Source organism: Leucoraja erinacea, chromosome 13 (genome assembly GCF_028641065.1).
Source record: "Leucoraja erinacea ecotype New England chromosome 13, Leri_hhj_1, whole genome shotgun sequence".
Classification (NCBI taxonomy): domain Eukaryota; kingdom Metazoa; phylum Chordata; class Chondrichthyes; order Rajiformes; family Rajidae; genus Leucoraja; species Leucoraja erinaceus.
Genome location: NC_073389.1, coordinates 25,080,824 through 25,555,147, shown reverse-complemented (window position 1 = coordinate 25,555,147; position 474,324 = coordinate 25,080,824). Strand labels below are relative to the sequence as shown.

General features: G+C 41.8%; 2 protein-coding genes, 1 long non-coding RNA gene and 1 pseudogene across 3 annotated transcripts; 1 reads left to right on the top strand and 3 right to left on the bottom strand.

Moving 5' to 3' along the window:
* Positions 1-42,908: 42,908 nt before the first annotated feature.
* On the bottom strand, positions 42,909-60,416 carry LOC129702710 (uncharacterized). The gene is made up of 3 exons (XR_008724425.1): positions 58,745-60,416; positions 50,739-50,946; positions 42,909-43,471 (listed from the first exon to the last, which is right to left on the bottom strand). It is a non-coding gene; the product is annotated as an uncharacterized LOC129702710 (long non-coding RNA).
* Positions 60,417-182,118: 121,702 nt separating this feature from the next.
* LOC129703123 (U2 spliceosomal RNA) lies at positions 182,119-182,226 on the bottom strand (annotated as a pseudogene).
* Positions 182,227-214,887: 32,661 nt separating this feature from the next.
* Positions 214,888-470,505, top strand: LOC129702708 (peripheral plasma membrane protein CASK). Its single transcript, XM_055644636.1, has 26 exons — positions 214,888-215,501; positions 276,555-276,667; positions 284,913-285,018; positions 287,489-287,566; positions 306,248-306,320; positions 340,899-341,001; positions 346,342-346,517; positions 346,838-346,960; positions 349,292-349,375; positions 354,381-354,480; positions 388,141-388,262; positions 414,912-414,989; positions 417,320-417,400; positions 423,618-423,806; positions 429,070-429,148; positions 430,091-430,176; positions 430,489-430,557; positions 432,726-432,794; positions 436,122-436,157; positions 440,373-440,569; positions 441,392-441,507; positions 449,386-449,466; positions 449,587-449,667; positions 451,835-452,037; positions 459,235-459,318; positions 469,573-470,505. The coding sequence occupies exons 1-26, from the start codon at positions 215,443-215,445 to the stop codon at positions 469,747-469,749; spliced, it is 2,763 nt and encodes a 920-aa protein (XP_055500611.1). The 5' UTR covers positions 214,888-215,442; the 3' UTR covers positions 469,750-470,505.
* Positions 312,891-327,950, bottom strand: LOC129702709 (probable G-protein coupled receptor 34). The gene is made up of 2 exons (XM_055644637.1): positions 326,669-327,950; positions 312,891-317,401 (listed from the first exon to the last, which is right to left on the bottom strand). The coding sequence occupies exon 2, from the start codon at positions 317,363-317,365 to the stop codon at positions 316,343-316,345; it is 1,023 nt and encodes a 340-aa protein (XP_055500612.1). The 5' UTR covers positions 317,366-317,401; positions 326,669-327,950; the 3' UTR covers positions 312,891-316,342.
* Positions 470,506-474,324: the final 3,819 nt, after the last annotated feature.

Sequence of the window (474,324 nt, the reverse complement as noted above, 5' to 3'; positions counted from 1 at the left end):
TAAATCCCCATTCATAAAAGAGAAGGTGCGTGGGAGGGTTAACAAATGACAATCTGCTGCTGCCTGCCCGCTGAGTTAAAAAGTTCCCACGGTAGACTCACGATACACAGGGGGCTTTGCACTGTCTTCACGTCGGAGTTGCCAGCAGGTCAGTGCAAGTCACCAGAGACGTCAGGACCAACGGGACACCGGCCCCCAGGCCCACTGCAAGCACGGAGATCACAGAGACCCACAGCCAGCAGCAGCCCAGCCCCATTCCAACTCCAGAGGAACACGCTTCCCGTAGGGACAGAAGCTGATGGTGTGCAAGGTAGGTCTTGGTCTTGGGGTTGCGGATGAGGGGTAGCAGCTCGGGCTGTGACGTCTCCAGCCACCCCCCTGTACAGGAGCTGAGACTGGGAACTGTGGGGTGGTTTGCAGTTGCAGAGGGAGGGGGCAAGGGCGGTAAAGTTCCCAGTCTCAGCTCCATTCCAGGGGGGTGGCCGGAGACGTCAGGCCCAACGGGACACCGACTGCAAGCACGGAGATCCCAGAGACTCACAGCCAGCAGCAACTCTAGCCCAGCCCCGCTCCAACTCCAGAGGAACCCGGGTTGCGGATGAGGGGGCGCAACTCGGGCTGTGGGCGAACTGCCACTTGTCGCTGTAGCGGCGCATCGGGGAGCGGGTTCTTGTTGGTCCTGACGTCTCCGGCCACCCCCCTGGACAGGAGCTGAGAGACGTCAGGACCACCAGAAGCCGCTCCCCAATGGGCCGCTACAGCGACAAGTGGCAGTTCGCCCACAGCCCGAGCTGCGCCCCCTCATCGGGACACTGACCCCCAGGCCCACTGCAAGCACGGAGATCCCAGAGACTCACAGCCAGCAACAACTCTAGCCCAGCCCCGCTCCAACTCCAGAGGAACCCGGGTTGCGGATGAGGGGGCGCAGCTCGGGCTGTGGGCGAACTGCCACTTGTCGCTGTAGCGGCCCATCGGGGAGCGGATTCCTCTGGAGTTGGAGGGACAGGGAGACACAGCGGCTTTTGAGAATGGTGGGCAATCACTTCCAAAGTTCTGCCCACACAGTCAGTACACCTCTCCTACACTTGTCTCCCGCACTAAGATCATCTCGCAGAGAATGATCCCAGCCTAACCCTCCCTATTCTCTCCTATTCTGCAAGAAAAAACTACATTGAAGACTCAAACTCGCCATCGAGTAACTGCCAGGATCGAGGCACAAACTCACGACCTTGCGGATATGAGCCGAGCACTCTACCACTGCGCCAGCCATTAAAATCTACGCTAAAAATCTTCCATTCCGAAAGCTGAAAAATTCTGAATTACGAAAAGTGTCTGGTCCCAAGGCTTTCGGATAAAAGGTTGTGCACCTGTACTTCCTCAATGGGTTATACTACACACAATGAGTAACACCAGAACTGAGATCTCACTTGCGAAATATCTTTGTGTGATAAAGGAAGACATTTTCAAAAACCTTTCTTTCTAAGCATGCTTGTAATTCTGTTAACCACTGCAATGGAATTCCCGAAGAGAAACAGTAATTTAAGTAGAATCCCAAAAAGATTTTGAGAGTGAAAGAGTTGACAAATATTTTAAATTAAAACAAATTAAAAGATTTTGGAGAAAGGCAGTCAAATGAAACTGAAGAATGGTTGCAGTGGACCATTTTAATTGTGCTGAGTTATAAGACAATTTAATTCAGTGGAAATAAATACCAGGAGGAGTGCAATTTTCCATCCCTTCTGATATTAATTTCCACTGAATTTAATTACCCATTTTACACTGTTGCACAAGGTCAAGGTCTATCCCATGTAGAGTATTGATTCAACTTTGATCATTCATAAATAGAGGACTTATCTGTGTTGTTTTTAAGCAAATAAATTGGACTTCACCAGAATATCATTCAAAATTGACACCACGGCTACCTATTTGCTTTCACCATGGCTAAAATTTATCAATGGAAATGGAATGCACAAATTCTGTTTAAAATACATATTACTGACTTATTGGAGGTCTTAAAACGCATTAAGGTACATAAATCCCTGTGAGTTGATCTAGTGTATCCTAAAACATTGTGAAAAGTCAGATAAGAAGGTGCGGGACCACAGGCAGAGTTACTTGTATCACCAAAAGGCACCAGTGAGGTGCCAGGGACTTGAGGTGGAATGAGGTGCCTCTGTTTAAGAAATGTTACAAGGTAAAGGCTGACAACTGCAAACTGCTGAGCCTTACGTCAGTAGTGGGTAAGAATTAGAATAGATTCTGAGTGACAGGATTGATATGTATTTTGAAAGGAGAGACTGATAGGGGTATTCAGGATAGCTTTGAGCACAGGAATTTGTATCATGAATTTCAGGTGACAAGAGGATTGATGGTGGTTATGTGGGGGCTAAACAGGGCAGCTTATCAATTGAACACAAAATTGCTTGAAAGCAGAGTGGCTGCATTTCAGAATAGAGGCCTGTAACAAGTGTATTACAGGGATCAGTGCTGGGTTCACTGTTGATCGTTATTTATATTCATGATTTGGATATGAATGTGGTGGTGTGGTTAGTAAGTTTGCAGATGACACAATAGTATACAGTCAAAGAAGGTTGTCTGAGATTACAATGGAATCTTGATCAACTGGGCCAAAGACTAGACTTTAATTCAGGTAAATGTGAGGACCTTGCACTTTGGGAGGAAGAATCAGGGCAGGAGTTTCATATATAGGCTCTAGGGAGTTTTGTTGGGTTTAGATGGTGATGTATACATGAAACGAGCTGCCGAAGAATATGATAATTGAAGTTTGGTTTCTCACTGCAGTAAGATTCATCAAAACATTTCTCCACCTATTCACTATTCTCTGGGCTGGATACAGATGGTCTCCATTCCCTTGAGCCCAGTATAGTGGTCAAAGAGTCACTGGCAAGGTGCTGCAAGCACCTTGCCCAGAAATTCCCCTGACAGACATTCGCTATTATAAAAATGATGGAAGAGCTTCTTCTGGTTGCAAACACCAAGACATTTTAGCTGTTTTAAATATCTCCCAACATCTGAAGTGTCGTGAAAATCATGCTGATGGCACAGAAAACAGTGTAATAATGCTTCTAAATCAGTTTATATTTTGTTTTTTTGCTCATAATTCTGACATCTGAAATCTCATGTGTCTTCAATTTATTTGGCCTTGAGCGAGTTACAAATTAATTATTTTGTACTCTCTTCCAAGTTTACTATGTACCTGTGCTTGGGAGAAATGATTCAAAGAAAATCAACTACATTTCCACAACGCTTGGTATCACGAGCTAACCCTACCTTCTTTTGCAGTAGTTGCATCACTGAATGCAGGGGCCAATTGTAAACAGCCTTGCATCTCCACAATGATGGAGTACACTTATTGATCAAGACAACCGGGATACTTTCAGCACCTAGTGCATTTGCGAAGTAGGAACCCAGTGTATAAACATGAATCTTTCCATAAGGTGTGCCTTTACTTTAGTTATCAACAATCTCAACAATAACACACATCTAGTATATCAAAAATCTCGAGTGTAGCAAATGAAAGCTGCTTCCTCTTAATAATTTGGCAGCATTTGTTAAATGTGGCGTAATATCCTCTGTTTGAGATTACTCATCGATACACGATTGTTTGTGTTTATGCCAATAGCCATTTCTGGGACTGTGGATGCATAAAGATATCAAGATGCATTCACTAGACTCCACGACCATTGCAGGCTTGGTACCACAGAACAACCGACTTGTGATGTTCCCAATTTTCCGGCCATTAAAACCAATCACTGGAGTGCTTTAGAACATCTCTGTATTGATCTCTGTCTAAAACAAAGGAATGCTTGGCCTTATTTAAGGCAATGATAAAGTAGAATTGCTGAAACTGTCCCGGTTATTACATTTCTCGATAGTGGGAACATTAATTTCTCGGGAAGCTTAGGGTTGTGGCAGCTGTGCATGGATACTTCCTTTGCTGCCCACTACCTCAACCCCTGGTAAATATCTTGGGCATAAACTGGGATGAGGAGCATTGCCTGGGCAGCCAGGCAATCCCATCCATATCATACGATAGAAGTTTATTCTGCCAACAGTCATAAAGCACAACAAGATACATGAAATTAAAGTGACAAATGGAAAGTCCCGGATTGGGGATGAGCAAAGATTGGGCAAGAGGGGGGAGGGGCGGGGCAACAGTCTTTCTCATGACAGAAGGGGGAGGAGTTGTACAGTTTGATAGCCACAGGGAAAAAGGTTCTCCTGTGGCGTTCTGTGCTGCACCTTGGTGGAACCAGTCCGTTGCTGAAGGTGCTCCTCAGGTTAACCAGTGTGTCATGGAGGGGGTGAGCTGTATTGTTCAAGATGCTCCGCAGTTTGAGGAGCATCCTCCCCTCCAAGACCATCTCCAGTGAATCCAACTCACTGCCAGGACGGAAGCAGCCTTCCTGATGAGCTTGTTAATCCCAGCATACGACAGTGAAGAAGATGGCACTGACCACCACTGATTGAAAGGACATCTGCAGCTTCTTACTGCAGATGTTGAAAGAGCAGAGCCTCCTCAGAAAGTACTCTTGGCTCTGTCCCTTTTTATACAGTGCCTCAGTGTTCCAGGACCAGTCCAGTTTCCTATCCAGGTACACTCCAAGGTATTTGTACTCCTTGGTAAACTGCACATCCACACAGGGTACATGTGCTAATAATGCCGTTAGTGAGAGGAAAACCAGCAGAAAATGAATACTAACGCTGCTTTCAACAGCAATGACCTAAACGGAAAAGAAATCCCAGACAGTTCAACTGTTATTACATTGCGTGTGCATACTGGAGAGCAATGAATTTTCCTCTATGAAATTCTTGGCATTTTTGAGCAAATTGATCTGAGTTCTCCTGTCGCAGAAGTGGAACGAGACCTTAGGAGAATTCAGCAATATTAGCATTCCAGAATTGCTTGCTAATACAATTACAGATTCAGCAAGACAGGCTGATCTGAGAAAAGCTTATACGGCGTACAGAACAGGCATTATAATTTATAAAATGGAAACTAATTGTGGTTATCCTAATAAGTCTCACAGCCTGACAATTGTGTCATTTAAGAGCCATTAGCTGAAAATGATGTGCAGGCAATAGTTATGTTATATTTCCCTTGTACAAGTCAACAGTTTAGTATAGAAACCTACTGAATAATTAAAAGCAACCTGTTTTCCTTTTGGGGATTCATAATTCAAATATGTGGAACAACTGCCAAGACAATCCCCCTGAGAAGATAACTAGTTGTTGAGTGTGGAAAGTTCAAGACTGTGATTGGCTGCGTGCACAATATGATATAATTACTGTTGAGGATAACTACATGGTTTGATGGAGGTTCCTGTCACACTCTAATTGCCTGACCAGCTGTGTCTCATTAAAATAGTAGCATATCTCAACTCTTCCTCCAGATGTATATTGTCTGGATAAATCTAACTAGGGACACATAAATGAAGTACACCTTAATTGTAAGCAAAAGCAAATAATAATTCACTGATTAGATAAGAATGCATTGTGCCTCTTGTTATGAATTTCTATTGTAATTTGCTAAATCAAAATTCTCCAACTTTATCTTTCCCAAGTCATAAATTCTTATTTAGGTTCATACAGTAAAGAGCTTGTGACGCTGCAGTTACATCAAATGCTGGAACAGCAATGGATTCTGCAGTTATAAAGAATCTACACAATTGCCAGGAGATTGTGAGGTCAACATCTCACAGCAAAGGACACAAGCTTCCACTGATATTCCATTCAGTCTTTGGATGTTAGTGGAGGGTAGTACTGGTAAAGGCAAAGAGCAGCTGGCAGCTGTCACAAACCATGACATTTGTGTCTATCAAAAAGAAAACAGTGTATTCTGCCAATAAATGCTCTTGGTGGGCTAGAGTCTGAATAGGAAATTTAGATACTCTTTACATTTCAGTACCTGAGGGTCCGCTTAAAGCTAGCGTTCATCTTTTTTGTCGGCCAAATGGTACAAGGAACAATGCAAAGCTGCAGGAGGTTTTTTTGGGGATGAGGTCCAGCAGGGTCTCATGATTACATTGGAATCCTATTTGGTGCATCGATGAGTAACACTGCCTCATTCACATCAGACACAGGGGTCTCCATTCTCCATGGCCATTTTTGAGTTGAACTAAATATCGCATTATATGCCTCATGATTTAAATGGAATCTGAAAAAAAAAAGTAGAATGCTGGGAATCTTCTCCATTTGTACTCTGGCAATGGCCTCTGTTTATGATTGAAAATCATATTCTGGACCACTCCCAATGCAAGTGGAGGTGATAGGCAATTACCCTAAGTCTGATGATCACACCATAATTAATTATACATTTTTTACATGACTATCTTCAACCTACTGCTTTCTTCTGAAGACCTTATCCTGTTTTTATACGGGGGTAATTGCTGTAGTTTCTGTCATGCTGTGTTTCCTCTGCACTGTTCTCCTAGTTCTCCGATTGTATTTGCTATATAATTACTTTCTATGAGACAAAAAGTACACCCTGCTGTGCCACCAACATTTGCTGACAATATTTTCAGAGGCAATGCTTTAAAAAAAAAAATTGTAATTGGGTAATGAATCCAACTAAATACCGCTGGGTAGCTGCCACTAACAAATAAGCTTGTTGGCTATACACTGATAGATATATTGCATCCACAATTTTATAACCTACCTAGGTCAAATCCTGTACAGGTGCACCAATGTACAGTATAAACTACAATGTATAAGTCATGCAGGAAAATGAGAACAGGAATAGAATATTTAGATTCACAAGCTTGTACCATCATTTAAAAAAAAGCTGTGACCCCTACTTCCTATATATGTGTATTTGTTATATCCCGTAATAATTAAATTATAAATTATGTAATGTAAAGGTTAAAACATGTTTTACAGCAAAAATGAAGTTGCCTGCTGTGCTCACTTGGAAAAACAAGTAAATCACAAGGCACTGGCTCATGGAGCTGCAAGAACCTATGATAATATGATAAATCTGTTGTTGCAAAAGACAACTGAGACTTGCCCAGCCCTGGTGCACTGAATAACCTTTGTTTTCAGTATTAGAGTGATAACTAACTTTAAAATATAGATTGCTGTTGTTTGAGGATGAGGAAAGAAATATGGGCCAAATGATTATCTAATGGCTCTTTCTCATGGTGCGACCTGACGCAAGACTTAACAAGAGTTTAACATCGTGGGAACCTCCTGCGATAACAGTACGGCATTCGTGGACCACCGAGGACCTCCGTGGCGCTAACGGCAGGTAGTCGTGTAACTTGTTAAGGTTGGGAGAAAATTCAAACATTTTTGAATTTCTCCAAGAGTGACTTGAGCAGCGTTGCAACATTGTATGAACGCAGATGCCAGTGCGATATCCGTGCGATATCCGTAATGACTCTTGCGGGTACCGTGGGAACTCCTGCGAACGGTAATATGGGTTGAGCACAACACCGGCTGAAAGGAGGCCATCGAGAAGCAGATGTACGCCTTGGAAATTTTTTTGGCATTGGCTTTTTTAAATGTTTAATGTAATTTATGTTTTATGTGTCTTGAGTTCTATGTGCAAATCCTTTTCAGTTCCAGGTATCAGTGTTGGAAGCAGGATGTCAGAGGCCACTCTAGCCTGCCCCCCCCCAGAGCCTGAAGACGTCTGCCATGGTGAAAGCCATCTGGAACTTGGTCATCTGCTCATTGCCGGACCAGTGGAAAACCCCACTGACCGAGGAGTCCAGTAGGGAGGTATTCCGCATCAGCACAGGGACCGCACAGTAAAGCAAAGCAAGATTTCAGCTGTGATAGTTTACAGTCAACTGTTCTTCCTCTACCCCCCCCCCCCCCCCCATCCTCTCTCTCCCCCTCGCTCACTTCCCCCACTCCCACCCACCTCCCCTCCCTCTCTCCCGGGTGGGGGAGAGGGAGGGGATCGGGGGTTGGGGCTCTACACCCACAGGTGGTGCTCGGACAGTTGCTGACACATCAAGGCGCGTGGATGGGGATTGAGTGATGGGGAGGGGGGGGGGAGAGAGTGACGGGGGGGGGGGGGGGGGGGAGTGAGCGTTGGAGAGGGAAGGGAGGGAGGGGGTGCACTGACCTGTAGCGGTGACCATCCTCTTCGGGCCAGTGCAGGGGTGCGAGCGGATGGCCAGCGTAGACCACTGGCAGCAAATATACCCCACCCACGTGGCCGTTGTGGCCCTGGTGTGCCGGCAGCTGTCCGAGCGATGGCTACAGGTCAGTGCCCCCCCTCCCCTCCCTCTCCATCACTCCCCCCCCCCCCCCCCCCCCCCCCGTCACTCAATCCCCATCCACGCGCCTTGATGTGTCAGCAGCTGTCCGAGCACCACCTGTGGGTGTTGAGCCCCAACCCCCGATCCCCTCCCTCTCCCCCACCCGGGTGGGAGAGAGGGAGAGGAGGTGGGTGGGAGTGGGGAAGTGAGCGAGGGGAAGAGATGGGGGGGGTAGTGGGAGAACAGTTGACTGTAAACTATCACAGCTGGAATCTTGCTTTGCTTTACTGTGCGGTCCCTCTGCTGATGCGGAATACCTCCCTACTGGACTCCTCGGTCAGTGGGGTTTTCCACTGGTCTGGCAATGAGCAGATGACCAAGTTCCAGATGGCTTGCACCATGGCAGACGTCTTCAGACTCCCCAATGCCCACCTGCGCACGGTAAGTGTGTGTGTGTGGGGGGGGGGGGGGGGGGGGGGGGGGGGGGCTAGAGTGGCTGAGTGGCCTCTGACATCCTGCTTCCCACGCTCTGATACTTGGAACTGAAAAGGATTTGCACATATAACTCAAGACACATAAATAAATTACATTAAACATTTAAAAAAGCCAATGCCAAAAAAATTTCCAAGGCGTACATCTGCTTCTCGATGGCCTCCTTTCAGCCGGTGTTGTGCTCAACCCATATTACCATTCGCAGGAGTTCCCACGGTACCCACAAGAGTCATTACGGATATCACACGGATATCGCACTGGCATCTGCGTTTATACAATGTTGCAATGCTGCTCAAGTCACTCTTGGAGAAATTCAGAAATGTTTGAATTTTCTCCTGACCGTAACAAGTTACACGACTACTTGCCGTTAGCGCCACGGAGGTCCTCGGTGGTCCACGAATGCCGTACTGTTATCGCAGGAGGTTCCCACGATGTTAAACTCTTGTTAAGTCTTGCGTCTGGTCGCACCGTGAGAAAGCCCTTTAAGAGTATGTTCTGAGCGAGCTCTTCGCTCTTCTCCTAGGAGTAGATTTGTGAACATTGCCAGGCCCTTCACATACTATTAGCCATCACTTATATCCACGGAGGCCTTCTTCACTACCTTATGAACATTAAATTTGTTGCTTTATTGATGTTTTGATAAATGTATTGCTTTTAAACTTTACATTGTTAATGTGTTCTTTCTCCATCATTGATGCAAATCCTCAAAACCCGTTTGTACTGATATTATGAGGGGCATAGATAGGTAGATAGTCACAGTCTTTCTCTTGGAATAGGGGAGTCTGAATCTAGAGGGCATCAGTTTAAAATGTAAATGTAAATATTTAAAGGAGATCAGAGGGGAACATTTTTCACGTAGAGTGTGGTGGATACATGGAATAACCTGCCAGAGAGGTATTAGAGTGAGATACAATCACAACATTTAAAAACTAAATGAAAAGGTTTGCACATTATCTCTGTGATTGAAGGTTTTCACTCACTCCTCAATGACGTGCAGTTTGGTAGTTTAATTGGCTATTGCTTGTATGTTGGCCCTTGTGTGTGGTGAGTGGTAGAATATGGTGCAGGGTATTTATAAGAATGTGGGAAGAATAAAAATGGGATTAGTGAAGTGGATGCTCCTTTGTCGTCATGGACTTGTGTATCAAATGGCTTGTTTCCATGTTGTATGTTGTACTCTGAAATCCATTCCACTTATTGAACTTCTGAGATAGTGCACAATATTTGTCAATATTTCTATGTAACATGATTCTCTATATAAACTGAGAATGAACAGGCAACAGGTCTAAGGATTCGTGCATTTGAGAATTGTAAGTCTTTCACGATTGAATGGCCCAAAGATTAGTGTTTTTGATTCAGCATTTCTCTTTTCCTGAACATTAACATATTTGGGATTGATGTGAAGAACTTATCCAATGCTAATATGCACAACAATCAAACTTAAACTAGATTTATGTAAAATAATTCTGTGGATTATGTAAAATAAGCGAGAGGTATACCATTATGTTCTCAGTTGATTGCACCCATTAGCTGCTTTGATGTTGTATATTTTCCAGTTATGTGTTTTTTTAATATGTTTGACTCATGTATGGGAGACTTTTTAAGCCAACATATTAGCTTAAAAACAAACTAAATAATGAGAATTGGATTAATGAATGTGACTTTTGTACAATCAATGCCATGACAGTTTCTGATCTGATTTCATGTATTTCAGCTTTCAGTCATATTTTTTCAATTATTCATGTTTTGTGAGTCATGGAGTTGCTGTTAGGCAACATTTATGACCAGTTCCTAATCGCCTTGAGGGGTGATGGTGAGCTGCCTCTTGGTCTTGCTTAATGCAGGTGTGGACTTCTTCGTTTGATTATGAGTTGTAAATAGAACTGAATATTATGAAATAATCTGCAAACAATCGTACGTCTGACCATGTGATAAATGGAAGGTTATTGATGAAGTAGCTGCAGATGGTTAGGCCTAGCGCACAGCCCCAACCTACTCATGCATTGATGCACTGACTAAATCTGAAGAGCCTAATTCCATCTAGCCCTCCTTTCTATAAATCGTCTCTAAATGTAAACCTGCCAAATTTTTGGTGACAGTATTTGCAGTTTTTGCTCTGACAAATTTTGTGACTTCTTGTCCAGGAATGTTCACGTTATCAATGTCCACCTCCTCTCTGTGCCAAGACTTTCGTTCATCTCTTTTATCTCGGGTACACTTAGTGCTTTCTGTTTTATTTCACATTTTATATATGGTGTTGACCACATCCGTTTCCTTGTCTCTGGCCCCAATTTATTCTGCGTGCATTCCAACTGAAAATATAACTATTACATTTTTAATTCATCCATAACTGCACCTTCAAACTATTCAGCATTTCTTGAATCACTGCTGTCGGTACATCCTGGGATCCATCGTAATGAGCTCATTGCTTGTCCCTGTTACAGCATCGATTCATCTCATCTCAAAGCTGTCCGTTTTTTGCTTTATCCTTTGTCCATATGGTACTTTAAAATACTTTTTGTTTTTTTGCAAGTATCAAAGGTCACAAACCTTTTGGAATTAACTGTTTCTGTCTCCATGAACTCAGCCTGATTTGCTGAATATTTCAGGCAATTTCTGTTTTTTGGATTTCCAGCATTCCAGCATCTCCAGTGTGCTTATTTTCTCACAACTGTTTATTCAGCGTCCACTCAATTGTAGTGATGTGAAATCACCACCAGATGGAACAAGGTAGCGTACTGCCAGGCATTAAAATAAAAACAAAAAATGCTGGAAACACTAAGCAAGTCAGGCAGCAGCAGTGGAAGGGGGTACAGAATTAACATTTCAAATTGAAGACCTTTAGAATTAATTCACAGGTGAAATGTTCACTTTCTTGCTTTAATTAAATCAAAAGCAATACATGACAACCTGAAGCATTGTTTACATTTCATATTTTCTTTTTTTTTTGTTTGATTTTTATTTGCTGCCACTCTTCCAGTCCCTTCAAAAAGTAAAACATGTATCCTTTATGCAAATACTTTGCATTATATTTTGTAGCTAGTATATTAAAATAAATCTTAACTGTAATAAATATAATCCAAATGCTGTAATACTAAAATATCCCCCAAAATGTGGTGAGCCTATCTCTGCTTTTCTGACTGCACCACTGATAAACAGGAGTGGTAGCAAAGTAAGGAGAAGTTAGTTTAGACTCCCAAGCATCCACAATACTCAATTTATTTCACTTTTGAAGAGTAGGAGTAAACGGGTCCTTTTCACAATGGCAGGCAGTGACTAGTGGGGTACCGCAAGGCTCAGTGCTGGGACCCCAGCTATTTACAATATATATTAATGATCTGGATGAGGGAATTGAAGGCAATATCTCCAAGTTTGCGGATGACACTAAGCTGGGGGGCAGTGTTAGCTGTGAGGAGGATGCTAGGAGACTGCAAGGTGACTTGGATAGGCTGGGTGAGTGGGCAAATGTTTGGCAGATGCAGTATAATGTGGATAAATGTGAGGTTATCCATTTTGGTGGCAAAAACGGGAAAGCAGACTATTATCTAAATGGTGGTTGATTGGGAAAGGGGGAGATGCAGAGAGACCTGGGTGTCATGGTACACCAGTCATTGAAGGTAGGCATGCAGGTGCAGCAGGCAGTAAAGAAAGCGAATGGTATGTTAGCTTTCATTGCAAAAGGATTTGAGTATAGGAGCAGGGAGGTTCTACTGCAGTTGTACAGGGTCTTGGTGAGACCACACCTGGAGTATTGCGTACAGTTTTGGTCTCCAAATCTGAGGAAGGACATTATTGCCATAGAGGGAGTGCAGAGAAGGTTCACCAGACTGATTCCTGGGATGTCAGGACTGTCTTATGAAGAAAGACTGGATAGACTTGGTTTATACTCTCTAGAATTTAGGAGATTGAGAAGGGATCTTATAGAAACTTACAAAATTCTTAAGGGGTTGGACAGGCTAGATGCAGGAAGATTGTTCCCGATGTTGGGGACGTCCAGGACAAGGGGTCACAGCTTAAGGATAAGGGGGAAATCCTTTAAAACCGAGATGAGAAGAACTTTTTTCACACAGAGAGTGGTGAATCTCTGGAACTCTCTGCCACAGAGGGTAGTTGAGGCCAGTTCATTGGCTACATTTAAGAGGGAGTTAGATATGGCCCTTGTGGCTAAGGGGATCAGGGGGTATGGAGAGAAGGCAGGTACGGGATACTGAGTTGGATGATCAGCAATGATCATATTGAATGGCGGTGCAGGCTCGAAGGGCCTAATGGCCTACTCCTACACCTAATTTCTATGTTTCTGTCAAAACAAGGAATGAAGCATTTCATAGCCAATCCTACACTATGACTTACTTATTGTTTGTTCAGAACAACGTTGACAACGCATCAACTGTCTGGTGAGAAAAGATTGAGCTGACGATCAGGATGAAGGGGAGGTGTTTTTCTAACCAGACAGAAAGTGGCAAAGTAATTATAATCAATTTAAAAAGCAGAATTGACAACAATATTTTGTTTGTGGTATAGTCATAGGAAGAATTGTAAATTGCACTGCATATTCAGTGCCTGTCAAACATAGGCTTTCCTTCTTTTGCCTATTTTTGTCTTGTGAAGCACTTGGGATTTATGAAGATATTCCAATCCCAGGGCTCAGATCTTGTGGGCTGGCACAGATAAAAAAAATAGTTGGAACCCAGGGCTCAGGGTGACACACACGGCACAGTTTATTATTCCAACTTGATTGTCACTCAAAATTTCAAAGGATGCATAAAGGATGAAACTATGAGAAAGAATAAAAGGAAAGTGTGATCCGTAGACATAGTGGCTGGAAAGGCAACTCAAAGAATCTAAAGATCAAGTGGAAATATATATTTTAAAATATCCAGCATGTAAAGTAATGAGGCCTAGCTTGTAGTAACTATTTTTTTATATATACAAAAATTAAGCTGGAAAGAGAGAGACAGCTGATAGCAAGAAGGATACAAACAAGTGAAAGTAAAAAAGCAATTGCTGGAGGAACAATAACATGAGCAATATCTGTGGGTGGTGGGGGAAGGAACTGTCAGCATTTCAGGTCGAGTCCTTGCATCAGGACAGAGCAGGGAGGGAAGTTGGCTGGAAAAAAGAGAAGAGGGAAGGCTGGTAGGTGATAGATGGAGCGAGGAAACATGAGGAGTGGGGGAGGGGTGAAAGGGTGGACACTGGGTCGGTAAGAAACAAAAAAGAAAGTGGGGCCATGTATGTCGAGGAGCCAGTGAAGGTGGTGGCAGAGGCTGGAGGTGATAAGCAGGGTCACAAAGGTGACCATGATAATGGACCTCAATATGATGTCAGGAAAGTGAGAATGGGAATCATTACAGGAAAGATGAAGAGCAGATAGAGCCAGACAGGGGAGGTAGCACATGGATGAAGTGTGTGGGTAATGTGGATGGGACAGGGGGGGGGGGGGGGGGGGGGGGGGGGGGGGGGGGGGGGGGGGAAGGAGGGGAGAGGTGAACACAGAAGGTATGGGTGAAAAAGAAATGTATTGCTCATATCAAAAGGGGCCAGACAATACGAGGAGTTATTCTTCTAAATTGGAAGTTTGGTCTCAGTGGAGAAAGGTGAACACAGAAGGTATGGATTACGTGAAAAAGAAAATGTATTGCTCATATCAAAAGGCTGTGAACTACCCAGACAATACGAGGAGTTATTCTTCTGTTTGAGTTTGGTCTCACCCTATTTGTGGAGAAAGCCCAGTGCAGACGGGTTTGTGCCAAAATCATCAAAGAACCACAAATGGTCTGGCCACCACCTCATCTCTCCGCTGCCATCGGAAAGAAGGTACAGGAGCTTGAAATCTGGAACATCCAGGTTCAGGAACAGCTTCTTCCCCACAGCCATCAGGCTATTAAACACAACATCAACCAAGCTCTGAACAATAACAGTCTATTATTACTATTGGCCCCCTTCGGCCATGACTGACCATGGGTGATGCATCCTGGTCGGATGCAAGCCTGGGCGATGTCATATGGAGGACAGGCTGTTCCCATGCAGCACGTCCCCCCTCTCCACGTCGCTGATCGATCCAAAGGAACAGCAGGGCCGTTACAGTTTGGCACCAGCGCCGTCGCAGGAGCTGCCAGAGCGAGGTTGTAGACAACGACGAACTGCCTTAGGGCCTCCGACTCCGGATTTTCTTGAGGTTTACTCCTGGAGCCTTTTCCATGACTGGATATGGCCACAAGGCAGTGGAGGTTTTAAATCAGAGTTTTCCCTCTCCTAGATGGACTGCCTTCCCAGGCTGACGAGCCCTATCTGCCTGAGACTCGTGGGGGCGGGAGCATCTACCTTCCCGTGCAGGTCTATAGCACCTGCCCACTGGTACTACTTTATCTGTGCACTTTATCTGTTTCTTTATTGTTCATATATATGGTCTATTGTATATAGACACACTGAACTTTTATCTCCTGTTCTGTATTATGTTTACATATTCTGTTGTGCTGCAGCAAGCAAGAATTTCATTGCCCTATCTGGAACACATGACAATAAAACTCTCTTGACTTTCTTGACTTGAAAGCACGGGAGGAGAGCTTATTGTTTGCCTAGTCTGCATTTGGTGGCGCTAATATAAAAGAGGCCATATAAGAAGCACCGAATGCAGTTGATGAGGTTGGAGGAGGTGCACATGAATCTTTGCTCCACCTGGAAGGGCTCTTTGAGTTCTTGGATAGTTGTGAGGGCAGAGGTGTAGGACCAATCATTGCAGGTCTCGCATTTGCAGGGAAAAGAGCCAGAGGCCAGAGAGAGATAGGTGAAGAATGATGAGCAGACCAGTTACAGAGGGAGTAATCTCTGTGGAAGGCAAAATGGATTAGGAGGGGAAGATATGGCTGTGGGTGGCATCCCGCTGCACCCTGCAGAAATGACATGGGATGATGTGTTGGATGGGGAGGCTGGTAGGGTGAAAGGCGAGAGTACTCCATCTTTGATCACAGCTCCTCTGTCATCACCATCCATGGACCCAAACTGCACCTTGCAGGTGAGGCAATGATTCACATGCACTTCTTCCAATCTCATCTACTACATTCGTTACTCCAGATGTGCCCCCTCTGCATCTATGAGACCAAGGTGACCAAGCAGACTAGGTGACTGGTTTGCAGAGCACATACGGTCAATTTTTCATTCACTTCCCACACTGGCCTGGTCCTCCTTAGCCTTCTCCACTGCCACTGGATGAGACCCATGCAAACTAGAGGAACAACATTTCATTTTCCGACTAGGTATCTACAACAAAGGTATGAACTCTGAATTTTTCAATTACAGGCAACCCTTACCGCTGTGTTCTCCTCTCTCTCTTCTACTGATCCACCTCCAGTTTTCCTATTTTTGGTCCCTTTCCCATTAAATCCACTAGTCCCCAATGACCTTTTTCTAGCCCTCTCCCTCTCCTGGTGCCATCCACCGCTCTACACATCCCCTCACCTCTCTGCTTCTATCTGACTATCATCAACAACACTGTACCTCGTACTGTCACACCTTGATTGGAAAAATACTTATGTCAGGATCCTCTTCATAGACTTCAGCTCTGCTTTTAACACAATCATTCCGCAGCAGCTGGTGGAGAAGTTGGAGCTATTGGGGGTTGATGCTGGCACATGTAACTGGGTCCTGAACTTTCAATCGCAACGGCAGCAGACAGTCAGGGTGGGCAGTAGGACATCAAAAACCATAGCCGTGAGCACTGGCTCGCCCCAAGGCTGTGTCCTAAGCCCCCTGCTGTTTAGTCTGCTTACACACGACTGTACTGCTAGACTCAACAACAACTTTCATCAACAAGTTCGCTGATGACACAACAGTGGTGGGTCTCATCAGTGACTGATGAGTCAGCGTACAGGATGGAGGTGGAGATGCTCACAGGATGGTGCAAATCTCACAACCTCATTCTCAACATGGGAAAAACTAAGGAGATGGTGGTTGACTTCAGGAGGGCGGGAAAACAACCCCATACACCTCTGCACATCAATGGAGCTGATGTGGAAAGGGTCAGCATCGTGAAGTTCCTAGGACTCCACCTGTCAGATGACCTGACGTCCACGACCAACACCACAGCACTGGTCAAGAGAGCCCAGCAGCGACTACACCCTCTCCGAAGACTACGTAAAGCAGGTCTCCCCACTACACATCTACGAACTTTTTATAGGGGGACAATCGAGAGCACATTAACCTACGGTATCACTTCCTGGTTCGGGAGCTGCAAGGCGTATGAACGGCACCAACTAGACAGGATTGTGAAGACCGCCAGCAGGATTATTGGTGCTCCACTCCCGTTCCTGCTGGACATATACAGGAAGAGATGTATCAACAGAGCCATCTCCATCATCAAAGACCCCCTACCACCCATATTCTCCATCCTGCCATCTGGGAAGAGGTACAGGAGCATTAGCTGCAAAACCAGCAGGATGCTCCTCAGCTTCTTCCCGCAGGCTATAAGACTGATAAACGGACTTTGCCCCCTGCCAAAGTATCGCGCACCAACCACCAACCAGGACACACTGCAGCAGAGCCACTGTCGTGCCACTGCCGATCGGAATGCCTGTTGATGTTTAGTAGAGAGTAGAGTGTTTAATTTGTCATGATTTCTGTATTTTTATTTCTATTTATTTTTACTGCACACTGAATGGACACTGGTTGAGCAACGTTTTTTCGTTTCCTCTGGGTATGTAAATACTCAGGAAAATGATAATAAAGATATACTTGACTTGATACTTGATCTCTCCCTTAACAATTACCATTATCATCTTCTTTACTTACATACCAGCACTGGTAGACTTTGTGATCAGTTTATCATCCTCCAGCTTCCGTCTCCATCTTCATCCTCCTCTGCACAAACATGGCTTAATCTACCTCTTGTTCCCCGTGTCTGCTCCCATCTGCGACCCAGTGCCACTGTCTCCCGACTTCCCCCCCTTCTTTTGCCCTTGCCCCTATCCTTTACCCCTCCTCAATCTACCCTTCACTTACCAAAGTCTGTCTAGCATCTCTCCCTCTCGTCTTTATACCGACTATCTTTAGACAATTATTTTCCCCGAACAAACGCAGCCTAAACTGCTGAGTTCCTCCAGCAGTTTCTATTTTTGGTTGAGATTCCAGCATTTACAGCCTCCTGTGCCTCTAAAAATAAATGTTAGAAATATTCAGCCCATCAGACTGCATATGTGGAGACAGAAAAGAAAGTTACATTTCATGTCAATATGTGAAATACTACAGATGTTTCAAATATGAAAAATAAAAAACAATATTCTTTCTGAGAATGTAGACACAAGAAACTTTTCTTTTTTCTTCTCTGAGAACATTGGGTAGAAATATTCCAGACAGTGATAATCCATAATCTGATCCCAATCTCCAATTTGCCAAGAGGCTATTTCTAATGTTAAATAAATTGCTCATGATGATAATCAGGTGGCAATGTAATTAGAGTAACTGGAAACTAGGTTCTGCAAATACATGCATGTTAGTCAGCAACAGCAGAAAGACAGGTTATAACAGTCTCTAAGGTCAATCGCATTCATCAGACGAGAGGGTAAGATACAAGGAGGCATTTTAATCGGTCTCATTAACAGCATCAAGAAGTAAAGAAAGGAGAGAGCCAGCATTACACCAACGCAGTTGTTTTCACGACTAGCATGCTGCTAATTAGAAAACAGATTAGTGATATCATCAGTGAGGCACAAAGGCAAAGAAAGTTACAAAGGGTGAGAAGTAAAAAAAAACCATAGGGGTCATCCATGTACAGGAATATATAAAAATACAAATAAAATGAGGAAAGAAATGACTGCAAGTGCAGCAGATAAGATACTTTATTTTCATGTTATTCTAATTAAGTATTACAGAATGGAGATAATTTTTACATGAGAATATCTCAAAGAGAAAACCTGATGCACAAAGTCAAACATATAACTGTTTATGAGCGTGCTTAAAAGTCATAGGAATAAGTACAATACAATACAATACAATGCAATACAATACAATTTATTTGTCATTTGAACCCCATTGAGGTTCAAACGAAATGTTGTTTCTGCAGTCATACACACAAGAAAGAAAGAACCAAGACACAACACAATTTACACAAACATCCATCACAGCGCATCTCCTCCTCGCTGTGATGGAAGACAAAAACTTATCTCTCCCCTGCACTCCCCATTCCCCTCCCGATGTCAGAGTCAAAGCCCCCGGCGGGCGATGGTAATTGTCCCGCGGCCATTAACGCCGCGCAGGGTGATGCAAGGCCGCGCTCTGGGTCTTGTTGTTGGAGCCCCCGGCGGGCGCTAGCAAAGTCCCACAGCCATTCCAAGCCGCGCCGGTCGATGATGTAAGGCCCCGCTCCAGGTACTCTACAACCCCGCAACTCGGGCGGGTGAAGTCGCCGTTGTGGAAGCCCCGAAAAGCGGTCTCCCAGCAGGGACCCGCAGGCTCCCGGTGTCACTGTCCACCAGACCTGCGGTTGGAGCCTCCGAATCTGCGGGGTCAGGTCGCAGCCGAGCACCACCACAGCTCCACCCGCTCCGAACTCGGCCAGCTCCGCGATGGTGAGTAGGTCCGCAGCTCCGTGACTGGAGCCCCAGGTCGTTCCTGCTGGAGGCCGCTCCACGTTGCTAGGCCCCAATGACAACGGAGACCCGACAGAGAAAAGGTCGGGTTCTCCGTGCAGGGGATAGTTTTTAATAGTTTCCCCCACCCATCTCCCCCCACACACATACCCACACCCATACACAAAAAAAAACTACATTCAAACGAGACAAAAAATAATTAAAAAGGCAGACGGACTGCAGGGGCCGCTGCGACGTGAACAGATAATTAACAACCATGTGGAATGTGATGATTTCTCCACTACTGGGACCAAATAAAAAGTATCATTACTGGACAGCAATTATTCAGGTTCAATAATAAAGATCTAGGAATGGATAGTTTATTTACGATGCTTCTCAAGACATTGGGTGACATTGGAAGGTTTACTTGAGGAGGTCATGAATTAAGTGAATCCTTGGTGTTTCATCTGTACGGTTTATTACACAGAATCTGTAAAAGGAAAAGGTTTGGCAAGTCTCATCTGCTTTACTCCACTCTGAATTCAGGTATTGCTTGATGTTCATCGATGGTGACGTAGCAGGCATGGCTTTTTACAAAGACGAGATGGGTGAGATTCTCTACAATGGTGAGGGAAGAGGGATTATAATTCTGTGAATTGAATGGAAGAGGTGAGGCTGCACTCTAAAGACAGTAAAAGGAAAGTTGACAGATGTATTTAAAATAATGATCGATTAGACAAAGCAGACAGAGGGAGTTTATCTTCAATGACTGAAGGATTAATAAACAGCGGGCACAAATTTAAAGTGACTGGTAAGAAAAGCTGAAGTGACGAGGGAAAATATGTTACACAAAGAGAGATTATAGCTGTGTGCTTTGACTGAAGGAGCTAAGGTTACTCTGTTAAGGACAGTACAAGAAAATATTTGATGGTGCTGTAGTGAAGAGCTCTTTCTCTGGAAAAGCTATCTGCAGGGTTTCCTACCCTTCATGCTGGCTGATAAGATACACAAATAGTATTGGTGCAAAGATCTACATTGTCAGTCAAGTCCTGAGTTTCTCCAGCATTTTTGTCTACCTTACATTGTCAGCCAGTCCTGCTCTTTATCAAAAGAGGACGATGGGCAAAAGTAAAAATGGTGAAAGATATAAAATGCCAACAATATCATCAGAGTTCGGGTTTGACTTTGGTAACAATGGGCAAATATTTTGATGGGAAAGATATGACAAACTAAGTTTAAATGCTCTAGAGAATGGAAGAGTAAAAGGTGATTTGATTGAGGAATATAAGATTCTAAGAGATCATGACAGGTCAGATATGGAAAGCATTTTTCCACTGTGGGAGAATCTAGAATTATGGATCGCTAGACAAAGTCAATCTTTTTCTCACAGGATCATGAGCCTTTGGAACTAAATATCTCATAAGAAGGTGGAAGCAATGCACTTGAATAGATTGAAGACAGGGGTAGATGGAGCATAGGTAATGGAGTTGAGGTTGAATAGGGAATCCATGATCCTATCTAATGGAGGAATATTTTCCAAGTGCAGAGTGGCCTCTTCCTGCTCCTAATTCATATTTTCGTATCTGACACGGTCACTATGTTCAAAGCAGAACTGAGATGCTGAATGTTCCTAGTGCTCTGTGCTCACTGCCTAGTTCCCTTGGGAACCACCAGGCAGAGGTTCCCAAAACAATTTACTTTGAGTCTTTACGGTCAGATCTAACAAGGCTGTGTTAGAGTGGTAAATCTGGAAGAATTCCACATTTGAAAGGTTGAATTTCTCTACTGAAAGGCAGCTACTCTGGACTGCCCAAGACCTGGCTGCTGAATGAATAGTGACTGCATTAACAAAAAGAGGTGTGACACACCACTGAACCTATTTATTTTTTCATACCTCCTAGTATTTTTCATGAAAGAACCATTTGTATCACATACCCAGTGATATGATAAATCAATTTTTAAGCTACAAACTTGTTCTCTAGTTTCAAACCTCAGCTTTCAAAATATGAAGGCATATATAAATGTAAGAATTATAGAACAGTTCAACTTGAAAATAGACAATTATCCCCTCATTACTGTGGTGCATTTTCAAAGCACAATGTGACTAATCCACCCCTGCTCTCCACAAATTTCCACAAATTCCTATTATTTAAGCATTAATCCAATTCCTTTTTAGATTTCAGCTGGACCTGTATTCACCCAAATTGTAACACTGCAAAATATGTTTTGCTCATGACATTTCTCTTTTATCAGTTGCTTTAACTGTGATCTCTGTTTATTAATCTTTAGGCCATTGATGATAATCCCACTTTGTGTGTCCTAAACATTCATTATTTTAAACACCTGGATCAATTATTTTGTTTTACTGTCTTTAACAGAGCAACCTCAGCTCCTCCAGTCAATCCAAACAATCGGAATCAGTCATCCCTGGAACCGCTCTGGTAAATCTCATCCATCCCCTGTCCAAAACATTTATAGATTTCCCACAGTGTAACAAATACTGCAGCTCAGGTTGAACTTGTGCTTTATACTCCTGGCTTATACTCCTGGCATCCTACTAAATAAAGCCCAAGATTTCTTCAATTTATCCTAACAACTTGAAAGATTTGTGTACAGACATTCTTAAGTACCTTAGTTCTTTCTCCCTCATTAAAATGGACTATTTTCCTGAACCTGTAAAATTCAAGAATTTTACAGAATTTTTCATGTCATCACCTCACACATTCATGAAAATAAATTGTGCACTGATTCTACCATAATGCCTTACCAGCTTAGAGGAAGGGAAACAGACTAATTTTGTCAGACCATTATTCACCAAGACCACGACAGATCTGTATTTCCCTTTCCCCATATCCCTTGATACATTATACCTGTGCCTGCACTGAACACTCTCATTAACTATTTCTGCTCCAGTTGTTTTTTTAAATAAAAATTCCCAACCAGACTAACTTTAATTTTATGATTATGTCTCCTGCACCTGTAATAATGTAATTAAATACACTAAGTGCAAGGAAACACCTCAATTTAATTATCTTTAAGCCTCTGCAGTCATAATATGAGCCACTGTCTCTGCTCAGAATTTTAGAAAATGATAGCTAACTGATCAATAAAAGTTGGATATCTACTTTTAATACCTGAACTAAAAGCAACGGTTCATGGTTATTTGTCCCTTAACTCCCACAATATTTCACTTGCCATATTTTTATTTTTACTAAATTCAGCTTGCTCATTCTCTTCACAGTTTCAAGATACCCTTTAAGCCTCATAGTTTGTCCTTTCTCCAGTGAAGACCAAAAAGCATTGATTTAACACATTTGCAATTTCTCTATTACTCATTAATTATTATTGGTGCATCTATGTTTGATCAGCCCATATTTTCACTTACTATTCTCTTTTCAACATAATTATTGAATCATTTGCTGTTGTTAACTGCACAAGTGGAGCACAGTGGGCAGTTTTGGCTGAATTCTGGGGAGCAGAATGTAAATAACAAATGGCGGTTAGTTGGTTGTTTGTTGTCAGAGGATTGTTTGGTGTTCTTCTCTCGACAGATTGTCTACTCCAGGATGGCCTAGCAGATCCAGTGCAAGACAGTAAGTTGCATAAAATGCCAACAAATCATATATTCAAACCTGAAACACTGCTCAATGAAGGAGGCTCCTCAGTGTAACACTGCATTATGGTAGAATGTTACATCTCAGGTAACAGCAGTAAGATTGGATCCAATATATCTAAGGAGGAAATTGTCAACGATGGGCATGATTCCATTGAAATGTTCAGGAATTTGCACTTCAGTGGGCAGAATGGCTCGAAGCCTTCTACAATCATTTTTCCTGAAACCAATTTTAAAATTTGGGAGAGTCACTTAACCCCCTGTCATTACTGCTTCACCAACCTTATTCGAAAATATGATTTTTTTTAAAGTGACTCCTTATTTATTACATGCTGTTTCAATCATGTCCGCCATTTGCGGTATCATGGCTGAAAATGCAAGTGAGGAATAGCTCTAGTTGTTTGGTTAAGTCTATCAGGAAGGAATGGTACTGACTAACATCAATGTAAAATATACTATTTCTTTAAGCTATTCTTTTGCAAAAGTAGCCAAGCACATGTCGAAGTCAAAACAAGGACACGTAGTAAAAAAAAGCCAAGCAGGTTAAATTGCCATGTGCAAGGACTAATCGGATTTAACCATATAACCATATAATAACCATATAACAATTACAGCACGGAAACAGGCCATCACGGCCCTTCAATTCCGTGCCGAAAACTTATTTTCCCCTAGTCCCACCTACCTGCACTCAGACCATAACCCTCCATTCCTTTCCAGTCCATATACCTATCCAATTTATTTTTAAATGATAAAATCGAACCTGCCTCCACTACTTCCACTGGAAGCTCATTCCACACAGCTACCACTCTCTGAGTAAAGAAGTTCCCTCTCATGTTACTCCTAAACGTCTGTCCCTTAATTCTCAAGTCATGTCCTCTTGTTTGAATCTTCCCTACTCTCAATGGGGAAAGCTTATCCACGTCAACTCTGTCTATCCCTCTCATCATTTTAAAGATCTCTATCGTCCCCCCTTAACCTTCTGCGTTCCAAAGTATAAAGACCTAACTTCTTCAACCTTTCTCTGTAACTTAGTTGCTGAAACCCAGGCAACATTCTAGTAAATCTCCTCTGTACTCTCTCTATTTTGTTGACATCCTTCCTATAATTAGGCGACCAAAATTGTACACCATACTCCAGAATTGTCTCACCAATGCCTTGTACAATTTTAACATTACATCCCAACATCTATACTCAATGCTCTGATTTATAAAGGCCAGCACACCAAAAGCTTTCTTTACCACCCTATCTACATGAGATTCCACAGGGAACTTCACAGTTATTCCTAGATCCCTCTGTTCAACTGCATTCCTCAATTCGCTACCATTTACCATGTACGTCCTATTTTGATTTGTCCTGCCAAGATGTAGCACCTCACACTTATCAGCATTAAACTCCATCTGCCATCTTTCAGCCCACTCTTCCAAATGGCCTAAATCTCTCTGTAGACTTTGAAAATCTACTTCATTATCCACAACACCACCTATCTTAGTATCATCTGCATACTTACTAATCCAATTTACCACACCATCATCCAGATCATTGATGTACTGTACATGACAAACAATAGTGGACCCAACACAGATCCCTGAGGCACCCCACTAGTCACCGGCCTCCAACCTGACAAACAGCCATCCACCATTACTCTCTGGCATCTCCCATTCAGCCACTGTTGAATCCATTTTGCTACTCCACCATTAATACTCAACAATTGAACCTTCTTAACCAACCTTCCATGAGGAACCTTGTCAAAGGCCTTACTGAAGTCCATATAGACAACATCCACTGCTTTACCCTCATCAATTTCCCGATTAAAAAAAAAAAACAGATTTAACCAGAAACACTCCTACAAATGAAATTAACTTGCAGTCAACCAAATAAGTATTGTATCAAACTTAATAAATGTAACCCAAGATCCTTTCATTGCTGCCAAAAGGTCAGAAGAAAAGTTGTCTGTAATTGCCTCAGTAATTGAAAAATCATTTTTTGTTCTTTTGGAAATTGCCAAAGGACCACTGATAGCTGGAGGGAAGCATACATAATACTAGTATACAAGAGAACAACAAATAAAGGCCAAAATATTACAGTCCTATTACCTTTCTGACAGTAAAGGCAAACATTCCCCAGAGATATTTTGCATGATTACCTACAAATAAACTATTTCTGCCACAAGCCATACCTTCACATCCACTTGAATTGTGAAGCAAGTTATTAGCTGAAGGATTAAAGGGGCTGTCCCATTTAGGCGATTTTGTTTTGCGACAGCCGGAAAATAGACCGTCATCACATGGTCACGGGGTGACACGTGGTGACGCGGGGTGGCACTGTGTGACGAGGGGTGACGCCTGTATTGTCGTAAGTTGTCTCCTCAAGTGTCGTAACTTTTTTCTTGTCGCTGCTGGATTTTGAAATGTTCAAAACCTTTCGGCGACAGTGGGCTTGACGTTGCTTGTCTTCTCCTGTCGTAGGCGCTGTTGTAGATTGTCGCCAGGATGACGCCAGGTGGCGTTGGTTGTCGCCGGGTGCTGACCGGTGAATTACATTGGCGACAACCTACGTCAACCGGCGACTGAATTGTCTTCCGTTGTCGCGGACAGAGTCATAGCTTGTCGTATCGTGTCAGGGGTAGACGTAAGTTGACTTCGGTTGTCATAGGTTGTAGCCTGTGTGGTCGAAGGTTGTCGTAGGTTGTCGTAGGTTGTTGTAGGTATGGTCGTAGGTGGACATCCCAAGTCGCGAGGAATTGTGTTGCCGGTTGACATAGCTGGTCGTAGCTTGATGTCGACTAGGTGGTAGCGTGTCGTAGACATTGTCGTAGGGTGGGTCCTGAGAAGCCGGTTCTTCGCCCCACCGCTACGACTATGACTGTCGCTGGCAGTCGCCTAAAAATCGTCTAAGTGGGGCATGTCCTTAAGGTAATCCGGGCACTCTTATGTTTGGACATTCCAAAAATACACAAGGTACCACATGTACGCTCCAAGATAGCCTACATTTGTTACCACATGTAACAAAGTACACTTGAAATTGAAGAGAGGTTCTGGTACACATTAGTGTTTGTTAATACAAACGTAGTATTACAGATATCAATGCGTGCTATTCTTTCCAATAAATGTAAGTGATCTGAAATAAAGACATTGGCAACATTGACTTCAAATTTATTAATGAGAAAAATCAGCTCTTGTGATAGTCTCATTGAGGAGGGAAAAAGACTGATAATGAACAGCTGAGATGAACAGCTGACTTTCAAAGGAGATCCACGAGGCACAGATTGGTCAACAGACCACATCCAACCACAGGATGTTTCTCTGTGGCCCACTCCAGAGACCCTGACATAGCAAGTTGTTGGCATACATTCCCCAACAAAATAGTAAAAACGCCTTATTTGTAAGATCATTCTAGCCCTAAGTACGAACAAAATGTTTGCAGTGAGGGCGTAGATATAATTAAGTTCTCATTTATTGCCACCTCTTAAAAGCTGGTCTTACTGACTTTTTCACTCAGTCAAGGGGCTGTACCACTTAAGCTGCGAGTTTAGAAGAGTTTGCCCTCGACTCAAACTCACAGCATGGTCGACACGAGGTCCTAGGAGGTCGTATGAGGTGGCTGGAACTCCCCTTCATACTCGAGGGAGGTTCCCGCTTACTCGTGGCCTCAGCATGGTCGCGGAAACATTTTCAGCATATTTTTCGCGACTATAATGTGGTCAGCATGGGTCTTTATCACTCATATTGCAGTGGAGTGGGGTCACTACAGGCACTCGAGGGCAGCCGTAGGCAATCTCCTTCGCTGACCGGGCATTTTGACTGGCTCATTGAAGTTTTGCTACCTAGGAAGACCCGCTAAAATGCCCGCTAAACTTTATTATACTTCTTAAAAGTCTCTCCACTCCTTCTCTCCCCTTCTCCTCCCCTTCTCCCCCATTCTCTCCCCTTCTCCTCACCTTCTCCCCCCATCTGTCTCCCTTCTGTCTCCCTTTTCTCTCCTTTTCTCTCTCCTTCTCTCTCCTCTCTCCTTCTCTCTCTTTCTCTCTCCTTCTCTTCTCCCCCCGCCCCCTCCCCCGCTCTCTAAAGAACTTACGGTACTCTGTGGCAGTCGTTTACATTCCTCTTCATCCTCCGCTGTCCCTGGCCCCCCCTTCGCGGTTGTGTGGTGTGTGTGTGTGTGTGTGTGTGTGTGTGTGTGTGTGTGTGTGTGTGTGTGTGTGTGTGTGTGTGTGTGTGTGTGTGTGTGTGTGTGTGTGTGTGTGTGTGTGCACGTGGTAGATGCAGCTCGCAGCTCGGTCGATCCAGCTCGAGGCTTTCCTTGGAAGCTCGAGGGCACTGGTCAGCCAAGGCTGGCCAGCCAAGTCAGGCAATCTGCGTATGTAAAAAGCAAAGATAGACACAAAAAGCTGGAATAACTCAGGGGGACAGGCAGCATCTCTGGAGAGAAGGAATGTGTGACGTTTCGGGTTGAGACCCTTCTTCAGACTGAAAGTCACGGGAATGGGAAAGGAGAGATATAGAAGATGATGTAGAGCCAGGCAGGGTTTAAATTGATGATTTCATGGCATTTACTGATATTATTCAAATGTAAGCATTGTTTGTAACATAAAATAGGTGTGCTGGTTATGAAAATTAATATTAATTAAATTAATAGTGGTATATTAAGGACAACACTTTCAAATAGTGCTGTCAGAAAATAGCCAAGTTCAGAATCTTATAATATTTCTAGAGATCCTCATACTGCTGTGGTGGTTATTTTTGCCCAGAATTGTTCAGTTTCATCTTTTTGCTTTTTCTGTGAAATTGCTGCATGGTTTCCAACAGCTCCTCCTGATGGATCAACATCTGCCTCCTCTGTAACCATAGAAACATGGATGACATCAATAGGAGAACTGAATTGCATAACGTGCAGTCCACACTAATGAGGTGCCACTACAGCAGATTTTCCTTTACATCACATTTACTCTGTCATCTATATAAAATCACAAAAGGTCTGAATTCTCCAGCCCTCACCCAGATGAACTGCGAGGAATGACTGTCACATTATTTTCACAGGATGATGTTATTTGATCACGACATAATTAGAACAATCCAGACTAGCCGGTGGGTCCATTTATATTTTCACCAGGATCATCAGATGTAAACAGGCCCCAACTGGAAATCATGGTGTGAAATCAAGTCAACTGACAGGCCGGAAAAACACGGGATCATGATGACTAGATCTTCTTTTCTAGTCCCACGAGAAGCAACAATCCTCCTTTACACCCATAGAAACAGACTGTGTGATTCCTTCCAATCCCCTGACTCTGTGCAACGGATTCCTGACAGTAACAAACACAGGCCCCAATATGGACCAGGCCTCACGCCCAAGGAAAATATCCACTTTATTTGTCTCAAAAGGTAATAAATACTCTCAGGATATAATATATTTGTCTTGAAATATTGATTCTCTTTCTGCAGGTTACCTCATCACAGTGCCGCCATCCCAGGACTGTAACCTTGTGAACCAAGTGAGACCACACTTGGAATATTGTGTGCAGTTTTGGTCCCCTAATTTGAGGAAGGACATTCTTGCTATTGAGGGAGTGCAGCGTAGGTATGGGGTGGGAGATTGACACCTTCACGTGGTCCGCCCTGTATCGACAAATGCAATCAACCCGGCGTGCACAATCAAATAAGATCAAATAGAACAAGTTGTCCGACAACTTTAGGCTGTGCACGCCATACGCAAGAAGAAGAAGCGTAGGTTTACAAGGTTAATTCCCGGGATGGCGGGACTGTCATATGCTGAGAGAATGGAGCGGCTGGGCATGTACACTCTGGAGTTTAGAAGGATGAGAGGGAATTTTATTGAAACATAAGATTATTAAGGATTTGGACACGTTAGAGGCAGGAAACATGTTCCCGATGTTGGGGGAGTCCAGAACCAGGGGCCACAGTTTAAGAATAAGGGATAAGCCATTTAGAACGGAGACGAGGAAACACTACTTCACACAGAGAGTTGTGAGTCTGTGGAATTCTCTGCCTCAGAGGGTGGTGGAGGCCGGTTCTCTGGATACTTTCAAGAGAGAGCTCAATAGGGCTCTTAAAGATAGTGGAGTCAGGGGATATGGGGAGAAGGCAGGAACGGGATGATTAGGGATGATCAGCCATGATCACATTGAATGGCGGTGCTGGCTCGAAGGGCCAAATGGCCTACTCCTGCACCTATTGTCTATTGTCTACACTGCACTCCCTCAATATCAAGAATGTCCTTCCTCAAATTTGGAGACCATAACTGAACGCTATACTCCAGGTGTGGTCTCACTAGCCCCCTGTACAACTGCAGAAGGACCTCTTTGCTCCTATACTCAACTCATCTTGTTAGGAAGGCCAACATGCCATTTGCTTTCTTCACTGCCTGCTGTACCTGCATTATTACTTTCATTGACTGATGAACATGGACCTCCAGATCCCGTTGTACTTCCCCTTTTCCCAACTTGACACCATTTAGTTAATAATCTTCCTTCCTGTTTTTGCTACCAAAGTGGATAACCTCACATTTATCCATATTAAACTGCATCAGCCATGCATCTGCCCACTCACCCAACCTATCCAAGTCACCCTGCATTCTCATAGCATCCTCCTCACAGTTCACACTGCCACCCAGCTTTGTGTCATCTGCAAATTTGCTAATGTTACTTGTAATCCTTTCATCCAAATCATCATTATATATTGTAAATAACTGCGTTCCCAGCACCGAGCCTTGCGGTACCCCACTAGTCACTGCCTGCCATTCTGAAAGGGACCCGTTAATCCCTACTCTTTGTTTCCTGTCTGCCAATCAATTTTCTATCCATGTCAGCACTCTACCCCCAATACCATGTGCCCTAATTTTGCCCACTAATCTCCTATGTGGGACCTTATCAAATGCTTTCTGAAAGTCCAGGTACACTACATCCACTGGCTCTCCCTTGTCCATTTTCCTAGTTACATCCTCAAAAAAATCCAGAAGATTAGTCAAGCATGCTTTCCCCCTCATAAATCCATGCTGACTCGGACCGTTCCTGTTACTGAAATCCAATTGTGCCGCTATTTCATCTTTTATGATTGATTCCAGCATCTTCCCCACCACCGATGTCAGGCTAGCTGGTCTATAATTCCCTGTTTTCTCTCTCCCACCTTTCTTAAAGAGTGGGATAACATTAGCTATCCTCCGATCCACAGGAACTGATCCTGAATCTATTAAACATTGGAAAATGATCCCCAATGCATCCACGATTTCTCGAGCCACTTCCTTAGTACCCTGGTCCAGAAGATCTTTTCATATCTTGCATTAATTTGTTCTTTGTACCTTTTCATATCTCTAGTTTCCCTATCCCCTGATTCACAGTGTGAAGAAGGGTCTCGACCCGAAACCTCACCTATTCATTTTCTCCGGAGATGCTGCCTGACCTGCCAAATTACTCCAGCATTTTGTGTCTATCTTCAGTGTAAACCAGCATGAGTACTTCCTTCCTTCACATTTTGTCTACCCCATTGCGAAATCTCCTCAAGGTATGCCTACTTTGAAGACGTTGTCCTCCTTTCTCCGACACACTCTCTCATTGCTCCCCCTCTGAAAACGTGCCCAAATAAATCATTGGATCAAATTAATAATTTGACAACTAAACATCAAGTAGATCCACAAAAAAAATCCAGAACTTTTATTGATCCAATAGTCAAATATATAAAACCATTATATGAATGTCATTTCAGATTAGATCTTTCACAAAAGGCACAAATTATCTCATAATGCTAGCATTCATTCATCACCAACCCACCACTCACCCTTATAAACCAGTCCTGACTCTCAATATACAGCGCATTCAGAAAGTGTTCAGACCCCTTCACTTTTTCCTCATTTAGTTATGTTGCAGTCTTATTTTTAAATAGATTAAATTCATTTTTTTAATTATCAATATACACAGCGAGCTCCTTCTATCATGTTTGTGGTGTTCTGTGGTTTCCCGAAAAATGGATCCATTGTTCTCAGTGCCATCAGGGGGTCGGGTACCTTTCGGCGCCGGCGTTCCGGCGCCTCCGTTTCGGCGCCTCCGTTTTGGAGGGTTAGGGTTGGGGTTGGGGTTAGGGTTGGGTCGGGTACTTTTCGGCGCTGCAACGGAAACGATCTGCTTTAATTTTTCAACTTATTTCCTTCCCTATGACACATTAGCAGTCTTATGTCAATGCTAATGCTAAATATATATGACAAAATAAATTCACGAGCATGCTGTAGTGTGAATAGAAAACATATTAAATGAAATTTTGATGAACTTTCTAAAACGTTAAAAATCCCCATTGGCCATCCCTCACGAAAAGCCGTCCTGAACCCTAACCCTAACCCTCCAAAACGGAGACGTCGAAACAGCGGTGCTGAATGGTACCATTCCGCCATCAGGAGGCTCCTTCTCCTTTCTCCTTGGGTTGATGATGATGTCACAATTCATTTTGCTAAAGAGAAGTTAAGAATACCCTTAAATCTTTTTCTCCATCCTCCTGGTGATGGAGCTCAGAGTACTGTATGTTTCAAATGCCTGGTGTGCAGCCTATACATGACATGAAATGCCCATTGGATTTGAGTGAGTATACTCATGACATTGGTGCCGTAGAGGATAATGATCTTGGTTTGTTTATTCTATTAGTGGAGTCAGAAGATTTAATGGAGACAGTATTGGAGGAACCTGTCCACTCCTTTGAAATGCGTACTGTAGGTAGATGATACTTCTAAAATACACAGGAAGATGGGATGACTGTCGCTCAATGGATTATAAGCTTTGTGCTGGATTTGTGCTCGGATAGTTTTCTCCAGACAACTGAAAATTATGCTTGTCCACTAGACAATGGGGCATCTTGTCATTGAAGTTTGGTTTTCCTATTCACATGGAAGAACATGCCTTTTCTGTCCTTTATTTTAAGCTGTACTATTGAAGAAAAGCTGAATGAGTTTTGAAAGAGGTTATCTTTAATCTAAAAAATGTAGCAAATTAAACCACAATTGTGGAAACCCCCTCTGCAATTTGGAGGAATATTGTGCAGTTCGCGATTTGACACACTGTCAATAATGTGTGAATTCATCTTATTCAAAAATGGAATAGCAGGCTCGGCAAAATGGTTTTCTTTAATTAATTGGATTCAGTTTGAACATCAGTACATGATGCATCATCCTCAAAGCTAGGTATCATATTTTAATTTTTCTGTTGCAAAATGTAGTTACTAAACTATATATTGTAACACATGAAAATAAAAATAAACATTGATTAAAAAATATATTTCCTTTTGAATTCCACTAAGTCCTTCTTCAGAGAAAAACACCATTGAGGCGTTCAATTTTAATCAGGAATTCAAACAAGGAAGTGGAAGAAAGTTATTTTGACTTGTCTGCAATCTTGCCTCCTATGCATGCTATTGGATGTTTTGACCTTGACTTTCCCCAAACTTGTTGATAATCACACTTTTTTACTTTGAACACCATACTGTATATTTGTCAAAAGCAATTTATATGCTTTTATAACTTCCTTTCCCTCAAGTTATATAGTAGGCCATCAATCAATTTCACACAAATGATATCCTTTTAATTCAAATGTTTCCACCTTTAACAAATACATTAAAAAAATTGTCTGTTCATGGCATTTAATCAAAAGATGGGGTATCAAACTTTGTGTCGCTTACATTGATTGCCCTATACTCACCAACATTATCCATTAACAATGAACAAGAATAATATCACTCTTTTATACCTGTTTAATGTTTGTTCCTCCATTAACCTTTGTTTAGCATTGACAATCATAGCTAGCATGCTTGAATCCTGGCAGGTCTCTTAACAAATGTTCTAATAATTTTCTTGGAACAACCAAGTGTTGGCAATAGTTAAACCAACTGTCCTGATTTTCAGAGATACTGGAAAAAATAACATTCTGGGCTTCTGTAGTCACAAACAGGTACAACTAATTCAAGAAGAACAGGTACACTAATTGATAGAATTGATATAATTTATTGCCACACAACCAGGGTCAGTGGAATTTTGGGTTGTCAGCAGCGGTACAATAATAAAGAACACACAACCACAATAAAAATGTAACACAAACACAAACATCCACCACAGCATTCATCACTGTGGTGGAAGGCACAGAACTTGGCCAGACCTCCTCCAATTGCTTAAATACACAAACCTTTCATTTGCATGACTATGCATTACTGTGAATTTACAGAGTTGCGAAGTGTGAACTGAATGTTAATTACTGTTCCAACAACACGTTAATTAAAGAAAGTCCATAGGGGTACACTTTCTGCGGGGAATCCCAAATTGCGCACAGTTACTTTGGCAGAAATCCCAAGAAATTGGTGTAAATTATGTTCATACTGTTTCCATGAAGTTTCCACCGTGGTCCAACTGATTATCAGGAATATCCTTCATAAATCATATGGGGGGTAACTTTTTAAATCTCTGGTTTGAAAACAGAACTTTTGGAAATTACACAAATTATGAGTAAAATACAGAGCACATTACATGGATAGGACAGGTTTGGAGAGATAGGAACCAAACACAGGCAAGTGGGATTGGTGTAGCTGTGGCAAGTTGGCTGATGTGGGCAAGTCGGGGCAAAGGGCTTGTTTCCACACTGTTATTACTCTATGACATTCCAACATTGCCAATGTACAGTGCATTCAGAAAGTATTCAGACCCCTTCACCTTTTTCCACATTTTGTTACGTTACAGCCTTATTCTAAAATGGATTCAATTCATTTTTTGTTATCATTAATCTACACACAATACCCCATAATAAAAAAGCGAAAACAGCTGTTTAGAAATTTTTGCAAAGTAATTCAAAAGAAATAACTGAAATATCACATTTACATAAATATTCAGGCCCTTTACTCAGTATGTTGCCAACAACGAATCACAATACCATCAAACAGTCGACAGCGCAGTCACATGGTGTACAGACAACAACCTCCAGCTTAATACATCAAACACCTTGGAAATCACCATAGACTTCAGACGCAAACAAAACCCCAAACCCTCGGTCCATGTCAACTCCCATCCCATAACCTCCACAAACTCATTCAAGTTTCTGGGCACCTATATCTGCAATAATCTAAAATGGCACATCAACGCAGACCACATCATTAAGAAAGGACAACGCCTATACTTCCTCAGACAGCTCAAAAAGTTCAGAGTCCACAAACACCTCCTGGTCCGTTTCTATCAATTTATTATCGAAAGCATCATCACCTCCTCAATCACAGTCTGGTACGGAAACACTGACAGTCACTCACTACACAGAATACAGCGCATTGTCTCCAAGGCCTCCAGGACCATCAACTCCCCCCTCCACTCAATCCATTCCATTTACCTCCAACGTACCTCAAAACGGGCAATAAAGATCATCTCGGACCCCTCCCATCCAACAAACCACCTTTTCCAGTCTCTCCCTTCAGGGGGGCGCCTCAGGTCACTTGCCACAAAATCCACCCGTTTTAAAAACAGCTTCTTCCCCTCAGCAATAAGAACACTCAATTCCCTCCAATGACAGACAACACTAAGGACTCTTGATGTATAGTGTCTTGTCTATGGTCTTTGTCTATGGCACTATGTTCTGTTGGTGAGATTTGTGATTTGTGATGTGGTATGGATGCACTTTATTACTATGATCTGTGTTGTAATATGTGTTAATGTGACTAAAGCAGTGTACCATCATGTACCAAACCCAAATACCACCAACCCTGGTTGTGTGGCAAATAAAGATTCTATCTATCTATCTATCTATCTATCTATCTATCTATCTATCTATCTATCTCTCTATCTATCTAGCCAGATGTCGGAGGAGTTGGTAATGGCTGCCGGAGGGCAGATGGGCTTGTGGGAGACAATGAAGTAGGATAGGGCGTGGGGGCGCACCAAGAACAAAGGGGAACCATAGGGAACTTCAATGAAAACTTTGCATTTTTGTCGGCTCCCTATACGTGGCGATTCTTTGCACACCTTGTGTATAGTATGCGAAACAAAGAATTTCACCGTGACACGTCACATGTGATAATAAAGTATCAATCAAACCAAACAAAAGAAATTCTATTTTCTCATTTGGAATTTTTCCCAACATGTTTGGGCTAATTTTCCTTTATTATGGATCGGTATCGACCGCTAATCATAACTGGGCTTGATAATGGTCAGTGGTTTGTTCAGTGAACATATTGTATAACTCATATTCATACCTATACCTTCATTTTTGGAATTCACAAGGAATCCGTGTGAATTCCAACTGTGTAAGTCCATTCTTCAATATCCTTCTTGTGTTTCCATGGCATTTCTGATGTCATTCCCCACCACTGGAAAATATCCACCTTGCACTTCTCCCAGCTTCTTCTTCTACTTGCGTATGGCGTGCACAGCCTAAAGTTGTAAGACAACTATGGTTGCCACTTCCTACAATTGCATAGAGAAAATGGTTTTCAGCATAAATTGTGGAAGGACTCCTGGAAAGCATTTTGTTCAGGGCATGTCATCATTGAATGACATACATTCCTGGGATGTGCAAGGAAATGAGGAGGGAGCTTGAAGATTTTGAGCAATGTTGATCTTCTCCTCCTTCCTCTGTTTGAAGATCTGAGAGCACAAAGGAATGAGTCCCTAATCCACTTAATGTTGTTATGATGTCAAAGTACTGAGAGCAGGATATTTATTGGCTTCCTGAGTATTCCTGAGTAATTGGAGATTATGAAATGAGATACCAAGACCTGGAATCTGCGGGAGAATGTTCCCTTCATGAAGAACATCCGAAAGGTGATCTCCATACCAAGCACAATTCACGGGGTTAGACACAAACTGCCGGAGTAACTCAGCGGGTCAGGCAGTATCTCTGGAGAAAAGAAATAGGTGACTTTTCAGATTGAGACCCAAAACGTCACCCATTCTTTTTTTTCCAGAGATGCTGCCTGAGACGCTGAGTTGCTCCAGCAATTTGTGTCTATCGTCCTACGTGATTCATTGGGACCAGATTCAGGACAGTGAGAAGATGAGATTACTGAGTTGGGAGCAGGAGCAAATGGTAAGGATATGATCTCACATCATCAAAGCTGCATATCTGAGTGCTGAGGAGGGAACCTGAAGATTGTGATCAATGTCCAATCTCCCCACCTTCCCATTCTTTCCTCCACATCACTCTGCAAGTCGTACCTGCACATTACAATCCTAAATAGCCAGCCTGTCAAAGGCATGGTGGAGGTTTGCAGTAAATAGTACACATTTTTAATGACTAGTGCAGGTATAATTAATTAGAATATGTATTACCAGGAAGCACTGTCAATATAAATCTCAAGTGAGAAGTTTAAGACAGGATAATATAATTACCTTGATCTACTTTACTGAAAAGTCACAAAATGCAATGTAATTTTATATTAAGGGAATGAAAGCTTACAGACACAAAGTTTCTCCAACAACCAACATAAGCTCTGGGACAGACTCCAGGGTGTGTGTGGGGTGTGGTGGGGGGGTGGGGGGGGGTGGGGGGGGAGTGGGGGAAGGGGGGGTTGTGGGGGGTGGTGGGTGGGGGGGTTGGTGGGGTTGGGGGGGGGGTGTTGGGGTGGGGGGGGGGGGGGGGGGGGGGTTGTGTGGGCGGGGGGGGGGGGGTGGGGGGGGGGGGTGGTGGGTGGGGGGGGGGGTGTGGGGCGGGGGGGTTGTTGGGGGGGGATGTTGGGGTATTGGGGGGGGGGGGGGGTTGGGGGGGTGTGTGTGTGGACAGTGGGCTAGGGGTGGGCTAGGGTGTGTGGGGGGGGGGTGGTGGGGGGGTAGGGGTTGGCGGGGGGGGGGTGTGGGGGTTGTGGGGGGGTGTGGGGGTATTGGGGGGGGGGTGGGGTTGGGGCGGGTGTGGTGTGGGGGGGGGGGGGGTGTGGGGCAGGGGGCTTGTGGGGGGGGAGGGGTGTGTTGGCGGGGGGGCTTGTGGGGGGGGAGGGGGGTGTGTTGGCGGGGGGGGTTGTGGGGGGGAGAGGGGTGTGTGGGCAGGGGGGGAGTAAGCTGGAGGAAAAGATGGGGGAAGAGCCATGGGGGAGACGAGGGGCAACACGGCTGGGGGTGGCAGGGCGCCAGCGTGGGGACCAGAGGGGTAGTGGCGGGAATTACGCAGTGCGATGGGCTGGGTCGGGTCTCCGACTCTGGGCTGCTGATTGGGGCGGGGCTGGCACTGCTGATTGGGGCGGGGCTGGGCTGGGCTGCTGATTGGGGTGGGGCCGCTGCTTGGGGCGGGGCTGGGCTGGGCTGCTTCGGGTCCCTCCGAAAGTCCGGTTGAAAACCTCCACCAGCTATTCTCAGCTCCAGTAAAGATGCGATGGCGCAGGACGGGGCGGACCGTCCCGGGAAGTGACAGGAGAAGAGACTAATCCGCGCGGCGCTGACTGGCAGGAGAAGCGATCGATCAGCTCACTTTTACGACATTCAGCCGATTAGAACAAAAATTGGTACACTCGCGGCATAGGGGAACGGTGAGTGGACTGGCGAAAAAATCGTAGTGCAATCGCAAACCGTTTTTGCACAAATAGAAAGACCGCCAAACCGGAAGATAATAAGATCAGAGTTTTAGTTAAGTATAGATAGATTTGACATTCCAATTTTCTTTTATAATCTTGTGATTGAATGAATTAGTTCAATATATTTGCACCATTTTCTTTTGCATTGTAACTTGTACCGGAACATAATGTACATGCTTACGGAACCCTATTTGAATTATTGTGTAATTGACTTTGTTATTTGGTGCAGGTTTTTAAGTTGTTTCTCCCCAGTGGGTAATAAAGGAACCAGTAAAGACTTCAAATGTAATGCCAAAAGTTGTGGCACTTAAGATAAGAGAATGCTGGCAATTCCATGGAGTGCTGTTGCCATTTCCCCATGCAATCTAGCCTGACCAAGTTTGCATAATGCCTTATCAGTGCCTTATCATAATGTCTTGGTCAGTGTTTTTTTTTCTGTTCAGTAGCAGCCTTTAGATTTGTGGTATTGCAATATGTGTAGTTGATTGCCTCCAGAGCTCGAGGGAGGTTGACTATGGTGTCGAACCTGTATTTTTGGTAGATGCCTGAGAAATTGGGAAAACGAATGGTAAGCTGATATCACAATTAGCCCAAAGGTAAGTGCAGTTATTTTAAAGAAACGTTTAATTTATGCCTATCATCCTCAAACATGTAATTATCGTGGAAACTGAGGCTATTGTCACATTTTCTTCGAGAGGTGAGGTTGGACATACTGCATAACCCCTTTTTAAACTGGCCCTTATCCAAGTCAAATATTTATCTTCTCAGCTGAGATCACCGCAGACATTGGCTAGGAACACTTAAATAAAGCTGATGGTCTGGTAGGAGGATATTCCACCTTCTGCTTTCTTTCTTGGCTTTGTTTTTCCCAAAGTTAAAACTATTGCTTTCAGCTGCTGTGGATTGCTGCCTCAGATTAAATATATATTTACACATAAATTATGAATAAAGATAAGAAAATGTTTCAAACACAAGTAATATTTCCTTATTCTAGTAGCAAACACATTAAGGATTAAATGAAAATAATAAATTCTTGAACTTTTTGAATATCTCATAATTGCAGATTAATGAACTGGACCAGAACTGGGACTGTGTAAGTCGTGTGTGAACAGCAGAACAAGAAAAGAAACTATTGGGTTGACAAAATTATAGATTAATTACTTGGTAGAATAGTTAACAGTTTATATACAGTTTATACAACGCTGCGTTCGCTGTTTTTTAAATCCCTAATGATCTTTGACAAATCCCATGATTCCTTGCGTTTATCGAGATACCGAACTTGCTTTTTCCTTCCCTATCTCTGCAACCGTGTAGATTTCTTGTATTTCAATTGATAGTCCCTGCTGGATTAATGCAGTCATTTGCTCCTCCTCTGAGGAGCTTGCTCTTTCCTCAGGTTATTCCAGCATTTGAACGATTTTTTTCTTGTCCGAATGAGGGATATTCATGCAATCGATCAGCAGACTTTCCTAACATAAATTCCACATCAAGCTCTTCAGGTCAGGCATTGCATTAGCAAGCAAATGTGAAGTAAATATCTTTAATCTTACCAAAGGTATTTATCTTGACAAACTCTGAATTCTATTCTCATTTCACATATTCCTTTCCTACTTTCCTTATGCCTTTTTTCTTGTGCGCATTACAGATGACATTTGCACTGATTTATTGATTCTTTTGTGTTCTGGACGTAGTGGTTTGGAACGGAATTGAAATTAGGCAAATTAAGTTAATTTGGGTTGTGCAGATGGGCTGAGAAAAGAGAGTTTCATCCCATTAGTCTGGTCTAAAATCACATGTCCAGTGGGATGTGATGCAGAGTGTTGGCTTTTATAATGTATAAGGGTGTTTTCATTTTGAACAGAAAACAAGCAATAAAGATTAAACTGATGAATTAATGTTGCTAATTTATTTATTTGTTCCTTTCACATCCACTTTAAAAAAAATTGGCAACACGATTGCATTAATAATGCTGGTTACTATTTTTCATCTAAGTAGCATGGCTATTTTGACATTACTCTTACTTTTAATGTGACTTCAAACTTACATTGTGGAAGTTAATTCATCCTAGATTTACTGGATCAGTTCACAGCAGTAAATCACTTTTTTAAGTGATTATTCATGGCTGCGTGCAACTAAAACTGTGATTGTTCCACCACTTTGCTGTGTTAAATATGTACACTGTAAAACCCATTTGAAGTAGGGCATTATAGTTCATTACTAACATTATTCTGAGGTACAAATCTGTGATATACATGGAACCTTAACTCCCACCATGATGTTGGCTGGGCAAATAAGGGAATTTCTTTAATTAATAGCTAGACTTTATTTATATTTATTGGCCAACAGCTAGAAGATGGTCATTAGCTCAGGGTGCTGTCAGGGGGCAATGTTGGAATGGGAATTATTCAGCAGTGGAGGAGCAAAATAGGATTGAGGCTGCAGAGGCCTGACCTTCCTGGAGGGGTACACATGAGTGTCCCTATTCCCATCTCCTCACAGCAGAATTTTACAGTTCACCTGATGTGATCATTTCTTTCCACTGATTACATTCCAAAAATTCCAAATTAACTCCCAGTACGTGCAGCTTCAAGATTAACAAAAAAATGTAACACTCTTGGGCAGCAGGAAGTCAATTAGCATCATGGATAATTTTCCAAGTGTTACAAATTAAATCAGAAAGGTGTTTTTCTGCTCACACTTGAAGACAGTCCTATGAGCTTATTTTTATTGGCATCCATCCATCTGCAAGAGATGGGGGTACAGGTTTGACATTGTCCTGCTTGGAAAGGGGAATGTTTCACTATGGTTACATTTCCTGCTGTGGCTGACTGGGCCTATCCTTGACCGGCATTCCCTCCCACAGCATCCACAGTTGGAGCTATCTCTGGCTGTTGGATTGGGGAGTGCATTGCTGTTGTCATTGTCCATTTTGTGGCATTGGCATCTGTCCATCGGGGTCTTGAACCACATGCAGTCATTGTGCCTCCTACCCACCTGGAGGTCCTTTTTCATCTCCCCCGATCCTTAGCATCCAGTTGTCAGTCCAATGTAAACATTTGTCATCTCCCGTTTAATCATCTTGGCCTCCGTGTTTTGGCGACTGCCCCATGTAGCTCTTTGGGGATGCATCCATTTTCCACCCTGGGTACATATCTAAGCCAAAGACCCTTCTGCGTGAGGATCGCAGAGATGCTGGGCACGTTGGCCAGGTAGAGAACAGATTAATTGTTGATTTTGTCTCTCAAAGAAACTCCCACGATGCAAGGATGACAGTGGAAATGAAAATTATCCAAAAACGCTCAAAATAACATATTTGAACTGCATTTCCTGAATCCTTCCATTGCTCTGCTGAAGATCCATTCCATTCCTCACAGGAATCTACTGCATCTATAGAAATAGAGTTATTATTCATTTGCTTTAAATACAATTGTTTTTCATTGTATCTCAATACAATAGTAAACTAATACCAATTCATTTATAGGCTGTGGGTACCATTGGCCAGGGCAACATTTATTTCCTGGGGTAAAGATAGTGGGCTGCTTTCATAAAGTCTTGCTGCCTGTGGGATGGAGGTACTCCCACATAATACTGGTTTTGGGAGTTCCATCAATAATGAAGGTAGAATCTGGAGGGAGTTGGATGATTGCAAATGGATGACTGATGGTCAACTTGGACTCGATGGGTTGAAGTGCCTGTTTCCCTGCTGTATTTCAGTATAGTTCTATGACTCTATTCATTTCAAGGTTTTGAGATGGCCCAGTTGCTCTGCAGGACGATCACAGGCCAAACGTCTCATTGTATGTCCAGTAAAATGGTAGCTGATGGTGCCTCCAGAATGTCTCAACTACCGTCAGCTGTAGATGCCAATAGTAGTTGGATTTGCTAGCTTAACGACCAAAGATTCCACTTATTAACAGTGAATTTTGAACTTCTAAAGGGATGCCGACTATTCTTGTACAATGGAGCTGCGGATGGTACAGGCTACCATTGTCAAAAATCTGACTTAACAAATCGCCTGGGACCTTGGAAATATAATTGGAGTCAGCAGAAGCTTCCAGGAGGCATGATCACAAATCTTCACCACGAATAAGAAAGAATTCTAATATCAAAATTACTTATTTTCACCCATCTGTTCTTTATTTTGCAAGTCATTGCTTGCTTCCCCAGCAATCGCATCGGTACCAAACTTTCTCAATCTTAATCATAATCTGTACTGTCATATATTGCCTGCTGCCCTTCCTTTGCTACTCAGGTGTAATCATTTATAACTTCCCTGCAGCTTTCTTTAGATTCTCTTTATCATTTCCCTTGGATCGTAATCAGTTTACCATATCTCCTTTCAAATTAATGTTACTTCTTCATTCTTTTCCATGATTTTAAACTTGCTTATTAATATTTCAGTTTTGATGATAGATAGATCATCAATCTGAAATATTGACTCAATTTCTCCCTCCGCAAATGCTGCCTGACTTGCTTTGTTTTCAGCATTATTTATTTCAGTTTTACAACATCAACAGTATTTTCACTTGCTTAACACATTTTTAATAGTTTAAGGCAATCTATTCTCCAACATTATTTGAGTTTGTTTTTGCTGACTCTTGCATTAACCGAGTTAATGCTGACTCTTGACTGATCTCCTTTGGGCATCGTTCCTCTCAATAAAAATAAAACACCCATGACCCCTCTGACCATGCTGATCAACACTGCGTTATCAGCTAAGCCTTTCCACTCCTCTGGCAGCACTGAACTCTCAATCTCTGCCTACATTTCCCAGAATACAATGAACGGCCAAGTCAGACAAAGGTGCGTTACTTTGTCTTCTGGGTTTGCGCTCAAATAGCAACAAAAATCCTTTGTCATGTTTCTCTCCAACTCAAAGCCAGAACTGTTCACCAACTCTAGCGGACCAAACTATCGTGACAAAGACTGTGGGAGATCAATAATTTCACGTCCTCTGAGAAAGAGACAAATATATAGATATCTCTGATACTGCACTGGACACAGTAGGTTGCAGTTTTTCCACAAAGGATGCATTACTTTTGGTTCCCTGGAAGATTTAAAGGTAGAAATTCCACAGGATTTTTACATTTAAGCCGCATCTCTTCAAATATGTTCTTGACGATGCATGGCTCAGCCGGGAATCCTCAGTGATTTGAGTTTGATATATGCAAGTTTGTAGGCAAAATTCAAATCAGTCCGTTCCCTACAAAATCTATATAATTTCCACGAATCCATCTAATATTGTATTGTTTACGTATTAATAAATTAAACTATGAAAAGACAGAGGACAGTCACAAGACATAGTCCTTTAAGGACCCTTCTCTCCAGAGATGCTGCCTGTCCCACTGAATTACTCCAGCTTTTTGTGTCTATCATCCTTTAAGGATTTAGACACAAAATGCTGGATTAACTCAGCGGGAAAAGCAGCATCTCTGGAGAGAAGTAATGGGTGACATTTTGAGTCGAGACCTTTCTTCAGATCCTTTAAGAAGTGATGGAGTAACAATCGTTGTTTCAATTAATACTACATATTCAATAATCAGGAACTGAACCTGCTTTGGGTTTCACCTGATCTTAAAGCTACTGTAAAACTACTGTTCTCATTAGGCCAAGAACCAAAACATATTCAGATATAAATTGATTCAAACTGCACCATATTTTGGACTCCCTGATAAAAAACAATGGTTCATTTTGGATTGTAAATAGCGCATCCACTTTTTTTAAACCTTGCAATGCATATAATGTGAAAATAAATAAATAAATTCTGAACTTGTTGACATTCATGTTTTTCTTGGCAGGGCAAGGTAGAGCCAGCGCTCAGGCTCAGTAACTGTTTTTTTTAAATCTTTATTGGTGTTTCTCTAGCTTTTCACTACTAATTAATTCTAAATCATCACAAGATTTTGAAATCAACTTAATCCACATTTTATTTCAACTCACTGGGGTGGGAGGAGGAGGGTGCTTGTTTGTAGAGGTGGCAGGTACTCTGTTTTCTGGTGCATTGGGGAACTGCATCAAATTAAGATATCCTTGAGAGTTCAGGAACTGAATCTGAAGAGCAAAATATTTGACATATTTAATTTCAATTTCTAATTTCTTAAATCATAAGCAAATGCAATGGAAATTAGTAGTTTTAATCATTCTTTATCTTTTGATACACAAAACTTCCTCAACCAATAACCATTCATGATGCAATTATTTAAGCACATTGTCACAAATAATCACAACATAATATTTAAAAATTGTAAACCAAGCAAGAATCATTCATCAGCAAGTTCATTACTGCTTTGCCTTTTGTTGCAATGTGTTTCTCTTGATGGGGGCAACTTGTACAGAATTACCTTGTTCTGCAACAGTTCTCAATGCTTTTGGGGTTGCACCATCATCAGTTTCTCCTTTCAAGAGAACGACATAAAAGGTCTGGACAACCTGCCCTTCCCTGGACCTCACAATGTTCCATGTAAGGTGCTCTTGGTGATGTCACACCATCATTACCCCAGGGAGCTACATCTGAAGCCAATGTGCCAAGAATAGAAACATAGAAAACATAGAAATTAGGTGCAGGAGTAGGCCATTCGGCCCTTCGAGCCTGCACCGCCATTCAATATGATCATGGCTGATCATCCAACTCAGTATCCCGTACCTGCCTTCTCTCCATACCCCCTGATCCCCTTAGCCACAAGGGCCACATCTAACTCCTTCTTAAATATAGCCAATGAACTGGCCTCAACTACCCTCTGTGGCAGAGAGTTCCAGAGATTCACCACTCTCTGTGTGAAAAAAGTTCTTCTCATCTCGGTTTTAAAGGATTTCCCCCTTATCCTTAAGCTGTGACCCCTTGTCCTGGACTTCCCTAACATCGGGAACAATCTTCCTGCATCTAGCCTGTCCAACCCCTTAAGAATTTTGTAGGTTTCTATAAGATCCCCTCTCAATCTCCTAAATTCTAGAGAGTATAAACCAAGTCTATCCAGTCTTTCTTCATAAGACAGTCCTGACATCCCAGGAATCAGTCTGGTGAACCGTCTCTGCACTCCCTCTATGGCAATAATGTCCTTCCTCAGATTTGGAGACCAAAACTGTACGCAATACTCCAGGTGTGGTCTCGCCAAGACCCTGTACAACTGCAGTAGAACCTCCCTGCTCCTATACTCAAATCCTTTTGCAATGAAAGCTAACATACCATTCGCTTTCTTTACTGCCTGCTGCACCTGCATGCCTACCTTCAATGACTGGTGTACCATGACACCCAGGTCTCGCTGCATCTCCCCCTTTCCCAATCGGCCACCATTTAGATAATAGCCTGCTTTCCCGTTTTTGCCACCAAAATGGATAACCTCACATTTATCCACATTATACTGCATCTGCCAAACATTTGCCCACTCACCCAGCCTATCCAAGTCACCTTGCAGTCTCCTAGCATCCTCCTCACAGCTAACACTGCCCCCCAGCTTAGTGTCATCCGCAAACTTGGAGATATTGCCTTCAATTCCCTCATCCAGATCATTAATATATATTGTAAATAGCTGGGGTCCCAGCACTGAGCCTTGCGGTACCCCACTAGTCACTGCCTGCCATTGTGAAAAGGACCCGTTTACTCCTACTCTTTGCTTCCTGTTTGCCAGCCAGTTCTCTATCCATATCAATACTGAACCCCCAATGCCTTGTGCTTTATGTTTGTATACTAATCTCTTATGTGGGACCTTGTCGAAAGCCTTCTGGAAGTCCAGATACACCACATCCACTGGTTCTCCCCTATCCACACTACTAGTTACATCCTCGATGCACATTCTACATCCATTGATGCATCATATTCCTGATTATGACTAAATATCTCTATCTTAAATTTGTATACCATTTACAGCTGAAATACTCAAAACTAGTGGTTAGGGAATCACTTACGACAAAAAACTATGAGCAGTACTTTCTCTTCTAATGGTGTTTTCCCAATAGAGACAAGCAGGCAATAATTAGTTGCCATAGATACATTCCCAAAGATTCATGTATCGTAATGCAATTCATATACAAGTTTTGTGCCACTGCTTTATAGTGTTTATTCTTCCACCTACTGAACTTCAGGATATCGGCCAAGATCATATCACAAACATCTATGCCAGAAACAATGATGATGATTCTCTTTATGAAAAATGAGCTGGTCATGATTGCTTACATTTTGCATAAAACGCATTCCAGGCCAGAGAAAATGCAGGCTCACAGAAACTGGCTGTAAAACTGAATCCAAATAAATATTCTAATATTTGTTTTAAAAGCCCCCCCCCCTACCTACTTATCATCTGTGGGAGGAATACATATACACTTTGGGCATCTTTTATTTTTTCTCATTTCATGGTATAGTAATTTTTTTAATTCTCTCATATAATACGAGTCAAATGGTAAATCTGCAATTTCAGAGTAATTCATTCACAACGATATATCCTGTATGATAATATTCTGCCCGCAGCATTTGAAATGTTTTTAAACATTTAATTATGAAAATTCCTTGGAGAGAAAAAATATAGTTGTTTAAGCAGAGGATGAAAATCTTGAATTACTATTTCCGAACTAATATCCAGACCAATATAGAAATGTAGCCATATAGGTGTACAGTATGTAAGCAGACCCTTTGACCCAATTTGACCATAATGACCAAATTACCTAACTGAGTTGGTCCAACTTGCCTGTCCAAGTGTCTTTTAAATGTCATAATTGTACATTTCAACCACTTCCCCAGGCAACTTGTTCATACATGAATCTTGTTGTGAGTGAAAAAGTTGCCCATCTGGTCCCTTTCAAATCTTTCCCCTCTCATCGTAAACCTCTGTCGTCTAGTTTTAGACTCCCCTACTCTGGGAGAAAAAACGATGACTCATTACTTCGTACAATTATATAAACTTCTATAAGCTGGCGCTGTCAACGGTTTGTCCGTCTTTTTGTCTTTTTTGTTATTTTTAGTGTGTTTTAAAATGTTAATGTTCTCTGTTTTTTTTAATGTGGGGGTGGGTTCAGGTGGAACTTTTTTCTCAATCTCTTACCTTGCCGGAGTTGCGATTGTTTTCCTGATCATATCTCCGGTTACTCTGAGGCCTAACATCATGGAACTGGCGGTCTTGCCCGGGACTGACTTTGAGCCCCACCGCGGCGCCGTGGACTTACCATCGGAGCCTGCGATCCTTTGCCTGGGGTCGACGCTCCAATTGCGGCACCCATCGAGGAGCAAGCAGTCTCGAGTAGAGACGGATGTTGGGAAGCTCCAAAGTTACAAGTGGTTCGACTAGCTCTGACCCAGGCTCCGATCACCCATCGTGGGGGAGCTGAGACCCCCCCCTGATGCGGGAGCTTGATTGCCCCGATGCGGAGGGCTCAACCACCGGCTACGGGAGCCAAGATTGCCCCGTGAACGGAAGGCACAAGACCCCCGACTACGGGAGAACAAAGAAAGGAAGAAATTTAACTTTTTTTTTGCCTTCCATCACAGTGAGGAATGTGGAGGAGTCACTGTGGTGGATGTTTATGTTAAAATGTATTTTGTGTGTTCCGTTGCTATTTATTTGTATGACTAACTTGGCAAATTAAATTCCTCGTATGTTGCAAAACATAGTTGGCTAATACTTGGACCAGCTTTCCATGTGGGACCCTGTCAAGTGCATGCAGACTAGAGCAACCTCGCTGCTCCAATCCATATATTTAATTATATCTTCAAAAAACTCTTTATCAAATTACTCATCAATCCCTGCCTTTCTAAGTGTAGATTGATCCTATCCTTCAAAGCTTTTTTTCAATAATTTCCCAATCACTTTTCAATATTTCTTAAGTTCCTCAGTTTCAACAAAACAATTCGAGCCAAACTAATCTTTTCTCATTTATCAAACTACTCAGCTCTACAATATCCTGTTATTCTCCTCTGAACCCTTTTTTGTCATTATATTTTACAGTGCTGTGGCCAGACTCTGCACACTGAGCCCACTATAAGTAGACAAGTATTTTATACCGTTCTTGGATACGTTTGCAGATCCCACATTCTTTGCCCCATCTATTAAAGTAAACTACAAAGTGTTGGAGGAACTCAGCATCTCAGGCAGCATTTGTGGAAAGAAGGGAAAGGTTCTTAGTTGTTGACTTAGATGGTGTGAGATTCTTGGGGAAATGTGGGGGCAGGGGGAAAGTGAGGGCAGGTGGGTAGGGCGGGATATTGCATGAAATTGGAGAATTCTGTGTTCATATAGTTCCCTCCAAAGATGCTGCCTGGCCCATTGAGTGCCTCTAGCAATTTGATTTTTTGCTCGGGCATCCAACACCTGCAATTTCTTGGGTCTCAAAGTAAAATGTTCTGCGTGCCTTTTTAACCAGAACATTTAAGGAAGGAATTGCAGATTCTGGAACTGTAAGCAACAAACATACTCACCGCAAAGCCACCAGCTTTACTTCATGTCAATGAAACAATTTTGGATCCAACTTGCCTTTTTCATTTGTATTTCATTGTTGATCAGTTTGCTCAATGGCATTTTTTCTAAAACCTTCTATGTAAATTCTATGTAGTAAATTCTATGTAGGACATGTAAAATGTGCATTCCTCATTACCTTCACGAGAACATGAGTCAGGTCTGTAAGACCTAACATTCCCTAAAGAAATTAATTCTGACTAGCCTTAATTAATCTGTCTTTCTGAATGGTGGTTAACATAGTTCCTGAGAACATTTATATTATTCTGAATGTTGAGATTAGCCAAACCTTCAATTACCTAGATTAACCCTTTCCTGGATTTTAAGAAATAATGCAACTTTTGTTGTTCCTTACGACTCCAGAACCACAACTGAGGCCAGAATAGGCAAAAGTGATAGCTCGACATTCTATTTAAGAAAGAACTGCAGATGCTGGAAACATCGGGGGTTTTTTGTATTATTTTAATTTTTTTAATTAAAAAAATATATAAAGAGGGGTCTCGACCCGAAACGTCGCCTATTCCTTCACTCCATAGATGCTGCCTCACCCAGCTGAGTTTCTCCAGCTCGACATTCTATAGTTTATTTCATAAGGTCATAAGTGATAGGTGCAGAATTAGGCCTTTTGGCCCATCATGGCTGATCTATCTGGAGAGAAAGAATGGTGACATTTTGGGTCGAGACCCTTCTTCAGATCTTTAACGAAGTGATGGTTATCAAGTAACAATTGTTGTTTCAATTAATACTACATATTCAATGATCAGGAACTGAACCTGCTTTGGGTTTCAACTGATCTTAAAGCTACTGTAAAGGGCCTGTTCCGCTTACGCAACTTTTCAACAACTGTCTTCGACCTTCAAGCTTGAGGGCATTCGCCTGAAAAACCGCAAGCTGGATCGACTGTCAGCACACACACACACACACACACACACATCGCAAAGGCGGGGGCCAGGGAAAGTGGGGGAGCGCTGTCTAAAATTCACATCCACGATGAACAGGAAGGTAAAAGACGGCTGGCACAGTTAATGTAAAGAATTAGAAATGATATGAGAGAAAGAATAAAATTAAATTCTGTGAAAAAAAGGGGGGGAGAGAGGGGGAGGGGAAGGGGGGGGGGGGGGGGGGTGGGGGGGGGGGGGGGGGGGGGAAGAGGAGAGGGGGGGGATGTGAGGAGGAGCGGGGGCAGGGGGGGGGGGGGGGGGGGGAGAGGGAGGGAGAGAAAGGGGAGAGGGGGGGGGGAGGGAGTGGAGACACTTTTAAGAAGCCAGACAACTTTTAATAAAGTTTAGCGGGCATTTAACATTACTGGTCGGTTTTCCTTGGTTCTGAAAACTCCAATGAGCCAATTAAAATGACCGGTCAGCAAAGGAGATTGCCCACGGCTACCTCGACTGCCTATAACTACATGGCGACCCCACTACCACTGCACTACGAGTTCAAAAGAACCATGCGGAAAAATATTCAGCATATTGAAACATTTTCCTCGTCCAAACTGAGGCCGTGAGTATGCAGGAACTTCTCTCGAACATGAAGGAGAGTTACAGTGACCTCCTAGGACCACATGTCGACCATGCTACGAGTTTGTGGTGAGCGCAAACTCTTCTAAACTTGCAAATTAGGTCTCCATAGTGGGCCAGGCCCGTTAAGCTACTTTTCTCATTAGCTTCAAGAACCAAAACATATTCAGATTTAAATTGATTCGAACTACACCATGTTTGAGACTCCCTGATAAAAAAAACCAATGGGTCATTTTGATTGTTAATAGCTCATCCATTTTTTTTTAAACCTTGCAATGCATATACAGTGAAAATAATAATTTTCTGATCTTGTTGAATTATTCATGCTTTTTTTGGCAGGGCGAGGTAAAGTCAGGGTTTATGCTCTGTAGCAGGTTAATTACTTGTTTTAATCTTAGATTGGTATTTCACTAGATTTTCACAACTAATTAATTCTAAGATTTAGAAATCAACAATCCACATTTTATTTCAACACGGGTGTGGGAGGAGGAGGGTGCTTGTTTGTAGAGGTGGCAGGTACTCTGTTTTCTGGTGCATTGGGGAACTGCATCAAATTAAGATATCCTTGAGAGTTCAGGAACTGAATTTGAAGAGCAAAATATTTGACATATTTAATTTCAATTTCTAATTAACTCTCTATCTCTTTTCCTCCTAACCCCATTCTCCTGCCTTCTTCCCATAACCCCCGACACCTGTACTAATCAAGAATCTTTCCTGCTTCTCCTAACAGACTGGAATGAAATTCATCTCAACGTGACAATTTACTTCATCACAAAGATGTGAAACCCTTAACTTTTCCTCTTTTATTGTGTATACGCTTTCTAACATACCCCACAAAATCTGCATCACTGTAATGTTAACGTGATCCGCTTGCTCGTGAAGACAATAAGACAGTATCCAGAAAATGCCTGTATCTTCCACGTTACCTTCTTTGTTTGCTGAAGAGAGGTGGGGAAGTAAGGTGTGGGAATGACCTAAACAGTCTGCAATTTGGTATAATAGATGATGCAACTTGCCACAAATTTGGGAAAAACTCAGTTCTTTTTTGTGACAGTATGTACCAAGACTTTTTGTCTATGAAAAAAGCACTGTGAAATCTTATAATGTGGAAAGATGCGAGGTTATCCTACTTTGATTGCCTTTGGTTTGCCAATCCTCTATCACTGCTAATATATTACTCCCAGTGCTTTATTGATTTTTTATGTAGCACCTTGTGTTGCTGCATCTGCATGTCTTGTTTTGTGTGGGAACATGTTACTTTTATGTTATGTGGCTAATTAGCCAAATACTAACAGAAATGCCAATCATCAGCGTTTGTTGCAACTTGCATGGGATCGCTCCAACCGTGTTATGTGGACTTACCATCAAGAGCTCGCAGTCTCGGGAGAGGCTAGTCGGGAGCTCCAACGATGCAGACGTTCGACCAGCCCCGACCCGGGGTCCGATCGTCGGCGCAGGGGAGCTGACATCCACCCGATGCAGGAATTGATCTCCCCGATACGGAGTGCCCAAACTCCGCCAGCTACCGGAGTCATGATCGTCCCGTCAACTGAGGGTTCGAGGCCCATGACTGCAGGAGAACAATGAAGGGAAGAGATTTGAAATTTTTTTCACCTTCCATCACAGTGAGGAATGTGGAGGAGTCACAGTGGTGGATGTTTATGTTAAAATGTATTTTGTGCGTTTTGGTGCTTTTTATTGGTATGACTCTATGGCAAATCAAATTCCTCGGATGTTGTGAAACATACTTGGCTAATACAGTATGATTATGATTATGACAAAGTCACCACTCAGTTTACAGATGTACCATTCTCGCAAATCTTTTTTACATAATTTTTAGGTTAATGACATCCTTCCTAGAGAAGGTTGAAGAGAATTCTATACCGTTATTTTGTTATTCTTCAATAACGCTTTATGAACCTTTTGGAATTAGACGGAAATTCCTGATTGGAGATAATATCACATTCATTGTATTTTGGGGGGGTCTGTAACTTGCTTTTATGGTCAAAGAATTTGGGAAAGTTTAAAACATGGAATCACAGCAAATAAATAAACACAGTATGAAAATTAGTGCTAGATTATTGTACTATTCACATAATGCAAATGTTACTCGGCTGTTAATGATACTTTTTAATAAAACATAAGAATCTTGAATCTTCTCCTTGCTGAGCATTTCCAGTTGCATGTTACTTTAAATACAGTAGAAGTGAACGTTTGTATTGTTATATAATTATCAAACCATAATGACTGGCTCTAACATCTTTGCTGGGACTATGAAACACATTATGAATGATTCCCAATCCTCAAAAATGTGTACCAAGCTGATGGCTTTGGACAATTATTTACCGACAGTTTAAAAATCTCTACAATGTTCCCATCATAATGTGCTGGTTCAGGAAGATTCAGGGGAAAAATGTTTGGATCCAAGTGTTCCCCATAATAATGAAACAAGAAACGCACAAGTATTTTAATTTCCCATGTACAACATAATTGTTAGTTTTGCTGGAACAAGGGCTCTGTATTTGAATCTTGTTTTATTAGAGTCCAAAATCTTCCTGTAAAATTGGAATGAAAATGTCACTAATTGAATTAAGCTCTTAGTAGTAGAACTGATTGGTGTATTAATGAGATACAAAAATAGCAAGAATTTGACTACATATAAATACAGAGACCTGAGTTTCAATTTTAGGAGCAGGCCAGTGAAAAGACATTCTATAACCCACCATCCAGCCTTGCCCAGGTTTAGATCCAATTAAAATATATTCTGTTTTTGTACTTTGTAGAAGATATAAATTATGCATGAGGATAAGGTCTAATGAAGTTGGGAACAGGATCATTAAATTCTTGGGAATGCAGCAAGAAAATGAAGATGTACTTGTTTTCTGTCAGAAGGTGATTTTATCATAACTGGCAACCTGCAGTTTCCCAAACAGAATGAAGGTTGGAAGGTGCCCTGATCTACTTACAACATGAGCCACTAAGGAAAATCAATTGTGTAAGAAGGAACTGCAGGTGCTGGTTTAAACCGAAGATAGAAACAAAAAGCTGGAGTAACTCCGCGGGACAGGCAGCATCTCTGGAGAGAAGGAATGGGTGACTTTTTGGGTCGAGACCCTTTTTATAGACAATAGGCAATAGGTGCAGGAGTAGGTCATTCAGCCCTTCGAGCAAGCACCGCCATTTAATGTGATCATGGCTGATCATCCACAGTCAGATCGGTTCTTTAGACCCAAAAATAAATGTCTTCAAGGAAAATAAATTAACATGTGTTATTGAAATATATGCACACTTAACTGCTGGTGAGGCCTTCTATAAAGTAAAAATTCATCTCAATAACATCACTTTAAATATTAACATTTTTTTCTAAAAATTGCTTTGAATTTAACTTAAAATGAATCGTTCAGGAGGCAAGTTTCTACAACGTTCAGGAGGCAAGTGTCTACATTTGATAGAAGTTTCTACATTTGATACTGTCTTCTAAATATAGTAATTTGGTACTGTTCATTAGATAATTATGGGGAAAATGTATTTTCTCGTGGAGGAATTATTGACCTGTCATTCCCTGAGGATTCTATTCCCACTGTTGTCTTTGATTCTTGTGTTCTCTCTTCGCTATTCCTGAGTTTAATAGATTATAATCACCCTCATAAAGTCCCTGAAGACTTCTTTAATTTCTTGAGTGTTAATATAACTTTCACTTTTTTTCCATAGTTCATTCCTATAACTTCCAATCATCAAGGAAGTGATGGAGGCACAGTCTGCTCATTGGTGGCCAGTTTGGGTTTTACAAGGACCACCAGGCTCTGGATCTCATCACATCTTTGGAGCAAATGTCAACCAAAGACCTGTATTCCAGAGGTAAGAGTGTTCTGGATCATGGCAACATTTCATAAATAGGTTCTGGTTAAGCTGAAGTTAATAAATTTCAAAGGAAAATTGGTTATGATTATTGGAGGTCAATTTTCCCAGGTCCAGGACATCACTGCAAGACTACCTCAAGGTAATGTTCTGGCCCAACCATCTTCACTGGTCCATCATTGACATTCCTTTCATCTCAAGTTAAAAATGTGAATATTCACAGATTATTGTACAGCATTTAATCCCATACACAACTTCAATAAATAAAGCAGCCCATGCCTGCAGGGAGCAAGACCTAGAACACAGTCAGGCATGAGCTAATACTGTACTTGGCAAATAACATTAGCACTGCAAATGTGGCAGGCAATGATTAACTCCACAAAGTGAGACTTTCACGACCTATTCCTGACTTTCAATAGCAATATCACCCTGCAAATTCTTCACTATCAAAAGCTGTGGGTGAGGGTGGGGTGGGTTAGCATTAACCAGGATCTCAACAGAACAAGCCATATAAATACTGTAGCTTCAACAAAAAGACAGAGGGGTGGGTAACCTTTGGGTATTGGTTTATTCCTTAACACCATGACGAAAGGAGAGTGATGAAATACTCTCTCCTTGCCTGATTGACTGCAGCTCCATCAACTCTTAAGAAATGTATCAGAATAACAAAAAGCAACCCACACTACTCCAAGTATTGATTCTCTCCAAATTGCTGCAGTCTGAACCTTCTGCAAAGTGCAAGGCAGCTACTTCTCCAGCACTTAGCAAACCCATGAGACAACTATGGCAACTTGACTTTGACAACCAAGAAAAATAATTCCAGCAGGGGCAAGGGACTAGAAACACCTGTATCTTCTATTTCAAATCCCTATCAGGAATGTTAAGAAAGTTAAATTAAATTAGCTCTCTATTCTTTGGAAGGAACAGAAATGATCTTGCGCAAAATAAGAGATGAGCCGTTATCATTATGAATAGCAGGACAGGTTTCTAGGGCTATGCGTCTACTCCTGTTCTCATTTTCTTATATTGTTATGTGCATTGCTCACCATCCTGATCCAGTCCTTCATTGTCACTGGACCTACATCATCAAACTCAAGGCAGCAGCTCACCATCTCCTTCTCATGAGCAATTATGGATGAGCACTAAATGCTGGCAATGACACCATTGATCAGATGCCGGAAAATAAGAAAATTCAAACTGAACTTCTTTAACCCTCATGATTACAAAACTGCTGGAATGTCATAAAACCCACCTGTTTCATTTGCTATTTTCCAGAGAGGTAGTCTGCCATCTTTGATCAGCCTGTTGCTTGTGCAACGCCAGTCCCACCAATGTAGTTGACTCCTAAATGCCTCTGAAATGAGCTGCCAAACCACAAATCTTTCCATTACTGCTATATTGAAATAGAAAAAGAATAAATGCAGATGCACCAACCAGCACCGACCTAAGCAGCAAAGATGGACTTGCCACAAGCTCTGTCAAGTTTGCAAAGTTCTAATCACAAAAAAATTACAGACTGATGTATCACTTGAATGGGAAAAAGGTTCCAGGACATGGAAACACCACCACTTGGATATTCCTCTCAAGCTCACACACATCCTTATTGTCATAATTCCCGAAAAATTGTACAAGTACTTTTATAGAAGAACTGCGGCATTTCAAGGTGGCCCAAAATTACTATCTCAAGAGTAATTAACAGTAATGGCTGGATTCCAAAACATAAATCAAAATAAAACTGCTTAAGTTTCCCCATATAACTTCCAGAATCTTTCTATAACTTTCCTATGTTTGCTTTCTCAAATCAGTTCTGACATCGTTCATGTCCCTTCATCATCCATTTTTCTCCGTGCTTTGACAACTTCTTATTATCACTATTTGTTCTCTTCTGTGTTGCGACTTCAAAATTTAACCAACCATTTCATATCAATGTTACATTCCCAAGCTGCTCCCAATTGGTTAAAGCTGTGCTTCTAAAATAACATGATATTGATTGATACATTTATACAGGAGTTAAAATCAATAGCATGAAAACCATTAAGCAGGTTCCACAGCGAGGGTGGGGAAAGGGAAGCAATTGACGAGTCTGTGGGTTGGCTAAGATCTATTATGTTAGGTTATATTGCCTTGGTGGCATTGATAACTCTGGAGCAGTATCGATAAACCAAGTCTTTATGAAGAGCTGAAGAAAGACAGGAAATGCTGGAAATATACGATAGATCAATCGGAATCTGCAGAGGAACAAATCTTTAAAATTCAGTCAGGGTTTGCAAGTGATATTAAAAAGAATTGCAGATGAGGGAGCTTCAAAATAAGCTTGGTGTAGTTATGTTCCTAGTTTAGCTGGTAAAATTGACAAACACTGTCATGTGATTATTTAACTTTGTCTATTAAGAGTGGGATATTCATATTTGGTTCCATCTGACTATCTCATTAAAAATCAATTATCTACATTTTCAATTATACTATGGTATTACTATTGACTTATTTATTTACCCATTGGATACATTGATTTTTGAATGGGTTTTAAAGGTAAAATGAGATTTATCATTTGGTCATCAAGGATGAGAGACATCATGAGATGCCCATGACAAAAGCAATCCACAGCATTTGCCTAGAAATTGATTTGCACTGATAACAATAGATGTTTTGCCAGAAATTCTATAAATGTAAAATGGATGATGTTAATAAATATCCAATTCATAATTTCATATTTCAATGTACAATGCATATTGCCAAAAGCTTGTTTAAAGGAAATAAATAATTATTCTTTAGGATATGTGGATCTGGCGAATACTAAAAGTGAAATGTCCATTGCAAGACACATATTCAACATTTGCTTTATGTAGTTGTGATATAGTGTCTGCTGTTGCTCCTGTGGAAAATGCAATAGTGGGAGCAATTTGGAGAGTGAGAGCGGAGGCAGGGGAACATGAGATTTGCAAAATGCAGAACAGGAAGACATGCTCAGAAGATCAGGCTGTCCTCCTAATAGATAAACCAGACCAATTCTTAACGAGTTGGTGTACATTTATTGACTTCTTGGATGCATGTGGTGCAACAGAATCGTAAAAATCAACTGTTTCAGGTCTGGGTGAAAGATGGTCAAGAATACAAATACTCATCTCGTATCTCCTATCTTCTACTCTTTCTCTCTCTCTTTCCACTTTTTTACTTTTCTCCCTCACTCTCTCTTTCTCTTCGTGTTCTTTGTCTTTCTTTACACACACTACACATTTTTCTACTCTCTATTATCTAGTTTCTTTATCTCTCTCTCATTTCTTTTTTTTTTTAATTAAAAAATGAAGTTGTACATAGAATGTAACATGCCAACATATATTTGGCACCTGAAAAAAGGTGCCACTGTATTGTACTTCTAATAAATAAAGAAGATCAGGCTGGGTCTATACTCCATTCCCAGAAAGAAATAATAAAACATAACACGTTAAACTAAAGTACCAGTGGATTTACTAACTTCTTTTGTTTTGTTTTCAATTCTGCTGAAGGGTGCCTGATATGAAATATTGATTCAGTTTCCCGTCCCACTGATGTGGCCGGATCTGCTGAGTATTTCCAGCATGTTCTATTTTTGTTAACAGTCAGTGAAGGTCAGCTCTGGGAAACTCCATAGTCAAGCAAAACTGACTTAGGAAATTTAAGCTACCCATCTCCTTAATTTCGTCCAGACTTGTGGTATAATAATTTATTTTATAGCTGTTTTCTCACATTAACAACTGTTAGTATTACCTTTGCTGACCAAGAGAAATCAGCAAGATTCAGGTTAGTAACACTGTGGGGGCAGAGAGGGAGACTATATACAGTAGGTGGTGGGTGGATGGTGTAAATTCAAAAATAGAGGTTCAAACTTATCCAACATCACTGAAGCTCAGCACCTTCCCTGGCATTTGTTGCATCAGCAGCAGAGTTCCACAATGCAACTGCTGGAAATCTACACCATTGGATGTTTGAAGATATAATGATTCGGTATGATGAATCTGCCATACAAGGATTTTGCTTGGAGCAATACTTTGTGTATAAAGAAAATTGAATGTATTTTCAAGCATCTTTCTTTTGTATCACATCAACCAAAGATTATGGTAATAATTGATGCAATTTGGAAAATGGCACTTCCCTGCTGCTCCACGTGCTTTTTTTTTGAAGTTCAGCAGTAGCCAGTCATATAGGACAGGTTTGTACATGAGCTCGCTCCATTGATGTCAAGTCAATGATTCTTCCTCTGTGGGATTTGTTTGGCTCTGAACTAGTTTAGCAGAAGGACATCTATTTACATCTTGACAATGTGCTGCATTGTCGTGATGAGAAGCTGGAAAAGCAACGAGCTTACAAATTGCTTTAATTCACATCAGTTGAAAACTGGTAGCATGATCTGTGCAATAATGGCACAATAAACAAATTAACACCATTTATAAATTGTATTTTAATTAATAACAGCTGGAAAGCCAGCATTTAACTAGCAGCTGTCACCCAAGCTAGAAATTTGAAGAGAGCTACTTGTGAGTCGAGGTTGTGCAATTAATGACCCCCTGACAGTCAGTCTCAAAGGTCATTGTACACAACATGCTGGAAATTTACCAACAGCACTAAGAGATTTGACAGTTATTGCAAACCTGTAATAATATTCAATGGCGGCATTGGAAATATACAAGGCTCAAATATAATTTTGGCAAGTCTGGAAAAGGGGTAAGTGTGCCAGCCTGTCCATTTTATATTAAGCTTGATTTTCTGAAATTCTTGAGTTGTCATTGATATTTCACACCCATGCCGCAGTTGTTTAGGATTGACTGCTGGGATTTATCTCTATGGCAGAATGTTGATTGGTTGAATGAATGAGATGAGTTGCATAAGAAATGGGTGTATCCAAGAAACAATGTGGCTGCTTTTCACCAAATAATTGTAATGAGAACAAACCCCAACATGTGGATTTACTAATTACTTTGGAAATTATTGGCAATAATGTACCACAATTTTTAATAGGTTATCATCGGTTGGCAAAGCACCTATCTGTTTCAATCAAGTAAATTAAGCATCATTATGTTACAATCTATTCTACAAACAACAGAGACAGTGCCACTGTTTATGTAGCACTAGGCGGAGCAGTTGTGCTCTTAGAAATCTCAAAAGAATAATTTGGGCTGGCGTGCCCTATCATCCCTCTGAACCCTTGCATTCCATGATCGTGCACTCGATTTCCACCCCACAGATTTAACAATGATTGAGCAAATGATAGGTTTACATTTCTTCATTCTGTTGAATGACAGTTATGCTGATTTGAGTGAAATCACTTATGTATCATTGCCATTGTTATTAAATGTTTTATTTGAAGAATCCACATTTTCCTCATGGGTTTTTTTTCTTATATTTGTGGACAAGTGTATGGTGCAGTCCTCACAGACCAGCTGTTCTCCTGCTAGCTACCAGAGGGCTAAATCAAATGAAAGTATTAAACAAAAAGTACAAATTTATCCCAAATATATTTGTGTTTTGTTACTCACCCTCCCTGATGAAGAACATTCTCTGCCGTGTACAGGATTTTCTCCACAATTTCACTCTTCACTTTCAATTTAGCTACTAGTTGTGACTTGCTTTAGGTGGCCTAAATAGGAGGAAACATTGTTTTGACTCGATTATTGCCTTCGGGTTTTCTTTGTAAAAAGAAACAAAATGCTAATTGGTGACGAAGGAGCATCAACAAGGTTTTCAGGAATTGGGCAGAAACTGTCCCAGGTACGAGGCCATCATCTGTCATCTTTGTTTTCATGCAGAACAAAACAGAATTATGTTGACTCCCATTTCAATAAAATTCTGTCAACCCTTTTTGAGGTGGGGACTGTTCAATGTCTCCTGTTTTTCTTTTGTTTTTTTTTACCTGCCTAAACTGTACCACCGAATGGTGAGCATTGTGTTGATAAATTCCAACATTAGGTGTTCAAAGCATCTCTATCAAACTTGTGAAGAATCCGAGTTCAATTGATATTTTTTGAATCATAGATATTGTTGTCTCATGAGTCATGGTGACAAATATGAAGGTTCCAAGGAAGGTGGCAGGCATGTTTGAGCATGCACCTTAAAACCCGTCCTGTCTGATCCAGAGTTGCTAATTAACTTGATAAGCTGCTTATTTTCACGATTGCTTTAACTGGGTATTTATTTACCTTATTGTCATGTTGTCTCTTTAGCTGCCGATCCACCACTTGCATTTGAGAGAATAGGTTCATGACCTGCTGATAAAAGGTTACACCAAGATAGCAGGATACACAAGAGATTGGGCAATTTTTATTTTGCAATTTCTACTTTAAATTGGGAAACATTTCTAGATTTGGCAGGCAACTAGCTTTCCACAGCAGTTTTCTGACTGTGCCCAGAAGTACCTGCATAGGATGTTTCATTTGCCACTGCACATTTGACAAAAGATAACAAGCACAGATTGCAGCAAGCGGTTACAATGTGCTGGGAATTACATTGAAGCAGCTTAAAGAGCTGGCATTTAGGCAGGAAGATTACATTTAAATTCTGTGGGAACATATTTAATCCACCCATCACGCATACAGAAAATAATTGACTGATTTATTGAATTAGACTTTCTACAATAATGTTCCTGTGAAAGAACCATTAAAATATTTGAGCGATTTATTTCCTTATTTCTTCTGATATATTACTTGTTTTTGCTCTTGTGTCTTACATTCTTTCTTTGTCATGTAATTTCCCCAGAGACATGCACGCTAGATTCTTAGTAGGTGCAATGAGTTGAAAAATGATCGAGATTAGTTATTTCATGGTTCGCATGAAGCCTTAAACCCCTGTCTCACTGTACGAGTTCATTCCAAGAGTTCTCCCGAGTTTGCCCCGATTCGAACTCGGAGATTTACGGTAATGGCCACTCGTCGGTACTCAGGGCTCTCGTGGACATTTTTCATCATGTTGAAAAATCTTCACGAGTCTTCCCCTGCTTACCTGCCATTAGCGAATCTTCTCGAGTACCTGCCTTTAGCGCTAAGAGACGTCCCTGTGCTCCGATGTACCGGCTACATTCATTCTCCGTGCTTACCACGAATTTTATTTTTTTTAAACTCGCACCGTGAGATGGGGCTATTAGCTATTAGAATGGATTGAAGTTCATGGAACTGATCAGTTTTTCACTTTTTCAGAAAGAATGCCAAATAATTCAAAAATTAAATGGCTACAAATTGCAATTTTAATTTATATTTATTTAGCCTTAAAACCATGTCTTGAATCCTGCTTTAGTATCTATTTTCTCATGGTACTCACTGGTTAGACCATCTTCATTAGTAACTATGTGCTAAAGCATCTATATTATACTAGACTAAGTGGGACCCATTGGGTCCCAGCGTCACACGGGAGGGCTGGTCCCCGAACGCAATATTCCACCTCTCCACCAATTCCAATATTGGTGGCCAATGGGGTGGGGGGGGGGGGGGGGGGCTTTCTAGAGCGCTATTATGGGTGTTGTGGCTGAAGGGACTGGTTTCCAGAGGGCTAGTATGGACATAGTGGGCCGAATTGATTCTTGGGCTTGCGGTTCAGTCACTCAAGCCTGTTGTGCTGGCAGCTCACTCGCTCACGGCTGGTGGGCTGGCAGTTGACTCACGGCTATTCCTTGAAATTCCATTTCAAGCTGGGTGCAAGGCCAATAAAGACAGCGAGTCGTGACCTCTCCCTCCTCCATCTTGCTGAGACTGAGCCACGCCCACACTTCTGGGTTTTAAGGTCCCTCCCCTCCCTCCCACCAGAAGGTGCATGGCCTTCATGGCGTGATTGACAGGAGAGAGAACCTCAACATTTTTTAAACACTAATCGATGGGAAAAATCCTCGGCACCTGATGAGCGGAGGGAGACTCTGAGTAAGATGGCCAAAAATCACCGCAATACGTGGTAGCGTTTTTTCTAAAATCAATATAAAATAGGAAGTGGTCAAGATTAGACTTTTAATTATATAGAAGGCAAGGCAACTTTAATTAGGCAAGGCAACTTTAATTAGGCAAGGCAACTTTAATTAGGCAAGGCAACTTTAATTAGGCAAGGCAACTTTAATTAGGCAAGGCAACTTTAATTAGGCAAGGCAACTTTAGCATTTCCAAAGCAAAGGCAACACAGCTTTAGCTTTACCAAATTAAAGGCAACACAGCTTTAGCATTACCAAACTAAAGGCAACACAGCTTTAGCATTTCCAAACCAAAGGCAGCACAGCTTTAGCATTTCCAAACTATATTTTCAAACCACATTAAGGGCACTGACAGGTCAGTAAAACCACTCAGTTTAGTAGACATGTGTTCAGTGTTATTCACAGCTCAGAGCTGAGAGACGTGACCCTCTTGCTCCCCATCTTGCAGAGACTAACTGAGGCACTCAACACATCCCGGTTTTATAGTCCCTCTGGAGAGAGAATCTCAACATTTTTTAAACACTAATAACTCTTTTATTTTTCATCGATGGGAAAAATCCTCTTGACCTGCGCAGCGGAGGGGGACTCTGAGTAAGATGGCCAAAAATCACAGCCGTAAGTAGCAGTGTTTTTTCTAAAATCAATATACAGATGAACAGGAAGAGGTCAAGATCAGTGTTAGTAATATAGATAAATATTATTCAGAGAAGCTAGTTTTTAAAAAAAAATTTGCCTGGGTGGAAATGAAACATATTCTGCCTCACACTGTTTTTAATAGGTTAGCAGAACTACCTACTTTGTCATACTCCTGGTTTAAATTAAGTGCATATTTATGAATGTACTAGATTAAACCTTAAATCAATTTGTATATTTTTATTCAATTATTTTAAAAGTGATAATTTGTGGGTAAAATAGTTCATGGTAAGAGATTCGACTAGAGATTTCCATGCATAATTTACTTCAACTTATCAGAAGAACACCTAATGACATCAACATCTGTCCTGACCAGCTTAATTTAGATGCAACCTATGACTGTCATTGAACAGTTGCAGTACAGCTAGCAGAATACTGCCCTGATTTGTTACCTTGTCTAAAGCAACATTCTATTCATATTAGAAGACTTGAGTGGGCAAATCTTATTGCAGGTTGCTCAGATGCAATGTCCACAGATGTGCATAAAAAAGCAAGTATATTTTCTCCAGTATCGAGCTGCTGAAATACTTGGACAGTGGATGTTTCAGTGGTCACACTGCTGACTAATCTATTGCTGAAGGTATTGTTATGGTAATGACTGGCCACGCAAGGTGGGTCAAGGACTTCAGGGCAGATACGCCCATTAACAATGAGCGTACTCCAACAGTCTTCAGAAACACTGTATTCATGCTGAAACTCTCTGATGAAGATATAATTGCAGTCCAGTACTCCAAGGCTATCATCATTGAGATGTGTGAAATGCTTTCGGAAAATCCTCATCTCAATGGAGGTCTGGTCACATTGAATCTGAGCTTCGTCATTATAGAATTTCCAAGTGGTCACATCAATCCTAATTTGCAGACAGTACACCCAGGCACTGTATATCCAGGCAGATGATTTTATGTACTTCAACTTCAGTGTAAAAAATTGGCATCTCCGGCACGGGACTTGTTAGTATTTCTGCCTTCCCATAACAGCAGGCAGCCATTGATTACGCATATGGCCATAAGGACTTCCTATAATAACTTGGTAACTTTTCTCAACCCAAAGCACTTTAATTCCATAAATGTGTACAGGTGCCCTTGTTGCTGATATATTGCCCATATTTCCACAAAATAAGTAATGATGCATTGATCATCAGCGAGTTTGCACTGCAGGTGAGTTTCTGTACAATACTGGGAGCAGGCCTATGGGTTATTTCTTATTTCCCAATACGAATATGCAGTACAACATGGCCCCTGAGCACTAATACAAAGAAAGCTACACAGCCACAAAAATCATTATGGCAAATGCCACTGGCTTTCAGAAAATGAGATTGTGGTGTCCATGTCCATCCAGGGAGGCCAAGCAATGGACAACTAGCAGGTGCAGAAAATTCATTTCTGAATACTATATGCTGCAAAACCTAGCAATCGATACCAGCAACTGATGCTTGAGAACAAGCACCATGCAGACCCAGACCCTGGGCTATGTCCCAGCAGCAAGCCAATAATCTTATGTGTAGGAAGGAACTGCAGATGCTGGTTTAAATCGAAGGTAGACACAAAATGCTGGAGTAAGTCAGCGGGACAGGCAGCATCTCTGGCGAAAAGTAATGAGTGACGTTTCGGGTCGAGACACTTCTTCAGATTTCAGACCAATAATTTTATGTCAAGTCAAGCAGCAGAAGGAGACAAAAGCACCGCAGTCAATGTGGGAACATGGATGGAAGGATAAACTTTCTGTCATATTATTGTCCCCAGTCCATACAAAATGACTCCCTCCACATTCCAAATCCTTAACACCACTTAACTGGCTGGAAATAATTTTAAAGGCTGTGTTACATGAATACATACAATACAGTATATGAATTCAAGTTCTTTCTTTCATATTGATAAATATTTGTTGATAGCTTGCCATTCTTGTTAAGCAAAAGAGTTCAAGGTCACAATTATTTTCTTTTCAAATAAATATTATTTCTCTGTGACTTTACTTTACAGTGAGTTTTTGAACATAAATGGAATGAATTCAAAGCCTATAAATATACTTATTGACAATCTGTGCTTGTTTGTTGTGATGTTGTTCATAAAGTTCATGCAAGGCCTTTGTGCTCTGTTAGAGTGTGAATGTTGTGGAGTACACAAGGTCCTCATTTACTGGATCAACCAGATGTTAAAAAGATGTAGCATGAAACACAAAAAATCCCAATGGCAGGCAAACTATGAACGCAACTGCAAAACGTTAGTATAGTTGTGGCTGAGATTTTAAAAAATGGCTTGTGACTGAAGTTTGAATAGCAAAACAAGAACACCATATCCCCATGTACAGCTTTGATAAACAATTGTTGATGGAGCAGAAAAGCACCCTGCAATTTTGTTTTTATTCTCCAATGGGAGAAATGACTTGATCTCCAATGTGGACTATTCAGTTCCCTATCATTCAAGCTGGTTCTTGTCCTGGCGACATGTCCCTATATTCCATAAAGCTGATGTGGAGTAAGTCGGAGAAAATATCATTAAATCTTTTGAGAGATATAGGTGTAAAAATGATATAATGCATTGCAATGTTTATGTGCACTGAGCCATTCAATTTCAAGAATATAAATGATCAACACAGGGACTTGCTACGAGAGTCCGAAAATGGGTAATTTCTGTTTAATGTAGAGTTTCTTTCCCAGTTGTGTTAGGGGCAAAGAAAATATATATTTCCTTCATCTGCCCAAACCAAAGACATTTGCATTTGTCAGCATGGTTAAGCCACCAAGAACAGTGGAACTGACTGCAGACAATTTAGCTTCTCTCCATACCAAAGTAAAATAAGATCATGATGTGAAGTAATGAAAGGAGTATTGAAGTACTTGAAATGGTGGTGGGGCGAGATGTATAATATGTAGGAATAGGGTTTGGATGCATTCTTACCCGATTAATATTTTTCATTGCGACCTTCCAATGATGACCCATAATAATTCTGACATTATGAATTCAATTTATGATCAAGTAAATCTGTATCAGTTCCTTTCTATCACATTAATAGCAGCTGCAGGAACCTTTTCCATTTATTCATTTCTCACAATATATGTTATGGTATTAACAACTTCACTTAGTGCTAGAGGTCATGAAAGATTATGAAGAATTCCTTTTCAATAACAGTAAATTAGAAACAACACTGTAGACTTTATTAAATTAGGTTTATTGACTTTGAATATCTGATCTGACAGACATAATCGGTGTTTCCAGAATGTGTACAATCAGACACTCAGTAATACAATCCTTCATGACTGGGATGTCAGGACTTTCATATGAAGAAAGACTGGATAGACTCGGCTTGTACTCGCTAGAATTTAGAAGATTGAGGGGGGATCTTATAGAAACTTATAGGCTCTTATAGACTCTTATAGAAATTCTTAAGGGGTTGGACAGGCTAGATGCAGGAAGATTGTTCCTGATGTTTGGGAAGTCCTGAACAAGGGGTCACAGTTTAAGGATAAGGGGGAAATCTTTTAGGACTGAGATGAGAAAAACATTTTTCACAGTGAGAGTGGTGAATCTCTGGAATTCTCTGCCACAGAAGATAGTTGAGGCCAGTTCATTGTCTATATTTAAGAGGGAGTTAGATGTGGCCCTTTTGGCTAAAGGGATCAGGGTGTATGGAGAGAAGGCAGGTACAGGATACCGAATTGGATGATCAGCCATGATCATATTGAATGGCGTTGCGGGCTCGAAGGGCCGAATGGCCTACTCCTGCACCTATTTCCTATGTTTCTATGTTCATATTACAGTCAAAGAATCATATAGCTTGGAAACAGGCCCTTCAGCTCGACTCATCACGACACCCAAGAAGCTCCATTTACCCATGTTGGGCCCAAATAACTCAAAATCATCCTTATTCATACACTTGTCCTTTCCACATCTACTCTATCTATTCCTTTCATTATTCTGTAAGTTTCAATGAGGTCCTCCCTCAACCTAAACTTCAGCGAGTAGAGGCCCAGTGCTGTCAAACGCACATCATATGCTAACTTCTTCATTTCTGCAATCATTCTTGTAAACCTCCTCTGGACCCTCTCCAGAGCCAGCACATCCTTCCTCAGATATGGGGCCCAAATTTCCTCACAGTACTCCAAATGCGGCCTGACCAGCGCCTTATAGAGCCTCAGCATTACATCTCTGTTTTTATACTCCAGTCCTCTTGATATAAATGCTAGCGTTGAATTTGCCTTCCTTATTACCAATTCGACTTGAAAATTAACTTTTTGGGAGTCCTGCACCAACACTCCCAAGTCCCTTTGCACCTCTGATTTCGGGATTCTCTCTCCATTTAGAATATAATCTAAGCCTTTATTCTTATTACCAAAATGCATGACTCTGCATTTTGCCATCTGAATTTCATCTGCCACTTCTCTGCCCACACTCCTAACCTGTCCAAGTCCTTTTGCAGTCCTTGCTTCCACTAACAAGCTGTGCCAACATCGCAGACAGACATCTTTGACTTGAAATATTAACTGTTTCTCTTCGCACAAATGTGGTCTAATCACCTGAATATTTCCAACATTTTCTTTTGATTAGACCAACAGCTGGGATGCTGGGATTTAAAAGATGAATTTATCTTCAATAGGGGCTCAAATGTTACTTTTAAATGGTCTCCTATCAGACATGTTTTGCTTATTACTTTAGAAACTCCTGATTTGAAAGGATTGCCTTCAGTTTATTTGAGGTGAAAGTATAGGGAATGATTGCATTTTTTCCCTTCTACTGCATGGTCTCACATCTTCATCATGTGTTTGTTGTTGGAGGAGGAAAAGGATAAGAAAGAGTGGGCAGCATGATAGCCAGATTTGCATCTAGAATACTTGCAATTCAGACTCTCTTACAGATAGATACCTGATACATTTATCTCCAGATCATTATTCTTCAGGGTACCTAATATATTACCAAACCATAACTTTTGGTTAAAATCTAACATTCAGTTTAAAAACCAAGGTGATATATAAGAAGTTTTCTGTTTTATTTTTCTGTTTGTTTTAATCTGCTTTTGGTATTTGATGCAGAATTTACCAACCTTCCTATCACAATCTCTCACTTCTTAAGCAAAGCGTGTAGTCTCGATCTTCCAACCAACACACTTTTTTCTTTAATCAGCACCTCATCTGTAATGTAGAGCTTTAGCAATATATATCGCACTCTGAGTTATTTTCTCTTTGCATTCATTACCTGTTGGAATTAGAAATATAGAAACATAGAGAATAAGTGCAGGAGTAGGCCATTCGGCCCTTCGAGCCTGCACCGCCATTCAATATGATCATGGCCGATCATCCAACTCAGTATCCCATACCTGCCTTCTCTCCATACCCCCTGATCCCTCTAGCCACAAGGGCCACATCTAACTCCCTCTTAAATATAACCAATGAACTGGCCTCAACTACCTTCTGTGGCAGAGAGTTCCAGAGATTCACCACTCTCTGCGTGTTCTAAAGGATTTCCCCTCAATCCTTAAGCTGTGACCACTTGTCCTGGACTTCCCCAACATCCGGAACAATCTTCCTGCATCTAGCCTGTCCAATCCCTTAAGAATTTTGTAAGTTTCTATAAGATCCCCCCTCAATCTCCTAAATTCTAGCGAGTACAATCCGAGTCTATCCAGTCTTTCTTCATAAGAAATTCCTGACATCCCAGGAATCAGTCTGGTGAACCTTCTCTGCACTCCCTCTATGGCAATAATGTCCTTCCTCAGATTTGGAGACCAAAACTGTATGCAATACTCCAGGTGTGGTCTCACCAAGAATTGTATGGTTTTATTGTATAGTATGAATCAACAGAATTACACGCAAAGCTTTTCATTGTAACTCGAAACACATGACAATAATAAATCAATACCAATACCACTTCTTGACTTTAGGATCCCTGTGCACAGTCAGCAGCTGATTAAACTATTTGCTCACTTATCGTAGAACACCAGTCAACATGGTTTGCAACTACATTGTTCAAAGTGGGCAGGATGTTAACTGATGGGACATAAACGAGGTGTGATTATTAAAACATCATTCTGCTGCAGGCAGGAGGAAAATAAACCAACCAGCTCAGTCTGCTCTTGCTATTGGAAATCTATAGAAGTGTTAGCTCTAGCTTATTTTGATCCACATATGTTCTGCCTCTATGGCTTCAATGAATGCACAACTTACATTGGCTGTCACTTTTGTAAATTCAATCTGGTTAGATAACCATGTAGGGAAGAAGCAACAAAAGCAGCAATAATATGAGCAAGCTGCCTTACTATAAAGCCCAGTCCAAATGGGAGCACAGGCCTAGTCTCAGACTCCTGGATATGGCTGAAGAGCAGTGCATGATAAAGCTATACTTCTCCAGGCAACAAGTCTCTGCTACCTGCTGGTCAGATTAGCATACTTTGCCTAAGGCAATGCAACTCGTTACAGCCTTGCTTTCTCTGCCTCAGGCTCCTTGCATCATGCATCTCTCAATATACAGTTTGTAAATACATAAAGCAGTTTGTCATTGCCCTCATTGGGAAAATGATATTGTCTTTGTTCAAGATGACAGACACCAGCATTAATCCATTGTAATTTGTTCCTGTAATTGACTCCCCTCTCATAAATTAAGGGGCCTAAATAAAAATCACTTTTTTCAATAAGAAGTTTGTTTAATCAATATCTAAGCTTATCAGTAATTACCTGAACTGAATAAATCAGGTATGAACTAGGATCCAATGAAAGTTCTGAGAATTTGTGCTGAAAAGGTCCAAACATCTTTGTGAGGTCCAGTGAAAAAGTTTTGTTCCTTATTGTACATGGAAGGTAAAAACAACTGTGGTATATGTGGATTCTTAGTGCAGTAACATGCAGGAAATAGAGTTAAATTCCTTCCTTCTCCCCCCCACTCCCCGTCAGTCTGAAGAAGGGTTTCGGCCCGAAACGTCACCTACTTCCTTCGCTCCAAAGATGCTGCTGCACCCACTGAGTTTCTCCGGCATTTTTGTGTACTCTCAATATAACTAATGGTCTTCATCTTGTTGGTGTCTCTCTGCGTGTGTGTCAATCTGGTTAATTCCTATCTTCTTCCAAACACTAGGCCACAGCCCTCCCATTTTCATACATCCTACTCACATTTTTTCCCGTGGGGGGCGATAAACATCTTCCCATCGCATGTCCACCTATATTTCAAAGTTATTAACTGTTGAAATTTAAAAAAACAGCCCGATTTCTTCAAACTCACCCAGCCGTGGTTCTGGGTGGTCCCCGACAGGAAATGCCGCTCCAGGCCCGCTGGTAGGCCGCGAGGACTGGTCGAAGCTGCAGCCCGCAGAAAAGCTGCCTCTCCGACCAGGTAGGGTCTCCTAGACCTCCAACAAAACACTTTAACTAACTTAAAATAAAAATAAAAGGATGAAAAGACAGGGGAAGTTATATCCTATGAGTGGAGCTATGCTGGAAAATTAGGGTGGAAAATTAGTACAGGTAGTGCAATTTAAAAATCTGGCTGGAAATCAGTGACATTTAGAGACATGCAACAAAAGCTTTCACTGTACCTCAGTACATGTGACAATAAACTTAGTAAAACTGAAACATTGAAAACTTCTCAAGTTATTCATTATTGTTTGCTTGAATTTATCAGAAATTAACTGCTGATAGTTTCTATATTACTAATACTAGACCTAGTGCGAACCCATTGGACCCTCTGCCCCAATGCAATATTCCACCAAACTGCGCATGCAAATATCACATTCAAAGTTGTGCCGTTGTCGGCTGAAATTAAGTTAAAGTTAATAAAGTGAATAGAGGACTTGTGGTGGCGTTTGTAAAGTAGAAGGAAACTTACCCATGGAGTCGTTGGGTTCCCGTTGTGAGGCCAGCAAGTACACGCGAAAGAGAGTAACTCAGCGGGACATGTAGCATCTCTGGAGAGAAAGAATGGGTGATGTTTCGGGTTGAGACCTTCAGACTGAAGTTGAAAACCAGCCATAAAACACAATGACTGGAGGTGTGACTTATCCAACTAAGTGCAGATATCAGAATCATGTGTTCATCTTTATTGACGTGACACCATAATAAATATATTACAGAAAAAATAATTGAATGGAGTGGCACGGTGGCGCAGCGGTAGCGTACTGTCTGTACTGACTTTGTACATTCTCCCTATGACCACATGGGTTTTTTCCTCGATATTCCGGTTTCTCCCACATCCAAAAGAAGTACCGGCTGATCATCCAACTCAGTATCCCGTACCTGCCTTCTCTCCATACCCTCTGATCCCCTTGGCCACAAGGGCCACATCTAACTCCCTCTTAAATATAGCCAATGAACTGGCCTCAACTACCCTCTGTGGCAGAGAGTTCCAGAGATTCACCACTCTCTGTGTGAAAAAAGTTCTCCTCGTCTCGGTTTTAAAGGATTTCCCCCTTATCCTTAAGCTGTGACCCCTTGTCCTGGACTTCCCCAACATCGGGAACAATCTTCCTGCATCTAGCCTGTCCAACCCCTTAAGAATTTTGTAAGTTTCTATAAGATCCCCTCTCAATCTCCTAAATTCTAGAGAGTATAAACCAAGTCTATCCAGTCTTTCTTCATAAGACAGTCCTGACATCCCAGGAATCAGTCTGGTGAACCTTCTCTGCACTCCCTCTATGGCAATAATGTCCTTCCTCAGATTTGGAGACCAAAACTGCACGCAATACTCCAGGTGTGGTCTCACCAAGACCCTATACAACTGCAGTAGAACCTCCCTGCTCCTATACTCAAATCCTCTTGCTATGAAAGCCAACATGCCATTCGCTTTCTTTACTGCCTGCTGCACCTGCATGCCTACCTTCAATGACTGGTGTACCATGACACCCAGGTCTCGCTGCATCTCCCCTTTCCCGTAAAAACATAGTCATGGACAGGGGGGAGAAGACATTTTGCAACAGCACAACCAAATACAGATTTACTGACTGCTAAATGATATACCTTTCTAAAGCTTTTCAGATGGTGTTTGTGAAGATAATTGAAGTATTTTGTAAATTATGCAAAAGGAATTGAGAATGATGTGCAAATCAAGATTCTGGTAAATCAGTGCACAAACAAAACCAGAAAATGGATAGTTTTCCCACTGACTTTCAGATATCACCATTATATCAGAAAAGAATAACATAGTAAATTAGAACCTGGTGTCAAATTGAGTGGATAATTCAATGTCTGATAATTCATTCGGCAAACCCAAGCTTGTTAATTCAAATTGCTAAAAAGTTGTTTGATGGTTAAAACCTGTTATATGATCTGTTTCATTTTAAGTCATGGAATGTTAAGTTTTGAGTATCCTGAAGTGTTGTGCATTCTGTACTGCATGTTTTATTATAGTATAATATTCTGTGTGTCTATAAATATGAAAATCAGTGACAATATACATTTGAATGTGTATTTGTCTGACCTGTTTCACATGTATAGTACATAATTGAGGCAGCTGTGTTGGATGTATGGTAGATTGCTGGTCGGTGTGGACTTGGTGGGCCGAGGGGCCTGTTTCCATGTATATGTTTTACATATATATCTTAATTTCATTGAACCATAAACGGTTGAATAGGTGGCATCACCATCAAGAGCTGAAAACCAGCCATAAAACACAATGACTGGAGGTGTGACTTATCCAACTAAGGGCAGATATCAGAATCATGTGTTCATCTTTATTGACGTGTCACCATAATATATTACAGAAAAAATAATTGAATGGAGTGGCACGGTGGCGCAGCGGTAGCGTACTGTCTGTGCTGACTTTGTACATTCTCCCTATGACCACATGGGTTTTTTCCTCGATATTCCGGTTTCTCCCACATCCAAAAGAAGTACCGGTTTGTAGGTTAATTGGTTTCTGTAAATTGTCCCTGACGTGTAAGATAGAACTGATGTATGGTAGATTGCTGGTCGGTGTGGACTTGGTGGGCCGAGGGGCCTGTTTCCATGTATATGTTTTACATATATATCTTAATTTCATTGAACCATAAACGGTTGAATAGGTGGCATTATTTTTTACTTGTTTCAAAGGGTAAGGTTGATTAATTTATTTGTGCAGAGCAGTGATGGAAGTCCTCTTGCCTTGTTTCTATGTTTTTTTCTCTATATATATGCATAACAGCATGAATTATAATCTGATTTCCATACATGAATATACTAAGGTCATTTATGTGCTGCAACTGTTGATTAGAGCCTGGCTCTATTGTGGAATGTAATTAGAATGTAATTTAGCCTAACCTTATTCATTCCTAATCCAATTTAAAGCATAAATGTTGCATTCAAGTGCAAGTTAAAAGGCTCGCTACAGTATGAACCAGATTGCACAATTTCAAGCTGAAAAATGCAAAAGCTCCCTACCATAGGGAGCTTAATTCCCTCGAGCTTTGTACTCCCTGTGTACAGGCCACCTAACAGTAGTAGTAAAGTTGGAGATGGTATCAAACAGGAAATTAGAAATGCTTGCGACAAAGGCAAAACAGTTATAATGGGTGACTTCAATCTACATATAGATTGGGTGAATCAAATTGGCAGGGGTGCTGAGGAAGAGGATTTCTTGGAATGTATGCGGGATAGTTATCTAAATCAACATATAGAGGAACCAACGAGAGAGCAGGCTATTTTAGACTGGGTATTGAGTAATGAGGAAGGGTTAGTTAGCAGTCTTGTTGTACGTGCCCCCTTGGGCAAGAGTTACCATAATATGTAACTTAATTAGGATGGGTTCTTCATTAGGATGGAGAGTGACATTGTTAATTCAGAAACAATGGTTCTGAACTTAAAGAAAGGTAACTTTGAGGGTCTGAGATGTGAATTGGCCAAGATTTACTGGCAATTAATTCTAAAAGGGTTGACGGTGGATATGCAATGGAAGACATTTAAAGACTGCATGGATGAACTACAAAAATTGTTCATCCCAGTTTGGCAAAAGAATAAATCGGGGAAGGTAGTGCATCCGTGGATAACAAGGGAAATCAGGGATAGTATCAAAGCGAAGGATGATGCGTACAAATTAGCCAGAAAAAGCAGCATACCAGAGGACTGGGAGAAATTCAGAGACCAGCAGAGGAGGCCAAAGGGCTTAATTAGGAAAGGAAAAATAGATTATGAAAGAAAATTGGCAGGGAAAATCAAAACTGACTGCAAAAGTTTTTATAGATGTGTGAAAGGAAAGAGATTAGTTAAAACAAATGTAGGTCCCTTGCAGTCAGAAACAGGTGAGTTGATCATGGGGAACAAGGATATGGCGGACCAATTGAATAACTACTTTGGTTCCGTCTTCACTAAGGAAGACATAAATAATCTGCCGGAAATAGCAGGGGACCGCAGGTCAAAGGAGTTGGAGGAATTGAGTGAAATCCAGGTTAGTCGGGAAATGGTGTTGGGTAAATTGAATGGATTAAAGGCCGATAAATCCCCAGGGCCAGATAGGCTGCATCCCAGAGTACTTCAGGAAGTAGCTCCAGAAATTGTGGATGCATTAGTAATATTCTTTCAAAACTCTTCAGATTCTGGAGTAGTTCATGAGGATTGGCGGGTAGCAAACGTAACCCCACTTTTTAAGACGGGGAGAGAGAGAAAATGGGGAATTACAGACCAGTTAGTCTAACATCAGTAGTGGAGAAACTGCTAGAGTCAGTTATTAAAGATGGGATAGCAGCACATTTGGAAAGTGGTGAAATCATTGGACAAAGTCAGCATGGATTTACGAATGGTAAATCATGTCTGACGAATCTTATAGAATTTTTCGAGGATGTAACTAGTAGCGTGGATAGGGGAGAACCAGTGGATGTGGTGTATCTAGACTTCCTGAAGGCTTTCAACAAGGTCCCACATAAGAGATTAGTATACAAATTTAAAGCACACGGCATTGGGGGTTCAGTATTGATGTGGATAGAGAACTTGCTGGCAAACAGGAAGCAAAGAGTAGGAGTAAACGGGTCCTTTTCACAATGGTGGGCAGTGACTAGTGGGGTACCGCAAGGCTCAGTGCTGGGACCCCAGCTATTTACAATATAAATGATCTGGATGAGGGAATTGAAGGCAATATCTCCAAGTTTGCGGATGACACTAAGCTGGGGGGCAGTGTTAGCTGTAAGGAGGATGCTAGGAGACTGCAAGATGACTTGGATAGGCTGGGTGAGTGGTCAAATGTTTGGCAGATGCAGTATAATGTGGATAAATGTGAGGTTATCCATTTTGGTGGCAAAAACAGGAAAGCAGACTATTATCTAAATGGTGGCCGATTAGGAAAAGGGGAGATGCAGCGAGACCTGGGTGTCATGGTACACCAGTCATTGAAAGTAGGCATGCAGGTGCAGCAGGCAGTGAAGAAAACGAATGGTATGTTAGCTTTCATAGCAAAAGGATTTGAGTATAGGAGCAGGGAGGTTCTACTGCAGTTGTACAGGGTCTTGGTGAGACCACATCTGGAGTATTGCGTACAGTATTGGTCTCCAAATCTGAGGAAGGACATTATTGCCACAGAGGGAGTGCAGAGAAGGTTCACCAGACTGATTCCTGGGATGTCAGGACTGTCTTATGAAGAAAGACTGGATAGACCTGGTTTATACTCTCTAGAATTTAGGAGATTGAGAGGGGATTTTATAGAAACTTACAAAATTCTTAAGGGGGTGGACAGGCTAGATGCAGGAAGATTGTTCCCGATGTTGGGGAAGTCCAGGACAAGGGGTCACAGCTTAAGGATAAGGGGGAAATCCTTTAAAACCGAGATGAGAAAAACTTTTTTCACACAGAGAGTGGTGAATCTCTGGAACTCTCTGCCACAGAGGGTAGTTGAGGCCAGTTCATTGGTTATATTTAAGAGGGAGTTAGATGTGGCCCTTGTGGCTAAGGGGATCAGGGGGTATGGAGAGAAGGCAGGTACGGGATACCGAGTTGGATGATCAGCCATGATCATATTGAATGGTGGTGCAGGCTCGAAGGGCCGAATGGCCTACTCCTGCACCTAATTTCTATGTTTCTATGAGCTTAGTCGCTATGCTCCCTTGCATTTTCTAACTCTCAACTCTTACCCAATGTTGGCAGCCCTGTGATTAACAGCAAAGATCAATAGCGAGTGCTGGAATGGGTATTACCATCATGGTGACTGACAGGTCAGAAGACCAACCTGCTGATCTCACAATTTTATTTAAACCTTCATAACTTTTGTAATTGTCCACCGATCGGAACAAAACTTGCTGCGCTTGGAGCAGAGGAGAACGATGAGTAAGGTGGCAAGTAATCCTAGTGATACAGGGTAGCATTTTTGCGCAAATTTAAATACAATGCAGACCAGAAGTGGTCAGGATGAGAGTTTTAGTAATATATATATATATAGATTGTTAAGTGCTATAATTGCATTAAGGTAGGAAATGTTTACGCACGCCTATAACCAACTGGGTGATAATTTTGTTCAAATAATATTCACAAGGAAGCAATGTGTAAGAAAGAACTGCAGATGCTGGTTTAAATCATCAGTCTGAAGAACGGTCTCGACCCGAAACATCACCCATTCTTCGCATAGAAACATAGAAAATAGGTGCAGGAGGAGGCCATTCGGCCCTTCGAGCCAGCACCACCATTCATTGTGATGAAGGCTGATTGTCCCCTATCAATAACCCGTGCCTGGCTTCTCCCCATATCCTTTGACTCCACTAACCCCTAGAGCTCTATCTAACTCTCCCTTAAATCCATCCAGTGACTTGGCCTCCACTGCCCTCTGTGGCAAGGAATTCCATAAATTCACAACTCTCGGTGTGAAAACATTTTTTCTCACCTCGGTCTTAAATGATCTCCCCTTTATTCTAAGACTGTGGCCCCTGGTTCTGGACTCGGCCAACATTGGGAACATTTTACCTGCATCTAGTTTGTCCAGTCCTTTTATAATTGTATATGTTTCTATAAGATCCTCCCTCATCCTTCTAAACTCCAGTGAATACAAGCCTAGTCTTTTCAATCTTTCCTCATATGACAGTCCCGCCATCCCAGGGATCAATCTCATGAACCTACGCTGTACTGCCTCAATCACAAGGATGTCCTTCCTCAAATTAGGAGACCAAAACTGTACAGAATACTCCAGATGTGGTCTCACCATCTCTAGACCAAAAAGCTAACAGGAGAGATCAAAGACCGTTTCCCATCTTTACTTCTTCATGATGCGACAACGGTGTCTTATATGGTGATCCCAGTGGTAACAGCCATTTGACAAGTGCTCTAGGTTGGCTACTGGTTCTCCATGCTATTTACAGTACATGAAAAAACGTCCTAACAGTGTCAGGTGTGAGCCTTCAGCATCCACTTAAGAAATCAATGTTGCGAAATATAGGCTTAACTGAGTTTTATTACATTTTATTACATTTTCATGCTACCCTGTGCTTTGTCAGTGAATTTTTTTCAGGACAAAGCAGGTGAACATTGGTTATTTAATTTCTATTCAGTCACTCTTACACTGTTGTGGGTGAACAAAGAAAGAGACCAGGAATGAGTAGGAAAGAGCTGCAGATACTGGTTAACCTTGTCTACCTTCGATTTAAACCAGCAGTGTCTACCCAAGAGATCAGGAATAGCTGACTTGGTCTTTATTGATATTTAACGAATAACTACTGGATCGGGATTTCAAAGGATGGTCAGCAACTGCATGTATGTCAGTGTCATTTGTAAAAACATAGTCATGGACAGGGGGGAGAAGACATTTTGCAACAGCACAACCAAATACAGATTTACTGACTGCTAAATGATATACCTTTCTAAAGCTTTTCAGATGGTGTTTGTGAAGATAATTGAAGTATTTTGTAAATTATGCAAAACTAATTGAGAATGATGTGCAAATCAAGATTCTGGTAAATCAGTGCACAAACAAAACCTGAAAATGGATAGTTTTCCCACTGACTTTCAGATATCACCATTATATCAGAAAAGAATAACATAGTAAATTAGAACCTGGTGTCAAATTGAGTGGATAATTCAATGTCTGATAATTCATTCGGCAAACCCAAGCTTGTTAATTCAAATTGCTAAAAAGTTGTTTGATGGTTAAAACCTGTTATATGATCTGTTTCATTTTAAGTCATGGAATGTTAAGTTTTGAGTATCCTGAAGTGTTGTGCATTCTGTACTGCATGTTTTATTATAGTATAATATTCTGTTTCATATAAATATGAAAATCAGTGACAATATACATTTGAATGTGTATTTGTCTGACCTGTTTCACATGTATAGTACATAATTGAGGCAGCTGTGCGGACATCACCATCAAGAGCTGCAAATTATCAGCTGCCTCCAGTTATCACTCAGCTGCATCACTTCACTCAGTCAAGACAGCACCATTATGCAAATTGTTACACTTCATGCCCAGCTGTCCCAGAGTTCAATGACCTACTAGCAGCTGAATCTCCCACCATCAATATCCTCATGGGCCTGTCCCATTTAGGCGATTTTTCAGGCGATTGCTGGTGACTGTCAAGTCGCCTCATTCACCAGCCCGTTATGCAGGCGGGGGGAGTGCTGTCTGAGTGAAATTCACACGGTGCAAAGCAAATGTGATACAGACACACACCACGATGAACAGGAAGGTTGGCGCTGTAATTAAGACGGTGAAAGCACAGTGTACAGGAAGGGTCACGTAAGTCCTTTAAAAGACGGGGGGAGAGGGCGGAGAGGGGGGAGAAGGAGTGGAGACAACTTTTAAGAAGCCAGAGATACACGGCTGTGAAGCTTGGCGGACATTAACAATACCGGTCGGTTATCCTTGGTTGTGAAAACTGCCGCTTACGTTTTTTTCCCCCAATGAGATTCACCACGAGAACCTATGACAACCTTCGGCCTCCTGGTGACCCACTACCACTGCACCTCCAGCACGAGAATTCTTACTACTCTCCATGGCGGCTTCATTCTAGTCAGCGCTAATTTTTCAACATGTTGAAAAATTCGCAGCGACCATAATGAGGCCACGACTAGTTCCCAGAATGCAGAACCTGTTTCCAAAAGAATGAGGACATCTCCGATGCCCTGGTATGGAACACCTCATCCTGGGCACAGATGTGGCGTAGACGGAGGAATTGGGAGTATGGGATAGAGTCTTTACAGGATGAAGGGTGGGAAGAAGTGGAGTCAAGATAGCTATAGGAGTCAGTAGGTTTGTCGTAGATGTCGGTCAACCGTCTGTTTCTTGTGGTGGAGACGGTGAGATCTAGAAACGGTAGGGAGATGTCGGAGATGGTCCAAGTGAATTTGAGTGCAGGATGGAAATTAGTGGTGAAGTTGGTGACGTCAGTGAGTTCTGCATGGGTGCAGGAAGTAGCACCAATGTAGCAGAGGTAGAGTTCGGGGATAGGGCCAATGTATGCATGGAGCAGGGATTGTTCGATGTATCCTACAAAGAGGCAGGCATAGCTAGGACACATGCGAGTGCCCATAGCTACGCCTTGGAGATACGATCTGGAGATACGATCTGGAAAACAATCGCATCTCCGGCAAGGTAAGACTCCCTGACCCCAACCCCATATAAAACAAACCAGAGAACATTAACATTTTAAAACACACTAAAAATAACAAAAAAGACAAAAATACAGACAGACTGTTGACAGCACCACCTTATAAAAGTTTATAAAATCGTACGAAGTAAAGAGTCATAGTTTTTTCTCCCAGAATAGGGAAGTCTAAAACTAGATGACAGAGGTTTACGGTGAGAGGGGAAAGATTTGAAAGATACCAGATGGGCAATTTTTTCACTCACAACAAGATTCATGTATGAACAAGTTGCCTGGGGAAGTGGTTGAAATGTACAATGACATTTAAAAGACACTTGGACAGGCAAGTTGCACCAACTCAGTTAGGTAATTTGGTCATTATGGTCAAATTGGGTCAAAGGGTCTGCTTACATATTGTACACCTATATGGCTACATTTCTATATTGGTCTGGATATTAGTTCGGAAATAGTAATTGAAGATTTTCATCCTCTACTTAAACAACTATATTTTTGTTCTCTCCAAGGAATTTTAATAATTAAATGTTTAAAAACATTTCAAATGCTGCGGGCAGAATATTATCATACAGGATATATCGTTGTGAATGATTTACTCTGAAATTGCAGATTTACCATTTGACTCGTATTAAAGAAAAAGATGCCCAAAGTGTATATGTATTCCTCCCACAGATGATAAGTATGGGGGGATTTTTTTTAATACTAAAATATTTATTTGGATTCAGTTTTACAGCCAGTTTCTGTGAGCCTGCGTTTTCTCTGGCCTGGAATGTGTCTTATGCAAAATGTAGGCAATCGTGACAAGCTCGTTTTTCATAAAGAGAATCATCATTGTTTCTGGCATAGATGTTTGTGATATGATCTTGGCCGATATCCTGAAGTTCAGTAGGTGGAAGAATAAACACTATAAAGCAGTGGCACAAAACTTGTATATGAATTGCATTAGGATACATGAATCTTTGGGAATGTATCTATGGCAACTAATTATTGCCTGCTTGTCTCTATTGGGAAAACACCATTAGAAGAGAAAGTACTGCTCATAGTTTTTTGTCGTAAGTGATTCCCTAACCACTAGTTTTGAATATTTCAGCTGTAAATGGTATACAAATTTAAGATAGAGATATTTAGTCATAATCAGGAATATGATGCATCAATGGATGTAGAATGTGCATTCTTGGCACATTGGCTTCAGATGTCGCTCCCTATGGGTAATGATGATGTAACATCACCAAGAGCACCTTACATGGAGCATTGTGAGGTCCAGGGAAGGGCAGGTTGTCCAGACCTTTTATGTCGTTCTCTTGAAAGGAGAAACTGATGATGGTGTAACCCCAAGAGCATTGAGAACTGTTGCAGAACAAGGTAATTCTGTACAAGTTGCCCCCATCAAGAGAAACACATTGCAACAAAAGGCAAAGCAGTAATGAACTTGCTGTCGAGCTGATGAATGATTCTTGCTTGGTTTACAATTTTGAAATGTTATGTTGTAATTATTTGAGCCAATGAGCTTAAATAATTGCATCATGAATGTTTATTGGTTGAGGAAGTTTTGTGAGTATCAAAAGATAAAGAATGATTAAAACTACTAATTTCCATTGCATTTGCTTTTGATTAAATGAATTAGAAATTGAAATTAAATATGTCAAATATTTTGCTCTTCAGTTCCTGAACTCTCAAGGATATCTTAATTTGATGCAGTTCCCCAATGCACCAGAAAACAGTACCTGCCTCCTCTACAAACAAGCACCCTCCTCCCACACCCAGTGAGTTGAAATAAAATGTGGATTAAGTTGATTTCAAAATCTTGTGATGATTTAGAATTAATTAGTAGTGAAAAGCTAGAGAAACACCAATAAAGATTTAAAAAAAAACAGTAACTAACCTGCTACTGAGCATGAACTCTACCTGGCTCTACCTTGCCCTGCCAGGAAAAACATGAATATCAACAAGATCAGAATTGTTTTATTTTCACATTGCAAGGTTTAAAAAAAAAATGGATGCGCTATTTACAATCCAAAATGAACCATTGTTTTTTAACAGGGAGTCTCAAATATGGTGCAGTTTTAATCAATTTATATCTGAATATGTCTTGGTTCTTGGCCTAATGAGAACAGTAACTTTACAGTAGCTTTAAGATCAGGTGAAACCCAAAGCAGGTTCAGTTCCTGATCATTGAATATGTAGTATTAATTGAAACAACGATTGTTACTTGCTAACCATCACTTCTTAAAAGATCAGAAGAAGGGTCTCGACCCAAAATGTCACCCATCCCTTCTCTCCAGAGATGCTGCTTTTCCCGCTGAGTTAATCCAGCATTTTGTGTCTAACTCCTTAAAGGATGATAGACACAAAAAGCTGGAGCAATTCAGCGGGACAGGCAGCATCTCTGGAGAGAAGGGTCCTTAAAGGACTAGGTCTTGTGACTGTCCTCTGCCTTTTCATAGTTTAATTTATTAATGCGAACACAATGCAATATTAGATGGATTTGTGGAACTGAGTAGTTTTATAAATGAGAACAAATTTGTTTGGCTCATTGTTTTGTTGGAACTGAGGAACAAGAAATATTGAAAAGTGATTGGGAAGTTATTGGAGAAAAGCTTTGAAGGATAGGATCAATCTACACTTAGAAAGGCACGGTCTGATGGATGATTTGATAGAGTTTTGAAGATATAACTAAATATATAGATTGGAGCAGAGAGGTTGCTCTCGTCTGCATGCACTTGAGGTTCCATATGGAAAGCTGGTCAACAAGGTAAAAGCCTGTGCAATCAACGACAAATTGGATCCAAAATTGATGGTACAAGGAGACAGAGGGTGATGGTGGAGGGTTGCTTTGTTATTGGAAGCCCATGATCAATGATGTACCATGGGCCCTTATTGATTGCTATATATATTAGTTAATTAGGTGTAAATGCAGTAAATATTATTGGTAAATTTACAAAAAAAGTTACCAACGAATTTGTTGTTGTAAATGGCTGAGATTGTCTCAGGCTGCAGAAACATATTCAGCAGCTGGTAAATTGGGTAGAGCAATGGCAGATGGAATAAATGTGAAGTGATGCAGTTTGAGAGGTCAAATAAGGGTAAGACATACGCAATGAATGGTGGTGCCTAGGGAACCTTGGGACCTTTGGTATACAAGTCCAAAGGTCACTTAAGGGGCGTCATAGCTGGGCAAGATGGTAAAGGAAGATTACGGGATATGACAATAAGGAAGTTATGGTATAGCTTCATAAATCATTGGTGAGTCCACATCTGGAACACATGGACAATTTTGGTTGCCTCAGTATAGAAAGACAGTAATTGCTCTAAAGAGATTCACTGATTTTGCCTCGAATAGAGTATCTCAGTTATGAGGAGAGGTTTAATTAGTCAGGTTTATTTTCTTTGAAACGTTCTAACCCAAAGAAAGGCTACACACCAACTTCTGGAACATGAATAAGCTAGAGAGTTCTTTTGTTGGACAACATTGAAAGGATGAGCTTAAAGTCTTTCATGTGCAATGAATACCTATCGTTCCCTGTTCCAGGCATACACTGGCCCTACCCACTGACTTTATCTCCGTTACATTGATGACTGCATCGGTGCTACCTCCTGCACCCATGCAAAACTCATAGATTTCATCAACTTCACCACCAATTTTCACCCTGCATTCAAATTTACTTGGACCGTCACCTCCATCTCCTTTCTTGAACTCACAGTCCCCAACACAGGAATTAAACTATCGACTGACGCCTATTATAAACCTACTAACTCCCACAACTATCTCGACTACACTTCTTCCCACTCTGCTTCCTGCAAATACTTTATCCCCTACTCCCAATTCCTCCGTCTACACCACATCTGCGCCTAATTTGAGGTGTTCCATACCAGGACATCCAAGATGTCCTCATTCTTTAGGGAACGGGGGTTCCCCTCTCCCATCATAGATGAGATCCTAACTCGTGTCTCCTCGGTACCCTGCAACTCTGCCCTTGCTCCCCCTCCCCCTAGTCGCACAGAGACAGAGTCCCCCTAGTCATTACCTTCTCATCCCATCAGCCATCGCATACAACACAAAGTCCTTCTAAATTTCTCCCACCTCCAACGGGATCCCAACACTAGTCACATTTTCCCATCTCCACCCCTTTCCGTCTTCCGCAGAGAGCGTTCCCTCCGCAACTCCCTAGTTAACTCAACCCTTCCCACCCAAACCACCCCCTTCCCATGTACCTTCCCCAGCAACCGCAGAAGATGCAACACCTGTCGCTATACCTCCTCCCTCGACTCTGTCCAGGGATCCAGATAGTTCTTTCAGGTTAGGCAGAGGTTCACTTGCACCTCCTCCAACCTCATATACTGTATCCATTGTTCAAGATGTGGACTCGTATACATCGGCGAGACAAAATGTAGTCTGGGCGATCGTTTCGCTGAACACCTTCGCTCAGTTTGCTTGAACCTACCTGATCTCCCGGTTGATGGACACTTTAATTCTCCTTCCCATTCCCACACAGACCATTCTGTCCTAGATCTCCTCATTGACAGTGAGGCCAAACCCAAATTGTTGGAACAGCGTCTTATATTTTGCTCGGGCAGCTTACAGCCCAGTGGTATGAATATTGATTTCTCCAACCTTAAGTAACCCCGGCATTTCCTCTCTCTCTATCCCGCCCCCACCCAAGTCACACCAGTTTCTCGTTTTCACCCAACAAACAGCTAACAATGGCCTGTTTACTTTTTTGCATATCTTTCATTCATTGTTCTTTATCTCGATACATCATCATCTATATCTCTCGTTTCACTTATCCCTAACCAGTCACAAGAAGGGTCTCCACCCAAAACGTCATCCATCCCTTCTCTCCAGAGCTGCTGCCTGTCCCAGAGTTACTCCAGCTTTTTGTGTCTATCTTCAGTTTAAACCAGCATCTGCAGTTCCTTCTTACACCAATGATTCTAATCAGAGTACAGATATTCTTGACCCAGAGCACCACAATAATACAGTAGATTAATTAGTTCTCCCAGCACTCGCAGAAACTGCTGCTTGGGAGCAAACCCACACAAGATCAAAGTAATCTATTTAACCCCCATTTTTACTATTTCCCTCAATTCTATATCTAATTACTTTGTTTGCACATTGCGTAATCAGAATGCATCAAAAAGTGATTAATATTTTTCAGCTTGCTTGCAATTTCTAAACTATCCTTTCAGCCCATTCACAGGATATAAATCAAAATCCGAGAACTGGATAATGTTTGCTCCAGATATCATCTACTTCTTGAGATTTTGTTTTATTTGCTTTGTTTTCTTTCCTTTGCTTTGATCTGGTGGTTATTCTTTCTGAACAACCTTTTAGGAGTATTCTCTCTCCCTCTTCCCTGATTAATATTATGATGACCTGCTTATTATGTAAGTAAATTATTTCTTGCCCATGGCCTTCATCTGCTGCATTGGTTGTAGTTGTGAATCGTTAAGAAACTCAAAAAGCTCCTGTCTCATTTGAAACATAAAAGTGAATAATGTTTTCTGTCTATAGCTGCTGTTATTTTCCAGTTTGATGCGTTAGAAGCATACAAGTTCTCCATGCCAAATCATACTGTACCAAATATAGCAAATTCGAAGTCTTGATGTAGTTATTATTCCTCATTATTTCTCCTTCCAATTTCAATGAACCTGCCAAAGGTTCTATTCTATTAAAAATCCTTCTATTTTTCCCCATCCTGTTCAATCATCATGATACTATGTTATATTTTTGCTTAGATTATCTGCTCCTTCAACGGCAAGATATTTGTTCCTCGTGTTCTTTCAATTATTCTCAAGATTTATGTCTCCGATTCTTCCTGCTATTCCTACTTATGTCATTCCTCGTCCTCAGATCTAAAATGCCTTGGGATACTTTACAGCATTAAAGGCTTAAATGAACTGTGATTTTTTTTGTTTTCGATTTACCTTGCTCGTTGCTGTCACTCTGATCTCTCTTGCTCTCATTACATCTCAGCTGCTGGGAAATTCTTGTTGTTCATCTTATCCCTCAGGAAACCCATGTGTCTTTCCTGTCCATCCAGGAATAGAAACATAGTGCAGGAGGAGGCCATTCGGCCCGTCAAGCCAGCACCGCCATTCATTGTGATCATGGCTGATCGTCCCCTATCAATAACCTGTGCCTGCCTTCTCCCCATATCCCTTGACTCCACTAGCCCCTCGAGCTTTATCTAACTCTCTTAAATCCATCCAGTGACTTGGCCTCCACTGCCCTCTGTGGCAGGGAATTCCATAAATTCACAACTCTCTGGGTGTAAAAGTTTTTTCTCACCTCTGTCTTAAATGACCTCCCCTTTATGCTAAGACTGTGGCCCCTGGTTCTGGACTCGCCCCATATTGGGAACATTTTTTCTGTATCTAGCTTGTCCAGTCCTTTTATAATTTTACATGTTTCTATAAGATTCCCCTTCATCCTTCTAAACTCCAGTGAATACAAGCCTAGTCTTTTCAATCTTTCCTCATATGACAGTCCCGCCATCCCAGGGATCAATCTCGTGAACCTACGCTGCACTGCCTCAATCACAAGGATGTCCTTCCTCAAATTAGGAGACCAAAACTGTACACAATACTCCAGATGTGGTCTCACCAGAGCCCTATACAACTGCAGAAGAACCTCTTTACTCCTATACTGAAATCCTCTTGTTATGAAGGCCAACATTCCATTAGCTTTCTTCACTGCCTGCTGTACCTGCACGCCACTTTCAGTGACCGGTGTACAAGGACGCCCAGGTCTCGCTGCACCTCCCCCTTACCTAACCTAACCCCATTGAGATAATAATCTGCCCCCTTGTTTTTGCCACCTAGTGGATAACCTTCCTATTCCTACACAGACCTTTCTTTCCTCGGTCTCCTCCATTGTCAGAGTGAGGCTAAACACAAATTGGAGGAACAGCATTTCATATTTCGCTTGGGCAGCTTACAGCCCAGTGGTATGAATATTGATTTCTCCACTTCAAGTAACCCCAGCATTCTCTCGCTCTCTATCCCTCCCCCACCCAAGTCCCACTAGCTTTTCATTTTCATCCTTCAAACAACTAACAATGGCCTGTTTCCTTTATCATTACTTTTTTGCATATCTTACATTCATTGTTCTTTATCTCTCCACATCACCGTCTATAACTCAAATTTCTCTTATCCCTAACCAGTCCGCAGAACGGTCTCAACCAGAAACGTCACCCATTCTTTCTCTGCAGAGATGCTGCCTGGCTCACTGAGTTACTCAGCTTTGGGTGTCTATCCATTGAGTATTAAAGTTGGAACGTTACGTTATAGTTGTAGATGACATTGGTGAGGCTGCTTTTGGAGTATTGTGTTCAGTTTTGACCACCCTGCTATAGGAAGGATGTCTTTAAGTTGGAAAAAGTGCAGAGAAGATTTACGAGGACATTACCATGACATTACCATGCCCGAGCTATAGTGAGAGATTGGGAAAGCTAGGGCTTTATTCCTTAGAGCAAAGAAGACTAATGGGTGATCTTATAGTGTATAAAATCATAAGGTGAATTGATAGGTTGAATGTAGAGTCTTTTACCTTGGTCGGGGAATAAAGTACTATAGGACAGGGTTAAAGTTAGAGGGGGGAAATTAAATAGATACCAGAGGGACAACTTTTTCCACAGAGGGAGTGGTGGGTTATGGAATGAGCTGCCAGAGGAGGTAGTTGAGGCAGGTTCTATAACAACATTAAAATACACTTGGACAGATACATGAATAAGAAAAGTTTAGAGGAATATGGACCAAATGCAGGCAAATGGGACTAGCTTAGATGGGGCATCTCAGTCAGCATGGTTAACATTTGATGGGTGTTTGACGGCACTAGGCATCTACTCACTGGAGTTTAGAAGGATGAGGGAGGACTTCAATGAAACTTACCGAATGGAGAAAGGCCTGGATAGAGTGAATATGGAGAGGATGTTTCTACTAGTGGGAGAGTCTTGGACCAGGTCATAGAATTAAATGACCTTCCTTTAGGAAGGAGATGAGGAGGAATTTCTTTAGTCAGAGGGTGGTGAATCTGTGGAACTCATTGCCATAGAAGGCTGTGAATTGTTATTTTTAAGGCAGAGATTGATAGATTCTTGATTAATGCAGGGGTCGGCAGTTATACGAAGAAGGCAGGAGAATGGGGTTAGGAGGGAACGATAGACCAGCCATGATTGAATGGCAGTTGATTTGATGGGCTGAATGGCCTAATTCTGTTCCTATCACTAATGAACTTATGACAAGTTGAACCCATGCAGTACCTGGAGGAAAGCCATGCAGTCATAAGGAGAAACTCTTCACGGACAGCACCCAAGGTAAAGTTTAAACCCAGGTCCCTGGCACTATGAGGCAGTAGCTCTACCAGCTGCGCCACCCCAAATCATTTTTTTTTAAATTGACAATATGAAGCATCTCGAGATTTTTTTAGTATGTTGACTGCTTTATGCAGGAAGATTGGTCTTAGTGCTTTCCCTATAGTAGTGGTAGTTTTGCACCGTCTAGAGTAGCATTAAAAACAAAATAAATAAATTAATGCAGAAAAACACATTAAATGTAATGTGCTCTAACAGAGCAGAGATCCCAAAACAGCTGTTGTTGCAGCCAAATGACACTGTATTCAAACAAGAAAGCTAGATTCAGAAATGAGACCAGCAAAGCCTCACAATCAAGGTGAGCACTGAGGCATCTCATGGTTGAGGGAGTAATGAGCAAACTTCCTGCCCTTCCCATTCTATACCCAGAAGTGGCTGCTGCTGCATGTTGCAGAAAAACATTATGCATTGTAGCTGTAAGCATTGATAAACAACTTGTCAATTATAACCTTTACAGATATCTTTGATTCTGATATCTTCCCGTTCTCCTTTCATGTTCTTTGGACATTGATGTCTCTCACATCATCAGAACATGAAAGGAGAAAAGGAAGATATAAGACTCCAAGACATCTGTAAAGGTTACAGTTTACAGGCTGTATATCAATGTTTACAACTACAATGCATAAACATTTCCCCCTACTTCACGACAATCTGGCACTGTAGCTAAGTAAAAAGTGAAAAGTAATTGTGCACTTCAGGCAAGAAGCATGAGAAAAATGTAGAAACAAGGGACTGCAGATGCTGGTTTACCAAGGAAAAACACAAATTCCTGGAGTAATTCAGTGGGTCAGGCAGCATCCCTGGAGAACATGGATAGGTGACCTTTTGGGCCAGGACTCTTCTTCAGGGTGGGGAAGAGAAAGCCAGAAGAGTGGAGGGTTCGTGCACAAGTGAACACAGGGGGGGGGGGGGGGGGGGGGGGGGGGGGGGGGGGGGGGGGGGGGGGGGGGGGGGGGGGGGGGGGGGGGGGGGGGTTTTGATAGGCAGTTGGTTGGACAAATGCCAAAGGTGAACACACACAAGGTGTGATACAAATGGATTTGTGAGTTGTAAATTGTAAAGCTAGAAGATTGATAAGTTGTGAACTATGAATTGTGTAGGTAGGAGAAGGAATGTGGGTGGAGGGTGAGGGGAAAGATGGGTGCAAGGTCAGCCAAGGCTAAGGGGGAGGTAAACTCTTTGTAGAGGTTAATGAAAGTTGGATAATTTCATGTTTACTTAACCCACATGGCTGTGATAGCGAATCCGGGTCAGAACACAGACATAGTGTAGACAGGAAAATCTTTGTTATTGAGCAAGTGGTTCATCATCATCATCATCATCATCATCATCATCACCGTGCCAGCACAACCTTTGTTTGCTTGAGGAAACGGGTATTTGAAGATCGAGATTGCAGACCTGCACAAAAGTCATAGTCTATCAGGTTGCACTGATTTTCCTGCCTTCCTATGTTTCTGAGACCTGAATTATTTACAGCAGGCACCTCAAATTACTGGAAATTCGGTGCCCTGTGTAGTCAAGGCTCACACTTGGTCAGTCTGGGTGGATGGAGCAGGTCGGCTGTTCCTCTCCATTAGGGCCCGCCCTTGGCATTGTCATTTTATTTTTATATGTTTGGACTGTGAGCTTTATTGACCTCATTGCATTAATTTGCTGAGTCTGATTGCATGCATTAATTTAACTAATGTGCATATATTTGCATATATTTGTGTGCATGTACACAAACATATTTACACATTAACACACATCCTAAAGCCACATTGCCAAGAGTTAACTATAGCTTGTCTACGTAAATTTCTATCAAGGGTGCTGTCCAGGATTTTGATGCAGGGGGATTTGGTAATGGTAAAGTCATTGATTGTTAAGGGAGTGTAATTAGATTCCTTCCTGTTCAAAATTGTAATGTATTCATGCATATTCATGTATATGCTAATGAGTTGGTGTTGTATATAAGTAAGGAATGTTGGGTAATAAATCTCTTATGATCCAGGCAGCCTGTGTGTAAGTTGTTATTCATTCTGCCGTCCGGAATATAACAAAATTGGCAATGAGGATGGGATAGAGTTTGTGAACTCATCCTTTAAATACAGTGCAGGATTGTATTGCAACATGCAGTGTTGTTTAACATTTTAAACAGTAAATACGGAGTTGTGTCACAGTTGTTTGCGAGCTGGACATGAGAGGCCTGCAGATCCTTCTATGCAGGGGACTGTAGTTTAAAACAGCAGCTGGATAAATCGGTGAGAGTTTGTCAGGCTGTCTCTATGTTGTGTCTATGTAGCAAGATGTCGTCCTTGGGATTGTATAACATTTTTGTCGAATTCCTCAAGCTGAATAGTCTTTGTACAGCTAGGTTTTAGGTGAATTGTTACACCAGAACAGACAGGAATTCGGGATTTTTGAACGGACCTTTTATTTAAAAAAAGAGAATGACACAATGGCAGCGTCCACGGGCTACATTGGAAACCTTGGCACTTTTGACAAGAGTAAAGAGGCGTTCTGCTCCTATATGGAGAGAGCAAACATGTTTTTCATGACAAACAATATATTGGAGATTAGTGGTGAAGGAGAGATAGTGGCTGTAACAAATAAGGCCGTTTGCGAACGCATGAAAGCGATTCTGCTCACGGAGAGATCGGCCCTGAAGTGTACGGCACACTCGTGAATCTCCTTGCACCCTTAAAGGCCAAAGACGTGCCATTCAATGACATTATAAAGAAGTTGGAGGAGCACTTCAACCCAAAGCCTCTGGAAATTGCAGAAAGCTAAAAATTTGGTACTAGAAACCAGAAGCAGAATGAGACAATCTATGAGTACATTGTTGCCTTGAAAAACTTAAGTTTACACTGTAACTTTGGAACCTTTCTTGGACGAGCACTACGCGACAGATTTGTTTGTGGTCTAGCGGATGAACAAATTCAGTCCAAACTGATGAACATCTCACATTCGAGAAAGCATGCAAGATTGCTATTACAATGGAGATGGCATCAAAGAATGCTCGCGAGTTTCGTCCACCACGGACTGCTGTGGCCGTTTACAGTCACAAGGCAGTGCCCATGGCCAAACCAAGAGGCGCTAAACCAAAACCGGAGTATGGCGGGGAGCCGAGTTCAGCCAGTTGTTACCGTTGCAAAGGCAATCACTCATCCCAATTTTGTCAGTTCAAAATGGCCAAGTGCTATAACTGCCAGAAGAAAGGCCATATCGCCTCAGCATGTCGGGCCAAGCTTAAAACAGGAAACCAACAATCTGCGGGAATCAAACAACAACACCGGAGAGGAGTTCACAACTTGGAGGTGAACACAGATGTAAATGAACTTGGGTAGTACACCATTTATGCAACCAACATCGATAAGCCTACAACCAGCCAAGGCAAGGACTTTCGAACTAAACTATTGATCAATGAACAGTTAATCGATATGCGTATTGACACAGCAGCAGATTGTTCGGTCATGAGCAAAGACCTGTACGAAACAAAGTTCCCACAGATACCATTATTTGAGAGTTACGTCAAGCTGAGAACCTACTCGGGCAAAGTTTTGGAGACTTGTGGATAAATGAACTGTAAAGTTCAGCATAATGGTCAGTCAGTAACACTGCCCATCATAGTGGCTAGCTACAGAAATAAACCAACCCTCCTTGGAAAGGATTGGCTGAGTAGATTAGAATTAGACTGGAAGAACATTTTCAGCGTCAATTTGTCCAAATCACATCTTGAAAACGTCATAAGCAAATATGCAAACATTTTTGCTGACAGTTACACGGGAATAACAGGGTACTCTGCAGTCATTCGACTTAAGCAAGATGTGAGGCCTGTGTATTGTCGACCAAGATCTGTACCATATGCACGAAAGCAACAAGTGGAGGTAGAACTCGACAGATTAGAGCGTAATGGAGTACGTGTGAAGACAGACCAGAGTAACTGGGCAACACCAATTGTGGCTGTACCCAAGGCTGATAAAACTGTTCGACTATGTGGTGATTACAAAGTCACAATCAACCAAGCCGTTGATGACGAACAATATCCGTTACCAACCTCGCAAGATCTGTACGCAGAACTTAGCGGAGCAAGAGACTTCACTAAACTGGATTTGTCTCATGCTTATGCCCAACTCAATGTCGACAAGGAAAGTCAGCAGTACTTGACTAGCAACACACATAAGGGCTTGTATTCATATACAAAGCTACCCTATGGTGTGAAATCCTCCCCGAAAATTTTCCAGTCTGTCATGGACCAAATATTACAAGGAATTCCGCACTGTGTGTGCAACCAGGATGACCTACTGATATCCACAGAAGGCATGGTAGAACATCTGGAAATCCTCAAGCAATTTCTCACATGACTGAACTGCCACAATGTCAAACTGCGTCAAAGTAAATGTGCATTTGCGCAGTCAGAGGTGGTCTACCTTGGACTCAAAGTAGCAATGTTACAACATTTTGAGATTTTAAAAATCAAGTCTGCAATTTATCCCATCAGATAAAGCATAAAAAGAAGTTTAATTTGACACCTAATTCACTTTCTTATCTTCAGTATTAAAAAGGTTATGGCCATTTTCATACTCAGAAATTAGCATCTTGTTCCCTATTGATTTTCTATGGACATAACAAAAAAGCTGTGATCGTGGACAGTCAAAAGCCCATAACTTTCTTAAAAATTAAGAGAACTGAATGAAATGTTCAGTTATCATAGATTGAAGCATTCTGAAACAAATATAAAACAATCTTACTTGGATGACCTGAAATTAAAACATATAATTAGTTAGTTACCCAATTGTAGCTAATTCTAAACTTCAATTACTAGATCTAAACATCTATCCATTTCTTAAGAAAAGATTAACATTTTTAAATAGCCTAAGTGTCCAAATAACATTCACAAAGAATTCACAATAAAACATGACATTAATTTATAGGCCAAATGGAAGGAATTTAGTGTTCAATTGCTGTAAATTAATGGCCATTAATCAGCTTTCGAGTGGGATCCTGTGGAACGCGCTGGTTTAGAATGTTCACATTGCGGTAGATTTGTGCCCCAAATGCCCAGAAAAATACTGCGGGATTTAATGGGGCCCTAAATTAGCTACTCGCAACATTAAACTTAGTATAAAGGGATCTTAAGAAGCCCTTTTTAACGTAAAAATAAACAACCTATCTTCCGTTGTCCCCTGTATGAGATCCGACCCGTTGTCGGCAGTCGCGGGTTTCGAGGTTAATTTTTGCTATAATAATTAAATAAACCCCTTAAAAGTAAAAATAGCTCGAGCGACGGAATCTTCCAGCGATTTTTCGTCAATAATTAACTAGGCTGAACAAGCTCGATTTGAACAGCTTGGGGAAAATTGTGTTTTAAACCCACCCCCCTCTAAACGGCGCCAAAATCGCACACACGGGCTTGGACAGATTTTCAGCGACGCTTCAGGTAGGTTTTGCAACATGCCTACTCAAAGTAGATGCCAAAGGACTTCGCCCTGTGAAGGCGAAAGTGGAAGCAATAGTGATTGCTCCAAAACCCAACAATGTGTCAGAGCTACGATCATTCCTTGGGATGGTGCAGTTCTATGCACGATTCCTTCCAGATTTAGCAACTGTGCTAAAGCCACTTCATTATCCGCTACAAAAAGATGTGAAATGGATGTGGGGAAAAGAACAACAACGTGCATTTGACATCTGCAAGGAAAACTTGACAAGTGACAAACTTCTTGTTCACTATGATACGACACGCGAGATGAAACTTGCTTGTGATGCTTCAAGTTATGGTGTAGGTGCAGTGATCTCCCACGTAATGAATGACGGACAGGAAAAGCCTATTGCTTTTGCATCCCGCACCCTGTCATCGAGTGAACGCAACTATGCGCAGATAGAAAAGAAAGCACTCGGCATTGTGTTCGGAATCAAGAAATTCCATCAGTTACTTCTCGGCAGACCATTCACCCTAGTGACTGATCACAACCCACTATTAGTGATACTTGGTCCCAAGTCAGCTATACCTTCCATGGCGGCATCAAGGATGCAGCGCTGGGTAATTTTGCTGTCCCAGTATGACTACAAGGTTGAGTACAGAAGCTCAAAGTGCAACGCAGTTGCAGATGCGTTGTCCCGGTTGCCCCATGAGAACTCTGACATGGGAAGTGAGAACTCAATCTACAAACTTTAAGTTGTAGATGAAGACTTTCCAGTGACTGCAACAGAAATTGCAGCAAAAACAGAGAAAGACATTGTGCTGAAGTGGGTTTTTGAACAGACATTGAACGGATGGACTGAAATCGATAGTGGATTGAACTCAGTGCTGAACTCAGAGCTGAAGCCTTTCCATAATCGACGCCATGAATTATCATGTGAGCAGGGATGCATTAAGTGGGGTTACAGAGTGGTTGTACCAGAGTCTTTGGAACAAAATTATGAACGAACTTCATGCCGAACATCATGGCATAGTAAGCATGAAGTCAATTGCCAGAAGTTTTGTGTATTGGCCTGGTATTGACAGTGACATAGAGTCAGTGGTGAGCAAATGTAGCGTCTGCCTAAATTGCCGGAGTAAACCACCAAAAACACCACTGCAACCCTGGTCATGGCCAAGTAGACCGTTTCAGAGAGTTCATGTAGATTTTTGCAAAAAGGGTAATAATCACTTTCTGGTGCTGGTAGATAGTCATTCCAAATGGATTGAGGTTTAAACATATGGGGTCAAGCACTACTACTGAGCGTACCATAGATGAGTTGAGATCAATTTTTGAATGCCATGGTTTACCGGAAGAACTTGTTTCTGATAACGGGCCTCAGATTCGTTCAGAACAGTTCAAAGAGATCATGCAGCGGAATGGTGTAATTTGTTCTCCCATACCATCCAGCCTCCAATGGGACGGCGGAAAGGTCTGTTTGGGTTGTCAAAGACGCTCTCAAGAAACAGGTTCTGCAGGGTAGTTCAAAGCTCAGCATGAAACATCGTTTGGCTAGTTTCTTGCTGAAGTACAGAACCACACCACACAAAACAACAGGTTACTCACCTGTTGAACTGTTTATGAAGAGAAGGCTAAGAATACGCTTAAGTCTAGTTCAACCCAATTTGACTTTGAGAGTTGAACAAAAACAATTGTCAGAAACACCATTTTGACTCCCACAAAAAGGAGAGGTACTTCAAGCCAGATTTGCAGGTTTGTGTTCTCAGTCCTCCCATCAAGTCCAGTCGAGACAAATGGGATGTTGGGAAAATAGTGGAAGTGTGTGGAACAAAAAAATACTTAGTTGAAGTTGGAGATAGGATCAAAAGTGTTCATGTTGATCAAATGATTCCAGCCAAAGATGAACAAAAACTGAGCATGAAGTCCTAATCCCTGAGTCTTTATCTGAAAGTGAGTTGGAAGAGCCAACTGTGATTGAAATACAAGGTTCAGTTAGTACAGACAAAGAAACGGATTCCTCTGGTCAAAGTCAGAGTACTAAAACAGAGCCAAACGAACCTACAGTTGAGTCAACACCTAAACCTGTTGCACCTGTTACTGTTAGACGATCAGGCAGGATCCGTAAACCAGTAGTCAGATTAGGTTTTTAAGTTAAGTAACTCACTGTCTAGGTAAAATGAAAATGTGTAAATATGTAAAATAAATATATTGTGTTATCATTTAAGATTTAATGAACACTGGTTTAAATCAAGTATCACAACATTCATAGTGCATGCATATTCATGTATATGCTAATGAGTTGGTGTTGTATATAAGTAGGGAATAAATCTCTCTTGTGATTCAGGCAGCCAGCGTGTACGTTGTTATTCATTCTGCCGTCCGGAATATAACAAAAATAGCCATTGCCTTTCACTCATATTGCACAAATGTTACTTACCACTTGTTACTGAAATCTGTTTGTTGCCTTGGTCTCTGTGCACATGGGCACAGATTACTTAGTGGTTTGAAGAACTGCAATTTAATTGAACACTGCAATCACGAATGAACATCGCCAACTCATGTTAGCGTTAGAGTGCATGATAGCAATTTGCTGTGGTTGGGACAAGGATATTGTCCTGTAGATCACCTGTAGTGAAATCTTGGAGCTGAGATGACTGACCTTAAATACAACCATTGTCATTGGCTTTATTGACCTCATTGCATTATTGCTGGTATCAAGTCCGAAACCACTTCAAAACATGCAACTCCAAATGGATATTAATCCATAAAGGGAAGCATGCCCTGGCAGTTTTTTGCTTGATCATATTGCTGGCTCGAAGGGCCGAATGGCCTACTGCTGCATCTATTTTCTATGTTTCTATGTTTCTCCTAGCTGAAGGACTCTGAGGCTATTTGCATAAGGCCAGCTGGTACATGGCTGAGAGGAGTTAACCTCATCACAGACTGAGGAACAAAATGTTGAGCATCTGGCCAATTGCTTCTTACCAAGCCACCTAGTGTATTTACCAAGTAAGGCGTTACCAACGCACAAAACATGTGGTAGCTTTTTGACAGAAAGAACTTGGAAACAGTTTCTGACCGAGGCTGTAAAATACTGCGTACTGTGATAAATACTCAAGGCACGAAGAGGAGAGTACATTTTCAATTGGTAATCATGAATTAGTAATTATTGTTTGAAGTGCATATGTATATTAAGATATGAATACATTAGATATATTACTGCCTCAAAACTAGCGAGGAAAATGGGATAAAATAATGCCACATTCCACATTGTTGCAGACTACTGCAACTCCAAGTGAGTGTTTAATCCATCTTAGACATAGCTGGCTTGCATCCAAGTTATCCCATGTGCTTTAAATGTAAAGCATAATTTATGCCAAGACATGTTTTAAAATTGTTTTTGCTGATATTGAATAATTTATGAAAAAGAAGCGCTACTCCTTATCACATTAGAAGCTCTTTTTGTTTAAATATTTAAAATTAGAGTAATTTATCTCAGTTATTTAACTATCTTTTTGGCCCTGCTGTTCTGCTGAAACAAACAATTTGAGTCAGGCGGGACGTGCTGACTTAATATGACTTGCATCTCAACAACAAACATCCAAACAGCGTCAGTTACATTATAAACCAATAAAGTATACGGATTTTCAATTTTCAGCTGGTGAGATCTAATGGGAAAGAGAAAATATTTAGTGGAATTTGAAGGTAGACACAAAATGTTGGAGTAATTCTGAAGAGAAGGAATGAGTGATAGTGGAATTTGAATCTTGATTAAACTGTGTAATCTGAATTTATCTTAACCTTTGAAAGGTCTGAAATGTTAGATTAACGTCATAGTTCATGTATTGCACAGCCTCCAAATAAATTGTAGAGAACAATATTCCAATATCAGCTGCACCAGGTCTTATCCAGGCCCAATAAACAGTTTTTAGGCATTACTAGACTAAGTGGGACCCATTGGGCCCCGTCCCCCAACGCGCGGGGGGGGGGGGGGGGGCGGCGGGGGGGCGGCGTGGCACTCACCCCAAAGTCAATCACCCCACACAAAAAAAATAATGGAATTTATGGAGGGGACCTGAGTAGGACAACTCATTATCATTTTTCTGCTGCTGAAATCAGATAACCCAGTGCAGATCCTGTATCCTATATTCATACTGAACAATTGACACACTTTGAAGCCAAACCAGAAGGATTTACCTTAATTAGTTCACTGTTCCTTAATAATGGACTATTTAGGAATTATATTTTGAATGCCGATTTTATAAATCATATGATGAATTTACTGGTGAAGATAGCAGAAAATGTGAAATATAGTTAGCAGATTAGACCTCGGATGTGCAAACCCAAGATAACATTTGGGTAAAAAAAGTTCTGATAAAAGATCATTAACCTTAAAAGTTAAATCTGCTTCTTCGACAGATGTTGCCTGGCCTACTACTGAGAATTTTTTAAATGTTAAGTTCTCTTTTTAGAAAATGAGTACTTAAAGTTCTTTTGGTGTACAATACTTGGACGCCAGCCAATCTGCATTTACTTTCATATTTGAATGCTGGCATTTCTGAAACGGAAAGGTTATGATGGGTTTTTATGGGAATGGAAAATTTGAGACCTTATTTTTTAGATTATTACCTTAAATATGAGACTGGATGGCAGCATAGAAGTGACAGAGGGGATATTAAGGGAGATAAAAAGGGTTATGAAGGATTCACTTCCCACAGCAAGAGAGGGAAGGGATTTAAATTAATTAGTAGGATGTAAAGGGAATTAGGTTAGAACGGTAATGATATCCAATTTTTTTTTTAAAAAGGTAAAACTGGTATGTGCAGTGACATTTGGGTGAATATTTGTTTTCTTATTCCTTTTTCTTTTAGCTTTTTCCCCATCTGAAATTGCTGAGATGGCCAAAACGATTTTCATAAGCAATTGTTTATTTTTGGTGTACAAAGGGTTTGCATCTTTAGATTTGTCCTCAGATTAGGACCGTGAACAGTGCCAAGTGTATTGGGTATTCCAAACCAGCTGTTGTTCATGTTGATTTTCTGAAGGGCAGAAGTGTGTGAGACTCGTTACATTGCCTTTTGTTAGATTTTTCTGCAAAATGTTTTTCTTTTGTTAATAAATTATGGTTAGTTTGTGAGGGTTTTCCGTTATTTAATAGCCTCACAGGTCTAAAACAACCCCCAAATCAGAACATATGGTTAGAGGAAGGAGGATGCTTTTCACCGTGAAGGTGATAGAGTTTGGAACTCACTGCCTGAAACAGTGAGAGAGTTGGAAACCCTCATTAATTTAAAAAACATTTGAATGATCACAGGAAGTAATATAACCAACAGGGACATGGATCAGGGCCGGCAAAGGTTGAGACTGATCTTCATTAAATAGCAAGGACATTATGATCCAAGTAATTTTCTGCCATGCGGAATTTTTCACTAGTTCTTTCAACAATTTTCTGATTCTTCATTATAAAGTTTGAGATAGAGATAAGGAGTTGAGAAACAGAGGAACATGCATAATTTACTGAGGTACAACAGGATTCATCAATCAACGTTGAGATCTAGCAGTTAGTCAGACAAATGATTCATTACTGACTCCAGGATACAATATGCACACCCTGAAAAAGGTTCTCGATTGAGGAGAGGAAATGAAGACGCAATCATCGAGGAGTTTCATGTTATCAGGGGCAGAATTGTAGAGAATTTAATTGAATTCTCTACAACTCACTTGCTCTAATCTGGAAAACTGAGTTACTGAGTGGAGTAACACACAGCTGTCTGCCTGATAACCTCTCTGTGTTGCAGAGCACAAGAATCTGCTTTGGTATTCTGGTATTGGGCATGTGAATGACAAGGTCTGGCCTGGCCAAATTACCTGAATACATGTGATTAATGTGTCTGTGCTGGGAATGTTGGCCTGAGAGATGATGTTGCGCTTCCAGTAAAATTTGTTGGGACAGCATCAGTGGTATATTTCTAGTGCCTCGAGGAGCTTGCTGTAGATGGATCAGGTTTTAGATATGTACAGAAGGTTAGGATCACCACTAAATGCTAGACCATGAATAATACCAGACAGATTGAGGCAAAGATTCAAATATGTTCTCAAAGCCCTCTTGGAAAAAATGCATCATTCCGACTGACTCATGGGATTCACTGTCTCATGACTGTTCAAAAGGGAGAAGGAGCATTCAGAATAGTACTAAGAACCTCAAGTCCATGATTTTGAAACATAATGTAAGCCAGTGTAAACAGAGAAAGTAGTGAATCGTCTTCTAAACTGCCTATCTGCCCATTCAGTCAGGCATCTCCTATTCCAACGTAGAATTTAATTAGCTAGGAATCCCAGAACTGCAGTGAAAATGATTGATTACAACAAGCTTGCCTTCCGCGCTCTTAAAGTCGGCTGCGGGATGCGCCCCGGGGCACAAAGGCCGGGAAAGGAGAGGGACGATGGTGCTCTGGCTGATCGAGATCAAGGATACAGCAGCCCAAGGCTCGCCTGCATTGAGCACCGCTCCAGGAGACCGAATGCATGGACCCGACGCGACCTACAGCAGCACAGACGGTGGAGCAACGGTGGAGGAAGCCTACAGCTTTGTTTGGCCAGGTCAACCTTGCAATACTGCCAGGACAACGGGCCTTTATGGCCAGCTGCAGCTTGGACTTTAAAAATGGCCACAAAACCTGGTGACTTTTGTATATGGTCTCAGTGGACTATTTCTATACACTTTGTACACAATCTGGGATTGTGTTTATGTATATTTACCGAACTATAAGTAAAAAGAATGTCACTACCTCAGTAGATGAAAATGCTGGAGAAACTCAGCGGGTGAGGCAGCATCTATGGAGTGAAGGAATAGGTGACAGCTGGAAGTTAGTGGTGAAATGGATGAAGTCATGAGATCTGGTTGGGTATAGGAGGTAGAACCAATGTAGTCGTCGATGTAGCGGAGGTAGAGTTCGGGGATAGGGCCACGGTACACCTCGAACAAAGATTGTTTGACGTACGTTACAAAGAGGCAGGCATAGCTGGGGCCCATGTGCGTGCCCATAGCTACGCCTTGGATTTGGACGAAATGGGAGGAGTCAAACGGAAAGTTGTTGAGGGTAAGGACCAGCTCCGCTAGGCGGAGGAGAGTATCGGTAGACGGGGATTGGTTGGTTCTGTGGTCGAGAAAGAAACGGAGGGTTTTAAGACCCTCCTGGTGGGGGATGGAGTGTAGAGTGACTGGACATCCACGGTGAAGATGAGGGAATGGGGGCCTAGAAAACGGAAGTCTTGGAGGATACGGCGAGCGTGTGAGGTGTTTTGGACATAGGTAGGGAGGGATTTAACCAGGGGATAGGATGGAGTCGAGGTATGTGGAAAAAAGTTTGGTGGGACACTACCTCAGTACATGCGATAATATAAAACAATTGAAGAAAAGCATGTTAGCGTGCATTAATGTCTACCATCCATTGGTTCTGATGTCCACCATTACCAAGTGCTTGAGATGCTGGTCATGGAACACATTAGCTTCAGCTTCGCAGACGACATTGAACCACTGCAGTTTGCCTATCATTGCAACAGATGCACGGCACATGCCATTTCCCTGGTTCTACATTCATTGATGGAACATCAAGATACATGCATCAGATCCATATTTATTGACTCCAGCTCTGCCTTCAACACTATAATCCAAATCTAACACCTTCTCAGCCCTTTATACTCCCTATACACTCGCGATCTTGTGCCTAAATTCTGCTTGAACTCCATTTAAATGTTTGCAGATGACAACATTGCACTAGGCTTTATCTCGAACAACATTGAGAGAGAATACAGCAAGCATAAAGAGCTTAACAGCGGGTCAAGACAACTTTTCCCTCAATGTCAGCAAGATAAAGGAGCTGATTATTGACAACTTAAGAAAAGGACACGGAGGACAATGAGATCAGTATGCAAGGGCAACTTACGATTGATGAGATGGTGTTGGGGCACTTAAAAGCATTATGGTGGATAAATCCCCAAAGCCTAATGGGATCAATCCCAGGATATTAAGAGAGAAGATTGCAGAAGCATTGACGAAGATCTTTAGTACTTCCCTTGCCATTGGCGAGGTCCCAGAAGGCTGGAAAATAGCAAATATTATTATTTTGTTTAAGAAGGGAAGTAAAGAAAATCCAGAGAATTAAAAGCTGGTCAGCTATTGGAGGGAAGTTATTGGAATGAATTCCTAAGGATAGAATTTGCTCCCATTTGGAAGAGAATGGGCTAATTAGGGACAGTCCGTATTTCTTTTTCCGCCTAGGTTATGTCTTATTAACTTGTTTGAATTTTTTGAGGAGGCGATGATGTGATTGAGGGTGGATGTTGTATACATGGATTTTAGTAAGACATTTGATAAAGTCCCCTGTGGTAGGCTGATCTAAAAGATGAAGGTGCATGGGTTTCCCGATGACTGGTCATATGGATTCAGAACTGGTTTACTGATCAGAGGGTGGTGGTGGAACAATGTTATTCAGGCTGGAAGTCTGTGACCAGTGGAGATCCGCAAGGACCTCTGGCTGGAACCTCGTTTGTGATATCTATAAATAACTTGGACGTAAATATAGATGGGTTGGTTAGTTGCAGACATGAGGAAAGCTGTCAAAGTGTGCAGTGGGATATAGAACAGCTATAGAAATGGGTGGAGTAATAGCATTTGGTATTTAATCAGGCAAGTGAGAGATGTTAGACACAACAAGCTGGAATAACTCAGCGGGAGAAAGGTCTCGACCCGAAACGTCACCCATTCCTTCTCCCCAGAGATGCTGCCTGTCCCGCTGAGTTAATTAATCCAGCTTGTTGTGTCTATCTTCGATTTAAACCAGCATCTGCAGTTCCTGATATAACTCCCTGAAAGTGGCAACATAAGTGGATAGAGTGGTAAAGAGTGGTATGATTGTCTTCATAGGTTAGAGTATTGAGTCTTGGAGTTAGGACGTTGTGAATCAGCTTTGAGGGACTTTGATCAGGCTACATTTGGTTTGGCTCAGCCACCAAGCATGACCCCTGGAGGCTGCAGCGAATCGTCCGAACAGCAGAGAAGATTATTGGCTGTAACTTCCCTCCATTGATGAACTGTACCCTGCAAGGGCCAGGAAGCGAGCGGGCATGATCATCTCTGACCCCTCTCACCCTGGCCACAAACTCTTTGAATCACTTCCCTCTGGAAGGTGACTCCGGACTGTCAAAGCTGCCACAGCCAGACATAAAAATAGTTTTTATCCACAAGTAGTTGCTCTACTCAACAGTCAAAAATCTGTAGCCTCCCTTTGATCTGGTATTTTGTTGGTTCACATGCATGATCAATGGTGTTTTATCATTAATGTTTTATTATTATTAATGTTTAGTGTTTTCTGAGTCATTCGTAACTGTCACTGTATGTCATGTTGTTACTTGTGGGCAGAGCACCAAGGCAAATTCCTTGTATGTGAATACTTGGCCAATAAACTTACTTACTTACTTACTTGCTTACTTATTTGGAATGTGTGCAGTTCTGGTCACTGTATCACTGGAAGGATGTGGAGGCTTTGGAGAGGGTGCAGAAGAGGTTTACCAGTTTTATAGGGGAAAGAATAGTGAGGGCGAATAACTATTAAATAGGGATGTGGATTGTGCTAATGTGGTGACAGGGATCCGCAGACAAAGAGTAAAAGAGACATAGAATGCTGCAGTGACCGCACCCAAGTTTCAGGAACTTCATTATTTTATAGAGTGCACTCATCACTGTAACAGAAAATTAGATCAACTATCAACTAAATTAGATTTGTGGATAATCATTTTATTCTGTAATCAAAACATAGTTTGTTATCCCAGTACGTATTTCTGTAACCTCCATTCTGTATTCAAGACCTGGTTTTATTGTTAATCAAGTTTCTGTGTAATCTTATCTGCAGAGGGTTAAAGAGCCTGTCCCACTTATGTGTCCTTGGCACGCAAATTACGAGACCTCGTGGTCACGTTAAGCCGCGACGGTCCCGCGAAGGTCGGGTGCGATTTTATGCGTATGCACAGCCGTCTGGAGCATGTGACGTCATTTGAAGATGGACACAAAGCTGGAGTAACTCAGCGGAACCGGCAGCATCTCTGGAGAGAAGCAATGGGTGACGTTTCGTGTCGAGACTCTTCTTCAGCCTGAAAAGAAGGGTCTTGACCTGAAACATCACCCATTGCTTCTCTCCAGAGATGCTGCCGGTCCCGCTGAGTTACTCCTGCATTTTGTGTCCATCTTCAATTTTCTTGGCCCCGCTCTGGGAGTAGAAGTGGGGGCGGATCCGGACCGCAACGGCTGTGAGCCCCAGGCCGAGTTCGGCGATCGTTTGTTTGCTTCTGCTGCTGTTGAAGGTGAGACGTTGCGTCAGGCCAGGGTCTTGGGCCTGTCCCACTTTGGCCGTCAGTTCCGCGACAGGCCGTTGGCGCGTGAAGATTTCGTTCACTGCAAAAATTTCGGAGCCCCGAGCGATGTCGCGCACAACTACATACCCCTCCGCGCTTCTAAGTGGGACCGGTGCCGCGCGGCCATACGATGTCCGTGCGCCTCAACGCACCCCCAAAAGGTCGCGTCATTTACGTGCCAAGGACACGTAAGTGGGACAGGCCCTTAAAGCTGTAACAAAGTTGCGCTCAGGAGATCAGCTGTGTCTCCTGGTGCGCACCCATTTTAATAAATTGTTTGTTACTTTGAACAATTCCGTGTGGCCTTTCCATTTGCTCCTACAACCAGAATGATGCCTGGATTAGAGTGTATTTGGTATAGGTAGAGGTTGGACAGACTTGGATTGTTTTCTCTGGAACGTTGGAGGCTGAGGGGAGACCTGATGAAAGTATATAAAATGATGAGAGACATAGGTAGTGTTAACAGTCAGAACCTTTTTTGCCGGGTGTAAATATCAAAGATTAGAGGGCATAGCTTTAAGGTAAGATAGGCAAAGTTAAAAGTTGTGTGCGTCACATTTATTTTACACAGTGAGCGGTGGGTATCTGGAGCTCAGCACCCAGTGTAATGTTGGAGGCACAAACATTGTGGGACAAACAAGTCTGTTCCTGTGCTGTATTGTTCTATGCTTGATTGGATTAAATCGGGATTCAAATAAATTCTTCTCTGCTGCAGTCTTTATCTTTTTCAATTAAATCATTTTCAATCCAACAATGAGACCATAATTGGAAATTGTGTAGTTTTGGTCTCCTGTAATAGAAAAAGCATAATGAAGGTTCAACAAATTGGTTCCTGATTTATGAGGTTTACCTGTGAGGATTTAGGCAGATTAGGCCTATACTCGAGAGGAATGACAGATGATGTCAATGAAAAAGCGAATTCTTATGGAACTGGATAGAGTCGACGCAGGAATACTGTTTCCCTTGCAGGGATGTACAGGACCACATGTCATATTCTCAAAATAAGAACTTAGCCCTACAGGACATGATGAGAAAACATTTTTTCATTCAGAATATAGGGAACCTCTGCAATTCCTTCCCCAAGATGGATGTGAAGAATGGAGTTACTGCAGAAAACTGGCTCTGGGGTGAAAGCTCAGCATGATATTATTGAATGACAGATTTAGTGTGAGGTGCCACTGGCCACCACCAGCTTACATTTCTTATGTCCTTGTGCTTGTATTCTTTGTTCATTCATAATTAATTTGCCTGTTTTTCACCTTTTAGATGTATTGTATTTATTTTGACCTCTATTGATTTTTCTTTTAAAGATATCCTTTAATTATTTGGTCAGACTTCCCTTTTCATTATAATCTTATTATGATTTGTTCTTTTTCAAACATTGCCTTCTGGTAGCACATACACTCGTTACAGTGAAAGAGACCCTTTCCCTTTCTGCAGATATCTCCGTCCATACTGTTCATTCCCCACTGCTTATCCCTGCCAGGTATTGCAGTTCTTCTTCTATTGCTGCAAAGCATTTGGCTCAACTTCTGTTTTTCTACCTTTCGCCTTCCACGCTGGTATGCTCTCCTCTGACCTTTAAACTCAATGTATCCCTCTTGAAGACTTCTTACCCCCATGTCTGTCTCCTAGTGTATCCCTATTTCTCAATGGTGTCTTCATTATCTTCATATTCATTTTCAGTTTCGAGGTGCTGCTTACAAGGTCTGCATCAATCAATCAATCAACCTTTATTGTCATCTTGCAAAGCAACAGTTGTACAGTGCAAAATGAGGACGTTTCCCAGGGAATACTGGAGCATCGCACATAAAACTTAAACATTTCACACATAAAATAAAAACAATAAAAGAAAACTGTCCAGTCCCTGATAAAACAGTACGAATAGTTAAAAAGTGCAGGTAAAAACAGCAACACTAAAGCATTTATTATCCATCTCTAATTGTTCGTGAGATGGTAGTGAGTTGTCTTGTCAAGTTGATGTAGCCTGGTGGTGCTAGTGAACAAGGTGTTGCAGAAATTGTCCATTGATTATATAGTTGATTTGGGCAACCTACAGCTGGTGGTGTTATCATTGCAGCCGTAAACTTGTCTTCCTGACGAGAGAGTTACTTCCTTGCAGTAGCCTGGCAAGTAACTTCAGGGCATTTTATAGCCGGGATACACCACAGCCACTATGCAGCAGCAGTGGAGGGAATGATGTCTTTGGAGGTAAACTGGCTGCCGATCAAATGCTTTTTCCTGGATCATTTAGTTTAGAGATACAGCGCAGAAACAGCCCCTTCAGCCCACCCAGTCCGCACAGACCAGCAATCCCCGTACGTTAACATTACCCTACAAACACTGGGACAATTTTACCTTATACCAAGCCACTTAACCTACAAATCTGTACGTCTTTGGAGTGTCGGAGGAAACCTACGCAGGTCATGGGGAGGCCGTACAAGCTCCGTACAAACAAGCACGTGTTGTCAGGGTCGAACCTGGGTCTCTGGCGCTGTAAAGTAGTAGCTCTAGCGCTACACCACCATGATGTGGACCTCGTTGAGAGTTATTGGTGCTGCAATCATCCAGGAAATGGAGTGTATCTCAGCAAGCGCCTGACTTGTACCATGTCGATGATGAAAGGACAAAGGGGTAGCCGTAGCTCAGTCAATCACCACAGGACACCCAGGCTCTGACCTATTCTCAGTGTGACCGTATTTGAGTAGTTGTTCCGGTTGGGTTTCTGGTTGTAGGAGATGGGGATGGGAACAATTAAATGTCAAGGATTGGTGATTAGAAAGACGTATTAACAATGCTCATTACTAGACACTTGTACTTCCTCAAATTAGGAGACTAAAACTGCAAACAATACCCCATGTGTGGTCTCACCAGAGCCCTTTACAACTACAGTAGGATCTCTTTGCTCCTAAACTCAAATCCTCTCGCAATGAAAGCAAACATGCCATTAGCTTTCTTCACTGCCTGCTGTACCTGCATGCTTACTTTCAATGACTGATGTACAAGGACTGATGTACATGGACACCTAGGTCTCATTACACCTCCCCTTTTTCTAATCTGACACCGTTCACTTGGACCATCTCCCTACCGTTTCGAGATCTCACCGTCTCCATCACAGGAGACAAATTATTGACCAACATCTATTACAAACCCGCTGACTCCCTTAGCTATCTAGACTACACTTCTTCCCACCCTGCTTCCTGTAAAGACTCTATCCCCTACTCCCAATTCCTCCACCTAAGCTGCACCTGCGCCCAGGATGAGGTGTTCCATACCAGGTCATCGGAGATGTCCTCATTCTTTACGAAACAGGGGTTCCCCTCTTCCATTATAGATGAGGCTTTCACTAGGGTCTCCTCGATATCCTACAGTTCCGTTCTTGCACCTGCTCCCCCCATTCATAACAAGGACAGAGTCCCCCTTGTCCTCGCCATCTTCCCATCTCCACCCCTTTCTGCTTTCTGCAGCGACCATATCCTCTGCAACTCCTTGGCCAACTCGCCCCTTCCCACCCAAACCACCCCCTCCCCAGGTACTTTCCCCTGCAACCCCAGGAGATGCAACACCTGTCCCTTTACCTCCCTCCTCAAATCCATTCAAGGACCCCACCAGTCTTTTCAGGTGAGGCAGGGGTTCACTTGCACCTCCTCCAACCTCATATACAGTATCGGCTGTTCTAGGTGTCAACTCCTGTACATCGGTGAGACCAAGCGCTGCCTCGGTGATCATATCGCTGAACACCTCCACTCAGTCCGCCTTAAACTACTTGATTTCCTGGTTGTTCAGCACTTTATCTCCCCCTCCCATTTCCAATATGACCTGTCTGTCCTGGGCCTCCTCCATTGTCAGAGTGATGCCCAGTGCAAATTGGAGGAACAGCACCTCATACTTCACTTGGGTAGCGTACACCCCAGTGGCATGAACATTGACTTCTCTAACTTCAAATAGCCCTTGCTTTCCCTCTCTCTCTCCATCCCCTTCCCCTTCCCAGTGCTCTCACCAGTCTCATTGTCTCCAACTACGTTCTATCTCTGTCCCGCCCACTCCCCTGGTGTCTGAAGAAGGGTTTTGTACCAAAATGTCACCTATTCCTTCTCTCCAGAGATGCTGCCTGTCCCGCTGAGTTACTCCAGCATTTTTTGTCTACCATTCAGATAATAATTTGCCTTCCTGTTCTTGCCACCAAAGTGGATAACCTCACATTTATCCACATTAGACTGCATCTGCCATGCATCTGCCCACTCACCCAGCCTATCCAAGTCATCCTGTAGCCTCATAGCATCCTCTTCTTGGAGATGTTACATTTAATTCCCTTGTCTAAATCGTTAATATATATTGTAAACAACTGGGGTCCCAGTAGTGAGCCTTGCGGAACCACACTAGTCACTGCCGGCCATTCTGAAAAGGACCCATTAATTCCTAATCTTTGCTTCCTGTCTGCCACCCAGTTCTCTATCCAATACCCTACCCCCAATACCATGCGCTCTAATTTTGCACACTAATCTCTTGTGTGGGACTTTGTCAAAGGTTTTTTGAAAGTCCAGATACACCACATCCATTGGCTCTCCCTTATCCATTCTACTTGTTACATCCTCAATAAATTCCAGAAGATTAGTCAAGCATGATTTTCCCTTTATAAATGAATACTGACTGTGACCGATCCTGTCACTGCCTTCCAAATGCGCTGCTATTACATCTTTAACAATCGACAAGCATCTTCCCCACTATTGATGTAAGGCTAACTGGTCTATAATTCCCTGTTTTCTCTCTCCCTCCTTTCTTAAAAAGTGGGTTATATTAGCTACCCTCCAGTGCACTGGAACTGATCCAGAGTCGAGAGAACATTGGAAAATGATCTCCAATGCATCCACGATTTCTAGAGTACCTCCTTGAGTACTCTGTGATGCTGACCAACAGGCCTTGGGGATTTATTTGCCTTTAAAAAAAATAAATGTTTGATCCTCAGCTTTAGCACCTTTGAACGCCGCGACGGCCTAGTCCGATCATACCAGGTCCCGCGGCTTACCCGCGAGGCACCGGAATAGTGGGCGCATGACAGCGGCGGCTGACGGCACGTAACAATGGTAAAAGTTTACCATCCCGACAAACTCCTGCAGACCCTTGACAGTGAGCGGCCTAGGGAACTGGCGAATGGCATTGACCTTCTCGGGCAGTGGCTCGGTGCCATGTGGGGTAACCCGATGCACTAAGAAGGAGATGGAGTGCAAGCCCAACTGGCACTTCGCAGGGTTAATCACCAAGCCGTGCTCGCATAATCGCTCGAACAAAAGGTGAAAGTGACTAACGTGTTCCTCCTGCGAACTGCTGGCCACAGGATATCCCCTAAATAAATGAAGACGAAAGGCAACCCCCGCCCGACCTGATCCATAAGTCGCTGGAACGCCTGAGCAGCGTTCTTTAAGCCGATTGGCATCCAGAGCCATTTGAACAGGCCGAACAGGATGATGATGGCCGTCTTGGGGACGTCGTCAGGGCGGACGTGGATCTGGTTATAACCCCGAACCAGGTCAACCTTCGAATAGAAGGTAGTGTCCTTGAGGTGCGCCGAAAAATCCTGATTATGGGACACCAGGTACCGCGTTAAGCCGCCTGTAATCACTGCAAGACCTCCAACCCCCAGATGCTTTGGGAACCATATGGAGTGGGGAAGCCCAAGGGCTATCAGACCGCCGCACAATGCCCATGTCTTCCATCAACTGGAATTCATCGCGGGCAATGTGCGGCTTGTCCGGCAGTAGGCGGCGTGCGTGAGCGTGCACCGGTGGGCCTTCGGTGGGAATATGGCGCACCACACCATGACGAGGTGCGGCCCCGTCAAAACGGGGCATCAGTAGCTCCGGGAACTCGGATAGCAGAGCTGCGAAAGGTCCCTCGACCTCTGCGATGTCGTCGGGTTGCTGCTTCGGAGGCGCGCTGCGCTGTTCGTTGGGGCGGAGGTCTAAGAAGGCTTGTTCGAAAAGCAAGCATGGCCGATGCATGTCCATCAAGGCCAACATCCTGGCCATTAAGGTGGAGGGCCCCCGATCACCCATACCGTCCATGTGTAGAATCTTCCCTGCACGGTCTCGATGGCTGAGCCCGAAGGTATGCAGCAACAGGGCCTTGAGGCTGTCATACTTGGCTGTCGCCGATGGGTCCCTCAGGCAAGGCAGGAAACGTGAGGCCGACTCCTGCGGCAGGGCCCCCACCACGTGGAAATAACGTGTCTCATCCGCGACGATGCGATGCAGGTGGAATTGCGCCTCTACGTGCATAAATCAAACCTGTGGCAGTCGAAGGCTTTGCCAGTGGGAAATTAATTGTCCTGCATGCTCTTAGGTCTAACTACGGTTAGACTCAACGGGGTCACCAATTTAGCGGATGAATTATGACAATCGGTGGGTTTGAAAAGAATTTATTCACAACTCTCATTCACCGATTAAACTGATCACAAAACACAACCGACCACAGCGGTGGTCCTGGAACGACTGGCGGGCAAAGCCCAGAAACCGCGCGAAAACCCGACCCCTCCCAGAGTCACGTGCACGCGGCTACCGACCACAAGGTTCGATGCTGACAAGCACCAGTAGGTAATGCTAAAGTATCAAGTAATCCTGGTTAAATCCAACTGGAATCATGGAATTTGTTATTGTGAGTAATATAATTGTTATAGTAATTGGTAGCTCTGTCGATGATCACTTTGATGATTGAATGAGGATTGATTGGGCAGTAATTAAGTGGATTCATTTTGTCCTACCATTTGTGAACATGGCCTAGCAGGCCTGTTCTTATTTGGTACCTACATTGTTGCCAATTGGTCCATTCAGTTTTATTCCTTCACTGTTTGCAGGATTGAGTGCATTGCTGGCTACTTCAGAGGGTGCTTTAAGTATCATCCACATGGAATTAGTCACATGTAGATCAGATATGAGGCAGATTTCTTTCTCAAAGGGACATTAGTGAACAAGATGGGTTTTAATAACAATGCAGTAGTTTTCATGGATATCATTACAAAAACTGATGTTTTATTTTTGCAAATTTATTTTATACATATTTTAAAGTGTATCTACACGTGTTAAGAACAATGGGTGGTTTAACAGCCTGGGAGGACAGCGAAATTGCATTTTTAATAAAATATTATGCAGTTTTGCATTACATAGTAAGTTTGCTAAAACAAAGGTCACTGCTTTAATGATGCTTGGTTATCGTGCTCCAAAATCCATTCATATTTAATAGAATGGTTATTATGTGTAGATTTGTGTCAGAACAACAATATTGGACTATGTTTGGACCAAGCCAGGTTTGTCTGTAATTTGATATCAAACTTAGGGTTCAAATTATAAACTGATTGCTCTATTAGCTATTTGATCCTTCATACTTTCATAGTTTCCAGATATTAGCTTGCAAGAGGGGATGGAATTAAAGAAAAAATATTTGTGCGAAGAAGGATAGAATCTTGTAGAAGATGGAGCATAGAAAAGTACAGCACAGGAATAGGCCACAATGTCTGTGCTGAGCATGACAGATAAAATAATTTAATCTACCTGCACATGATGCATATCCCTGCATTCCTTGCATGTCATCTATAACCCTCTTAAACACCACTGTCGTACCTGACTCCACCACCTCCCCAGGCAGTAAGTTTCACCACTCTCAGTGAAAAAAAATGTACTCCGCTCATCACCTTTAAAACATGCCCTCTAGTTTTTGATATTTCCACCCTGGGGGGAAAAAAGGTTCTGACTGTCTACCCTATATATGTCGCTTGTAATTTTACATACTTAGAATTGAAAAACGATCATATGTTATCTGACTGAGATGCTCCCGAAAGATGTAAGCACATCTAAGAACCTTGTTGTATTTTTGACTGAATTGATTGATTGAAAAATAAGCATAGAAATGGGCCCTTTGGCCTACCGAGTACATGCCAATCATCAATCACCCATTCACACTAGGTCAATATTATTCCATTTTCTCATCCACTCCCTAGACATCGGGACAATTTACAGAAGCCAATTAACTTACAAACCCACATATCAATAAAAATTGGAAACTGGAGCGTCCGGAGGAAACTCAAGTAATTGCAGGGAGAATTTACAAGCTCCACACAGGTAAGGATTGAACCCGGGTCTGCGGTGCTGTGAGGCAGCAGCTTCACCAGTTGTGCCATTGTTCCTACCTTAGTGAATTGTCTTTGATGTTAACATTATTAGTCTTTTAAATACAGAAGTAGATTTGTCTAAAACCAAAATGTTGCAGATGCTGGAAAACTGAAATAAGAATAAGGAATCGAAATAACTTAGCAGGCCAGGCAGAAGCTATGGAGAGAAATGGTGAAAATTCAGGTTCATGACATGTTCTGAAGTAAGGTCATTGACCCGATTCATTGAATTTGTTTCTCAATTCATAAATTTCTGTTGGGTTATTTCCAACATCCCCTGACTACATTTAGGATATTTGTTTATCTTATGTGCCTTTAAAAAAAATAACTGTTTGATCAAAGAGCAGAAGATTCTGTGTAATGATCTACGATTAATTTGAAATTTTAGCAATAATTGGATACCTTCATGAGGTTCGCGGGTGAGCGCAAACAACATGAACAGCATCAACATAAAAGATCTCAGATGCCGATGACGTGTACAGTCGGGAAATCTATTAGATGTGCTACCAATGACAAAGTAGAAACATTTCAGTCTATTGACCAAGTTATACTTAGTATACAATTAGATTAAAACGACTTGCATGGAAACTCACCAGAAAAGAAAGCTAAGTAAGCATTTTAATAGGATTAGAATAAAGGAAGGAAGGCATAGAAAAAGCTCAAAGGACAGGAATGGAGTAAATTAGTTTTAACGACCTGCATCCTGCTGAAAAGAAATGCAAGATCGTAAAACCTCTTAAATAATCCAAACAGAGGGATCTATATGCAGCCATCTTAATTTTGAGCTTCAATTGTTCTTTCAGATGGCTGAAGGGGTCTTTTAGAAAAAGCATAAATTTGCACGGAAATTGTTTTTCTATACTAATTAAAATGCATTCATTCCTGCTATTTTGAAAACAGAAGCTTTCAACTTCTCAAAGCCCACGACTGTCAGAATGAGTAGAACTATTCTTTGTACAATTTTCTGGTTTATAATGCCACATTACACTACATCTGCTTTGGGCCACACAAGGCACCAAAATTGTCAAAAATACCTTTGTCTCAAAAATATTTTTGTAACAGCCAGTAGATTTTCAACACCATGAAGCATTTTTAAAGGGACGAGAAAATTAACATTGATGCACCTTGAATGAATTCTGATGTTTGGCTTCAAATTTACTCACACTGATGAGCATGGAAGATATCTTTGCATTTGTTCCTTTCTTAGAGAATTATTAGTCTGCATGTTAGGTAATTCCCAGACCTGCTCCAGTTCTGCCACCATAACTTCACTTAGTGTGATGGATACGGTTGCGTAAAATCTATTTTACGCAGATAAAATGGACCTCTGACAAGATAAGATTAAAAGGGACTTATGCAGGGAGAATGAATGATCTGAAATGTAAGCAGAAAATTAGCCTAAATTGAAATGTATATGCTTTGGAAGAAAAGATCTGAAGGTTAGTATTGAGGTTGACTATTTTGAGGTTGGCATCAGTGACTAATTTGATTGAAAGTCTTTCATAGAGGTATGAAGAGTTAACTTGTTCAGTCTTTTTTTAAATTGTGGTTATGTACAGCTGCTAAAAATGCACTGCGGACTATTCCATGTGTTACCATGGAAACAACTGTACAATTGTACCCAGCTTTCAGCATCATGTCACAAATAATCACTGTAGTTCCAGTGGAGAGGAAACATCATTTTAACTCGGCACATCTTATCACAGGCTGAGGACATGATAAAGTTCAAATTGTGTTTACAGAGTTGTAAGGATAATGATGAGTCAAGATGGAACACTTGACATAGTATGCTCAATGAAGTAGGTTTCATCACAGAATATTAAATAAATGAAATGAGAAAACCTAGATTCACAAAGAGCTATTTTTTCCAGATATTGATTTTGTATATGCATTAGTGGTACACAACCTCTGGGGTCTGATGCTATAGGAAGTACAATGTTAAAATGAGGATAATGGACAAGCAATAAATAAAATAACTGAATTACCATACGTCATTAGAAAACACCAATGCTCCCATCTGGGAAAGTCATCAACAACTACGAAGGTGTAACTTTGACCCATTGTTCATCAGATCATTAGACTGAAAGCCAAAATGACATTGCAACTGGAATGCAGTAAAGTCATTTGTTTCTATTACGAAACAAATCTCAGAGTTTAACATTAATGTTGCCGAGTGCCTTGTAGGAGGTACCATCCTGGCTTGGAAATTCCAGTGAAGAAATGTTGCAGCTGAGAGTGCGGCTATCATTTTATTTTTCTGACCCAATTAGGTTCCTCATCGAACCCATCTTTGTTCATCATCATTTCAAATCACAGAGATGTTGCACATTGGGACCATACCATATGTTAAAACCACCCTACAATTTTAGGACTCTTTCTGCTCCCCAGTTTGAATCAATTGGCATTTGAATACAGAATTGATGAACCTGCATACAGCTAAATGCAGCAAACATGTCACTTTTAGGAAGGTGTGCATCAAATGTCCAAATTTAAAATCATCAAAGAACAATTGCCAAGGTGGTGTCTGATTGTGGAACGGTCACTACAGGTTGAGTAAAAGAGTAGAAATTTAAACTTCCATGTTATGTAGAGATGAGCATTGGTTATTTTCATGTACACCTCCTCTAACCTCGTCTACTGCATCCCGTGATCCCGATGTGGCCTCCTGTATGTTGACGAGACCACGCGTAAATTTGGTCCACCAAGGCCAATTGGATCTCCAAGTTGATTACAATTTTAATTTCCATTTCCATTCCTATCCTGATCGTTTTGTCCTGGGTCTCCTCCATTGTAAGAGGTCACACGCAAGCTGGAGGGAGAGTACGTCATATTCCGCTTGGGTAGCTTACAACCCAACAATTCTCCAATTTTAGGTAACTACAAACCCCATCCTTTCATCCCCCACACCTTGCCCTTCTCTACCCCCTCACTGTGCCCCACCTGAACTTGTGCCAATTTCTCCCTTTTGTGTAATACCCATCCCCTTCCACCTACATTGCTTCCCCTAGCTTATCTCACTGTCACATCTTGTGTCACATTTTGTTTCACACCTTCTGTCATTTCATTATCTGGCCTTTGTCTAACCATCTGCCAATTAAACAGCTCCCTTGCTTTTATCAGCTGCGAGGCTTTGTCCTCCCCCTCGTATCTTTCATCTTTCTTCTGCCTCCCATCACACACACGTACACAATAAGTCTGAAGAAGGGTCCAACTTGAAACGTCACCTACCCATGTTCTCCAGATATGCGGCATAACCCACTGAGTTACTCCAGCACTTTTTTTTGGTTATTTAACATACTGGTAAAGAAACAGCATTAATATATTTTTTATTGCTTTGGGCGTTTCTTCAGCTGAAAGGATTTACTCCTCATCCAATAGTTTAATGGAGAGATGACAGGTTGGAAGGATGTGTGACTAATGGGTAATGCATTCATGTATAATCAAATAAGGGAATTATTTCCCATTATTTGAAATTATTTTTGCTACCTGGCCAATCTCTTTTTATTTACATTTCTTTTCCTTACCAATGTGAATTTATTTTTCGATTTTACTTGTTTCAATTAGCCTAATTGTACTGTGGCAACTGTTTCACAAATGCTCACCTGTCTGTTGTGATTACCTCAGTTATTTCTGTTACACCTTCTGTTAATCAGAAGATGGATAAGTGGTCCATACTTTCCTGTTAAAACAATGCTGTATACCTGTAATACGAGAACATTAACAAACCTATAGTTTCAGTGAAGTAGATCCATTTAAACTTGACTACCTGTGTTCAATTTACTTCTTGATTTGAAATAAATTGCCACACTGAAAATAGAACATAATGAAGAAAAGGTTATCCACAATGACGATGGGCATCCCCAAAATATACCATCATTCCAAATTTAAACCGTTGTAACCATTTACTACTTGCTGTGATAGAGAACTAGCAGCTAATCCTTTTGCTTGAGTGTGTTTTATGAATTTATTAATATAATAAAAGCAGTAAATTAGGTGTAAAATACGTGTGTTAGGAAAAGGTATTTTGACCTTTATTCATTATCCATTATCAGTATTTAACACATCTTTTAAATTCATTACGGTCTTTTGCATGTAATATACAACAATTTTTGCAAGACTGCTTGAATGTCTTTTCAAACATTTACTCTGGCTAATGCTGTCTATGCTTGAAGATAGACACAAAAAGGTGGAGTAACCCAGCGGGTCTGACAGCATCTCTGGAGAAAATGAATAGGTGACGTTTTGGGTTGAGACCCTTCTTGGTTTATTTTACGTTGTTGTACACTCTATGCAATGCTATAATGTACCAAATGTAGCACCAAAAGGTAAAAGAGCTATTTGTATTGAGGTGTTTGATAGCTGATTGGCAACCTTACATTTCCTTCTTTTAAAATTGGATAAATGAAGACTAGTAGTTATTAAGTTATCTTCATTTTTAAATCAAATGAAATAACTGTGCATAGTTCCCTGAAGGTGGAATCTCATGTAGATAGGGTGGTAAAGAAAGCTTTTGATGTGCTGGCCTTTATAAATCAGAGCATTGAGTATAGAAGTTAGGATGTAATGTTAAAATTATACAAGGCATTGGTGAGGCCAATTCTGGAGTATGGTGTACAATTTTGGTCGCCAAATTATAGAGAAGATGTTAACAAAATAGAGAGAGTACAGAGGAGATTTACTAGAATGTTGCCTGGGTTTCAGCACCTAAGTTACAGAGAAAGGTTGAACAAGTTAGGTCTTTATTCTTTGGAGCGCAGAAGGTTAAGGGGGGACTTGATAGAGGTCTTTAACATTATGAGAGGGATAGGCAGAGTTGACGGGGATAAGCTTTTTCCATTGAGAGTAGGGAAGATTCAAACAAGAGGACATGATTTGAGAATTAAGGGACAAAAGTTTAGGGGTAACATGAGGGGGAACTTCATTACTCAGAGGGTGGTAGCTGTGTGGAATGAGCTTCCAGTGGAAGTGGTGGAGGCAGGTTCGATTTTATCATTTAAAAATAAATTGGATAGGTATATGGACGGGAAAGGGATGGAGGGTTATGGTCTGAGTGCAGGTAGATGGGACTAGGTGAGAGTAAGTTTTCGGCACGAACTAGAATGGCCGAGATGGCCTGTTTCCGTGCTGTAATTGTTATGTGTTTATATGGTTATATGATAATGACTAACAAAACTTTACAGATGCAGTGTAAGGGTGACTTTCTGACATCCCATAGAGATATATTTATCCTCCTGTTATTTATTCACTTCATTATCTATGCGTAATGTTAAATCTGCATTGAAGAATTTAAAATAAAACCATGATTGTAAAATTTGTCGTTCTTTTGTGTAGCCAGAGCTGTAATATTCTGTTCTTATCAGTTAAATGATAATTTAGTTGTTTGAGAAATGTAAAATAAATATTATTGTAGGCCTGAAGAAGGATCTCGACCTGAAAGGTCACCCATTCCTTCTCTCCAGAGATGCTGCCTGTCCCGCTGAGTTACTCCAGCACTTTGCTTTTCAAACAAATCTTTTCACTGTACTTCAGTACATGTGACAATAATAATAATAAACCTAAACCTTCGTACTACTTTATGTGACCATTTTGCCCTGGCATCAAATTAGAGTTACATGAGAGCTGACATAATTGCTCCTGTCTTTGTGCATCTTTCTCGCTTGCGCATGAAGAATTTTGAGGTGACATTTTATTCTCTGAGACAAGGAAACATCAGACTACATTGTTGATAAAGCCACAAATAGCCATTGGAGCCTACTGTGAACAAATAACAAAAATGGGGCAAATTCTTTGCGGTATAACACCATTCATTTTAAGAAAGTTAAGGTGCATTTCAGGCCAGACACTTACTGGTAATAATAATCCATCAGACTATTTTCAAGGTTTTTTTTGAAGTTCATCATTTTGAGTATTGTGCTGATGAGAACTTTCAGAAAAATACAAAATATTTTAATTTAATCAGTGAAATATTATGCGGACATTTGACTGAAAAGTTGTTGAGCATTTCTTTATGTCCTCCTACATACACGAGTGTTTCCATATCTAGAAAGTTCTGTCATATGTATGACTATTATTGTCTACTACTCGAAACATATAATTTATTTTCTCCAAACAAATACACTTTCCAATTTCAATGCTGTTTTAGAATAGAATTGTGATCCCATTAAATCCAATAGGTTTGCTGCTGATAGGACTAAGCAACACTGGAAAAATAGCATTAAGGTTTTGTATTCAGAACTCTATCATTTAGTTTCTGAAGAGCATGTATTGCCGTAAATTGCTTGATGATGAAACTGTAACTTTCAGTATTAGTGGAATATTGGTTGGAGCATAAAGTCGCTAAGGCTAATTGAATGCCATCCAAATCTGGCTGCATTGCTGTTTTTACTTCACTTTGTAAACTGCACAGGTCTGTTTTAAGCCATACTAAAATAAGTGAAACAGTACCAGCGGCGTGAAAAATGCCCACTGTCTAGGCCATATTATCCTGCATAGCAGTAATTGGAAAGTAACATTTTTACTGCAGTATTCCCTGCAGAACACAATCTTATTGTTTTTCTATATATCATTGGCGTAATACTTATGTAATATATGCATAATCATCCAACTCCAGACCTGCTGCGTGCATTGTATTGCATGATCAACAAAAAGATAGTAATAATAATAAAAACACAATTACACTGATGCTCTCTTATTTTGGTTATCTAGTCAATGAAAGAAATATTGTTGAAATAATAAACCGGTTACCCAATTACAAACAAAAATGGACATCAAAGATCATTGCTATCTGTGAAAGTAAATTGTTGCATGCTAAGATCGATAGCTGCATGGGTTAGATTCAGCTATTTTTGCTCAAACAAGGAGAATAAGAATTTACCATAAAAATGGATAATGTTGCAAGTTCCAGTGAAAGGTTTATTTAATTCTGTTTCCCTCTCTACAGATGCTTCCTAAACTGCTGCACATTCTCATCATTCTGTATTCAATTTGGATTTATATCATGAATGGTATTTTCCTTTTAGACGAATCTTTAGATCATCTACCGTAATATTACCTTTAGGTAGCCTGTTTTCATATTTTATTTGGTCATCCTTTGGACATAGTCCCCAGATGTTTTGTTATGCTATTAATGCAAGATAAATACAGTTAATGTTGTTGGCCTGTCAGTTCGCCATCTTCCCATGCTTGCCACGAATGGCCTTTTTGAATGATGGGCTTAGGATGTCATTTGAAGAGTAATTAGAGTGAGCCTGTGTCGAATTTCTACCTTACAACCCAGCACTTTCTTTGAAAGATAGATAGGAAAATTACAGATTAAGATGCTTTGATAAAATACCCAGAGCAGAGGTGTTGTAGAATATCACCAACAGTTTAATAAACTGAGTTTTGTATAAACTACAAATGTGAAATTCCACAGCATGCCATCAATTTCCTATTCCAACCTGGCCTGGCATCTGCAGGAACCCCAAGAAACTCTAGAACAAAAGCTCTAAAGGTCTCCCTATATTAAATATGGCAAGTGTAGCTGTATTCAATTAGTGACAATACATTAAGAAATTATGCTATTAAGATCTAAGACACAAATAATCACAAAACAATGATTAACTGTTAAAATTCACGTGTTTGGACTTTGAGAGGCTGATCATATAACATGATTGCAAAGGACTCTGCTACTCTGTTTTTTAATATAGTTTGTGTATAGATGTTTTTTGCCTGCTAAATGTAGGTTAAATAAAACCTACGCCTGGCATAAACCAAGAAAAGCATTTTATTTTCCACTCACTCAGCCAAATCTTTTTGACATTATATTTTCAATCCAAATCGAGTTGGTTTAGTAAGTTTGCTTGTTGTGGGAACCTGACATAAATATAAATGAGCTTACATGAACAGTAAGCCATGTACAACCCAGGCTGTGCAGCAGTACAAGTGTTGCTATTTTTAGTCATTCACAGTCGTGTTCAACAACACAGCATGAAAATCTACACCAATCAATGTATGATATAGCATGAGAAGATATATATTTTGTCATAAAGTGGGTAGAGCCACATGTTGTCTACCTCTTAGCTGCTCTCAGAGGTTTGAGGAGTTGGAGATTATGTTCAAATCAGGATGGTGTATGACTCGAAATGGATCATACAGATGACTGTCTTGTCATAATAGTCCTGGATTTAACTCTCATCATTATGGAAATTGGGGTAGCTGTTAATCTGGGTGCAAAGTTGCAATCATAGTTAGCTAGTAGCAGTGGAAGAAAGCAGCTCAGTAGGATGGAGCCATGATTCTTGAGTGTTGTCGCACTCATCTAGACAGATAAAGTTGAGCCTTGGAAATTTTGGAGAGAGAGTTTGCAAAGGATCAGAATGGGTTACGGATGATCAACATTCGTTCACAAGTTACTTTACACAAAGCAACAATGTCCATTACAGATATACTGTAGAACGTATCATGGCTGGTTACGTCATGGCCTGGTATGACAATTCCAATGCACTGGAACTTGTGTATGGGAAAATCTCACTAAGGTCTCAGTTCAGTCAATGGGAATTGAGAGAAGTGATCCACATCAAGAGCTTTACAAGAGCTGCTCATGTTATTGCCAGGCTCATTTCAATTATATTACTGTCAAAAAAGTGAACTTTGTGGAACTTTGGATGTATAAGAGATTGGAGATGTTTCAATCTGGAGCAAAAGGAGGGTTACCTTTCAATGTAGGGGAGCGCTGTGCCCATGATCTTCTGAGCTGAGTCAACCACTCTCTGCAACGTCTTAAGTTCCAGTGCATTGGAATTATCATACCAGGCCATGACATAACCAGTCGTGATACTTTCGACAGTATATCTGTAAAAATTTGTTAGAGTATTTAGAGACATACTGAATCTCTTTAAACTTCTAAGTAAGTAGAGGTGCAGGCACACGTTCACGATTACATGGGTTTGCATTACCATTGAGTCGTAAGCTACCAAACTAGGAACTGTCGTGGTTGCACTAGGGAGTGATGAAGGGTCTCGACCTAAAGTCAGTTATCCACGTTCTCCAGAGATGCTGCCTGACTAGCTGCAGGAGGGAGTGCCCTGTATTAATGATGGTGTGGGTCGCTGGAGCCTGCAACAGCCTGCGGCTCGACTGGATCGGGCGTCGCTCCAAGGGGCCGAGGGCATGGACTGCATGCAGCCTGTAGCAGTGGAACAGCAGTGGAGGACACCACGACTATGCTTGGCCAGGCCAACCCTGCAACTCTGCTTGGACAACCAGCCTTCGTTCATGGTCAGGTCAAGAACCCTGCAATTACAAATTGGGACTTTGAAATAGCTTCAAAACCAACGACTGTATACTGTCTCAGTGTACAAGTGCTTGTACTACACTTGTACCGTATCTGAGATGCTTATCTAAGATTTATCTAAATGCTTATATATATTTATACTTGTACTAAACAGTACAAAAATGGATTTCACTGTACTTGAGTACATGTAACAATAAAGTACGATTAAACCTACATCATCAGTCTGAAGAAGGGTCTCAACTCGAAACATCACCTATTCCTTTGCTCCATAGATGCTGACTCAGCCGCTGAGTTTCTCCAGCATTTTTGTCTACCTTCAATTTCTTAATTTTTGTCTACCTTACGGGTCATCTGATTTGTTAATGCCCAGGAATTTGAAGCTGCTAACTCTCTCCACCACCAAACTGCCAATGAGATCGGGTGCATTTTCTCCTGACTTCAACTTTCTAAAGTCAACAGTTAGTTAATTGGTCTTACTGTTGTTGAGCAGGAAGTTGTTGTGGCACCACTCAACAGATGTTCTTTTTCTCTGCATTTGCCCAACCACAGTGCTATCCTCAACAAATTTATAGATGACATTGAAGCTCTGCTAAGTCAGACAATCATGGGTTTAATGAGGGTAGATCAAGAGTCTAAGCATACAACTCTGTGTTGATTGTCAGTGAGGAGGAGATGTTACCAATCTGCACTGATTGAGGTCTGCAGCCGAAGACGTCCAGGATCCAGTTGCAAAGGGAGGTACCAAGGCCCAGATCTTGGAGCTTGCTAATGCGTTTGGAGGGGATGGTTGTGTTGAATGTCGAACTGTAGAACTGTAGTTGATGAATAGCCTGAATTGCCTATTCCTGATTTATAAATGGACCAGAGCAGAGTGAAAAGCCAGTCAAATAGTGTCTGCTGCTTACCTGTCATGGTGACAAGCAAATTGAAACAGATCTAGATCATTTCTGAGGCAGGAGTTGATTCTCACGATAACCAACCTTACGTAATGCATCGTTACGGTAGATGCAAGTGCAACTGATTGGTAGTCATTGAGGCAGAAATATAAAGGAATAAAATTGAAGCCTGGCATGTGGTACTTCCCATGAATTTACCCCCACGCCACCACGTGGAGGTATGTGTACCTGTCTGACTGATTCTGCATACATGTCAAAACTCATGGTCCAGATCCTTTACAAATGTCTCTTTCACTTCAATCCTTCGCAACACATTTAGACCACAATGCAAGGACCTTGACCATGATTGTCATTGTGTTGGAACTATAGTGCTAGCATATCTTAATGTTTACATTCATGATTGGGACCTTGTGCACATTTACTACTTACTATTTATCAGCCCAGGGCAGAATAAGGTTGGGTCTGGTGTTTATCTATGTGCCTGTGCTGCTGCTGTATGCTGAATGTTTTCATTATACCTGTCCCTCACTGTATTTGTGTGTATGACAATAAACTCGACGACGCCCCCAGAAACCACAATCACCATCGTTTATGCAAGGGATGACACCAATTTCTGTTGACTTCGGCACTCCTTGACACCACATCCAGTCAAATGCCACCACGTTGTCAAGGGCAGAAACTCTCATCTTGATTCAAGAGTTTAATTGGAGAACCAAGACACCTTAAATGCTTGCATCTTGAGTATAAAACAAATTTTTGGAGTAACTGAATGTGTTAGACAGCATCAGTAAAGGGAAATGGACTTAGTCTGAAGAAGAGTCCTGGCCCGAAATGTCATCTGTCAATTTCCCTCCATAAATACTCATGGCCGTCACAGATGCTGACTGAGTTCCTCCAGCAGTTTGATTTTCACTCTGGAGTTTAATTCTTGCCCATATTAGGACCAAGGCTTTAATGGGGGTTTGAGGTCAAATTGTCCACACAGAACATTGTTCTGCAGGTTATGAGTGAATACATGGCTATTGAAATAAAACATAAAATGCTGGAAATACTTAACAGATCAGATAGCATTTGTGGTCATTGACCTGGAAATATTCCAATGAATATCATTGCTAATAATAACACTTAGTCGAGATAATGGTCTTACCAGAAAGCTTCACAATTTTAAATAAGCTTCTCGTGGAATTAAAGTCAGTCCCCCGATTTGATGATGGGGGGAGACTGAGGACATAGCCAGTCATAGCTTATGTTGCACACTAACTTACATTTGCTCAGTTTTGAACTGTAAATTATTTTTAAGTACAGTATATCATGTTTAACATTTTAATATAATATGCAACATGATGGAGATTGTACTCAGTTCATGTGTTCTCCACCTGGTCACATCTGCCAGAATAGAACAAAAAAAATGGCTTGGGTGCAGAGAAGACTGAGGAATATGGAACTCACCATCAGTAATATAATTAAGTTGCAGATTGCATTCACCGTTACTACATCTCTTGTTGAGCTACATGGCAGCTCAATTTAGTCATCTCACATGTTATTTAATGCAGCTAGCTGGAAGACAATTGATCATGGAAGATACTTACAAAACCTGGGTTCAGGACTGTTACACAGAGATGCGGATCTAATGCTTTATTTAACAATTGAGAGTCTGAGAAATTGAATTGATAATAAACTGGAAGCATGTTGTGGGGTCAGGACATTTGCAAGCACCAATGAAAATTCCAAATGCATTGTTGATTAATGCGAAGAAAAAATGTTGCACAATAGGAAAAGACTCCATGTTGTATTACATATTGCTGGGACCGAGAAGTTAGCTTTTGCAAACCTGCTGGCACAAACTGAGTTCAGATAATAATCCTTGCGGTGGGCTAAGGGACACTCAGAGTTAGGTCGTGGGACTTCATTTATATTAGAATGTTGAGCTGAAAATACTGACAGGCCAATTCTGGCAATTTTATCAGTAAGGAAGCTTCCAATGTTTAATCATTGCCAATGTCCCATGGGGATAATGGGCAAAGCAACTGAGAGGAAGTAACACAGTTAGAGAATTTTAAAATTACTGGGCAAGCTTCGATAATGCAGTTGATAATCCTCCAAGTGAATCCCTTACCAAAACTAGCCTTTTCAGATTCCCCCTCTGAATCTCTTTTACATTAACTACCAGAATACACAGAAATGCCTTTCACCTGCCACTGATTGGAAACAAATCAAGCAATTTACATAAATAATGATTAAGAACATAACATGCAAACGTACAGCACAGGAACAGGCCCTTCGTCCACAATGTCTGGGCCGAACATAATGGCAAAATATACTCATCACATCTGCCTGTACATGATCTATATTCTTCCATTCCCTGCATATACATGTGCCTGCTTAAAAACCTCTTAAATGCCACTATCATACCTGCCTCCACCAGCATATCTGGCAGTATGTTCCAGGCACCCACCACTGTCTGTGTAAAAATAAACTTGCTGCGCACATATCCTTTAAACTTTGTCCCTCTAACCTCCAGTCTTTGTCATTTCCACCCTGGGGATATAGATTCTGTCTGTCTACCCTATCTATGTCTCTCATAATTTTATATATTTCTATCAGGTCTCCTCTCAGCTTCCAAAATTCCAGAGAAAACAATCCATGTCTGTCCAACCTCCCTGTAGCTAATACTCCCTAATCCAGTCGGCATTCAGGTAAACGTCTTCAGCGCCCTCTCCAAATTCTCCATATTCTTCCTGTAATTGGGGTGACCATTGCAATTGGGACTGCATGCAATACTCCAACTGCAACATAGCCAAATGTCTCCCAGAGCTGCAGCATGACTACCTGATCAATGCCTTGATCAATGAGTGCAAGCATACCATGTGCCTTCTTTAGCACTCTACTTGTTTTGCTGGTTTCAGGAAGCTGTGGATTTGGACTCCAAGAATCCTTTGCCCATCGATGGTGTTAAAGGTCTTGCCATCAATCATAGAACATTGAAAAATAGGTGGAGGAGTAGGCCATTAGGCCCATCGAGCCAGCATTCAATATGATCATGGCTGATCATCCAAAATTAGTATCCCGTTCCGGCTTTTTCCCCATATCGCTTGATTCCTTTAGCCCTAAGACCCAAATCTAACCCTCTCTTGAAAACATCCAATGAATTGGCCTTCACTGCCTTCTATGGCAGAGAATTCCACAGATTCACAAGTCTCTGGGTGAAAAAGATTCTCCTCATCCCAGTCCTAAATGGTCTACCCCTTATTCTTAAACTGTGACCCCTGGTTCTGGACCCCCACCATTGGGAAAAATCTTCCTGCATCTACACTGTCCAATCCTCTAAGAATTTTATATGTTTCTATAAGATTCCCTCTCATCCTTCTAAATTCCAGCAAATACAAGCCCAGTCGACCCATTATTTCATCATATGTCTGTCCCGCCTTCCTGGGAATTAACCTGATGAACCTACGCTCCACTCCCTCAATAGCAATAATGTCCTTCCTCAAATTAGGAGACCAAAATTGCACACAATACTCCAGGTGCGGTCTCACCAGGGCCCCGTACAACTGCAGTAGGACCTCTTTGCTCCTAAACTAAAATCCTCTCACAATGAAGGCCAACATGCCATTACCTTTCTTCACTGCCTGCTGTACCTGCATGCTCATTTTCAGTGACTGATTTACAAGCACACCCAGGTCTCGTTGCACCTCCCCTTCTCCTAATCTGACACCATTCAGATAATAATCTGCCTTCCTGTTTTTGCCACTAAAGTGGATAACCTCACATTTATCCACATTATACTGCATCTGCCATGCTTCTGCCCACTCACCCAACCTAGCCAAGTCACCCTGTAGTCTCATAGCATCCTCCTCGCCAGCTTTGTGTCATACGCAAACTTAGAGATATTACATTTAATTCCCTCATCTAAATCGTTAATATATATTGTAAACAACTGGGGTCCCAGCACCGAGCCTTGCGGCACCCCACTATTCACTGCCTGTCATTCTGAAAAAAAACCTTAATTCGTACTCTTTGCTTCCTGTCTGACAACCAGTTCTCTATCCATGTCAATACCCTATCCCCAATACCATGTGCTCTAATTTTGCACACTAATCTCTTGTGTGGGACCTTGTCAAAGGCTTTTTGAAAGTCGAGATACACCACATCCACTGGCTCTCCCTTATCCATTCTACTTGTTACATCCTCAAAAAATTCCAAAAGATTAGTCAGTCATGATTTCCCCTTCATAAATCCATACTGACATTGACCGATCCCGTCACTGCTTTCCAAGTGCGCTGCTAAGATCTTTAATAATCGACTCCAGCATCTTCCCCATTACCGATGTAAGGCTAACTGGTCTATAATTCCAAGTTTTCTCTCTCCCTCCTTTCTTAAAAAGTAGAGTAACATTGGCTACCCTCCAGTCCACAGGAACTGATCCAGAGTCGAGAGAACATTGGAAAATTATCACCAATGCATCCACGATTTCTAGTGCTACCTCCTTGTGTACCATCCCTTTACATAGGACGTTCCAAAGTGTAACATCTCACATTTGCTCAGATTAAATCATCCATTTGTTCCCCATTTCTACAGGTGATCTATAACCCCCTGTAAATTTTGAGTCTTCCTCACTGTTCACAGCTCCAGCAACCTTGGTGTGATCTGCAAACGTACTACCTAACCCATCTATATTTATGTCCACATCACATACAGCAGAGATCCCTGTGGAAATCCGCTAGTCTCCAGCCAGAATAACGCCCCTCCACCACAACCCCCTGTCTTCAAGAGTAATCCAGTTCTGAATCCATATGACCAAGTTACTGTGCAACTTAATGTTCTGGATCTGTCTACCATGGGGGACTTTAAGAAATGCCTTACTAAAATCCATGTAGCCAACATTCACCACCCTACCCTCATCAGTCACCTTGGTGGCCTGAAAAAATTTGATCAAGTTAGTAGGACGTGACCTGCGCGAACAAAGCCATGTTAGTCCTTGATTACCGCGTTCCCTTCCAAATGGGAATAAATGCTATCTCAAAGAGTCCTCTTCTATAGCTTCCCTACCATTGACTTAGCTACTCTCCAGTTTTCCAGAACCCACCTGTGGCTAGAGAAGTTGCAGAGATCTTTGTCAAGGCCCCTGCAAGATCTCATCAGGCCCTGGGGATTTATTCACAATGCCCTTCAAGACCCTCAACAACACCACTTCCTCCTTGATATCAAACTGCCCTCATCTCCTCAGTGATCTCAATGTCCTTCCTATCCTTTTTTTGTGAATGCAGATGCAAGGTACTCGTTTAGTACCTTGGCTACATCCTCTGACCAAGCACAAATTCTCTCCTTAATCCTTGAGTGGGCCTACTTTCTCTCTGCTTACCTTCTTGTTTTTAATGTGCGTATAAAAAACCTTGGGATTTTCTCTAATCCGACTTCCCAAAAACATTTTGTGGCTCGTTTTTTCCCTTCTAATTGCGTGTTTGATTTTTTTCCCCACTTGCTCTTTATACTTCAAATGGCCCTGTCTGATTTTATATTCTTAAGCCTTACATATACTTCCTTATTCTTTTGGACTAAGTTTCCTACCTGTTTAGTTATTCAAGGTTCCCTTACCTTGCCATACTATAATCTCAACCTTCCTGGAATGTGCTGCTCCTGAACTTGATCAACTGGCTTTTAAATAATTCCCACATGACAGATGTGGACTTACACAACAGTAACTGCTCCCAAATTCCTCTCACTTCATACAAAATGTATGCAGAAGCTCAGCAATGTGGATGTGGATTAGTTCCGCCCTTCTCAACCAGCAGACATCACAGAGAAAAAGATTTTGGAGAAATCACAAAGAACTTGACACTTAAATGTTACTGTGCAGACCTTTCATTCATTAAAGTGTTACAGTGACATATCGTTTGAGTGGATGGCATTTCTAAGCTGAGAAATGCCATCCACTTAATGCCATCATACCAATTAAATATAATTTTTGAGCTGAATTGCAAATCCTTAGAATATTGTAAATGGTAGAAAGAAATTGAAAAGATGAAAATATAATAAATGTGGTGATGTGGAGAAGGGCGTGTAAAAACCATTTCTCTGCAGTGTGCTTGGGCTACACTTATATTGTCAGTGATGCTGTAAGCTGTGGGTTTTCCTTAATCCTCCTTTGCTTAAGATCTTCTTTACATTAAACATGCATTGTTGTATCTGAAGGAATGTATTTGACTGTGAGCAGGTATAAAGCCCTAGAAATGGAACTCTATACAAACATGTGCTGAAATAATGTGTGGAGAAGTGCCAAGCCAAGTTTTTAAACTGTTGGTATTTAATTTTATTGTACACTGTGGTCATTACTATTCTATTTTTCTTCATTATTTCACAGTGACCATAAATAATTTTAGGAGTCCCAAGACCTGGTGTAGCTATGATCTTCCATATTTGCCCCTTAAATGATCACTGAAACCAACCACATCTGGATGTCATTGTGCAACTGCAGGAGACACAGGAAGCCACTAAGATAAAGAGCATCTATTGATCAGAGATTGATGTCAAGATTAAATAACCCAAGTATAACCCATGTGCCAAATAAAATTTAATGACATCTCACATGCTATGAAATTAGTGAAAACAGCAACAAATCACATCCACCAACAACTATATGGCTGCACTCACACGCATACCACTACCACACACTCATGAATGCATGTATTACCTTGTGTGTACTTCCAGAAATTTAACCATGCATATCTATCTCAACAGTTGCTTCAAAACTTTTGCATAAGAAGCAGGCATCCAAAAGCTTCCTAAAGTAGTAGGATGGCAAGGCCCTACCATATGCATAAGCTGAGCTGAAGAGAGAATACTTGCAACCATGGGCATCATTATTACAGAGCCAAATGTTGTTGAAGGATCTTTGAAGATGACTCTTTTCTTTCTGACCTCATATCACTGTTCCTCATCACACATTCTCTGATGCTTCATAATCATTCCCCTCTCACCTACCACCTTCCCTTACCATGATGGTACCGTTGAGTCTCTTAATTTCAGAAACCCAAAGTAAATGCATCAACCAACTCCCTGAGTTGAGGTGCAGTACAAAAAATGAAGGAACTGCAACAATACCTCTATCAATTCAAATCTTGGTGCCTTGCGGACGGTAGATGATAGAGGTGGAATCTGCGCACAGTGAGTCATTGTATTTGATAGTTTTTCAGCCAGATGAGGGAAACGGGTTACTTTGCATGCAAGCTTTCCGGACGATGAGGTCACAAAGCTGTTCTTTTGTGGATAAATAAACTTTTGCTTTTTGGCCTGATTGTCATATTGCTCAGATTTTATAGTAAGGCTTGCTATAAATATTACTTCCTGGTTTCCCTTGTCACGTCTATCTCCTTGAACCCTTCTGATATGTTGCACAGAGACTTAAACAGGAGATAAAATGTAATCACTCTTGGAAGGGCACTTTAAACAGTCATGTAAGCATAAATACATATGTATTTCCTTAATGTGCTTTATGATTATTGAAGGAAGTAAATAGCACGCCATCTATAAAAGCCTTTGCTTCCATAGAGTCATAGAATTTGGAAACAGGCCCTTCAACCCAACTCACTATGCCGACCAATATACCCCATCTAAGTAAATCCCATTTGCTCGTGTTTGGATCATAACTTTCTAAACCTTTCCTATCCATATATCTATACAAGTACCTTTTAAAGGATGATATAGTATCTCTCGCAATTACCTCCCCAGGTAGCTTGTTCTATATACCTATGTGAAAAAGTTATCCTTCAGGTTCCTATTAAATCTTACCCCTCTCACCTTAAATCTATGTCTTTTGATTTTTGATCACCTTACTCTGGGTAAGGACTCACTGCATTCACTATTTCTATTTCCCTCATGATATAATACACCTCTATAAGATCACCTTAGCCTCCTGAGCTCCAAGGAATAAAGTCCTAGCCTGCCAACCTCTCCCTATAGCTCAGGCCTTTTGAGTCCTGGCACTATCCTCATACATCTTTCCTGGCTATATGTATATATGTATGTAGTTTGTTTGTTTATATTATTCTTATAACAAATGTAAAGCACTTTGGCCAGCGAGGGTTGTTTTTTAAATGTGCTATATAAATAAATGTGACTTGTGACTTGACACTCTTACCAGGTTTATCACCTCCTTCCTGCAGAAGGGTGACCAAACCTGAACACAACACTCCTTTATCAACGCCTCTGTTCTTCACCCTGGTTTCTCCAGCTAAAAGACCAATGATCCAAAGTTGTATTCAAAAGCCTGAAAGAAAACAGACAGACTACTCTTCTGAAAGTGGAAGGCAATTGGATATAATTTAATTTAATTTAAATCTTTGCAATTACACCTAAGATTGCTTAGTCACATCCAGTGAGCAGATTGATTGTTTTACACTTGGAGATAAAGGAAAAGCAGACACTGAAATCTAGTGAGGAAGTCTTTAAAAAGATTGATACCTTCCACTCAGTCAAATAGTTAAAATATTATACAACTTGCACAAAAACACGACGGGAGAAAATTATATTCAGAGCTTGTGAGGAGCTGTAGAATTTGCTAAACATGCTGACCAGCCTCTGCTTAAACCAACAGCATTTGCAATATTTTGTTACTTGAATACAATAGGTATAAACACTGCTATTTTATTGAGTATCTCTGTGACTTCATATCTCACATCTTTTTCACAACATTTGTACCAGGTTCCACTATACAAGATCAATACATTTGTTATGTTGTGAATGAGACAGATTTTGCAGTCAACATTAGCTATAGGATGCCAGTAACATTTTCCCCTCATACAAAAACATTTCTTTAATTCTGACATTAAGGTTGATAAATTTTGAATTCAAAATGGAAATTGTTGCAATAAAAGCAGAACGTTCTCATAAGATATTAATGGAATATTTATGAGTATCATAGATCCAGATATTATGTAAGTAGAGCGAATTTCAAGGGACAGGAGAAACCAACTAGAATGGTGATTTCCACAGTTACATCAACGTCAACTTGTCAAAATTATGATGTCTCAGATGGGGTTTTTTAAGTTAATTGCACTAATAAGTGCTAATAAGTATGCGATGGTTGATAATCAGAAAATCAAATATTTTAGTTAATAGGTTGCTCAATTACATTATAACGCACTTCTGCTAAATTTAGAAATTAAACGTTTAGGTCACAATGTAGTCTGCTCCAACACTACTAATTTTAACCCCACTCATTTCTAATCCACCAATAATTATAATTACCTCCAATACTCTAGGAGAAACTTAATGGCATTTCCAAAAGTATATGTCGAGAAATGAAAGTAAGTATGAAGTAAACATGGATTTGTCAAAGGTACATCATGGAAACAGGCCCTTTAGCCCAACTCGTCCATGCTGACCAAGATCCCCCCTCTAAGCTAGTCCCATTTCCCCATGCCTGGCACATATCATTCTAAACCTTTTCTATCCATGATGCACCTATCCAAATGTTGCTTTTGTACTCGTCTCAACCACAGACATGTGTGAAGAAGTTTCACCTCGGATTCCTATTAAATACTTCCCCTCTCACCTTAAACATATCCCCACTAGTACTTGATTATTCCATCCTTAGGAAAAAGGATCCATGCATTCAACCTTTCTATTCCACTCGTGATTTTATGCAACTCTATAATATGCTCAGCTTTCTATGCTCCAAGGAATAAAGTCCTAGCTTGCGCAACCTCTCCCGATAGCTCTTTCCAGCTTAATGGCATAGTTCCCATAGCATGGCGACCAAAGCTGAACACAGTAGTCCAAGTACGGCTGCACCAACATCTTGTACAACTACAAAACGACTCAACGTCTTGACTTTGTTCCTTGACTGCTGAAGGCCAGTGTATCTAAAGCTTTCTTCACTACCCTCTCCACCTGCTATGCCACTTTCAGGGAACCGCATACATGTACTCCTTGATCCCTCTGTTCTACATCACTCCCCAGGACCCTAATATTCTCTGTGAAGGTTCTGCCTTGCTTTGACTTCCCAAAATGCAATATCTCACATATCAGAATGAAACTACATTTACTTAGGTTTTGTGATCAAGTAACTGTTGAGGGCAAAAGCATTGTTGTTGCATTTGAAAAGACATTTAATAAATAGATTCAAATGACAAAATTAAGGTAAGTGTGATTAGGGCAGAGAAAATATAATGTGAAATTTTCTAAAGAGCAGAAAGAGATTGCAGGCACAAAACGCGAATCCTCCTCATTTTTGTATAGTCCGTCATGGAATCACTCCAGGTCTTACCCATCAACTAACCATATCTAGGTCCATATCCCTGCCCCCCATTGGCATCTAAAAAAACATCTATTTTTGTCTTAAATATATTAGTAAAGTAGAGATCAAGATTAAAATTGTATTTAAAAAGCTGCGCTGCTTTAGAACCATACATCTGAGTAATGGAGAACGCTATTTCAAACTTTCAAACTTTTTGATGGGGAGCAAGGGGGAGTGGAAGGGATGGGGAATTTGTATTGGTAGGATATTTAAGTGAAATTGGAGAATTCAATGTTCATACTGTTATTTTGTAAGTTACCCAAGTGGAATATGAGGTGCTGTTCCTCCAGTTAGCTCGTGTCCTCACATTAGCAATGGAGGAGGCCAAAGACAGAAGGATCAATATGGGAAGGGGTGTTAATATGGGTAGCATCCAGGAGATCCAACAGGCCTTGGCAGACCAAGTGCAAGTGTTTGTCAAAACGGTCACCTAGTCTGTGCGTGGCATCACCAATGTAAAGGACGCCACATCAGGAACACCTAATGATGCAGATAATGTTAGAGGAGGTGCACGTAAACCTCTGTCTTACCTAGAAGGATTGTTTGGGTACCTTGATGGATGTGAGAGAGGAATATAGGGATATGTATTCTATCTCCTGCGATTACAGAGGAATGTACCTGGGGTGGAGATTGTTTGGGTGGGAAGGGATGAGGATACCAAATTGGTGTGACTGGAGAAGCTGATGGTGTTCCTCTTAGGACAGAATATTGAGGAGGCTTAGGAGATATATTCAATATTAAGATAGGTTTTGACAGAATAAATAAGAGGAACCTTTTCCAGCAGCAATCTTGCCACGTACTGAGGATGTTTGATCACAAGAACAGGGATATCATGGACATACGAGAGATCAAATTACTTCGATGGTTCAACCAAAAGGTAGGTGGAATTGACAACATCTATGCTGAATCATTCTTTATTTTTTAGTAATCCTTAGTTTTTATTCCACAAATTTCTGTGCTCTTTACAGCTGCCCATTTCATCAGTCTGTTGATCTCCTATAATTTTTTTCTATCCTGTTTTGTTAATTAATCTGCAAACCTTGAAGTTATGACCTTTATCCCCAATGTACAAGAAAATGTAGCAATATTTAAATGTTATTTGCCTATTTGTCACAAATTAAAATGCACACTTTGATGTTTGGGATATCTACAGACGTTGAAGAGGTTGACTTCTATTTTATGTTGGGCAGTGGTCAGTTGCTACTTGAAAATACCCCGTTTATTGCCTGCATTGAAAGCTAACATTTAGTTCTTTTTGGTCATGTATTTGTTTATAATGTTGTCAGCATATTTATCCACTGCTGTTTTGTACAGTCATATACTGCTGATTAATTGGAACACTAAAAATAATGAATTGCACTCAGTCTGACCTACAGAAGGCAATGTATACATAGAAACGATGGAAGAAAGATTTCCTGTTTACATTTACAGTGACAAATATTTTGGTGTATTGGCGAGACAACACAGTTGAGTGAAAATGAATTCTTTATTTAGAACGATAAACAAAGTGTTTCTTCTCAACCGCGTTCTGAGTCAACCAAATACAACCAAGCTCCTTCTACACGGGTGGAGCTCGACTGATTAACAATCCAAAAACCCGTAACCCCGCCAGCCAATAGGTGTAGTTAAACCAGTTGATTCATTCAAATAATGTAAGAACTGAAAAGAAAATCAGATGATAGAATGTAAAATTAGTGAAAATATATTTGGATCAGGATTTGGGAAATCACTTTTCATTCAGATTATTTTTTGGCGTAATCAGCCACATCATTTACTAGAGTTGGAACTAATCGAGCTGTAACACCATCATGAGGGAAAGCTATGCTGCAATATTAGTGTCACTTTTACCATGCTGCTAAACGGTTTGTGATTGACAACAACACTAAGATGACAGCAACAACTCCGCAGGCAGTGTATGTGCCTGAATGTGTAACATGTTAAAGTAAATGAATTGAAACTCGTATAAATTGATGTATAAGCTTGTTTTCAGATGTGCAGCTGACAATATAAGTTGTTTTCAGATTTGCAGCTAACAATATAATTGTGGAGTGGGACATCAGATGAATGCAATTTTTTGTGTCTCAAGCAAGAGCTGCTGTTTTAAATTTCTGCTTTCACTTTCAATCTTAGATTCTAAAGTATTTGTAGATGCTAAAGGGGCTGACTCACTGCGGCGACCTAATCCGCGAGTTCCAAAGAGTGTCTTCGACTTTGAAACTCGAGAGCACTCGCCTGGAAAACCTCGAGCCGGCGATGAAACCACGAGCTGGATCTCTCGCTCTCTCACACACACACATTGCCAACTCTCACGCTTTGAGCGTGAGACTCACGCCCTCAAGCAAACTCTCATGCCGTCATGCTCATCAGAAATTTATCACGCTCAGTTGTGAGAAATTTTGTGATCAACGAAAATTAAAAGATTCGGATAAACTGCCTGGTCCGCGAGTGTTGGCGAGCCGGGGCTGCGGGAGGGATGGGAGCAGAACCAGCGGCTGGAACAGATGCGGGGAGCCGGGACGGACGTGTTTGCCGGGGTCGGCGTGTCGCTCGCTGCAGCTCTGGCCATGGAGCAGCTCCGGACAGTGCGTGTCCCGGGCGTCGGAGGCGTCGGAAGCGTTGTGCTGCTGCCGCTGCCGCGAGAGTCTCTGTGCCGAAGGGACAAACTCTCAAAGGGAGGCGGAGAGAGAGAGGGGAAGGAAACAGGGAGACAGTGGGGAGAGAGAGGGGGGGGGGGGGGGGGGAGAGAGGGGGGAGTGTGGGGGAGAGAGAGAGGGGTGAGGAGAAAGAGGGTGAGAGGGGGAGAGAGAGGGGTGAGAGAGAGAGGGAGAAGTAGAGGGCTAGTGAGAGGTGGGTGAGAGGGAAGAGAGAGAGGGGGTGGAGAGAGAGGAGAGGGTAGGAGAGAATGGGAGAGAGAAGGGGAAGAGAGAGGGGGAAGAGGGGGAGAGGGGGGAAAGAGAGAAACGGGGAAATAGGGGGGCAAAGAAAAAGAGATTGAGACAGAGGAGAAAGAGAGGGGAGAGAGGGCAATGGGAAGAGAGAGGTAGGAGGGAGAAATGGGGAAGAGAGAGGAGAGAGGGGGAAACAGAGAGGTGAGTGGAGAGACAGAGAGAGAGGGGACAGTGTGTGGAGAGGGGAGAGAGAGGGGGAGATAAAGAGGTTGGGGGAAGCTAGGGGAAGAGAGAGGAGAGAGAGGGGGAGAGAGAAGAGGGGAGAGAAATAGAGGGGGAGAGAAAGTTAGGGGAGAGAGAGGGAGACGAGGGAGAGAGAGATGAGAGAGGGGACAAGAGAGAGGGGGAAGAGTAAGGTGGGAGGAAGAGGGAGGAGAGGGGGGAGAGGGGAGGGGAGAGAGAGAGAGGAGAGAGAGAGAGAGGGGGGGTTCAGAGGAGAGAGAGTGGAAGAGGGGGAGAGAGAGAGAGAGAGAGTCTCTGTGTCGAATTTGCGCAGGTGACCGGCATGGATTAGGCTGCGGCTCGGTGCATCCTGGAGAAAACCAGTGGCTGCTGGAAGTAAGTACCAAGCACAGGGTAGAAACGGTGGAAGATAGTGGACATCAAATGGGGGTGGTTGGTGAAAGCATCCTGCTTGCCTGCTATATTTTCACTTACTGTAACTGCAGGAAAAATGTTCCCGATGTTGGGGGCGCTCAGAACCATGGGTCACAGTTTAAGAATAAAGGAGGGGGGGGGGGGGGGGGGCAGTTAGGACTGAGATGAGGACAAACTTTCTTCACGTAGAGAGTTGTGAATCTGTGGAATTCTCTGCCACAGAAGGCAGTGCAGGCCAATTCACTGGATGTTTTCAAGAGAGTTACATTTAGTTCTTAGGGCTAACGACATCAAGGGATATGGGGAAAAAACAGGAAAGGTACTGATTTTAGATGAATAGCCATGATCATATTGAATGGCAGTGCTGGCTCGAAGGGCCGAATGGCCTATTCCTGCACCTATTTTTGTATGTTTCTATGCTTGAGGATATGACAATAAAACTCGATCACTTGATTTTGAAGCATTCATGCATGGTGGAGGTATAATGTAGTCATAGAGTGATACAGTGTGAAAACAGGCCCTTCGGTGCAACTTGCCCACACCCGCCAACATGTCCCAGCTACGCCACCTGCTTTTGGTCCATACCTCCAAACCTGTCCTATATCCATGTATCAGTCTAACTTTTTCTTAAATGTTGGGATGGTCCCTGCCTCAACTACCTCCTCTGGCAGCTTGTTCCATACACCCATCACCCTTTGTGTGGATAAAGTTACCCCTTAAAAAGTTACCTCTTAAAAATACTTCATACAAAAAACATTGAAATCATACTTCTACAGTGCACTAAAACATGATTTTAATACATCAAATTTCAAAAAGTTCCTACCCTTCTTCCACACCCTCTCCCCACTCGGTTGCTCCACTCCCTCACCGGGTACCCCCAAGGCCAGTGATCAGTGATCGCACAGCCTCCCCCCTTTCAAAAAGCTCCAATCCAATTTAAAGCATATATATTGCATTCAAGTGTAAGTTATAAGACTCGCTACAGTATGCACCATATTGCACAATTTCAAGCTGAAAAATGCAAATGTTCTGTACCAATGTTCCTAAACTCACAGATTAGGTCGCCGCAGTGGGACAGCCCCTTAATTGTTGACACTATTTCCTTTGGCTCTGCATTTGCTGAACTTCGGTGGTGTTCTTCATGTTTGCAGCCCCACATTACTGTCTTGTTCTTCCACAATTAAGGTGCATTGCTTGATCTTTATTTTGTTCTTCGTTAGCCTTTATTGCTCAATTGAAATTGAAGGATGCATGCTGGTTTAAATTGAAATCTGTGTGTTGATCTTCAGACTTGGGGTTTCAAGTGAGCATCTGGTCACGCAATATAGTTTGATCAGGAATCAGGGGCCATACACTGGAACTGTACAATCAGCCACTGAAACTCTTCAAATCAACCACTATCACATCTGCCTATTTTAAAAGTTAACTTTACGATGAAAGGACTAATCTATGTTGATAATTCTAGATATAAAACAAGGCACTTAGCATATAAAATTTGTATCTTAGCAGATAAAATATTTTAAACACATTAAGTGAGTTTGCTAACACAGTGAGTTCCTTTACATGTAAAATTAGATGAAGGCATGTCTCATTTGCACGCTGAGCTCTTTTGCCAGATAGCTTATGGCTGTGCTAATTTGGAACTGGATTTGGAAATTGGGCAGGGATCCAGTTGACTAGATACTTGCTCAAAATGCATTCATCGCAATTTATTTGGGCCAGCCTAAAGTCATTTTACACAAAACATTGGAGAACTGCATTTAAACAGTAAATTTAATGTTAATAATTATGCAGTTTGTCGATCTCTCTGGATATACATGGAATACAACAAATATTAATTACTTTTAAACTAAAAAACTGTCTTCATTTCATATTTCTAATACGGTATCTGTAATTCACTATAATAATAATAATAAACAGTCACTATTTTTTAAACATTGCGTTGATAATAAAGTATTTCTTATTTTCACCTTTCAAATTTACATATAGGAGTTTACACAACTTGTCTGCTGCAGTCTGATTTTCTAAAGGAGCTAAAGGATGACAAGGAATGTAAAGGGGCTGTCCCACTGCGGTGCCCTAACCTGCGAGTTTAGAAGAGTTTGCTCTCGACTCAAACTCGCAGCATGGTCGACACGTGGTCCTAGGAGGTCCTATGAGATCACTGGAACTCTCCTTTATGTAGGTATGTTACAAAACCTACCTGAATCGCCATTGGGAAGTGCCCTCCATGGCCGCATACTCGCGTTTGGAGGGGGCAGCTAGCTGAAAAATGTTCAGCCTAGTTGAAAATCTTTCCAAGACCCGTAAAAGAATTGGCCTCGATAATATGGTTCTTTTAGTTTAAAATTACGTAGTGAAGTGGCAGTGGGGTATGTACCTATTTTTAGTTATAGGCAGTCGGGCTTTTTATCCCGCAGTATTTTTCTCGGCATTTGAGGGCAGCCGTAGGCAATCTCCTTTGATTTACATTTTTGGAATGTCCATTGAAAGTCAATAGGGAGCAAGATGCTAAATATTCACATAAATGACTGAAAGCCGGGCATTTTAATTGGGCCTATAAATTAATGTAAATTAGATCATTGGAGTTTTCAGGACCAAGAAAAAATGTTAATCCGAAGAAATGGGCCTAGGTAAAATCAAAGATTTTTTATATCCATATAGGGAACAAGATGCTTTTCCGGTATAAAATGCCTGCTGAACTTTATTGAAATGTTTGGTCTGACTTCTTAAAAAATGTCTTGATTTTTAAAATCTCAAAATTTTGTAACATTGCTACTTTATGCTCGGGGGAAGTTCCCTCATACTCGCGGCCTCAGCTAGCTGAAAAATGTTCAGCATGTTGAAAATCTTTCCGCGAGTAAGAATTGGTCGGCATGGTTCTTTTTTAACTCGTAGTGAAGTGGAGTGGGGTCACTATTTAGTTATAGGCAGTCGCTGCAGTCCTTTGGGACAGCCCCTTTAATGCTCATTGGAGTTTTCATTTGCACCAAAAAACCGCTGTCCAAAATCATATTATAGCTAGGATCTTTGGGTAAAATGCCTGCTGAAGTTTAGTAAACGTGTGGAAAAGTGCAGCTATAATTTAACTGACAATTTTTTTCCACAATGCCTTCACCAGTCTGTTTACCAGAAGCAGGTAGGGTGGTTTGAGATGGTGCAGAGACGATTCATCATGATGCTGCCTGAAATGGAATGTTTCCTTTACGAGGAGAGACTGGGTCGGCTGTGGTTGTTTTCTTTGGAGGAGACTGAGGAAGTAGGGGAGGAGGGGGGGACCTGATGGAGGTGTATAAAACTATAAATGGCATAGATAGGATACATAGTAGCAAATTTAGATGTGAAGAAAAACTATTTCACAACCAGAAGGTGGTTGGAATCAGGAACACACTGCCCGAGTGAGTAAGGGAGGCAGAGACTGTCACGACATTGAAGTATTTAGATGAGTGTTTACTTGCCATGGTATAAAGGGCTGCAGACAAGTGATGGTAAATAGTATAATTAGTATAGATACTTATTTATAGAGCTGGTCCTTACCCTTAATAGCTTTTCGTTTGACTCCTATTTCCTCCAAATACAAGGCGTAGCTATGGGCACGCGCATGGGCCCCAGCTACGCCTGCCTCTTTGTAGGGTACGTCGAACAATCCTTGTTCGAGAAGTACCAGGGCCCCATCCCCGACCTCTACCTCCGCTATATCGATGATTGCATTGGTGCTACCTCCTGCACCCACACACAACTCACTAACTTCATCAACTTCACCACTAACTTCCATCCGGCACTCAAGTACACCTGGACCCTTTCCGACACTTCCCTACCATTTCTTGACCTCACTATCTCCATCACAGGTGATAGACTTCTGACTGACATCCACTACAAACCCACTGGCTCCTATGTTTATCTAGACTACACTTCTTCCCACCCTGCTTCCTGTAAGAACTCTATCCCCTACTCCCAATTCCCCCATCTACGCCACCACTGCTCCCAGGATGAGGCGTTCCAAACCAGGGCATCGGAAATGTCCTCATTCTTCAGGGAACGGGGGTTCCCCTCCTCCACCATAGATGAGGCTCGAACCAGGGTCTCCTCCATACCCCGCAACACTGCTCTCTCTTCCCATCCCCCCACTCGGAACAAGGGCAGAGTCCCCCTAGTCCTCACCTTTCACCCCACCAGCCGTCACATACAACAAATAATCCTCTGTCATTTTCACCACCTCCAACGTGACCCCACCACTCGCCACATCTTCCCATCTCCCCCCCTGTCTGCTTTCCGCAAAGATCGCTCCCTCCACAACTCCCTGGTCAATTCTTCCCTTCCCTCCCGTACCACCCCCTCCCCGGGCACTCTCCCTTGCAACCGCAGGAGATGCTACACTTGTCGCTTTACCTCCCCCCTCGACTCCATTCAATGACCCAAGCAGTTGTTCCAGGTGCGACAGAAGTTCACCTGCACATCCTCCAACCTCATCTAGTGCATCCACTGCTCTAGATGTCAGCGGATCTACATCGGTGAGACCAAGCGTAGGCTTGGCGATCACTTCCGCTCGGTCCGCATTAACCAACCTGATCTCCCTGTGGCTCAGCACTTCAACTCCCCCTCCCATTCAGAATCCGACCTTTCTGTCCTGGGCCGCCTCCATGGCCAGAGTGAGCACCACCAGAAACTGGAGGAGCAGCACCTCATATTCCGCTTGAGCAGTTTACACCCCAGCGGCTTGAACATTGACCTCCAATTTCCGGTAGCCCTTGCTGTCTCCTTTCCTTCTCAGCTCTCCCTCAGCATTCTGGCTCCTCCTCTTCCTTTTTTCTTCCCGCCCCCCACCCTCAATCTGAAGAAACATTGCCTATTTCCTTCGCTCCATAGATGCTGCCTTACCCGCTGAGTTTCTCCAGCATGTTTGTCTACCTTCGATTTTCCAGCATCTGCAGTTCCTTCTTGAACATAGATACTTATTTGATAGTTGGCAAGAACATTGCATGCCAAGGGGTCTGTTTCTTTATCATATAATTCAATGAAAAACACATTCTGCCAACTCGCCTGCCTGAATGCATTTGTATGAACTCTCGGGTAATATATCATGTGACTTAACCAGCCTGGACTTGTTTTATTTTCAGAATGTGCATTTGTTAGCAGGGCACTTCCAGTTGAAAGTAGGCTTTGCTGAATTATTCAAGGCCTTGCTTGTTGACAATGCTGTGATAGAGTTAAGCTGGGGTAGCAGAGATGTTCAGAGTTGTTCCCGGTTTCATTATTGATGTTGATTCTGAATGGGATGTTGATGCCCCGTGATAAAGCAATACAAACATAATTCCTGTATGAACATTCCCCGACTCAAAGCAAATTGAACTCTTGCCGTTGCAGGTCTTGCCGTTATCTCTGGCCATATTCTCTGATAACTTTCTGGACCGTAGACTTAGCTTCATTGAACTTGATCATTTGAGACTTGGTTGTTGGAATTGAAGTAGGTATTTTTTTTAGCCCAGACCATCACCAACCAACCTCCCTTCACTCCATTTGACTCCATTTATACCTCACGCTTCCTCGGCAAGCCTAGCAGCACAATCAAGGACAAGTCTCACCCTGGCCACTCCCTCTTCTCCCCTCTTCCATCAGACAAAAGGGATATATGTGTGAAAACACACACCTCCAGATCCAGGGACAGTTTCTTCCCAGCTGTTATTAGGCAATTGAATCATCCCACCACAATCAAGAGCACTTTTGTTTTTGCTTGGGGCTCAACTGAATTTAACAGGTTTAGTAGAATGGTGTTTCACAATTCAGTGACTATAAGATAAAAGAAAATTACCGGAAAGTTAAAAAAAGATTTGTGTGGCCATAAACTATAGAGTATTTACTTATGGTGCAATGAATAGAAAGCAAATGTCTATGTGTGCATTATATATGAATTGGAATCAATTGTAGAAGAATTTTGAAGAACCAAACTACTTTCAAGTGTTCCCAGCTTTATCTTCTTTATCCTTAACACATATATAGATGGAATGTTGCTGGTTATTTGCTCTTGATTTAGGAAGTTAAAGTGAACAAGTCTCACCTTGTACCGCAGTTGTTTATAAATACAGTTGATCCAGGAACACAGCAAGCTGTCTCCTCCCCTTCCTCAGCTCCCCTGCTGTCTCCTCCCACCCTCCCGCCTTCCGGCTACTCCTCCTTTTCCCTTTCTTGTCCCCAGCAATATAGTTCAGCTGCAAGGTTTCGGGTGGAGTGGTGGGCTCCATAGATGGAATTGTAATCTCCAGGCAAGTTTTAAGGTAATATAGCATGCAAGGTGGGTGGAGTGGTGGGAATACTATCAGGTCATCGTGGGTGGTCTATACTATCAGTAGTGAGTGATCCTGCAAGTGTTCATGTAGAGAGGTGCAAGCTCATAAGTCCCTGAAAATGGGACACAGGTGGATAACCATATAGATAGTGAAGAAAGCATTTAGCTTGCTTGGCTTGATAAGCAGGTGTGTTGAAATAAGAAGATGGCCTGAAGAAAGGTCTTGACCCGAAAGATCGTCCATTCCTTCTCTCCAGAAATGCTGCCTGTCCCGTTGAGTTACTCCAGCATTTTGTGTCTTACCTTGTGCTGATATAAGAGTTGGAACATCATGTTGCAGCTGAATACGACAAGGGTTGAACCAGGCTTGGAATATTGTGTCCAGTTCTGGTTACCACACTGTAGAAATTATGTGGTAATCATAGAAAGAAGGTAGAAAAGATTCTCCAGGATGTTACCTGCAACAGAGGACTTCACTTACAGGATAGACTGGATTGGCTGTGATCGTTCTTCCTGGAAAGTTTAAGGTTGATAGACAATAATAAAATTATGAAGGAAATGTATAGGATAGATAATTACAATCTTTTTTCAAAAGTTGGGGAGTCTAAAACAAGAACACACAGATTTAAGGTGAGAGGAGAAATATTTAAATGAGATGTGAGGGGCAGATTTATCACACAGAGTTTTGTGATATAAGGAAAATGTTGTCAGAGGAGATGGCGGAGGCAGGTACAATAACAGGATTAAAAAAAACATCAACTACATGGAGAAGAATTGAATAGAGGGGTATGGGTCAAATGCATGAAAGCATGATCAGTGTAAATAGGCATCTTGCAAGTAATGGGTGAGTCAGGCTGAAGGACCTGTTTCTATATGATATGAATCTCACTCTTTTATGAGCAGATATAGTCATCACAGCCATTGGCAGTAAAAGCAACACCTCATGTTGAATTTATTAAAACTTTAAACCCTTTACTAGTAAATCAAAAGCTCATGGTTTGACCAAAGAGAATTGTAGATGTTGGAGAACAGCTGGATTTCTTAAAACAACAGATTGCCACATTGGTTTGCATGACACAGAATATCAGCAAAGAAGCTATAACAGAGTCTGGATGGTTGGGTGCATACTCACAGGCTGTCACCTCTGGAACCTGACTTTGATCCTTATTGGGACCAATGGGACAAAGTTCTTCCCGGTCCCTTTCTCCTAATCATCAAGAACTAAGACAACTCTTTGATGGCGTGCTACTGCAGTGGAAAAATAACCCAGCACTAACAGAAAATAAATTAGTAACAAGTGCACTCATGACTTTTTGAAAAATTGAAACTAAAACCAGGTAGTAATAATTAATACAGGTAGTATTAATTGCCTTTTAAAGGGGTATCAAAGATACCTGTAAATACATTGGGAGGCTTTTACCCCGGCTTCAACTTGCCCTGCAAACAGCTATGATTCGTAGGGATTTATAATTCCAGTAATTTCAAATTCCCTTGTGTAATTTCAACCTCCCACATTCCCAAAAGTTCACTCACTTTTCCAGCTAAGGACTTTAACCAGTTAATGTCACATAGTCTTCTAAAGTGATTCTGTGTTAGTACATATATTTTACTTTGTGGTTGAGTCTTACAGTTGCTTAGTCACCACGTCTGAATGTTCCCTCGTCTTTGCCTAAATATATTGGCTTCGTTTTTGAGAACATTGGTGAGTCACTAATGTTCACAGTCGTCCTAAGAACTAAATCAACCCTTGAATCACCCAATGAGAGCTGCTGGACCATATTGGTAGGGTTCTCATCAGCAAGGTTACGCATGCTAACAGGGTCTTCCATGAATCTGTCATGTGGATTTGAATGTGGGCAGGGAGGGGGTAGGTGTACAGAACTAACAAAAAGATTGTCATCCTGACATTTTGTAACATTCAAAAATATTCAAATCTATGAAGCAAAAACACTTAAAAAAAATAAACGGGAAAATTATTAGAAGTTTAAAAATATCATGACTTAAAACATTTACTAGTATTTAAACTTAAATAAACTAAAATTATTCAAAAACTTGTAAAACAAATTAACATATCCTTGGTGTAGGAAGAAACTGCAGATGCTGATTTATACCGAAGATAAACACAAAGTGCTGGAGCAACTCAGCGGGTCAGGCAACATCTGCTCTAGCACTTTGTGTCTATCTAACATTTCCCTTTGTTTCTCATCATCTTCTCCATTGAAATGTATGGAGATGCTGTTCCTCTTCTATTGAATACTATGTGTAGTCCAGTTGTAATATTCCCACTGAGCAGCTCATAAAGTTAAGGACTTCCATATTCATGCACACACCAATAGAAATCTCACGCTTGCTGCACTAATGTAAGAAATTGCCAACAGTTCCATGTGAAACTTAGCAGACCTCTGCAGAATTTTATCCAATGAAAAATTTAGGGGGTAATTTTACCCTTGACCCTAGGATATGTTTTATATCCCAGCTGCTTTGTTCTGCATTGTGTGAGTCATTATGCTGCTAATTATGATGTTTACATTTATTAAACCACTCCCTGTAAATGAAGTGGAATATTACTCAAATAGATAATTATATCACAAATAATATAATTACGGCGTTAAAATTAAGTAGTTTAACTAGATTATCATTAATAGCATACACAGTGAAAATAAATATGTGTACAAAAATTACATTTAATATAGAAGATAGACTCAAAGTACCGGAGTAACTCCGCGGGTCAAGCAGCAGGATCTGAACAAGGGTCCCGACCAGAAATGTCACCCATTCATTGTCTCCAGAGATGCTGCCTGACCCACCGAGTTATTCCAGCACTTTGTGTCTATCTTCAGTATAAACCAACATCTGCAGTTCCTTTCTACACCTTTGCACTTGATATAGTTGTACATATTAGTAGGTTATGTACCTATGCATAATGTGTACATTTACTTGTTTTCAGTGTTGAGGTGCTTCAAAATACAATGTATTTCTTGCTTTTCCATCCAGCGTAAATGTATAGATTATTTTTACCTCCTACTATGGAGCAACCAGCACAGGGGAAAAGCATAACGTTTTTAGATTAAGGCCAACCAGCCTTGATCAATATCCTTGGGCCTTGTTAATGCTCAGAGCAAAACTAGTTAAAAAGAGAACTGAAATCACTTAAAGTCCATCAGATGGGATGATATCTGAGGGATGAAGACATTTTCCACAATAGAGTCATTATTGTCATCTCACTTACATAGAACATAGAACTGTACAGCACATACTTAGCCCACAATGTCCACACTGAACATGATGTCAAGTTAAACTAATCTCCTCTGTCTGCACGTGATCCATTTCCCTTAATTCTCTTTATATCCATGTGCCTATCCAAGTCAAGTCAAGTCAAGTTTATTTGTCACATACACATACGAGATGTGCAGTGAAATGAAAGTGGCAATGCTCGCGGACTTTTATGCAAAAGACAAACAACCAAACAACTATAAACACAATCAGAACACACATATTCTTTTACATAATAAATAATGGAAGGAAAAACGTTCAGTAGAGTTAGTCCCTGGTGAGATAGGCGTTTACAGTCCGAATGGCCTCTGGGAAGAAACTCCTTCTCAACCTCTCCGTTTTCACCGTATGGCAACGGAGGCGTTTGCCTGACCGTAGCAGCTGGAACAGTCCGTTGCAGGGGTGGAAGGGGTCTATCATGATATTGTTGGCTCTGGAGTTGCACCTCCTGATGTATAGTTCCTGCAGGGGGGCAAGTGAAGTTCCCATAGTGCGTTCGGCCGAACGCACTGCTCTCTGCAGAGCCTTCTTGTCCTTGGCAGAGCAATTCCCAAACCAGATGGTAATGTTCCCGGACAAGATGCTTTCCACCGCCGCTGCGTAGAAGCACTGGAGGATCCTCAGAGACACTCTGAATTTCCTCAATTGCCTGAGGTGGTAAAGGCGCTGCCTTGCTTTACTCACGAGTGCTGAGGCGTGTGATGCCCATGTCATATCCTCGGAGATGTGGACTCCCAGATATTTAAAACAGTTCACCCTATCCACAGGATCCCCATTTATCCTCAATGGAGTGTACGTCCTCGGATGATGTGCCCTCCTAAAGTCCATGATCAGCTCCTTCGTTTTTTTGATGTTCAAGAGGAGGCTGTTATCCTGGCACCAGAGTGCTAGACCAGCCACCTCCTCCCGGTAGGCCTTCTCGTCGTTGTCTGAGATCAGGCCCACCACCACAGTGTCATCAGCAAACTTAATTATTGAGTTGGAGCTGAACCTAGCCACACAGTCATGTGTGTACAGGGAGTACAATAGGGGGCTGAGGACGCAACCCTGGGGCGATCCTGTGCTCAGGGTGACGGACTTCGATGTATTCCCTCCCATCTTGACTACCTGGGGCCTTGCGGTGAGAAAGTCCAGGACCCAGGCACACAGGGAGGTGTTGAGCCCCAATTCCAGTAGCTTCCCGGCCAGTCTGGTGGGGACTATCGTGTTGAAGGCTGAACTGTAGTCTATGAACAGCATCCTCACGTAGCCCCCCTTCTGGCTGTCCAGATGGGAGAGAGCGGTGTGCAAGACCTGGGAGACCGCATCGTCCGTGGATCTGTTCGGACGGTATGCGAACTGCAACGGGTCCATGTTCCGAGGGAGGAAGGCGCAGATGTGTTTCTTCACCAGCCTCTCAAAGCATTTCATGACTACCGAGGTAAGGGCCACCAGACGGTAGTCATTCAGACAGGCTGGGGAGGCATTTTTTGGTACCGGTACAATGATGGATTTTTTGAAGCAGGCAGGGACCACGGACTTGTCCAGGGAGAGGTTGAATAATGTAGTGAGCACTGGAGCTAGCTGCGTAGCACAGGTCTTGAGTACTAGCCCCGAGATGCCATCAGGGCCTGCAGCTTTTCTCGTGTTCACCCGTCAGAGCCCTCCTCACGTCGTGCTCGGACAGCGAGAATGTGTGCACATTCCTCCCTTCAGCTTCGGTAGCCAGCCCGCTGGCAGTATTGTCGATAGTCGGCAGACCTGGAGTGGTGTTGCCCCTCTCGAAACGAGCGTAAAAGGAGTTCAGGTCATCAGCTAGGGAGGTGCCGGCACTTGCGGATGAGGGAGGGGTGCTCCGGTAGTTGGTTACAATCCGTAGCCCCTGCCACAGGCTTCTGGTGTCCTGCTGCTCCATCTGTAACTCCATCTTGTCTCTGTACCTTCTCTTTGCGTCCTTCACCGCCCTTCGCAGTCGGTAGGACTCTGCCTTGTAGACGTCCATGTTTCCTGATCCAAAAGCTTCAAATGCCATTGTTGTATCTACCTCCACCACCACCACTGACATTCTTATGTAAAAGGTTTGCCCTGCATATCTTGTTAAAATGTAATAATTACTGAACTGATCACTTTGTGTCGTTGTATAGTATTGGTGAATGCTATTTCCTTTGGAACATGATTGGAGCTCCTTTTAGTTCAAGATTATGTGATGACAGGATCTGACAGAGTTTAAAAATTAAACAGGAAATGTTACAGCTTTATCGATGTGAGTCACACTGTCAACAGATTTATAGTATACGGATTGAGTGAGAGCTTTGAAGGATCGTTTTTATTCATGGCTTTTGCTGCCTCATCTTTTGGTGCTAAATGTGCTCTTTCACGCCATCAGTGATAATTTAAATAGTTTTGCGTGTCATTTGGGAAAACAGCTTGTATCTGATCGAAAAGTGATGGAACAATTTAGCTCAGGTTTTTCATCAAATTAATTCCTGTAGAGTCTTCATGCTTAATTTCCCCATTTTCGAATGTAAGTAAATTTGATGCAAACTTTCTAGCAGATGGATCGCCTGTCAAATGCACTTGCAAATTAGTCTTCAATTACAATCATTTAACATTTTCCCAAATTTATGATACTTTAATATAGGCTTTCAATACTTCTGCTTTAGTACGTCGTGAAATTACTGGTAGCATTTGACAAAAAGCTCCAGTGAGCACAAATGTAATACTTCCCACTGATTTATTATTGTGTCTAAGATCTTGTAATGTTTGAAATAATGTTTCACCGCCTGCTTTGTGAGCCATTGTACATTCAACCCAGACCATGTTTAGTCCCTGTTCCAGGCGTACTCTGGCCCTATCTCCAAACTCTATCTGCATTACATTGGCGACTGCATCGGTGCTACCTCCTGCACCCATGCAGAACTCATGGACTTCATCAACTTCACCACCAATTTCTATCCTGCAAACAAATGGACCATCTCTGACACCTCCATCCCCTTTCATGATCTAACAGTCCCCATCACAAGAAATAGACTATTGGCTGACGTCTATTACAATCCCACTGACTCCCACAACTATCTCGACTACACTTCTTCCCACCCTGCTTCCTGCAAAGACTCTATCCCCTACTCCCAATTCCTCCGTCTACGCCGCATCTGCATCCAAGATTAGGTGTTCCATACTAGGACATCCGAGATGTTTTCATTCTTTAGGGAAATGAGGGTTCCCCTCTCCCATCATAAATGAGGCCCTCACTCGTGTCTCCATGGTACCCTGCAGCTCCGCCCTTGCTCCCCCTCCCCCTAGTTGCAACCGAGCCCCCCTAGTCCTTACCTTTCACCCCATCAACCATCGCAAATAACACATAATCCTCCGAATTTTTCGCCACCACCAACGGAATCCCAACACAAGTCACATCGACCCATCTCCACCCCTTTTTGCCTTCTGCAGAGACCATTCCCTCTGCAACTCCCTGGTTAACTCACCCCTTCCCACCCAAACCACCCCCTCCCCAGGTACCTTCCCCAGCAACCGCAGAAGATGCAACACCTGTCCCTATACCTCCTCCCTTGACTCTGTCCAGGGACCCCAACAGTGTTTTCAAGTTAGGCCGAGGTTCATTTGCACCTCCTCCAACCTCATCTACTGTATCCGTTGTTCAAGTCGTGGACTTTTATACATCGACGAGACCAAACATAGACTGGGCGATCGTTTCGCGGTACACCTTCGTTCAGACCGCCTGAACCTACCTCATCTCCCGGCTGCTAAACACTTTCATTCTCCTTCCCATCCCTACACAGACCTAAATGCAAATTGGAGGAGCAGCATCTCATAGTTCGCTTGAGCAGCTTACAGCCCAGTGGTATGAATATTGATTTCTCTAACTTCAAGTAACCCCGGCATTCCCTCTGCATCCCTCCCCGACCCAGGTTGCACTATTTTCTCGTTTTCACCCCACAAACAGCTAACAATAGTCTGTTTCCTTTATCATCGTTACTTTTTTCCATATGTTTTATTCATTGTTCTTTATCTCTCTACGTCACTGTCTATATCTCTCGTTTCCCTTATCCCTAACCAGTCAGAAGAAGGGTCTCAACCCGAATCATCATCCATTCCTTCTCTCCAGAGATGCTGCCTGTCCTGCTGAGTTACTCCAGCTTTTTGTGTCTGTCTTCGGTTTAAACCAGCATCTGCAGTTCATTCCTACCCATAAGTTTATAATCTTAGTTCAGTTTAGTTTAGAGATACAGAGTGGAAATCGGTCCTTTGGCTCAACCAGTCCTCTCCGACCAATGATCATCCATACACTAGTTTTATGTGATCACAGTTTCACATCCTCGGTGAGAAGAAGGGTCTCGACCCAAACGTCATCCGTTCTTTCTCTCCAGAGATATTGCCTGTCCCGCTGAGCTACTCCGGCATTTTGTATCTATCTTTGCATCTTGCACACTGGGGGAAATTTACAGAAGCCATTTAACCTACTAACCTGCATGTCTTTGGAATGTGGGAGGATTCACCAAAATGAGGTTCGTCTCATAAATAGATCTAAACAAAATCTCATCAATTTATAATGGGTCATTATAAAATTGAGTCCATTTTATCGAACTGAAGTCGTGTACATCCTTGTGTTAAACCTCACTTATATTAAAAATGTCAGTGTTCTAAATTTGAGTGAGCTATACATGGACATTCTATTTTACTGGATATCTTGAGACATCAGGACAAATGGTTTAAACATTTCACCAATAGAAAGAAAACTAACAATACTGAAGACCAATATTTACCAAATATTACTGTTAGTTTATATCCAAACAAAACATTGCTGGTCAAAATTTGAAATATGTGCTGAGAGTGTAAAATCAAAGCACAGGTATCCAGCCAATTCCCATTTAGTGGGCTGGGTTTAAATTGTTCCCTTTTGTTTCCAGATGCTTCGGATACTCTATACGTCTGCAGAAGGTGGCAGAACGTGTCTACCCAGAGTCACAGTGCGGTTTCCAAGCTAGAGGGTCAACAGTAGACATGGTCTTCTCCATTCGCCAACTCCAGGAGAAGTTCAGAGAACAGCGGATGCCCCTGTATGTTGCTTTCATTGACCTCACCAACGCATTCGATCTCGTCAACAGAGATGGCCTATTTAAGGCTCTGCCAAAGATCGGCTGCCCACAAAAACTGCAGAGCTTGATAGAATCCTTCCACATCATCACGAAGGGGGCAGTGTAGTTTAATGGCAGGTTCTCGGAGCCCTTCGACATCCACAGTGGCGTCAAACAAGGCTGCGGCCTCACTCCCACACTCTTTGGGATTTTCTTCACTCTGCTCCTGAAACCTGCCTTCGGCACTGCAACAGAGGGGATCTATCTGCATACTAGATCAGATGGCAGGCTCTTCAACCTCACCCGCCTTAGAGCAAAGACAAAAGTACATGAAGCTCTCATCATTGTTTGCCGATGATGCTGCAGTTGTGTCCCACACCCAGCAGGAACTACAGTCACTGATGGACCGCTTCTATCGAGCTTGCAAGGACTTCGGGCTGACCATCAGCCTGAAGAAGACGAACGTCTTGGGGCAGGATACAGAGGCGCCGCCTGTCATCACCATCGACGACTACAAACTTGCTGCCATCAGTTCACGTACCTCGGCTCCACCATCACCGACAACCTCTCCTTGGACACAGAGATTGATAAGAGGATCGGGAAGGCAGCTACAACTCTCGCTCGCCTCACAACTCTAGTGTGGACCAACATAAAGCTGAGAGTGAAGACAAAGATACAGTCTACAACGCCTGTGTCAACAGCACGCTGCTGTTCGGCAGTGAGACATGAACTACATATGCCAGGCAGGAGAGAAGACTCAACACCTTCCACCTGAGAAGCATCTGCTGTATCCTGGGCATATCAGAGGGGATATGAGAAGAGGGGGGAATGGGGGCGGTAGGGAGTGGGGGATAAAGGGAGAGGAGGCCAGTGGGGGAGGTAAGGAGGGAGAGTGGGGGGTGGGATAGGGGGGAGGTGAGTAGTAGGGGAAGAGGGTGATAGAGGAGGGGGAGAGGGGAGAGGGGAGAGAGGTTATGGAGGGAGGGAGTGACTGAGGGTAGGGGGGAGGAGACGGAGGGAGTGGTGAGGGAGGGTGGGGGAGGGGAAGAGGAGAGGGGACAGAAGAGGGAGGGTGAAGAGGGGAGGGAGTGCTGGAGGAATGAGAGGGAATGGAGGATAAGTGTAGGAAGATCTTTGCGGTGTTACTTGCACTCAGCGGGAATTTGAAGGTTCTGAGGTAATGGGCGAAGTTATTTCTGCCAACAGCTCTTGAAGCTCCTGACTGCTCCTGATGATTTGTCATTGATAATCAGAAATGCTGGAGGCAAAACACTAATCCTGCTGTAACGAACAAGTTTGAAACGTTCATATATTTTCAGTGTAGATTATGAATGTGGGAAAATCATGCATGGTTCCATTTGGAACCTTAAGAGAAATAAATAATATATTAGTTGCCGAAGATATAGGATGGGCACAAGACTAAATGTACTATAAAGTGTTCATGCACTGTACAAAGCAGAAGTAGGTGGTACTGTGGCTAAATAAAATGTGGTGCTCTGTGCCATTAATTGCCTCCTTCAAACATGCACAGACACGCTCATGTTGTTCCAGGACACTTATTAATCTTGTTGTACTGACAATGAAACTTACGTTATAGGTTTTATTCCCACCATTGAAGTTAATGTAACATTCACAGCTAATTATTATTTTCTTGTATTTCTTGTTCTTTACTTCAAGGTCACCTCTTAGATCTCTCCTTTCCAAGCCAAAATAATGTAGATTTTATCATCTTTCTTCATGCAGCCATGAAATTTGTTTTTTTTCAGGCTCTTAGCAATTTTGTTTAGATTTCACCTTGAGTAGACTGTGAAATAACTCTATCATTTCTTGGTAGAGTTGTAGGATCTACTGAATCCCACGACGGAGAGCAAAGAACAAATGACACTTAGCTGAGCCAGACACCTTGTGTCCCGTTTATTCCAGAAGCCCCTTTTAGCTCCATTCTCACCAATCATAACCCGTGTGCAGATAAGGCCAATTAGTGCATCTGACCTTGGAGTTGTTATTGAGCGCTTGTGGCTGACCTTCTCATGAGGTTGCTGGCGAGCGGCCAGCAGTGACAGGCTGTATGCAAAACCAACGTGGGGGTGAAGGCGCTACAGAATTGTGCCAATCATATAAAATGGATCTGGTGTTTCCATGGGGACAGTACATAGGTGTGCAGTTGACTATTTCCTGGGGTCAACCACACATTAATGACATCACCAGCAGTGCACTGCATGTTTCCTCTGGTACTATCATAAATTGAAGCCAAAGATTTTACACTATGACTATCATGGCACATTCTCAATAGAACGTTTGTTGCGTTAATTTTTTTTAATAATGTAATTATTTAACAGGACACTGCTAACACCAGCAGATATGAATGAGCATTTACAGTTGTCCACACCCCTTGCAAAATCCACGGCGTGCGCTAAAACACATGGAGTGCCTTTTACAGCATTTTACTATTGCCCATTCATTTTTTTGCCTTTGTAGTGTCATTCTGTTGTTAGGGACCTCCATTTTGGAGGAGTCATTTTAAGACAATGGCTGGCCACCCACAAATCATTGGGTCTATCCAAAACCTCTACCTACAGCCTTCAGAGAGACCAGATCCAACCTGGACCTCACTAACCCCATTACAATCCTTAACACCAATAATTAACCTGGAGACGCCGGAGGTATAAAATCCAACCTCCTATGCATGTCCATGAATATAATGAGTGAATGAATCTCTACTCCCATCGCTTTAATGGTTACAGTATCTTTGCTTTCTGTTGCATGCCAACTTAAGGAACTAAGAGTTCCTCACAAATGGGTTTTACTTTGACGATGTCACCATGCATATGGAAACAGTGGTGCACAGCATGCCTTTTGATGACTTACAATTTCCTTTAGAATTGCTCTGTTATGTGGGGTTTTACTATGGTAAAGATTACTGTGGCCTCGTCTTGTTGGGATGGTACATGGGCCTGCTGAATCTTCTGCAACCTGCACACTTTCCTCTTGCCCTATGTTTAATTGATTCATGTTTCTCTTTCCCTTTAAGTCATTTTGGGAGTACTACCCCCTCTTTCGTGGCCTTTCATTTTGGTGCTTATAGTTGAAATCATCCCAACCCTATTTATGTGACCAATTTCTTGTTTTGTCAGGGGGACTCGTCAGAAGCAAATGTTAAATTTAATCATTTTTATGCATACCAATAATAGGTGCACTACACTTTCTGTTCATGTAAACCAGGTTATTAGCCTATCTTTACATCTTACTGTATATACTTTTCCCAGTATTGTGAAATGTAAGTAGTGTCCATATTCAAAGTGGAAGGTGATCATAGCCTTGTGCAGTTCAATCATTACCACCCTTGCCTTCTAATTTTTTAAATGCTACACTGTGGAAAGTAGTAGGAAACTATTTAATAAAATCCTGTGGTCCAGAGACGGACTGGCAACTGAAGATAGTTGGGAGAGTTATGTTACAGAGGTGTCTCACAGGGACTCTACTGTCAGGAAAGGGGAACTCCAGAGCAGTGATTGTTAGGTTTTTCTTGTCATTGCAGGATATACAGTAGTGATGGAAACATTTAGACCATTGGTTAAAAGTTACAGTTGAACAGATATAATTATGTCAAACTCTTCTTTGACTGATCGGTTAAACCGCATTGCTAATTGGGTGTGGCGTTTGTTGAATCTGATCCCGAGAGCCATACTAAGTGGTTTAACTGGTTTTAATCTTACTGCAATTTACAATAATCGCTTCATACTAAAAATAATTAACTGGAAGAACTCATGGGGTCTCACAGTATCTGCGGAGGTGATAGGATGGTCGACATTTCAGATCATGACCCTGCAGCAGGACTGGGTGTCAAGAGGATACAGCCAGTGTATAAGAGTAAGATGGAGGGTTCTACCCAAGCAAAATATGAAATCATGTACGTTTAGTTGGTGTTTGGCCTCATTATGGCAATGGACAGGTCAGTGCTGGTGGACACAAAATGCTGGAGTAACTCAGCGAGACAGGCAGCATCTCTGGCGAGAAGGAATGGGTGATGTTTTGGGTCGAGACCTGAACCGTCACCCATTTCTTCAGAGATGCTGCCTGTCCCGCTGAGTTACTCCAGCATTTTGTGTCTACCTTCGACTTAAACCAGCATCTGCAGTTCTTTCTTACAGATCAATGCAGGTGTGGGAATGGGAAAGGTGATGCAACTGGAAGCTCAAAATGACTGTTCAGGACAGAGTACACGTGCTTTGCAAATGTTCACCTAGTATACATTTGTCAGCTGATTCCCAAGGAGGCATTTAAGAGTCAATTGCTAAAAAAAATGATGTCACATATAGGTAATATGGAAAAAAAAAGAAATATATTTACTTCTTTAAAGAATATTAATCAACAATGTATTTGATGCTAATCTTCTTATAACCGCTTCTGGCGAGCAGAGTTTAATTGTGTACAGTGGGATCCTGACTGCAACGGGTGAGAAAGCTGAATAATTTTAAATAACCACCGAATGGATGCACAGACAAAATGGTGCCCATGTTTTCAAAGATTGCGATCACGTTCAGCATTACCTGGTTTATTATTCATGCAGGTTGCATGCCAATATTTCCCCTGTTTGTAATGCTTAGTTTGTTTACATTCTGTTATATTTATCTTTACACATTTTGTCCCATTCATTCTATAGCATGAAATAAAATAAAATGGTAAAAATATCCTAGAAGGTCAGACAGCATCTACGAAGGCATGGGAGGTAATGTTTTGTCAAGAGTTTTTATCACCATGGGGAAAAGGCATGTTTTAAATTGCAGAAAAGTGGGATGGCTCAGGAGAACAAAGCAAATGTCTGTGAAAAGGAGGAGAACAAGTAAAAATGGATCAGAAACAATTTCTGGTAGAACAGAATTAGTCAAGCAGAATCTGTAGACAGGGCAATCAGTTAACGTTTCCGGTCAGAAAGTTATACAGCACTGTTCAAAATGTTACCTGGTTTCTTTTTCTATGGATGTTAATTTCTATTTTTGTTTCAGATTCCAGCATTTGCAGCATTATTTGCTTTCCAAGTGAAAATGGATGATACGTATTGATGTTGACTGAGAGGGGGTAGTAAGACTTGTTAACAGCAGCATTGAATTTAATTTATGAGCTGCTTTCTCAGAATCCATAGTCTTTCCAAGATGGTTTCAAACAGGTATTTAAAGGTGAGAAAAGATAGAGACATAAAGGGATTCCAGAGTGTACCAGAGGGAAAAGAGACTAGAACCAAATCATTGAAGCATTCAGGAATACCAAGAGGGCTGAGGAAATTTGAACTGGAGACAGAACTATGCCATGACGGATATACAAATAAGGATAAGATTTCATATTGAGTACCGTGAATGAAAAGGAATCAGTGAACACAATATTCTACCCCTCAACCGTGTCTCTCTCTTTACTTCCTCTGCTCTATGGCAAACAAACAAAACTTCACCAGTCTCTCCTCATAACGGAACCGCTCCGTCCAAGGCAATATCCTGGTGAATTGCCTCGGCACCCTTGCAATCGCTATTACATCCTTCCTTTGGTGGTGTCCTGAACTGCACACAGTACTGCAGCTGAAGTCCAACCAAGGTTTTATAAAGTTGGAGCACAACTATCCTATTGCTGTATTCAGTGAAACAACTGGTGTAAGCCAGTATTCCATATAACTTTGTAACCACATTACTTTGTACTTTCAAGCAATTATGCACATACTCCAAGGTCTCTAGGTCCCACAATATTCCGTAAAAAGCTACTATTCATGAAAAATGTCCAAGCTTCATTCGTACCCCCAAATTGCATCACTTCACATTAGTTTGGATTAAATTCAATCTGCCATTTTTGAGCCCAGTTATCAACAGTTATCAACACATTGATAGCCACCAGTCTCCATGTCATCTGTGAACTTGCTGCTCGTGCCTTCTACGTCCATATCATTCATGTGTTTTACAAACAGCAAGGTTTCCAACACTGATCTTTGTGGAACACCAATAGTAACAGACATCCAATTACAAAGTCATTCCTCTTCCATCATCATTTGTTTCCTGTTGCAGCACCAATTGTGAATCCAATTTGCCCCAAATCCCTTGGCCCCTTATCCTTGAAACCAGTCCCCCATGGGGGACCATTAAAAAGACCATACCAAAGTCCATGTAAATAACATCTGTTATTTGTTGTCATCGTCAATACATTTTGTTCCTTCAAAGATTTCATTCAAATGAAGATAACTTGGACACCACCACCATCCTTGGTCAGCTATTTGCAAAATGAAATATTTTCAATTATAATTGATACTGTATAGTTTCAGTGCTGCTCATAGGCATCCAATAAAGTAGTAGTGCAAGCCTTGAATGGGCATGCCTGCAGCATGCAGGAAAATGAGTTAATCAAGCAAATCCTTGTGCAACGCTGAATTAACAAAGCCCTTCAAATTCTGAGACACAAAATGCACCAGTTACTTCAGCGTTTTGTGTCTAACCAGGAATCAGCAATTCCTTCATACACTTTCAAACTGAGATGTGTGTGAAGCTAGGGGCCTTACACATGTTACTCAAAGGATTGTTGATTCATTGAAGTTCTCTTTAGTACTGAGTTGGAGTTATGCTCATCCTAAAATAGTTTCATCCTTGGCTAATGGAATAAACAAATTATCTTCTATAGCCTCCAGCCAACAGAATTACCAGACCACCTTGAGTCACTGATAACAAGAAAAATGAACTGAGCTCCCAATGAGCAAGTCAACGTAACTTATGGAGGAGGAGAAGAGGGAAAGAGCCCAGAGCGGAAGCATCAATTTATATATGATTTACAATTAGCACTTTCCAATTGTTTTCCTGATATAACACCAGTGCCTCAGATGACTATACCTCACATAGGAGGTGCCAGAGAGTTCTGTCATATGCTGTGTTTGCCGCTACAAACAGTGTAGAGCTAGGACCATCCCACCTGTTGAAGAAAAGGCAATACTTCCGATCTGTTTGTCACAGGAACTTGTCAGGCTCCATTGCTAATCTCAGTAAAATATTCAATTATCACCCCATGTATCCCTGGAGTTCCTGTTTCCCCAAGAGCTTTCATGCAATGCTAGCAGTACCTTAAACAAAAACATCAAAATATGTTCACTGACATATATGCATTTTTTTGCAGGTACATAATATCATGTTTTGGGTAGTGCTGTACGAGACTGATGGTTGGAGGAGTTTGGAGGTGTTTTGCATTGAGTAGTATGTGAGGCTGGTGGTGTCATAAACAGAAGGGATTGAAGATGTCTACACTCACAGCAGTTGTGAATTTTTCTTCCTGCACTGATTTCAGACCCTTCTTGCTTGACTCTTAGCATTGATTTTCTCTGTATAATCTTCCAAGTAGTTCTAGAAAAATGTCTGAGTAAAGGTGTGCCAAGCCCTCAATGGACAATTTCATTTTCTGGAATGAGATTCAATCGTGTGGAAACATTTCAGTGCCTTTTGGGGCCTGTCTTTTAATGAGTGCAGGGACAGCGTTCAATATCTCTGGCAAATTCCAACAGACGCTAACCACTCCAGATATCCATGGGAATGTGGCCAGCAACAGCAAGATTAGTAAACCCTTTCTAATAAAGTAAGCCCTCATTTTAACGGACCCCTTTATAATGGATTTTGGTTATAGCGGATGCATCTGCAGATGCCACCCCCAGCTTCCAACGCCACACTTACAGTCCCGGCATCCGACACCATTCCCCAGCTAACAAGTTGCATAAGCAAACCTTTCTTTGCCCACCGTACGGTCCAGTTGATGTGGCTATTGGTGCGTCTTATGTTGTAGCCCCTGGGGACGGCACTTTCCTCAGGCCACTGCCACCGATAGGATGCGCTCAGTCACCGTGGGCCTCCCTCCCCTTTCACCAGCTGCCACTTCTTCCTGTTGGCGGTCGCTTTGTCTACTCCCCCTTGCCTCTACTTCCTCCTCCCTTCACTCTGTCTAATACGCCACTCCCTCTTTCACTGCCTCCTCCTCCTCCTCCTTCTATCTCATTGTCCACTCTTCTGCTCCCTCTTTCACCCCATCTTCCCTGGAGTCGTTGACGTACTCCACCTTGGAAGATGTTGATGAATGCTTGGGTATGAGGAGGTGGCAGGAGAGCAGGGGGGGTGGGCAAAACGATAGCTGACAGGAAGAAGCTGCAGCAAGTGAGAGGGGAGGGAACCCCAACATGACCGAGTGTGCACTGTCGGTGGCAGCGGACTGAAGCGACTACAATGCCAGCCGTAAAAAAAGCCCGTCAACTGAATGGGTGAAGAATAGCTCGCTGGTGCAGACCAGCGGCAACACCATCTAGTTTTAAGGTGAAACAACACAAAATGCTGGAGTAACTAAAGAAGGATACTGACGTCACCTATCCACGTTCTCCAGAGATGCTGCCTGACCTGTTGAGTTACTCCAGCGCTTTGTGTCTTTTTGTGTATTAACATCATCATCTGCAGTTCTTTGTTACAACTATATACAATGATAATACCTTATAGTGTGAAATACACCACCTCCCTACCCCACCACCCCCCAACACATGGTCCATTATAACAAGGGTTTGCTGTACTATCACATTTCTCGCACAACCTTCCCAATGTTGAGTTTATGAAGGTTTCAGCAGTAGTATGATGTGACAAAATCAGCAAATGGACCAAGCAAAGTATTCAGTATCATCACCAATCAAATTCCGTGCTACATTTTGTTTAGAGATGATAGCACCCAGGCCAATGGATATATCAGAAAGAGTTTAGAACTTAAGGTATGTTCGTAGAACGTTCCAGTGGTGACAGTGCACAGATGTTTTGAGAGGTGGAAACATATTGAACTATTTTCAAAGGTATTGTGAAAAAGGGGCAGAGAGCTGGGAGGTATCAGTATGTTCTTGAATCTTAAGTGATGGAATAATAATTGGAGAGGGCAAAAATATAGCAGCAGTTTTACTTTAAGGAGGGGTTGAAGATGATACTTTTGATGGAAAGGGCTGGGTGCCTGATGAAATGAACTATTGGTGATGTTGTGTTATATCGGAGGAAATACATGACTGAGCATGATGGATGTTAAAATGACCAATAAAGCAAGTTGCTCTCGCATATAATATATGAGGTGCAGTTTTCAGACTGAGACACGTAGTAAATGTAAATTATCAAAAATGTAAATTATCTTCATCACAAGAATAATAATCTGCTTCCATTATTAGAATGTGTAGGAAAGAACTGGTTTAAATCAAAGGTTAACACAAAATGATGCTGGTTTACCTTCCATTATTAGAATGATTTCTCTAATGGTTATGATGGCTTCAGCATTTCCCCAAAATCATTTAATCTTCTCTCTCTTTAAGTAATCATATTTTGAATAAACCCACTGAAAATAAATGGTTTTGTATGAAACAAGTAACTGCAAACAAAACTACAAACAAATTACAGTTAGATTTATTAACAAAAGTCTTGAAGGAAAAACAGATGTCCAGATAGCAGAAACATGATTGGAATGATCAACGGTATGAACAATACTGATGAAATATTTGAACAGTGGCTAATATGTGACTTATTTTGAAATATTTAACCATGTAGCTCAATTTATATTTTAGAAGCCAGTCAGGCAATTAATCAAGTTCAATTCAGTGAATGTGGAATAGAATCCTAAAGCAAATTCAATTCATTTTTCAGATAACATAATTTAGATTCCTGAAATAGGCAGTACAGTAAATGATGTGAAAGTTATGTGGAATACTCAAGAACAGTGTGTAAAGTAAAAAACAGCTTTAGGTTAGACAAATTATATTTCAGCAATGATTGTGTGTTTCAAATGCAAGGTAACAATTCAAAATCCATTTCTGTTTCTCGGATACTTTCTGCATTTAATATTCTTTATTGCAATAACAGGATTTAGAGTGTTCATATCTTAATATTTGTGTAACGTTCATATGAAATAGCAAAGGATTACAAGGCAATGTTTGTTTACATACTTGGCTAATAACTTAATTACAATTACAATTAATAGTGCTTCCTATCAAACATCACAAATATTACCTGATATTGTATTATGTTGTGTTATCAAACAAAACATGGATCAATCACATTAATACCACTCTTGCTTCCTGCTATTCTAATTCAAATCTCCCTCTTAAGCCAAATCCATCAAAAATGGTATTTGCTTTTGAAAATTGACAGAATGAAGCCTTTCTGCTATGTTTTTCATTATGCAGTTGAAATGCAACTGTTCCCACGATTTCTCGTGCCCTTTCTTCCTATTCTTTTCGTAACAACTTCCCTTTTCCACTCATTTCCATTACTTTTGTCTCTCATAAAAAATCTTAATTTTCTATCAGTTGCCAAAATCATTCTGATCTTGTTGATGTCTTCTTTCTCTCTTCCTTCATTTGATATATTTGGCACCACTGTCTCACTTATCTTCCATTCATTATCCAAAAAGTCTCATTCTTTGTAAATTCTACAGCTAATGTTCATGGTTGGTTCCTCTCTCTTACTAGCCCTGTGTTCTTTCTGTTTTTGTGTACTCGATCACTGACAAGGGCATCTTTGAACATTTTCATGCGCCACTCATCAATGGTACTATCCTGCTCTCATTGAGCCTTACTTTTTTCTAAATGAATGGGAAAAAACGAATTTGCTAAACTTACATTGTCAAATTTCTAAATCCCTTGTTATTCCATTCTTATTACTTTTACAATAATGTATTTGTTTTAATATTCCCTCATCTCTGATTTTATCGCCCTTGTTCTTGACAAGCTCTGAACCAATTATATTCCAATACTTACAGTTTGTGCAGAACCAAATATATCTGGTCCTCCTCTTGGTCAGCCATTCTTCTCTTGCCAGATCACATAAAGCTTCCATTAACCTTCATTTCCTCAGCCCAACAATTCACTTTTATTGTTAGTTTCTGCAAAAGTGTGTAGAATTCATGGATAAACTAAGATTCCCACAATCCTTTAGTTTATTTTACTTCAGAGATACAGCACGGCAACAGAACCTTCGGCCCACCGAGTCTGCAGCATCCAGCGGTCCCCGGACATTAACACTATCCTACATTATCCACACTAGGGACAATTTACATTTATACCAAGCCAATCAACCTACAAACCTGTACGTCTTTGGAGCGTGGGAGGAAACCGAAGATCTTGGAGAAACTCCATGCGGTCATGGGGAGAAAGTACAAACTCCGTACAGATAGCATCCATAGCCAGGATTGAACCCGGGTGTCCAGCGCTGTAAGGCAGCAACTCCAACGCTGCGACACCGTGCTGCCAGTGGGTTTTCACTTCATATCCACTGAGCCAAACTTCCCAGGTTTCTCTGCCTCAATCCTGAATCAGTTCTAGATACCCTTTCATGTTCACTACAAGATCACCTTATCTATTCCATCTAATAACTGCACTGTTGTTTCCTTTCCTGTTAACTGGTGACCACCCTGCCATTCATCCTAATCCACATGGGATTTAAGTGCTTCCTGATCTCTTCCTTCTTCCAATGAAGTAAACGCCGAATTGATTGCCACTTTCATGATTCAGCGTTAAATTATTTTCTGTTTCTTTCTGCTCCCATCTGTTCTTTAAATGCCTTAGCCCTGAACTTCACTGGATTCTGATATTCGGACATATTTCCACATGCGTATGGTTTTAATGGTTCACAATTTCATGCTGAAATCTGGTTATATTTTTTGAAAGAACTAAATCTATAAACTGTATTTACAAGCTAACTCTATTAGCAAAAGTATTCAAATACTAGCCTGTAACTAATTAACACTAATGGCTATAGTTTAACAATTGAATTGCCAATAAAAATAATCTGCAGTTTGGTGTTATACATCAATTAAATTATAATTTTATAGAAGCTTGCCCAACATGTGTTCCAGTAATTGTGCTTGTCATTTATTGTATTGCAGGCAACTTGCTGATTGTACATTTAATTACATCAGGTGAGTGAGTAATGAAAAATCTTGTTTCTGGCCACTGAATGGGAGATATTGGCATATGTCCTAGTTAGTTTATTTAATGACATATTTAAAATGTTTAATGGATTTAGATATCATCTAATGTTTCATGAGCTGATAGCTTTCTTATATTCTGAATAAATGTAGGTTTCTCAAGCAACAATGTCACAAGTAATTCAGAGTGAATTCATTTAGAATATAATATGCAATATAAAATGTAAATTTTTGGTATTTAATGAATAAATATCACTGACTTGCTCACAGCAAACCGTAGAATGTATTGAGCATGTTGGGGGGGTGCGTTGTTGCCAGCAATACTGCCTGAGTTCACATTGTTTATGTAGTTATCTTAGACTCTAGCTTGTTCCACAATTCCCTCTTGACATCCTTGATGGGCCAAAGGGCCTGTTTCCGTGCTGTATCTCTATAGAAACATAGAAACATAAATTGTCCCTAGAGTTCAATATGATCATGTATAAAATGTAAATTGTCCCTAGAGTGGATAGGGTCAGCACAGACTCGGTGGGCCGAAGGGCCTGTTTCCGCGCTGCATCTCTAAACTAAACTAAACTAAACTAAACTAAACTAAAGGATTATGGGAAACTTAGTTTATCCATGAATGGCTTTGCAAAGATCATAAATAGATTTCTAGTCTGGATCTGGATCATTTGACTTTAACACTGCAGATTTGGGCTTCACTGGGAATGCACCTTGCAGTTCATCCATGGTTTCTGATGGAAGAATATTTGTATTGTCTTCTGTGGCACACATTCCCCTGCACACTTCCTGATGAAGTCTGTGATGGCAGTGTCATACCCATTTAGATTGGGACAGAGTTCTTGAATATGGACCAGTCTACGATTCAAAGGTGTCACAAAGGATCTCATCTCTTTCCTTGGACCTGCACTGTATATCTATCTGTACCAGATCCTCCCACTTCAGTTTCTGCTTGTAAGCAGGAAGTCGAAGCACAGACAATGAATCAGTATCTCCGTCTGCCACTAGATCAATGATTTCCTGACTAGTAAAGAATATAATCAGTGGATAGGTGACAAAACATCCTCTTTGATAATTCTCAATACAAGGACTTGCCCCACAAGGATGGATTCTCAGCCCTTTATTATATTCCTTTTTCACTCATGACTGTGTGCACAAATTCTACTCTAACTCAAATTACAAGTTTGTAGATGACATCACAAACAATGATGAGACAGAATACAGGAAGATAGAAAGCTAAGTAACATGGTGTCAAGCCAACAACTTCTTTGTCAATATCAGCAAGATAAAGGAGCTAGTTATTGACTTCAGGAAATGAGATGGAGGTCTAGTATTCATCAGTGGCATTGAAGTGAAGAAGGTCAAGAGCTTCAGCTACCTAGGCGAAGTAGACAGCCTAGCATTGGTGTTGGGGAGTGTATTATTCACAGCAAACTGTCCATTGTTTTGTTCAGTTACTTTGCTCAGAGCATAGTGTCTGTCGAACAGAAACTATAAACTCTGCCAATCTAAGCAAGAGTAATTTTACAGAAAAATTCAGTGAGTGAAGGATATATATACATGTTGTTACAATAATTCCATTACTTATAGCATCATGTTCACCAGGCACAATTGAAAATGAAATGATCCAATCATCTAGCTTTCGCAGTCAAAGCAAATCATACAAAATCAAAATTCTCATGTCAAACGAAAAACTAATTCCCAACAATACCATTCCCCATAGAACATATCGTGCTATCTCTGAAATTCAACATTTTAAGATGGGAAATTCATAGATATTAGTTTGTTAATATTATGAGAGAAAGCTGATAAATTGATAAATTCTCCATGAACTGCATGATATTTTCATAAATGATAGAACAAGCCAATTTGTTCATACCCTGAGTACTTTTAATTGTGCATGTAATAATACAAAATCCAGTGGATAATAATTATGAGCTCATCAAATTCCATTTACTCTCTTCACAGAGAAAGGAAAACCCATCGGATCACTCAACAAATACAACCATCAGCAGAAATTAATTGTGATAACTCCACCCGAAGTGGGATCAAGAATGTACAAATGATGAGAGAACAGATTACCTTTGAGGAAATAAACGGTAATGCTTTGAAGAACAGAGAGAGCAAGTGGTGCATGAGTGCATAATGCAAGGTTCCTTTGCTTTTTGCACACTATTTTGGAGCATGTTGTAGGTAATGCGGGAGGGGTCAACATCCAAACTTGGAACTATATCGTCCATATAAATAATATCTTAGAAGCCATAGGGGTACATCACTGTTGCCTACGATGGACATGTTAGTTACACACATTTAAAGCATGGTGGGAATAACTTTGTGTCAATACACACACCACATTTCTCATATGAAAACTTTTCATAAGCTCGTGAGAGTAAATTGGGAGCAATTGTTATTGGGTAAGCCTGCATCTGATATGTGGGAGTTGTATAAAGACAGTTGATCAAAGTTCAGATATCTTGCAGTGAGAAAGAAGGGTAAGGATGGCGGAAATGGAACCTTGGATAACCAAACAAGTTGCAAATTGGGTCAAAAAGAAAAAGGAAGTGTGTACAACGTGCACGGACAGGATGTCGAAGGACGAGAAGCCGAAGCCAAGAAGTGGAAGCAAGGATACCAAACAGACACGACGCCGAAAGGATACTGTAGATTGGTTATTGCATATGAACCAATCATAGTAGAGTAGCATCACTAACCCCACCTTACTGTATGCTTTATATTAACACATTAGTAGTCTTGGAAGCGGTAGTGATGAATTAACAACTAACAACCAGCTGTACCACTATACTATGCGTTACAATCAAAGATGACTTTAAACTCCAGACCTGTGTAACATAATCATTTACATGGTGTCAGAAGTGGGATGTAACCCACTGCGTCCATATATCGGGTTTTATTTGTGTTTTATCAGTTTCATTTTTATCACCATGGCTCATTCGTGCCGAAAGCCAGCGCAGCTCATCTTCGATTCGGACATCGGGGAACGATGGAGTTTATTTGAAATCGACTGTGAACACTATATCAACATCGCAATGAACCAGATGCTGTCAAGGCTTCTCGTCTACTAAACCTGGTGGGACCAGAGGCTCTAATGAGAACGCAGACCTTTGACTATGCGCCAGCCGTTCTCGACACCAACGATCAGGTAGTTGTACCTGCTGAGACTGTGCATGACCCCAATGTTTTACTGTGTAAAATCCGGGAACTATGCAACCTACCCTCAAACCATATCCTAGAACGAGCAAAATTCATCACGAGACACCAGCTTCCCGACGGGCTTGCCGAAAGATTTATTTGCGACTTGAAATATATGGCTCAGCGATGCCGCTTCGGGGTCATGTCAACCGAATTAATCAGGGACAAGCTTGTCAGTGGCATGACTGATCAAAAGCTAAAGACTGAGTGGCTGTGGAATGCTGGCTTAACCCTTGAAAAGCCGTGCATGCCTGCCGAACGTCTGAGATTGTGGCTCCACTTAGTGACCAGTTTGACACTCAGAAGAAGTGCATTAATCCAAAAGACTTGAACACTGCCATCAAGCGCCCGCACTATCCGATGGGAACTGTCGAGGACGTCGCAGCACAAATCGGCCGCGCAACAGTATTTTCCGTACCGTATTCGGCACCCCAGTCCGCCTGCAAACTGGCAACGGAAGACAATTTACCAGGCACGCATTCAAACACTTTGCCAAATGATGGAACTACCACCATGTCACGAGCAGTCCTGAATACCCTCAAAGTAACGGGCTCGCTGACCGGAGCGCAAAACAACTAATGGAATGCTCCCACCTGACCAAGTCAGATGTGTATTTAAACCTTTTAAACCGCAGAAACATCTCTAGAGATGGGGTCCTAGGCTCACCAGCCCAACGCCTGATGTCTAGGACAATACCAATTGCCCAGTGGAAGTTGGTGCCACAGGTGTTTAAGCCAGCCACAGTCCAGAAGCACATCCAGGAGAAACACAACATCCAGAAACGATCATATGACAATTCCAGCAAACCTCTGAAACCGCTACTGCAGAGCCACGTCGTCCGTTTGCGGACTGCTGTAGGACATTCCCATCTAGGTTTCGTTGTCAGCCCATCTAAGGAACCCCGCTCCTACCTTGTTGACGTCAATGGTGCCCTGTACAGACGTAGCCGCCAACACTTGCTGCTTGTAAAAGAACCTCGTCCGCCACCAGGCGATCCCTTTGCTCCACCTTTGATGTTCAAACCATCTGCTGCTGCTACTATCACTAGTCCCAGCGTGTCCCGTTCTCCGCCACGACCGGCGACCCCGTCAAACAACAACACTACTCTTCCGCATGCTCACCCTATCCGTCGCCTAAAGTGTCCCCAGCTGGTTTCTCCCTTCCAGGTTCACTGCCTCCCTCCCCCACTAACTTTTCTGGTACGGAGGGGGAGTGGTTGGTCTGTATGCGTTCGGGTCATATTAGTCTGACAGATACGGTGAATATGTTTAAATTTGCGCGTCTTACACGTGCTTAACTATATTCGCTCTTTACGGGGAAGGATGTAGATTGGTTATTGCATGTGAACCAATCATAGTGGAGTAGCATCACTAACCCCACCTTACTGTGTGCTTTATATTAACATCCACTTCCTACAGTAAGTAGTCTTGGAAGCAGTAGTGATGAATTAACAACTAACAACCTGCTGTACTATGTGTTACAATTAAAGACCTGTGTAACATAATAATTTACAGATATGAACCTGAACGGACACTACGCCGCAAAGACAAGACGCAGAATGGACATAACGTCGAAAAGCCGTCGAACGGCCATAACGTCTCTGGGAGGGGATTTGTCCTAGATCATGTCAGCTATTGGTCCAGACCCCCGTGTCCATCACATCACTAGCTGGGGGAGACGGGAGGATGGGGGGGAGCTTGAGCTTGCGTTTGTAAAATGGTGGCAGTGACTCCAAGCTGCTGCGATTGCCACGGAGGCAGTGATGTGATGGACGCAGGGGTATGGACCAATCGCTGACCTTTGTTGATGACTGACAAGGTGTCGGACCAATCCCGTTCCTGGAGACGTCATGTCCGTTCGGTGGCTTTTCGACGTCATGTCCGTTCTGCGTCTTGTCTGCGGTGTGGTGTCCATTCAGGTTCGTATCCTTTCAGCGGATGTACAGGTGCACAACCTTTTATCCGAAAGCCTTGGGACCGGACACTTTTCGTAATTCAGAATTTTTCGGCTTTCGGAATGGAAGATTTTTAGCGTAGATTTTAACGGCTGGCGCAGTGGCAGAGTGCTCGGCTCATATCCGCAAGGTCGCGAGTTTGCGCCTCGATCCCGGCAGTTACTCGATCGCGAGTTTGAGTTCAATGTAGTTTTTTCTTGCAGAATAGGAGAGAATAGGGAGGGTTAGGCTGGGATCATTCTCTGCGAGATGATCTTAGTGCGGGAGACAAGTGTAGGAGAGGTGTACTGACTGTGTGGGCAGAACTTTGGAAGTGATTGCCCACCATTCTCAAAAGCCGCTGTGTCTCCCTGTCCCTCCAACTCCAGAGGAATCCGCTCCCCGATGGGCCGCTACGGCGACAAGTGGCAGTTCGCCCACAGCCCGAGCTGCGCCCCCTCATCCGCAACCCAGGTTCCTCTGGAGTTGGAGCGGGGCTGGGCTAGAGTTGTTGCTGGCTGTGAGTCTCTGGGATCTCCGTGCTTGCAGTGGGCCTGGGGGTCGGTGTCCCGATGAGGGGCCGCAGCTCGGGCTGTGGGCGAACTGCCACTTGTCGCTGTAGCGGCCCATCGGGGAGCGGCTTCTGGTGGTCCTGACGTCTCTCAGCTCCTGTCCAGGGGGATGGCCGGAGACGTCAGGACCAACAAGAACCCGCTCCCCGATGCGCCGCTACAGCGACAAGTGGCAGTTCGCCCACAACTCGAGCTGCGCCCCCTCATCCGCAACCCGGGTTCCTCTGGAGTTGGAACGGGGCTGGGCTAGAGTTGCTGCTGGCTGTGAGTCTCTTGGATCTCCGTGCTTGCAGTCGGTGTCCCGTTGGTTCTGACGTCTCCGGCCACCCCCCTGGAATGGAGCTGAGACTGGGAACTGTACCGCCCTTGCCCCCTCCCTCTGCAACTGCAAACAACCCCACAGTTCCCAGTCTCAGCTCCTGTACAGGGGGGTGGCCGGAGACGTCACAGCCCGAGCTGCGCCCCCTCATCCGCAACCTCAAGACCAAGACGTACCTTGCACACCATCACCTTCTGTCCCTACGGGGAGCGTGTTCCTCTGGAATTGGAACGGGGCTGGGCTGGTGCTGGCTGTGGGTCTCTGGGATCTCCGTGCTTGCAGTGGGCCTGGGGGGCGGTGTCCCGTTGGTCCTGATGTCTCCGGTGACTGGCACTGGCTCCGACGTGAAGACAGTGCAAAGCCCCCGCGCCGGTGCAATGGGCAAGGAGCTGGAGAGGGGAGGGAAGGGGTCACACACATGGCCGGGAAGCAGAGGGGTGTAGGTGGGGTGAAACTGAAGGGAGCGACAATCTGCTGCTGCCTGCCCGCTAAGTTAAAAAGTTCCCACGCAAGACTCACGATACACTGTGTATCGTGAGTCTACCGTGGGAACTTTTTAACTCAGCGGGCAGGCAGCAGCAGATTGTAAATTATTAACCCTCCCGCGCAATATACCGTCACCTTCTCTTTTATGAATGGGGATTTAGTTCCCCTCTCTTCGAGGACCGACCGGAGGTTCCGCTGTCACCTCTGCGGGCCGCCCTCGATGAACGTCTTCAAAGACCTTTCTTCAAGGACCGAAAAAATGTGCGCTGTTCGGAGCTTTTCGTTATTTGGAACTTCGGATAAAAGGTTGTGCACCTGTACTTTCGCTATCTTGGCTTTTCGGTGTGATGTGTACTTCCGGTATCTTAGCTTCCACTTCTTGCCACTGCTCGTCCTTCAACGTCCCATCCGGGTACCGTGTACAAGGTTCAACAAGAGGAATCGGAGGAACCTGGGTGTTTAAGGAATATAAAGCATGTAGAAAAGGAATTAAGTGGGTGATTAGAAAGGCCAAAATGGGGCCATGAAAGGGGCAAGTCGAATTAAAGAAAATCCCCAAGCATTTTATACATACATTAAAAACAAAAAGGATAACCAGAGAGAAGGTAGGATTAAGAGTAATGGAGGAATTTGTGCTTGGAGGCTGCAAGTGTAGGCAAGGTACTAAAGGAGTACTTTGCATTTGTGTTCACAAAGAAGAAGGGCATGGAGGATTGTGTGATCAGGGTGGAGAATATTCGTTTTCAAGGACTGTTTGGCATTAGGAAGGAGGAGGTGCTGGGGTCCTTGAAGGGCAATAAGGTGGATACGTCCCCAAGGCATAATGAGGTTTATCCCAGGTTATTAAGTGAGGTAAGAGAGGAGATAGTTGGAGCCTTAATGAAGATCTTTGCATCTTCTCTTGCCACAGGTGAGCTCCTGGAGGACTGAAGAGTAGCAACCAAATGTTGTCCCTTTGTGAAAGAAGAGATGTAGAGTGAATCCATATATATATAAGTCGGTGAGTCTCATGTCAGAGGAAGGGAAGTTATTGGAGAGGATTTGACAGTACAGGATTTACTGCCATTTGAAGGGTTAGTAAGACATATGATAAAGTCCTCCATGGTAGACTGGTCTAAAAGATTAAGATGCATGGGAATCACAGTGTCTTGGTCATGTGGATTCGGAATTGGCTTTCTGAAAGACGACAGGGTTGTAGTGAAAGGGCATTATTCGTAGAGTTTGTGCGACTTTGGTTAGGTGGCATTTGGAATATTGAGTACAATTCTGGTCGCACCCTTGCAAAGTTGATGTGAAGTCTTTGAGGAGGGTGCAGATTGATGGCTGGATTAGAGGGTATTAGCTATGTGGAGAGATTGGGCACAATTGGGTTGTTTTCTGTGGAACACCAGAGATCGAGGGTGACCTGTTAGAAGTGTATAAAATTATGAGAGGCATAGAAAAGGTAGAGAATCAGAACCTTTTACCCAGGATGGAAATGTCAAAGAACAGAGGGCATAGCTTTAAAGTGAGAGGATATGTGGGGGATAATTATTTTACACAGAGGGTGATGGGTGCTTTGAGCACATTGCCACAGGTGAGCTCCTGGAGGGGTGGTGGAGGAGGCAGATAAGATAGTGGTGTTTAAGAGTCTTTTAGATAGACACATGCACACGCAGGGAATGGAGGGATATGGACCATCTGCGGGCAGATGAAATTAGTTTGTCTTGGCATCACACTCGCTGGACACAGATATTATGGGCCAAAGGGCCTGTTCCTGTGCTATACTGTTCTGTTCTAAGCCAGTTTGAAGTACCTAAAGGGATGAAATATACTGTCTCTCAGTAATGGGAAAAGCAACTTGTTTATATACTAAAACTTCTGTTTTTTTCACGGCCTTGTACATTTACAATAATCAATGCCTAAGAAAACAATAAGTCATAATATTCAACTAGTATGTTATCAGCACTGATACAGACTCACAAGTGTTTATGTGCAGACTGATACAATGTACCTGCTTGCATCTGCAGCCTCTCAAACTTAAAACTCCCCCAGCTAGCAAAGCAAATTATGGAAGAGCGTGTAGACAGCTAGCTTGGAGAAATGTGTAAAGCAGACGATGTGAGATTAGAAACAGCCCAGTGTATAATCATGTAACAGAAGTAATTTAAAAAAATCTAGTCACAGAAGTTATTGATGATAGGAAGAGATTTTATATACTTCTGCAAATTTTGTACATAAACCAATAAAAAACATTAAAACAAACTGAAATAAATATTTTAAAAACATTCATCCTTCACCTTCTCCAGGCTAAGGATTTCCATTGGAATGATTGGGTTTACTAGTCTGACATTAATTCCTATTGGCAGAGGATCAGGGAGAGGAATTCCCCAGCGAACCTAGGTGATAAAAAGAGTTGAATGTCTCAGAACAGGCAGCCATAACTAGCACAGATTTGTCCAAGAACTATCATTTCAACATGATGACAGTCCGCTCCTGCAATTTTATATTAGGCGAGCAAAATTGTTGTGCTTTATACTGTCCAATATTGGCATTACACATCCTTCATTACACGAGAAATGAAAATTGTATTTTAAAAGTATGCCTTTAATCATTTTTCATCATATTATGGTACACAGAGAAATCCTTTAATTGCAATTCAGGCTCACCAAACTCAGGGTTCTAATTTGTTAGAACATTCACAGAAGAACTAATCTTAACTTCAATAAACGCTATCCTACAATTCAAGGTTCACCAAATCAACGTAAATATTTCCCAGGAATATACTACGTTATTTATGCAAGTACGGGAATTGTGTTTAATATTTACATGACTTCCAGATAGGGATAAAATAATATTGAAAAAATGCTTTTAAAATAAATATGTTGGAAAAAAAAAATCACATATATGAACTAACACATTCAGATTATACTGAATAATCATTCATGCTTCCGCCAAATGCTTTATTAAATATTCCCTCAATATATTCCTAACAATTGATCTTGTATGTAATTATTTTGCATTGTTCTTGATATGGAATCAGTAATTTAGTCGTTAAGATAACTTTCTTAATTCTGAAACTTACAGGTACAACCACTAAACGAGTAAACATAATTGTGTTAAGATTTGTCAATTCTCAGATGAGCCAAAGATGTTAGCAGGTCATGTGATTAGAAACAGTAATATGCTCTAGAGGACTAGCCTGGGGTAACCGTGTTTTCATTTAACTAATCCCCAAACTTCCCTTTTTCAACTTTCTCCTTTGGTATTGGTGCAGTAGGGATGCCAAGTGATAAGCTTGACCTGTAGGATGTGGGAAATCAGGGACATTTCCAGTGAGCCTGAGGACTACATCTGTGGGAGGTGTGCCTATCTGCAGCTTCTGGCTGATGCAATGAGGAACTGGAGCTGCAGCTGGACGGCCTTAGGTTCATCTGAAAAGCTGAGATAGGAGTTTTAGGGAGGTGGTTACACCTAAGATGCAGGCGGAAAGTAGATGGGTGACCACTAGGAATGATAAAGGGAGTTGGCAGAGTGCAGGAATCTGAAAATCATTGGTTTGGTGGACAGTGAGGAAGGATGTCAAGGTTACAGTGGAATTTAGATCAGTTGTGCAATGGGGCCAAGGAATGGCAAATGGAATTTAACTCTGACAAGTGTGAGGTATTGCACTTCACTATTGCAAACCAAGGCACGACTTACACAGAAAATGGTATACTGGAGTTTTGTGGAATGGAGAGATCTGGGAGTACAGTTACATGGTTCTCTGAAAGTGGCAAGCCAGATGGATAGTGTGGTGAAGAAGGCATTTGGCATGCTTGCCTTCATTCACAAGTTTAGACATCATTATGATGGTTCATGGTGAGACCACGCTTAGAGTACCATGTGCAGTCCGTTCGTCCAGGTAAAGGAAGGATGTGGTTTTGTTGGAAATGGTGCGAAAAAGATTCACCCAGGTGTTATCTGAACTTTTGCGCTTGCATTATAGGGAGAAGCTGGAACTTGTTTCTTTGGAGCTTATGAGGCTAAGGAGTGACTTTATTAAGTATACAAAATCATGAGGTGCATGGATAAAATGAACACTCAGTCTTTTTCCCACGGTAGAGGATTCTAAAACTTAAGGACATAGGCTTAAGGAGAGCGGGAGAGATTTAATGAGAACCTTAGGGGTAACATTTTCACTCAGAGGGTAGACAGTATATGGAATGAGCTGCCAGAGGAAGATATCGAAACTGATACAATTACAAGTTTGAAAAGTCATTTGGGCAGATATATGAATGGGAATGGTTCAGAGGGCTATTGGCCAAATGCGGGCAAATGGTTATGGGACTAGCCAAGAATGGTCAACAGATACAAGGTGGGCTGAAGAATCTGTTCACAGGCTATGACGCCATACACACGAATTGCAGCTGGAGGAAGTTCTATAATTTTGACCTCCTTGAAAAAAATGTATTAGAATAATGAAATTTACAACATAATTCTACAGCACATAAACAGGGAGAAAATCGCCTTTTGGGGAACTCTGCCATTATTTCTACATTGGACTTATATCATCTTTTGGAACAAATGTTTTGTTTTCCTGTTTAAATGGTTCATTGTCCTGTAGAGCATTTTGATTTGGGATTGCTGTGTTTTTCAAGGTTGGTAACCAAAGGGCAAAGATTCAGATAACTGCTGACAGAAACAGACGTGTTGCCATTGGAACTGTTTTTTATTTACTCACTGAATGCCATTCATGTTTTGAAGCATCTCAGTCAATTTCCTGTTAATCTTCAGTACTCCAGAAAAAATAAATCCTGCTTCTCAAGTCATATATGTAGTACCATTCCTGTAATCTTGTTTTACACCATCTACAAGGGCTTTGATTTCTTTTTTATCTGAAATGCCAGGGATCCAAAATGATTTTCAGTGTCTGCTGCCTCAAATTGTTCTGTCCATTTCAAATATCGTATATATTCTCTTAGTATTCTGTTCACTCTGATCCTACACTCGGATTTTAATTTGTTCTGTTCCTCAGTTTTTGTATCAAAATATGTTTTCACATTTTTCTGTATTAAACCTCATTTGGCATGTATCTATCTGGCCATTTCACCAATCTGTCTATGTTTTGAAATTTGTATACTGTGTGCCTAATTGGTTAGCACCTTTCCAATTTCATTTCATTAGCTGCACTTTACATATCTCCAGATCAGTAATGCAACAAACAATGATCCTAATATTGATCCCTGGAGAACACCATTTCCGAAAAGTTATTCACAACAACACTATTTTTAGACGATAGACAAAAGACAATAGGAGCAGGAGTAGGCCATTCCTCCCTTCGAGCCAGCACCACCATTCACTGTGATCATGGCTGATCATCCACAATCAGTGCCCCGTTCCTGCCTTCTCCCCATATCCCTTGACTACACTATCTTTAAGAGCTCTATCTCCCTCTTGAAAGCATCCAGAGAATTAGCCTCCACTGCCTTCTGAGGCAGAGATTTCCACAGATTCACAATTCTCTGGGTGAAAAAGTTTTTCCTCATCTCCATTCTAAATGACCTTATTCATAAACGGTGGCCCCTGATTCTGCAACCCCCCCCCCCCTCCCCCAAACATCAGGAACATGTTTCCTGCCTCTAACGTGTGCAATCCCTTAATGATCTTACATGTTTCAATATCCCCTCTCATCATTCTAAATTCCAGTGTATACAAGCCGAGTCGTTCAATTCTATCAACATATGACAGTCCCGCCATCCCGGGAATTAACCTATCGTGAACCTATGCTGCACTCCCTCAATAGAAAGAATGTCCTTCCTCAAATTTGGAGACCAAAACTGCACACAATACTCCAGGTGTGGTCTCACTAGGACCCTGTACAACTGCAGAAGGACCTCTTTGCTCCTATACCAAACTCCTCTTGTTATACAGGTTAACATGCCATTCGCTTTCTTCACTGCCTGCTGTACCTGCATGCTTACTTTCAGTTAATATTGCTCAGCTAATTTTGTATCCATGCTCCCACTGCCCCTTTAATCAGTGTTGTTAATAAGTTAATAACCAACAATATTGTTAATGTTCAGTAATTGCTTCAGCAATTCTACTTGAGTGAATGAATGAGCATTCGAACTCCATTATTTAGTAGTTTATTTGAGAAAATACTGCTGATAAGGAAAGATGTGTGAACATAATTGTTTGGATAGGTGTGATACAGAAATCACTTTACATGTGCTACTGTGCATTTCAAAGCTAGTGAATTAAATATTTATTCACATGATTTTCATCAAAAGATCTTGGGAATTATGACCACTATAGAACAAAAAATCAAGCATGTGTTTCCTCTGGGTGCTCCAGATACTTTCACACCCAAAGATTTATGAGTTGGTAGATTATTTCGCCTTTGTATATTGCCTCTGGTAGAAACTGGGACAGTTTATGGCAATGTGGAGAGGATTAAATAGAATTGGTATGGCATTAGTGTAAGTATGTGATTGATAGATGGCATAGACTTGGCGGACGAAGAACTAATTTTCATGCTGTGTTACTCTGAACATGATTCTATGACATAAAATGCAATCCCTTATCCATACAATGCCCCCTTGTCTATTTCCTACAATTATGTTTTTTTCATTACAAATGAGTGGGCCACATATGTTGTAATATGCATTATTTGTAAACCATTTGAACATTAATTTTAAATTGTCACATCACATTTGAATCAAATTGTGCTGATAACTATATGCTTGTATTGCTGCCAAAGTGGAATATATATGTGTTTATGAGCCATGCCTGCTCTTTTCTTTATCACAGATCTTTCCCAAGTTACAACAGAGTTCTGTTTCTGATAACTGTTTATTGTCTGAACAGTTTGTTAATTGAAAATGCTGGCCACCTGGCAATATTTTTAAATTGAAACATAGATCTTGGTTAAGGGAAAGGTGTAGTTAAACTAGAGTGTTTAACTCAACCATTCAGATATCTCTGCAATATGCCGGGGCCACACACAATAGAAGATGCATGTAGCACTGCAGCAGCTGGGAAATCCATTCCACCAGTCTCCAAGATGCTCCTTCATGTATATGGGCTAGCCATAAATCAGGCATTTACCCCGAAGGACCTGTAATTATTGTTCTTCCTTAGTGAGTCTTTTAAAGTCTTTGCATTGCTCATCTACCTTGTCCCGTATGGCTAGACCATGTGTGGCTGATCATGACCAGTACTCCATAATGAATTGACCTTTCGATATCCTCACAGTTCCAAGAAGCTGATTTCTTTTCACACCTTGTCTAGTAGTTCGAATTTGCTAATTAGTGAAATTAATGTTTTTGCCTCCCCTCTTGTGCTTGATTTAGTGAGAATTGAACTTTTTGCAGTTGGATTGAAAACTGAAAAGAGCAGGCATACCAGGACTTTCAATATTCCAGTCCTTCAATTTAAATATGAATTGTTTTTGAACAGTGAACGCAAGTTAGGGATTGAGTGGAGCCGACTAATCTGAATGCTGGAGGAGAGAAGAAGTGTTGATGGCACAGTAGAGTGTCAAAGGGTATAGAGGTTGAAGATGACGAGGTATGATAATGCAGTGCAGTGCATAGCTCTTCAATTAAGATATGATATTTCAAAGTGGGTAAAGGAACTAAAATCAGGGATTCACTCCAGACTTGGGTGCACTTTGCGATTAGCTAGTTTACATCAATTACCATTTGTATGTTCACCTCTTCTTTGGAACTATTAACTCTAATTTTAGATTGATACAAGTACATTTTCAAATGCTTACTTGCAGAAAATTAATTGGCTATTTATCAGAATAATGGGCTCATTGTTAAACTTGCCAAGTACAATTATTTATGTTGCCTTTTCCGCAAAGAGGTTTTCTAAGTTGGAGCTCTAAATCACTGTTCTTTTCAAGTCATCAGTATCTGTGTGATTAGGAAAGACAACTGATTTCATCTACGAACAACCATACTGGTCTTATTAATAAACAGCGCAGAATCTGAACTAAATTAGAATAATTAATTCCATGTCTAATCAAGCACCTTGTGGCGCCAGCAATGGCTGCCTCGCCAACAGTCTGTCTGTCCCTTTCTTCTTTGTTGTTTTTTTAGTATGTGTTAAATGTATGTTTTTAGTGTTCTTTAGCTTGTTTTTATGTGTGGGGTGGGGAACTTTTTCTAATCTCTTACATCGACGGAGATGCGATTTTTTTTTTCTGTATCGTATCTCCATCTGCACTGCAGCCTAACATCGAGGAGTTGGCGGCTGCGAGAGACCGATTTTGAGAGCTCCACTGCGGGACTTTAACATTGCGGTGCTTGTGATCCCTTTGCCAGGAATCAACCTCAGAGCTCTACCGCGGGTGCCTGCGGACTTTAACATCGTGGAGCTCATGGTCTCTGGTCAGAGACCGACTTTGGGAACACCAAGCTTGGACAGCCCCAACACGGGAGCTTCGATCGCCCTGACGTGGGTGCTTTGATGGCTGGCTGCGGGAGCTTCGATCGCCCCAATGGATGGTTCGACTGCCCCACCCGTGGGAGAAAAATGAGGGAAGAAGATTGGACCTTATTGCCTTCCATCACAGTGAGGAACGTGGGGAATCTGCTGTGGTGGATGTTTATGATAACTTTTATGTAATTGTGTGTTTCATTGATTTTTTAGTATGGCTATATTGTAATTTGCATATCACTGTACTTTAATTGATACATGTGACAATAAAAGACCTTTGAAACCTTTAAAGCAGAAAAAAAGACATTTAAGTGGTAATAAGTGTTTCCAGCATTTTCAGTTTTTACTTCAAATTTCAAGCATCTTTCCATACATTCAGACTCCTTCAGCCTACTTTGCCCCAGGGGGAATAAATCCTGTCTTTCCAGTTCCTCCTACCTCGCTGAAACTTTCCATCCGAGTGGAGAAAATCGAGACATCCTTTGAAGCTCCTCTGGTGTGTTCAAGTGTTTTGTGATAATCAGAGCGACAGACAATATTTCCACTGAGGCATCACCAGAGTTTTACAATATTGTCCCATGATATCCATGCTATTGTATTCTTTACACTGGCTAATGATGGCCAGCTTTATGGCCATATGCCTTCTTTACCACCTTATCTACCTGTGTTGCCACCTGAGGGATCTGTGGACTTTTCACTAAGGTTCTTCTGTTATTCGAAACTGCCTTTTACTCTTCCATTCATGATATATGTCCTACTCTGATCAGACTTTCTAAAATGCATCACTTTGCAGTTATCGGGTTAAATTCCATCTGCCATTGATCCACCAAACCTGTGGGAATGAATCTCAGAAGAAATTGAGATATATCATCCTTTCAGCGCTTCTGATTGAACATGGTTGCTACTGCTTGTCTTTAGCATCATTGTTGCATGTCCTGCCATCATTGAATATAGCGATGATCTTGAAGTCTTCTCCTCCCATTAACTCTTACTGCTACAAATGTAATTTGTCAGTGTCTAAGACCTCTTTAAGTTGAGGCTCATAGGCAAATAACTGGCCAAAACAAGCTTCTAGTGAACTTAGTTCGAAGTTATGACTCATTGTAGGAACCATGCTGATCATAGGTTGAATGATGTGGCTTTTTGACAGTTTTCAGAGGAGGAATACATTTTAGTCAGCAACATTTGATTTTCACAGTTAACTGCACATATGTGTTGGAGTTTGCTGCCAATATATGTAATTTCACTTGCACTCATTTTACCGTAATCCCCCCCCCCCCCTCCCCCCCATATCAATGAAAATGTATACAGAATAGCTCACAAACCCCACATAGTATATTTGTCATTGACTGAGCTTCATGATCTTGACTAACCATTATGATCTGAATTAAGCAACTATACTATATAAGTATAACAAGGTCAGAGGCATGTTGGAATTAGTAAAACTTTTATTGCTAACATAAATAAAATTATAATTAAAATATTTACCATAAGGAAAATGTAGGTGCCCAGAAACTGGGAATAATGACTTCTTTCGGATTCAGCAACATTCAGTTGAAGATTAAACCAGTACTGAATTTATTTTGTGCTTTTAAAGATATTTCCATCATATGTCTCATCTATGTAGAATAGATAAGTCCCTGTTATGTGTGTCACAGGGTGAGGGATGTCCAGGAATTGCGAGTGATATATCAATCTGAGGATCAGATAGGGTCATCAGCGGTAGTTGCAATCAGATGACAGGATTGTGGACGTTAGTGAAGAATATTGTTCGTGGTGTTGAGACAGGATCAGATAACCATATAACAATTACAGCACGGAGATCATGAGGTTGGGATTAGAATTGGTTAAGTGGTGAGGGCAAATGTTGGACAAGCAGTGGACAGGGAGTGACAGCTCAGTGATCAATTGGGCGGTGTCAGTTGGTAGGACGGTATCAGCTCAGTGATCAGTTGAGCGGTTTGGGATAAGAGTTAAGAGTCGAAAAGTCTCTTCACCGCAGACCAATCTGAGGGAAATTCTTAAACTAGAACCAAAAAACAGCTCCCATTAAAACATTGATACTCAACGTCAAGAATAGAAATTGGGCCATGAGTGAGTTCAAAAACATTTTATTTCATGCTTTGATTTTGCTTTCAATTATTTAATTAGGTTTTTAATTAACACTTTAATTTTGTGATTAATAAGTTGCAAAGACAAATATAATTATTTTTAAATTATTTTGAGAGAATTAGCAATTTATTTATCATGCTGTCTTAAAATGTCCTCTGTTTATGTTACAATACCAGCACTTATGTCAACAATATCACTGTAAGGTACTTCCTGCATAAAATAGTAAGATTAAACGAGAACTTACCAGTTTGAAGTTTGATCTGTATTTTATGAGGAGTTACGATGAGGGATTTCGTGAAGAACCCCGCTTCCACGCATGCGTGCCATACTTCAAAGCAGCGGTGTGAGGTCACAGGAACCTATAATGATCTAACATAGTAAGATTATCAAAGAGATACCAGTTTTTGATATGATCATACGAGGGTGGGAGCGGAGGGCACGAAATCCCTCATCGTAACTCCTCATAAAATACAGATCAAACTTCAAACTGGTAAGTTCTCGTTTAATCTTACTATTTTACTTCGGAGTCACGTGAGTGACTTCGTGAAGATTTCAAAGCTCTGTGACCTCATGCCGTGGAACGAGTCCATGCTTCACAACTGCCTTGGGTATTGGGAGAGAGCATCATTAGTAGTTTTAAAACACAATTATACAAAGAGTTGTGTGGTATAACGAAAAAATATAACACTTTTTAAAATTTTGAGAATCATAACCCTGTAACCTATCGGGCAAATTATTTTGTTGAACCTAAAATGTTTTCTTAATACAATGATGGCTCCAAATAAACTGGTTTATTATACAACCTGTGGAAAAACCCTTTTTTTAAAATGACCCTCCTGCCATTCTGGGGATTTGGTCTGTGGGTACCTGTACAATATTGCTGCGGATGTTGCTGCAGTCCTGGTGGAATGAGAGTTGGAACATCAGTGTCTATTCCTGCCATTTTGAGCCACCTTGATATAGTTTGAGTCGTGACCCTATCATGCAGTTTCTTGTAAGAGATAAACAACTCCATACTCTGACCTCGAATGTTCCGAGTATATGCTATGTATTGTTAGATGTGTCTTGTTATACACAGTCGTTTGCCATATGGGTGTACCATAAAATCAAACCCTAGACCCGAGGAACCCGATCTGTTTTCTTTTATTAAATCCTGTATGACAACACCAGTTTCTCGGTGAGATGATCAGGCAGTCCAGGCTCTGTTTGCTTAATGGCTGGACTTGTTGTGCGGTAAATAACACCATGAGCATAACCATCTTCCTGGTCTGTTACTGAGGTGACAACGCTGTTATGAGCTACAAGCTCCTCAGCATGTTGAGAAAACGACACCCACGTCCCAGATTTCGGAGTACCTGGTTTGCTTACCAGGGGTGCGCTCCCACCGCGTGCCGTTCCGATCCTTGTGATAGGTAATTGGAGAGTGCACTTGTGGCACTATTAATGGCACTGTAGCTCCATCGATTATCCTAATGGAGGCTTGTTAAAATCCCAATACGGCCAGAATGTTTTTGGCCGAGATTGTTGTCCAAGCAGTATATGCCCCATTTCTTGATGTGTCCAAGGTACTGCTTCCGTGTTGACAGTCTTAGTGCAGATGAGATGAGATTCATCGTCCTGTCTGACAGTATAGTGGGTCTGTTAGACTCTACAAATCAATAAATCCATAGTGTTATGGCATGGAGTCTCCAGTCACTGGATAAATCAACAATTTTTTGGCAATGTTCATAGGGAACATGGTTCTAACACCATCCCCTGTAAGACTGAAAACCATGATTGAGAAGGTCAGTCGGGTACTCTGAAAATTCCAGATGCCGAGTGTGGTTGAATTTACCCTAGTACCCCATTGATGGGTCCGAACGGGGGAAAACCTCACCCTATGGCTTATTTACATAACAATGCCAAGCTGGTTTACGAATTTTAGTACATAATATTGGGGCTAATGATTGCCCCTTTTGTAAGCTCTATATTGCCAAAGTTCCTCTATTGAGTCAATGCCTGCCATATAGAAACCCGCAACTGACACCAAGTCTTTATCAATAATAAGAGCATCCATCTTAAAATGAATATCTAGAACAAATGTGTTTAGGGTTAAATCAATGATAATCCTGCAACCCTACTCTATTTTATTTTAATAAATATGTTCAATCCAATCTTTCGTGTACAAATCTTGTAGCACCATGTGGGTTTTAGATTGTTTGGTTTATGTAAGGACAAAATGCCCTTCTGGTGTATGATGTACTGTGGTTATTGGGATGAGAAAAACCCTATCAGATAACCCTGAATACTGCTGAGATTATATGAATCTGTAGTGATTATATACCATACATAACTGTAGTGTTGCAACCTCCCCTACCCTCGTAGGTCCCTATTTTAACAGAAGAAAATAAGGTTCTGGTTTAATATTTCTTGTTCGGGGTTGTGTGGGAGGTTTAGGCTTCCGCATCTTCCAGGGTGGCCGCCCTGGCCATACCCTAAAACGGATCCTGCAGGTTATATTGATTTTTGACACTGCTACTGGTATGATGAGCCACATTTTTTATGGCCTTGCCTGTGGCTGGTATCATGCTCCAAAATAGGCCCTTGCGCTGGCCTTAATGAGCCCCAGTGTCTTGGCTTAGTCCACACACGGTTCTTTGTTTGCAAATGGTAGCATTTTTGGGGTCCTAGTGCTGGCTGAATGGCCGCCTTCCACTTGTAGTTCAGGTCATATTGCATATTATTAAACAGATCTAGTGCGTCTTGATGGTCTTTGGTTACCTACGTTTAGTCCAGGGTGCGGGTGTATGCTATGATGCCTTCCGTCAATCCCTTGAAGGTTCTCTGGATCTTGAGGTCCTGGTTCCTGATGTTCGTCCATATGCTGCCAAATGCATTGGTTTACACTGGGCACCTGTAATGCCTCACCGTTGCCAGGTGGCAGATGTCTGGCCAGTGTTTGTAAATTTTTTCCCTTGTTGGCGTATGTGGCCAGACATATAGTAATACTATTGCCATCCTGGATCCAAGTCTACCCATGTTTGACTTGGCTAAAGTAATCAGCCACCATGTCCAGCAGAGTCCCTGCTGTGTTAGGATCATGGGACGCTGTATTACCAGGCTCTGGCCCATCAGGGTCCTGCCTACTCTTTTTTATAGAGTTAGAGATCTCTAGGGTCCCGCACGGGGTACCCCTGTGGGGCTTAACTGCTGCCCACTTGTCTTTTGTTCTGCGGACCCCTCTTGCAAGTCAACCCAGAACTGACCCACAGTGCTCCCCTCTGATGGGGTAGAAGCATTGTGCAGCCCTCAAAGAGGTACTGCTGTGGTTTTATCACGTTGGAGCAAGGCTCCATACACCGCTTCTTCCCGCTCCAGCCCTCTCGGGCGCTGGTTGCCGGTGGTTTTATGCAAAGTCGGACCCTTCTGAGTCCACTACCTTGTTTAATTTGTGTCTAGCCTACCGCTCGGTCACATGGATCTGGCCGGTGCGGGGCCGACATCGGGCACAGCTGATCCCACTACGGTTGATCCAAGTGCCGCTGGCTGCTGCTGGCTGCCCGCTGTTCCATGGTCCTCCTTCTCCAGTTTTGTCCTTCCTTCCGTGAAGTGGATATGGCCGGTGTGGAGGATAACTGGCACAGCTGCTTCCATCTATTCCTTTAACCTGGCTTCAACGCTCTCAGCACTCCTGGCTGCTCCTTTATCTTAGACCCCTGGGACCGACCCCCGTACTGACGGTACTGGTCCCTAGTGGTCGTTGCAGCCGGCCAACCCCACTCTAATGCCCTCAATTCTGGGCACTCCTACTTATATGGTCCTTAGCTAAGGGACATATAAGACATTAAAACTGATGATAACAGCTACTATAGTTTTTATTTAATATATATGGTCCGTAGATAAGGGGTGTATCAGATATTAAACTGATAAGAACAGATACTACACTTGATCTTAGCCAAAAAGCCGAGAAGCGATTATTGTAACTAAAACCCCGATGGGACTGACCCTGGTACTCACATACTGGTCCCTTGTAGTAGATTGCAGCCAGTCAACTGCAAAGTCCTTTGCTGTCGAGAAATGAACTTTCTCACCATGCTGGAGCGAAGTTGGGCACAGGTGTTTTTCCCTCTCCGGGAATCGATGTGCCCATGCTGCTCCTGCCGTTGCCAGCTCCTCACGAAGTGCCAGCTGCCACTGCTGCTGCCTGTGCTGCTGCCGCTGTCTGTGCTCCTGCCGCTGTTAGTGCTGCTGCAGCTGCCGGTGCTCCTGCAGCTGCCGGCTCCCACTGCTGCTGCCGCTACCGCTGCTGCTGCCGCTGCCGCTGCTGCTGCCGCTGCCGCTCCTCCGGTGGTTCTCCCGCCGGCCTTACATGGACCTGGTCCATGTCTGCACCTAGAAGGTAAGTTGAAGGAAACGCAGGGTCTCTTACCTGCTGTTCCCGACTTTCCTTCTCCCGCTGGTGACCGTCGTTCCCTGTGTCGGGTTCGAGCCGCTTGGACCGACCCCGGTGTTCACGGGCCTGGTCCTTCGCGGCAGTTCCGCAGCCGGTAACCCCGGCTGTACCTATGGATCCCCTGGACCCTGGGCCTTACCTTTTGAAGAAGGTTTTCAGCCCGAACGTCCCGTTCCGACTCCATCAGTGCCGCTGCACTCGCTGAGTGTTCCGAGCCCCTCGCTGGTCCGAGCTGTCTGTCCCGCAGCCTCTGCGCTGGCTGCTACCGACTGCTCCCAAGCCAGTCTCGTTTGAGACTGGCATAGGGACCTTTTTTACTTTGCTTCCCGCCCGGCCGAGAGGTGAATTTTGCCGGTGCGGGAGCAAAGTCGGGCTCAGGTTGTTCCCCTCCAGGGAAACTCGTGCTGTTGCTGCTGCTGGCTGCTCGCCCTCCACGGGTCTCCCCACCGGCTTTCCGCAGCCACCTAAAAGTAAGTAGTAAAAAAGGAACGCAGAGTCTCTTACCTGCTGTTCCCGACTTTCAAATTCTCCCGCTTGGGGAACGCCGTTCCCCCCTGTGTGACTCGTTGCAATGCGTGTAGCGATATGACACGCATGCGTGGAAGCGGGGTTCTTCACGAAGTCACTCACGTGACTCCGAAGTAAAATGACTGCTTTAGAATCTCAGAGTCAGCTTGGTCTTTGAATTCTCCTTCTAGTGTTGTACAAAAAGGCCTTCTTCAATCCTTCAGTCACCTGGAAATAAAAGGTATGTAATTCATATCAGGGATCTTAAAAGAAAATGGATTTGTTTTGCAATAAAATGCAACTGATTAGATTTCATCGGAAGAGTTATTCTCTAATAATGCTTCCTGAATGAGATTTAAGGAAATGCCACCATTCTTACATTGAAGGGGTGGTTTTATGACCCCACAATGCCACTAGACGAGGCTACATGCCATCTAAGCATTAGTAAAGTTACTTTGTGAATGTCAGTAATTAAATTATTCAGGGCTCAAAACTGTTCAAATGTTGTGTAATAATGGGTATCTGAAGGTAATGTCGAAGCATCAATGCAATAATTTCGGAAGATGTCAAACATTTGAGGGGACATCAAACATTGAGCGCTATACAACTATCACTTAAAAGCTAATATTAAATTACCTGATTGAATTAACTCCAAAACATTTGATCCTAGAAGTGCAATTGCACACAGCATTGGGCATGCAGCAAGCAGGGTATTGTACATACCTTTTCTGTTGGTTTGGCAGTACGTAATATTGTGCTGCCAGATTCTTTTAATCCTGCAATTGTGCTACGTGTCATCCATACTACTCATTAGCTGCTGCTATAGGATGGTCACATTGGCGGAAAACCCGGGGGGGCCAGAGGGGATGTGTTTCCTCCATGTTTTCAGAGGTGGGGGACAAGCTGTGTAAGGTATGTCGGGTTTGATAAGTAGTCGTTCGTTTCGAGTCGAGACGTTCGATTCGAGTCGTTCGTTCATCACTGCATTTTTCTGACTCAAAAAAACTATGTGCTAACTGTCTGTGTGACTGTTAACTGCTATCCCATTCCTGCATCCTTAATTGTGTCACATGGTTTTCGTGTCAGAGGAATGGAATGGAGTGTTAAATGCCTCGACGCGTCTGAGTTTTAATTACATTTTGTGCTTGAGTGTCATCGTTTTAGTACGGGACAGGAATACATGAATCGGAAACCATACCAATTTACGCCTGTGGCGTGACCCAAATCAACACAGCTAGAATCTCACCTACCCCCTACCTGCACTGTGCATCCGCTCAATGTGTGGGAAGTGTTTCCTTGTTCTTTACTAGAGCACACTGAACAGTTATTTCCCCTTGATTGCCCGACAGGGCGTGAAACAGAGCACGCTGAATATTAGTGTCTATTTAAATTTGGTGAGCGGTCCCTTATTCGGTCACTTCTGAACAGTTATTTCCCCGGAATAATAATGTCATTTTAAAATGCCTCATTATTGTAAAATAATCTCGTCAATACGTAATGCCACCTTGTAATATGTAGTTTTAAATTTCAATGGGTAGATTGTCAAACACGTTATAGTGAAATTCTCAACCTAACCTGCCAGCTACATATTGTTCTATTATCACCTTGTCGTCACCGCGGAGCTAACTGAACCAGAGAATTGTTTTGTGTTTGAAAATCAAATTTCATTACGAAGTCTACCCCTTGATCTGCAAGATAAATGCGTGTGTGGGTGGGTGTGCGAGAAAGGGTTGGTGATGGAAGGGTAAAAAAAATGCGCACAGTGCATTGCAAGTCAAGTTTTTATGTGGGGGATTTTATATCAATATTTTGAAAAGCAAACTGACTCCGTAATTCAATACATTGCTCAATACGCACAAAGTGATTTGCTTCTCAGTTACTAATTACTAATCGTGTCATTTCAGACCGGCTTATAGAGGATTCGCTGAGTCTCTATACCCCTAACTGAAATGTGATGATTTTATGGAGTTAAAAGTGGCTCCGTCTTCTCGCTGCTGTTTCTCCATATCCACATCCATTGACATGGATTCCAGCAATACCTAGTTGCTAATCCGAAATAGAACAAGGCCCTTCGGCACTTAGAGCAGATGTGAGCGTCCAGCAGACGGTCCCCCTCACGTTACAAGCTTGGCAAGGTATGTCGGGTTTGATAAGTAGTCGTTTGTTTCGAGTCGAAACGTTCGATTCGAGTCGTTCGTTCATCACTGCATTTTTCGGACTCAAAAAAAACGATGTGCTAACTGTCTATGTGACTGTTAACTGCTATCCCATTCCTGCATCCTTAATTGTGTCACATTGTTTTCATGTCAGAGGAATGGAATGGAGTTTTAAATGCCTAGACGCATCTGAGTTTTAATGACATTGTCTATTGTCTATCTCCTGTTAATTTTATTCAAAGGAACGTAAAATACTTGAAGCAAGGTTAGTTCACGTAAACGATGTGTTAACTGTCACTGTTATTTGCTGCACCGAAATCCATTCATTAATCCCCATAATATAATTGTGTGAACTGCCCTTGCTACAAGTATGATGCGTTCCTTTGAATAAAATTAACGGGAGATGCATTTAAAAATGTCAGGCGTGGGCACAATTATCATTTGAACTTTGGAGGCTGATTTGTGAACATTGAAATGTCTGACGGTCCAATGCGGAGATGTTTGAAGAGAAGGCATCCAGACGGGCAGTTGTAGTCAATAATACGGTAACCGAATGATATTTATTCATTGCTAGAGAGGACGATGTAAACAGAGTGAGGTTAGTGAGAAGCCTCTAACATTAACCGCTCCTCGTACTGTTCTGTTGTGTAGGAAGGAACTGCAGATGCTGGTTTACCTCGACGATAGACACCAAAAGCTGAAATAACTCAGAGGGTCAGACAGCATCTCTGGAGAGAAGGAATGGGTGACGTTTCGGATCGCGACTCTACCAGTTGCTACCTGGACCTACCTGATCTCCCAGTTGCCAAACACTTTCCATTCCCACATTGACCTTTCTGTCCGATGTCTCCTCCAGTCAGAGTGAGGCTAAATACAAATTGGAGGAACATCATTTCATATTTCGCTTGGGCAGCTTACAGCCCAGTGGTATGAATTTTGATTTCTCTCACTTCAAGTAACCCCGGCATTCCCTCCCTGTCTATCCCTCCTCCACCCAAGTCGCACCAGCTGCTCGTTTTCACCCAACGAACAGCGAACAAAGGTCTGTTTCCTTTATCATCGTAACATTTTTGTATTCATTGTTCTTTATCTCTCTACAATACATCATCATCTATATCTTTCGTTTCCCTTAGCAGTCTGTCGAAGAGTCTCGACCCGAAACATCACCCATTCCTTCTCTCCAGAGATGTTGCCTGTCCCGCTGAGTTACTCCAGCTTTTTGTGTCTATCGTCGCCCTTCTTCAGACTGTTCCGTTGTATTGGCCGAAAACGAACAATGTGACAGTACCGGCGACTTAATGAATGAAATGGAGACACGCGGAATTAAATGGACTTGGAATAACTGGGGCGGTGGGGTTTTATCGAAAAGTGACCACATGAAATCGATGGAAGGAAACAGGCAGGCGAGGTTTCGGGTCAGGATCCTTCTTCAGACTCCATGACCCACTGAGTTCTTCCAGCTGTCAAATGGAGACAAGTGGGACCACAGATGCTGGCATGTTGAGTGAAACACAAAGTGTTGGAGCAACTCGATTGGCCGAACGGCTTAATTCTGCTCCTATGAAATGAACTCACGAAGTGTCGAAGTAAGCCAGCGGGTCAGGCAGCATCTGTGGAGAGAATGGATAGGCAACGTTTCGGATCGAGCCGAATAAACGTCTGTCCACTCCCTCCGCTGATGCTGCCTGTCCCGCTGAGTTACTCCAGCGCTGTGTGAGTTCCTCCAACACTTTGTGTGTGTGTTTTATGATCATGATCCCAGCATCTGCAGTTTCTTGTCTCTACATAAACTAGGCCTCAGCAACACTGAGTGTACTAACCGGGAGATTATGTTGCTGCTGCCAAAACACCGGTTGGCAATGTAAGCACGGTAGATGTCACATTGCGTGGGAAACGAGGTCTCCAGGGAGACAGACGCAAAGTGCTGGAGTAACTCCGCGGGACAGGCAGCATCTCTGGACATTTATAAAGCATTACATTTTGGAACACAAGGAACTACAGAAGCTGGTTTACGAAAAAATACAAAGTGCTGGAGTAACTCAACATGTCAGGCAGTATCTGTGGAGACCATGGACAGGTGACGTTTCGGGTGGAAGAAGGGTCTAAACTTTGAAGAAGGGTCCCGACCTGAAACGTCACCTATCCAAGTTCTCCGGTGATTACTAATCTTCAACATTTCGCTTCTAGCACTCAGGCCTAACCCACGGTAGACTCACGAGTCACTACGGTAAACTCACGGGCTACTACGTTCTTACGAGTTTGAATGTTTCAAATTTTAACTTCAAGAGTAAATTTGACTCGTGGAAATCTTTAAACATGTTTAAAGTTTTTCAAGAGTTAACAAATTTCCCGGGTACCTGCTGTTAGCGCCACGAGTCGCTAAGTTGCATCCACGAGTTCCACAGATTTAAAAAAACACTGGACATCATGCTGGACAGTGGACAACATAATATACGACAGGACAAGCAGCTTGAAAGTGTCCTGTCCTATGTTATGTTGTCCAGCATGATGTCCAGTGTTTTTTTTAATCTGTGGTACAGATCTGCAGTAATTGACTAATTCTAACGGTAATGGCCCCGTAGTAGAAGCATCCACGTCGCAGGGCTGGAAACTGGAAGAATCCTGAGTTAATTACCGTTCACAGGGTGCACGGCTGAATCTTCCGATGCCTCGTGTGTGTGTGTGTGTGTGTGTGTACGCATGCGCACGCGGCCGCCAAGAAATTGTGTCCCCCCTGTCCCCTGGTCCCCTCCATGTTTTGACAACGGTTTCTGTCTCTGGATGGTCAGATAATTGGCAAGTGAATGAAAGGCAACCAGCACATTTTAAAAGGGAGTGCCATTTTTGTTATAGACAGATCACTTGTTTCTGAGCCAGAATTTTGCTGATTCATCTACCAACCCAGAAATGTAAAAACATAAAAATCCTACCTGATATTTCTGGGAGGATTGTACTGCCAGGGATCTCTGAGATAAGATTAGACAGAGCCTTATTTGGCACAGCAGATGTAAGGGGAAATGATAGGGCCATTCAACAAAAAAAAGTGAGAATTTGTACAAACCTTATTGTACCAGCCAACATTTGTCTCCTACCAAACACAACAAAAGCAGATTAACTGGAAAATATGGTACATATCACAGCCAGTGGGGGAAATAATGGCCAAGAAAAGTAACAATCTGGAAAAGAAATAGAATAGGATATCCTAACATACTTTTATTCTAAGGTAACAGCTGTGATTCAGTGGGTGGCACTGTTGTCACTGAGTCAATTGACTGTGAGTTAAAATCCCACTCTGGGAGAGTTGAATATAAATATATAAATTGAAACTTCTGTAACTGGGATATGGTATAAAGTATTTTGGGGTGGGCTTTGGACAGTGGTGCTTATGTCATGGGTGTTCAAATACACCACAATGCGTTTCTCTTTTGAAAACTCTTATCCAAATACTTTTCACACATGTACACAGCCATTATAGGTTTAGTCTATTGACATACTCCCTTAATTGGTTTGACCTTCCCAATTGTGTACATATCTTTAATGGCGTATTAGTTTCTTGAACTGTCTCATTCGAGGTTTTGTTTTGAAATTAAAAGACTCCTTCTCAATGACAGAAAGAGGTTAATCATCACAATTTACTTCTCTCGCTGTGGTCGTGAGATCATCATGGACATTTCTGACCAATGCTTGTTAAGTATTATACTTTACCAGGGCCCATTGCTGAGTCACGCAGGTGGTGCGCGAAGATTTTGAGCACCCCATCCTGGGGCGCTGCGCGCTACCGTGTGCCATTGCATACGCCACCACGCCTCACCATGCACCATGCGCGCGTCATGCACACCAGACGCACGTCATGCACGCGTCATGCACACCATGCGCACGTCACGACGTGCCAACCAATTTTTAGGATGTTGTGTAAATGACACGCAAATGACGCCCAAGTGGGACAGGCCATAACGTTTCACTTAGTTGGATTGCTTTGCTTTGCCTTGAATCATTGACTTTAGTTTCAATTGGTGCTCTCTGCACTTGTCTCTAAATTGGTTTCACTGCAATCAATCAAATGTGAAAATGATTATGCATTAACAGCTCTGCTACAATAAAGCCATGACAGGAGTATGTAGATGAATATTTGGCTAAAACACAAAAGTGGCACAGACTTTCACATTGACAGAGCCAGTTTGTTCCATATGTAGCTCATCTAAAATCTAGTTTCAGGGAACCCTTGGAATAAGTATACAATGATTCAATTTTAAACCCTATTGACAATTAAAACCTGCAATTATGAAATTACTTTCAGTCTTCATTTAAACCATTGTCCAAGCTGGCTCATCCTGTTAGAATGTGGCTGTTGACTCTTGAGTCACCTGAGCAATCTCTATGACTGAGCAGGAATCCTCATCAATGAGTAGAACAATGAAAACTGCTTTCACTACCCAAATCAGACAATTCATGCAATTATCTTGACAGACTGTCAATGGTTATATTTTTCTTTGATGAATGTATGCAATTGTATAGTGGTAGATTTTTTGCATCCTGGAAGCTGGTATGTTGGAGCTGCTGCCTTAGGACTCAGTATTGCCAATTATGATTTGTGATCTGTAAAAAAGAACAAAGGGTTTGTTTTCTCAATTAGAACTGACAAAATTTCTAAGCTCCAAAAATAACTGCTAGCACTTTCTACTCAATTAGATTATTTTTTTTGACATGAGTACGCAAAGCAAATGCAATTGGCTGTTGCTGTCCTTCATCCACATATCTGATGACATTCCTTGTGTCATAATTTGAAAGCATCACGTTAGTTTTAGTCCTGTCATTGAATCATACAGCACAGAAACAGGTCCTTCAGTCCATGAAGAGCATGATGCCACCTCTAAACTAGTTTAATTTGCCTGTGTTTGGCTCATTCCCTCAGATTGGTCTTTTCGCCTGTCAGTCACCATGAAGGTAACGCCCCTTCTGGACGAGGAGAAAAAAAACCCCGGAGGCGGGGCTGAGTCCACAAGCAGTGTGGAGTCGGGGGAAGTGGCTGTGTGGAGTCGGGGGAAGCCGCTGTGTGGGACGCCCCACAACCCCGCCCCCACAACCCCCCTCCTCCACAATATTCGGAGGGACCCGAAGCGACCCAGCCCCAAGCAAACCCGACCAAGCCCAGCCTAGCGTCGGAGACCCTGCCCTGCCCAGCCCAACATGGGAGACCCAGCCCAGCCCAGCCCAGCTCAGAGTCAGAGACCCATCCCAGCCCAGCCCAGCCCAGTTGGAGACCCAGCCCAGAGTCGGATACCCAGCCCAGCCCGGAGTTGGAGATGTGGCCAACAGAAAGAGGAGACACTGATCCCGGTGGAGGAGAAGGACCAGTGACCAGCGATCAGCGCCCGCTGTGAGTCCCCATTGCCCCGCCAATTCCAGCCACTGCACCTCTGGTCCCCTCGTTGGCTCCTCCTCCCCTCACCCATGATGCCCCCCTCTCCCCCATGGCTCTTCCCCATCTTTCTCTGAGAACACTCCCCCCCCCCTCACGCCCACACACCCCTCTCCCCCCACAACTCCCTCCTGCCCATATACCCCTTGCCCACACACTGCTCCCCACAGGCAGGCCCCCCTTCCCGCACACCACCCCGCCCACACACACACCCGCCCACACACCCTCACCCCCACAACCCCCCCGCCCCCACAACCCCCCCCCGCCCCCACAACCCCCCAGACCCCACAACCCCCCCAGACCCAACAACCCCCCCAGACCCCACAACACCCCCCGCCCACAACCCTTTCCACCACAACACCCCCCCCGCCCCCACAACCCCGCACCCCAACCCCCCCGGCCCCACAACCCCCCCCCCCCCCACACCCCACAACCTGCCCCCACGACCCCCCCCCCCCCCCCCCCCCCCACAATAACGAGGAATGCCCTTTTATGAAGAGTGTGGTTGGAATCTTAAATGGACGACCTGCAGATGTGGATGAGGCAGGTTCCATGCTGGCTTGCAAGAGGGAGCAGAATAACAATATGGTGTAAAGAAATTTGCAAGGATACAGAGGAATGTGGCTGGAGCTGGAGTTTAGAACTGGTGAATGATCATGTCGTCAGATATGGCAACTTTGGCAAGGAAGGAAGGAGACAAAGCATTTGATGGAGGGAATCAATTGTCCAGTACAAGGAGTTAGAACAGTCAACATTGTGGCACAGGATATTTAAAAGGAATACAGATCATGATTATTTTCACATAAGAATTTTGTGCATCAGGGGTACAGAACAAGATGTGGTGATAGTGAAGATTGAAATACTTTAATAACCAATGTTTCCCCCGGCAGAGAAAAAAATCCATAGATGTATATTAGCAACACTGCAGGGTGATTTGTTAAGTGTGCATTTACCTCACTTATTCTGGTTGCATCAAACACAAAAGAGCACAAACTGTTCCAGGTAAAGCTTTGTTATAACAACTAGGAAAAGAACGGAAATCATAGAATTTACCTCTCAGGTGAAACATGTGAGTGGCAATGTGAATTTCTTCATCAACACATCCAGAAAAATCTTTACAGTAAAAAGCTTGTTGGGCTCTGTTCAAATACTAAAACAATTTTGGCCATGCTCAACAGGCCGTAGAAAACAATGTCTGTCTGAAATTGTCCATCAAACTGGGGAAAGATACATTTGGAAAGAAAGACAGTTGTGGTGCTCACATTGTTCATAACTGTCAGCAAACAGCAGCTGACTATTCTCCACTTGGTGTGCTTTGCTGTGAAAACTAAAAATATATTCATGTTTATATTGTACACACAGAAGACCTGCCAGTTTGTGAACTTTGACTATTGTTTTGTTGATTTATGAAGGACTGAGGTATATTTTCCCATCACAAGTTAAGTAGCCATCATTGTTAAAGAATTTACTTGAAACTGACTAACTTTTGCTGTTGAGGAAAATGAATCCTCAGTGCCAGTAATTCTACTATAAAACCATTCTTCGTGAGAATTCTATTATAGAGCGGCTCAGAAAAAGATTTATCACATCATGCCTTGGCATGTTTTATTGAGAATGGGAGAATTTTTTGGCAGGGAATTCTACGATGCCAATAAGAATATTTTCTCAACTGCACTGAGTGAGCTGGATCTGCGAAGAATCAGCCATTGAGGGCACAGAACAGCTGAGTGGACCTTGGTGAGCAAAATCATGTAGTGGGATGGCATATAGAAGAGCCTTACCACTTCCAAAACAAAACTTAGCACCCAACGTATTTCCCCAAGGGTTTGCATTACGGGATAACATAAACGCAAATTTGTAATTTGAAAAATAACTTCCTGTTGGTTTATAACTTGAAAATTCTGTTAGTGATCCAGAGCTCAAGAATCCCTGAAAAAAAAATCTTCAAGGTCTAAACTGAATAAGATCTTTCCAAATGTATCTCCTATTTGTGATAAATGTCTCCTTCAGGAAGCAACTATAACCCATTCCTTTGCCTCTTGTATAAAGTCACATAATTTCTGGAGAGGAATTTTTGAAATTTTTTCGAAAACACTAAAAATAAAATTGGATCCCGACACAGAATTGATCACTCTAAGTAGTTCAGAAGCCTGTTCTGAGCTATCACTATTTCAAAGACGTTTCCTTAATTATGGCCTGATAACGGCAAAAAAACTAATACTTAAATTTTGGAAACATACATGAGTCCCTACTCTTAAGATGTGGATTATAAACATGTCCGAGACGCTACATCTTGAAAATATTAGACTTGTCTTGGCAGAAATAACAGATCATTTTTCCAAGACATGGACACCCTTCACTGATTTCTTACAAGGATAGTATGGCGCAACACAACTTTGGATTTAAATCTAACTATGGGTTGGGTGAGGTGGGTGGGGAGGGATGAGAGGCAGGTATACCACCACTTTTCTTTTTCTTTTTCTTTTTCTTTGTGTCATTTTATTTTTTTCCATTCCTCTCTTCTTTCTTTCTTTTATTCACTCTTTGGCTACACTAGTCTAGGGGTCCTATCTTTGCACATCTCACTTTTTTCTCTTACTTGCTTTTTCTCCTTTCGTTTCTTCTAATTCAAAGCTAAAAATTAAAAATTGAAGCTGTACAATAACTGTATAATTTTATGTTCCGTTGGTTCTACTCTTGTACATTTGCTTCTAATAAATATATATAATTTTAAAATCTTAATGATGAAAAGTACAGCATTGATTGAAAAAAAAGTATTGAAATAACAAAATAATGTTTTACTAATATTAATTTTTTAAATTAAGCTAATAGGACAATGTACCCTATCAGGCAACTTATCAAGTCAAACATATGGTGTTTGAGCTGATGGAAATAGAATCCTTCAAAGCAGTTTCTGGATGAGGGAAAGCTGAAAGGTTACCAAAGGCAGGAAAACCAAATTGTGGTGGCTACCACTGTAGATCCTCCATGACCTTATTTGAATGTTTGGGCAGGCTTGATGAGTTGAGTGATTTCCTCTTGCTCAATTTGTTGTGGCTTTGCACATTGAGGTGACAGCAGGAGAGCTAAGAGGTCGAGTTCTAATTGATGTTGATGTCTGAAACATAGAAACATAGAAATTAGGTGCAGGAGTAGGCCATTCGGCCCTTCGAGCCTGCACCGCCATTTAATATGATCATGGCTGATCATCCAACTCAGTATCCCGTACCTGCCTTTTCTCCATACCCTCTGATCCCCTTGGCCACAAGGGCCACATCTAACTCCCTCTTAAATATAGCCAATGAACTGGCCTCAACTACCCTCTGTGGCAGAGAGTTCCAGAGATTCACCACTCTCTGTGTGAAGAAGGGTTTCGGCCCGAAACGTTACCTATTTCCTTCGCTCCATAGATGCTACTGCACCCGCTGAGTTTCTCCAGCATTTTTGTGTACCTTTGAGTTCTAATTGATGTTGAAATGATATTGATGCTGATGAATCTTGGCTTGGAGAACATGCACTGTTGAAGGGGTTGGTTCTTTTTGTGACTGCTTCTGCCGTAAGAAAGGAACCGATCTACACATTACATCGCTTCTTCCCTGATTCTAATAGCAGAGGATGTAATTTTCCATCATATGGCCGTATTTGATTCTGCACTCACAGGTAGGATCATTGTCTTCAGAATTTGACTGTATGCATTCAAAAGCATGTGTAACTGGTGGTGGTATTCTGTCTGTGGCTTCTCTTTCTGCAATCTCTACTTTTGTGAGCTCTTTGCCATGTGATTCCACTAACTCTCCCACATCATCTTTATCTGATTTATCAAACCCATCTTCATCTGCCAATTTGACAAAGTTTACTTCGATTTTTCAGGGTTGTTGACCCACTCCACACCCTGGTTATACCTTCCTCATTGTCATGCCATCACAAGAGGAATTATTGTAGTTTACGGCAATCTTGATGTTGTACCTCTAACAAATTTCCCGAATGGTAGGTTTGCCATTGCCACTGGAGTCTGAGATAACCTGTCTTATTATGTACTGCGGGTCGAACTCTGGTTCATGGGTTATAATAATGAGTTAGTGATAGGAGGCAAAAATGCACCAGGATGTTGTTACAATGTCGGTACATCCAATAATTGCACTCTTGACTCTTGCTGTTATCCAGATGTCCAGGGGCACTCTCATTGATGAGCAAATCTTTTATGTCGAGATTATGTCTCATTCATATTTGTTTAATGAAAGGTGAGAGACATTATGTGATATAATATTGGAAGAGCAGTGCCATCACCTGTAATTTTTCATTTGATCTATTTCATTTTAGGTACTACAAGACAAAAACAAAATTTATCACCAGGGATATCGCACCCTGCAGTTAGCAGACCCTGCAGCCTGATGGCTCACTTTGCACAAGGGCTGCTGGGTCTCTTCCATGAGAATCTTGGCCAGTCCCTGAAAATTACCAAGATAAAGGTTCTCCAACAGCATGCAGCTAATCATTGCTCATGTCATGGAACAGGTAGCTCTGGAGTATTTACAAAAAGAAGTCCAGCACTGGATCAACACTTTCTTCAAACTGTGATGATCCATCTTCATCTTGGGAAGTTGATGAAGGCCCCAATTTATTTGTTTGTCCAACACCACTTTGACACCCTTGAGGGATTCTACTCGTGGTGCTTGTATTGAATCCTGACAATCAAATACAAAGGCCACTAGTCCAACCATCCTCGCTGAAGTTGCATCAACCAGCATTGGCATCTTGCCCTTGAGGACCAAAATCAAATGGATACAACATTGGATTCAGATGCCCGGGATCTTTTTTCCTCGCCCTGTTTTCTTCACCCAGCTCACCATTGGCCATCATTAAAAAGGCAGTCAAAAAGGAACTCACAATATGATCCTCAATCATGGAGGCATTTATACCAACAACTGGGAGAAGCGAACTGCTAACTGTTCTGTTTGCACATGCCATTTTAAGGTTTAAGGATTCAATGTTGAGGTAGAACAGTAATGGCAGAGAAAGCAGAAAGGATTAGCCCACAGCTGCAAATGTCACTACACGGACCACTAATACAGTATATGCCAAAGACTGCATGAATCTACAATCAGGCTCCTTGGCCACGTTAAGATATGTTAATGGATGACATCCTAACTTCCAACGGATTTTTGCCTATTTGCTTATCTCAATGGTCTGATATAATCAAAAAGATGGACAAATATCTATAACATCTATATAAACTGTTCTATTTCAAGATCAGTCTAGTGGTTAGTTACCTTTATTGACCTAGCTGAACCTGGATTTACAATTTTGGCTTATTGCTAATATTGATATAATTTCTCGCTATTTCCGAACACTAACGGTTGTTTGTTATTGTGAAAAATTGTTTTATAAATTGCCCTGCAGACACATTATTGCATTATAGCAAAAACTCACAGAATATTAAGAGCATACATGTTTTTTTTAATGAGCATATTCAATACCAATAATCTCCTAAAATAAGTTTATTGGACTGCATAAAATATACTGTTTTTTGAGAGGTGTTGCTATCCTTTCACGAGATGGGCAGGAATTCAGTGAAATACTTAGATCTGGCAAAAAAGCATTTGAGTTCATATTGTATCTATTTGGCAGCAAAATCCTTGTTCAACTAGTCTCTTCACTACTTATGTCTCATCAGTTGGAAGATTAAATCTTAATATATCTCCAATTGCATATTTTGTTTAAAAAACAAAGTGCGAGAGCAATTAATGGGTCAGGCAGCATCTCTGGATGGAAATGAGGTTTTGGGTTGAGACGCTTCTTCAGTCTGAAGAAGGGTTCCGATCCGAAACGACATCTGTCTATTTCCTCCTACAGATGCTGCCTGACCTGCAGAGTTCCTCCAACTGTTTGATTTTTGCTCAAGGTTCCAGCATCTGCAGTTTATAGTGTCTGCTATCCATTTTGTTTGCGAGGATAAATTTTGACTGAGATGCTGACATAGAAAGCACAGCATTCTATGATAGACAATTCAAAGACAAACAAACTTTACAACAGATTGCATCTTAAGAAAAATACAGACAGCACAACTTTATTCAGTGTCCTTATATTCCCTGTATTTTAATATACTGAGCAATATCTTTTGGCCACCAAGAGAAATTGAAAAGCGTCCTCCACAAATCTGACTAGTTGTAGTGTTGTCAGCAACTAACAAGTTTTTCTTCAAGAAGTTAAATTATTTTTGAAAGTCTTTTTAAAAGGACTGCCACATTTTTGTGACAAAATTTGCAGTGCCCTTTTGCTTAGCACAATACACATAGTGGAGATTGCCTATGTGGGGTGGCCGTTGCATACAAACCACCAACATGGTTCAATGGCCAGGGAAACAAGCTAACTGGAAACAAGACTCTGCTATGTGGATATTAATCCCTACAACCAACAGGCCCTTGAAAACTGCTTAATTCTAACCACAACCCTACTGCAGCATTTATGATTTACTATGGACATTGCTTTGATTGCACTACAGACCAGTTTTGCACAATAATGGTCTTGTTAAGCCCTGTCCCACTGTATGAGTTAATTCAAGAGTTCTCCCGAGTTTGCCCTGATTCGAACTCGGAGATTTACGGTAATGGCCACTCATGGGTACTCGGGCTCTCGTAGACATTTTTCAACATGTTGAAAAATCTTCACGAGTCTTCTCAAGGTTACCGCATTTCCCGAGTACTTGCCGTTAGCGTTACAAGCCATTAAGAGACGTCCCCGAGCTCCAACGTACCCGCTACGTACATTCTACGTGCTTACCACGAGTTTGATTTTTTTTAAACTCGGGAGAGCACTTGAATGTACTCGTAATTTATTGTATTATTGATTATAGTATACTTATTGTATGTATTATTGCATTTATGGGCCAGTAAAACTGTAGCAAGTATGAATTTAATTGTACCATTGCTTGTACATATGACAATGGGATATTCTTTATGACACTCCTCGCAGAACAATGGTAACAGGGTTACACAAAAAACGCTGGAGAAACTCAGCGGGTGCAGCAGCATCTATGGAGCGAAGGAATAGGCAACGTTTCGGGCCGAAACCCTTCTTCAGACTGATCGGGGGCGGGGGTGGTTGGGGACAAGAAAGGGAAAATATTTATGTATTATTGCATTTATGGGCCAGTAAAACTGTAGCAATTATGAATTTAATTGTACCATTGCTTGTACATATGACAATTAAACATATGGGATATTCTTTATGACACTCCTTGCAGAACAATGGTAACAGGGTGCCACTTGGAATCACACAATGCTTCTGCTGTTTAAGGGTCAAAGATTTGGGAAGTGTAAGTGTAGGCTGCAATTACATATACAACTGGTAAAGGATGGAACTCTCATAATTTTTTTGGCTGCCATCTTCATGGACGTTTTAATCCCACAGGCCAAATCAAATGTATGGCTGAATTCATTCATCCCCAAAACAACACAGAGACCTGTCTCTCAATTGGCAATCAACAAACATTCCAATATTACTGTCTGACAATATAATCATAACTGTTCTACCATTTTCTGATTGCATGCACTGAATGTATAGCTACGGATTGAAGTACCCCTTTAATTTATGTACTACCTCTGCAAATTGGGTATCTTCAGCTTTGTGAGAAGCCACTAAGTTAGAGTATGCAATACAATTCTGAGCTGATTTCAAGAAGTAAAATTAAACTCCCTTGTTCCCATCCTGCAATATTCAATAACTATGTGTTCTCAGCACTGTCCTCCATATCATATATCAGCCACGAAAAGCATCTCCATTCTGTTCATCTTGGATATTAATGATTCACAAGCCTTGTTATGCACCACAGGCTGCCTATGGAGCAGCTTGCATATTCTAGAGCAGCCATTTTCTTTCCTTTCCCACCATAGGAATGCCGCACAAATCCAAACTTCTCTGTTTTTTCATTTTACACCCAATCTGTCACACTGTGCTACAGACTCTTTTACTTTAAAATCAGCTTTGAGCAACTGCTTTTGAGCTGAGCAAACTATTTGTTTGATGCTGTCTGTTCTCTTCTACTCTCATTCTCTGAGCTGACCTGTCACTACCATGGATTATTTTCCTGCTTGTTTTCCCATTGTGTTTTGCATTGATGTCTTGATTTTGCAGTCTTTTTCTTTTCACTATCTAGTAGAATTTATGTCTAATCTATGTTTTTACATGTTGTCTGAGTCAATGTGCCAGTGATGCTGCTGCAAGCAAAGTTTTCATTGTATCCGTGGCTCACCATGCCTGCACACATGACGGTATACTCGATTTGACTTGACAATATCCGCTCAAAGGCATTTGCTGAGCCTTTACTCGGGCCTGACATGTAGGGCTGATTTCTGCCATCTCTGCTGCTTTTATCAATGGACTTTTTCACAGTCAAGAACAAGTCTAATGCAGGAATTACACTTTGGAGGTGCACTGATATTTTTTTTCGTGACTGCTTAATCTCCCAGTACTGATCTACATAAGGACTGATTATGCTTGTACCAATTCCCTTGGGGTGTACATTTGTCTGCACTGGGAATGCTGTTAGCTATAACAAAAATAATATCTACATGACATTAGCACCCTCTAAATGAGAATGTATTTTTTTCTAGTTGAATACCAAGGCAAACCAACATATGTGATGATTTTGTTATACCTAAAAGATACCTATAAGATTAATTATACCTTTAAAATTAGTTTACATATTATACATGAATGCCCCCAGATCGTCACGTTATCAGATGAGAATATAAACCAACACAATCAGATGGACATAAAACATCGAATAGTATACATCAAAGTGGAACAGTGTAGTTCACCCCGATTGCTTAGCTAATATTATTCCTCAATTAATCCCAGTAAAATTAATTATCTAATATTCCAACATTACTAATTGTAAGAGCTTTCAGCATGCAAATGGACTGCAGGATTTATCAATAACAATAGTAACAATTAGCTATAAATTATTTTGTGACATTATGACACGAGCAACATATAGATCTTTTAGTTTCTTCTACAGTACAGTCAGTGTTACTGCATAATGTAAACCCTGAATTATGTCGTGAATACAAATATATTGGGATATAATTTGCAATTGAACTCTGCAGGAGACTACAAAAGTATAAGGTATCACCCCTACCTTTTCTGTTCAGTTCTTTCCACGATGCAGTGATTCAAACATTCTTTTTAAGTGAAACAGCAATTTATTTGCAGTTCTTTCAATTTAGTACACCACATCTAGTAACTGCTTTGCAGAACACTGGTGTTCAGTCCACAATGGTGACTTTAAGTCTCCAGTTGTCTGTCACTTTAATTATCTATCTCACTCCCACTTTGACCTCTCAGCCTCCTGCAATATTCAAATTAGATTCAGCATGAGATCAAGGAATATCACTTCTTTTTCTGACATGGCACATCACATGTTTCAGGGCTTTACTTTGAATTGAACATTTTCAAATAATAATCCCTTCCAGACGTATTTCATATTTCTTTCATTTGATTATTTTTCTTTCACCTGGCATTTCAGATTTATTTCACCACCTCCTACTTCCACATCATCCACACATAGCTTTTGTTACACACTGGCCTTTACCACCACCTTTCAGCCACTGTGTCACTGCCACTGGTGTAATTCAAACTCTCCTAATCTGCACTCTATCACAGATCCTTCCTTTCGTTTCTAAGCTGAAGTGGCAGCTCCAGTCATTGTGATGCATCTATTCGGCCAAAAACTAGTCAAAGGGCAGCATGGTGGCGCAGCGGTAGGGTTGCTGCTTTACAGCGCCAGAGACCCGGGTTCGATCCTGAATATGGGTGCTGTCTGTACAGTTTGTACGTTCTCCCTGTGACTGCGTGGGTTTTCTCCAGGTACTCCGGTTTCTTCCCACATTCCAAAGACGTACATGTTTGTAGGATAATTGGCTTTGGTAAAATTGTAAATTGTCCCTAGTGTGTAGGACAGTGCTAATGTATGGGGTGATTGCTGGATGGCACGGACTCTGTGGGCCGAAGGGCCTGTTTCCACACTGTATCTCTAAAGTCAAACTATGTGGATAACATATGGAAGTGGTCACATCAAAGCTTAAATATAAAATGGCAGGGAGATCGACCAGCAGAAGAGGTTTTCTGAAGACGTGGACAAAAAGGTCGATGAGGGCACAGGTGTAGATGGATATATGGACTTCAGCAAAGCATTCAACAAAGTTCCGCATGGTAGGCCGCTCTGGAACTTTAGATCGCATGGGATCCAAGGAGAGGTAGCTGAATGGATAGAAAATTGGCTTCATGGAAGGAAGCAGAAGGTGATGGTGGAAGGTTGCTTCTCGGACTGGAGGCCTGTGACTTGTGGTGTGCCTCAGGGTTTGGCCCTGGGCCCGTTACTGTTTGTCATCTATATCAATGATTTAGATGAGAACACACACAGCAAGATTAGCAAGTTTGCAGATGATACAAAAGTGGGTGGTTTTGCAGATAGTGAAGATGGTTGTGAAAAATTGAAGCAGGATCTTGATCAATTGGCCAGGTGGGCTGAGGAATGGTTGATGGAATTTAATACAGAGAAATGTGAGGTGTTGCATTTTGGGAAGTCTAACATGGGCAGGATCTACACAGTGAATGGTAGGGCTCTGGGGAATGATGTAGAGCAGAGGGATGTAGAGTGCAGGTGCATGGTTCCGTGAAGGTAGAATCGTAGGTAGATAGGGTGATCTACAAGGCTTATGGCATTCAACAGTTAGAATATTGAGTATAGAAGTTGGGACATCATGTTGCAGTTGTACAAGTCATTGGTGAGGCCGCTTTTAGAGTATTGTGTTCAGATCTGAGCACCATGTTATAGGAAAGATGTTGTCAAGCTGGAAAGGTGTACAGAGAAGATGTACAAGGATGTTGCCAAGGCTAGAGGGTCTGAGCTATAGGGAGAGGCTGAGCAGGCTGGGACTCTATTCCTTGGAGCATAGGAGGATGAGGGGTAATCTTATAGAAGTGTATAAAATCATGAGAAAAATAGATCGGGTAGGTGCACAGAGTCTCTTGCCCAGAGTAGGCGAATCGAGGACCAGAGAACATAGGTAAGGGCAGTGTTTGATAGGGAGGATTGCGAAGTTTAAGGGCGAGTAGCGGGAGGTGGAGGGTCCATTGGGGACAAGAAAGGGAAAAGGAGGAGGAAGAAGGTGGAGGGGGGAGGAGACAGCAGGGGACTGCAGTGGAAAAGATTTAATAGGAGTCTGAGGGATAACGTTTTCACACAAAGAGTGGTGGGTGTATGGAACAAGCTGCCAAATGAGGTAGTTGAGGCAGGGACTATCCCAACATTTAAGAAACAGTTAGACAGGCAGATGGATAGGACAGGTTTGGAGGGATATGGACCAAACGCAAGCAGGTGGGACTAGTGTAGCTGGGACATGTTGGTGTGTGCAATTTGTTTCGACACAGTCTGTTTCCACACAGTAGCACCCTATGACTCTAAGGCAGGTGGTGCAGGACTGCTCTGTATCAACTTCCCTCTTGACCAGTTTTCTATTTGGATTTGGGGATTTGCCTCAGAGGCATGTAATCAGAAGTAGGAGTTTAGCATCTCTTGTTGTTCAACTGCACAAAAGGGAGGAGAAGAAGAAGAATTAAGAGAGCAACAGTGATTGTGATTTAACAGTCAGGGAACTCGAGAAAAGGGTAAAATGCAGGAACTCATGTGGAGTAATCTCAGGATTGCTCCCATGCTATGGAGTACTGAAATAGAAGGATAGAGTAGGTGAATGTTGGCTGGAGATCTGGTGCAGGATGAACACCACATCACGGAGACAATGGAATATTTTCAGGGACACATCTGATGTGCATAAAATGGGCTGATTACAATTCAGCAGAGCTGGGACCAATATCTTTGCAGGGGTGTTTGCTCGTGCTGTTGGAAAGTGGAGAAGTTAGGAAGGAGAAGTTTGAAAAGTAGTAAGCGAAATAAACAGATGGCAAAAACAGTATGAAGGCTTTATTTGATATCTTATTACAGTTGGGCAGGACTTGGTGAGATTACAGCTGGAATATTGTGTATAGGTTCAATTTCCTTATGCGTAAAGGATATACTTGGCAACAAGACAATACGGTGAAAATTCAACAGTTTTGATTCCTGGAATGCTGAGTTTGTCATCCGAGGAGAGATTGTGTGGACTAGTATTGCATGGGCTATTATTCCCTGGAGTCTAGAAGACTGAGAGAAGATCTCAATACAATTTGCAAAATTCATACAGGGCTGGACAGGCTGGGTGCAGGGTGGCTGCTCCATTAGGTGGAGGTCTAGAATCAAAGGTCACAACCTCAGTAGACCAGTTAGAGCTGATTTATGAGAAGGTTGTCATCTTTCCTGGATAATTTATAAATACAAGTAATCTAGATAGAAGAGGAAATTAAGTGCCTTTAACTAAAATATTCCTCTTTGAAAGAACAAGTGTAAGTGTAATATTTGTCACTAAGATCCATCTTAGCTCATGTCCAATTAGCTATTAGATACACCTCAGGATAATTACCATCAGTTTCCTGGAACTAATGTCACTTTCTGCCTGGTAACTCTGGGAAGTTATGGTGACATGGTGGAACGACAAATTATTCACCAGGACTGCAGCACTGGGCCAGCTCACCAGCATTTTTACATACAGCAGATAGGGAAGGATCCAACTGTAATAATCCCAGAGAAAGCAATAAGCCAGTTAGAGTATTGAAACAGCCATAGGTCTTCTGTGGCTTTCCGGGGACATTTGGAGAAGTTTTCCAGAGAAAATCTTCCTCCATTCCTCCTGCCAGTTTAAGAGAAAAAAAGACACCATCAGAGGAATGACCACAACTGAGGCCCACCTTCCTGGCAGGGCAACTTATGTCATGCATAGCAACTTAAAAAAATGGAGGAAATTGAAAATCCGATGTAATGTTGCTGATATAAAAATGTCACAACTGGTCCATTGGAAAAATATATCAAAGAAAATACACACAAAAAATATTGAAAAGAGAGAATATATGGAGTGAGTTTCTGGTTGAAATGTATGATTATATTTCACACTTGCTTATGATGATAAGAAACCTATGGTAATTTTAACAAGTAAAGGAGATTTAGTCAGTAAGTCAGGGGAAGAGCACTTTTTCTGCTCATTTATTATTCGTAGCCAATTACTATCATTTGGTACCTAGGACCCATTCATTTTATTTGATTCCAATTTGCAAAATGTAATGGAGTTTCCCATCCTAATCAGTTTCAGGTAGTTCTTCAAAGGTACACAGTGCCATGAAGGTTAAGATCAATTATTTTTTTGGAGACAAAAAGGTGCCAGTGCACACAATTAATAAACATACATGTCACATTGCCTTTAATAAAAATGGTTTAACATTTTTCGAGGTGACAGTATGCTGTACCAGCGCACACCATCACAGAAAAGGTACTGCTCATTTTCAGTTTGCATGGCCATGTAGGGTTATATATGACCAACTGACATAAGAAAAAGTAGATCCAAGACTAAGTAGCTTATGCATTGAATACGTGTTGTTTCTTGAACCTTTTAATAAATGGTGAATCTTGTTGACCCACATTTAAATTGAAGAATTAATAGAGGTTTAAAATGCACATTCAAGTTTTAGTTTCTGATTTAATTAGTTGAAATTTTACCTTGTGAAATTAATTGTAATTTCATCAGTTTCTGGATATCAAAGCTCCTGCATTATGTATACTAGTCCCAAAAATATTCTAACAGCATAATTTCTCTTTGAAAAATAATCTATTCAGTAAAAGGGTCAGCTGTTTAAGGATTGTTTCTAACCCTATCTTTCCATTGAAAATCAGATGTGCTGCAAGTTTAAAAAAAATAATAGGTTACTTATCCACTCATAATGTAATCCCTTCTGCCTGCAATATTTATTTCCAGAGTTCTGCAGACAGATGATGTGCCCATTTAATTTAGGCATGAGCCTCATGAATTTATGTAAAGTTGGAACCTACCTTTTAATTTCCTATGTCACAGATCTGAATTTCAAAGGATAGAAAGAGAACATTCCAAACTATTCAGTTTCTAAACCTCTGGAGATAAGGGCTAGAGATTCTAATATAATATGACAAAACCTTACTCATGAATTATATTATAGCAGATCCAGGTTGATTGTTAATAATATTACCAAGAGAATCAGCAAATGTAGATTACCCATTGGAGGAGAGCTGTTAAAAGTACAATGTCGATTTCCTACTGTTGTCTCACTGTTTCACGGAACGGTACATATTTTTGCATCATTTGGTATATTGAATAAATTCTTATTGTAGATTATTAAGACTCTTCCATTTGTAAAAATTCCTGCATACCACAGAAGAGATTGATAATTAGTACTATTGTGCACAAAAAAAAATTATTCAAGGGAAATGTTTTTTTGCTACTTAGAATGGAAGCATTTGATTAAAGCCTAAAAGTTTAACAAAAAAGATATAATTTCTTTAACTCCCCTCAAATGTAAATGAAACAAAATGTTCAACTTTGTTACATTATTCATCAATGACAGTTTCCTCCTCTCATGGGATAAGATTTTCTTGGTTCCTGCAGTTTAAGAGCCATTATGCATCACAGTTGGTATTCTTTCTCAGTGCTTAGCCTTATATTCCTGAATCCCATTCTATGTAACTTTTCTTAAAGTTGACAGACCATATAATAGTAATTGCTTTACCTCAGAATCTGTTCTATATACTTTGTGGTGAAAAGCTCTGTTAAACATTTATGCCTGTCAATGTTATTTCTAATTTTGAAATAAAAATGATTTTGCTAAGTTGAGAGCAGTCTCAGTGTTTCAGCAGGATCTATGTTTCAAGTTCTGATCAGGACTGGAAAACAATCTGGACTCTTGCTTGGGTATAGCACAAAGTATATTCAGAACTTCTAGATTCATCCAGAAGATTCCGAGGTCCTAGCTCCAGTTTTTTGTGGGTTTAAAGATCCTCAATAGGGTTTCTGGAATACAATTAGAGGCTTCTACTCCATTGTTGACCTTTTGCCGAGGCTAAACTGGAAGGTATAAATCTTAAACCCAGCTGCACCACAGACGTGAATGTGATGATATGGAGCTGGCCACTATTTCCAAGATGAAGGATTTCACACCGCATGCTTCAAGACAATTCAAACATGTTTGACAATCCCTCAAACATTTCAGTATGCATATGGAATCATTATTTATCTGGAGGCTGTCCTTGACATTGTCTTCAATGGCGTTTCCAGAGAAGAGCTGCTGTGTGATCATAGACTCCAGAAAGCAGATATATGAATTACCCTCACCTTGGTTGCAGTCAATTTATGCTTGATAGTCATTGTGGGCAGATCTCACTTCTAAACCCTCCTCTATTATCCACAAAATGTTAGATCTGTGTTGGTACATGTAGCTACCAGATAAAAAGATGCAATGCCTTCTTCTTTAGTGACAGGTGGTTCACAAGGACTGCCAGGTGATATTTTTGTGGGAAAAAAAAAGAAAAACATGAGTGTATAATCATAGTTTGGAGAAGGAAATGGGACAAGATTAAACCATGTACACTTTATATGGCAGAATAGATTATGCAGGAAAAAGTGAGATGCCTTGTAGCGCTTAGGGATACAAGTGTGTGTTGAGGTACATAATATTAAGTGAGCAATGAATGTGTGGTGAAAGGAAAGTGCATAACTGCTGTTGTGCACTTCTGAAAGTCTGGCTTTATTGATACTCTCATTGATCTGCTTCTCATTAAACTTTATCATGCTCTTTAATTAGGTCCAAGGGACAATGCTCCTTGATTTGATATCCATGGGCACTCCCACCAGCCCTTCATTTCTGATCTGTGTTGCATTTTGTGCCCCCAAGTGGGCAGGACATATTCAAGTTAAGTAATGCTCAGGTAAGGATCTCAAGGTCCACCGTGCCATTTCTTTTGCGCCTCTCCTGTCTTTGTTACTGCGATAATCATTTCCCATTTAAGCTGGGATGTGATGTCAAGGACCACAGGTTTTGGTTGGTGAATGGGAATTAGGAACTTATTTGTGATTGATAGATGCTTATGAAAAAGATCAGAAATTGTGCCCTTTAAATGTTTACATTAGTATTTGTTTAATTGAAGTGCAAGAATTATTGTGTGACTGATGCTGAGAACAATTTGTTCAAGTCTCCATGCAGTGGCATTTTAGTGCATGTGTTATGTGCAATTTCAATCATGTGCTCCTATGATTTTTTTTATTGTCCTATGCATATTCTTAATAGTATCGAAACTTTGCTTTTGAATTTTTATTTAATTACACTAGATGTTGGCTGCTGGTGTAATACTTCATGATAAGATTTGCATTTATATGGTAATTTTAAATAGCTTACTTACATGCTCTACAAAGATGTTATAATCTTAGATTAAAGGTATTTTGTGACTAATTTCCACTACTTCCAAGGGTACTGCCCAATATGATAACATTGGACAATATTGCAATATCAACAGGTAATGAATTGAGAGTGCAAGTAAAAATAAGTATGATTTGCTGACAAATACAGATACACTGGTACAGAATGATGTAGATTGAGACCTGACCTATGTTACTTCAGAAAAATAGGAAGCTAAGAATGACTGTTAATTAATTCATTGTTTTTAGGTTCAGAAGAGGCATTTCATAAGGTGCTGCATCAAATTTAACAAGGATGCGAATATTTTTGGCAGGCAACATAATGGTATACTGTAGATAGAAGGTTGCTTCACTAGCAAGATGCAGAGGTTGGGCATAACCAGGTCTTCTTCTAGTGGGCAAGATGTAGTAACTAGTGCAATGCAGGATTGATGCTGGAGCCTCAACCTTTCACAATTTATATAAATGATTTAGATGAAGGCTCAGTTGCTAAATTTAGTGATAACATAAAGATAGGAAGGAAAGTAATTTGGGAAAGGTACATATAAGGAGATTACAAAGCCTTTAGATGCATCAGCTGGAGTTTAGAAAAGTGAAGGGTGACTTGATTGAATCATATGCAGTACAATCCTAAAGGTAAAAATTGTTCCTTCTTGTGGGAGAATCTAAAACCAAGGATTATTGTTTCATGTAGATGGGTTTTTTTTTCTTTCTGGGATTGTGAATTATTGGAACTCTTCCTCATTGGGTTGGGGCAGCAGGGTTTCGGAATATTTATAAGGTGGAGGTAAATATATAATTGATACTATAAGCAAAGGGATGAAAGTTTACTGTAAGTATGCAGAGTGGACATTATGTAACCAGATCAGCTATAATCTAATTGAATGGCCTGAGGGACAAGTGGCCATTCCTGCCCCTAATTCAAATGTTTGCATTTGCCTAGGTTCATATGATGAATGTTATAAACTTTCTACATTTTCCCAACCCAATATTTGCCTAGTCGTTATTCTATTGCATGTTAAAATTGATTCCTTATATTCATTTCTTATTTCAAAGATGTGAAGTATGGCTTCTGACATTGAAGCTTTATTGTGTAGGAAAGAACTGCAGGAGCTGGTTTAAATCGAAGATAAACACAAAATGCTGGAGTATCTCTGCGGGACAGACAGCATCTCTGGAGAGAAGGAATGGGTGACGTTTTGGGTCGAGACCCTTCTTCAGACTGATGTCAGGTCCACTGAGAGTCAGATCCCCTGACATCAGTCTGAAGAAGTGTCTCAACCTGAAACATCACCCATTCCTTCTCTCCAGAGATGCTGCCTGCCTCCAGAGATGCTGCCTGTCCCGCTGAGTTATTGAAGCTTTGTTGTTGTGTGTATGTTTGTTTGTTTGTTTGTTTGTGCGTGTATTTTAAAAGAAAGACTTCCTAAAAGGACCCGATTGATGCAACCAAGAACAGAAAATTCAAAAATCAGTCCACAAATCAGGCAGTATGTGTGGAGAGAGATTATATTTCGGGTCAAAGACCTCCCAAAATAATTTGGTTGTTACATATATATTTTAAAGAGAAATCAGATTGACAGTGACCCGTCAAATTTATTTGAAAAACTCTACTCTTCTACTAACTTTTAAAGCTATCTTAACAATTGATTTGTTTTAGAACAGTTCATATTTTTACTGAGCTGGCTGTTATAACTAAAGGGTGGCTGGTACTCTTACAAGATTAGTGGATAAGAACATCGTCAATCCTTTTAGGCTATGTTATTGATTGATATTTTTGACAGCGTAAAGTTCAACGTTAGCTTTATTTTCCTATAATGAATCCCCTCTAAGGGAAGTTAACTGCTATAGAAATGATGGGCGTCATTGATGAAGTGAAAATCAAAAGTATAGAAAGATAACTACTCCTCAGGAAACTTGGATGTGAATCACAAAGGGGAATGTATATTTATGATGGCAAGCTTTTCTAATCTGAGAGAAATTATATATTTGGTTATATTTGTTTTTATTTATATATTTGTTTCTAGAAGACTGAAAAGAAAACATAGAAACATAGAAAATAGGTGCAGTAGTAGGAGCAGGCGCAGCAAGTTTTGTTCCGATCGGTGGAAGATTACAAAAGTTATGAAGGTTTAAAAGAAATTGTGAGATCAGCAGGTTGGTCTTCTGACCTGTCAGTCACCATGAAGGTAATACCCATTCCAGCACTCGCTATTGATCTTTGCTGTTAATCACAGGGCTGCCAACATTGGGTAAGAGTTGAGAGTTAGAAAATGCAAGGGAGCATAGCGACTAAGCTCATAGAAACATAGAAACATAGAAATTAGGTGCAGGAGTATGCTATTCGGCCCTTCGAGCCTGCACCGCCATTCAATATGATCATGGCTGATCATCCAACTCAGTATCCTGTACCTGCTTTCTCTCCATACTCCCTGATCCCTTTAGCCACAAGGGCCACATCTAACTCCCTCTTAAATATAGCCAATGAACTGGCCTCAACTACCTTCTGTGGCAGAGAGTTCCAGAGACTCACCACTCTCCGTGTGAAAAATGTTTTTCTCATCTCGGTCCTAAAGGATTTCCCCTTTATCCTTAAACTGCGACCCCTTGTCCAGGACTTCCCCAACATCGGAAACAATCTTCCTGCATCTTGCCTGTCCAACCCCCTAAGAATTTTGTAAGTTTCTATAAGATCCCCCCTCAATCTTCTAAATTCTAGCAAGTACAAGCCGAGTCTATCCAGCCAAAACACAGTCTGAAAGTAATAAATAATATAGATTTGGAAAATACTGTTAACTGGGATTTGAACACATTGCACTAACCTCAGAAGTGTTCCAAAATTCTTCCTTCACATTAAATTGCATTGAAGTCAAATAATGGATGAATTAATGAATGAATGAATGAATAAGGTTATTGGCCAAGTATTCACATACAAGGAATTTGCCTTGGTGTTTCGCCCGCGAGTGACAACATGACATACAGTGACAGTTAGGAATGACACATAAAACATTAATAATAAAACATTGTTGATTAAACATGTGAATTAAATAAAATATCAGAGCAAAAGGAGGCTACAGATTTTTGGTTATTGAGTAGAGCTACTACTCGTGGAAAAGAGCTGTTTTTATGTCTGGCTGTGGCAGCTTTGAAAGTCCGGAGTCGCCTTCCAGAGGGAAGTGATTCAAAGAGTTTGTGGCCGGGTGATAGGGGTCAGAGATGATCTTACCCGCTCACTTCCTGGCCCTTGCAGTGTACAGTTCATCAATGGAGGGAAGGTTGCAACCAATAACCTTATCAGCTGATTGGACGATTTGCTGCAGCCACCAGATGTCGTGCTTGGTGGCTGAGCCAAACCAGACCATGATGGAGAAGGTGAGGACAGACTCAACGATGGCCGTATAGAATTGGACTGTGGAAGAGTAATCATTGTTATATAATGTGCATGAAAGATATTTCATATCTTACAAGACCAATGGTGATAGTGTGATGGCTAAGAGACGATGTCAGATGCATGATTTTTGGCTCCATTCCTTTTGGTCACAAATAGGACAGTAACAGTTGATAACTCTTCTTTGCACCATTACAAGTATGTTGAATTTTCTGGGGCTGGTATAGTGGACTGGGGGGAGGGGGAGCAAGAGCGGAGATGCTGGATATCGAGGAATAGTGAGGGCTCCATCTATGATCTTTTCAGGTGAGGCAGAAGTCCATTTGCACCTACTCCAACCTCATCTACTATATCTGCTGTTCCAGGTGTGGACTCCTTTATATCGGCCAGACCAAGCACAGGCTCGGAGATCGTTTCACTGAACACCTCCACTCAGTCCGCCTGAATCTACCTGATCTCCCTGTTGCTCAACATTTTAACACCCCCTCCCATTCCCACAGTGACCTATCTTTCTTGGAATGTATGTGGGATAGTTTTCTAAACCAACATGTAGAGGAACCAACGAGAGAGCAGACTATTCTAGACTGGGTATTGAGTAATGAGGAAGGGTTAGTTAGCAGTCTTGTTGTGCATGGCCCCTTGGGCAAGAGTGACCATAATACGGTTGAGTTCATTAGGATGGAGAGTGACATTGTTAATTCAGAAACAAGGGTCCTGAACTTAAAGAAAGGTGACTTTGAGGGTATGAGACGTGAATTGGCCAAGATAGACTGGCAAATGATTCTTAAAGGGTTGACGGTGGATATGCAATGGAAGGCATTTAAAAACTGCATGGATGAACTACAACAATTGTTCATCCCAGTTTGGCAAAAGAATAAATCAGGGAAGGTAGTGCATCCGTGGATAACAAGGGAAATCAGGGATAGCATCAAAACAAAAGATGCATACAAATTAGCCAAAAAAAGCAGCCTACCAGAGGACTGGGAGAAATTCAGAGTGCAGCAGAGGAGGACAAAGGGCTTAATTAGGAAAAGGAAAATAGATTATGAAAGAAAACTGGCAGGGAACATAAAAACTGACTGCAAATGTTTTTATAGATATGTCAAGAGGAAAAGATTAGTTAAAACAAATGTAGGTCCCTTGCAGTCAGAAACAGGCGAATTGATCATGGGGAACAAGGACATGGCAGACCAATTGAATAACTACTTTGGTTCTGTCTTCACTAAGGAAGACATAAATAATCTGCCAGAAATAGCAAGGGACCGGGGGTCAAATGAGATGTAGGAACTGAGTGAAATCCAGGTTAGCCGGGAAGTGGTGTAAGGTAAATTGAATGGATTAAAGGCCGATAAATCCCCAGGGCCAGATAAGTTGCATCCCAGAGTACTTAAGGAAGTAGCCCCAGAAATAGTGGATGCATTAGTGATAATTTTTCAAAACTCTTTAGATTCTGGAGTAGTTCCTGAGGACTGGAGGGTAGCTAATGTAACCCCACTTTTTAAAAAGGGAGGGAGAGAGAAAACGGGGAATTACAGACCAGTTAGTCTAACATCGGTGGTGGGGGAAATTCTGAAGTCAGTTATTAAAGATGGGATAGCAGCACATTTGGAAAGTGATGAATTCATTGGACAAATGTCAGCATGGATTTATGAAAGGTAAATCATGTCTGACGAATCTTATAGAATTCTTCGAGGATGTAACTAGTAGAGTGGATAAGGGAGAACCAGTGGATGTGTTATATCTGGACTTTCAGAAGGCTTTCGACAAGGTCCCACATAAGAGATTAGTATGCAAACTTAAAGCACACGGTATTGAGGGTTCAGTATTGATGTGGATAGAGGACTGGCTGGCAGACAGGAAGCAAAGAGTAGGAGTAAACGGGTCATTTTCAGAATGGCAGGCACTGACCAGTGGGGTACCGCAAGGCTCAGTGCTGGGACTCCAGCTATTTACAATATATATTAATGATCTGGATGAGGGAATTGAATGCAACATCTCCAAGTTTGCGGATGACACAAAGCTGGGGGCAGTGTTAGCTGTGAGGAGGATGCTAGGAGGCTGCAAGGTGACTTGGAAAGGTTGGGTGAGTGGGCAATGCATGACAGATGCAGCATAATGTGGATAAATGTGAGGTTATCCACTTTGGTGGCAAAAACAGGAAAGTAGACATATCTGAATGGTGGCCGATTAGGAAAAGGGGAAATGCAACGGGGCCTGGGTGTCATGGTACACCAGTCATTGAAAGTAGGAATGCAGGTGCAGCAGGCAGTGAAGAAAGCAAATGGTATGTTAGCATTCATAGCAAAAGGATTTGAGTATAAGAGCAAGGAGGTTCTACTGCAGTTGTACAGGGTCTTGGTGAGACCACACCCGGGGTATTGCGTACAGTTTTGGTCTCCTAATCTGAGGAAAGACATCCTTGCCATAGAGGGAGTACAGAGAAGGATCACCAGACTGATTCCTGGGATGGCAGGACTTTCATATGAAGAAAGACTGGATAGACTTGGCTTGTACACGCTAGAATTTAGAAGATTGAGGGGGGATCTTATAGAAACTTACAAAGCTCTTAAGGGGTTGGACAGGATGGATGCAGGAAGGTTATTCCCGATGTTGGGGAAGTCCAGAACTAAGGGTCACAGTTTAAGGATAAGAGGGAAGTCTTTTAGGACCGAGATGAGAAAATCATTTTTTACACAGAGAGTGGTGAATCTGTGGAATTCTCTGCCACAGAAGGTAGTTGAGGCCAGTTCATTGGCTATATTTAAGAGGGAGTTAGATGTGGCCCTTGTGGCTAAAGTGATCAGGGGGTATGGAGAGAAGGCAGGGATGGGATATTGAGTTGGATGATCAGACATGATCATATCGAATGGCGGTGCAGGCTCGAAGGGCCGAATGGCCTACTCCTGCACCTATTTCTATGTCCTGGGCCTCCTCCATTCTGTCAGAATGAGGCCCAGCGCAAATTGGAGGAACAGCACTGCATATTTTTTGCCTGGGCAGTTTACACACCAGCAGTATGAACATAGACTTCAGAATTTCATTGAATTTCGTAAGAGTTTCATTGTTCTATTTGGGACATACTGTATGACAATAAAACACGCTTGACTCTCTTGACTCTTCACTAACTTCAAGTAACTCTTGCTTTCCCTCTCTCTCCATCCCTCCCCCTTCCCAGTTCTCTGACCAGTCTGACTGTCTCCAACTACATTTTATCTGTTTGCTTTGTTGTTACATTCTCCCAGCTAACAATGATCTATTCTACATTTTCCCATTAGCATTGCAATCTATGACATGATTGCATAGGTTTCAGGAGGTCGGAGATGTAGAAGGGATTTGAAGCCATTTTCTTTTAATCAAGAGGATGGTTGCAATTTGGAAAACTGACTGCGAAGATGGTGGAGCCAAGCATTTATTAAGTATTGCTCGCTTGAAACACTGTGGCATAGAAAGCTACAAGGCAAAGGTTGGGAAATGGGAATACTGCAGGCAGGTAGAGTACTTAATGGCCTGAGCGAGCAAGGTGGCCCTAAAAGCCTGTTTCTGTTCAGTCTCGGTAGTACTGTCTGATTCACCTCTACCCCAAAAACCAGGGTACTGTCCAATTCACCTCAAGTCCATTGTGGACATTGAACTACAATGCTGAGAATTACATTCTGCACTCTTGAGTTTGACTCAATTGTATTTATGTCTAGTATTATCTGATTGGGCACCATGCAAAACAAAGCTTTTCACGTGACAATAACAAACATAAACTCTGTTAGGCAAAAATGCTTGAGAAACTCAGCAGGTGAGGCAGCATCTATGGAGCGAAGGAAATAGGCAACGTTTCGGGTCGAGGATCTCGACCTGAAACGTGGCCTATTTCTTTCGCTCCATCGATGCTGCCTCGCCCGCTGAGTTTCTCCAGCATTTCTGTCTACCTTTGATTTTCCAGCATCTGCAGTTCCTTCTTAAACATAAACTTTGTTAGTCTAATTTTGTGCTTCAAATGTCAAATTTCTCTTGCCATGGATCACAAGAAACACCTTATCGTATAAAAATGCAATATCAATATGTTTTACTCGCGACTGCATTAGGTGACGCAACCAACTGTTTCAATTTGAGATAAAATAATGTTGAGATCATTGCCTCTTGTGCGGCAACCACGTCTGCTATAAGATCTTTGGTACTGAAGGCAGGTACAGCAGGAATCCCAGTCAACGCATGCGCGCTGCTTGTTCCCGAAGGGCAGGTCCAAAGATACCAGAGGAGCAGGTCTGCCACTGGGACGCATGCGTACTGACAACCCGTGAAGGGCAGGGCTCCGCTCCGCCGCGACGCAGGCGCAGAGGCGCCTCTGTCTGTTCGCGGTGTGCTGACGCATCCGGAGTGCGGCCAGCTAGTGAGCGAGCGGTGATTGGTGGTTTCCGGCTCGACGAAGCACCGCCGCCGACTGGATCTCCATCGCTGCCGCCGCCGCCTCCTGAGTGCGGAGTTCAAGTGAGCAGCATACCGAAAGGGGGCGGGCCGACACCGCAGCACACGGCGGGGGCAAGCGGTAAAATGGTCGAAATAACGGCGGCTGTGAAAGATTGAAAAAAAAAATCCTCGCCTCTATGCAAATAATCCCCCAGGCTCGGCCTGGGCTTCGAGGGAGCAGCAACATCCCGAGACAAGGAGCCTTGGACTGTGGATTATCAGGGTTTTAAGCCAGTAAGGAAGAGAAGGTGGGGTCGTGAGAAGGATAGCGGAGCCCATCAGCTTGCTTCACTACAAATCGGTTTCACCGGCGGCTGAAAATTAGTATTGTTTCTGATGTGCATCCGATCTACACGGGAACAGTTGTGTTAATTTTCGCCCCGATTGGAGAGTTTTTAACTTTGAATTTTTATTCTTGAATTTCTGAATTTTAATTATCGACCATGGCTGACGACGACGTCCTGTTTGAAGATGTGTATGAGCTGTGTGAAGTGATTGGCAAGTAAGTGTCTTTTAAATATATGCTAAAGTAGAAATAAAGCCTTACTTGCATTGTGATATCTTGCGTTATGGTTTCATTTGTGGATTTACAAGACAGGCCTCCGTCTGTTTTCAATGGATTACAGGGTGAAAATATCTCTTTTAAAATGCCCACTAAAACAATTCTGAATTTAAACAAAATTTATAAATCTAAGCTTTGCTATCATAAACAAATCGGTGTTTGTTTGGACGATATTTAATGAGGTAGACCTGCCGATGTAGACGGTTATGTTTACTTGTTCAATAACTGAAATTTGAACGAATTATACAATTGAAAACCTGCAATGACTCGATGTAGTTTTTTCACATTGAATAATACTGTGCTTTCTTTGGAAGGCGTGGTGTATCAAATTTATTTTTCTAGACAATAATAAGAATAACATTGATTCTCTGTCCGGAAAGCTAGAATTTTGCAGTGACGTTTCTTACATTAATATATGACATTTATAATATGGTTCAAAAATACAGTTGTTTTGATAGCTTAAAATGGACCATATCATTTTCATAAACCAATTTTGAGATTCCTCTTCCTTGTGATGATAGAAAGCCAACTAGTGAAGGAGTAGTTCTAAAACTGCGTTTATATTATAGTACAATAATGTTTATGATGCATTAGAAAACTTTAATTGTTTCAAAGAAATGTTCCAGCAGATATTGCCTTGCAGGATGGGTTGAACTATTTATATTCTCGATCTTGGGGTTTGTGCATTACTACTGAAAATATGCATTTTGGATCTCATTTAACTTTTATTTTGAACCTTGTCGAGAGATATTTACTTTTATGCCCCATTGGTTGGAATTGGTTTCTAATTTCATTAGGTTCTGTGGGACATATTTACCGTATTGTTAGAAGATATGGCTTTCACTTGTCATAACATTTAAGAGTAATTAATGTACAAGATTTAAGTTGACATTGTATCACGTAATCGTCCTATCTGGTTTCCAATTTGAAATGTGGCATTAGTTTTGATTTGTGCTAGTAGTTTTAAAACTCCATTTTGAAAAGAGAATTCTGTATAGTTCAGGCAGTACCATTTTAATAATGTACATTTTTTTAATGATGGTCATGTCTTAACAAGTTGTAATGATATCAGGAATAGTTTTGTGTTCCTATGAAATGATAAGAATAAGAGATGTGTATGCCTTTTGATTTCACATCACCACAAAGGACAATCAATTAAATACTTATCGTCACTATTGTAACGTCCTTAGACAAATGTAATGTCCCAGATACAGTGCCCTCCATGACGTTTGGGACAAAGACCCATCATTTATTTATGCCTCTGTACACCACAATTTGAGATATGTAATAGAAAAAATCACATGTGGTTAAAGTGCACGTTGTCAGATAAAGGCCATTTTTATACATTTTGGTTTCACCATGTAGAAATTACAGCTGTGTTTATACATAGACCCCTCATTTCAAGGCGCCATAATGTTTGGGGCACATGGCTTCACAGGCGTTTGTAATTGCTCAGATGTGTTTAATTGCCTCCTTAATGCAGGTATAAGAGAACCCTCCACACTAGTCTTTCCTCCAGTCTTTCCATCACCTTTGGAAACTTTTATAGCTGTTTATCAACATGAGGACCAAAGTTGTACCAATGAAGTCAAAGAAGCCATTATGAGACTGAGGAATAAGAATAAAACTGTTAGAGACATCAACCAAACCTTAGGCTTACCAAAATCAACTGTTTGGAACAACATTAAGAAGAAATAGAGCATTGGTGAGCTTACTATTCGCAAAGGGACTGGCAGGCCAAGGAAGGCCTCCACAGCTGATGATAGAATACTCTCTATTATAAAGAAAAATCCCCAAACACCTGTCCGGCAGATCAGAACCACTCTTCAGGAGTCAGGTGTGGATTTGTCAATGACCACTGTTCGAGGAGACTTCATGAACAGAGATACAGAGGCTACACTGCAAGATGCAAACGGCCATTTAACTGCAAAAATAGGATGACCAGGTTGCAGTTTGCTGACTACTTAAAAGAGCAACCACAGTTCTGGAAAAAGGTCTTGTGGACAGATGAGATGAAGATTAACATATCAGAGTGATGGCAAGAACAAAGTATGGAGGAAGAGAAGGAACTGCCCAAGATCCAAAGCATACCACCTCATCTGTGAAACACGGGGGTGTTATGGCATGGGCATGTATGGCTGCTGAAGGTACTGGCTCACTTATCTTCATTGATGATACAACTGCTGATGGTAGTAGCATAATGAATTCTGAAGTGTATAGACACATCCTATCTGCTCAAGTCCAAATACTCAAAACTCATTGGCCAGCAGTTCATTCTACAGCAAGACAGTGATCTCAAACATACTGCGAAAGCAACAAAGGAGTTTTACAAAGTTAAAAAATGGTAAATTCTTCAGGAACTAAGTCAATCACCTGATCTGAACCCAATTGAGCATGCCTTTTATATGCTGAAGAGATAATTGAAGGGGACTAGCCCCCAAAAGCAAGCATAAGCTAAAGATGGCTGCAATACAGGCCTGGCAGAGCATCACCAGAGAAGATACCCAGCAACTCGCAGACTTCAAGCAGTCATTGCATGCAAAGGATATGAAGCAAAATACTAAACAAGACTACTTTCATTTACATGACATTGCTGTGTCCCAACATTATGGTGCCCTGAAATGGGGGGACTGTATAAACACTGCTGTAATTTCTACATGGTGAAACCAAAATGCATAAAAATGCAGTCTGAAGAAGGGTTTCGGCCCGAAACGTTGCCTATTTCCTTCGCTCCATAGATGCTGCTGCACCCGCTGAGTTTCTCCAGCTTTTCTGTGTAACCTGCATAAAAATGGCCTTTATTAAAATCTGACAATGTGCACATTAACCACGTGTGATTTTTTTTTTTCTCTATATAGAATCCGAGTGATTGCAGTACAAGGAGGTCATTTAGCTCACGGTAGTGATCACATTCACTGCCAAGTGTTTGCTTTATAATTTTGCTTTGTCAGTGGTGATATAAATTGAGTACTAGGTATAAGTGACAATGCATTAATCAGTTTTATTGCATTTTTATACGACTACAAGTATGAATGGTGTTTGGGGTATTTTAAAATTAATTTAACTTCTGTAGTCTTGCTACAATCTCCAAGCAAAATCCGCAATATATAAACTTATGTATCTTGCACTTCCATTGTACCATCATCAGTAACCGCACTTTGAGCATTGCATGCAATAAGTTTTGATGTTCACTCCCTGAATTTTTTTGAATCCCCAACATTTTGCATTTAGAGCAAAGTTTGCATTTGGAAGCTGGGAAGCAAGACATGACATGCTGATTAATTAGAAAGCAACAAACATTTCAACACTAAACAGTATTGTTCTACGTCAGGTCTACACATGGGTCATGGAAACCCCATGTGCCACAAAGTGATTAGCACAAAGCCTTCTCTTGGCAACTGGGCAATTTTTGGGTGGTGGACAATGAGATTTTCACTATTTGGCTGCTTTTCTGTCCGCTTGGGTTTTGAATTTGGAAAGTTGAACCTTTATGTTTTCAGTGGTGGTGGAACAATTGGGGAAAAGACAGACTCCATTGCTTACTGGAAAGACTGAATTGTGCACAACTGTTTAATTTTATGTGAGACATACATCTTTCTAGATTACAATTTAAAATTTGTTGTTGGCATTGTACTCGTTTCTGAAAATTGTAGGTACAAATCACATTCCAGAGAATTGAGCACAACAATCTAGGTTGAGACACTGTGGCATTGCTGCAAAAACAGGTATAAGGCTTAGCCCCAGCACTCGAGTGGTTAAAAAATATCTTAATAGAAAAAAGGGGAAATTGACGTTGGTTTTGGCTAAAAATTTCCCTAATAGCCAATACAGATAGTTCTACTATAGCGCGATAGATGCATTTCTAAGAAACCTTGTGCGATAGAAAATCGTGTTATAAAGACATTAGCGTCAATGGGAGAAAGGGGGTCAGGGGCCAGAGAGTTTCAGACTCTCAATACAAGTTATTTTTCCATGCAGGATTAAAATAAATATATAGTATTATCAACAGTGACCGGTTTATTTTTCTTAAGCTAATAATACAAAATTAAATATGTTACTTTATTTCAAATAGTCTTGTTGCACAAATGTCAATTAAAGTGATTACCTGTCATTTCACTGGCTACCCCACTGTTAAAGTTGCAGCTATATCCTTATGAGACAATGGTGTCTTGATTACTACTGGGAATTTTCTAAAATCTTTTAAATCCAAGACCGCTTTTTTCTGTTGTCAACTTTCAAGTAACATTTAAATGATTCTCTAGTTTCTGACCGAACTTGTGTTATAACCCCGGTTCACTGCTCATAATGCAAATAGTATTCTCTATTTCATCATGCATTATATCCAATTTGTGTTACGGCAGAACTACCTGTATATCTGGTCACAGACAGGGTTGTACCTTTCAGCCTTCATTCCATGTTCTTTCATCACTGGTGTGAGTGTGGCATGTCCCATCTTCAGATTGACTTGCCAAAGGAAGTGGTATTGTGGTCTGGATGGAGTAACTAAAACATCCTTGTAAAATTATTCACCTGCTCTTGTGTTGCCACATCCTTCCTTTAATATGATGATCTGAAATGTACACTATATTCTGTGGTCTAAATAGCAATTACATAGTCTGTGATCTTTGCTCTTCCATTCGACACCTTAGCCAACAAGGATACGCTTCCTGGAAGTCACCTTGACTATCCAATTTGAGATCAGTGGATTTCCATGCCAAACGCCATCAGTTCCTCTACATATATAATTTATTCTCTCTATGAACCAAAGTGCTCCTTCAGTATCAACAGCAAGCATTTTAATCATGGCTGATATATTGTCATTTAACATTTAACAGCGGGACGACAGGTGGCGCAATGGGCTAAGTGTTCGGCTGGCGACCGGAAGGTAGCCGGTTCGAATCCCGCTTGGAGTGCATACTGTCGTTGTGTCGGTGGGCAAGACATTTCACCCACCTTTGCCTGTGTGTGAATGTGTGTGAATGACAGGTGATGGTCGGAGGGGCCGTAGGCGCAGATTAGCAGCCACGCTTCCATCAGTCTGCCCCCAGGGCAGCTGTGGCTACAGAAGTAGCTCTCCACCACCGAGTGTGACTGAGGAGTGAATGAATAATGCGATGTAAAGCGCCTTGAGTATCTAGAAAGGCGCTATATAAATCCCATTTATTATTATTATTAAGAGCAGGGCATGTTTTTTTGGCATTTAATAATATCCTGCTGATCTGATAAGCCTCTGCTCCATGGGAAATCATGATCGACTAATCTTCTTGAATTTTTTGAGGATGTAACAAGTAGAATGGGTAAGGGAGAGCCAGTGGATGTGGTGTTTCGGGACTTTCAAAAGGCCTTTGACAAGGTCCCACACGAGATTAGAGTGCAAAATTAGAGCACACAGTATTGGGAGAAGGGTATTGACATGGACAGAGAGCTGGTTAGCCGAAAAGAAGCAAAGAGTCGGAATTAACGGGTCCTTTTCAGAATGGTTGGCAGTGTCTAGTGTGGTGCCGCAAGGCTCAGTGCTGGGACCCCAGTTATTTACAATATACAGTGCGCTGCATAATGTTTGGGACAAAAATCCATCATTGCCTCTGTACTCCACAATTTGAGATTTGCAATAGAAAAAAATCACATGTGGTTAGAGTGCACATTGTCAGATTTTATTAGAGTATTTTTACACATTTTGGTTTCACCATGTAGAAATTCAGATGTGTTTGTACACAATTCCCCCATTTGAGGGCACCATAATGTTTGGGACACATGGCTTCACAGGTGTTTGTATTTGCTCAGGTGTGTTTAAATGCCTCCTAAATGCAGGTCTTAGAGAACTCTCAGCCTGTAGTCTTTCCTCCAGTCTTTCCATCACCTTTGGAAACTTTTATTGTTGTTTATATCAACATGAGGACCAAGGTTGTGCAAACGTCAAAGAAGCCATTATGCGACTGAGAAACAAGAATAAAACTGTTAGAGACATCAGCCAAACCTTAGGCTTACCAGAATCAACTGTTTGGAACATCATTATGAAGAAAGAGAGCACTGGTGAGCTTACTAATCACAAAGGGACTGGCAGGCCAAGGAAGACCTCTGCAGCTGATGACAGAAGAATTCCCTCTTTAATAAAGAAAAGTCCCCAAACACCTGTCCAACAGATCAGAATCTGGATGGGAATGTTATATGGATGGGAAGGGAATGGAGGGTTATGGTCTGAGCGCAGGTATATGGGACTAGGGGAGATTATGTGTTCGGCACGGACTAGAAGGGTCGAGATGTCCTGTTTCCGTGCTGTAATTGTTATATGGTTATATGGTTAGAATCACTCTTCAGGGGTCAGGTGTGGATTTGTCAATGCCCACTGTCCGCAGAAGACTTCATGAACACACATACAGAGGCTACACTGCAAGATGCAACCCACTGGTTAGCTGCAAAAATAGGATGGCCAGGTTACAGTTTGCCAAGGAGTACTTAAAAGTTCTGCAAAAAGGTCTTGTGGACAGATGAGATGAAGATTAATATATATCAGAGTGATGGCAAGAGCAAAGTATGGAGGAGAGAAGAAACTGTCCAAGATCCAAAGCATCCCACCTCATCTGTGAAACACGGTGGTGGGGGTGTTATGGCCTGGGCATGTATGGCTGCTGAAGGTACTGGCTCACTTATCTTCATTGATGATACAACTGCTGATGGTAGTAACATTATGAATTCTGAAGTGTATAGACACATCCTATCTGCTCAAGTTCAAATAAATGCCTCAAAACACATTGGCCAGTGGTTCATTCTACAGCAAGACAATGATCCCAAACATACTGCTAAAGCAACAAAGGAGTTTTTCAAAGCTAAAAAATTGTCTATTCTTGAGTGGCCAAGTCAATCACCCGATCTGAACATGCCTTTTTATATGCTGAAGAAAAAACTGAAGCCCCCATAACAAGCATAAGTTAAAGATGGCTGCAATACAGGCCTGGCAGAGCATCACCAGAGAAGACGCCCAGCAACTGGTGATGTCCATGAATCGCAGACTTCAAGCAGTCATTGCATGCAAAGGATATGCAACAAAATACTAAACACGACTACTTTCATTTACATGACATTGCTGTATCCCAAACATTATGGTGCCCTGAAATGGGGGGGACTATGTATAAACATTGCTTAATTTCTACATGGTAAAACCAAAATGTATAAAAATGGCCTTTATTAAAATCTGGCAATGTGCACATTAACCACATGTGATTTTTTTTTTTTTTTTTTTTTTTTTTTTTTTTTCCCTATAAAAAAAATCTCAAATTGTGGAGTACAGGTCCAAATAAATAAATGATGGGTCTTGTCCAAAACATTATGGAGGGCACTGTTTCAATCCCAGGAGGAATCCCTTTGAGTGAAACAAGGATTTGAGAGGCCACAGAAGCAGTTAGGAAAAATGATTAAAATGAGAGGAGATCCGCGATTGAGATTTAACAAAACTCTTATTAGTTACTTAAGAGTAAGCTTCACAATTATCTATTAACTTAAATTATTTTGCACTCTAACCACATGTGATTTTTATTTATTTTTTCTCTATTACAAATCCCAAATTGTGGAGTACAGAGGCAAATAAATAAATGATGGGTCTTTGTCCCAAAGATTATGGCGGGCACTGTATATTAACAATTTGTACGAGGGATTTCAATGTGACATCTCCAAGTTTGCGGATGACACAAAGCTGGATGGCAGTACGAGCTGCGATGAGGATGCTATGAGGCTGCAGGGTGATTTAGATAGATTGGGTGAGTGAGCAGATGCAGTATAATGTGGATAAATGTAAGGTTATCCACCTTGGTGCAAGGACAGGAAGGCAGATTATTATCTGAAATGGTGGACACAAAATGCTGGAGTAACTCAGCAGGCTCAGTCCACCTTAACCTACGTGATCTCCCAGTTACTCAGCACTTTAACTCCCCCTACCATTCCCAATCTGACCTTTCTGTCCTGGGCCTCTTTCATTGTCAGAGCGAGGCCCAGCGCAACTTGGAGGAAAAGCACCTCATATTTCGCATGGGTAGCTTACTGTGGTATGAACATTGACTTTAACTTCCAACAGCCCTTGCTTTCCCTCTCTCTCCATTCCCCTCCCCCTCCCTATTTCTCCCACCAGTCTTACTGTCTCTGACTACATTCTATCTCTGTCCTGCCCACCCCCATGACATCATTCTGAAGAAGTGTCTCGATCCGAAACATTACCCATTCCTTCTCTTCAGTGATGCTGCCTGTCCCGCTGAATTACTCCAGCATTTTGTGTCTGCCTTCGATTTAAACCAGCATCTGCAATTCTTTCCTACACATTATCTGAATTGTGTTAAATTAGGAACAGGGGAGGTGCAACGGGACCTGGGTGTGCTTGTACATCAGTCACTGAAAGTAAACATGCAGGTACAGCGGGCAGTGAAGAAAACCAATTGCATGTTGGCCTTCATTGCGAGAGGATTTCAGTTTAGGAGCAAGGAGGTCCTACTGCAGTTGTACAGGGCCCTGGTGAGACCGCACCTGGAGTATCGTGTGCAATTTTGGTCTCCTAATTTGAGGAAGGACATTATTGCTATTGAGGGAGTGCAGCGTAGGTTCACTGGGTTAATTCCCGGGATGGCAGGACTGACATATGATGAAAGAATGGGTCGACTGGGTTTGTATTCACTGGAATTTAGAAGGATGAGAGGGGATCTTGTAGAAACATATAAAATTCTTAAAGAATTGGGCAGGAAAAATGTTCCCGATGTTGGGGTAGTCCAGAACCAGGGGCCACATTTTAAGAATAAGGGATAGGCTATTTAGGATTGAGATGAGAAACTTATTCACCCAGAGAGTTGTGAATCTGTGGAATTCTCTGCCACAGAAGGCAGTGGAGGCCAATTCACTGGATGTTTTCAAGAGAGAGTTAGATTTAGCTCTTAGGGCTAAAGGAATCAAGGGATATGGGTGGGAAAGCACGAACGGCCATGATCATATTGAATGTCGCTGCTGGCTCAAAGGGCCAAATGGCCGCCTCCTGTGCCTATTTTTCAATGTTTCCTATGTTACTATCTGTTCTCCATAACTGTTTCCATTGATCAAAATATTTCTGTCTCTGCTTTCACTGTATTAAATGTTTCAGTTTCTATACCTTTTTGGGTAAAAATGCAAAGGTTTAAAGACCTGTGAAAGAAGTTTCTCTCCCAACTGTATTCTGTCCTAATTCTGGATGCCATCTTGTCAAGTCCCTTTGGAATCTTATTTCAATAAGATCACTTATCATTCTTCTAAGCTCCAGCCTGCTCAATCGTCAGAGCAGCAAGGCAATCTCAACATCCTGGGAATTAACCCCATGAACTTTCTCTGAACTGCTTTCAAACCAAGTATGTACCTTCATAAAATGGCCAGAACTTTATTTGGCATGCCAGTATGGCTTGCAATGTCCTGTGCAATTACAATATGGGACTACCTTACTTAACGTCCTCTTTGCAATAAAGGCCAATGTTATATTTGAATTCCCATTTATTTGCTTCACCTGTGTGCTAACATTTGTTTTTTGAACAAGGTTACCCAGATCCCTCTGTTTAGCAGTAGGTTCTGGTCTCACTCTATTTATATACTATTTGATTTTTTTTTATCATACAAATGTGATGACCTGCTATTTCCACATTATACACTCTATCTGCTAAACTTTTATCCTATCTGTATCCTTTTTTCAGATTGTGTCCTCACGGTTTGTTGTAGCTGGCCAGTTTGGCTACAAAATGCTCATTATTTTCATCTTAAGCCTTTCATGCAGATTGTATGCAGTGATGTTCCAGCGATTTTCCTTGTGGAATCCCCACTCGTTACAGCTTGCTAAATAGAAAATTGATCATTTATCTAAACCCATTAAAAAAAAAAAAAAAAAAAAAAAAAAATTTACATTGCCAATCCTTTATCCATGCTAACATTAACTTCAATGCCATGAGCTCTTTGTGCAGCAAACTTTGGCAACTTATCAGCTGCTTTCTGTGAATCTAAATACACATTCTGTTTCCTTATTTAAATCATTCCTGCTCAGTACAAGCCCAACAAATTGAATTGTTCAAATGTGCCATTACAAAATCATGTTGGCTATATTTGATTATATTTTAAGTCCTTCTTAAGAACAGATTCCAGTATTTTTCCAGTGATAGGTGAACTAGCTTGCAGTTTCCTGCCTTCCATGTCCATTTTTTCCTCACATGGAGATGTTACATTGGCTGTTTTCCAACCACTGGAATTTACCAGTAGTGAATCTAGTGGATTTTGATAGATAATCCGCAGCCAATTCGTTTGGCTCCAGGAACACAGGCCATTGTATTTTGAAGACTTGTTCTTTAGTAACGTTATGTCTTCTCTCTAATTATTTTAAATTTCTTCCTTACTATTTATTTTCAGCATTTCTACTATTATTGCATGGTTTTAGATTCATGTACTGTGAAGATGAGCATAAAATATTTGTTCAAAGTCTACATTATTTGCTTGTATAAACTAAAATGTTCTAAGAACTAGAGCACTAATTATGTGCAGCACTTAGTCAAAGTACCCATTTGACTGATTATTTTTTTATTCTTTTCCTGAGCATTTTGATTCTTTTTCTGAGCGCGCTTTTGAAACTGCTTGCCTCTTTCCATTGGATTCTATAGGCATCTTCCTGATCAATTTGACATAAAATGTCAACTTGGCCAGCATCAAAGATGCTATCCTCATTGACACCTGGAATGTGGCATGGATATTACAGACCCCTTTGTTACAACCGTTTGGGTAATGGAAATCGGATTCAGATTCAGATTCAATTTTAATTGTCATTGTCAGTGTACAGTACAGAGACAACGAAATCGGCCTTAACACAGTTCACAAATCACTACCCAAAAATTTGAAATGTGGAATAAAATTAGCTCTTACGGAATTTCATGTGGGGAGAAAAAGTAAGTAAATAAAATTTTCAACTTATTTTTTTGATGCTCCTGTAATTGATCTGACTTCACAATGTAAAGTATCGCTGTGTGGACCCATTTCCAGGAGCAGAATCCTCTTTCCCCATAACTTGGGTTTGCCTATTAGTTTCACTTATCAGCCCAGGCCTGAATAGTGTCCAGGTTTTGTTACATACAGGCATGGCTGCTTTATTTTACAAGAAATGTAAAATATTATAGCCAATCATCATAGAAATTCTCGGTGAACAGATTCCTAAATTCCTGCACGCCCTCACCCCTACAAAACAAAATCACTTTCATAGATGGTGGCCATCGATGAAGCAGCTGAAAATGTTTGGGCCAAAACCACTGCCTTGAGGAACTCCCACTGCATGGTCTTTGTGCTGAAATGAATGTACTCCAATAACCACAATCATCTTCTGATATACTTGAAATTACTCCAACCAAATTTGTTCAAACACTGCCTTAATGTCAAGACAGTTTATTTGCTTTTTAAAAAAAAAAATGCTCTTTTCTCCATTTTGGATCAAGGCTGTGGGGAGACCTGGAACCAAGTGAGTCTGGTGAGACCTATAATATGCATCATTCTGCAACTCAGTAAGTAACTCTTTGTAGCGGTGCTAAGAACACTTTCCATTGCTTTGATCCTGAATGCAATGATGAGGCTGTAATTGACCAGATTGGCCTTGTCTTTTTTTCAGACTGTAGCCTGGGCTGTTTTCCACGTTTTGGAGTAAATGTAGTATTAAAACTACTTGAATACTTTGGCTGGAGGCAAGGCTAGTTTCAGAGTACATTTCATCAGCATTACAATACACACCATTGGATGTTGTCCGGTTCGATCACCTTTGGTACCCAAATGCATTTCTAAATGTGCATGGAATCAGATTAGCTGATTGATGGCCTTGTAGGCTAAGACTGGGTTCTGAGATGGTGACGATCTCAAAGCCGAAAATATCATGTTGAAAGCTGCAAATGTCTTTTGCCTGAATGTACCATTTTTCTAATGGTTGTGTATGGGAATGGTCTTGAAGCCATCTTCTCAAACTAACTGATTGTCTTCGTGTCAGGTGTGCTAGGACTACTGGAGTCTGACCTGATCGATTGGTTGTGGAATTTCTTAGCTCTGGCTGTTAAAACTGCTTTTACTTAGGATGTATGCGCGGCATCTGTATGTTGAACCTTGGTCAATGTGGTAATTCATTTTGAGGGATGCGTGGTGAGTCTTGTTATCAGTTCAGCGTGCTTTGTTGATATATTCATTCCGAGGTTACAGATTGTGGTGGTATTTACTGCACTTCAGCACGTGTTGCCCTAAATACCACATGGATGTTTAGTTCTGAGCTACCAGATCTGATTCAAATATTTTATTGCTATAATAACTTTGTGTGTCAAGCAGCATCTGTGGAGGCAAATGGATGCTCAATATTTCTGGTCAAGACCCTGCATCAAGATAGAGTGTAGAGGGAAGATAGCTAATAGAATAGAAGTGAGAAAGAGGGTTAAGGCAGAGGCTGATGGGTGGAACCAGATGAAGAGGTGGAGTGGAAGATATGAGGATTATCAGGCAGGCAGGGAATGTTGGGACAGAGGCTGGTAGGGTTTATGTGGAAATAGATCTGGGAGGGATGATGGGGTGTGGGAGGGGATGGGAACAGTAATCCAAAGAAGAAACCATCATGGATAGGTATGTGGTGATGAACAGATGGAGCCAGATGGGGAGGTTAATATGTTACAATATCAAGGTAGTTGAGGGAGAAAAGAAGGGAGAAGGTGAAGATACTGAGAGAGATCCCAGGTAGACTAGTGGGAGTGGGAAATGAACACTGAATGTAAGCTACCTGAAATTGGAAAATTCAATGCCCGTACAATGCTAATGGAGCAATTCGGACATTTCTTCCTTTTATGGATCTCTGTCTCCATCACGAGACAAACTATTCACTTGCATCTGCTATAATCATATGGACTCCGGCATATAAAACCGTGACTATATCTCCTTCCATCAGATCACCTGTAAAGACGCCATCCCTTTCTCTCAGTTTCCCAATTTTCACTGCAAGATGAGGCTTTCCGCTCTAGGACTTCTAAAGTAACCTGCTCCTTCGGGTAACATTGCTTCCTCTCTGCTGTAGTTGATGAAGCCCGCACATGCATACCTTCCACATCTGCTCTCAACCACTCTCCAGACAGAAAACAGACAAATTTCCCTGCTCCTTGCCTTTCACCTCGCCAGCATATTCACCATTCAACATGTCATATGTTGTCACTTCCACCAGCTCCATTGAGATCCCACTGCAAGCTACATCTTTCCCTCTTCTCCCCTACCACACACCTTTGCTGCTTTCTGCAGTGACTAGTCTCTCTCTGACTTCCACACACCCCTCCAGATCTCTGGTGCCTTCCCCTGCAATTGTAGGAGGTACTTGTCTCTATGCCACCTTCCATGCCACCACCAGGGACATAAACAGGTGAGGTACAGATTTATGTGCATCTTGTCTGACCTGATCTATTACATTTGGTGCTCACAATGTGGGAGTCCTCAACATTGACAAGATCAATCTAAGTCTTGGCAACCTTTTTGCAGAATACCTGTACTCTATCTGCAGTGGCCATGACCTCTTCCCGTTCCCATTGTGGTCTGCCTTTCCTCTGCCTTCTCCATTGGCACAATGTGGCTAAATGCAAATTAGAATAATGGCATCTTACATTCTGTTTAGACAGTCTATAACCCAATAGTATGAACATTGAATGTTCTAATTTCAGGTAATCCATACTCTATGGACCCTTCCCAACTCCTCACCCCCCCACGGAACCTTGATTTATAGCCCACCCCCACCTTGTTCTATTTGCCTATAACTCGGATGTCTCTCCACCTAGAGTTCATCTCCCTCTGCTCACCTTTCCCATTCACTCCCCACGCTCCAGTAAACATCAATGATTTAAAGTAACATTAGCAAATTTGCACTGGGTGGCAGTGTGAACTGTGAGGAGGCTATGAGAATGCAGGGTGCTTGGATAGGTTGGGTGAGTGGACAGATGCATGGCAGATGCAGTTTAATGTGGATCAATGTGAGGTTATCCACTTTGGTAGCAAAAACAGGAAGGCAGATTATTATCTAAATGGTGTCAAGTTAGGAAAAGGGGATGTACAGGGATCTGGGGATCCTTGTTCATCAGTCAATGGAAGTAAGCATGCAGGTACAGCAGGCAGTGAAGAAAGCGAATGGCATGTTGGCCTTCATAACAAGAGGAGTTAAGTATAGGAGCAAAGAGGTCCTCCTGCAGTTGTACATGGGCCTAGTGAGACCACACCTGGAGTATTGTGTGCAGTTTTGGTCTCCAAATTTGAGGAAGGACATTCTTGCTATAGAGGGAGTGCAGTGTAGGTTCACAAGGTTAATTCCCGGGATGCCAGGACTGTCATATGCTGAGAGAATGGAGCGGCTGGGCTAGTGGGAGTTGTGTACAGGCCACCTAACAGTAGTAGTGGAGTTGGGGATGGCATCAAACAGGAAATTAGAAATGCGTGTAACAAAGGTAAAACAGTTATAATGGGTGACTTCAATCCACATATAGATTGGGTGAATCAAATTGGCAGGGGTGCTGAGGAAGAGGATTTCTTGGAATGTATGCGGGATAGTTTTCTAAACCAACATGTAGAGGAACCAACGAGAGAGCAGGCTATTCTAGACTGGGTATTGAGTAATGAGGAAGGGTTAGTTAGCAGTCTTGTTGTGCGAGGCCCCTTGGGCAAGAGTGACCATAATATGGTTGAGTTCTTCATTAGGATGGAGAGTGACATCGCTAATTCAGAAACAAGGGTCCTGAACTTTGAGGGTATGAGACGTGAATTGGCCAAGATAGACAGGCGATTGATTCTTAATGGGTTGACGGTGGATATGCAATGGAAGGCATTTAAAGACTGCATGGATGAACTACAACAATTGTTCATCCCAGTTTGGCAAAAAAATAAATCGGGGAAGGTAGTGCATCCTTGGATAACAAGGGAAATCAGGGATAGTATCAAAACAAAAGATGAAGCGTACAAATTAGCCAGAAAAAGCAGCCTACCAGAGGACTGGGAGAAATTCAGAGACCAGCAGAGGAGGACAAAGGGCTTAATTAGGAAAGGGAAAATAGATTATGAAAGAAAACTGGCAGGGAACATAAAAACTGACTGCAAAAGCTTTTATAGATATGTGAAGAGAAAAAGATTAGTTAAACAAATGTAGGTCCCTTGCAGTCAGAAACGGGTGAATTGATCATGGGGAACAAGGACATGGCAGACCAATTGAATAACTACTTTGGTTCTTTCTTCACTAAGGAAGACATAAATAATCTGCCGGAAATAGCAGGGGACCGAGGGTCAAATGAGATGGGGGAACTGAGTGAAATCCAGGTTAGCCGGGAAATGGTGTTGGGTAAATTGAATGGATTAAAGGCCGATAAATCCCCAGGGCCAGATAGGCTGCATCCCAGAGTACTTAAGGAAGTAGCCCCAGAAATAGTGGATGCATTAGTGATAATTTTTCAAAACTCTTTAGATTCTGGAGTAGTTCCTGAGGATTGGAGGGTAGCTAATGTAACCCCACTGTTTAAGGAGAGAGAAAACGGGGAATTACAGACCAGTTAGTCTAACGTCGGTAGTGGGGAAACTGCTAGAATCAGTTATTAAAGATGGGATAGCAGCACATTTGGAAAGTGGTGAAATCATTGGACAAAGTCAGCATGGATTTATGAAAGGTAAATCATGTCTGACGAATCTTATAGAATTCTTTGAGGATGTAACTAGTAGAGTGGATAAGGGAGCGCCAGTGGATGTGTTGTATCTGGACTTTCAGAAGGCATTCGACAAGGTCCCGCATAAGAGATTAGTATACAAACTTAAAGCACACGGTATTGGGGGTTCAGTATTGATGTGGATAGAGAACTGGTTGGCAGACAGGAAGCAAAGAGTAGGAGTGAACGGGTCCTTTTCACAATGGCAGGCAGTGACTAGTGGGGGAACCGCAAGGCTCAGTTCTGGGACCCCAGCTATTTACTATATATATTAATGATTTGGACGAGGGAATTGAATGCAACATCTCCAAGTTTGCGGATGACACGAAGCTGGAGGGCAGTGTTAACTGTGAGGAGGATGCTAGGAGGCTGCAAGGTGACTTGGATAGGCTGGGTGACTGGGCAAATGCATGGCAGATGCAGTACAATGTGGATAAATGTGAGGTTATCCACTTTGGTGGCAAAAACAGGAAAGTAGATTATTATCTGAATGGTGGCCGATTAGGAAAGGGGGGGATGCAACGAGACCTGGGTGTCATGGTACACCAGTCATTAAAAGTAGGCATGCAGGTGCAGCAGGCAGTGAAGAAGGCGAATGGTATGTTAGCATTCATAGCAAAAGGATTTGAGTATAGGAGCAGGGAGGTTCTACTGCAGTTGCATACAGTTTTAGTCTCCTAATCTGAGTAAAGACATTCTTGCCATAGAGGGAGTACAGAGAAGGTTCACCAGACTGATTCCTGGGATGTCAGGACTTTCATATGAAGAAAGACTGGATAGAGTCAGTTTGTACTCGCTAGAATTTAGAAAATTGAGGGGGGATCTTATAGAAACTTAGAAAATTCTTAAGGGGTAGGACAGGCTAGATGCAGGAAGATTGTTCCCGATGTTGGGGAAGTCCAGAACAAGGGGTCATAGTTTAAGGATAAGGGGGAAATCTTTTAGGACCGAGATGAGGAAAACCTTTTTCACACAGAGAGTGGCGAATCTCTGGAATTCTCTGCCGCAGAAGGTAGTTGAGGCCAGTTCATTGGCTATATTTAAGAGGGAGTTAGATGTGGCCCTTGTGGCTAAAGGGATCAGGGGGTATGGAGAGAAGGCAGGAACAGGATACCGAGTTGGATGATCAGCCATGATCATATTGAATGGCGGTGCAGGCTCAAAGGGCCGAATGGCCTACTCCTGCACCTATTTTCTATGTTTCTATCTATACAAGTGCTGAGCCACCGGGAGTTCAGGTAGGTTATTGCGGACTGAGCGGAGGTGTTCGGCGAAACGATCGCCCAACTTCCGCTTAGTCTCCCCAATGTAAATCAGCTGACATCTAGAGCAGCAGATGCAGTAGATGAGGTTGGAGGAGATGCAGGTGAACCTTTGTTGCACCTGGAACAACTGCTTGGGTCCTTGAATGGAGTCGATGTCAGCTGATTTACATCGGGGAGACTAAGCGTAGGTTGGGCGATCGTTTCGCCGAACACCTCCGCTCAGTCTGCAATAACCTACCTGAACTCCCGGTGGCTTAGCACATCAACTCCCCCTCCCATTCTCAATCCGACCTCTCTGTCCTGGGTCTCCGCCATTGCCAGAGTGAGCAACACCGGAAATTGGAGGAACAGCACCTCATATTCCACCTGGGTTGCTTGCGTCCGGATGGCATGAACGTTTAATTCTCCCAATTTTGCTAGCCCTTGCTGTCTCCTCCCCTTCCTTAACCCTCGAGCTGCCTCCTCCCATCCCCCCCGCCCTCGGGCTCCTCCTCCCTTTTTCCTTCCTTCTCCCCCCCCCCCACCCCCCATCAGTCTGAAGGAGGGTTTCGGCCCAAAACGTCGCCTATTTCCTTCGCTCCATAGATGCTGCTGCACCCGCTGAGTTTCTCCAGCATTTTTGTGTACCTTCGATCTTCCAGCATCTGCAGTTCCTTCTTGAACACAACAGTGATAGGAGTAGAATTAGGCAATTCGGCCCAACAAGTCTACTCTGCCATTCAATCGTGGCTGATCTATCTCTCCCTCCTAACCCCATTCTCCTGCCTTCTCCCCATAACCTCTGACACCTTAGTGGAAAGTTCTGTCGGGTTTTACCAAAAAAAAGCCATGCACAGCACAGATCTTTGTTTAAGGCTATCTCTTGGAGTCAACGATGACTTCTGTTCCAATTCTTTGCACTTTGAAATAAAATGGAAAATGCAAAGAATAACTTGCATGTCCAGCACTAATTCTCAAAAGAGAAATAGGTCCTTTGTTTAGTTTAGAGATACAGCACGGAAACTGACCCTTCGGCCCACCGAGTCCGCACCGACCAGTAATCCACACACGTGCTCACACACTCACACACTTAAACACTAAGCCACTACACACATAAACACACTTAAACACTAAGCCACTACACACACAAACACACTTAAACACTAAGCCACTACACACACAAACACACTAGGGACAATTTACACTTAAACGCTAAGCCAATTAACCTACAAATCTGTACATCTTTGGAATTTGGGAGAACGTACAAACTCCGTACAGACAGCACCTATAGTTGGGATTGAACCCGGGTATCCGGCGCTGCATGCGCTGTAGGGCAGCAATTCTACCGCTGTGCAACCGTGCCGCATCTAATGTTTGAGATCGCTTCATCTTAATTGCATTCTGCCGCATCTAATGTTTAAGACGCTTCATTTTAATTGCATTCTGAAATGACTGATGAGGCCAGTGTAAGATCCTCACACGTTGTCACTAGTTCTGCAGGAGGGAGTTAAAGAGATGGGCGCGTGATACATTGAAAAATGCTACAATCTTGTTTTGCTGGTCTTAAATGTGCTTCTGAAAAAGATTAGTTCGCATTGCATGCCAGCTGTTTCTCTCCATTTTGATTGGTGATAGATCAGGGATTCTCATATGCAATATTATTTTCAAGGAGGCTGTGAGGAAAAACCCTGAATCACTTTCTCTTTGCTCTTGGCAATTCCTTGCTGTGATGGAGATTAGAGCGTTTGTTTCAGGTTTCTGATGTCAGCCATGCAAATGATACGGCCTGTTTATAGCAGCGTACTGATACTCTTTGGTACTTTGATGCTGTGGGTGTGGGCCTGGGGCAGCATGCAAACATCGATTCACTTGTCCTGCCGGGAAAGCTTTGCAGTGACGACATTAGTGGTACCTCACCATTTCTGCGGGTTGCCTACTGTAGGTAATGCATGTTTCTGAAGCATACAGGAGTGCAGCATGTGTCTTCATCTTCGGATTTGCTTACCCTCCAAAGGGCAAAAGCTGTGCCGAATTGCTGGAGACTATGGTGGATTTCAACATTGATGTTGCCTTTGCTGAGAGGTAATCCCATGTTTTCCAGCCTCTTGACTGTTATTGTCGAGGGCTAGTCTGGTGCTGTGGAGACTGGTGGTGAAGGATCTTTACTTTGCAGATAATAAGTCTTTCATGCTTCCGTGGACTCTGAATATGCACAGATGCAAATTAAATCTCTATAGCATAGCTTGATGACCCTGAAATTGAAGTGAGCTTACATCTGGAGTGGCGGCAATGGAACAAGGCATGAATACAGCCTATTGGGCTCACCAAATCAGTGGTGATTTTTCCCATAGCAATCCACAACTAATTACATTCTTACTTTACCCATATTTGACAAACATTATTTAAAAATGAATAATTTCCAACCCATGTAGAATATTTAACGTGAGTGCAGAAACAATAAAATTGAAATACAACTCTAACCCAACTCTAACTTTGGGTGCACTGGACTGGCAATTTTTTTTTCTTTTGAACTATTGTATGTTATTCTTACCTCACAATTCACGTTTTCAGATGTTACACAGTATTATAACTCCAGTGAACCTAGCAAGTTTAACGGTTTTGCTGAAAATGGGGCTCTGGTGTGAGATCACAGGGTAAACGTATTAGGGTTAAGATAAAGTTTTAAGATGCACTGGTTGGATATATGATCAGGTTTGGCTGACATGAGGTGAAAAGGGTAAGGTGCAAAACTAAAAAAAACATTAGTGTTTCCAGAAATGTCTTAAGGCGTAAAATTCAAAGTAGTAAAGGTAAATTAAATCTATTATTCAAATAGCGCAATTTAAACTGTATATATAGAAGCGATATTTCAATTTATTCTTTTGAAGTGTGATGAAGGTTTCTTGTAATCAGTGAAGGGATGTGAATAGAAAGACTTCATGTTCCAAATCTAGTATTGTGGCACCACAAGGATATTTGATATCCTTCCTTTATTGGTATTAAAGACATCCTCCCCCTCCACATGCGCACAGCCAGCACATCAGTGGTTGTGCATGTGCTGCCCCACACATGCGCACTGGTCGGCGTCGGCCACTTTCTCCCTCCCTTTGCATTGTGCCCGATCTGGCCGCCATTGTTGTCCGGTCGCCGCCTCGCCGCGACCGCTGAAAACTAATGCAGAATCATTCCCTGGAGCTGGAGTAACTCTTGCTTCTTGGTTTCCTGGTCCTCCAAAAATATTCAAAATGGAATTTAAACGGGAGTGGACCCACCACCACCAAACTCCAAACTCTGAAAAATAACAGCCTATTGCATTTTATCTGTTTATTTATTGTGTATATAGACACACTGAACTTTTATCTCTGTTCTGTATTATATTTACATATTCTGTTGTGCTGCAGCAAGCAAGAAATTCATTGTCCTATGTGGGACGCATGACAATAAAACTTTCTTGACTCTTGACTTGGACTTAAGCAAAAAAAGGTTCTTGGGGAAAAAAAAGAGCTACCTTAAATTTAGTTGCGTCTGGTTGGGTACCTATGGTAGGGTGAAGACTATTCCATGCTTTAATTGTGCAGGGGAACTCCATGGAGCAGCCAGCATCTCTGGATAGAAGAAATTGGGTGACGTTTTGGGTAGAGACCCTTCTTTAGATTTCCTCTGGTTTTAGTGTTTTTAGTTTAATTTAAAGATGTAGCGTGGAAACAGGCCCTTCGGCCCACCGAGTCCACGCCGACAACTGATCACCCGTACACTAGTTCTTTCCCACACATGAGTAACGCGAGTCAGTTTTATTCTCTCACGTCCCAGTTAGAACAATGAAATCCTTACTTGCAGCAGCACAACAGATTATGTAAACATAGTACTCTATAAACAATGTTATAAACGAGAAAACAGTTCTATCGTATAGTATCATGTGTGCAGGAAAGAACTGCAGATGCTGGTTTAAACTGAAGATAGACACAAAAAGCTGGAGTAACTCAACAGGTCAGACAGAATCTCTGGACAAAAGGAAAATATTATGTTTTGAGTTGGGTCTGAAAAAGGTTCCTGCACACCTTTGGAATGTGGAAGGAAACAAGAGCACCCGGAGAAAACCCAAAGGAAAAAGGAGCAAATTCCATACAGACAGCACCCATATTCAGGATCAATTCAGGGTCTCTGGCAATTTTAGGCAGGAACTTTATGGCCAATGTACTGCCCCATAGATGTGAAATGAATTAGAGATTTAAGACTGAAAATGGATTTTAAAAAAATTTTTATAGCCAAAGTTATCAACGTATGATTTTTTGTGTGTTGGAAAATAAAATATTGTGGCACAGCTGGTAGACTTGCTGCCTCACATGCCGGAGATCTGTGTTCAATCCTGTCCTCGGGCACTGTCTGTGTTGAATTTGCACATTCTGACTGCAAGCGTGTGGGTTTCCTCCCGCATCCCAAGACGCATTGGCTTTGTAGCTTAACCTGCTTCTGTAAAATTGCCCCTAATGTGTAGAGAGTGGGTGAGGAATGTGGGATAACCAAACTTGTGTGAATGGGTAGACAAAAATGCTGGAGAAACTCAGCGGGTGAGGCGGCATCTATGGAGTGAAGGAAATAGGCGACGACCAATTTCTGCCTGATGTGAGGGTGCGGGGGGGGGGGGCGGGAATAAGAAAGGAAGATGGGGAGACAGTGGGCTGAGGGAGAGCTGGGAAGCGGAGGAGAAAGCAGGGACTCTTTACTCAGAGAGTGGTAGCTGTGTGGAATGAGCTTCCAGTGGAAGTGGTGGAGGCAGGTTCGATTTTATCATTTAAAAATAAATTGGTTAGGGTAAGAAATGGAGGGTTATGGTCTGAGTGCTGGTCGATGGGACTAGGTGAGAGTAAGTTTTCGGCACGGACTAGAATGGCCGAGATGGCCTGTTTCCGTACTGTAATTGTTATATGGTTATATACGGGGTGGTTTGGGAAGGGACGAATTGACCAGGGAGTTACAGTAGGAGCCGTCTCTGCGGAAAGCCGACGGGGGAGGAGATGGGAAGATGTGGCCAGTGGTGGGATCCCGTTGGTAGACAAAGCTGGAGAAAATCAGCGGGTGAGGCAGTATCTATGCAGCGACGGAATAGGCGACGTTTCGGGTCAAGACCCTTCTTCAGACTGATGGGGGGGGGGGAAAGAAAGGAAGGGCCGGAGACAGTTGGCTGTGGGAGAGCTGGGAATGGGGGGGGGGGGGGGGGGGTACGGGAAAAAAAAAAGGAAGAGGCGGAGACAGTAAGCTGTGGAAGATCTGGGAATGGGAGGGGAAGGAGGGAGAAAGCAAGGACTACCTGAAATTGGAGAAACCAATGTTCATACCGCTGGGATGTGAACTGCCCAAGCGAAAAATGAGGTGCTGTTCCTCCAATTTGCGTTGGGCCTCACTCTGGCCATGGAGGAGGCCCAGGACAGAAAGGTTAGATTCGGAAAGGGAGGGGGAGTTGAAGTGCTGAGCCACCGGGAGATCAGGTTGGTTATTGCGAACTGAGTGTAGGTGCGTGGCAATCGCCATGCCTGCACTTGGTCTCACCGAGATTGATCAAGCGCTGAATAATCCAGATTTTTGTTTGGAAGTGGAATGAAATAATAGAAATTGCATTCTTTGCAACGTGTAAATAGAGATGAGATACTGTATTGTAATTTTGCTGCATGTCATTGTGGTATATATCATGTCTTGATTGGTGAATATGTTTAGTTTGTGACTTTATTTGAAGCACAAATAATATGTGAATGCTTCATTGACCATATTTCCGACTACTACGCACTTCGTCCGAGCACATTATCGCACGTGTCATGCAAGCCATCTTAAATGACCACCTAATGTCATTTGGTGACCTTAAAAGCTGCAGAGGTTGCCCGGCTGACAACAGGGAAAAAAAGTTAAGTGAGAGCCCTGAGGTTAGACTTTTGCTTCATCCCAATTTTCTGCTTTGGGTATATGATTTTCAGATTTCAGCTTTTTCATCTGGATGCACATTTTAAATATGGTGAAGCTTTCTTCCTCCATCACCAGCTCATTGATATGTTTACTCTCCTGTCTGAAGAGTGTGTGGATGTGGACGTAGTGATCCCTCTGTTCTCTGAGTATCCTTGAACATTCTATTAACTTGTTCCCTGAACGGATTACTTTACCATTTGATTGAATTTTGTGTCCACCTAATTGATCCATTGGCATCCAAATTTCCATTAAACTTCCTTCCATCAACCATACCGTTAATTTTGGTGTTACTGGAAGATTTCTTGATTTTGGTTCCTCTATTTAATTCTGTCTCGTTAAAACACCCGCAATATCAATGGTGTATTGTGCCCTGCAATGTCTGCCACCAGTATTCAAAGCTGGCAAATAATCATATCTTGCAACCCAGCGGTATGAATATTGATTTATCTAACTTCAAGTAACTCTCTTTCTCCCTCCCCTCATCCAACAATGAACCATTGCACATTTCCCTGATCATCGTCAGCTTTGATATGTTCTTTTCAGGCCTGACATGTTCTTTGTACCCTTCTATATCTCGTTTCCCTCTTCCTGGCTCAGTCTGTTGAAGGGTGTCGACCCAAAATGTTGGCCATTCCTTATCTCCGGAGATGCTCTGTCTCGCTGAGTTACTCAGATTCCACCATCTGCAGTCCTTTGTCTTCTCCATTTATATCCTCAGGCTTTTCTGATCATCTCCACCCATCTCTCCCACACCTGACCTATCTCTAACAACCCTCATACGTGAATCCACCAATCATTTTCCGTCTTTAACTATCTCGCTTCTTCTACTGTCTTCAAGAAGGACCCCGACTCGAAATGTCGCTAGTCCATTTCGCTCCACAGATGCTATCTGATTTGCTGAGTACTTTTGCCCTTGATTTAAGTATTTTCAGTCATTTCTTACTCTAATTAAACTATTTAATGACTTTAAATACTTAATCGGGTTACCCTTTGGCCAACTTCCCCAACACATATTTGTTGACACATTTAGTCGTATCAATGATTTTACTGTCTTTTTGGCAGCATGATGTGACGTATTGGGCAGGTTTATCTTGGTGTTATTGTGGGCAGCAACTTGGGTTGGTGTTAAAAATAAATTGAAAATGCCACTTTAACAGAGGTTACTATGTCCAGTCGATCCTTTTTTTAGGAGCAGCTTCTTTCCAGGAAGAGGATAAGGAAGAATATAATATTCACATTTTCATAAATACCAAAATGCACCAAATGTTCACTTTTGGAATAAATGTTTGAGGGATGATCTTTCATCAGAACTGTTCCTGGAATGCCGATGGCCAATTAAATGCAGCACACGATAAAACACACCAGACGGTGACTTTGTCTAATAGCTATATTATTTGTGATTTGTTCAACAACTCAAAGGTTCACTGCGTAGTTTCAAACAAAACTCATTCATTCTTTATAACTCTTTAGTTTAATGATTGTTTTAGTTGCAAAACTGTACAGTTTACTTTCACCTTTATCTTTATCTAGATCTTGCCCACACTTGAACTTGTCCAGTTTGATCTTGGCAAGTTTGGGTCTTCTGTGGTTGCTCTCTGGAGGCACTACTGCCAGTTATCTTACAAGGCACCTTTGTTCATAAATTTCTATGCATGCCTTCCAAACATTACTTGGTTCTTTATTACCATTTACATAGCTGTAATTCCAATCCTTATCCATGTGAGTATGTGGTTCTTTAACTTCAAATTCCTTCTGGGGTCATTGATCAATCATCTCAAATGTTTGATTCCCTGATTATCAGACTATTTCTGCTGTTGCAATTTATCAGATAGTCCCTTTCACAAGATGTTATTTTCCAAAACATTCCCATTTGCTTTTCCTGTTAATTCACAGAGGGTGCATTTACAATTGGATAGTTCACACGGTTGTAAAGCTGTCTCAGTTATTTTCTCAGTTGACACTGACCAGGTGGTGACCACCTTTGCTGTGCTTCTTTGTTTATGGTTTCCAGTATCTCTTTATGATCATCAGAATTCCTCCCAGAGCATGATGGAATACTTAGCATCTCTCGACTTCCTTGTTTTCAAATACATGCCAATTACTGCCTTGCCTGTATGCAATTACTCCATCTTCACAATTGCCTGGATAGAGAATTTCAAAGAGTCGCGTATCTTTTATGTGACACCTTATTGAATGTCTTCTGGAAATCCAAATTCAGGCAGGTGAGATTAGTGCAGATGGGATGTTTAAGAGGGAACTGATGTGTTGGTTGCATGGGGGGGGTTCAACCGAAGAGCCTGTTTCCACACTGTATGACTCTAGTGGCTACATATTATAGTCAACTTGGATTTTCCCCACATCTGATTTGCTAGTTGGAGCCTAAGGAATGGATATGCATGCAAAAGAGTGGGTGCCATGTCCTTTGTCAGTCTTTCCAGGTGTTAAATACTATATTGTGAGGGTTTTTTGTGGTGATTACTTATGGAAGGTTAAAAATCATTACTTGAAAATAGAAAGGTGTAGCACCAAACTGTTCATTTTCAAATATGGACAAATCAGAATATAAATAGGAGTAGGCATGTAGCCTTGTATGGCAGCACCACCATTCATTAAATCATGGCTGTTCCAGTCTTGTTCTTAACATTCCCTCTCTCTTCCCACTCCTTTTGACTTCCTTGTTCAATTAAATGTCAACTTTTGCCTTGACTGTATGCTGGGGTGAAAGATTGCAACCTTCATGTGGTCCGCCCTGTTTCGACGAATGCAATCAATCCGGCATGCACAATCAAATAAGATCAAATAGAACAAGTTGTCCTACAGCTTTAGACTGTGCACGCCATATTCAAGAAGAAGAAGAAGACTGTATGCACCTTCACAGTTGCCTGGTTAGAGAGTATCAAAGTGCCTCAAATCTTTTGTGCGACACCATATGAACGTCTTGTGTAAATTCAAATATACTATGTTTACTCTACCATTTTAGGATTAATTCAGAAGCTTGGTCTTGGCTATGTTCTCAGTTGACACTGACCAGATTGTGACCAACTTCTTTGGTAGATGACAGCTGCCTCTGCACCCATTTTGCATAAAAGTTCCTTTGGTGCAGATCAAATGTCACAGTGACTCTATTAGTTTACCTGGTTCTCTACTTGCAGAGATCGCTTTATAGCCTCTTGATTATCTTCCAATTCACTATTTTCTATGGTCTCTTGTTTATCACTTACGTGACCAACATTTACTTATACTAAGGTAGACACAAAATGCTGGAGTAACTCAGCGGAACAGGCAGCATCTCTGGAAAGAAGGAATGGACGACATTTTGGGTCGAGACCCCTTCTTCAAACTAATCTTTTTTATATAATTAGAAACTCTGACTATACTCTTTAATTCTTTTATTGTAGATCAAAAATGTTGCTGACTGTTGCAAAAATAGATGCAAAGCAAGTTGTGAGGGGAGCACAGTATCTGCAAAGAGAGATAACTGAAGTGAGTAGCAGGAATAAAAATGAATACATGAGGAAATTTTTTCCAGCTTTAATAGCAAGAATAGAAAAGCGGCATGTTATTTAAACAGTGACTCAAAGCTGGTGTTGAGAGTTCTGAATATACTTAACATGAAGCAGCAGGTGTCCATGCAATAATTATGAAGTTAAATGGAATGTTGGCATTAAATGCAGGTGAAATGGAGTATAAAACGAGGCAGGTTTTGCAACAACTGTACAGCATGCTGATACCATAACGCCCGGTGTGCTGTGTACAGTTTCAATTTCCTTGTCGAGTGACAAGGATAGGTTCAATCATCAATCAATCGGATTTATTCATCACATAGAAACAGAAAATAGTTACAGGAGTAGGCCATTCGGCCCTTCGAGCCTGCACCACCATTCAATATGATCATGGCTGATCATCCAACTCAGTATCCTGTACCTGCCATCTCTCCATACCCCCTGGTCCCTTTAGCTACAAGGGCCACATCTAACTCCCTCTTAAATATAGCCAATGAACTGGCCTCAGAATTCTGTGGCAGAGAATTCCAGAGATTCACCACTCTCTGTGTGAAAAATGTTTTTCTCATCTCGATCCTGAAAGATTTCCCCTTTATCCTTAAACTATGACCCCTTGTCCTGGACTTCCCCAACATCGGGAACAATCTTCCTGCATCTAGCCTGTCCAACCCCTTAAGAATTTTGTAAGTTTCTATAAGATCCCCCCTCAATCTTCTAAATTCTAGCGTACACAATAAAGCAGTGAAATTAATTTGCCATCAGCAGTACAATAAAAAAGAACACTCAATACATAATAAAATTTAACACAAGCATCCACCACAGCATTCTTTACTTTGGTGGAAAGTACAGTAAGTCCTCCTCCATTGTTCCCCCGTGGTCGGGGCCATAAACCTTTGCAGTCGCCACTGTGGGTAGCCAGATGTACAGGCCCTCTCTTCTGGAAGGTAAGTCCCGAATCGGTGCTTCCCTACTGGAGACTGCAGCTTCAAGATGATGCAGGCCGGCGGTCGGAGCTCTTCTCCGGGGATCCCCAACGAGGGATCCCAGGCTTCGAACGCCGCACCCGCGGCTAGAACCTCTGAAGACAGCGGCTTCAGGCTGAACAGTCTGGCTGAACAGGCCAGTGATCGGAAAAAGTCCCCGCTGCTGAAGCTCCTGGCCCGATTCCGGGAAAGGCCGCACCAATCCTTAGTGTTAGGCCTCGAGGGAGGCGACATGGAAAAAGTCGCCTCTCCGTGAAGGAGGCGACCGAAAGCGTTTTCCCCTTTACTGCCCCTCATCATCCCCCGCACAAGACACACCAAGAGACACTAAAACAAACATTTGCACATACTAAAAAATAATAAAAGTAGAAATAACTAACATGCTGCTGGCAGGGAGGCCGTCTCGCAGTGGCCCCACCGACCGAGGTTCTCATTGGAGCAGCTTGGAGAAGCTTACCAGGTTGGTTCCTGGGATGAAAGGGTTCTCTTTATTACAGGGTTGGGCCTGCAATCATTGGAACTTAGGTGGATGAAAAAACATCCTATTGAAAAATAAGATAAAGTGATTTTGGCAAGGTAGATACAGAAAGAATGAGATATGACAGGTGAACTGTCAAACTGCTTCCACTCATTTGAAGGTAGGAGACAAAATGGTGCTGGAGAGTGTTTCTAGAATGGAGGCTTGTAATGAGTGCTGGGCCTATTGTTACTTCAAGTGAGTTTTTGTCATGTGTCCCTGTATAGGACAATGACATTCTTGCTTTGCTTCAGCACACAGAACATAGTAGGCATATTACTACAAAACAGATAAGTGTGGCCATATACCATAATATAAATATATACACACATGAATAAATAAACTGATAAAGTGCAAATAACAGAAAATGGGTTATTAATAATCAGTTTTGTCTGTGCCAGGTTTAATAACCTGATGGCTGTGGGGAAGTATTTCTGAACCTGGTTGTCACAGTCTTCAGGCTCCTGTACCTTCTACCTGAAGGTAGCAGGGAGATGAGTATGTGGCCAGGATGGTGTGGGTCTTTGATGATACTGCCAGCCTTTTTGAGGCAGCGACTGCGATAAATCCCCTCGATGGAAGGAAGGTCAGAGCCGATGATGGACTGGGCAGTGTTTACTACTTTTTGTAGTCTTTTCCTCTCCAGGGCGCTCAAATTGCCGAACCAAGCCACGATGCAACCGGTCAGCATACTCTCTACTGTGCACCTGTAGAAGTTAGAGAGAATCATCCTTGACAAACCGACTCTCCGTAATCTTCTCAGGAAGTAGAGGCGCTGATGAGCTTTCTTGATAATTGCATTGGTGTTCTCGGACCAGGAAAGATCTTCAGAGATGTGCACGCCCAGGAATTTGAAGCTCTTGACCCTTTCAACCATCGACCCGTTGATATAAATGGGGCTGTGGGTCCCCCTCCTACTCCTTCCAAAGTCCACAATCAGTTCCTTGGTTTTGCTGGTGTTGAGGGCCAGGTTATTGCGCTGGCACCATATGGACAGTTGCTTGATCTCTCTTCTATACTCTGACTCATCCCCATCAGTGATACGCCCCACAACAGTGGTGTCGTCAGCGAACTTGATGATGGAGTTCGCACTGTGACTGGCTACGCAGTCATGAGTATAGAGCGAGTACAGCAGGGGGGGGATTAATAATTAGGTTTAGATTAATAATTAGGATGTGAGTTTTTTTTTAATATAGGATGAGCGAATACAGTTACAAGGATGAATTGGAGACATTTTTGTTTGAACAAAAAAGCGCTGTTTTTGTTTGGAGAGGGCCGAGTAGAAATTTGACGAAAGTACTTAAAATAATAAGGGGTCTCTGCACAGAGTAGACAGTGAGATGTTTTTACATAACACATGGTTGGAATCTAAAATTGTTGGAATCTAGGAAGCACTGCTGAGTGCATTGGTGGATGCTGGTTCAATTATGGCCTCTGGCCAATTATGTCACCCCGGCCTCTCCTGTCTCATGAATACTTTGTCAAATAGCAGAGCATCAGTATTGATAATCTTGTCACTTGATAATGTGCTTTCTAGTAGCAGTTTTGTTTAATTAACTGAATTTCGAACAAAACATAATATTTGAATGTTTAAGATTGTTTCTATGACTTGGAAATTTGATATTTTGTTCTTGTTTATTACCAGCATAAGTATCAGCAGTGGGGGAAAAAATAATGTGACTCGTGTATTTATCATGAAAGATTTTCAGCTGAATTAATGACTACAGGCCATTTGCACCCAAACACATACGGTTGTATTAGCTATCTAGTTAGATAGAGGTGAAATCCGATTGTTTAGGCTTGCTCAATTTAATGAATTGATGGCAAGCTCTTTGTGTTGCGAAATTCTTTGTCATGCTGAGTGTTATGAAGGCAAATGATTATAGGAATGCCATGATCAACAATGAAATAAATGGCCAGTCACTCTGTTGGTACTGGGTGAGGGCACAATGCTGACATGTCACTGCCTAGCTTTTGAATAATAAAAATAATGAGCATTGATCTGAGATGCATGTGGTATTTTAGTTGATTCTCTTTAATGGACAGTGCCTCCAAAAGAGCGCATTGTTCTGAAGTAAATGCTCAGATTGTCTCCTGAAGTTAAGTGTTTGTTTGAATTCCAAACCTTCTGTTTCCTGAAGCAATGATACCAACTGTGCTGAGTTGACACTTGCAGTGTTGAGACAGCTTAAATATTATTTTCAAGCACTGGCTTTGCAACTAATAGTTGTATTTCACAGTTGTAGTTTTTTTTTGTTTAGATAGAAAATCTTTTAAAATCTCGTCTCCTTTTCTTTCTCCCTATGAAGATACTGTAACACATTCATGGTAGCTGTACAGATTCAGATTCAATTTTAATTGTCATTGTCAGTGTACAGTACAGAGACAACGAAATGCATTAGACAACGAACTGTACAAGTGTTACTTCCAAGTGCGGCAGAGGTTCACCTGCACCTCCTACAACTTCATGTACAGGTGCACAACCTTTTTCCGACGATCCAAATAACGAAAACCTCCGAATAGTGGACATTTTCTCGGTCCTTGAAGAAAGGTCCTTGAAAACGTTCACCGAGGGCGGCCCGCAGAGGTGACAGTGGAACCTCCGGTCGGCCCTCGAAGAAAGGGGAACTAAATCCCCATTCATAAAAGAAAAGGTGAGGGTATATTGCGCGGGAGGGTTAATAATTGACAATATGCAGCTGTCTGTCCACTGAGCTAAAAAGTTCCCACGGTAGACTCACGATACACAGTGTATCATGAGTCGCGTGGGAACTTTTTAACTCAGCGGGCAGGCGGCAGCAGATTGTCGCTCCCTTCAGTTTCACCCCACCTACACCCCTCTGCTTCCCGGCCATGTGTGTGACCCCTTCCCTCCCCTCTCCAGCTCCCCGCTCATTGCACCAGCGCGGGGGCTTTGCACTGTCTTCACGTCGGCGATGCCAGCATACAATGCAGTCACCGGAGACGTCAGGACCAATTGGACATCGACCACCAGGCCCGCCGCAAGCACGGAGAACCCAGAGACCCACAGCCTGCAGCAGCCCCCAGCCCCGCTCCAACTACAGGGGAACCTGGGTTGCGGATGACGGGGCGCAACTCGGGGCGTAGTAGGGGCCCATCGGGGAGCGGGTTCCTGTTGGTCCTGACGTCTCCGGCCACCTGCTATCCTCCGGGAACTGTACCGCCCTTGCAGGAGAGTGGGGTTGTTTGCAGTTGCAGAGGGATGGGGCAAGGGCGGTACAGTTCCCAGTCTCAGCTCCAGTCCAGGGGGGTGACTGGAGACGTCAGGACCAACGGGACACTGACCCCCAGGCCCACTGCAAGCACGGAGATCCCAGAGACCCACAGCCAGCAGCAACTCCAGCCCCGCTCCAACTCTAGAGGAACATGTAGGGGCAGAAGCTGATGGTGTGCAAGGTACGTCTTGTTCTTGGGGTGGCGGATGAGGGGGTGCAGCTCGGGCTGTGGGCAAACTGCCACTTGTCGCCGTAGCGGCCCATCGGGGAGAGGATTCCTCTGGAGTTGGAGGGGGAGGGGGGTATTGTGCTGTTTGATCGCCCCCTGCTATCCCAGGGACAGGGAGACACAGCGGCTTTTTAGACTGGTGGGCAATCACTTCCAAAGTTCTGCCCACACAGTCAGTACACCTCTCCTACACTGTATTTCATACAAACATTTATTCTGCAAGAAAAAACTACATTGAAGACTCAAACTCGCGACCCAGTAACTGCGAGGATCAAGGCGCAAACTCGCGACCTAGCTCGGGGATTCAAGAATCCCCGAGCTAGGCCGCCTAAGGGCATGTAGCCCCGCTAGGGTGACATAAGTGCGAGAGGTGATTCAATGCTGCGGGCACATTTACAAATTCAGGAATTCATTCAACACACTGCATTTCATACAGACATTTATTCTGCAAGGAAAAAACGACATTGAAGACTCAAACTCGCAACCGAGTAACTGCCGGGATCAAGGCGCAAACTCGCGACCTTGCGGATATGAGCCGAGCACTCTACCACTGAGCCAGCCATTAAAATCTACGCTAAAAAATTTCCATTCCGAAGGCCGACAAATTCTGAATTACGAAAAGTGTCTGGTCCCAAGGCTTTCGGATAAAAGGTTGTGCACCTGTATTGCATCTGCTGCCCTAGATGTCAGCTGCTCTACATCGGTGAGACCAAGTGTAGGCTTGGCAATCGCTTTGCCGAACACCTCCGCTCGGTTTGCAATAACCAACCTGATCTCCCGGTGGCTCAGCACTTCAACTCTCCCTCCCATTCAGAATCCGACCTTTCTGTCCTGGGTCTCCGCCATGGCCAGAGTGAGGACCACCGTAATTGGAGGAGCAGCACCTCATATTTCACTTGGGCAGTTTGCACCCCAGTGGTATGAACATTGACTTCTCTAATTTCAGGTAGTCCCTACTTTCTCATCCCCTTCTCAGCTCTCCCTCAGCCCAATGGCTCCACCTCTTCCTTTATTCTTCCGGGCCCCCCCACCACCCATCAGTCTGAAGAAGGGTTTCGACCCAAAACGTTACCTGTTTCCTTCGCTCCATAGATGCTGCCTCGCCCGCTGACTTTCACCAGCATTTTAGTCTACCTTCGATTTTATACTTTAGCAGACTATGTTTAATTGTATCGTGCAGGATTTTGAGTGTTAACTGTATTTGGATGGGTAACAAACAGCTTTCTGCATATCCAATGACTCTATGATTGCTGTTTTAAGTTTTCTAAATTCCTATAAGAACAGCGGCGTGTTTTCTTCTCAAATTTAGATTGTTCCTTATATTTCTGACATGATCATGAAAGGACATTTTGGTGCAAGCATTGGATACATATGATTGATTCATTAGTTTATTATTGTCATGTGTACTGAGATGCAGTGAAAAGCTTTGTTTATATACTACCAAAGCAGATCTTGCCACACAAGTGCATGTAAGAGAGAAAAAGAACAGGATGCCGAATATCATGTTACAGGTTCAGAGAAAGTGCAGATTTAAAAAATGCAAGGGCCACAAAGATGTAGTTTGGAAGATCAGGAATTCATCCATATTAGAGATCAGCACAAGAATCTGATAACAAAAGGAAATAAGTTATTCTTTACTCTGGTGGAGAATATCCTTGAGAGAACTGGGGATTATTCTCATACAGCTGTTCTCAGTTAAGGTATGTGAGTCTAGCTTTAAGTACATCCAGTTTGTTTTCAATAGCTTAGAGGTTTGCCTGGAGTATGCTGGGGCGAGGGGAACTGAAACAGCATTTGTTTCAATCTCGCCTGCAGAGCAATGTACCTCCTATGCTATCTGGGAAAGTGGCTGCTTCTGGTATTGGTGGGAGTTGGTGTGCAGTCAGTCATTCCAGAAGGCAGAACAGAATATGTTGTCATGTAATTACAAGCTTGTCCATTGTTCTCTCTGGTGAACCTGCATAGAGGGCAGAATAAGATGACTTGCAACCTAAAAGTACAAATCACCTGAACTTGCATTTTGTGCTGTTCTTGACGATGGCTGGATTCTTACACAAATGGCCTGTGGGTCATGATTGCTTCAGTCACACTCTTAATAGCAAATCTGTTGAAAATAAGAATATGTCTTAATGGGAGAACAATTAATACTGTGTCCTTGTGTTTTTGCACATTTGTACTTTAGTGTGTGTAATCACCCCTCAATTTCACTTCTACCTAGTGTTTTTTAGAAAGATTTTGAAGGCATGTATAAAATTAAACTGCAATTGAATTTATTCAAAAAATGAGTCCACATATTAGATTATGACCAATAATGGATTTGCAAAACGAGGTGTCATAGCCAGAGCAAATCTTTATTTTTCTCCTTTTGCCTTTTTCTGGTTGACAAGATCTGGAGGGTTGAACAATATTTACTCCTTAACCAGTGTTAATAGATATGTCGTTTGATATGTCATTCCATTTTCAGGTGCCCTATTTTGTGCAAACTGACTATTTCCTTTTTGTTACAATAGCGTAGCACAGCCAGAAAATGTAACTGACATTAAAGCATTTTGAAAGATGCATCAAGTAAATACAGGTGTACTCTTCAAAGCATTAAATCACCTGATACAGTTAAATTGACAACCTATACTACTCAAGGATGACGGGAAGAACATTATGGTGCACAGTGCAAAACAGCCAGATGAACAATTAACATTGTGCAGGCGATAGAGATCTATATGTAACACCAGATAAGAGGCATCTGGACAGATACTTGAAAAACACTGATTCTTGATTTTCCTTGATCTCTTGTTCTCAGATCTTACAATTCCTTATCTCTTTATCTCCCCATCCCCTGATTCTCAGTCTGAAGAAGGGCCTCGATCCGAAACGTCACCCGCACGTGTCCCTATACCTCATCCCTTGACTCCGTCCAAGGACCATGGCAGTCTGTTCAGTTGAGGCAGAGGTTCACTTGCACCTCCTCCTACTCAACTTGCAACTCATCTACTGTATCCACTGTTCCAGGTGTGGACCTATATGTCGGTGAGACCAAGCGCAGGCTCGGCGATCATTTCGCTGAACGCCTCCCCTCAGTTCGCCTAAACCTACCTGATATCCTGGTTGCTAAACACTTTAACTCCCCCTCCCATTCCAATACTGACCTTTCTGTCCTAGACCTCATCCATTGTCGGAGTGAGGCCCAGCACCAATTGGATGAACAACACCTCGTATTTCGCTAGGGCAGCTTACACCCCAGTGGTATGGTTATTGAGTTCCCAGTTCTCCGACCAATCTGACTGTCCCTGATTACATTTTTTGTTTGTTTGCTTTGTTACGTTCTCCCAGCTAACAATGATCTATTCTGCATATTTGTCTTCCCCACCCCCTTTGATCTCTCGCTCTCGCACCTTACACTTCTTTATCTCTGTATCTTCCCAGCCCTGACTCTCAGTCTGAAGAAGTGTCTCGACCCGCAACATCACCCATTCCTTCTCTCCAGAGATGCTGCCTGTCCTGAGTTACTCCTGCATTTTGTGTCTATCTTCGGTTTAAACCAGCATCTGCAGTTCCTTCTTACAGATGCTTGATTGAGCAAGGTGTAGCAAGATATGGAATTAATCCCGACAAGTGGGATTAGTGTAAATGGACATGATGGTTGGCACTAACGAGGTGGGCTCAGGCCTGTTTCTGTCGTGCCACTCATGCTCTATATGAAATCCACAATCCCGCAGACGAGCACCAGGCCACTATCTCTAACACTGTGACTGGCTTCATCGCTTCCGACTCTCTGCCCTCCCAAGCCTCCAACCTCATCGTTCCCAGCCCCGCATGGCCCGATTTTATCTTCTCCCCAAAATCCACAAACCTGCCTGTCCTGGTAGACCCATTGTTTCTGCCTGTTCATGCCTCACCGAACTGATTTCCACATATCTCGACCATCCTATCCCCCCCCCCCCCCCCCCCCCCCCCCCCCCCCCCCCCCCCCCCCCCCCCCCCCCGTTAAATCCCCCCCCTACCTATGTTCAAGAACCTTACACGCTCTTCGTCTCCTCCAAGACTTCTGTTTTCTAGGCCCCACTCCCTCATCTTCACCATGGATGTCCAGTCACTCGACACCTCCATCCCCCACAAGGAGGGTCTCAAAACCCTCCGTTTCCTCCTCGACCGCAGAACCAACCAATCCACGTCTACTGATACTCTCTTCCGCCGAGCGGAGCTGATCCTTACCCTTAACAACGTTTCGTTTGACTCCTCCCATTTCCTCCAAATCCAAGGCGTAGCTATGGGCCCAAGCTATGCTTGTCTCTTTGTAGGGTACGTCGAACAATCCTTGTTCGAGGCATACTATGGCCCTATCCCCGAACTCTACCTCCACTACATTGACGACTGCACCGAACTCTACCTCCTGCATCCATACAGAACTCACTGACTTCATCCATTTCACCACTGACTTCCATCCGGCACTCAAATACACCTGGACCATTTCCGACATCTCCCTACCGTTTCTAGACCTCACTATCTCCATCGCAGGTGCCAGACTGCTGACCGACATCTACTATAAACCCACTGACTCCCATGGCTATCTGGACTACACTTCTTCCCACCCTGCTTCCTGTAAGGACTCCATCCCCGACTCCCAATTCCTCCGTCTACACTGCATCTGCACCCAGGATGAGGTGTTCCAAACCAGGGCATTGGAGATGTCCTCATTCTTCGGGGAACGGGGGTTCCCCTCTTCTACTATAGATAAGGCTCTCACCAGGGTCTCTTGGTGCTCTCATTCTTAAACAACCTAAGATAGGTTGGAGTTTGGCCAAAACTAACACACGATTGCTGTGTGTTCCTTCATTGAAGTTTAAGTTAAATTATAAAAATATGTTAAAATATATTACTTCCAGATGATGGGCCTTGTGATCAGTTTGCTCTGTGAATTTCCTGGGGAAAGCACGTTGTCCAGTATACGCTGTTTATACTATATATTGTATATGTGCATATCAGTCATTGTATTTCTCCACCCACCATTCCTATCATTTGCATCAAACTAATTTTGGAAAAGTTGTAGTATCAGAGAACAATAAGTGGTTGATTTTGCAAAGAAGTTTCGGGTGAACCAGGCAATGACATTTGGTACAAAGAAATTTCTAAATTCTATTATCGCAACAAGCCAGTGAACTTTTCAGTGATATCTGATTAATAATTGTCAGTGGGAAGTTGGGAATTAAATTTTTTTTTATTCAGAACATTATTTTAAAATGTGGTGTGGATAGATGTAGCAGTGCTGATGTGCCTTTAGGTGAAGTAACGGTTACAATGAAATGTTGAGAAATTGCATGGAATTAACAGCAATGTGCTGAGATAAAATTCTAGTTGTCACGAGCAAGGTCCATGTAACTGACGGGTATGGTGGGTGGAGAAATACAACGACGGGTGTCCACGGTATGTATTGGGTCTGTGTTTTTCCCACCGGAATACACAAAACAGAAACAAACCATGCAGCCCAACGTTTCTGCTCCATTTAAGCTACTTTCCACTGATTATCTGACTCGACTCTATTCCTTAATCCTTGGATTACATTGTTTTTCCTTAAATATTTTAAATTGGTGGAAAATTGCTGGTGGTTTTATTTCATGTCAGGAGTATCATCAGTGGTAATTAATACAATGGAAGATGGGTTGACAAAATAGTTTCATCAAGTTTATTATATATTTAGGTGTGTAAAATAATAGGTGATTACAGAGTTAATAAGAAAATATTGCAAAGGCGATAAGAAAAGGGATTTGAGAACTAGTACAAGTTCTCAAATCCCTTTCATTATTCGTCTTTACAGTGTTTTCCTATTAACTATAATCTTTTATTATCAATAAGTGACATTTGGATTCTGTTGCGTAAAAAGCAATAAAATTCTGATGTTAATTTGACAATTTGTTTTTGAGGGCTGTTCAGGCACACTGGAACAACTGTGCCAGTTCTGAAACTCTTGCTGCAGAAAATTATATTTTTGCTTTATAAAACTGGACAGATCTACGAGAAAGAAGGAGATTCAGAAGCGATAATTTCTTGTTGGCGAAAAGTAAATTGAGGAAATGCAAGTTGCAAGTACGTAATTAGGCTCTCCAGTGTGATATTGCATTTTTTTATAACATTTTTTGAGTTAACATCACAAATTGGCGCAAATGGAATTTGGTGCTTGACCCCTTGAGATATCATAGAAAAATAGGTGCAGGAGTAGAGGCCATTCGGCCCATCGAGCCGGCACCGCCATTCAATATGGCTGATCATCTAAAATCAGTACCCCGTTCCTGCTTTTTTTTTCCCCCCATATTCCTTGCTTCCTTTAGCCCGAGCAGTTCAATCAAACTCTCTCTTGAAAATGTGCAGTAAATTGGCCTCCACTGCCTTCTGTGGCAGAGAATTCCACATATTAACAACACTCTGGGCGAAGGAGTTTTTCCTCATCTCAGTCCTAAATGGCCTACCCTTATTCTTAAACTGTGACCCCTGGTTCTGGACTCCCCCAACATCGGGAACATTTATCCTGTATCTAGCCTGTCCAATTCTTTAAGAATTTTGTATGTTTCTATTAGATGCCCTCTCATCCTTCAAAATTCCAGTGAATTCAAGCCCAGTCGACCCATTCTTTCATCATATGTCAGTCCCGCCATCCCGGGAATTAACCTGGTGAACCTACGCTGCACTCCCTCAATAGCAATAATGTCCTTCCTCAAATTAAAAGACCAAAATTGCACACAACAGTCTCGGTGCGGTCTCACCAGGGCCCTGTACAACTGCAGTAGGACCTCCTTGCTCCTAAACTCAAATCCTCTCGCAATGAAGTCCAGCTTTCTTCACTGCCTGCTGTACCTGCATGTTTACTTTCAGTGAGTGATGTACAAGCACTCCCAGGTCTTGTTGCACCTCCCCTTTTTCTAATCTGACACCATTCAGATATTAATCTGCCTTCCTTAACCTCGCATTTGTCCACATTATACTGCATCTGCCATGCATCTGCGCACTCACCCAACCTATCCAAGTCGCCCTGCAGCCTCATAGCATCCTCATCGTAGCTCACACTGCCCAGCTTTGTGCATTCCGCAAACTTTGAGATGTCACATTTAATTCCATCGTCAAAATCGTTAACACATTGTAAATAACGGGTCCCAGAGCCGAGCCTTGCGGCACCCCACTAGTCACTACCTTCCATTCTGAAAAGGACCCGTTAATTCCTACTCTTTACTTCCTGTCTGCCAACCAATTCTCTATCCATGTCAATACCTTACCATGTGCTCTAATTTTGTACACTAATCTCTTGTCAAAGGCTTTTTTGAAAGTCCAGATCCACATCCATTGGCTCTCCCTTATCTATTCTACTTGTTACATCCTCAAAAAATTCCAGAAGATTAGTCAAGCATGATTTTCGCCTTCATAAATCCATGCTGACTTTGACTGATCCTGTCACTGCTTTCCAAATGCGTTGCTATAACAACTTTAACAATCGACGAGTATTTTCCCCACTACCGATGGAAGGCTAACTGATCTATAATTTCTTGTTTTCTCTCTCCCTCCTTTCTTAAAAAGTGGAGTTACATTGGCTACCCTCCAGTGCACAGGAACTGATCCAGAGTCAAGAGAACATTGGAAAATGATCACCAATACATCGATGATTTCTAGGGCCACCTCCTTGAGTACTCTGGGATATAAACAATCAGGCCCTGGGGATTTATCTGCCTTCAGTCCCAACAATTTACCTAACATAATTTCCTGACTAAGGTCGATTCCCTTCAGTTCCTCCCTCCCGCTAGATCCTTGGACCCATAGTATTTCTGGGAGATTGTTAGTGTCTTCCTTTGTGAAGACAGAACCAAAGTACTCGCTTAACTGTTCTGCCATTTTTTGTTTCCCATTAGAAATTCACCTGTCTCTGATTGTAAGGGACCTATGTTTGTCTTCACTAATCTATTCATTTTTATATATCTAGAGAAGCTTTTAAGAGTTTTTTTATTTTTATATTCCTCGCAAGCTTTCTTTCATGCTCTTTTTTCCCCCTCTTAATTAACCCCTTTGTCCTCTGTTGAGATCGAAATCGCTCTCTCGTTCGCTCGCTCGCTCTCTCTCTCTCACTCTCTCTCTCCTCCCTACTGCTGTTTGGTGGTCTGTATCCACTCCAAGCATTTTCTGCCCTTTCACAGTTCTGCCCACACCGATTCTACAGCAAGCTAATGTCTCACCTTGCTATTGCATTAATGTCCTCTTAACCAACAATGCCACCCCACCTCTCCGTCCTTTCTGTCTATCCTTTCTGAATATCGAATACCCCTGCATGTTTAGCTCCCAGGCTTGGCCACCCTGGAGCCACGCCTCTGTAATTCAAACTGTATCGTATTCCTTAACTAGTAATTAGACATTCAATTCATCCACCTTATTACGAATGCTCCTTTTAAGGCACAAAGCTTTCAGGTTTGTTTTTCCTTATCTTCCTTCTCCCTTTTGCTTCTGTCCTTTTATGTCCCTTTGTCTCCTTGCATTGGTTCCCATCCCCCTGCACTGTTAGTTTAAATGTGACCTTTCCTACACTCTCCCGTTAACTGCATGCATACGCTTCCATGTTGTTGACTCCACCCCCCACGGCTTCGTTTAAACCCACCCGTGTAGCATTAGCAAACCTGTCTGCCAGAATGTCTGTCCCTCCAATTAAGGTGCAACCTGTTCCTTTTGTCAGGTCACCCCTGCCCCCTGCACCAACCCCTCAGCCGCACATTCACATCCCCCATCTCCCTGTTCCTACCCTCACTAACACGAGGCACTATCAGATTAGTTTGTCAGTTCTCCATTCCTTTTTGAATTGTTAACTTCACTTTATTCTTCCAATTTTTGTTGCTTCCAAGTATTATCTTTGCGTTCTCTGAATCTGGATATTTCCATATTCCTTTATGACAAACGTGACCATTTCAGCCCATCAAGCCTATGCTGACTCACGAAGAATCCCATTTCCCAACATATTTTTAGCAGCCGTTTCACCGACATTCATATTGGCTCATTCCAGATTGTACGACCCATGTAAACTTGGGGAAATTCATAATGGCCAATTAACCTACCAAGTTGCATAACTGGGTGAAACCAAAGCATCAAGATAAAACCTCATGGTCACAGGGAGAACATGTAAACTGTACATAAGACTGTAAGACGTAGGAGCAGAATTAGGTCATTTAGCCCCTCGAGCCTGCTCTGCCATTCGATCGTTCGTCCATTTTTCTCTTTTGACCCCATTCTCTTGCCTTCTCCCCATAACCTTTGATGCCCTTACTAATCAAGAACCTATCAGTCTCCTCTTTCAAAAAAAAAAACACAACACCCAATGACTCGTCCTCAACAGCTGTCTGTGGCATTGAATTCCAATTTCACCACCCTTCTTCCTCATCTCCATTCTAAAGGTAGATCCATTTATTTAGAAGATGTGCCCTTTGGTTATGGGCTCCTACTACTGGAAACATCCTCTCCATCCACACTATCTAGGTCTTTCATTGAGATCCCACCTCATCCTTCTAAACTCCAGCGAGTACAGGTCCAGAGCCATCAAGCGCTCCTCGCACATTGACCCAATTATCCCCGGGATCATACTTGTAAACCTCCTCTGGACCCTCTCCCAATGCCAGCACATCCTTCCTCTGTAATGGGGCAGAATACTGCTTGCAATGTTCCAAATGTGGCCTGACAAGTGTCTTATCAAGCCTCAGCATTACAGCCTTGCTTTTATATTCTAGTCCTCTGGAAATAAATGCTAACATTGTATTTGCATCCCTTCTGACTCAACCTGCAAAGTAGCCTTTTGGGAGTCCTGCACCAGAGCTCCCAAGTTTCTTTGTACGTGGTCAGCACTAGAGTTCAGAATTGAACCCTGGTCACTGGAGCTATGAGGCAGCTTATCAATCAATGTTGTCATGTTACTGTCCTGACTTGAATTTATTTACAATTGACTGCAGTTATCCATTAACCAACATTTAAAGCATTTAGCACATTTATTACTTTTCTGAGCATTGAAAATTGTTATACTTTAACTCCAAATGCATTAAATATTTGTGCAATGTGCCACGTGCTAAATGCCATGTTTACATTGAGCAAAGGAATAACAAAAGCATATTTTTAGGAACGCATATGTGAAACTGTCGTTGCAGTTTCAAATAAAAACACCCCTTTAATCTGGCAACTACTCAATTGTTAAAGTTTTAGCTGTTTAATAGTAAAAATAACTTTTTTATTATAGCATATTTAAAATACTACTTGAATAAAGATTCCAAAACTTGATGGGCAGCTATTTGACAAATTTACTATCAGCAGCAAAGCAATAGTTCTCATTGCTCATCTTGAAGAAAAATTGCAATGCAGGACCAACAATTCCTGGTAAGAGGAACTCCCATTTGTGAAATTTGTTGCTGTCAGGTGGTCGAGGGGAGTTATGTAGTTCAGGAGTTGCAATGACGTGAAACTTGCTGAATGGTCTTGCAAATCACATATCAGTAAAGAAATTATCCAATAATTTCAAATGTAATTAATAATTGTAAAATCTTAAATTTTTGAAAATGTTAAATGAACCATTATTTTATTGTATAGTGAAGATGACCAAATAATTTGTATCTTTGAATTGATTTGAGGATTCGCATACTTAAGACATCATAACAAAATATAAAGAGTGATTTTAAAACCCTTGCCTATGAATTGTGTATGTGAGAAAATATGAGCTTGTCTGTGTTTGTACATCAATTTACAAACTTGAACCTCGAAGCATACGTTTTTTTTAAATTTACAACCAGCATAGGCTCTTAAATACGTTTATTTTGCATCAATTCAAGCAATTTTTCCCCCCCACTCTATTCTTTTGGAAAAAGGCTCAAAAAGCATACATCGTGGATGGGTGCTTAATCACTACCAACAGCGTTGGTGATTTCCATATTAAACTACATGTTCAAAAGTCCCTGTGGCTATCAGTTTCTCTGGATACCAACTGTGAGCACTGATAGATTATGCCACCATTGCTGTTGTAAGATCCAGGCTATCAAATTAAACCAACATTTAAAGCATTTAGCACATTTATTAATTATAGTTACCTTATATAACATATAACCATATAACAATTACAGCACGGAAACAGGCCATCTCGACCCTTCTAGTCCGTGCCGAACACATAATCTCCCCTAGTCCCATATACCTGCGCTCAGACCATAACCCTCCATTCCCATCCCATCCATATAACTATCCAATTTATTTTTAAATGATAAAAACAAACCTGCCTCCACCACCTTCACTGGAAGCTCATTCCACATAGCTACCACTCTCTGAGTAAAGAAGTTCCCCCTCATGTTACCCCTAAACTTCAGTCCCTTAATTCTCAAGTCATGTCCCCTTGTTTGAATCTTCCCTACTCTCAGTGGGAAAAGCTTTTCCACGTCAACTCTGTCTATCCCTCTCGTCATTTTAAAAACCTCTATCAAGTCCCCCCTTAACCTTCTGCGCTCCAAAGAATAAAGCCCTAACTTGTTCAACCTTTCTCTGTAACTTAGTTGCTGAAACCCAGGCAACATTCTAGTAAATCTCCTCTGTACTCTCTCTATTTTGTTGACATCCTTCATATAATTAGGCGACCAAAATTGTACACCATACTCCAGAATTGGCCTCACCAATGCCTTGTACAATTTTAACATTACATCCCAACTTCTATACTCAATGCTCTGATTTATAAAGGCCAGAACACCAAAAGCTTTCTTTACCACCCTATCTACATGAGATTCCACTTTCAGGGAACTGTGCACAGTTATTCCCAGATCCCTCTGTTCACCTACATTCTTCAATTCCCTACCATTTACCATGTACGTCCTATTTTGATTTGTCCTGCAAAGATGTAGCACCTCACACTTATCAGCATTAAACTCCATCTGCCATCTTTCAGCCCACTCTTCCAACTGGCATAAATCTCTCTGTAGACTTTGAAACTCTACTTCATTACCCGCAACCCCACCTATCTTAGTATCATCTGCATACTTACTAATCCAATTTACCACACCATTATCTAGATCATTGATGTACATGACAAACAACAGTGGACCCAACACAGATCCCTGTGGCACCCCACTCGTCACTGGCCTCCAACCTGACAAACAACCATCCACCATTACTCTCTGGCATCTCCCATTCAGCCACTGTTGAATCCATCTTGCTACTCCACCATTAATACCCAACCATTGAACCTTCTTAACCAACCTTCCATGAGGAACCTTGTCAAAGGCCTTACTGAAGTCCATATACACAACATCCACTTCTTTACCCTCATCAATTTCCCGAGTAACATCTTCAAAAAATTCAAGAAGATTAGTTAAACATGACCTTCCAGGCACAAATCCATGTTGACTGTTCCTAATCAGACACTGTTTATCCAGATGCTTATATATATTATCTCTAAGTATTCTTTCCATTAATTTGCCCACCACTGACGTCAAACTAACAGGTCAATAATTGCTAGGTTTACTCTTGGACCCCTTTTTAAACAATGGAACAACATGCGCAGTACGCCAATCCTCCGGCACTCTTCCCGTTTCTAATGACATTTGAAATATTTCTGCCATAGCCCCTGCTATTTCTACACTAACTTCCCTCAATGTCCTAGGGAATATCCTGTCCGGACCTGGAGACTTATCCACTTTTATATTTCTCAAAAGTGTCAGTACTTCCTCTTCCTAGCCAATGTAAAATAAATACATTTGCTGCAGTTGGGATCAATGACTTTTATATGTAATTGAAAAGATTATTTTCAATACTCAAAACATTAACAATTGATTTACTTTTGTCAAGAACTATTTGACAGTGTTGTTTTCTGTGCATGATCCTTGAAGTCATAAGCATGACTGTCAAATGGTAAACAGATTTGGATCTGTCATCTATTAGCACAAGCAAATAACATCCCAGGGAAATGGTCTTATAGCTACAGACATTATCTTTAATTTGTACAAGGCATTATATTTTACGCCAAAAAGTGCACTTTTGATTTTTATTCTTGCATGAATGTTGGATATAACCTGAACAGCAGTAATGAATAAGCCATTAATTGGAATACACATGCAACAAATCTTATGTGAAGTTGCATATGAATAAACAAAGTTTAGAAAGTGTCAGTTATTTGTGTTAAGGTATTATTCTATTTTGTAATTATGTGTTGATTTTTGTATTTGGTAAAATAACTATGCCTGGCTTTATCTCCACATTAAATTGTTTTTTTTTTGTTGAAAATCTAAATCTCACTTTTTTGTTGAACATTATTTATTAAACTGAATTAAACAATTTTTACAATCATAACATTTGATTTACTTCTCTTGATGTTGTTCCCTAGGCCAACAATGCATTGTCCATTGTGCTATTTATTGATTAAAGTACATTGGGGAAAACTTGTGTGTTCTGAATTCAGTTGTGTAAAGAGATTTACTACATCCATCTGAAAGGGCAAATATTTGATATGTATAGGAAAGAACTGCAGGCTCTGGTTTAAATCGAAGGTAGACAAAATGCTGGAGTAACTCAGCGGGACAGGTAGCATCTCTGGAGAGAAGGAATGGGTGATGTTTTGGGTCGATACCGTTCTTCAGACCGAGTCAGGGGATGGGAAGATACAGAGATAAAGAAGTGTTAGATGTGAGAGCGAGACATCGAAGGGGGTGGAGAAGGAAAAAAATGTAGAATAGATCATTGTTAGCTTGGAGAACATAACAAAGCAAACAAACATAAATTGTAATCAGGGACAGTCAGACTGGTCTGGGAACTGGGAAGTCACTGTTCATACCACTGGGGTGTAAGCTGCCTAAACGAAATATTAGGTGCTGCTCCAATTTGTGCTCTCACAATGGATGAGGCCCAGGACCGAAAGGTCAGTGTGGAATTGGGGGGAATTAAAGTGTTTAGCAGCCGGGAGATCAGGTGGGTTTAGGTGGACTGAGTGGAAGTGTTCAGCGAAATGATCACCAAGCCTGCGCTTGTTTTCACCTATATATAGGAGTCCACACCTGGAACAGTGGATACAGTAGATGAGGTTGCAGGAGGTGCAAGTGAACCTCTTCCTCACCTGAAAAGACTGTTGGGGTCCTTGGACAGAATCAAGGGAGGAGGTACAGGGACACGTGTGGCATCTCCTGCGGTTGCAGGGGAAAGTACCTGGGGAGGGGGTGGTTTGGGTGCGAAAGGACGAGTTAACCAGGGAGTTGCGGAGGGAACGGTCTCTGCAGAAAGCGGAAATGGGTGGAGATGGGAGGATGTAGCTAGTGGTGGGATCTCGTTGACAAAAATGTCGGAGGATTATGTGTTGTATGCGACGGCTGATGGGGTGAAAGGTGAGGACTAGGGGGAGGGGAACCAAGAGCAGTGTTCCGGGATATCGAGGAGACCCTAGTGAGGGCCTCATCTATGATGGAAGAGAGGAACCTCCGTTCCCTAAAGAATGATGGTATGGAACACCTCATCATGGATGCAGATACGACATAGACGGAGGAGTCGAGGTATGTGGAAATTCATTCAATGGGACTGGAGCAAGCAGAAACAATGGTCTGCCAGGGCAGTTCTGTTTATGGATTTTGGGGAGAAGATAAAACCGTGCCGTGCTAAGGTTGGAGGCTGTGGAGGGCAGACAGCCGGAAGTGATAAAACCAGAAACGATCTGTGAGATTATGGCTTGGTGCTCATCTGTGGGATCATGGTCCAAGGAGTCGAGACCCTTCTTCAGACTGATTGACAAGAAGGGTCTTGACCAGAAACGTCATCCATTCCTTCTCTCCAGAGATGCTGCCTGTCCCACTGAATTACTCCAGCATTTTGTGTCTAGCCTCTATTTGATCATTCATCCCAAAGTCAGACGTCAAAACCTTGTTTTCCTGTTTAGATGCCCTATGACACTATTTAAAGACATTCCTTCATGTTCCTTATCAATGTATATCCTTAAAAACAAATCATTAGGAACAAAATTGACCTATTATTTCATTTGTAGATTTGTAGACATCACGCAAATTGGAACTTGTATTGTTTAAAGTCAATTGAGTCGAGTTTAATACATGGTAGCGTTGTATGCATTTAATTTTATATATCTATGGTCAGAAATTAGGGAATTATTCACAGTGATTATATTGCGATACATTTTCAGGTGAGGTGTTGTCTTAATATTTAAAATTAACAATCTTAAACTCACAAAAAAAAACTGCACAAAGGTAAGTGTGTTTATGGTATAATTAGTGCTGTCAAAGTTAAGAAATAAATAGCAGAACTGAAGTACATTAATATTTGCTTTCAAAGAAAATAATCTGCCAGCTGTATTAATTTAATTGGTAACTTGAAGAAATGTACGTTAAAGAATTCTGATTTATTTTATTTTGCTTACTTGGTTTTTATATTTCAAGATGCCAAGAATAGCTTTTAATATTTTAATCTAATCACGATAATACTTTATTAGCCAAGTATGTTTTTCAACATACAAGAAATTTCATTTGCCAGTCATTCATACAAATAAAAAGCAACAAAACACATTTTAACATAAACATCCACCGCAGTGACTCCTCCACATTCTTCAATGTGATGGAAGGCGAAAAACAAAGTTCAATTTCTTCTCTTGTTTGCTCTCCTGCGGTCGGGGGCCTCGAGCCCTCCGTTGATGGGACGATCTTGACTCCCGGGGCCGGTGGCGGGCCCTCAGTGTTGGACGATCAGCTCCTGCATCGGGGGGGGGAGGGGGATGTCAGCTTCACGACCCGCCTCTCCCTAGACTGCGGGCTTGATGGTAAAGTCCGCAGTTGGAGTGATCCCAGGCAAGGGATCGACTCCAATGTTAAGTCCATGCCCCGCGGGGGCACTCAAGGTCCGTCCGAGGAAGCCTCCAGCTCCATCGATGGTAGCCCGCAGACCGGAGACACGATCGGGAAAGTAACCTTGCATCTCTGGTAAGGTAAGAAACTGGGGGGAAAAGTTTGTCCCGACCCCCTCCCCCTCCCCCCCACATAAAACAAGCCGGAGAACATTTACACAAACTTTTAAACAGCACTAAAAAAAATTTAAAAGGCGAAAAAACAGACAGACTGATCAGATTCAGATTCAAATTTATTGTCATTGTGCAGTGTACAGTACAGAGACAACGAAATGCAGTGTTGGCGGGGCTGCCATCGTTCGGCGGTACTTGATCAAATTCTAATTGATATAACATTCTGATTACTGTCTTACTGTGCCAACATTTATTTGTGCGTCCCTGTTAACAACATAAAAAAATAATAAACTCCGTTTGAAGTGCACTTACCATGAAATTTTATGTTCATTCGTAAAATTTAATAGTACGCATTTCTATAAAAATCACAAAAATTGAGTACAAGGAATAAGTTTGAAGAAGGGTTTCGGCCCGAAATGTCGTCTATTTTCTTCGCTCCATAGATGCTGCTGCGCCTGCTGCGTTTCTCCAGCAATTTTGTGTACATAAGTTTTACATCTGTATTTTTTAAATATCTTGTTTCCACAACTTGTTGGAGCATAAAGTGTCAATTGGTGCCACCATGTGGTAATAAGCTGTTTGAAATAAACTTCTGAAGTTCTGCATTGAAACCCAAGGGACATATAAGCGAGTTTGGTATTACATCTGCACATGCCCAGGTCAAGGATAATTCAGGATAAACATTCTCGCCAGCTGAGCTACTGTGTGCGTGCGGACCTGCGTATTCATTTCGATGAAATTTATAAATAAATGTATCCGTCAAATATGTCAGTGGTAGGCCACAGCATACTGCAGGCTGCACCAATCCACAATTGTACCTATTTAAATTATTGATTCAATACAGCACCAGCCTTAACGCAAGAATGCCTGGAACTAACCTGTCAATTATCAAATCTCAGGCATTAGCCCGAGTCACAGCCATTCAAATTCGGTATTGATTTACACGAATTACAAGTTGTGTGGTCAACCAATTTTAGACAGTCCTTGCATTCCTATCTAGATAACCTTCATGGATTGAAGGAAATGAGGAGAATGCGCTGTGTGGGGGTAGGTTGGAAAGTTCAGATTGGATTCAAACAGGCTGGTTACACTTTTGAGGTAGGTTGGCTTAAATAAAGATGCTGTTGCTTTAACCTCTGGGTCAACCCGTAATATGAGTGGGAGCATTTTCTCAGTCAGACTTTGTCGACAGTTTGGGTGGGGGGTTTTGGAGAGAGAGCTGGCGATGCCGCACAGACGGAACAGTTTAATGACGACCCATTAAAATCTCCCCTTCGGTCACTCGGCAACCTGGACTGATCTGATCACCCTCTCGCTTGCTTGCTGCGTACCCGATCCTAATGTAGAACCTCCACAAAACATTTGGGTTTTCGGGTAACACCTGCACAAAGAGCCTCTGCTAACAAGGGCTGGCAAACTGTGCCGGTCAACTTGCACTGGGCGAGATGGCTGGGGGAAACGCACCGCAAACACTGCAAATTTGGAACAGCACAGACCCTCCACTCAATCTATCCAACAATAAAGGGCAGGCATTTCGCAGTTAAATGTCTTCTATCAGATTGGCAGCTCTTTCACAGGGCTAACTCTGTACTCAGTTTTCCTCGGAAATTAATGTTTGCCTTAATGGTACATTCACACTACCTGTAGGGAAAGCACCAGCCCACATCACACTGATACAGTCGCTGCCTGCCACGGATTATATATATATATATATATTTGTAAATATATTGATACAAATATATATACAATATACAATATATTGTATATATTATACTGTATCATCATATGTCAGCTTTTGTGAGGACAGTTGCATTCCAACTAGGACCCGGACCTGGTTCAACAACGACAAGCCCTGGTTTACTGCAGAACTCAGACAGCTCCGACAGTCTAAAGAGGAGGCCTACAGGAGTGGGGATGCAGACTTCCACAGGCAGGTCAAGTACAAGCTGAGAAGAGGATTCAGAGCTGCCAAGGAAAGGTACTCTGAGAAGTTGAGAAGCAAGTTCTCAGCTAGTGACTCTTCTTCAGTTTGGAAGGGCTTGCAAGAAATCACCAGCTACAAGAGGAAAGCCCCCTGCTCTTTGGACAATCGTCAGCTGACCAACGACCTGAATGAGTTCTACTGCAGGTTTGACGAGCAGAGACGTAACCCCGGTACCCCCCCCCCCCCCCCCCCCCCCCCAGCAAACATAGCCAGACCCCAGTCTGCAAAGAATGGACCCTTCTGGACCAACTCCTCCCCATTCACCACTTCACACCTACTTGAAGCAAGACTCCAGTCTGAAAAGACTGGACCCTTTCCCAACCGCCCCTCTCCAATCACCACTTAACACCCAATTATCCACACCCTCCGTGCTGAACAACATCACTTCTCCAAGAAGGGTTTCGGCCCGAAACGTCACCTATTTCCTTCGCTCCATAGATGCTGCTGCACCCGCTGAGTTTCTCCAGCATTTTTGTGTACCTTCGATCTTCCAGCATCTGCAGTTCCTTCTTGAACATAAAAATAGAGGAGTTGGAGAGGCTTTTCAGAAGACAGAAAAGCCGTAAATCTCCAAAACATCTCCAATGTTTCCCCCTCTACTCTCAAGCTCTGTGCCGAACAACTGGCACAGGCATTTGTAACCAGTCCCTGCAAACCTGTACTGTCCTTGCCTGCTTCAAAGTCTCCACCATTGTCCCTGTACCCAAAATGGCGAGGATTACTGGTCTTAATGACTACAGATCTGTTGCACTGACCTCTGTAGTCATGAAGACCCTTGAAAGGCTTGTGCTGGCCAAGCTGAAACATATCACAAACTGCTGGACCCTCTGCAGTTTGCATATCGGGCCAATAGATCTGTGGATGACGCAGTCAACCTGGGCTGCACTTCATCCTCCAGCACCTAGACCTATGTGAGGATTTTGTTTGTTGACCCTCTGCATTCAACACCATTGTGCCAGAGTTACTACACTCCAAACTTTCAGAGTTGACTGTGCCTTTCCCCCTCTGTCGGTGGATCACCAGCTTCCTGACAGACAGGAAGCAGCATGTGAGGCTGGGAAAGCACATCTTGGACCCGCAAACCTGCAGCATAGGAGCACCGCAAGGCTGCGTACTCTCTCCTCTCCTCTACTCTCTCTACACCATTGACTGCACCTCCACTGACTCCTCTGTCAAGCTTCTCAAGTTTGCGGACAACGCAACCCTGATTGGACTGATCCAGGATGGGGGTGAATCTGCCTACATACAGAAAGTGTCACAGCTGGCGTCCTGGTGCCATCGCAACAGCCTGGAGCTCAATGCTCTTAAGACAGTAGAATTTATTGTAGACTTTAGGAGAGCTCCCCCTCCCCTCACCACACTCACCATCAGTAACTCCACAGCCACATCTGTGGAGTCTTTTAATTTCCTTGGAACCATCATCTCCAAGGACCTTAAGTGGGGGGCTACCATCGACTCCACAGTCAAAAAGGCACAACAGAGGATGTACTTCCTACAGCAGCTGAGGAAGCACAATCTTGCCTCGGGCAATGATGGTCGAATTCTATACGGCCATCGTAGAGTCTGTCCTCACCTTCTCCATCATGGTCTGGTTTGGCTCAGCCACCAAGCACGACACCCGGAGGCTGCAGCAAATCATCCGATCAGCTGAGAAGGTTATTGGCTGCAACCTTCCCTCCATTGACGAACTGTACACTGCAAGAGCCAGGAAGCGAGTGGGTAAGATCATCTCTGACCCCTCTCACCCTGGCCACAAACTCTTTGAATCACTTCACTCTGGAAGGTGACTCCGGACTGTCAAAGCTGCCACAGCCAGACATAAAAACAACTTTTTTTTTTCCACGAGTAGTAGCTCTACTCAATAGCCAAAAATCTGTAGCCTCCTTTTGATCTGGTATTTTGTTTGGTTCACATGTTTGATCAGTGGTGTTTTATTATTAATGTTTAGTGTTTTATGTGTCATTCATAACTGTCATTATGTCATGTTGTCACTTGTGGGTGGAGCACCAAGGCAAATCCCTTGTATGTGAATACTTGGCCAATAAACATTAATTTTTACACATAAATTATGAATAACACCCTCTTAGATAGCGAGGTCCCATCGATGGATTTATATAGACACACATGGGAAAATGAATTAGGCCAACCTATAACGAAAGATATTTGGGATGAAAGTCTACAATATATACATCAATGCTCGTTAAATGCCAGACATGCTTTAATACAATTTAAAGTATTACACAGATTACTTTACTCTAAAACAAAACTAAATAGAATCTTCCCACATATCTCTCCTATCTGTGATAAATGTCAGCATCTAGAGGGTAACAACACATACTTTTGTAAATTGTATAAAAATCAAAAATTTCTGGATTGATATTTTTAGAATAATTTCTGAAGTCAATACTAAATTGGATCCCGACTCAAAACTAATAATACTTGAAATATCAGTACAAAGTCTTAACACTCGCAACAAACCAAATAAACTTTCTCGACTACAGTATAATAACTGGGAAACAATTAATATTAAAATTTTGGAAAGGCCCTATAAACCCCCACAATTAAAATGTGGATTATGGAAATGTCAGAGACCCTACACTTGGAAAGAATCAGACTTGTCTTAATGGACAAACAAGAACTTTTTGTTAGAATATTGTCTCCATTTATTGACTATTTGAAGGGGTAGATCGGTTCAGCACGGGAACCTAACTGAAGCTTGAACTCAGGATTAGATGAAAAGTTATACTTTATAATTTACGAACCTATCTCCAATTATGTATTATTAGTAAATCATTCCATTCTTTTTTTATCTTGACATTTGTGTTTTTTTCTCTTTCTTTCTTACTCTCTATCTATTAAAAAAAACCCAAAAAAACTAGAAGCAGAATCCACAATTGATAATATTAATAATGTATGACTGATATACATGAAATGTTTTACCATAATATGTGTTTGCTTCTAATAAAAATATTATTAAAAAAAAACCCCATTATGAATAAAGATAAGAAAATGTTTCAAACACAAATAATATTTTCCTATTCCAGTAGCAACACATCAAGGATTAAATGAAAATAATAAATTCAAACTTTTTGAATATCTCATAATTGCAGATTAATGAACTGAACTAGAACTGGGACTGTGTAAGTATTGTGGGAACAGCAGAACAAGAAAGGAAGCTATTGAGTTGACAGAATTCTAGATTAATTCCTTGGTAGAATAATTAACAATTTATACACAGTTTATACAGTGCTGCGTTCACTTTGTTTAAATCCTGAATGACTTTTGACAATGCCCATGATTCCCTGCGTTTATCGAGATACTGAACACGCTTATTTTCCCATCGAAGAGAAAGCAGATTGAAAAGTGAGTAACTTAACCATCTTTTGGGAAGTACAGTGGTCTAGCTAAGAGCAATATCAGTAATGGGGGGAACTTCCTGAATAATTTGAACAATGTCCACATTAATATATGATTATGTCAAGACTGGAGACCTGCTGAATTTTTCTTTCAGAATGTGAAAGAATTTTAAGTGATTCTTTATACACAATAGTAGTTAGTTTAGAGAGATAGACAGCATAGAACAGGGTACATTGTGTGTCGTGTCTACGGTGACTACCAATCACCCCATTCATACTAGTTCCATGTTATCTCACTTTCTCATCCGCTCCCTCTAAATTCAGAGCAATAAACCTATAGACCCGCATGTCTTTGTGATGTGGGAGGAAACCGAAGCACCCAGAGGAAACTTGTGGTCACAGGGAAAACAGGTAAACTCCAAAAGAAACAGCGCCCACGATGAGGATTGAACCTGGGTCTCTACAGCTCTACCAGTTGAGCCATATTGGCGCAATGTTAGGTGGCCAATAGAACAAACCAGCTTGACAGTCTACCTGGTTTGTTTTATTTTATATCCTTGTATGCAGTTTACTGATTTTCACTCCACAACCCTTGTCTTCATCTCCTTTCTAGAAGCACACAGTTTCTTTCCCTTTAGCTAGATGTCTCAAATTCAAAATCATGTTGAGAAGAAGATGGGATAATATGTGTAGGAAGGAACTGCCAATGCTGGTTTCAAGTGAAGATAGACACAAAGTGCTGGAGTAACTCAACGGGACAGACAGCATCTCTGGAGAGAAGGAATGGGTGACGTTTCAGCTCGAGACCCTTCTTCAGACTACAGTCGGGGGAAAGGGAAGCGAGAGATATAGATGGTGAAATAGAGAGATGTTGCACAAACTAGACTAAGTGGGACCCAGCATCACATGGGAGGGCTGGTCACCCAATGCAATATTCCACCACTCCACCAATTCCAATATTGCTGGCCAGTGGGAAGGGGGGGGGGGGGCTTTCTGTTGCGCTAGTATGAGTGTTGTGGGACAAAAGGACTGGTTTCCAGAAGGCTAGTATAGACATTGTGGGCCGAATGGATTCTTTGGCTGGCAACTCGGTCACTGAGGCCAGGCAGCTCAGTCACTGAGGCCTGGCAGTACAGTCACTCAGACCTGGCAGGGTGGCAGCTGAGAAACTGCCAGAAATTCTGCCCAAAACAGCTGACAGACTCTGAGAGAGAAGTGGGAGAGGGTGGACTGAATGGATTATTGGGCTGGCAGTGCAGTCACTCGCGGCTGGTGGGCTGGCAGTTCAGTCACTTACAGCTCATGGGCTGGCAGTTCACTTACTCATGGCTGGCGGGCTGGCAGTTCACTTAATCATGGCTGGCGGGCTGGCAGTGCAGTCATTCACGCCTGGTAAACTAGCAGTTCACTCAGTCACCCCTCCTCCCTTCACCCCCCCACGCATTATCTCCCCACAACCTCCCCCCATGCACTCTTAGTGGCTCTCCCACAGAGCATCCATTCCTGCCTATTAGGTTCCATTGTGATGAAGAACACGCAGGCATGAAAAGTGGAAAAAGGATTTATTAATGTTTAATATGTGAATGACTTAAAATATAAGAACAATTTAAATGATAAAGATGAGAATTATTGTTCTTTCTTGTTATGTCTCTTGTTGCTGTTCACTGAGTCTTTATGTCTCTGCTGTTGATAAAAAAGAGACAATTTAAATATAAAGAGATTGAGCAGTCAAATTTTAACATTGATGACCTCTGAGAATTTATCTCAGAGGTCATCAATCAACGAAGCATGCTTTTAATGACAACAATCTTGGTCGGTTCCATCCTTCAGGAAAACTTTGACATTTCCCTTCATCTTTCCTCGGCTAAGAGACGCATATAGTTTTCCATGCTGAAATACCGGTTTGTTGATGTAGATCAACACCTTCTGCATTGTTTGTGCTTTATGGATCGTCGTAGCAAAACTTAATTGAATGGGGAATTGGGTCTGCTGAAGGGGAATGTCTTCACCTTCTGTTAAATTGAGTGCATACTCTGCTCAGCATTCAGCAGAGGCTCATTCTCCTCAACAAATATCTGTTGTTCAGTTCTATCGTATTGCAATTCCTGCAGCATTTCTGGATTGTCATCATCAAGGTGCATCGTTCCATTTCTTGGTTGTGGCAAATTAAAGAATTCCATTGTTTTGTTGTAATTCTCAATCCTCTGGACTCACTGAAGAATTTGTGCAAAACATTTTTTTGAGGCTGGGGCTGTCGGGCTGGGCAAACATCCTGCAGCCGAGGGAGGGGGACGGCTTCAGGCGGGGGCTCTCGTGGGCTGATGAGGGAGGGGGAGGTGTCCTGCAGCGGGGGATGGGGCGGCTTCAGGAGGACGAGCATCCTATAGCCGGGCGGAGGGCAGTGTCTTGAGGTGGGGGTTTTAAGGGGTGGTGGTGAGCGACCTACTCATGGCCTCTGGGCTCACTCACTGTCTTGGGTGAATTCATGGTCTCTGGACTGACTCACTCACTCACTCATGGCCTCTGGACTGACAGACTGAATCACGGCTTGTGGACTGACTGACTTATGCCCGACTTCTGGAGTCATGTCTGACTTTTGTAAACTGAAAACTGTAACATCCACATTAAGGAACAGCTTCTTCCTGACAGCCATCAGGCTATTAAACATAACGAATAAGCTCTGAACTACGAAGGACTATATTATCCCAGGAGGGAAATTGATCTACCAACAGTTATAAAAACACAAAATACATGAAACTAACGGAATCAAGGGATGATCAGTCATGATCATACTGAATGGCTCAAAGGGCCGAATGGCCGACTCCTGCAGCTATTTTCTATGTTTCTAATCCAATGTAATCGTACAATGAAACTATTTGACAACTTTAAGTAATGGTGTTGCAAAGTGAAATAGTGTGAAAGATTATCTTGTTTGTCATTCCTTGGAACCTATCTTCTTTTGTTTTGTTTTACTGAAGGCATATTAGTGTTTGAGATGTATTGCCTGTGCTTAGACATAATTTAAAGAACCGTGTAAGGGCAGAACTGGGAAATGAGCAGAAAATATTGTGGGGTGAGTAATCAATTTCTGAAATTTAACAACATGTCACTGATCAGTTGTCACTGATCATTTATAATATGAATTTGATTCTCCGTAATTTAGGTAGTTTATTCCAATCCCTCCAGTTTTGCATTGTGAATGGAAGGAACTAGTGTGAATGCTATGTTCTTAGCTCAGAGCAAGAGGATTAGAGTAGGTGTTGGTTTTGAAGGAAGAATGATGGTTTGAGAAGAATAGCAAGAAAACAAACAATACATGCCCTTAATTTAGACCAAGTAAAAACTTTTTTTTTTAAATCAATAAATGTGGAACATTTCTGCAGTTCTGCACAGATTACTGGAGAAAGCAAACAAATTAATATATTTGTGCAAATCCATGTCCTTATTTTAGAGAAGACATAAAATTCTCTGTGTTGAAGCATTCAGTATAATACTTGCAGATTATGACAATGTTCCTTTGTTCTTGATGTAGAATACAATAAATATGAACAATCACGTGCTGTCTGTGTGGTGTCTGCACCTTCTTCCTGTGATTGCATGGATTTCTCTGGGTGCTCTGGTTTCCTCCCACATCCCAAAGCGTTATGGGGTTGTAGATTAATTGATCTCTGTAAATTGCCCTGAATATGTATGAAATGGATGAGAAAGTGTCAACAGGTGATTGGTGATCAGCCTCGATGGGCCGAAGGGCCTGTTTCTGCACTGTATCTCTAAACTAAACTGAATCTAAATTGTATGCTTTACAGTTTCAATTAATTTCATAAGGAGAGCTATGATACTCCAAGTGCTCTGATTTTAATTCTATATATAGATTTGATTTTATGTCAACTTTTAAATGCATATATCTTGCCATAAAATGGTATTCCATTACATTTTTTACAGGTTTATCACCTTAATGTCTACCTCAAAACCTCTCTCATTTGTGTATTTTCTTTCCTCATTGAAAGAGCAGTTACATTTTTCATTATTATATTCTAAAATCATTTTTATGGGCAAATGCTGGCACATCTGTCCAGAACTGATTCATTATGTCAAGGAGTTACTCACACTCGTATACAAAAAAACTCCAACTTCCTGATGCATATTCACCATTGCTCTGTTTACTCCTTCCCTATCCCGATTAATGATAAGTAATTACAATCATGTGGATAATAGTTTCTAATTACCTTCCCAATCTATTTACAGATTTATATTCAATTTCTCTTCCATAATTTAAAAAAAACTGACACCAGTTATTTCTAAATAAATGTTTAAGTTTATATCAGAATAGGACTGGCGGGTAACTTTTTCACACAAAGTGTGGTGGGTGTATAGAATCAGCTGCCAGAGGAGGTAGTTGCGGCATGGACTATCGCAGCATTCAAGAAACAGTTAGACAGGTACATGGATAGGACAGGTTTGGAGGGATACGGGACTCGTGTAGCTGAGACATGTTGGCCGGTGTGGGCGAGTTTGGCCGAAGGGCCTGTTTCCACACTATTACTCTAAGACTCTAAATATCAAATTTATCGTAATGAGTGAATTTTTCCCAAAGCAGCTATATTTTTTAAAAAGCAACTTTTTGTATGACAAGACTAAATTCTATCATTAAATGCGTGAGATAAAACTATGAAGCACAGTCGTTTATGCTGGTGAACGGAAGATATTTGGCGCTCGCCCTGCAGTATAAATTCCATAATGTCCTTCTCGACTGTTCTTAATGATGAGGGTAGTTTTGATAAAACAAGACATCCATTTTCTAGTTGCTTAGCATTTTAATGATGCAGTAAGCATCTTCTTGCATTTTCCATTTTGATTTTGCAATATATGTGATCTGAGAATGTAATCTAGTAGATTACTAGCAACACTAGTAATCTTCTTGACCCAATGGTGGTATTCAATATCTTCAGTGGCAGGTTTAAGACTACACAGTGCATGTAGTGGAAAATGCATTGTTTTTATAGAAGCTGTATCCATTTGCAATTGGAATGCTGACCAGAGGTTATTGATTGAAGGTATCTGGCATAAGAACGAGAAAATAATTTATTTTGCGAAATTAATCATGATCTGGAATGCAATTCCTGAAAGGGTGGAAAAAAATTGAACAGAAATAACCTATTCACTTGGACCCATGCACCCATGCAGATCTCACTGACTTCATCCATTTCACCACTAACTTCCATTCTGCACTCAAATTCACCTGGACCATCTCCGACATCGCCCTACCATATCTAGATCTCATCACAGGAGACTGACTATTGACCGACATCTACAATCCCACTGACTCCCATAGCTCTCTAGACTACACCTCCGACCCTGCTTCCTGTAAACACTCTATCCCCTCCTCCCAATTTCTCTGTTTTCGCTGAATCTGTGCCCAGGATGAGGTTTTCCATACCAGGGAATCGGAGATGTCCTCATTCATTAGGAAACAGGGGTTCCCCTCTTCCATTATAGATGAGGATCTCACTAGGGTCTCCGTGATATCCCACAGCTTTGCTCTTGCTTTCCCCCCCCCCCCCCCCCCCCCCCCCCCCATGCGTAACAAGAACAGAGCCCCCCTTGTCTTTACCTTCCACCCCATCAGCCGTCTCATACAGCAGATAATCCACCAACATTTTCGCACTTCCAGTGGGATCCCATTTCTGGCCACATCTTCCCATCTCCACCCTTTCTGCAACCGCAGGAGATGCAGCACCTGTCCCTTTCCCTCCCCCCTCAACTCCATCCAAGGACCCAGACAGTCTTTTCAGGTGAGGCAGTGGTTCACTTGCACCTCCTTCAACCTCATCCACAGTATCGGCTGTTCCAGGTGTCAACTCCTGTACATCGGCGAGACCAAGCACAGGCTCGGCGTTCATTTTGCTGAACTCCTCCACTCAGTCCGCCTTAACCTATCTGATCTCCTGGTTGCTCAGCACTTTAACTCCCCCTCCGATTCCCAATCTGACTTTTCTGTCCTGGGCCTCCTCCATTGTCAGAGTGAGGCCCAGCGCAAATTGTCGGACAGCACCTCATATTTTGCTTGGGTAGCTTACACCCCAGCGGTATGAACGTTGACTTATCTAACTTCAAACCGTCCTTTCCCTCTCTCTCTATCCCTTCCCCCTTCCTACTCCCACCAGTCTCACTGCCTCTGACTACATTCTATTTCTGTCCCGCCCCCTCCCCAATATCAGTCTGAAGAAGGGTCTCGACCCGAAACGTCACCCATTCATTCTCTCCAGAGATGCTGCCTGTCCAGCTGAGTTACTCCAGCATTTTGTGTCATAAAGCTTTTGTGGATAAAGTGCAGGAAAGTGGAACTAATTGAATTTGACTTTTTCAACAAGACAAGAATAGGGAGGGAGGGAATGAATAGCTGTATTTTGTAATACACATTTCTGCCAATTGACTCCTTAATTGTAATGACAAATAGGTTGCTTTTCATTTTTCATAGTTCAAGAGTTCCAATAATAGTCGACCATTTAAAAATTATGATATAATTTCCACAATTCTTTGTTCTGTTCAATTAACAAGGCATTTATTTGGACAGTATCCTGCTGGTTGAAAACCAGGTAATCCGATTGAAATTGTCCCTTCTGCTTGGCTATAGATTTTAATGGCTCTTTTAGATGTTTTCTTTTTGCTGGAACTGTTGTATTTAAATGAATTAGGAGCTAAAACTACTAATTTTATTTCTTCATGGTATTAGTATCCATTTATAGTGAGACGTGTTGTCAAACAAGTGATCTTTATTAGATTTACACAGAACGCCTCTCAGAACCACAACAAGGGGCAAAGGTGTTACCACCAGCATATATACCCCAAGGGAGACCCGTGACCAGCTCTTCCCGCTAAACCAGGTCACGTGATCCAACCTCCAGAGCCAAGGTTTCGTACCACGAGTGGCTAACCACCATGGGGCCGCCATACATTAGTAATTGCAGAAATATTCACGACAAAACCACTTATTGTTAAACCATCACATCTTGATGGAATATATGCAACTCAGCACTAGTCTAAGTCTGTGTATTAGGGTTGGGATGAGCATCTTTACTGATGAGCTGCTCCTGCACAGCAGATGCAGCAACTGCCTCGCATTTCCTGCAGCCTGGCTTCAATCCTGACCTCCACTGCTTGTTTGAAATTTGCAGGTTTTTCCTGTAAGAATGTGGTCTTCCCCAGGTTGCTTTCATTTCCTTCCACATCCCAAAGTTAATTGCTTATGTAAATTACTCCTTTGTGTTTCAGTGTAAACGTGTGAGTTGGGTGGGGCTATGAGGAATTAATTAGAGAGAAAATAGGTTGCAGATAGAAGTGGGGGAATAGGATTACTGAGATGGCTCTGAGAGCCGGCATTGATTCAATGGGTCAAATGGTCACCTACATCGGACAATGATATGTTGATACCCAATGCCTATAAATTTATTATTGAGTTTCTCCTAGTGCATGTACTTAATAAAATGCTGGTTATGTAACAATCATCTGTTCTTTGAATATTCTATAGAATTAGCATGCTATTTGACAAATGAGCTGGTTAATACAAAATAAAAGATCACATACAATGAGTCGAATGGCAGAGTTCCTTATAGTCAACTGAATAAGTCGGAAATTAATCTAATTAAATCATTAATGCTTTGATAGACTAGGAGGAGGAGGAGGACTGGACTTTTTTTGTGCCGTCCCTCACTGTGGAAAGTGTTGATTCTGCTGTTGGGGAGGGGGGGGGGGGGGGGGGGGGGGGGGGGGGGGGGGTGTGAACGTTCAGGTTGAATCCTATGGTGTATTGTGTCTTTTTTTCTTCTTTTTTATTTTATATGGATGTATGGTAATCTAATTTTTTTTTTCTCTGTGAAGCACTTTGGCTTCAACATTTGATTTAAAAGTGCTATATAAATAAAAATTACTTACTAATTACTTACTTGATTTGTTCTTTTAAAATTACATTCAGATCGTTTTTTAGTTGTCTCCCGAAATCTGATTGCTGCATTTAGATAATGAGGACATCGCAAATAACATTTTATTGCAAATTAGCTGCAATGTAAAAGTAGTGTAAGAGGATAATCTGCGTTGTGTACAAATATATTGATGAAAGCAAATTCTTGTAATTTTTTAATTTATATTGATCTTCTGTAGGCTTGAATGTACAGTTCGCTCATGGTGCCTGTGATCATTAATTCAGCTTCCTTTTGAGCATTTAGTACCTATTGGCCTTTTTAAAAAAAGCCTATAAATTTATTATACATGGTTAAATTCTGTATCTTTTTGAATTTCAGAGGACCATTCAGTGTTGTGCGGCGATGTATTAACAGAGAAACAGGACAGCAATTTGCCGTGAAGATTGTTGACGTTGCGAAATTCACTTCCAGTCCAGGCCTGAGTACAGAAGGTATGTGAATTGGTTTCTGCATTTCGCGACATAATTTACGCGTCACGACGCATGACGTGCTCGTCGTGACGCGCGCATGGCGTGCATTACGAGCGCGTGGTGGCGTAGGCTGTGACGTGCGGTTGCGCGCCGCGCCCCAGTATTTTGGGATTCACAAAATCTTCGCCAACACTACCGCTGTGCCACCATGCCAATTAGATTTAACCAATAAGCATGTTATCACCCATGTGGTGTGATTTTAAAAATAAATGTTTCCTCTTCAAGTGCTGAGGGAGAAAATAATCCCAAATAGATGGTTGTGGCCTAAGAGGTTAATGAATAAAAGCACTTTTGTTTATATAACTAAAAAGTCAGAGGGTGGTGGATATATGGAACAAGTGACCAGAGGACGTAGTTGAGGTAGGTACTATAACAGCATTTAAAAGCCACTTTGACAAGTAAATGGATAGGAAAGGTTTAGAGGGATATGGGCTAAACATGGGTAAATGGCTTGGATAGGATATCGTGGCTGGCATGGAGTCATACAGCATGGAAATAGGCCCTTGGGCATAGTTTGCCCACACTGACCTACAGGCCCCACCTACATTAGTCTCACCTAACATAGAAACACAGAAACATAGAAAGTAGGTGCGAGAGCAGACCACCAGGTCCATCGAGCCCGCACCGCCATTCGCTCATGGCTGAACACTAAACAGACACACTTACCCACAAACAGTAGACACAAGACACAGAACACAAGACACTACCCTCCCCTTTATACCGCTATCACCCCTCTCCACCCCAAGAACCTCGTGATCTCCTGGGGGAGGCAAAAAAACGGATAAAAACCCAGGTCCAATTCGGGAAAAAAAAAATTGCCTCCTTTTGCCCCATATCCCTCTAAATCTATCCTATCCATGTACCTGTCCAAGTGTTTTTTTAAAACGTTGTATGGTACTTGCTATCACCCTTTGTGTAACACTGCTACCACCCTTTGTGTAAAAAAAAAAGTTGCCTCTCGGGTTCCTTTTAAATCTTTACCCCTCTTTCTTTCCCCCCCCCCCCCCCCCCTCAAAAACCCATATCCACTGGATTTTAATTCCCCTACTCTAGGTATATGTCTCTGTGCCTTCTATTCCTACCCAATCTATTGCACTCATGATCTTACACACCTCTAAAAGATCACCCTTTATCCCCCTGCGCTCCAAGAAATAGAATCCTTGCCTGCTCAACCTCTCCCTATAGATGAGGCCCTTGAGTCCTGGCAACATCCTCATAAATCTTCTCTGCGCCCTTTCCAGCTTCTTTATAACAGGGTAACCACAACTTGGACATCTTGTTGCAGAAGTAGTTGTTTTTCAAAGCATAAGGAAAATTCCCCAGGTTGATGTAGGAGGGTTATAAAATTGTTGGAGTGTGGTCACAACTACTAAAACTTAATTTTAATTTCATATTTAAAAAAAAGTTATCTTTTCTCTAATTTAAGGATGTTTATATGTACATATATTAAAAGTTAGAATGCATATGGACTTTATAGTGACAGTAAAATAAGAATTATGTTTTTATTGGTTATCTATGCTTCTACTGGGATATATAATTTCCAATTAAACTGAAACATTTCATTTCCAACGTATTTCCTATGTTAAGAGCTTAAATTCTAATATTCAAGTCTTAATTTTATTACCTGTTAAGAGAATGGATGAAGCTGCAGGAGACCTCATTAAGGTTTAAATAACATTTAACTGGAAAATCCCTTTTAAGTATATGCATAATTACTGTTATCTCCAGTCCTTGAAAACAATGATGTAAATGGAGGACATGACATTGCTTGCCAATTAGAATGGATTATTCTTGATTAAAATTAGGCAGGATCAGTAGAGACGAGTTTAAACTGCAAAGGAGTGGGAACTGACAGATTGTTCAGCAATTCATTTCACATGGATTTATTATTTGTGATGGGTGATGGCTCTCTTTGCTTCCGAGAGAGCTCAGTAGGATGCAGCCTAAGCCAGATATCTTATCCTCCGTCTGAAGAAGGGTCTTGACCCTTGACGTTCCTTTTACCCAGAGATGCTGCCTGTCCTGCTGAGTTACTCCAGCATTTTGTCTATCTTTGGTGTAAACCAGAATCTGCAATCTGTCACCTGCACATCCTATCATGTACTATGTCTTTATAGCTTGTACTTGGTCCACATGATTATATTCCATGATTCCAAGTTTTCCTGCTTGGCTTTTCAAGACAGTACAAAGCTGAAAGGAACAAGGGAAGTTCAACATGTTTGAGGTGTCGTGTACATTTAAGAAACCTGCACAGTCATAGGGAGATTGTGCAAACTCACCACACCAAAGGCCAGAATTGAATTGTAGTAGCTTGTACTGTGAGACTATAGCTCAGCTAACTGTGCCACAGTGCTGCCCTGGTCTGTTTGGAATTTACATTGAATTAAATGTTATTTTGTATTCACTGTTAAATGAATAACGTAATTTATCCTCCATGTAACTATCATTTATCACATACCGGTTTAAAAAATGCAACCACAAATGCATTTCTATAAGAAAAAGTATAATAACCCTTTACTGTCATAGATAGATCTGTGCTTGTCCATTTTTCCATCATACCCCCACATCCACCATATCCATGACCTGGGTGTCATGGTACACCAGTCATTGAAAGTAGGCATGCAGGTGCAGCAGGCAGTGAAGAAAGCAAATGGTATGTTAGCATTCATAGCAAAAGGATTTGAGTATAGGAGCAGGGAGTTTCTACTGCAGTTGGACAGGGCCTTGGTGAGACCACACCTGGAGTATTGTGTACAGTTTTGGTCTCCTAATCTGAGGAAAGACATTCTTCCCATAGAGGGAGTACAGAGAAGGTTCACCAGACTGGCAGGACTTTCATATGAAGAAAGACTGGATAAACTCGGCTTGTACTCGCTAGAATTTAGAAGATTGAGGGGGGATCTTATAGAAACGTACAAAATTCTTAAGGGCTTGGACAGGTTAGATGCAGGAAGATTTTTCCCGATGTTGGGGAAGTCCAGAACAAGGGGACACAGTTTAAGGATAAGGGGGAAGTCTTTTAGGACCGAAATGAGAACAACTTTTTTCACACAGAGTGGTGAATCTGTGGAATTCTCTGCCACAGAAGGCAGTTGAAGCAGTTCATTGGCTATATTTAAGAGGGAGTTAGATGTGGCCCTTGTGGCTAAAGGGATCAGGGGATATGGAGAGAAGGCAGGTACAGGACACTGAGTTGGATGATCAGCCATGATCATATTGAATGACGGTGCAGGCTTGAAGGGCCGAATGGCCTACTCCTGCATCTATTTTCTATGTTTCTATATCATCTTGTCTTTAGTCACCAAAAAATTATGTCTCAAAGTGAAAACAATGACTGGACATCTAATCAGTCAGTCCCTTTCAACTACTAACGTCCTAGTGAAATCATCTGTCATCTAAACACAGTGTGCGGGAGAAACTTCCTCAAGTGCTCTTCAAAGAATGATCCTTATCCCGGGGAAAAATAATTGTCAATCTCAGTGCTGTAGAGTCATACAGCTTAGAAACAGGCTCATTCGCCTACTGAATTCATGCCAAGCATTAAACAACCCCCCTCTCAACCCCCTCTCTCCCTCTCAACCCTCTCACTCAACCCCCTCTCTCCCTCTCTCTCAACCCCCCCCCCCCCCCTCTCCCCCCCTCTCTCTCCCTCCTCTCCCTCCTCCCCTCGCTCTCCTCTCTCTCCCTCTCTCTCTTCCCCTCTCTCTCCAAATCAACTTTTGCAAACAAGTAAATTTTCCATTATTGTGAGAATACAATTTGTTTAATGAAAGGAAGGCACAAAAGGGGTGCACAAGTTCCCTTTTTCCTCTGCACTCCCTTATTTCTCTCTTCTTTCCCCACTATTTCCAGTGAATACATCCTATTTTCTACTCAAATTTGCTCCTGAGGAAATGGGGGAGTTGGTGTCAGTTACGTTAAAGGGAGAGCACGATTAGAGGAAGAAAGAATGGATGTGATGAGGACATTGAAACACAATTAGAAACAAAGGTTAGATGAAAAGAGAAGTTACTATTACCTGGGGGCCGTTCTTGAAACAATGAAAAATCTCGGATGCAACTGCTTCATTGGCATACAGGTTCAGTTAAATGCACAAAAACAAATTATAGATATACATTAAAGAATGAAAAATGTGCAAAAAAAATAGACAAAAACAATTATAAAATGAGACAAGTCCATGGTCGAGGATTAGGATTGTCACAGGAACCTGATAGTTGTTGGAAAGTCGCTGGTCCTGAATCCTGGCGGTGTGGGACTTCAGGTTTCTGCCCCTCCTGCTGGATGGTAGCAGTGAGAAGAGAGCATGGGCCAGATGGTGAGGATTCTTGATGATCAATGCTGCCTCAAGGTGGCACCTCATAGTTGTTTTCAATGGAAAGGAGCGCTGTGCCCTTGATGAACCTGCTTTACAGAGCAGGCTGTGTTTACTTCTCAAGTTCAAGTGAGTTTATTGTCATGTGTCCCTGATAGGACAATGAAATTCTTGCTTTGCTTTCTGGACATCGCACTGGAGAAAAAATGTCAAGGATTGAAATGGATGCAGAGAAGATTGACAAGAATATCACCAGGTTTATAGAGCTTCAGAAATGTGACAAAAATAGAAAAGTTTGGTTTTCCCCTAAAATCAGAGAAGGTATTTACAAGATATAATAGTATTATTATTCAAAGTCATTGAGGATTTTTTGTAGATTATATAATATGAAGCTGTTTCTAACCTCATTAGTGATTTTCAAAAATTTAGATAATGAAGCCAAGATGTTGAGTTTGCTTTCCTTTAATGAAACAAATTGTTATAATGTGGAATACATTGCCTGGGGGTGACAGAAGCACATTTGTTAATGTTCAAAGGATAATGGGATGATTAGTTAGGGGAAAAAAGTTAGCACTGTTGTAGAAAAGAGCCAACAAACTATCTGATTAATTCTTTCAAGAGCTGTGATAGACACACAGAGCAAATGGCAGCCTCGTCTGCTGTATAAAATTATAGAATATTTGACACAGGAGGAGGCCATTCAACCCATTTTATCTCTGGCAGTCAAAAGCAGTTTAGCTTAACTTAGAGATATAGCGTGGAAACCGGCCCACCGAGTACTTGCCAACCAGTGAACACCCGTTCACTAGTTCTATCTTACACACTGGGCACAGTTTGCAGAAGTCAGTTAACCTACAAACCTGCACCCTTTTGGAGTGTGGGAGGAAACCAGAAAACCTGGAGAAAATCCACACAGTCACAGGGAGAGCGTACAAACTCCTTATAGACAGCACCGATAGTCAGGATCGAACCTGAGTCTCTGCGCAGCAACTCTACCACTTTGCCACCATTTGTGTAACCAATATGATCTCACCTTATAGTATTACGTCCATACCTTCAGGTCACTGCTCAAGTACACATCGTGCATTTTAAATATAGTAAGGATTCTGCCTCTAATTTGTCCACAAATAATATACATTGGGCAAATGTTAGTAACAGCTATCCAGCATTGTCGATTTAGTAATATATTTTGCAAGCGCATGTAAGGGAAAAAAAGCTCCACCTTGAAAGGTGAAATTCTGGGCATAAAAGACATACGGGTGATTATAAACTCGGGTAAGATTTAAACCTTAATTGAACAGCATTCTATGTTTCTGCATTTTTGAGCAGGCTATACTACAGAAATTCTAAATTCTGGAAGGTGCAGTGTGAATGTCATGGACTGGATTTGATTTTGAAGATATTTGCATTCAGCCACTTTCGTATGTCGACCAGGTGTAATTCACACCAGTTGTCTTAGAGGTACTCGAAATTACAATGGAAGTCACAAACTTGGTGACAAATTCCAGCTGGTGAACCTGTCATTTCTGCAGCTCGTCTCTACATGTGGTTAATAGGAGAACATCAACTTGCAGTTATCTTGGATATTGTGCTCATGGATCCTTTGCCAGGTTAGGTTACACTAGTGCCAAAAGAGGTCATCTTTCTGGTACTCCTGCAAACAGGTCTATGCCAAACTTTTTTTTTTACACAGGTGGAAATTATGAGGGAATTTTGACCTTTGGGCAGTTCAGGCTTGTACTTTGGAGAGGACACACTAATCTCACAATGCAATATTGGCACAGTATTGAAGACATTCAACATGGAGTTGACCACCAAACTACGATTGTTATTCTGCAGGAACATTGCCAAATCAATGGCAGATGGAGCTCATCCAATTCAATCAATCAATCAATCAATCAATCAACCTTTATTGTCATCTTGCAAGCAACAAGTACAGTGCAAAATGAAAAGACGTTTCCCAGTGAATAGCGGAGCCTCGCACATGAAATTTAAAACACTTCTCACATAATAACACTAAAAAAAAACAATCCAGTCCCTGATGGAACAGAATAAATAGTTAAAATCAGGTAAAAAACACAATGTTAAAAACAGTAAACCAATCATAAAAAAATGTCCGGGGCCGCTGATTTGAGTGGCCAGTGCCAGTTATTAAAGTGTCCGTGCCAGCCGCAGAGTCAAGTCAAGTCAAGTGACTGTGAGTGCAGAGTGACTGTTTAGCAGCCTCACAGCCTGTGGTAGGAAGCTGTTTAGCAGCCTCGTAGTCCGGGCTTTGATGCTTCGATATCTCTTGCCTGATGGCAAGAGATCCAGGTGTGTGTGGAGGGGGTGCAGTTTGTCCTTGGCAATTCTCTGTGCTTTCTTCAGACAGCGGCGCTGGAACAGTTCTTGTACCGAGGGTAGGGAGACGCCAATAATCCTCTCTGCTCCCCCTCACTACCCTCTGCAGAGCCTTCCTGTCCGAGCAGTTTGCAGGTGCAGTACCACGTATTGATGCAGTACGTGAGTACAGACTCCACCGTGCCCCTGTAGAGAGTCCTGAGGATGTTGGTGGGGAGTGAGGCCTGTTTTAGTTTCCTCAGGAAGTGCAGTCGCTGATGGGCCCATTTGACGGTCCCAGTGGTGTTCCTGGACCAGGTGAGGTTGTCCGTTATCTGCACACCGAGGAACTTTATGCTCTCCACTCTCTCCACTGCAGTGCCACTAATGTTGAGCGGTGTATGCTCTGGCTGCGCCCTCCTGAAGTCGACAACCATCTCCTTAGTTTTTTCGACATTCAATTCCAGGTTATTTTTGCCGCACCAGTCCACCAGTTGTTCTACTTCCTCCCTGTACCTTGTTTCGTCATCTCCACTGATGAGTCCCACCACTGTAGTGTCGTCCGCGAACTTTATGATTTTATTGTCCCTGAATCTGGCAGCACAGTCATGTGTGAGCAGTGTGAACAACAGCGGGCTGAGCACACAGCCTTGAGGGGAGCCAGTGCTCAGCGTGATCGAGCCTGAAGTGTTCTTGCCAACACGGACTGACTGCGGTCTCTCTGTGAGAAAGTCCAAGATCCAGTGACACAGGGTGGTGTTGAGGCCCAGCAGGGTTAGTTTCTCCACAAGTCTCTGTGGGATGATGGTATTAAACGCTGAGCTAAAGTCAATGTACAGGATTCTGGCGTATGTGTTCTTGTGTTCCAGATGCGCGATTACTGTGTGCAGCGTGGTGGAGATGGCATCCTCTGTAGAGCGGTTGGGGCGATAGGCAAACTGTAGGGGATCTAACGATGAGGGGAGGCTGGCAGTAATGTGGGGTTTCACCAGGCGTTCAAAACACTTCATTATTATTGGGGTCAAGGCGACAGGGCGGTAGTCATTTAGGCAGGCAACCACTGGTTTCTTCGCTATGGGAATTCAGGATCATGATGAGCTTCCTATCCAGTTTTTTTAAACTTCAATTGGTTCAAGTCGATTTATATTTAATTGTGTTGTGTTGCACATGTTAGTGAATGCACATAGCTTTGCTAGAATTATAAAATTTAACTGTATTAATCTAATTATGCCCTAAAAACAGTCATAAAGATTCATCAACGACCCTCTTGTCTTTCCTACATGAGATAGGCAGCAAGTTTCTGATATAACTTCCTGGTGTATAGTGATTTTCTTTGTTCTTGAGTCTGTGTCTCTTTGAAGTAATTCAGGTTGTTTGATCAGTTCTAAATGAAAGTGAGGTGCTTGAATTATATATGTGCACTTCCTGTGTTGCTTATGGGAGCACTTAGAATTTATAGATTTACTTTATTTGTGATAGCCAGAACACTGCAATTTCTAAATATTCCTAAACAACATGTCCCATTATTTAGATATGATGATGGATTAATAATTAGTGATATTTTCCTTTTCTCAGATTTAAAGAGGGAAGCAAGTATATGCCACATGCTGAAACATCCACACATTGTAGAACTATTGGAAACATACAGCTCAGATGGAATGCTCTATATGGTCTTCGAATTGTAAGTTTCATTTGCATTTTAGTTTTTGTATGTTGTAAAGCCATCTGTGTGCTGGACTCAGGATGGGTCATCCGAGCTACAACATCCAGGAATTTATAGCTGCTAGCATTCTCCGCTGCTGACCCACCAATGAAAACTGGTACGGGTTTTCCAAACTTCCTCTTTAACTAACATTAATCACCATTGAGGCACTTCATTACGGGGGATGTAAATTCTATTGCATGATAGCAATTAGGACAAGTCACCATGCTCTTGGGCCTAGTATGATAGATGCGCTTTTGAAGCAGGTGGGAATATAGGACCATAGAAGCAAGAGGGGAAGATTTTCTTGAATACTCCAACCATTTTGGTGTATACAGATCTTTAGTATTCGGCCAGAAACACCTTCTGAGTTGGATGCTTGTGTGGATTCTCCATCCTGAAGAATGCTCTGCATCGGTGTCAGAGACTAAGATCACAGGGTTGTCAGGCTGTGGGAGCTCGTGTAGGTATGTCATTTGTTTTTTTTCCAAAGAGTGCACAAAAGACATTGTGAATCCAAACGTGATGCATTGTTGCCACTTACTGAAAGCTGTTTCACATTGTAGGAAATGGATGCATGCAAGCCCTGTCACATCATTGAGTGCCCATCTGTGACTCCAGCTGAGTCCAGGGCAGTCTTTGCACGCTCACAATGGCCTTCAGGGGGTTGTATTTGGACTTGTGTAACTTTGGCTAGCCAGTTGTAAATACCCCAGATCCATCCCTCAGCAGATAATAAGTCTCCTGGTTCATCTTGGGTTTCTGGTTGTGAAAGACTCAGAATGGGTTTTGAAGGCACATTTCTTTATGAAGTTGGTGTGACTGTGGCATATTCATTCGGACCTGCTGACAAATGTTTGAACATGGCCCTGGCCACCTATTTGGAACTGCTCACCTGTCTCTACAATCGTCTCTTCGTGGTCCTCTTTGCCGATGTTGCACACAGAAAGATGAAGCAGAGCCAGATGGTCAGATTTTCTAAAGTGTGGGACGGAGATGGAGCGGTAGGCATTCTTGATGGTCATAGAGCAGTGGACAAGTCTGTTGGGTTCTCTGGTGTTGAAGGGTGATTTGTTGATGGTAGTTCAGCATAAATCTCCAGCAAAGATGATGAAGGTTCTGGATTGTGCCATTTTGTGTTTATTAATCGCAGCGATCAATTTGTTGAACAAGTTTGATATTTGCCTGAGTCAGGATGATAGCAAAGAGCTCTCGGTAGGTTGAATGGTCGGCATTTAAGCACCAGACATTCTAGGTTATGGCAGTAGGGATGGGATAAGACTGCCACATCTGAGTACCATGATGAGCTCATCATGAAGCAGACACCTTAACCTCTTCATTTTCTTAATGTAGCCAAATAATCCATGCAGTGGACAGCAAAACTTTTTGGTTTGGTGTGATATGTCTAAGTTGAGGTGAGCCATGACTCTGAAAATGTGCAGAGCAGCCCTTCATGCCACTCTGAACTGAGAGTTTTGTTCTTGGGTCTTTCACCTTGTTCTACAATGAGCCTCACTAATGCTTTCAGATGCCATGCTTGTATGTCTGGGGGCCGGATGGGAGTGGTCAGGTCGCTGATACCATTGGGCAACTAAGTTCACCAATGCATTTAAATTTAAATGGATTAAATGCCAAATCACTACTGCAGTAATTATTTTTGTTATTTATTATTTTTGGAGCAGAGGGGAAATAGCTAGTAGGATCGGGTGAGGGCAAGAGTTAGCAAATGATAAGTGGATTCATGTGTGGAGGTGTAATTGGGGGTGAATCAGGTAAGTATGGAGGCAGTTACCAAAGCTAGAGGTGATGAGTGAAGAAGCCAAAATGGTGGAATTTGATGAAAGGAACAAGGGAAGTGTAGTGTAGAACGGAGGGATGGTGAGTAGAAGTGAATAGAGTTGGGGGGAGAAATGTGTTGAAGAAAAATATGGGGGTGGGTGGGAAGAACTGGGTGACAGAGGTGGAGTAATTGAAAGAAAAGTGTGTGTAGCGGGGTAAACCAGGAAGATTAAAAAGAGGCACTGCTATGCTACCTTTTATTCTCACAAAGGTTTCCCATTCGGGGACCAAAGTGCTAATTTACTGTGAACTATTGTTTTTTTCTTAAAGAAATAAATTATAGGCTTTACAAACTAATGTTTTCTGGAGCACAACCAAAATTGTCAAAACTCACAGACCATTCATTATCTTGCAATGGTTATTAATTATTGGTTGTTTTAGTGTTTTTTAACTGTTTTTGACAAAGGAAGCAGCATAAGTAGCTGAACATAACACTATGAAATGCACCATGTGCTACGTTAGCATGCAGAATAATTGCACACAATCGGACAACATATTCCTCTCAATCTACGGCATGGTGTGACAAACTGAAGCTAGCTTCCACATGTGCAAAGAATTAAGATTTGTTAGTTTCCAACATACTATTAAATTTGTGTTTCTTTAATTTTAGTATGGATGGTGCAGACCTCTGCTTTGAAATTGTGAAAAGAGCAGATGCAGGTTTTGTTTACAGTGAAGCTGTTGCCAGGTATGTACCTTAGCATTAAAAATACCTCATTGTTAAATCTTATTGTATGGGCAGGCACTAGTTTTGAATTAATTAATTAATTAATTGTCACTAAAATATATTGCTGCAGTAATGTGCAGTAAGAGATTCTAGGTTGTATTTCTTATTTACAAAATAGGGTCTTTCTCTGCCACAGCAAATACCAAAATTGTTCATGTGAATTCAAATAATATAGTTTAGGATTTGTTGCACATTGTGCAAGATGAATTCTTCGCAAATTAATACAGTTACTTCCATAATGTTTGGGACAAAGACCCATCTGTTTATCAACATGAGGACCAAAGTTGTGCCAATGAAAGTCAAAGAAGCCATTATGAGACTGAGAAACAAGAATAAAAGTGTTGGAGACATCAGCCAAACCTTAGGCTTACCAAAATCAACTGTTTGGAACATCATTAAGAAGAAAGAGAGCACTGGTGAGCTTACTAATCACAAAGGGACTGACAGGCCAATGAAGACCTCCACAGATGATGACAGAAGAATTATCTCTATAATTAAGAAAAATCCCCAAACACCTGTCCGACAGATCAGAAACACTCTTTAGATGTGGATTTGTCACAGACCACTGTCCGCAGAACTTCATGAACAGAAATACAGAAGTTACACTGCAAGATGCAAACCACTGGTTAGCCACAAAATAGGATGGCCAGGTTAGTTTGCCAAAAAGTACTTAAAAGAGCAACCATAGTTATGGAAAAAGGTCTTGTGGACAGATGAGACGAAGATTAACATATCAGAGTGATGGGAAGCATGGGCGTAAATCCTGCGGGGGGGGGGGGGGATGGGGGGATGGGGTTGGGGGGGGGGCTGTCGCCGTCCCCCCCCCCCCCCCCCCCCCCCCCCCCATGTTTTGAGTGATGTAGGACAATCCCCCCCCATGTGTTTTGTGACATTGGCGCTATGGCCAGTCCCAGGTCGGCGTGTCTGCTGCGGGACTGGTTGTAGCGCCCAGGTCATCTCGCTTGCCCCAGGTCTGGCTGTAGCGCCCAGGTCGTTTGCGTGCCCTGGAGCTGACTGCAGTTCCCAGGTCGCGAAAACACATTTTTTTTAAATATACGCCTGCGGGCCGGATCATTTGGGTTACAGACCGGATCCAGCCCGTGGGCCGTAGGTTGCCGACCCCGGTCGTAGATGTCTGGCCTCCCCCCATGGTTTAAAAGCAATTTCCACCCATGAGCAAAGTATGGAGGAGAGAAGATTATCCCAAACATACTGCTAAAGCAACAAAGGAGTTTTTCAAAGCTAGAAAATGGTCAATTCTTGATTGGCCAAGTCAATCACCCGATCTGAACCCAATTGAGAATGCCTGTTATATGCTGAAGAGAAAACTGAAGATGACTAGCCCCCAAAACAAACATAAGCTAAAGATGGCTGCAAGAAAGACCTGGCAGAGCATCACCAGAGAAGACACCCAGCAACTGGTGATGTCCATGAATCGCAGACTTCAAGCAGTCATTGCATGCAAAGGTTATGCAACAAAATATTAAACATGACTACTTTCATTTACATGACATTACTGTATCCCAAACATTATGGTGCCCTGAAATGGGGGGATTATGTATAAACACTGCTGTAATTTCTACATGGTGAAACCAAAATGTATAAAAATGGACTTTATTAAAATCTGGCAATGTGCTCTTTAACCACATGTGATTTTTTTTCTATAAAAAATCTCAAATTGTGGAGTACAGAAGCATATGAATAAATGATGGGTCTTGTACCAAACATTATGGAGGGCACTGTATCAATCAATCCCAGGAGGTATCCCTTTGAGTGAACGGGGCTCGAAATTAATGGTTGCCTGGGTGTCAATGGCCACCTAAAGTCCCAACCTAAAAGCCATGCCATTTTACCCAGCTTGACAAGCACCCGGGACACCCATCGTTCAACTCTGAGCAGGCCCCCCTGTGATATATATATTCTATAAAAAATCTCAAATCTCTCCCTCTCCCTCTCCCTCTCCCTCTCCCAAACTCTGGAGGGCCCTCTCCCTCTCAATCCCCTCTCTCCTCTCCCTCTCCCTGAACCTCTCCCTCTCCCTCTCCCTCTCCCTCTCCCTCTCCCTCTCCCCCCCCCCCCCCCCCCCCCCCCGTCTCCACCCGCCATCCGTGTCCGGGTTTCCGCCGCTCCTCATCCGCTGGCACGGCTGGCCGCCTTGAACATGCACACTGCCATGGGTTGCACATCCTCCCCCTGCACATGCGCACAACCACGGCCAGCACATCATCGGCCGCCCTGCACATGAGCACTGCCGCAGCAACTGGTCGGCGCTGGGCACTTTCTCCCTCCATTTGCATTGTGGGAGATCTGGCCGCTGCCTCGCCGCGACCGCTGAAAACCAACGCATAATCACTCCTTGGAGCTGGAGTAACTCCCTGGAGTAACTCTTACTTCCTGGTTTCCTGGTTCTCCAAAAATATTCCAAATGGAATTTAAACTGGTGTTGGCTTACAGGTACAGCAGGCAGTGAAGAAAGCTAATGGAATGTTGGCCTTCATAACAAGAGAATTTCAGTATAGGGCTCTGGTGAGACCACATCTGGAGTATTCTGTACAGTTTTGGTCTCCTAATTTGAGGAAGGACATCCTTGTGATTGAGGCAGTGCAACGTAGGTTCACGAGATTGATCCCTGGGATGGCAGGACTGTCATATGAGGAAAGATTGAAAAGACTCGGCTTGTATTCACTGGAGTTTAGAAGGATGAGGGGTATCTTATAGAAACATATAAATTATAAAAGGACTGGACAAGCTAGATGCAAGAAAAATGTTCCCAATGTTGGGCGAGTCCAGAACCAGGGGCCACAGTCTTAGAATAAAGGGGAGGTCATTTAAGACTGAGGTGAGAAAAAACGTTTTCACCCAGAGAGTTGTGAATTTATGGAAGTCCTTGCCACAGAGGGCAGTGGAAGTCCAGTCACACGATGGATTTAAGGGAGAGTTAGATAGAGCTCTAGGGGCTAGTGGAGTCAAGGGATATGGGGAGAAGGCAGGCACGGGTTATTGATAGGGGACGATCAGCCATGATCACAATGAATGGCGCTGCTGGCTCGAAGGGCCGAATGGCCTCCTCCTGCACCTATTTTCTATGTTTCTAGTGTTTTTAGTTTAATTTAAATATACAGCATGGAAACGTGCCCTTCGGCCCACCGCGTCCACACCGACCACCGATCACCCGTACACTAGTTCTATCCCACACATCAGCAACGGGAGTCAAGAGTGTTTTATTCTCTCACGTCCCAGTTAGAACAATGAAATCCTAACTTGCAGCAGTACAACAGAATATGTAAACGTAGCACTTGTAAACAATGTTATGAACTAGAAAACAAAGTGTACATTTGTATATATGTATATGTGTGTATATATGATATATAAAATATATTATATACACACACACACACACAATTATATATGTGTTTTGTGTATAATATACCCACACACACACAATTTCCCTCCTGGGATTAATAAAGTTCTATCGTAGAGTATCGTGTGTGTAGGAAGGAACTGCAGATGCTGCTTTAAAGTGAAGATAGATACAAAAAGTTGGAGTAACTCAACGGGTGAGACAATCTCTGGACAAAAGGAAAATATTATGTTTTGGGTTGGGTCTGAAAAAAGTTCCTGCACACCTTTGGAATGTGTAAGAAAACGAGCATCCAGAGATCAAAAGGAAAAGGAGCAAACTCCATACCAACAGACTCGTATTCAGACTCGTATTCAGGATCAATTCCGGGTCTCTGGCACTATTAGGCAGCAACTTTATGGCCAATGTACTGCCCCATAGTCTTGAACTGAATTAAAACTTACAGTAGCTGTAAAGGGGACATAGCGTCACTTGGAGATTCAAGACTGAAAATGGATAGTTTCTTTTTTTTACTAACCAAAGTATTCAATGTATAATTTATTTGTGTATTGGAAAACAAAATATAGTGGCACAGCTGGTGGAGTTGCTGCCTCACACGCCAGAGATCTGTGTTCGATCCTGTCCTCTGGCACTGTCTGTGTTGAATATGCACATTCTCCCTGCAAGCATGTGGGTTTCTTCCCACATCCCAAAGACGCATTGGCTTTGTTGGTTAACTTGTCTCTGTAAAATTGCCCCAAATGTGTAGAGAGTGGGTGAGGAAAGTTTGATAACAGATCTTGTGTGAATGGGTAGACATAAATGCTGGAGAAACTCAGCGGGTGAGGCAGCATCTATGGAGCGAAGGAAATAGGCGCCGTTTTGGGTCAGGACCCTTCTTCCGACTGATATGAGGGTGGGGGGGGCGGGAAGAAGCAAGGAAGAGGCGGAGACAGTGGGCTGAGGGAGAGCTGGGAAGGGGAGGAGAAAGCAGGGACTACCTGAAATTGGATAAATCAATGTTCATACTGCTGGGGTGTAAACTACCCAAGTGAAATATGAGGTGCTGCTCCTCCAATTTACGGTGGGCCTCACTCTGGCCATGGAGGAGGCACAGGACAGAAAGGTCAGATTTAGAATGGGAGGGGGAGTTAAAGTGCTGAGCCACCGGGAGATCAGGTTGGTTATTGCACACTGAGAGGAGGTGTTGGGCGACGGGATCGCCAAGCCTACGCTTCGTCTCACTAATGTAGAGCAGCTGACACCTAGATAGATGAGGTTGGTGGAGGTGCAGGTGAACCTCTGCCGCACCTGGAAAGACTGCTTGGGTCCTTGAATGGAATCAAGGGAGGAGGTAAAGCGACAAGTGCAGCATTTCCTTTGGTTGCAAGGGAAAGTGCAAGGAGAGGGGGTGGTTCGGGTGGGAAGGGACAAATTGACCAGGGAGTTATGGAGGGAGCGGTCTCTGAGGAATGCCGACAGGGGAGGAGATGGGAAGATGTGGCCGGTGGTGGGATCCCGTTGGTAGACAAAGCTGGAGAAAATCAGCAGGTGACGCAGCATCTATGGAGCGGAGGAATAGGCGACGTTTCCGGTCGAGACCCTTCTTCAGACTGATGTCAGGACGTGGGGGGGGTGGGAAAAAGAAAGGAAGAGGCGGAGACAGTAGGCTGTGGGAGAGCTGGGTAGAGAGAGTAGAGAGAGAGAGAGTATATTTATTTGTCATTTGGACCCCTGGAGGTCCAAATGAAATGCCGTTTCTGCAGCCATACATTACACACAAATAGACCCCAGACACAACATAATTACATTTTACATAAACATCCATCACATAGCTGTGATGGAAGGCCAAATAAACTTATCTCTCCACTGCACTCTCTCCCCCCCCGATGTCAGAGTCGAAGTCAAAGCCCCCGGCTGGCGATGGCGATTGTCCCGCGGCCATTAAAGCCACGCCGGGTGGTGCGAGGTCGCACACCGGGTCTTGATGTTGGAGCCCCCGGCGTGCGCTCGCAAAGTCCCGCATTCCAAGCCGCGCGGGGCAGTGGTGCTAAGCCCCGCTCCAGGAGCTCTTCGACCCCGCAACTCGGGCGGGAGAAGTCGCCGTTGCAGGAGCCCCGAAAAGCGGTCTCCCTCCAGGGAGGCGCGGGCTCCCGGCGCCGCCGTCCGCAGACCCGCAGTTACAGCCTCCGAATCAGCAGCAGCAGCAGCGGCAGCGGCAATGCTCCTCCACCGCTCCACCCGCTCCGGTCTCGGCCAGCTCCGCGACGGTGAGGTGAGTCGGCACCTGAGTCCCCGGCTTCTTCCTGTTGGAGGCCGCTCCTCGTTGCGGCCCCAACGACAGCTGAGACCCGACGAGAAAAGGTCGGGTCTCCAGTGCAGGGAGAGATTCAAAAGTTTCCCCCCCCCCTCCCACCCCACCCCCGCCCCCCCACACGCACACCCCAACCTCAACTACATAAAAACACAGACAAAAAATAATAAAAACGCGGACAGGCTGCAGAGGCCGCTGCTGACCAGAGTCGCGCCGCCTACCGGGAATGGGAGGGGAAGGAGGGAGAAGGACTACTTGAAATTGGAGAAGCCAATGTTCATACCGCTGGGGTTTAAACTACCCAAGCGAAATATAAGGCACTGTTCCTTCAATTTGTGGTGGGCCTCACTCTGGCCATGGAGGAGGCCCTGGACAGAAAGGTCGGATTCGGAATGGGAGGGGGAGTTGAAGTGCTGAGCCACCGGGAGATCAGATTGGTTATTGCAAACTGAATGGAGGTGTTGTTCGAAGTGATCGCCAAGCCTGCACTTGGTCTCACCGAGGTGATCATACGCTGAATAATCCAACCACATTTTTGTTTGGAAGTGGAAAGAAATAATAGAAATTGCATTCATTGCAACGTGCAAAAAGAGTTGAGATACTGTATTATAATGTTGCTGCATGTCATTGTGGTATATATCATGTCTTGATTGGTGAATATGTTTAGTTTCTAACTTTATTTGAAGCAGAAATAACATGTGAATGCTTCATTGATCACAATTCCGACTGGTAGCTACGCAATTAGTCCGAGCACATTATCGCACACGTCATGCAAGCCGTCTTAAATGACCACCTAAACTGTCATTTGGCAACCTAAAAAGCTGCCTAGGTTGCCCGGCTGGAAAGAGAGAAAAAATGTTAAGTGAAAGCCCGGGTGAAGCAAGGATGTGAGAGGCCACAGAAGCAGTTAGGTAAATTGATTAAAATGAGAGGAGATCTGTGATTGAGATTTAACAAATCTCTTATTAGTTACTTCACAATCATCTATAAACTTGAATTATTTTGCCGCTTTTGACAACATATTTGCTAGTGATGCTGTTGATCCTAAAACAGTTCCAAAATATTTATGGTACAAACAAATCATGAGTCATGAGTTTCTCCAGCTTTTTTATCTACCTGTGATTCATTGACTGCTGCCTAAGACTCTGATTTAGAAACATAAGCTGCAAGTACTTATGGGATAAAATAACAAATGCCATGGTTGATCAAATAGTTGGAATGTGTTTAAAAGGAGATGTAAGTAATTGTAGATGCTAATTTAAAAAAGAAAAAAAGACAAAGTGCTGGAGTAATTTTGTGGGTCAGGCAGAATCTCTGGCGAACATGGATAGGTGGCATTTCGGGGTTGGACCCTTCCTAGACAGTTGGAATGTGTTACTGTCTTTTTTTGTGACAGTAACTTTTTTAAGTGTCTTAACTTCATGAACTTGAAGCTAAACTTTCAACTGGTCTGGAATTGGAAATATTTCTGGTTTCTTTGGAATAAAGCCTTCCCACTTTGTGACATCTGTCATTGAAAGACAGTTTTCGGTTTAAACGAAGTATGGTGCGCGATCCAGAATTTTGTAAAAGGAAGCTAAGAGCACCACAGCAAGGTGTTTGAAAATCCTCTACAGGATTAGGGGTTCAGCCAAAACTGGAGTATACTGCCTTTTGTAGAAAATATGTAAATATATTGAAGAGAATGCCATAGCAGAATATTTCAGGAATGAGGGACTTTAACCTTGTGAATAGATTAGATGTAGGAAAGAAATCTGATCCAGGTGTGTCTAATGATGAAGAGCACAGATCTAGTAATTTGAGATAAACTGTTCCATTGATGGAGGGGCTAAGAACTAGGGGGCATAGAGTGGAGGTGATTGCAATGAGAACCGTAGGTGACACTAGGAATTTTATTTTTCAAAAGGGAGTTAATTTGGAAGGCACTCCCAAGATAATTGGTAAAGACAGATAACATTGCTTTGTACAACAAGGAGCTTCACTGGTATCTGAAGTGAGGAAAATCGCAGGATTGCATGGAGAGGATGAGGACTGGGCCAACTAGCTGGAGCTGGATATGGGTTTGAAAGAGTAAATCAGCTACTTCCGTATTGTGACCATTTTTTGTGATTTTCTTTTTGGCTGTTATATTAAGCTTCTATATTGCAATTCATTTTTAGTTCTGATTTTGGTTGTGGCTTCATAAGTGTTAGCTTGCCTGCCTAAGTGAAATTTTCAATCAAATTTAAATTTCTGAAGATGTTGAATCTTAAGATCTCTGACTTTTGAAATAGTGACAGTATGATTCTAATTTATGTAATTATTTCTGCATTTGTATCTGTTCCGAAGAGCAAGCCAAGAGCCTGACTGCTGTACATAATTCTTGTATTTGTATTTAGTGATCAAGTGTAATCACTTGGAAAATCTCCTTAAACCTTTTTCCCGGCTTCATGATTGTTACTAAATATGTCAGCACTTCTTACTTGGCCCACTGAATGAATTGGCCACTCCATGAATTTTATTTTCACCGATAAACTAGCAAAGCACTTAAACTCCCAATGAATATATTCTCATGAATCACGTAATAATTGCCCATTTTATCTGCTCTTCTGAAAGCTAACGCATTAGTATATTTATTTTAATGGTAGTTTGGCTCCGTGATACCACTTCTACTCTCGCACCTATTCTTGGTTGGAGCCGTGAGGGGAATCGTGCATTATGGAGATTCCAGCCTTTTGAATGAAATTATAGTAGGAATCTCTGCCTAGGCTTCTGTCCTGCGAGATGTAAAAGTTTATATTGCAATGAATTCCGCTCTTTATTTTGAATCGTCTGTAAAATTGAATTGAAGTAAACAGAAAAATCAGCTCTTCAAATGGAAAATGCTGGAAATACACAGCAGGTCAGGTCACATCTGTAGGAAGAGAAACACAGCTAATATTTTGGGGTCAACAACCCTTTGTCAAATTTGTTTAAATTATGGAATTTCATTTATTGGATCACTCAACATTCAAGCAAAAATTGTATCGTAGACAATTTTTGAGGTGCTGTGCTTAATATTAGCAAAATATTAAATACGTCATTATCTGACTTGCTGGTGGTGAACCTTGTTATTTCCAAATTAGTTACAGAATAAAAGCAATTTTTATTACATGCAAGTAATTTCAATGAAAAAATTTCTACCCCTTCTGTCTTGATTTCAATCTTCTCATGAGAACTTTGATCAATGGGATATAAATATTATTCACTTCTGTATAGAGTAGCTAAGTATTAGCCATAGAGTGATACAGTGTGGAAACAGGCCCTTCGGCCCAACTTGCCCACACCGGCCAACATGTCCCAGCTGCACTAGTCCCACCACTTGGTCCCTCCAAACCTGTCCTATCCATGTATCTGTCTAACATTTGTCCAACTAGCGGCCTATTTGGATGGCAGTAACAGGATTGGTCTGAGTTAGCATGGATTTACGACGAGGAAATCATGCTTAACTAATCTTCTGGAGTTTTTTGAGGATGTAACTAGGAGAGCCAGTGGATGTAGTATACCTGGACTTTCAGAAATAATTTGATAAGATCCCACACAGGAGATTAGTGGGCAAAATTAGAGCACATGGTATTGGTGGTAGGGTACTGACATGGATAGAAAATTGGTTGGCAGACAGGAAACAAAGAGTAGGATTAAAGGGTCCCTTTCAGGATGGCAGGCAGTGAATAGAGGGGTACCGCAAGGCTCTGTGCTTGGACTGCAGCTATTTACATTATACATTAATGATTTAGATAAAGGTATTAAAAGTAACATTCGCAAATTTGCAGCTGACACAAAGCTGGGTGGCAGTGTGAACTAAAGAGCAGAATTCATTACAATCTCCTCCTTTCCTCTCCACTCTCCCTCCCCACTCTTTCCCCTCTCTCCCCCCACCCCCTCTCCCCCCCTCCCTCCTCTCCTCCCCTCCCTCCCCCCCCTCCCCCCCACATCTCTCTCCCCATCCCCCCTCTCACCCCCTACCCCGCTCTCCTTACCCTACCAAATTGTCATGTTTCCTCCCTCCTCCTCTCCCCTCCTCCCCTCTTCTCACCCCCCCCCCCCCTGTGAGTTTGGGGGATGATTAATTTGAGTGTGATGCCGCAGCCCCCCCCCCCCCCCCCCCCCCGCAAACGCTGTTGGGGAAACAGACCCAACGGGTCTGCACTTGGTCTAGTTATTATATAAAACTGTGCCTGCCTGCCATCCGTCCGGCTGCCGGCTGCCGGCTGCCTTTCTTCGTTTTGATTTGTTTCCATCGTGTGATGTCACAATGCCCATTGTTCACATATGTCCAATCGGAATGGATCTATTTACATATGCCTTTGCAGGAGCCCCAGCCCATGGTGAACGTTCCATTGTGTGATGTCACAATGCCCAATGCTCAAAGACATTCTTGCCATAGATGGAGTACAGAGAAGGTTCACCAGACTGATTCCTGAGATGTCAGGACTTTCATATGAAGAAAGACTGGATAGACTCAGCTTGTACTCGCTAGATTTTAGAAGATTGAGGGGGGATCTTATAGAAACCGATGTTGGGGAAGTCCAGAACAAGGGGTCACAGTTTAAGGATAAGGGGGAAATCTTCTAGGACCGAGAAAAACATTTTACACACAGAGAGTGGTGAATCTCTGGAATTCACTGCCCCAGAAAGTAGTTGAGACCTGTTCATTGGCTATATTTAAGAGGGAGTTAGATGTGGCCCTTGTGGCTAAAGGGATCAGGGGGTGTGGAGAGAAGGCAGGTACAGGATACTGAGTTGGATGATCAGCCATGATCATATTGACTGGAGGTGTAGGCTCGAAGGGCCGAATGGCCTACTTCTGCACCTGATTTCTGTTTCTAAATTTCCCTATTCTCATCCCTCTCCCACCCATCCCTCTCTCCCACACCCCCCTTCATTCTCTACCCTATCCCCTTCCCTTCCCTCTCTCCCCCGCCCCCCTTCCCCCCTACCCCTCTGTCCCTCTTCCACCACTCCACCTACCCCTCCCTCCACACTCTTCCACTTCTCTCCCTCACCCCACCCCTTTCCCTCCCCCACCCCTCTCTGTCCCCCTCCCTTCCCCCTCCCTCCCCTCTCCACCCCACCCCCTTCCCCCTACCCCTCTGACCCTCCCCACTCTTCCACCTCTCCCCCCTCCCACTATCCCTCCCCCCTCTTCCCCCCTCCCCACCTCTCTCCCCCTCCCTCCACACTCTTACCCTCTCCATCCTCCTCTCCGTCCCCATCCCTCCCCCCCCCCACATCTCTCTCTCCTCCCCTCCCAATCCCTCTCTCCTCCCTCTCTCTTCCACCACTTCTCTCCCCCTTCCCCCTCCACTCTCCCTCCCCACTCCTTCCCCTCTCTCCACCCCCCCCCCTCTCCCCTTCCCTCCCTCCTCCCCTCCCCCCCCATCCCCCCCCCCTCTCCCCCCCCACCCCCCTCCCCACCCCCCCACCCACCCCCCCCCCCCCTGCCCCCTCCTCCCCCCCCACCCCCCTCCCCCCCCCCCCCCCCCCTTCCCCCCTCACCCCCCCCCCCCCCCCCTCCCCCCACCTGTGTGTTTGGGGGGTGGTTAATGTGAGTGTGATGCCTCAGCCCCCCCCCCCCCGGCAACCGCCGTTGGGGAAACAGACCCAACGGGTCTGAACTTGGTTTAGTAAACTATAAAAATGGAGGATGCTATGAGGATGCTGGGTGACTTGGGCAGGTTGGGTGAGTGGGCAGTTGCATGGCAGATGTGGATAAATGTGAGATCCACTTTGGTGGCAAAAGCAGGAACGCAGATTATTATCTGAGTGGAATCAAGTTGGGTAAAGGAGAAGTACAACGAGAAGTGGGGGGGTCCTTGTTCATCAGTCACTGAAAGTAAGCATGCAGGTACAGCAGGCAGTGAAGAAAGCGAATGACATGTTGGCCTTCATAGCAAGAGGAGTTGAGTATAGGAGCAAAGAGGTCCTTCTGCAGTTGTACAGGGCCGTAGTGAGACCACACCTGGAGTATTGGGTGCAGTTTTGGTCTCCAAATTTAAGGAAGGACATTCTTGCTATTGAGGGAGTGCAGCGTAGGTTCACGAGGTTAATTTCTGGGTTGGCGGGACTGTCATATGTTCATAGAATGGAGCAGCTGGGCTTGTATACTCTGGAATTTAGAAGGATGAGAGGGAATCTTATTGAAACATATAAGTTATTAAAGATTTGGACACGCTAGAGGCAGGAAACATGTTCCCGATGTTGGGGAGTCCAGAACCAGGGGCCACAGTTTAAGAATAAGTGGTAAGCCGTTTAGAACGGAGATGAGGAAAAGCTTTTTCACGCAGAGGGTTGTGAATCTGTGGATTTTCTCTGCCTCAGAAGGCAATAGAGGCCAATTCTCTGGATGCTTTCAAGAGAGAATTAGATACAGCTCTTAAAGATAGCGGTGTCAGGGGATATGGGGAGAAGGCAGGAACGGCGTCCTGATTGTGGATGATCAGCCATGATCACAGTGAATGGCGGTGCTGGCTCGAAGGGCTGAATGGCTTACTCTTGCACCTATTGTCTATTGTCCCAGCCTCAATTACCTCCTCTGACAGCTTGTTCCATACACCGACCACCCTTTGTGTGAAAAAGCTACCCCTCAGATTCCTATTAAATCTTTTCCCCTTCACCTTCAACCCATGTCCTCTGGTCCTCGACAAATTCTCCAAATATTATGCAAGGCTATTCGCCACATCTATAATCAGAACATTTTCCCTTTACCCCCTACAACATTTTCATTTCATGTTGCAACATTTTTTCTTCACAACATGTGTTGCTTGTTTCCTACAGTTTCTTTCCTTAAATATTTCTTATTGAATATTAGTATGAAATGCAGTCCCTAAATTCTTCAAATTTTATGGTTGGTATATCTTTTCCTTGTCCTAATTATTTCTCGTTATCTTAATTCATCCTATCTTAAAGATCCAAACAGCCTTAAATATAAAGCATAGCTAGGCTATTGAAGAAAATTAGCAGCTTTCTGAACTAGAGCAAAAGAGGATTGTTCTGATGGTGTGCGTGTTTCTACTGGAAAATTGGTCAAATAAAGAATAACATCCATGTTTAATTTTATTGTCCACTTCTGGTTATTATGTAATTTCAGTTGCATTATACAGTCTTCCCCACACTACAACATGGAAATTTACTCAAATACTTAGTACAAAGCAAACCACTAGAGGAACTCAGTGGGTTGTCAAGCATCTGTGGGGACGGGGAAGGAATTGTTGATATTTTGGGTTGCGACACTTCATCGGGACAAGTCCTTCCTTAGAATCTTCTTCTAGTTTCCAGCATCTGCAGTCTCTTGTGTCTTTTACTTCATCAGTATCTTAGCCTGACTAACCTTACCTTCATCTGCTGGCAAAGTTTTCCTGTTACTATTATGTTAACAAAAAGCTTTTTGATTTTCTTTTATACTGCAATAACTTACTCTTTTTCTTCCTTGGGCACAGTAAACTTTATATTTTGGCTTTTATAATGTGCCCCGTGAATGCTAATTATCTTTTGTTTGCAAATTTGACCGAACCTTTGGTTCTCCAAACACTCTTTCCATCCTTATCACCCTAGCGTTTTTGCTTCTACTTTCTCACTGTCTCTTCAGCACTTCTGCCACAACCACTCATGCTCCAGACTCCACGTGCTACCTTTGCATTGATGAATCGATAATTTGGCATCCTACTTAAACTATCCTTTTCTTCAAAGACATTGTTTCCTACCAGATGGAAAACTACTGCAATGCAACTTGTTTAATTACCAATATACTTTTAACTTTAACTAAAATAACGTTTTTCATGTAAAATATCCTGTTTTTTAACTCGATGATCTCTTGTTAATGTTCTGAATGTGGCAAGTTAGTAGCGGAGAATGTATACAAATTTAGACCGATGGCAGCCTATTTCAAATTTCTAATGATTAATAATAATAATAAATTTTATTTATGGGCGCCTTTCAAGCGTCTCAAAGACACCTTACAAAAATTTAGCAGGTAGAGGAAAAACATGTAAGGGGAATGCAATAAATAGTAGAGACATGATTAGTACACAAATTAAAGACAAAATTCAATTCAAAACACAATATGAGGCAATTCAAGCACAGATGAAAAGGGAGGGGGACGTGGGGCTAAGGATAGGCAGAGGTGAAGAGATGGGTCTTGAGGCGGGACTGGAAGATGGTGAGGGACACGGAATTGCGGATCAGTTGGGGAGGGAGTTCCAGAGCCTGGGAGCTGCCCTGGAGAAGGCTCTGTCCCCAAAACTGCAGAGGTTGGACTTGTGGATGTAGAGGAGACCGGCTGATGTGGATCTGAGGGACCGTGAGGGTTGGTAGGGGGAGAGGAGGTCAGTGAGATATGGGGGGGCCAGATGGTGGAGGGCTTTGTAGGTGAGGACCAGGATTTTGTAGGTGATCCGGTGGGAGATGGGAAGCCAGTGAAGTTGTTTGAGGACTGGAGTGATGTGATGCCAGGATTTGGTGTGGGTGATGAGTCGGGCAGCTGCGTTCTGGACCAGTTGGAGTCGGTTGATGTAGGTGGAGCTGATGCCAAGGAGAAGTGAGAAGGTATCTTTAAGCTACCCTTGTCAACTTAGAACTAGTAATGTCTGTGAAGAGTAGTTGTTTCACACAGGGTTGGGCTTATCAGTATTGCTATATTCAGAATTAAATACAAATTTCCAAGATGCGTTTTAAGGCCATCTTCACAAATGTTCAATGAGAAGTTCCGTATTGGCCCCTGACACAAACAAGCAGCAAATGTAAGATCTTTGATAATGATCATTCGCCAATAACAGATTGCACTCATATCTTCCTTATAATTAACACCAATACTAGCAATGTTACAAAATTTTGAGATTTAAAAAATCAAGTCTGTAATTTATCCCATCTGATAAAGCATAAAAAGAAGTTTAATTTGGCACCTAATTCACTTTCATATCTCAAGTATTTAAAAAGTTATGGCCATTTTCATACTCGGAAATTAGCATCTTGTTCCGTATTGATTTTCTATGGACATAACAAAAAAGCTGTGATCGTGAACAGTCAAAAGCACATAACCTTCTTAAAAATTAAGAGAACTGAATGAAATTGTCAGTTATCATAGATTGAACCATTCTGAAACAAATATAAAATAATCTTACTCGGATGACCTGAAATTAAAGCATATAATTAGTTAGTTACCCACTTGTAGCTAATTTCAAACTTCAATTACTAGATTTAAACATCTATCCATTTCTTAATAAATGATTAACATTTTTAAATAGCCCAAGTGTCCAAATAATATTCACAAATAATTCACAATAAAACATGATTTTTTAAATCTCATTTACATTAATTTATAGGCCAAATGGAAGGAATTTAGTGTTCAATTGCTGTGAATTAAAGTCCATTTTAAATCAGCTTTCTAGTGGGATCCTGTGAACGCGCTGGTTTAGAACGTTCACATTGCGGTAGATTTGTGCCCTCAAATGCCCAGAAAAATACTGCGGGATATAATGGGCCCAAAATTAGCTACTCGCAATATTAAACTTTGTATAAAGTGATCTTAAGAAGCCCTTTTTAATGTAAAAATATACTGCTACCCTTCAGATTTCTGCTCTATAGACCCAGCTGGTTGCGAGCCGTCGGGGGTTTAGAGGTTAATTTTTAAACTACTATAGCACTTAGGAAAAACTCGTAAAACTAATAATAGCTCATGTGAGGGAACCTACCAGCGAATTTTCGTTAATAATTAACTAGGCTGAACAAACTCGATTTGAACAGCCTAGAGAAAATCGCGTTTTAAACCCGCCCCCCTCTAAACGGCGCCAAAATCGAGCACACGGGCTGGGGCAGATTTTCAGCGACGCTTCAGGTACGCTTTGCAACATACCCACCAATACGTGCTTGACTCTAGATCCAATTCCTATTGTTCGCTTTGGCCAAGGGAACAACATGTCATTATTTGATGTGTAATTTATTTTATTATAATTTATATTCCAGGATATTTACATGAGATTAGACATGCCATGCCATAAAAGTTTGAATGCTTTGCTTGCAATTTCTCTTTTTTTAATTGTCGTCTAATGCTGCTCATTAAACTTTCTTCCATTTAGCATATTTCTTAATTGTCATTAAAAAAAATCTTACACAGTTAAGAGCAAAATTAGTCCTGTCCATGGATTTCTCATAGGAGTATCTATTGGCTTTTTAGATACATTTGTCCAAGATAAAACAAAGACTTAAAGTGGAACATAAGAGCTATATCCAACTCTCTTGAATAATCCAGTGAATTGGCCTCCACTGCCATCTGTGGCAGAGAATTCCACGGATTCGCAACTATCTGGGTATTTCCTCATCTCAGTCCTAAATGGCCTATCCCTTATTCTTAAACTGTGCCCTGGATCTGGATTCCCCAAACATCGGGAACATTTTTCCTGCATCTAGCCTGTCCAATCGTTTAATCATTTTATATGTTTCTATAAGATCCCTTCTTATCCTTCTTAAATTCCAGTGGATATAAGCCCAGTCGATCCATTCTCTCATCATATGTCAGTCCCGCCATCCTGGGAATTAACCTGATGAACCAATGCTGCACTCCCTCAATAGCAGGAATATCCTTCCTCAAACTAGTAGACCAAATCTGCACACAATACTCGAGGTGTGGTCTCACCAGGACCTCCTTGCTCCTATACTCAAATCCTCTCGCTATTAAGGCCACCATGCCATTTACGTTCTTCACTTTTTGCTGTATCTGCATGCTTAAGGGCCTGTCCCACTTGGGTGTAATTTGCGCATCATTTACACGACATCCTAAAAATTGGTTGGCGCGTTGTGACGCGCGCGCGTGGTGGCGTATGCAGTGAAGCGCGGTAACGCGTGGTGCCCCAGGATTTTGGAATGCTCAATATCCTCGCACGCCACCTACGTGATGTATCCCTTGTGCATGCTGACGTACTGATGGCATACGCTGATGTACTGACGGTGTACATGTAGCACGTGGTGACGCATTAACATTGCCTATGCAAATTTATTATGCGTCGCTGTCCCTAACCACGCACCGTCAGCCCGTCATTTGCACGTCAATTGAGCACTGCACCACGTGACCACCCGGGTATAAAGCCCGCATAGTATTGACAATTTTTCGCTGGGAAAATCCTTGCCACGGAGATCGGACTAAGTACGAACGACATCGCAAATGGCTCCCAGAAGAAGCAGGGCCCTCAAGTGCGCATGGCGCGTGACTGTCGTACTGCTAGACGATTTTTGCGCAACAGTCGTGTAAATGACGAGCAAATGACACCCAAGTGGGACAGGTTCTTTACTTTCAGTGATTGGTGTACAAGGATACCCAGATCTCGTTGCACCTCCCCTTTTCCTAATCTGACACCATTCAGATAATAATCTGCTTTCTTGTTCTTGCTACCAATGTGGATAACCTCACATTTATCCACATTATACTTCATCTACCCACCCACCCAACCTATCCAAGTCGTCCCGCAGCCTCATAGCATCCTCCTCACAGCTCACACTGCCACCCAGCTTTGTGTCATCCACAAACTTGGAGATGTTACATGTAATGTCTTTGTTTAAATCGTTAATACATATTGTAAATAACTGGGGTCCCAGCATTGAATATATCAAGGATTAAAGGACTTGTGTCTCAGCAGGATTTGGAAAAACTTGTCCATGCATTTATCTTCAGCAGGCTCGTCTACTGTAACAGTGTATTTACAGGTCTCCCTAAAAAGTCGATCAGACAGCTGCAGTTAATTCAGAACCCTGCTGCTCGAGTCCTCACTAAGACCAAAAAAGTAGATCACATTACTCCAGTTCTGAGGTCTTTACACTGGCTTCCAGTCTGTCAAAGAATTGATTTCAAAATACTACTGTTGGTTTACAAAGCACTGAATGGTTTAGGGCCAAAATACATTTCTGATCATCTGCTTAGCTACGAACCACCCAGACCACTCAGATCGTCTGGGACAGGTCTGCTCTGTGTCCCCAGAGTCAGAACTAAACATGGAGAGGCAGCATTTAGTTTTTTGCACCACACATCTGGAACAAACTCCCAGAAACTGCAGGTCTGCTGCAACTCTCAGCTCTTTTAAATCTAGACTGAAGACTTTTCTGTTTGCCGCTGCCTTTCAGTAAACAATACAATTTATTAATTACCTATACTGCACTGTAACTTCTATTCCTGGTTTTATTCTATTTTAAATATTTTATTTGATTGCTTTTAATTTTGTAATTATTTTATCTGAATAATCTAATAATCGTTTACATCTAAATGTCATTTTATATGTGTTTCTTTCCAATGCTTTTAATGTTTTGTGTAAAGCACTTTGAATTACCTTGTTGTTGAAAGGTGCTATACAAATAAAGTTGCCTTGCCTTGCGACACCTCACCAGTCACTGCCTGCCATTCTGAAAAGGATCCGTTAATTCCTACTCTTTGCTTCCTGTCTGACAACCAGATCTCTATCCATGTCAATACCCTACCCCCAATACCATGTGCTCTAATTTTGCACACTAATCTCTTGTGTGGGACCTTGTCAAAGGCTTTTTGAAAGTCCAGATGCACCATATCCACTTATCCATTTTACTTGTTTCATCCTCAAAAAAATCCATAAAATTAGCCAAATATGATTTGCCATTCATAAATCCAATGTCCCCTAGTATTTCTGGGCAAAATTCGATAATTTGGTGCAATAATACTTTTGCCACAGAATAATGAAAACAAATGAGGTATAATTTCCTCAACGTGGGGACCAGAAGCTTGCAATAGAGATGGAAAGAAAAGCTCTGACAATGTCAGTCTCCAACCATCCTTTAGTTGCACATACCGCTGACTATGAGTAGCATTGAAGAAAGGTATCCTATCAATCTTCTGTCTGGGTATTAGTATGCATAACCTTGCAAATGTATTTAACTAAGCTTAAATAATTGTGCAACTTATTTTTAATTCCACTGCTAACTACTTAAAGATATAATTTACTCTTTTTATTTGTAGTCACTACATGCGACAAATACTCGAAGCACTACGCTATTGTCATGACAATAATATCATTCATCGAGATGTGAAGGTAAGTTGATTGCCTTGTGGTCCTGTTTTTTTATAGAAAAAAAAGAGTTGAACATTATTCAAGGGAGAAACTTAGTAAAGTTATCTCAACAGCAACACTACTTTTCATAAGGGCTTGTAATTGTCAAATATAAAATGTCTATAGATTGTATTACACAAATAAAAGCTGTGGAAAATGGGGTCTAAGTTATTTCAAGCAGAGGTCGACTTCTCCCTTGTTGCATACTTTGTATATAGGTGTAAAAGGGCTATGGAAATTGCTTTATAAAAGCTACACCAATCTAATCACCTTTGCATTTGTTGGAGTACCTGTTGAGTAGGTTCATGAGATAAAACTAAAAGAAAATGGGTATAACATAGCAAAGAGTAGCGGGAAGCAAGAGGATTGAGAAACTTTCAAAGGACATTATAAGGTAACAAAAAGGGCAATACGGGGTGAAAAGATGAAGTACGAGGGTAAGCTGGCCAAGAATTATTTTTAAGACATTCAAAATCAATTACCGTCTATCAAATTCCAACAACCAATTTAATCAGTTTTCACATTCTGATGCACAGAAAATTTGCAACTAAAGTCTGACACAATGTTTTTTTCTAAATGTATTTCATTACTCATTTGCAGCCTTCAACATAGTCCACTGCTTCTCAACTTGCTGCAGGAATCCAGTGGAATTATCTATATTTGGGGTTGAAACCCTGCTCTTGTCTCTTAATTCAAGGAATACTGTATCTGACTAACGTAATTTATTATTTTGAGAAGGTGTTACTGAGGGTTGAGTATTTTAAGAAATAAATGTGTATTATGACCAGATGCTTGTAAAAGTTATTATTTGGAGATAAATGTGAAGAGTAATTGGGAGCAGGTCCACATCTGACATGTAGAAGATGTTTAAAGACCAGCTGAGCAGAGTTCAGTACCAGCATGTTCCAGTAAAGAGGAGGGACAAAGATGGCAAGGTACATGAACCATAGATGACCAAGTGGTTCTGTGTGGAGAAATTAGGGAATTGGGTAGAAAGTTAAGGCCCCCAAGGCTCTAGATTACTTGCTGTGCAACGTCAGTGAGGCCAGGATGGAAATAGGAAGGTAGAATGCATGGCTAAACACCCTACTAGCCGGCTCGTCCAACGGATAATTTTCCAACATTTTCGCCACCTCCAATGGGATCCCACCACTGGCCATATCTTCCCATCTCCTTCCCTTTCGGCTTTCCGCAGAGACCGCTCCCTCCGTAACCCCCCTGGTCAATTCGTCCCTTCCCACCCAAACCACCCCCTCCCCTGGTACTTTCCCTTGCAACCGCAGCATATGCTACGCTTGTTGCTTTACTTCCCCTCTTGACTCCAACTAAGGACCCAAGCAGTCTTTCCAGGTGCGGCAGAGGTTCACCTGCACCTCCCTCAACTTCATCTATTATATCCGCTGCTCTAAGTGTCAGCTGCTCTACATCGGTGAGACCAGCGGAGACTTGGCGATCGCTTCACCCAACACCTTCGCTCAGTTCCCAATAACCAACCTGATCTCCTGTTTTTTTATAGAAAAAAAAGAGTTGAACATTATTCAAGGGAGAAACTTAGTAAAGTTATCTCAACAGCAACACTACTTTTCATAAGGGCTTGTAATTGTCAAATATAAAATGTCTATAGATTGTATTACACAAATAAAAGCTGTGGAAAATGGGGTCTAAGTTATTTCAAGCAGAGGTCGACTTCTCCCTTGTTGCATACTTTGTATATAGGTGTAAAAGGGCTATGGAAATTGCTTTATAAAAGCTACACCAATCTAATCACCTTTGCATTTGTTGGAGTACCTGTTGAGTAGGTTCATGAGATAAAACTAAAAGAAAATGGGTATAACATAGCAAAGAGTAGCGGGAAGCAAGAGGATTGAGAAACTTTCAAAGGACATTATAAGGTAACAGAAAGGGCAATACGGGGTGAAAAGATGAAGTACGAGGGTAAGCTGGCCAAGAATTATTTTTAAGACATTCAAATCAATTACCGTCTATCAAATTCCAACAACCAATTTAATCAGTTTTCACATTCTGATGCACAGAAAATTTGCAACTAAAGTCTGACACAATGTTTTTTTCTAAATGTATTTCATTACTCATTTGCAGCCTTCAACATAGTCCACTGCTTCTCAACTTGCTGCAGGAATCCAGTGGAATTATCTATATTTGGGGTTGAAACCCTGCTCTTGTCTCTTAATTCAAGGAATACTGTATCTGACTAACGTAATTTATTATTTTGAGAAGGTGTTACTGAGGGTTGAGTATTTTAAGAAATAAATGTGTATTATGACCAGATGCTTGTAAAAGTTATTATTTGGAGATAAATGTGAAGAGTAATTGGGAGCAGGTCCACATCTGACATGTAGAAGATGTTTAAAGACCAGCTGAGCAGAGTTCAGGACCAGCATGTTCCAGTAAAGAGGAGGGACAAAGATGGCAAGGTACATGAACCATAGATGACCAAGTGGTTCTGTGTGGAGAAATTAGGGAATTGGGTAGAAAGTTAAGGCCCCCAAGGCTCTAGATTACTTGCTGTGCAACGTCAGTGAGGCCAGGATGGAAATAGGAAGGTAGAATGCATGGCTAAACACCCTACTAGCCGGCACGTCCAACGGATAATTTTCCAACATTTTCGCCACCTCCAATGGGATCCCACCACTGGCCATATCTTCCCATCTCCTTCCCTTTCGGCTTTCCGCAGAGACCGCTCCCTCCGTAACCCCCTGGTCAATTCGTCCCTTCCCACCCAAACCACCCCCTCCCCTGGTACTTTCCCTTGCAACCGCAGCATATGCTACGCTTGTTGCTTTACTTCCCCTCTTGACTCCAACTAAGGACCCAAGCAGTCTTTCCAGGTGCGGCAGAGGTTCACCTGCACCTCCCTCAACTTCATCTATTATATCCGCTGCTCTAAGTGTCAGCTGCTCTACATCGGTGAGACCAAGCGGAGACTTGGCGATCGCTTCGCCCAACACCTTCGCTCAGTTCCCAATAACCAACCTGATCTCCCGGTGCAGCACCTCATATGAGGAGCGGCACCTCATATTTCGCTTGGGTAGTTTACACCCCAGCTGTATGAACATTGACCTCCAATTTTTGGTAGTCCTTGCTTTCTCCCTCTTTCCTCTCCCTTTCCCAGCTCTCCCACAGCCCACTGTCTTCACCTCTTCCTTTCTTCTTCCTGCCCCCACCACCCCCACATCAGTCTGAAGAAAGGTCTCAACCCGAAACGTGACATATTCCTTCGCTCCATAGATGCTGCCTCACCCGCTGAGTTTCTCCAGCATTTTTATCTACCTTCGATTTTTCCAGCATCTGCAGTTCCTTCTTAAACAACACTCAATGTGCTCTCAGCTGCAAATTGCACAGCTATAACATAACATCCCAACTTCTAGTTTGGGTCTGGGCATTGCTGCCTGAAAGTGAAGTGCAGACATCACTGGAAAATGAATCTGGGTGTGCATTTGAAGAGCCATGACCTGCAGGGCTGTGAATATGGTAAGTAGGGCTAACCTTGTCCATTATAAGATAAGTCGTATGACTACATCCTGAACTATACATATTGATTATTGTGTGTGTGTTTTGGTTTATATTCTCAAGATCAGCAAATAGTGATTTGAAAAAAAAATCTTCATTCACCGTTGATTATTAATTTAAACCTTGTCATTGTCGAGTATCGTCCGAATCAAGTTTGATTCTAATAAAATAAAACTGCTAAATAGACGGCTCTGCAGCGACACCTGGTGACCAGATCTCCAATTGAAGGCAGGCAGATATATTTTTATCAATTACAAACCAACTCCAGTAATTCTGTATATTTTTCATGAGATAGTTTTCATGTGTGCTTTATTTATTCCAAACTGAGCATTTCTATGTCCTTATTTGTAACTGATCTACATCCCACTATATATTTTGACAATCTTGCTCACTGTCTGCATCTTTGTGCTGTCTGAAAACTTAGAAATCATCTACACTTTCATTCAAGTCATGTCACAGGCAATAGGGGTCCCAACACTGATCCCTGTAGAGCACATCTGGTCACAGACCACTAGCCAGAATAATGCCCTTCTACCACTGTCCACCATCGTCTATAGGTAAACCAGTTCTGAATCCAAACTACCAAGCTGCCATGACTCTTCATCTTCTGCAACAACTTATCATGAGGGGCCTTATCAGATGTTTTATTAAACCCAACATTGGCTGCCATACCGTGATGAATATCCTTTGACACCAACTCAAATAAACAAATTCAGTCTTTTAAGCCATGACCTGCCCTGCCCTGTACAACGTCATGCTGATTTCCCTAATTAGCCCATTCTTTTCAAATGCAAGTAAACCCTATTCTAAAGAATCCTCTCCAATAGCTCCCCTACCACTTACGTGAGGCTCACTGGCCCATAATTTCCTGCAAGGTCTGTTTCCCAATACAAGCTCCTAGACTGACTATTCTCCACTGTTTCAAAAATCCCTCTTGGATACACACATACCAATTTTGTCCTGTCCAAGCCTTTGCACCAAGGAAATTCCAGTTAATATTGTGGAAGTTAAAGTCACCCACTACACCAACCATGTCGCTTTAGAAACATGAGCGTCTGTAGATGCTGGAATCTTAAGCAAAAAAACAAAATGCTGGAGGAACTAAACAGTCCAGGAAGTATTTGTGGTAGGAAAAGGACATAAAATGTTTCATGTTGGGACCTTTCTTCAGACAGCAGACAACTCATTGAATCCCTTCAGTTGCTCTCCTTGTTTTTATTGCCACAAATTCTAGACTCTGCAGCCACTGGGGGCGCTGCGAGTCAGCTGCCCTACCAGCAGCGTGTTTGTCATTTCGACTTTTTTTGGTGTGTCTAATGTTAGTTTAGGTGTCTCTTGGTGTGTCTTGTGGTGGGGGGGGAAGGGGGAACCGCTTTCGGTCACCTCCTCGACAGAGTGGCGACTTTTTCCATGTCGCCTCCTTCGCGGCCTAACAGCATGGATTGGAGCGGCCTTTCCCAGAATCGGACCCGGAACATCAGCAGCTGGCACAGCGCAGACTTTTCCATTGCGGAGCGGGGCGCACCCTTGCCGGGGGTCGCCAGAGAGGAGTGCTCCGATCATTGGCCTGGTGACTTTGGCATCATGGGGCTGTGGTCTGCGGAGCTTCTAGCCGCGGGTGGGGCGTGGACTTACCATTCGGAGTCTGGGATCCCTTGCCGGGGATCGCCAGAGAAGAGCTCCGATCGCTGGCCTGCGGCCTATAACATCCTGAAGCCTCGGTCTCCAGTAGGAAAGTGCCGATTCAGGACCTCCAAGCCGCGCGGAGTGTGTTTGACCATCCCGACGTTGGAGTTTTGATCATCCAGATGAGAGGGCGTGTACATCCAACCGTCCGTAGCGGCAACTATGGAGGGTTTATGGCCCCTACCACGGGTGAACAAAGGAAGAGGACTGACTGAACTTTGTTGCCTACCACCACAGGAAAGAATGCTGTGGTGGATGTTTGTGCTAAATCTTATTGTGTATTGGGTGTTTTTTTGTTTTTTTTAAGTGTATCGCTGCTGGCAAATTCATTTCAATGCACCTTCGGGTGCATGTGCCGAATGAAATTGACTTTGACTTTGACTTTTAACTACTATAAACTGCTTAGGCTGAATCTTGCCTATCTCCTGAAATACGAATTGTCTTACTGCCTAAAAACATTTGAAAAATCAATGTCCAAATGTGTTTGATCAAACTCTATGAACCTTGTTCCCTTTGTAGGGTACACAAGCTACTGCATAAATAGACTATTTTGTCAAAGCATGAAATAAACACAGTCATACAAAGAACTGTTTATTAACAGCAGAGTGACTGTTAGTAAAAGCTACATTCAAATAATACAAATGATAAGTTGGATTAAGTAACAATTAATCATACTACTTTATGAGGCAGTTTAGTTGTTTCATAATTCAAAATCAACAGTCGCTTATTATCATTTCATGATCTTGATTAATGCATGAGATTGCTGTAAATTGATGAAAATTTAGAATTCCAAAGAGACACCACATATCTCAGAGCTAGGGTCGGCATCAGCATTGAAATACACCATCACGTTCAATGTACACAACCTTTGCTTGATTAAGGAAAAAAATATATGAAGATGAAGACCTCTGGCTTGGTCCAAAACTCATGGTCTATCAAGAAGCAGTGAGTCCCTAACCCCCTCAACTCCAATGTGTTACTGAGACCTGGATCAGGCAAGTCAAGGAACTCAATGTACCTCTAATGCTTTCTCAGCAAAATCCCCTAAATTCACCAGAAGTATAAGCCTGCGTCTTGCACAATCTAACATCACCAACATGAGGGCCCAAATTACACTCAGTTGACACGTTGGGCCGTGTCGGGCAGGCGACTCGGGTTGCATGCTCGATGCCAAACTCCTGAAGCAGACGTCCGAATCTGCACTTTGTCATGGGAAGTGATTAGTAGGAGAAAGAGGGAAAGCTGCAAAGATACCTCTGTGCTTAAAACCTTTATATATGCGTGTGTGTGTGTGTGTGTGTATATATGTGTGTGTATATATATATATATTTTTTTTTTTAAAGTGCAATATCCCTATGCATTCTTGGGAAATTCCTGGACTGTGACATTTCAAAGTAGAGAATGATATTGATGAACTCTCAACGTATCAAGAATACAAAAGCCACAGATAAACAAAAGCAGCAGAATTGCCTGCCCATCCACCCTGTCAGGTGGCCAGGTAGTTATCCCACCTGTCAGGTGCTGTCCCATTTATGGACAAAGCTGTAGTTATCTTAGAACCCATAAAACCGGAATGGAAGCAAATCTTCCTCAATCTAACAGGATACATGGATAGGAAATGTTTGGAGGGATGTGGGCCAAACCTGGGCAGGTTGGACTAATGTAGATGTACCATCTTGGTCGGTGTGGACAAATTGGATCAAAGGGCCTGTTTCCATGCTGCATGATTCTATGGCCATCTAATAACATAATTACAAACAACCGTCACCCACAAACAGTGATGACCAGCTACTCGGGTGTAGTGATGTTGAGTGAGGAACGTTGACCACGGCGCCAGAAATGAACTTTGCTTCTCCTCTAAATAGTACTTTTAGGATATTCATCTTGCACAGACAAGCTGCAGTTGAACATCTTGTAGCATTGCTGATGGTTTGGTGTCTCCTTGCTATATTGGAGCCTCTGCTTAGATAATTATCCTAACTAAAGTGCGATATGAAGACACAACCCATTAAGCCACGGTGGTGCAGCGGTCGAGCTGCTGCCTTACAGCGCTCGCAGCGCTGGAGACCCGGGTTTGACCCCGACTATGCTGTCTGTACGGAGTTTATACATTCTTCCCCTGACCGCGTGGGTTTTCACTGAGATCTTCGGTTCCTCCCCCACACCAAAGACGTACAGGTATGTAGGTTAATTGGCTTGGTATAAATGTAAATTGTCGCTAGTGTGTGTAGGATGGTGTTGGTGTACAGGGATCGTGGTTGGTGCGGACACGGTGGGCTGAAGGGCCGGTTTCCCCGCTGTATCTCTAAACTAGGCCACAATTAATAAAACATCGACAAATTAAAAGCAAGAAACAAGAACAGGTACAAATCTGTAGGCATTAAAATTGGAAAACTCTTGGGAGATCTTAAAAACATAGGTTGCTGCAAATATTTATGTTTTGTTTATTTTGCTAGGCACTGCCAGGCCATAACACTTTTGAAAGATAGCATGGTCAGTTGACGGTAAACCCCTCTAACAACAACATTTTTGTAGATCTTAAGTCTGTTAAGAATTTTATATTTCAGTGAAATCACCCCCTCATTCTTCTAAACCCAAGTATAAAGATCTAGTCTGCTAAGTCTCTCCTCTTAAGACAAAACCACTAACCCAGGAATCAAACTGGTGAACTTTTCTTTTCTCTCTTTCAAGTATGTCTTACAAGCAGGGAGACTATATGTGTAGGTACACAAAAATGCTCGAGAAACTCAGCGGGTGCAGCAGCATCTATGGAGCGAAGGAAATAGGCGACGTTTTGGACCAAAACCCTTCTTCAGATGGAGGGGGGGGGGGGGGGGAGAAGGAAGGAAAAAAACGATACATGTATACTGTATTCCGATGCCTTTTCATCAGGACTATATAATTGGTTAGTTATCACGCCTGCAAAAAGACCGACATATTTCTGCTATTCGAATTGCTTGCTGCACCCAAATATTAACTTTCTGCGATTTATGTCCTTCAGAGCAGACCAAAACGTGTGGTTAATCTATTTCTTCCACAAATAGAAGGGCTCCCCACGTTTCAGAAGACTTGAAATATGGAAGTTTAACTTTATGCTAATTATACATTTTTAAAGCATTTTTCAAGACACAAATGTTAGTTACAGCAACCATCTTCAGCAGTTATGGAATAAGTGTAATTGCTAGTTAATTCAAAAGGCAACTAGCTTTCAATTTTTTAAAAATGGCTGTTATAACCTCCCCACAATAATCAATTCAATTCAATTCAATTTATTTGTCATTTGGACCCCTTGAGGTCCAAACGAAATGACGTTTCTGCAGCCATACATTACAAACAAATAGACCCAAGACACAACATAATTTACATAAACATCCATCACATCGCTGTGATGGAAGGCCAAAAAAACTTAGATTGCTGTTGAAAACACAATTGCCAGTTGATGCGAGAGGCCACTTAAGAAATCTACTTTGGGAAATGACAAGGCACCTCACTTCTCATAATCCTTTTTAAATACTTTATCAAACAATGTAACATCTATTGATATTTTAATGTCATTAAAATAGCCATTGGATGTGCAGCATTCTGATTCTCTATCAGTGTAAATGCACAGGCAAGACGATACTGGCAATCCTTGCGTTATGGGGGTTTCGTTCCAAGAAAATGGGCCATATCGCAATTTTTAGCATCGTCTGCAAATGTGCTGGAAAACACGAGTTGAAAAAAATTGAGAATTCTGTATGTGGGTTTGCCTTGAAATAATTATACACATTAATTGTCTCTCATTGAAATTGCTCATTTTTGATGTGGAAGATGTGGTTTGCAGACAGTTCTTGTGATGTTCGAGATCTTGAAATTCGTATAATGATTTGTGACTTAAAGGAGAACCAGAATTTCCTGTATGCCTTTTTCCTTCTATTCTTGTAAATATTCGACCTCATCGGTTTGAAAAGTGCTGTTGCAGAGATCTTCACAATTGGATCTGTAGATGATGTACATTGCAGCTAGTGTACCTATAGTTGACAACATATGATGAATAGATGTCCTTAAGGAACATTTATTTAACCTAGATGGCTCCTGACATTTATAGCAATCATCCTTGCAAGAGGAAATTGATTAATCTTGATTCCATTTCCGATTTGTAGGTGTGAACATGTATGAGAAGTTGGGTGAGTTACTCACCACAAAATACCAGGCCACTGGTCTGATCTTGTAACCAGTATATTTTATATAGTTGATCAATTATATTTCTGGTTAGTAAATATCCCCCTGAGTAGCTTGGAGAGGTATAATGGGTTTAAAGTTGAGAATAATGATGATACTGTTGACTGTCATTCAGAGGTGGTTAGATTTTTTTTTCTTGTTTGAGATGATTGTTCTCCTGAAGTGACACGGTATGAATATTTCTTGCCACATCATCCTTGGCTTAAATGTTGTCCCAATCCTGGCAAGGACACTTTATTATGGACGAAGCTGTGAATGGTCTTCCCGTTATGAATAGTTTACCCATTACTGTGCTCTCTGGCATTTTTGATATTCCAAACTTGCTTACGTAGCACCAACTTCTTTCAGAGAGGAAATCAGGATATAGTATTACAGAGCTTGCTTGAAAAAGTCACACTTTCAACTTGCTGGTATTGGAATTTAAAAAATGTATTTCAGTCTGAACTATGCAAATAGCTTCAAAAATCCGTACCACTTTTGCTTGTGCTCTTGGTTAAATACAACTAACAAATATCACTCTTATTTTAAGCTACTCCATGAGAATCAAGGATGAAGGAACCTCACAGCTTTTATGATGTTTCACTTCTTAACTCTTTCTGAAATTTTCCACTAATTATGCTCAATACAGTTCTTCTAACAGTTTTGGAAAGCAGAAAATACATAATTGGATCCAGGCAACTGTTGAAAGCTGAAAACAGAAGCGTTATTTCATTGGTTTTATTTACCACGTTTTTCCAGTTACAATCTGTTTTCCGGAGCTGAGATGCAACATAAAATAAACGGAAGATGTGAAATGGGGCAAAACATATGGTGAAAATGAAGGGAATAATGAATGTTTTCGTTACAACGTTGTTTAACATTTTCTTGTTAGAGAATCCAGGCTTTTCTTTACTGAGTTTGGAAAGCCTTTTTGCAATCTTTGCATATGACCAGATGAGGAGAAAGAATACAATCCAAAAAACTAAGACGAGGAGAATACTCATAATTGCTGTTACGGTATTTATTGATCTATAATGGAAGCATTTGGTAGTCAGTTCTTCAGTTGATTTGTTCATAAAAATCATTATTATCGAAGCCAGAATGGAGACACACCAGAGAGTGCCGCAAATCATACTGCTTCTGGTGACTTCTTGTAACTTATAGTGCTGCAATGGCTTTATTATTTTTAAGTACCGATCCAGACTAATTAATCCCAAAAGTGTGATGCTAACGTACATGTTCATGTAAAATAAAGTGCCTATGATATTGCAGAACAATGCTCCTAGCTTCCATTGGTTGTGATTTGCATGATGTGCTATTCTGAAAGGCAGGCAGATAATTAAGAGGAGGTCTGCAAAAGCCATATTGATCAGATAGACATGAATGGAGTTTTTCTTGGTTTTCAGGAAAAAAAATATTAACAATGCAAAAATATTGCTTATCAATCCTGTTAAAAAAATGAAGGAGTATATTATTGGTAGAAGAACCATTAGAAAGTCCTCATCTATGATGCAGTTATGGTCATCAGTTGCATTGGCTTCTGTCCTTCCTTTTAGTAATTTACTTCCATTTTCTGATAGCCAGTAGCTCATTGGCAGATGGGTAATTTCCATATTTTCAGTGGGTGACTTGGTTGAATCTTTGTATTTCTGTAATAAAATAGAATCTCTATTAGAATACTTTATGAAAGAAACGGAAACACTTCCATGATAAATTAGTTTATGTAATTGTTCAATTAGGCAGGTCGTGCTAGTCGGGCAAATTGGGTGGATTGAAGAGGATATCCAGGAAAATGGAAGGTTCGCTCTTCAGAAATGTGGAAAGTACATCCTTCCTCGGGTATGGAAGCCAAAACTGAACAGTACTTTAGGCACGATCTCTTTACATTCATTCAACTGCAGCAGCAATAATTTGCTATTATACTGCAAAGAACCTGCATTACACAACTTCTGTATCTGTTTCTCAACTTCAACTGAATAACAAAACACCCATTTAAGGATGCTAGATAACATAGAAACATAGAAAGTAGGTGCGAGAGTAGACCACCAGGTCCGTCGAGCCCGCACCGCCACTCGCTCATTGCTGAACACTAAACAGACACACTTACCACAAACAGTAGACACAAGACACAGAACACAAGACACTACCCTCCCCTTTATACCTCTATCACCCCTCTCCACCCCACGAACCTCGTGATCTCCTGGGGGAGGCAAAAAACCGGATAAAAACCCAGGTCCAATTCGGGGGAAAAAACCGGGAAATTCCTCTCCGACCCCAATCCAGGCGATCGACACTTGTCCAGGAGATCACTCAGGTCTTACTATACTAACCATACCTAGGTCCATATCCCTGCCCTCTCTCCGTAGCCCCTTATCCCCTTGGCAGCTAAAAAACCATCTATTTTAGTCTTAAATATATTTAAAGTTTCTGCTTCCACTGCTCCCTGGGGCAGTGAATTCCATAAATTAACCACCCTCTGGGTGAAGAAGTTCTTCCTCATCTCAGTTTTAAAAGAGCCCCCTCTTATTCTGCAACTATGTCCCCTAGTTCTAGTTTCCCCGATCATTGGGAACATCCTCGGTGCATCCACCTGATCAAAATCAACATCCTCGGTGCATCCACCCGATAAAACAAACTTATTTGTTGCAATTTGGAACTCACGGCCCAAATGCAACTTAAACACTTTTATTTACTCTAATGATTTTGTAATTGGGAATGGGGTACTGGTTTTAGATAATCAGCCATGATCATATTGAATGGCGGTGCTAGCTCGAAGGGCCGAATGGCCTACTCCCGCACCTATTTTTCTACGTTTTTATTTTGTGTGCCAAGTAAACCTAAACCACTGCAAAGTTTCAATATTATATATTTACTTTCTGATATTTTATGTAGTTATTGACTCTAATTATGGTGATTTAGTTGGAGAACAATTTCTCTACTCGCATCAGTGCATAGCATTTTTCTTCCAAAGTTCATAACTCTGACACCTTCTTGCCCGCTCACTTAACCAATTTAAACCATTTGTAGAGCCATTGCATTTTCAGTTTACTCCTGTTACTGACTTTTTCGATCAATGAACTTCAAATGTTGCAGTATGATTAATAAAAGTTCAGTAGCAGTGAGTTCAATAGTCATCCTTGTCGCATTAGGAAGTCTGCCAAACTAAAAAAACATATTTATTCTATTTTGATAAAAGCAAAATGCCAAGAGTGCTGAAGAATTGAATTAATAAACACAATTCTGTGGAGAGAAATAGGCAATTAATATTTTAGGTTGATGACCTTTCATCAGGGCTACGAAGAGTTGTAAATGCATAGCTTTTAAAATACTGAAGAAATGGGAGGGGTGGAGATTACGAAAGGGAATCTATTATAGTGTGGAAACACGGAGAGATTAAATAACAACAATTCAAAGCCTGGAGGAAATGAAAAAGGACGATTGTCAGAAATGAACAAAATAATTTAGAAAGAAAGCTGAAAATGGTCATTAACTAAGATTTTTCAACAACGAGTACAGATGAGATTAATCTGCTTGATTAGAGGTTCTGTTTCTCTGACGTGTCAAACTTTGAAAACAATTTTGGAGTCCAAGGGCAGAGTGGTTAGAGTAAGAGTAAAACAAATAATCGATATGACAGACACAGGTTTGCAATTGCAGACAAAATAAAGGTGTTCTGAAAATTGCTACCTAATCTTAGGTTGGTCTCAACAGTGTAGAAAGTATATAAGGACCAGAATATACTAAACCTAAAGAAGCTCAGATGAAAAGATTATTTGTGGCCCCTGGAGATAAAAGGGCAGGTTTTGCATTTCATATACAGGTGCACAACCTTTTATCCGGTGTTCCGGAAACCGAAAAACTCCGAAAACCGGCCATTTTTTCCAGGATGTCGTCTGCACACCAAAGCTCGCGTTTGGCGCCAAACTTGACCCGAAACGACCCACGGTCAACCCAGGTCTGTACTACTGTAGCGGCTGCCTCCTCCCCGGAGACCGGGGAGACACTTAAACATCTGTAAATCATTGCTTAAATGTTAGTCAGTTAGTTTGGAGGGCTTTTATGTGAAAGGGGGGGTTGAAGGGGTAAACTTTAATTCTTAGTCCCCTACCTGGTCGGAGAGACGGGGAGCGGTCAATGCCTTACCGGGTCGCCGTGCAGTAAGCTCCGCAGCGCTGTGGCCGGTGGGGCTGCGGGCGGCGCCGGTTGTAGCTCTGACCCCGGCAACTCTACCCCTGGCTGCGAGGCGCTCCAAATCCAGCGCGGCCCGCGGCCGGACGCCCCCCACCCCATCTCCGCAGATGTTGGGGGAAGGCGGCCTCCGCGCCCTGGAGCTTACCGCACAGCGACCAGGTAAGGCATTGCCCGCTTCCCGCTGGTATCCCAGCGCTGCGACGCCGCCGACTCCCAACATTTGCGGAGCTGGGGTGGGGGGCGTCCGACCGTGCGCGGCGCTGGATTTGGAGCGCCTCGCAGCCCGGGGTAGAGTTGCCGGGGTCAGAGCTCCAACCGGCGCCGCCCGCGGCCGGACAGAGCCCCCAGTTCCGCGATGTTGGGAGTCGCCGACCAGGTAGGGGAATAAGAATTAAAGTTTCCCCCTTCACCCACCCACCACATAAAATCCCTCCAAACTAACTGACTAACATTTATGCAATGATTTACAATGTTTCCCCGGTCTCCGGGGAGGAGGCAGCTGCTCCAGACTTTTCAAGCCGCCCGAGCTACCTACCTAATCTACGCTAAAAATCTTCCATTCGGAAATCCGAAAATGTCCGAAATCCGACAAGTGTCGGGTCCCAAGGCTTTCGGATAAAAGGTTGTGCACCTGTAGCTGCATGGGAAAGTGCCCTGAAAAGGATGGGCATCAGTAGAAATTAAAAAGTAAGTTGTTATTCTGCAGCAGATGCTGGCTGAAATGAGGAAGCTTGTGAAGTCAAAAGAGAAGTTATTCTATGCGAGTTCAACCTTGCAAGGTAGTGTGTCGGTGAAGGGATGCAAAGTCCGATATCCACATTGGGGTAGAGGTGAATTGTACAGTACCTAAGCTTATGGAAGGACCAATCTGAGCCCTGATAGCAGGAGAGAGCTATTCCTGAGTCTGATGATGCCGCTCTCAAACGTCTGTACCTTCTGCTGGACAGGAGCAGAGAGGAGGAGAAATGATCTGGGTGGGACAAGTCTTTGATATATTGACTGCTTTTTCGAGGCATCATGAAGCTATAGATGGAATCAGTCTTGGGGAATCTGGTGTGTGTGATGGACTGGGCTACATCCACAACTCTGCAATTTCTTGCGGTCTTTGGCAGAGCTGTTCCCAAACCAAATTGCTTTGCAACCTGACAGTGTGCTTTCTACGGTGCATTTTTAATAGTTTGTAAGAGTCAGAGGACACATGCCAGATTTCCTCAATCACCTCAAAGTGGAGGCATTGGGTGTGCCTTCTTGGCTGTTGCATCAATGTGGTTGGTCCACGACAGATCATAGGTAACAATAAAACCAAGGAACTTGAAGCTCTCAACCCTTTCCACTTCGGCACTATTGATGCTGATTTGGGTGTTATTCCACCACGCTTCCTGAGGTTGATAACTAACTCCTTCATCTTGTTGATTTTGAGGGGAAGATTGTATCATTATTCACCAAAGATGAATAACCATATTCATACTCTGACATGGTTCTAGCAATGTATGTTCTGGGGTATGTGTTATTTCAAAGTAATGTTAGTATAATTTGATTCCTCTGTTCTAGTGCCTTCAAAGGCATGAATTGTGTGACTGAGTGAAAGTAATCAAAAATAGTCAATATTTGGTCAATAATATATAACGCTGACTGATAGTAAAGTGTTAAATAATTCAGTACAAAAGTTGGGACATCATAATACAGTTCTGCCCTAATTTGACAAAAGGAAGCAACTGACAATTATGTCAAAATTTAGTTATTGCTTGTTTTAGGGTATTTGAGATATGCTCTATACAATGGTGAACAAAATAAGTCTTCACTGAGTACAATTTGAAAATATTTATACCAGAGAAGTAAGAAATTCCATCACAGAGCTGAAAGAAAAACACGTTTTCCTCATTTACAAGAAAACGTCTTTCTGTCAGTTGCTTCCTTATGTCAAAGTAGGGCAGAGTTGTACAAGTCATTTGTGGGACCACACTTAGAGTGCTGTGTGCAGTTGTGGTCACCCAGCTACAGGAGGAATGTCATTAAGTTGGAAAGGTTGCAGAAGAGATTCATCCGGATATTATCTGGACGTGGGCTTGGGTTATAGGGAGAGGCTGGATAGACCTTTCTCTTTAGAGCTTAGAAGATTTAGGGGTGACCTTATTGAAGTATACAAAATCAGGAATAAAGTGAATGCTCAGTCTTTTCCCTAAACTAAAGGAGTGTAAAACCAGAGGGCATAAGCTTACGGTAAGAGGAGAAATGTAAGAGAGATCTCGTAGATAGTTTTTTAGGGTAGTTGCCAATCTGAAACAAGCTGCCAGAGGAAGCTATTGAAACAGATATAATTACAGTATTTCTTTCAAAGAACACATGAATAAGACGAGTTTAGAGGGAATCAAATGCAGGCAAAAATGCCAGCTTGATCTGCATAAATAAGGTGGGGTGAAGAGCTTGTTTACTTTTCCATTTAGATCAGTTCATGTTGCAGTATAAACATTGACTGATGTCACCCCAATAACTCAAATTAGGAGGAAGACAATTTACTATTGATGAAAATTATGACATTATTCTTGGTGGTTATCATTCTTATTATTTTTACTTGTTATAAACTGGCATCAAACAGTGGATCAGGCAGTAGCTGTGGAGGCAGAGGGATAGTTGATGTTTTAAGTTGAGATCATGCATCAGGACCGAGGCAGGGTCGTAACCAAAAACACTATTTCTCTGCCTCTACTGGTGCTGCTTGACCTGCTAAGCTCCTTCAGTGGTTTGTATTTTGCTCCAGATTACAGCGTCTGCAGTCTCCTGTGTGTCTGTAGATATGTGTTTATTATTTCAAAGTCATTTGGCTTATGATCTGCCTCTCTGGTAAATTGGTGATATTTCAACAATGTCCCATCTTTTGATTCCTATAAACAATTATGCATTTTTCTGTTTTCTTATTCCTGCTTATGATACACTTGTTATGTTGACAAAAAATACAAAAAAGTGTCAACTCTGAGCAAAGCAAGTTTTCTTAATTTTATGCACTTCTTGTCTCTCAGCTTCCTTATATTTTTAGATCAGACATTATTTCCTATGATTCCAGTTGGCCACTAGACAGCAGTACAACCATAGTATACTAAATTTGGCCAACTCGGTAGCGGCTTACAAAAGAACCAGCAACTTTTAAAACAATCTGTAATATTAACATTTCTCTGCGGGAGAGGTGTGGTAGATGCCACTGTCGAAGCCAAAGTGTCTGACTGAACTTGAATTGTCAATGTTATTTTGCATTTCACAATTTAACAATAGACCAGTTCTGCATCCTAAATTGATTTACTCACCGGTGCTGTTGTTCTTCTATAGAAAATCTGAATTAACAATTTAACAAAGAGGATCAGACCTAGTTAAACTAATGAGAACCACCAAAATATTTGCCGATAGGAAGAAAATCCTCGTGGAAGATATCGGCAACTCGGCCAGTTGCTTCTCTCCACCGCCTCCTGCGTTCTTGCTCGCCTTCCCAATGTCGCAACAGCATTTAGAGTAGTGTGTTCAGTTTTGGGCATTGTGTAATAGGAATTATGTTGTCAATATGGAATTGATGCGGAGAAGATTTATGAAGATGTTGCCGGGGCTCAGCTATAGGGAGTGGTTCGTCTTGTGTATGTTGTGCACAGCTTAAAGTTGTAGGACAACTTGTTCTATTTGATCTTATTTGATTGTGCACACCGGGTTGATTGCATTCGTCGAAACAGGGCAGACCACGTGAAGGTTGCAACCTTCCACCCCCGGGAATGGTTGAGCAGGCTGTGTGTCTATTCCTTGGAGCGTTGGAAAATGAGGGGTGATCTTATAGAGGTGTATAAAATCATGACAGGAATAGATCGGACAGTCTTTTGCCAAAAGTGGGGGAATCGAGAACCAGAGGGTTGAAAATGAGGGAGAAAGATTTAATAGGAACCTGAGGGGTAACCTTTTCACACAAAGGATGGTAGGTGTATAGAATGAGCTGTCATGTACTATCGCAACATTTAAGAAACATTTAGAGAGGGACGTGGATAGGATGGCAACCTTAAGGTGGATGGAGGCCAAATGCAGGCAGTTGGGACTAATGTAGATGGACATGTTCGCTGGTGGGGGATAAATTGGATTGAAGGGCCTTTTACCACGCTGTAAGACTGTGACTCTATGACAGTGGTCAAAACTAGAAGAGCAGCGAGCCTGGGCGATGATTTTCGATCTATAAAGTCAACAGGAAGCCCTCGCCATCTCCCGTTTCAATGTCTCAGGAAACGGGACCGCTTATTGTGAATTATTTGCATAAATACGAGTTTACGCAAGTTGCCTATTATGTAAGTCGTGTAGTGCCTGTATTATGTTGAAGACCTCAAATCAAGTTAAGCATGCAAGTGAGAATATGTATCTTATGCACTCTGTGGAATGTCTGTTAAATATACTAGCAAAATCCAGATAGATCATCATGTGGATATAAAATTGTCAGCAACAATCTCATTTATATGGTATTGCATGGAAATAAACTGTCTCCAATTACTATTGGTGGCCTTTGGATGAATAATTGACAAAATTGTTCAGCCAAGACCAATAAATTTCTAATTGTTCGGTGATGCTTCTCCGATTCATTCCTCATGCACATTACAGCACGTTAAAAAAAAAATCCGATTTGGAAAGTAAGAATTGTGATGAATGAACTTGTTCTTTGATTAAAACAGGTTAAGAACAGTTGAATTGTCATTTGAAAATGTAAAGTTTATTACTCTGGTTATTTTAGGTTTGAACAGGGAATATTTGTTTCTGTTGCATGGGGATGCAGTTTTCCCTGTAAGCTGATGACACAGAAATTTTAGCACAGTGTGTGACATTTTTGTTCATTGTGCCAGTAGCAAACTTTATTGATTAAGAGCCCGCTGCATTTGCAACTTTTAAAAGTGTTGCTAAATTTCTCATATGGTTTAAATTATTATTTTTTAAAAAGGCTTAATCTCGGTTTAAGATTTAAGACTAGTTTATATATTTTCCTCTGACAATTCAGATAAAAAATGTTTAAATTTCTACTGGGTCTCACTCTATCATGGAGCTACACCATGCAAGCCAATAAAGAGGAAGACTGCAAGTTCTCAGAAAATGTTATAAGACTTGAGACTCTTGAGTATTCATGAATGCGCAGCAAATATTAAAATGGACTCCAGATATGCTTTTGAACTGCAACAAATTTATTTTTGATACCCTCACTCTTATCTCAGTTAAATTTAAATCATTGCTCCAGTGATCTAATTTAGCATTTTGCTGCATATTTGAATGACTGTTAGGGTTTTGCAATCATTTTTCTAGATCAGGTGTTAAACTGAGTATGTTGTCTATTCAGGAAGGCATGCAATATCAGGAAAAACAGAGACCTTTCAATGTACTTATCAGTACTCTACACTTGCCAAACCTTTGCTACTAAAACAAATGAATTGTCTTTATCTCATCTGTTTTAATGTGAACTCGACACGTACAAATTGGTTTGCTATGTTTGCAAGAATAAAACAACTATAATACACTTGAAATAAATTAACTCTGTGAAGTATTTTGGTAGGTACTGATGTCTGGCAATGTTCTATTGAAGTAAATGCTGTGAACTGTTGGGGCCCTCTCTAATAAAATTCAGCTTCATCTAATAGTCTCAGTGTACTTTATCAGCTGTTTTTATGGTGTTAAGAGTGTATCTAATTGTATCTAAGTGTATCTAAATGTCAGATGTACCAGCAACAGAACAATAAAGTTCTTATTCCAAATAACTAGCATTCATAGACATTATATGAGTCACGTTGGAAAATTTCATCAGTTTCATCAGGCATCAACAAAATAGAGAGAGTACAGAGGAGATTTACTAGAATGTTGCCTGGGTTTCAGCAACTAGTTACAGAGAAAGGTTGAACAAGTTAGGGCTTTATTCTTTGGAGCGCAGAAGGTTAAGGGGGGACTTGATAGAGGTTTTTAAAATGATGAGAGGGATAGACAGAGTTGACGTGGAAAAGCTTTTCCCACTGAGAGTAGGGAAGATTCAAACAAGGGGACATGACATGAGAATTAAGGGACTGAAGTTTAGGGGTAACATGAGGGGGAACTTCTTTACTCAGAGAGTGGTAGCGGTGTGGAATGAGCTTCCAGTGAAGGTGGTGGAGGCAGGTTGTTTTTTATCATTTAAAAATAAATTGGATAGTTATATGGATGGGAAGGGAATGGAGGGTTATGGTCTGAGCGCAGGTATATGGGACTAGGGGAGATTATGTGTTCGGCACGGACTAGAAGGGTCGAGATGGCTTGTTTCCGTGCTGTAATTGTTATATGGTTATATGGTTATATCACATATATTTCATAACCCCTTGCTGATTCTCTTTAATCAGCTGAAAAATGTCTAAGATGTTGTTGCTGGGACAGAGAAGAAAGACTGCGTGATCTATAGTTATGGTATCTCACCCACCCTCTTTGAGGAGTAACATATTTAATACACATAAGATAATTGAATGTTCATATATCAAGAGATCAATCAAGCGTGTTTAATTGTCGTATTTATCAGACATAAGACAATGACATTTGTGCTTCCAGCTGCTTTATAAACCCATTAATGTAATGATTCAAATACATTTATATAATGTAATATAATAAATTAATATTCACTAACATTAAGTAACCAGACAATCTGACATTTACATTAATCAATTCTGTTTACGTAGGATAAGCAGTTAAGAAATATGTATACTTACAGAAAATCTTCAGAGATATTCTTGAGAGAGTGTGCAAATAAAATGTTGTCACATGGTTGCAAAGGTATCAGTCCTTTTAATATTGATCTCTGAATTTAGCTTCATGCCCAAACGATAAACCTAATTGACATCTATTCCTCTTTCACTTCAAGTTGTAATGTTTGTGGATTTCCTTTCTTGGGTAAATGTGCTGATGCTTAATTTACATCTGCATCCTCCGGATGTGGTATGTTAAAACCGATTCAGGATAAAGTTTTCTGCGTGTTAACATTTTAAAGTATTTAGTTGAAAGTTAGTACAGAGGTAGACAAGAATGATTTAATTTATATTGCATTTTATGAGCTCCTAAAATGCTTCAGACTTAAAAGGCAATTTTGATGAAATGTAGGAAATTTGGCAACCAATTTTGCACATAAAAAGTTCTCTCAAACAACAGTGTGATGGCCAGATAGCAGGCTTCAGAGGTATTGACTGCTGGGCTATGTTAGTCAGAAGTGCCCAGCTCTTCAAAATATATTTTTATTGCCATGTGATGGCAAATGCTTCAGACTTAAAAGGCAATTTTGATGAAATGTAGGAAATTTGGCAACCAATTTTGCACATAGAAAATTCTCTCAAACAACATCGTTAGCTTTTAGAAATGTTTGAATGGTGCACTGACTGGCTGACATTTTTGAATTTTGTTGTACATGGTTCATGTTACAATGACAATAAAGAAACTATTCTATTCTAAAAAAAAAAAAAAAAAATGCAGAGCTGCCAAGTAGTAGGGATTTTCCGTATTTTGTGTGGAAATGAGATTAGAATATGGATGTATGATTTTGTGTTGTTAAATACGGATTTTAAATACGGAGTTCAGTTCTGTCTGAAGAAGGCTCTCGACCAGAAATGTCACCCATTCCTTCTCTCCAGAGTCGCTGCCTGCCCTGCTCCAGGTTTAAACAGAGCGCTGTCAGTTTAATGCGTGGGAATTTAAACGAAGAGCTGTCGGCTATAGCGCTATGGGTTCTAAAAATAGCGTTATCAGCTGGAGCGCTATGGGCTTTAAACATAGCACTATGGGCTTTACACATAGCGCTATGGCTACAGCGCTAGGGGTCACAGACTGTTCAGGGAAATTCTCGTACAACAATGAATCTTTGGAATTCTTTCTCAGTGGTAGTTGAGCCTTTGATTATTTTTCAGGCATTGGTAGAATTCTGGATAAGCCCAGTGGTGAAAGGTTACCTGTGGGATTGCAGTTACATTGGGATTGGCCTTGATTTTACAGAACGGTGGGTGGGCTCAAGAGGGAGAGAGGGGAGGATGGAGGGGAGGGAGAGAGGGGAGGAGAGAGGGGAGGGAGAGAGGGAGGGAGAGGGAGGGAGAGGGGGAGGAAGGGAATAAGGGAGAAAGAAAAAAGTAGAGAGAGGAAGAGAATGAGAAAGGGGAGGGAGAGGGAAGGAGAGAGCGAGGGATGGAGGGAGGGGGGAGAGGAAAGAGAGAGAGGGAGCAAGGGAGGGAGAGTGGGGGCTTCCAAAATGGCTTCTACATCATCATCTGGTGCTAAAAGCAGGAAGCAGCTGTTCAAACAGCAGTATACAAAGAGATGGCAATTAATGCACTGTCAAGTAAGGTGTGTAGAAGACATGTCAATTGGTAGCAAAGTTATGCATTCTTGTAATCTTACATGGGCATGACTGCACGTTAAAAAAAGAAAATCAGCAAAATGGCACTGCGTAAAAATACTGATTTCCTCAGCAAAATACTGATTTTCAGGTACTAGAATACTGAAATGCTCTGACAAAGCTTGGCAGCTCTGCAAATGATGCCTCGTTCATAGCCTAATCAAAATTTGGCAGCAATGTTAGCATGCCTTTGTACTCTGTCAGTGTCAGCCTTAGTGCACAAGCAATCCAAGGTGGGATTTGAACACATCTGCCTGAGGCAAACGTGCAACCCATTGAGCCACTGATGCATTTGAAGAGGTAGCCTTCGATACAAGAAATAAAACAACTTCAGCAGTATCAAGGCTTTGCTTCAAAAGGGTTTTATTTGTGAGTTCCCCCCCTGCATCTTTGTGAATAATCTTTGAATATCAATCCAGAATTAACATTTTACCTAGTATTTTTTTTGCAGCTGGTATGGTATGCCACCACAGTTATTGCAAAGTTAATCAGTTTGCACCCTTGCCACAGCATCAAAACTGTTCAATTGGTTTTAAAAAAAATGCAATTATATATATTTTCCATCATGACAGATTTTATCACTATCTCCATCTTCAAAACTTCTCAAATGTCCAACCCACTAATTGGTTCCAGTTGAGGTCAGGAGAATTGGCTATATTCTGGCAGAATAAACAAATATCCTGTTAGTCATAGCATCATACGTTATGAACATTGGCCTATTGTGTCTAAATTACCATCAGGAACCCATCCACCTAACTCAATTTTTCTCTCCAGCATCCACTACTTGCTGGTTTTCTTGCTACCCACATGCTTAGAGAAATTTACAGTAACCAGTTAATGTACCAACCGGCCCAACTTTGGCATGTGGGAGGAAACAAGAGCACTCGGGGGAAGTTAATGTGGTCTCAAAGAGAACATACAATTTTCCCTACATGCAACATCTAAAGTCCAAATTAAACCCAGGTAATAAAACAGAATAGCACAGCATAGGAACAGACCCTTTGCACCACAATGTTGGTGTTGACTATGATACTAAATGAAACTAACCCCATCTGTTCCGCATATGTTCTTTATGTCCCTCTTCTTTGCCTGTTCATGTGTCTATTGAAATATCTGCTAAAAGTATCAAATAAAATTTTCCCGCATTGTGTTCCAGCCACTTTGTTACAAATAACTTGCTTCGTAAACCTTTAAGTTTTCCCCTTCTCACCTTAAAGCCATGCCCTCTGGTATTTGACGTCCATCCTGGGAAAAATACTGGCTATCGAGACTTCTTATAATTTTATATGCTTCTATCAGGTCCCCCACAGATTTTGGGGCTGTTTGGCCTGCTGGTTTCCTCCAGCACTTTGTATTTTGCTCAAGAATTGACCATCTGCAGTTTTTTGGGTCAGCCAACATTCGTTGTCTATTCCTAATTGACTTTAAGTTGGCAGTGAGCCACTGCAGTCGTCTTTACAAAGATACTTCCAATGGAATGGTGATATATTTTCAAATTAAGATGGGGATTGCACAGATTGCGATCCCCTGAGCCTCACGAATTTCGTGGTGATAGATGTTGCCGTGTTGGGATCTGTGATCAAAGAAACTCTGAATAGAGTGAATATTGCAGGTGAAACAGACTTCAACTGTGATTTACTATTAAAAATGTATATGAGGGGGTGAAGGAATGCACTCCAGTTAGCATGGATGAGTGAAGCTACCTCAATACTCAATAAGCAGAACACAGCCTGGGACGAAGCACCCATCCACCATACTAACAATAATTCCCTCTCCCAGTGCATAATGACTGCAGTGTGTACCATCAACAAAAAGCAAAAACACGTATAGGCTGCTTCCAAAGTACATCCTAAAATTATAACCACTACCACAAAGATTGGTGGTGCATCATCTGCATGTGCCTTTGTGCATCATTCTGGCTTAGAATACATTGCCATTTCTTTGTTGGGTTGAAATCCTCGAACTGCTCCCACGGGAAGCAGTATTGGGAGTGCCCTCATCCAAATTACTGTAATAGTTCTAGGAACTACCTCCCCATGTCCTCCTTTAGGGCAATTAGGAAGAATGCTAGCATCCAGATACTGAAAATACATAATTAACTAGATCAGGCCAGATGGTCAAATCGTATTATACTCGGCTGTAATGCCATAATGGTCACTGGTTCAAGCCTCACTGCAGCTGGTATCTTCAAATGTCTGATCATTTGTCATGTATTATTGCCTGATAAAAACCAATGTTTAAATGCTTGTGCCCAGCCAGATTGTTTGGCCCAATTCAAAACAAACCTGGTGCTGGTAATGCCATAGAATGTCAACAAAGCTATTTAGGCACGTTCAAGTTGGTAGTGGTCATGACTTGCTACTTGTGTGCTGCAAATTCCTGCAAGTGCCTGAATGTTATCTCAGCCAGGCTGCAATCGGTCATGGACTGCTGCATTATCCAAGAAGCTATGAATGGAATTAACCATTGGACAAGCATCAGTGAACATAATCATATTTGCCCTTTATTAGAGGGAAAACTCTTGTTAAATTAGCTATAGGTGGTTTGGGCTAGAATGCATCCTGGGGAATGAGACAACTAACGTCTAAGATTCTCAATCGTGCCATCAGAGTTTTCATATTGATTTGTTTGACTTCAGTTATAGTCGTTCTCCTTTACATTGTATACAGACCACCAATCAACAGTAGGGAGGTTGGGGATAGCATCAAGCAGGAAATTAGGGATGTGTGTAGCAAAGGTACAGCAGTTATCATGGGTGACTTTAATCTACATATAGATTGGGCTAACAAAATTGGTAGCCGTGCTGATGAGGATTTCCTGGAATGTATACGTGATGCTTTTTTAAACCAATATGTAGAAGAAACGACTAGAGGACAAGCCACCCTAGACTGGGTGTTATGTAATGAGAAAGGATTATTTAAGGATCTTGTTCTGCAAGGCTCCTTGGGCAACTGACCATAATATGGTGCAATTCTGCATTAGGATGAAAAGTGACACGGTTATTCAGACCCTAGGGTCCTGAACTTAAAGAAAGGAGACTGAAGGTATGAGACGGGAATTGGCGAGGATAGACGGGCAAATTATACTTAATGGGTTGACGGTGGAGATACAATGCAAAGATTTCAAGACCGCATGGATGAACTCCAAAAACTGTTTATCCCTGTCTGGTGAAAAAATAAAACGGGGAAGGCAGCTCAACCGTGGCTAACGAGGGAAATCAAGGATAAGTCCAAGGAAAGGCATATAAATTGGCCAGATTAAGCAGCAAACCAGAGGACAGGTACTGTACATGGTACTAACACCATCATCAAGTATCCAGATGATACAACGGTGATTGGCCTCATCAGCAACAACGATGAGTCGGCCTGTAGGGAGGAGGTCCAGCTCCTAGCAGCATGGTGCGCTGACAACAACCTGGCCCTTCACAGAAGGTCTAGGGGTGGCACGCACACCCCCATCCACATTAACGGGACGGAGGTGGAACGTGTTTCCAGCTTCAGGTTTCTGGGGGTCAACATCTCCGATGACCTCTCATGGACCCACAATACCTCAACATCAAGAAGGCTCACCAGCGTCTCTTCTTCCTGAGGAGACTAAAGAAGGTCCATCTGTCTCCTCAGATTCTGGTGAACTTCTACCGCTGCGCCATCGAGAGCATCCTTACTAACTGTATCACAGTATGGTATGGCAACTGCTCTGTCTCCAACCGGAAAGCACTGCAGAGGGTGGTGAAAACTGCCCAACGCATCACCGGTTCCTCACTCCCCTCCATTGAGGCTGTCCAGAGCAAGTGATGTCTGCGAAGGGCGCGCAGCATCGTCAAGGACTGCTCTCATCCCAACCACAGACTGTTTACCCTCCTCCCATCTGGAAGGCGCTACAAGTCTCCGTTGCCGGACAAGCAGGTTCAGGAACAGCTTCTTCCCTGCGGCCATTATCCTACTTAACTCTGCTCCTTTGTGATTGCCAGTCACCCCCCCCCGCTCGGACACTCCTTCCCCCAGTGACTGATCTCCCCCCCCCCCACGAAAATTGCACTACTGCTACTGTATATACATATATATATATTACTGTTCCATTATTCTGTGTTCGCACTCTGGGTGAGATGCTAACTGTATTTCATTGTCTCCGTACTTGTACACTGCACAATGACAATAAAGTTTGAATCTGAATCTGAATCTGACTGGAAAAATTTAGAACTCAACAGAGGAGGACAAAGAGGTTAATTAAGAGGGGGGGGCATGAAATAAAGCTTGCGGGGAATATAAAAACTGACTTTAAAAGCTTCTTTAGATATGTAAAAAGGAAAAGATTAGTGAAGACGAATGTAGGTCACTGAGTCGGAGACAGATGAATTTATAATGGGAAACAAAGAAATGGCAGAACAGTTAAGTGAGTACTTTGGTTCTGTCTTCAGTAAGGAAGACATAAACAATCTCCCAGAAATATGAGGGGACCGAGGATCTAGTGGGAGGGAGGAACTGAAGGGAACACATGAGTCAGGAAAAGGTGTTGGGTAAACTGTTGAGACTGAAGGCAGATAAATCCCCAGGGCCTGTTGGTCTGCATCCCAGAGTACTCAAGGAGGTGGCCCGAGAAATCGTGGATGCAATGGTGATCATTTTCCAATGTTCTCTCGACTCTGGATCAGTTCCTGTGGATTGAAGGGTAGCCAATGTAACCGCACTTTTTAAGAAAGGGGGGAGAGAGAAAATGGGGAATTATAGACCAATTAGCCTTGCATCAGTAGTGGGGAAGATGTCCATTGTTAAAGATGTTATAGCAGTGCATTTGGAAAGCAGTGATAGGATCGGTCAAAATCAGCATGGATTTATAAAGGGGGAAGTCATGCTCGATTAAACAGCTGGAATTTTTTGAGGATATAACAAGTAGAATGGATAAGGGAGAGCCAGTGGATGTGGTGTATCTGGACTTTCAAAAAGCCTTTGACAAGGTCCCACACAAGAGATTGGTGTGCCAAATTAGAGCAAATGGCATTGGGGGTAAGGTATTGACATGGATAGAGAACAGGTTGGCAGACAGGAAGCAAAAAGTAGGAATTAATGGGTAATTTTCAAAATGGTAGGCAGTGACAAGTGGGGTGCCGCAAGGCTCTGTGCTGGGACCCCAGTGATTTACAATATAAACTATTTAGACAAGGGACTTAAATGTGACATCTCCACGTTTGCAGATGACAAGGGAATTAGTGTCATCTGGGTGGCAGTGTGAGCTGTGATGAGGATGCTGCAGGGTAACTTGGATAGGTTGGGTGAGTGGCAGATGTATGGCAGATGCAGTATAATGTGGATACATTTGAGGTTATCCACTTTGGTGGTAAAGAACAGGAAGGCAGATTATTATCTGAATGGTGTCAGATTAGGAAAAGGGGAGGTGCAATGAGACCTGGGTGTGCTTGTACATCAGTTTAAGGATAAGGGGGAAATCTTTTAGGACCGAGATGAGAAAAACATTTTTCACACAGAGAGTGGTGAATCTGTGGAATTCTCTGCCACAGAAGGTAGTTGAGGCCAGTTCATTGGCTATATTTAAGAGGGAGTTAGATGTGGCCCTTGTGGCTAAAGGGATCAGGGGGTATGGAGAGAAGGCAGGTACAGGATACTGAGTTGGATGATCAGCCATGATTATATTGAATGGCGGTGCAGGCTCGAAGGGCCAAATGGCCTACTCCTGCACCTAATTTCTATGTTTCTATCAGTCACTGAAAGTAAGCATGCAGGTCCAGCAGGCAGTGAAGAGAACTAATGGCATGCTGACCTTCATTGCGAGAGGATTTGAGTTTAGGAGCAAGGAGACTACACCTGGAGTATTGTGTGTAATTTTGGTCTCCTAATTTGAGGAAGGACATTATTGCTATTGAGGGAGTGCAGCATAGTTTCACCAAGTTAAGTCTCGCGATGGCGGGACTGACATATGAAGAAAACATGTGTCGACTGGGCTTGTATTCACTGGAATTTAGAAGGATGAGAGGATATCTTATAGAATAGAAACATATAAAAATCTTAAAGGATTGGACAGGCTAGGTGCAGGAAAAATGTTCCAGATGTTGGCGGAGTCCAGAACTAGGGGTCACAGTTTAAGAATAATGGGTATGCCATTTAGGACTGAGATGAGGAAAAAATTATTTTCCCAGAGAGATGTGAATCTATGGAATTATCTGCCACAGAAGGCAGTGGAGGTCTATTCACTGAATGTTTTCAAGAGAGAGTTAAGGGTCTGTCCCACTAACGCGACTTTTCAGCGACTCTCTTCGACCTTCAAGCTCGAGGGCACTCACCTGAAAAACCTTGAGCTGGATGGACCGCAACGATGAAACGGCAGACAACTTTTAATAAAGTTTAGCGGGCATTTAACATTATCGGTCGGTTTACTGACCTTTTTTTTCTCAACGAGCTTTACCTTCAACTACCTTCGATTATCTTCAATTGCCTTCGATTACCTACGATGGCATTACGATCTACTACAACCTACCTCGACTAAACCTACCAGTAAAAAAATATTGATTTTTTCCATGCAAACCTTTTTTTACTCGCGGGCATTTTTCAGCATGTTGAAAAAAACGCTGCGGCCTAGCTGAGGCCTTGAGTCCGCAGGGGACTACTCTCGAGCATGAAGGAGATTTACAAAGACCTAGAACCTCGTGTTGACCATGCTGCGAGTATGAGTCGAGGGCAAACTCTTCTAAACTCGCGAATTAGGTCGCCGCAGTCGGACAGGCCCTTAAGATTTAGCTCTTTGGGTTAAAGAAATCAAGGGATAATAGACTAAGTAAAATAATCTAAAAACATTATGGAGGGCATTGTAGCGTGCAAGTTTGGATAGCTATTCTAGAGTTTGGTTCCTCATCTTATGGGCCAATTAAAGATCTTACAGACATTCTTTGGATCCAGGGAGAGCTAGCTGACTGGATAGGGATTTGGCTTTATGGAAGGAAGCAGAGGGTGATGATGGAAGGTTGTTCTTCAGACTGGAGACCTGCGACTAGTGGTGTGCCTCAGAGATCAGTGCTGGACCCTTTGATGTTTGTGGTTTACATTAACGATTTGGATGAGAGTGTACAGGGCATAATTAGTAAGTGCAATGATACAAAAGTGGATGACATCGTAGATTGCTAAAATGGTTATCAAAAATTGCACCATGATCTCGATCTGTTGGGCAGGTGGGCTGAGAAATCGTTTATGGAGTTTAATATAAATGTGTGCAGTGTTGCATTTTGGGGAAGTCATGCCAGGCTAGGACCCACACAGTCAATGGCAGGGCTGTAGGGAGTTTTGTAGAACAAAGGGATCTGGGAGTGCAGGTACATAGTTCCTTGAAAGTGGCACCACAAGCAGATAGATTGGTCATTGTCTTTCATTATTCAGAGTATTGAGTATAGACGTTGGGAGGTTATGTTACAGTTGTGCAAGACATTGAGGCCACATCTTGAGTATTGTGTTCATGTTTGGTCATCCTGTTGTTGGTAAGATGTTAAGGGTGCAGAGAAAATTTAGGAGGGGGTTGCCAGGACATTTGTTGGAGGGCAGGAGGATGAATGGTGGTCTAATTGAGGTGTACAAGGTCATGAGAGGAATAGGTAGGGTAAATGCACAGAGCTTTTACCCAGAGTAGGGGAATGAAGAACCAGAGGACATAGGTTTAAGCGAGGGGTGGGGGGGGAAATTTAATAAGAATCTGATGGGCAACTTTTTTTTTACACAAAGGGTGATGAGTATATGGAATGAGTGCCAGAAGAGGTAGTTGAGGCAGGCATTATCACAACGTTTAAAATATATTTGGACAGATACATGGATAGGATAGGTTTAAGAGGATATGGGCCAAACTCAGGCAGATGGGGCTAATGTAGATGGGGACATGTTGGTTGGCGTGGGCAAGTTGGGCCTGTTTCCGTGCTGTTCAACTCTTTGACTAAATTAACCAAAGATGGTTGTAAAATTCCAGAAATCTATTTGTATGTCAAAGCGATTGATCTGTGTAAAATACCTAGTTTATTGACTAAATTGTGTTCATGCAGTATTGCTACTATCAAGGAGTCTCTCTTTATGATCTTAATAAAAGACTAATGGTTAACTCCAGACTTTGTAATGGATCACTTACAAACATGGTGTCAGGGGTGGTTTGAGATCGTTCTGGGGTCTACTGTTGAGCCACGCTCCTACCTGGTCAGTGTTGACAACGGCATCTACAAACGCACCCGCCAGCACCTCCGTCTGGTTAACGAGTCAGTGCCTCCACGCCAATACCCTGACCAACCGGTCGTGACTCCTTTACGGTCCAACGAGACTGCTCCCATGGTTCCAAGGCCGCCAGCTGGCCCGAGTCCGATTGCCTCGCCGGCTGCCTCACCACTCCGGCCACTGCCACTACAGTCCCCGCTTTCACCCGCAACAATGACAACACCGGTACCGTCTCCTGTTCAATCTCCAGTGAAGGAAGAAGACGGGTACTAGGGTAAATGTGCAGGCCGAATCTAACATTTGGAAAATTCACCAGCTATGTTTGAACTGTGTACGACTTGCTTTATTTTACGTGCTAGCACGATGTATAAGTAAAGTGCACTCACCCTATATTGGTGTTTTACAATATATTCCACCAAGTGTTTTTTTAATTATGCATTGCTTCTTTAAGAGGAAGGATGTAGATTAACCATATTTATCCATGCCTATATAATCTCCACTACACATATTATGCATGTCACACATTCCACCATATAATCCAGTCCGGGTTTTGGGCATCATGAATACTGTACTTTTGACAGCCTGTCTGTCGTTATGCTACTGCAGTTAGTACTTAAGCTGATGTGATGAGCACAGCTGTGTGTAACATTCTCTCTTTATGATCTTAATAGAAGACTAATGGTTCACTCCAGACTTTGTAATAGATCACTTACAAACAAATAAGATGCTATTTAAACTTAGAAACATAAACTTGTGCTGAAGTAGTCGTTACTGAATATAGCTGTCCAGCAGGTGACACAGCAATTGTTGGCCTTCTAATTAAATTTTTACCTAAATTGTTAGTTCCTTGGCTCTCTGTTCCAGATAGCAGACCTCAAAAGCTTTATTTTGTGCAACGGGCTGTGACTTTGAGCTTGATTCAAAAGGCACGTACTCTATGACTATTGAGTGGTCTGATCCTGTTTTACTCCTTTCTATCTGTTGCATCATGTTTCATTGCTTTACAAATGATTTAATGTACATTCATTTCGATACAAGAAGGCTGTGGAGATAACTAGAAAGATTTTAGGAACATTTTAAATGTAAAAGTTCAATATAATTTTTTTAGCTGTTAGTTAAATTGATCTTTGGTTAAGAGTAGAGAATGTTTGCATATTAAATTGCATGGCACTTGGAGTGTATATTTTGTGAAGATCACAGGAAAGGCAAGTGGATATTTTTAACCCGTGGTCAGAAAAAAAACGTGTAAATATTTGTCAAGAATGTTGAATTGTCATAAGCATCGAAATGAAACAAGAAATTCTTGCATAATGCAGCTTTACAGGCACATTAACATGAAAACACAGCAAATTACACAATAATCAATAAATTATCATAATAATGCAAACCAAAGTACAGCTGAATAAAGTCCATAGTAAATTGTTGCTGAGGTAGGTTGTGGTTAAGAGTATGTGGTAAGAGTGTGGCTCAAGAGCCAGATGGTTACTGGGAAGAAGTTGTTCTTGAATCTTAGTTTAATTTATTATTGTCATTGTCAAGGTTCAGTGAAAAGCTTTTTATTGTGTGCTATCCAGACTGCGAAAAGACTATACATGAATACAATCAAGCCGTCAACAGTGTACAGATACAGGGTAATGGGTATAATGTTTAGTGCAAGATAAAATCCGATTAAAGGTCTCCAATGAGATAGATGGGAGGTGTGTTTGAAGGAACTGCAAATGCTGGTTTAAACTGAAGATAGACACAAAAAGTTGGAGTAACTCAGTGGGACAGGCAGCATCTCTGGAGAGAAGTAATAGGTGACGTTTCGGGTCTGAAGAAGGGACTCGACCCGAAACATCACCCACTCCTTCTCTCCAGAGATGCTGCCTGTCCCGCTGAGTTACTCGAGGTATATGGGTTAGCACTGCTCTCTAGCCGGTGAGAGTTTAATTTAATTTAGTTCAGTTTAGAGACACAGCGCGGAAACAGTCCCTTTCGTGGTGACCAGCGGCCCCGCACATTAACACTATCCTACACACACTAGGGACAAATTACATTTATACCAAGTCAATTAACCTACACACCTGTACGTCTTTGGAGTGTGGGAAGAAACCGAAGATCTCTGAGAAAAGCCACATGGTCACGGGAAGAATGTACAAACTCTGTACAGACAGCACCTGTAGTCAGGATCGAAGCTGGGTCTCTGGTGCTGCAAGCGCTGTGAGGCAGCAGCTCTACCGCTGCGCCTCCGCGGCGCCCGAGAGGATGATTCAGTTGCCTGATAACAGCTGGGAAGAAACTGTCCCTGAATCTGAAGGTATGCGTTTTCAAACTTAAATACGCTTTGCCTGATGGGAGAGGGGAGAACTGGAAGTGACCAGGGTGAGACTGGTCCTTGATTATGCTGATGGCTCAGTAACCATTCTCAGGCTCTTGTACCCTCTTCCCGATAGTAGCAGGGAAATGAAAGTGTGGCCTGCGTGATTTGGGTCTTTGATATTTACTGCCTTTTTGAGGCAACGCTTCCTATAGATCAGTGTGCTGGGCCCAGTACAGATCTTCAAAGATATGTACGTCCGAGAACTTGAAACTGGATTTTCCATTGCCATCCGATGGATGAAGTGATTATGGATCCTTTGCTTTCCCTTCCTCAAGTCAACAGCAGCTCTTGTTCTTACTGATGTTGAGAGGGGATTGTTCTGGTACTGTTCAAACCGATTATCAATCTTCCACCTGCATTCTGTTTTATCATTACCTGCTATTCACCTAACAACACTTGTATCAACGGTGAATTTAGAGATGGTGATGGAGCTGTATCTGGCTACACAATCTTGGGTATATAGAGAGCAGAGTACTGAGCATACAGTCTTGAGATGTTCCTGTGTTGATGGTCATCAAGGAGAAAATGTATTGAATGTGATCTGCCGATGAGGAAGTTGAGGATCCAGTTGGTAAGAATAAGCAGAGACCCAGTTCCATAACTTTGATATTTAGGAGTGATGATGGTGTTAAATGCTGAGCTGTAGTCATGAACAACAACCTGATGCACATGCTCTTATTGTCCCAAGTGGCATAGTGCAGAGTGACGAACCAGTGAGATTGCATCCCCTCTGTTGAGCGATAGGCGAATTGTAGTGGGTCCAGGTCCTTACTAAAGCAGAAGTTGATGTGCATCATAACAACCTCACGGAACAGTTCATCGAAACAGGAATGAGTGCCATTGGTTGGTAGTCATTGAGGCATGTCACCTTCTTGGGCACTGGTATTATGGTTGTCTTTTTATACGTAGGTGGGGAGCTTTGACAGGATTAATGAGAGGTTAAGGAAAGGCAAAAACTGCGACCAGTTGATCGGGGCAAGATTTAAGAACGTGGCCAGGTGCACCATCAGGCTTTCCGAGAGTTCACCCGTGTGAAGGATCCACTTTAGATCTGCGGCCTACACCAACCTGAAGCCGCGGTCTCCGGTGGGGAGGCACCGGTTCAGGAATTATCTGGACTTTACCTTGTCTACACATCTGGACGCCCGCAGCAGCAGCAGCTGCGGAGGGTTGAGGTCCCGACCAAATTTGCCTACTTTGTGGCCTTACTGAGACGACACTCCTCATGCATAGTGGCCAAGGTAATTTATTTTATTGTATTAATTTGGTTCCAATTTAAACTTTTTTATATCAGTGATGATGCATTATGCAACCCTGCAGGTGGGTTCTAGCTTTGGTATATAAAATTAATACCATTGTGTAATTTTTGAAATAATTTTTCACATTTATTTTAGAAACAGCATATTCTGCCACGCACATTAGAGTAGCTCCAGTAAGTGAGGCTATGTTGTTGGTTTGACTAGCAGTTTACTATTCGGATTTTTAATGTCTAACTTGGAGATGACCAATGAGATTTGGGAATCGGTCTGTGTATAAGCTCTTATTGGGTATAGGGTAATGGTATGGGCGGCATTGTGATTGTAAAGTGGGGCTCTATAGTCCTAAGGTTGGAGTTCACATCTCATATTGATATATTATACACGTGTGAAAAATCCATTTAGTTTGTCACCTTGGAACCATGTAAGCAATGAATGTCACAAAAAAGTTTGACAAAAAATTTGCTTCTGTACAGATTGGTTCACAATTCATATACAAAATATGCACAAAAACAGGTTGAACAATTAGTATCACCAAGTTGATAGACCATATTCCTTCGCTGATCACATTCACAGGTAAAGTAGAGGGTGCACTTTTTTTAAAATTTGGCTGAGCTAATAATGAATTTTGAACAAAATTAGTTGCAAATGCAATATATTATTCATGATAACAAAGCTGAAACAGATTAACTTGTTAGCAGTTTCAATTTTGCTGATGCTCTCGTTCTTTATTTTTTTCTCTTTATGCAGCCACACTGTGTGTTACTTGCTTCGAAAGAAAATTCAGCACCTGTGAAGCTTGGAGGGTTTGGAGTAGCCATTCAATTAGGAGAATCTGGACTGGTTGCTGGAGGTAAGAGCATAACAATCTGAGCATCAGCAGAGAAAATTCATGATGCACACATAGCAGGGCTAGTGTCCCTCCGGAGGAGTGAGGAAAAATGTGAACATGCAATTACCAACCACTGTCTAACAAATCATGGTAGTAAAAGTTTAAACCCAGAACACATGTATTTAATGAATATGGTGCAGCAACTGATGTGGAGAAGTGATGAGCCCAGAGAAAGAAAGCTAATTGTATCTGTCTCATTCTGTCCAGCAAAATGGGAGAAGAGTTCTGAAGTATGAGTTAGCAATCTTGGCATCCAGGCAGCAAGACATAGATGAATTTGAACAGAATACAGAACATGGCCAAAAACAGCAGGTCTAGGTATAGAGTTAAAAAATTGTTGATGAATTTCTGGAATCTGATTATGCTGAAGCAGAGAAGGTATTAGAACAGAGCCCAACAGAAGGTATAGTAATTATGATAAATGGCACTGGAGATCACTGAGATACACACGTTTTTAAAAACTTCTAACCGGGATCCACATCTGCAACTAAACCTGAAGTGCTTTGAAGTGTATGCAGAAGATTGTAGGAGGTGATTTGTAGGCTGGATGAGTCACCATGATATTTGCAACAACTAAATAAGAGAAATGAGTTAGTGCAATAGAACATTTGCAGTGCAAGACTTCCAATTTCCTGTTTTTAGCTCGGTCATGTCTTTCATTGCAGCTATGCTCACTTCTTCTGCTTCTGTGGTGAACTAAAAAACTTTGATTATTACACTTCGCAACTGCTGATATTTTAGTAAATTTGACCACATCCAAAGTCTTGCTCTTCGAATACTAACAGAAACAAGTTCACTCATCATTCCTGTTCTTGACCTGGTCCCTCAATTTTAACACTTTTAAAAAATATACCTTCAAACCCTAACCAGTACAGGTGCACAACCTTTTATCCGAAAGCCTTGGGACCAGACACTTGTCGGATTTCGGACATTTTCGGATTTCCGAATGGAAGATTTTTAGCGTAGATTAGGTAGGTAGCGCGGGCGGCTTGAAAAGTCTGGAGCAGCTGCCTCCTCCCCGGAGACCGGGAGAATCATTGCATAAATGTTAGTCAGTTAGTTTGATGGGATTTTATGTGGTGGTGGTGGAGTAGGGGTGAAGGGGGAAACTTTAATTCTTAGTCCCCTACCTACCTGGTCGGCGACTCCCAACCTCGCGGAGCTGGGGGCTCCGTCCGGCCGCGGGCGGCGCCGGTTGGAGCTCCGACCCCGGCAACTCTACCCCTGGCTGCGCGGCTCCAAATCCAGCGACGCTCCGCGAATGTTGGAAGAAGGCGGCCACAGCGCTCCGGAGCTTGCCGCACGGCGACCCGGTAAGGCATTGCCCGCTCCCCGCTGGTATCCCAGCGCTGCGACGCCGCCGACTCCCGACATTCGCGGAGCTGGGGCGTCCGGCCGCGGGCCGCGCTGGATTTGGAGCGCCTCGCAGCCAGGGGTAGAGTTGCCGGGGTCGGTGCTACAACCGGCGCCGCCCGCAGCCCCACCGGCCACAGCGCTGCGGAGCTTACTGCACGGCGACCCGGTAAGGCATTGACCGCTCCCCGCCTCTCCGACCAGGTAGGGGACTAAGAATTAAAGTTTACCCCTTCACCCCCCCTTCACATAAAAGCCCTCCAAACTAACTGACTAACATTTAAGCAATGATTTACAGATGTTTAAGTGTCTCCCCGGTCTTCGGGGAGGAGGCAGCCGCTACAGTAGTACAGACCTGGGTTGACCGTGGGTTGTTTCGGGTCAAGTTTGGCGCCAAACGCGAGCTTTGGTGCGCAGACGACATCTGGAAAAAATGGCCGGTTTTCGGAGTTTTTCGGTTTCCGGAACACCGGATAAAAGGTTGTGCACCTGTACTCCTTTTGTAACCGCATCGAGCTTCAACTTTGACATTGCAAATTTCCTGATTTCCAATATTGTACGACTGACATCTGCCTGATGACAGTGTAAAGCAAAGGAAGATACTAGGCTCAAGGGACTGCAGACGTTGCCTTACAGAAAAAAGACAAAGTGCTGGAGTAACTCAGCGGGTCAAGCAGCATCTCTGGAGGACATGAACAGGTCACTCTTTGGGTTGGGACCTTTCTTCAGACTGACTGTAGTAATGGGAAGAAAGCTGGAAGAGACGTGGGGGAAGGACAAAGACAGGCAAGTGAAAGTTAGGTACAGGTGAGGGGGGTTGTTTGGCAGATAGTTGGACATAGGCCAGAGATGAAAGAAACAAAAGGCTGTGAGTTTAGAGGTCAAATTTTTGAAGCCAGTGTAAGGGATATCGGTGGATGGGAATGCAGGAGGGGGAAAGAGTGGCCGGATTGTGGAAGAAAAGGGTGTGCGTCCTAAGTGGTGGACAGGGAAGAGAGAAGGGAAAAAGAGAGGGTGTTTGTTGATTAGTTGCTTAAAATTGGAGAATTCAATGTTCATACCATTGGGTTGCAAGCTACCCAAGTGGAATATGAGATGTCGTTCCCCCAGTTTGCCAGTGGCCTCATTCTGCCATGGAGGTGGCTCAGGACAGAAATGGGAAGGGGAGTTAAAAATGGCTAGCAACCAGGAGATCCAGTAGATCTTGGCGGACTGAGTGCAAGTGTTCAGCAAAAAGGTTGCCTATTCTATGCTTGGGTCTCGCTAATTTAAAGGAGGTTGCATCAAGAACATCAAATGCAGTAGATGACGTTAGAGGAGGTGCATGTGAATCTTGAGTCTCACCTGGCTGCTGGGTTCCCTGAACGGATGTGAGAGAGGAGGTGTAGGGACAGGTGTTATATGTCTTGCCGTTGCGGGAGAGAGCATATAGGGAGGTGGTGGATACTTTCTCCTAGAAAGGTGTAAAATAATCAGGATGTGTTCCCCTGAGGTGCAAAAGCAAACCATAAAATGTATGAATGAATAAAATGCTGTTAACATAATCAGTCTTTCCCAATTGATTCAATGGGCTCCCTAATTATTGTTGCTTTATAATTGTATTGCTTGAGTTCTATATCAGTACAGGTGCACAACCTTTTATCCGAAAGCCTTGGGACCAGACACTTGTCGGATTTCGGACATTTTCGGATTTCCGAATGGAAGATTTTTAGCGTAGATTAGGTAGGAAGCGCGGGCGGCTTGAAAAGTCTGGAGCGACTGCCTCCTCCCCGGAGACCGGGGAATCATTGTAAATCATTGCATAAATGTTAGTCAGTTAGTTTGGAGGGATTTTATGTGGTGGTGGTGGGGTGGGTGGGTGAAGGGGGAAACTTTAATTCTTAGTCCCCTACCTGGTCGGCGACTCCCAACATCGCGGAGCTGGGGGCTCCGTCCGGCCGCGGGCGGCGCCGGTTGTAGCTCCGACCCCGGCAACTCTACCTCTGGCTGCGAGGCGCTCCAAATCCAGCGCCGCCCGCGGTCGGACACCCGCAGCCCCAGCTCCGCGAATGTTGGGAGAAGGCGGCCTCCGCGCCCTGGAGCTTACCGCACAGCGACCCGGTAAGGCATTGCCCGCTTCCCGCTGGTATCCCAGCGCTGCGACGCCGCCGACTCCCAACATTTGCGGAGCTGGGGTGGGGGGCGTCCGGCCGCGGGCGGCGCTGGATTTGGAGCGCCTCGCAGCCAGGGGTAGAGTTGCCGGGGTCGGAGCTACAACCGGCGCCGCCCACAGCCCCAGCTGGGAGATGGCGGCCACAGCGCTGCGGAGCTTACTGCACGGCGACCCGGTAAGGCATTGACCGCTCCCCGTCTCTCCGACCAGGTAGGGGACTAAGAATTAAAGTTTACCCCTTCAACCCCCCCTTCACATAAAAGCCCTCCAAATTAACTGACTAACATTTAAGCAATGATTTACAGATGTTTAAGTGTCTCCCCGGTCTCCGGGGAGGAGGCAGCCGCTACAGTAGTACAGACCTGGGTTGACCGTGGGTCGTTTCTGGTCAAGTTTTGCGCAAAACGCGAGCTTTTGTGTGCAGACGACATCCTGGAAAAAATGGCCGGTTTTCGGAGTTTTTCGGTTTCCGGAACACCGGATAAAAGGTTGTGCACCTGTATATAATTTTGAATCTTATTACAATCCATTGACAGGTTTCATCTCTTGATGTGATCAAAACTTGATTACCATACCTACATGTCATTACAGAAAATTGTATTGAATTGCAACAAAACCTGTCAATGTTTTTTCATCACATTTTCCTGGTTTTCTATATCATCTACGGTATTTCTCTCTGTTCTGCCTTGTACTTGTTTATCATTTCCCGTTAGTTTCAGGGAATTGAACAGAACATGAAATATCTACTACCTTTATCACTTCTTATGTATATTCTATTAATTCAAACCTGATGCTGTCAAAATCTTGATTTTTCTCTGGGATAGAAAGTATGTTAAAGTTTGCTTAAATCAGATTTAATTGATTATATATAGTGGAAATAAGCCATTTGCTTTTTCGCGCCATGCCTTTTATTGATATTCCTTTTCTCCAGAGATGCTGCCTGACTCGCTGAGTTACTCCAGCATTATGTGTCTATCTTCGGTGTAAACCAGCATTTGCATTTCCTTCCTACACATTTTTTATTGATATGTTGGCCTTGCTTTCTCCTGTGGCCCATGGCAACATTTGGTTTAGAATCCCACAATCTTTTGACGGGGAAAATATTCCTGCTGATCCCATGCTTTGATAAAATCAACGCAGATGCTGGCTAACATGACATTCCTTTAGTCAGAAGTGCTCCAGTTTTGTTTACCAGCTTTATCCTCTCTTCAGTTTGTTCATTTGGACTATTTTCCCCTGATCATTTGTCCTCAGTCATCGCTTCTCCAACCCACCATCACTAGTGTGCTCATATTTTACAAAACTATATAATTTGTTGGATAAAACTACCCAGGGTGCCAGTTTATTTCAGATCGTTAAGTATTTTCCATCTGATAACCTAAGTGTTTTCCATCTGCTAACTGCAAACCATCAATGCCCAATGTTGTATCCTCATAGGCAAAACTTTTTTTTTTTAACAGATATATAGATTTGGTTGAAATTCCTCTTAGTTATTTTAAGAGAGTTTAATCTTGTTTAAAATACATAAATGTTACCACAAAAGGACACAAAGTGCTGGATTAACTCAGCAGGTCAGGCTGCATCTCTGGAGAACATGGATAGGATAGAACCAAAAAGAAGTTAAAGCAAAAACATATATTTATCAATTTGCAGGTTTGTATTTTGTTACTCCTTTGCTTTTCATCTTTGATTACCACTTGAGTGATGCCATGCCTGCTATTTCAAGGAGTCTTGTGATATAAACAGCACAGCTTTGAAGGTTGGCCTTTACTATCTACTCAAATTATTTTGCTTAGGCCGTGTCGGGACACCGCATTTCATGGCACCAGAAGTTGTCAAACGAGAACCATATGGAAAACCAGTCGATGTTTGGGGTTGCGGAGTGATACTTTTTATTCTTCTGAGTGGTTGTTTGCCATTTTATGGAACAAAGGAGAGATTGTTTGATGCTATTATCAAAGGAAAACACAAGGTAGATCGGAAATTTTGTGTGGCATGCTTGCTGCTACTCTTATCAAATATTGCAGATATATGTAGAATTTACCACAAAGCTTAAGTAATATTCTTTGCATTTTCACTTTACTCTGGATTCTCATAACCTTCTAACTGTGTTTATTGTTTTACTGTTCATGCAGCTTTTAAAAACTACTTTCCATTAATTGCAAATGTTTATGCAGTATGATTACGAATTTATTTATGTAACTGTTGTATGTAAAATTTCCAAGAAAATCTGTAATGTTAAAGATAAGAGATACATTGTCTACTGTATTTCTTACAATTCTTTTTGTACAGATGAATCCTAGGCAATGGATCCATATATCGGAGAGTGCAAAGGATTTGGTCCGTCGTATGCTCATGCTGGACCCTGCAGAAAGGATAACAGTTTATGAAGCTCTGAATCATCCTTGGCTAAAGGTGCATTTTTAATTGGTTTCATGTAGGCATTCCAGTTTACACATAATTGTCTTTTATGCAGCAGAAGATACAATTTCTTTGGATTTTTTGGAATGCAATGTTATTTTAAGCAAAATAGTCATGAATTTTCCCAAGTTATGTTGACAAGTTTAAGGAAAATATCTGATTACCATAGATACACTGTTTGAAATTGTGTACACGTGAGGCCTCTTACAATATGTAGTATTGGCAGATTTTGCGACCATGCACAGTGCCCTCCATAATGTTTGGGACAAAGACCCATAATTTATTTGTTTGCCCCTGTACTTCACAATTTGAGATTTGTAATTAAAAAAAATCACATGTGGTTAAAGTTCACATTGTCAGATGTTATTAAAGGGTATTTTTATACATTTTGGTTTCACAGTGTAGAAATGACAGCACTGTTTATACAAAGTCCCCCCATTTCAGGGCACCATAATGTTTGGGATACATGGCTTCACAGGCATTTGTAATTGCTCAGGTGTGTTTAATTGCGTCCTTAATGCAGGTATAAGAGAGCTCTCAGCACCTAGTCTTCCCTCCAGTCTTTTATCACCATTGGAAATATTTATTGCTGTATATCAACATGAGGACCAAAGCTGTGCCAATTAAAGTCAAATAAGCCTTATGAGACTGAGAAACAAGAATAAAACTGTTAGAGACATCAGCCAAACCTTAGGCTTACTAAAATCAACTGTTTGGAACATCATTGAAAAGAAAGAGAGCACTGGTGAGCTTACTAATCGCAAAGGGACTGGCTGGCCAATGAAGACCTCCACAGCTGATGTCCCTGAACACCTGTCCGACAGATCAGAAACACTCTTCAGGTGTGGATTTGTCAATGTCCACTGTCCGCAGAAGACTTCATGAACACACATACAGAGGCTACACTGCAAGATGCAACCCACTGGTTAACCGCAAAAATAGGATTGCCAGGTTACAGTTTGCCAAGAAGTTCTGCAAAAAGATCTTGTGGACAGATGAGATTAATTTATATCAGAGTGATGGTAAGGACAATGTATGGAGGAGAGAAGGAACTGTCCAAGATCCAAAGCATACCACCTCATCAGTGGTGGGAGTGTTATGGCCTGGGCATGTATGGCTGCTGAAGGTACTGGCTCACTTATCTTCATTGATGATACAACTGCTGATGTTAGTAACATTATGAATTATGAAGTTTATAGACACATCCCATCTGCTCAAGTTCAAACAAATGCCTCAAAACACATTGGCCTGCGGTTCATTCTACAGCAAGACAATGATCCCAAACATACTGCTAAAGCAACAAAGGAGTTTTTCAAAGCTAAAAAATTGTCTATTCTTGAGTGGCCTAGTCAATCACCCAATCTGAACCCAATTGAGCATGCCTTTTATATGCTGAAGAGAAAACTGAAGGGGACTAGCCCCCACAACAAGCATAAGTTAAAGATGGCTGCAATACAGGCCTGGCAGAGCATCACCAGAGAAGACACCCAGCAACTGGTGATGTCCATGAATCGCAGACTTCAAGCAGCCATTGCATGCAAAGGATATGCAACAAAATACTATACATGACTACTTTCATTTACATGACATTGCTGTGTCAAAAACACTGTGGTGCCGTAAAATGGGGTGACTTTGTATAAACACTGCTGTAATTTCTACATGGTGAAACCAAAATGTATACAAATGGCCTTTATTGAAAACTGACAATGCAATTTAACAACCTGAGATTTTTTCTATTACAAATCTCAAATTGTGGAGTACATAGGCATATAAACAAATGATGGGTCTTTGTCCCAAACATTATGGAGGGCACTGTGAGATGGTGCATAGAGAAATTCTTTGAAAAGAGACTTAAGCAATTGGCTGCATCCATACACTGGAAAAATAATGGGAAATGTTGAGACCATTTCACAAATGCACCACACTATTGTTGAAGGAACTCAGTGGTTCAGGCAGCATCTGGGGAGGGAGTGGACAGAGAACGTTTAGGGTTGGGATCTTTATTCAGATTGATTAAGGGTCTTGACCTGAAACGTCTGCCTATCTAATCCCTCCACAGATACTGCCTGACCTGCTGAGTTCCTCCAACATTTTGTATTTTCCTCAAGATTCCAGTATATGCAGTTTCTTGAATTTTCAAAATTGTACAGATTAGAACAACTGGCACATTAATTTAAGGCCCTTAATTTCAACTTGGCGTTCGGCCACAATGTGAGTTTGTTAAAAATATGTTGTATGTAAAACTTTACTGATTCCATAACAACCAATTGTAATTTATATACAGTAATAGATAATAGATTTTAAATTGAACATATTATTTTTCAGGAACGAGATCGATATGCATACAAGATTCACCTGCCTGAAACTGTGGAACAACTGAGAAAATTTAATGCAAGAAGGAAATTGAAGGCAAGGCCAAAATTGTTAGGTTTGATAAGGAAGGGTATATCCAGTGCTTCGCTGAGTAAAATCCACTTATAGCTTCCTAGTTTAGCAGGATCAGCTGGGAATATTAGAGCTTGTTATAAACATGTCGTGGCCATCTCTTGGATCAGTGTGATCCATCCATCCTTTTTGAGACAGCAACAAGAAGTAGTGCATGTGCTTCCACACACGCTTATTAAACCAGGCCATTCAAGAGAGAAATAAGGAAGTTTTTTGTCCCATTATTTGTGGAATTTGTAAGTTGCTGGGAAGGCCAATGTTTATTGCCCCTTCATCGTTGACCGTGAGAAGGTGGTAATGGCCCACTTCCTTGAAATGCTTCAGTCCTTCAGGTGAACTTATCCCCAGTATTTTGGATGGGATGTAACAGATTTCAGATCCAGTGATGAAAGAACATAGGTACATTTGTCAAGTCAGTTTGGTGTGCGACTTGAAGGTGAGCTGACAGTGGTTGCACTCCCTGATTGAGGATGTGAGTTTAAAAGATGTTGCTGAAATAACACTGGCAAATAACTGCAATGCATTTTATTTAGGTTGCTGCATCCATAGTAGATGGTAAGGGGTGGTCTAGTTTTTTTTTATAGTGGTTGATGTGCCATTGAAATATGCTGCCTTGTCCTGGATGATGCTGAGGCTCTTGAGTGCATTAAGGCTGCACTCATGCAGGCCCGTGGAGAGAATCCCACCATATTCTTCCACAAAAGTCTCCTCCCACTATTTAACTTCATGAACATATTAATGTATTCTTCTGACTTTTCTTAATTGCAGCTTTACATGTCACAATAATTACTACTTATAAGAACTAGTTCCACACTTGAGAATTCTATGAATAAAAACAATTATCTGGAATTCATCTTGATTTAATAGTGATCATTATGTCCTTGGTTCCCATCTTCCCACAGGTAGAAATTCTAAATTTGCCCAATGAAATCCCCTCCCATCACCATTGGCGTAAAAGTCAAGTCACCCCTATCTTTTTCTTGCTAACATAATAATCAGTTCTGGAGTTAATCATGATGTTCTAGAATATTTTCCACAACCTCGCTAACTTCAATGTGTCATGAAGACACAAAATGTTCACAGTATATCAAATGTAGTCTAACCAAAGTCTTTGCAACGGCAACCGTTTGATTTCCTGCCTGCTAATGTAATAATATTTTTGGTTAAATCTGTAATCGTGGAAATGAAAAATGCAGAAATCCTTGAGATGAATTAAGAAATTGCATAAAGTAAAAGTAAAAACAAGGGAATTCAGTAAAATAATTCCATCCTTTCTGTGTTTCTTTGATTAAAAAGATCTTCAGTATATCTTTGTGGCTGTTCTAGTGACTCAAACCAAATAGTTGTGGTAAATAGTAAAGCTAACCCAGATGCAATGGATACTGATTAATTTTCCTTAGTATTTCAAAAAGTTTTGTCTTTTCTCCTAGCCTTAATAAAACTTGAACCTAGATTTTGTAGTAAATAATGAAAAATCCTCAAATATAGAAATGCTGGGAATTGCAAAAGCTTGCCACTGAGCTGCACAAACTCAAAATATATTGCGGATTCAGCATTTAGAGCTGTGTTGCTCACTGGACACATGATACTTATCTGACTGTCCTTTGCTGAAGGTACAAACAGGAAAAGAAAATCATTGGGCAGGATATGTTGCAACATTTGCTCTCAGTCTACAAATACAGAAATTTGATGAACTTTGATAAACACCGCCAACTATCTATATCTATATTGTTATATTACTAAAACTCGCATCTTGTTTGTTTGCCAGTTTGCCGGTTTGTTTGCCCGGTTTGTATTTGTGCAAAAAACGTACATGATAGCACTACGATGTTTGCAACACCTTACTCACCATTGTCCTGTGATGTAAATTAAACAAGTTTAGTTTAGATTGATGGTATATTTTACAAGTTATTCACGAGATTGACGTTATCCCCATGGCCTCCTAGATTTTTCCCCACGTTCCAAAGATGTACAGGTTTGTAGGTTGATTGGCCTCAGTAAAAATTGTAAATTGTCCCTAGTGTGTAGGATAGTGCTAGTGTATGGGGATTGTTGGTGGACCGAAGGGACTGTTTCCGTGCTGTTTCTTTAAACTAAACAAAAGTTAAAAATTGCTCTATATAAGTAACGGCATAGTACAGCACATTTGGAAACCACTGGATGGACCTCAATTAAAATTTAAGAGCTATTCATTTTTTTAATATCTTAATAATACACCATTGAGTAGTTCTTAAATTTCAATTCAGTCCCTTCAGTAGTTTCCTAATGACTGCACAATTTCCATGAACTCCCTTTCTTAAACTAAGCCTTGACTGTTTTAATCATCCTTTTACTAATAACAATGACTGTCATCCAACAGGAAAGCAATTTCTTAGGGTCAGTATAGGCTTTATAACATTAATAAGTTCAGCACATTTTTTTATTGGTAGGGAACATTTTTCTCTGTTTTAAATTTATGATGATGCAAAGTTTGTCATACATATAATTAAATTGCCTAATTACTTTTCTTGATATTAACCATGATACAAAAATGTTTTGGGTTGATTAAGTGAAAATGCATAAAATATAATAATTTGGACGCTAGGCTTTAATGAACTTTTAAATGAAATTTGGTAAATTTACAGGTTGTTGGTGCACTCTACAAGTGTATGTTCTCTACAAGTGTATGTTCTTTCGTTTGTTTTTTTCTTGAGCATTAGCTTGTTTGTAAAGTGAGTTACCAGAAGAGTAAGCACATGCACTGGGAGAGCAGCATTTATCAGTGAAGGAGTCAGAGGATCAGACTTTACTTCAAGTATAACGAAAGCTGCACCAATTATGTGGATTCTTGCAACAACTGTGCGAGCAATTTCAATAGGGAAGCTGTTGTTGATGTAGCCCGCATGTTGCAATAGGACCTCCAACTTCAGTCAACACTTAGATTCAACTTCCTAATAATGTTGATTATTTATTCAGCAAATATCCACAGATCTTTCCAGCAACTTTTAGATTTGGAAAGTCAAAGAATAGACTATATTATTCTGTTATTTAGTTTATCCATAAAACTTTAGAACAAATTTATGAAAAAGAACATAAGCAATAAGATTGTGCATTGGTCTGATTGAGCTGATTTTTTGGGTGTATTTGGTGTACTTTTTGCTTACTTTCCATGTAATCTGAACATTTGATATATTTTCCATTCTTCAGCCAAAATAACTAATATAAATGGTTCTGTCTTGAGCATAATTATAATTGGCAACTCTATGCATTTAAATATTGTTATAGATGTTAAAGAATTTCATCTCTAAATATTTTTCTTGAATTATTCTGTGGGATGCCCGTAACTAGCAAAATGGGCAGTTAATGTCTTCCTTAATTGGTCCTTAAGCAGGTGATGGTGCGCTGCTGCTTGCTCAGATTTAGTACTTGTATAGAAGGTCCTGCAGTGCTGTTCGAGGTGGAGGTCAATATTTTGACCCAGTTACAATGAAGAGTTATTGATATATTTCCAAATTGGCACATTGAATTATACATAGGAGGTCTTGAAAGTGATGTTCTTGTGCATCAGATGTCTTTGAATTTCCATGTGATATAATTCTTGGGTTGAGGACTTTTGCGAAGAAGCCTTTTAGCTGCAGGCACTATTGTCAATAGCACTGTGATGATGGTGGTAGTGAATGTTTATGGATAAAGTGTTAAACAGTCATGCTAGTTTGTATGATATCGAACTTGAGTGTTGAAGGAATTGCATCCTTTATATTCTTGACTTGGGTCTTGCAGAGCATAGAACGTGATGCCAGAAAGTGAGCCAGTCACCACATAACACCAACCTCTGCCCTCCTTGACTGCTGCAGTTAAATTTCTAGATTAGGGATTACCAATTTAACAACAAAACCTTTTAAAATCTTTCCTTGGCCACCTATGAGCGTGTCATCAATGAAAGTTAATAGGTATAAAACTAACTGAATTGGTTCAATGACCCATCCGCTGTCTCTTTTGATTAAAGGTTTTAGCTCGCCTCCTTATCATTTGACTCCAATATCATCCTCATTTGCGATCATTTGAAATAGAGTGTGATTGTCTTCAGGGTGGATCCTCTCTGTGGTCCAGAGATGGCTGAAGAGGCCAGGCCTGGAGCCACAGACTTATTCCTCCAGTGTGTACGCCTGTGTGTGATATCTTGTAACATTGGGAGACTGGTGCATGTACAGTCACCACACAGTCCTTGATAGAGACAGACCAGGTCCAATGGCATGGACTCCATGATGGTTGGGAGTCTCCCCTGCTGCAGTCTTCTTCCACCTTCTGCCTTCACGGCTGTTGTAGTGCTCCACCGATTAACCAGCCACCATCCTTTGCTGTTTCACCATTGAGGTTGTATTTGTGGGCCGCGCTTCATCAGGAACCTCCCCCTCGACCTGCTCTCATGGGTGACCCTGCCAGGAGCATAACTCCAGGTCGTTTACGTCTCAGGATCTTAGGCATATGCAAGTTTCTACACCACGGCAAGGTGGCAACCCTTATCAAAGACTCCAATGTAGCCTTTGTGGGTCTAGTTTTTTTTCACAATTCCTGAAAATATCATTATAATCCCCAAACAAAATTGTTAAGATTATCCCTTGTTTTATCCTAATTAAACTGTTGACCCCTTCAATTTCCTCATTCCAAAAATATTGAAATCTTTTATTATGGTGACTAAATCAATCATCTCATTTTTATTTCTGTGGTGATCATTCCTTAAAAAATCTAGCAAAGGAGAACAGGCAACATCACTTGAACATTTGGTTGACTAGTCAGATTAATGTTGAATAGTTGTCTTAGTGTACCCAATAGGCTTTAAGTGTTGTAACTTTCTAGTGGTATTCAGTTAATATTGTTGAGTTTGTTCGCTGTTTATTGGTTGGAAAACCATTCATATAATATAATTGATAATACCTTTTTGTATTCAGTTAAACAGAATCGTAATTTGTAGTTTTTTTCTGTATTTTAGGGAGCAGTACTAGCAGCTGTTTCAAGCCACAAGTTCAATTCATTCTATGGAGACCCTCCTGAGGAGCTGCCTGACTTCTCGGAAGACCCTACCTCTTCAGGTAAATTGTTTTAACGTTTGGATTCCAAAGTCAATTATTCCAAATAGATTTGTGGGTGAAAAAGTTGAAGCTCTGCAGTTATAGCTTTTTTATATTTATCAAATCAATCTCCTCTTGATGTATTTATTTGGTTTACTACATATGACGAGTTTGTATTTAAATGTGGGGAAAATGTGATAACTTTCTAACATGATGCCTTCTCTTCAATTAGTACATGCAGACCAATTTATTTTGCATGGTTTTGCTTAACTTGGTATAAGACACTGCCTCTGATAATGTTTAGATTATTATCACTACTTGAGTAAGTGGGCGGCCCGGTGGCGAAGCGGTAGAGTTGCTGCCTTACAACGCTTGCAGCGCCGGAGACTCGGGTTCGATCCTGACTACGGGTGCTGATTGTACGAAGTTTGTACGTTCTCCCCGTGACCAGCGTGGGTTTTCTCTGAGATCTTCAGTTTCCTTCCACACTGCAAAGACGTACAGGTTTGTAGGTTAATTGGCTTGGTATAAATGTAAATTGGCCCTAGTGTGTGTTTATAGTGTTAGTGTGCGGGGATCGCTGGTCGGTGTGGGCTGAAGGTCCTGTTTCCGCGCTGTATCACTAAACTAAACTAAAAGTGCAATTTATGCCTGACTGGGAGTTTTCTAAATTAACTTTTACTTCACATGTTAGTAATGCTAGCTTTGGATTTTAAAATATGTCCACTTCAAAAACTGTGACAGTAACTTGTTAAACATTGAAACATAGAAAATAGGTGCAGGAGTAGGCCATTCGGCCCTTCGAGCCTGCACCGCCATCAATATGATCATGGCTGATCATCCAACTCAGTATCCTGTGCCTGCCTTCTCTCCATACCCCCTGATCCCTTTAGCCACAAGGGCCACATCTAACTCCCTCTTAAATATAGCCAATGAACTGGCCTCAACTACCTTCCAGAGATTCACCACTCTCTGTGTGAAAAACTGGAAGTCTGTGGAATTCTCTGCCTCAGAGGGCGGTGGAGGCAGGTTCTCTGGATGCTTTCAAGAGAGAGCTAGATAGGGCATGGGGAGACAGGGGATATGGGGAGAAGGCTGGAATGGGGTGCTGATTGGGGATGATCAGCCATGATCACATTGAATGGCGGTGCTGGCTCGAAAGGCTGAATGGCCTACTCCTGCACCTATTATCTATTGTCTATAAATTGTGTTGTGGTGCGTTGTGGCCCGTCAACTAAACAGCTAGGAACTACCAACTAGCTGTTCAAGCATGATGGCATGTTCAAGATTTTCTTGACTGTCCATGAATGACAATCAGGTTTACACACATCTTGCCTTGTATTCTATCCCCTGCCCTTACCATTGAGTCAAACATAGAAAATACGTGCAGGAGTAGGCCATTCGGTCAAGATGTATCCCGTAAAGTTATTGGTAGCGAGTTAGATATGCTGTATCTGGCCACTCAGATTTAGACTAACCAGCGCTATGTAAATTCTGTCCTCAAGAAGCAGCAAAAATTATGATGCTGGAAATCTTTAAATAAAATGGAAAGCGTTAGAAATATTGAGCAGGTCAATCTGCATCTGTGGAGAGGAAAATGGAGTTAACATTTCATGCTGATGATCTTTCATCAGATGAAAGCTGTCAGAAAGCCATGGGAGTTTCTTAGTTCCTGCCATTTACAACAATTCCTACTTGCAGCCAGCAGAGCTTTGTGAAAGTGCTGGTTGCATTAGAAGAAAACCTAATGCAGAAGTACAAATTTAATGCAGAATTATACCTGATGTAGTTGGCAGCTGTGAGGCATGGTCACATATATTCAATAGCTGCAAAACCTTTAGCTAAACAACTAATTTTGATATTTCATCTGTGAAGATTTTCAGAATTGCCCTCTGTTTTGATTTTGTGATCATTGGTTATTGCAGTCATTATAGTAAAAATGCTCATGCGTAAATGACTTTCTGAAGGTAGAATGGGATTGATTCCATGTTTAATTCTTTATTTCAATGCCTGTGCCAAATCTGATCTGATTTATACAGTGAAGTATATTATCAATGGTACTAGTCCTAAAGTTGTTAGTTTGTTGTACAGTTTTCACTATCAACCTGTTTCCACTGAAAATTGTTACAGATGTTCATAAATAATCTCAGATTTGTGAGTTCTTTACCGATTTTAAATTCGCCTCAATCGATATTTAAATCTACAAACAAACCATGGAGTTAAGTAATAAATTATCTGGTTTTCATGTGTGGTTTTTTAATGGGGACACTAATGATTATAATTTTAAACACATTTGCTTCTACTCTTACATTAGTTTGTGTAGCAAGTCGACAAACAAGACAGCTAGAGTTATGATTCCATTAAGATTGAGCTAAAAGTGTCAGCCAATCAGTTCCAAACCAGCATAATCATATTAATACTGTTTTAGCCACATTACTTAATTTTAACATTAAATGCCTCTAGTAATGTGGTGTGCTGTACTGTGATATAGTTGTAATGTAGTGTGTGTGGCTAAGAGACATCTATGTCAGTAATCAAAGTGAGCAACTTATAATGCTTTAAAAACACAACGCTGTCTTTCAACTTGCTGATTTAGCAACAAAGATTTAGGTGCTCATGTCTATCCTGACGCTGATAATGATATTAATATTAAGTGTACAATGTCATTTTACTAATTAGAAAATTTGTTTAAAGAATCTCAATTCATCTGGCATGTAGCTACCATGTTTGGACAAGACTGAACCAAAATATTCATTGCTTGACCAATGATGGTTTGTGCTCTTGAAAGAACAAGCCAAAATGTAAAATTGGTTTACCTTTCAGTATAATATGGATAAAAAAAATTAACTCGCAACAACCTTCTAGTATGACAACTTTAAAAAAAGTTCTTAATGTTTGTTATTTATCCAAATGCTCTCGCTTACTAGGACTGCTAGCTGCAGAAAGTAGGTATCTATTTGTTTCCTTAATTAAGACATCTCATATTGCATAAACTGTGTGCCGTTGTGTGTGTAAAATCCACTGTGTCTCTCCTTTCACAGGTATGGTACTGAGGGGATAACAATTAAGTTTCATCTTTCTTCATGTGGTTAATTCTTGATATGTATTCTGTGTTTCAGGATCTTCTTTAACACATCACATTATAAACAGGGTAGTTGTAAGGGCAATTTGAATATTTGATCTAAAATGACACAAGTGCTAGAAACTTAAATATAGTAAATGTCTGGGCAAAGATTAAGAATGTCGTGCAGTTCTTTTCATTCTTGGTTATTATGCCAAACAGAATTAAATCTTAATATTATCTGCCTAATTAATAACAGTTATGCAGTCTAGTTATTTAAATTAATAAATGCACTAAATATCACTAAATACATTACAAGACCTGGATGTGTTCATTTAAGAACTGCACCGCTACTTTATAATACTCGTTGAGAAATTAAATTTTTTGATGCTCTATCAGCATCAAGCATACCCAGGTCAAATACAACATAGTCATACGTAAAATCTACAGTGGCCTGCAAAAGTATTCATACCCCTTGAACTTTTCCACATTTTGTCACGTTACAACCACAAACGTAAATGTATTTTATTGGGATTTTATGTGATAGGCCAACACAAAGTGGCGTATAATTGTGAAATGGAAGAAAAATGATACATGGTTTTCAAATTTTTTTACAAATAAAAAACTGAAAAGTGTGGCGTGCAAAAGTATTCAGCCCCCTTTACTCTGATACCCCTAAATAAAATCCAGTGCAACCAATTGCCTTCAATCAATCAATCAACCTTTATTGTCATCTTGCAAGCAACAGTTGTACAGTGAAAAATGAAAAGACGTTTCCCAGGGAATAGCGGAGCATCGCACATGAAATTTTAAACGTTTCACACATAATAACACTAAAAATAATTCAGTCCCTGATAGAACAGTATAAATAAATAGTTAAAAGTAGGTAAAACACAACATTAAAATACAATAAACCAATCATAAAAATGTCCGGGGCAGCTGATTTGAGTGGCCTGTGCCAGTTATTAAAGTGGCCAGTGCCAGTTATTAAAGTGTCCGTGCCAGCCGCAGAATCAAGTGACTGTGAGTACAGAGTGACTGTTTAGCAGCCTCACAGCCTGTGGTAGGAAGCTGTTTAGCAGTCTTGTAGTCCGGGCTTTGATGCTACGGTATCTCTTGCCTGATGGCAGCAGATCCAGGTGTATGTGGACGGGGTGCAGTTTGTCCTTCGCAATACTCTGAGCTTTTTTTAGACAGCGGCTCTGGAACAGTTCTTGTACCGAGGGTAGGGAGACGCCAATGATCCTCTCTGCTCCCCTCACTACCCTCTGCAGAACCTTCCTGTCCGAGCAGTTGCAGGTGGAGTACCACGTATTTATGCAGTACGTGAGTACAGACTCCACCGTGCCCCTGTAGAAAGTCCTGAGGATGTTAGTGGGGAGTGAGGCCTGTTTTAGTTTCCTCAGGAAGTGCAGTCGCTGATGGGCCCGTTTGACGGTCCCGGTGGTGTTCCTGGACCAGGTGAGGCTGTCTGTAATTTGCACACTGAGGAACTTTATGCTCTCCACTCTCTCCACTGCAGTGCCACTGATGTTGAGGGGTGTATGCTTTGGCTGCGCCCTCCTGAAGTCGACAGCCATCTCCTTCGTTTTGTCGACATTTAATTCTAGATTATTGTTGCCGCACCAGTCCACTAGTTGTTTTACTTCCTCCCTGTACATTGATTTGTCATCTCCGCTGATGAGTCCCACCACTGTTGTATCATCCGTGAATTTTATGATCTTATTGTCCCTGAATCTGGCAGCACAGTCATGTGTGAGCAATGTGAACAACAGTGGGCTGAGCACACAGCCTTGAGGGGAGCCGGTGCTCAGCGTGATCGAGCCTGAAGTGTTCTTGCCAACACGGACTGACTGCGGTCTCTCTGTCAGAAAGTCCAAGATCCAGTGACACAGGGTGGTGTTGAGGCCCAGCAGGGTTAGTTTTTCCACAAGTCTCTGTGGGATGATGGTGTTAAACGCTGAGCTGAAGTCAATGTACAGGATTCTGGCGTATGTGTTATTGTTTTCCAGATGCGTGAGTACTGTGTGCAGCGTGGTAGAGATGGCATCCTCTGTAGAACAGTTGGGGCGATAGGAAAACTGGAGGGGGTCTAACGATGAGGGGAGGCTGGCAGTAATGTGGGGTTTCACCAGGCGTTCAAAACACTTCACTATTATTGGGGTCAGGGCGACAGGGCGGTAGTCATTTAGGCAGGCAACCACTGGTTTCTTCGCTATGGGGATTATCGTGGAAGTTTTGAGGCATGTGGGGACGATGGCTTGACTAAGGGAAATGTTAAAGATGTCTGTTAGCACATTTGCTAACTCCTCAGCACATTCCTTGATCACACATCCTGGGATGTTGTCGGGTCCGACTGCTTTCCATGGGTTGACCTTAGACAGGATTCTCCGTGTGTCCATTGAGTCTATGGTCAGGACTGGCTGGTCGGTTTGTAAGCAGGGGCTGGCTCTCCCCTTGGGTGTGGTGTTTGCTGCATCAAAACGTGCAAAGAAGTTGTTCAGTTCATCTGGGAGAGAAGTGTCCGTGTCGGTTACCTGCTGCCTTGCCTTGTACCCCGTCAGTGTTTGGATTCCCTTCCACATCCTCCTGGTGTCTCCTGTGTCACAGAGGTGTCCCTGGATTTTCCCCGCGTAGGCACGTTTTGCTGCCCTGATTCCTTTTTCCACTGCAGTCCTGGTAGATCGAAGAGCGGCTGTGTTACCGGCTCTGTAGGCTGCATCACGAGCCCTCAGCAGCGAGCACACCTCTGCTGTCATCCATGGCTTTTCGTTTCCACGTGCAGTGAAGGTTTTCATGATAGTGACATCCTCGGTGCACTTGGCAATGTAGCTGGTTACAGTCTCTGCGTACTCCTCGATGTTGATGAGGTTATCATAGGATGCTGCTGTCCTGAACACATCCCAAGAAAGTCACCTAATTAGTAAATAGAGTCCACTTGTGTGTAATCTAATCTCAGTATAAATACAGCTGTTCTGTGAAGGCCTCAGAGGTTTGTTAGAGAACATTAGTGAACAAACAGCATCATGAAGCCCAAGGAACACACCAGACAGGTCAGGGATAAAGTTGTGGAGAAGTTTAAAGCAGGGTTAGGTTATAAAAAAATATCCCAAGCTTTGAACATCTCACGGAGCACTTTAATCCATCATCCGAAAATGGAAAGAGTATGGCACAACTGCAAACCCACCAAGACATGGCCTTCCACCTAAACTGACAGGCCGGGGCAAGGAGAGCATTGATCAGTGAAGCAGCCAAGAGGCCTATGGTAACTCTGGAGGAGCTGCAGAGATACAAGATACAAGATACAAGATTTAATTGTCATTTGGACCCCTTGAGGTCCAAACGAAATGCCGTTTCTGCAGCCATACATTACAAACAAATAGACCAAAGACACAACAACACAACATAATTTACATAAACATCCATCACATCATTGTGATGGAAGGCCAAAAACACTTATCTCTCCACTGCACTCTCCCCCCCCACGATGTCAGAGTCAAAGTCAAAGCCCCCGGCTGGCGATGGCGATTGTCCCGCGGCCATTAAAGCCACGCCGGGTGATGCGAGGTCGCACACCGGGTCTTGCTGTTAGAGCCCCCGGCGTGCGCTCGCAGAGTCCCGTGGCCATTCCAAGCCTCGCGGGGTGGTGCTGTAAAGGCCCCGCTCCAGGAGCTCTTCAACCCCGCAACTCGGGCGGGGGAAGTCGCCGTTGCGAGAGCCCTGAAAAGCGGTCTCCCTCCATGGACCCGCGGGCTCCCGGTGCCACCGTCCACAGACCTGCCGTTGGAGCCTCCGACTCTCCGGTAGCAGCAGCAGCAGCAGCAGCATCAGCGCTCCTCCACCGCTCCACCCGCTCCGGACTCGGCCAGCCCCGCGACGGCGACGGTGAGTCGTAGCACCAGAGTCCCCAGTCTCTTCCTGTTGGAGGCCGCTCCTCGTTGCGGCCCCAACGACAACGGAAACCCGACGAAAAACGGACGGGTCTCCTGTGCAGGGAGAGATTTAAAAAGTTTCCCCCCCCCCTCCCACCCCACCCCCACACACACCCCCCAACAAAAAATAACAAAAACTACATTAAAACACAGACAAAAAATAATAAACCGCGGACAGACTGCAGAGGCCGCTGCTGACGAGAGTCGCGCCGCCCACCGGAACCGCTCAGGTGGGAGAATCTGTCCACAGGACAACTATTAGTCGTGCACTCCACAAATTGGGCCTTTATGGAAGAGTGGCAAGAAGACAGCCATTGTTGAAAAAAAGCCATAAGAAGTCCCGTTTGCAGTTTGCCACAAGCCATGTGGGGGACACAGCAAATATGTGGAGGAAGGTGCTCTGGTCAGATGAGACCAAAATTGAAGTTTTTGGCCTAAATGCAAAACGCTATGTGTGGCAGAAACCGAACACTGCACATCACCCTGAACACACCATCCCCACTGTGAAACATGGTGGTGGCAGCATCATGCTGTGGGGATGCTTTTCTTCAGCAGGGACAGGGAAGCTGGTCATAGTTGATGGGAAGATGGATGGAGCCAAATACAGGGCAATCTTGGAAAAAAACCTGTTAGTCTGCAAAAGACTTGAGACTGGGGCAGAGGTTCACCTTCCAGCAGGACAACGACCCTAAACATACAGCCAGAGCTACAATGGAATGGTTTAGATCAAAGCATATTCATGTGTTAGAATGGCCCAGTCAAAGTCCAGACCTAAATCCAATTGAGAATCTCTGGCAAGACTTGAAAATTGCTGTTCACAGACGCTCTCCATCCAATCTGACTGAACTTGAGCTATTTTACAAAGAAGAATGGGCAAAAATTTCAGTCTCTAGATGTGCAAAGCTGGCAGAGACATACCCCAAAAGACTTGCAGCTGTAATTGCAGCGAAAGGTGGTTCTACAAAGTATTGACTCGGGGGGCTGAATACTTTTACACGCCACACTTTTCAGTTTTTTATTTGTAAAAAAATTTGAAAACCTTGTATCATTTTCCTTCCACTTCATTGCACCACTTTGTGTTGGTCTATCACATAAAATCCCAATAAAATACATTTACGTTTGTGGTTGTAACGTGACAAAATGTGGAAAAGTTCAAGGGGTATGAATACTTTTGCAAGCCACTGTACATCACACCACTCTAATCAATCTTAAAAGAAGACACATGTTCTATCTTCAAATAGGGTTTAAAGTTTTGGAGAATTTGCAGCTATTTCAAGCAATAAATTCTTAACTATGAATTAAAGACCTGACATTTTAAGTACCTTTACATCCATCTGAATGAAGCGATGAGTTATAATAGTATGATTTGGGCCCAGTTCTTAAAAACTATAATACCAAAAGTTGTATGCACAAGAATTATTTCAGTAGTTCAGGGTTCCAATTCCAATATTCAGAGTTGCCAATGTGATTATGTTGTTTTGTCCCCAACTGGTTGATAGTTTTAATGAGGGAAGTTAGAAAGGTGGAAAACAATGGGCATGTTAAAACTGAAATGGAGATCAGAGCTGTTAGAGACTTGAGACCTGAGAGCCGAGGAGAATGCTGGCAATGTGCATCAGTGCAGACAATGTCAGTAGATTGAGGAAAACAATGACTTATTATTGCAAGTTATCTGAATTGATGAATTTGTTATAGTGCTGAAACTTACAACGTGTTCTTATGGGGCCCAGTGACTAAACTCCAGTAATTTACCAATGGCAATACCAGAGTATTGTTCAAATATTTGTTTTTCCACTGGAGGTTAAACGGTTTAAATTTAGATCATAAACAGGATGTGCATTTCTTCTTATCGGCTGATTAAAATCTGGTTATAGTTTTTCTGTTAGATGAGTGTCCTGCAGTAAAGAGTTGTTAAAATGATTCTTGTGAAACTGCCAAGGAACAGCTCACTCAAACATTCACCAGCCATTAAACACTTTTATTACGCCATGATTCCTAACTTGATGCAGAGATTCGTTCAGCATGGTCACTGGAAGAAGGTAATTTCCTTTTTTAAACATATATCACATTTTCAGGCTGCAAGTTTCGGGTAAAATAGAAACATAGAAAATAGGTGCAGGAGTAGGCCATTTGACCCTTCGAGCCAGCACCCCTATTCAATATGATCATGGCTGATCATCCAAAATCTACCCCGTTCCTGCTTTTTCCCCAAATCCCTTGATTCCCAGCCCTAAGAGCTAAATCTAACACTCTCTTGAATATATCCAGTGAATTGGCCTCCACTGTCTTCTTTGGCAGAGAATTCCATAGATCCACAACTCTCTGGGTGAAAAAGCTTTTCCTCATCTTAGTCCTAAATGGCCTACCCCTTATTCTTAAACTGTGACCTCGGGTTCTGGACTCCCCCAATATTGGGAACATTTTTCCTGCATCTCTAGCCTGTCCAATCCCTTAAGAATTTTATATATTTCTATAAGATTCCCTCGCATCCTTCTAAATCCCAGTGACTACAAGCCCAGTCGACCCATTCTTTCATTATATGTCAGTCCCGCCATCCCCGATGGAAACGGGGATACAACCCAGACCTCGCATTTGTCAGCGAAAACATCATGGGACTATGCAACAAGATCGTGCTAGATCCAATACCGAAGACACAACACCGCCCAATCAGTATCCAAGTCAGAGCAACAGTCACTCCCACCACAGCTTCATTTCGATGCGCTTCAACTACTAAAAGGCTGATTGGAAAGGCTTCTCAGAGGGTCTGGATGCAGCAATATTATCACTAGAGCCAATGCAGAAACATACAGCAGCTTTGTCAAACTGGTCAAAGATACATCTAGAAAGGACATCCCATGTGGTTGCCGCACAAAATACATCCCTGGCCTTACACCAGAGAGTGCAGCACTATGAGGACCACAAGAAGCAATTCCAAGCTGATCAATTTGCCGATGAGACTACTGTCACAGGAGAACAGCTGATGTCATTGCATTGCATCTCCACCGTCATCTCTTTAAGATAGATAGATAGAGATAGATAGCCTTTTATTGTCATTCAGACCGAAGTCTGAACGAAATTGCAGCAGTCATACATATAATACCATACAATAAAACAACAATAAACACACATTAACATCCACCACAGTGAGTCCACCCAGCATCTCCTCACTGTGATGGAGGCAAAAGTCTTAGGTCGCAGTCTCTTCCCTCCTCTTCTCCCTCTGCGCTGGGGCGATACCCCCCCCCCCCCCCCGGGCGATGTTAAGAACAGTCCCGCGGCTCAAACACCGCGGCCCGGGGTGGTTGAAGCTGCCGCCCACCAGTCCTGCAGAAGCAGCTGCTGGCCCACGGCCGAACCCCGGACTCAGGCCACCGCCGCCAGAACACCATCCCAGCCACCCTCACGTGAGTACTGTGCCGTCTTCAGCCTCGGGCTGGGCCGCCCCGACTTGGGCGCCGAACCTCCCCCGGACCGGGCCGCCCCGACTTGGGCGTCGCTTCTCCCCCCGGACCGGGCCGCCCCGACTTGGGCGCCGAACCTCCCCCCGGACCGGGCCGCCCCGACTTGGGCGCCGAACCTCCCTCGGGCTGCCAGCGCCGCACCATCCCGAGCTAGGCCGCTCCAACGGGAGCCTCGTTCCACCCTCGGGCTGGCCGCCCTCACGGGAGCGTCTCAACCTCTTCCAGCCCTGAGCCGGACCACCCTCACGGGAGCGAGCTCAGAGCGTACCATTTGCGAGTCTATCCTAGCCAATTCCCGTCTCATACCATTAAAGTCTCCTTTCTTTAAGTTCAGCACCCAATTCTCTGAATTAACTGTGTCACTCCCCATCTTAATGCAGAATTCCATCATGTTATTTTAATAAATTCAGCAAACACTATTTCCCTTTCAATTACACTACCTTGACAAAGCTTTATTATTGAATGTCCTACTTATACTTCCTTGCAGCATTTCCCAATGACAGTTGTCAAACCAATTGCTTTCTGTTTCCCAGCTTTCCTGATTAGGGTGGTTACATTTGTGGTTTTCTAAACCACGAGGACCAGAATCTAGGGGATTTTGCAAGGTCGCAACCAATGCATCCATTGTTACTGTAGCCATTTCATTTAAGTGTTCAAACATCAGTCCTTGGGACTGATCGGCCTTTCATCCCTTTAATTTGCCGAACACATCTATTGGAGGGATTTTTTTAAGCTCCTGCAGCCTTTTTGGTCTGAATTTATACCACTGTTGAATCATTTTCATATCTTGTACTGTGAAGACATATTTATTACTATCTGCCATTTCCTTATTTCTCATTATTAATTCCTCAGTCTCATCTTTAAGGCCCTGTCTCACTTTCCCAAGTTACTCACGAACTCTCCCGAGTTTTCCCCTTGATTCAAACTGGGAGAATTACGGTAATAGCCATTTGTAGGTACTCAGGGCTATTTTTTTTACTCGTGGACATTTTTCAACATGTTGAAAAAACACCCCGACTTACCTGATGCCCCGAGTTCCTACGGCCGGCATTACGAGCCGCTACAAAACATCTACGGCCTCCTACGAGCTCGCTACCGACATTCCCCGAGTTCGAATCAAGGGGAAAACTCGGGAGAGTTTGTGAGTAACTCGGGAAAGTGGGACAGGGCCTTCAGTTATTTTCATCCTTTCTATATACTTGTTGATGCTGTGACTCATAATCTATTTTCTCTATTGCTAGTCATCCTTTGCTGCTTTCTAAAAAAATATCCCAACTTTCTGGATGCCATCATTTAAACAACATTGTATACCTTTCTTGCAGTATTAGCCATTAATTAGCCAGGAATGGATCATCCTTCAGTCAGGCTATTTCTCAATAGTTTCAAATTTCCTTCCCACCTTCCCTGCTCTAAGGGGACAACCTAGCTACTCCAATTTTAACATATAATTCCTCATTCCTGTTAAATCACTTCAGCATACTCTTGACATCCATTTTGAAGTATAAATCATAACATTTTGAGTTGATTGGTTTATTATTATTATCACGTTCAGAGATAAAGTGAAAAACTTTTGTTATCCAGTCAAATCATTCTATATATGAGTACAATCAAATCATGCACAAATAAAACATGTCATGTAAAGACAAAGGAGAATGCAGAATATAGAATTGCAGCTACAATCACAGATAAATAAAGAGTACAAGGGCTGCAACGAGGTAGATTGGGCCTGCTTCCCTAGTTTATGAGAGGTCCATTTAAGAATCTGATATCAGTGGGGAAGGAGGTGTTCTTGAATCCTGGCAGTATGTACTTTAAGCTTTTGTACCTTCTGCTCTATGAGCAAGGGGAGACAAGAGTGTGGCTGGGCTCCATGATTATGTTGGCTGTATTCCCATAGTTGTGTGAAGTGTAGATGGAGTTGATGGTGACGGGGAGGTGTTGGGGGAGATGATGGATTGGGCTATGTCTACAACACTGTGCAGTCTCTTGTGGACTTGGGCAGGGCAGTTGCCAAACCAAACTGGGATGCATTCCAGTAGGACGCTTTCTATGGTAAATCAGTAGAGATTGGTAAGAGTCAGTGGGGATATACAGAATTTTCTTCGTCTTTTGAGGAAATAGTGGCATGATGTGCTTCCTTGGCAGTAGAGTGGATGTGGTTAGACTATGACATATTATTAGTGATATATAAGACTAGGAACACAAAACTTTTGACCTTATCCACCAGCACCATTGATACAGACTGGGGCATATACTCCACCCCACTGAAGTCGATGACCAGTTCCTTCATCTTGCTGACTTTGATGGAGAAATTGTTGTCTTGACACCATGTCACTAACCTTTTATCGCCTTCCTGTACTCAGTCTGTTCATTGTTTGAGATTCGACTCATTACTTTAGTGTCAACTACAAACCTATAAATAGAGTTAAAGTAGAATGTAGCCGCACAGTTGTAATTGTATCAGGCCTATAGTAACACATCATCGTGAGAATTATTGTGAAGAAAGTTTTGTTGCCTATCCTTACTGAGTACGTTCTATGGGTCATCAAGTCGAGGATCCAGATACAGAGGAGTGCCCAAGCCCCAGGAGGTTTGAGATAAGTTTGGTTGGAATTAAGGTGATGAAGGTTGACCACTTGTCAATAAATAGCATTTAACTCTACACCAGTTTTTTTTATCAGCCCAACGCCTGTGATTAACTTGCATCTTATAGATTCCAATGCAGAAAGTTTATCTTGCTGTCTTGAAGTCGACCCAGCATCTTGGTCAGTGTAGCATCCAGTGGGGCAATGAGGAAACTCTAGCCCCGAAAGCTTGGAGATCTGCTAGGCTTGGATGCAACAAAATGTTGGTAAATATCTCTGATATTCAAAGATGTGCAAAAATACTATTGAAAATAATTTAAATGAAACATTTTTTAAAAAGACTTGCTAAAAGCACATCATGTCAAACATTAAACTAATTTGAAGTAATTAAAGTTTATCCTCTTTGCTTTTCATCCATGTCCCTTCAATTCCCTTTAAAAACAATAGGATCACGGAACCATACCACATCTAACACAGCACAAGATCCATGAGGCTTCTTTGCCATCATACATGCAGGAGAGTATGGATCCCCATCAATGGTGTTCTGAATCTAAGGATAAGTTTGGGATTTCCTTGTTGGACAACATATTTACCAGCAAGTTCTGGGTCAACACCTCAGCTACCTTGAGAACAACCTTCTTATTTTAAAAAAAATTCTGTTTCATTTTTCTTAAAGTAAAGGATCTTTCATTTTTTAACTGTTTTTGTAATAGTTTAAGGTAAATTTTATTTCTTAAATATATAGATTTATTATGCTAAATTAGATTTTCTCTGGATGCCCATTTTGCTATTCTATTTCCATCCTTCTGAACTTCTCAGACGTTTTATCTTTTCAAGTTTTTTTTGTCTTCACACTGAAGTTATGCCCAAATCTATGTCACCAATATATACCAAACCGTGGGAGTAAAGGGTGAGCAAAGATTGAAATGAAATTAGCTAACACATTAGCAAGTTAGGGCGGTCACGGTGGCGCAGCGGTAGAGTTGCTGCCTTACAACGAATGCAGCGCCAGAGACCCGGGTTCAATCCCGACTACGGATGCTGTCTGTATGTAAAAAAAAAATGTCCCTAGTGGGTGTAGGATAGTATTAATGTGCGGGGATCGCTGGTCGGCGCAGACCGGTGGGCCGAAGGGCCTGTTTCCGCGCTGTATCTCCAAACAAATTAAAAAAAAAAGATAATAAATGTTTATCCACACAATTTCTTTTAGAGATAAGGGAGTGATAAAGGCATTTCACCAATGATAGGAGTATTACAATAAGCAATGGGCCAAAGATTAAATATTTGTCAATGTTTTCTTTTGGAGAGTATTTCCCATAAATGGACAGTGGGAGTCAGAATATGGGTGGAGCTTCGTGATAGCGATCACAGGAATGGAAGATAGACACATAAAGCTGGAGTAACTCAGCGGGGCAGGCAGCATCTCTGGAGAGAAGGAATGGGTGACTTTTCAGGATGAGACCCTTCAGAGGAATGGGTTAACTATGAGACATGGAAACATCAGGGTATCTTTGTGTGAATAAATAGGAACTAATTTATTTCATAGAGAAAGGAGATTTAAAATGAAGGTTGAAAATATTGAAGTTCAATCATTCTTCAGTCTGTAGAAGGGTCTCGACTCGAAACGTCACCCATTCCTTCTCTCCAGAGATGCTGCCTGGCCTGCTGAGTTACTCCAACATTTTGTGTCTACGTTTAATTATTCAATAATCTGGTTGTTGATGGCAAGGACTTAATAGAGACAATAACAGCAAATGATTGAAATTATTGATTTATTGTCAGAATGAAAGAGGATATTATGTGGGGATGAGAAGGAAGCTGACAAGATTACCCTTGTGGAATTTTGTTAAGGTTACAATATCATTCCATCAGGATTTCTGCCTTGGTATGCCCACCAAGGAGGACCTGAGCAGTGAGCTCAATCAAGGACATTGCGAGTAGGATTGTGTGATTGGTTGGAGTTGGGATTGGAAGATGCTGGGTAGTTTGGAGATCAAAAGCTATGTTATGACTAACCGTAAGTACAGGATGCACAAGCAAAAGAACAAGAGTGAGAGGAAACAATTAAAATAATGGTCTTGGGTGCAGAGGGCAGTTATATATGTCAACAAATTCATTTTATGTGGGTGTAGCAAATGTGGTTTTCCCTGAAATAAACAGAGGTCCATTTCTCTTATGGCCAGTGTTTTGCAGTAGATTAATCAAAATTAGATGTTCTTGTTATTTTAATAGACAACACTCAAACATAGAGATTAAGCGATCACAGGAATGGAAGATAGACACATAAAGCTGGAGTAACTCAGCGGGGCAGGCAGCATCTCTGGAGAGAAGGAATGGGTGACTTTTCAGGATGAGACCCTTCAGAGGAATGGGTTAACTATGAGACATGGAAACATCAGGGTATCTTTGTGTGAATAAATAGGAACTAATTTATTTCATAGAGAAAGGAGATTTAAAATGAAGGTTGAAAATATTGAAGTTCAATCATTCTTCAGTCTGTAGAAGGGTCTCGACTCGAAACGTCACCCATTCCTTCTCTCCAGAGATGCTGCCTGGCCTGCTGAGTTACTCCAACATTTTGTGTCTACGTTTAATTATTCAATAATCTGGTTGTTAATGGCAAGGACTTAATAGAGACAATAACAGCAAATGATTGAAATTATTGATTTATTGTCAGAATGAAAGAGGATATTATGTGGGGATGAGAAGGAAGCTGACAAGATTACCCTTGTGGAATTTTGTTAAGGTTACAATATCATTCCATCAGGATTTCTGCCTTGGTATGCCCACCAAGGAGGACCTGAGCAATGAGCTCAATCAAGGACATTGCGAGTAGGATTGTGTGATTGGTTGGAGTTGGGATTGGAAGATGCTGGGTAGTTTGGAGATCAAAAGCTATGTTATGACTAACCGTAAGTACAGGATGCACAAGCAAAAGAACAAGAGTGAGAGGAAACAATTAAAATAATGGTCTTGGGTGCAGAGGGCAGTTATATATGTCAACAAATTCATTTTATGTGGGTGTAGCAAATGTGGTTTTCCCTGAAATAAACAGAGGTCCATTTCTCTTATGGCCAGTGTTTTGCAGTAGATTAATCAAAATTAGATGTTCTTGTTATTTTAATAGACAACACTCAAACATAGAGATTAAGCAGGACTGAAAATGGCATATAACACACTTAACTGTTTTATTTGTTTCCATAAAACTTTATAAATGGTAGCATAAGAACAGACAGATTTGTTTAATTATATTTATATTATTAGTATTAACAGGCATTTGAGATGCATTTAAAAAATTTCTCCTAAAAATGGGAAGAATCAAACAATGCAATTTTGTTCATTCCTTTTGCAAAAGAAGCTTGCTGCATCCAAGATGATTGATGTGGATATTCCTAGTATTTGATGATAAAACTGCAAAGTTGACTAACTTGCATTAAAAATTGGGAAATTATAAAATATAAAACATTAAAATAATATAGTCACAGCTGATCTAGATGCACACCCATGCTAATGAATGTTGTACATGATTTGTGGAAAGTGAGGCTTAAGTAGTTGAACAGAAGTTAGATTTCTGAGCATTCATAAAATGTAAAAACCATCTGTTGGTGTGAGCCATTTGTTTTCCATTAATTCCTCTGTGTCATATGTGATAAATGGTTCATAAAAGTACAAAATTCAACCTAATCAGAGGATTTTCTTTGTAGGGATGAAAGTGATTTTAATGAATCCACATGTGTCGAGACGTAAGTGATAAAGCATGAATAATAGATTTTCTTCCCTGCTGTTAACTAATTTTGTTAGTTACTTGCATGGTGCAAGAAACTTTTTTCCAAATGTTTTTGAGCATTTGTCCAGGAAACATTTTCATTAAAATAAAACATCCATTTTGTTGATCTCCTTGCTGACGTGGACAAAGAATTCAGGTCAAAACTGTATCTGTTAGCTGGCAAAATAAAAAGTCTTCAATGAAGTAACAGTTTCAAAATGGAAGAGAGCAGATTAGTACATTTCAATCAACAAGAATGGTTTGCTTGTGTATGGTGTTTTTGCAAGCAAAAATTAAATACCTAAGACAAATAGCTAAAGGCTTACAATAAAACGAATACCAGCATTAATGTGGTAGCTATGAGGGATTTTTTGAGTGGACTTGCAGAAAAGTGTCACAGAGTAGGAGGATTCATGATAGGTTTCTAGAGAATAGGTTTGAAAGAGCCAAATGCTCCAGTTCTATAACTAAAAGGGACCGAAGGAGCACTATCTAGAAAGTCAAAGTTAGATTATTTTTTTTAATTTGCATTGGGTGCAATGATAGTGGCAGAATTAGAAGGTTACTAGGCCTTCGAAGTTGTTTAAATGAGGAATTATATTTTGAAATTGATGTGCAGAGAGTCTGTGAAGTTAATTTAATTAGCGATAAGAGAGAAACAGGATTTGGTGGACAAAAGATATGGGGATTGTGCACCTAAACAAAATACTATGAATACTGGAAATCTGGAGTAATACAAAATATACTCAATGAGTCAGGCTGCGTATATATAGAGAAAAACAGTTAATATATCTGGTTCATGACCTTTCTGCAGGACTACAAAACGTTTTTAAGAGGCAAGGAAATTGGTTGAAGAGGGTGGAGTTAGTATAAAGGTGCTATAATAGAGTGGATGTTAGGAGACAATGATAAAAAGGGCAATGGAGCATGATGAAAGACATTAGTGAATAACAGTAACCTGGATGAGCATGTAATAATTCCCTGAGAGTACCAGGGGAGATGAAAAGAGAGTTGAAAGCAGAAATACTGAAAGTGGAGGATAAAGAACAAAGATCAAATTGGCAGTGGGTTGGAGAAGCGACGTGCAAGTAGAATCTCGGTCACACTTGAAGAGGTGGTCAGCAAAGCAGTCACCCAATCTGCACATGGTTTCCCCAATGTAGGGGAGACAACATTATGACTAAACAATATTAGAAGTGTAAATAAAGTGTAAATAAATCCCTAATTTATCTGCAACGGTCTAGCCCGAGTAGATAGAAAGGGACTGCTCCCATTTGTAGAGGGATTCAATACTGGAAGACATAAAATGAAAATAACATGAAAAAGAACAAAAAGTGACATACTGTATGCTCTTTGTGCAGGTGGTTAAGATCTTAATTCACTGCTGGGAGAAGAGATTAATGAAGGTTGATTATATCATGACATTCAAAAAGAAATTGAAAGAAGGGTGGACAAAGTGTAGTCAAGATACTTGTGGGAATCAATGGGCTCGCAGAATCTCATTACTAACCTATCTACTGAAATTAAAGTAAAAATGATGGGAAAAAGAATTGAAGATTAGGGTGATCTAGGTTTTGACAAGTTAATGTCTATATAGCCTAGAGTTTAGATAACAGATTAAAAAGAGCATCACTGCAATCAAATTTGCAAGTAAAAATGCACAATTTTTAGCGATTATCAGCAAACACCTGCCAACATTAATTCTTATAGCATTTGCTCAGTGACTGGGTTTTGCCACGAGAAATACTTAACAGCCAGCTATTCAAAGTGAATGATTCCCTTGTATTTGTATTTTAATCAGTCAACATTGATGGGCTATTACTGAGTATTGCAGACTGAACCAGCAAATATCAACAACCTGGCTCTTATTTGCTCCCAGTTTCTCCCACTTTCTTGTAATTAAAATCCCTTTGTGCTAGTGCTACATGTGTGGGTTTGATAAGGTCCACCACTACATAATGGGGGGGGGGGGAGGGATTGGCAAATTGGGAGCATAAAGATGGAGTTAAAGGGGAAGTGAGTACAGGAAAAGTTACAAAAGACTCTTGAATTAATGGGAAGGAAAGTTCGAGAAGTGATAAGAGAGTAAGGTCAGGGCCAATAGTGACCGGTGGGAGAGGGGAAGTCAAAGTGTTGTATATGAATGCGCGATGTATAAGAAATAAAGTGGATGAGTTTGAGGCTCGGTTAGAAATTGGCAAGTATGATGTTGCGGGAATTACAGAGACATGGCTGCAAGAGGACCTGGGCTGGGAACTGAATATTCAAGGGTGTACGTCCTATCAAAAAAGACAGACAGGTGGGCAGAGGGGGTGGGGTAGCTCTGTTGGTGAGAAATGAGATTCAGTCCCTTAGGAGGGGTGACATAGTCTGGTGATGTAGAGTCAGTATGGATAAAACGAAGGAATTGTCAGGGTAAAAAGACCCGAGTGGGAGTTATCTACTAGACCCCAAACAGTAGCCTGGATACAGAGTGTGTTGAATCGGGAGTTAAAATTGCCATGTAGTAAAAGTAATGCTACGGTTGTTATGGGAGATTTCAACATGCAGGTAGACTGGAATAATCAGGTGCTACTGGACCCCAAGAAAAGGAATTTGTGGAGTACCTCTGTAATGGATTCTTAGAGCAGCTTGTACTGGAGCCTACCAGGGAGAAGGCAATTCTGGATTTAGTGTTGTGTAATGAACCGGATTTGAAAAGGGAACTCGAGGTTAAGGAGCCATTAGGAAGTAGTGACCATTATATGATAAGTTTTAAACTACAATTTGAGAGGGAGAAGGGTAAATCGGAGGTGTTGGTATTACAGTTGAACAAAGGGGACTATGGAGCTATGAGGGAGGAGCTGGCCAAAGTTGACTGGAAAAATATCCTAGCAGGGATGACAGTGGAACAACAATGGCAGGTATTTCAGGGAATAATACAGAAGGTGCAGGATCAGTTCATTCCAAAGAGGAAGAAAGATTCCAAGGGGAGCAAGGGGCGACCGTGGCTGACAAGGGAAGTCAGGGACAGTATAAAAATAAAAGAGAAGTATAACATAGCAAAGATGAGCATGAAGCCAGAGGATTGGGTAACTTTTAAAGAGCAACAGAAGATAACTAAAAAGGCAATATGGGGAGAAAAGATGAGGTATGAGGGTAAGCTAGCCAAGAATATAAAGGAGGATAGTAAAAGCTTCTTTAGGTATGTGAAGATGAAAATATTAAGACCAACATTGGACCATTGAAGACTGAATAAGGTGAATTTATTATGGGGAACAAGGAAATGGCAGACGAGTTGAACAGGTACTTTGGATCCGTCTTCACTAAAGAGGACACAAACAATCTCCCTGATGTATTAGAGGCCAGTGGATCTAGGGTGATGGAGGAACTGAAGGAAATCTACATTAGGCAGGAAATGGACTGGAGGGCGGCATCTTCGGCCTGGAAGAAGAAGGAGGGAAGAGACAGAGGCTAAGACTTTTGCCTCCATCACAGTGAGGAGGTGCTTGGTGAACTCACTGTGGTGGTGTTAATTTGTGTTTATTGTATTTTTGTTATTTATTATTGTGTATGACTGCAGGCAGTGAGAGGGAGAGGGGTGAGGGGTGAGGAGAGGGAAATGGAGAGGGGGGAGGAGAGAGGGATGGGGAGAGAGGTGTGGGGGAGGGGTGAGGGATGAGGGAGGGAAGGAAGGAGATGGGGTAGGAGAGGGAGGGGGGAGAGTGTGGAGGGAGGGGGGAGAGGTGTGGGGGAGGAGAGTTGGGAGGGAGGGGTAGGGGAGAGGTGGAAGAGGGACAGAGAGGTAGGGGAAGGAGGAGTGGGAGGATGGAGAGGGCTGGGGGGTAGGGTTAGAGAGGGGGAACTTTTTAAGGGGGGTGGGGGAGAGAGGGGATGGGGGTGGGTCGCGGAGGAGGAGACGTCAGGGAGGAGAGCAAGCAGGAGATCCCAGGGGTGAGGAGAGGAGGGGGCAGAAAGCTGAGGAGAGGGGTCGGCGCAGCTCAGGCTGGGGGCCACTTGGGCGGCCCATCGGGGAGGAGGAGAGGGGGAGGGGGGTATTGGCTGTTGATTCGGGACAGGGAGAGGTGGGGGAGGGGGGAGATGGATGAGGGTTAATACCACCATGAGGTATCACCTCCAGTTTAAATTCCATTTGGAATATTTTGGAGGACCAAGAAACCAAGAACCAAATGGTGTTGGGTGGACTGATGGGACTGAAGATTGATAAATCCCCAGGGCTTGATGGTCTGCATCCCAGGGTATTTAAGGAGGTGGCTCTAGAAATCGTGGACGCATTGGTGACCATTTTACAATGTTCTATAGATTCAGGGTCAGTTCCTGTAGATTGGAGGGTATCACACTTTTTAAGAAAGGCGGGAGAGAGAAAACTGAATTCTAGACTAGTTAGCCTGACATCGGAGGTGGGGAAGATGCTGGAGTCAATTATAAAAGATGAAATAGCAGCACATTTGGATAGCAGCAGCAGGATTGGACCGAGTCATCATGGATTTAAGAAGGGAAAATCATGCTTGACTAATCTTCTGGGATTTTTTGAGGATGTAATTAGGAAAATGGACAAGGGAGAGCCAGTGGATGTAGTGTACCTGAACGTTCAGAGAGCATTTGATAAGGTTCTACATAGGAGATTAGTGGGCAAAATTAGAGCACATGGTATTGGGGGTAGAGTGCTGACATGGATAGAAAATTGGTTGGCAGACAGGAAACAAAGAGTAGTGTTCCTTTCAGAATGGCAGGCAGTAACGAGTGGGGTACCGCCAGGGCTGGATTTACCTATAAGCTAGACAAGCTTAAGTTTAGGGCCTCGAGGTCTAGGGGGGCCTCCGGCCAAGGCAGGACACCTACCGTTCAACTCTGGGCAGTTCCCCCTCTCTATCTCTCTCTCTCTCTCTCTCTCTCTCCATCTACCCCCGCTATCCGTGTCCAGGCCGCCAGGCTCCGCTCGCTCCTCATCCGCCGGCACGGCAGGCCGCCTTGCACATGCACATTGCTGCGGCCTGCACGTCCTCCCCCTGCACATGCGCACAACCACGGCCAGCACATCATCGACCGCCCTGTGCATGCGCACTGCAGCGGCAACTGGTCGGCGCTGGGTACTTTCTCCCTCGCTTTGAATTGTGGGAGATCTGGCCGCTATTGCTGTCCGGTCACTGCCTCGCCGCCAGCGCTGAAACAACGCAGAGGGGGCCTCACAAATGGAACAGCTTAGGGCCTCTCTTCATCTAAATCCGGCCGTGGGTACCGCAAGGCTCGGTGCTGGGAGCGCAGCTATTTATAATATACATTAATGATCTAGATGAAGGGATTAAAAGTAACATTAGCAAATTTGCAGATGACATAAAGCTGGGTGGCAGTGAAGGCAGTGAAGAGGATGCTATGAGGATGCAGGGTGACTTGGACAGGTTGGGTGAGTGGGTAGATGCATGGCAGATGCAGTTTAATGCAGATAAATGTGAGGTTATCCACTTTGGTGGCAAAAACAGGAAGGCAGATTATTATCTAAATCGTGTCCATTTGGGAAAAGGGGAAGTACAACGGGATCTGGGGGTCCATGTTCATCAGTCACTGAAAGTAAGCATGCAGGTACAGCAGGCAGTGAAGAAAGCTAATGGCATGGTCTTCATAACAAGAGGAGTTGAGTATATGAGCAAAGAAGTCTTTCTGCAGTTTTTATAGGGCCCTAGTGGGACCACACCTGGAGTTTTGTGTGCAGTTTTGGTCCCCTAATTTGAGGAAGGACATTCTTGCTATTGAGGGAGTGCAGCGTAGGTTTACAAGGTTAATTCCCAGGGTGGTGGGACTGCCATATGTTGATAGAATGCAGCGGCTGGGCTTGTACACTCTGGAGTTTAAAAGGATGAGAGGGGATCTTATTGAAATATATAATTATTAAGGGTTGGACACGCTAGAAGCAGGAAACATGTTCCCGATGTTGGGGGAATCCAGAACCATGGGTCACAATTTAAGAATAAGGGGTAATCCATTTACAACGGAGATGAGGAAAAGCTTTTTCACACAGAGAGTTGTGAGTATGGAATTCTCTGCCTCAGAAGGCGGTGGAGGCTGGTTCTCTGGATGCTTTCAAGAGAGAGTTAGATAGAGCTCTTAAAGATAACGGAGTCGGGGGATATGGGGAGAAGGCAGGAACGGGATACTGATTGTGAGTGATCAGCCATGATCACATTGAATGGCGGTGCTGGCACGAAGGGCCGAATGGCCTACTTCTGCACCTATTGTCTATTGTGATTGGAATTGTTCTAGGAAATATCTTTGTCTCAGTGACTTTCACATTAAACTGTGGTGGTCAAATCTAAGCCCAATAATCTAGTTGCTGCTTAACTAGAATTCTGTAAAGGTTCAGTGCGATTTCCTACTTTTCTACTGTTATGAAGCCCAAGATCCCAAAAGCTTAGCCAACTGCTTTCGCAATATCTCACTATCTTAAATTTAAGGACAGAATTTCCAGGCCCTTCTGTTCCTGCAGACTCTTTAGAATGGTGCCATAAAGTCAATGTCGCCTCATTAAATTCTATTCACTGCATCACTTTCCTCCACTGTAATTGATTTTTATTAACTTCACTATGTGTCACATACTCAAAAATTTGAAATTATTGAAGTTATGACATTTTGCTCTATTCCTTTATCCCAGTCATTCAAAAAATACAATGCTCCTAGCACTGACTCTTTGCGAGGCTAAAATCTTCTAGTCTAATCAAAACCCTGTGCTACAACTTGTTGCTTGCAATCCTTAAGCCAATTAGATGAAACAAACAGAAATTACTGGAAGCACAACAAAGTAAATATGTTTCTCTTTCCTCTGATGTTGTTTGATCTGCCAAGTGTTTACATTATTTTACTGTTTTTATCTCAGATTTCTAGAGTCTGCAATTTAATTGATTAATCCAAGTTAACACCGCCTATCACATGAGCTTTTATGTGGAACTTTGTCAAACACTTTTAAAAAGTCTATATAGACAACAGTAATTGCATTCCTTTCTTCAACCCTCGCTTCATCAAAAAATCAGTTAGGTTAGTCAAACATCATCTGGGTTTTGCACATCTATGCTGGCTCTCTTTAATTGACTCAAACCTCCACAAATGTGTATAATTCATTCTCTGCTTATCTTTACTCACTACCAATGTGTACTTGTGGTTGTTTAGAATGTCTTTAAACAAGGTGATAAATTAACATGCCCCATATCGTCCTATCAACATGTTGGCACTTCCCACTTACCATCTGAAACGATCATCCATATTTCCTTCTGTTCTTTACCTGTACCTTGGCTTGGTGTCCCCTTGTCCTACTAAAGTTGGCTCTCTTCCAGTTCAGAAGTTCCCTGCTCTTCTTCATTGCTAATCTGAGTTGTCTACAATGATCGCTGTTACGAAAATGTTCTCCTGATATTTGGTCCACTTGTCCCATTTAATTGAGCAAAACACTGTGCAGGAGAAACTCAGTGGGTTAAGCAGTACTTGTGGAGGGAATGGACAGATGGCGTTCCGAGTCAGGACCTCAGACCTGAAGGAAGGCACCAACCCAAAACATCATCTGTCCATGCCTTCCACTGATGCTTCCTGACCTACTGAGCTCCTCAAGCACTTTGTAGTTTTTAGTTTAGTTTAGAGATACAGCACGGAAACAGGCCCTCGGCCCACTGGGTCCGCGCTGACCAGCGATCCCCGCACATTAAAACTATCCTACACCCACTAGGGACAATTTTTACATTTACCAAGCAAATTAACTTACAAACCTGTACATCTTTGGAGTGTGGGAGGAAACCTAATATCTCGGAGAAAACCCACACAGGTCATGGAGCAAACATACAAACTACATACAGACAGCACCTGTAGTCAAGATCGAACCCGGATCGCTGGCACTGTACGACAGCAACTCCACTGCTGAGCCACCATGCTGCCCCCGAGGTTGATCCATGGAAATGAATCTTTAAGCCATTCTCTCAGAATTGCCGTCCATGAATGGTCGATTCAGAAGAGTGGGTGATCTAGTGGCATATCATTGGGGCAGAAACGTTCTGAGAGTTATCCAGCCCCCATAAAGCTATGCTATCATGTCAGATTCCAACAAACTTTCTGCCCATTACCACCTGCTGCTCCCACACCTAATGTAGTAAATACAGCTCCACCTTGAACATCATCTGGAAAGAAATGCTGGGTGACACAAGGATTGGCATATACACTGTATGAACTGTCTCGGTGTTCATCACCAAAACTGGTTCAGTAGTACCGCAACTGACTGAGTCCTGAAAGAGAGTTCTAGGCTGGGTCTATCTGAAAGTGTGGGAGAACCAAGGGAGTGATAAATTTGCTTGGTCCTATCTTTGCTAATCTGCCAGTTGCAGCAATGGCCCAGCTCGCAGTCCTTATGAGGGCAAGTTCCATCTTCACCGTGGTGCTCCATTGGGTAGATTCAAACCAGATCCAGCATTTCTAAAATAGATATTCAAATGAAGATATGGACCATCAATTATTGGCAGAAATGCTTGTCATCACAAGCTTAATATCAAGCATATCCCTCTCATCAAGTGGTGCTTGCTTGGCAATAAACTGCTCAATGGAGTCTGGTTTTGGTTTCACCAGGGTACCTAGGTCTAAACATGAAGGAAGTAACTAAATTCCAAAGTTGAGATGAGGCGATAATGTTTTTCATAGACTTCAAGGTAGAATTAAATTACTTGTAGCATTAAATTAAAGACCATGAGAATGTTGGACAAACATTCTTTCATGGCTGGAATCATTCCTTGCACAATGTATTGTGGCGTGTTGTTGGAAGTTAGTGATGGCAGTCACAAGATATTATAGTAGTAATATTCTGCAGTATTGATGGTAGCTGCAAGATGAGGGCATGGCCTGGATAAAGGGAATCTTTGATGAAAAATACCTTCTTGAGACAGCACCTAATGTAGATGTTTTTGATGGAGGGGAGGGCTGTGGTTGTGATGGACTGGACTGAGTTCATAACTCTCTGCAGACTCGTGCGTTCATGTTGTTGGAATTGCTGAATCGGGGCATGATGCAACCAGCCAGGCTACTTTCTACAGTACATCTGTAGAAGTTTGTTGAGTATTCAATGGCATACAAAATCTCTTCAAACTCTAAGAAAGTAGAGCTCCAGGCACATCGACTTCATGATTACGTCTATGTGCTAGACCCAGGACAGGTCATCTGAGATGTTAACTTTCAGCAATTTGAAGCTGCTAACTCTCTCCATTGCTGACCCACGAATTAAAACTGGCACATGGCCTCCCTACTTCCCCTGTCTGAAGCCAATGATTAGTTCCTTTATTTTGTAGACGTTGAGCAAGAGGTTGGTGTTACAGCACCACTCCGCCACGTGTGGAACAAGAATGGGTTGATAAATGATCCCAGTACTTGGGATTGACCATTTCCAACATGACAATCTGTCCATGTCCACCCTATGTTCAACCATGGGTATGTTTCTTTCGTCCTGGTTTTTTATCACTGGACTGAGGCATTACTGTAGCCAGAGCTTGGATATCCTGACTGAGGCATCTCAAGTCATTAAATATGCTTTTATTACCATCTTATAAGGCAACAGGTTGATAAGATCAGCAACCTTTGTGTATTTGGATGGGAGACGTTCTACACACCTGAGAGTTAAACATTATCCAGGCTAGGATACAGCCAAATTTAAATAGTTCCATATCTTCCACACCAAATGTTAAATCTGTTTACCACATCTGCAATGTGGTCTGTGTACAAAAAATGTATTATTTGTCAAAGCTTCTTCAATAGTACCTGCAAAATCTGCAACATATGTTGGTGATGAAAATATCTTCACTTACAAGTTTGCCTAAATTTCTCTTTTCATCACACTTGAAAAAAATATATCACTGCTCCTGCTTTATTGCCCATTCTAAATATTTGAACCACTCAACAGCAGTGCATCCCCTTTCACATCAATTGTTAGATCTAAGTGGTTCACCAGCATCATATTGAGGATGATTAGAGATCGGTAGTAAAAGCTGTTCTTACCAGACAAACTGTGTAAATGAACCAAAAACTAGAATGTCTATTTTGAAGAGCATTTTATAACGCTTGGTTAATAGAGCAACTCAGTAATGAAAGGAAGAGGTTGGTGGGTTTTTTCCTAGAGTAGGAGAATGGATCAGTGACTGGATTAGTACAATGGATAATTTTGTACTTTGTACCTAACCGTAAATTGGGTGTAACAGAATATGCAATGAGCAAAACAAATGGATCCAGACAAAAATAGACAGTGTTGGAATAACACTCTAGGTTAGGCAGCAGCTCTGGAAGACATGGATAGTCAACGTTTCACTTCAGGACCCTTCTTCAGATAGGTTGTAATAGTGTGGGTGGGGGGTGCAATGGTGGTCAGGAAGCTGGAAGATCCACACAAACGGTCTCTATCCTTTGGTAAATGAAAGAGAAGGTTGGCTGGAGGAAGAGCACAACAGAAAATGGCTTGAAGGAATCCTCACGAGTGCTTTGTATCCATGGATTTCATCCCGCAACCATGAATAGACATGACAGTATCTCAATTCATTACTAACTATCAATTGGAGGGGGGCTGCATTGATACTGCCCCTCGTCTTTTATCATGTTAGATGTGGATAACCCTGTTCTTTTCACTGTCATTGGTGGGGTCCCAGGAAGGATAATGTGAAGTGAGAGCCCAATTTATGAAGAAGGACAGTGTGAAGTGGTGAAGCTTCGCGACCATGGGGCTTCAGTGGTAGTGAAGCCTCGCGGCGGTGCTTCGCCGATCCACCCGTGGTCGATGGTCGATGAAAGCGTGGAGGACCACCGTGAGGGAGGGGGAAGAACAATGGAGGACCCGACGTGATGGGAACGCCATGAGGGAGGAGGGTGGAGAACAATGGACAATGGGGGGGGAAGGACAATGGGGACTCGGCGTGGGGGAACTGTTGGAGTGGGGGGGGGGGGGGGGGGGGGGGGGGGGGGGACAAAAGGCGGAGCCGGCGTGGTTTGTAACTGTCAGCACCGTAGGTGGCTGCTATTTGTATACATTGTGTATGCAAGCAAAGTATCTCACTGTGCCATGTCACATATGACAATAAAATATTTCTATTCCTACATGAAAGTAGGGAAAATATATTTGTAGCTAGAGCGATTACATAATGCAAACAAAAACATGTATTGATTAAATACCGTGCCTTCCATAATGTTTCGGACAAAGACCCGTCATTTAATTATTTACCTCTGTACTCCACAATTTGAGATTTGTAATAGAAAAAAATCACATGTGGTTAAAAGTGCGCATTGTCAGATTTTATTAAAGGCCATTTTTATTCATTTTGGTTTTTACCATGTAGACATTACAGCTATGTTTATACATAGTCCCTCCATTTCAGGGCACCATAATGTTTGGAACACATGGCTTCATGCCAGGCACGTGCCGTGAGTGATTACTCAGGGTAGGCAGTCGGTCAGCTTTAAAAAAAAATTAAACCGTGCATGCGCAGATTGTTCTCTCCGTAAAAATAAAAAATAAAAATAAAGACAGTAACAATTCAATTTGCACAAGGCTTCCAAGTCTCCTTTATTCTGAATTACTGAATGCGTGGGGGGTGAAGGGTGATGGCAGTTGGAGAGATGGTGGGAAAAACGGGAGCACAGGGAAAAGTTGAATCGATTGTCATCTAATTGAATGACAACACTTGTTCAAGGGACTAATTGGGGGGAGAGTTTTTTTCACAGCGCGTGGAGAGTCTGACCGGGGGTAAAGTTGCGGGGAGGGCAGGAGGGTTGAGAAGGAGGGGGTCGGGGATAATGTCAGTAACCCACTCACTTACTCACCGCTGCTGAGGCGCTCCAGGCGCCACCGCATTGTAGCCGGGGATAGAAGCAGCTCGGGGAGCTGCGAGCGGCCGCTAGGAGCCGACAGCAGGCCGCCACTTCAGCGCCTTCTGCCGGCCTGCTCACCTCTGGCAGTGGTCTCCGTCTGAACACCTCTCACCTGCTGCTCACTCATGTCAGCGGCTTCCTGCAAAAATCCTTAAATTCCCACAGCCGAGTAACCTCAACCTCAACCTGACATGAGTGAGGCCAGCGAGCGGCAGGAGAGAGGTTTTTAGACGGAGAGCTGCCAGAGGTGAGCGGGGGGCCGGCAGAAGGCGCTGAGGTGGCGGCCGCTCACAGCCACCCGAGCTACTTCTCCCTCCCCCCGGCCTCAATGCGGTGGCATTGCACGCCTCCGTGCAAGCAGCGTCGCTAGTGGCGTGCTCCCGACTCCTCCTTCACAACATTCGTGCCCTCCCCGCAACTTTACCCCAGGCCAGACTCCCCAAACGCTGTGAAAGGAGCCCTCCCCCCACCCCTACATCCCGGGAAATACGGTATTTAAAAAAATATACACAAAATGTACTTGCAACATTATTGGTACACAAACTCCATTCTTCTCTCTTTGTTTCCTAAGATACATTTAAAATATTGACAATCCATATTTGAAAACCCCGCCAAGAAACCAGCGCTGCGCATGCGCAGTGCTGCAAAGGCAGAATTTCAGCTGCCTTCAGCTCCCCCTGAAATTGAAGCTTGAAGCAGCGCTGACGGCACGTGGGCTGCACAGCCCTTCAAGTGTTACAAGCGCTACGGATGAAAGGCACGGAGAATTATGCCTATCTAAGAGATTGATCTCTTAGATAGGCATAATTCCCCCCATGCCTTTATTATTTATGTTTAATTATTACCATTTTATAATTTTAGTCAGTGTAGGCAGTGCCTACCTTGCCTACCCTGACGGCACGTGCCTGCTTCACGGGTGTTTGCAATTGCTCAGGTGTGTTTAATTGCCTCCTTAATGCAGGTATAAGAGAGCTCTTAGCACCTAGTCAGTCTTTCCATCACCTTTGGAAACTTTTATTGCTGTTTATCAACATGAGGACCAAAGTTGTGCCATTGAAAGTTAAAGAAACCATTATGAGACTGAGAAATAAGAATAAAACTGTTAGAGACATCAGCCAAACCTTCGCCTTACCAAAATCAACTGTTTGGAAAATCATTAAGAAGAAAGAGAGTACTGGTGAGCTTACTAATCGCAAAGGGACTGGCAGGCCAAGGAAGACCTCCACAACTGATGCCAGATGAATTCTCTCTATATATAAAATCCCCAAACACCTGTCCGACAGATCAGAAACACTCTTCAGGAGTCAGGTGTGGATTTGTCAATGACGCTGTCCGCAGAAGACTTTATGAACACAAATACAAAGGCTACACTGCAAGATGCAAAACACTAGCTAGCCGCAAAAATAGGATGGCCAGGTTACAGTTTGCCAAGAAGTACTTAAAAGAGCAACCACAGTTCTGGAAAAAGGTGTTGTGGACAGATGAGTTGAAGATTAACTTATATCAGAGTGTGGGCAAGACCAAAGTATGGAGGAGAGAAGGAACTGCCCGAGATCCAAAGCATACCACGTCACCTGTGAAACACGGTGGTGGGGGTGTTATTGTCTGGGCATGTATGGCTGCTGAAGGTACTGACTGACTTATCTTCATTGAAGATACAACTGCTGATGGTAGTAGCATAATGAATTCTGAAGTGTATAGACACATCCTATTTGCTCAAGTTCAAACAAATGCCTCAAAACACATTGGCCAGAAGTTCATTCTACAGCAAGACAATAATCCCAAACATACAGTACTTCTAAAGCAACAAAGGAGTTTATCAAAGCTAAAAAAGTCTTGAGTGCCAAGTCAATCACCTGATCTGAACCCAATTGAGCATTTCTTTTATATGCTGAATAGAAAACTGAAGGGGACTAGCCCCCAAAACAAGCATAAGCTAAAGATGGCCGCAATACAGGCCTGGCAGAGCATCACCAGAGAAGACACCGAGCAACTGCTGATGTCCATGAATCACATACTTCAAGCAGTCATTGCATGCAATGGATATGCAACAAAATACTAAACATGACTAGTTTCATTTACATGACATTGCTGTATCCCAAACATTATGGTGCCCTGAAATGGGGGGGATTATGTATAAACACTGCTGTAATTTCTACATGGTGAAACCAAAATGTATAAAAATGGCTTTTATTAAAATCTGACAAAGTGCACTTTAACCACATGTGATTGTTTCTATTACAGATCTCAAATGGTAGAGTACAGAGGCAAGTAAATAAATGATTTGTCCCAAACATTATGGAGAGCACCGTACACACGTATGCAAATTTATGATTTGGTGAACTTAACAAGCCCAGACGCCTAATGGCCATCAAAAATTCCCAGTCAGTGATAGTAAAGAAAGTAAAGTAAGAAAGGAGACACCACTGGAATATGGGTACAGAAGAGAGCCTCGTGATATGTCCAGGAGCAGGTGATTGTGATGCATGATTGGAGGTCTAAAGATGGATATGGAGATTTTGAAGATTGTGACAAAAATCAAACCGCTATAGCGCTTGTCTATATCATAATCAAGTTTTAGAAAGTATCTAGCCACAATTGGGAGTGTTTCATTGATGTTTGAAATATCTTGCTATCTGTAAGATGTTTGCTTAACAATGACAGCATGACAAAATTAATTGGTTGTAAAATATTTTGAGAGACCTGAATTATGTTGTATTTACATAAAATGCGCATCTTTATTTTTGTCAGCTTATAAAAATCATAGTGGCAGAAGAGACCCTTGATTGCATGCATGTGTGGCTATTGCCCAGTAAGCTTTGTTTTGCTGAAAGCTGGTGGTTTGTAAACTCGCAGAAGTGGGCATGAATGCTTTTGGATTTTGACCTTTCCATGAATTGTGCTTATTATAAGGATATGTCCAACACAGAAATGATTTTTTTAAAATGACATTTTAGAGTGTGTAGATAATAATGGTAGGCCACATGTCAAACCATAAAATATTGATGTTCTCAAAAGATTAGAAATTATTCTGTCTCTTAAGAACAGCTAGAAACTCAATGAAGTGATGAGACTTTATGCTTGAAGATCTAAATGGAAGAGTGACGGGAAAAGCTTCAGGAGTTAGTTTAAAGAAGGGTAAGGTGTCAGTTCTTACCTGTGATCAGCAAGCTTTTAGTGAGTCTAAGGTAATAGGTAATTTATGTGGTTATACATCGTACAACTCCGACTGCGCCACAATAGTATTAATAAAGTAAAAGCCTGATTCAATTCCTGCCAGTAGCTTTAAGAGATAATTAGTTTGAAAATATGAGAAAGATTATTAGAGTACATTTTAATAGAAACCAGAAATATTTAAAATTTAAATTAATCCTAACTAATTTACATGCATAAGGATTATTTTGAAAACATAAACGTACTGTTAATATATTGCTATTTTATCATTATCACTTAATCTAAATGCTGAAATTCCCTTCCCAACTGCATTGTGGCCATAACTGAAGGTAGCAGTTCACTGACACCTTAAGGGAAGTTAGAAATTGTCAATAAAGCCTGATTTTGTCATTGACAAACACTTCATGAAGAAAGGGGAAAATATAGCCAAAAATACAGTAGTTTAGAATAAAACTTGTTGGAACAGAATGGACAGAGCTGTGCTTTATCTGACCTGGGAATGCATAATTTCATGTGGAAAATTTTTCACCGTTTACATCCCTTAGTTTGTCTGAAATGGGCCAATTATATCAATCACAGTCTTGCACTGACTACATTTTGTTTTGCTTAATGTCTTAAAAACAAATTTGGTACTTTATTTCATTTTTATATGGCATTTTTGTTTTAATTCCACTGTGATGGAGTTATTTTAAGGCAATTTAAGGTCAACTATTAGTTGCAATTCCTGGATTGATCCCTTGATTAGACCGAATTCACAGAATTCAGCTGATACTTGGTTTGTTATTAGAATTATGGCTTTGGAGTTGAAAAGGCAACCTAAATCCCAGAAATGCATTCAAGAATATATTAATCTATTTGGTGGTTCAACTAGATCTGAAGGATGGCCATTTGGGAGATTAAATTTAGAATCATACTTCTAGAATTTGTTATAGCCTTCAAATGTGGGGAAGGAGAGGTAGCCTCGACCCTTGATGGAGATTTTAGGTAATTAAATGTGCTCATTTCCTCTTTTTGTTTTTCAAATTTCTACCCAGTATTTGGCTTTTTTTTTTTTTTTTTGATCTGATGGAGTTTGTAGGCAACTAAATCCCAGAAATTATTAATCTATTTGGTGGTTCAACTAGATCTGAAGGATGGCCATTTGGGAGATTAAATTTAGAATCATACTTCTAGAATTTGTTATAGCCTTCAAATGTGGGGAAGGAGAGGTAGCCTCGACCCTTGATGGAGATTTTAGGTAATTAAATGTGCTCATTTCCTCTTTTTGTTTTTCAACTTTCTACCCAGTAAAGTGTTTTTTTTTTTTTTTTGTTTCCTGCTATTCCTGATTCTGTTTTACAACTGCTCATATTTTGTAATATTGCTACTAGAACTTAATGATTTTGGATCATATGGAGAATGTAGTCAACTGAAGTTATCTACTAATCAGTAATTTCCCAGTTTATGATAACCAGTAAAGAAATACAAGAGATAGAAGACAGAACATAACCTTCTAAAAGCATACAAACTGCATATCTCTTCAATACACATTACGCTTTTCCTGTGTGCAAATGTTATTTTTCTAAATCAATTTCATCCTTCAAAATGTAGCCTTACATAATTTATTTTTAGTTTGTTTTAATTTGCCATCCAGTACCATGCCTGGAAAGTGCTAAAATGTATTAGTGTTTGGTAACCATTTTATCATATCACTAATTCCTTGATTCTTAGACCAAACTATCACCAGCTTGGACATTTCTCTCTCACTTGCATCTTCTCTGAAATGAACAACAGAAGTGTGAACAATATCCTTCTCATCACATACCTCAAGAGCACAATTTGTTTGTCTCTGCAGGGGCTGTTTCACAGGTTCTGGACAGTTTGGAGGAAATCCATGCATTAACAGATTGCAGCGAAAAGGACTTGGATTTTTTACACAGTGTTTTCCAGGACCAGCACCTGCACACACTACTTGATGTGAGTTATTTTAAACATTTTGTTTAAATATGAAGCTTTTTTTTATAATAAGGATCTATGGAGTGCTTTGAATTCACTAAATAAAATAATTGATGCGGAATGCATTTTTGAAACAATTGAAGTCCCTTTAAGACAACCCTGTGGAAAAGGTTATTATGCAGTGTTTTACATTTCTATATTTAAATTGTTGTGCTGTAAATCAGAAGTTCCACCCACCACAGCATAAACTATATAATAATTAAACTTTTAGGGTTAATTACCTAAAGCCAATCATGTCTTCAAATTATCCCTGCTTTATTAAAGATTTGTTCTTTATTCTTCCAAAGCAGAAATCTCTTTGTTATGTTAAATCTCTTTTTTTAAATTCCAGGTTATTTTGCTCTTATTAATGTTACTTGATAATCTCTTTTGGTTCCTTCATTTTAGTAAGTTTATTTCCCTTATCCTACTACCAAGTCACTGTAGTTGTTATGTATCATAATCTTCTGGATCAGTCTGCCATGACAGACTTTGTCAAATTCCTTACAGAAGTACATGTATACAATATCCACTACCCTCATCAATCACCTTTGTCACCTTCTGAAAAAGAAAACCAGTCAAGTTTGTAAGTCCTGACCTGCTGTGGATAACGCCATGCTGAATGTCCCCAATCACCCCGACTTCTCTTCTTGCACAAAATCAAGACATTGACGGTTCTCTAGTCCTTTGGGATCTTCGCCAAAGACTAGAGAGCTTACAACGATCTTTGTCAAAGCCCCAAGAATCTACTCCCTTGTATCTCAATAGCCTGGGATAGATCCATCATGCCGTAAACACTTATCCACCTTTGTGCTCTTCAAACTGCCCTCACTGATCTCAAACTGCCAACACTGATCTCACTGTCCACAAATGTTCTTCTGCTTGGTGAACACCGATGCAAAGTATTCATTTAGTGCTGTCTGTAATCCTCTGACCCCAAGCATAAATTCCCTCTTTTATCCTATAAAAGATAAAAGGGGAGTGGTCCTATCCTCGTTACCCTCTTGTTTTTAATATATCCATAAAAAGCCTTGGAATTCGCTTAAATCTGGCTGCTACTTAAATATTCTGGGGGGAAATGGTGTTCCTCCATTGAATTAATAAATAAACATCTGTAAAAGCGTGTTTTGAGCACATTAAAGATAGAAATCTGATATTGTTTTGGAACTTTAGTTTTATGATCATGTACAGTGCCATCCATAATTTTTGGAACAAGACCCATCATTTATTTATTTGCCTCTGTACTCCACAATTTGAGATTTGTAATAGAAAAAAAATTGCATGTGTTTAAAGTGCACATTGTCAGATTTTATTAAAGGGTATTTTTATAGAAACATAGAAAATAGGTGCAGGAGTAGGCCATTCGGCCCTTTTCACCTGTCAACTCAGTATCCCGTACCTGCCTTCTCTCCATGCCCCCTGATCCCCTCCTGAAATTACACGTGTGTTTATACATCGTCCCCTCACTTCAGGGCACCATAATGTTTGGGACAAATGGCTTCACAAGTGTTTGTAATTGTTCATGTGTGTTTAATTGCCTCCTTAATGCAGGTATAAGAGAGCTCTCTAACACCCAGTCTTTCCTTCAGTCTTTCTATCACCTTTGGAAACTTTTATTGCTGTTTATCAACATGAGGACCAACGTTGTGCCAATGAAAGTCAAATAAGTCATTATGAGACTGAGAAACAAGAATAAAACTGTTAGAGGCATCAGCCAAACCTTAGGCTTACCAAAATCAAATGTTTGGAACATCATTAAGAAGAAAGAGAGCAATGGTGAGCTTACTAATTGCATTGGGACTGACAGGCCAAGGAAAACCTCCACAGCTGCTGACAGAAGTATTCTCTCTATAATAAAGAAAAAACCCCAAACACTTGTCTGACAGATCAGAAACACTCTTCAGGTGTTAGGTGTGGATTTGTCAATGACCACTGTCCACAGAAAACTTCATGAACAGAAATACAGAGGCTACACTGCAAGATGCAAACCAATCGTTAGCCGCAAAAATAGGATGGCCAGGTTACAGTTTGCCAAGAAGTACTTAAAAGAGAAACCACAGTTCTGGAAAAAGGTCTTGTGGACAGATGAGACAAAAATTAACTTATATCAATGTGATGGCAAGAGCAAAGTATGGAGGAGAGAAGAAACTGCCCAAGATCCAAAACATACCACCTCATCTATGAAACACGGTGGTGGGGGTGTTATGGTCTGGGCATGTATGGCTGCTGAAGGTACTGGGGATTATTCTTTAATATAGAGAGAATTCTTCTGTCATCAGCTGTGGAGGTCTTTCTTGGCTTGCCAGTCCCTTTGCGATTAGTAAGCTCACCAGTGCACTCGTTCTTCTTAATGATTTTCCAAACAGTTGATTTTGGAACATCATTAAGATGTGCATAGTTTCTTGATTCTGAGTAACTCAAGAATATTTATTTGTTGATACTAAAATCACATTAATGCTTTTTACCTAGAATACTTACAAATGTCTGAGCTGTTTAAACCGATCTCCATAAATGGACTGTTACAACTGTTGTAAAACTGTTATTCTTGTTTCTCAGTCTCATAATGACTTCTTTGACTTTCATTGGCACAATTTTGATCCTCATGTTGATAAACATCAATAAAAGTTTTGAAAGGTGATGGAAGCACTGGAGGAAAGACTAGATGCTGAGAGCTCACTTATACCTGCATGAAGGAGGCAATTAAACACACCTGAGCAATTACAAACACCCGTGAAGCCATTGTCCCAAACATTATGGTGCATTGAAAAGGGGGGGGGGGGGGGGGGGGGGGGATGGGACCATGTATAAACACAGCTGTAATTTCTACATGGTGAAACCAAAATGTATAAAAATGGCCTTTATTCATTTCTGACAATATGCACTTTAACCACATGTGATTTTTTTCTATTACTAATCTCAAATTGTGGAGTACAGAGGCAAATAAATAAATGACGGGTCTTTGTCCCAAACATTATGGAGGGCACTGTAACCTAAATTTAATTTGGAAACCTGGTCTCAGCAGTAAGTCAGTTGTAAGTACATTCACAGTACATGCTCTTTAATAAGTGGGTTCTGGAATGACTAATGAGGCCTATGTGGAAACCGCTGACTCCTCCACAGATGGGAAAAGTGGTGCCCGAGGGCCAGGTTAGTAGCTGGCTAGTTTGTGAAGTGGTGTGTTACTTAAATCCCCAAGTCAGGGGTCGGCAACCTACGGCCCCCGGGCCAAATGCGGCCCGTAACCCGAAATCATCCGGCCCGCAGGTGGATTTTCCCCCCGGTAATTATCCGGCCCGCCAATGGCCGGGCGCCCCGAGCAGCAGCGGCCCGAGCAGCAGCAACCCGAACAACGGCCGGGCGCCCCAAGCAGCGACCCAGTGCCCTGAGGCTCCCCGAGCAGCGACCCAGTGCCCCGAGCAGCGGCCGGGTGGCCGAGCTCTGGCTGTACCGCATCCTGCGCAAAGCCGCCGGCACGGCGCACCTTCTGTGAACACGTTTAAGAAAGAACTGCAGATGCTGGAAAAATCGAAGGTAGACAAAAATGCTGAAGAAACTCAGCGGGTGAGACATGCAAAGATTGCATGAGGCTGCCACACCCTCTGAGTTTCTCCAGCATTTTTGTCTACCTTCTGTGAACACGTGATTTGATGCCTGCCATCCGGGGCGGGATCCATGTGTACACGTGATAGATGTGGCCCGCCATCCGATCACAGACATGCGTCCCGGCTCCAATGCAGAACAAGGTTGCCGACCTCTGTCCTAAGTAGATCTTCTGTGGGCTTCCAGTGCACAGAGTTAATATCTCAAAACCATCCTGAATCTAGTTTCTACACTTTGGTCACAGTCCAGGACTCCCAAGAGTCATTAGAATGGTTGCATATTGTCAAGGAAACTTTGAATACAATAGTCTTGAGTCTTCCTCTATTTGCTTCATGATCTTTACCCGTGACTATTTCAAAAATAGTGACTGTTTTAGATATTTATGTCGGGTATGTAAATGAATTGATCTACTCAACAGAGCCACATGGGTGATACTAGGGCCTCAGTGCCTCAAAAATGACCTGGGAGAGGATACTGGCCCTCGGTCACATCCTTCCATTGATTTTGTTGGTCATGTCTTTCCACTGCCATTATCTAATTAAACTTGACAGAGCTTAATTCAGAGGCTATATGGCCATTGACCAAAGCTTCGCTAAGAAGACTGGTATTAAAGAGAGGCTTAAAATCAGAGTGATTTAAAGAGGAAATTCCAGAGCTTAAGGATCCAAGCTGTTGAAGGTACACAATTTTAAATTAGGGATAGGTATTTCATGAGAATTGGAGGTGTAAATATTTCAAAGTTGTGGAGCTGAAAGGTATTACAGAGCTAAGAAGAGATGGCCTTCTAGGAGGAATTTGAAAACAAAGCTAAACATCTAAAAATTGCCAGGCAGAAATCATTGTGGGTTCATGAGCAAAATGGTGATGGGTGAATGGGACTCAATGCTTAGGTTGTGTGCAGCACAGTTTGAATGAACAAAAGTGTATGGAGTGTAAAGGATGTGAGACGAGCAAGGAATTTTTAGAACTGTAGCTAATAAAAATATAGGTTAGGGTTTATAAGCAGATTAGCCGAGTCAGGGCTGGAATTTAGCAGTGTTAAACCCCTGTCTCACGGTGCAGGTCCACCCACGAGTGATCCCGAGTTTAAAAAAAATCAAACTCGTGGTAATCACGTAGAATTAACGTAGCGGGAACGTCGAAACTCTTGGACGTAACTTAGTAACTCGTAACGCTAATGGCAGGTACGTGGGAAACTTGTTAACTCGTGAAAATCTTTCAACATGATGAAAGATTTCCACGAGTCAAATTTACTCTTGAAGTGAAAATTTTAAACTTTTAAACTCATTGTAAGAACGTAGTAGTAGCCCGTGAGTTTACCGTAGTGAATCGTGAGTCTATCGTGGGTTAGGCCTGAGTGCCAGAAGTGAAATGTTGAAGATTAGTCATCTCCGGAGAACTTGGATAGGTGACGTTTCGGGTCGGGACTCTTCTTCAAACTTTAGACCCTTCTTTCACCCGAAACGTCACCTGTCCATGTTCTCCACAGATACTGCCTGACACAGTTGAGTTACTCCAGCACTTTGGTATTTTTTCGTAACCCAGCTTCTGTAGTTCCTTGTGTTCCAAAATGTAATGCTTTATAAATGTCCAGAGATGCTGCCTGTCCCGCGGAGTTACTCCAGCACTTTGCGTCTGTCTCCCTGGAGACCTCGTTTCCCACGCAATGTGACATCTACCATGCTTACATTGCCAACTGGTGTTTTGGCAGCAGCAACATAATCTCCCGGTTAGTACACTCAGTGTTGCTGAGGCCTAGTTTATGTAGAGAAAAGAAACTGCAGATGCTGGGATCATGATCATAAAACACACACACAAAGTGTTGGAGGAACTCACACAGCGCTGGAGTAACTCAGCGGGACAGGCAGCATCAGCGGAGGGAATGGACAGACGTTTATTCGGCTCGATCCGAAACGTTGCCTATCCATTCTCTCCACAGATGCTGCCTGACCCGCTGGCTTACTTCGACACTTCGTGAGTTCATTTCATAGGAGCAGAATTAGGCCATTCGGCCCATCGAGTAGCTCCAACACTTTGTGTTTCGCTCAACATGCCAGCATCTGTGGTCCCACTTGTCTCCATTTGACAGCTGAAGAACTCAGTGGGTCATGGAGTCTGAAGAAGGATCCTGACCCGAAACCTCGCCTGCCTGTTTCCTTCCACTGATTTCAAGTAGTCATTTTTCGATAAAACCCCACCGCCCCAGTTATTCCAAGTCCATTTAATTCCGCGTGTCTCCATTTCATTCATTAAGTCGCCGGTACTGTCACATCGTTCGTTTTCGGCCAATACAACGCATGAAGGGCGACGATAGACACAAAAAGCTGTAGTAACTCAGCGGGACAGGCAACATCTCTGGAGAGAAGGAATGGGTGATGTTTCGGGTCGAGACCCTTCGACAGACTGCTAAGGGAAACGAAAGATATAGATGACGATGTATTGTAGAGAGATAAAGAACAATGAATGCAAAAATGTTACGATGATAAAGGAAACAGACTATTGTTCGCTGTTCGTTGGGTGAAAACGAGCAGCTGGTGCGACTTGGGTGGAGGAGGGATAGACAGGGAGGGAATGCCGGGGTTACTTGAAGTGAGAGAAATTAATATTAATACCACTGGGCTGTAAGCTGCCCAAGCGAAATATGAAATGATGTTCCTCCAATTTGCATTTAGCCTCACTCTGACTGGAGGAGACCTCGGACAGAAAGGTCAGTGGGAATGGGAAGTGTTTGGCAACCGTGAGATCAGGTAGGTCCAGGTAGCAACCGGGAGAGTCGCGATCCGAAACTTCACCCGTTTCTTCTCTCCAGAGATGCTGTCTGACCCTCTGAGTTACTCCAGCTTTTGGTGTCTATCGTCGAGGTAAACCAGCATCTGCAGTTCCTTCCTACACAACAGAACAGTACGAGGAGCGGTTAATGTTAGAGGCTGCTCACTAACCTCACTCTGTTTACATCGTCCTCTCTAGCAATGAATAAATATCATTCGGTTACCGTATTGTTGACTACAACCTCCCGTTTAAAATGACCCCTTTAATTCTCAACCACTGGAATTTTGCCTGGAAACATATTGCATGTTTTCGTTCAGTGAGATAATTCAATTGTAATAGATTGAGGTGTTAAATCCGGCGCCACTTCAAAACAAACTAAACAACCTATAATTTAAATAGAGCATTTAGGATCGATAATAAAATTCCCAAGACTATTTCACATATATAATTCCAGCACCACTTCACACTGAGCTGTCCGTGATGTTTAAAGGGGCTGTCATCTGCCCTGATCCGTTGATCGGATAAAACACTGTTTGAAATAATTTGAAGTTTTGAAATTAATCCTCGCAGCCTAATGCACACTTTGGGCTAAGATTTGATCCCTGCACAAAGCGCAATGTAAACAGAATGGAATCTCTATTAACATTCTGAGACTCTCTACATAATGGAAGTGATCACATTCGGCCCTTCGAACCAGCATTGCAATTCAATATGATCATGGCTGATCATCCAAAATCAATACCCAGTTTCTGCTTTCTCCCCATATCCCTTGATTCTGTAACCCTAAGAAATTTAAACATGGGAGGCTTTTTATAGTGAAAAAAAAACTGCATGGCATCATTTTTACCATGTGATGATTTTTCCACACGTCGGTAGTCGTTGTTGGCTCAAGAGTAACTCGGGAGAGGAACTTGGTACATTGCAGAAATGAGAAGTAAACAGCAAACTTAGACATACTCGTGGGAACTCGTTTAAACTCGTGAACATAAACTTGGAATCTCGTAGAAAACCACGAGTTTGATTTTTTCTTTCACTCGGGATAACTCCTGGGTGGACACGCACCGTGAGACAGGGGCTTTACAGAGACAGAAATAGATATTCTTAGTGATGTCCAGGACGTTTGTATGGATACTCATTGGAGTGGTTATGTTCTGCAAGTGATCAGATTAAATGGACGAATAACTAATAAAATACCAATTGATTCAAGAAGGGGAAAATATCATTAAAAAATCAAATGATGTGTTTGCATTTCTTAAATACAAAGTATTTATACAAAGTATATGACATAATAAAGCATTTACAGTGCCCTCCACAATGTTTGGGAAAAGACCCATCATTTATTTATTTGTCTCTGTACTCCACAATTTGTGATTTGTAATATAAAAAATCGCATGTGGTTAAAGTGCACATTGTCAGATTTTAATAAAGGTCATTTTTATACATTTTAGTTTCACCATATAGAAATTACAGTAGTGTTTATACATAGTCCCCCCATTTCAGGGCACCATAATGTTTGGGACACAGCAATGTCATGTAAATGAAAGTAATCATGTTGATATGATATGCCATTTATTGTCACTATACATGTACAGTGAAACTGAAAGCTGCTCGTACTCAGTGCATACATACAATTTAGCACAAAAAACAAGAAACAGAAAAAACAAAAAACAGAAGGGAGATGGGGGGGGGGAATAGGTGCACAAATTCTGCGGCGCTACATACATATATACAGATGGAAGTCCGTGTTGGGCGGTGTAGTCAGTGCATGTGTGAATTTGAATTTATAGTAGTTATAATTCTCGGAAAGCAACTATTCCTGAGTCTGTTTGTCCTGGATTTGATGCACCTATAGCGCCTTCCAGAGGGCAGCAGGGTGCCTGTTGCTGGGTGCCTGCTCTGGTGTTGCTCTACCAGGCCTGTACTGCAGCCATCTTTAGCATGCTTGTTTTGGGGGCTAGTCCCCTTCAGTTTTCCTTTGTTGCTTTAGCAGTATGTTTGGGATCATTGTCCAACTGTAGAATGAGTTTTGAGAAATTTGTTTGAACTTGAGCAGATAGCATATGTATATCAGGGTTGCCAACATTAGTTGAGAGTTGGAGCAAGAAATTGCGAGAGACCAAGTCTGAGGGAGTGTAGCAACCGAGGTGGGGGGGGGGGGGGGGGAGTAGGAATGGGAGAAGGTATGCAACTGGAGTCAGGGTCAGGAGTAGAACCAGGTGTGCAGTGAGACCTAGGTTGGTCAACATGGGCCAAGTGTTTGAATATAATCTGATTTCCATACATGAATATACTAAGATCATTCATGTGCTGCACCTGTTGATCAGAGCCTGGCTCTACTGTGGAATGTAATTAGGAATATAATTTAGCCTAACCTTATAATCCAATTTAAAGCATAAATATTGCATTCAATTGTAAGTTAAAAGACTTGCTACAGTATGCACCAGATTGCACATTTTCAAGCTGAAAACTGCAAAAGCTCCGTATCAATGTTGACCAACCTAGGTCTCACTGCACACCTGGTACAACTCCTGACTCTGATTCCAGTTGCATATCTTCTCTCATTCCTGACCCTGAGTCCAGCCTTACACCTGGCCCCCTATTCTACCCTGATCATAGCTGCTTACCTGCTTAGGTTCCCAGTGCTGAACATTCCCATTGTTCCAGCTTTGATTGCACACCTAGTACTATCCCAGAACTTGACTCTGGATGCACTCTTGGCCTTGTTCCTAGCCCCTTCGCACTGACAATATATATGGCCCACACATAAAGCCCCATATCTGACCCCCTCGACAACCTATTACGTTCAAGTCCACAGGTGCTTATCTAATGCAGTAATCTTTTATGGGGCACTATAACAAAATTTGATGCATCCACCTCTTTCCTGTTTTTTCCCCATATCCCTTGATTTCGCTAACCCCAAGAGCTAAATGTAATTCACTTGAAAACATCCAGTGAATTGTCTTCCAGTGCCTTCTGTGGCAGAGAATTCCACAGATTCACAACTCTCTGGGTGAAGAAAGTTTGACCTCATCTCAGTCTTAACTGGCGTACCCTTTATACTTAAACTGTGACCCCTGGTTCTGAACTCCCCCAACACCGGGAACATTTTTCCTGCAGTTAAAGTAAGTGAAAATCTAGCAGGCAAGCAGGATGCTTTCTCCAACCACCCCCATTTGAAGGCCACTATCTTCCACCGTTTCTACCTAGTGCTTGGTACCTACTTCCAGCAGCCACTGGTTACTCTCCAGGATGCACCGAGCCGCAGCCTGAATGGCCTGTCCCACTTAGGCGATCTTTTGGGCGACTACAAGCGACAGTGACAACAATTCTTGCTTTTGGAGGTTTCGTAGGTTGTCGCAAGGTGTCGCAGGTGAATGCTAGTAAAACTAGTCCCTGACAGTCGCCTAAAGAGTTGCCTCAGCAGAACAGGTCCATAAGTGCGTGGGAATAGCGTAGATCAGGGGAGCCGCGACCAGCTGCGTCACTCGTTGTCCAGCCCATTCTCCAAATCACTGATAGACACAAAAATCCGGAGTAACAGCCAATTTCCTCTCTGTGTCTGTGGACCGACTCCAAGCACCAGAGGCCCGTTGATCTGCGACGCTGCTCGATACGTGATTGGCTTTGTGGAGATCAGAGCCAGATGTCACCGTGTCCCGGCACTTGGCCCTACACAGCCTTGCTAGCCAGACAGGGTTCAGTTTAGAGATACAGCGCAGAAACAGGCCCACCAAGTCCGCACCGACCAGCGATCCCCGCACATCAACACTATCCTACACACACTGGGGATAATTTACACTTGTACCAAGCTAATTAATCAGACCTTCAGTCTGAAGAACGGTCTCAACCCGACACGTCACCCATTCCTTCTCTCCAGAGATGCTGCCTGACCTGCTGAGCTACTCCAGCACTTTGTGTCTATCGGTTTAAACCAGCACCTGCTGTTCCTTCCGCACGTGTACCTGTCCAAATGCCGTTTAATTGTCATTGTGGTAATTTCAAGTTGAGAATGAAGACATGAGTGTTTAGTTGTCGTCTGTCAGAACAATGACATTCTCAGTTGATGCACCTTAACAGGCCGGTTAAAGCAACAACACACAGATACATGTAAATAGATTGATTTAGTTTACTATTACTATTTAGTTAACTATTACCACCTGTAGCGAGGTACAGGGAAAAGCTTTTGTTGCGTGCTATCCGGTAAATGCAAGCAAGCTGCTCGCAATGTACAGATAAAGGAGAACAGGCGCAACATATATAATCAATGATACAATGGATTAATAGTCGGTAATATTGGGTAATCATCCCGGCATATCAGCGGAGGCCCAAGTATTATCATTACAATTAATGCCCCACAGCGCCGGAGACCCGGGTTCGATCCTGGTCTCGGGTGCTGTCTGGAGTTTGCACGTTCTCCCTGTGACCGCTTGGGTTTCCTCCGGGTGCTCCGGTTTCCTCCCACATCCCAAAGACATGCAGGTTTGTAGCTTAATTGGCCCTCTGTAAATTGCCTCCTAGTGTGTAGGGAGTGGATGAGAGAGTGGGATAACATGGAACCAGTGTGAACGGGTGATCGATGGTCGGCACGGACTCGAGGGGCCGAAGGGCCTGTTTCCATGTATCTTTGAATTAATTGTAATATTGAACAAATCAAGACTTACCTATCGGATTTGAACATGAACAATGTTATCCCAAGGTTGCAGAGTATTTGAATGCTCCCTGCATAATCCCTGAGGTTATTCTTTGTAAAAAGAATAATTCTCTGCCACAGAAGGTAGTTGAGGCCAGTTCATTGGCTATATTTAAGAGGGAGTTAGATGGGGCCCTTGTGGCTAAAGGGATCAAAGGTATGGAGAGAAAGCAGGTACAGGATACTGAGTTGGATGATCAGTCAAGAATGGCGGTGCAGGCTCGAAGGGCCGAATGGCCTACTCCTGCACCTATTTTCTATGTTTCTAAAATGAAGGGCAAAGTTCATCTCTACAAGTTTCATTTTCTAAAAGTTAATTTGTTGTTTATATTTACCATCTTGCCGTTGCTTATTTGTTCCCGCGATACATGAATCCAAGACTTACATTTAAAGATGAACAAGATATCAATTTAAAGACAGATATCAACTAATTTCCCCGATTGAGTATGAATATCGATTTCTTTAACATCCCCTCTCTCTCTGTCCCTCCCCCACCCGAGTGGTACTAACTTCAAAGTCGCCTTGTTGGGTCTCATTGTGTGAGAAGGAACTGCAGATGCTGGTTTAAATAGAAGAGAGACAAAAAATGCTGGAGCAACTCAGCGGGACAGGCAGCATCTCTGGAGAGAAGGAATGGGTGACGTTTTGGGTCGAGACCCTTCTGAAGGTTTCGGGTCGAGACCATTAGAAGGGTCACGATCAGAACCGTCACCCATTTTTTCTCTCCAGAGACGCAGCCTGTTCCATGCCGGTCACCAGGGCGAATTCGGCACAGAAACTAACGGCAGCGGCGCAACGTTTCCGACGCCTGGCCCGGGACTCTTGCACTGAGGCTGCTCCATGGCCGGAGCTGCAGCGAGCGACTCGCCAGCCCAGCAAACACTCGCCAGCCCTGGCTCCCCGTCCGCATCTGTCCCCGCCACTGCTTCTGCTTCCATCCCTCCCTCAGCCCCGACTCCCAACACCCGCGGCCCATGTAGTTGATATGAGTTTTGAAATTCTCGTTAATCACAGCATTTCCCACGACAGAGCGTGAGAAATTTGTGATCAGCGTGAGAGTGTGAGAATTTGGCCAAATGCGTGTCACATGCTCAATGCGTGAGAGTTGGCAGCCCTGTGTATATACACTTCAGAATTCATTATGCTACTATCATCAGCAGTGAAGATAAGTGAGCCAGTACCTTCAGCAGCCATACATGGCCAGGCCATAACACCACCACCACCGTGTTTCTCAGATGAGGTGGTATGCTTTGGATCTTGGGCAGTTCCTTCTCTCCTCCATACTTTGCTCTTGCCATTATCTGTTATAAGTTAATCTTCGTCTCATCTGTCCACAAGACCTTTTTCCAGAGCTGTGGTTGCTCTTTTAAGTACTTCTTGGCAAACTGTAACCTGGCCATACTATTTTTGCGGCTATCCAGTGGTTTGCATCTTGCAGTGTAGCCTCTGTATTTCTGTTCATGAAGTCTTCTGCAGACAGTGGTCATTGACAAATTCACAGCTGACTCCTGAAGAGCGTTTCTGATCTGTCAGACAGGTGTTTGGGGATTTTTCTTTATTATAGAGAGAATTCTTCTGTCATCAGCTGTGGAGGTCTTCATTGGCCTGCCAGTCCCTTTGCGATTAGTAAGCTCACCAGTGCTCGCTTTCTTCTTAATGATGTTCCAAACAGTTGATTTTGGTAAGTCTAAGGTTTGGCTGATGTCTCTAACAGTTTTATTCTTGGTTCTCAGTCACGTAATGGCTTATTTGACTTTCATTGGCACAACTTTGCTCCTCATATTGATAAACAGTAATAAAAGTTTTCAACGGTGATGAAAAGACTGGAGGAAAGACTAGATGCTGAGGGATCTCTTGTACCTGCTTCAAGGAGGCAATTAACACACCTGAGCAATTACAAACGCCTGTGAAGCCATGTGTCCCAAACATTATGGTGCCCTGAAATGGAGGGACTGTGTATAAACACAGCTGTAATTTCTACATGCTGAAACCAAAATGTTTAAAAATGGCCTTTAATAAAATCTGACAATGTGCACTTTAACCACATGCGATGTTTTTCTATTACGAATCTCTAATTGTAGAGAACAGAGGCAAATAAATAAATGATGGGTCTTTGTCCCAAACATTATGAATGGCACTGTATTTGTGCATTTGTGCTCCAGCTTAAGTATATTTATGCATTGTAAACTAATTTGGCTTCCAAAATGTTGGAGATGCAACAATTACATCTGGGTTTTAAGTATGATGTTCATCAGTTTAGAAAATATTGACAAATTGTAAATTATGCTTATTTAAAAGGTTATTATGATTTTGACAAATTTATTGTAATTTAATTTAGTGGTTTGTATAGATTCATTGTAAATTTCCTGCTATAAATGTTAATATATTAATTATAATTAGTTAAATATGTTGAAAGATGTATCAAATCTGATCTAATTCCTAGTTTGGCTTGCAGCTTTGTTCAGTCTATGCCTGGCCTCCAGCCAGTTGTATGTCCTACGTTAAATGGGTCAGCAAGAAATTCTGTGTGCTAGTCTATTTTGACAGATATTTTGTTTATAGAGAGCAGACGCACGATCTATTTAAGTAGACCAGAACCTTTACGCATCAAAGAATTTCAGGTCCACCCTGTTAGGAATTGGTCATTTTTTGTTTAAGGACTGGCACCATGGGGAATTCTGAATCCAGCTGTCTAGATTTACAAGTGAAAATTCATTCAGGGTGGGAACAATATGATCTTTTGTATGTTTGGAGCCATTCTGCACTGATAGCGTTGTTACTGCTTGACTGTGAGAACAGAAATCCTTCACAACCCAAGCTGCTCAAAGTGCTAAGACTAAGCTGCATTATTTCAAACCTATACGACCCATCTGTTGATACTTTACTGGCTCATTGGGTGAGTTCATGCCTGAGATAGTGATATGTACATCTGTGTACGGTACTTTCGAATGTCAATGCTTTATTAATTTGTTGACATTTCTTGTTCATTAATCTTTTGTCTACTATGTGCTACAATTATCTGGCCAATGCTAGCAATGGGCACATGATAAATTATGTGTTTTTGAAGGTAGCTACTTCTTTGGGAGAAGATTAGATATTTTATAATATCAGCTGGATACTTCATGGTGCAGATTTTTGATTGAAGCTGGATCCAGTTAGGAAAAGTATACTACAATTATCTGTAAATTTGTAATTGAAAATGTATTAGTTGATAAAGCAGAGCCCAGATTCAGTAAGCATCTCTTACATTCCCTAGTCTTGTATTTTGGTGCTTATATCCTTCTGTAGGTATAAATTGTGGACAATGTTATGCCTAGTCACATACTACTTACCTGTAGGAGATTTAGCCTCTAAGTGTGGTGTTAATTCAAAAACAGATTTGAATATATATTGCAATGATTTATTGAGAAAAAGAATAAGAACATTTCAGTCCTAATCAGGCATGACCAGATGTATTTCGTCACAAAAATTATCTATTTTGAATTAGTCCAGAAGAGAGAAGCAGCAGTATACAATTGCCCTCATTACACTGAACGCAATGTTCTTTTGTGGAATAATTTCTGATGAAAGTTTAACTTTTGGGTACATCAGGCAAGGACAGATTTAGAGCATAATAATGAATCTTACTAGTTTGTGGTTAAGCCATTCACGGGGTGAACAAATTCAACTGTGTGATTCAGGCCTTTATGCCTAACTGAGGTGAATTTTGTGGTGAACTGGGGTTTAATGGAAGATTTGCTAAAGCTGTCAGTTGAAGGCATCTTAATTGAAGTGTGGAAATAATCTTAAATTTATGTTTGATCAAAACTTTTATTACCTTTATTTACTTTTATTATAACCTTACATTGCATTTCTATGTTACTAGAATGCATCCTCTGCTCCTGAAAATTTAGCAATGTAATCTTTTTGTTTGTCGACACCCATGTGGGATGGATCCATACTGTTTGAGAATCGCTCGAAAAACATTACTGAGCATAACACTAGTATTTTATGCATAAAGCCTTAAACTGGCAAACCATTTATCATCTTATCTTTTTTTAAACAACACTGTTTAACACTACATTTCTCTAGGCAAACAATTTCAAAATTAAATATACCAAAAATAATCAAATGCATTGCAGTACTTGCGTGGAGTCAAATCTTCAACGAGGATGTTGATACTAATTAGCTTGCAACTGGCCCGCCCTTATAATTATACAGTAGTAAACTTAAAATATTTTCACAATTATTATGCAGAACACTTGAAATCAAATTCAATAGAACTTATGTGGGTGAAAGAAGGTGGTTTAATATTCATAGATTCAGATTTTAAGGTGCAGATAAATAAGTGTAAACCATATTCTGCTTAGGCCCATTAGAAATTTGTACATTTCAAAAATATCATATTTCATTATCCTCGACTGAAGAATGTAGGTCCAAAAATACTTCCTATCATCCTCTAGAACTGAGGAACACCAAGCGCAGGCCATTCCTAGTTTCACATCTGCTTAAGGCAAACATACCTGACATGCGATATGAACTATTAATGTTTTCCTCATAATCTTTCCCAAAAATAGAATTGGAATTATTCAAAGATGTTGGGGAAAAAACTATAATTGTTTTGCAACCTAAAATAAGCTGGATTGCAAACCAAATGTGAGGAAGATATTTGTAAGGAAATTGCTTTACGGTACTGCAAATGTCCTGAATTTCTCTTGATTTACATATTATTAAGCCATGTTTATACTTAATGTTGAAGAAAATTTGCCTTTCAACACATATCGCATATTCCATTACTGAAGTAAAAGACAAGAAATTTGCAACCAATTCCTGTCATGGTACATTTCCTTTGACTCAAAAGAATTTGGACAGTCCCCCATTTACTGCAGCCCAAATCTTCCGAAAGTCTTTATCATCCTTTCTGCATTAGCCAGTTATTCTATTTGCCACCTGAGGAAGGTACTTGCATGTTCATGAGTTATTTTGAACATTTTTGTGCAACATTTGTGTAACAAATGCACACTGTAATTCCTTATATTATCTGAAAACATTATATTCAAAAAATAATAATTAGATCTAATTCCTCCATTTCCCATGTCCTTATCCAGCACTGCATGTGTTCTTGCCATTTCAAATTCTTTCAGATTTGCTGGAGGATTGTTAGTTTATTCATATGGAAATTTACACCCATTCAAAACCAGGCATAATGTTTCTTTTTTATTACAAGATTAGGAGGTGGGTGGACAGTGCAATAGAATTGCCCTGTGTTGCATTACTCACTATCTTTCCAAGTCTTTCATTGTGCGTAGGATGTGCACAATATAATATGACATCAGCTGCAAGTTTGCATAGTCATGTGGTCAAATGCACAAGATATTTGTAGACTAATATCCAATTGAGTTCAAGTGAATCGTAATAGAAAATGAACTAGAAAAAAAACCTTATACTGTGTTGAAATATGATGTAGACATTCCAACATTTTAAAACTCTGGGTTTATGAATAATAACAATTATTAAATGTAACCTTTCCAATAGTTTCACTATGTGAAATGAATGTATTTACTTCCCAAATTGTCACTGGACAGTTTCTCTGTATAAAAGGACAGGATACAGATAATTAATTTTTTTACAACTAAATTTTTTGCTTAAAGTTGTATTACTTTTGACAGTTTTTTGGGGTCATTTTAAATGTTTATTTATGTTTTAACAGCATGATTTTAAAGATGGAGCATTCCACAAGCTTTTGGAAAGTTCCTGTAGGCTAGGAGCTTTGTAGCTTTGATGTCAATCAAAACTGTTCTCGGCAGCTTCAGCAGCTAAGCAAGTCTGGGCCAGAAAGGTGACCATCCAATTGCATATTTGCTGTGACAGATCCAACTGAGGCCCATGATGAGTCAAAGTAAAACATGCTTGCAGTGGGCCCCACTCAGCTAATGTGTCATGTGTCATGCTAAAATGAGGAACTGGAAAAGCCATGTTGTCAGTTTTCCATATAATAGTAGCATTACTTCTGTATTCAAAATTTGCTAAATTTAAGACACGTATTTGGAAAATGGGTACTGCTGGCTCACATGGCAGTGTTTACTTATCGTCTATGAATTTCTGAGAAATTTATCTACAAGTTTAATTTCTTGGTAGGCCACCTCGGAGGATAGTTAACCACACTGTGAGACTGGAATGATGCCCAAGTCAAATGAACTCGCTAGTTCTGCATCCTTTATGGTGAATCTATAAGGTTGTTGTAGTAAATCAGCAGGTTTTTTTTCTCTCTCGCTTTCACTGACATCTGCATTTCATGTACAAAGTTTCTGAACTGCATTTTAACTTTCAAATCACAGTAAAAAAAATTGACCTTTTACCACTCCTAGATTCCTCTGCTCTACAACAATCCCCAGAGCTCTACCATTCACTGTGTAGGTCCTGCCCATGTTAGTCTTTCCAAAATGCAACACCTCACATTTCTCTGTATTAAATTCAGCCAGCCATTCCTCAACCCACCTGACTAACTGATCAAGATCCTGCTGCAATTTTTGACAACCATCTTCACTATCTACAATTCTGCCCACTTTTGTGTCATCTGCAAACTTGCTAATCATGCCATGTGCGTTCTCATCCAAATCATTGACATAGATGCTATACAGCAATGGGCCCAGCACCGAACGCTGAGCACACCACTAGTCACAGGCCTCCAGTCCGAAAAGTAACCTACTACCATTACCTTCTGTTTCTTTCTATTAATCCAATTTCCATCCACTTAAGCTCTGAAATCATCTAGTGGATGAAATAGGGATGAACAAGCCTCCATTGAAATGCCTCAAACATAAGTGGTAACAATTGTTTAAATTTTAAATCTCTCTGAATTGATGATGGGTTTTTTTTTCTTTTAATATTTGGGGGAGTTTGATATTGACAAATTATTTTTTTTAAAACTGCAGTATGCTGTGCAAATTTGGTGAAATAAGGGCATGCAGGAGTTGAAGAGTAAAAGGAGAAAGTGGGAATACGATATGAAACAGCATGAACTATCCTCTATTACTAGTGAATGCGTTGAACATATTAACAATTATCTGTAATGTGATCTTCATGCTGTCTAAAAATTTTTTTTTTAATAATTCGGCTGAAATAGCATTATTATCATATCTGATGGATTTGATCCTGTACAGAGACATTTGACCACCTAAAAAAGAAAGGAGAAAATATGTGCATCCTGTCCTTGCTCTTCTTTTATATCAATAATTGGTTCTTGGCATGTAATCGAGGTATGCTCTGAAACCACTAGAGGTCATTGACCGGCAATGATCGAATTCAATTCAATTACACTTTATTATCACATGCACCTAGGTACGGTGAAATGCTTTGGTTTGCATACAACCTGGTAAAATCATACAGCAGATCTTACCTGGGCAGTACACGAGTCACCACGTTTCTTGCACCAACAAAGTTACAAAAGTTCACCGAACCATCCTATCTTCTGCCTGCCGCTGCACGTTGCAGCAGACTGGCCTCCGCCTGGTTCTTTGTTCTCGGCCGCATCCCCTCCGGCGGCTCCCCTTTCGTTCTCAGCGGCGTCTTGCTGGGTCACCCTTGGCTATCAATGTAAAGATTATTTAGTGATTAGTATCAGTAAAGGAAATTGCAGAAGAAACTAGCAAATTTAAAGTAAATATAAGAAATAAAATAATTGACATTGATGAAATTTGCTCCCTTACACAACAGTAAATGGCAAAGTTCCAGTTTTGAAGAAGCTGGAGACCTATACGTTCATTTCCATGAGAATAATGACAGCCTCTAGCTGTATTCTATGTTACAGTTATGGCTGCAGTAAGTGGCAATTTTGAATAAATACATCCTTATTGAATCAGAAATATCTTAAGGATATTCATGTGAGAAAATTACATTCGAAACACCCTGGGTAAATATGGGCTGTAGAATATACTTGTACTTCTCTTCCTCCCTCTAAAAGCAACTTCTAAAGACAAATGCTTGCATCTTGCATTAATATACTTGCATCCAAAAGCAATTTGTGACCCATCAAAAAGCCTCTGAGCATCAGATGAATTGTTACCAGTTGATAATTTAAAATTTGGAAAAATTGTGCTGAGCACTATACATACATTTAGACAAAGCAACCATTAGAAGAAATTAAGCAGCTTCTGACCTGTACAGTGCCCTCCATAATGTTTGGGACAAAGACCCATAATTTATTTATTTGCCTTTGTACTCCACAATTTGAGATTTGTAATAGAAAGAAATCACATGCGGTTAAAGTGCACATTATCAGATTTTATTAAAGGCCATTTTTATACATTTTGGTTTCACCGTGTAGAAATTACAGAGGTTTATTATACATAGCCCCTCCATTTCAGGGCACCATAATGTTTGGGACATGGCTTCACAGGCATTTGTAATTGCTCAGGTGTGTTTAATTGCCTCCTTAATGCAGGTATAAGAGAGCTCTCAGCACCTAGTCCCTCCAGTCTTTCCATCACCTTTGGAACGTTTTATTGCTGTTTATCAACATGAGGACCAAAATTGTGCCAATGCAAGTCAAATAAGCCATTATGAGACAGAAACAAGAATAAAACTTAGAGACATCAGCCAAACCTTAGGCTTACCAAAATCAACCATTTGGAACATCGTTAAGAAGAAAGAGAGCACTGGTGCGCTTACTAATCACAAAGGGACTGGCAGGCCAATGAAGACCTCCACAGCTGATGACAGAAGAATTCTCTCTATAATTAAGAAAAATCCCCAAACACCGGTCCGACAGATCAGAAACACTCTTCAGGAGTGAGGTGTGGATTTGTCAATGACCACTGCCCGCAGTTGACTTAATGAACAGAAATACAGAGGCTACACTGCAAGATACAAACCACTGGTTAGCCACAAAAATAGTATGGCCAGGTTACAGTTTGCCAAGAAGTACTTAAAAGAGCAATCACAGTTCTGTAAAAAGGTCTTGTGGACAGATGAGACAAAGATTAACTTGTATCAGAGTGATGACAAGAGCAAAGTATGGAGGAGAGAAGGAACTGCCCAAGATCCAAACCATATCACCTCATCTGTGAAACACGGTGGTGGGGGTGTAATGGCCTGGCCATGTATGGCTGCTGAAGGTACTGGCTCACTTATCGTCACTGATAATACAACTGCTGATGGTAGCAGCATAATTAATTCTGAAGTGTATAGACACATCCTATCTGCTCATTTTCAAACAAATGCCTCAAAACTCATTCATTCTACAGCAAGACGATGATCCCAAACATACTGCTAAAGCATCAAAAGAGTTCTTCAAAGCTTAAAAAATGGTAAATTCTTGAGTGGCCTTGTCAATCATCCGATATGATCCCAATTGAGCATGCCTTTTATATGCTGAAGAGAAAATTGAAAGGGACCCCAAAACAAGTATAAGCTAAAGAAGGCTGCAATACAGGCCTGGCAGAGCATCACCAGAGAAGGCACCCAGCAACTGGTGATGTTCATGAATCGCAGACTTAAAGCGTGCAAAGGATATGCAACAAAATACTAAACATGACATTTCATTTACATAACATTGCTGTGTCCCAAACATCATGGTGCCCTGAAATGGGGGGGGACTAAGTATAAACACTTGTAATTTCTACATGGTGAAACAAAAATGTATAAAAATGGCTTTTATTAAAATTTGGCAATGTGCACTTTAACCACACCTGATTTTTTCTATTACAAATCTCAGATTGTGGAGCCCAGAGGCAAATAAATAAATGATGGCTCTTTGTCCCAAACATTATGGAGGGCACTGTAAGTAGTTGATGATTTATTTAAATAGTGCTGACGGCAATTATCCTTGCTGTTGTTAAATTAATTTTGCTGTGCAAGATTGAGAAGTCAAGGTCATTGTCACACGTACAGGTACAATGAGGTAAAGGTACAATAAAATCTTGCTTGCCGCAGTATCAAGTGTCAAGTGTTTTATTGTCATGTGTCCCAGATACACTTCACGTTATATATTATGAGGTGATTGAAGGCTTTGTGGCCAAGTTTGAAGATTATATGAAAATGGGAGAAGGGGCAGGTAGTGTAGCGAAAGAAGGGACTTTGCAGAAAGACTTGGACAGGTTGGGAGAGTGGGCAGAGAAGTGGCAGATTGCATATAGTGTAGCAAAGTGTGGAGTCATGCATTTTGGTTGTAGAAATAAAGGCTGACACTATTTTCTAAATGAGGAGAGAATCCAGAAATTGGAGCTGCAAAGCGGCTCCCGAAGTCCACAGGCTGAGCTGGGCGGAGATTCAACACTGGCGACCCTCGGCAAAGGATCCCAGGACTCAACAATAAAGTCAGCGCCCGTGGCTAGAAGGCCCGCAAACCACAGCTCCACGGTGTTAATCAGCTGGCCCAACATTTCGGAGCTCCAAGACAGGCGATTGTCCCGCTCCGCGATGGAATTCAGTGCTGCGCCGCTACTGAAAGTCTGCACCAATCCAGATGGTAGGCCGCGATGATGGAGAGGGGGGGGGGGGGGGGGGGGGGGGGGGGGAAAGATGCGACTCGGAGAAAAGACGCATCCTCGACCAGGAAGTCACTGAGAAACGGTTTCCCCTCTTTCCCCAACCCCCCGCATAAAAAAGATTAAGAAACTTCAAAAAGCATACTTTTGACAAACTAAAATAACTAAAAGGGTAAAAGGACGGCCAAACTGCTGGCGAGGCTGTTAGAATACAAGAGGGCTATAATACAAAAACTGAGGCTGTACAAGGCGCTGGTCAGGCCACATTTGGAGTATTGTAAGTAATTCTGGGCACCATATTTGAGGAAGGATGTGCTGGCTCTGGAGAGAGTCCAGAGGTGTTTTGCAAGAAGGATCCCAGGAATGAGTAGGTATGTCACAGAAGGCCGTGGAGGCCAAGTCAGTGGATATTTTAAAGGCAGAGATTGATAGATCCTTGATTTGTACGGGTTTCAGGGGTTATGGGGAGAAGGCAGGAGAATGGGGTTCGGAGGGAGAGATAGATCAGCCATGATTGAATGGCGGAGCAGACTTGATGGGCCGAATGGCCTAATTCTGCTCCTATCACTTATGACCTTATAGAACAGTGAACTTCTTATTGCAACCATAATAATAGTGCAAATAGACAACACCAATGACCCCAAGAGCTTCAAATAGTTCAGAGCTTATTTGGAGCTTGTAGTGTTTAATGGCTGTGGGGAAGAACCTGGACGTTACAGTTTTCAGTATATGCGTATCACTCCCGACAACACACAAATCATATCTTATACATTGCATATCTCTATACTTACAAAACTCTGATCTTGGATGTGTATTTATTTGTGTGATGTTTGTGTGCATTTCACATCTCCTCGAAAACACGACACGGTAACGGTGAAAATTTTATATATTCCGATAAAGATTTACGCCATGGTCAAAAATTGTCATCTGAAAATATCATGCATTATTTCTCGAGTTATTTATCAAAATGTTCACAAATCTCAAATAACTTAGAAAATAAACGAGATGCTCGCGCTGATGATGTCACAATGGATCTGACTGCCTGCCTCTGCTCGTGCTGTGAGTGACGTCACCCCTATTCTTCTTCTGTACTTCTTGGCTTCTTAACTTTCACTTCTATAAATTTGTCACTTAGCGTTTTTAAACGGCTGCTCAGGTCGTGCTGCGCGCTCTGCTGGGCTCCTTGAAGTTCTAGAACATGGTGGCGGTTGTTATTGCCGCGCGGGCGCGGGGCAGCGCGATGGGAAGGTGGCCATGGCGGCCATCACTCCCTCTGGGAGAGGCTGTCTATGGAGACCTGCGATTCCTCCATCGATATCAGGGACTCAGGGATCATGATGCCATCTCCTCGCTGATGATCCTAATCCCACCTGGTGATCTCTGACTGTCACGGGGGACGACCTCCTCTCCATCTCCCCCGCCCAAATGTCTGTCAATCGCGGAAGCCACGATCGGCTGGCCCTCTGCTGCATGGAGAATGGTCCCACCCGCTCAGCGTCCGCGCGCCTGGTGGGGAGGCTGCTGCCACGGGCCCAGCCCGGCTTGACGCCTCCCTGGGGTCCACGCCCGCCCGCAGCCTCGCTCGGGGCCGGCGCTTGGTGGGGAGGCTGCTGGTCTATGACTTGGGTAGGTGCTGCCTCTACCCCCTCCCTCTCTACCCCATCCCCCTCCCTCTATATCCCCGCCCGACTACCCCCTCCCCTTTCCTCTACTCCCTCCCCCTCGCACTCCCTCTCTACCCCCTCCCTCTCTATCTCCTGCTCCCTCTCTACCCCCTCCCTCTCTACCCTCTCCCTCTCTACCCCCCCTCTCTGCCCCCTCCCTTTCTGCCCCCTCCCACTCTGCCTCCTCCCTCTCTGTCCCCCCTCCCCCTCTGCCCCCCTCCCTCTCTGTCTCTCCACCCTCTCTCCGCCTCCCTCTCTGCCCCTCGCTCTCTGCCCCCCTCCCTCTCTGACAGCCCCTTCCCTCTCTGCCCCCCCCTCCTTCCCTCTGCCCCCCCCCCCCCCCCTAGTGGAGTATTGCGTTCGGGAACTAGCCCTCCCCTGTGATGCCGCGCGCCCCACAACTCAATCACTACCCCTCTCCCTCTCTACCCCCCTCCCCCTCCCCCGCCCTCTCTACCCCACTCACCCTCTCCCTCTTTACCCCCGCAGTTTGGGGGCTATGCGTGAGGGTTAAGCCGGGGAGTGGAGTAAAAGGTGCAAATGAATAATATTTATATAATATCACGGGGGGGGCGGGGGGGGGCGGGATTAGTGTGTGTGTGTGTGTGACGCCAATGGGTCCCACTTGGTCTAGTAAATTCTATAAGGCAGTGAAAATAAAAAAACTGCAAAAAAAGGAGCATTCATTATGGCCAAACATTCAAAATGCCATTTGATATATTTAACCTGCTCCTTCATCTTCTTCAAGTCAAATCAAGTATTTATCGTTATATGCTAGAGTATTTGCTTACTTGGATCTTTTCATTGCTTCAATGAAAAGATCCTTCATCAGAATCAAAAGAGAGGGGAATGAAGAGAGGACTTGATGGGCCAATCCTTTATCAATACTTTCAATTTTCTTATTTTACTCCAATATTGTTTTGACAGATATTTTAAACTAATATTTTAAACTAGTCTTTAACTAATTACTGTTACATACCAGCTAATATCTGCTGTTACAGAATCCCTTTTAAAAATGGATAATATATGTTCCATGCTATCCTTCACTGTACTATTTTCACATGCTGTTTCCAAATTATGAAGCACATGTAGCATTCCTGAATCCATATGAATTTTTTTTTAAATTGACATAACTAATTTTTCTAATAATTTCAGGTGTCCCCCAAATACATTTGATTATGGCACTTTCAGCATGATGTTTGAAAATTGTCAGAGGTTTGGTTATATGGTTAAATCATTTGCAACCTAACGACCAGAATATATTTTATTCTCTTCATGTTACAGTCTATTGTGGCAGGATCAGTTCTTGTACAGTGGCCCAGTGATACTTTTAAATTGACTTACTCAGTGTTCACTGCCATTATTGTAAAATCGAAAAATTTGTGTTACTAAAAGACAGACAGAAATCAATAGTAGATTAACATTTGTAGATTTTAGCGGATATCTGATTAACCTATACCTTTCAGGATGTTGCACATACCAGTAATCAAAGGCCAGAATGATCGGGCTCCACAATTAGCCCAAACTATTTCCACTTTCTGAGAGTTGAGCCTTTGCCTCAGAAATCTGTGAATTTAATTTTTAAACATATTCAAAGTTGAGAGATTTTTTTCATGTCATTTGAGAGTTACATGGAAAAGACAGGAAAATGGACGAGGGAAGTTAATTCAGCAAGTGTCTTATTGAATGGCAGAACAAACAAGAGGATGAATGGCAGCAGTAATCAATTTGGACTCAAAGTTTGACGACTAGTGCAGCCACTGGCAGCATGGCACTCAGGTCTCAGCCATGGAAGGCCTTAACTGGGGTTGGAAGAAGGCTGAGCTTAGTCTCCTGTCAAAGTGTCAATAGGTCTGATTTTTTTTTTAAACAGACCAGGTCATCAATTTGAAATGTTGATTCTGTTTCTCAGCAATTCCAGCATTTTATTTTTTTATTTCAGATTTCTAATATTTACAATATTTTGCTTTTGTTACATTGATAATGAGTGCTAACATGAGAACTGGAAAATAAATTGCATCTTCACGTTCAGCTACGCTAGTGATCAGCTCCCACAATTGTGGATGTGCCGATCCTGCCCACTCTCCCCCTGCACGTCAGGATGTACGCAAGGTTCGTGATTCAATTTTATGCAAGCTCATGAGATGCATCTCTGTGCTCCATTGAATGCATGACCCAAAGAGGTCATACAGGTCCTCCCCAAGAGATGTCAATAATGTCTAATTGTCATAAGCGCCTGGACCGGAGCAATGCAATTCTTACTTGCTGCAGTTTTACAGGCACATTAAATGCAACAAATAAATATAAATACATTATCATTTATAAGAGGTAAAGCAGACCATAATAGTGTGAGCCAAAGTATGTAGAGCAACCTTAGACAAACACCATAGTAGTTGAGTCCTGAAGAAGTTGTGTTTGTGCAGGAGGGTTCAAGACCCTGATGGTTGATTGGAAGAAGCTGTTCTTGAACGTGGAAGTCACATTTCTCGGGCTTCTGTCCCTTTTTCCTGATAGTAGATGAGAGCATAACCTCCTTCATTCAAGGGCATTTGAATTACCAAATCAGGAAGGAAGATGGGGAGTGAAATATAGAACCAGAGGGAGGAGTGGTGGTTAGAGGGAACGGAAGACTGGGAGGAGAAAATTGAAGTATGGAGTATGGAACAGGTGGAGGGGAATTTACCTATTTGATCCATGTCTGAAGCAAGTTGCAGTTGTACAAGACATTGGTAAGACCGCATTTAGAATATTGTGTTCATTTCTGGGCACCATGTTATAGGAAAGATATTGTCAAGCTTGAAAGCTTTCAGAAAAGATTTACGAAGATGTTGCCAGGATTAGAGGGTGTGAGCTATAGGGAGAGATTGAGTAGGCTGGGTCTCTATTCCTTGGAGCGCAGGAGGATGAGGGGTGATCTCATAGAGGTGTACAAAATCATAAGAGGAATAGATCGGGTCGATGGACAGTGCCTCTTGCCCAGAGTGGGGGAATCGAGGACCAGAGGACATAGGTTCAAGGTGAAAGGGTAAAAAGATTTAATAGGAACCAGAGGGGTAACTTTTTCACACAAAGGGTGGTGGGTGTATGGAACAAGCTGCCAGAGGAGGTAGTTGAGGCTGGGACTGTCCCATCCTTTTAAGAAACAGTTAGACAGGTACATGGATAGGACAGGTTTGGAGGGATATGGACCAAGTGCAGGCAAGTGGGACTAGTGTAGCTGGGACATGTTGGCCGAAGAGGGCAAGTTGGGCCAAAGGGCCTGTTTCCACACTGTATCACTGTATGACTCTTGTGGTCCTGGCAAAACCCAAACAGGACATCGGTGAGTGGTTTATTGGTAGGGAGTCAACAGTGGATCCCATCAGTGTGCATCAGTCTTGCATTGTTTTCAACTTGCACCTATTCTGTTCATTAGAAATATATTTTATATTTTCACTACTAGTTGTATGACAAGATCAACACAAAGTCATCACCGCAGATAAGAAATCCACCAAGTGATGCTGTCCAAAGAGCCAAAGAGGTTGGTTGTTTAATTTCACTTTTAACTCATTACACGTTTATGTCTTAGTTATTCTGTAGGTTAATGGGAAGATAATAGGAAAGACACCTGAATGATTTTATCATCTTTTAGTGAAAGCTAACGTTTAATCTGTTGTTAACCTGGAGTTATTTAGATGTATTATTGACCCTTAATAATGACAATGTACAGGGATTCTGTTATGGGGTCTACTTATATGCGCTTGTTATCACTCCTCCACAGCCAACAATAGGCCATTGTGGGCTCTTTGGTCATTGATGAGTTTTTCTCTCCCATGACTCACAGTCTGAAAAGGGGTCTCAACCCAAAACGTCACCTATTCCTTTTCTCTAGAGATGCTACCTGACCCACTGAGTTACTCCAACATTTTGTGTCTATCTTAGTATCTGAATTGCTTCTTTTATATGCTTACTCAGAGGTGGTGGCAGCGAGGTATGACTCCACAGTCGTTGCAATGGATACAAATGCGGAGTTTGTATACTTGGAATATGTTATTGATTGTAAAGCACTATTGAACACATCAATAGTGCTACTGCTTAAATATAGATCATTCTTTTTATTAATTGCATTCTGAAATATCTGATATATCAGAGCACAACTACTAAACTGTTACCCAGGCATGGAGTCGGGATGAGATAAATGCACTTCATGCTGGCAGCTGTGGTGAGGAGGTTCAGTAGTTGAAAAGGGAGGAAAGTTATGGCAGGAGTGGCCATTTTGGTGGCAGCACTTTCTGACATTGAAGTGCCATGGTTGAGGTCAAAGTGCAGAGGCTGAGCGGCAAGATAAAGAAAAGCAAACACAACAAAACAAGCCCTTTCCTTTTAATCTAGTAGCTGCAAGAGGAATTGTAATGTCAGTCAGTGGAGTGGTTTGCTCCTATGAAATGTGGGAGATCAAGAAGAAACTTGACTGCTATGTTTGCAGGAGGTGTGTGCAGTTGCAGCTCCTCACAGACCACGTGGATCAGTTGGATTCAACAAGGAGAGAATAAGAGGCAGTGAGTGTTGTAGCCAGGATCTTCAGGGAGATGGTCTCACCACAGATGGTGATCAGCAGGAGGGCTGGGTAGTCAATGCAGGAGTTCTCCTTGGCTGTTTCTTTCTCTAACAGATATATCGTTCCAGATACTGTTGGGTGGATAACCTCTCGGGAAAGCAGCAGCAGTCAAATCGGTGGCGCCACAAATGGTCCTGTTCTAAAGCAGGGAGGGGCAAAGTCTAGACAAGCAGTATATTAGTAGACTCTAGTCAGGGAGTAAACAGGCATTTCTGTTGTCTCGCTGGTGTCAAGGTCAAGGATGTCTCAGATCAGGTGCAGAACATTTATAAGGAGTTTGGGTAATCAGAGCTCATAGTCCATGTTTCCAGTGAGGCTGTGACCTCTGTTGATCTGGCAAAACAGATAATATGGCAAGGCTCTGGAACCAAGGGTCCTGGAAAATCTTACAACTCTGGACAACTCCTGGAAAATCTGTGGTGGACCTATATCCTTGTAGGGAAGCTTTCCAGTCCTACTCAGGTTTTAAAGCAGTGAGGCAGGAGGATGGGACCCAGAATAACATGGAGCAAGTGGGGAAACAATCCCATAAAAGATAGAACCGACAAGTCCAGTCGGCAGAAATGACAGGAGCAGATGGGATGGTAGGCAGCAAGGAACCTTGCAGGTAAAATGAATCCGAGAGGGTCGAACAATCCAAACGATTGTGATATTATTGTAAAAATGGAAACATGATTGAGGAAATGGCAGAACAGGTAGCTCAATATTCAAGGGTAGAGAAGTTTCAGAAGTTAACAAGGGGAGATACAAAAGGGGAAGGGTTATTGCACTGCTGATCCGTGAGAATATTATGGCAGTACCGGCCAATTAGGCTATATTGGTAGAACTGAAAAATAGAAAAATAGGATGGCAGGTGTAGGTATAACAGAATTAGAATAACAGTTGTGTTGGCAAATCACAGTAGTAGTAGTGAGAGATTTTAATTGAAGAGTTGTTCAGAGCTGTAAGATGTTAAAACAAAATCAAATTGAGGTTGATTTTAAATGGAGGGATTGGAAGTCCTTATTTAGGGTTCGTGTCTCCATTTGTCACTCCAGACCTAGCACTATTTTAGAGTAAGTGGTCCCAAAGTGGACGTGGATGCATGGCAAGAAAATCCACAGTCAGCAAAATTTGTTTGATCACTCCGAGATAGCTTTCATCAATGCCAAAAATAAAGGTGTCACTTCATTTTCACCATTTAAGTTACCATCTTTGAATAGTGTCATATGTTAATTTTGCAGTTTATCACTAAAAATGTGTGAATCTTGTAGGTGTTGGAGGAGATTTCATGTTATCCAGAAAACAATGATGCAAAAGAACTGAAGTGTATCCTAACACGGCCACATTTTATGGTAAGTGAATTATTCTGTTATTACACTTCAAACAAAAGATACAAGGTTCAGTGAATATCTAAATTAAATAGTTTCACATGTGATCACGCTCGCTATCAGGGCATCTTACAAATAAGTGATTTTTTTTAAATGCTAAGATTCTAAACAAGGAAAGCAAAGTGCAATACTGCAATTTTTGCTCAGTTCCGCATTTTAGAGAGGAAACAAGTATTCTAAGTTAAATTTTTAATTGTCATTTCCAAAGGAGTCCATTTAGAAGATTGGTTGAAACAGCTCAGACATTTGTAAGTAATATTCTTGGCAAAGATAATTCATGTGATTTTAGTATCAACAAATAAATATTCTTGAGTTACTCAGAATCAAGAATCTATGTTGTAATATGTACACCAAGTGGCATTTGAACATCCTGTCCATTGTAGTTGAAATTCAAATGGATTTTCAGTTCAGGGATAGTAGCAAGTGAGATCGAACTTTAGTGAACCAGTGTGAAAATGTTAGTCGCCAGAGGCCAGTGGTCCATTGTTCATAAGTTTTAGGAGCAGAATTGGGCCATTGGACCCATCAAGTCTACTCTGCCATTGTACACTGAAACAAAATTGACCAAAGTTCGAAGCTGGGAGATCGCTAATTACAACAGTATAAAGGGCCTGTCCCACTTAGGCGATTTTTTAGGCAACTAGGCTGTCGCTACATGGTCGCCAGGGTGTCGCCTGTATGGTCGCGAGTAGTCTCCTCAGTCGCCCAAAGGGTCGTAGCGTTTTTCTGGTCGCCGCTGGATTTTCAACATGTTAACCTGACAACAGTCGGGGACAGTGGGTTTGACGCCAATGAGCGTGGCTTGACTTCTGACGTAGGGGGCTGTCGTCATTGTCACCAGGTTAACGTAGGTTGTCGCCAGGTTAACGTAGGTTGTCGCTGGTGCTGACTTAGTTTTTTTTATTGTTAAGTAATTATTCTATTTCAAATTTTATGTCGAAGGGGGGTCCAGTCGCCGTTTTTTTGGCGACCTGCTACGACCATGACAGTCACCTAAAAATAGCCTAAGTGGGACAGGCCATTTAGGCAGGAATTGGGGAGATTGGATTGGGAACAGTTGTTATTCAGTGTCCACATCTGATATGTCTGGAGTTGTATGAAGGTCAGCTATTCAGAATTCAGTACTGATATCTTCTTGTGTATGGGTCCTGCTTTCTTGGTTTGGACACACAAAAGCACTTTCAAGTGCTGTAGTGGGCCTAGATTCAAATTGCCAGAATGTTGTACAGTTTGCACTGGCGGCACCCATTTTACATGCAATTGATGGATAACATATCATTCTTTTCCAAGATTGGAAACCTTTCTTAAAAAAAGAATGGGTGATAATTAGATATGCTTCCACACTGATTTCTGTAAGCAGCTTGTACAATCACAGTTGCCGAGTTCTGGATATCTTGAGGAGTGTAATATTATGGCAGAAACTGAGCAGATTTTGGTTTACTCGTACAGTTAACATGTATTTGAAAGTATTTGGCATACCTTTTACACTATGGTGTAATTTCATCTTGGCATCGTCCAACGATGCAGTATCTTCTCAACTTCCTTTTAAATTATGCTCTTCTGAGAAGCATTCTATAGTGCCCTCCATAATGTTTGGGACAAAGACCCATCATTTATTTATTTGCCTCTGTACTGCACAATTTGAGATTTGTAATACAAAAAAAAATCACATATGGTTAAAGTGCACATTGTCAGATTTTAATAAACGCCATTTTTATTCATTTTGGTTTCACCATGTAGAAATTACAGCTGTGTTTATACATAGTTCCCCCCCCCTCCCCTTTTCAATGCACCATAATGTTTAGGATACATGGCTTCACGGGTGTTTGTAATTGCTCAGGTGTGTTTAATTGCCTCCGTGCAGGTATAAGTGAGCTCTCAGCACCTAGTCTTTCCTCCAGTGCTTCCATCACCTTTCGAAACTTTTATTGCTGTTTATCAACATGAGGATCAAAATTGTGCCAATGAAAGTCAAAGAAGCCATTATGAGACTGAGAAACAAGAATAACAATTTTACAACAGATGTAACAGTCCATTTATGGAGATCGGTTTAAACAGCTCAGACATTTGTAAGAAGTATTCTAGGTAAAAAGCATTAATGTGATTTTAGTATCAACAAATAAATATTCTTGAGTTACTCAGAATCAGGAAACTATGCTGTAACATGAACATCTTAATGATGTTCCAAAATCAACTGTTTGGAAAATCATTAAGAAGAACGAGAGCACTGGTGAACTTACTAACCGCAACGGGACTGGCAGGCAAAGGAAGACCTCCACAGCTGATGACAGAAGAATTCTCTATATTAAGGAATAATACCCAAACACCTGTCCGACAGATCAGAAACACTCTTCAGGAGTCAGGTGTGGATTTGTCAATGACCACTGTCCGCAGAAGACTTCATGAACAGAAATACAAAGGCAACACTGCAAGATGCAAACTACTAGTTAGCCGCAAAAACAGGGTGGCCATGTTACAGTTTGCCAAGAAGTACTTAAAAGAGCAACCACAGCTCTGGAAAAAGATCTTATGGACAGATAAGACGAAGATTAACTTATATCAGAATGATGGCAGGAGTAAAGTATAGAGGAGAGAAGGAACTGCCCAAGATCCAATGCATACCACCTCATCTGTGAGCACAATAGTAGGGGTGTTATGGCCTGGGCATGTATGGCTGCTGAAGGTACTGGCTCACTTATCTTCATTGATGATTCAATTGCTGGTGATATTAGCATAATGAATTCTGAGGTGTATGGGCACATCCTATCTGCTCAAGTTCAAACAAATGCCTAAAAACTCATTGACCGGCGGTTCATTACACAGCAAGATAATGATCCCAAACATACTGCTAAAGCAACAAAGGAGTTTTTCAAAACTAAAAAATGGTCAATTGTTGAGTGGCCAAGTCAATCACCCGATCTGAACCCAATTGAGCACGCCGTTTTATATGTTAAAGAATAAAATGAATGGGACTAGCCCTCAAAACAAGCATAAGCTAAAGATGGCTGCAATACAGGCCTGGCAGAGCATCACCGGAGAAAACACCCAGCAACTGGTGATGTTTCGAGAATCACAGACTTCAGGCAGTCATTGCATGTAAAGGATATGCAACAAAATACTAAACATGGCTACTTTCATTTACATGACATTGCTGTGTCCCAAACATTATGGTGCCCTTAAATGGGGGGACGATGTATAAACACTGCTGTAATTTCTACATGGTGAAACCAAAATGTATAAAAATGGCCTTTATTAAAATCTGACAATATGCACTTTGATCACATGTGATTTTTTTATATTACCAATCTCAAATTGTGGAGTACAAAGGCAAATAAATAAATGATGGGTCTTTGTCACAAACATTATGGAGAGCACTGTATTTCAGTCCATATGTTATATTAATATTTTTTTAAATGTCCACATTGCATGTGTTAGGTAATATAATAGTTGCTGCTTCTGTCAGGTATTATATTGATTGAGAGTGATGAGCATAAAATGTATTATTAATCACTATATCATAGTTCCCTTCAGCCTGTATAATTCCACAGTAAATTGTCATGGTTCTGTAATATTTTATTGGGAGTAGAACAGACTGAATTGATTTGATTTTAGTCTCTCTTCCACATTCTACATTTTGAAGTAATAAGATAAATAAATCAAATTTCCCTCACTCTTGTAAGCACAAACTAGTTAATTGTTGAATTTTATGTGAAACGTACAATGCTGCATTGTCACAGAGTAATGACAAAAATGGTAGGAAAACAAAGATAGTTTTCAAGTGAATGTGGTGACATTTTAAGATCAAATGGATTGAGATTCCATGCTACATTTGTTGCAGTTATGTCCTTTATATAACTATCTGTACCACTTTTGATTTTGAAGTGTTATGCACAACCACATTGATTAATACTGCACAATACATCAATTCAGAATCAAGGAGACTGCAGAGAAAATATAACATTGCGTCTTTGATTGGCAATCTACATCCATAAATCTCAGCCTTGTTATCAGATTATTTTAATTTGAAACTTTCTTTGTGATACCGTTATCTGACATTATTAACTTAAAAATCTCTCAAAACCTGGAATGCATGCATAGACTATCTTTCTCATGGATGTTTACAATGGATCGGCAGTAATTGAACACTCGAGCTGTAATCATTTCCAAACCGTGTAGGAAGGAACTGCAGATGCAGGTTTAAATCGAAGATAGGCACAAAATGCTGGAGTAACCCAGCGGGCCAGGCAGCATCTCTGGCGAGGAATGGGTGACATTTTGGGTCGAGACCCTTCTTCAGACTCGTCAGGGGAAAGGGAAACTCAAGATATAGACAGTGATGTAGAGTGATATAGAACAAATGAATGAAAGATATGCAAAAATGTAACGATGATTTAGGGAATAGGCCATTGTTAGCTGTTTGCTAGGCGAGAACGGGAACCTGGTGCGACTTGAGTGGGGGAGGGATGGAGAAAGAGGGAATGCAGGGGTTACTTGAAGTTAGAGAAATCAATATTCATACCACTGAGTTGTAAGCTGCCCAAGCAAAATATGAGATGCTGTTCTTCCAATTTGCGATTAGCCTCATTCTGACAATGGAGGGGGCCTAGGACAAAAAGGTCAGTGTGGGAATAGGAAGGAGAATTTAAGTGTTGGTAACTGGGAGATCAAGTTGGTCCAGGCAGACTGAGCGAAGATGTTCAGCGAAACAATCGCCCTGTCTACATTTGGTCTCCCTGATGTATAAGAGCCAACATCTTGAACAATGGTTACAGTAGATGCGGTTGAAGGAGGTGCAAGTGAACCTGAAAGGACTGTCGAGGTCCCTGGACAGAGTCGGGGGGGGGGGGGGGGGGGGGGGGGGTGTGGTACAGGGGCAGGTGTAGCATCTCCTGCGGTTGCTGGAATCTCCGTCCAGCTCAGCCTGTGGTCTCCAGTAGGAGGTGGCCGATTCAGAAACTCCAAGCTGAGAGTGTTCTCCGTTCAGACGCTGGATCTCCGATCACCCTGGCGAGAGGGCCTGAAACATTGGGCCGCCCCTAGTGGGGAGCTCAAAAAGGCCCCAACCACAGGTGTACAATGAGGAAGAGGACTGAACTTTATTGCCTTCCCTCACAGTGGGAAACGTTGATGCTGTTGTGTGGGGATGTTTATGTTTAATTCTATCGTGTGTGGTGTCTTTTTATTCGTATGGCTCTATGGTAATTCAAATCTCACTGTACCAATTGGTGCATGTGATAATAAATGTCTCTTGAACTCTCTTGAACTTTTATTCACTGGAATTTAGAAGGATGAGAGGGCATCTTATAGAAACACATACAATTGTTAAGGAATTGGACAGACTAGATGCAGGAAAAATGTCCCCCATGTTGGTGGAGTCCAGAACCAGGGGTCACAGTTTAAGAATAAGGGGTAGGCTATTTAGGACTGAGATGAGGAAAAACGTTTTCACCCAGAGAGTTGTGAATCTGTGGAATTCTCTGCCACAGAAGGCAGTGAAGGCCAATTCACTGGGTGTATTCAAGAGAGAGTTAGATTTAGCTCTTAGGGCTAACAGAATCAAGGGATACGGGGAAAAAGCAGGAACAGGGTACTGATTCTGGATGATCAGCCATGATCTTATTGAATGGCTGGCTCGGAGGGCCGAATGACCTACTCCTGCACCCACTTTCTATGTTTCTATGAAGGACATGACTGCTACAAATATAGTTGGTCTATAATTGGTGGAATGACACAAACGTGGAATTGTTCCTGGTCTGATTCATTTGGCTGATTTAAATGATGTAATGAAAATTCTGAAGTTTGTAATTTGGATCTGTCCTTGAAATAAGTGCTGTGGAGCTGTACAGCACAGATATGGGACCTTCACCCCACCACATCCAAGCCGACCTTTCCACTTGTCCCATCATTTCTCTTACAGGTAATTTGGATTTATTACTGCAGGTGATGTACTGTGCAGGGTGACATTTTCCTTATTTTAAAATGGGTAAATTAAATTTCAGGAAGAACTACTTGCATTTCTGCAATGCTCTTCATATATTGAATTTGACTCAAAGGGAAGAAGGCAATGGACAGCAAGAAGGAAAATATGCGGGGTGGATGAGAGGATAAGGATTTGATAACAATAGGGCTTTGTTTCTTTATTCAGTTTAATTTTACGACTTAATTTTATTTTGAAAACTAGGCCTTGCTCCAGACTCATGATGTTGTGGCACATGAGGTGTACAGTGATGAAGCACTGAGAGTTACACCACCACCATCTTCTCCGTATTTAAATGGTGACTCGCCTGAAAGCGCAAACGGAGATATGGACATGGAAAATGTAACACGAGTCCGGCTTGTACAGTTCCAGAAAAACACAGATGAACCTATGGTAAAGTAATATAAAATGTTGTAATTTACAAGAATTAGCAGAGGCACAAATCTTTCGTATTTTTTAATTAAAATTCCACTTTTAGTTCATATCTGTCACCACAGTTATAAAACTCTACTTAGTCATTTAGCTAACCAAAATTAGTCTTTTTTCTTCGTTCTCTATGACCATTTCAGATGAAAATCTTTGCAGAGATAGAAGTTGATGCTTGATGCTTTTGTGCCTGAAGATTAAAGATTGCTCAAAATTTGTTTAACCTGGCGGTGTGTGAATAATACTGACAAATTGTTTTCTGCTTTAATTGCTTTAATTACCAACATAGCAGCCTTTGGCAGAATACAAGAAAGTAGCAACAGGAGTTGGCAACTTGCCTCTTCAAGCTTCCTCTGTACTATAACCATAATCCTATCTGCTGCGATAGTCACAAACTTGACCGAACAGCAACCGCTATTAAAACTGACAGCTCTATTTTTAACTACCTTAATCAGTTCTTCAGATTTTGACTTTATTTAAAGAACTATGCGTAGTATATCGAAATGCCCCTACGAATAGAGACAGACTATATACTGGTCTCCAGCGTATGCTGCCTCAGCAGCATTTCTATGTTTAAAATTTATAGGCGCTATGGCAGCTGAGCTTACCTAGCGTTCGCTGCCCTGGCCACGGCTAACACCGGCCGCTGTTATCTTTAGCAGCAATCAAAACCTAGCCGCGGCTATATTTAAACACCGTCTGCTGCTAATCTTAGCAGCGAGCTCCCTAGCCGCGCCGGCAGCCCCAACTCCTAATGGAGTTTCCACGCTGGCTTAAAATCCGGCCGCCGGCTCCCATATAGAGCCCAAAGCCGGCAGGCAATAACGAAATCAAGCTCCTATGGCGCTCTAACAGCGGCAGCCGGCAAGAGCGGCCGCCTCCATCATCTACTCCGGGGCCGCTGTTGCAGCGGCCCGCTGAAAGTAAAATTACTTACCTGCCAGAGCAGTTGCAAACTACTCCGACTCGCCGCATTGAGTCTCGCGTATTGGCCCGCATGCGGACTGGCAGGCTCTTCACGTAGTCACTCACGTGACTTCGATATAAAATATGCCCTAGGCTCCTCTAATGCACCAGTTCGCCAGAGCCCTGAATTGTTCAAACATTCAAAAATGTATCTACTCAAATACCTCCAATGATCTATCCTCCACAACTTTCTATGGTAGAGGATTACAGAGATTCGCAGCCCTCTGCAGGAAGAATTTCCTATTTTAAATGATTGCCCCCAACTTGTAACGCTGTCCCCTATTTGAGACTCTCCAACTAGTGGAAGCATTTCAACGTCTATTTTATCGTACCTCTTTAGGCTCTTATATGTTTCACTAAGATCACCCCTCATTTTTTAAACTCACGAGTATACAAATCCAACTTCCAGTTGCCCATTGCGGGACAGCACTCCCTATAATTTAGATCCTAATGTGGAAATATTATATTTTGATAAGAATGCTTATGGGCAAATTTACCCCATCCATATTTTTGCTTAACAGAAATATAGATTAACCCTATCCCAAGCAAACTATGCATGGTCTGGTTGGTGCATTAATTTGCAGCTATCCATCTGTTCAAATTCCTGTGTTAATGAACTTTCATAATTATATAATTGACTTGAAACTAAAAAAAACCCAGAAGAACCAATTTCTATTGTATCACTGTGCTAATTAGTCTGGCATCCTATTAGAGATATCTGTCTGAATGTTGGATGAGTTCAGGATTTGGTTTAGTATTGATATATTGGTGTGGTAAACAGCATTTAAATTGCTAAAATATAAGAAAATGTTATGGCAGAGAGAATGTCTGTCCTCAGTTCTGATGCTGGTTGAAATGGAAGAAAATCAGTAGATGTGTGAGAATATTCATTTTTTAAGTAGCTTTATAAATTGAGTGTGCTACAGCACCCCAGATCTATTAATATTTTAAATCAGACACTAGTGCCACCTTGTGATGCAAACCAAGGTTAGCATTTTCTTCTTTCTTCCAATGTTGGCCAAATCAGGGTTTTTAAAGCAAGACCTTATTTTAGAAAAACTTAACTCGAAAAATCTGTCGAAAAATAGTTGCAACAGACCTTTTGTGTAGCACAGTGAGCTGTGACATTGAAGTCAGCAAGGTATTCACAACCCAGGTGGGTCAAATGAAGTTTTCACCTCCATTACTGCTGCTCAGCTGCCCACAATAATCTGCCTTTCAGCTGAATGTTAACACTTAGCTTTACTTTCACTTGACATATATTTCAAGAGTAAGAGTGCTGGTTGGCGCGGACCTGGTAGGCCGAAGGGTGTGTTTCCGCGCTGTATCTCTAAAACTAATAAACTAAAGTAGTTATGAGATTGTCATGGAGAAAATGTAAAACGTTAGAAGAACTGGACTTAAATGCTGTGCAGAAAAATCGATACGTTTTTCAAAAGGAAAATGACAGATGATTTAAGAGAATACTTGGAATGAATTATGTTCTTTGCAGTATTTGATTGTATAACATTCAAATATCTTTAACATTCTGAAAAGGAATCTGATTATTAGAGTGATTAATAGAAAATGTTATCTTCCTGTTGTGCTTGCTCCCAAACATATTTAAATGTGCTATGATAAATGCACCTGTGAAACATGGATTATCCCAAATCTCCACAGTTAAACAGATTCACTAATTTCAGTAATCAAATCATTTTTACATTCTTTCATATTTTAGTACAATATGCCTCAGCACTTTCAACTCAATGTTTGCAATCAGTGATACTGTCCTTACTTGCTTGTCTAATTGTTTAATGATAAAGGAATTCTAAAATAGTTGCATGTTATGTAGCATCACACAAATGACAGTCAAAGGAGACCATTCTTTAGGGAACGGGGGTTTCCCTCTTCGACTATAGATGAGGCTCTCACCAGGGTCTCCTCTATATCCCGTAGCTCTGCTCTCACTCCCCATCCCCCCCACTCGTAATAAGGTCAGAGTCCCCCTTGTCCTCACCTTCCACCCCACCAGCCGTCACATACAACAGATAATCCTCCAACATTTTCGCCACCTCCAATGGGATCCCACCACTGGCCACATCTTCCCATCTCCTCCCCTTTCGGCTTTCCGCAGAGACCGCTCCCTCTGTAACTCCCTAGTCAATTTGTTCCTTCCCACCCAAACCACCCCCTCCCCTGGTACTTTCCCTTGCAACCGCAGGAAATGCTACACTTGTCACTATACCTCCCCCCTTGACCATCCAAGGATCCAAGCAGTCTTTCCAGGTGAGGCAGGGGTTCACCTGCACCTTCTCCAACCTCATCTATTGCATCAGCTGCTCTAGGTGTCAGCTGCTTTACATCGGTGAGACCAAGTGTACGCTTGGCGATCGCTTCGCCCAACACCTCCGCTCGGTTCGCAATAACCAACCTGATCTCCCGGTGGCCCAGCACTTCAACTCCCCCTCCCATTCCGAATCCGACATTTCTGTCCTGGGCATCCACCATGGCCAGAGTGAGTCCCACCGCAAATTGGAGGAGCAGCACCTCATATTTTGCTTGGGCAGTTTACACCCCAGTGGTATGAACATTGACTTCTCCAATTTCAGGTAGTCCTTGCTTTCTCCCTCCTTCCCCTCCCCTTCCCAGCTCTCCCAGAGTCTACTGTCTCTGCCTCTTCCTTTCTTCTTCCTGCCCCCCCCCTCACCTTCACATTAGTCTGAAGAAGGGTCTCGACCCGAAATGTCACCTATTCCTTTGCTCCATAGATGCTGCCTCACCCGCTGAGTTTCTCCAGCATTTTTGTCTACCGTCAAAGGAGACCAGATTAGTTTGTAAATACAGAACGCAAACAAGCCCTTCAGCCCACCAAGACCACACTGACCTTCGATCATCATTCACACTAGTACTCTGTTATTCCACTTTCCAATCCACTCCCTACACATTGAGGACAATTTTGGAGGCCAGTTAACCAACAAACCCACATGTCTTTGGGATAAAGGAGGAAATGCACGCGATCACAGGGAGAACGTGCAAACACCACACAGCCAGCACCCGAAGCCACAATTGAACAAGGGTCTCTGGCACCGTGAGGCACCGGCTCTACCAGCTGCACCACCATCTCGTTTCATTATATTAAAGTGCAGGGAGTAGACTATTTGTAATCTCCCTTAAAATAAATTATATTCTGAAAATATAGGTATTTTTGAATTTCACATAAATTGATGAGGTGTTGTATAATGCAATGCAAATCTTTATTTAATATAATCATTGTTGAAATTCCCCAGACCTCAAAGGTATTGTATAATACAGTGCAAATAAAACCAGTTGCGAAAAGATGCTGTATTTTGAGAAATATTGCTCTTTGAGTTGTTCGGCGTAAATTTACACAGGACTAGAGTGAATTTCCAGCAAGCATAGGCATGATGGGGCAGCGGTAGAATTGTCGTGCAGCGCCAGAGACCCAGGTTTGATCCTGACTACGGGTGCCGTGTGTGCGGAGTTTGTATGTTCTTCCCGTGACAGCGTGGGTTTTCCCCAGGTGTTCCGATTTTCTCCCACACTCCAAAGATGCGCAGGTTTATGGGATAATTGGCTTTGATGGCTTCATTGACATTGTAAATTGTCCCTAGTGTGTAGGATAGTGCTGTTGTACGGAGATTGCTGGTTGACGTGGACTTGGTGGACCGAAGGGCCTGTTTCCGTGCTGTATCTCTATAATCAGCAAAGTCAGGGAGCACTCATCAATCAAGCAACATCTGTGGATAGAGAAAAGGAACATAACATTTCAGATCAAAGAATCTTTGTCAGAACCTGAGCTGCTAATCTCCTTTATCCAATTGAGGGGAATTGCTAAGTAGCAGCAATATGATCCCCACAAAAAAGGAAGTTCTAATGGGAAATAAATCCAAATTATTTTTAGACTGCAAGTTACTGGACCACGCAGCACATAACCAAATGCAAGCAATGCACATCTCATGGCAATCCTCAGATTGCTATCTGTCTCCATCACGGTCATTGTCTTAGTTCTCTTTCTCTCGCCCTTTTTCTCACACTTCCCGTTCCACGCACTCCCCCCGGCTCCCATCCCCTCTCGCACTGATCTGTGTATGTGCATACAATATGTGGTTCTGTTGCATCAAATGTGGAATGCTTCTTGGAATACATCATAGCATGGTGTTAATAAGTGCAAACTATTTAGCTTTGATATTGCTTTGTATACAGCTGTTGCATTTCTAACTAATCTTTTACATCTTGTTGATTTTCTCCATGTTCCTTCATTCAGGGGATAACTTTAAAAATGAATGAATTGAACCATTGTATTGTTGCAAGGATCATGCATGGCGGAATGATCCACAGACAAGGTAAGGATTAGAAAATCTGTAAGCATGCAAAATATTAATTATTGCCATTCCAAGAAATTAAAACCACATTCACAAAGACTAAAATAGATGGTTTTTTAGCTGCCAAGGGGATAAGGGGCTACGGGGAGAGGGCAGGGATATGGACCTAGGTATGGTTAGTATAGTAAGACCTGAGTGATCTCCTGGACAAGTGTCGATCGCCTAGATTGGGGTCGGAGAGGAATTTCCCGTTTTTTTTTCCCGAATTGGACCTGGGTTTTTATCCGGTTTTTTGCCTCCCCCAGGAGATCACGAGGTTCTTGGGGTGGAGAGGGGTGATAGCGGTATAAAGGGGAGGGTAGTGTCTTGTGTTCTGTGTCTTGTGTCTACTGTTTGTGGGTAAGTGTGTCTGTTTAGTGTTCAGCCATGAGCGAATGGCGGTGCGGGCTCGATGGACCTGGTGGTCTGCTCTCGCACCTACTTTCTATGTTTCTATGTTTCTATGTTTGCTGGAAGATTGTTCCCGATGTTGGGGAAGTCCAGAACAAGGGGTCACAGTTTAAGGATAAGGGGGAAATCTTTTAGGACCGAGATGAGGAAAACATTTTTCACACAGAGAGTAGTGAATCTCTGGAATTCTGGTGGGTGGTCAGTGCCTGGAATGAGCTGCTAGTGTAGGTGGTTGCGACAGATATGATAGTGGGATTTGAGAGGCTGTTGAATAGGCATATGATTATGTAAGGAATGGAGGGATATGGATTATGAGCAGGTAGATGAGAGATGATCTTGGCATCACGTTTGGCACAGACATTGTGGCCAAAGGGCATTTCTTGTGCTGTACTGTTCTATGATTTCTGAAAAAGAAAGTTAATGACAAATGTACAAAACTTGGAGGTTTTCTTGAGCCTTCTCGAAAAGAAATTGAATGGCTTGTTTTTTATCTGAATTTTTTTGATCATGCAGGAACGCTCCATGTTGGTGATGAAATCAGAGAAATAAATGGCATCAGTGTTGCTAACCAGACAGTAGAGCAGCTTCAAAAGATGCTTGTGAGTATGCAGAGTCATTACTTTTTTTTTACTGCTTTGGACGTATGTTATTGGATTTTGACATTAAATGGGTGTGACGTTAGGCAGGCCAATAATATAAATTAAAATCAGTTTAGTAAGTTTGAATCTAACGATTCAAGTACTTCTAACCATAACTCCAAATGCGTCAAATGTTATGATTCATTTCCACAAAATACTTTGTGAAAATAAGAATTTATTGTGAAAATGTATAAACCAACTTTGATTGTTGACATTTAAGAATTCTATTATATAATTTTGTCATAATGAATATTAATGTTGTGTCCCTACCAGAGAGAAATGAGAGGAAGTATTACTTTCAAGATTGTGCCAAGTTATCGCATTCAATCATCATCATGTGAGGTAACAATGTGTTTTTTTGGGGGGGGGTTTCTGCCCTTCCCATCCCCAACCTTTATGGCAAACTGCCTGCTTATGATAAAGCTTTCTGTAAAAATTGGTTCTCTCTGTAATGTTCATCATGCACACCAATTTTACAACAATGATAACGGAATATACGAATGGATCTCACCTTTCAATCCCTTATTCACTATTATGACGTGAATAGAGAAATTTTTGGGCAGTGTAACCCAGAATGTAGAAGTATCAACTGTTACAATTATCAATAAAAAATTACATTATTCACCTCAGCACATATATATACTAATGTAATCTAACTATTAATCTTGATCTCTTTGAGACTCAAACTTAGTCTTTGCCCAACCTGCCAATTTCCCGTTCAGTTCCATCTCCAGTCCTCAATCTACTCGTTCTATGAGAACATGGGTCCGTTTCAATTCAGTTGTAGACTGCTCTCTCTCTTTGGTTCAGCCTACTCTTGTTTGCAGCTTGCTGCAATAGCCTAATATTGGTAATTTTGTGCATACCCTATACAGTAATGCCATCTTCCAATTTTACAGTAGCTAAAGTGTGAGAGCTTTATATCAGGTTTTTAAAATTCATCGTTTTTGTAACTACTTCACCCATGAAACTTATTTTCTCTAATTTACAACTTTGAGTTTTTCATTGGCCCTTGTAAGAATTTGTTTATACAGTGAAGGCCTGTGAAGTGAAAACACAGGAAGCAACACTCTCATGTATCTATTTTTTCCAACCCCCACCCTACTTGCCTGAAACACACTTGCGTAAAAATACATTAGAGGTGGCATAAATTCTAAATAAATATTTTGAAAAACGTATTGTGATTTAGAATTGACAGCTGTATTCAAACTAAGGGTGCTATTTGTAGATTTATATTGGTGTTTTTTTTCACTGTGATAATTTTATTTAGTCCAAATTTAACTTATTACTGAGTGTTCAGTTTATTCAACACCCAATTAACACCCAAATCCAGAATTTGACTGGTTTAGCCAAATGACCAAAGGGCTTTTTAATGTTAAGTGTACTATTTTCCAGCTCCTCATCACTGCACATTAGCCGTACAAATGTTCAATTCTTCATGTAAATACTTCAGACTGGTAATTCACACTTCAGTCAAATCTTCTTCATCACGCGGCAGACACGCTAGAATGCACCAGTCACTGCTGTTCCAACTGATGCCAAAAGTGGCGAGATTAACTTTCAGAGATAAGAACATTGATCCCACAGCCAGTTCTGTCTTTGAAATGGCCTCAATGGGACTTGCATGTTCAATACATTGGTATCGTTTTCATTTAGTGCCTGAAAACTCGGGCAATATGCGGCATAATTTGCATTTGCCCATTACATGGTTGCTTTCTGGGTCTTTTCTTGTCAACCAGTTTTGTTAAAAAAAATTGTAAAACAGCTATTGAATGAATAATAGACATGGAGAATATTCCAACTAAATAGCTATGCTCAGCCTTTGTAGATAACCACTTTCTTGAGCAATAATTGCAAAATAAGACAACTTGCAAAATTCTTCATTCCTGACTCTAATCAACATTCTGTTTTCCCTGTTATTTCTGACTAGCCCCTCAACAAAAAACTATAAACCCTGATCCAAAACTCACCAGTCAGACGAAGCAGCTCTGTCAAGCCCTCTAGGAATTTTAGGCAAATAGGCATTTCAGTGGTAAATTTTAGTTCTATGCAACATTAATTGTGAAAACACCATCTTACTTTTATAGCTGTTCCATTCCAAGGATATAAAATTAACCTGCTTAGGCTTTTCCGTATTACATGCAATTAAAGGTAGACAAAATGCTGGAGTACGTCAGCGGGACAGGCAGCATTTCTGGAAAGAAGGAATAGGTGACGTTTTGGGTCGAGACCCTTCTCGACCTGAAACGTCACCCATTCCTTTTCTCCAGAGATGCTGCCTGTCCCGCTGAGTTACTCCAGCATTTTGTGCCTACCTTCAATTTAAACCAGCATCTGCAGTTCTTTCCTTACATGCAATTAACAAAAATGAAAAATATGAGAAAATTACTCCTGTTTAGAAACAATTGAATTGGATCTGATGCATAAATTCATTAAAACAGTGTATAAAATTCTAACGTATGTTGCAGTTGTGTATATAAGGTGCTACTGAACCTTCTGTCTTGTTGCAGAGAGATTCCCCTTCCACATCCAGACAATCCCCAGCTAACGGCTATAGCAGCACTTATAATTCTGTTTCGGTAAGGTAACACACACATGGTATAATTTTATTAGTATTGCCTCTGTACCAAGAATTTATCTTTCAGAAAAGTCTTGTTGGTTCTTTTTTAATACCACGTGAAAACGGCCATTGATAATGTCACCCGTACCCTGATAAATTTTAGCATTGGATTGGTTTGCAATGCATCTTCCTTCCAAGATGCATTTGCACAACCAAATACTGGAAATATTTCTTTCCACTTAGATGGTTTGTTATTGAAGAAGTCAATTAGGTTGTAGGGGGGGTAATGAAGAGATAAGTTATGCATTGATGGTTCCAAAATGAGAGATGGCATAGCATCACACCAGAGCTCTGAGTGGTAGGGTTTGGTTTCCGCTATCTGAGTTCTCAAATTGGTGTGCCCACTGCTGCTGTGGTACCTGCACATTATGATATGAAGCTGAAGCCTGGCCAAGCAACTCAATGCTACCAATCATGTTATGCCTATTAATATAAAAGGTTATGGGATTTGTTCGTATATTTTCAACACAAGTTCTTTGGCTACATTCAACATTCTGAGGAAAGAATTGGTCGTACAAGATATGCTTGTTTGCCACAGATTTTTTACAATTTATTTTGCTTCAGAGATCAAGTGACAATGTAAATTATTTTGCCTGAAATTGCAGAATTAGTAAGCAGAACTCATTTGATTAGCATATGAATATTTCTCTAATTACAAAAAAGTCCTTTTCAGTAGTATCATGTGAGTAATTTAAGAGTTAATGACTTTGAGAGGAAAACTTGGTATTTGATGGATTTCCTGCTGATGTTTGTCCTATATTTTAGTTGCATGTTAATACTTAATACCTGCCATATGCTATTCTCAATTTGCAAGCTTTTTTTAACCCACCCCCACCCCATCCAGCGTTTTCCACACGTTTTCTCCCAATTCGTTTTGGCCAAGGTGTTCTTTCCATAGGTGTTAATCCACAAGTGGCCACCTATTCTGCCTTGCCCCAGTAACATAGACAATAAGTGTCACCAAGCTGGTCCTGAGTGGAGGACATCCTGAGTGTAGTAGATCCATTCTCATTCAACTTCCATACAAGTTCCCAAGTTATAGGAGTAAAATTAAGCCATTTGACCAATTGTGATAAGGTGCCACATGTTATGCTGCTTAGGAAGATGAGTGCCCACTGTATCAAAGGGCAGATACTAGCATGGATAGCAGCAGGTTGGCTGGATGGCAAAAGCCAAAGAGTGGCAATAAAGGCGGCTTTTTCTAGTTGGCTGCCAGTGACTAGTGGAGTTCCGCAAGGGTCTGTGCTGGGGCCACTACTCTTCACGTTGTATATTAATGATTTGGACGAGGGGATTGAGGCAAAGATGCGGATGATACGAAAAGTAAGTGGAGGGGCAGGTAGTGTAAAGAAAGCAGGGATTCTGCAGAAGAACTTGGACAGGTTGGGAGGGTGAACAGAGAAGTGGCAAATGGAATATAGTGCAGCAAAGTGTGGAGTCATGCATTTTGGTAATAGGAATAAAGGTGTAAACTATGTTCTAAATGGGGTGAGAATTCAGAAGTCGGTGCAAAGGGACTTGGGAGTGCTGGTGCAGGATTCCCAAAAGGTTAATCTGCAAGTCGAATCGGTAGTAAAGAAAGCAAACTCAATGCTTGCATTTATTTCAAGAGAGCTTGTATACAAAAACAGGGATGTAATATTGAGGCTCGATAAGGCACTGGCAAGGCAGCATTTGGAATATTGTGAGCAATTTTGGGCACTATATCTGCGGAAGGATGTACTGGCTCTGTAGAGAGCCCAGAGGAGGTTTATAAGAATGACCCCAGGAATAAGTAGGTTATCCTATGATGAGCGTTTGTCAGCAGTGGGCCTGTATTCACTGGAGTTTAGAAGATTGAGGGGAGACCTAATTGAACCATATAGAATAGTGGAAGGCTTGGATAGAGTGGACGTGAAGAAGATGTTTCCACAAGTGGGAGAATCTGGGGCTAGAGGTCATAGCCTCAGAATGAAAGGACGTTCTTTTAGGCAGGAGATGAGGAGACATTTCTTTAGTCAGAGGGTGGTGAATCTGTGGAATTCTTTGCCACAGAAGGCTGTGGAGGCCAAGTCAGTGGATATTTTTATGGCAGAGATAGATAGATTCTTGATTAGTACAGGTCTCAGAGGTTATGGGGAGAAGGCAAGAGAATGGGGTTAGGAGGGAGAGATAGATCAGTCATGATTGAATGGCGGAGTAGACGATGGGCCGAATGGCTTAATTCTACTCCACTTCCTTATGACCTTATGTGTTCACTCCGCCATTCAATCATGGCTGAACTCTGCCTCCTAATCCCATTTTCCTGCCTTCTCCCCATAACTCTTGACATACGTACACACTTCACTAGATAGAACTGGGAATGGGGAGGGGATGGAGAGAGAAAGAGAGAGGGAAAGCAAGGGTTATTTCAAGTTATAGAGAAGTCAATGTTGGGTTCCCGTAAGCTGCCGTATGAGGTGTTGTTCCACCAATTTGCACTGGGCCTTACTCTGACAATGGAGGAGGCCCAGGACAAGAAGCTATTACAGTTCTCCGACTAGTCTTACTGTCTCGAACTACATTTTATCTCTGTTGCTTTGTTACCTTCTCCCAACAATGATCTGTTCTACATTTTCCTTGCTCTCCATTCCCTTTGTCCTGTTTTAACATCCATACACTTCCTTATCTATCCACCTCCCCTGAATTCAGTCTGAAGAAGGGACTAGACCCGAAACGTCACCCATTCCTTCTCTCCAGAGATGCAGACTGTTACTCCAGCATTTTGTGTTTATCTCTGATTTAAACCAGTTCCTTCCGACACATTTTGTCTGCTCCACTGAGTAAGGTAGTTATGCAGCCCAATATCTCTGAATCAAAATTATGCTTTTATCAAAGCTTCTTAAATAGTAAATTTTGTTTTCAACATCTCAACCCCATTCTATGCTGTCAAACCAACATAGATAATCTTTACAGATAAGAAATGCCAAGCAGAGACTATTCATAATTAAAATGCACTGCAGTGTTGAAAATTTATGGCAGCTGTATGTTTGTGTTGAAGATGTAGATTGCATATTGGGGATGGCAAGCAATAACTGTTCACAGTTAGTAAATGCTTTCTACAGCTTGTTGCTAAACAGCCTTGCCTAATTTTCTTAAATCGTTTAACATAATGGCATGTTGCATTTTGCAAACTGATTATGCACTTGGTAGTGTATATTTTGCATTATTAAAAATTATAAATATATAAAATATGATAGAATTGTTAAAGTTTTGCTTTGAAGGTGAAATGAAAATCTCTTTTCCTTGGGTTGACTTTATTCTACAGGACTTGCCATCAACTGCACAACCAAAAGGACGACAGGTGAATAGTCATAGAAACTTTATAATATCCATAACTTAGTACAAGTAGTCAATCCATTTTTCATTAAATATGTTGGATGTTGCAGTATTTAACTTTTTTAGATAAATGTATTTGAATCTAAAACTCGCCAGAGTGAAATTACTAGCAGTTGTCCAAATATTCCAGATTATAAACTTTGCTGTCATACTTGTATTGCCATTATTTGAGCTCATCAAATTAGGTTAATTCCCTTGTTTTTGATTTCTCCAAGGAATTTTTAATGTAACTTTTGGATCACCCTTTCCTGAGCATAACAACTGACTTGTTAATACAAAATGTTTTCTCATGTCAGCACTGGTTCTTTTGTCATTACCTTGAAGTCTATGTCCTTGGTTTACCAATGTTTCAGCCACTGGAAATGGGTTCCGATAGAACAAAATAATAAGAAACATGCAGTGCCCTCCATAATGTTTGGGACAAAGACCCATCATTTATTTATTTGCCTCTGTACTCCACAATTTGAGATTTGTAATAGAGAAAAATCACATATGGTTAAAGTGCACATTGTCAGATTTTAATAAAGGCGATTTTTATACATTTTGGTTTCACCATGTAGAAATGACAGCAGTGTTTATACATAGTCCCCCCATTTCAGGGCACCATAATATTTGGGACACAGCAATGTAATGTAAATGAAAGTAGTCATGTTTAGTATTTTGTTGCATGTTCTTTGCATGCAATGACTGCTTGAAGTCTGCGATTCATGAACATCACCTGGGTGTCTTTGGTGATGCTCTGCAAGGCCTGTATTGCAGCCATCCTTGGCATATGCTTGTTTTGGGGGGGCTAGTCCCCTTCAGTTTTCTCTTCAGCATATAAAAAGCATGCTCAATTGTGTTCAGATCAGGTGATTGACTTGGCCACTCAAGAATTTAAAAAATTTTAGCTTTGGAAAAAAACTCCTTTGTTGCTTTAGCAGTATGTTTGGGATCATTGTCTTGCTGTAGAGTGAACTGCCGGCCAATGAGTTTTGAGGCATTTGTATGAACTTGAGCAGATAGGATGTGTCTATACACTTCAGAATTCATTATGCTACCATCAGCAGTTGTATCTTCAATGAGGATAAGTGAGCCAGCACCTTCAGCAGCCATGCATGCCCAGGCCATAACAGCCCCAACACTGTGTTCAAACAGATGAGGTGGTATGCTTTGGACCTTGGGAAGTTCCTTCTCTCTCCCACACTTGGCTCTTGCCATCACTCTGATATAAGTTAATCTTCGTCTCATCTGTCTACAAGCCCTCTTTCAATAACTGTGGTTGCTCTTTTAAGTACTTCTTGGCAAACTGTAACCTGGCCATGCTATTTTTGCAGCTAACCAGTGGTTTGCATCTTGCAGTGTAGCCTCTGTATTTCTGTTCATTAAGTCTTCTGCGGACAGTGGTCACTGACAAATCCACACCTGACTCCTGAAGAGTGTTTCTGATCTGTCGGACTGGTGTTTGGGGTTTTTCTTAATTATAGAGAGAATTCTTCTGTCATCAGCTGTGGAGGTCTTCATTGGCCTGCCAGTCCCTTTGTGATTAATAAGCTCACCCGTGCTCTCTTTCTTCTTAATGATGTTCCAAACAGTTGATTTTGGTAAGCCCAAGGTTTGGCTGATGTCTCAGCCAAACTCAGTAAAACAGTTTTATTCTTCTTTCTCAGTCTCATAATTGCTTCTTTGACTTTCATTGGCACAACTTTGATCCTCATGTTGATGAACAGCAATAAACGTTTCCAAAGGTGATGGAAAGACTGGAGGAAAGACTAGGTGCTGAGAGCTATCTTATACCTGCATTACGGAGGCAATTAAACACACCTGAGCAATTACAAACGCCTGTGAAGCCATTTGTCCCAAACATTATGGTGCCCTGAAATGGGGGTACTATGTATAAACACAGCTGTAATGTCTACATGGTGAAACCAAAATGAATAAAAATACCCTTTAAGTCTGACAATGTTCACTTTAACCACGTGATTTTTTTTAATATTACAAATCTTAAATTGTGGAGTACAGAGGCAAATAAATAAATGATAGGTCTTTGTTCCAAACATTATGGAGGGCCTGGGTGAGTGTATAAAATCTTACTCAGGAGAACAACAGCATTTTTTTTAACTCTCCGCGTAACCGAAGTCCTCGTACCTAAATCCACTCCAGTAAATCACCTTGTGCCTGTTTCAGATTCTGGGATTCTTCCTAACATGTGAGGTCCAGAATTGAAAATAGTTTTCCAGCCGCAAGCTAAGCAGCTTTTTTTTAGGCTTGTGTAATTCTTATTTTTTTATTCCATACTCATCTGCGAGTATAGATTTTTGAGAAATCTATACTCACTTTTACAGATCAGCACACACATTTCCAAATGCCAATTTGTTTTGTATTATATCCCCAGTATTTACAGGTGTAATTATGATGAGATTCCATTCTTCATTCATTATTGACAATTCAGATGAGCACAAGTGCATTGTTAAGTGTAAAGATCCCCAAGGTACCAACCAGTTCCTTCGGTGGGTTTGTGCAAACATTGCCGAGGCAGACAACATATTATTCATTCTGATGCATTATCTTGGTGAAAACTAATTTACATTTTATGTATTTTGAATGAGATAGAACAGAGTTTTTAAAGCTACTCTGAACCACAATTACTGCTGTACAACTTCTCGTTCTAAAACTATTTATCTCAAAATAGCTAATTCAAAATTCTGTATATTTTACAATATCTTAATTATTTTCCTGCTTCAAGCTCTAACAATAGCTCTACTTCAAGCTCTCCCAATCTATTCGCTGAACAAGGGCCTTGACCAGAAACGTCACCCATTCCTTCTCTCCAAAGATGCTGCCTGTCCCACTGAGTTACTTTTGTGTCTGTATTCACTCTTAGCAATATGTTTAAAAAGGTATAAGAATTGAGTGTTTAATTTCCAGGTTTCTTTGTCAAAATTGGTTACTCAGCCATGTTGATGATGATACAATAGTTTTGTGGCTAGGTTTTGTTCAGTTTATTGACAATGCTGTCCTTTCATTGCTGACTGGTCATCTCAGCCCAGTCTCCAAAAAAAAATCCCACCAATGTTTGGCTGAATTTTCTGGACTTCTAGGTTGATTTTTTCAATTCAATTCAATTTATTTGTCATTTGGACCCCTTGAGGTCCGAACGAAATGACGTTTCTGCAGCCATACATTACAAACGAATAGACCCAAGACACAACATAATTTACATAAACATCCATCACATCGCTGTGATGGAAGGCCAAAAAAAACTTATCTCTCCACTGCACTCTCCCCCCCCCCGATGTCAGAGTCAAAGTCAAAGCCCCCGGCTGGCGATGGGGATTGTCCCGCGGCCATTAAAGCCACGCCGGGTGGTGCAAGGTCGCACACCGGGTTCTTGATGTTAGAGCCCCCGGCGTGCGCTCGCAGAGTCCCGCGGCCATTCCAAGCCGTGCGGGGCGGTGCTGTAAGGCCCCGCTCCAGGAGCTCTTCGACCCCGCAACTCGGGCGGGAGAAGTCGCCGTTGCAGGAGCCCTGAAAAGCGGTCTCCCTCCAGTGACCCGCGGGCTCCCGGTGCCGCCGTCCGCCAGACCCGCAGTTGCAGCCTCCGAATCTCCGGAGGTCGGGCCGCAGCAGCAGCAGCGCTCCACCACTGCTCCACCCGCTCTGGACTCGGCCAGCTCCGCGACGGTGAGGTGAGTCGTCGGCACCAGAGCCCCCGGTCTTCTCCTGTTGGAGGCCGCTCCTCGTTGCAGCCCCAACGACAACGGAGACCCGACAAAGAAAAGGTCGGGTCTCCCGTGCAGGGAGAGATTAAAAGTTACCCCCTCCCTCCCACCCCCCCACACACACACACCCCAACAAAAAATAACAAAAACTACATAAAAACATAGACAAAAAATAATAAAAACGCAGACGGGCTGCAGAGGCCGCTGCTGACGAGAGTCGCACCGCCTACCGATCCTTTTCTTTGTGTACTTTATTTTAATCCTGTCCACTAATACTACTGCTTCCTATAGAAAGGAAAAGCAATTTAAGAACTTCTGTTCATCTGATTGATTTGAAACTATATGCAGCTCATGTTAGTGATGGTGTTGTCTGATAGATTATTTGATCATTTTGTGTGCAGTTTCAATAGACAATAGACAAGTTCAATTTTCTGGATGCACATTTCTATAACATTTTCTTATGAAACACTATCCCATAGATTTATGTTCGGGCACAATTTGAATATGATCCATCAAAAGATGATCTTATACCTTGCAAAGAAGCTGGGATCCGTTTCCGAGTTGGGGAGATCATACAGATCATCAGTAAAGATGATCACAATTGGTGGCAGGGCAAGTTGGAAAACTCCAAAAATGGTACAGCTGGTCTCATTCCATCTCCTGAACTGCAGGAATGGTAAGTAACCTTAACACCCTTTTGCCATCATCTTAAGGAATTTAATTTTGAAAATGTCATAAATAAAACAAATATCTGTGCTGCAGTATCCCCCAAGACTGAAGCCATCAATTAACCTGGAATTTTTGTTGGCTTAGTGGTTATGCTAAGATAGTACCAGTTTCCATATTCTGGTTTAATTAGAGCATTGCCATGCAAAACAGAAACCAGCTCCCCAGGTCTGCACTTATCATTAATCCTATTTTGTTCCCAATATTCCCACCATCCCCACCAAAAGATGAATCTATCACTCGTCAACATAGTACAGACAATATATAGTAGCCAATTAACTTATAAATCCACGTATCTTAAATATGGGAAGAACCTGAAGCATCTGGATGAAATTATGACACAAAACGTTTGACGAGTGCACTTTATAGTTAGGTTACATAGCCTATTTTGGAAAAAGTATAAAACCAAAATATTTAATATTTAATTATTTTTTTTTAACCAACCAATTTTCTTACAGACAAGTATAGGCTAAGTGCAAATACTGCAGCAATGGTTCCAGTGCTGTGGAGGAAAGGGTAGTGAGTTGAATGAAACAAAGCAGACCATGATTGAGTCTTGAACATCTGGGGATATGTGAATATTTTAGACACTTTTTGAGTTTCCTGCAATGCTTTTACAAGATCTCATTCATAAGATTGAAAATAAGAGTTTTTAACACAGTAAATTGTTCATGCTCTACCGAAGTTGCAATCTGAAAGGTACAATATTAATATTTGCTCTCAGAGCTTTACATATGCTCACTGATACTCGTGCGTTTTTTTTCTACACAAGGCGTGTTGCGTGTATAGCCATGGAAAAGACCAAACAAGAGCAGCAGGCTAGCTGTACCTGGTTTGGGAAGAAGAAAAAACAATACAAAGATAAATATCTGGCAAAACACAATGCAGGTATTCAAAACTTAGCATAATTACTGAAAGTCTTAATTCTGACTGCATCTGCTTTTGATTTGATAATTATTTGCATTAAATAAAACAATACGAATAACAAAATAACATTTGTAAACAATGTAAGATTTTGTCACATGCATTATTTTAATGTTAACAGTGAGCCATTAAAACAATAACATTATTGTCACTATTAAAATATTGCCGTGGCTAGTTTCAGTTTTGATATAATTAGTAAATGTTCATGTAGTATATATATTTGTGATCACACACAAAGTATTCCAGTGTTAGTCGTTCGTGAATTGTGGTTGTACTGGCAAGGCTAGCATTTATTACCTCCTGAACCATTTCAGAGGGCAGAAACACCCCCTTATTATTGTGTCTGCAATCATAAGCAAACCCCAGACTGGGTAAGGATGGCAGGCTTCTATCCTTGAAGGAGATTAATAACCAAATCGTTTTTTAATGTGACAGTTTAGTAATTTCTCTAGGGAAAATTTACAGAAGCCAATTAACGTACAAACCTGTATGTCTTTGGAGTGTGGGAAGAAACGGAGCACCCGAAGAAAACCCACGCAGTCACAGGGAGAACATATAAACTCCGTACAGACAACACCCATAGTCAGGATCGAACATGGGTCTCTGGCGCTGTACGGCAGCAACTCTACCGCTGCGCCACTGTGCCGCCCCCATTGTAGTTACGTTTTCTAGAAGGAAGCACAATTCAACAATAAGGGAAGGATGAGGTGGGGTGGGAGGTGGGCTTACTGCTCTGTGGGCCTAAGAATCTATACTTCCAGCTGTTGGAATAAAGCTAACATAATATCAATCCATCTAAATCCTGTTTGTGTTTCGCATTCAGACCACCTATATTACGTTCTTAAATTCAGAGATGTTATTTGCTCTCTTGTGCAGCTTTGTGAATGATGAGCATGTTGCCCTGTTGCTAGGATGATTCTGTGATGTAACAATATCATCCCTTTGAATTACGTACTTTGTTATATATATATCTTCCTTTATTCGAAGAGAGGGTAAAATTACCCTTCAATGGGATTAGGCGTAATTACGTTTTCTTTAAACTGCTGTTATTTCCCTATAGATGGAGCAAAACAGAAACAGTTGAATTGTTGAGTTTAATAACTAAAACTTTATAAAACTCTGAAGCTACTAGTTTATAGCAATAGCAGGTCCCCATTTTTCTTGAAATCATAATGATTCCTCTGCATTTTGTTCTATAGCCACATGTCTGTATAGTATGCTGAATTCTCCGAAGCCCTTTGTTATCTGACAAGAAACTGTGGTCTTAATTCCTTCTTCTTACTTCTTAAGCCCTTTGCTCCCTAGGGAGCATAGGCCATTGACAAATGTCCTCCACCTCACTCAATTGTTGGCATTTCTTTCGAGATCTCCCCTGTTGAGCCCACTCTCAGACATTTCTGTCTCCAGCTGTTCCTTTTTCCTTGGGGAAATTTTTCAGGGCTTGCCGGGTGATGTTTGTGGCAGGTTTCTTGAGGGTGTGTCCTATCCAACTCCATTTTCTCCTTCGAATTTGTACGTCAATGGGCTCCTGGCTTGTCCTTTTCCACAGGTCCACATTGCTTACTTTGTCTCTACACCAGATGTTAAGTATTCTCCTAAGGCAGGTGATAATGAATGTTTGCAGCCTGTTTGTAGTGTGTTTTGTTGTTTTCCATGTCTCTGATCCATACAGCATCACCTGTTTCACATTTGAGTTAAAGATGCGTATTTTGGTGTTGATTGAGATGTGTTTTGAGCTCCAGATCTTCCTGAGCATATTAAACACCTCCCTAGCCTTATTGATTCTACTTTTTATGTCTGCTTCTGCCCCTCCGGTGATGTCCACATTACTGCCTAGGTATGTGAATGTTCTACCTCCTCTAGAGCAGTGCTGTGCTTAAGGATAGGGTTGCTGGTTTTGGAGTGCATCCTCATCACATGTGTCTTTGCTGTATTGGGTGTAAGACCAAGTTTTGTGCAGCTTGTGAGAGTCTGTTCGTCTTCTCCTGCATTTGTATCTGTGTGTGTGAAAGGAGAGCTATGTCATCTGCAAAGTCAAGTTCAATTCCTTGCCCAAAAAAAATTGCTCATCGAGGCTGCTATTACACCTAATCCCTTTAAAATTAGCTTTTTACAAAGCTCAACATGTAGATATCTTCCATCAGCCACCATCCTTTTCCTCAGGGGTATGAACATAAATGTGATTCCCATAAAATTTCAAAGTATTCCGGGTGCACTCTATAATGCACGTTTCAGCAAATGTGGGTTCTCGTCCTTATGCGACTCACTGTGATGCACAAGGCAGCCATTTGGCCCATCAAGTCTGTGCTTGCTCCAAGCAAAATAATCAAATAAGAAAGACCAAAAACTACAGATGTTGGCAATGCCCATGTCCCATTCCCCTTATTTTTACTTCCTTGTAGCCCTACATCTTATTCCTTCTCACTTGCCCAAAGCCCTACATTGACTCTTTTACACTAACCCATGCTGGAGCATAATTAAGTTGCAGATTGAGGAGAGCAAAGCATCAGAGACCTTATAAGTCATGAGGTAACAAAAGTTGAGATTAATGGCTCTGCGATGGATGGGTGAGGTAGAATAAAAACTGTTAGATGTTTTAGTAAGTAGATATTCTTTGTGGTGAAAGGCAAACGGGATCAGAATATTGGTTCAGAGTTCATTATGAATCCATTGGTGTAAACAGTGTTATCAAGACTAGTCAGGAAAGCTGTAAAAGAGCTGAAGATATTAGCTTCATTCTGGAGGAAATTGGGACACATTCATGATTGCATTTTGAATAAATAGTCTGAAAGCAGAAAGCAAGTTATAAGTCAACAGATGTGTTAGCTGTTGTCAACTTCGAAGCTCCTCCTTCATATGATATTGCCAAGATGCGTGCTTAGTGAAGAAAACTATGGGTTAAGGATAGATCATGGAGGTATGAATGTAGGTAGGTGAAGGATTGTTAATAAAGCCATGATCTAGCTGGTTCTGGCTTTTTGACAATATAACTGCACAAGAAAACACCCTTTCAACTGGCTAACAAGGGTGGGGATTGAAAGCAATGGCTTGGATGGCCATGTCCAAATGTGCAAGGATTATAGATAACAAATATTAACATTTATAATAAGGCATAGATAACTTGTTCTCACGATGCAGCATACTAAAGTCACAGACAATACCATCGATTGGAGAAAGTTTCCTTGCTGAGAAAGAAACAGAAACCTGAATTAAACAGTTTGGGAGTAAAAGGTTTGAGTTTAGAAAGTGACAGCACATCCCAAAGATTATGCATATAATAGGAATTCCATTGTAAACTTAAATTCATTAGAAATTATATCTTGTAATTTGCAAGGTTGTCTTTGCTTTCAAAAATCCAATTAAAACATCCAAACTGTGTCATGATAACGAGGTAAAATCAGCTTATCCTTCGGGAAACATTCGCTTTATTTTGACTGACAGATTATGTATTTTGGTGAGAGTTACTTCAATCATTCAGGACAACAATTAGGTGTTGCTCTGTCCAGGGACCTATTCCACCAAGACATAAAATCAGGAATGCTCAGCCACAGTAGTTACCCTCGTTAAAATGTTTGTCTGTTTGCTTTGAATGATTAAACCAATGCTCTACATCGGAAGTTCCTTGTTTACCTAAAATGTACCAGAAAGTATTGTGTCTCTGACTGCACACAACTGCTGATCATTGCAAAAGGGAGACGACTAATGGAATCAAAGCTCATGATCTAATATCACAATCTACAAATAATATTTTTATGCAATAATGAAACACTTTCTCTGGTACATTTTGCAGATTTAATCATCTTAAATTGACCTTTGGTGTATAAGTATATTTGTGAACGCACATTAATGTACATAGTCATAGAACCAAATCAAGATGGTATACATCATTAAATTCTAGTAACTTGCACATATTTTATTTACATAGAGGTAGCTAAGTACTTTTGCAATGTGATGTATTTGTTGCCTTTTGTGAATACTGAAATATATCTTTCACATTTTATTTGAAATATAAAATTTGATTTTGCTTTGTGGGTTTTTGTGTGTTTTGTACATTTTGGTTGTAATTTAACAATGCAGTGCAACATTGCTTAAACAATGATGCTTATACATTTTTCATGCTGTCTTCCACCCAATGGCCTCTATGCATGTAAGTAACTGTGACCGAGTGACATTAACTTTTCTCCCTTTTTCCATTTTTATTTTAGTTTGTTTCATTAGCATTAAAGAAATTAAAGCTGCATTATATTCTTTTGAAAGCCTGATCCTCTTCAGTATAATAAAAAATGAACTTTTAGAACTTATGTTGGTTTTCAGAACCTAGGAATGCAAAGTAAGGTTGTTCAACGTTGCTTGTATCAATGCAGATTTATGTCTGGAAATTCAAATTTTCCTTCAGGATGTACCAGATGAGTGCAGCAGCTGGTCACCAATCACTGTTGGCTATGAGCCCTGCACTGAATATGTTGGTCCAATAGCCATATGTGAAAATATACCGCTTGGTATTCCTTTCACAGGCTAAAATCAGGCTTGAAAGCTACAACCCTAATTGGGCCTGTGCTGTGGTCAGTAGAGAACGGAAGTAGGGATTGGTGTTATTTGGTAGTGGTTGGGAGGCAGGGTAGGTGGGTAGGACAGGCATTCGGGATGTTCCTTGAGTTTAGGTGCGATTGAAGAATAAAATCAGAAAATGCTACAAAAATCCAGCAGTAGGTCAGACAGCTTTTGCATGGGGAGAGATGGTTACTGTTTCTGGTTTAATGACCTTTCATCAAGATGCTGAAAAGTTAGAAATCAATCAAGTTTTAAGTAGCAGACAAGATGGAGACACCAAATAGAATGTCTGAAAGTGGGTAACCAGAAGAGGCTGAATGACAGATGCGGTGAGGGTGCCAGCTCAGAGAGGATAATGAAGGCTTGATGGTCCCAGCTGACCTCTCTTGAGAGATGAATGGAAACATAAAGAAAAAAAGGCAGTCATTGCTGGAACTGTGAGACATAAAACACTGTGGGTGCTAGAAATCTGAAATGAAACAAACTCATGGTAAGGCAGCATCAGTGAATGGAGTAAAACTGTTAATATCATATGTTGATAAGCTTGCATCTGACTGTCTAATTGCGATTGGCAGGCTATCTGAAACAGAAATTTTTTCCAACATTTAAAATCTTAATTAAATGCATCTCTCTAGGATGTGTAGGTGCTAACTGCATGTGTTAATGTCTATAATTGTATTATAATAATATAATGCAGCTTTAAGCGCATGATGGAATTGTTTATAAGACTCATAATTTCCCTGTAAGTACACCTGGAATGTCACAATGTTTCCTCCAACTCTCAACAGCAAAAATAACCCTACTTTCACTGTGAAAGAGGTGACTTTAAAACATTAAAGACCTTGTTGGTTTTTCCTTTAACAAACTATGGAGCTGAAAACCTTATTTTTAATAGATATACTAGAGCTACTGTAGTTTTGAATGTACCATTTGAAGCATTTCTGCTTCCATTTATGGAACTATTTAATGCATTTTTCACATTTTATTTTGGACTATAAATAAGCCTCATTTCAGGCTTACCTGTCTGATGTGCTTTCACTCTTCTTAACCAGAAGTCAACCAGCTGATACATCCACGATGTCTAATAATTTAGTATATAATTGGAACTTGAGAGGAAGGAACTGGAACCAACAAGCTCCCCAAGGACAGAGCGTTTTGTAGATGAATTGGCATTTAGCAGGAAGCACTTCAAATCACAGGACATGCATATTTCATTACTCTATTGAGTATATAAGTCTGGGATCAACACATAATGGTCATACAATAACTTCTAGAACCCCCGGTGTAGAATAGTTTTTATGTCTGCAATAGTTGGAATGTTTCTATGTTTGCAACTTTTTTTTTGAAGTTCAATTGCAGGCAGAGGGAGCAGTTTATCGTGACATCATGATCAGCACAGGCATTATGGGATGAAGGGCCTGTTCATGTGCTGTATGATCCAAGGAGAGTTATCATGGGATCCAAGGAGAGATAGCTGAATGGATAACAAATGGGCTCCATGAAAGGAAGCAGAGGGTGATGGTGGAAAGTTGCTTCTCAGAATGGAGACCTGTGACTAGTGATATGCCACAGGGTTCAGTGCTGGGCCCATTACTGTTTATCATCTTCATCAATCATTTGGATGAGAACATACAGGGCAAGTTTGCTGATGATACAAAAGTTAGTGGTTTTGCAGATAGTGAAGATGGTTGTGAACGATTGCAGCATGATCTGGATCGATTGGCCAGGTGGGCGGAGGAATGGTTGATGGAATACAGAAAAGTGTGAGGTGTTGCATTTTGGGATGTCGCACAAGGGCAGGACCTACACAGTAAATGATAGGCCTCTGGGTAGTGTTGTAAAGCAGAGAAATCTAGGAGTACAAGTGCATGGTTCTATGAAGGTCGAGTCGCAGATAGATAAGGTGGCCATAAAGACTTTGGCCATCATCAGTCAGAGTATTGAGTGTAGAAGTTGGGAGGCCATGTTGCAGTTGTATAAGACGTTGGTGAGACCGCATTTCGAATATTGGGTGCAGTTCTGGTCACCATGTTATAGGAAAGATATTGTCAAGCTTCAAAGAGTTCAGAAAAGATTTATGAGGATGTTGCCAGGACTAGAATGTGTAAGCTATAGGGAGGTTGAGTAGGCGGCGTCTATTCCATGGAGCGTCGGAGGATGAGGGGAGATCTTATAAAGATATACAAAATCATGAGAGGAATAGATCGGGTAGATGCACTGTCTTTTACCCAGAGTAGGGGAATCGAGGACCAGAGGACATAGGTTCCAGGTGAAGGGGAAAAGATTTAATAGGAATCCAAGAGGTAACTTTTTCACACAGAGGGTGGTGGGTGTGTGGAACAAGCTGCCAGAGGAGGTAGTTGAGGCAGGGACTATCCCATCGTTTAAGAAACAGTTGGACAGGTACATGGAAAGGACAGGTTTGGAGGGTTATGGACCAAGCACAGGCAAGTGGGACTAGAGTAGCTGGGACATTGTTGGCCGTTGTGGGCGAGTTGGGCCGAAGGGCCTGTTACCACACTGTAATTATCTATGACCCTTTGGAGCAATATTTCAACTTTTTAACTAGTAGGTTGAGTCAATGTGGTTTTGGGTTAAGATATTTGGCAGAGCTTTTCATTATTAACCTTCCCATTTCCCATAAAGTTCCCAATATTTTCTCATTTGCTTTGATTGCAGCCTATTTTTTTTTTTCAGAAGGTCACTGCATGTGGGATAAAATGACTATTGGCTAAAAGAAAACTGCCAATAAAAACCAATGAATAAGTACTTACAGAAAAATTAAGAGCCTGCTTATCACATATGTAATTGACTAAGATATTTGGCAGGACATTAAACCATTGGAGATGCATTTTCCACATTCTGTGTTCACTTATATTTTATTATTGACTAATGCAAAATACTATTGAAAATATCCCTTAATTCATTTATAACAGACCCAAATACAAATGAAAATGTACATGTCCCATCTTACTACCAACCATGTTTTGATACATTTTACCTGAAGGAAAATCAGATTCCAGTTTCAGTAACATTCATTATTCAATTATAATATCAAATACATTTCATCTCATATCATTTGTAAATGTGTTTTTAGTAAAATTAATGTTTAATTACAGAATAATGCATTATTGTACTACTTCAGAATAAACAGTAATTATTTATTACTTTAAGTCATAATAGATTTTGTAATCCATGTCTCGAAAGTCCCAGGAATGTTTAAAAACATGTTTAACTTAGTGGTCTTGATAAATCTTCAAATATTTAATTTACCATGGGTCTCCCTTTTAGTCTTTGATCAACTAGATCTTGTCACATACGAAGAAGTAGTAAAACTGCAAGCCTTCAGAAGGAAGACGCTAGTATTACTAGGTAAAAAAAACTATATTTTGATTGCATTAATCTTACAATTGCAATTACTAATTACTGTGCAAGATGTCCTTTAAAAGGGAATAAAACTTTTTTTTTGTCTTTTTTTAATTTGCGGGAAAGGAGCCCATGGAGTAGGACGACGGCACATTAAAAATACTCTTATTACAAAGCATCCAGACAGATTTGCATACCCTATACCACGTAAGTGCTGGATTTATGTGTGAAATATTCAATGGTTAAATCCTTATCAAAAATCATTGTATTTTGGCGATGTTCATGGTTGTTATATGTTTGGTATATCTCTGCATTAAAAATATCTATTAAAGGCCTCCACCGCCTCCTGTGGCAAATAATTCCACAGATTCACCACCCTCTGACTAAAGAAATCCTCCTCATATCCTTCCTAGAGAAATGTCCTTTAATTTTGAGGCCATGACCTAGGTCCTAGACTCTCCCACTAGTGGAAACATCCTCTCCGCAACCACCCTATCCAGGCCTTTCACTATTCGGTAAGTTTCAATGAGGTCCCCCCTCATCTTTCTAAACTCTAGCGAGTAGAGGCCTTGCGCCGTCAAACGCTCATCATATGTTGACCCACTCATTCCTGGGATCATTCTCATAAACCTCTTCTGGACCTTCTCTAGAGCCAGCACATTCTCAGATATGGGACTCAAAATTGCTCAAAGTACTCCAAATGCGACCCGACCAGCACCTTATAGAGCCTCAGCATTATATCCATATTATTGTATTCTGGTCATCTTGAAATAAATGCTGGCACTGCGTTTGAAACTTAACGCAGTGTGTCCATCTTTTCTGGTTCTTCCTTTAGTGAACTGGCTGAGAACTGGTATAGATCATGGATAAATAAACATAGACAGCTGCAGCTTTGTATCAAGTTTTGCTTGGAAGACATTTTAAACATTTAAAATATGAAATTGCTGACTTTTTCACCCAGTAACAATGGAATGCATTAAGATCATGCCATCATTCTGCCACTATGAATTGGTTCAGTATTAGACTACTATTTGTGGAGCTTCCTGGACATTAGACTAAATAAAACTCTTCTAAGTTAAAGCATCTGTGTTCAATACAATTGTTAGAATGTTTGGAGACACAAGGAACTGCAATAAAAGATGCAAAGTGCTGGAGTAACTCAGCAGGTCAGGCAGCATCTCTGGAGAACATAGATTGGTAATATTTCAAGTCTGAAGAAAAGCCCAGATTCAAAACGTCACCTAAAAATGTTCTCAAGTGATGCTGCCTGACCCACTGAGTTACTTCAGTACTTTGTGTCTTATATCAGAATATTTGATGGTTCTCTGCAGTGAAAGATCAGTGATATAGACCAAAATGGAAAAAGGGCTCTTCAATCGATTTTTACCTGTGGGTTGGAAAAGTGGATGGCAAGTAGGAAATTTATTGCCACTGTTAATCACTATCCAGTGGTCTGTTGTGCTATTGCAAGTAAGAATGTTATTGTTCCATTTCGGGGCATATGACAATAAAACACTTTTGACTTGATCTCTTCATGGCCTTGGATTCCCTTTTCCAGCTCTACAAATTCTCAGAACTCTGTCTTCCTCTAATTTCAATTTCTTGTGTATCTCTTACGTAATTTTCAATCAAAGCCCAAATCTATGCAATTCTTTCCCCAAACTTAACCTATCTTTCACTCCTCATTTAAAATCCACTTCAACGCATGCTGAACTTTTAGTTTCTGCTTTTAATATTCCGTTAGCATGGTGTAGTTCTTTTCATCTGATTACATTCCTGTGAAAAATCTTGAGATGATTTACGATGAAAGACTTATATGAAAGTTGTCATTATTGCCAGATGTTACTCGGCCTCCATATCCTAGAAGATAAGAAGAATATAATCTGTTTTGTCTTAATCTGTAGTATGCTTAAAGAGTTTCATGCTAAAATAATAAAACACAAAAAAATGCTTCAAATGTTGGTTTCACTTTCAAAAGGTTACATTGTTTGTCAGGAGAAAGTATAATATGAGCTATTGATTTAAAAAGGCCCTGCTTTCAGGGAAGAAATTGCATCGTTATTTTCTCAAGGCCAATTAAGAATGAGCAATAAATGCTGAGTAGCCACAGTCACACATGACACATGTATCAATGGACCTTCTGAAGAAAGGTCTCGACCCGAAACGTCACCTATTCCTTCACTCCATAGATGCTGCCTCACTCGCTGAGTTTCTCCAGCATTTTTGTCTACCTTCGATTTTTCCAGCGTCTGCATTTCTTTCTTAAACACATGTATCAATGGTCAGAAAAGAATGATGAATCAACCAGGCATGAGTTGGAATCCACATTTTCATCACTGATCTGTCACTAATGTAAGGCTATTTTTCTTCATAGACACTACGAGACCTGCCAGAAAAGATGAAGAAAATGGCAAAAATTACCATTTTGTTTCACATGATCAAATGATGCAGGATATTTCCAATAATGAATATCTGGAGTATGGCAGTCATGAGGATGCAATGTATGGAACAAAGTTGGAAACGATACGCAAAATCCATGAACAAGCACTCATTGCAATTCTAGATGTTGAGCCACAGGTCAGTAAAATTATTGAAAATATCATCATTCTCAATGAAGGCCTTGTTTGTTCCATCGTTTTGAGTCTGTATTAATGCACTGGCCTGACTGTTGCTGGACTTTCTATCATAACAGTGGTGTTGCAAGCAGGGCCGGCCTTAAGCCAATTGGACCAATTGCTCCCAATTGGGCCCCCCGCCTAAGGGGGCCCCGCGCTAGAGTAATCTACTCTCGACTCGTCAAGTACACACAACACATTGCAATATCTATGTAACACCACATTACTGGTTCTACAGAGATTTCTGTGGTTTCTGTAAATATGAGTAAAAGACTAAGGGACATCGGCAGAACATATTTGAGTGGCATAAGAAGAGGGGTGTAGCCAAGGCAAAGAAGGCCGAAGAAGAAAAGGAGAAAGATGCATTAGATAAGTATTTCAGCAGAACTATCTCAGAAAATGTAGAAGAGCAAGTGGAGCCACAACACAGTGAAGATGATGACACTGAAGGAAGCCAGTCTGAAGAAGTTATGCAAGACAATCAAAGTGGGAATTTATTTACTGAAAGTGAGATCGGCCATTTTGAAAGTGTTGAATTTGACAAACAAGGAAACTCGCCTGTTGACACGACTGCTGGTGCCTCTGAGGCAAGGGAGAACGTGAATTCAAAATCTGCCAGTTTTGTAGAATTAACAGATGATTCTACAACCTTGCCAGAAATGCTACGTCAGAGTACACAATGTTGATGGAGAAACTCAGCGGGTGCAGCAGCATCTATGGAGCGAAGGAAATAGGCGACGTTTCGGGCCAAAACCCTTCTTCAGACTGATGGGGGGTGGGGGGAGAAGGAAGGAAAAAGGGAGGAGGAGCCCGAGGGCGGGGGGATGGGAGGAGACAGCTCGAGGGTTAAGGAAGGGGAAGAGACAGCAAGGGCTAGCAAAATTGGGAGAATTCAACGTTCATGTCATCAGGACGCGAGCTGCCCTGTCACCTGTCACCTAACACCTGTCCCTTCACCTCCCCCCTCGACTCCATTCAAGGTCCCAACCAGTCGTTCCAGGTGCGACAAAGGTTCACCTGTATCTGCTCCAACCTCATCTACTGCATCCGCCGCTCTAGATGTCAGCTGATTTACATCGGCGAGACTAAGCGGAGGTTGGGCGATCGTTTTGCCGAACACCTCCACTCAGTCCGCAATAACCTACCTGAACTCCCGGTGGCTCAAAACTTCAACTCCCCCTCCCATTCTCAATCGGACCTCTCTGTCCTGGGTCTCCTCCAGAGTGAGCAATACCGGAAATTGGAGGAACAGCACCTCATATTCCGCCTGGGCAGCTTGCGTCCTGATGGCATGAACGTTGAATTCTCCCAATTTTGCTAGCCCTTGCTGTCTCCTCCCCTTCCTTAACCCTCGAGCTGTCTCCTCCCATCCCCCCGCCCTCGGGCTCCTACTCCCTTTTTCCTTTCTTCTCCCCCCCACCCTCCATCAGTTTGAAGAAGGGTTTTGGCCCGACACGTCGCCTATTTCCTTCGCTCCATAGATGCTGCTGCACCCGCTGAGTTTTTCCAGCAATTTTGTGTACCTTCGATCTTCCAGCATCTGCAGTTCCTTCTTGAACACATGATGCCAGAGTGTCAGGGACCATTTAGTGAGAAAAGGGACCACCTACAATTATAGTAGAATTTTTTCCCAAGAATGAGAGTGGATCACGTTTTTCAAAATTTTACTGCAAAAGAAAACTACCAAATGGTGAAATTGTAGATCGTCCATGGCTAATATACTCTGTATCAAGTGATAAAATCTTCTGTTACTACTGCAAGCTTTTTGATAATAACACAGCAAATGCACTTGCAAGTTGTGGTTTTAATAACTGGCCGAACATTCATACCAGACTAGCTGAGCATGAGAACTCCAAAAAGCTTTTGCAAGCTATGATCAGTTGCTGTGAACTGCAGCAAAGATTATCTGCTGAAAAGACTATTGATGAACTGATAGAAAAAACTAATCACACAAGAAGCACTGGCATTAAGTTTTTGAACGACTGTTAGCCACTGTATAGTTCCTAGCAAAAAGAAACTTGCCATTCCGGGGATCTGAGGACCACATAATGGAAATTTCCTTGGTGTTTTTGAGTTGCTAGGAAGGTTTGATCCGGTAATGCAAGATCATCTGTAAAAAATCCAGAATAAGGAAATAAATTATCATTATTTAGGAAAAATAATCCAGAATGAGCTTATTAATATAATGGGTCAAGCTGTTTTACAGGAAATCATTTTGCAAATCAAGGCTGCTAAGTATTTTGCAGTAATTTTCTTGACAATCCCAGTGACTGACGCATCTAGAGAAAGGAGTTTTTCCAAGCTGAAACTGATCAAAACTTACTTGAGATCATCAAATCAGCAAGAACGTTTGAACAGTTTGGCAATTATGTCCATTGAATCTGAAATTGGCAGGAGTTTAAACTTAGACAAAATTCTAAAAGACTTTGCAGAGTCCTCTCCTTTCCCCTACCCTCAGTCACTCCCTCCCTCCCTCCATAAAAAGCAACATCTGCAGTTCCTTCCGCCACAGGTTAGCTGTTAGCTGTGGTTTAGATCCCGTTAACGTGACGATTGGACCAGCTTGTAGTGTGTGTGTGTGTGTGTGTGTGTGTCTCACGTGAGGGTGGGTTACCGCAACGGTGGCGGCGGAGAAGACGGACCTGGGGGGACGGGTAGACGGGACCGCCATTGCCGCAGAGGGCGGGCGGGGGAGAGGGGTGAGTAATGAGGGAGAGAGAGACGAGACCATGGCCTTCATTGCGCCTCCGCTGGGCCTCCACTCAATCCCCCCCCCCCCCCCCCCCCCCCCCCCCAGCCGCCAATGATGGAGGAGACAATAAACAAGTTACTGTGAGGAGGGGAGAGAGGAGTTTGTGAGTGGGGCGGGACAGGCCACCGCTGGTGGGGCAGGAAGGCGCGTCGCCATCTCGCGGCCGTGGCATTAACTGACAGGAGAAGAGACCAATCTACGTGGCGCTGACTGAAGGAATCTGTGCATGCCCGGTTTTTAAGGGGGGAAGGGGTACCAGGGTTATGTTTCTGCTTGTCAAACCTGCAGTAGAACTCATTCAGGTCGTTGGTCAGCTGACGATCGTCCAAAGAGCAGGGGGCTTTCCTCTTGTAGCTGGTGATTTCTTGCAAGCCCTTCCAAACTGAAGAAGAGACACTAGCTGAGAACTTGCTCCTCAACTTCTCAGAGTACCTTTCCTTGGCAGCTCTGATTCCTCTTCTGAGCTTGTACTTGGCCTGCCTCTGAGCACTAGATCAGAGTTTTAGTTATGTATAGAAGATAGACAGACAGACAAACACAGACAGACAGACAGACAGACAGACAGAGAGAGAGACACACAGAGAGAGAGAGCAACTTCTTCAGAAGCACTAGAAAATATTCGGGTGCATCACATCTTGGTTTGGCAATTGCTCAAGTCTGCAAAAAATTGCAGAGAATTGTAGCCCAGTCCATCACACAAAACCAGCCTCCCACTACCCCAATCCCATCAACTCATCTATTCCATGCTGCCTTCGAAAAGCAGCCGATATAATCAAGGACTATTTGCATCCCAGTCATTCCCGTTTTCCATTCTCCCTTCGGACAAATAATGTAAAAGCTTGAAGGAATGTGCCACCAGGTTCATGAACAGCTTCTTCCTTGCTGTTGTCAGATCACTGAATACTCCTCTGAAGCTTAGGGTGTAGTTTGGATCTCCCAGCCTTTCTCTATAACTGAATGCCATAACAATATAACATTACATTCTGCACTCTGGTATTTTATCTTTGAACTACTGTTATGCATGTGCATGATTTGATAGGATAGCGCAAAGTTTTTCACTGTATCTCAGTATAGGTGACAATAATAAACCAATACCAATCAATGCCCAGTACGGCTCAGATCGCCATGGGTATGTTGATATGTGGATGTCTGAGACATGCTGACACATCAGATATTCCATTCCGCCACTGGGATCAATGGGTTGGGAGATTGCAACCTTCACGTGGTCCGCCCTGTTTCGACGAATGCAATCAACCCAGCGTGCACAATCAAATAAGATCAAATAGAACAAGTTGTCGTACAACTTTAGGCTGTGCACGCCATACGCAAGAAGAAGAAGACTGGGATCAATATTGAGTTCAGGAGCTGGGCAGTAATGCCCCTGTCCCCCTTAGGAAACCTGAACGGAAACCTCTGGAGACTTTGCACCCCACCCAAGGTTTCCGTGCGGTGCCCGGGGGTTTTTGTCAGTCTCCCTACCTGCTTCCACTACCTGCAACCTCCGGCAACCACCTGCAACCTCCGGGAACCGCACGGACACCTTGGGTGGGGCGCAAAGTCTCCAGAGGTTTCCGTTCAGGTTTCCTAAGTGGGACAGGGGCATAACATGCTCGGCTTTATACCACCATAGGCTGGCGATCTTCATTTGGATGGGTTTCTGACCCTTGCATGGTTTCTTGTGTTATATTCACTTTTATTTCATTTTAATACATTTAATTATTTGTTAGTATACACTAATTAAAAATAATTACATTTCTGTATATATTTTAATGGTTTTTGTTTTTAATTATTTAAATCTATTTGAATAATGTTTTCATGTATCCACCCATTCGAGGCATTCAAAAACTATTCAAAGGAATTTGGCATAGTTGTTATCAAAGTGTTCTGTAAGACTCAGTGGTGTGCTCTTCTGAGGAACAATTGAACTTGGAGTTTGCTCCACCTTTAGGGAGAATTTTTAGGTTTGTTCCTCTGTCTGGAAATAACAAATCCAGGTAGGATGTCCAGGCAACAAATCCATGCAATCACTTATGTCCAGGACAGTGCAGCTCTGTCCAATTTTGATGAAGTACTAGAGGGTTGCCTCACTATAATTGGGCCAACAAAATTCTCAATGCTTTTAGGAAAGTAGGAGAGGAAAATATATCGCAAAATACTGTGATTAAACACATCATTTAATTATACAGCATTTATAGCAATTTCATGTTTTCTGCAATGTATGAGAGAGCAGGTTACATTATGTTGTACAGTAAAAATAAGCACATTTTATTTACCCAATTAGAATTACAGATGACTTTAAAATTGAACAAATGAATCCAAATCAATTTACCATTGCTTACATTTTAATTTATTTAACTATTTTTCATTGCAACAAAAAATTGCTAATTACAAACTTCAATTACTAGATCTAAACATTTATCCATTTCTTAATAAATGATTAACATTTTTAAATAGCCTAAGTGTCCAAATAATATTCACAAATAATTCACAATAAAACATGATTTTTAAATCTCATTTACATTAATTTATAGGCCAAATGGAAGGAATTTAGTGTTCAATTGCTGTAAATTAATGTCAATTTAAATCAGCTTTCTAGTGAGATCCTGTGAACGCGCTGGTTTAGAACGTTCACATTGCGGTAGATTTGTGCCCTCAAATGCCCAGAAAAATACTGCGGGATATAATGGGCCCAAAATTAGCTACTCGCAACATTAAACTTTGTATAAAGGGATCTTAAGAAGCCCTTTTTAACGTAAAAATAAACAGCCTACCTTCTGTTGTCCCCTGTATGAGATCTGGCCCGTTGTCGGCGGTCGGGGGTTTAGAGGTTAATTTTTAACCTACTATAACAAGTAAGGAAAGCCCTTAAAACTAATCATAGCTCAAGCGACGGAATCTTCCAGCGATTTTTAGCTAATAATTAACTAGGCTGAAAAAACGCAATTTGAACAGCCTAGGAAAAATCGCGTTTTAAACCCGCCCCCCTCTAAAAGGCGCCAAAATCGCGCACCCGGGCTGGGACAGATTTTCAGCGATGCTTCAGGTAGGCTTTGCAACATACCTATAAGAAGGCCGTGGGTCATGCGGTAGAAGGCGTAAGTAGAAGAGGTGGATACTTAATGATCAGCATAAATTTGATGTGCCGAGGCGTTGTATGACCTTATCGTTCAATAATTAATCCTTAAATTTCTAAAAAGCTCAGAATGTTAAGCCATTATTCCCAGATTTGATCTTTGAACTTTAATGGGGTGCCTGACCTAAGAATACAGCATATTCACTTGCTCCTTCCCCACTGGACATTATGCTTGACTAGGCCTGAACAAACAGTCTAGCAAAATTGTTCACTTGTCTCACACATGAAGAATCACCACTCAAACAAGATTCACGTAGGAAGACTTTTATCAGTGGAATATTACACAAGTTTAAAACCTTCAGCGCGAAAATGGAAGAGAAACTATACATTTTAAAATGTTCTGAGTTTCTGTTTCTGCCTTGACTGTATTTCTATTTTCCTATGTATTTTATGAACAGAGTTTCTAAGGTTATTTTGAAATCTCTCTTAACTAAATTGTCTTGGGGCAGAAAACATTTTAATTGGTGTTTCATGCACATTGGATCCTAGGAAGAACTGAAAGGTGTGTGAGATTTTTATTAAAACTAAACCTATTCATTTTGAAGTAGCTGGAAATCAGCATAAAATGATTATCATTGGATTTATCTCCATTCATTCTATGTAAAATCTCATGCTTTGCAATTATACTAAATTTGAAAGCTACTCTTACAATATTGTGTAAAAAAATTGAGAACTTGTTAAGGGGAGTTAATAATTAAAGGTGTTTGAGAGAAATTAAGAATGTGAACAAAATAACAATTTGTCTGCTACAGAGATTGTTGTGCAAAGCTCTCATGAGAATGAGCAGCTATACAATTCTTTTTGCCTGTCAGTCCATTCTGTTTTATTCAAGTTTGATCATTTGATCTGTTTCAGAGACCAACAAAGGAGTATCAGACAGTCTAGTGTCCATGATGACTATCTTGTGTTGTATTGTTGGTCAACATGTGTTCTAATTTTTCAATACAAGTCTTGCCCTATGCAGGTTTAAAAAAAAGTAGTCAAACAATTGTCTTAAATATCATCTTAATACTTGTATTGTTCTTGCTTTCATTTAAATTTCCTGAAGTGAACAGAAGTGAGCAACCAAACTTTGACCTTGTTGCAAATGAAGTTCTACCTTATTACTAAGGATACATTCTGTTCTTCTGTTAGGGTTGAGAGATTCAATTATTGCACATTTATGTGATTGAAACACATGAATGCAGTATTTGAGGTATGTGCTTGTTCATACCATTGGTTTAATTTAATATTCAACTCCAGTCTTTATTGAGCATCAAACTTATCACCCACAGGCACTAAAGGTTCTGAGAACTGCAGAGTTTGCTCCATTTGTCGTTTTCATTGCTGCCCCGACTATTACTCCTGGCATGACTGAGGTAAGAAATAAATATGTTTTATATTTAGTGAATTCTCTGTTCTGCTATGTTTTTATTAGTTAACTGAAATGGATATACATGAATTCCAATAATTAGAGACAATTATTCAACTTAATAACTTGTTACTGTTAAACCTTTCAAATGTAGCACTTATTGTCACAGTTACAGCTGAACAAAGTCCCTTAGGACGGACTGGAACACTTTGTTTAACAATACTATCAATAAAGTTTTTTCGAAAGGTGTTCAGGTTTTTAGTTTTCTCAGGCTGATGCATGCGTTGAGTCCATAAGACTAATATGTGTGTTGAAAGTCAAGATCAGTTCTTCAAGTTTATGTTAAGCTTCAGTGGAATGCTAAAAGGCTGAAGATATGGTGAGGGCACAGTAATTAAAACACTAGGCTAGCAATGTGGAGGCCTAGTCTAACAATCCATAAAACGCAAGTTGAATTCCCACAATGGCAGCAGTAGGATATAAATTCAGTAGATTGAACAATGTGGGATTAACTAGTCTCCATAATGGCCATCACTTAACCACTGGAGTGCCATAATAGTTGATCTGGTTTACCAATTACCTTGAAGGGACAAATTTGACTTGGATGGGCATTTGTGATTTCTGATCCATGGCAGTACAGTTGACTAAAGGGGCTGTCCCACTGCAGCGACCTAATCTGCGAGTTTAAAAGTGTTTGCACTCGACTCAAACTCGCAACATGGTCGACACGTAGTTCTAGGATGTCCTATGAGGTCACTGGAACTCTCCTTCATGCTCGAGGGAAGTTCCCGCATACTCGGAGCCTCAGCTAGGTCGCGGAAATTTTTCAGCAAGTTAAAAACATTTCCGCAAGTAAATATTGGTCGGCATGGTTCTTTTTAACTCGTAGAGCAGTGGAGTGGGGTCGCTATTTAGTTACATGCAGTCGAGGGCAGCCGTAGGCAATCTCCTTCGCTGACCGGGCATTTTAATTGGCTCATTGGAGTTTTCAGGACCAAGGAAAACCGACCGGTAGGTAAAATGCCCGCTAAACTTTATTATAAGATGTCTGTCTTCTTAAAAAGTGTCTCCACTCCTTCTCCCCCCCTTCTCTCTCCCCTCTCTCCCCCCACACTCTCCCCGCGCTCTCTAAAGGACTTACCGTACACTGTGCAGCCGTCTTTTACCTTCCTCTTCATCGCGGGTGTGAATTTCAGACAGCGCTCCCCCGCTTTACCTGGCCCCCGCCTTTGCGATGTGTTTGTGTGTGTGTGTGCAGTCGGTCAATCCAGCTCGCGGTTTCATCGCTGACGGTCGATCCAGCTCGAGGTTTTCCAGGCGAGTGCCCACGAGCATGAAGGTCAAAGACACTCTTCTGAACTCGCGGATTAGGTCGCCGCAGTGGGACAGCCCCTTAACCTCTAAGATAATCTTTCAGTCGAATCAATCTTAATTTAGATGGCCTAACCACCTTCAACCTAGACACTAAATTCCTACACAGCAAAGCTGTTCATAGTCCAGTTGACCATGCAACCTCATGAACATCTGGGGTCTGGTACAATTAATTTTGGATATCTATTCCAAACAATCAATCATTAAGCAATCAATATACATATAATTTACTTACAGAAATATATGATGCAATCAGCCTGATAGACTCCTCCAATATAATCCCAACATACATCCTAACATTTTGTGGCAGCAGGATAAGGGAAAATAATCCTCCTTGTGATTATATCCCACCCTCTACCTCAGCTAATGTAATAGTGCTTCTCTATGTTGAGTAACAATTAGAAGTGCTGAGAGTAACTGGGACAATAATATACTCCAAGAGAAGGATCATTCTGAAGAATGGCTGAGTAACACCGCCACTGATCCAGCTGGTCAAACACTGAGGATATAAATATCAGACTGGCAGTTAAGATGAAGTATATACCCAAATGACCTTGTCCTCATTAATGCTGCAGACAGCATTGGTGGTGTAGTCCTACATTCACACAAAGTACATCCTTTGGGATATTCCATGGTAGTATAATCATCCTCAATGAGATACTCAGAACAGGTCTGGCACCTAACAACAGGGCATCTATGAGGACCATTCAGAGTAGCAAAGATTCATTTCACCATAATTTGTATCCTTGTGGCCAAAACACACATACCCTTTAAACAACATGACAATCAATACTACTTAAATGCAAAAGGGAGTGGCATTAGATGCATCTAAAATTGAGATGTGAAATAGTAAAGTTACAATACAGTATAAACAATTAATAATAAAAACACCATGCCCTTGAGAGCCTAGCAACCATACAACCAGTGTGCTAGATCACAACTTTGCAGTCCTCTCTCATGCTGATGTGAATGTTGGTGAATAATTAAACTGTTAATGGAAGGAGGAAGCTACATGAAAATTCCAATCCTCAAAAATGGAACGAAGGGCATAAACTAGTGTGTGAATACAGAAGATAAAGTTGAACCACTTGCTCCCACGTTATTTAGCAAGAAGTGACAAATCTATGATGCATCTCTGCTTCTTCCTCCTGAGAGCCCACAATCACAGATGGCAGTTTTCAGCCATTTCTGTTCACTCCAAATTAAACCAATTCAGAGTTGACAGTTAAAAAGGTGAGAAGACCAGGTGGCATCCTGGCTGTAGTACTGAAGATGTACACTCCAGAACTCAACATACTGCTGGTCAAACAGTTCCAGTACAGTTCCAACACTGCCATCTATCTGACAATGTGAAAACAATGCAAAATGCAAGATCTGCCTGACTAATTATCACCCACTCAATCTAACAGCCTACAGCAAAGTAATGGATGTTGTTGACATTACTATGATGTGGCGCATACTCCTGAGTAACTTGTACAATTATACATATTTTGAATTTTGCTGGGACCACACAGCTATAGATGTCATGACATTAATCTTGAGTGAAACATGGATGCAAGAACTCAATTGCAGAGGTGAGGTGAAGTAACAGTCAGCGACATACAATATTATTTGACCGAGTGTGGCATCAAGGAAAGACACAAAGTGGTTGAGTAACTCAGCTGGTCAGGCAGCATCTTTGGAGAACATGGATAATGTGACATTTCAGATTAGGATCTTCCTTCAGCATCAAGGTGAAGCACAATAAAGCGAGTCACATATTGTAAACTCCAGAGAAAGCTTTATTAAATACGAAGGAACTTCAAAACAATAGCAGTGTGGCTGAGGGAATAGATGCGTGGCCCTCTGCCAGGCACACACAAAAACTCCCTTTTTAACTCCTTATCTCCAACCCCCGCCCCTCAGTCACACGCTTCTTCTGAGGGTTCGACTAAACAAAGGCCCGACTATCAGATGGCGCCACAAAGGAAGCAATGTAAAAATGGACATTAAGGGAAAAGGAATCCATGGTTGGAGTGATACCTCGTACAAAGAAAGATGGATTTTGGTTGTTAGTAACAAGTCATCGTAGCACCAAGTCAATGATGCAGGAGTTCCTCAGTACAATGTTCCTGGCTCTCACCACCTTCAGCTGCTTCATCAATGACTTCTTCCTACCATCAAGTAAAAAGTAAGAATGTTTACTGTTAATCATTCCATTTAGAACACCTCCACGAATGAACCAACATTCACATATAAAAAATAATATTTACACTACTCAGTGGTGCCAGACAGTGATCATCTTCAACCACCTACCTTTGATATTACTATCGCTAAAGCTTTGTTAACAACAACCTGTGTGTCACCACTGACAAATAACTCCATTGTACCAGCCACCAAATAAACATGGTGTCATGTGTATTATGCTGCAAGTGACTCTCAAAATCCCCTTTTCCACTGTCAACAAAGCAAGAATAGGATGGAATACTGTCCATTTGCCTGGATGAGTATATCTCACGGCCCCTGAAGGTTGATGTCAACAAGAACAATGCAGCCACCACACTGATCATTGATTATTTCCACACCTGGCGCACCATGACTGCAATATGTATCATCTACTAAATGGACAACAATCATTTTCTTGGGTAATTCTGACAGTACCCCAAAAAGTCACAAAGACCACCAAGAAGGACAATGACAGCACATGTAAGGGAAACCTTCTGCCAGTTCTCCAAAACACTCACCATCCTCACTTTGAAAAGCATTATTGTTTCTTACTTATCACCAGTCTAAATTCCTCAAACTCTCTCCCCAGCAGTCCTTCACTAGAAAGACAACAACAGTTCAAGAAAAGGCTGACCATCAGGTTTACAAGGGCAACTAAGGATTGCCCATCGGTGCCCTGATCATAAAAAAGATTTTTTTTTTCAAGGTTTCAAAGTCAGTTTCTTGTCAGATGTACCAATTAAGGTAGTGAAATTTGAATTACCATACAACCATGCTAAGTGAAAAGCAACAAGACACACAACCACATAAAAGTTAACATAAACATCCACCACAGTGGATTCCACATTCCTCACTGTGATGGAAGGCAATAAAGTTCAATCTTCTTCCTCTTTGTTCTCCCACGATCGGGGCAGTTAAACCATCCGCAGTCGGAGCGATCAAAGACCCCACAGCCGATGATCGAAGCCCATGTCGGGTTGATCGAAACTCCCGGGTCGGGGTGGTTGAAACTCTCCATGGCATGGAGATCCCGAGTCGACCTCTTCTTACCAGAGATCGCAGGCTTCACGATGTTAAAGTCCGCAGTCCCCGCAGTTGGAGATTCGATCCCCGGCAAAGGGATCGCAAGCTCCCTGATGTTAAAGTCCCGCAGACTCCTGTGGCTTGGAGAGCCGGGTCGGTCTCCAGGAAAAGCTGCCAATTCCACGATGTTAGGCCTCAGTGCAGACAGAGATACGATACGGGGAAAATTTGCATCTCCGTCGAGGTAAGAGATTGAAAAAAAGGTTCCCGCAGCACCCGACTGTTGGCGAGGCAGCCACTGCTGGTGGCGCCACCCGGTGTTTACAAGGTAATGGAATATTTATGATGGGAGTGGTTTGGTGAATTAAAGTGACAAGTGCGCGGAAGCTTAGGGTCATGTTTGTGTGCTGAATGGAAGTTTGCAGCAAATTGGTCACCCAATTGGTTAGACAATAGACAATAGGTGCAGGAGTAGGCCATTCGGCCCTTTGAGCCGGCACTGCCATTCAATGTGATCATGGCTGATCACAGTTGCCCCTGGTTCTGGACTCCCCCAACATCGGGAACATGTTTTCTGCCTCTAGCGTGTCCAAACCCTTAATAATCTTATATGTTTCAATAAGATAACCTCTCATCCTTCTAAACTCCAGAGTATACAAACCCAGCCGCTCCATTCTCTCAGCATATGACAGTCCCACCATCCCGGGAATTAACCTTGTAAACCTACGCTGCACTACCTCAATAGCAAGAATGTCCTTCCTCAAATTAGGGGACCAAAACTGCACACAATACTCCAGGTGTGATCTCACTGGGGCCTTATACGACTGCAGGAGGACCTCTTTGCTCCTATACTCAACTCCTTGTTATGAAGGCCAACATGCCATTCGCTTTCTTCACTGCCTTCTCGAACTTTCCTTCCTATTAATTCGGGAGTCTTTTGTAACTCTTCCTGTACTCACTTCCCCTTCAACTCCATCTTTATACTCCCTATTTGTCAATCCCTCCCCCCCACTATTTAGTTTAACCCCACACGTGTAGCCCTTGCAAACCTGCCTTCCAGAACGTCGGTTCCCCTCCAGTTAAGGTGTAACCCGTCCCTTTTGTACAGGTCACCCTTACCCCAGAAGAGATCCCAGTGGTCTATAAATCTAAATCCTTGCTCCCTGCACCAGCCCCTCAGCCACACATTCAGATCCCCTATCTCTCTGTTCCTGTCCTCACTAGCACGAGGTACTGGAAGCAATCCAGAGATAACCATCCTAGGAGTCCTGCCTTTCAGTCTTACCCACTCTCTGAACTCACGTTGCAAAACCTCCTTCCTCTTCTTCCCGATGTCGTTTGTGCCTACGTGCAAAACTACTGCCGGCTGTTCACCTTCCCTCTCGAGGATGTTCGGAATTCGGTTTGTGACATCCTGAACCCTAGCACCAGGGAGGCAATAGACCATCCTCGCGTTTCGCCTGCCGCCACAGAATCTCTTGTCTGCTCCTCGGACAATGGAGTCACCCACCACTATGGCTCTGCCCGATGTTGGTCTCGCCGGTCGAGTCCCATCTCTAGGATTGGAGCCCCAGACGTGTCCGCAGCTTGGACTGGAAACATCGTCTCCCCCGACAGTTCCCAAGAGGGCCTACCTATTTTCATTAGGCACAGCCGCCTGGGTCTCCTGCACTACACGGTTACCACCCATTCTCTCAGTCACACACCTTGGTTCTTCCTGTATCCTCGGCGTGACAACCTCACTGTAGGTCCTGTCCAGGAAACTCGTTTTCCCGTATGGCCCTGAGGTCATCCAGCTGCTTCTCCAGTGCCCCAACACGGTCCTTCAGGAGCTGAACCTGGACGCACTTGCCACAGTTGTAGCAGCCAGAGGCTCTATCCGTGTCCCTGGCCTCCCACATCCTGCAAACATCAAACTGCCTCATCTTACCCGTCATGTGTTCACCGTGTCCTGTCCTCTCCAGCTTTTTGCGTAGTCACCTCTCCTAGCCTCCTCGCCGAAGACTCTCGAGCCAAAGACTTGCACTTTACTCGCAAGGCCGCTCCCCAACAGCAAGCCTTGCTTATATTGGCTTATAAATTACCCAATTTGTCACAATCAATAAACCAATATGCGAATTGCTTACTTTACAGCCAATCGCCAATCCTGCCGTTCCCGAGCTTGAAGGATGTGTTCCCAGCTAGTCGCGCCCGGTTTTTAAACTAACCGTTCCTGGAAGGGAACAAAAGAAACTCCCTCTCTGGACGTGGGGATAGAGAAGCTTAATGCAAGTGCTATTTTTGTATGGGAGGGTGAGCGATATTACAGGTGAAAGTAGATGATGATGATGGAGAGGACACTGAAGCTTGGTTCAAAGTCAAATCTTATGCAACTGTCAACAGAGTTATTTTATATATTGGGACCATGGGAGGTGATGGTACAGTGCATGGAGTTTTTGGATGGACTGAAGATAATGGATTTGCTTATCTTAATGTTCAATTGGAGGACATTTTATTTGATTTCACTTAAATAGCCATCATGACAACACAGGTTGTTAGGAGAAATGCTGATGTGATTATTGTCTTGGACCTAGAGATGCAAGAGTTTTTGAATAATTTTGCTTATTGGACATATTGAGGATGGGATAGATCAAAGATAACGTTGGTAAAGTTTTTTAAAAAAAACGTCTGAAAGTTTTGGTCTCCAAATTTGAGGAAGGACATTGTTGCTATTGAGGGAGTGCTTCATGAGGTTAATTCCCGGGATGGCTGGACTGTCATATGTTGAAAGAATGGAGCGACTGGGCTTGTAGACACTGGAATTTAGGATGAGAGGGGATCTTATTGAAACATATAAGTTTATTATGGGATTGGACACGCTAGAGGCATCAAACATGTTCCCGATGTTGGGGGAGTGCAGTTTAAGAATAAGGGGTAAGCTATTTAGAACGGAGACGAGGAAAACATTTTTCACCCAGAGAGTTATGAGTCTGTGGAATTCTCTGCCTCAGGAGGCAGTGGAGGCCGATTCTCTGGATGCTTTCAAGGGAGAGTTAGATAGAACTCTTAAAGGTAGCGGAGTCATGGGATATGGAGAGAAGGCCGGAATGGGGTACTGATTGTGGATGATCAGCCATGATCACAGTGAATGGCGGTGCTGGCTTGAAGGGCCTACTCCTGCATCTATTGTCTATTGTCTAAAAGGTATGTTTACAAAAACATTTTTCTAAGGTTCAAGGACAGGTTTGTGCAAATCCATGATTCATTTCCTTTGCACTGTTTCCAGCAATCTTTCGGGTACTTCTGAGGATTCTGTGAAATAGTACCACGTAATCGCAATATATATATATATATAAATCATTGCTCACTGATTCTGCCAGGACTAAACAAATTCATTTACCATAAGGCAGCTACAGTCAATAGAAACACGACTGTTGCACTGGTGATGGACTATGCCGTTGATTCCTGATATTATCCAGTCCATCAATTTTATCAACTAATTCTGGAGCAGCATTATAGCAGTTCCAGCCTAAGCAGTCGTGGTTGAAAACAGCAGCAGTGGGGACCTAATGGGGTGGGGAGGATTGAGGAAAATTAGACCTTTGAGGAAAGAGTTTGCAGCGAAATAGCTTGGTAAACTTGATACTTTGTAAGTGGCAAATTAAATTTATAAAGCTTGTTCTTCTGCGTGATCTTCAGTCTTTGCCTTTATTTTTTGTTTTTCTGTCCTTTTATTATTTAAACTCACATTTTATGTTCACTTTCTTACTTCCTTTCTGATTTTTACATAGCTCCCAAGGTGGTGCAAAAAGCTACCTGTAAGTATTTGTATTAGACAGGGATGACTGAAAATGGCAATTTAGTTTTTGCAATTAGTGGTGCCATAGTCATCCTTGAGAAGAGTTTTGGTTTTATTCAAGGTGGTTATTATTAGAACATTGAGTAAATGTTGTTGTTGTACCATTTTACTTTTAGCCCTTTTAATCACATTATGGAGAAAATCAGCCTTGTTTGCAAAAAGATATCCATGACATTAGTTAAGTTTCATAAAGATTTTCTTGAAGTGACTGAATCTTTTGATGGTCTTCCTTGAACTTATTTTTTAATTTATCTAGTCCACAGATGTACACTAATTTGTTAATGAGTTTTGCTGATCAAATAAAATCTTAAAATAAACATTTTATCATATTAGTTGGGTAAATGCTGTGTAGTTCAACTTGAGAAACATATTTTATTTTTATTATTTTAATTTTCTTACATTTATTAAATAATTTTATTATTATAATTTTCATTTTAACCAGTTTCAATAAGTTGATTGTAGACACGAGGAACTGCAGATATTGCTGGAGTAACTCAGTGGGTCTGAAGTAGTGTTCCAACCAGAAATGTCACCTATCCATGTTCTCCAGCGATGCTGCCGGACCCACTGAGTTACTCCAGCACTTTGTGTAAGTCAATTGCTGCTTTGCCAGATGAATGTAGAAGAATTTATGATAACTACAACTTGCATTTCATATTGAGAAAGGTCGAGTTATTTCTCAGCTGAATGGGGAAAAAACAAATATTGAGGCAGAATCAATAATGGAAAACCATCAGTTCCTTGGAGACCTGCCAGCTGGTGGCAATCGACTTGGCAATGCAGCCTAGACTTGTGCACTGGCACCCAGCAACACCAAAGCTGGGAATGTGCTGGCAGTCAGATATGCTTTTAACCTCTTGATCTGATTAAATCCAGCAGTGTTCATAAACTGCTCATCACAGGGTGCATCTGGTGAAACCCCATTCTCTTGAATGGTGTCACCAACCTTTATCTGAAAAGTACATTGGGCGTGTTTTATTCACTCTTTATTTCAAAATATATATACATTTAATTAATCAATAGCATTTTTGTATGTTTGCAAATCAATGCTTTTAAAATATCTATTATTTTGGGGTTTTTTCAGCATTGGCAGCGAGAGGTCTAATAAATGGGGGGGAAACCCCCATACCCTGTCATGGTTCTATTGGTTATTGGGATTAAAAAACATATGATCGGCTCCCTCTGGGAGATCTGACATCTTCCATATATTGAAAAGTTTTGTGAGAGCTTTTTTGCAGTTTGCTCCCACTCTAGATAATTTACTCATAAATATGAGAATAACGTCAGAAGTATATGTTTGGCAGCCCCTCTGGGTTGCTCATGCCCCATCTTTCAGACATCAGCACCTGGTTTCTGAATTTAGAAAGTATATGACATCATAGTTTAAGTAATGGGCTTGTACTGGGTAGTTTTGTTGTACTATCACACTTAATCACAAAATTGCAGCAAAACGAATACCAATCCTGCCTCTTCTCATGCGCTGCAGTTAATTAAACATGCATTAAAGATTTGTTTCTTATGGTGAAACTGATCAGAAAACATTTCAAACCATAAGCTTAATGAGCTTGTAATTGATTAAGAAGAAATGTCTTAAAGCTTCACTCTAAACATTTTGCAAGTTTTTCTGTGTATTGTGTGTCTAATTAGACTGGTTAAGAAAAGAAAAAAATGTGAACTCTTCAATAGAATATAAACTGTTGCAAATACTGAGGGATGTCAATCAATCCACGAGGAAACGGCTGATATGGACATTACTTGAGTGTGGAGAGAAGCTAATTTAGTTGGGCTCCAATGGTTGAAATTCAATGTCTTTCTATTCTTCAGGATGAATCTCTTCAACGTCTACAGAAGGAGTCAGAAATTCTACAGAGAACATATGCACACTACTTTGATCTAACTATAATCAACAATGAAATAGATGAGACCATCAGGCATCTGGAAGAAGCCATTGAACTTGTGTGTACTACACCGCAGTGGGTTCCTGTATCCTGGGTATACTAAGGACTGGAGAGAGAAACCATGAACTTTATCATTCCCTAGCAACACCTGACGTTAGACTTTGTAAATGACCATGCATCAAATCTTGCCCCTTATAGACTGCCTAGGATTAGTGTGCCCTAATTTTTTTGACTATTGTTATGTCCTTCTAAATGGATGGAGAGAAAATATCAAACTCTGAAAGTGACAGTGTCCCTTTTTTAAATGTGTGAGGGCTGTGCTTCCATTATTAAAATCAGATCTATAAATGCATCCTGCTCTATAAACATTGGTAAATCCCACATTGATCTGCATTGTTATTTGAACAGTTGCTTGTACTAAGTTTTAATTAAGTAAGCTTTAAACACAAATTTATCCACCCAAATTTTCTTTCCAAATAATGGATCTGCTGAACTTTAAAACTGCAAATAGCCTGCCTATGTGGCTGCCTGTTTGAAATTTAATTTCACATGGCTGGCATTGTATAATAAATTCAGATATTACATCTTCGGATGCCCCCTGTGAATAATTGGTACAAGCTTTAAGCAATATCTTACATCTGCAAAGTTACAGATACCTGCACTCATTTGTTGAGGTTGGATATAGTAGGTGTATTAAATAGATGTGATTTTTTTTCACAAACCGGTCAAATTTAATAAAGGGGATACTGTCATTTACAATTTAAAATTGTACAAACATTTTAGAAATTGGAATCAGGTTTTACTGCATGTGGAGTTACAGAATTCATGCTGTTGGTGTATCTGTGTTGGAAAACTGTATTCTACAGCAACGTACATTCCATTTGTTGGAAAAATTACCCAAGGGAATTATTATTCAAAAACAATTGTAAACCTATGCACATCCCTTGCATTGTGGGCAAGTTTATAAATGACTGATTTTTAATCATGTAGTGAAATGTGTTTGTACTTTGTTGCAATTTAATTTGTTCTAAGGGGAAGAATTTGCAATTTCGCCATTTCAGATATGTGTCGTCTTTGAATATAAATATTTTAATTATGTTCCGTCTGGAAAAATGGTTTAATTTTTATCATTGAATTATATGTATTAAAATGCACAAATTTTACTAAAGAAATACTGTGCGTAAAAAAAAAAGAGATAGTTTGTGGTCAGATACAAGCAGTTCAGCTCACGTCACAACTTCATGCAAACTGGCCTGCAGTGCTACTGAAGATAACGATACAAAAAAATTGCGATTGGACTTTTTTTTCTAAAAGCTTCCCTTTATGTGGTCAGTTTTTGCCTGTTTTTATTTCCTAATTGTCATTCTTCAAGCTTATATGGAGCTTGACCTCACCCAGCCATGTTAAATTGAACAAGCTGCAATTATTGACCTTCAGTACAGCTGCCTAAGACATTATTGTGTTTCCAATTACAGGGCTGTAAGTTCTATACTTTTATAACTGGTCAGTGGTAAGGCCAGTGTGGTGCTGGCCATCGGGAACTGAACAGTATCTCTGGTCATGTAATATAAAAATGAAAATACTGTGGAAAAATGTAAAAGAAAACGAAGCACAATTTCACAACTGGAATTTATTGAGCATTTTCATATTTTCTGGAGTCCATTCCGGTTAAGAGAAAATAGTATTTTATAAAACTGTTCCCATCAGGATTTTAGAGCACAGAGGAATGCATTGTTTGCCTTAAGACATTTTGTAACTTAATTCCTGCTTTCTTTGATGTAATGCCATTCCTAACAGTATTGAAAGGAGATTTACATATCTGTTATACATTTCAGAAAATGCGTATTGTTCAAATGCCGTGGATGCTTTCGTGAAACACAATTGGCAATGGAAATCTGTATTAAAGGATAAGTGGTACAGTTGAGATCCTTGAATAATTGAAAATGTAGATCAACTGAAATGGGAATGTTTTATTTTTAAACTATTTTAATGAAGTTTGAATAATTTTATTGCAGTACTTTTGCAAACACAAACTGCAACTAAACATTAATTACAGTAACAGTGGAACCATTGTTAATGGAACTATTACATTTTCATCTTCGTTTAAGTAGTTAATTTTAGAAAATATACACAGGCATTGATTTAACTGTCAGAGAACACTAATCCCATGGGAACATTAGAGGAATCATTCACTGTGACTAATGTAGATAGGGAAAAATATAAAGTTAAATCTTACTGATAAGCAAGATTAGTATAGTATATTTTTTAGTTGTGCGATAGAGAACAATTTTAAACCTTATATTTGCATGTTGATGATGTTGATAGTATAATATAAATGAGGGATAAATTAGATGAATAGTGTAAATAATTTAACTGCCATATGTAGGAAGGTGGGTCTGGGATGCAATCATGCCATTTTCTGCAAACATGTTTCAAAGTTATCCAAGTTGGCTAAAGTCTATTTTACTTTTCTTTTACTTTTACACACTATTTGAAAATGACCATAATTCAAAAAACCCAGGAGTAAGGGTTTTCATTGACACATTAATAACTAAAAATAAGGTGTTAGAAACTAAATGCATTGAGAGCAAAATCACCCAGATCCCTCTCTCCCCCAATGGTATAATCAGCATGACTTGAAATTGCTTGTCACCGTGAAGCAATGATAAATTGAATATATATTTCTGATAATCCAATTGCATAAACTTATTTTAGTATCATGCAATTTCCCTTCTTTCCCCGCCCACAATATTAACTAGTTCCCTGAAAGTAACGATACAAGTACATAAGATGGTGAGGAAAGCTTTTGGTTTGCTTGCCTTTATCAGTCAGTGCATGGAGCACAAGCATCATGATATGTTGTACAAGTTATTGCTGGGACTGCACTTGGAATATTGTGTGCTGTTGCCGTTAACGAGCTGTTGGAAGGATGCAGAAAAGATTCACAAGTATGTTACTAGGACTGGAGTGCTCAAGTTAGGAATAACTGAATAGGCTGGGGTTTTTTCCCCTGGAACATAGGAGGCTGAAAGGTGACCTTACAGTGGTATATAAAATCACGAGGGATGTAGGCAAGATGAAAAGCCAGTTTTTTCACAGGAAAGGTGAGTCTAAAACGAGAGGACATAAACCTAAGGTAAGAAGGAAAGTTTTAAAGGGACCTGAGCGGTGCAACTTTTTAACACACAAGGTGTGTACGTGGAAATAAAAACTGCCAGCAGTAGTGGTAGAAGTGGGTACAATTACATGGACAGGTATGTGGGTAGGAAAGGTTTCGAGGGATATCGGTCAAGGGCAGGTAAAAATTTCATTTTGTCATTTCGGGGATGACGATAAAATCCACTTGACTCATGAAATGTGGCTAACTCAGGTTGTCAACTTGTCAGCATGAACAAGCTGGGCTGAAGGATCTATTTCGGTGCTGTATAACTCTATTTTTGAATCATTTGATATTTTTTTTAAATCAACGATAATTTTGGACATCATTTTATATGTAATTACTGTGATTCGCTGTGGTCTCACGTCTGAGGCAGAAAGTTGTGAGTTGAATCCACAATTCAGAGATGAATATTTCATCTGAATTGATAGTTGGCCTCAGTTCTGGAAAACTTCACTCTCTGAGGAGACTTCATTCATATGGAATGTTAATTCCATCCGACTTTACAACTGAAAGATTTCACGGCCCAATGCTAAGAGTTAGTTTACCTCGCAAAAAAGAAAATGGGATGACTGATTACCAAAACATTTTTTTTATTTTAGAGCCTGCTCTGCAGATTGAAAACTTTAATTTCCTTACATTAGAAGAATGAGTGCACTTTGTGGGCATCTCAGGGGAAATTAAGTGACTCTCAGCTCTACTCATGATCTCTGCTCAGTCTTGAACTGCCTACTGCCTTTAGCACTTTAAGGCAGCACAGTGGATCATGACTACAGGTGCTGTCTGTGCAGAAGTTTGTACGTACTCCCTCTGACCGTGTGGGTTTTCCTCAGAGTGCTCCAGCTTCGTTCCACATTCTAAAGACGTGCAAATTTGTAGGTTCATCTACGGCTGAGCGTTGGTCAGCGGGGACTCGGCCAATAGGCCTGTTATCATAAATTTAAAATAAACAGTTACTTGCCTCATCATCTTCCACTTATCCTTTGAGTAACCAATGGAAGTATCTTTCCATTTTTATCTGTTGGAGTCTGAGAATATTCTACCATCGTTTCTCTTTTGCCTGGATTTTGCATTATGCCTGGATTTTGAGAATTTATTCTTACCACTTCCTATTTTTCATTCCTTATGGTTGACCAATGGTAGGCTGTTTCTATACTGCATCTCAAAACTAAACATGCTGTACCTCAGAAGGTGGCAATTGGAACCTCGTTATTTAAAATTGGAGGCACACAGAAAATATGGAACTACAGATGAGTTAGCCCAACTGACAGGAGGGAAAATACTTAATTATTATAAAGAATGTGATAATAAATGACTTAGAAGATGGCAACATAATTAACTAAACTCAACATGGATTATGAAAAGGAAATCTTGTGTGATAAACCTGAAGGTTTTTGAGAATGCAGAATAAATAATAAAGACTACATTTAGTTTTTTTTAAAGACCTTTAATTTTGCACACCAACCTCATCAAAGTAAACCGGGTTGGGAGTAATAGGCTGGCAAGAATTGAAAATTGAGC

What these genes read in the sequence shown, in the direction of transcription:
- LOC129702708 (XM_055644636.1), top strand. Translation starts at nt 215,443, where the DNA reads ATGGCTGACGACGACGTCCTGTTTGAAGATGTGTATGAGCTGTGTGAA. An exon ending in TTCAATCATCATCATGTGAG is followed by an intron (nt 430,558 to 432,725) that starts GTAACAATGTGT and finishes GTCTTGTTGCAG; the next exon opens with AGAGATTCCCCTTCCACATC. An exon ending in GCACTTATAATTCTGTTTCG is followed by an intron (nt 432,795 to 436,121) that starts GTAAGGTAACAC and finishes TTTATTCTACAG; the next exon opens with GACTTGCCATCAACTGCACA.
- LOC129702709 (XM_055644637.1), bottom strand. Translation starts at nt 317,365, where the DNA reads ATGGAAATTACCCATCTGCCAATGAGCTACTGGCTATCAGAAAATGGA.